This window comes from Mus caroli, unplaced genomic scaffold (assembly GCF_978045245.1).
Source record: "Mus caroli unplaced genomic scaffold, Mus_caroli_1 scaffold_11, whole genome shotgun sequence".
Taxonomy (NCBI): Eukaryota; Metazoa; Chordata; class Mammalia; order Rodentia; family Muridae; genus Mus; species Mus caroli.
Window position 1 is genome coordinate 43,248,208 of NW_028227266.1, and position 475,062 is coordinate 43,723,269.

The window sequence follows — 475,062 nt, forward strand, 5'->3', positions numbered from 1 at the left end:
CAAACATGTCTGCCCTGACATCCGTCAGGCACTTTGTCACAACAATGAGAAAAGCGACCATTGCCTTTATCAAACAAAAGTCAATGGAGATAGAGGTGGGAAGACCGAGGCAGAGCCCACAGAACCAGACTGGTGCCATGAAGGTCTGACCTAGAAAAGGAGCAATAGCTGTAAGAGAGTACACAGCTGAGAGGGGAACTGAGGAGAGGGGAGAGGGGAGCATGAATTTCTCTGGATGAGGAAGTGAGTTGAGGGTGGTGCTGTTGAAATGGAGAAAGATGTAGGGTATTTGGAGAGATGGTGCTATGGCTTGTAGCTTGCACATGGAATGTCTCACAAAGACTCAAGTGATAAAGGCTTGATCTCCAGCCCATGGCAGAGGTGGGAGGATCTTTAAGAGATGCAGCCTAGTGGGAGCCTTGAGTTCACTGAGTGTTCTTGAAAGAGCTAGTGAGAACCCAGGTGCTTCCCTAAACCCTACACCAGTCCTCTCCCTCCCCTTCCTCCTTTTCTTTACCTCAGATAGCAGGAGCTGAGGGGCCCTCCTCTGCCACGCACGCCCTGTTCCTCACATGATGTTCTCCCTCAGCACAGGATCAACGAGGCTGATGCACCGCCAACTGAACCCTCCACAGCTATGAGCCAAATAGCGCTTTTCTCCTTAGAAGCTGACGTAACCTCTGTATGTGTTATTAAGTGGTGGCGTAGTGACCCACACAGTAGGGATGTTGGATCCCTGGGTTCCTTGTCAGGAGCAGAGGAACAAGTCTAAGCCAGCGCCCCAAAACACGGCTGTTGACTGGATTATTTGGAAATTACAGGAAAAGAAGGGCCTGGCACAGTTTCCTGAGGGAGAAGCCTAGAGTAATGTGGGGAAGGTTAGGGAGGAAGCCCAGGAGTGGTTTGGAATGAACATGGAATCTGGGAGCTGCCCTCTCCTGGGTGACAGCGCGCATAGGAAGGTGGTGAGCGGTTTCGGTTACACTGCAGTAGCTGGTGAGGGGAAGTTCGCCCTTTCTGTGGGTCTCTCTTGGAGAGGTATGGGTTAGGAGGGCCAGGGTAACTGAGAATTCTGGCTATCCCATACCCCTTTAATTGTCCATATGATCCCTACATGGGGATCTTCTCTGGAATGGCTATTTCTGGCATAGCTCATAGACCTAGTTAGAGTGGGTGGATTTTCTAGCACGGAGCAGTCTGTGACCCACTCAACAGTGTATTGTTTCATTGAGCCTGGTACTGGGTCTTCCCATGGCTCTAGATGTGGGTACTCTCATGTGCTTCCCTCATCCTTAGTGAGTGTGTCTATGTGTTATCTGTGTATGTGAGACTCCCTTCCCCCCAAACACACCCATGCTGTTTAGAAACCATTCTGTTCTGGTGTGCTGTCCTGCCTCAGCTGCCCCTTTCCTCAGGCTTCTAGAGAAGCAATTGCGTAGCAAAGATCCAAGCTCTTTACCCAGCCTTCTAAACCCTGACTGTGAACCCTTTAGGAACCTTCTGAGCCAGCCTCTCCCGAATTCTTGTTCACAGCAATTTTTGTATCCCCTCAGTGGCTTCCCATGGCCCTGGAGACAAAAGCTGCAATTGCCCAGGAACTGCCCGGTGGCTGCCAAGCCTGGCATCTGTGTCCTTCCCTAGCCTGTCTCCTCTGCACTCTGCCACACCGGGAGCAATTCCCACACTCTGCAGTCCGCTTCAGGGCCTTTGCACGCACACATCGTTTCTGTTCCACTGTTGGCATCATTTCCCAAGCCTGCTTTGCACCTCAGTTGTTTCTTTCAGCGCATCTCCTTAGCACTCCCTGACTCTCCAGCTTGCTTTGCAAATGTTACATTCTCGGGGCTCTGAACCATTTGATCAAAATCCTTTTCACCCCTTATCTATAAAGGACAATGTTGTATCTAAAGAGCTTGACCTAGGGCTCAGGGAAGAGTCACTCCTCACATCCATGTGTTGAAAGAATGTGGCAGCTGGTGACCTCTTTTAACCCCTGGACACATTTATCGCAGGAACCAGATGTGTTTCTTTACTCCCTAGAAGGGAGATGTGACTTTCCCAGGGCAAGGCTATGTGTTGCTTTGTAGCAGTAACCCCCAAATTCCACCTGGATAAACAAGAAAGGTTATTTGAGAGGCTGGCCCTGGCCAGTCCTCACAGACTGGACTCCTCCACGTTCCTCCATAGCCAGGACTATCAGCAGCATCAGACACAGGCCCGGAAGTAGCTTGGCCATGTTCTCTGGCAGGAGACAGGCTGAACCAACAGGTGGTTGGGCTTAGAAGTTCTGACCCATCAGCCTATCCTTTCCCAAACTGGCCTGTAAAGCCTGAGCTGGCACCCACTTACAAGGAGCGACTCCAACAGACAACTTAGAGGTGGGAAATGTCAGGACTCAAGGGCACTGGGAGGGAGGACCAATCTGCTTGCCCAGGACAGGGAAGTAGCAAGCAGTGTGGTTTCATTTCTCCCACCCACAGCAAGTGGAAAGGGACAGGAGATTACAGTCCTCAGCTTACAGAGGAAAAGTTTGGGACAGAAGGTCAGGCCGCTGTCTGGAGCCACGTGGATTGGCGAGACTTGAGCCAGACTTTGATAAAAGGGTTTTAACTGTCACAGGAACCCTAGTGATTATGAAACTGGGCCAGGGTGGAGTCTTTTCAGCCCAAGGTCCTATGCTTAAGGGGTCAAACTATCCTCTACAGACTCCCCTTAAGCAGGGTAACCCAGTTTCTTCCTGGTAGCCATTGATGGCTTCTCTGCCAGTTCCAGGGCAACCTTGACTTTCCATCTGTTTTTTGCCTTGGCCTTTGAGACTGGGCCATTTATTAAAGTGATTCAACCAAGCTGAAAGGCCACAGAATTATCAAGTTTGTTTGTTTGCTTCCTCTTTCTCCTCTTCTTCCTTTTCCTCTGAAAAAGGAAGATTTTCATGCCCTGAAACAAGATTTCTCTATGTATCCCTGGTTGTCCTAGAACTCTCTCTTTAGATCAGACTGACCTCAAACCCAGAAATTCACCTGTCTCTGCCTCCCAAGTGTTGGGATTAAAAGAGTTATTGTTGTTGTTGTTCTCCTCCTCCTCCTCCTCCTCTTCTTCTTCCTCCTCCTCCTCTTCCTTCTCCTCCTCTCCCTCCTCCTCCTCCTTCTCCTTCTTCTTCACAAATGAGTAACTGTCCTGGGGCTGTGGTGTTGGAGAGACAGGGCTGGGCGCAAGAGCCCATTATTTCTGGGGTAGGGGTTGTCAGGAAAGCCTTGTGATAAGATCTTGAATTGGCTGATGCCAGCTGCTCTCCTCAACGCTTCAGCACAGGATAGGCCAGCCTCCCTACAGCATCCCTTCAGTTGATTAATTAGAACAGCCTTCTCCACTACAGGGCTTCCTGGATACCAACCTGCTGCGGGTGGTGGGGTGGGGTGACCTCTGTCCATTCTTGCAAGCTCTGCTGTCATTAGAGTTAGTCAATGGAACACTTGCTGGGAGTTAGTCTCACCTCCATTTCCTAGGTTAGGGAAAGGAACACTCCATATATGAGTGTTCATACTGATACTACAGGTAGGATTGCAGAGCTAGGATGTAAATCTTCAAATTAATTTGTCACCTCGAATTTTGACTCTTAGTGACTAGGCTGGGGAGAGCTACTCTTAAAGCCTTCTGGAGTTAGGGTTGGAGATGGGTGTCTTGAAAACGGGCTTCTGGGCAGCAAAACCCTGGTTCATGTGAGGGTCTTGTCCCCACAGCCCACCAGCTCTATTTGAAAACAACACTCCACCTAACTCTGGCTCCCATTCATGCTAATTGCGAACACAGCCAAAGAACGCAGGTTGCAGGTGGCTGATGCTCCGTTGTTTCCTATTTTTCTGCCTTTCTCCCCCTGATTGTCCTATTTCCGAAAAACACCAGCCCTGTCACGGTGTTGGTCTGGCTCATTTCCTACCCTCGCCAAAGGGGGGAAGAATCAAAAAGCAACAGCTGCTGGCAAATCCGCTCCGGCGCTGGGCGCCTCCTCCGCGTGCGTCTCCTGTTGCTTCTTCAAGCCTCACTTCCCTTTGCGAAGAGCTCGCAGAGAGGAGGGCGCGGGCGACATCACAGGGGTCTGCGAGGGGACCCAGAAGCCAGCGGGCGACCGGGGAGCCCAGCCAGTCAGCCCCCTCTGGGAGGCGGGAAAGCTGCAAGCCGCGCCCACCGCCCTGCCCCCAGCGCGCCACTCCCGGCTGCTTGGACTCTGCTAGTCCTCCTGGGATCCGCTCGGAGGGGACCCAACGCCTAGGTGAGCAGCAAGGGAGGTGGGCAAAGTTGGCGCCTTCTTCCGAGTGGAGGAGGCTTGGGTAGGGATCCGTCACTCTAGCGCCAGGTTTCTCCGAGTCTTGTTTGTTTCAGTGGGTGTGTGCCCAGGTCCCTGCCTGGGCGGCGGGAAATGGATTTGGAAATGTAAACAAGTAGATGAGCTTCCGAAGGCTAAGGATCCCGGGATGGGGTTGCAGGCAATGGCGGTGCGGCGATGCTGGTGGCTGGAAAATGCTTTTGAGGCTGCCCTGAGCTTGCATCAGGAGCTCCAGAAGGATAGAGGACCCTTTAGCAGGGGAGCTTCCCTTTGTTACTCGGAAGCGGGAGACCATGCGGGGAATGGAGATGCGAGGACCCGGGAATGTAGGAATGTGAATGTGGACACATGGACCACACAAAATGGAAATTTGCTGGCTTGGTGCTTGTGGGGTGTGGGCGTGGGCTCCGGGAGTGGCGAAGAGGCCCTGTAGACAGCGTTGGGGTTCGAGGATGAGGGGATTCATCTGACTGCATTGCCTTCTTTTGGTCTGTCCAGCTCGATTTTCTTTCCAGGGCTGCTAGTATCCTATCCCCATCGTTCCCAACCGGGGCTGGCCCTGGCGGAGCCGCCCCGCTTTATGTCTGCCCAGGGCTTTCCTGTAGAGTTGGTGGAGAGACTGGGTCTCTGGGCGTCTGCTCCCAGGAGCAGTCAGGTTGGAAATTCCGGCCCACCCAAGCTGCCACCAACCTCCAGACCCAGAGGTTGTGATGGCTGGAGGCTTGGCTCCATCAATGTGTACCCTCTCTCTTTATTTCCTTTGTCTAACCTGTCTTCCCGCGCTACTGGAATTGGGATTTCTACCTTTGTAGAGGGACCAGTAGGCATCTCAGCCCTCTCAAGGACCCTTGGCTCTAGTGTTCTGGCTGTCCTCATATTGTAGATGTATGAATGTGTGTATCTGTTTTCCAACTTGGCCTTTTGCACGTGACCTGTCTCATGGTTGCCATGGAAACCCCTCCAGTTCAACCTCCCTCAGATTTCTGCCCATTCCTCACCTCCAATTGCCTCCCCTCCCCCCAATATGGTTGCTTAGATACTGGTAACCCTTTGCTTTTTAAAGGAGGAAACCCTATGTCTGGCTCCCGTTCTAAACTGCCTGGCCCTTTACCCATCCCACCATCACAAGCACCACAAACACAAGTCCTTACACATTACACACAATATCGTCAGAGCCTCACATGCCTGTCAACCCTCACAGCCCTTTAGCATAGTGGACACATATAACATACACAGTTTTATATCACATGAACACCAAGTAACACATCATGAAACCACAACACGTAAAGCTAAAGACACCAAATGCACAGCACACCACATACACACCAACTACACCACACACATATACCACCCACACCAAATAGACGACCTGCATCCCGTCCCACATGCACAGTAACTGTACCAAATGCATGTTACTTATACTCAGTCCTCACTCTGTGTGTGCATGCAGGGACTCCACCTGTAACACAAACTGACACATACATGTACACACGCATGCATACGTACACACACACACACACACACACACACACTCCGGGCTGGGTGAGGCTAAGCAGACAGAGAGTGCTTTCCTTCCTGTTCAGCCTTATTCTGGATACTTAGAGTATCAAGAAGGAGAAGCCCAGAAGGGAACCTCTGACTTCTCCCAGGGACCTTACAGGAAAAAGCCAAAGAAAAGTTCCCAAACCATCCTAGTAGAGAAACCCCTCTGCTAGGTGCCAGACTCCAGGGCCATGGCAGGGCACAAACCAGGATTTAAGTCTCTCCAGGCTGTGTTCTTCCTTCCTTAACCCCTATGGTCCTTTCTGACCAGAGGAGGCTCTGTGGAGGGGAGGGAAGCCTGTTATGAGAACACAAGAGGGCAGAGAGAAGGAACAGGGATCAAAGATTGTGTGTGTGTGTGTGTGTGTGAGAGAGAGAGACAGACAGACAGAGACATAGACATAGAGAGACAGAGACAGAGAGATAGAGACAGAAAGAAGGAGAGAGAGAGAGACAGAAAGAGGAGACAGTGACACAGAGTGAAAGAGAGACAGAGAGAGGGAGAGAGAAGAGCCAAAGAAATGCCAAACAGGGTTCTCAGCTGTGTGTGGAGTTCTGGTCTACCCCAGCCCCAGTGTTCCTGCTTCTTGCTTGCCCCTCCAGTCATGTTCATGCCTCTGGGAGAGTAAGCCAAGGGCTGCTGAGTTGCCAGGACACTATCAAGACTTGTCCTCAGGTGGCTGGAACTTGAGGGAAGGGTTTCCCTCTGGGTTCCATTTGACCTTTGGACTGATGGAGAACCCATTTTGTTCAGTTATTGAATGGTTTTGAGCACCTACTGTATGCTAACTTCTGGGAACATGACAGTGAAGAAGAAGACACAGTCCTCAGAGCCTGAGAATTAGGTCAGGACATGGGTGGGGAAACTGAGTCAAAGCCCCATAAGCAGCAGTGGCAGAGGCCTACGTCCTTAGGCAAGATCTTAGATTCCACACTGCTCGGCCCATACCTCTTTCCTTGGCGTCTATCAACCCATTGGAAATTGGGACGTCCCTTCCAAAGTGACCTTGTAGGTGTGTTGGAAGATGTTGTAAGGAGAGATGAGAAGGGCAATTTCATGAACCTTGGCCCCTCCCCCCCCCACAGCCTTTGGGAAATCAACCTACGTAGCTACCTAAATTAATTCTCTTCCACCATGAATCAGAGCACACATTCCTCAACCTCCACTCTCTCCCAGTAGAATGCAAGAGACTAACATCTGGGTGCGGACAGTGCCAGGTAGCCCTAGGGTCACCATCTACCAAAGATCACTGTCTAATAGGAGGGGCCACCTGCCCTTTCTGGAGTGCCCTGGGAAAGCAGAAGTCACATGAGACAGAACCTGGGGCCCACCAAAAGTCGGGTTCTAGCTCCTTGGCTCACACCTGAGCGCTGTGGTCCCCAAGAGCAAATGCATTTATTCTACAAATATCCTGTTGGGCACACCACAGGTCTCTTGGTGTGACCTAAAAATGGCTTGGTCTGTGCTCAGGTAACCTGAGGCCTCCAAGATCTTAGGCATTTGTTTCCAGATTGGTCCATGGGGGATTTAGTTATGATTTCTAAGCCACATCCTTCCTTTAAATGTGTGTGGGTTCTAGAATCTCGAAAAAGATCGATTTCCTCTTAGGTACCAATGTGTGTGAGGAGTTGGGGTGGGGTGTGGCTAAAGCGAGCTGGAAAAGGACTGTCTGACCACTCTGGACAAAGCTTTTCTTTCACCACCGACCAGGCAATGGCTGAGAAGCCAAGGTCAGCTATGCTTTTCATGGGCTGGATGGGGGAGGGACTCTTCCTGGACAAGAGGCACCTGTCTGTTCTGTTAGGACACACATGGGCCTGAAAGGCTTAAGGGGCCTAAGGGGCTGCCTCTGCAGAGTGGGAAGTCAGGACCAGCAGTGGCTGGTCTTTGAAGACCTCTGGACGGTTTAGAGGGTCTTGTCAAGAACACCCCTCGTCTTGGATCTCTGTCTTTAAAAAGAAGCTGGATCTCTCTGACCAAGACAGAATCTTGGAGCCGGTTTAGCCACATCTTCTGTTTTAAAATGGGGCTGGAGAGGAATTCTGACTTGTGAAATATAAAGCCAGCTTGGAAACAACATAGGAAAACATCTGTCACGAGATGTCTGACAGGGTGAGAGGGCGGGGAGGAAGAGGTTTGAGTTCCAGGGATCGGGTTGGGACTGTAGGAATGTCTCTGCACAGTCAAGAACTATGGTTTGGGTAGAAAGGGTCAGAGAGGAGACTAAGGAGTTCTATTTGGAGTCATGGTGACATTCCTGTCCTCCACAGCTCCAGGGGAAAGCCAGCCCTCGGTTTTACTCATCGACACTTTTAACAAATGCCAAGTCCCTCCAGTATGGTAGGCCCCGTGGGTTTCTCAGAACCCTGTGGACTGTAGAGCTGTGGAGTCATTCTTTCTTTTTGGTTTTTCGAGACAGGGATTCTCTGTGTAGCCCTGGCTGTCCTGGAACTCACTTTGTAGACCAGGCTGGCCTCGAACTCACTTTGTAGACCAGGCTGGCCTCATAATCAGAAATCCACCTGCCTCTGCCTCCTGAGTGCTGGGATTAAAGGCATGCACCACCACGCCCGGCTGGAGTCATTCTTTCTTACTCATTCCTGCTGAGGCAGATCTAATAATTTGGCCTGTCCCTCCCCCTGTCTGCTTACTTCTCTGTCTTCCTGGAGGAAGACCCTGTAATACTCCTTGCGGCCCTCTTCCTCCACAGGAGGGCTCCTCGACTCACCGACAAGCACACTCACACTTCTGTGAGTAACCCCTTCCTCACACATACATAGCCCTCTCTCCCTGACACTTAGGCAGGTGCTTGCACGTCTCCACACACCTTCTCACTTTCCCAGCAGCCGTCTCTCGCCCCCGTGATGGCCTATTAACTTCTATCCTCTCAGCTGGATCTGTCATCTGTGGATCTCTCAGCTCCAGTCTGGTCCTGTCAAAGCCCCTGTGTGTGGCTGTCTATCACTGAGTAATGACAAGTGCGTGGTCTCACCCTTCGTGCCCTCCAGGTGCCTACCCTAAGCCCTTGGGACTTTCTAGAACATGCACTGTTCCTGCCTGTTGGAGGTAGGGGGGGGTGACAGTCTTTGTAGACCCATTCTAAGGCTTCCTTTTATTTTTTTTTTTATCTTTATATGTCAAATGAGCTTGGAGATGGGTGGGGCGAGCTCTGTAAAGCAATTGAACGTCATTGGTGATGACTCCATCTTGCTGTCCTTAGGATGACGTCACTGTTCTGTCTCCTCTCTGGTGATCATTCCTCCAGGAAGCTCTTTCTAATTCCTACTCAGCATTTTGGCCACTCCCACATTCTATCCCCGCCCCCTTAAAGACAAGGTCACCTGAGGAAGTCCCGCGAGCCCGTAGAGGAGCCATCCTGCCCTTGTCCTCATCCCCCAGCCCATTCCTTTCTTCCCATGCATGGTCTTGGAATGTCTCTTCCTTGGTAGTCTGGAAGACATCAAAAGGCTGAAGTTAACAGAGTGAGCTGATTCACTGCTTCATTTTGGGGCTTGACGAGAACCAGATGGCAGAGATGAAGAAGTGAAGGCCTGGAGTTGGGGAAAGTGTGATGAAATGCCTCATATGCTTAAAATACACCATTGAGACTCTCAGGTGTTCTGAGCTTAGGGTGGGTTGTGACTACTTAAAGAGACAGCGATGCTGAAATATCAGTTAACTAATTACACCACACACACACACACACACACACACACACACACACATGAACTGTGGCACTCTGGGAATCGGCCAACCAAAGCACAAGGTAAGAAGGGAAGGGACAGACAAATGTGGTCAAGTCAAGAGTCCCTTAACCTCGGTGCACTAGACCCAAGTGACCTTCATTTCTCCCTCCCATACCTGGGAAAGAATATGAATCCATGAAGATGGTAGGCAGAACCGTGAAGGCCAGAGATGTGCTTCCAGAAGTAGGCAGCTAGCGGAGGGAGAATGCCAATGCCCTGGAATGTGACCTGCTAGTGAGAAGAATGGTATGGCACTGGTCTCCATCCCTGGCCTGATGCAGACTTCAGGACTGTCTTTGCTACTGGGACTGCTCTCTGGCCTCTGTGAATGTGTGTATGTGTATGTTGCACACATGCACACGTTTGCATGCGCAGACCTAGGAGGGGGTGATCTCTTTTGTGCATGGCCAAGCCACACTCGGCCCATGACTTCTGTATAATGCAACTGGTTACTTAGACTTGCTGGGACTGGGTGCAGTGTTACTAGGTGAGATGCTGGGGCCTGGCTCCCTGACTCATGCTGAGCAGAGCATGTCAGGTGCCTGGGTATGAGTTGGCTATAACATCCCTATTCTTCTGGGCACTGTGTAGGCTGATAAACTGAAGACTGTCTCAGTAGTGACAGTGACGTGGCCATAAGCCCCAGGCTCCTGCTGTTAGGCTAGCATGGAGTCTTTCTAGGACGACATGTAGAAATCAGGTGTGAGGTTTGTGACGTGTTTCCCTTCCTCAGAAGAAGCCTGGTTTCTTTGCCAGGTCTGCTCTCATTACTCCTCCCATGGCCAGTGTCTTCTCTCCCAGAAGTGACTCCAGGTTAAAGGTAAAGGTTCCTAAAGTAACAAGTGCTGTGTGAGGCAGGACTCTGGCCTCTGATCTGCACAACCAACTGGATTTGGGACTGGGTCCTTAGAGAAAGATTTTTGAGTCTTGGGGACCTGGAGGTTCCCCTTTTCTATGAAGGAGTCATAGTTGAGAAGAACCCCTAGTTACTGGACCCTTGCCAGTCATGAAGATCCAGTCATGAAGTGAAATGATTAACTGCCCCATTCTTAGGCTGCCCAGCTGCCTTCCGTACACCACAACGAATTCAAGACAAACTAACTCAAGCCACCAGGATTCCAGGTCTTTCGGAAAGCCACCACCCTCTACCCTTTCCTTTCCCTTGCCAGCTTTGAATCCATGTCCTTATCGGCTCCACTCTGGAGTGCTGGCATGGTCGGGGGAGGGGGCCAGTCTACAGAGAGACTACAGTCATTTCAAGCCTGGCTCTTAAACTGGAGAATTGATGTTTGTTTATTCAATGTGTATTTGAAATACAGGTCAAGCAAATAGGCCACAGAACTATCAGTGGCCTCTGATCCCAACCCAAAACAGTTGCTGTAAAAGGCAGCTTTAAAAGCCTTGGCTGAGCCGGGCGTGGTGGCGCACGCCTTTAATCCCAGCACTCGGGAGGCAGAGGCAGGCGGATTTCTGCGTTCGAGGCCAGCCTGGTCTGCAGAGTGAGTTCCAGGACAGCCAGGGCTATACAGAGAAACCCTGTCTCGAAAAACCAAAAAAAAAAAAAAAAAAAAAAAAAAAAGCTTTGGCTGGCTCTTGGCTCCGTGGCAGTGAACCAGCAATGCCCTGCCTATTGCAGAAACATGTGGCATGTGAACACCTGTGTTCTGCAATGTGCCAGAGGGGCTATGAGCTGAGGGGCTAGGAATGAATCGAGATGGAGGACTGATTTGATTGTTCAATATTGACTATTCAAATTTGGTAAGGAGCAGACTTTTTTTTTCTGGAACAGTTTTAGGTTTACAGAAAACTTGGGTGGACAAGCACAGGCCTCCATACCTTCTTGGTCTGCACACAGCTTCTGTGTGCAAATAAAATACACTAAAAAAGTCAATAAAGATATTACGTTAGTGTGTCACAGTCTCTACTGCATTCCAGCTACAGCTGATACATTATAAACTAAAGTTGACACTCTGTGCAGCTCTTTCCCAACCAATGTCCTCTTTCTGTCCCAGGATTCACCTCCCAAGACCACATTGCATTTAGGTATCTTGTCTCCTTGGGCTCTTCTTGGCTGTGACAATGTATCTTTGTTTTGATGACGGTTGGTTGCATCTGTAAGGAGCACAGGTCCAGTAGGATGTTCTGCTCTTGGGAATTGGCTAGTATTTTCTCATCATTAGACTGGGGCATGGGTTTGGGGAAGGAAGATCACAGGTAAGGAGTCACTGTTGTCACATCACGTCATGACATGTCATGTCATGTCAAAAGCACCGTCTCTCTCACCATTCATGCTCCAGTAACACATTTGGCACCTGTTATTAGAGCCCTGCTCCCTCCACTCACAGCAGACATCCTAACACATCAGTCTATTCTCCCTGGCCATCTCAGCATCCGAGTCTTGCATGTCTGTGAATGAGAGGCAGGAGAAGGTTAAAGATGTACATAGCAGCTGCAGAAGGAGGCAGGCTGTTGTACCAGCCCAACAGGTAATAGAATCTAGGGGACAGACTTAAAGATTCTCTCAAGGTGACTGCACCTGAAACATAGAACTGGACTGGAGTCAGGGAGGGAGCGGGCAGCCTTAGCACATGGTTGGATTATAGCTCCTTCTGGCAGAGGCTGTGTTTCTCTCTCGCTTGGTACAGAACTCTTGCTGATAAGGGAAGTATCTGGAGGAGTTAGGTGGCCATTGGAGTGATCAAGCTGATATTCTTTCTGAAATCACAGCCTCTTCCACAATGATTTTCTTTATCTCAGCCATACAGAAATCAATCTGACTATACCCTGGGCTAAGGCATCCGCCACCATTAGCATCAGGAGGATTTCTCATTTCTAAGTTTGATATTGTGGGAGAAGATACCTTCGTTTCAGCCCCATATCCTAATATTCTCAACAGAAGGAACACAAGGTGTTCAGTATGTAGCTTTGTACCCCTTGGGGAAGGCTACCAATTGCTGGGCTGTTGCATTTCTTGGTATCAGCTATGAGCTGAGCACCAATGAGCAGTAGCCTCTACAGCTTGTTGGGGACATGGTCCAGCTTCAGCTAAAAGGCAAGAGTCTCTGATCAGATGCATCAAACTCCTTGAGCCCAAGGAAATAGGAGGACCAGTGACACCCGAGAAATAGCCCCAGATCTTAGAAGAGTGAACGTGGCCTGACTTAGGCAACTTAGGACCCTAGGCACACATTGAAATGTCCCTTGCAGAAGCTAGTCTTTCTGAAGGACTTTTGAAACAGAAGAAGAGTGGCCTTGCTGCTAGAGAGGTGTCTGAGGACCTCAAGAGTTGGGGCATTGCTGTCCCCTACCCTGCCCGACTGCCAGGGAACGGTGGGAGATGCTTCTCCCGGGCACGAACGACAGCTGCCTGTTGACTTTCCCTGTGCAGGCGCTACTCTGGTGTGTTTTCTTTTCTCTGCTCTTTGGAGCATCATAGTAACCAGGGAGCCAGGGGCACGGCGGAGGTTGCTGGGCAGCCTGGTGTGACCCTGTGGGAAGGAAGAGGATGTGGAGACTTGGAATTTCCTCATGTACAGATTTAGTCTCTGCCATCTGCATTTCCCTCTGTGCTTCCTGTCCACTTTCTGGCTCAGTTTCTGATGGGGACACTGTCCCTGGACTAGCCTCAGTTCCATCTTCCCCTCCTTCGCCTGCCTCTCCCACTTCAGTCAGTGAGAGTGCCTCCTGGTTCTCCTCAGCACCTCTGTTCCCTCTTTCTCCGCCGGCATACTCTTGTGCTACCTGCTTGAACCCTAGTGACAGCTGCTATTCTTGGAGCAAAACATAGTGCCTGGGGAGCCAATGTCAGCGATGGGCTGAGTCTACCCTGCCTTGTTTCAGTATAGGACACTGGAACCTTCTAGTGGTCGTGAGATAATTCAAGGAAGAAGGGAGAAGTTCCAGGAAAAGATAGAAAAGGAGGATGGGAGGAGGGGACAGAGCTAGGCTTACTAACAGTAATGAGCTCAACTGCGGGTGCCTAAGGAGCTAGTTCTCTGCCGGCTGCTGAGCCCAAGCCCCTTCTCTCTCACCGAGGGTCTCATGCAACCTGTGGTTCAAGAGATGACTATGTAGCTGAGGCCTCAAACTCACTATGTAGCTGCAGATGACCTTGAGCTCCTGATCTTCCTGCCTCCACTTCCCGAGTGCTGGGATTATAGGTGTGTGCCACCATGCCTGGCTCCGTACCAACCTGTTTTCATTCCAGATGGCTGGAATGGAACCTGTCCTCAATCAGGCAAGGCAGGGATGGTCAGTCACAGAGTTGAGCTTCAAGAACAGTAGGCTCTGCTATCTGGGGGACAGATGGCCTGATGCCCACCAGAACCTTTTCCCTGTCCCTTCTTGTAACTTCTTTTTCCTGGTTAGCTACACACACACACACACACACACACACACACACACACACTCACACACTCACTCACACACACATGCACATGCGCACGTGCACACCATACCTCCAGCCCTGCATCTCATCACCGGGCTTTTCTGTCTCTTCCTTGATTTTGACAGGTAGCAAGGGGTGACACTGAAGTCCCCTACTTTTTCTTTTTGGCTACTAGTGAGACTGTGAGGGGCAGCCTTCAATAGACAACTGGCTGAGGGCAAAGGGTGTCCAACTCCCTCCCAGGACGAAATAGCTGTGGTAAGAGTGGCCACGGAAACAAGACAGCAGCTGTGCCCTCTCAAAGCCATGGCATCCATTCTCACAGACCTGAGACCATATCAACATCACCTCTTACAGCTGCAGGAGGAAAGGATACCAGACCTCAAGTTGCTTTTGAGACACAGATCCTGAGTGGCAGATACAGGAGAGCTGAGTGTTCCCCATGGGGACTTGCGGGTCAGGGTACTGGAGATCGAAACTAACCTCTAGGGCTTTTGGAAATTAACCAAACCTATCTCTCCTCAGTTAGCCTATTGGTAATGCTCATCATGGTGGCCACTCCCAGGACTGTTGAAGGATTGAAAGCTGCATAGAACCACCCTTGCATGGCATGGGCATCTGATAAATATTGCATATTGCTGCCACAGAGCTCTGCTGTTTCAAAAACCCTTCCCACGTGTTATCTCACTTGCCCTTTCACACAGCCTTGAGAAGTGGACAGGATGGATCAGCTGACTCTGCACTGCCCACCCCACGCTCCCACCCTCGCCTAATGAACTGCATTGGCCTGTAATCTGTCTTTGAAAACAAAACAAAAAAAAGGAGCCCTCCCAAGCAAACAGCTCTTGGTTCCCACTCAGGGTGAGCTGGCAGACAGCCTGCATTCTGCTGTCCCTCTCTCCCTCTCTGTAAATATGGATGAAGCTGGAGGTGCTGGGAGCTTGGCTGGGGAATGGGGTTGGGGGGGTGCTTTCCTGTGGAATTCATCAGAGTCCCTCCCTGCAGTTAGGTCTCAGAGTCTTAGCCTGCTGGATGTGGGGTGGGGGTGGGGGAGCAAGGAGAGTGACACATGGCAGGGGGATGTGGGTCCTTCATAGAACCACAGGGCAGGTAGCCCACTGTGGGCATAGGAACGCTCCTGTGTGATCTGGGAACTCAAATGTGGGGCTGGCTCCCCACCAGCACAGCCTACTCATGGCAGGAGACTACTCTTTCTCCACTAATGGAGAGTCAGACAGGGCAAGATGGAAGTGTGGAATCCAGCCCTCACTCGCTCTCTCTGCCCAGGTTCTCTCTTCTCTCCCTGTCAAATGTGTGTGATGCTACTAACTCAGGGCATTGAGAAGGCCTCTTCTCATCCCACAAGGGAGTGAGGGGATGATGGGAACTGGTCTTTGCCAGAACTCTGGCTGCATAGTGTGTGTGGGCTGGGCCGGGCGACCGTCAAATATCATAGCTGTAAATAGTGCAAGGCCAAGGTACTAAAGACAACAAAGAAGCGGTGAACAGGCCAGCCAGAGCTATTCTATCTCCTAAGACAGTAGACGTCACTACTAGGAAGGAACTGGGGAATGGCCTGCTCTGCTTGTATGAACCAGAACTCCCAGGCTGGGGCCTGCTCCTTTAAGGCCTTCTCAGCCTTGTTCCTCTGTGGGAGTGAGCTAGGGGCTAAGTAGTATCTCACAGAAGCTCTTTCTGGACCAACTCCCTCTCTCCCTGTCCCAGAAGCCAGCAATACCCCCTTCCCCCCTTTGCATCTTTAACCCAAGCTCATTTTCCAGTCGAAGGAGCTTGTCAGCTGCTTCCCTTCTGCCTCTCATTGCCCTGCCGTGGCGCCTGTCAGGCTGCCTCCAGGAACTATCGGGTACTGCCCAGCCTCTCCTGATACACGGCTGGCTGTTCCCAACCTCAGTTTGTCAAATCGGCTGGCGGGGCCAGAGGCATGGGTTCTTGAGTCAGGCCCTCCTTACCCTTGACTGGCAGCTGAATCAGGTCCCTCTCTCATTGGACCTAGGCTTTCCAAAATTAAAGGCAGATGCTTGTTTCATTATATCCCAGCATGGCCTGCTGAGATGCCCCATTCTCTGTTGAAAGACAAGGAGATACAATAAGCTAAATCGTGTCCTGTGGTCTCTAATAACAGCCCAGGTAACCCGTGAGGCCAGGCCACAGTGCTCAGGCATCCCATGGCCCTTTGAAGGCTACCCCTTCTTGGGTACGTCTGCTTGTCATCTTACTGGGGTATCCAAGCAGGCTGTGGTGATCCTAGGGTACATTGTCCAGCCTGGGGTTGAGCCTGCAGAAAGGCAAGCAGGCCCCATAAAAGGGAAACGAGGGTCTGCAGGTAGGGTGAGGAAAATTCATGTCATTTGGAACTTCGGCCTAGTAAAGAGAGATGGTTATCAAATTACATCACAATGGTACCAAGCATTCTGGGATATCTCAGAGTAACACAGCATGTTGCTGTATCATCAACCGGTGGCTTCTCTTTCTGAGTGGCTTTTACCCAGCAATTAAGTGAAATTATGTGACTCAATATGGAAAGATAATCGCTGGAGGATTCTTCTGATTGCCTTTGCCGCACATGCAGTGGGTGCCTGTGCAAACAGCGGGATAGCGGGAGAGGAGACTTAACACAGAATGGTTGCGGTCGGCCACAGTGTGTGCCTGGGCACGGACAGAGTGGACCATGGAAAGGAGGTGTGAGATCTAACAGAATGGTCTAGAGCAATGGTGACCAGATTAATAAGACGGGATGGAGCTCTCAACTCCAGCAGCAATGATGTAATGCAGTCCTCAACTCCAGCAGTGTTGATGTAATGGAGTCCTCAGCTCCAGCAGCAATGACTTATAAGATTCCCTGTCTCAGCCAGCCAGGTCTTCAGGGCTCTAAGCAGGGGTCCAGGTCCACAAAACAAGACATTTTAATACGCAGGTTGAGACTTAAGAGAACAATCCTGAGCCTCCCTCCTGGCCCTGTTCTCTTCTGCGTGGCTTATTCCCTTACTTCAATATTCCTCCCTCCTTCCATTCTTCCCGAAGCTCTGGGCCTGGAATGAGATGATTATGCTACCTCATCTATGTCCTCCAACCTCAGCTGAGCTCCAGGCTGCCCAGTTCCTCCCCTGTAAGGAAGAAGAAAGGAATGCAGAGACTGGAATGTCAGGAGAAGCCAGGGTCTTACCACACAGAGAGGAGAGGTCAGGATAGAATTCCTTGGTTAATAGAAACAAAGGCATCTGTGTCCCCTCAAAGGCTCCGTGTATGTAGCTGGCCACTGCGCTCCCAGACAGTGCCAGCTGTACCACCGATGCCATCTTTCAAAGTGGTCCATGTGCCAAGAGGCAGCCTTGGAAGAGACTTCAGGCTGAGAGGAACTGCTGGTGTAGACCAGGCCCCGGCAACAGCTTGGAGGATAGAGACTTGGCTAGTTCTCAAATGTATGATAGTGTCCCTTTCAGCACTCTGCAACTTGATCGCAGATGTTTGCTTTGCAATACAAGGACAGGTCTTCACTCCAGAGCTTGGCATTCTCGAGTCTTCATAGTCTGATGCCAGCCATCTTATCAGCATTCTCCCTACCCACCCATCACGCTTTACCCAGACGGGATTATTCACTGTTTTGGAAGGTGTCTGGCACTAGAAATGAAAACACTTGGTGGGTTGGTGTCACAGTCCCCTCCTATGTCATATACTAGTGGACCCAGCCTCATCCTGATGCCTTCTAGATGGACCCTGCAGACATCCACTGTTGAGTGAAGTGTCATGGGATTCAAATTAAGTTGAACTTGGGATGAGAATTTTTGGCCGCCCCTTCTTTCCAAGGCTCCCTCTCGCTGCTCTCTCTCCCCCCCCCCCCTGTCTATCGAGATCACAGCTGCTCTCAGGATTTGGCTGAAGTGTCAGCCCTCCGTGGGCACTTTCAGCTCTCCTGCTGTTCTCTCCTTACTGATAATAGCAGGATCTTTGTTCTCAAAACCTGTGTCTCTCCCTGGTCAAAACCTTGATCATTTATGTATCCCCTGCAGATCTAGAATTCCTGTCCCTGGGGAGGATTTAACTGTGGAATTATCCCGAGCTGAGCATCTGTGGAGCTGACTGTAAGGTTCTCAGGAATAACAGAGTGAATGGGTGGTCACCATACCTGGTAGTCTGGAGTCCTTGGTACGGATGGGTGTTTTTTCTCCAGGAGGGGCTCAACCTGCCCAGTAATTCCTCTGCTGTGGGCCAAGAAGCCCAGACTGTCCATCCTTCTCCTGGCACCTACGACCCAGTGTCCGCATGAAGGTCCCTAAGAATTGGTTTTATTTTGTTTTAAGTATGAGACAGGGTGTCTCTGTGTGTCCTGGCCTGGCCTAGAACTCATGGGAATCCCCTTGCCTCAGCCTGCTGAGTGCTAGGATTGTACGCATGAGCCACAGTTGAGGGCTTTTAATGTCAGTTAGTTCTATCCTCCTTCCAGACTACTTCTGGATCTGGTCTCCTCTGACCGAGGCCCAGATATAATTTAATTATAGAACGTGAGATGGAACTTGATCCGGGAGTAGCAATACATTTGACAAAGGGGAAGGAAGGGAAGGAGGAAGATTTTACACACAGCAGGTACATGTAACTTAGTTCCCTCCTTATATGATTGAGAAATTTTTCTACTGTAGCGTGATGATCCCAGCTCTGTTGTCACAGGGCTTGGCCTGCCGTACATGAAGGAAGAAAGAGGCTCCTCTACCAGTCACTCCTTTCTGCACACCAAACAACACCCAAAACTCTAGAACTGAAATAAATCTCTCAACTAACCCTATGAAATCAAAGTAGCATGATTATGTGAACTAAATTGAAGCGGGGCTGCTGAGAATGAACGGCAGTCGGCATCCATCGCTGCATACTGGAGGCCAATAAGCACTGAACCAGCAGGAGTAGGATCCAAGCCCATGACTTCTCCATTGAGCTGAGAAAACTTGAGAGAGGTTAATCTGGTCTTAGTTTGATATTGGCCACTCTCAGTCCCCATGGAAAAGGAAAAACAAAGCCTCAGAATTTCCCACAGATTAAAATATAACAAATTGGAGCACACAGTCAAAGACTACTAAACTAAGGTAGTGTGTGTGTGTGTGTGTGTGTGCGCACATGCACATGTGTGCACTAGGAGGGACCCAAGAGAAGCTGAATCACTGTTTAAAAACCACAGATGCCACCAATCAATTTATGCTCCCAGGAATTCAGGATTTGAAGGAAGGTCTAGCAATGGCAGTGGTATTAGGAGCCTTTAACCCCAGCACTTGGGAGGCAGAGGCAGGCAGGTCTCTGAGTTCATTGCCAGCCTGGTCTACAGAGTGAGTTCCAGGACAGCCAGGGCTATACTGAGAGACCCTGTCTTGAAAAACAAAACAAGGAAACAAACAAACAAAACCAAACAGAAGTGGAAAATTCAGGATTTCGAAGTTAAAAGATACAGAAAATAAAATAACTGTGAGGAAAATGTTGGAAGGAAACAGTGGTTCATACAAATGAGTGGGCAAGGAAGACAAATGAAATGACCAAGCTGTTAGAAAAGGAGCCAACTAGAACATACAGAAGTAATACAACCGTTGAACTAGGAAATTAAGTGGATGAACGAAACAGCAGATTAAACACAGTTAGAGGGAGAGAAGAAATAAGTCTGAAACAATTACCCAGCAGGTAGCACAGCAAAGCAAGGACGTAGAAAATCTGAATGAGCAGTCCGATGATTTGTGGAACACAATAAGGACGCCTAGCACATTTCAGAGCCGTAGTCTAGGAAGACAGAATAGGATGCACGCAAGACAGGACGTAGGCATCACTTACTTATTCGTAATTAATGTAAAGCGAGCATTTTGGAAGCCCAGTGTTAAAGCAGAATCTTTAAAACCTTAAAACTCCATTTAAAGCCAGTAGTAAGTAATTTAAAAAAAATCGTGTACGTGCGTGCACGTGTGTGTGCACATGTGTATATAATCATTGTTTCCCCACTGCGTTTCACTGGCACAGTGCACTAAAACAAGAGGTAGAAACAATCTGTGTGCTAATTAGTAAGATCATTTGCAAAGTCTGTGTGCAGAGACAACCCAAAGGCGTACAGGTAAATTATTAGAAGTGAGAGATCTTAAGATTACTGTATTTAAGACCAATTGATAAAAACCAATTGTTTTGCTCCATACTACACAATATGTTAATGTTTAAAGAAACAAGATAACTTACAATGTACCAATGGATGAAACAGCTATGTGAAGGTATCATGGCATTTCATAAGAGGCTATTGATAAGGCCCTGGGGAATCAAAAGATTTATGACACTTGAGGAATTGGAATCAGGAACATACCAGTTTCACCCAATCCCTCCAGGTAGGTACCTGACAGTTCTTATGAAAGTCCCAAAGTTTTAAGTGATGCTGAGCAACACACTCCTGTGTTTGAGTATATGTCCAGAAGATGGACATACTCTTAAAGGATTCGGAGAAGGAGATGGAAGGCTCTCTTACAATCCAACAGGACTATTAAAAAGCTATGGTAACAGAAATATGGGATTTAATGCGTTACCATAGTCCAGAGGGAATACATCCTAAGACCATGTAGATGACTGACACCTGAAACCAACTAGGATTCAACACTAAGCATACTGTTTTCTCTATAACATCTACTTATGATAATGTTTTAATGTGTAAGCTAGGCACAGTAAGAGCTTAACAGCAATATGTAGAACAATTACAAAAAAAAACCCCATAAGAACAATTTTTTGTTTGTTTGTTTGTTTTTGTTTTTCAAGACAGGGTTTCTCTGTGTTGCCCTGGCTGTCCTGGAACTCACTTTGTAGACCAGGCTAGACTAGAACTCAGAAATCCGCCTGCCTCTGCATCCCGAGTGCTGGGATTAAAGGTGTGTGCCACCACTGCCTGGTGAGAACAATTCTTTTTGTTTGTTTGTTTGTTTGTTTTTCGAGACAGGGTTTCTCAGTGTAGCCCTGGCTGTCCTGGAACTCACTTTGTAGACCAGGTTGGCCTCGAACTCAGAAATCCGCTTGCCTCTGCCTCCCGAGTGAACAATTCTTAAATATGGCTTTTCCCCAGTATATCTTGTTTTATTTTCTTGTCTGAAGAAACACCTTACAGGTTTTTTTTTGTTTGTTTGTTTGTTTGTTTTTTGAGTCTGTGTCTGTTATGTTAGAAGGTTACTTAAACACACGGACAGTGATACACAACAGTTGTGCCAAAAAAGAGATGCTTCTAAGTGACTGGTGGGCAGGTAGGGGTAGCATATACAGTGTGGATGTGTTGGACCAGAAGGGTGACTCATGTTCTGCAGCAGGATGAATTGGGACAGTGAGAGATTTTACCATGATCCGTGTGCTATAAACTGTATGAATTATTTATTTCTGAAACTTCTCATTGAATAAGTTCAGACCACAGTTGGCAAAAAGCAATTGAATCCATAGAAAGTTAAGGAGAGGGGCTGGAGAGATGGCTCAGTGGTTAAGAGCACTGACTGCTCTTCCAAAGGACCTGAGTTCAAATTTCAGCAACCACATGGTGGCTCACAACCATCTGTAATGAGATCTGACGCCCTCTTCTGGTGTGTCTGAAGACAGCTACAGTGTACTTAGATATAATCATAAACAAATCTTGAAAAAAAAAATAAGAAAGTTAAGGAGAGTATCATAGAGACAAATTAGCAAATACATCCAAAGAGGAAGCTGGGAGATAACCACACAGCCAAGCAGAAACCAGACTTGTTGTGGCGACATGGAACACCACAAGAAGTTGCTGGCAGTTCCAAGTGGTTCTGGGACATCTGGTTATCAGAATGGGCGAAAAGTAAGATTCAGACCCTACCTCACACCTCAGTTCCAAGTGGAATACAAGTTTTGAGTGTAGCTGGGCTCAATGGTGCATGCCTGTGATTCCGGGCACTCCTCCAGATGCTGACTTGGGGTCTGTTGGATCCAGACACCTAAGACCACAAACAAAACACAAAACACAAACAAATCTTTAATGTGGCCTGCCAGTGTGAAGAAATGTCTTAAAAAAGACACATAGATCATCATATTAGAACTGAGAAGTTCTGTGCACTGTAAGGCAATTTTTAAAAGTAAAGACAGAACCAGCAAGACAGCTCAGGAGCTCCAGGGTCTACCACCAGGCCTGACCCTGGGGTTCGCTCCCATGATGCCTGTGATAGGCGAAAACTCTTCCCAGCCACCCCCCTCCCCCCGCAAGATGTCATCTGACCTCTACACACCTGCTGGGGTGCGCGCACACACACACACACACACACACACACACACACACACACGAGTGAGTAAATGAAATGTGAAAAAAAAGTTCTTAAGTAAAAAGACAAATCACAGGCTAAGAGGAGATACTATATTGGAATACTCAATAACTGAGGTTTAATGTCAAGATCAGAAAAAAATGATTTGAAACAGGAAAAAGATAAGAACATCCTATCACCCGTGAAGAAACAGAAATGTCAAACGCCCAAAACTAAGTGACCAGATTAATGCTACATTTTATGCCTCGAAATTGACAAAAATTAGGACATCTATTAATGTCAAACTGATCAGGATGGGGAGTGGCGGATCAATCACATCTCGATGGCTGGATGATAGGAGGGGAACGACCGGGTGAAGAGTGATTAACTGCGCAGCACTGACGGTTTGCCACCCAAGCCGTGGTCTCAGAGCCATGCTCACTCATGGCCGCCATTTCCAGGCTGCAGGGTGAGACCAGCCAAGGGGCCAAGCCGGATTCCCTTTAAAAGGAAACTAGGCAGGAGAGTACTTCATGCACCATAAGTGTCGTTTAGTCTTTATGTTTTCTGGTGTCCAGGAACGAGTGTCCCCCCTCCCCCCATCTGCAATATAAACAGGTTCCTCTTGAGACTGGGTGTGAGTGTTTATAACCCTATCACGTAAAGTTGGCAATGCCTTGTTAAAGACACCAGATGTCCAACAAGAGAATGGATCAGTACACAATAGTTTGTCTTCACAATGAAATGCCAGGTGTTAAACATGAATTAACTGCAGTGTAAGTAGTATAGATAAATCTTCAGTACAAAGTTGATTAAGGCAAGTCCAGGGGCCTGTAAATATTATAATTCTTTAACGCTATATTAGGGGTTGGGGAGAAGGCTCAGTCAGTAAGCACTTACCTCAAGCGTGAGGGCCTGAGTTTGATCCCCAGAACTTATGTGGAGTGGCGCCTAACAGTGGTCTCAGCATTGAGAAGGTGGAGAGTTTGGCTGGAACTTACCAGCCAGCCAGCCAGCCTGCCGGCCTCCTTGAATGAGAATCTGTCAGCTCCGGGCTCTGTCTCAAAAGATAAAGTACGGAGTGTGTGAGGGAGACATCTAACGTGGACCTTGTGGCTCCACATGCAAGAGCATGCGCCTGCTCAGACACCCAAACACTTACATATGCACAGAATCACTCTGAGCAATGTTATTGGATATCTGGGTCAAGCAGTTTTTAAGAAGAGCAAGGTGCATGTTCACACGGGGGCGATGATTTGACACCTACAGGACTCTGGCTGGAAATGGTCATGGATGAAGCTCTGCTGCCCCCTGGTGTCTGATTGGTGGATGGCAGCAGGGTCGCTTGTTAGACTGAGCGTGGGACCGGCCATTCTAGACAGGTTCAAGCTGCGGCCTGTCTTACCCTGCATGGAAAAGATTAAGCAGCTTTGGGCGCTCCTGATTTGCATTCTTCTCACTCTGAGAAGAATTAGTCTTAGTCTTCTGAGTCCGAGAGTGACAAGTGTAACCCCATTGATACATGTCCCTGGTGTGTCCCATCAGAGTCCCCCACTTCATCACCAGAAATTGATGAGATCCAAGTAGAGGAGTCAGTGACTTCCGTGGGAGGAGAGACTGGGGTTGATGCTTAGAAGCCCCTATCCAGATTACCTTTACACAATTATCACCTTTAGGAGATGGGGCCTCTAGGGGAAGCTGAGAAAACAGGAAACAACAGGAAGGACACCTAAGATCACGTATGGGCATCAGGGTTTGCGATAGCATTTAGGGAACAGAAAGTCTTCCACCCATCACCTGATAGAAAAACACTTCCTAGGGTCTGGAGAGATGGCTCAGTGCTTAGAATGCTTACTGCTCTTCCAGAGGACTCAAGTTTGGTTCCCAGCACCCATATCAGACAGCTCTCAACTGCCTGTAACTCCAGCTCCAGGAGATGCTGTGACCCGGTCTTCCTAGCCTCCAAAGACACCTGCACACATGCACACATAGACACACACACATACAATATAAACATATCTTAAAAACACTTTCTGGCGGGCTGTTGACTGTGGGAGCTGGGCCCAGGGTCCCACATCTTAACGAAGCAGAGATGGCCTGGAAGGAGGACACTGGTGAGACATCTCCAAAGCCCTTGGGAAGGCAAGGCTTCAGCCCAGAAGCCCCACTCTAATGAGTCCCTGAGCCGTCGTCTGACCTGGGCCCTACCGCTCCCCCTATGAAGGGCGATAACTATCAGCAAGTTTCTGGTTCCAGGCCTGCAGTGTGGACCTAGCACAGTGCCTGTTAAGTGTCCTGACTCATCTGGGTTAATAGAATTGGCCACACAGAGCTCTCTGAGAGTCTGATGAGAGCCTGATAAGGTGGCATCGGTCCTGGAGATTTGAAGTGGCCTCAGGTCACACAAGCTCCCTGTACAGCTCAGACATTCCTGGAGTAATGTCTTGCTTCTTTACCCCCAGACACCATGGAGACGGTGCTGATCCTCTGCAGCTTGCTGGCCCCTGTGGTCCTGGCGAGTGGTAAGCATCCTTTAGGGCCTTGCTGTGCCAAACTGGCAGACACAGCCCTTTCCGGCAGAAGGTTCTGGCCCTTTCAGACATTAAGGTTGAGATCTTAGGCCGCTTTACATCTGGTCACGGGCTCTTACTGTCAGCAGAGGAAAACAGATCCTAGTTCAGGGACCCCTGCACGCCCTTCTCCCACTGTTTCCCACAAGGGTTCAGCAATCCTTCTGTTAATCTCTCCAGGTACCTTGGGCTCCTGTGGAATTGTAGCCTAGACTGTAATTAATCCATCCTGACTTTATATGCAGGTCATGAGCCTCCCCCACCCCTTGGTCTCAGTTTCCCCCTTTGTCACTAGATGATAATAGACCTGGTCTTTTGGAGGAAATGAAAGACATGATGTGAGCCCGGGTCCCCAAAGACTCTAATTCAGGCGAGGACCCCAAGCCTAGCTAGCCCATCTTCCATGATCTCCAGTATCTCTGCCCAGTGAGCCCCCTTCACAAGGACTCTTTGGTGGGGACTGGAGGGTTATGGGGCAGATGAGAAGTCACAGGAAGTATGGCTGTCTTCCTCTTGACCATGTCACATCTTTCCCAGCAGCTGAGAAGGAGAAAGAAAACGATCCTTTCTATTACGGTGAGTGAGCTCAGCAGCCGTGGGGGGTGGTCCCATCCAGGAGGGGCCGGCGTGATCTGGCCCCGCCTCTCTCCCACCTCTCACTTCTCCTCTCTTTGCAGACTACCAGACCCTGAGGATTGGGGGGTTGGTGTTTGCTGTGGTCCTCTTCTCTGTTGGGATACTTCTCATCCTCAGTAAGTGTGTCCCTTCTCTCTACGGCTGCTAGACAGATGGGGACAGTATACAAGCCTAGCCATTTTGTCTGTGGGACAGGAGAAGGTACAGTCTTGCCTCTCCACAGTATCTCCAGGATCAATACAGGGCTGGCCATGTAGTACGTGCTCAGGAAAACAAGGAAGGCGTGCCCAGAGAATGTAGGTGAGAACAGACACAGCCAAGAACAACAGGCTGCATCCATAGGGCAGGGGGCTGGCCATCCCAGGAGTCAGATGCTGTTCTCGCTGTGCTCCTAGAGATGTGTCCCTATGCATTTCCCCTACACGAGCTGTGGCGTTGAGTGTACTTTTTTTTTGCTTGTGGTATGAAAGGGCAAAGTTCATCATAGTGGGAAAGCAGTGAACTAGATTGGTCTGTGATAGCAGGCACACGTGGCTTGTTCACATTGAGACAGACCAGGAAGCAGAAAGCTCAGGATATAACCAAAAGTGGCTACCACCTCCAAGACCTGCCCCAACAAACCACTTTGGTTAGCTCGGCCCCACCTCCCAAAGATTCCCCCTCCCACAAACAGCACCCAGTGTGGATCAAATATCCAGACTCAACTGTTGGGGGCAGTAGGTCTTTTGTGTCCAGGCCTGGAGCCTGGCCTTGAGCTGACGCTGGAGTCGTGACCTTGGATGGTTTCTTTGTGTTTCAGGTCGCAGGTGCAAGTGCAGTTTCAATCAGAAGCCCAGGTAAGGGTGCTAAGGCTGTCGGACAGGGAGAGGTCTGTGGAGTGAACCCCATGGGTATTCTTTTGTCTCAGAAAGAGAACGTGGGGAGCTGGTGTATGAATCTGGGGGGTTTCCAAGTGGCTTTAAAACAAAGTAGAGGTCACAATATGGAGGGGCAGCCTCAGATGTAAATTCCTGGGTAGGAGTGTTCTGGAACCTTGTTTAGAGGCCCTGGAGACAGGGAGGCTGGCTAGGAGAGAGGTAGCAGCCGATGGCCGCTCTGCGGTGCAGGGCAGAGGCATTGGGCCTGCTTCTCATCTTTTCCTGAGGCTCTGGGCATTGTGTAGACACTTGGCCTCCTTTCTACACCGTATAAGTTATACCCCATTCATTAAAACAGCCATGGTGGCCATGGACCTCAGAAGCCAAAGTTGGGTGGCAGGCACACCCAAACCCCACCTCGGGGCAGACACTGAAGGGTACCCATAAGTTCTCCAGTCACCTTATGCATCCCATGGTAGAGTGTTTGAATGCTTCAGTGGGGTTGGAAGGAATAGGTTCCTGGGCTATCCACAGAGAATGGGGGATACTCTGTGGTTTGCCCTGGACATTGGTGACAGTGTGTCTCTGCTTGTCACAGGGCTCCAGGTGACGAAGAGGCCCAGGTAGAGAACCTCATCACTACAAACGGTAACTGTTGTGAAAGGCTGCGCTGGGGGGGGGGTGTCTTCCTATAGTCTTAGGGGTGGGGAGGGACTCTAGGCGCCATGAGCTGCTTTGGGCTTCAGCAGACATGCCTCTGAGGTGCCAGGAAAGGGTTCCTCGTACCTATGTGATGTTAGCACTTCATCTGAACCACAGGTGCATCATTGTATGCAAAGCACCTGCTTGCTGCCAGGCAGGCTCCATCTTTCCACGTGTGCTAAGCCCCATGAGGGGGCCATCATCACCTAAGTCCTTGTAACCAGTGACAGTCGAGGACCGGCACCACATCTTAGTGATCCCCAATCCTGATATCAGCCATAAGTGAGGGTTCATCATGGAACATGGTGAGGGGCCTCACACGCCATCCATCTGCCTTCTCTTCCAGCTGCGGAGCCCCAGAAGACAGAGAACTGAGGTGCAGCCTCCAGCGTGAAGGTAGGTGCTCTCTCTGTGCTTGGCTTCCTGCCGTCTCACCACGGCCTTCAGTGAGCCTGGGCAGGGGCATCATGCTGACTTCTTCATGGCACTCAGTTTTTCTTACCAGTTGGCTCCTCTGTGTCTTTCAGAGGCGGGGGAGGAACAGTGCACTGCTCAGTCACAGAGACACAGAGGTGTCCTTTATCTAAACACAACAGCATAGGAAATCAGAGCTTCCAACCAGCCTTGGGTCAGGCTCATACGGTACTGTCCCAGCTACCACAAATACACACCACACACATATCATACCACACACACACACACACACACACACACACACACACACATATACACACCACATTACACACACACACACACACCATGCACACACACACACACCACACACAAACACACACACCATACACTACACATACACCATACACATGCACACTATATATACACAACCAAACATACCATACATACACACACATACCACTCACATCATACACATATACTATGCATACACACATCAAACATACCACACACACACATACAGATAGCACACATACCACAAATATCATATACATACACTATGCATACACACATCAAACATACCACATATGCACAAATACAGATATCACACACATATACCACACACACACACACATTTATTATGAAACTCTCCAGTTCTACTCTACAGTAGTGAAAATAATATATGACCCTCCCAGTCCCTGCACCTCCATTGTCCTCAACACTCAGAGTCCACCATGTGTCACTTCCATTACTCACTGTAGGGTGTGCCAGAGAATACATAGTGACTGAACAAAGCTTCCAGTCAGCAGGTGGGATAGGAACCTTCTGGAGCTACCAGAAGAAATAGGACACACAGAGCCAGCCGCATTTATAATGGGAAAGATTGCAGTCAGAGAAAGCCGTTCAGATCATGTCCTGGGGTTACTATTGCTGTGATGACACGTGGTCAAGAACAAATTGGGGAGGAAAAGGTTATTTTCCCTAAGCCTCCATGTTGAAGGAAGTCAGGACAGGAGCTCAAGCAGGGCAGGAACCTGGAGGCAGGAGCTGATGCAGAGGCCATGGAGGTGTATCGCTTACGAGCTTGCTTCTTTTAGCTTGCTCAGCCTGCTAAAAGAAAATAGAACCTAGGGCACCAGTCTGGGGTGGGGCCACCCACAGTGAGCTGGGCCTTCTCCCATCCCTGGTTAAGGAAATGACTTATGGGTCTACCAACAGCCTGATCTTATGGAGGCGTTTTCCCAGTGGAGGCTGCCTCTTCTCTGATGACTATAGCTTGTGTCAAGTTGACACAAATCTACCCAGCACAGAAAGTAAGTGACGAGATGGGTTACTAACCTGAATTCAGGTCTCTGTGGCTAGGGTCACCTGGAATACCTTGTCAACTGTGTCCTGGATGGCAGACCCTGGGCTATGCAAAGGCAAGAAAGCCAGTTTGTCACCTCACTTCTCCAGATTCCACACAATCGGGCGTAACAACCAAGTGCACAACTTTAGCTTAAGATGTAAGTTAAAGGAAGCCAGGCAGAGTGGTACATACCTATAAAGCCAGCCCATGGGAGATAGAGGCTGGAAGATTACAAGTTCAAGGTCAACCCTGGCTAATACTGAGTTTGAGGTCAGCCTGGGCTACATGGACCCTGTCTCAGAACCAAAGCTAACCAAAAGCTGTCTGGATCATGGACACTAGCCTCTGCCATGAAGCCAGTACTGCCATGTATCTGTAGAGTGTTTTAATTCCTTGCAGTGCCTACATCTCCACACGACAGCTCTGGGCAGCAGAGCAGGGCTCACGGTGTCCATCTTTGGGATGGATATCTTCAAGACAAGTAACCTGTTATGCAGGGGTCTGTCAACAACTCCAGTCTTGGTTACACACACATACACACACACACACACACACACACTCCTCCGTCTGCCTCTTAACATTGTCTGCTCTTCACTGGCCCTGGGGTTTTCAAGGGCATGCCATCAGTGGGATTTATAGGCAAAGGGATTATGCTGAAGATGGAGAGAGAATAAGCTATGGGTGCCAGAAAGGATCTGGGATTGTCATGTGAATTCTGTGTCTCCACAGCCTCCAGAAGCCAAGGTCAGCTACCTGACGCTTCAGAGACTGATGTCGAGGCTTGAGAAAACCGGCTACTTCATACCAGACCTTTCCCTAGGAGAAGCCAAGAACGCGTGTTCCCTGTGCCTCTCCCTGCCCCCCACTAACCCCAGTCCCATATTAATGATGCAACACTTCTCACTGCAGCCAGGCTCTGGACCCTGTCGTCTGTGCCGTGTCTGTGCCGTGTCTGTGTGTGTCTGCTGACTGTGATCGATCATGGATTTCGTTGTTTCTGTGAACTGTGTGCTTCCTCTCCCACGCTGCCATCGGCACCTTGTGTCCTCCTGTGACCTCCATCTCCTCTTGCTCTCTGGAGTCTGCTCTGTTCCCGAGGAGCCCTAGTCCCATCTCTGGATTGAGGGAGAGTTAGTTGTCCCCAGGACAGGAGTCCCCAGTGGACCTAGGGCTGAGAAAGTTCCTTGCTATTCTTTGTGGACTCTCAGAAGAAACTTGCTCTGGATTCCACCAGTTTAGAAGGTCTGTTTGCAGCTGGAGAGTCAGAATGCCTTGCTGCAGGCTCTGCCTTCCAGGGCTCCTTTTCCTTTTAGGGTGTCCACTGCAGAGTCCCCATCTGCCCCACCCTTTAGGGAACACCCAGGAATTCTTGCATCTGGGGAACGAGCTCCTCTCTTATCTTCCGAGCAATAACCCGGTAGGCTCTGGAGTCCCCCTGCCTTCATCCACCTTTCCTGCTTCTAAGACTTCAATCTCTGGCCCGATTTATCTGAGCAGAGGACTCCTTCCTTCTCCGAAGCTGGTCTCTGGCAGGAGATAGTCAAGGGGACAGGCAGTGGAAAGGGTGGGGACTCTATCTCTCTGCCTGGTGATGTGGATATGGCAGACTTTGCAGTTTCTTATCCCTGCCTGTCAGGGGTCAGAGTGGAGAGGGATGGAAAGGTTCAGGGGCAGCGGGGCTGAGGGTCAGAGAGCAACAGGGTATGAGCAGCCTGGATGCAAATGCCGGAAGTCAAAAGTCATCAGAGTGGAAACTCACACCAGAGCCTGCCCCACCTGCCTAATGTGTTCCCTTGGAAACTAACCAAGCCACACTGTGTACTGGGACTGCTGATCTCTGTCTTGTGATCTATATCCTCTGACAACAGAAAAATAAATAAATACAGCATTGTTTCCTAGTGGCTCTGAGTGGCTTTTCTTCTGAGAGTCTGAGGGTTTGTAGGGCCCAGGGAACTTAAAGGACAAGAGAGCCTGTTCCCCAGTCAGAGGGAGAAAGTCAAGGCTAGAGGATGCCAGAGGTGCCAGGCACTTTAGGCCTCTTTTGCTAGGGGCTTCCAGAGCCCAGCTTTGGACCTCCTCTGCCCCTCCCCCTTTGTTCTCCTTTTACAGGTCCCTGGTCTCAGGCTCTTCTCACCGCAGGACAAGTTGGAGCAGAAAAGAGCCACAGGAGGTTAGGGATGGTGACAGTAATAGAGACATTCCCATGGAGGTTGGTTTGTTCTTAAGTACTGCTGGCCACATAAACACAGCTGCAGGCAGGTTCCTTTGGAAGGTAGCAGCCCACCCCTGTACACAGCCCTATAGCCAGCCTCCTGTGTGTCTTGGGTGAGTCACTGCTCCTAGAGAGTGAGGAATAAGCCTTATTCTAACCCGAGAGTGCCCAGCGTATCTTAGGGTCTCACTAGAACCTCAGTAGCCACGTGGGGATTTTCAGTTGTTTCCAGCCACAGAGCTGAACCACACAGGCCTGAGGGAGCAGGTGGATTCCATCTTCTCGCTAGCTATCCCAAGACCTGCTGGGTGTATTTTTATACTTGGTGTGTCTTGCTTCTCGAGCTCTGAAAAGATGGAGTCTTAAGCAGGGAACAGGTTAACATTATCAAACCACGGATGGCAGGGGTTAAACTATCCTTGGTCACATGGGAACTTGTTAATGAAGCAGATGAGCTCTGTTCAGGGCACGCTCATGCATCAGGGAGTTCATGACTCAAAGGTGCCTGAGACCCTGAGAGGCCTCAGACACACAAAGGATTGTGGGTATTGAGCCAACTATCACTAAAACAAAAGCAATGAACTCCAATGAAGTCCAATGAGAAATTCAGACCTTCCTCTATCACACCAACAAAAGGGGGTGCTATTATTTTACTCTGCCTAAGACAGTACCCATGGCTCTGCAAGGAGTCTAGAAGCACCCACTTAGTTTGCCCGATATCCCAACTTTATCCTGAGATCGCAGAAAGAGTCTCATTTTACAGATTCTCTCTGATACCCCTCAAGGCTGGCCCAGTCCACAGCAGCTGCAGGGGAGTAGAGGTGCACCTAGACAGTGTTTCCAGGGCCGTGTGTGCATCACACAGCTGGTGTCTGGGAAGAGCTGTGTCAGGTAAAGTGGGGACGGGGCAACTCGTGGCTCCTGCAACCTTGTCTGCTCCATTCCCCTTTCAGGAGATGACCTAGCTAGCATGCACCCCAGTCTGTGCTCTGAGGGAGCTCCTATAAGCAGCCTGTGGTGTGGAAACCAGACCCAGAGCTGCAAAGCCTGAGCGAACCGTACAGAGCATCTTCCAAGCTGTTGCCAGATGTGGGGCATGGAGCTTCTCATGGGTTCACCTCCCACACTCACATCAACACTGCAAGGTCACGAGGGTGGGCAGTGCCAGCCGCTCAGTCCCTGATACCCGACACTCCTATCCACTTCTGATTTGTTTATTTTTTGTTTTTCCTTTGAGACGGGGTCTTAAATAGCCCAGGCTGGCCTCAAACTCAAAACAAACACACACAGAGCCAAGGATGACCTTAACTTCTGGACATCCCGACTCCATCCCTCTCCTGAGTTGGGGTTACAGATGTGCACAAGCACAGATGGTTTTAGGGGTGCTGGTGCTTGTGCCTGTTGTGTGAGCTCTTTGCTGACTGAAGGACAGCCCCAGTCCCCGTTGACTTGGTTTAATGTGGTAACTTTACTTGATTGGATGGGAAAGCTACTGTACTATAAAGGGACAATGAGTGGCTTGTTCTTGGTGACCTTGAGGGTTCCTCATGTTTGACCACCAGAACTTTCTATCTCACATGAGTTTGACCCCCAAAGATGTTCCAACCTCTTTTAAAGCTGTTGCTGTCTCTGTGTCCCCAAACGCTGGGAGCCTCTCAGGTGTTCTGTTTGTTTATATTTTTCCCTTACGGGTTGTAGATCAGAACTGGCCATGCTATTCTTGGAAGAGGAGCCGAGGCAGAGAACAAAACTGAACGGTAGCAGAAGTGGGAAGGGGGTGCCAGGCTGAAGCATGCCCCAAGGTCAAGGGTCTCTGCTCCTGCCTCACCCTGGGAGGCAGGGCTCTGCCTTCATAAGGATGGAGGGCTAGCAGGTGAGAATTCTCCAGCTCAGTCTGGTTCTCCTCTTGTCCCAGGCTGCTCTGCACCCCTTCCCTGGAAGCCTGGGGAAAGCAAGAAAGGTCAGGTGTGTTTGCCCAAGCCAGGGGGAGGAGCTTTGAAAATACCTGTCTTCAGGCCATAATGAGGAGGGAATGGCCACCTATTGCCATTTGTGTGATTCATTGCTGTCACCCCTAAGCTCCTGGCTGGCAGAATCAACCAGTTCAAGCCAACCACCTGCTGGTTTTCTGGAGCTGGCCCCAGCTCCATGGCCTTGAGCAACAAGAGGACTCCTGCCAAGAGGTGATGCTGTCTTTAATGTCCTGAAGGATACTGGGCAGACTGAGTGGAACTTTCTGAAGCAGCCCCTGTCTCAGAGCCTGTACCCTTCTCTCCAACTGCGTGACTTCAGCTCCTACCTCTCGGTCACTTTTCTTCTTGTACTATAAAGTCCTTCATGTAGGTTAGGTCTCCTGCTACCTGTGTGACTCTGGGAAAGCCACCAAAGCCAGAGTATCATTTACTATACACTATACTATACAGTTTATACCCTATATCATATACTCTATGTACTACTCAAGGAGTATGCTATTACCTCCCTGAGTTATAGTGATATAATAGACATAAAAACATTTTGACATTTCTACAGGAAGACATCACATCACCAGTATCAGCATCGCTGGCTATTCAAGGACTGTCTCCTCATTGACAGCAAGGGTCCCTACCCCTTAGACATGGGCTCCAGTCCTGACTTACACACATATAACCCACAGTCCCCACTCTGAAATAGTGATACCAAAGCCTGCCTTTCTGTGATGTCAGAAAAATCAGAGCAGATCCTTGGAACTCTCCAGTACCATGAAATCGGTAGAGTCATCGCCAGGTGGGGAGAGGCAGACCCAGCCTCAGTGACTGACGGTACAGTGAGTGGATCTGTGTGTGCCCACAGTCCAGGCCAGGATGGTCGCAGGCCACATGAAAGTCACAGAAGCCTATCTCAGGACTCCAGAGGTCACAGAGGGAAAGGTGTGGTTTGTCCCCTGAGGTTTTCCAAAGGCAGTGGCCACAAGGAGCCACTAGAAACACCTCAGCTCCAGGTCAAGGCCAGGTGTGAGTGCTGAGAAAATCAAGAAGGCATTTCTCTCCAGGGTGTTCTCTGTGTGGGAGGCTGGACTAATGGGCTTGTCCTTGCCATAACATGGTGACCTTGACTCTCAGAGGACATTGCCCTTTGGCAACTGCCAGGAACGCTGGGCCCCACTGCTTGGGCCATCTTGAAGCCAACATTTAAGGACAGGATCCTATGGGGCCCACCTCCTCTAAGCCTTGCCTTATAAGACCCCAGTGACCTGACACTTGTGGTCACAGCAGGAGACAGGAGCTGGCATTCCTCGGGGTTTGGGACCTCTAGCTGGCACAGATGGAGACTACAAGGAGCGGCCACGTTCCCTGCTCTGCATCCTTGGGGACCATATCTTGGAGTCAGGGATTTCTCGGGGCTTTAGGATTCTGCTCCTTTGAAGCTCCTTTGAGCCACGTGCGAATCAACACCAAGCGAAGGAAACGATGCTGGAGCCTGAAGTTCGATGCTCTGGATTCTGGCTGGAAACCTCACAAAGCCCTGGGCTTCTGGGCGGCAGAGTCCTGTTGTGGGAAGACTGGTAGTGGTGAGGACTTCTACACCAGTGTTTCCTGTGGGAATCAGAGGGACAAGATCAGCTGGATGTCCCAACCTGTGACTTCACTACCCACCAATGCAACGGGGACTGTCCACATGGCTGCCATTGAGTCCTAAGACAAATCTGTCTGAAGGACGTGGGAGAATGAGGCATAGTCACTGAGGTCCCTGTCCCAGTGGGGCATGACAAGGATGAAAGGGGAATCCTCCCTAAGAGACTAAAGCAGTCTTTGGTCTCTGGGTCTTAGAGAACACAGCTAGATACCCTCTCAGGCTCCACCCTGGAGAAACCTAGCCGAGAAGGAAAACTGGAGGCTCTTGGCCTGTCCCATTCTTTTAAAAATCAGGAGGGGAGCATTTTCATGACCCCTGGGCCCTGGTACTATGGGAAGGACTCTGAGAAGTAGAATGGAGGCTGGGAGACTGATGGGAAGAGAGATGCTGCTTGGTATTTCTGCTAGGGAAGAATGGACGCTTGCGGCCAGTGGTGGTGATGCCTGGCGGGGATCCAGCTGAGGCACTGGGACAAGAGACAACTGTCAGGGACCCTTCAGTAGAAGTCAAGGGGGCTCCCAGCTATATAAAGGGATGTGGTGAGAAAATTTATCTCCTGGGGACCCAGCCCAGCTTAAAGTAGAGGGTGCGTCTACCATTGTTAGAACCTTCTTTGGGCAAGCACTTCTTCTAATGACCTCCTCCCGCATCAAGGCTCTGAGGTAGGTGTCACCATGTACTTTAGATGGCAGGATACAGAGATGCATCCTTCTCAGGGCTCACTGGGTCAGAAAAGCAAGGTCAGTTGACAGATGGATTTATACTGATGTGATCTGGCCTTAAGGGCATGTGCACACAGACGTGGGAAGACATACTTCTTCAGTTGCTGTCAGGGGAGCAGGAGGCAGGGTTCCTTTTCAGGAGAGTAGGATGTCTCAGAGAGGACTCCTTGTCCCCAACACTGGCTGAACCCTGCTGATGGTCTTCAGTGGCTAGGATATGACATAGAAGTTGTCTGAGGATGAACTTAGAGTAAGGCAAGCCAGGCAAGACCTCAGCAACATTCAGCTTTCAGGGCTGGGAAGTGGGTGTGTGGGTGGGTACGGGCATGAGTGTGTGCCTGGGTGTGGGGTGAGTGTATGCATGGGTGTGGCACTATGGGGTGTTAGAGGAGTCTGAAGGCAAGGCTACTGAGTGCTTAGTGCCTCTCTAGAGCATACTAGACCCAGTTACCTACTACATGCAGACAGGAGAGAAGGTGACCTTAGGAAGCTCGGAGGCAGAGTCACTGGCAAATTGTTGCCACCTCTGTGGGCTGTGTGACCATTTAGAAAGGACACTTAGGAACATCTCTAAGTAAAGCCCAGGAGGAAAAACCTGAGGCCAGAGGGAACATTCTGGAGGTTGGGAACTCAAAACCCATCTTTGCTAAGATCCCGAGGCAGGAGTGAGCCCTGTAAGGTCAGAGAGCCACTAAGGGGACCCTATGGTTGGAATGAACAGAAAAGTTGGGGTCAGGGTTAGAGAGTCCACTAGGATGAGATTAAGGAACACAAAAACGAGAACCAGCAAGAGGAGAAGTTAAGGCTCTTGCCACAAAGCCTGGCAACGTGAACTCAATCTCTGGGCCCTACGAAGTGTCCTCTGGTCTGCGGACATCTACATGACCCATGCAGGCTCTCACACACATAATGAATAACTAAATACATAAACATAATAAGAAAATTTACAAAGGGACACAAAAAGGACCTGGGCTTAGAAATCTGTATTCAGAGGACCTTGGACAGGAGAGCAAATGGTTTTACGAGTGAAGGGCTGGGTGGGGGGCACAGGGTGTCTCTTAGGAACCTGGATGACTTCTTTCACAGCCCTAAAGTCGGGAAGGAGGAATTTGTGGTGGACTTGTGGGGAAGCGGGAGTCCTGCTGAGGTCTATAGAGACCATTGATGCTGTCTGAACTTCCCTAGTGCCTGGCTTGGGGAATTTCCACTCAGAGCTCCAGGCTACTTGACGGTTAGGATTTCCAGTTGGGAACACATGACAGGGTCACTGGGTGGAGTCGCCCTTCACCTTACAGGTGGTTGGGCTGCAGGGCGGGGGCGTTGCCAGCTCAGAGTCCTAAGACAGACCTCAGCCTAAACAGAGAACTCAGCTAGCGGGTCAGGCCAACATTTCTGAGTGCCTTCATCTCCCTGGGGCTGTCATTAGTCCCCCTCTTAGTGTGCTTTTGTGAGGGACAAGGAAGCTAGTTGTCACGGTGACCAGACCCAGCATTACTCATGCTCTGCCGGTGGTAACCCCGTATCCCCGCTAGGATGATCTTGAGAGCCTGGAGGAGAGACCCTGTGGTCCAGTCTCAGCCAACAGTGGCTTCTTACAGTAGACTTGCTCTGGGCCTGTCACGGCGGCCAGGGCACAAAGACTTTGGGAGGCACTGAGTCCTTGGTTGTCTCTGTGCACCATCCCAGCTTGGGGACCTTTCGGCTTCTCAGAGGACCTCATTATGTGCCGGAACTCTTGCTGAGACCTGTAGGTGCATCCAGGCAGGTGTGACATCATAAATGACACATGCCCCCAGGGTTAGGTGGGGAGGAGGAAGGACAGGCCACCAAGGGAGTACCCTCAAACCAGCTGTGGCTCCAGCCACTGCCCAGAATGGTTCAGGAGGCTAGTCAGCTGCCTCAAATCCAGGACCAACAGAGACTAAGTCCCCACTGCATCTGGAACAGTTTCCTGCCTGGTCTCAGGGGGGCCTCTGGACTACAGAATGGGGCCAGGGGCAAGAGATATCAGGGTGGGACCCACTGGGTGAATGATCCCGTGAGTGAAGACTGGGGACCCATACCTGCCTCTACGCATCTCCTCCAGCAGCCAGCCAGAAGCCCAAGGAAGTGGGGAGGGGGTGGCTCTGGTCCTGCCAACTTCTACCCTGACCCTTCTGGGAAGCCTCTTAGAGACCACGGTGCAGACCACTGGCTGTAACTGCAGGGTCCCTGGGGAGAGAGGAGAGGATGTTACAGTTTACTTTGCTGCTCAGAGGTCCCTTCCTTCAGTGCCTGTGGAGGTCAGAGACTCTTCCCCTACCCTCACGTGGGTCTCTTGCTCCAACCAGCCCAGGCAGGCAGGTTCAGGGTAAGAGTCCCCTCACCAGCCCCTCCTCCTGCCTCATTCCTCCTGTCCCAACTCAGCTCATCCAGTGTGAAGGGAGGAAGTGCCACCGTTCCCATCCAAGCCCCAGGCAAGGGCAGGCATTCCCTGGCTCCTGTGTACCTCAGACACCTCCAGCAGCTCCTACCATGGACAGGTGGTACCTGGGTGAGTCTCCCAAGCCTGGCCCTCCCTGCCCTGCTCAGCTTGGATTCAGGGGAGCACCCATCACTTTCATAGATACCTGCTGACTCCTCACAATTGTGGGAGAAACAGAAATGGGAGAGACAGGCTGCCCTAATAGGGACATCTCAATAGTGAGTCCGGAGCCTGCTGGGAGGCTCAGGGGATCTCTGAGCCAGAGGCTATGGAAATCAACTCTTTATCAGCCTCCTCATCCAGCTGTGTGCCCGTGCATCAGACCACCGAGTCACATCTTCATCCCCGGTACTTCCTAGCTGCCTGCTCTCTGGCAGGTTATGCCACTTGTCTGCGCCTCAGATGAGACAGGATGAAGCTAGTGCTGCTTTTGCCAACTGAGCCATGGCAGTGGAGGGGTGACTTCCCCAGTGCCTAGAACAGAAAAGTAGTTGTCAACCTGCTTTTCCCATGGCTTTGCCTACCTGTCTACCTATCTGCCTGCCCATCATGCATCCATCCACCCATTCACCCATCCTTTTGTCTGTCTGTCTGTTTGTCATATGTCTTTCTAACTTGATGCCTATTTTGATCTCTTGTTCTAGAAAGAACTCATAGGGGCTCACAAAGATAGTTACCAAGGTAACATGATAAGGGACGCGGGGTACTGCCGAATTCTGTGAAGCCTGGCAACAGATTCGGCAGCCATCGTGCAACCAGGACCTTCCAGCTCTGCTCTCCCCTTTCTCTGTGTCTTCCCTTGCTCTCAGTTTTTCGGGTCTCTGGTGGGCTATGGCACAAGCCCCTCTAGGTGTGGTTGGGGGAAGCAAATGTTCAGCCTTAGTTTCTTCACCTGTCAAATGGAACTACTGGAGATTAGATGGGGGCCATGAGTGCTGAGAGCCTGGCGTGTGGGTGCAGACTCTCACAGGGCGGGGCTGCTGTCCTTCTGTGTGAGTGTGTGTTGCTGGGCTCCGGAAGGAAGCTCGGGAGAGCTGCGCGAGTGCTTTTAAGCCATCCAGCCAGGGCTGGTCTCTGCTCCTACCACTTAGCAGGGAGTGGCTGGCTCTCCGATGGTACCAGCAAACAAAAGGCTAATGCCTGCCATTTGTCAAGCAGTGCAGAAACAATGGTACCCACCACTGTCTTAGGCCATATTCTGAAGTGCCTATCTCAGTCCCCACAACCTCCCAGAGTCCTGTGCCCTGCCTACTGTATAGATGACAAGACAGACATGGAGAGGTAAACAAATTGGCAATGGAGAGGTAAGCAAATGACAAAGGCAAGTGGTGAGTGCCAGTGTCCTGACATTGATGGAGGGGCCCTTACAGATGGAGCCCTTCCCCTCAGAAGGACTGACTGTACCAGGGGAGCAAATATCTGTCTGTCTGTCTGTCTGTCTGTCTGTCTATCTATCACCTATCCATTCATAAACCCTTTATAGATCTAGCTATCTTCTATGTAGTTTGTATGCATGCGCATACATATATATATATATGTATGCCTGTATGTAGCTATGTATGTATGCATGCATCTATATCTATCTATCTATCTATCTATCTATCTATCTATCTATCTATCTGTCTATCCATCTATCCATAAATCTATTATTCATCTTGGTATCATTTCTCCATCAACCTATCACTTATACAGCTTGTATGGATGCAGGTATGTATGTATGTATGTATGTATGTATGTATGTATCTATCTATCTATCTATCTATCTATCTATCTATCTATCTATCTATCATCTATTTCTTGTTTACCTATCACCTGTGTATCTATTTATATATCATCTGCTAGTGTTGGATATTAGCTTCTTGGAGGCCCCGTCTACCATCTGGAACTCAAAGAAGACTGTGGTACTTACAGAATCCACACCATAGTTACCAAGGAGATGGTTACAGTGAGTGCAGGACAGGCTGGGGGTGGGTGGGTGGGTGGGTATGGCCATAGCATTTGAGCCCTGGATCTCAAAGGATAGTCATCATTTGTCTTCAACTCTCACTGGATGTTTGACCTTGGGCCTCAGATATCCATACCTCAGATAGCTCATGTCAAGTGAGGAACTAAAGCAAAAGGGAGACAACAGCTAGAAAATGCTTTGTAAGCCCTAAGATCAAGGCTGAGCTTTTTCTTGAAAGAGTCATAAGCATATGGTGGTGACAGCCACAAGAGGGAGTGTTGGGCATCAGGATAGGACATTAGTCAGGGATGGTGGAGCATTTCAGACTGAGGTGTGAGTGGCTAACTGTGGTGGCCTCTGAACCAGGATAAAGAAAACAAGTCAGGACAGGCTGTCAGGGACAGCAGTGCTATTGAGGCTGATCCTGCTGGGGACCCAAGGTTCACAGGACTGTGGTAAGAAGGGAGCCAGGCCGGGCTCCTTAGGAACAGGGCAGGGAGACATGACTGCCCCATGAGAATGTAAGCTGTCACGGTGCTATATCCACAGGGGCTTGCAGGAAGCTCTGGAGGCTAAGGGACTTGGAAGTCCCCATCCCGACCCAGGACCCCTATCTATACTTCCCATGTGCCCTTCACCGAGAATGCATCTTGAAATTCTCACTTCCTCATCTCACTCCCAGCTGCGGCTTCCCCAGCTGATGGAAGAATACTGTCGCTGCCCATCCCGGCCCTGCTCTCTGGAAATTTCCTCTGGGAGGGGCTGGAGACCTCAGGCAGCTCCTCCCTGCTTCTGGCTCCCCCCATACCTCCCCTTGCCTGGCTCAGCAAGAGCCCCTCTGGGGACACTCAGCCTTTCTTGTGACTGGGGTAAATATTACCTGACACTGTTAATATTTAATGCCCCCCACCTCTGCCCTGGCCGCCCCACGGCAGACACTGTCCCCGTAGTAGAGGCCACAGGAAGACCGTCGTGGAGAAGCCCCGATGGCTGGGGAAATATCAGAGCTGTCAGCGAACAGTGGTGAGAATGGCAGGACTCTGCCTGGGACTGGCTCTGGTGGGCAGCTGGACCCCTTCCCTCTCCTGTTCCTTGGAGTTCCCAGCCAGTGGCTCTCTTAGAAAATTAGCATTCAGAAGGGACCCTCAACCCCACCCCCACAGAAAAAGAGCAGAATAGCAGAAGTTGGAGCATCAGAAGTGTGTGTGTTTATGTGTGTTGTGTGTTTGTGTGTGTGTACATGTGACTTTGTTCTGGGTGACAGGGTGACAGGGTGACAGGGTGTTGTTCTGTAGCCCAGGTTGTCCTGGAACTCATATAGCCCAGAATAACCTAAAATTCACTGCATTCTTCCTGCCTCAGCCTTCCACGCCCTGCCCAGCGTGACTTTCTCATCTTAGATGGAGAACTAAGATTTCAAAGTGGTCAGGGACTGCCGGGGTTGGAGATGGGAGGAGCAGCCCTTTGGCTTAGCCTTCCCCAGAAGGCTTAGGGTCACAAGAAAAGCCCAGCGTTTTGAAATCCACAGACTCAGGCCTGGAGCCCAAGAGGACCCCTGCCGGTCCATAGATGTTGAGTTTTCTGACCTAGAGCACTGGTGGAAGAGGGACTCATTAAATGCTTCCTGAAAGGGAAATGGGGGTGGGGTGGGGTTGGGGGTCCTGTCTTGGATCTGGCTGAGGCTGACGCTAGCTCCCCATTTGACCTTGAACATGACAGAAGTGTGGGAAGACTTTCTGCATGGATGCAGAGCCTGGGTCCCTGTGGCTTCTCCTTAGATTTTGACCTTTCTGAACAACCCATACCTGAGGTTCACCAGCACTGACCCCCTCTGGCTACTGGAGGGAGCTGGACTCACCAGACTCTGCGGCTGGCTGATCACTACAGGGGCACAGTTCAAAGTTGCCTGGGAATTGTTAACTTGTTCATCCCTTTAGAAAAGGCCCTGGACAAGAGGGGCTCCAGCAGGGCAGCAGAAAGTGCAGCTGGCATGGAGTAGGGGTTGGGGTTGGGGTTGGGGGTGGGGGTGGTGTGTGTGTGTGTGTGTGTGTGCAGCTTTGCTGGCCATTGTACCACCAGCTATCCAAGGGTAAGTGCTCTGAGCTCAGGCTGGCAGAGAGCAGAATATCCGCTTCCTTCAGGGTGAAGGAGCCACAGGAGGCAGGGCCAGGGGCAGGCAGCTTGGTCTGAAAAATTCTTCTTCCTCTATGTCACTTGAAAGGGAGCCTAGCACTTAGACTCATAGTGATGCTTTGCCTGGGTTCAAATTCCAGCTCTGCCCCTTACTTGCGGTGTGGCTGTGGGCTGACTTACTTACCCTCTCTGTGCCCCAGTCTCTTGTGGATGAGAGGGAATAACAACTGTGCCTCACAAGTTGTACAAAAACTAAGTGCTCCTCCTGCCCGTTGAGTTTGTCCGGAGGACGGTGACACAGCAGAGTAGAAGCTAGGATGGGTCAAGCCCTGATTCTGCCTTCCATTTCCACTGGGTCCTTCCGAAGACTCCAGCGGGCCCTTGATTTCTTCTCGCGTTCCTTGAACACAGAGGCTCTGCTTTACTCCTTGATTTATTTCAGACATTGCCTTTCCCCGAGGACGTGGAATTATATCAATAGAGGCCTCTGGGGGCTTCCTGGGAGTTGGCCTTTTGGCCTGACTTCGTTGTGATACAGAGCTGGGAGCTGGGGAGGACAACGCCCTCCGGAGACTGAGGTCCCCTCAGACAGGGCAGGTTTCTATTCAGATGCCCAGCGCCTGATCCCATGATGCCCATGTGATGTAACCTTAGGGCGCCCTCACAGGTCCCCTCTTCACTGGGTCACTCTAGCCAACCTTCTCTTCATCTCGATCCTGGGGGATCGTTTGAGAACTCTGGAGTTCCCACTACTCTGGGGTTGTGATTTCTTGCTCATCCCACCCCTGGCTCTCTTCTCAGGTGGCAGTGCCAAGGGGACAGAGAATCCCTTCGAGTACGGTAAGCCCGTCCTTCCCTGCCTACTCCGTCAGATGACTTCCAGCCCTGGGTCCCTGCTATCTGCTTTTAACCCGGTGGGGCTGCTCGTGGGTGGACTTTGGGAGGTCTGTGAGGGGGCGTGCCTACACCACTGCGCATGTCTCCTCTCTCCAAGACTATGAAACCGTCCGCAAAGGAGGCCTGATCTTCGCGGGCCTGGCCTTCGTCGTGGGCCTCCTCATCATTCTCAGTAAGTGGGGACAGGTGGAGCATTTCCCAAAGTCATACCGTAAGGACACTTGCCAGGTCCCCACCCACACTCCAGCCTGAGGAGTAATCCAGGAGTATGCAGAGGACAGCGAGCCTACCGCTTCTTTCAGTGTGCCCCCTGGTGGCCGTGGGATGGGAAGCGGAGAGGGGAGTATGGCTGGGCATCTATGGGGCAGAGGCTGCCAGGGGAGCAGGCACCGCCCCATCTGGACACCACGTCCTAAGCCACCCTATCCCTTGAATAGCCTCAGCACACTGAAAGACACCGCCTCTAGCCCCACTGTCAGCGTTTGAGATGGTCAGTGAGACTCGCAGGGAGAGACTTGTGGCAGCTCTCTCGGTGTAGCGGACATCCACTCCTCCACATATTGCTGCAAACTAGCAGAGATGGAAGCCAGGGCCTGGGGACTCTTGCTGACTTATCCTAACTCTGGAGACAGGGAGACTCCATTTTCTCTCTGTTAAATGGGGACAATACCAACAGTCTTGTAAAATTGGGGTTAACATCCTAAGATAGCCACAGAGGTGAAGGGGTACTTTAGGAAGGCTCTAAGGTAGCCATGAATAGTTCTAGGGGGCAGGAATGGTCTTACCTGTCCTTGAGCCCTGGTAAGCACAATAGCAGATGCTTGTTGTCTTGCCTTGTTGAAGTGAAGAGAAAACACCAGAATCACAATCAGAAAGACACTTGGTAAAGGAAAGAGGATCCTGTATTCTGGAATTCCCACACACTCTGGCTCCTCCCACTCTGATTGAAAGCTGGGCTCTTGGGAGATCTGGGGCATGTGTGTGTGTGGGGGGGGGCGTTGGAAATTATTAGCCTAGGCAAAGCTCTCAAAGCTGGTGGCACCACGAACTCTGGTCCCAGCGGCCACTTACAACAGTCCAGCACAGATCTGGTGCAGTGACTATTTGTTGATTGACTAATTGCTTAGTGGTCCACCCTTATATAAACAGAGAAAACATGGACCCCCGAGCCCCACCCTATGATGGTGTTGGAGGAGGAGGGGGGGTAAGCCTGACAGAACCAGCTCTTCTGGGGTCTCCTTGGGGGGAAATGGCATCAAACTTTACCTTCTCTTTTCAAGGCAAAAGGTTCCGCTGTGGGGGCGGTAAGAAACATAGGTAAGTGCTGATGGGAAACCGAAAAGGTGGGTGGGGCAGAGAGGAAGGCAGGGAAGTTTTCCCCGATGGGGAGGAGGGGGTCCTCCATCTGGGGGAGCACGGATACACGCTCCCTCTGTCCTCATCCTCTTTATCCTTCCTCGCCCCAGGCAGGTCAATGAAGATGAACTGTGACAGAAGGTATGTACCCTTCAAATGGCGTGAAGGGCTGGGGAGAGCATGCTCATGACTAAGATAAAACAAGCTGAGGGAAATTTGGGGGTTCAGGCCGGCTGTTCCCATGAATGTTTTAAAGCGAGCACTGGGTGTCTAAAGTGGGGTGTGTGAAGTAGGAACGCTGCTGTAGAGGAGGGGGACCTTGAGAATAATAAGAGGGACAGGAACAGAACCATAGGTGCAGAGGCCTCCCTCCCAACTCAAACCCAACCTTTGTCTTTCCAGAGCTGGCAGTGCCCACCGGTGCATGGGCACCAGCGATGACCACCTTCCCCAGCTGCGCACCACAGAACCCAGCACAGTCAGCATGGGCTGAAGGAAGTGCCAGGCATCCTGGGAACCCCTTCATGGTCATCCCCTCGTGCCTCAGATCCTTAACTTCCTCTCTCCCCTCCCCAGCTTCTCTAACACCCCACTCCCTGTTCCAAGTTAAGGAGCATGTGTAGCCTCATCCCCCTGGTTTTCAATGAATCCTTGTGTAAGCAACTGCCAATGAAATCGGCTCGCTGTGGTCATCCATGAGTGTTTATCATTCACCCCTGAAAACAGTTTCCTGGGGACAGAGACCTCTGCCTGACTTCTGGGCACCCTGCCAAAGTCTGAAGGTGTCAAGATGAAGGTGACTGGGTTGGCTGGGTCCTGCTGGCTGCTGCTGCTGTTGAAACCCCACAGCTTCCACGGGGAATTTGCTTCTCCAGTGATCTGTCAAACCAGGCAGTAGCTGACTGTGGCCACGTTCATGGGCTCTATGGTTTTCCTAGGTACACTACAGTCCAGGGTAAGTGGTCAAAAAGGCCTCACCTCATGCTCCCAGCCCATCCTTGAGTTGGCGGGGTCCAGGAAACTCCAGCTGGGCCTACCCTTGCCCATCTATTTGGTTGTTGGCTTGTTTTGCCCCTGGGTCAGGAGTGAAGGTGAGAGTGAGTCCCCTGTTACTGCATGCTTCAGCTCCATCCATCTGGGCAGATATTCACAGAGGTTCAACTCCCTCTCCCTCCATTCCCATGGAATCTCCAAGGAGACTGGAGGGCTGACTGGATGCTGGCACCATCTGGTGACAGGCCTCCTTAGTTACATCTCTGAGTATCTGAGCAGAGCCCTGTTCTGAAAGGAACAGACTGAGTTAGGGTGAACTACACAGTCAGGGTGGACAGGCCAATTCACTTGGTACTTAAGCCTTCTGTCCTAACCCACTGCCCCAGGCTCTGAAGCCCACCCGCCCACCCTTCCACCCACCCCTCCATAAGTGATGGCAGGCACTTCTTTGAAAGACTGTTGCCATTGTATAGAAGGGGATGTTGAAAGGCAGTGGTGGCACTCTGCTTGCCTTTTCTGTCAGGGCTGGGAGATGAGAGGAGCCTGCGGTGGAAGGGCGTGTGTCAGCTGAGGCACACAGGTAAAGTCGGGGCGCCATGCTCAGTATAACACCACTGACAAAGTGTGACCTCACACCCTGAAACAGAGGTCGGAACTGCTGTTCTGAGCTCCTCCTGGAGGATGGGAGGCATGAGCTGGGGTGGAGCCAGTCTGACCAGAGGTGGGACCAGGGAGGAGACAAACTCTTCAGGGTTTCTGGATGCCCGGGGCAAGGCAAATGGGAAGAGGTATTATTCAAGGTCTGTGGTCTACTAGAGAGAAGTGGGAGCCATATGGAAGGAGTCATGTTTCCAGAATGTTCTATACACCAGCCCATCACTTAAATGGTCTTTGGTGAGTCACTTCTGTCAGCCACCATGTCTCCTGCTCTGTTCTCTAAGTGCACGTGAGGTAGACTTTAGTGACTTTACCTGACCTGGGCCTAACCATATGTTGAGTAGGGAGATCTAGGTACAAGCATGAGATTATTGGTAAGCCTTCCTCCTATCCCCATGCCCTCTGCCACCCTCCCCTCGGCAGAGGCTCAGTGAGCCAGCCCCGGGCTGAGGCTCACTGCTCCACAGACATTCTGATTCTGTGACCTGCTCCTGGATGCAGACATCTCCTTTCACTATCCAGGAAGTTCCTATGCTGAGAGTTACTGAAGGTGCCTGTCACTCTGAGGTTTTCTACACATCCAAGCTGTCCTAAACTACAGAATACAAACCAAGTCTTAGAAGTGTTGCTTAGCTTGTACAGAGATGTAGGATCCTAGCTGTCTTAGGTTGCAGTTCCGTCTATTACCACCAGAGGGAGCCCAAGACTTACTCAAAGTCACCTGAAATTACAACTGATCTCCTGGACCGCTTCTTTCCACGAAGCTTTAGACCCCACAGCTCGAGTTATCATCATGATCCTATCCCCAATATCCAGATTCTCCCTTCCAAATTCACAATTACCCAAGTATGGAGCACCCAGGGTAAGGGCAATGAAACCGTCTTGGGATGAGTGGTCTGTATGGGTGGGGCCCTGTCTTGTCTGGACCTGGCTTCCCTTTTAGAAGCTGGGACCAAGGCTGGCTCACCTGGAGTGTGAGGACTCCTTGCGCGGCTCTCCAACTTTTCTAAAAACTTTGGCACTTTTGGAGATCACTCTCACTCACCTCAGCGGTTACTGGTTCAGTGAGGAAGTGGGTGTCCCAAAAGACTTACTTTAAGTAACTCTGCTGGCCCTGCCCACAGAAAAACGAGGGTATCAGGGCAGAGGGAGGACGGAGTTCTTCCTCCCCTAGTACCTTGTTCAGGGATCTACTAGTACCCCTGTGGGGACGTGAATGGCTTCTCTGCAGACGAGCACCCCAGGTGGCCAAGCTCGGAACTGCAGTTGGATGGTCAATACGGGATAGAAGCCCCGCCTGGTGAATCCCAAAGCTGCTATCCCAATCTGGATCAGCTTGGGCCTCGGAGTCAGCGACTTAACCTTCACAGTCAAGTGTGATAGGAGAGCAACACTGAGGCTGCAAGGAAGAAGATTCTGGGGACTCCAGTCCCCTCTGTCTCAGGATGCACAAGGAACTGGGAGTGCTTTGTATTCTTACAGTTGGATAGCTGAGGGGCTGGGAAGAACTTCTACTTAGAATTTACAACTTTAGTGCCCAGGCTTTCATTAAGACACTGGAGGGACAAGGGGGATGGCAGCAGGACATAGGTGTGCGTGAGTGTGTGTGCATGTGTGTGTGTGTGTGTGGGGGGGGGGTCCTCAGTTGTCACGGGCCTCATGTCTGGGAGTCAGGGGCCAGAGCCACTCTTCAAGCCCTGTTTGGCAGATTTGTTTCTCCAAGCCCGCTGAGCTGCCCAATGTGTCCCATAATCCCACAGTGCCATTGTCTGTCCTTACATCTTTAAACCTGGTCCTCTGTTTTGAGAACTCCTCACGGTGGCTTCCCGGAAGAGTGTCTTGGTGTCACAGAGAGGAATGCCCAGGTGAGCCAGGCAGGAGATGGAGGAGGGTAGGAAGTCCCCAGCCAGGCAACAGCTGGTGGCTCAGAACAGCTGCTGCAGAACCACAGGCCACCAACGATACCCTGAAAACCGAAACTGGCCTTCCTACCAGCATTGTCCCCAAGCCTGCTGTGTGACCTTGGAAAGGTCCCTGTCTGTCTCCAGACTTGGCTTTTGGGGAAACAAAGCAGGAGATGAAAATTCTAAGGTCCAGTGTAAAAGTCAAGGGGCAGTGGTTCTGAAGGGGAGGTGGGAGCTAGAGTAAGTCCTCTCCCTGGCCCAGGGTAGTTAGTGTTCTTAATGCACAACTAGATGCACACAGCCACATGAGCACAGCAGCTCGGTACGTGAGAAAGGCTGCCACAAGGCACCTGGAGAAGTAGAGGAAGAAGATCCTATGGAGCATGGTGAATTCTCTGTTACCCCACGACCTCCCAGAAAGTCCTGTCAATCAGTAACCAAGTCTGGACTCACACAGAAACTTCTGGAATGCAGCGTTCCTGCTCTGCAGTAAACAAAAGTTCAGGTCTCTTGTCTGCAAACCAAACATTCACTATCAAGTTATTAATAAAGTTATTCAGGGGAGGCCTGAACCCTCAGACAGCCACTCAGGAGACATGAGTAGGAACAGGGGGTGCAGAATAGACCTCAGCTGTTCTGGGGTCTTTCCTGCTACCCTGACATACTTTCTTAGATCAGAACATCCTCTCACCCCAAACCCCAGGGATTAGCTAGTCCAGGATGGGAATAATACCTCTAAATTCATGCACGCCCCCTAGTGGCCATCCCAGATCCAGCAGAGGATGTACTTAGTAAACAATAGTTGAGTGACCACACTGGCTGCTTTAGAGGAAGCCGGTTAGATGAGACCCACCATGACATAGGGGTAAGGAGGGCTGTGTAGACATGGGGTCTGGGGCAGAGTCCGTGGTGTGTAGGCTCACTGAGGTGGGGCGTCTTTGAGGCCTTTCCCAGTATTAGCCTTCAGCTCATCCTCTGAGTCTTGGTGTGTTGGCTGGTTTTGTGTCAACATGACACAAGCTAGAGTCATTGCAAAGAAAGGAGCCTTAGTTCGGAAATGCCTCTGTGAGATCCAGCTGTAAGGCATTTTCTCAATTAGTGATCAGTGGGGAGGGCCCAGCCTATGGTGGGTGGTGTCATTCTGGGCTGGTGGTCCCGGGTTCTATAAGAGCAGACTGAGCAAGCCATGGGGAGCAGGCCATTAATCAAAACCCCTCTATGGCCTTTGCATCAGCTCCTGCACCTAGGTTTGTCCCCTATCTGAGTTCCTTCAGTGATGAACAGCAATATGGAAGTGTAAGTTAAATAAACCCTTTGCTGCCCAATTTGCTTTTTAGCCATGGTGTTTTGTCTCAACAATAGAAAGAAATTCTAACTAAGACACTTGGGAACCAGCAAAACCCACTGGAACCCTGGGCCAGTGACTCTGCGATAGGCATTATCTCCAAGTTAAGAGTCAACACTGCCAGCTTTCCTGGACCCCTCCCCTTAATCATTTGGGAGAGTTCTGTCTCGGCCCCTCTTCTCAGGATACCATGATGTCCAGATATGGCAAAGAGGCAGTGTCCTATGAGCCCACCTTCAAGATAGCCAGGTCCCAGGGATAGACTGAGCTAAGGTATAGGGGAGATGTCTTCACTCTTTGGGCCTCTGCCCTCTCAGCTGGGACCCTTAGTTTCTTCCCTTGAGGAGGAGGGAGGTGATCTATGGTCCTACTAGTCTGTCTCAGTTAGGGTTTTACTGCTGTGAACAGACACCATGACCAAGGCAACTCTTATAAGGACAACATTCAATTGGTACTGACTTACAGGTTCAGAGGTTCAGTCCAGTATCACCAAGGTGGGAGCATGGCAGCATCCAGGCAGGCATGGTGCAGGGGGAGCTGAGAGTTCTACATCTTCATCTGAAGGTTACTAGGAGAAGACCGGCTCCCACGTGGTAAGGAGGACAGTCTCATTGCTCATCCCTAAAGTGACACACTTCCTCTAACAAGGCCAAAACCACTCCAACAAGGCCACACCCACTCCAACAAGGCCAAAACCACTCCAACAAGGCCGTACCTCCTAATAGTGTCACTCCCTCAGCCACGCATATTCAAACCACCACATAGGCTGAGACCAAGGAGGATGTGGGAAAAGGTTTCCTTGAGTCTAGCATTGATGATCAGTGGCTTGCTCCTCTTCCTGTCTATTTAGAACTAACGTCACGTCAGGACCTCTGGAGCAGATGGAGGGGCCCTGGATGTCCTTGTTCCGTCTCTCTATGTAGTCACTTTCCTCTGGGATCATTTGTCAGTAGACCTGTTGAGGATGGGTGGCCCAGTGGGTTAGATCCCACGCTGTGACCCTAACAGCTCCGGCAATGCAGTGGCAGAAATTAGGCCCAGGTGCCTCAGGGAGCATTGCTGGTTAATTTTTTGTCTACTTGACACAAGTTAGCGTTATCGGGGAAGAGGGACCTGTAGGCATGTCTGTGTGGCATTTTCTTGATGACTGGTTGATATGAGAGGCCCAGTTCACTGTGGGTGGGATTATTTCTGGGCTGGTGGTTCTGGGATGCATAAAGCAGGCTGAGCAAAAGCCATGGGAAAAGCCACATCCTCCTTGGTCTCAGCCTATGTGGTGGTTTGAATATGCGTGGCTGAGGGAGTGACACTATTAGGAGGTACGGCCTTGTTGGAGTGGTTTTGGCCTTGTTGGAGTGGGTGTGGCCTTGTTGGAGTGTTTTGGCCTTGTTAGAGGAAGTGTGTCACTTTAGGGATGAGCAATGAGACCGTCCTCCTTACCACGTGGGAGCCGGTCTTCTCCTAGGCCAGTAAGCAGAACTCCTTCATGGCCTCTGCTTCAGTTCCTGCCTCCAGGTTCCTGCCTTGACTTCTCTCAGGGGTGAACTGTGACCTGGAAGTGTAAGCTGAATAAACCCTTTTCTGTCTCCGGTTGTCTTTTACCACAGCAACAGCAAACAGACTATGACCGGCAACCCTCGCCTGCCTCCCTGGAGCTCTGCCCACATATCAGAGAGCAAGCAGCCCAGGCTGGAAGACACTGTGTGTTCTTTCAGGGAGGTCTCAGAGTTGGATATGGACACAATTGGGGTGGGACGGAGCAGGTTGCATCTTGCCTGTGAGACACAACTTTGGATGGCAGAGAGGCCAATTTTCAGCACAGCCTCTGGTCCTCCAGTCACAGGACTTTTGTCCTCAGACACAAGGGGGCGCCACATAACCAGTTTCAAGGTTCACTGAGGACCATGTACTCAGCAGGAGGAGGGGGGAAAGCAGAGATGTAGACTCCCCAGAGTTGGGGAGGTGCACTCTGCCCTCCACAACCATCCATTTGGGGAGGGTGGACGTGACAGTTCAACCTCCTGGCCATGTAGAGGCTCCTGCCCGCCCAACCCTTCATCAAATGGGGCAGAACCCTGATGTCACTGCCTGCATAGACTCTCACGTCATCACCCCAATCTGAGCAGGTCATCTCTGACTGTCATCTGGACTTAGTACTTCCCTTCCCCCAGATCCTGCAGGGGCAGAGATGGGACGCGGTGTGGAAACAGACCGTGATAGGTAGGTCTCAGCCCATCAACTGGACAGTAACAGGGAAATCCTTCCGTAGCCCTGTGCCTCAGTTTCCTCATCTGTGAGATGGACATTATAAGCCCCATTATTAGGTTGAGTGAAATCAGGGATATTAAACAACGCCATCAATCGCTACCAAACAGAATGGGACTTGGTGAGAGACAAGGCAAACTCAACCCAGATCTTTAATCAAAGATTTGAGTAGCCAACTACAGTGTACTCATGTACATACAATAAATAAATAATTTTTTAAAATACACATGAGAAACCTACAGAGGATCCCCTGGGGCAAATGCCCCCAAGCACTATGCGATACTGCTTACATCTAAGTCTTGTGTGTGACTCGCGTGCATGCATGCATGTGTGTGCGCGCGTGCGCGCACACACACGTGCTCGTGCATGTGTGCATGTCTGTGTGTCTGTGTTCGTTCTTGTAAGTGGGATTTGGCTCTGATCTAGGTGAACCCTCTCACTGAAAAGCAGACTTTGAGACCTGGAGGGAGATGCCCTCAGATAACAGTAGGTCTCCTGCCACTCCTAGAGCATCTTGTCCCTTTACTTTTTCCCAAGGGCCAAGGACAACTGTGACCTCTGGTCTCCTCCTGAAGACCAGGCCAGCAGGGAGATGTTTCAGCACAGTGTCCAAAACAGTCAGGAGACTAGAGTTACACCCTATTGCGGACCCCAAGCTCTGCCCTTTAGTGTCTGTGTAACATCAGCAACCGCTTGGTTTCCAGAGCCTCAGGTTCCTCATCTGTAGAACAGGAATATTGACCCCAGGCTGGTCCTAGGGTCTGATGCAAACACATTTCAAATGAAAGCTTCACTTGAGATCCAAGTAGCGTCAGATCAATTAAGATAAATCTGCACGGTAGTGGGGGGAAGCTTCCTTCTGTTCTCCCAGATCTGGTAGGATTTAAACTGAAAGAAAACCTCACGGTAACTACCCATACTGCCCACAGGTTTTTAGTGCTCAGTCTTTAGGTGACACCTGCTGGCCATAATAGGCACTGTATCTTCTCCCCGTACTCAGCCCTCTCACCCCCATTCTGGCCAAACTACTGAGAACGCTTACTTAGCTCTCTTTGGTCTCTTCTGCATTTCTTGCTCTTAGACTGGGAAGGGGAAAGAGTCCTTTCTTCCCAGGCAGAGACTTCCCCTCCTCCCCTGCCCCAAAGCAGGAATGAACAGGGCTTAAGGGCAGGGCTGGAGTGTGAGTTTAGGGCCAACCTGGTCTAGAAAGACTTGTGCTCACAGCAACAATCCCATCAGGCAGAAGACCAGAATATCCAGCTGTCTCTGTCTCCAGAGAAGCCAGGCTGAGGGAAGAGGTTCCAGGCACAGGGGCATAGAAGACTCAGAACAGTTAGCTACTCAGCGGTCAGTGCTTTAGGATAAGTGGTCTCATGACTCACATCTATGCCCAAATACCGGGGTGTTTGGAAGAGTGGGTGAGAGAGGGGCAGGATGGGGGTGTCCCTAGCCTAGGATACGTCTGCCAGGAGGACGCAAAGTCTACTGATGATACCATAAGAGATTTTCTTCACATCAGTTCAAGGTGTACAAGAGGATGTCTCAGTGGATAAAAGCGTGGTGGGAGAGGAGGCTCCTGAACATTGTTTTCTGACCCTTACAATAACACATAGCATAAGAATGTAAAAATCCAAGCCGTTGTGGGCAACCTGAGAAATCAAACCAGCCCGGTGCTGCCGGGAGCCCGGCCAGGTGAACCAGCACACCGCTCTCCCTGCTTGTGCATGTTTGAAATTGTCTGTGTCAAATCTGCTCTGGAGAGGTGACAGCAAACGCTGCTGCCTGCCACGGCTGGTGACCAAGCAAAGGTCACCAGCGGTGTGGGGACAGGTCAAGCTGTTTCTCTGATCCTCGGCTGAATGATCTGTACAATGGGAGTGACAGGCATGAAGCTGTGATAATGATGCCACGTCCTGAGGGAGGGCCTGAGTGTGGCACCGAGCCACCACCAGGGCCTGTTACAGTCATCACCATGGGTGGCTGGCTGTCCATGGCTCTGGCTGGAGTTTGCCAAATGGAGCAGCTGATGCTGACGAACAATTGGTTCATTCTGCTTGGTTTCAACGTCCTGGCTAAAGTGATGCTGAAGACATCCTCAAAATGTTGCATGCCCCAGTGTGAGGCCGTTTCAGCTACAGACACTCACTGTGCCTTTTTGACTAACACCACACCTGGGCTTTCTTATCCCCGGAGCCCAGCTTAAGTTGCTCCTCTGTTGTTGCTGGCTGCCCCCTTTTCTGAATTTAAGCAACCCCTTTATAGTTCCCATAAGCCTCACCCTCAGTGAGATTTGCAAAGTCATCTCTCCCAACCACATCATCTCAGATTCATTCAACACTCAGGGAATGTCTACCTGGAGCGTGGAGGAGTGAGCAGACAGTGTGAGAGACACAGGACAATCCTGCCAGTGACACACACCATTGCAGATATGGGAATGCTGAGCAGGCTGCCAGTGACACACACCATTACAGATACAGGAACCATCTCTGCTGGGCGCAGTCAGAGAGGCCAACACTTCAGAGGTGGAAGCTGGGGGATCAGGAGTTCAAGGTTATCCTTGGCTACGTAGCAAGTTTGAGGCTAGCCTGGGTTACGTGTGATCATAAAAAGGGAGATGAACAGGATTCGAAAGATGGCTCAGAGGTCTATAAGGTTGCTCTTATAGAGACCCTGGTTCAATTCCTGGCATCCACATGACAGTTTACAACCATCTATAACTCCAGTTCCAGGGGATCTATTACCCTCTTCTGGCTTCTGTGGGCACTGCACGCACGAGTACATAGACATATATAAAGCATACCTGCATACATTCATTCTCTCTCTCTCTCTCTCTCTCTCTCTCTCTCTCTCTCTCTCTCTCTCTCTCTCATTTCTGCTATGGTGACTTGCAATGTTGCCTAGCTGCATACAGAGAATGTCCTCTAAGGATTCTCTGCTCTGTTGTGTTGACCGTGAGCCTTGGGTTTAGTCTACAGCCATTCTCCCCACCACAGGGTCGGTTTGAGGACAGAGACTCTGAGTTGGACCATCCAGAGATTTTTCATTACCTTTAGGGTCTGGGGAATGGGTGGTATACTTACAACAGCTAAAAGAATGGAATAAATGGAGTTGGCTGGGAATTAGCTCAGTGGTCACGTGTTTGCCAAGCATCCTCAAGGCCATGAGATCAGTCACTAACACCACAACAAAGAAAGAGAAACAAACAAGTATAGAAGCCCTAAGGTGTGCTTAATTTGGGGGTCATGGGTGGGCTGTACACAGGAAAAGGACAAATATTTTAGACCAAAAGAAGTCAGGAAACCTCATATTTACTGTGGAGACTCTGGCACGCTGAGGGCTCCCAGGAGAGACCTAGTCACTTACCTCCAGCTGTTCCACGGTTTCCCAAACTCAATGACCATAAGTTTGTTTCTGTCTCTTATCTGTGACCTTCCGGTGAGACACTTGAGAAACGCCATACTTGAAACGCCAATGTGAAAAACATTGTCAACTGAAGTTAAAAAAAAAAAAAAAAGGTGTCAGCTTTGCTTAGGATGTGTCACTCAGTGATACGGTGGCCTGAGTTTGGGCTCTTCTGTTCCCTGCTCGTACCCCAGAATTCTTCTCCTTGTGGGACTGACCTCTGACTTTATTATCACCAATATTACCAGTGTGTGTAAATGTTAGGCGACCACATTGGGGTTGGGAATCCAGTCCGTCCTCTGAATAAGCCGCCAGTGTTCATGACTACTGGTCCAAATATTCAGGAAATGATGCTCTGGGTTACGGCTCTCACCCAGTGATCCACACCAGGACCGCAGGGCTGTGCTTTGCCAAAGCTAAAGGGCCCAGAGGAACGATCAGAACTGATGGGTCCCTCAGCGGGTGGTAGTTCCTGTACAGGCCTTTTCTACTGCATTGGATCGGCTCTGTTTGGTTTAAAGGGAAATGTTACCCAGGCATGATGGTGAGTATCTGTAACCTCGCACTCAAAAAGATGCCCCTTGAGGTGAGGGGATCTCAAGTTCTAAGCCAGCTGGTGCTGTAGAGTGAGCTGGGAGAGGCGGGACAGAAAGGGAAGCCAGCACAGTGAAGGTTCTAGCAATCTTGTTAAAATGGCAGGCAGCAAGGACTAGAATTGCGACCCAGTAGAAGAAACCCTTGGGTCTCTGGTAGCTCTTCTTTACTATGCAGAAAGCTTTCTTCTGTGAGAGATTAGACACAGCCTGTGCACTCCAGAGGGGCCAGGCACACGAGGCTCAATAGATCAGAATGTGTGCGTAGATAATGTTAGGCTAGGCTTCAGGGTCGGGAGGAACCCTTAGCACTGGTGACAAACCTTAGGTTGATGAAGCATCTTTGGAGGCCTAGAGAGAACTCAGAGGTGAGATGCGGCTGGCCAAGTGAGAAGAACCCTTAGCAGCCAATGTGCCCCATACTCACTGGACAAAGCCTCTGCTCACCATCAGCCATTCTGGTCTACTGCATTAATACCTGACCAGAGGGATTCCTTCCTGCTCAGTCTCTGTGCTGGTGGCTGGAGGAGCTTACTGCTATCATCCAGTGATTCCTCTGTCCTCTATGCTGACAGTTTGTCACAGTGACAAGAGGATCACTGTCCTGCAGAGGGACAGTGGAGGGCATTCGGGCTGCATGAAGCATCCTTGGGCCCAAGACTCTCCCAGTGAGCACTAACAGTGTGGAGAAGCAGGCAGACACTCTAGGGAAGGACTATTCATCAAGTCAAGGTCATGGCCATGGGGACTGTCTTCATGGCTGCCTCGTGGAGGGAAAGCTCTTCAACTACAAAAGTTACAAACATGAGAGCAGGGAAGGCACTAAATAGAGTGCTCGGTGGCTAGAAGAACTGGCAGCTTGTTTAGAGGGCTGACTTGGATCCCCAGTGCCTACCAACAACCCTGTAACTCCAGTTCCAGGGTATCCAGCGCCCTCTTCTGGCTTCCGCAGGCACTGCGTGCCTGTGATGCACAGATAAGCATGCAAGCAAAACACCCATACGCATAAAATGAGTCCCCTTAAAATGTTTAAAAATAGATAAAATGTGATTGCTAATTTGGAATGGTAGAATGGCGACAGGGACTGGGGAGATGGCTCAGCTGATAAAGTGCTTGCCATACAAGCCTGGGTCCTGAGTTTGAGTCTCTGAGCACCCACAGCAAAGCCAGGTGCTACACTCACCTGTAATCCCAGAGCTGGCGAGGCAGAGACAAGAGAAGCCCTGGGGTAGTTTAGCTGAATCAGCGTGCTGTAGGTCCAGTGAGAGACCCTGTCTCAGAATATAAAGTGGGCAGCAACTGAGGAAGACACCTGATACGGATCTGTGCACATACATGTACAGATACCACACACACACACACACACACACACACACACACACAATTAAGATGAATGACAAATTGTAAAAAAGAACATACAAATATCACGGAAATCTGGAAGGTCACGTGTTTCCCTTAGTCACCTGCGTGAGAGGTTTCTGTCACATTTTCTTCTCTGAGATGCTCTGTGTGCTTCCAAGCATCCACAGCCCAGCTGCTAGCTCAATCTACTCTACACCTGATCTGTCTGTCTGTCTGTCTCTCTCTCAGCAAAGTCCACAGGCATACCGGGTTTAAACTGCAGCCAAGTGAGCAAGGCTGCCATAGCTGGCATTCAGAAGGATTGTAAGTTCAAGTTTAGCCCGGGTTCCACAGCAAGATCTTGTCTCAAAGCCAAGCCACGGGGGGAGCTGTTCTGCGTCTGGAAACGTGTTTCTGCAAGCTGTTCCTTTCGTGGGACAGAGGCATGAATAACCTGTGAACTACACAAAAATGCCCCACCTGAAAGTGACCCAGACACCCAATGTTGGCCAGAACCGCTGGGATGCTAGGGAATAAAAGAGACTGTGGCAATGGCTGCAGACTGACTGGGTCATCGCACACACTCTTCCACAAGCTCTGAGCATAGGAACCCACCCTTGAGCCTGAAGGACCCCCCGACCTTGCACTGTGTTAGCTCTCCACATGCCATGCATCCTTGGACTGTCAGCTGCAGCATTTTGTATAACACACAAAAGCAGGTCTGACCCTTTCTGCTGCCCCACCCCCTTTGAAACAGGGTTTCTCTGTGTAGCTCTGGTTGTCCTGAAACTCACTCTGTAGACCAGGCTGGCCTCAAACTCAGGAGATCCATCTATCTCTGCCTCTCAAGTGCTGGGATTAAAGGCATGTGCCAACATGCCTGGCCTCTGGCCCTATTTGTGAAGATCTTAGATAAAAGACAACACAAAATACTTGGAACCTCTCCCGCCCCCAAAACCCGCCCCACGATGACAATCAGGACAACTACAGGGATGCAGGCTAAGCACGCCTTTGCCAAACCGTCTTTGGATTTGAGGTTGATACATCTGCAGATGCCAGCATCCTGCTGAGAGCTCACCCTGAGAGGCCAGAGATGCCAGTACGAGGACTGCCAAACTTGGGGCTCAGATTCAAGAGGAAGGCCATACCTGTGGGGCTGTAACACATGGGGACATAGGAAGGTGCTGGGCACCTCGTGAGACAGCCACGCCAGCCGTTCAGTCAGTGTTTATGTAGGCTCCAGGAAAGGCCTGTAGGTAGCCAAGGGACTTGGCACCAAGTGTCAGCAGGAGGAGATGGTCATGTGAGTGCAGAGAGCCTCAGTTCCTAACAAAGGGGTGAGTTGCATGGTACAGGCCGCTCAATGTGTGTGGGAGTCACAGCCAAGGGGATGCCAGAGTGCCTGTTGGCCTCATCAAATGACAGCACATGGCAGGTGGAGGAGGGGCCTGGGAGAAGAGAGGGCTGGAAAGGGCACAGTGTTCAGAGGTTGGGTTTTTTTTTTAATGTTTGAGTTTATAACATAATGATGTCATTTTCCCCTTCTGTTTTCTCCCTTTAAACTCCCTCAGCTCTCTTCTTGCTCTTTCTAATTCATAGCCTCCTTCTCATTATTGTTTTATAAACACACACATTCTTACATACATAAGAACAACCTGCTCAGTCCATATAATGTATATATCTATACACATATATGTGTGTATATTTTGTACATATACACACAACATAAATTTAGTATATGTATATACAATACATATATGTACATATGTATATATGTATACACATGTACATATATGTATTTTTATATTTTTCTTCTTTGGGGGCTGCCCTTTTGGTATTGGGTACCAATTGGTATGCTCTTCTTTGGGGAAGACCACAAGACCATTTCTCCCGCTTTCACCATTTCCTGTTGTCTGCCATTCTTTGGGTAGGATGCAGGCCTTTCCTCTGTCCATGTTAGTATGTCTACTGGCACTGTCTCTATTCAGCTCCTGTTTAGGGAACCATGAACTATCATGGATGTTGTTTCTGATGTTCCTAAGAGACACCATCTCACAGTCAACTCCTCATCTTCTGGCTTTCCAATCTTTCCTTCTCCTCTTCTGAAATTATTTCTGGGCCTTAGGTTCGGGAGATCTCTTGTAGGTGTATCATTTGGAACTGGGCTCTACAATTCTTCATTTTGGTTGGTTGTAGTTTTCTTTGGTCTCTGTCTGCTGTGGAGAGAAATTTCTTTCTGAGGAGTGAGGAGTGGCCCTTGGAGAAGGACCTAAGGACATTGTTGTTGTTGTTTTGTTTTGTTTTGTTTTTATTTTTGAGACAGGGTCTCACTGTGTAGCTCTGGATGTCCTGGAACTCATGCAAACGAGGCTGGCCTTAACTTCACAGAGATCTGTCAGTCCCTCTGCCTCTGCCTCTGCCTCTGCCTCTGCCTCTGCCTCTGCCTCTGCCTCTGCCTCTGCCTCTGCCTCTGCCTCTGCCTCTGCCTCTGCCTCTGCCTCTGCCTCTGCCTCTGCCTCTGCCTCTGCCTCTGCCTCTGCCTCTGCCTCTGCCCACCCTCACCCCTCCCCATACACCGGGATTGAGTGTGTGCACCACCACACCCATCAGGTTCGGAGAGATTTTGTATAGAAGATAGTTAAGTAAAATTGCGTGAAGTGTAGATGAGTGACCTGTAGGACAAGATGGGAAGCAGTGCAGTCTGAGGGTCTGCTTTTTGTTTGTCTGTCTCTCAGTTTAGATACCTTCCACTCCAGCCCAGCCTCAACTCTAGAGAGAATTATGACTGTGAGCCTGCAGACTTCGGACTGCAGAGGGGCTCTCTGGATTGGCTTCTCAGCCAGCCTCAGAGCTGGGGGCTGACAGAACACCGTTGGGACACTCTGCTTCCTGGGCCTTCCTCAGCCTGAGACTCCTGTGACAGTCAGTGTTGAGGCAGGAACCTGAACCTCCATCTAAGGGGAGGAGCCTTGGCACATCCAGGTCTTTGCTTAGCCAGGCCAGCATGGGTGACAGTACCTGATGCTTTTAGGATGTGTGAGAAGTCTGTCGGGGGCTTCTTGAGACCTGGATTGTTTAGTGACATGCACTACACTTTATGGGGGCATTGTGACATATGAATCTGAGTAGTTCCTCCCATCTCAGAAAGATGGAGATGGGGGACATGACTGCCTTGCAAACTGGACAGCCTAAGTGTGGTTCTCTGGAGCCTGTGGTGGGAGGAGAGAGCCAAGAGCCAGCTCCTGACACCTGTTCTCTGACATCTCCACACCTCCTCATAATAAAGTAAATAAATTTAAAAAAATTAAATTAAAGGTGGAAATCTTAGTATTTATTTTACATATTATTGTTTATTTCTGAGTATCTCTGTTAAACATTTATAATTCTGTCTGTTTGCCTGCAGAAGAGAGCATGCATATTTTGCAGGGACACACACACATACAATATTTGGGTGTGGATCCAAGGTTCCTGTATACATGTTTTTACTCCATCTTTTTGTCCAAACCTCTCACTGTAGATGAAGAAACAGGGCTCTCACATTACTAAGGGACTTGCCCAGTGCCACAGACATGGATGCTGCTGCTGCCATGAGATCCTAGCCCAAGATTCTGTGCACAGCATTGAAATCTATTACAAACAGGATGGAGAGAAGGGAAATCCTTGCTTTTCCTCCTTTTCCAATCAATGAGTAAACGCCACGAAGGTCAATCTCAAATTAGCTACATAACCCCAAGTGTTAAGTTTTTAAGATCGACCTGGTTCAGTATTGATTCCTTCTATGAAAGCCATATTTATACTGAAATTGCCCAAGAATGTCTGAGCACATATGAAGGCTTTGTTGAAATAATTACATGGCTTTATTTTTGTAGAAAAGTAGCCAAAATACGTAAGTTCATTGTCTAAGTTAGACAATAAAAACATCTGTTGTTTCTTGTGATGGCTCTGCTCTTAATACAACATGGCAAAATAATACCCCCTAAATATCCATGATTAACCTGAATTGGAAGGAGCTCACCTCCCAATCTCCCTGTGACTTCATGAAGCTGTTTTAACTGACAGTGGTTCAAAAAAAAATCTCTTTTCAGAGATCCAGCGCAAGAAAACACTGGGAATTTCTCACTGCTGTTAAGTGGTGTCCGTATAAGAAACGAATCCCTTGCATTTCAGGCCTCTGTGGAAGTGCCGGTGTGAAATGTTGGACTGCATTCAAATTGTAGCTAAGCACAGGTGTGCCCGTCATTAAGTGTTTATGTTTACCTGTACAAATGACTGTTTGCCTGGGCAACTGTGTTTGTTCTTACACTGGTGTTCGAAGACTTACATGTGGGTGTGGGGGTTCCCACCTGGTTCAGGACTGTGAAGGAACAAACTGGATCTCCTCCCCTGCACTTTGCATCTCCTTAAGGTGCAGGCGTGGCAAAAAGCCCCCACACAAGGGGAAGGAAAGGGGGCTTTGAGCACATTTGACTGCTCACTGTCACTGTCACTGCCAGAGGGCTTCCTGAGTACCAGAGAGGAATATAACGTAGGAAATGGCAATACAAAAAGTAAGACCTGTCTGTTATCAGGTCCCTCCACCCCTCTCTCTATCCATCTCTCCATCCTAGTCCTTCTTTCCCTCTCACCTTCCCTCCTTGCCTTCCTCCCTTCCTATATTGGTGAACACTGTTCACATTTCTGCAACCACTTGCCAGGGCCCCCAACTCCTTCATTACGGCCTTGTTATAGCATGGGGTGCAGGACCCCAGGTCCCCCAGCAGAGCAGTTTCTACCCCAGCGCAGTCAAGGTCTTTGTGAGCAAAGCCAATGACATCAGTAATATTTACTTGTGCCATGCTGTGCTGGCTACCAGGCTTGTCCTAGTTAATTCTCACATGACTTCCTGCCAAAGATGCTGAGCTGTCTCCACTTTCCAGGTGAGGACACCACGGTCTGACACACAAATGTTTCCCAGGGGACTCTGCGGCAAGTGGCAGGGTTGGACTGAGTCTGACACAGTCTGAGTCCAAGGCCACACTCTTAAGGGTAGTGTTGGAAACTCTCTCTGCTAGTAGGAGTCCCTGAACCTACCCTCCCTTAGATTTCTCTTTATGTCAGAAGAATAGAGCTGCTTCCTCTTCAAGGGACTGACATGGTGAATGACCTCATCCTTTAGGTACCACACAGGTCTGTGTAATCAGCATGAAGGAGATACTAGCGGTCTAGGGAGCACTTCAGGTGGATGGAGAGGAAACCTCTTTCCTCTAGCCTGGAGGCTCAGAGCTGGGGCATCTGTGCTGTCATCCCAGGCCCTCTCTGGCCTTGTCCCCTTGCTGCAGACAGGGCTCTTTCATCCCGTCTGACTTGTGGTTTATTTTAGGCACAGCCTGACCAGGTGCTCTGGGGTCAATAGGCTTAGCTTTAAATAACTGGATTCTTCTCCATGAGTTTCTCCTTCAACAGGAAGGGACACAATGAAACAATGACTCCCATAGGCTAGGGTGCTGTGAAAAGGCAGCAGAAGACAGGACAGGAGAGAAGACAAGTGGACCCTGTCACTTCCTGTATGACCTCAGACAGGTGTATAGCTTCTCCTCTCAGGGAGCCACCTGCAAAGCACAGCTTTGGGCCAGGTTGTGTCAAACACCCCCCTGAAGTCTGACCTCTGTGCTCTGCTGTACATTTACAGACAACAAGCCACTTAACCCAAAAGCTGGCCCAACCACCGGGGACGGCTGCACAGCAAAGAGCAAGCAACTGCTAGGGTCTGGAGATCTGAATTCTTAGTCTGGTGATCTTGTGTGAGCCTCAATTTCCTAGCCAGTTTGAAAGAAGCCCGATGAAACTTTCATAGACTTTATGGGAGTTACACAGAGTAATTGCAGGTGAGAGCCCTTTAAACTCTTAAAATACTGTATTAAAAAATTAAATGTGTCTGGCAGTTCCTTAAAAAGTTAAACGTAAAATTATCATACTATCCAGAAATCTCACTTCTGGCTCTGTACCCCAAGAATGGAAAGTGGGGGCCCAAGGAGTTGTTCTTACAAATGTGCTGATAGCATAGTCATTCACAAGAATCAAAAGTGGAGGCAACCCAAGCATGCATTTGATGGATGAATGAATAAACAAGTGTTGTGTAGACACACAATAGAGTACTATTCAACCGTAAAGAGGAATGCAGTTCTGCCACGTGCTGTAACATGGTTAAACCTTGAAAAGATGTGCTAAGGCAGACAGGAAAGGAGCAAAGGGCTATCTACGCTTTCCACTCACTATGAAGCAGCTAGACTAGTCAAGTGCACAGAGACAGAGGTCAAGGGACAGTTCCAGAGACTGAGGGGAGGTTCCAGAGACTGAGGGGAGGGGAGGGTCCAGAGACTGAGGGGAGGGTCCAGAGACTGAGGGGAGGTTCCAGAGACTGAGGGGAGGTTCCAGAGACTGAAGGGAGGGGAGCTTCCAGAGACTGAGGGGAGGTTCCAGAGACTGAGGGGAGGGGAGGGTCCAGAGACTGAGAGGAGGAGAGGTTCCAGAGACTGAGGGGAGGTTCCAGAGACTGAAGGGAGGTTCCAGAGACTGGGGGGGGGGTTCCAGAGACTGATGGGGTATTCCAGAGACTGAGGGGAGGGGAGGTTCCAGAGACTGAGAGGAGGAGAGGTTCCAGAGACTGAGGGGAGGTTCCAGAGACTGAAGGGAGGTTCCAGAGACTGAGGGGAGGGGAGGTTCCAGAGACTGAGAGGAGGAGAGGTTCCAGAGAATGAGGGGAGGTTCCAGAGACTGAAGGGAGGTTCCAGAGACTGAGGGGAGGGGAGGGTCCAGAGACTGAGAGGAGGAGAGGTTCCAGAGACTGAGGGGAGGTTCCAGAGACTGAAGGGAGGTTCCAGAGACTGAGGGGAGGAGAGGTTCCAGAGACTGAGGGGAGGTTCCAGAGACTGAAGGGAGGTTCCAGAGACTGAGGGGAGGGGAGGTTCCAGAGACTGAGGGGAGGGGAGGTTCCAGAGACTGAGAGGAGAAGAGGTTCCAGAGACTGAGGCGGAGGTTCCAGAGACTGAAGGGAGGTTCCAGAGACTGGGGGGGGGTTCCAGAGACTGATGGGGTATTCCAGAGACTGAGGGGAGGGGAGGTTCCAGAGACTGAGGGGAGGGGAGGGTCCAGAGACTGAGAGGAGGAGAGGTTCCAGAGACTGAGGGGAGGTTCCAGAGACTGAAGGGAGGTTCCAGAGACTGAGGGGAGGGGAGGTTCCAGAGACTGAGAGGAGGAGAGGTTCCAGAGAATGAGGGGAGGTTCCAGAGACTGAAGGGAGGTTCCAGAGACTGAGGGGAGGGGAGGTTCCAGAGACTGAGAGGAGAAGAGGTTCCAGAGACTGAGGCGGAGGTTCCAGAGACTGAAGGGAGGTTCCAGAGACTGGGGGGGGGGGTTCCAGAGACTGATGGGGTATTCCAGAGACTGAGGGGAGGGGAGGTTCCAGAGACTGAGGGGAGGGGAGGTTCCAGAGACTGAGGGGAGGGGAGGGTCCAGAGACTGAGAGGAGGAGAGGTTCCAGAGACTGAGGGGAGGTTCCAGAGACTGAAGGGAGGTTCCAGAGACTGAGGGGAGGGGAGGTTCCAGAGACTGAGAGGAGGAGAGGTTCCAGAGAATGAGGGGAGGTTCCAGAGACTGAAGGGAGGTTCCAGAGACTGAGGGGAGGGGAGGTTCCAGAGACTGAGAGGAGGAGAGGTTCCAGAGACTGAGGGGAGGTTCCAGAGACTGAAGGGAGGTTCCAGAGACTGAGGGGAGGGGAGGTTCCAGAGACTGAGGGGGTATTCCAGAGACTGAGGGGAGGGGAGGTTCCAGAGACTAGAGAGTGGCATGAGGAGCTTCTGCTTAGTTTGATGGGGAAAAAAAAATCTGGAGACGGGACATGATAACGGTTGGACAACATTGAGACTTTAATTAGTAGTAAGCTTAACCAATGGCTAAAATGAGGACGGGAGAGAGAGAGCTCAGTTTGTAAAGTGCTTGATGTGTAAGCAGGGAACGCTGAGTTTGGCTCTCCAGGTTTAAGTGAGAGAGACCCTGTTTCAAAATATAAAGTGACGAGAGATCTAGAGGGGGAAAAGATCACCTGACATGGACCGGTGTCTCCACACACACATGCGTACACATGCACCTGCACCCACGGGGACATGTACACACACCACACACACAAATTTAAAACTGGTTAAAATGGCAATTTCACACTTTACGGATCTTTCCATTTAAAAAAAAAAGCACAGCTTTCAAATTTTAGTTTAAAACGTTAGACATATTTTGGCAAAACCTGTGAATGAGAAAACCTGGTTCTTCGCCTGAACTTGGGTGAGACATCTGGAGGAGACAGAACTGCAGCCCCCCAGCTTCTCCCACCTTTCCTACTATGCCTCACAGAAAGCCAGGTCAAAACAGGTGGCTATTTGCATGGAGAGTTCTGTGCTGGCACTTAGTGTATCCTCGGGTTAGCTGGACCCCTTCTTTGGAACCTGTGTGGCCTCTTATTGAGAATTAGGACAAAAGAAGACTTGCACGACATCAGCCTTCCACGTCAGAGTCAGGCATGACATGGTGCCTGCCTCAGAGCTCAGCTGTGTTGGGTACTCTCCTCACTCTGTCTTGACCAGATTCTGCAAGGCGAGGAAGCTGTGATGGTGTGTGTGCAGGGGCGGGGGGGGGGGAGGGTTAGGGAGAGGGATAAAGCACACATAAAACAGGCATTATCTGTGCATTGTAAATGACTTTTTTTTTTTTAAGTATTAGGTGCTAGTGTATATTTGGACAGTGCTGGGGATGGGTGGTCTGAGACAGCTTCTCCAGGAAGCTGACTTGCAGAAGTGACTAAGGGTTTGGGGCAACACGTACGTTTGAGCTTTGAGATATAGAGTACCAAATGTCTTCAAAGATCTCAGCCCAGCTGTTACTCAGAGCACCTATGCTCTCCCATTCGTGGAGGGAAACTGAGTCCAAAAGAAACAGCAAGCAATGGCTTTGAATGACCGGCCGGGCGAAAAACCCGTGTTCTTTTCCCCTTACATGGCAGACTCTTGGCACATGTATGACATATGCCTCTGTGCGACCATAGGCTCAAAAGCCTGCGAGTTACAGGGACCCCTCTCCTCTCTCGACCAGAGGAGCAGGATCGAGACTGTCTAGTCAGGGTCTCCACCTCTGTCCCTGAGCTTGTGGGACTAAGGGACCCCAGGCTGGGGCTGGAGTAGCACTCACCACCCCGGAGTGTCGCGGGGGGCTGGGGCGGGGAGAGCGGCCGCCTAGCCCAGCCCCGTGGATGACAGGAGCCGGGGAGCCGAGGAGGGAGGAGCCGCCGCCGCGCGCTGGGCTGAGGAGCAGAGAGAGCGGGGCGCCGAGTGCGGGCGGCTGGGAGCGCGCTGAGCGGGGGAGAGGCGCTGCCGCACGGCCGGCCACAGGACCACCTCCCCGGAGAATAGGGCCTCTTTATGGCATGTGGCTGGTAACTTTCCTCCTGCTCCTGGACTCTTTACACAAAGGTGAGACCCGCGCGGCCGGCGGCTGGGCGGTGGAGGCGGCGGGGCTGGGATGCGCGCGGCTGGAGGCAAGGTGCGGTGCCCGGTGGGCTCCAGGTGCCCGAGTGCTGGACCCACTCGGGTGCATGGCGCTGGGTGGGCGCGAGAACTGGGGCGGTTCCGAGAGAAGGGTCTGGTGAGAGTCAGCCTGGGACCGCTTGCCAGGCCCCCTGCGCCTGCCGTTTAGGGGCGCGCCCGTGGGGGGCGGTGGCAAAGGAACCCCTGGTTTTCCCATCGCAGCCCAGCTTTAGTTCTGCCCTGGCCCCCTCCCCCAGCCCGCTCCCGCGGCTTGCTGGAGCTGGGACCCCGGGGTGCCCTGCGAGCCAGGTGGTCCTCGGACCGAGACTTCATCCGGGAGCCCTCGGTATTTGGGTCCTTGGACCTAGGGAAGATCACTCCTGCCGTAGCTTCGTGCGCCCCCCGACCGCCCTCGACCCCCGCCCTGGCGCAAATGCCGGCGCACCGCATGGCGCTTATCCGCGCCTGGCTGGGTGCAGGGCTGGGGAGCTAGGGGTCCCCAGGGGTGGGGGTTCCCTCGGACACCAAGTTTGTTCTTCAGACCCAAGAGTCGCCGTCACCTATGTCTCACCCCTGTACCCCAGGCGCTGGCTCCGGCTTCTCTGCGTCTCCCTGACCACCTTAGGCAGCGCGCCCCAAGGTGCAAGACTCTGCTCCGGCGCTTGGCCTGCTGGACCTGGGGACAAGTGTTCAGACTGGGGGGCGTGTCCCTTTCCCGGGAGAGAAAAGGTTGCTAGGGGTGGGTCCAGGTGTCCGGCATGTCCAGACCTGCTCCCGGGGTTCCGTGCACCTGATCTGAGAGGCAGCCGGGACTGAGGGGTTGGCAAAAAGCAGGCATTCTCGATGGTTAGCTATCTGGGCACCAAATCGACACTTGGGCAGCGCGGGCAGTTGAGCTTCTAGTCTGTGGTAGAGGACGTGCCCCCGGGCGCGCAGATGGCAGGAGGGAGAGGAGGCGGCCGAACTCCGCGCCCTTGCGCTGTAGAGCACAGACGCTCCTCGGCTTTACCTGCTCAAGCCTCTAACTTTTCTCCTTCGCGCCCAGAGGGCAGCTTCTCCTTTCGCCCCCTTTGCCTGGGTTGGCCTGGTCCAATAATAATTCTTGCCCCTCTAGGCAATGGAGAAGGACAGCCAAGAGCCCGGGGGAGGGGTCTAGTCCTCTGCTAATGCCTGGAGATGTCCGGAGTTTGCAACCTGCCAGAGCCCAAAGCAATGCTCGGTAGATTAGAAGAGGAACCTAGCCCTTATTCGTGCTATGGTCGGGTCAGAGCCAGTCTGATGACCTACTCAGAGCCAGTCTGATGGCCTAGTCCACTGGGATTCTGCCCAGAAGATACGGTTGCTGGGTAGCGGGTGGCCTCAAATGGTGAGCAAAGTAATGGACTTTCTCAGGCCAAGGAGGCCACCGGGTAACACACCAAGGCTAGTCTTGCTTGCTTAACTCCTTGCCCCTCTGGACTCCTAATCTGACTTCTTCATCCCACCTTAGAGCAACAATCTTGCCTCCTGCCCCCAGTACACACACACACACACACACACACACACACACACACACCAATTTTCTTTCTTGGGGCTCTTCCTGCTTCCCTCCACCCTGGCAGGCTGGTTTGGCTCACAGCTTTAATTACGTTAATATTAAATATACATAAGGTGAGGAGCGGCTTTCTCTCTCCATAGCTCTCACTCCAACCCCCTTCCCTTTTCCATTTGTCAGGCAAGGAATACGGACCAGAGCTGTGGCCACACTCAGTTGCTTTGTCCCTAACCTTGCTCCCAGGAACAGCCCATTTCTCAGCCCTGCAGCCTCCTTCACAAATACCTGCAGGACTGCATCCACCCCCACCCAGGAGTGCTGCATTAATAAATGAAGCCCCAGTTATTTGATAGGGAAGGAGCAGATGGGGGTGGGGGTGGAGAAAGGCCCAGAAGGCCACAGGGCAACAGCTGGAGGGGCAGAGCCCTCTCCTACGCAGGCAGGAAGTTGCCACTACTAGGTCTTGTGGGTAGACAGGAGTTACCAGGTATGGCGGCCCTGGGTGGCCTTTGGATCTGCAGATCCTTGGCTCCCCTGCCATTCAGAGCACCAGCATCTGTGCTGGGCGCCAGGCAGCCTTGCCAGACAGGCCTATCTTTTCCTTGGTGCCTTAATTGGGTCTTAGGTGCCAGGCTGATCCCCAGGGGCCTGTTCTGCTTGGGGTGGCATGGTAGGTGGGTGGTGGAGGCGGCTGGGGGGGGGGGGAGATGTAATGTGGGGAAAGCAAGAAAGATGGGGCGTGGTTTATTTCTCTCTCGTTGCCAGTCACCCCCGCGGCACCAAGGAAAATGTAAATGCGAATGTTCCAGCCTGTTACAGAAAACAATATCCTCTTGCAATAATTTGTACGTCCATCTGTGAGGAGCGGGAGGCGGCAGGCAGAGAGAAGAAAACAGGAGGAGATGGAGCGTCCTCTGGATGGAATTAAGCAGTTATTGAATGTGTTTTAAGCTTCTGTTATTTCCATTCCTCTCAAAATACCTTTTTTCTTTTTTTTTTTTTTTTTTTTTGACGAAGTCCAAGCTCAGCCTGTTTCCCCAGAACTAAACCAGGAAGGTGTTTTAATAATCGGTTATCGAGTCTCCAATAACTGCCTTATTATTGCCAAAACAAATCCAGGTCTGGGCAGCCAGATGAACCCCAGTGAGGCTCTCTCTGTTGTTACATCCAGCGTGCCAGCATCTGTGTTGCCCGAATTTGCATTTTTACTGTGTAAAAGAACAAGCTTCCTCGGCACTAAAATTCCTGTTTTCTAAAAGCCAAAATAATGGGTTGCATTGATTTTTTCATTTCCCACCCCAACCTCTCCGATGGGGACTCAGGGTTCCTCTCTCTGGAGAAGACCAAATTAAAAGCCTTTGTCAGGCCATTAAGAAAATCTCAGGCATTCGGTTCAGTGTCTAATTAAAAAGGGGGGTTTACTGGGGGCATGTTTTTAAAATCTCGAAGTGGCAAGAACAACTGGGGGGGGGGGTTAGGCAAAGGACCAGTGAGTATCTGGGAGGAGGAAGAGGGTGGGCCAGGACCCTGGCTGTTAGGATAAGATGAAGGGAAAAGCAAGTGCCATGATACCCACCGAGCCTTTCAGATGCCTCCTTTTCCTGCGCATCAACACCAGCTGCCTTAATACATTTCTGCCGCAGAACGAGGAGCTCAATTAGACACAAAAAGCGAGTAAGCAGTTGACCCAAAGGCGGTCCTGAAGTTGAGCAGATGCTGGGCACTGGCCAGAGCCGCTGTTTTTCTTACAGAGAGGGAAGAGGTGGGCACACAGTCAGCTTTGGCCTGCTGACGGTTTGCTCAAGAAGCAGTTAGACAAGGGGTCCCCAAACACAGGGCGAGGATATGCTTAGAGCATGTCACAGGCGTGGAGCCTTTGGCAGGGGGCGTGTACCATAAGAGCCCTTAGTCGCTCCGTGTCTTTAGGGATGCCATCCTTGTGATTGGTTTGCTTCCCTGCTTGGCTGGTGAAATACGACTTTATTTGTTCAGAGAGCTCTAGCTGGGTGATCAGGCCTGAGGCTGGAGGTTCCCTCCTCCCCTACATTCTTGGAGGAAATGTTTCTTGGAGGGGAATTTGAAGTAGTTACAAGGGAAGATCCCCTAGTTTACTGAAGTGTTTCCCTAGCCCCTAACCTAGTACATTGATTGGAATCAGGGTACCAGAATAGGGTGAACTGCATGCAGCAGAGATGGCAGGAGGCCAGGAACCTAAGAACAGGCTCCAGATTTGCATATCATTTGCATGTTGATTTGCATGCTCACCTAGCCAGGCCAAGAACCCAGCATCCTAATCCCAGCTTTAGTAGGAGTTAAGCAGTAGCTTTTTCCTTGTATGGAACGGAATGGACAGGAGTGGGAGAGAAAAGGCCTGGTAACTTCTATACACTTTCCAAGTTTCAGGCCTACCCACACTTAGCACTGTCAGAGCAGCCTGGCAGCTCCCCCTTTCTATATCCAAGATAGAGAGTGGCTCTGGGTGATTAGGATAGGCTGGGTGACAATGGCCAGAGATAACCCAAGGCAGAGCAAATATGGAGTATAGGCTGTTCTTCTGGTGCCTCAAGATTCCAGTTATAGGAACCTACCTAGGGGCAGTGCTAGCCATCTGGGAATAGAGCATTCGAACAGTGGGAGCAGAATGCTTCGGGTTGTGGTTAGGAGTGACGAACCATAGGTGGATGGGATGGGAGTACTAGGGGAGGCAAGGTGCTGCCTTGTCCTTCAGCCTTGGGGGGTGGGGGGTGTTGACCATTGAGGTGTCATTTTTCTTATGATTAAGGTTGTTTGGGCCCACAGAAGTTCTCTGGGGTCTGTGAGAAGGCAGATGGGCTGTATATTGCTTAAATAATGCTTGGAGGGCAGGCGCTTAGGAGAGCAGTGTGATGACTCTTGGCCAGCCAGCTGGGATATCTGTGGTGGGAGCATGGCCTAGAGCAAGGCCTTGTCTGTTTTTCTGGGGCCCTGAGCAAATCTCACCTGGTTCCAAGTCCTGGAATATGCCTCTGCATGCTTGCTGGTCCAGAAGGGTTCTGGTCCATTCGAGCCCAGGGGGTTCATGCTTCAAAGGGTGCTCTAAGTGGGGGCATCAAGGGGTGTGGAAATAGAGGGACAGAGACAATCAAGTGCTTCTCTGTTTCATATATTGATGTGTGTGTGTGCGCGTGAGTGCGCGCATGTGTGTCAGGGGAAGACTGGTCTGGCTTCAATGGTGGAAATTTGGAGCCAAATTAAGCCCTTTGTGTACATCCTGGCTCTGCATTTACTGGGCGTGAGATGTAGGGGGGAATCTCTGAGTCTCCCTTACTCTATCTGTGAAGTGAGACTAAGGAAGATAAAGTATATACTGTAGCCAGAACAGAGCTGGTGCTCAATAAACATTAGGCCCCTCTGCTTCCTACATTACCCATCCCCGTCTTCATCCTCCTGCCTTGACCTCAAAAGAGATTTGGAAATCCTGTCTCTCCTGAGCAGTTGTATTAGCCAGCCACATTTCCAGGAAGGTTAATGGTCTTCGTCTTTATGACAATAAGAAAGACCAAACGAGGACAGGGGACATGAATTCGTTCCATCTATCACCTTGCAGGGTAGCCTTTGGGATTCTGTTTCTACAAGACAGCTGTAGCCAGGTGGATACCTGGGTGTCCTTGGGGAGTCCCGCACCACCCTCTCCCCACTCCTCATGGCTAGTGGCAGCAGCTGGAGAGGGCAGTGGCGGAGGAAGAGCCTTTGAGGGGAGCCAGGGCTGGTTTCTTGTCTCCAGTGAAAGCTGAGGATGCTGTGTGTCTTTGCCATGCTTAGTGTAGGAAAAGCAAGAAGCATGGCTCTAATCCAACGCAGAGAATGGACAAGTGTTCCTCATAGGATGAACCTTCCAAGTGTCTCTTCCTGCTGAGGTGAGCCTCTCTGTTGTCTAGGTAGTCCTGTGTTCAGAGACTACCCATGACCTTCAGAATCCTGATCACCCCTTACTCTATGACTCAATCTGCCATTCAGAAAGAGCATATGACACAGAGGCCAGGGGACGCCCATAGCAGGCTATAGCCTAGGGAAGTCTGTAAATGGGAGGAGGGATGGTTGTGAGCACATCAACCCATGTGCCCCATTGGACAGATGTTTGTCCAGGGCTGCTGTGGCGTGGGCAGCATTAGCCTTAGGTGCCACCGGTGCCACTCCAGCTGCTGCTCTCCTCGTCCGTTCAGCACCCCTGCCCCCTCCCCATGCCCTTGCTCCACATGATGCTTGCTCTGACAGTTTCCAAGGTCACCATCTTCATTAAGAACAGTTATTCAAATGCTAGTTGCATATTCATGAAGCTGATTTTTTTCCAAAGAGATATGTGTGTGTGTGTGCGCGCGCGCACGCACACACGTATATGCGCATGCATGGTTGGAGAGAACAGTCTCTGTGGAGCTAGAAAACAAGGCTTGGCTGGCTTATCGCAGGCAAGTTGAGATGATTCTATCCTATAGTCTGTAAGATGGGTAGAATGACCGGTGTCCCAGGTGTCCCGCGTGGCATATATTACTGAGTGTGTGCAAGAATAAGGGGCACGAAATCCAATACTGTGTGGCAGTGCTTTGTACATAAAAGGAAGCAACATATAAGCACACACACACATTTGAAAACCTCAGCAAAGCAGTTTTTTGCCCTATAAATGTTATGCTAAAATTTAAGGTATAATTACTATCATGTCATGATAAGTGATGAAGAAGGCCTCACAGCTGTTTGTGCCTGTCTCCCTTCATGCCTCCACTCCCCCACTTATGGCTAATTTCCCTAGTTTAGTTTTCTGTCATTGTCGAGACAACCAGCATGAACTGCAGTGCCTGCGGCAGCCATCTTCCTGCACTGCGCCCCCCCCCCCCCCGTTCCTATATATGTGTGATGGGAACAAGCCCACTTCTGCTTCCCTGCCCCCTCTCTCCTAGATATGTAGATATACTTTTACCCTAACTAAAGCCCCCAGGAGTGACCATCCCTCTAGAGAATCCACAGTCTTTTGTGAGAGTCCCACTGTGGTCATCTCAGTGAAGGCTGACATACTCGCTGCAATCCCCTAAGAATCCTGCTGAGACAAGGGTCATGGATTCCGAGGTTTCAGTGTGGCTTTCTTGGAGCCAGGGGTGGTGGGGAACGGGGGTTGTGGAAGTTGGGAGCCAGCTTTGGAAACAGGAGAAGAATCCCCATGTCATGACTAGTGGTCTCTCAAAATTGGCAGATGCCTGGAAGGACATGGAGTGCATCTCCCAGCCAGCCTCTGTCCCTCTGGAGCTACCCTACTGGGTTCCCTGCCTCTTATATGCCCAGCAGCTGGGGACATTTTTCTTAAAATTATGGCTCTGTGTAGTTTAGAACCCATCCTTAGAGCCAGCCCGACCCTGGCAAGATCTTGTGCCTTCTGCTCTCATCTTGGCTCCCACTTTGAACCACAAATCAAGACAAAAGTCTTCCTCCCACGTGTCACCCATAAGCCACTTACGAGTGGACATCTGTCCCATTTGAGATCAGTCCTACAGTTGTAGAGCCTCCCTAGTCCTTCCAATGCTCCATCAGGTGACAGTATGCTTGTTGCTCCTGTGTACCTGAGTTGCCAGAGGGGACAGAACAGAAAGCACACTGGAGCCAGCACTGACCCCCCAGTCCAGGCCCTGGCTATCTGTGTCCTTGGGGGTCAGCGACTCCACTTCTCTAGGCTTTGTGAATGGAAGAGATTGGAGAAAATAATCTCTTAAGTCCCTCAAGTGCTAACATTCTAAATCTGGGATTCTCTGGGGACAACTGTGCTGTCTGAGCTGACTCCCTAGAAAGAACTTTCTGGCCATAAGGGGCCTTCCTCTGACAGGCCTTGTCTAGAAAGGGCTGGAAGATTAAAGAGTCTGTCCAACTGTCAGCTGTTACTCATAGCTCCTCCTGGAGCTGATGGTGCAGGGGCCTTGGAGGCTGAAGGATAGATGCATCCTCACTGGATCTCAAAGCTCTCTGCTTGCTGGGTAGGAGAGCAATGTTTGTATCAAGAATACTAAAACTGCTCTTGTTCTCTTGCTCTTTTACCCTCTTCTCTCTCTGTCCCTTCTCTTCCCATACTCCCCCCCCCCCGCCATGTGTTCATGGCCGGCCTCCTCTACTACTCTCTCTCTCTCTCTGTCTGTCTCTGTCTCTCTCTCTTTCTGCCTTTTTCTGTCTCTACTCCCTCAACTCCCCTCCCCATACCCTAAATAAACCTTATTTCATACTAAAAAAAAACCCCTAAAACTTCAAACCAAACCCACCCTGTTTCTGGTGGGAATGAGGGACAGCCTGAACAGCCATTCTCAATGAGCTTTGAAAGGGTGGTCATTTGAATGACTGGAGTTGACCCCAGCCTGAATGACTAGAGTAGGGAGTTGCTGGCATTGGGGTAAGAGGGAAATAAAACATCCAGGACCTTCGATGGCCCCAGGTAATGCAGAACTTCCCTATTCCACATCACTCTACAGCATCAGACTCTCCTCTGCAATGTGCATGCCCTTGGAGGCAGTCTGAGTGTAGTCTGTAGTACGGCTGTGAGATGTGAATGTGGGCATCGGGTTTGAAACGTGGCTATGCACCAGAAAGTGTGCAGTCAGGAAAGAACCAATCTCCTTATCCATAAAATGGGGTATTCTACAAAATGGAATTTTGAGCAATGGCTGGATTCAAGGCTTGGCATAAGAATGAGATGAGTAATGTTGTAAGAAAAAGAAAAGGTGGTTGCCTGGCACTAAAAAGATGCTAAAAAATCACAAAAAACAAAAACCAAAATCAATCAAACAACCCCCCTCCAAACAAACAAACAAACAAACAAAGAAACAAAGAACCATCAATGGTCACAATAGTGTGGTAACCCAGGTATCTTGGCTAGTTTGTTTGTTTGTTGTTTTATTTTGGTCAATATAAGTTAGAGTTATTTGGGAAGAAGGAACCTCAATTGAGAAAATGTCTCCATCAGACTGGCATGTGGGGTATTTTTTTAAATTAATGATTGATGGGGGAAGGCCCAGGTGAGCAGTGCCATCCTGGGCAGGACATACTAGGTTGGATAGAAAACTAAGTTGAGCAAGCCAAGGGAAGCTAGCCAGCGACTGGCATTCTCTGCTTCTCTGTGCTCTCTGCTTCTGTTCCCATCCCCAGGTTCGTATCTTAAAGCCCTGCCCTGACGTCCCTCAGTGATGGATTTGTAAACCAAGAAAACCCTCTCCTCCCCGAGTTGCTTTCACCCTAGTGTCTCTGCAACAGAAAGCAGAATAGACACCAGGTGTGCCCAGATATGAGGAAAACCAAGAAGTGGAGGCAGGAGACTTGGTCCCTGTGGCTTCATCTTACCCAATGACAACACAAAGTCACCTTCCCGGTTACCTGGGAAGCACTCCAGTGCCGTCTGGGGGACTCTCCCGCTCCTCCCCAGAGCCTAGCCTTACACTGTCTCCACAGTGGAAATGAACCACAAAAGGGTGTTCTGGTGTCTAGCTCATCCTCTGGGGTTTGGCATGTACTGGTAGCAGAACAGGGAGACCCTGTGATTGCTCCCCTTCTGGGCCCAGTTTGCTCAGCTGGGGCTTGAGAACAATCAGCCTGATGCTACATAATCTGTCTGTCTCACCTGTAAACCTTTGTGTGCAAATGCATAGTTGTAATCAACCTTGCAAAAGAGTCTGTAAGACCTCTCCAGCCCTCCTGCCTGGGGGCGGGGGGCTCCATGGGAGGCGGTTGGGGGTGGGAGGGCCAGGGGGAGTAGACAGCCGTGGGGCTGCCATGGCAATGATTGTTCACTGATCACGCTACACTTCTTTTATTAACTCCATTGTCAGATTCAGTTAATACACACAGTGGGAAGGCTTGTCAGCAAGCCCACCAGAACTACATTCCTGGTATGGGGAACACCAACTCCAGTATGGTATGTCTACTTTCCCCACCAATTACTACTCTTGAGTGCGAACGGAAGACGCTAGCTTCTAAAATAGCATTTCCGGCCTTATGACAGGCACAGGGGTGCCTGTTGTCTGAGGCTCTGCATCTTTAACAAGCTCCCAGGTGACTCTTATACATATTCATGCTTGCACACCGCTGTTTTAAGTTATTCTTTATCACCGTCATCATCCTAGGTGCTCAGTAAATATTTATTGCGTAAGGAGTCGTTTATCTCACAAGTACTTCCTGTTTCTTTCCTATGACAAAATACTCATAACCACGGCCCCAAATACTTGAGTGGTGCCGGACACTCACTGACTGTCTCCAGTAACTGTCCTTGAGGTAGAGACGGTCACCTCCGTTTTATAGAAACAAGGCACAGAGAGGCGAGGTTGTCTTGCCCAGGGTTGAACGGCTTGCTTGTAACTGATAAAGGAGGGATTCAAACCCAGGGAGTGTGGCTCTGACCCACGGTGTAAGCACCTGCTCCTGTGCCCAGGGGACGGAGTGGATCATTGGGATGATCGCTGTCTTCAGGAATTCGCAGCACTGTGCAGTAAAAGGGTCCTCGTCTGGTTCTTTACCCCTGAAGACCTGCCACCTTCTCTACCCACGCATACTGGGCCTGGGCACGTACTCTTTAGAACTCTGAGTGGGTGTTTCAGGTGCCCAGGGCTGGCATCGAGGAGTGCCTCCTCGCAGAGTCTAGTCAATGAAAGGAGTAAACATGAAAGGAGGAGCACTAAATGACTCACTGTCCCCGTGGAGGCAGCGAGGTGTTGATATTTCAGTCCCCTCTAGTTGTCACTTCTGATGATTGAGGATGGTGACATGGGGTAATTCACTGTGCACCCCAGAAAGATTCCGGGTGTGCCTTAGATGGCAACCAGACATTTCCCCACCCCATTCCAGGCAGGTGGATGGGAGACCACGGGTGTCGCCTGTAGCGACACCAGTGTCAGGTTTCCTTTGTCAAAGTAATCCCCCATGTGATGCCCAGACGAGCCACGGGTGAGCTAGTTGGTAGACAGGACAGATCCACAGATTCTAGCTTCGACCCAGGGGGCAGCCAGATGCCCGGGGGGCGATTTCTGGTTTAAAAATATTGCCATGCTATTTCTACCCTTCTAATCTCCTAGCGATTTGGAGCCTGTTTTTATGAAACACAGCGTCAGGGTGGTGCTCAACGTTACATGGGTAGAGGAGATTAAATGGGCTTAAGTCTGGACGTCTGTCACATGACAGCCGGGCTCATAACTTCCATTTTCTATTAAAAATCTATTTCCCCCTTTGACCAGAAGCAGCTTTGCTGTTGATCTGAATGTCTCTCTCTTTATTTATGAAGGATTCTCCCCCTGCCCACCTGCCCGCCCCCCCCCCCTTGTCCGCCCGGCCTGGCCCCCCACCCCCTGCCTTCCCTTGCTCTCTGTAAATTTGCTTGGTTCTGTCTGTAGAGGTAAGAAAGAGCTGGAGGGAATGACAGAGATTTAAGGGGAAAGCTGTGGTCTGCTGACATGGGATCTTCTTCCCAACTGGGGTTCGTTTGGGGAGAGGGTGAAGGAGAAAGGACATAAGGTCCCAGACTAGGGACTCAGTACAGTGGTGGGAAAGCTCAGCGGGCAGCCCCCTCCCTGCAGCTGGGCTCCCTCCTTCCCCCTTTTCTCCCTTCCTCTCTTCTTTTTCTCTTTTTAATTTCCCTCTCTCCCTCCCTTCTTTCTTCTCTCCCTTCCCCCTTCCCTCCTTCCCTTCTTCTCTCCCTTTCCTCCCATCCTCCCTCCCTTCCTCCCTCCCTTCTTCCCTCCCTTCCTTCTTCCTTTCCTTCCCTCCTCCCTCCATTTCTTCCTCTCTTCCTTCCTTCTTTTCTCTCCCCATTCCTTCCTTCTGCCTTTCTCCCTTCCCTTGCCTTCCTTATTCCCGACTTACCTACCTTCCTTCCTTCCTTCCTTCCTTCCTTCCTTCCTTCCTTCCTTCCTACCCACCACATACCCCTATCTCCCCTTCTTCGCTAAGACACCCACTCTTGTTGTCCAGCCTGATTCTGGCTCAGGCCATTCACCCTCCCACCTCAGCCTCCTGTGAAGTTGTAAATCCCGTGCACATCACTGTGGCTTATGGCTGCCTTCTTTTCCTACCTGTATAATGTTGCAATAGTTACTGACTCCCCTAAACCTCCTCTTTTTCACCATAAGGACCCTCACTTTCCATGTCTCTGTGCATATTAAATAAGAAGGCCACAGAAGCAACGGTGTCCAGTCCGGCCTCCACTCAGGAAATCAGGAAGTCCTTTCTGGGACCCTGTTCCATGCCAGTGGGTCTCCAGAGAGCTGTCCAGCCCTAAAGGCTGTCTAGTATCTACTTGAATAAGAGCAACCACCGTTGTCCGAAGTTATGTGGACATCTCTCCTGGTGCCCTTTCCAGTTTGTAGATACCACCTGCATCTACACCTCCTGTTCCTGAAGGTTGCAGGCCATTGCACCAGGTCATCCATCCTCCAGGCTTGAGTTCCCCCAAACACACCCAACTCACTGACAATCTTCAAGGCTGTTTCTCGGGACTGCCTCCAGGCCAGCCTCCTATCCCCCGCACTCCCCACCACCACTGCCTTCCAGCTCTGTGAAAGCCCACCTGTAGAGGAAAGGGGTCTGCCCATCCTGACTCGTGTCTGAAAACTGTGCTTACCTTAGCTCCTTCCCAAACTCAGCTCTGTGTCAAGGCTTACCTCCTCTCCAGTTCTCCATTTAGCATCTTAGAGGCAGTGTTCTTTGCCCTCTGACCCTTCCACTTTCCCTGGAATAATCTGGGACACTCAGCTGGTATTTTGTGTATCTTTCCTGGAGTGATGAGAGACCTGAGTCAAAGAGGGACCTGGGAAGGGCAGGGTAGGTAAGGAGTCAGCTGAGAGGAAATGGGGGTGGGGGTGGGGCACCTGGAGAGCCTCCAGGAGAGTCTGGACCCATCCACCATTGTGAGAGGAGTTGAGGCCTTTACTCTCCATATCCCCTGCTCAGTCAGGGAAGACACACAGTGTCACCTGATCCATCTCACCCTACTTCTTTTGGAGTCAAGCACAGTGAGGCCCAGAAAGACGAAGTCACTTACCCAACGTTACGCACGCAGCAGGTGATGTGAGCCTCCTGAAGACCTGCAGTCCTGTCAGACTGCATTCAAGGCTCTGTGGTGCCCCATCTCCATCCTCCACTGCAACATCACTGCTCTGTAGATCTCAACAGGAGCTGGAGCAGGAGATGAAGTTCCCTAGAGGCCACACTAGACTCCCTGGGGCCGGGATGGGATGGGGGACGACAACCCTGGGCCCCTGCTGCTTCCACACCTATTCACCAGCTGTCCCTGTGCCCAGATTTCCTCTCAGCAAATGGCAGGGAATCCAGATACCCGATGTCCAGGGCCTCAGTTTCCCCCCAAGCATCTGTTCAGTCCCTTCTCTCGGCAGATAGGGTGAGGCTAAATTAATGTTTATTTAAGGGCTTCTGCATTTTGAGGTGACAGGTGCCTTGTGATGGTAAAATATGAACCCAACCTAAGTGCAAAATGCTATTGTTTTACACCCGAGGGTGATGTTTCATGATGGCAATGCACTGTCAGGACCGTAAGCAGAAATGAATGGTGTGTCTAATCCTCCCCAGCTCCCCCACGCTCAGAAGACAGCCGCTCGCACCCTGGAGTGGGAGAAATATGAGGCTACTTGCCTTTTGCTATAAATCTGCTGTTTCATCAGCCCTGACAGGTGGCTGGACAATCCCAGTCAATTCATCAATTAAATCTACCCATTTGTAGTTGCTGGGAACCTTGTGTCCTTGGCTCTGGGAAGAGCCAAGGCCTCCGAGCACAGGAAGGCTGCTGTCCTTGTGGTTGATGCTCCTGGTGGGAACAGAAAGGGCCTGGGGAAGGGCAATCCTTAGAGGCAAGGGGAGGGGGAGGGATAGCAGCTAGAGGAGGAGACAGGAGTGTGCACTTTGGTGTGACCGGGATAGGGGAGAGGGTAGGCAGGGTTTCGAAGTCAGGAAACCCAGGTTTTTTTGTGGTTTGACTCAACTCTGGCTTGATTATTCAGTAGAGCAAACAGGTCTAAGTTCTGCTTCTGATGTGACAAAGTTGAGCTCTTGTTCTTCAGTCATGTTATGTAGATTTAGATAAGCCAGGTATCTCCTCAGTCGTAGTTTATCTTTAAGATGAAAATAATAATAATCATAGTAATAACACTAACTCTAATAATAAATTTGTTTATGGAGTTAAGATGAAGGACAATAGCTACTACTGATATATATATATATATATATATATATATATATATATATATTGATCTCAGTAGACCTGACCCTAGTGTGGCTCACAGCTGACAGTGTTACTATTGTGTAAATATTGTCACCAAGGGTTCTTCCCAACTTAAATCACCTCCTCAGACCTTTACATAAGTCCTTGAAAACCTTCACCCATAAATTGGACACTTTCTGGATTCTTTTGTGTCTGAGAACTTCCTTGGTTTTCCTAGGTCTGTTTGTCAGGCACAATGGAAAGTCATTCCATACCTTGATGGACTTTGGCTCCCCAGATCCATGAATCTGACATGGTGGGAGTGGCTGAGTAATTAGGTCAATTCAGGAAGCACCCAGAAACCCAGAGGGATGTCCCTGCTCGCTCCCTAAAGCTAAGAACTGCTGGGATGGCCAGAGTTAACTAGGGGCCACTTCCAGGAGAGAGAGGAGATGAAGGGAGGGAAAGGGAGGGGAGGGGAGGGGAGGGGAGGGGAGGGGAGGGGAGGGGAGGGGAGGGGAGGGGAGAGGAGAGGAGAGGAGAGGAGAGGAGAGGAGAGGAGAGGAGAGGAGAGGAGAGGAGAGGAGAGGAGAGGAGAGGAGAGGAGAGGAGAGGAGAGGTCCTTCCTGGGCAGCTGAAAATGGAAGTTGGTGGCCTGGTTGTGTTTGAGGAAGGGGAAGGCTCTTCTGTATTGCATTGATCGTATTACAGCCACACCTTGCCTGTTAAGAAAGCAACTGCCTGGGTGAGCCTGAGGTCTCAGTTACTGATTGTGTGAGTCTTGAGGAAGTCATTTCCTTCTGGAAGTGCCTCCATTTCCTCCTTTGTAGACTGGGGTGATAATGGCCACTCAGTACTGAGCTGCTGGGAAGAGGCCATGAGGCCATAGAAGCAACCTGGTTCATGGGAGATCCTCAGCAAGAACTTGTTGAATACATCTTGGTCAGGGTGGGGCCTCTCAGAAGGTGAAAATGGGGCCCCACACATGAGAAGTCTTAACTTGTAAAATGGCCAGATTTTGTAACCATGAGGAATACCCTAGCTAGGACAGGCCAGCTACACAGCTTCTGCGGTCTCCCTGAGCAGACACCCTCAACCATAGACTATTCCGGGGAGATGGTGTGAGAAGAATGCCAAGTGATGCTGCCCCCCCCCCACCTCCTCGAGACTTTCAGCCGTTGAGGGTGCAGGGCCTGGTGGGGACAGCAAATGCATTTGCTGCTAAGAGGATGCCCCTGACACTGCAGCCAGAAACCCACGATGTTTTTTTTCCAGCACAGCTGCTAATGGCTTCATCACGGCTTTTTATGAGATGATGTGAATTGCTCTGGCCAATGAGGCTTAATGGCCTTCCTCAACGACCTGCCTGGTATATTCTCCCTAGAGGCTCTGCTCCGAGTTAAGGCAAGAATATTAATACAGTCCGGATGTGGGCTCTCTCCCTCCCCATAAAGTTGTGGAAATTGAGGTCAAGTTGGGTCCCCCGCAACTGTTCTTTAAACAAGCAGCAGCGGTTGCTTGCTCCTTCATCTTCCTGGTGGAGAGGGACTGGCTTCTAGCAAGAGACTAGAGGGTCGGGTTCTTTCTTCCTCTGGGTTGGCCTTCTTAAAGGGGCAGGCCCCTAAGTAGGGAGAGAGCCCCCCTTCCGATTCCCACAACAGATCAGGAACAATAGTTCCCAAGGCTTGGAGTTGGAATAGGTTGAGCAGACATTGCCCTTCCTGCCAGGTCGCCTGAGGATGTTTCTTTGTGGGACTGAGCTTTGAGACAGTGATACATCAGGGATGAGAGGGGTTTCCCCATCTTTCTACTCTGTTTACTGTCAGTTGAGAAGGGTCGGCACCTGTGATGAAAGAGAAGGGAATTATGTAGGCAGTCAAGACCAAGGCTGGATGGCTTTCTTGCTCCAGATCCCCATAGGTCATCTGGAAAATGCACTGAATGGGCTCCAGATGAACTTTAGGGATCTAAGACAGCCTTCCATCTTCTGGGCTAGCCCCCTACTTTCTCCACCCATTCTTCTTGGTCTGTGATTGTGAGACCCTTTCTCTGTCATCTGCGGTAGGCAGGGAAGAACACTGGAACAAGACCTAGCAAGGTCTCTAAACTTAAGATCAACAGCCACCCTGTGCTCTTGGGCATTCTCCTAAGTCCCAAAAGGGGATCTCCTGGGTGTCATTTTGTTACAGCAACTTGACACAAGTTATAGTCATTTAGGGAGAGTGAACCTCCATTGACAAGATGACCCACTAGATTGGCCCGTGGGTAAACCTGCAGGGAATTTTCTTAACTATTGATGTGGGGGAGGGCCCAGTTCTCTGTAGGTGGTTCTACTCCTTATAGGCTGAGCAACCCATGGGGAGTAAGCCAGTAAGCAGCATTCTTCCATGGCCTCTGCTTCAGTTTCTGCCTCTAGATTCCTGCCTTGGCTTCCCCTCATGATAGACTGTATGTAACCCGTAAGGCAAACTGAGCTTTTCTCAAGCTACTTTTGGTTGCATGTTTTTTTATCAAAGCCATGGAAGCTTGCATTAATATAGGTGATAAAAAGAGAGTTGCTGAACTGGAGAAGTGGCTCACTAGTTAAAAGCACTTGTTTTTTCTGAGGGTCCAGGGAAACTGGAATCCACACGGTGACTCACAACCATCTGTAACTCTAGTTACCGGGAGATCTGATGCCTCTCTGGCCTCTGTGAGCGCTACACGGGCATGTGATATACATATATACTCATAGGCAAAACAGTTGTGTATATAAAATAAAATAAATACTTTTAAAATACACACAGAGATAGAGGAGGAAGGGAGGAGAGGGAGGAGGGGGAAGGAGAGAGAGAGAGAGAGAGAGAGAGAGAGAGCCTGCCTCTTGGGGCTATGAGTTAAAGGGAGAGTTGGGAGTCAGGCTGAAAAGAGTGGGTGCTGAGCTCAGCTCTAGGTACCTATGTCTCTTCTGATATGAGAATCACCACAGTAGATGATGACTTGGGACCCTTCATGCAACAGGGACTGCAGCAGCCTTTCTGCCTGGACTTGGTTTCACACAGTAAATGAGACTTTTGACTTCTGCCATTCCTGTACCAACAAACCTAGAAAGGCCTATAGGCTAGGAAGTGTACCCTCTCTTCTCTGCCTGGCAAATAAAATGGTGCTCACTAAGTGCATATTGACTGGGTGACACACGAAGGCCTTATGAATCCAGTGTCAGCCAGCGAGGCTTCCCTGGATGCTTCTCCTGCAGACACTAACCAAGTCTCTCTGACTCCCCTGCAGCCCGCCCCGAGGATGTCGGCACCAGCCTCTACTTTGTAAATGACTCCCTGCAGCACGTGACCTTCTCCAGCTCTGTGGGTGTGGTGGTGCCCTGCCCGGCAGCTGGATCCCCCAGTGCGGCTCTCCGATGGTACCTGGCCACGGGGGACGACATCTACGATGTGCCGCACATCCGGCACGTGCATGCCAATGGGACTCTGCAGCTCTACCCTTTCTCCCCCTCCGCCTTCAATAGCTTTATCCACGACAATGACTATTTCTGCACCGCAGAGAACGCAGCCGGCAAGATCCGGAGCCCTAACATTCGCATCAAAGCAGGTGAGGGGCCAGACACCTGCACCCTGACAGGGCTCCCTGTGAGGTGCAAACACAGAATGGGGTAGACAGGTTGGCCCTGCGAGGGCATGCATGTGGTGTGTGCACGAGAGCTTGAAGGAAACATATACTTGGGAACAGCTTGGCCACCTACTGTGTGTGCTTGGACAGAGCGGGCACAGCATGTGCGCATTCTTAAAGTGAGGATCTTCCTTACAGCAATGCATGTAGGTTGAGTGAGACAGAGCTCACCATTGAAAGAGGAAAATGTTGCTTGAGCTTCATTTACTAAAGCCCCCCCCCTTTTCCTGAACCATGTCAAGAAAAGTGCACATTATTACATGTAACCGAAGCAATTCCCATATGGTTCAATTAATACCCAGCACAGAGATACACTCACAGCATCCCAGAAGTCTCCCTTCTGCTTTCTGTGGTCTCTGTTCTCAGGATAGCCATGTTCTGGCTTGGGTAATGTGGATGTTTTGCCTTGTCCATGCTTTATAGGAGATGGCGGCCTGTGTTCGGCCCTTTCGGGGATCTTCAGCTCACCATTCTCATCATGGGATTTGTTCTCACTGCCCTGTGTGGTGGAAGGGCGCACATTATCACCGATATATAGTATTTCACCACATAACGAGGCCACGTGCTATTGAACTTTGGAGCACTGCACAGCTCAGAGAACTGCTATTTCAGTGTATTTCATGATGGAGAACCATAGCAGCGAGAGTCTTTAAGGGGAGGGGAGCAGGGGAGAAAAGGAAAAGGCTGAGCTCTGTCGGTCAGGTCTGGAAGTAACTGACAGGCTTGGCTCGACTCTTTATAACTAGGACATCACAACACACTATACTTCTGATAGAGACAGGAAGTGCCTCAAATAGAGGTGTGGCTGGTGGCTTTCTTACAAGGGCACCCGGATGGAAGAGACCAGCCTACCACACAGCTTCAGTGTGCCATCTGTCCTGCAGCTGTGTTGGACAGGCTCAGGTGGGCAGTTTCTGGGAAGGCCAGCAGGCCTAGTGACAGACCCTTTAGAGCTCTGGACTCTGATCTCCCACCACAGACCTTTCACAGGAACAAGACTGCAAGTATCTAGGCCCAGAGCTGTGGAAGGGTGAGGGTTAAGCCATGCCTGTGCCCTGGGGGTCAAGGGTTGGCATAGATGCTGAGGCAGGGGCCTTCTCTCCCATGCTCCTGCGGGTGTCTTCTTGGCAGCAGGTCCTCTACATTGCTTGGCCCTAAGTATAACCCCAAGTATGGAGCTTGAAGCCTGGATTTAAGTCCTGTTCTAGTCTCCATAACCAGGAGCCCTGGGCCAGGGGTAAGGCCACTGTATCTCCAGCTACATGCCTCTCCATGAGTTAGAATCAGCCTTCTCTGTAAGTCTACAAAGGTTTCTTACTGATGACGAGGCTAAGTCAAAATAGTTTTTTTTACATGACTGGCTTTTTTGCATTGGGTTCAACAGATAGGGAAATTGAGGTTCAAAGGTCAACTTACCTGCACCCAGCACTGCCATGCAGCGCAGAGCGGATCAGGACCTACTTGACTGGTATTCTTATGTCCTCCTTGGCTGCCTCCCTCCCAGAACCTAACACAATTCACCCTTGGCCTCCAGTATCCTTGGGGGTCAGCTCCCTCAAGCTCCTTTGTGAGATTGTGTGGAGGCTGCTAGACCCTGGGAGGACTGGACTGGAGCCTGATGGCCTTTCTCTCCCCTGTCCCTTTTCTTCCCTCCCCTCCTTTCCTCTTGCCTGGAGAAGAGAAAGGATGAAGGCCTAGGGAGAGCCAGGTCCAGTGGAAACAAGCAATTAAAGAGGCTCTTGATGATGCCAGAGAGGCTGCAGGTGCACTGCTTATGGAGAGGATGCCAGGGCCCTAGGTGTCTCCCTGGCAACCATGGCAAGGAGAAGGGCATGATGCCCAGGTGTCTGCTGGGCACAAGGTCTGTAGGCACTGGGGGATCTAGATGTTCCAGCTCTGCTTGACAGAGAAGGGGGTGGAAGGAAGGAGTGAGCCCCTGGCAGAGGCCAAGCTGAGGAAGATGGGGGTAGACAGAGGTCTTTCATCCCACTCTTAACGTAGGATCAGTTTACATGCAGGATATGACACACAAGTGGCTGCAGGTGACACTATGAGACATGAACACAGGGCTGGGAGCAGGCAGAAAAAGACTCTAGATGGTCCTAACATCAGGACCAAGACTGGTAGAATAAAAGGGACAGAAAGGTAGTAGGGGTACAGGGACTGTATCTGTGTCTCCAACAACCCTCGTCTGAATTATTCTCTTCTGTGGCCCACTGGGTACCACCAATCCCATGAAGAGAGCTCATTATCTAAACTACATTTCCCAGGATGCATTAGAATAGACCCACACTGTTGTTAGTTCGTATAATCTGGGTTTTATTTTGTCGAGCAATGATCACTGTGCCCAACCTCCTTGCTGTCCCCACAACCATAGCTGTGTGACACTCTTCTTTCAATTTCTCACAGTTTTCAGGGAACCCTACACCGTCCGGGTGGAGGATCAAAGGTCAATGCGTGGCAACGTGGCTGTCTTTAAGTGCCTCATCCCCTCTTCAGTGCAGGAATACGTTAGCGTCGTGTCTTGGGAGAAAGACACGGTCTCCATCACTCCAGGTAAGGAATCGTGGGTGGTGGCTGACAGAGCCTCCCCGGTGGTGAATGGTGCCTGGATTGGTCTATGATCTGAACAAGATGGTGATGGCAATGGCTTTAGGGACTGATATGCTGCTGCTCCGTAAAGTCTTGGCAAATGGGCACCTTTGGCCACCCATCCTATCTTCTCTGTGTGGGATGGTGCAGTTCATGTGCTGAGGCCTGTGTTAGCTATGAAGTTCCCACAGACACAGGGTGGGGCTGCCATTGATTCCTGGGGCTCCTTTTGAACTTGCCCTGCTTTATGAGAGCCTTTGGCACGCTCACCTTTGAAGTGTGCTCAGGAAAGGCAGGGTACATTTGTGCTCTGTGCGTGACTAGGGTAATGAGACTGGAGGTTTGGGGAACCAGGCCTAAGGAAGTGTGCATACAACAGTTTTACTTCGACATGGATTGGAAGAAATGCCCTAAGACTCTTCAGTGACTGATGTTGGAAAGGGGTTCGTCCTGTGTTGCGGCTTGGAAACCTGTCACTGGTTCAGCCTCACCTAGGAATGATTGTCCTTCCAACAGAAAACAGGTCTTAGAGCCTCACAAAAGAATCTCTTAAGTCCTTATTCAACCTTGAAGTTCCAATACTCAGCCTTTCCCCTTCCCCACACCACAGGGGCTCCATCATCTTCCTTCCTCATTGAAGGTTCTTTACAGGAAGAACTTTGGTAAAATGGAGCACCCTGACCAATGTTCTTCAAGTGGCCCATTGGCACCAAGGTCCCCGGCCAGTTGTCTGAAATGCTCTATGGTTTTCAGAGTCAGTTGGAGATAACAAGCCTCTTTGGGAGTGGTTCTCAGCTTGTGGGTTTTGGCCTCTTTGGGGGTTGAATGACTCTTTCAAAGGGGTCACCTAAGGCCATCAGAAACCACAGATATTTACAGTACCATTCATAACAGTAGAGAAATTATAGTTAGGAAGTAGCAATGAGAATAACTTTATGGTTGGAGGGTCACCACAACATGAGGACCTGTGTTAAAGGGTTGCCGCATTAGGAAGGCTGAGAGCCACTGCTCTATAGGAATGTGTTATTGAATTGGATTCTTCATCTTTCTGAACAACCTCCACCCTGGGATGTGAGCAAAACCTTTGAAATAGCAGTGTCCATAGGATTTGAATACTTTGAAACATCACAATCCAAATCTCTCGGGAGCAGGCCTGGGTCTCAGCACTGACCAGAGAGCTTCAGATGGTTACAGGGACATAGGGACAATGGGATGGGACCTACGCTTACGTGTGTTTGTAGCTAGCAAGGCAGGGGCTTTGTAAAAAGACAAAAATGTGTGCCTTTTCTTACTACTTTCCTTCTTTCCATTCCAAGCAGATGGCCAGGCCAAAAGATGTCCTGTTATCTGATAGGTTAACAGCATGGTTGTAGCAAGGCAGACTCAAAGCTATTTAAAGATGCCTTCTACTCTTAATAGTTAATAGGAGCTGTCTGGAAGGAGAGTCTCCTAGAGGAAGGAATCCAGGTTTGGAAATGGATCTGTGGGCACTCATAGTCCTTGGGCCTTATGCGAGCCTCTGTAGCAACCCCACAAGGCTGGGAAGGAGGTTGGAAATGAGACATGGCATATACATCCGAAGATCCAAATGGGTAACTGAAGTTGGGAGCACAGGTTGAGATGTGCTGGCACATCTCTGGGGAAGCCTTAGAAGTGATGGACACTGAGATTCCTCTATTTCCAGCAGGCTTAAGGTTTAAGGCATTTAAAGACCATAAGAAAATGTGGGTTTATGGATGAATCATTATGTCCATTAAAATAATAATTATGTTATTCAAACTTTTTGAGTACTTATTACTTTCCTGGCACTGGGCTAAGACACCTTCATACATCATTTTATTTTAGCCTCAGAAAAGCCCAGAAGTGTATTTTTCCCCTTTCCACTTTACAGAAGAGAAACCCGAGGCTCCAAGAAGGAACCCAACTTCCTCCAGATCACGTGCCTATTACTCAGATAAGGCATAAACCGAAGCAGGATTTTCCCCAAGCCCTCGCTTCCCCTACACACACACACACACACACACACACACACACACACACACACAGGGATCAGACTGTCTGGGATGGAAGCTCACTACACTGCTTACTAGTTGGGTGAGTCGTCTACACTCGTAGGGCCTCACTTCCTATGATTGTAGAATGGGTCTATAGGATTGAAAATACAAATAGGCAATGTTCAGAAGGTTGCCTGCTCTTCTAAGGATGTGCTGGGTTGTAGCTGCCATTGTTTAGGTAGAAGACAGCATCCTTCATTATTTCCATTGGTTCCTGCTGTGGTGAGTGTATTTCTACTGTGTAGCTGACCTGGATAGCTCACTGGGTTTCCTAGGAATGAGATCAGTGGATTTTGTTGCTGTTTGTTTTTTTTTGTTTGTTTGTTTTTTACACGCCTCCTCAGCTCCTAACACATTGCCCTCCATACTTACCCAGTGTTGAGTGGGGAAGGAATGTCTGCTTGGTAATTCTGAGGGATTTGGGGAGACAGCCCAGATGGATGGGGACATGAAGACAAGCTGGTGGGTACCAGATAGCCAGACTAGAGCAGGTGGGGAGTGAAGTTTAAGTAGTTTATGTGCCCAGGAGCTGGAAGCAGCAAGCTCCCCCAGGCACCCCTTATAGTTGGTGTTTCAGAGCTGTCTTTGATGTCAGGACCAGGCTGGTAGCCCCAAAGGGCATAATTACCAGAGAAGTGGCCTTGATGCTAATCTGTAGGGCTGTGTTAAACTTTGGGAGACTGCCTTTCTTTCCTTTGGTCTTGGAGAATTTTCCTCTCCTTCCTTGCCCTCCAGTTCCAGCCATAATCATTCTAGCGCCTTCTCTAACTATTATATATATATATATATATATATATATATATATATATATATATATCCAGGGAGGTATCTTCCCAATGCATTGATTCTAATATGTTCCTGGGGGAGCCCCGGGGAACCAAAGACAGTGGGGTTTAGCTGCTTTTGGTCTCTGTAGGTGAGGACCAAGATTGTGGCCACAAGGTACATGCTCTAATTTTGGCAAGTGCAGAGTGTATACAATTTTTAAGGCTTTTCTATCCCCCGTGTTCATACACACCCAGTGTGCATACACTGTACATGTAGGTATGTAAGTAGGTGCTGCATCCCACTGTTGAGGTGTCAATCATCTGGCCTGAAAGCATTAGCGTCTGCATCTGGAGCAGGAACCTACATTACCTTTAATCTCTAGATCCATGGGACTAGTCTCTAATGTTCTAGGCTTCAGGACCAGCAGGAACAGGTGCTGGAAAGCTAAAGGAAGGCCAGACTGATGTGGACCAGTTGAGGTCTCAGAAAGCATCCTCCTTGGGGAAAGCATGTGCCCGGGAAGGAAGACTGGGAGCCAAGCCTCCCGAGCCTCTTTCTGAAGGAGCCTGGTAGCTAAACAAGCTCTGGGACCTGAGTATTTGCTCACAAGCTGCCCTTCCTGGCTAGCTACGCTGTCTTGGAATGGACCCCGAAGCTCTTTCCAGCTTTTCGTTATGATTTCTCAGGGCTGGGAGAGGCGAGAGAGACAGCTCCTGTCTCCACTTGCCTCCCCATCTTCTTCTGCCTCCAGCTTTGGGTTGGCTTTGAATCTGGCCTTCTTAAAGTATATGTAAAATCCTTGGCCTGCTGGATTCTTACCCCAACGTCCCTCGTAGAGTACCTACCGTGTGTGTGTGTGTGTGTGTGTGTGTGTGTGTGTGTGTGTGGTGTGTATGTGGTGTAGTGTGTGTGTGTAGTATCTGTGTGTCTGTGTGTGTATGTGTGTGTGTGGTGTGGTGTGGTGTGATGTGTATGTGTCTGTGTGTGTGTGGTGTATGTGGTGTGTGCGTTTATGTGGTGTGTGTGTGGTTGGTGTGGTGTGTGTGTGTATGTGTGTGTGGTGTGTGTGGTATGTGTGTCTGTGGTGTGAGTCTCTGTGTGTGTGGTGTATGTGTATGGTGTGTGTATATGATGTATTGTATGGTGTGTGTGTGTGTGTGATGTGTGTGTGTACAGAATGGGCATAAGAGGACTAGGGACTGTGTACAAACACAGATCAGAATTAAGGCCTTCAGTGAAGCCGAGATGTGGTTTAATTTCCCATCTGCATGATCACCATTACAATGCATGTTATTGGATATAAAGATAAATCCGGCCCTGTTCCTAATAGCTTTTAATTTCCACCAGACCTGATTATATCGAAGCAGGCTCCTTGTGGGAGTTTCCCAGCATGCTCTTCCCCAGCATCCTGACTGGCTTTCTTAGCCCCAGTGGGGAGTTTTGGACACAGCTCAGATGCCAGCCAGATGTATCCCCTGCTGCCCTGGAAGATGAGCCTGGCTGAGCTGCCTTGTTAGTGTGGATAGGGCTCTTGGATGCTAGACTGTCACTGGGCCTTGGTCCAACATTGGGTATATCAGGGACTTTTCATCTTGAGGGAGGGGGCAGGCAGGGGCAAAGGGAATCTATTGGGGGAACGATCTTTCTAAAAGGAGCTCTTGCTTCAAGGATTCTCATCAGTGTCTTGTTTACCTGGTCTAATGGGCTCTAGTCACCCCCTCTTCATATCAAGAAGATTCTTTTCCTTTCTCCTGGAACTTGGTGCCCATGTGTCCCCTTCCATGGGCCTGTACCACAAGCCTGTGGCAGATGTTACAGCTCCTTTGGCTGCCTTCCCGTTATTTCTATCTGTCTGCGCAGGAGGGTGGCCGACATTCTTCCCCCTGCATTTTATCCACAGGACCAGCATAGCACTGCAACAGAGTGATAAAGATAACGAGATTAAGGCGATGCCTATCATGCATGGAGATGCCTTTCTGGGTTAGGCATCTCGTGTGTTCTATCTCTAATCCTTACAATCACTTCTAAGACAGATCATGATCCCCCCACCCCACCCCAGGTTTATAAATGAAGATATTGAGGCCCAGGGAACTTAAACATCTTACTCAGACCCACACAGCTGATTGGGCTGCGGGCTGAGGGACAGAGAGAGAGAGAGAGAGAGAGACAGACAGACAGACAGACAGACAGACAGACAGAGACAGACAGAGACAGACAGAGACAGAGACAGAGAGACAGAGAGAGACAGAGATAGAGAGAGATAGAGACACAGAGATAGAGGTAGAGACAGAGAGACAGAGCGGGGGAGGGGAAAGAGAGAGCGACACTATCTTCTGACTTACCTTGCCTCTTACTTCCTCTCTAGAGCAGGCTCCTTGGGAGAAATCATCTGTTCTGTCCTTGGTCCTCAACCTAGGAGGGAGGGTCTGCCCCTGACTCCTGCACTTGCCTGGGGACAGAGACATGCTACAGGCCACCCAATTCTGGCCTTTCTAACAGATTTCCAGCTTGGGGATCAGTAAAGAGGGTCACCATTCTCACATGAAGGCTGTAGGGGACACAAAGACAGCCCTGCTCTAGGAACTGAGCCCTGGACTCTCCTGCCTCAGCTCCTTTGCCTAGAGATGGACGAACCCAATGCGGTAAACAGATGCATGCTTTGGCTCTGGGATGCAGATTTGCTCTGTGAGTTACAGTTCACTCAAGCTGACTTTAAGGCTACTTCAACCCCATGTGTCTCACCCTGAGTTGGAAGGCTGGTAGAGGTGGGCATAGACACGGGAGAGATGGCGGCCTCAGGAAACCTTTCAGCGACCACATGCAGGCTATACGGAGCACCTGGAGTTATAGGGCACCAGGGTTGGAGAGGCTCCTGGCTCCCAGAGCTGAGCCTTCTTGGTGACTGGTGTGAGTCTCAGACCTAAACCTACACTCTCAGACCTGTTTCTTGGCTGCACGTGTTTAGGACACACAGTTTTGATCGCTCATGGGGGATTTTATTTATTTACTATTTACTGCAAGCTTCCCACTTTCTTTGTCTGAACTCTACCCACCTTTCAAAATATTTTCAAATGCCACTCTTTTCTGATTCCTGCTAAGACTGAATTTAATCACCACCCAGGCTGGCCTCCTCCCCCAGGCTGGCCTCCTCCCAGGGACCCTTTTGAACAACCTCTACTAGCTTTATCAGTTCTTGGCTTGGGTCATTAATGATGATTTAGAACCTGTGTCACCCCATCCTATAGGATGTGGCCCCCTCTAGGACATGTCTTTACCCAGGCCTCTAGTCAGGATGCTGAGAGGGTCATCAATGAGGACGAAGTGCCTACTGTGGCTCCTCAGACACAGGAGTTGAAAGGCCTGCCTAAGCTTGCACAGCAAATGGATAGCGCTGGTGGGATGTGCCAGGACCATGGAGAGTCTGTCAGTCTTGAGAAAGTTACAAAGACACGCCCAGATGGTCAAGACCCTGTTTTTATAACTTAAATATTCTCTGATTATATCTGGTCATTGTGGGGGGAAAGAAAACAAATGCCTGGTATGTGGTGTTAGGCTTCTCTGATTCGCCTGTGCTTGGCCATCACCTGATGCACACTTGCAACCTATGGAGGTGTGCTGCAATACAGTGACTATCAGCTCCTTCACCGGCCTGTCTGCTTTGTGTGCTCTGTCTAGCTTAGGGATAAGTATTCCTTCTGAACAACAGTTTATGACACACTCTGGGGTTCTTCTGTTTTCTCTATAACTGTCATTGTGCCATTCTGCATGGGGGGGGGGTGTTAGCCACTTTTGCGGCGGGAAGAGAATGAGGGCATACCAAACCACACATCTGTAGGCCTGGTGGCAGCTATTTGCATGTTATTTGCATGATATCTTGCTTCGTTCTCCTGGTAAGTTCGTGAGGAAAGGACCTGCATCTGCAGATTTAAAGAAAACAACGATGGAGACCAGGCATTTTGCCGCAGAGCACACAGCTTCCACCAGACAACCCTGAAACCCTTGTTCCTGAAGTCCAGGCTCTTTCCCTGTGACAACAACTCTAGGGTTGTCCAGGGCCTTCCAGGACTCATTGTTTCCTTCCTGAAGGCATCTACTGAGAGGAGAAGGCAGCTGACCCTTCTGTTTCTGTGTTGGTGAAGAAGGGAACAGTGGGCTTAAGTAGTCATAGGAACCTTCCTCAAGCACAGAGAGGATGTCCTGTCTCATGAAGTCTTTAAATGGATTTTGCCAAAACCCAGGTGTGATGACATATCCCATGGCATTTGAGAGTTGAGAACTGAAGGATCAGGAGTCTAGCCTTGGCTGCTTGGGACTCTATCTCAAAAAAAAACAAGGATAACAAAACCCTTAAATCTAACGCTTTGTAAGTTGGAGATTCAAAGGAAACCCTCAGGCCCCACAAAGGCACAGTTTCCCTAGTCCCATGACCCACACTGAAGGAAAACCACAGTAACAACAATGGATAAGAAGTAAATAGACAGTATCCAGCTTTGGCACTGTCCTGGAATATGAACTTTACCTGGGCCAGGCCATCCCATCGCCACATGCATCCTGTCTAGCAGATTCTCACTGCCCACATCATACTCAAGGGTCTGAGACACAGGAGGTCAGACACCTGCCCCAGTGCAGTGTGACTTCCCTCTTGGGCTTCCTCACCATCTGTGTTTGGCACAGCCCTTCCTGCAGTGCTCTCAGTGCAGAAATCAACCCAGGTTATAGCTATCCTGCCATGGAGTCCTGCCACATCTGTGTGAAACAGAGATTTAAGGGAACAGAGCAGTGGGGTGGGGAGGGGTGGGGCTGTAAGGCCTTCCCGAAGTCATACCTCCATGAAGACCATGACTGGACTCTGGTTTCAAAGCTTTTATCCCAGGAGTTCTCTAGGCTCAGTGCCTGTCGGGCTTGGCTCCCCAGGATTCCTTCCAATGTCCCAGCAGGCAGCCTGCTCTGCAGTCATTCGCCAGTTGGTTCTTTCCAGAGCCATCAGCTCCGCTCCCCAGTCAAGCAGAAACGTCGGTGTTCACAGGCGCCTCTGGCGGTGTGTGCATGTGTCGTGTTTTGCTTTTCCACTTAGTTCATGGCAGGCGCTGCATTTCCAGGGCACCCACTGGGTGAATTTCAGCAGATTTAAGGCCGTTGCGGGCGAACACCTTGGCCCAGGCCCACGCTGCGACAGTGGACACAGAACAAGCGGCATTGTTTGGTTAAGTTGGCACCTCTGTAAGTTACCCTGAAATCAGAGCAGAATTCTTTATAGAAGGTTATCCTATACATAAATCATCATTAGACCACCTCATTTTTGTTTAATGCCTACCTAACTGTGCTGCAGTCTAAAAATGTGTGTTTAGTGAAGTCAAGGGTTGCAGGGAAATTATAGGGTTTTTCAAAAACCCATTTGCTTTGCCAGTGCTCACATCAGAATCAATCTTACCTTCAGTTCTCAATCGCATTGCAAACAGGCAGCCTTGCTCGCCGAATCCTGGCATTTAATATAGGGTAGCGTTTATTCAGAAGGAGCCAACAGCGCTTGCAAGAATGGAGCTATGTATAGATGCCACTTCCTGCCAAGCCTGTGATTTTGAACTCTGTGGTGTATCCATAAGCCGTCTCTGCCATAGGGAGAGCCACGGCCATGGCCCTGTGGAGATGGCATCCAGGTCATGAGTGCTGAGGGTGAGAGGTCTGGAGTGGGGGATGGGGGGGATCAGCATCTGTAAGGCTGCATGCTTATCAGCACACAGTAGGCATTTAGCCAATGTTGTCTGATGATCAGAGGAGGTTTAGCCAAGGCAGTGGCTGGCCCTCTGGTCTGGTGGGAAAAGGGGTGATTTAAAGGGGAAATGTGTGCTGTGCTGCCTAGCCCTGCAGTGGCTAGAATGAAGAAGTCACTGTTCCTGTGTACCCCAAAACTAGTAGGGCTCGCTTGGAGTCTCTTTATGATGGGATGAAGCTGTAGTGTAAAGAATGTGGGAGTCAGGGTTCAGAGACCAGGGTTCAAATCTCACTCTACTCCTCACTGTCCATGAGGTTCTGGGCAAGCCTTTTAGCCCTTTAGATTTGTGGGGCTTTGCATTCTCCAGCTTTGAGGATGGGAAATTACATAGATTTTTTTTCTGTATCAGGAAAATCCATGTTACATATATATGCCATAATTTTTTCATGCAGATACATCCTCTACATATAGACATTCCTTGTGTAGAACATTGATACCTCCGACTGCTAGGCAGACATGTGCACCAAGCACTTGGGCCACAGCTGGAGTCCCAAGGAATTTGTCCAAGTGCTCAGGTGCTGCCTCAAGAGTTCCTGGGGTGAAGGCCTCAAAACCAGAGTCCACTGGGACACTTCCTGGTAGCACGCCCTTAGGCAGGCCTTTCAGCCGCATCCCTCCACTATGCCAAGCCTTCATTTCTCTGTCTGTCCAGCAACTCTGTTAGATCACGAAGATGGAGCACTCACATGTGACCATAGAGGTGTGAACATCTAGGTGGACAAGAACCTATTTGCAGGAACTCATGTGACCTTTAGGGTTGTAAGCATAAGACTGGCAGAATGCGCTGACAATGTGGCAGAGGCAGGAAGCACGCTGACATGTGCTCCTGTTTGGGTGGGCCCCCTGACATCTGACTGTGCCCTGAGACCTACCAGGCCTTGTCTACAACACCCCCTTCCCGTCAGTTACTTTTCTCATTGTTGTAATCTGCAAAGGGCAACTTAAGGGAGAAGGCATCTGTGCTGGCTTTCAGTCTGAAGGTAGAGCACGTGGCAGAGGGGAAAGCACGCTGGCAGATCCTGGGTGGGTCCGGGTTGTAGCAACCGGAGCCTAAGGCTGAGTGAGTGCTCATATCTTCACTGAGCAGTGGACAGAGAAGACAGGAAGAACAGGGCTATAAACTGTAAAGACCTTATTCCAACTCCTATCCATTCCCCGCCTCATACCCACCTGGTGATCCCCATCTTCCTGCTAGGCTCTACCTAGGCTCTACAATCTTCCTCAACAGCGCCGCTGGCTGGGGACTAAGAGTTCAAACACAGGCAGGCGCCTGTACTCAAACCCTGATGCCAACCGGCCTTTTGGTGGAATGTAAGGAAGTGGAGAAGAGAAGGGGCACAGTGCCAGGGCCAAGGGCTCTAAGCTGGACGTATATCCCTCTCACATCTGAGGCCTTCCCCTTCCCTTCAATCACAGAGGCTTGGGTGCAGAGTCCCATCTCATACCCATGCCTTTAGGATGGAGAATCTGTCAGAACCACACAGTGAGCTAGAAGGCCACAGAGGAGGAGGCAACAGGGGCAAGTGAGGAGCCATGAGGATGGAGGGGAGCACGGGTGAATCTGGGGCTGTATGTCCAGTGACTACCCAGGTTTTTTGGTGCCAACTAGGTATAGAGTGAGTTGACTTTGCCTGGCAGTCCTGTGGGCTCTCTGAGACTCTTGGAAGCAAATGTTTTCCTTCTGAGAGCACATGCCTGAGATCTTCCTGAGTGAGCTGCAGTGTAGGAAAGAGCTGGCCTCCAGGTGTCCCAGAGCGTATCAGTACAAGGCGTCATCTAAAGAGGAGGCCTCCCTGGTGTTGTGTGTGGCTGGACATAGCAGGCCAGAGCTGTGCGGTGCTCCAGGTTGGGTCAGTTCCCTCCCCTGCGTTGGCTTAAGAAGCTACCAGCTGACTGAATTTTTAGTTCATTATTTAAGCTAGCAAATGGGTTTTTTTGAGCACTTCCTGTGTACAAGATGCTGTGTTATGCAGACAGTGAATCCCAGGGGTCTTTGCTTGAGGACCCCAAGGGATAGGGGTGGGGGAATTCCTCTTCCCACACACCCAAGAAACTCAACTTAAAATAGATATGTATGCACATGTATAAATAGTATGCACAACATAATTTGTACATATTGAATATGTATGTGTGAACATTCACACATACATAGCCTTAGACTCTGTTACCTGCTTAGAGCTCTTGCAATTCCCAGAGCAGAGACCTGAGGGAGACACCATGGTGGCCCGTCATGGCACATGGTATCTCGGAGCAACCCTCACAGGGTGCACCTCATGAGTTTGGTGACTGTGAAGGCTAGGCCTTGTCTTTTCTCTCAAACAAAAAGGGCAGTTCCCACCCCACCCTCTTTATTTTTAAATGTTCTGAATTTTATGGATAGCTTTGACTCCTTGTTTAATGGGGTGCATTAGACATGGAAGCATGGACAGGAATGGGGTGGTCAGTAGGGAGCACTCATTTTGTTTTTGAAGGCCTTAATGTCTGACAAACAAGATAAGCTCAGGACACTGGTGTCCCTGACCCAAGACTGAGTGATGAAGGTGTAGGTGACCCCACTGGTCCAGACTTAGGGGCATCTCTAGTGCTTAGACAAAGCTCCTTTCCCAAGAATCCTACAGAATACATCCACTGGGCAGGGTGATCGCCTACAGAGGGGGAGTTGCAGACCTGCTGGATGTCACATATAGAGTCACCTGGGGCGCTTTCAAGAACATCAGTTTCTACACATGTACACACATGCACACACATGTATGCACACACATACATCATCATCAACATCATCAACAACAACATCATCATCAACAACAACTACATCATCATCAACGACATCATCATCATTCTCAATTGATGATCACTGGGGCGAGCCTCTGCTTGTTAAAGGCCCTATGTGGTTCTCACTGGCAGTTGGGTTCCAGGTAAAGGAGACCATAGGAGTCAGCTCCTGGGGAGCTATACAGCATGGTTCATGCTTAGGGAACAGTTTGCCTTGATTGGAGCTCAGGAAAGATCAAAGGTGAGTGTGATCAATGCCACATGAGTCATGTATCATTAAAGAGCAATGGGAGCCACTGAATATCATGAGTTATGTGGGGATGTTCAGTGTCATTTCCAGACAAAGGCAAATGGTCCTCAGCCTCAGGTCCTGGAGTCCATGTCTGCCTTTGAATTTCCCAGAGATTATTGCTAAGCATCCTTAGAGAGGTAGGACAAGCATTAGCCTTTCTTCTACAGGGCTCATTCCCATCATGCTCCAGCCCCCTTTTGGTCCCATAATCCATAGCACTCCTAATCAAAAAAAAATGTAGACCTCTGAAATAATCCCAGATGTGACGAGTCTTGAGCAGCAATGCTGTGTGATTTTTCCTGGGAAGACATGAACAAATGTCTGTTCACTTGACCAGTGACAGACCAAGGGATGATCCCACCCAAGTCTGGAGAACCAATGAGTTTATGAGGTTACCTACAGGAGGATGAGTGACTCAAAGCCAAGCTGTATCACCCAAAAGCTATCCCAGCAGTGGTGATGACTCAGAAAAAAACAAAAAAACAAAAACAAAAACAAAAAAAGGTTGTATCCCCGGAGCTTCAGGCACAACTTGCAGGCAGCTCCACTGAAAAGTCTCCTCTCCACAGGAAGCGTTCACTGCTTATGTAATCGCCTATGAGTCTTTTTGCTTTCTGAACTCCCTGAACAACATAGGTTTTCAGAGCTTCCCTTGGTATCCCGAGTCTAAGGAAGGAATGTTCAGTTCTGAGGAAATAGCTCAACAACTACCAACTTGATCTCACAAATAGAAAAGTCTACACCTGATCTCTTCTTTATTGATTTCAGCAAAACACAGTCACACTAAAAATACTGTGTGAGGTTACCTTCAGGTTATGATCACAAGATGTGCTTGAAATGGAAGTGATTTTAATATTTAGATTTGGGTCTCATCCTGGAGATATATATATAAATATATATATATTTGCGTATATATGTATATATATATATGTGTGTGTGTGTGTGTATGTATGTGTATATTGTCCACAATCCAAAAGATTTGGTGTCAAGACACTTAACTTTTTTGGTAATAAGCTAGATTTTATTGTGCTCTTACAGTCTATGCCATACTTTGCTATGCATTAAATTTGATTCTTCCATTGAGTTTGTGGAACATAGAAGTCACTCCCCTTCATTTACAGATAGATGACCACTTGAAGGCCTGGCGACTCCTGTACTTCTCTCTAGCTCTCTGAAAGGGGCATTCTCCAGGGGCAGCTTCTGTGCTGGAGTGAGACCCTCTACAGGTTTTGGCTTAGGTATGACCTCATGGTTCCCAGGACTTCTCATCTGTTTCCTTATGGTGGAAGCCCATTACTAATGGGGATGTGCTTGGCCAACCTGTAGACCACAACTGGCTAAAGAAAGCAGTCCTTTGTACTAACTGAGTTCACCTCCTTAAGACCCTTTCAGGTTGTTTGATCTCGTTTGGCATTTTTCTTTTAGATGGGTAACTGAGGCTCCGGGAAACACTTTACCTGATGTTGGGAGCAACAGGGTGACCCCTGTTGGGATGACAGGATGGGAGACAAGGAACTTCAGAGTCATGAGATTTGAGGATACCATAATGTACACAAGACTCTCCGTGGGGCAGGCCTTGTAAGAACTGCTTTATGCAAACGAATTTTGAATCTTTAAAGAAGGGGAGGGGCCAATGCACACCCTAAGACACCAACTTTGTCCTCCTGGGGCATATTTCCTGAAGGCATTTCCTCTCACAAGGCATCCCACGGGGCCCACCTGGTTCTCAGCTCCATGATCCTCCACAGGACGGACCATCTTCAGTGGGTGAAGAGAAGACTTCAGGCAGTAGGCCTCAGATCTGGACACTAGTCCCCAGGCTGCCATTGGGCTTCAGTCTACAGGGTAGAGGTCCAGCTCTCAGGCCTCAGTCTGGGCATGCACAGGTTTGGGGTCTGCAGTGTGAGGGCCGGGACTAGCGTAAGAGCTCACACTGGAGACGAAGTGACCTCTCAAGATCCTTTGTCCTTATCCCCACTCCTGGGCATAATTTCTTCTTTCACATGCTATCTCTAAGTATATTGGCCTCTAAGTCATCAGAAAGCGTGCAGAAGGTTCTGGTTTCCACTTCTTCTCTGAACAATGGCACTGTGCATGCTACTTTCAGGGGAAGCCCTTCTGTCCCTTCCTGCTCCATGGAGTTCAATAAACTCCATCAGAGTCATGCTGGGTGTTGGGAGCGTGGGGGCAGGTTGGTGCCCTGCAGCAGGGAAACCGACAAAGTAAGAGATATGCTCTAATGTGTGTGCTAAGAAATCTTCACAAAATGGTCACAAAGAGACTGGATGGATGTAGTAGCCACAGCCATGCCGATGATAGCAAAGACACGGGAAACCAGTGCGGATGGATAAATGCGGTCTGCTCAGTCTATACAATGAATGCTATGTGGCAGGGGGGCAAAGGCTCCCGAACTTTGCACACTAGGCTGGAGTGGCGAACGGGGAGAGGGGTGGGCGGAGAGCAAATTGCTGAAGCAGGGAAGCAGTGTGGCACCATTTGTATAAAGTTGGAAAACATGCTAGCCAGTTCTCCATAGTGTTTCTGGGTAGACACATATGCAGCGACAGCATTACAACATGTATGAGACAACAAACACCATACTCAGCAATGCTTACCTCCGAGGCAGAGGGGACGGCTCAGGAAGGAAACGGCGGCTCTTCAGAACACCTTATTTCTTAAACGGTTTCTTCTAAAAAAAAATGATCTGAAGAAAAAAACAGAGCCAAAACAAAACCAAAAAACAACAAAACCACAGGACTTTTTACTTTATTTATATGCTCTTATTCTTTTTTTTTTTAGTATGCTTGTTATATTTCATAAGAAAAGCTGTTTATTTGATGGTACGGTACAAGGTTCTAGAAGGCTGATCGTGGGGCATGTGAGGAGAGGCGGCCTTGCAGGGGAGGTCGGTGCACTCGCCAGCTGCCCAGCTCTGTCCTGTGGACACTTGTTTCCTAACTCCTCTTCCAGAGCCACTTTGGAGAGGGTTGGTATGCATTAGTAGTTAAATAACAGCAATAAACGTGGTGTAAATATGAGAGGAGAAGAACTGTGTCTGCCGTGGGACCTACCATAATCTGTTTCTCTCTTTAATGAGAGCCTGGAGACCCAGCGTGAGGCCACTGAAAATGAAGAACACTGGGAGGAGCAATGGGGGTGCACGGCCTGGCAGTCTCCGCTTTCCCAAAGCCAGGAGCCTGGGAGGGTCTTAGCAGCCCTTCATCCTGGGGACAGGTGATCAACAGTTGCACACAGACCGTTGAGTGACCATCTGGGTAAGAAAAAGTGGTTTGGAGATGGGAGGCCAGGAGAAACACTCATAATTAAGCCCTTGGATAGGCTGCTCCCAGTTTCCAGATCATGTTACAAAAGAAAGCTGGGAGCACACACAGGGAAACCAGAGAGGGAAAAATGATCTCCTGCCCCACCCTCAGTGTCCCTAGAGCCTGCCCTGGGACCTGTGAAGCTGAGGGTCTCCCAGGCAGAGGCCCAGGGACTGCCAGCTGGTGTCTTGCTTTGGCTCCTAGAGGTACCTACCTTTATTACAGTTTGCCTTGGAACAGTGATTGCTCCTGCCTCTTCCTCCATTTCTGTTCCCCTCACCCAGTTACCCATTGGTACATACAGACAGTAAACTTGCTTTGTGAGGTCTAGAAGGAGCCTTGAAAATCACTGAATCTAGTCCCTTGGCAGATGTATAAAGACGGCATTTGCAGCCTTGATTGGACCTGGGGACCAAGTCTCAAAAAGCGTCCTGCTAGTGGGACATGGTGATATATAACTATAATCCCAGTACTTGGGAAACTGAAGCAGGAAGATCTTGAGTTTGAGGTCAGCGTGGAATGTGTAGTAAGACTGTCTCAAAACAAAAAATATTAAAAGGAAGTATCTTTTTATATTATAGGATAAGGGCTTTGGCCTCATTTTCCACAGAGTAGACTCATGCTGAGACCCTCTGAAACTGGGCTATCTCATCATATTGACGAAGAGGATAGAACTAGTGGTGTTATCAGTGCGTGCATGCATGTGTGTGCACATGCATGTGTGCATGTATGTGTGTGTGTGTGTGATATCTAGAGAGAAGTACTTGAAGGTTGTTATTGACTGTCCTGTTATTTCTAGGGAGTTAAGCAATCTTTGATTTCTGGCTTATATTCTTGTAAATTTCTCAAGTATATATTGAGGAGAGCTGAAACATGGTCTTCACACTGTCTTCCAGTGTGACTCCCTTGCACACAGTAGGTATTCCTGTCTTCATCTGAAAGCCCCTCTTTCATAAAGTTCTTAGCAAGAACTAAAATCTAGAATCTGCTTTCTAGGGGTTCTACCCTTGAGTCCTCCTGCTTCCTGCCCATCCAGGAGGCCTATCAGAGACTGGCAGACAGCTCCCATCCTCTCTTGTACCCCCCTCCCTAGGATCTTATTCTCCTTGTGATGGCACCCCATTTCTGTTCTGATCCCCTCTATTACTTGGCAAGATTTTCTCTCATTCTGGCTCTTGCTTCTGGACATGCCTAGGTTTGTTACATCTTTTCAGAAACCCAGGCCTGCAGGAGTAAGGTTCACACTGGAGATGGCCCTAGCAGAGGAACTAGGGAGTTTTGCTCGCCAGTACGCCCTGCGCTGAGTTTCTTTCTGAGCTACTTCATGGAGTTAGCTCCTTCTCATCACTGGGTCTGAACAGCTCTGCGCTCTTTCCCTAGACCTCTCCTTGCTCTTATTTCCAAAACCAGAATAGCAGCTTTCTATAACCTAGATAGCAACAGGATGCCCTTTGCCCCTTCTGAGATGCATCAGCTGGCTCGAATCCTAATTTTGTGTTCTAAATGCCTGGCATCCTTGTGAAGATGTCTGCACATCCCCAGGAAGCCATGATTGCCAGCTTGTCTTGTTTCTAATTTGAATTCATCATTTGATTCTAGTCAAGAGGAATTCCCTATCAGGGGGTCTTCTGAAAGAAGGGAGTCTATGTGGGGAAGGACCCTCAACAAGAAAGCAGGGACAAAGTGGACTCAGATCCTGGGCCAGGGACCTCTGAGCTGGCTCCTTACCTCATACATCTCTCACATTAAACGTGACACTGGTAACAAGTTCTTATTTCATGGCTATCATTTATTGGACCAGCCTGTCTTATTTCCCTGAGGACTCTAGCTGGTTCTTTCTGGAAAGTTCTTCCTTGACCCATCCTACTCCTTTTATTCTAAATTACTATGCATATAATCTACATTCTCCACCTTGGTTTTATAGGACTTGTTGCCTGCCTCCTTCACTTTGGGGGTGAAGAGGCAGGGAGGTCAGGAGAAAAGTTACCATTCTTGTGTCACCCAGGGATAATTGTTCAAGGACTTCTGACAGAAGTACTAAGTGTTTCAAAAGTTAAGCTCCTTCAGACATGGTGCCCTTGGGCAGTGTCTCCCAGCCTTGTCTATTCTCCACACAAGCAAAGACAACATTAATTGCCATATTGGATCAAACAAAGACTGACAACAACTGGAGATCCCATGGCTCATGGGATGCTACGTGCCCCAGGTCCTGCCTCACTCAATTTGGCTGAGGGATCTTGGTCCATAGTTTGGGCCAGGAGACTGTAGGTCTTCTATAGATAGGTGGTAGGTAAGTGAGAAGGTCAGTCTAGTAGTCGGCTAGTAGGTACTATGATAACTGAAGGATGGATGGTTTGGATAGCTTCCAGGCAGCCCCTCATCTCCTTTTCCTGCCCTCTCTTCTACATGACTCTTTCCCAAAGAGTCTTGAATTATAGATTCACTGTTTGAAGGACAGCTAAGCGGGAGGGGGATATAAAAGGGAGGGGCAGTAAACTCTCATCATCAGCTCACATCCTCCATTCTGCTGCTGGGGTGAAGCATCCCCGTGCTGTGGTACTTCCTTTGCCTTCTTTCAATCACAGTATGTATGTCTCTCTGCCCCCACCCCTGTCACTTTCAGTCTGTGCCTTCCCAGTATGGTACCCATCATGGCCCTGGATATAGTCATAGTTCAGGTGACAGTTAGGGTGGCTTTCTCTCTCCAGTAGAACTCTTTCGACATGAAGGTATGGAAGATCAAGGAGCCAGGGCTGTCGAGGGGGAAAGGGTGACGGAGACAGACTGATGGCAGGGAGTTGAATTAATTCCCTGGTGTCGGATTTAATGAAGGCCTGCCTTCTGCACCGTCTCTGAAAGGCGCATCATGGAGCGATCGGTGCTGGGTGCGTGCATAGCTCCAATTAGGAGCTTCTGCATCTCATGTTGGAGGGGGGGCACGGTATCTTTGAATTTCTAGACTCTGGGGGCTTGTCTATTCCTCCCCCTTCCAGCCTCACACAGCCTGAACCAGAAGTCAGAAGTTCCGCTCCTCTTAAAGGGGAAGGACCCCAGGGTCTGTTCTTGACTGCCTAAGAGAACTCATTTTTCTCTTTAATGTCATCTTTTTAGGTGTCCTTAGGTAAAGACTAGCCTTCACCTCTGCAAAAGGTGCCTGTACCATCTTGTCCCTAGAGACTGTATTCCAGAAGTATGGATGCTTAAAACGGAGAAGGTGCTTTGGGGATAATCCAGCCCAGACTCACATGTTTTGTGTTTAGATAGCCATGGTTTCTACAGCAGTCTCTCTGACCTCCTGTCTCTGGTCTGTTGTCATGCAGAATGAGCACAAGCAGGGTCAGGCTACCTAAGTCTGAGGTCTCAGCTGCCAATGCAAAGTGATTCTTGGAAACCTAGTTGGGTCCTAGCAACTCAGTTGTGTACCACCATCTACACCCAACAAAGTATATATGCGTGGTCTCCCATGACCCTGGTGTGGCCAAGGCAGGAAGATGCTGCTCGTGGGTCAGAATCCTTCATCACCCATGAAGATGCAGCTTTGTGCAACTTCTACCGCTCAAGTTCTCAAAGCCTTCTTCTGAAAATTGAGAATAATAATAATAATAATAATAACTTATCACATAAGTTAATAACAGAGCAGACTCATTTTATAAATGAACATTAAAGCTCTGAGGCAAAGTGACATGCCTAAAAACACAGCGGTGACAAATGGCAGAGGAGAATCTGAATGTGGGTCTTTTGGCCTCTTTTCAGCACATGGGGATGCTAAAAGGAGCGTTTCTTACCTATTTCCCTTGGTCTGGGTACCACTGACTGTTTCCTTCAGTCTTCCCCCAATGCTTGAGTACTTTAGAGACCTCAGCTCATTCTGTTCCAGTGCCAGCCCTTTGTGGTAGCTTTTTAATGTATTCCTGTTGCGTGTTACAGAAGTTTAGAGAAGTTAGTTGCCTCGGGTCATGAGCTCATTGAGGGCTTGGGCGGGATTGGAAGCTAGTTCTGCCTGACTCCCAAGACCATACCATCTTGTCTTTCTTGCCACCATCTTGGACTGTAGCTCCCCTGGGACAGATGTGGAGCACTGGCAGAAGATCAGAAACTCATCCTTACAAAGGTCACTGGGTTCCCGGTGAACATGGGAAAGACCTGACCAGTCATCCAGACTGTCCTGGCTTCACCATGGGGCCCTTGAGTCTTGACGATAGAACTGGACATTTTCTGGTGATGATGATGGATGTAGGCTTCTCCTCCTCTAGCACCTTCTGAACCGGAGGAGAGTTCCTGAGAGTGAGTGAAGGGTGTCGTTCAGCAGAGAACACAGTCTCCCTAACAAACTACCCTATCCTGACTACCAGACCCTCTTCCAGTTTACCTGACTGAATAGGTCAGGGGCCACCCAAGTGGCTACCCACAGAGATTCTCTCCAGCTGACTGATATTCCCAAGCACCTCGTCTTTGTCTCAGCAACCGGCTCGTGGCCCTTTCTTCTAGGTGCGCTGACCTGGAAGTGTGCTGGGTTGAGCACCTGAGAGAACCACCTTGCTCCCCTGCTTCCAGAGTTCTCTTAAGTCTCATCTGGTAAAATGTGTTGAGACAGGCTTGAAGTGACACGCCTCCTCCCTTCCCTTCCATGGGACAATTAATGAGACCCTAATGTGCAAGCCACCGAAGTAAATAAATACAGATTATTGTCCCGCCCTGCAGGTTTTGGCTGACGAAGCTGTCCCTCTTGCTCAGCAATGGCTTCAATAATGAGCAGTAGCTTTTACAGACCTTGTTCTTGGTTCCCTAAGGCTCTCATCTCCCGCACCCAGGAACCAGGACTTTGGATTAAAAATGGGAAGGCTTAAGCGAGGCACAGAGATTCCTTTCTTTAAAATCACACATGCAGAGTTCAGGGTGCTAACGTAGCAATTAGGTCAATAAAGTCCTTTCCATAAAACCTGCTAACAAATCACATCCATCGATAATTAGCCCCTTTGAGACTCTCAGCCTGCAGAGACTCCAGTGGATAGTCGGTGGGAGACACAGACCCCGTGCTGGGAGGTGAGCCTCTCACTTTCTGAGGAAAATCTCCTTGTGAGGTGACTTTCACTTGGGAAAGAGCAAACAGAGGGTCAAGGCCAACTTCTGCACCTCCCATTGCCTTGACCTTGCACAAGGGCACTGATGTCTCACACACTGAGCCTCTGATTTTCCTCTCAGGTGGCTTCCAGGCCTACAGAGCCAGTAGGTTTGAGGACACACAGCTGGCTCTGTGGCTTAGGGCCTGGCTGGGCACCAGAAGTGTCTCAGAAAGATGCACACTTTCTTTTACTTGACCAAAGCTTCCCCATGAGTCACAGCCTTCTTCCCTTGCCTGACTCTCTGCCCAAGCCCAGAGATGGTGCCCAGACTTGTTACAGAGAGAAGTAGCTGGAAAGGGGTGAGAAACTGTCTGAAATAATTCCATCCTTCCCTGGAGACTTGGCGTGAATTTTATCTAATCACCATGGCAACAGATAAAAAAAAAGAAAAAGAAAAAAGGTGTGAGCGTATCGCCTTTGCTGTGATAATTCAGATTTATATATTCAGATCAGATTGGAGTTGGAGATTTTTTTTTTAAGGGAGCAGATGCAGCAGAAGGTGTGACTGCAAATAATGTAACACAAATGTTTGATGATCCTGCCCTTTAAGAAGTGGAACGCAGTTTCCTGCAGTTTTTCCAGAATATAATTATTCCATCAAACCCATTGCAATGAGGGCTCATTACGGGCCTAGAGAATGCAGAGTCACGTCCGTGCCAACAACACGCCTGCGCACACACAAACACACACAAACACGCATGCTTGGCAACTCCTACCCCTGCCCCTACCCTTGCCCTTTGCTGCTGGCTGCCCCCTAGATGCTCTAGAAAACCCCGAGAAGCCTGGGTCAGAAAGCCCTGACCAAAGGGCAAGGAGGAAACAGCTCAGGTGCGGAGCGACCTGAGGTCCCTCCCTCTCTCTATGCCTAGTCCATTTCCTAGAATATAAGCTCTCAGAGGGTAAGGGCTGCCAATGGCCAGTTCTACTGCAAGTCTGACTGATCTAGGAGGCTAATCAGGGCTTCCATAAACGACAAGAAACTGTTGGTCATTCAAGGTAGCCCTTGGCTGTGTCCTCTCACCAAACTAGTCTTCTCCCTCCCAGACCAAGAATTTTTCTCTTGGAAACATCATAGAGGTGAGGGGTGGGGTCGTTGGGGGTGGTGAGAATGAGCACCAGGACTTCACTCAGTTTCTTTCACACGTGCCTCACCCACCCCTGGGGAAGGCTGGCGTGCACACCGCAGCAGCCCTTGCGTTTGGCAGAGTAGACACGCCCTATAGACACTTCATGCATATTTATTAGCACCATCCACCCCTCCTCTGCCTGACAGATGTGCAGCAGGTACCACCCTCGTCTCAAGCTATGACAAGTCTTTCCAGTGTTGTCACCTTCCTAAGTCAATGTTCTGGTGGGGACTAAGCCTTCTTCCCACATAGCTAAAGGACAACAATCTCCTAACCTGTCCTTCCCCGGGACCAGAAAAAGACACCAGTTTCCTACCTGGCCTGCTCACCTGCGGATCCTAGGAAGTGTGATGTATGTAGCCAGAGAGGGAGGGATAGCAAAGTGCCTGAGCATAGGGACCTCTGAGTACTCCTCCTCTCAGCCGGAGAATTATTCTGTCTCAAATATAAATAACGTTTATCAGCATTTTGACACCCCCCCTCCCCCGCCCAGCTCAGAATGGTCATGGGACCTATGGGGGTGGTGGATGCCTCTGATCAACCCTATCAAATCCAGGCATTCCTAGTACTGATGATAGAGGCTCTCTATTCTCCCACATCCATGTTCCCTCCCTAGTCAGGGCCCTGCTAGGTGAGGGTACTAACTATAATCATGACCGCTTACATTTATAGGACCCCCAAGTTGTTTATTTTGATGCCTCCTGTTCCTGGGTATTTGGGATTTAGCTGTGGCTCTGCTTGTTATCCAGGGGCCCCTCCACCCAGAGCTTTAAGGCTGTGTACACTGTAGACCTGCAGGAGATCCAGCTTAGCCCCACTGTGCTGGGTTCTAGCCCATTAGGTATCCCAGCTAACTGCATGCTGGGCTCATTGCTGCTTTGGGCCTCAGCATCTTGCCAGGGATCCAGACCTCGCACCATTTTATCCTAAGCAGATGGTCTTGGTCTAAAGGGAGGTTAGCAGACCTCCATCCTGCCCTTCCCAAAGACTACTGGGAAAATTCTTATTTAGTCATAGTAAATACTCATAGCTCTCCAGGGGTGTGGCAGAGCCAAGTCCGGTACCCTTACCTGACCCTGGCCCAGACTCAGGGATTCATACAAGGCCTGCCTCCCTCAGTGAAACATAGCTGCTTCTGGCAGAAAACACTCTCTCTCTCTCTCTCTCTCTCTCTCTTACACACACACACACACACACACACACACACACACACACACACACACACACTGAATGGGAGAGGCAGGCTGCAGATTGTTTGTTTGGGTGTAATTGTTTTACCTAGGAAGACACAGTTCCTCTGCAGCCGCTGCCTTCCGCATGTCTCCAAACACTCATCCCTGTTCACACTGGATCTGGCCCAAACAAGACCAGCCTCCAGGGACGGGACAGAGGAGCTTAGTTCTGAGCCTCCACCATCCCCATCTAGCCACAGTGGGCCTCTGTGAGAGCAGGTAGAGGAAGAAAGACTCCAGGACCCCTCCCTTGGAGTTCAGCAGGGCTAACAAGGTGCATGTATGTGAGGTGAAGGCTGTAGAACCTCAGCTTCCTAGCTCTGGTCTGGAGAGCCTGTTCCTTTAGTCAGGACAGATCTTTCCTGGGACGGTTTGGTATCCATCTTGATACTTTGGGAGTTAGCCAACCCTGCTTGATGTTCAGAGATAAAGAACATGAGATGTAGGTTCTTTTCGGTCCCCTCTGTGATTGGTTGTCCCTAACTTTAAATCGGTAAGGTGTCTAGGTCCTGGCTATAGGTACCAGCTCACCTGGGCTGTAACAGTCCCGGCTCCAGCCAATCCATAGCTTCAGTGCGCTGCAGACCAGAGAGGGCTGGAACTACCTCACCAGAGCGTTCATAGGAGGCAGCCAAGAAAAGCCTGATTAGGCCTTATGATGTGACCCAGCTGAGTGGCCAGAGGTGAGAAGAACTGGAGAAAATGCTCGTTTTCTTTTCTTTTCCTTCCTTCCCTTCTTCCAGTGTTTAAGGAGGAACCAGTCTTACTTCATGAGGACCAAGGGATGGAGTTGTTATGGGGAAGACATGTGGCTCACTGTCCTTGTGACTTTTCTCACAATGAAAATAGTCAAGTGGTGGCTTGGATTCCATCATGGGATGGTGAGCTTGCTATTGTTGTTTTCCAAGGCACAAGGGCATTTGAATCAACTACTAAATGTTAGGTGTTCTTTCACAAACATTGGCAATTTAAATATTACCATTTCCAAATTGTATAGGAGGCAATTAAGTCAGAGAGGATAAATAGCCACTGAGTTTGTAAGTATATGTGTGATGGTTTGAATATGCTCAGCCCAGGGAGTGGCACTATTAGAAGGTGTGGCCCTGTTGGAGTAGGTGTGTCACTGTGGGTGTGGGATATAAGACTCTCATCTTGGCTGCCTGGAAGCCAGCATTCTGCTAGCAGCTCTGTTCCTGCCTCGGTGGTAATGGACTGAAACTCTGAACCTATAAGCCAGCCCCAACTAAATGTTGTCCTTGTAAGAATTGCCTTGGTCATGGTGTCTGTTCACAGCAGTAAAACCCTAGCTAAGACAGTATGGCAGATCTGTATCCTTGTAGTATACTATGGAGTTTATGGGAAGAACACCTATCCTAGCAGGGGAGGAGTAGTCCTCTCCTCTCCTCTCCTCTCCTCTCCTCTCCTCTCCTCTCCTCTCCTCTCCTCTCCTCTCCTCTCCTCTCCTCTCCTCTCCTCTCCTCTCCTCTCCTCTCCCCCCCTTCCCTGCTCCCCTCCCCTCCTCTGCCCTCCCCTCCCCTTCTCTCTGAAGAGTTACTGCTCTGGAAAATGGTCTTTGCTTAACCCTCCTGCTTCTGATCATCTTGAACTTCAACACATATGGGGAGTGGTGCCTGGACCCCAGGACAAGGCTCCAGGAGCATGTAGAACTTGACTCCATCAAGCATTATATGCTACGCATACCACAGCGAATGAGCCAGTTTTCTCCATGGGACCTACAGGAGCTGGGTAGAGGACCTGTGTGATCTATCATGTGGAGAAGTACCAGACCTTGGTGTCTTGTATGACTTAGCAGTGTAACCAGTCATCTGTGTATTTACTTCTAAGTAGGGTGGGTCATCTACAACCAAAACATCTACAACCTTAACCCTGAATAATTTAGTGTTGTGTTGATGGTTCACCTGAGAAGGGACAGAGCCAGGGGAGTGAATTTTCATTGTTTGAATGTCCCCTGATCAGCCAGACTGTGAGACATGGATCTGTCAACAGTCTCAGGCAAGATTGCATGGATTAGAAATGTAGAGAAACCTGCTTCTAGGGCTTAGGGGCTAAGTAAAAAACCAAGTCACCTTAGGGAGACAGAGAGGCATGCAGGACAGGGGAGAATCTGAAGGCAGGCTACGAGGAGTGACTGTCTGTGGCAGGTATGTGGACTGCCATGCAGACTCACACAATGACAGAGAGTAGGGACCCCAGGGCATGGCAATGGAGAGAGCAAACACCTGGGTGTATGGAATGGATTGATTGACAGACTGATCTGACCTTTGTTCATCACTGCTTACTGGTTATACTTGGGACACACTTGGAAAAGTCACTTGCTTTACCACTGTGCTATTGGATATGATTGGAAGCCCAGAGCAGGAAGAGGCCAGAGGTTTCCTGAGAGCTTCTGTGGAACACTGGAGGTTCCAGCTGAGCCCCCAAGCCTAGACAGCAGTTTGTTAAGTGAGGAGTGGGGAGGAGGGAGCCATTTTAAGCCAGCTTTCTGTGAAGGTCTGGAAGAGGAGCAGACTCTCAGGGTTGGGCAACCCATAATGATTATGGATGGAAGACATAGTCAGGCATGGTCTTCAGAAGGTCCCCCTGACAGTAGTGAGGGTGTGGCTTGGGTCTGAGGAGACCAGTCCTCTCATGCCAGCAGGGTCTGGCTTGCCCAGGGACTGGCTATCAGATATCATCAGCACTGACAGCCTTGAACTTCCCATGACACCCCAAAGTGTCCCCCTAGAAAAGTCTTTTCCTTCCCCAAGTAGGTTCCCAAGATGCTGCCTCTCTGCCTTTTGTGCTCTGCAGACTGAGTGTGGACAGTCAGAGTGCCTGGACCTGCTAGCTCTGCCGCCCCTCCCAGCTCTGTCCTGGAACAGAGAAAGGATCTTGCAGTGGAATTGCTTGCTAGCCTGCCCTGACTTGAATTTTGTTTCCCAGCTAGGTGTTTTGTTTTGTTTTGTTTTGCTTGAGTTTTTAAAAATGAAGTCTAACATATGTACAGAAAAATATGCAGACCTTAAATGCAATGATTTTTTTTTTTACTAAATGAACGTAGCATATATACTCCACAAATGTCTTCATTACCCTCCCATGTTCCCTCCCAGCTGTTTCTCCCTACTTCCATGATAACCAGTTTCCTGGCGCCCATCCACACTTCACATGGGATGAGGGCTTATACCAGTCTCTCACATCCAACTTTCTACCCTCCTATCCATCCATTCATCCAGTCTGTGTCTGCTTTCCTCTGGGGGATATGTGGTAGGAGTCCTGGATTTAAAAAAAAAAATCATCAGTGCTGTCAGGCAGCTGCTTGCCCCAGTCCCTGGCCACCAGGCAGTGCTAGCCACGCATAGCATAGCTTTGGATACCATTGAACCCATGTGGCACTTTCTGGCAATGTCCTCCTCCATCCTTGTTTTGTTCCTCGCTATTACAGATCTCCTTGTTTAGAGTGGAAGCCAGGATGAGTGAAGACTCTCTTTTCATCCTGGGTGCAGGATTGAGGCAAAAACAGAGCCAGGTAGAATGTGGTCTAGATGAACATTTACCCCCATGGACATCTAGATGCTGGATGGCCAGGGACTGGACTAGTGAAGTGGGGAGAAACATTCTTCTGCAGAGGTCTGGCAGGATGCTGGGGAATCCCAGGATGCAGGCTTTGGGACTCTGTTGCTGCTAGAGACCAACAGGGAGGGAGGCTCCTGAAGGTATCACCTGGCACCATCAGCTGGAGCTTGTTAGAAATATGATCTTAGATTCCATGATGCCCTACATTTGAGGCACTGCTGTCCAGGCTGGAAACCAGAGGCTATCGGACAGGGATTGGGGACTGTCCAACAGCAGTGGTGATGAAAAGCCAGGCCCCCAGTCCCTGCTTTGAGTAGGATACAGAGCTGAACCAGTAGACTAAACTATCTGTTTTTGTATTTCTGCTAAACCACTCATAGTGGGGCATGTTACTTTACCTCTCTGAGCTTCAATTATAACCTGAGGACAATGATGGCACTTACCACAGAGTTGGTGTGAGTCTTAAAGATAACCCATGGTGGTCTACAGAGTGAGTTCCAGGACAGCCAGGGCTACACAGAGAAACCCTGTCTCGAAAAAAAACAAAAACAAAAACAAAACAACCCATGAATGAAATCCTTCGAACAATTTGTAGGATATAGTAAGAAATCAATATTATTCTTTTTTTTTTTTGGTGCCCAGTATTGGGCAAAGTGCTGTGCCTATGTGCTCCCCCCACCCCCGGGCCTGTTTTCCAGAACAAGAATCTCATTTGTCAGCTTAAAAACAGGGTGACAGGCACTCCTATGTGCTGAGTGACAGGGTGGAAAGGGACATTTCTCCTTCATGGGGTAGAGGGAGGATCCCACAGAAGTGTTGTGATACCCGAAGGGCAGCAACAGGCGGCTGTTGCTGCTGTGTCTGTGATATTAAATCCCATTGTTAATCGCTAAGGATTAATTGTTAAGGATGAACACAAGGTGTTTGTTTGGCTCCCAGCAATCTCTAAATTAAATGAGAAAGGAGGTTTGGGACCAGCAAAGAGTTCGAGGTCTATGAGTGAGTAGAAAGCCCTAGAAGGAGCTGTTTTACCCGGAACCTGGGTCCCAGGGTTCTAGACCAAGGAGGGGCCAAGCAAGTGTATGCTTTTGCCAGGAAGCTGGAATTACGATGCTGTTTGGCAGACACCCAACATCTCAGGGAGCCTGTGGGAGTTTAGGGGGACAGAGGGCCCATGCTGCACACAGATGTGGATAGCAGCAAGAAGCCCAAGGGTCTCAGAGCGGCTCAGATTTCACATGGTGTGGTGTATCTATTGTCACTTACTGTAAGAGGCACTTTGTTAATACTACCTACACAGGGGGACTGACCCTAACCCAGGAGCCTAGTCCTGCTCCTCCCTCTGTGCTTCTTGATGGCCAGACATTTGTTCTTCCTTGTCACTTCTTCCCTGGCCTGTGCTCCTCATCTGTGCTGTGTAAGGCCAGGCACCAGTTGCTCATTCTCATGCCTGTCTGCGCTGTGAACTGTGACTCCCTGGAGTACTAGAAACCAGGCCCCTAGCTCCCTTTTCTCTGTATTTCCTTGTCTTGGCATGATGCTCACACAAAGTCAGTTCTCCATGCAGGTTGGATAGATAGACAAACAGAGATGGATAGATGCATAAATGGGTGGATGGAAGAGTTACAGTTAGGTGAGTAGATTAATGAAGAGATGGATGAATGAATGGGTGAATGGATGGATGAGTGAAGAGATAAGCAGATGAATTGGATAGAGGGATGGTGCTCTATCAGTGAGCTATCTCCCAGCCCCTTTTGGATTAAAAAAAAAAAGACATTATCTAAGTGACTCAAGGTAGCCTAGATGGAAAGCTAGCTAGATGGAGAGACAGATAGCTGGGTAAGTGGATGGATGAATAGGTAGATGGATAGAAGAAAGGGGTCACTACCTCTACATGTATTTCTATAAAGAAGACACAGGAGACATAGAGATGCCATCTGAGGCCACAACACCAGCCAGTTGTGTTCATTACTGTTTTCTGACACGAGTCTCTTGATGTGTCAACTTGGATTCTTCCTTTAGCCTCAATGGCCTTCTCTGTTTCTCTCTGATCTAAATATGATAACCTTTCAAAGACAGAACTGGATCCGAGGGACAGAAACTGGGCAAATACTACATGCACTTGTTGGCAATAGATCAACTGAGAACATCTTGTGTACAATCCAAGTGTACATCATGGATCCCTGAATGAAGGTGCCCTACTTGGTCTCTGCTCTGGGCACACTCTTAACCACCCATGTCTGCTCCTTCCAAGCCCTGGATGGATTTGATCCCTCTGCTTTGTTTAGAACATTTGAGATTCCTCTGTTGGGTAATAGCAATGTCCTACATACACGTTTACGGTGGAGTACTACTAGAGTCTCAGTGTGGAGTACTTGGCTTGGTCTGTGGGTCACCTCAATGTCCTGTCATTGGTGTTTTGGGAAGCAGAAATTCTGGGATCAAATATGCTTTGTAGCGTCTGGTTTGCCTTAAGTCATTGTGTTGCTCTGGGCCTCCTCACTGTCTATGGCGATCAACTGAAGGTGGCCACCCTAGTTCTTCAGGATTCTGTCTTACAATTAATTCCTCATCCATTTGTCCTGCAACTTTTCTAGGTTCAGCTTTCTAGAGGTGAGGCCAATGTAGATCATGAGACAATTACAGACAAGTCTAGCTCCAAGGTCAGTGTCAAGGTTAGGAAGAGGTAACCCTTCCTTTCTTTCCCTCTTTGGGAGATATTACCCAGGGAAACCCCTCTTGGGGTCATGATCATCCAGGAGAGACAAAATTCTGCAGTGGTGTAAGGTCCCACTTGCCTTATTCCTCTGTTCTGCTTCCCTAGCACAAAGGTCCCACCATGGTGGTCCTGACCTAACTCAGGCTGTGTGCGTGCTTGTTTGTGTGCGTGTGTGCATGGTGTGGAGCTGGTGTGCAGTCACACACACACACACACACACACACACACACACACACACACACACCCGGTCCTCAGCACTCACTCTAGGCTACTAGTGAATCTTAGATTAGTGCCAGAATCAGTCCCAGGGCCAGTGTCCAGAAATGTAAACCCAGAAAGAGGGTGCCTAAGTATGTGGTGTGTGTGTGTGTGTGTGTGTGTGTGCATACTGGCCTTGCAAGCATTAGGGAAATGCTCTGTCACTGAGCTATTATATTCTAGCCCATTTCCTTTTTAGAATTTTACAACCGTATTTCACTAAGTTACTTAGACTGGTCTTGCAGCTGCCACCCTCTGGCCTCTGCCTCTTCAGTAGCTGTGGTAACAGGCCTATGCCACTAGGCCCTGCACTTTCTTCTCAAGAAAACTCCTCAAACATGAAACCTCAGCTTCTTCATCTGCAAGTGGGAATAACACTGTATTCCCACTTATATCAAAGGGATTCCCATTTATATCCTACAAGTTCTGCACTTTAATTCTTGTTTCTGGCATATGGAGAATCCCATTTCTAGTGTGGGGTCTGTTGAGTGCAGTCATCCAGGGTCTAGACTCATCGTGGGCACTGTCTTTAATATCTAACCCTTAAAGTAGTTGTACTGGATGCCAACACAAGTTCTTAGAAGAGAGAGGCCGTGGAAGATGAGGTGGCAGTAAGGCAGGAGAGAATGGGGAGAGAAAGGCATCAAAACGAACATGAAAGAAGCAAGCCAGCAGGAAGACTGGAAACCCCTCCCCACATTGGCTACAAGTAAGGGACTGAGCATGCGTGAGAAGTCAGGCTGCTCTGTAGATGACCCATCGCTGAGTGCTTTAGAGTTTCCGTCTCTCTTGCTTGCTTCTACTCTCGGCAGTGTTTCCTTCTCAATAAATTCTCTATTCCTCCCACCATCTGTGTGTCCCTGGTCCAGTTCCAGGATAAAAGAACCTGGAAATATCAGTAGGTGCACTCCTGATTGCCCCACGCTGGCCGGGAATCAGATACCTGTGTCATTTCCTCTGGGCACTTCTCAATCAAGGACGAGCCGCCTCCCTCTGGCAGACTTCACATCTCCATTTGGCGATGATTGAAATTAGTAAGGCTGGAGGGATGGCATTCACTCTTGCCTGGGCACTTGTTGCAGGTGTGTGGCTGGCCTTGGACTGGGCCAGCCCTACGCAGCTGGGCAGGTTCCTCCCAGCTGAGGCCAGCTGGGGCTCCTCATCAGCACACTCTTCGAGCGATGCAGGGCTTTGGCAGCAACCCCTGGCATTAGTGATTGGCAGCTCTGGTTCCTTGAATCCCTGAATCAAGTAGCCATGGCCAGTGCTTACAGGTACTGGGGCCAGCTAGTACCTTTACAATGTTTGTTAGGGGCTGGAGTCAGGGAAGCAAGGTGCCAGGAAGAGGCAAGCTTTCTATGAGGTACCCAGGCCTCTGGGGTGGGGGTGGGGGGTTCAACAGCAGTAATGAGGCCGGGTGGCTGGGCTTTGGTTGAGGACCAGGGAGGGAGTGATGATAGCATCATATAGATCCCTAAGAAAAGACTCTTGGTGTCAGACAGTGTAACCAGTTCATTCCAGGCTGTGCAAAAATCCTCTAATTTTAGCTCCAAAACCCAGACTTCTTAAAACGTCTTCCTTAGCCCTACTATGCACAAACCTGGACAGTGAGTTTATAAGTTACTTTTCTTACTGTTATGACCAAATACCTGGGCAGAGACAACCCAAAGGAGAAAAAGGCTTATCTTGGTTGAAGGAACAATCCATTTTGGAGGATGAGGTAGCTGCCTGCAGTCAGGGAACAGGGAGAAAGAAAAAGTGGGGCCAAGCTATACCCCCTCAGAGCCCGGTCCCAGTGACCCACTTCCTCCTGTGAAAACCCACTTCCTAAATGTTCCATGACCTTCCAAATTACCACTGCCAGCTGGGACAAAATACTCAAGCACTTGAGCCTACATGGGACATCTCACACTCAAACCTCGGCAGCCACCTCAGTGTTAGATCCAGCACAGGAACAGAGGAGTGTGAACTTTGTAATCATGTGGGCCTGGTTTCACATCTCTGGCAGCGTGCTGCAGTAGGGTAAGTTCTGTATATTCCCTAAGCTTCTTTCCTGGTCAGGAAAATGGGGACAAAAAGTGGCCATTGTGTGGGGCTGTCCCCACCGTCAGGTGAAAGTATGAGTGCACCTGCCAGGGATTTCGGTGTGCGTAAACATCCTAGCCTAGTGACGAAAGCTAAGGTGACAGTGGCATTGCTGGGTGGTCTAATTTAACAATACCGTAGACACATGTATGCCCTGTCAAGGATAGTACAGGGCATGTGGACATACATGTCCCCGGTGATATATAGCTGTCCTTCCTCTTCTGACTCTTCCCTTGTGACCTGGAACCCCCATTTCTAGAGGCCCCTTAGCTATGGCTGTTAAGAGCATCCCTCCCAGAAATTTTCCCCTTGCTCTTATGACTAGAGAGATTTCACAGACCTCAAAAAGCATGACAGCTACACATCCAGCTGTTTAAGCAGTGTGGAGATGGGCCATGGGGCAGGGCAGTGTTGAGCCTATGGAGTGGGGACCAAGGACCCTAGAGTTAGAATCAGTAATAGTAGACACGACAGTGCTGGCTCCCATACCCTCACCCTGTTTCTGGTCAGTCTCAGCTTTGCCCATTGCAACCATTGTCAGTGTCAGACAGGGTGACCAGCTCCTTGTTCTGTGCCTGGGACTTTCTCAGCGACTGTAAATGACTGTGCATCAGACCTCTGAGGGAACCATTGTACAGGACGCATAACTCACAGAACACATTGGGAGCTGTGGTGTAGTGAGCTTCAGTTGGAGGACAGTAGATAGGCTCACCTATCAATACCCAAGCCTTGGGGAGATTGAAGGCCTTTTATCTGTCTTGCCTCATTCTCTCTCTGACATCCAAGGTCAGTGTTCTCAAGCTTGCATGTACATTAGAAAAAAGATGCAAGGTTTGTTAAAATATAGACTGCTGGACTCCAGGCTCAAGGTTTCTGACCCACTGGGTCTGAGAGGAGACCCAAGAATTTGCATTTCCAGCAACATCTCAGAGGATGCTCTTGGCCCCAGAGCACCTTTGAGAACCTCTGCCCTGGATGGGTTCTTATAAATCACCTATGAAATGGAGTCCAGAGACCAGGCTGGGGCCCCATCTCAGCTTCTTGCTAGAAATACTACCAAGAAGCGAATCTGTTTAGAAATGGCATCTCATCCTGAGACTGTGTTTTCTTTCTTCATTGACTGGGAATAAAAACACCTAGTTTTAGCACCCTGAGACATCATAGGAGAGTCCCACTGGAGGATTGTGTCTCAGTGCTCCTAATGTTTGCTAGCTGTCTGGTGTTATCTACTGGGTACAATCACCTCTGGCCCGTTAGTGTTTCTCTCCGTCCCCTCAGCTGTTCTACCTCTAGGATGTGACTTTATCCTCTGTTTTGTCATTAGAAGTATCAGGATGTAGGGACTGAGACTGAGAGACATAGGATATGTGTATCAACAGCTCATCAAAGCCCATACTCACCAAAAAGGTGTGGCACACTATAGCCAACCTGCTTTGTGACTTCAGCCCCTACCAGTGTGGAGTTGCTAGCATGTCATGAGAATGGTTCAGAAGAGGCTTGAACAATATGAGAATCCTTTCAGAGCAAGGAGAAAAGGCCCAGGTAGGGTGACCCAAGTTCATCTGGAGACCTGATGAAGTGAGTAGGAGGCTGTTTTGGTTTGGTGTGTGTGTGTATGTATGTGTGTGTGTTTGTGTGTGTGTGTGTGTGTGTGTTTGAGTTTGTATGTATGTATGTATATATGTGTGTATGTTTGAGTTTGTATGTATGTATGAATGTATGTGTGTGTTTGTTTGCATGTGTGTGTTTAAGTTTGTATGTATTTATATGTATATAAGTGTATGTATGTGTATGTGTTTCTATGTATGTGTGTGCATGTGTGTTTGTGTGTGTGCTTGTATGTGTATGTGTGTTTGCATATATGTGATTGTATGTATATACATGTGGGTGTTATATGTGTGTTCACAATGCATATGTATTTGAAAATCAGAGGCCAATCAGGCATCTCCTCCTACTGTTCTCCACTTTATTTATTGAGGCCTGTGTCTCACTGAACCTGGGGCTAGCCATTTCAGTTAGACCAGCTAGTGAGTGAGCTCCGAGATCCACCTGTCTGTACGTCTCCCCCATTCAGCACTTTAGGGTACAGATGTGTTCCTAGATTTAAATTTGAATGTGAATTTTTATGTCTCTGGTGGGTAGTTTGCTTGTATGCATCTGTGTGTCATGTTCATGCTTGATGCCCACAGAGGCCAGAACAGGGTGTGAGACCCCATGGAACTGGAGTTACAGGCAGTGTGAGCTGCCATGAAGGTGCTGGGAATTGAACCTAGGTCCTCTGGAAGAGCAGCCAGTGATCTAAACTGCCACGCATCTCTCTAGCCCTGCCCCTGGCTTTAATGCAGATGCTAGGGATGTGAACCCAGGTTCTCAGTCTTGCGTAGCAAACACTTTATCCCTGCGCTGTCTTCCCAGAGCCTAGTTGTCCATGTCTTTATGAATAAGCACGAAGGCATATTTTACATGGAGATATGAGCAGTCCACAGGGAAAGAAGTGTGCACTGAAACCTGTGAGACAGTCAGAATGGCAGGTGAGGAGGAAACACAGGTGACATTGACGTCAGCCAGATCCTTCTCACAGAATTCTTTCCAGGGAGAGAATGACCTAAAATGCAAAGCAGGTTTCTTTTGGCATGAAAAACTGGATGGATTCTGGCAAGCGGAGCTCCAAGATGGTGGGACTCACTAGGGTGCTGGAAGAGGGTGACGAGCTTGGACCGTGTGGGTGGAGAACCGGTTGAGATGGTCCCATTCCAGAATGGTGCATAGCACACATCTGTACAGAGGTGCACACTCACACACTGCCACTCTATACTGAGCATTACTAAGTAACCCACACTCTGCCAGTCTCGGGCAGCCTTCATCTCTCTCTGCCAGTCTCGGGCAGCCTTCATCTCTCTCTGCCAGTCTCGGGCAGCCTTCATCTCTCTCTGCCAGTCTCGGGCAGCCTTCATCTCTCTCTGCCAGTCTCGGGGAGCCTTCATCTTTCTCACTTATGCAACCTGCAGTTGCTTCCAAACTGATCAGGGCTCATCCAATCTTTCTCCACCTGCATCTAAAATAATGGTTATGGTCATATCGCTGCCTGGGTGGAACCCTTTCATCACGCCTTACCACATACAGAATGTCACGATCCCTCCGGACTTTTGGTCTCCATGCCTGCCATGGCTTCTCATGCCTTCAACTTTTCTCCTCTGGTTTCTGTTTCCTGTATCTCTCTAGAGGAAAACTGAAGTCATTCTTCTTAAAGCCCCACTCTAGGATGCTCCCCAGGGAGCCTTGCCAGGGCCTCCCCTCTCCAGGGGACCCATTACAGTTGCTGCATCCTAAGATGTGACTGAGATAGCTGATGGGCTTAGGGCACACAATTCCTTTCTCAATTGCGAACTTCAAAGTGGCAAACTTCAAATAGTGACAGCAGTGGCCCGGTGTGTTCTCACTAAGCAGTTTGGACACATGGACAGCACACTTGATCTGGCTCCCAGTCTCACCTTCACAGAGCATTAAACTTGCATCTACTTTTGAATATGGTTGACCACCAAGCTCCAAAGTGTGTCTCTGAGATCAGCTGGTACTTGGAACTGGCTTGTCCCATAGCCACTGATGGGGAGACACAGTGAAACCAGAAGCAATGGCGCTTGCCCTTGGTCTCCGCACCCCAACCACAATCCCTGAAAGGCCATATAATCTATTTTTTCTTTTTCATTGTAGTATAACTAAACATGATAGAATAAATGGAAATGCTTTTCATAGCTGTAAGTCTATGTGTTCAAGTGCCTAAATTTGGAACACATTGGACCATGGCTCTATATGCTAAAGTGCTCACAATTAAGAAGACAGCAATGTATCTTAAATCTACAGAATGAGCCGGGCGTGGTGGCGCACACCTTTAATCCCAGCACTCAGGAGGCAGAGGCAGGCGGATTTCTGAGTTCGAGGCCAGCCTGGGCTACAGAGTGAGTTCCAGGACAGCCACGACTACACAGAGAAACCCTGTCTCGAAAAACCAAAAAAAAAAAAAAAAAAAAAATCTACAGAATGAGTGACATCCTAAAGTGGCCTTGGGTACCTCCACTTGGTCACAGGCACATTTAAAGCAATTGCTCCAAAGTCAAGAATAGAGTTCAAACTCTTAGACTTTCCTGGCCATACTCTTGAAGCCTGACAGCATTGTCTCCTGAAACAGCGGATATCGGAGAGGTAACTCTCAAGTGGCAGGACTCAACTCAGTATCCAGTTCCTACTGTGTGCCATGCGTTTGATTAAATGCAGCAGAAGGCATTCACCTAACCCTTCTTGACACCTCTTGAAGATCAAGTATGTCACTTCACAGAACAGAAACTTGGATTCCAGATTCAAAAGAGCTAGCAGGAAGTGGGCTATGAGTCCAGATTTGAGGGGCCCCATAGACCACAGTCATTCTAAGCAACATGTTACAGATGCCTTCTGCCTTTCTGTAGAGGAAACCTTTCTCTAGTTAGTAAAAGGAGAGATCAAAGCAATACCTCTGAATTATTATTATAGTTATATTATTAATATACTATTCCTGAGCCTTTGGAATGTGTTCATTTAGGGGAGGAGAATTTTAGGTGTAAATGAACAGAGGGAGCCACTGATGCTCAGAGGGAAGGACACGGGATACCAAGCACGTGATCCCATCTATCCTCAATGCTGGGGCATCTCCACGGCAACTGCCTCCAAGATCCTCCCTTCCTTATAGCCACACTCCGTGCAGAGCTCTGTCCCATGGTCATGTGATGGAAGTAGTGGTGCCACTTTTCATAATTGACTATGAACTCCTGCCCTGAGTTTGCTGACCCCAGGGCAAGCTGGCTCATCAGAATGGCAGTGTTACTACTGAGAGGAGGAATGAAAACTTCCAGTCAGTGAACCTAAGAAACTGAGGCCCCATGGGGAAAGAGAACACACAGGCTGCAGTCTTAGCTGAGCTTGGACTTTGCTCTGGTGAAATGTTTCGAGCAGCTGAGCAATGGGAGAGCCCCCAAGACACAATCACTCCGCTCAGCCACCTGGAAACTGTGTCTGAGAAGTTATACATGACGGCTGGTCTCAGCTGCCCAGTCCTGAGACTAGTGGTTATGCAGCAGTACATAACTGATACAGCCCACTAAGACACACTGACGGCCTGATTTCTGATAGTCCCAACGAGTCCCGAAGGCGGATCCACAAGCAGGAGTGGATGACTCTGTTTATTCACAGTCAGCACTGCACTTTTGGGCTTCTTAGCTCTGCCCTCAGCCTATGTCCATCTGCGTGTGCTTCTGCGTGAGTCCCAGGCTTCGGCGAGGGGGGTGGGGGAGAGGAGCCTGGCTGCAGGAACAGCCTGGCTGCTGTCTCCTGGTCGTGACAGGGACAGGGCCCGCTGGGCACAGCTCCGGGCTCAGTACAGTCTGAGCTTTATTTTGGCCCCTTCTTGTTTGTTAAAACCTCTTTCATGTGGGGTGAGCAGACAGATGCGAGACCTTTCCCTGCTCACATAGGCTGGGAAAAGAGAACGCTATTCTGTTTTCTCCTCTCTTTTTATGGCGGGCTGGCCTTCTTGCTTTCTTTTTTCATGTGCCTTTTAAAAGGGGTGATTGTGCTCCTCTTGGGGACACCCCACCCCCATAGTTTCTGCTCTTCGAAGGAGCAGGTGTCTTGGATCTGCCCTCTCTAGCCTGGGTGATCTTGAGCCAAAGCTACATGTTTTCTGAGTTTCAGGATTTTTTTGTCTACAAACTCAGCCTCCCTGTGAGGTTTGAAATACAGAAGCCCTTTGTGTACCTGCGACATGATTTTAACCCTGGTATTCTATGTGGCCTCGGAGACACCATGTTACCTCATAGACTTCAAGATCTTTCTGTCTGCTCCCTTCCTTCCTCTGATGAAGGGAGATTCCTCTGACTTCCAAGTTGTGGTAGTAGCTTGGAGCTCCTGGAAAGGGAGATCTGGTCTACCTCACTCTCCCAGATAGGCTGTAAGATGAGATGGCACAGCTTAGTTGTTCTGAAGATACCCACGATGTGGCATGAGAGAGAGGCCACTGAAGACTTCTATTTTATCCAACCTATGTCCCCACTGGGCACCATAAGTCCCCATCTTTCTCGCAGATGTGGCTTCAGTCACCCACTGCCCAGCAGTCAGGATGTATCAGGAGCAGTCTAGTTCTGGGTTCTCCCAGACTCTCTCTTTCCCTGAGCATCATACATCTGACTCTACATCCTCCAAAGCCCAGCTCCAGCCTCATCATTCTTAACCCCTACCATGTTCCTCTCTATCACCGAACTGTGTCCTTCAGAAGTACTGATGGAGTGCCACTGTTGTGGCAGGTCCTGGAGAGCTGTGGTGGAAACAGCACAGGCTTGCCCCTGCCCCTGTGGAGCCATCAGAAGATAATAGCAGTAACATCAGGCAGACATAATTGCAAGAAAAGGAGAGACCATAGTGACAGATGGATATCTGAAAAGGCTTTTCTGAGAAAATGACCTTCAAAACACAGGTGTGCTGGCTAGTTTTTATGTTAACTTGGTGGAAACTAGAGATCTTTTGGAAGAGGGAGCCTCAACTGAGAAAACGTCCTTATCAGATTTCCCTCTGGGCATTTTCTTGATTGGTGATTGATATGGGCCCAGCTCACTGTGGTTGGTAGTGCCCCTAGTCTGGGTGCCATAAAAAAGCAGGCTGAGCCAGCCACGAGGAGCAAATTCTTACTAGCAGTATTCCTCCTGGCCGCTGCTTCAGTTCCTGCCTCCAGGTTCCTGCCCTGATTTACCTCATCGATGCAGTGGGACCTGGGAGTTGTATGCTGAACTAAACTTTTTCCTCCCTAAGTTGTTTTTGGTCATGGTGTTTTGTCATAACAACAGAAACCCCAAACAAAACCACAACTTGGTATCAGGTCTTGAGAGTATTGCTGTGACAGACCTGTTTGAGTGTTTGGGGGAGAGAGGATTGAAGTAGGATTTGAACCTTGGGGTGGAAAAGCCATTGAGTGCTCAGAGCTCAGTGGGCTGCTGTGTGAGAGCTTTGAAGATAAGAATGCTGAGAGCAATGAAGACGAAGGAGAGAAGCAGAGTCTAATGGGGTTGTTTGTGTGATGTTTTGAATAAAGAGCCACTAAAGTGAGGCCTTCGCTTTGCTGAGACAATTGATACTGGAGAGCTATGATCCAGAAGAGGCCAAAGCTGTATCTTGTGCTGACAGCCGAACTTGGTGATGTTGGTAAGAGTTTTACGGTGGTACTGGCTTTGAAGGCATGAGGGTGTCAGGCTGAGTCTGGGAACTATGAGAGTCCATTGGTGAAAGTACAGCCTCAGTAGTAGTAAAAGACCCAGGATTGAGAATTTGGGGCCAGCCAGGTTTACAGGAGCGCACACACACACACACACACACACACACACACACACAGAGAGAGAGAGAGAGAGAGAGAGAGAGAGAGAGAGAGAGAGAGATCCAGAAGAGCCAGAGCCTCACAATGATACCCTGTTTTAAAACAAACAAAAAGCCCCGGGATTGGAGGGATTAGGTTCCTACCTTGAGTTCCTTCCCTGATGTCCCTTCTTGATGGACTGTGGTATGGAACTATAATCAAAATAACCCCTTTCTTCCTCAAGTTGTTTTTAGTCATGGTGTTGAGCACATCAATAGAAACCTAACTAAGTCAAGATGCTTAGAGGAAATGGAGGCATTGACTAGATGGAGGAATACACCCAGAGACTGGTGGCTGCCAGCAATGGCAGATCTGTAGAGTGTGGGAGAGGCGCAGGAAGGCCAAGCTGACACACCATTGCAAGCCCACAGTCCTCCAACCTTCAGCTCCACCCCTGCTCCTATGCTGGTCTTCCATCCCCCCTTATAGTCTCCTCACTCTCCGCCTGCCTCTGCAGAGGGCCACCGGCCCCCTTTATTATACTCTCGTACCAGTTCACCCCTATGATAATGATATTCCTATTTAAAAATAAATCGTTGCAATCTTTAATTGCAGACTAAATAATTGCCCCATTTAATTTCAGTGTAGCTCTTGGAGGCTCTGGGAACAATTAGAAGAAAACACAGGGCAGTGCCAAGTGCATGTTTTAGAGCATATATATATATATATATATATATATATATATATATATAGTTATTGTCACACCAATGCTCATGGGATATAGAAAAAGAAAGTGGGTTCTTCCTTCTTAAGTTAGTCATGCAGAGTTTACACACACTAATAACAATGGTAATGGAAATAATAACAAATCCTGGCCTTTATTATTATTATTATTTTTAGTTTCATTTGTGTTTCTCAGGAACCTGGGTAGTTGACATACTATGTCACCAAGGAATAAGGGGACATCTGCCCCTGCTGCCACTCTGTGGTCCATCCTGTCTAGGTGCTGGGTGTGGTGTGGGCCCACAATAGACCTTCCAAGTATGGTTTAAGAAGTGATGAGCAGGGCCACACCCACCTGACGACCTCTTGCCCTGCTTGGAAGTCTACCCTCCATCTACAGCCAGAGTGAGAGTTGGATATGGCCTCCCATTTTGTGTAATAGATGCATCTGGGTGTCCCCCCAAATAGTGACATTCCCCTCAATCCCCAAAAAAGTCAATCAACCGCAGAACCAGAAATAGGAGACCAAGGTGCTCAGAACCTTCTTAGGGTGCTGTCCCCTGCCATGTCACTATCAATGCCAGTTTGGACATCTTGCTGCCTGTATTGTTTTTAAAGATGGCGAGTAATAAGGGCTCTTGCTTACTGTGAGGAATTCAGCAGATAAGATGTACAGGAGCTCCCTGTTCATTGGCATCTGGTGTTTATCTACAGACTTGGGAGGGGCATTATCTTTGATCCTGTGCTACAATAATTCTGGACACAGGCTCCAGAGCTTAGAGAGAGCAGGGCTGAGGTGTGGTTTTCACCTGGCTTTGCTGCCCAGATGGCCTCGCATGGGCTGTGTGAGTGTGCACTCCCCCACCCCACCTGTAGTCTGGGGAGTTTCCTTAATGCTCTGTGTAGTTGACTACCCTGAGGGAGAAGCTAGAGAATCAGCCTGCTAGCCTGTTTAAGCCTACTAGGTGCCAGAAACCACTATGTACTGACCATTCCCAAACACTGGGTACCAGAACCTACAGGATACTGAGGGTACAATGAGAAATACTGGGTGATTTCTACCCTTGAGGCATTTATCGTAATGGTTAGTGGCAGGCAGTGACCTCCAAGGAGCAGTGGGAATCTGAGGCAGCATAAGGAAGAACCAGAACCATGTGGGGAGCCACCTGAGAGGGGCCTTGAAGGCTGTCTAAAAGCTAGGACCAGGAAGTTCACAGGGATAAGGGGTAGTGTGACAACAAGGTTTTTTATCTCCTAGTTCTGAAGTCAGGAGCTCCAAGGCTCTGAGAGGCTGACGTTGAGTTGTTGGCAGGAGTCTTCTTTCTGGAGGTTTGAGGAGGGGACTCTATTTCTTTCTCTTCCAGTTTGAGTCACCCACATTCCTTGGCTCAAGGTCCCCTCCAACTGTAGAACCAGCAATTGTGTCACTCTGACCTCCACTTCCATCGTCAAGTTTCATGCTCTGATTCCTGGTTCAAAGACAAGGGTCGGAGGCAGGGTTGGAGGCGGGGCCGGGGGGCGGGGCATTGAGACCTTGTGCCAATGAATGTGTTCCTTCTCTTTGAGTGGTGGTGGTTGAAAATGGATTGTGTTGATGTTCCCACAACCCTGAAGATAAACTGATTTGAAAATATTTCCCTGGCTCCCCTACCTTCCTCTTCACTGAGAAGGACCCTTGTTGGTACACTGGACCCTACTTGACTATCTAGAATAGTGTTTTACCTCAAGATCCTGATGCAGTCACATCCACCAGCTTCCTCTTGCTAAGAAAGGTAACATAGGTCCCAGAGACTAGCATGATGAGCCATAATTATTCTGTCTCCACTGTGGTGGGTAGGAAGTGGTACCCATTGGTTTCAGCCTTTGCTTTCCTGGTGTTGAACATCTTTTCGTGGACTTATTGGCCAGGAAGTGTGTATGCTGATCCTTAACCCACTTTTTTTTTTTTAACTGAAAAGCCTTTTTGCTACTGAATTGTGAGAATTATTCATATGTGTTTTAAAGACAAGTCTCTTACTGGGTGTTTACTTTGTAGAATGTTCACCTTGTTCTGTGACATGTCCTTTTGGTTTCTTGATGGCATCTTTTGAAGCAGAAGACAGCTTCATTTTGATGAAATACAGGTTGTCTGTTGCTGGTACTTATCCAGGGAGCCACCACCTAATCTGAGGTCTTGCAGATTTACCTCTTTGTGCTCTAAGATTCTGTAGTTTTAGATGGGCTATGCGGGTCTTTGATCCATTCTGAGTCAGTTTTTCGGTGGCGTGAGGTTGGGGTCTGCCTCCATCCTTATGACTGTAATCATCCACTTGACACGTCCTTTCTCCTTTGAAGGTCTTGGCATCCTTGCTAAGATTGTGAGGGTTTATTTCTGGACCCTCACTTCCGTTCTATTATTCTAATTTTGTCATCGTTGTCATTGTTGCTTTGAGACAGGGCCTCAGTCTATAGCCCTGGCTGGTCTGGAACTCACTATGTAGACCAGATTGGTCTCAAACTCAAAGAGATCCACCTGCCTCTACCTCTTAAGTGCTGTGATAAAAGACATGCCACTGTGCCTGGCTGTCGTCCGGTTACTCTAAGTGTAGATATGTCAGTACCTTGATTGCTATAGCATTGGAGTCAGTTTTAAAATCAGAAAAAAATGCTGCCTCTAGCATTTGTCCCTCATTATTGTTCTTTGGTAGATGATGGTCTTTGTGGCTGTTTTTTAAAGATTGTTTGGACTGCTCTGTATTCAGTGTAAGTCTTATTTTTAAAATAAAAAGATACACACCCTGCTTTTTAAAAATTATTTTACTTTAAGTATGGGGGTGATTTTGCCTGTATGTATGTCTGTGTACAATGCATGTTTCTGGTACTTCAAGAGGCCACAAGAGGATATTGGATCCCCACAAACTGAGGTTATAGACATTTGTGAGCCCCTGAGTGCTCCAACTTGGGTCCTCTGGAAGAGCAGCCAGGGCACTCAACTGCTGAGCCACCTGTCCATGGCCTCCAATGTATGTCTTAATCAATTTTAGAGGCAGCTTGTCAATTTCCACAACAAAGCTATCTGGAATTCAGATTCGGGTGTCTGCTGTTGAACCTGTAGATCCACTTAGAGGGTATTGTTGTCTTAATTTTAGGTCAGAGTATGGATATGGGATGCCGCTTTATTTTTCAATTACTTTCTTTTTTCCTTTTCCTTTCTCCCCTTCCCCTTTCTTCCTCTTCCTCTTCCTCTTCCTCTTCCTCTTCCTCTTCCTCTTCCTCTTCCTCTTCCTCTTCCTCTTCCTCTTCCTCTTCCTCTTCCTCTTCCTCTTCTTCTTCTTCTTCTTCTTCTTCTTCTTCTTCTTCTTCTTCTTCTTCTTCTTCTTCTTCTTTTTGGTTTGATGGTTTGAGACTGGAATTTTCTGTGTAGCAGAGCCCTGGATGTCCTAGAACTCACTCTGTAGACCAGGCTAGCCTCGCTGCCTGAGATTAATCCAAGTACTGAGAATAAAGGTGTGTACTAGAATCTCTACACAATGCTAATAGGAGTAGTGAGAAGGGCACACTTACTTCTGGTCTTAAGGGGAGTGCATCTGCTCATTCACAGGCCAGTAGGGTGTTAATTAAGGCATTTTCAGATTCCTTCTATCAGGCAGATAAAATTCCCTTCTATTCCTAGTCTACTGGGTGTTTTTATTAGGAAAATGTCTTATTTTGTCAAATGCTTGTGTGTGTGCGTGTACCTGTATATGTTGAGATGACCACACAGCCTGTGTCCTATATTCTCTTGATGCTGAGTATTACATTAATTGGTTTCTGGTGTTAAACCAACTTTGCATCTTGTCTGTGATCTTTTGTATATACCTCTGGATTCCATTTGCTAGTATTAAGCAGCCATTCTGCTGTCAGAACCCCCTTGGCAACTTATCCTCCTAAACCATCCCACATACGGAGTTACATAGCGTTCTCCTCAATACCCTTGGTTCCACCTGATTCACATCATTACCCAGGCTGTAACTGATGATCATGGAAGTGGTCTCTGCTGAACCCATTGTGCTCACATGATCCCCAGTGACCCCTTCTGCCCATCCAACAGCAAGAATACCCCACCCTGTCCTCTCATATAATAGAATGCAGCAGCACCTTCTCTCCCTGTAGTGGCTCCAGAATTATCTGCCTGCTCTGATGGGGTGCTGACTTCTCAAATCCTGGGGTCCTTATCCTTTCTGTCTGGCAACATTAGTTTTTATTTAATGACTTGTGTCCATATGTCCAAGAGATTTGGGAGCTATGGAGATGAATCAGTATTTTGTCATGGTGGTTTTTTCTTTTTCTTTATTATTTAGTCCTGACAGGCCTAGAACTTGCTATGTAGACTACAGTGGCCTTAAAGTCACAGAGAGTCACCTGTCTCTGCCTCTCTGGTGCTGGGCTTAAAGACATCATCATATTCCGCAACAGCATTTTAAGGCAGCAAGTTTCTTGTTTTGATGGACATTGGCACAGAGCCTTTACATCTAAAACACAAAAGGAGGCTGCTTGAGCTGAGGCTGTCAGTAGTGGGGCTCTGAACATTACCTGCTGGGTCTCTTTCTTGCTTCTAGTTCCTGTTCTGTGGCAGAGCCTTAGGGAGCTCCTTGGAAAGCCCATGACTTCACAGGACAGAATTTACAAACCACAGTGCTGCAAGACTGTCCCCGTTTCAGGAACCTTGCGCACTCTGTCTGCCCTTCCTGGGCATGGTTCAACCTTACAGGGAAAGCACCTAGTCACAAGGGGTCCAATGTGACAGGAATGTAGCCTTCACATGGCCCACGTGACCCATCTTCATATCTCTTGTCTCAACTATAGGAAGTCCCTCAGTCTGTGAACATGGGGTAGCTTTCTATTTATTTGAATCTCTTTTCATTTCTCCGTGATGGTTTGCACTTTTCAAGGCAAAACTACTTCTAAGTATTTCATTCTGCTGGCTGCTATTGAAATTGGGGCTATTTCTTTTTATTTTAAATACTTTACACCTATTTATTTTATGTTTATATGTGGAGGAGAGTACGAATGCCACAGTATGCATATGGAGGTCAGAGGACAACTTTAGGGAGTTGGTTCTCTCCTTCCACCAGTGGGACCTGAGGATGGAACTTGGCTCATCCAGCTTAGGTGGCAAATACTTTTACCTGCTGAACTATCTCTCTGCCCCAGGCTAGTCTCGGGGATTCTCCTGCCTCTGGTTCTTCAGTGTACCCTCCTGGCATGCAACTGAGTTATTTCTTAGTTTCCCTTTCAGATTGTTTATTACTAGAATGTAGAAGCAGAGTAGAGTTCCTGTTGAGCCCGGAATCTTCCACACAGGGTTCTCAGGAGCCTGGCCTACATGGCAGATGATATTGGTCCAATCTTTTGACCTTGCTTAGCTGTGGCAGGTTGGGTTGCAGGCATAGCTTGCTTCAGGATTCATCTTGCTCCTTTCAGGATACCGGGGCAGTAGTCTAGAGGCAGACAGCTTGTCTCTGATGATCAGCTAAAACAGTGCTCATTGCGTCCAGGCCACTTGTAGATGGTGAAAGACAAGAGGTTCTAAAGGCTTCATAAAGATAGTTCCATGGCAAAAGGGGGGGGGGTGGTGGGAAGGTCACCAGGTCAAGACAGGTCCATGGAGACCCTCAGACTTGTAGACAGACCGGGAACCAAGAGGATGTAGTGAATAGCGGCTCTGATCCTGACACAGAGTCATTTACAAAGTCTTCTAAGGGACAAAGTCCACCTCTGGCTTGGCAGGTGAGGCACAACACAGCTCTCCCTGCTGTGTGTAAGCAGGCTGGAACCCTGAACACAGAAGGCCTTGGCCAAGGTCACACAGTACTCAGGCCGGTGCCACGCCCACTCTGGCTCTGACCCCCATCTGCTGCTTCCTTCCTATCACCAAGTCCTCACACCACTTGTGCTCCTCACCTGAACTCAGAGCTGGCTGCAGCCCACCATGGCCTGACCAGCATCAGGAGGTAACCGGCCAGCTGGGGTGACTCTCTGCCTCTGTGTGGCTGCAGGGACATGATGAGGACAGAGCACAAGCCAGGAGTCAGTAGCAGGGACAGGAAGAAGGTAGCAGCAGGGTAGAGCCTGTGGGTGCTGAGGCTGGTGACAAGGAAGGCAGTTCAGCTCATACTGGGTCAGCATCTCTGGCCCTAGAGGGTCTTAAGAGCCACAAAACATTCTCAAGGACCAGGAACTGGTGAGAGGACTCAGCAAGTGAAGGCACTTGCCATCCCTGGTCCTTTCTAGTGTGAGGGCTGACTTCCAAAGGATGAGAACCCTGTGATTCTGATCCCCTTGCCCCAAAGCACTGCGGGTCCTCCCGCCTTCCAGGTACTTTGTGTTGTTCAGACATTACTTGCTGTCTTAAACCAGCATAAATAAATTATAAGCAAAGGAAGGAACCAGAGAGTTTCCGAAGGTAGGAAGTGAGGAGCCACAATCAGGCTCTGTCTCTGACTCGTGTTCAGACATGAGCATCAGGACTCTCAACCCTTCCCACATCTGCCAGGCTGCTCCTCCTCTCTTGGAGTCCACAAAGCAGATCAGCAGCAGGCATAGTGCTCTCGGCCCAGCCACTGCCCTCTAGTTAGGTGAGTTAGTGAATCCTTCCTGTCTGGAGAAGTAGTTTTGCTTACGGAAGGTGGAGAATATGGGTGCTTAGAGGGGAAAGAAAGAAAAGGATATAGGGTCATTGCCAGCCCCTGGGCAGTACCCACAATTTTCCTGAGGCTTGTCTATAATCCCATTACATTGCAAAGAGTGAACATAGCCTTGGTGATTAGCATTGGGGTGGGGAGATAGAAAGTTACATTCTTATGTTATAATGTCATATTTCAACATAACAGTGAGCTTCAGGCTCAAACCCTAGCGTTTCTATTTACTAGCTGTGTGACCTTGGGTAAATTATGTCAAGACTATGTCTCTATCCTTCATATATAATGTTGAAATAAGACTTGTATCCACTTACTAGGGCTTTTCTAAAACCGAGTCTCGTGAGTCAATGAATGGACTAGCACAGAGCCATGCGGCACTGCTGGTAACTAAAGTGCACACTCAGAGTGTGAACAGGAGCCACAGGGGCTGGACACAGCAACACCTGATCACTCCTGCTTTGCACACGGCGGTGACTTCGGCTGCTGCTCAGAGGAGACCTGTCCAGCAGGGCTGCTTTTGCTGGCCCGACTGTCTTGCAGGCCCCCACACCTGGATGTCAAGGCTTTCGTCCCATCATTCCTACAAAGCCTACATTGGCACTGGTGTTTGAGCATGTCCCCTGACCCACTGCCCGATCCTCTCACTTTGGGGCTCTCGGGGTCTTTGCCTGCCTTCAAAACTTCAATAATGTTGAGAATAGTGGTGCATTTACAATCTCAGAACTTGGAAGACAGAGGCAGGGGGATTGAGAACCAGATGTCAGCCTGGGTTACAAAGTGAGACCCTGTCTCAGAAAATTAATACCAAAGCTACAACATAATTTTAATCTCTTTATTGGGACCACTGATTTGTTGGTTTATTTTTCAAGAGATGGTCCCAAAGAAGAGAACCTGAGCTCTTGTCCCTCTCACTCCCTGAAAGACCTTTGGTTTCAAGGGACACAGGGACCACTGTTTTTATTCTTGGACTCTATAGCAGGAAAGGCATTGCTAAGGTGCAGAGAATACGTTCTGGGCCATCTTGCCTTGGTTCAGGAGATACCAACTAGCCTCACATCTGTATAAGCAAAACTTAAAATGGAACAAATAAAGAAATTAAATGATTTCCTTTGAACCCTTGAATAACAACTGACCCAAAGTAGTGTTCCCTCTCCTTCTCACCTCCTGTAGAATCCAGTTTAAATGCAACTTCCTAAATTCTGGGAAAGAATATCCTTGGTGTCACACAAAGAAACGCCGGAACAAGACGGAATTAACCCAGCAAGGCAATTTCTTTCTGTAAAAAAGGTGTTCCATGACCGGACACAGCACACTGGGAGGGAAGTTCACTTCATTTTTTTGTATTCTAAGGCAGGACTGTGTCTCATCCCACTGGTTGGAGTTTGACTTTACAATCTGATGCAATGATGGGGAATAAGGAACTGAAGGAAAGGAGGAATGGGCTCAGCCAGTCTGGGTCATCAAGTTCTTGGAATGCAGCAGAGCCTTCCCTTATCTGAGGTGTCACCAGGTGTGAGAGAATACCAGGTTGCATAATTGTTTTAGAGGTGGGGGAGATATACGGAATATTGACCCTTGGCAGGCTAGCCACCTTCCATAGACAAAAGCTCCCCCAATAAAGCTCCCACCCACCCACACACAGAACAAACAAAATCCCCTCATTAATTTTTACACTAATGGAGATCATTAACCCGTTTGCAGATGTGGAAACTGAGGCTCAAGGACACCAACCAGCTTGCCCAGGCTTTTTGCCCTGTTCTTTACCCTCTGTGTTGTCCTGTCCCTGGTAGGTGGTGTCTTGAGAAGGGAAGTCCCCAAAGAGGATAGCCAGCTTGCTGGCCAACCTGGATGGAGGATGTCAGTCACTAATCTGTCTTTCCTACCACCTCAGCAGGATCCAAGGAAAGGTCCAGGGGATGGTGGACCAGGTCCTTCTGGGAAAGCTGCAGAGGTTCTGCTAGAACAGGGTTCAGGTCTGAGCTGACTCAGGCAAAAGTCAGGCCAGCATGTGGGGTGCTTGCTCCTAGCTTCCTCTCTATTTCTTTCCAAGACCCCCTGATTAGTGCTCAACTGGCACCTCAAACTGGGGTTTGGGGTTCTCTGAATTCAGGCTCAGTGGGGAGAATTCACCTTCTTACACAGACCCCTCTGTGTGTGTGTGTGGGGGGGAGTGTTTTTCAGCTGCATAGCCGCTGATCAGAATGGGTGATATGTTTTCGCTCTGCTGTGTTCAACAGTGCAGATCGGACAGGGAGCGGAAACGGGAGAGATAAGTGGAAGATAAATCTCCCAACTTGATTTAGTCATAACAGTAAAGAGGGGGAGCCGTGCCTGCTACAATCAGAGCTGTGATCAGTGGTGGAGGCGGGACAGAGCTCCTCTTGTCCTCGCTGAAGGCCTAGACGGCAGAAGAGCTGCCAGGGAGGGACAAGGGCAAAGCCACCATGGGCCCACTGTGAGCTGACAGGAACCAGAAGCAGAAGACTGTGCCGTCAGAGAGACTCCATCTCCAAAGGCATGGGTTAGATTGAGCACAGCCTAGGATGCTATGCTGTGTGGGTCCCAGCCTAGTGTTCTGTTCTGTCTGTTTGGGAGCTTCTCCGATCACCCTGTCAAGGTCTCAGGGAGGCAGGACTGGTTTCCTCCTGTTTCAAATGCCATCCAGAAAGCACCTAACCTTCCCTGCTCCTTTTCAGGCTGGGCCAACTCCACAAACCCAGCCCTTAGGGAAAGCCCAAAAGAGTCACCTTCTCCTGTCCCCCTGAGTCCCTTCGTTTTCGCAGTGGGAGCAGGTCTCTGTGACTATTCCTGTGGCAGTGGGGGGGAGTCACCGCTGGCTGACACTTCCAGGTCAAGCTCTCCCCCCACCCCAAGTGGGGCTCCAGAGTAGAGAGCGCCCTGGGGGTGGGAGAGGCCTGGGAGTTGGAGAGAGGACAGTGTAGGTGACATGGGAATATCTATTCCAGTTCGCTAAGGGATATCTGCTCTGGCAAGTTATAAAACACCGTTTCCGCTGAGGCTGGAGAATTACTTACACGAACCACAATGAAACCAGACAACCTTTCAATCACGCTGCCTCTTGTTCCTGCTTCAAGGCTGGTGAAATAAATATTGAGCAAATAAAGTTAGTCAGCCTCTGAGCATTTTAATGAATAAAGAGTAGCAGGAGAGCTTGGGAAGGGGAGCCCCCCGTCCTCCTAAGGACAGGTGGCGTGTTAGCTCCTGCCTCCTCCAGCAGCCCTGCCTCCTCGGCTGGTGACATGTCCCTCTTGTTCAGGCCTGTCTCCTGCTTCCTGCAGGGAATTATAGTTAGTTGGTGCAGACAGGGCAGGCAGGTGAGTTGTCCTATGTCCTCAGCTCCACAGGACATTCTGTTCTCATGAGACTGAAAGGAGACTTGGGGTCAGTTCATTGTTTTCTGGAAGGTAAAAGTCAAGGAGGCTAAATTCCAGGTGGGTCAAGACACCAGCGGGGGAGTGATGTGGCCTTTAATGGGGGCTTTTGTTTGTTTTGATTTTGTTGCTGTTGTTGCTGTTGAGGTGGGTTGGGAATCTTACTTGGTAGCTGAGGCTGGCCTTGAACTTGTGGCCATCTTCCTACCTCAAGAACAGGATGGGGAAGCAGTTGTTAGCTTCTGGTGCTGATGGGAAGTAAAGAAAAGTGGCAGAGCAGAGCCCTGGCTGGGTCCTCTCTCCTCAGTCTTAGAACAAAGCCAGGTGCAATGGTTGATGCCCTGTACCCAATAGGTGTGTCTTCTACTCTGTCCTCTCCTTCCCTCCTGGGGTATCGAGGGAAGACTCAGCAGCTAAACCCTCTAGGGAACTGTCCCAAACTGGAGAGAGGGTTCTAAGTGGGAGGAAGAGAAATGTGGTTTGGTTTCTCCCGGGGGAAACCTGGATGGACATGGCAGATGACCCACAGCTGAGCTCACCTTAGGCCCAGGCTGGCTTCTAACAACCCTGGCACAGATCATTGTGGATATAAAGGGGACAAAGAGGTCACAGCCAGAAAGCAGGATGTTCTCACTGGAGACAAATAAACCTCTCTTTGTGAGATACAAGTAGGTAAAACAAAGACAAAACCAGAAACAAAACAAAACAAAAAGCGAACCTCAGCAACTCTAGTAGCCGAGGTGAAGACATGTTGTACCAAGTCACTCTGGAGGGATGGATTTAGACTATAGTCTAGGCTGGCCTGGAATTCTCAGAGACCCCTTGGTTCCCAAGGACTTTACCTTGTGAGCCTGATGGGCTGGGCGACACTGGAGGTGGGGGCATTCTTTCCAGGATGCCATTAGAGATTTGAACGTAGATGAAGTTGGTGAATGCCCTGAAGCCAGTAAGGGCGTTAAACTGTGTAGGTTTGCAATAGTGGGAAAACAGATCGCTAGGGGCTGGAGCGATGGCTTAGCAATGAACAGTGCTTGCTATCCTTGAAGAGGACCTGGGTTTCAGTTCCTAGTTGAAATGACAGACACAGGTTGGGAGAGAAGAAGTAGTGGTCTCTGAGATGGGGTGGGGGAGGGCAGGCATCAAAACAGGACTAGACTTGCCTTGGGTCCCCAAAGAGTAGACTTAGGACAGCTAAGCAGCTGCAGCATATCTTAGCCCAGTGTGAAGGAGAATCCTTAAAGACACACCAGCGATTAAACATTGGGAGGAAATAGCACACAGGTCACTTAGGCCTGAGACTGTTGCCGGTAGCATTTGCATCCAGAATTTGCCACTTTTCTGAATCCAGCATCTCAGGTTTCAGTTTCATTTGTACCACGTGGGTCGTGACACCTGCGTCCTGGGTGGGTTTAAGGATAAAACTTGAATGAGTGAGGACCGGTCATCTTTTCCTTTGGAAGTTTCTTTGGTGACAAAGGCCCTCAAAGTTAGCATCTATCCTAAAGTGCTGCCTTGATTAGGGCACTGAGCTTGGTGCCCTGCAGTATCCCTGGAAGCCCTCACAATGGGCACCCTGGGGACCTCTCAGCCCCCATTTGAGGGAGGTGGCTTTGGCTTTACCCATTGTCCATCATGCCATACTACAGACAAGGAATTGGAGCCAGGAGTCAGGCTTTATTGATCTCATTTGAATCCACGAAATAAACCTCCCTGTCACATCTCTAGGACTCAACACACGCTTTGATAAGTGAGCAGAGGAGAGCTGGACTTTGCAGGGGCGTGGCATCTGGTCCCACCCCTCTTCTTCATTCAAGTATTTCTGAGCCTTTGGAGAAAAGGCCAGGAGGCCTTAAAAGAGCCTGTTCTGTCCTGAGGGAGCAAGCTCACTCCTGCTTCAGCTGTGCTCTTTGCAGCCCCAGGCAGGCTTTGCTTTCAGCCTGACTCCATCTGGGTACTTTGTCCTGCTAATTCCAAGGCTGGAAGGGCGTGTGCACTCTCTAAACCGCTCAGCCCTAATTAGAAGTTCCTGACAGCTTGTTTGGGGCCCTGTCAGGCTCGCTGATTCGTCTTGCACCAATAAGTAAAGAAGAAAATTGCTATCTGCTCTGTACCTGGATGCCTGGTGTCACTGTGAGAGGCAAGCACTGCTGGAGCTCAGCTGACAGCTCCAGTACTGGGCGGGTCACGCTGACTCCACAAGGGCAGGCGACCAGGCAGGGGCTTTGTCCCTCCAAGGACCACCCAGAGCTCTGCTGCTTGGGCTCAGAGGGACAAATTGACTGAGACCTGATGGGGCAGTCAGTCCCTGAAGCTGCAGGGATGCAGGCAATGGATTTGACATCTGTATGTCAAGTACTGTCTGCCTCTGATGCCCCAAGTAAGCTGAGGTTAGAAGGCTTCAGCTATTGGAGGAACTGCCGGGGACTCAAGCAGCAAGGGAGAGACCTGAGCTCCTGGCCTAGCTCTCAGGTCTGGCAAATTCAGACACAGAACTGGGACTGAAGAAGAGAAAGAAAGAGAGAGGAAAAGACCTCGTCTTTCCGCTGCTAAGCTGTGTGCTCCTGGGCAAGTGCTGTCACCTCTCTGGGCTTAGTTTCATCATCTATACGACAGGCATAGTAATATAGTTGTAACAAAGCTTTCAGAACAGTATCTGATACCTTTGTAAGCACTCAACAGCTGTCACCTGTTGCTTATCTATTTATATATATATTATATATATATATATGATTTTTATATGTTGTATACATATATATTACATATGACTCTTCACTAGAGTATTACAATAGCTTGAATTCGATTCATGTTGCATAGTAACCCCATGATCTCGAGTGAGGTTCCAAACCCCAACCTTGAGATTCCTTACTGCTGAAAGGAGGGACCATCATATATATCATATATATATATATATATACCATCATATATATCATATATATCATATGATGGTCAGAATACCATAGAGAACACAGGTTGGCCAGTAAAGTGCTTACAAGCCATGCAAATATGGGGACTTTAGTTAAGATCTCCAGTGCTCACATGAAGAACCTGGTGCAGTGGTAAATACCATTATCCTAGTGCCAAGGGAGATGGAGACAGGGGGATGCCTGGGACTCAATGCCCACCCAGTCTAGACAAACCGGTGAGCTCCAGTTTCAGTGAGAGCCTGTCTCAAAAAATAAAGTGGAGAGGCTGGAGAGGCGGCTCAGCCTTCAGGAGTACTTGCTGCACTTCTGGGGGCTCCAGGTTTGAGACCCAGCATCCATGTGTGGCTCCAAGTCCAGGGAATCTGACCCTTGCTTCTGGCCTCCTCGGGTACTGCACACGTATAATGTACATACAAACATGGAGTTGAAACACCCATGCACATACAGTTTTTAACTTGAATGCAGAACTATTGAGGAAAGCATCTACTGTCAACCTCTGGCCTATGCATGTGTGTGCATGCACACACACACACACACACACACACACACACACACACACACACACATTAATTTTTAAAACATTAAAATAAATGACAAAAGATGGAAGGTTTATTTTGGCTCACATCTCAGCCACAGTCAGTTGGCCTCTTTGCTTTGGGGACTGTGACAAGCTAGTGTGCATCTAGGTGACAGAGGAAAGCAGGTCATCTTGTGGGCACTAAGGGAAGATGTGGAGACCAATGTCCTACAGTCCCTTTCAAGGGCACGTCTCCATGACCTAAAACCTCCCACGAGGCCCCACCCCTTAAGGATCTTACTGCAATGCCTTATCTGGGTACCCAGCCCTTAACACATGAGCTTTGAGTAGATTCACATCAAACACATCATACTCCCTAGATTTTGTACACAAACTAGTATTCGAGCACAGCCATTGGTATTTCAGCAAGTATGGTCCGTGCTACACTCTAGCTAAAGCCACAGTATCAGGATATAGTCTATGAAGCTGAAGATACTTTCTGTCTGGCCTGTCACAGACCTGGAACATAGCACGCACTCACTAGACACTGGTTGATATTAGTAGATAATTGCAGTCCCCATGTTGTCTTATGGGAAGAGTTGTAGGCCAAGCTCCCAAGAACAGATGGCTTCTGGGACTTTCTAACCAGACAGAACTTTTTAACAGTTCTCAACTGTGTTTGTTTTGTATTGTGAGTCCTCTTGTTTTTGTCTGAAGCATATTAATAGGGACACACACTTTCTCCAACGCCATGCATTTCCTGTCTCAAGGATTGTTGGGAATTTGGACATCGCTCTGTTCCATTGATTCATTTTGCCATCCAGGAAACCTTTCTTTTCGCTCCCGCCCCAAGGTAGCCTGTTCTAGATTTCAAACTCTCAGAACTGGACAAAGGCAAGAAGTCATTTGGTTATGCTGGAACTGGACCTGTCGTCCTGTGCGCACCCCAGTGTGGTGACCCACAGAGGGTCCTCAGAGCCATCTGGGGCATGCAGGCCAGGAGCCCTCACCATACAGGCAGTTCCCCTGGCAGCTTACCGCCCTGGCCTCTGGGGCCGGCTGAGGGAGAAGGAGAGGGAGCTCTGGCTGCCACAGAAGAGCAGGCCTGCCAGTGCCGCCACTGACCTCGCATACAGCATTCAGGCCGGCTATTATCACTCAATTTTTACGCTGTGTTCCGGACACTGCTCTGCCTGCGTTGAACACGCAGCTGTTAAAATATTAATGTCTGGCATGTGGCAAACATTTCAAGTATGTGGAGACTTGGGAGCTGCCTGAGCCAGGGCTTGTTGACACACTGCCACACCTGGGTATTGTTTGCTATGTAAATGCCACCGATTCCACCAGGATGCTGCTCAGCTCTGCTTCCCAGCCTGGGTCTGAGAATGGGGCTGGTTCGGGGCTCCCTACATCCTGCACAGTGCCTGGCCCAGCCACATGGGTGTCTGTAAGGGCCATTTGTCAGGGGGCATCTTCAAAGGCAGGTTTTAGAACACTGTCTCCCAAACAGTGACCCTGAATGTTCTCTGAGGACAGCTCTATGTCCAGACTTGGGGTTGGACACTGGATGGTTGGTGTGTGTGTGTGTGTGTGTGTGTGTGTGTGTATGTGTGCGTGCGTGTGTGTGTGTGTGTGTGTGTGTGTGTGTGTGTGTGTGTTAGAGACTGGTTTGACAGACCACTGTCTCTAGGTGCTTTCCAGGGACTAGAATACATACTAGATAGAGTAGGGCAGACAAGATGTAGGCATAGGCTCCCCCTTCCCATACCCACAGCAGCTGTCCTTTTTTATCCCTCCCCTTCCCCCCCTCCCCTGCACTCCCAAACAACCACACAATCCTTATCAACACAGGAAGCCACCTCCAGTCAATTGGAACAAGCCTGAGATGAAACCAATTTGTTGTCCCCACAGAGGAGAACATGAGTGATATGAAGTATACAGGGGCCTCCAAGGGGATCGCACCCTTCTGGATGGGGGAGGCAAGGCTTGTGGAAGGAGGTGACCCTTGCAGGGTGAGACTGATAGACCAGGAGTGTGGGCACAGGGTGGAGTGGGTGGAGCCTGAGCACAGCTGAGCGGTCACATGCATGCACAGGGCTAGATTTGGTAGTTCTGAGCATGGCAGCTCAGGGCTGCCTCTTAACTCTAGCCCTCCCCCGCCACCTCTGTTTTTTAATTCCAAAGGTGTGTGCACACGAATGTCTGCTCAAGTGTGTATTTGTGGGGGTGGGTATGGGGGATGCACACACGTGTGCATGCTTGCGTATGTGTCTGTGGGTCTGTGTGTATGTCTGTCTCTGTGTGTGTGTGTATGTATGTCTGTCTCTCTGTGTATGTATGTATGTATGCATGTCGGTTTCTGTGTGTGTGTCTGCCTGTCTGTGTGTGTGTGTGTGTCTGTGTGCATATGTCTGTGTGTGTGTGTGTCTATGTGTGTATCTGTGTGTGTGTCTGCCTGTCTGTGTGTATCTCTGTGTGTGCCTGTCTCAGAATATGTCTGTTTCTGTGTGTATCTGTCTGTTTCTGTGTGTCTCTGTATGTGTCTGTCTCTGTGTTTATTTGTCTGTCTGTGTGTCTGTCTCTGTGTGTCTGTGTCTGTCTGTGTGTTTGTCTGTGTCTGCTTGTGTCTGTGTGTGTATATGTGTGTGTGTGTCTATCTGTCTGTCTCTGTGCATGTGTGTCTGTGTGTGTGTGCAAGTGTGTGTGTCTGCGTGTGTCTCTGTGTGTGTGTGCATGTGTGTATGTGTGTGGCATGTGTGTTAGAGAGGATGGAGGAGGGTAGGATGAACATTCAGAAGATCTAGTTCTTTCCTTCCATTCTTATGTGGGTCCTGCGTATGAAACTCCGGCCACCAAGCAAACCCACCGAGCCTTCTCATTGGCAGTACCGCAATAGCTTTAGCTGATAAAAACCCTTAGGAGACCTGTTCTTTCTCTACAAGTCTCTAGAAAGTCCTGCCAGATGAAAAGGAAAGCACTGTTGGCTTGGCATCACCAATCATGGGCCCAAAGATAGCCAGGCCTTTTCTGAAAAAGACCAGAAAGAAAATCTGCAAGCATTTCAGGCTTAGCCCTGAGTATTCAGTGTGCTATGGTGGCAGCCTCCATGGCTGTAGACAGCACACCGGCAACTCAGGTGTCTGTGGCTACCAAACTGTACTGGTGTACCCCAAATAAGAATTTCATTTATTTTTAATGTGGAATATCAGTATTATTCTTCTTCTGTTTGGGTTTATATTAACCCCAACCACTTAGTTCATTCATGTATCCGTAGCTCTCATGCAAGCAGTGGGCAGGATCTGGACTCCTAACCTGGAGAAGCATCACTCCTCAGATGTGATTGGCGCTTTGGGCTGCCTTCCCCTTTCGGCAGGTGTGTGCACCTGTTCTGATGGGTGTGGGAGGGATGAAAGCTGCTTCCACAGAGCTTGTGGCTGTGACATGGTCACAGCCAATCTCACGGAAAGTCGGGGTGGGTAAGAGAAGATTTAGTCAGATCACACACCTACAGAACATACCTTGAAGCTCTTCCGTGGGGACAGGCACATAATCTGTCTTCACAGTGTCCTCCAGACCTCCCCGAAACTCATGGTCAGAGACAGACACAAGCACTCAGAGAGGGGCTGTAATTTTCTCAGGGGTTATTCAGCTGGCTAATGACACAGAACCAACCCACTGCAATCCACTGGCAGATCTTTCCCCCAGAGGCAACAAGGCAAGAGCATCTCTGGGTTAAGCATCATCCTGGCCCCTGGCTCCCGGCTGTCAGGACGCACCCTGGCCTTTGCTCCCATTATTGTTCATGCCCGCTTGTGGTTGAAGCTCTCTGAGAAGGACACAGCCACCAGGCCCAGGCAGCTAGTAGCAAAAGAAGGAAGTAAAACATGATAAATTGCCGCTAATGCTGCTGGGTGACGGAGATAAAGACTTGATTGTTTGGGCAGCATAAATCAACACCCTGAGCTGGATGGGAAATAAAGCAATAATTTCAATCTATTTTCAGGGTCTTGTGGGCTGAGTGACCATCCAGGAATTGATATCTGAGAATAGAAAAATGGATTGGGGTGGGGGAGGGCAGGGGTTGATAGGTGGTTAAGCCGCTCTGAGTGGTTATCTTAGTATGCCCCAGGCTTGTGCAGTCCTGTGGGTAAGCTCTTGGCAGAAACATCATTTCTGCCCCACTCTCTGAAAGTACACAGCAGCTAGCCTCTACCCCTCTAGGCGTCCTGAGCCTTGGGCTGAGCAGTGTTCAAAACTGCACGTGATAAAATTAATGTCATCAGATCGCAAGTTCCATGAGGGCAAGAAGGATGGGCATGGAGCCCATCACCATATCTCCAGGGCCCCACGTGACAGAGGGCCAATATAGGTCTGTTAACAAGAATGACTGACAGCCAGATGTGGTGGCTATAGCCTGCAATCCCAACACTTGAGAGGGAGGATGGGAGTTCAACGCCAGCTTCAGTTATATAAAAGCCTGGAGAGAGAGGGGAAAGGAGGAAGAGAGGGAGAAAGGGAGAAGGGAGGAAGGAAGGGAGGGAGGAAGAGGATATCCAAACAGCAAAGTCTCAGTGGCTAACACTAAGACAAGGGCGGACGATGGCAGGTGCCGATGGAAGCAGAGAAGCCAGGATGGCCTGTTTTTCCTGGGAGATCTTGGGAGCAATGAGAAAAGCTAGGGAACAAACAAAACTTGGCTGACTCTTCAGACAGGCTTGGTTGAGGGAACAGGAAAGGAGGGCTTTGCAGACAGAGAACGAACAGCTCATGGGAAGGTCTGGAAGAGGGTGTATTCACACCAGCAGGTCAACTTAAACAATCTTAAAACAAAAAACAAAACAGAAGAAAAGCCCATTAATTTGGGCCTTTTTCTGGTTGGCTTTGTTTTGGTTTTGTGTGAAGTGAGGTAGGATCTGTGTGCATGCATAGGTCAGAGTAAGGAATCAGGGTCTTCCTCTCTCCCTCTCTACCCTACATTTTGACACAAGGTCTCTTACTGAACCTAAAGCTCACCATTTTGGAGAGGTTGGTTGGCTAGTGTGTTCCCAGGATCCGCCTGCCTCTGTCCCTATACCTGTCTTTTTCCTGGGTGGGGATTTGAACTCAGGTTCTCTTGCTTTTACATCAAGTGTTCTTCCCCACTGTGCCACCTCTCCAGCTCTTGATTTTAACTGACAGATGAAACCATATCACCTTTCTGTTTGGTATTCCTATCTCTTCCTGCTTGGCTCAATCTTCTTCCTGGTCCCAGTTTCCTTTGGTTCTGAGTACACTGTGTGTGTCTGATGAGGTGTGACAGACCACCATGGCCAGGGGACAGAGTTCCCATCCCAGCTGGTTACTGCATGACTCTACATTTCTAGGCAACCCCTCCGAAGCCTTTCTTATTTTTCTCCTGGGGGAAACTAGATGTGTTTAGTTTGATGGCTTCTGGGTCACTCAGCAAGATGTGTGGACATGGTCTGCGCCACCCAGTTAGCTAGAGTCTGAATCAGGGTTTGAAGGGTAACAACACGCTCTGACCACTGTGCTTCACTGCTCTGCAGACTTCTGGGAGGGAGAACAGAGACGAACTGATGGGGGGGGGGCTTCAGGATCTGGGCAGTGAGGTCATTCTATCCCCAACCCCCACTCGCCATGGTCTCCACACACCATAGGTGTACAACATGTGAGAATGAATGAGCTCCCCAGAACCCATCAAGGCCCAACAAGGGGCACATCTGAACTGCTCACAAAGGCTGTAAATTTTTATGTTCATTGTGTTTGTTTGGTTTGGTGTAATTAATGGATCTATTAAGCTCAATCAAGCGCTGACCTCTTTTCTAACCACTATAAATCAGCCTCAATGGCCATAGGAGTGGGGCTCCCCCCAACCTTCCTGGGAGATGCTGGTCGGCCATGGGGTGAAGGTAGCGATGGTGTGGGGAGGGATACTCCAGGGAGACCTCCAGCCTGGGCACATGAGGACTGATTAGAGATGAGACTGGAAGGAGAGAACAAGAATAGAAGGATAAAGACCCATGGGGAAACCAAGGCAGGCAGTCTTACCATATGACTCGAACTTTAAGGATACTTAATTATTTGTGTTTATGTTAATCCTGGTTTATAGAAAGGGTGTGGAGGTGGAGAAAACTTCAGACTCTTGGGGTCTTAGCCACTTTTCCCTACAAAGAGCCCTGAGAAAAGAATTCGTTTACTCAGCCCGGGAAAGGTAGCAAGGCATGGAGAGAGAAGAGGAAGGAGAGGATCAAGGTGCCAGAGGAGGGGCAAAGGCAGAGCCTTCGAGGCCTCATCCCTCCTTGCTCTGTTCTTCCTGGTTTGCTGTGCAGAATGATGGGGGAGTGATGGAGCCTTTGCCACTCTGGGCTAGCAGGATAAATGAATCCCTTGGATAGCAGCAAAGATGCTGCCGGCGTGCATGCGCTTTGATGATAATAATAATAATAATAAATAAAAACCTAACCAAGTGCCATTTCCCGTCATTAACATGCAGAAGCAGAAAAAGAGCAGCGTCTATGTAATTGCCCCCAAATTCTTATTTCCATAAGAAACCATCACTTCTTGTATTTTCTACTCCAGCCTTTCTCTCCAGGGCAACTGGGTTTCTATGAATATAGAAATTTGGTAATTGCCCCTGCTTCATTGTACTCATGAATAGCAAGCTTTGTCTTTGCTTACAGCCCCAAGTGATGGAGGACTCTTGCCCATCCCCGTGTCAGTGGGATACAGTGGTCCCCCAAACCCTGTGCTTGTCCTCATCCAACAAGACCTGGGGCCTTGGTCTCATTTAGAGCCTCCAGGTTCTGGTTTCCAGAGGAACAATTTCTCCTTCAGGGAGGAAAAGAAGGGAGTGGGGAGAACCTGCCAGTCAGAAGCCAAGTCTGCATTTTTCCCCACTCGCTTTTTAGCCTTTCTTACCAGAGGCATGCATTTTTATTTCAGTGCAATGTGGTGGGGTTCTTTTTTTTAATAAAATAAAATAAATGCTCCATTAGATTAAAAAATGTACAGCATTATATAGCTCATAATGCCATGGTAGATTTTAAACCTCTAAAAGCATATGCATTAAAGCAATTTTCTAAACTAATATAGCAAGAGGCCCACAAACGCGTTGAGACATTCGAGGCTGGTCCTGTCTTCAGCTGAGGATAATGACGTTAACACATGTAATGGGAGTAACGAGTGGAGATTCAGAAAGCTGCTTTTGTTTAATTTTTTGTGATGCAAATTCAGTTTGGGAATAAAAAGCAGGGTGAAATGGGGGAAAAAACCCACTGATTGGAAATGAATCTTAATCCTAGCTGGTAATAGGCTAGTTGTGAACAGAAGTGCCTTAATTGTGGAATTAAACAATCCAGAGACATGATTATTAAGGTGATGGGAACAAAATTGAAAGGGAAAGAAATATTAAAAAAAAAAAAGACGAGGAACAGAATCGTCTTTCTGAGCCCAGAATTACAGCTGTCTGGATGAAGACTCACCAGCAGGCCACAGTACGGCCCCTGGAGTTATCTGTGCCAGAGGCTGATGAGCAGGAGGCCCTAGGAGCAGCTGCCTTGTGAAGAATGACGTTGTGACAGAGGGATCCTCCCTCATCCTTTGCCTAAACCAGAATATTCTATGCAACCCTGAGTAATTTCAGGAAGCCTGTGTAATAGCCCCCAGCATAGGGTTTAAGCAAGCTATTTCTCCCTTCCTTTTTTTTTTTTTTAATCTATAAAATGCCAATAATTAGTAAGCACATTTGATGTGCGTGGAGCATGTGTATGTGTCTGAGTGTTCATGTGGGTACATATAGGTGTGTGTGGGGGAGGTTTTGTGTGTGCATGTGCATGTGTGTATGTGTGCATGTGTGTATGTGTGCATGTGTGTATGTGTGCATGCGTGGATGTATGTGTACGTTCCTGTGAGTATCAGACAAAGGGAAAATTCTAGTGTTATTCACCAAGCATCACCCACCTTTTTTTGAGGCAGGGTCTCTCAGTGACCTGGAATTTACTAAGTAGGCTGTTCTGGCTACAGTGGCCTCAAGGGTCTGCCTGCCTCTACCTCCCCAGCACTGAGATCTCAAGCAACCTTCCCACACTGGTTTGAGTTCTGGGGAACTGACTCAGGTTCTCACATTTGCGAGGCAAATACTTTGCTGATCAAGCTACTTCCCAGCCCAGGAGAGTTGTGGGTCTTGTGTGTTAGCTTCCCTAAAGAACAGAGGATGCAGCAAAGATGAGCAGCCATTACTGCCAGCCTCAGGGTTTTTTACGCCCTTGGCTAAGCTCACCTTGCCCTATGAAGCAACATTCATAACCATGGTTCCTATGCATAAAGAGGAAAGCCTGTTCCAGACCGCTACCCTGGATGCCTCCTTGGAGTCATCTAGCCATATGCCCAGCTGCCTTGACTTTCTCTAGCAAGACAGGAGCCACGAATTTGACCTACTGGTCGTGATTTTCCAAGACTTTGCCCTCTGGGCACAAGGATAGGCAGAGAAGGGACAAGGCTTCGATTAGTATAGCTATGTGACCTTGAAGTGACCCAACTTGACTGGCATTGGTAGCAGCTACTGTGTGGCTTAGGGATTCACACTCTTCCTTCTTTTTTTATTAGATATTTTCTTTATTTGCATTTCAAATGTTATCCCCTTTCCTTGTTTCCTATCCTAAAACCCCCTATCCCATCCCCCACACCCGCCGCTGCTTACCAACCCACCCACTCCTGTTTCCCTGTCCTGACATTCACCTACACTGGTGCATTGAGCCTTCACAGGACCAAGGGACCCATGGCTCCAGCTGTGTATGTAGCAGAGGATAACATTGTGGGACATCATTGAGAGGAGAGGCCCTTGGTTAGGGGACTAATATTATTCGGAAGAAGAGTGTGCTGTAAAATAATCTGTTTTTGAGAGATGTCGAGAAGCTAGGGATGTCGGTTATTGTAATGAGCTACCCCAATTTACAGACTTAATTAATAATATGAGATCACAGCACAGAGTTTTATGGTTATCATGGACATTTTGGGGATGGGCCCTCGAGTCTGGGAGATGAAATATCCATGAAATAAACGAGGTGGAAGAAAGTAAAATACAAATCCCACGCCGCACACACTATAACTCTTGCATTGGGTAAGACCATGCAGACTGACTTTTGCACTAACATTGGGCCTGTGCTCTGCCCTGCTGTTGGAGTGTGGGACATGCCACTGGGGAGGTGAAACTCGGAGAGTGCTTGACTGTATTGACCTTGTGTCTCCCCTGCAGCCTTAGGGTGCTGGGTCTAAGGGAAGCACTGAGACACTACTGGGGTGGGGGTGGGAAACACAGCTTAGGATAGGGAAGTCTGAAGTTTGGGTTCCCTGACCCCGGACATCCAGTCCTGGCTGGAGCGTCACACAGAGGAGTCGGGAATGAAGAACTGGGAGTCCACTGCCGGTTAAGGCTGAGGATGGCGACTAGCCTGGGTTCAGAAGAAATGGGAGTTCTGGTTTAGCTCGTCCGTAATTGTCCTTAGCTTAGCTGTGGTTGTCTAGAAGCTCAGAGAGACTGTCTATGGGAGACTTAGGCTGAGGCTCTGTAGGCGAAGGCCTTCTCCATGCTCCCCACTGTGGTTCTCAATGGAAGAGACAGTCCATGTTTATCAATACCATTTATTGACTGTTCATCTTGGAAAATAGATATATACCAATTCCTCAGGATGGACCAGAGATTAAATACCTTTTGCAGGGAGGAATATCTTAGAAGGGAAGCTTATTGGCTAAACCCTCAGGGCCTCTAGATACCTCATTAGCATGGAGAACTCTGTCCTGGGCCTAGACCACAGATCACATTTCCTTATGTGGGAAGTGTAGCATGTGTCCCAGGCCAGGAATGTGGCAGGGAGCAGGGAGGTGCCTACCGTCTCAGGCGGGTACCTGGGTACCGGGGTCTCAGACCTGTTCTATCTTAACAAGTTTCCTGGCATGGTCCACTGCCCCACATTAACAGTAGCTCTGTGCTGGGGCTAAGTCAAATCTTGGGATTTATTTTGTGGGTGTTACCCTGGAGGCCCATTGTGAAAAGGGACTCTGAGCCAGCCCTACTCCTCTGTGTAGATTTGCCAGTCTCTCATTCAGGGGTCATTGGCTTCCTCAGGGTCTGGCCCATCTCCCTGGGGTCTCATCTTTCTCCTAACATTGATGGATCTGGAGACTTCCATTGCCTGGAGAAGGATACTTTCTGGGCTTACTTCTGATGAAGCCAGGACCAAAAGACAGGGCATTTGGAAGTAGAGTCTGGGGAGAGGATGGTATGGGAAGATGGTCACATAATCATCAAGGTTTCTGTTAGCCGTACTGAGAAAAATCACCACCACTAAAACCCTTCTTGGTTGTTGTCTTGGACCACATCTTTGTGTCCCCATATCCCACCCATTCCTCAGTTTATATATAAAAATCCTAAATACTATTTGGTACCTGTTTGGAGATGGGGCCTGTAAAGAAGTAAGATGCAGTGAGGGCAGAACCTTTCTCTGATAAGTTAGTGTCCTGAGAGGAAGAGATAGGAAGAGAGCAGAGTGTGTGAACACAGGAGTGAGCCCTTCCCTGCTCCATGGAAGGACCTGGCAGTTAGCCAGTCATCTGTAATTCATCAGAAACATAATCTACTGGCCTCTACATCTTAAACTACAGCCTCTGCATCTGCGAGAAAATTAATTTCTGTTGTTGAACACTCAGCCTGTAGTATTTTGCTCTAATAGACTGAAACAGCTACTGCTTTGTCTCATAACAGCTAATGGCTGTTAGGCTGTATCCAATATCCTTTAGCAAGAGACCAAATTTGGCACAAGTCCATTATTTTACTTCATTTTATCCCAGAATGAGACGTCTACTGGGTGGATATTCCCAATATCCTCAATTCACAGGAGAGGAAACGAATTCAGAGAATTTAGATGCCTCATTCAAACAAGATAAGACTCTTGAAGCATGGGCAGACTCTGATTCTGAAGTGAGGGCCATCTGACCTTGGATGTACTTGGAATGATATGAGAGTACCATTTGTGGGGCTTCACACAGCTCATGGTCTACTATGTATGGCTCCATAGGATGAGAATGGAGAGGGAGCTTGGCAGTAGGTACCTAGGGGTGCTTGGTAGTCTTCAACTGCCTTCTCTCCTGATGTTCAGATGGTAGCTTGAGTTGAGATAGTTTCTGTGGCAATGGCCTTATTCTGTCCTCTCATGTACAATGCACCAGCTCTGTCGTGAACTCTCCATCCATGTCACAGTTACATTTCAGGACAGTGTTGCCCCTTCTGAAAATGAAAACACCTAATGGTTCTTGAGGGCTCACTGTGTGCCAACTACTGTATACCATTCCTGTGAGTTGCCCAACAGTCTTTTGAGTTGGGCATTAGTCTTCCCACTTTGTAAGAAAGAAAACAGAGGCCCAGAAACTTGCCTAGAGCCCAATCTCATTTAATTTGGAAAAATGCAGGAATATCTTATGTGCCAGAGACAGTCTCAGACTCTGTGTCAGGGAACACTTTACAGAAAGGCTACATGAAGTTGATTTGTTGCCATTAGAACGAATGAATCACTTCTATGTCTCAGCATATATGGATACTGGCTTATGTTGCAGAACTATAACTTTGGGTGTTGGAGTTAAGCTAGATAGGTTTGAAGTACCTATCAACCCTAGTCTCCTTGATCATCACTGAAGAAGACCAGAGAGCACACCATGACTTGTGGGACACAGGTAGGCATGCTGGAGGTACTGAAGAGATAATGCCTTCATTTCTGAATAGCTCTCATTTCATGGATGCTATAATGTTCTGTTTCACCCTTTGCTGTGGCTTTACTCCACTCCCATTCTCTGCTTGAACCTCCTATGGCTGGAGAAGATGCACACGTCCCCAAGGCAGGAACATAGGCCTTAGGACATTGCTTTGAAGGACATCTGGTCTACCCACCTCCAGGCAGCTAGCCTACCTTGAGTCAAATAGCACTTCTGCCTTAATGGAGACTAGGAAAATTAATTTGAGGAGTCCTGTATATTGCCCTGCAAACCCCTCCAGAGAGAAGATGGAGGAGCAGAGGGAAGAGAAGGCCTAAGGCCCTCACAGAGTTTTTGTTCTGTCCCTGTTTGCTCTTTCTGCAAACCCAAAGCTTCTCCCCTTTGTTGCCACCATGTTTCTAGCCTCCACAAAGTCATATTTATTTTGTTGCTTTGACTGGGACTGACTGGTCCTAAATCATACCTTCCACTTAAGAGTTTGCTTTCCAGCCATCAAACCTCTGGGCCAAGAACATTCCAGCGAGATACTCGGATCATGGCCTCTAACAAAGCACTGACTTCTTAGGCAGCTGAAAACCCAGCAGTTACCACTAGAAGCTCATGCAAAGGCAAGCAAGACCATATCCCAGGATGGGAGGGGACAAGAGCTTGACTGTTCATATGAGCCCAAACTCATTTTGAAACTCTTATTTCTAATGTGCATTGATTATGGAGGTATAGAAATCCAGCTCTTGCAATAATGGTCAGCTGATATTGCCTTTGACGTTACTTGGTCTACACTTCCCCCATGGTTTTAGAGACAGGATCTCACTGTGCAGCCTTGGCTGTCCTGAAACTTGCTGAGCAGACCAGGCTGGCCCAAATTCACAGGGCTCCATTTGCCTCTGCCTCTAAAATGCTAGGATTATAGGCATGTACTACCACATCTGGTTCACCCCCCATCTTTTTACAGAGGAATGAACATAGGTTTAAGTATGGGGTTGTCAATGTGTGGTCGGTGACCTCCTTGAGTTAGTAGCATATGACAGACCAGATCAGTAGTTCCATAAAGACTTCAAGAGTCTTTACTTTTTAAAAAAAAAAAGGCCCCAGGATGTTCTTGATACTTGGATAAGTTCATAGAAAAATGCATTAAGGCACATGCCCAAGGTTTCAATGACAGAAGAGACACTAGACATTGGGCCTCCGTCTTTCTTCCTGGTATATACAACATGTGTCCACTGGACGAGAAGTAAAAGCCTAATTGTGTTGGACACAGCTACATCTGCTTCTTTGGTGGGTAGCTTTCACTGTCCTGGCTCGCAGTAGACAGGAAAGTCAGTGTGGCCCCGGATGCATGTGATAAAAGGATCCATAGTACACCTTCTGGCTGATACCTCTCTTTTTTTTTTTCCTCAGCACTTAAACTAAACACTGCACTCTGGTTGCCTTCCTCTGTGGGAATGGGTCAGCTGGGAGACATGTGTGAGGTAGCAGTAAACTGAGCCAAGGTCTTCATGGACCCCCTAGGCTTTTGTTTCCCTTTGTATAAAATAGGAAAGGCTTCTTTGAAATTATTGAGCCAACCAACCAACAAAACCCCCAGGAAAACAATAACAAAAATGAACTAGGGAAAGCTTCCACAACCAAAGGCAACACGAGTCCATTGGACGGGAAGTAGAAGCGCAATGGGCAAGAGGGCTTCTACCAACCATATGGATGGCCAGCAGACATATGGATCCGGGTCAATATGAGGAAAATGGGCTCTCTTCATTCTCTATGGTGTCCCTAAGTAAAGCACACACTGAGGTAGGACGTCCTCAGCCCTCTCCCTATCTCTGAGAGCTCAGAAGTCACTCTTCCTGCTCAGTACATCAGTGGCTGTTGAGAGCAAGTCCCACCAATGAAAGGATGGAGGGAGAATATTGATTTTATTTTCTTTGTGTGTTTGTGTGATGTGTATGTTAAGAGTAGGTGTGCACATGCCATGACCCATGTGTGGAGGCCCGAGGGCTATCTAAGTGATGGCCCTTGGATTCTCCCTTGTTGGAGACAGCATCTCTTTGTTGCTCTGTGCTCAGCCTGGCTAGCTGGGCCTCAAGCTTCTGACATTCTTCTGTCTCTGGCTTCTGGCAGGCTGCAGGAGCCCTGGGTTATAGAAAGAGCCATCTTCACACAAGTTCTGGGATGTACACGCTGGTCTTCAAGAGGAGGAATTTTTAGCAGGAGATAAAAATCTCTGCATTGATTCGAAGCAGAAAGTGTCTTCTTTCTAACAAAAGGGGAAAAGGGTGATATCTTAAATGGAAAACAGAATTCATGCCTAAAGCTGACTGATTTTTTCACTAAGACTATTTGTCCATGGTACAAGGAAATTCTGGGGCTGGAGTTCTCTGTCACTGGGCACCCGCTTCCTCCCACATTCTAGAGCCATTGAAGTTCTATCTGAGACTGCAAACTCATTTTAATAACAGCCTAAGCAAAATAAAATTAGAAAGGTGAGTCTGCGGGGGGCGGGGAGAGAATCATACATTGCAAGTCAAAGGCAAGTACATGCTATTTTTAGATTCTGCATTGTAGGGGGTTATCTGCATTCCCCGCCCCTCTTCAGGCCCCAGACTTGCCTCACTCCCTCGTGGGTACTGAACATCAAATGGAAGCAACACACACACACACACACACACACACACACACACACACACACACACACATCCGGGGCATACACGTACACTGACAGAGCTCCACTTAGCTCACTGCCTCCACCACCCACTAATGTGCACTGGAGAAATGGAACCACATTTGCAGCCTTGTTCTGAATGAAGACTTCTCTATTAGTCACCACCAGCCTGGCTGGGCCCCCAGTGGATAGTACCATCCCTGCTATGAGGTACCAACATAAATGGCTTTTGAGGTACCACAGGGGAAATATGCTGAGACTCGAGTACAATTAAAACAGTTATTAATACTTGCATTGTTCCTGGGGTGTGGGTGTGCATGACACCTACCTTTTCCCTTTGGCTGGAGCCAAAACAAGAGAACATATGTTCTCAGCACTGGAGCTCCCTGCTGGAGTCACTAGGAGGAATGTTAAGTGTCAAGCCATGCTCAGCCCTCCTCCCTGCAGCTCCTGGTCCTCCCTGCCAATCTGCCCAGCTTGGTCATGGTGGAGACCAGCAGCCGCAAGACTTTTCCTGATGAATATTGCCACCTGTCTTTTAAGAAATGGTCTAAAGCGAAGGGTATGTATGAGGAAGCCGAAAAGATAAGATGGCAGTCAGGAAATGGCTACCATGTTGGGTTCTAGAAAGAAAAGAGAGCAGCTATGTGAGGGCCCTTTACGTTTATAGGGAAGAAGTCTAAGAAATGATAATCATATCTCTCTCTCTCTCTCTCTCTCTCTCTCTCTCTCTCTCTCTCTCTCTCTCTCTCTCCCTCTCATTTCATTGCCATCTTGTTCCTAGATGGTTACCTGCCTTCCCCATTCCCTTCCTCTGTCTCTATCTCTATTTATCTCTCTCTGTGTGTGTGTCTCTCTCTCTCCCTCTTTTCCTGCCTTCCCTCCCTCTCTCCCTCTTTCCCACCCATTTCCCCTTTCGGTCCATCTCACCTCTTTTCCACACAAATGCTAAGAGCGTGAATGGATCTGGAGAGTGTTTTGTGATTTTTTAGACAAGTTGCCTAATATTCTGAGTCTCAGTGTCCTGGATGCAGAACAGGGATAACATTGCTTAATGAGGAAGAAACCAGACAGTGCCAGAGCAGAGCTGGCCAGGGTGGGCCCAGTGCCTGCCCCTGCAGGATTGGGATGGCAGTGGTCAAGATTCTCACAGTGCCGTAGCTGCTCCTCTTCCCTTCCAGTGGGTCTCAGACTGACCCAGCATGCACCATTCTGGGCTGGGCACTGAGGACTTTTCTGGGTATAAGTCTCTGAATCTCAGGGTACCACAGTCCTCAGGGGCAAACAACTTACTTCTTCCACTTCTGGTATTGTCCTGACCAGAAGGGAAACCTTGCTTCCAGGTTTTCCAGACCATCAGGAGTAGGTGACGATTCCTATTTTGAGTGTTGATAAGTCAAGCAAATCGAGCTAAATTCCTCCTTAGTCACTTGGGAACTGAAGGTTCCTGGGACCCAATACCTAGCAACCTCAGAAGTCGTTAGTTTGTTTGGTGTTAATAAACAGTGTCTCCCAGGTCAGAATCCAAGAGCGTGGAACAAGGAGAGGGAGTCAGGTGGAGCCCAAAGCAAAGACCAGACAGAGATCTGAATAGTCGGGGGGGGGGGTGGCGAAGAATTCTAAGCCAAGGAAGAATAAGACTAATCTTTGTAGCCCCTCTTAGCCAGAACACGAGGTGGTGCAGGTCACCTGGTGAAGGCTGCGATGAAACAGCCCAGGAGTGACTCAGAGTTGGAAGCTGAGCTGTGAGCCTTCACAGGCATCGCTGCACACTGGGGCTCTTGCATTCTGCACTGCCCGACTTCCGTTCCCAGTGGCCATAGATCTGCCTCTTGCTCCAGATTCTGAGCCCTTCTCTCTGCGCCTTCAAGTTCTGAGCTACAACCGTCATGCCATTTCCAGAGAAACTGCAAGTTTGCACTGCTAATTTAGGAAACCTTCAAATTCCAACTTACAAGTAGCCAAATTAGGAGATGGTTATTTGCATTCCAGAGAGGCCTCCTGTTTTACAATAGGGGTTAGGCAAAAGCATCCTTTAACGATGGGCTTCTACACCATTCTGGGGTTGATTTAAGGGAAGACACATAAAGAATTAAGACCAGTGATAAGATGCCAACTGTTAAAATGAAAATAAAACACCTCTGGTTTTATAATGAAACCCAATGGGAAGTGCTGTCTGAGTCACAAAAACTTGACAATTACTCAAAGTCTTTAAAACTGTATTGAACACTCATGCATGCAGCAAATCTACAACAAAAATCTACTGTGTGTCAGGAGATGGACAGAAGACAGGGTCTTCGCCTTCAAGCTTCAACGCTATGGTGTAATGAGGAGACTGTATGCTGTAAACAAGCACACAGAACACACAGAAAATGACCCAAATCAAGGTAGAGAGAGGACCAGCAACCTAAGAGGGCTTCCTAGGGTAGGAGGGGTTCGAGGTAACTTCTGAAAGAAGGGCAGCTGTTTACTAGCAGGAAAACCAAGAGATTGTTCAGCAGTGGAGACACGCTGTGAGAGTGCTATGCTCTAAGGAAATCCAGAGACTGGTATGAGGAAGTATGGGCTGTGGGGACAGCTAGATTCACAAAAGGTCATCTAGCACTGGGGATACAGCTCAGTCAGCAAATGCAGGAAGGCTTGAGTTTGGTCTCCAGAACCTATGTAAAAATGTCTGACACGGTGGCATGCACTTATAACCCTAGCACTGACAAGAAGATCCCCGAGGCTCACTAACCAACAAATCTATCCCAGGGCGAGATCATTCATTCCTTGGCAGCTTAACCTACTTAGTGAGTTCTTGACCAACAAGAGCTATCCTGAATCCAAGAAGAGAGATGATGAAAAGGGAAAAAATAGGGGACTGTCTGAACATCTAACAAGCACCACTGGCTTCTCCTGGGCAGGGCATCAACAGGATCCTGCTTGCATTTTAGAGACATTGGTATTGCAAGGGAGAGGAGAGTCATTTGGGGAGCCAGAAAAGAAAGAGGCAAGCTAAACAGGATGTGCTTAGGGCCTAGCCAAAGTGTTGGGAGAAGGATGGGGAGCTAGGGTCTGTACAAAGTGATTTAATCCACGGGATTGTCCATGGGGAGCAGGACACAGAAGTTTATGATGTGGAAGTTTATGATGCTGAACAAGTGTTTTCTGTGGGCATGAATGACAGTCTGCCTGGGACACTCAGGTCACTGGGACTGAGGGTAGGAAGGCGATGACTTCTTCCAGCCAAACACTGAAACTGCGTGTAGGACCAGGTCCCTGTGGGGGATAAATGAGGAGTGGCAGAAGAGAGGGAGTAAGCACCATGCCAAAGGGGCCGAGCTGCCTCCAAGACACTGGTTTGAAAGTGCAGGGATTAACTTAAAAGTGGGAAGAGTCTAGGGCCATGTCCCTTCCCCACCTGGCTGCTGCTGGTTTTGTTGAAGCAAGATGAGGAGGGTATCTTCCCATAGCTTCCCAGCATCCTCTCCCTCCTGCCTCCACATGCATCTCCATGCACCCTACCCTCACTGACAAATATTGAACTATTTCTCAGAAGTGTTAATTGGGATTTTTAATTGACCATGAGCGAGCTATCAAAGCCCATTTGTCTCTCGTGATTGTTTTTTCTCCAGGGGATGTTGTTACCCAGGTTGGCATCATTCCTCAGCACGCAGGCATCTTCCGCACCATTGCCGCCCCATCCCCAAGCTCTCCCCTCTTTCTTTTCAGTTTCACATCATTTAAAGAGAGAAAAGAAGGTATACCATGTTTAAGGAACGCCAGTGTCTTTTAAAGGGCCACCCCTGGCAGGAATCTTCTGGTATGTGCCATTGCCAGTACATTGTACAGAATGGCAGGCAGAAGGAATATTTGACAAGGACTCATGTCAATCATGGCTCCTCTTACATATGTCTTAGAATCCTGTTTTTTTTTTTAATGAGTATTAGTGATTGACAGAGCAAAGCAGACCAGTCCATCACTAGCTGGCCTCACATGTCCTGCACCGGACCTGGTATTGACCCTATGACTGGAGCTGCAGCTTTTCTGGGCAGGTAATGGAATTGCCCTCATGGTCACCAGGGTGTTGGGAACACAGTCGTACTCAGAGGGCTCTGCGTGGAAAGGTTTTGTTGGCATGAAGGAGAAAGCTGTGTGGTCCAATCTGATAGAAAGATGTCCAAGACAGCTTCAGCAGGAAGCTGAAAGAGCTGACCTTGAATTCTGAGTCCAGGGATGCCTTTCCTTCATTAAGGCCACACCTCCTAAATGTCCCCAAGTAGTGTCACTGTCTGGGAACCAATTAATCAAAAGCCTAAGACTTATGGGAAAACATCTCATTCAAATCACCACATTGTACTCCTTGGCCCCGATAGGACTGTTGCCATATCATAATGCAAAGTGCATTGAGACCAACTTCAAAAGTCCCCATGGTCTGTTACCGACTCAATACTGTTTTAAGTCCAAAGTGTCTTCGGAGACTCGAGCTATCTCTTAACTGTAACCCTGTAAACTAAAAAAGCAAATTGCTTCTTCTGATATACAGTGGCACAGAATATGCATTGCCATTCCAAGAGAGGAGAATGCGATCATAGTTTGGAAATACTGGATTAAGCCCCTCAACCCCCTCTGGAACCCTGCTAGCATCTTTGAGACAGTCTCTGCTCACCCCAACTCAAGAGGTTGCCATATTTGAAAATACTGCAGAGTAGGGGGTTCCGCAGGGTGGTAGTGAGGAAGGGTTGACCTTGCCAGGTGCCCTTGAGAACAATCATCCTATGAGCATCTAGGAGCACTTGGCTCTGTCCCCCATGAAGAGTGTGGTCCAGTGGTCCAGAGAAGGATGGTTGTTTTTAAAGAGAGGACTTGAGAGCCCAGGAAGGGAGCAGAAGTGAGAAGAGAGAGGCCACAAGCCACAGAACGGCAGATGCTGAAAAGCAGGATGAGGCAGGCTGTGGTGCCTCCGCCTGGTGATGAGAGAAGAGACCAGAGCCCGCCTTTCTGTCCTGAGGACCGTCCTGACATCCTGAGCTTTTTTCTTGATGGATATCACCTAGGTCAAAGAATCCAAGACCACGTTTTATGAGTCTTGGTGACCTGAGGAGTGAGTTACCTCTTCTGAGTAACATTTCCAAGTGAGCAAAGGCTTCCTTTGAGGAACACTGTAAGCCTGGGAAAATAGCCCGATATCAGGGTTGGAAGGCTCCTTCTGCTTCCTGCCTATAACCGTTCAGCCTTCCCACGAACCTACGTAAAAGGGAGAGCTAAAGAGGGCAGAGGGCCAGGATATGTAAAACATCACAATCTAAAACAACCTGACTTAAAAACAGATTAAATGGAAAGTTCTAGAAAGAGAGACAGCTGACAAGCAGGTGAGTGATGCCCTGCACCAGTAATTACCAGGGAAATGCAAATGAAATCCACAATGCGTGTCACCCCACACTCATGAGGGTAAATACTCTTTCAAACTAACAAGCGTTGGCAAGTACATGGTGGGGGAAAAACTGGAACTCTGGTATACTGTTTTATTGGGGTTTTTTTGTTTGTTTGTTTTTCAAGACAGGGTTTCTCTGTATAGCCCTGGCTGTCCTGGAGCTCACTTGGTAGACCAGGCTGGCCTTGAACTCAGAAATCTGCCTCCCTCTGCCTCTGCCTCCTGAGTGCTGGGATTAAAGGCATGCGCCACCACACCCGGCTTTCTGGTATACTGTTAATGAGAATGTAAAACTGTACAGCCGGACAGAAACCAGTGTGGTGGTTTCTACACAAACAATGGACATAAAGTTCTGACATGACCCAAGAGTATTCTCAAAGAGGTATTTGGGCACTCATGTCCACAGCAACCACATTGATCACAGCCGAAGACACAATATAAGTATCGGTGATGTGTGACTGGATAAATAAGGTATAATGTGTCCCTCCAACAGAATATTATCCGGCCTTAAAAAAAGAAGGAAACTGTGGCATGTGGGTGGTGCGTGGAAGTCAACCAGTCACAAAAGGATCATGAGGTCAGCTTTGTCTCCCTCCGCACAAGCAGAAATAAAGTCCAGGTCACAGACTAGTAATCAGAAATGACTGCTACCAGTTGGTACCTTGCAGAAGGGGAGCTAAGAGCAACAGCCAGCACAGGAGGAAGATGTGTATACAAGCAAGAATTGACCCAAATTTGGGATTGATCCCATTGCAGCTGACTCTGCTGTGTGCCTTTGAGTTAGTGATCAAACTTCTCTGAGCTACTGTTCTCTTCTTGATAAAATGAGGAGTCAATGGTAAAAAAAAAAAAAACACCTGAGCTACTGAGAAACCGAAGCCCACCTGGACTGTGCGTGGGGAGTCTCCGGCAAATAGATGGTCTTTGTTAAATGTTAGGTCCCCTATTAGTCCCTGAAGAGTCCAAGGAGGAGGTGGAGCTAACAGGCTGTTTAAATGCCAACGGCTGCCTGTGATGACAAGGGAGGTTGTACTATTAATGGGTGAGCACAGAAGATGTCCTTTGCCAAGGTGTTGGGCAGGAATTTACATGCATGTTGGAAGCGAGTGGATCTTGCATTACTGATGGCCGATTAGTGTTCCCAGCCCCCATGCCGTCATACAGGTCCAGATCGCAGGGAAGGGAGGGCGATTAAACAGATGCTTGACAACCTGTGCATCGGCCAAAGCATCGGCCAACACTGGGGAAACCCCTGCTAGAGGGAGACCAGTCATGCGGGAGCTAGTGATCCCAAGTCAGGCAGGGTATTCCTAGGATCCTGCCCTGCCCAAAGCAGATAGAACCTCCCCTGTCCCTTTTTAATTATTTCTTTACCTTACACCCCAGTTGAAGCTTCCCCTCCTTCCTCTCGTCCCAGCCCCTCCCTCTCCTCTCTGACCCCCCCCCCGCCCCCACCATGTGCTCCTCCTTTCCTTCTTCTCAGAAAAGGACAGACCTCCTCTAGATATCAACCAGCATATCAAATTCAGTAAGACGAGATATCTCTTCTATTGAGCTAGGTGAGTCGATGTAGCCAGAGACAGCCCCTGTACCCACTTTAAGAGCCCCATATGAAGACTCAGCTGCACAACCGTCACATATGTGCACATATGAGGGCCTAGGTCGGTGCTATGCATGCTCTCTGAAGACTGGACTCTTAACTCCGCTTTAGGGATCACCTTCAAGAAGCCCTTGATAGGCCGGGCATGGTGGCACCCGCCTTTAATCCCAACACTCGGGAGGCAGAGGCAGGCGGATTTCTGAATTCAAGGCAAGCCTGGTCTACAAAGTGAGTTCTAGGACAGCCAGGGCTACACAGAAAAACCCTGTCTCGAAAAACAACAACAACAACAACAAAAAGCCCTTAACAAGTGTCTGGCTCTGCTCACCAGCCATAGGAACTGTTGTTTTCCAAGCCATTCCACTGTCAGCGGCTTGCCTAGCCAACCTTCTTCTCTCTCCATTCCCTATGTCAGCCCAGCCTCCTCAGGAAATAATGGCATCTGAAAGCCTGAAGCTGAAGAAGGGCAAGGTTCAGCGGCATGCCCCAGCCTCATTTTGTTCTCTCCCAAGTAGTTGTTAGGCAGTCTGAAGACAGCAGACAGACCTGGGCTTCAAGTTTCTATTTTCCCACGTTGTCTTGGGCATCCCTTCCCTGTGATGGGTGACCCCACTTCTCTTTTTTTACCTACATCCACATTTTTGGTTTCTGCCATCTATACATTTTTTCATAATGATGTTGTTTTACATTGTATTTCTTTTTATTTTATGTATATAGGTGATTGTGTGCTTGTCAGTACACCATGTGGCTTCAGTGCCCACAGAGGCCCCCAAAGGGCATCAGATCCTCTGGAACTGGAGCTACAGATGGCTGTGAGATGCCATCTGGGTGCTAGGACTCAAACCCAGGTCCTCTGGAAGAGCATTTAGTGCTCTTAACGGACACACCATCCCTCCAGCCTTGGACTCTTCTCATACTGTCTAAAAGGTTTTGTTGTTTTTTTCAAGTTGTTCTCCGAGGTTGACTACACACTTCTGAGTTTTACTGACATTTATTGAGCGCCGACTGTATGCTTGAACCACTTTACTTATAGCATATTTATTCCCAACAATAGCTGACCTAATAGTTATAGTTGAAGAAACAGAGGCTCAGTGAATGAAAGAAGAGCTTGCTCAGGACCACTCGGCTGTGGGTGATGAGGTAGGATTTCACCTCCCACCACCAGAGAATTATTAAGTTGTTTCCAGTGGCTCCTGTAACATCTCCTCCCATGGTCCTTGTCTTCTGAATCTGAATCTCTCTATCTCCTCTCAGGGCTATAACAGTTGTCATTTGCTGAACGCTCCTCCCTCTCGTGGCTCACCATTACAATATAGTTTAGGCACTCTCTCTCTCTCTCTCTGAGTGTGTGTGTGTGTGTGTGTGTGTGTGTGTGTGTGTCTGTCCCTTCCTGCACACTGGTTTCTTCCAGGCTCAGGCTTGAGTCTTCTTGTCTTCTCTTGCTTTCCATGGGTCCTATGAGTAAGATGTCCACTCCCCCCCCCAACCCATATGCTAGGAACTGAACTCAGGGCATTGAATGTGTTAGGCAAGTGCTCTACCTCAAACTACACCCTCAGACCTGTTTTCATTGTTTATCATGACATAAAGTCTCACTAGGTTGTCTAGGCTGGCCTTGAACCTGCCACCCTTCCACCTCAGCCTTTTGCACCTCCAAGCCAAAGTGGGAAGTCCACTCTTGACTGTAATCATCCTTTGTAGACTGATAGCCCCAATCCATATATCTGAAGTCCTCAGCATCACCAGTATGTCTCCATACAAGCTCACAACCTCCCTTAGGTCAGTTCTGTTCTTGTTTCTTTCTTCCTTAGATGGATTAGCCCAATCAGGGGCTAGGAAATGATCCAGTGAGTAAAGTGTTTGCCGCACAACCATAAGGACCAGAGTTTAGATCTCCAGTATCCTCATGAATGCTGGGCTGGTTTGATGGCCCACTTGTAGTGCTGTCACTTATGATGTGGAGACAGAGAATTCCCAAAGCACGCTGGCTAGTTAGAGTAGCTCTAATTTGTATATTGAGATGCCACCTCAGGATACATAGAGGAGAGTGAACATTGTACATATACCTCTGGCCTACACACACACACACACACACACACATACACACTACAAAATAAATGACTAGGTCCACCTACCTTTCTGGAGGAAGAGGCATCTCTTCTCTGACTCTGGCTTTTTAAAAGCCGTGGATTTCTTACTCTGTCTTGCTGTCACTATCTTGTCTAGAACTTTGCAATCATTCTTTTAAACTCTTATTGTCTTGCTTTTAGTATCTTTCCTTTATTCCATCCACTGAACAACTGTCAGTTGCGTTTTGAAGCCCACTCTACCACCGTGCCCTGAATACTTCCCATCTTCCAGTCATTTAGAAACCAAAGTTCAGATCCTTGGAGGTGTGGAGGAGTTCGAGGCCTTCCATCTGGCTCCAGAAGACCTCTGGCCTCATCTTTAGTAGCATACCAGTACCCTAGGCTTCCTTCACAGGTAGAAAAACCACACCTTCCTTCATGCTTGCCTCACAGAGGAGGTAGTTCAAGGTTTGTTCCACACTTCTTTCTCAGATCACCCTGAATCCAACCAGAATGAATGGTCCACTGTGAGCTCCCATTCTACTTGGGTTCCCATGTTAGTTATTTCAAGGAACTGGTGTCTCCTTGGCTTGCTGAAGTGAAACTTTGCCTTTTCCCATTGCAAAACACCTACCCAGACCTCAGGTAGAAGTAGACGGCATAGCAGTGTGTTCCATCTGTACTGGGTACTTCCTTTTTATTTTTGAGACATAAATGTTGGGAGTTTGTAGATGGATGCATATCAAGAGGGAGAGAAAGACAGAGAGAGAGGAGAGAGACAGAAATAGACAGAGACACAGACAGAAATGGAGATGTAGAGATAAAGAGATACAGATAGATAGAGACTGAGAAACAAAGACAAAGGGACAGAGATCAAGAGCCTAAACACAGCAAGGAAAGGAGGCTCTTTCCTCTGCACATAGCACACTGTATTTGGAAGAGGATTGGGGAAAAAAAAAGAGTCAACCCCAAAACATGTCTCTTATTTGCATAAAGACCCAGGACAGAAGGAAGACAGAACATGTTGGCCCAGAGTGATTTAAAAAAAATTTAAGTCCTTCAAGGTGTTTGGTGGACTAGGTTGAAAAACCATTTTCACTGTAATACCAGGTTAAGCTGAAAGAAATGTCAGGCTACTCCATCCAAGCCTCTCTCATCAACAAAGAGAACGGGGGCCCCCAGAGCATCACTTTGTGAAGGGAATGCCACTAATTACAAGCATAACCAGGTGCTGGCCCGACTCTTCCAGTTTTGGGGTTCTTGCCACTCTTGGCTCTTCCTGGAGTTCCTGGGAGTGTAGCATGCTAGTCAAGCATGCCCAAAGAGTGCTGTATGATGGACTATTGTGAACCTCAGGGTGTCTTCTAGTAACCCTGCTAGAAACACAGCAAGCTCTGGAGCCAAGCCAAAAGTTGTGCTTTTCAGATAAGTAGATGTCACAGACAGCAAAAGGGATGGCCACTCTGTGGGCTCCTGAGTCAGGCTCTGAAATGCCTTTCAGGCAGGAACACCAGGCTAAAAGGAAAGCTATGGAACCTAATGGGAATAAATGGAAAGCCTTGCACCAAGTTTCCAAAAAAATCGATTCTGTAAGTACCGACTCGGGAGAGCCAGGCCTGATGGAAGCTCGGACAGGAAAGGCTTGAAAATGTTTCTGAGGGGATCTTAGGTCCTCTTCAGCTGCTCAGGCAGCCACAGTCAGTTACATAGTTCGTTCTTGGATGGATAAAATTAAGAATCAAAACCAGCACAGGCATACACACACTAAAACCACACACGTGTACATACACACACGCACAAATAAAGACATACATGAATCTAAAGCAGAGGTTTGATGCTTCCCGTTCACCGCACCAAGCAGAGAACACAGGACTCTAGCTCCAGGAGTGAAGTACTTTAATAAACTGGCTATTTAAAGGCTGGTACTCGGGATGGCAGGGATCTTGGGATGCCATCTCATGAGACACAAATACTTTAGAAAACAGAAGCCCTGAGTCTGGAGAGAGTAAAGAATTCTAAAGATAATCAGCACGTGGTATGGACGCTGCCAGGCTCATATGAATCCGAGGACAGAGCTTAGGAGCCAGTAAGACAGCAGATTTTGGTACCGAGAAGGGTACCACAAGTTATCCACAAAGTTTCCTGACCCAGCAGTCCTTTTGTGTAGGTCACCTGGATTTTACTGGTTTCTGACTTAGATTGCCAATTCCCAGCAACCAAGATTCTAGATGTATGTGTGTGAGAGTGTGTGTGCATCTTCACACACACACACACACACATGAATGTTACAGGCTAGAGGTCAATTCTCAGGAGTACCGAGACCTTGTTGGGCCTCACTCCTGTATTAATTTTTAGATAAAGTCTCTCATGGGACTTGGGGACATGCCAGCATCAATTGTAGCTATTTAATGTTTGTTTTGTTTTTAAAAATATGTATGTGCTGGGGTTTTAAGTTTAGCTTCTCATGGTTTTGCAAGGCAGCCCCTCTGTGTGTATATAAACCTCTGGTAGTCAGCTACTGTTTTAAGTTCTAATCAGCATCTCGTTATGACATCTGGTGGGTGGGCTGACCCCAAAGCTCAGTGTGCTCAGGGAAGGAAGGAGGAGTCAGATGTAGCAAAGGTGACCTTTCCCTTGCTAGGTCCCAGAGAACCCACCTTGGGTTTTCATTCCAAGTAAAGCCAAATGATAGATGGGAAATGTTGACGCTCAGCCACAGGGAAGTCACCTCAGGCAAAAGCTTCTGATGTGGCAGTGGCAGAAAGGCAGGAGGGAAGCAGAGCCTAACAGTCTGGGGGAGGAGGGGATCCAGCCAGGAGAAAGCCTGCTCAGGGGCTGTATCATGGGCCTCCTTGCCTTGGGGAAAGGCATGCCTTAAAGTCTTCACACTCCCTTGGGCCCGGCTCTCCTGCTGAAATGAACTTACTTATTTTTAATAGAGACCATTTGAGGAGTTGTGTTTTCCGAGGCTGATGTGCTCCTAAGCACTTCTCGCTCTCACGGGTTTTCTTTTTTACATCCTTCCTGAGCAGTGATGCTGAACAGGAATTGGGCGGAGGGTGTTCCCCCTCGATATCTGCCGCAACTCACCCACCTAATAAGGGTAGATCCCACTTCCATCTGGGGAGGTGGGGGGTTGGGGGAGATAAAAGCCATGAGCAGAGCAGCCTGGGAATCAGAGGTGGAGGAGAAGAGAGGACAAACGGCCTTCCTAGTCCCTGTCTTGTGCTTCTCCCTGAATACCCAGTGTGGAAGTCGTTGTGGCTTTTAAACAACTTACACACACTTGTCGTCCGAGATAAAATGTTATTAAGATTAAATGCCGAGCAGGGAACGAATCCGACTTCTCGGCTGTCATATTTCAGCTCTGATGAGTGATTGTATTTCGGTAGCCCCAGCTCCTAAGCAGGGAAACGGCATTATTATCATTAATAAGCCCATAATGGGGAAGAGAAATTACAAACACTTCGGCAACAAGCGGGCCTCCAATGTTAATATTTTATGAGCACACAGAGAAATCTACGACTGAATGTAAATGGCAGAATTATACGTAACTGTAATGTAAACACGCATAATTGGGCTGTGTTGAGGGGAGGGGGAAGGTAGGTGATGATGGGCTGAAGGTGGCATTTTCATCTCTGGGTGGATCTCCAGATGAAGAATAGCAGAGCTTGGGGGTACCCCATCATCCTGACTCATCTCCTTCCATCTCTTGTTTCTGTGAGGTGGCCCCATCTTCCCAGACCCCATAGGCAGGAAGCTCCCCATTTGAGCCCATATGTCATCTGTCATCCTTGATGTGGGACCACTTTAGACAGATAATTATCATCTTAAATGTCATTTCCTGGGGGCTTTCGGGTCTTCCTGTGTTTGTCCTTTAGCTTAAAATGTATTCTGTGCATCTGTGGGACCCTGTCTTCCATTCCCCCAGCCATGGCCACAGTCTCCTGCCTTGCAGAAAACTTCAAATCATGGCTGGGAGATGACAGGCCTTGTACAGATCTCACCACCTCTCAAGTCTCTCTCTCTCTCTCTCTCTCTCTCTCTCTCTCTCTCTCTCTCTCTCTCTCTCTGTGTGTGTGTGTGTGTGTGTGTGTGTGTGTGTGAAATGAATGAATGAATGAATGAGACTGAGTCAGGGTTTTCCACTGTGACACCCAGAAGTGGGCGATCCTCAAGGAAATTCTCCTGCCCACTGCAAGTTCCCACATGGTTGATGGTGAAAAGCCAGAAGGAGCAGCTGAGAGCCTAGGATGCTTCTTCCCCTGTGAAGCCTCAGGTCACTTCCCAGGAGTTACACCATTGCCTTTAAACTTGCCAGAGCCAGAACCTGTTCACGTCTGTGTCTATGTCTGTGTCTATGTCTGTGTCTGTGTCTGTGTCTGTGTCTGTGTCTGTGTCTGTGTCTGTGACTGTGACTGTGTCTGTGTCTGTGTCTGTGTCTGTGACTGTGACTGTGTCTGTGTCTGTGTCTGTGTCTGTGTCTGTGTCTGTGACTGTGTCTGTGACTGTGACTGTGTCTGTGTCTGTGTCTGTGTCTGTGTCTGTGTCTGTGTCTGTGTCTGTGACTGTGACTGTGTCTGTGTCTGTGTCTGTGTCTGTGTCCATGTCTGTGACTGTCTGTGTCTGTCTGTGTTCGAGTCCTTGTCTGTCTGTGTCTGTCTCTGTGTCTGTGTCTGTGCCTGTGTCCATGTCTGTCTGTATCTGTGTCTGTGCCTGTGTCCATGTCTGTCTATGTCTGTGACTGTCTATGTGTCTGTCTGTCTGTGTCTGTATGTGTCCATGTACATGCCTGTCTGTTGTGCGTCTGTCTGTGTGTGTCTGTGTGTGTCTGTGTCTGTCCGTGTGTGTCTGTGTCCCTGTCTGTCTGGGTCTGTATCTGTGTCTGTCTGTGTCTGTACACAGTGAGATCAACACAGGACTTGGTGTGCCACGAGGACAGGGGCCAAAGTGCCCCACAGTGCCTGACTTACACTGAGTACCCTGGAGACTCTGTAAACACAGGATTAAGAATCGGTTCGTAAGGTAGTTAATGAACAGAAGCAGCTCTCCTCCTCTCCATATTGCTTTTGGAGTTTTTATTTTGCAGTATGGTCTACAGTTTCAAACCTATCTATAGGGCACCTACTAGGTGTGAACACTGCGCCAGTGACTTTAGGAAAGACAAAACTCCATCAGACTAGAAGCCTGCCGCTTCCTTGCCCTCGCCTCCCCAGTTATCCCTCTCCCCTGCTCCTGTTCATTATTTCTCTCCGCAGTTATGTTATTATTGGCCTCGGTAAAGAGTTTCAGGGGTGTCGTTTGTCTGAGCAACATTATGCAGAATTAAGTTCTAGGGTAATTTCTGATGCAAATACCTGTCCTCCAGGAGAAAGTGAATTAAGCCTGCTGGTCTCTGCTCCACAGAGGTGGTGCATTTGGAGCTAGACTGCCAGCAGCCTGGGAAGCTGGGGGCAGGGAGGGGGACACAGGACACATCACTCCAGGACTTCCTAAGCAACTCATATAGGCTCCAAAGCAGAGAGAGATCTGAGCAGTCAGCTCCTATATCCTATTACTGCCCCTTATGCTGAGGATGTCTGCCCTGTACCCCCCACCCCCACCCCGGAGATGCTCCCCAGTAGATCTCATAAGCTGTTATTAGGAAGCGATCTCTCTCTCTCTCTCTCTCTCTCTCTCTCTCTCTCTCTCTCTCTCTCTCTCTCATTCCTCCCTTTGCCTTCTCAGTGCTGGGATTTCAAACACACGCTGCCATGCTCACTCTTACATGGGTGCTGGGGATGCTCAGGTCCTTGTGCATGAACAGCAAGTGTTTAGCCACCCTCTCTCTCTCTCCAATTCAGCAAGGTTTTCTCTAGAGCAGACCTGTGTTTTCTTGCTATGCACTGTTTAGTCATAGGTTTTGGATTCATAATTTTTCAGGTTTCAGAGCACTGTCAAGTAACCCGAGAGAGAGCCGATTAGGAGACCCTGGAAGCCAGAGGATCCATTTTAACCTGCGCTTGAAAACGCACAAAGCCTCATTTTAGCCAGTTCCCAGGTAGTGCTGTCCCAGTGAGCTGCAGAGGGTAGAACCCTGAAAGCAAAACTACTGGACTTTTTTTAATGGATTTTTTTAGCACTTCAGTCTAAAGGTGTGCCCAGCCTTGGACTGCAGGGCGATGAGACTAGTAAGAATGTGGCCCCAAACAAACTCATAAACTTAAAAACTTATGAAGGGTTTCTCCTTTTTGTAATTATTGTTTCTTTTCTCATAACTCTGTGGCCAGTGACTTCCTGTTACAGTGTCAAGGTTGGACAAGCCTCTGGTTTAAGAACTGTGTTCTTAAAAACCTTAAGAATGATTGGAGAGGTGGCTCAGTGGTTAAGAGCACTGACTGCTCTTCCAGAGGTCCTGAGTTCAATTCCCAGTGACTACATGGTGGCTCACAATCATCTGTAATGGGATCTGATGCCCTCTTCTGGTTTGTCTATAGACAGCAACAATGTACTCACATATATTAAATAAACAAACAAACAAATAAATAAATAAATAATCTTTAAAAAAATTCTGGGAGCACACCTTTAATACCAGCACTTGGGAGGCAGAGGCAGGCAGATTTCTGAGTTCGAGGCCAGCCTGGAAAACCCTGTTTCAAAAAACCAAAAGCACTGTGTTGTCTTTACTGAAGACAGCTGTCTGCAGGTTCCTCCCCGGGACATCTCTTCCCTGGGACAAGGCTTCATCTGTGAGGTTAAGGGCCTGAGATCTCTGGGTCAGCTGTCTTGTCCTGAGGTCACCTCCCAGAAATGGAAGCTCTAGGACGGCAGGAGAAGAAATAGCTCTGCTATGTCCTGGACCATGAGGAGTGTGTGCCACTCAGAGCTAGGGTCACTAGCCTCTCTCCCACTCAGCACTCCAGAGCCCACCTCTTCTTTAGGGCCAGTGGATTTCCTGGAATCCCACCTGAAAGGATCCCTGAGCCTCCAGAGGAGAGTCGAACCCCTGCCTGGTTGAGTTACTGCTGGCTTCTGAGAAAATCAGGATAATCTTCATAACTCTGGCTGTTGTTTAGTACATTCTAGAAGAGTCTAGAAGGAAGTTCTAATTGACTGGATTCAATGTCCCTTAGGGCTTTTATTCTTTAGGGCAAAGAAGGCAAATCTGCACTGAGTGTCCTTTCCTTGCAGACACAAGGCACAGAGATGTTCGGGAGATAGTCTAAAGTCACACAGGCTGTCCCAGGTGAAGCCCAGCCAGAGGCCCTATCCCTTACCTCTGGGAGCCTGATGGGGGAGGTGAGGTTCTGTAGAGCTAAAGAGACAGAAGAAACCCTCCTGTACCTTCCTCTAATTCTTGTCCTGCTTGGGCTTAGAACCTATGTAGAAAATGGCAAGCTTGCCCTGTACCAAAGAACAGAACAGAGGCTTCTTGTGGCCCCCACCTAGAGGTGAAAGGGATTTATGCTCTTGGACCTAAACAAGAGCCTCCCTTAATGGTTCCTGGGAGCACCCAGCCATGTCCCTGCCGGTTCTGTCCCTCAGGGTTGGCATCTCTGTAGCAGTTTTACGCTCCAGAGTCTCTGAGTCATTATCTTCCCAGACACCATCCTTTTCTCCCATGTTATGGCTGCTTCTGCTGCAGATCCATTCCTGTCTCCCACCCCTTCACCGGGTGCGGGCTTTCTCTCCCCAGTATGCCACCCCCTCCCCTACAGCTGTCACAGGGAAGGGGAGCAAGTCACAGCCCACGCTCAGAGCTGCCTATGCAGCTGCCTCTAGACCCCCTGGACCTTGAGGTCTGTCCAGCCATAGTCTGACAATGGTGGTCACATCAGAGGTCCCAGCCATCTGGCCATTTTCCCCTGACGTCCCTGGGGCCCTTTGTGTAAGGACATGGTGCACCTGCCATCGAAAATCTTCCCTCAGCAGTCATGTTAATAATTCATACTTTCAATTTCTCTTCTACCCTACCAGTAAAGATTATACTATATCTAAGCTTGCTTTATTTCCTCTTTTTTTTTTTTAAGTGGGATGGTGTTAACTTCCTACGGGTTAGAGAGTATTATGTGTACTACATGTGGGGTGAAACTATGGTCAAATACTTGCCTGGTATGCAGCAGAAGGCCCTGGGTTTGAGCCCCGGGGGGGGGGGGAGAGAGAGAGAGAGAGAGAGAGAGAGAGAGAGAGAGAGAGAGAGAGAGAGAGAGAAGAGAGAGAGAGAAGAGAGAGATGCAGGAAAATTACAGAATCAAATACAGATCCAAACCTGAATCCAGATGGCCCCTGACTTTAATTCCTGTAGTTCACTTTGGCTTTCTTCCTACCATTCTGTCTGCTGCCCCCCACTTCTCTCTCCCTCCCTCTTACCCTTCCTTCCTAGCTTCATCAGCCCACTTTCTGAGCAGCTCCTACCCACTAGGGATGCGGCTTCGGGAGAGGGGTGCAAGACACCGTCCACAGAACTTGATTCTCTTACAACTAGACTCTTAAAGAGCAGAAGTGCTGTGGGTCCCAGCAGGTCACGAGCCTCTCTCCCACTCAGTGCTCCAATCACCAGCTTTTGGGCCACAGTGTAAAGACTCTTTAGAGACACCGAGCCAAACAAACAAGCCATCTTCCTCGCGACTCTGGCCCTCGCGCCACTTGTAGAGAGCATGGTGGATAAGCTCCCCCCTCCCTACCCCGAACCTGACCACCGTGTTAGATTTCAGAATCCCTGGCATCCCAGCGACATCTCTATTCCTCCCCCTACTCCCAGGCATATGGCCGCCTCTTTGAACCCGATCCACATCCCATTCTGATTCCCTAGGAAAGGAAACTACAAACCTATGAAGAGTTGTTTACAATTGGCTATGGCTGGGTTGGTCACAATCAGTTGAAAGAGGACTTTATTTACTGAGGGAGGTGGGCAGTGTGGACTGAGGACCAAGAGGGAGGGGAGAGGAGACTAATGGGCCAATGTTAGCTGCAAACCAGCACTCAGAAGGCAAGGCTCTACTTTCTGCTTCTGGTGTGATGGGGCCAGCGCCTGCTGTGCAGAGGTTGGGTCTGGCAGCCCCTACACCTGTGTTATAAACTGCTTACACCTGATACTTACGAACTCAGTGTACCTGGGCAGGATGGCAATTTGAGAGTTAGTCTCTAATCACTTGAGCCTAAACAAGAAGCAATCTCCTGTGTCCCCAGTCATAATCTTCCTTCAGACCCCTGGTCAGGTGGGGCTCAGAGCTCCTGACTCATGGAGGGCTTTAGGCAAGCTGAGGGTCTCAGTGGGGAGGGAACTAGGACCTCACGTCATCTCAGTTCTCTTTCCCCAGTATCCCATTCCCAAGACACGCCACTTCTGGGTTCAGGCGGATGGGTGCAACCAGAGATGGAGTCCTCGGCTGCAAGTCTCCCATGGAGCATGGCTACCGCCCATCTGCCAGGGCTCCGGCCCTGCTTTCTAAGAATAAGTGCTCAGTACTGTAGATGCCACCTGTCCACTGTCATTGTCCTGAGAGCAGATAGCATAACTGCTAGAAATCACAGTGACTTCCACAAATAAGACTTTGAGGCTTTGAATACCTCTTTGAACCTAAAACTTGCCTAACCAGACCCTTAGGACCCAGCAGGGCAAGCCTGCAAATAAAGAATGGCTCAGAGAGGCTGAGCTGCCACTCACAGACAACGGGAGGGAAAATGTTGAGTCTGGGGTTCACAGCAGTTCTAAGGGGGACAAAGCACCATCCCCTTGACAGACAGGTCGTTCATCCCACCAAGGTCTTGTGGGGACTAAGAGACCCCTGAGATGTCTGCCCCGGGAATATATACCTCTCTCATACTGCCTGCACCCATTTTTGCCATGCTCTTCCTTTGTCTCCAAGTGGCCCTCCACCAGACCTTGCTGTTTGCTAGCCTGAACAGAGACAGTACGACCAGGGTTGCTGAAGAGAGGAAGTAGCATCTGCCAGAGGAGGCCTGGGTTCTTGACCTGGCCATTAATTTTCCATTTGACCTTAAATGAGTGACATCACTCTCTTGAGCCCCCTCATCCCAGCCTCAGTATGTGGCCTCTGAGGTAGATTCTCTTCAACTCCAAAATACTTGGCTCCTACAATGTCCCTCACACTTAGTGTATGTATCTCACTCACTATGCAACCCACACATCTGTCCTGAAAAGTTTGAATTAGCCCCTGCAGAGCCCTACATGCCTCTATACCATGAAGGTCCTGACCCCGCTGTAGGGCTGATTGGGATCTGCTTCAACATATGCCCTCCTCATCTGCCATTCGCCCATGCTGACCTCTGGGCATTGTCTGCAGAAATGGCTGCTCCAATGGGGCTGCCTGGGCATCTTCCATAGTCTGTTCACAGCACTTTGGCAACAACCTGCAGCCCCATCCTTTGGCTAAAGATTTGAGTGCTCAGCCAGCCCCAGCAATCACACCTCGAGGCCCATACACTCTGAAGTCCAGAGCAACACCCTTCACATTATGGGCTGAAACGAGGTTGACACGCCATGGTGCGTTGTGCGTTACTCAGACACCTCTTATCAGCACAGAGAGACCAACACAAAGCAGGAAGGGCCACCTCCTTCCAAACCTGATCTTTTCTTAATGAAACTCTGCTTGCTCTCTCTCCCTCCTCATTAACTCTGAGCCTCCGTATGGAACTGAGTTCTGGCTTTTGAGTCACCAGTGGCTTCACCCGACATGTCCCCTTCCTCTCTCTGTCTTTTTTTCTTTAAGGTAATGAAATGTGTGAACAGTTTGTTCTCAGCTAAAAACAAGCCCTGATGGGTTCTGTACCTCCGTGTAGGAGGGAGAAGGTGGTTCCCAGTGAGGCACTGGCTGCCAGTGGAGCAGGCTGCTTTGAGAGGAGAGATGAGGAGGAAGAGGGAGGCTGGGGAGATCCAAACGCATCCCCTGTGTGATCTGCCTTTCTTTCACTCTCCCTGTGTGTGTGGACCCCACTGCTGGCCTTTGATCAGAGAACAAGCGTGGGGAACTGGGGAGACTGAAGCCTTTTAGGAAGAGCATTAGTGCATATGCAGGTGAAGAGAAAGGGTTTGACATTTGGGATGCCTTTAACAGGGATTAACATCCTGAGCATTGGCTCTTCACTAGTCATCCCCAAGAAAAGAGAAAGGGACCACGTATTATCTGCTTCTGTCTGTGCCTGTCAGTGCACATGAGAACTTGCTCTACTGTTTCCCATTGTGGCCAGCATTAGGGTCCTTGTCTGGGGGGGGGGGGGGGATGAATGGAAACAAAATAAAAACAGCTAACATTGACCAACCCCTAGGAGTCAAGTTCTGCAGATACCTGCTGTTTTGCTCACACGAAAGCAATGTTGAGTGACCTGCCAAAGCGTCACAGACTCAGTGGCAGTCCCAGGATACAAATCAAGGAAGTTTGCTTCTAGAGCTACATCCGTAGGCCCTGTGTTAAGATAGACTGGAAAGTCTCTTCTGGCATTTGTCCGTGTGGCTCCTCTGAGCTTCCGTTAACTTGCAGAGTTGATGGGCGTGTGACTGCTGATGTATTCTGCTCTGGATGGCTAGGCTGCATGCTCTCCAGGAGCCTGCAGAATGCCTAACCTCCTGGAAGCCTTTTGCTCTCTTCCACTTGGAAGTTCTGTGTCCTTGGTGTCCCTAGGAGCCGCCATGCTCAGGCCACTGCACTGATGTCCTTGTTGCTCAGTTACCGACACTTCATCCCTCCCTCACCTCTCTTCCTATCACACATTACTGCAGGTGTCTTCACAGGCTGCCTCCAGTTCCCATTGGAATGGGGTAAAAGCCAAACTAACCAAAGAAAGGCGTCTGGCCAGGGGTAGCAGTGCTAGACTCCTGACTCCTCAGGGATTTTCTGTTAGCTGCTTTCACCTGTCCCCATCTGTCCTCATCAGTCCTGACCAACGATAGGCCCATGGAAGTGAGTGAATGTGTGGTATGCATGGATGAGCGAGTTGGCCAAGAAGCTGAGTCCTCAGTAGAGGAACAGGGGTCACCATGGTAGAGAATAGGAGATGTTGTCTGATTTCTCTTCAAGACATTTAATAATCCTGTGATCCCAGACAAGTTGCCCTGGCTCTCAGGGGTCTGTTTCCTCTTTAGTAGAATGAAGACAGGACCAGCTAGGACCAGGTGACTTCCTCCCCCACCCCCCCCCACCCCCGTCTTCTCCAGCCAGTAGCTAGCCTTCTTAGCTTTTCCTGAGAGGGCTGTGCATCTGTTCCTATCACTCTTGGGCTCAGGGTCATTGTCACATTCTCCTAAGACTCTATGCTACATAGTGATTTGGGGTTCCAAGCAAGAGTCACAGAGCTGGCTGGGGGAGGAATGCATTGTGCTCATTGTCTTAGGCATAGGAATCGACTCTTCCAACTGTCCTTCTAAGAAGATGCCTCCCTCAATGGGGCCATATGGCTGGAGGCAGGGTCAAGGTTGAAGGACATCCTGTAGGGCTGTCAACCTAGCAGAACCCTCAGAAGACGATTCTCTTCCCTGTGACACGTCGAGGCGCCTTTCGTCTGTTTTCCTTAAGAGATTTCAGCTTCGCCTGAAACTCTGATCCATTTGCCAAAGTCCCACATCACTTCCAGCCTGGACGGGTCTGGAGACCTTTCTCTCATCCCTCCCATCTTGAAAAGCAGGGGGAATAGGGAAAAAGCAGACTGCAGGGGGACCCTGAGGGAACTGGGTTCAGAGTAAGTGGCCACAATCAGGAGATCCTTAAATTCAGATTCCTGGCTGCTGCAGGTGGGAACAGGGAAGGCACCAGGTGTGGGGGAGGGGCGGGGTGTGGGACGAGTACCCGGCAGATGGCCTCATGTGCCAGCCCAAGGAGAGCATCCTATACTTTTCTCAACAGGATGCTGCTAGCATTTGAGTGGGAAGCCCCTTTGTTCTGCTGGGCCGCCCTACACGTGACACGGTGTTAAAGACCTCTGGAAACCCAGGCACCCCACCTCAGTGATGACCAACCTCTCCCCTTTACTAACAGCACCTGAAGGAAGGAGGGCCCCACCTTCATGAAGGTGGTAGAGGCTACTGAAGGACAAAACAGGAATGGCAAGGTCAAATGTTAGCTTTAGAGATTTCACACTGGGCTGGAGGGGGGAATGCCAGGCAGGCTGGCAGCAGGGTAGCCAGTTAGAAGCTTAAATAATGATATTCATCTGCGGTAATATTAATAGAAGAGGCTTCTGGTGGCTGGAGGATTTTATGTGGGTGTTTGTGATCCTGCCCAGTGTCTCGGAAGGGACTCCCGAGGAGGCAGGAATGAAAAAGTCCAAGATTAATTTATTAAATTAATTAAACGCTCCCTGCTAATGATGTCTTCACATGGGTTTTCTGTGGGATTTTTTTTAAGTGGGGAGCAGGCGAGATGCCGGAACTAGGAAAGGGGGGAGGGTGGGTGGCAACGGAGGAGAAGGCGGTCTCTGAGTAGCGAGCACGACTCTGCAAATTAAAAATGAAAATTCAAATAAAGGCCTGGCATGTCAAGAGATGTTTTGTTCAAACTTGAAATCCTGAAGAATATCCAGTGGGACCCATCTTGTCACTGCCTGGGAAAAGAAAGGCAAGCGGGCTTCTCCAGGTCGGGCAGGATTTCGATGCCCGGTGGTGAAATAGGGGCACTTTAAAGAGGTGGAGTAGCCTATAGCCCCAGAGCAGTACTTCCCAAGTGTCCTTGTGCATAGCACCACCCAAGGCTCTTGCTGGACTGTGAATTCTGATTTCTTGGGCTCTTTGGAGGCTGTATATACCTAAAGCTCCCAAGGATGCAGATGTGGTCCTTGCATGGCAAGAGGACCAAGTCCTGTTGGATTCTCCCAGGTGGGAAGCGTTAAAGAGCTGACCAGCTTGGTGGATAAGTGAGGGAGAGAAAAATATGGTTGTGCACCCACAGGGTTTATTCCCATAATTCAGAAAGCTGTGGAATTCTTGGTCTATAAAATACAGGGTGAGATCTGGGATCCAAAGGAGGGCAGGAAGTAACCTTAGTGTCTCAGGCCTGTAAAGGAAGCTACTCAGGGGCCTGAGGCAAGAGGAGCACCATTTAAGTTCTGTCTGGGCTATAGGATGAGTTCAAGGTCAGCCCAGGCAGTTTTAGTAAGGTCCCATCTCAAAATAAAATGCTAAAAGTCTGCTAGGGGTATAGATGAGGGGTTGGGAACTCTGGAGTCAGTCTCCAGGAACAGAAAATGGAGGAAGAAGACGAAGAGAAGGATGAAAGGCAAATATGAGAGTAAGAAGAGCCAAAGCTATCCCTGAAGGGTCATCTGAGAACAGTCCCCCTCCTCTCCCTTTAAGCAACTTGCCACGTGTGGAGCTTCATGCCCCGCAGGCTCTGGGTTCCATCTGCCCTAGATTTATTTTCATTGCAGCTGTGACCATGGAAGCCAGGCTCCTTGCAGGGGAGGAGACTCCCAAGGACCATCCCAGGAAGGGGTATTAGGCTGTTTGACCTGACAAAGCCTCCCAAGGTGGCCTGTTCAATCTGTCCCTGGAAGGCAGGGGGCATTCAAGAAACCTGGCTGTGTAGGTAGTCAGTCTATGCAGTGTCGCCTTGGTAAAGGAGGACCAGGGAGCCCCCACACCCATGCTCCCACATTGTGCCCACAAGGCTTGAGCCCTACCTCTGGACATGAGAGGGAAATCCCTCAGCTTCGTTAAGATCATCCTGTTAGTAGATAGAAGGGGACCTTTCTTGTCCCCTAGTGCTATGGAATCTTCGAGACATGGACGGTAAACCCTGCTGCGCAAGGCACACTGCAGTGAGGAGTTCAGCTGTGCCTTACTGGAAAGTCACTGTTACTACTGAATTCCCAGGAGAGTGTGCCCCAGCAACTCGTTTCTAGTCCCCTCCCACCAGCGTGCCGTGCCCCCAGTCACACTTCTGACAAAGCCCCTTAGTGTTTCTACTCCTACGGTTTTAGTATGAAAATCCACCTTGTCAGTTCGAACACTCCCAGCCCCCAACTCCATCTGAGTGAAAGCCGGTCTTTTCTTGTCAGGCATGGCCTGGTCCAACTCTCTGTGGCTTTGTCTCCTGCTACTTCTCCCATCCAGATTCAGTGGACTAGAACATTCCATTATCCCTGAACATGCCTCTTGTGCCATCCTCGGTCCTTCAGAGCAGCTGTTTCTGCTTCCCGGGATGTTTTCCCTCTGATATCTGCACGGCTCCCCTCAGGACTATTTAGAAAACCTTTCCCTGAGTTCTAGCAATAATCATGCTCCCATCTTCTCTGCTCAGCATGTACCCCTCCCTCTAAAAGCCTAAGCTGGGAGTCATTTGTTTGCTTACTCTGCATGCCAAGGAGGATGCTTTGTCCAGTCTATTCCCTGCTATATTCCATAGGCTCCAAATACTTCAGCACATAGTAGGTGCCTTGTGTCTGTTCAGTTGCCCCAACCCAAATGCCAATCAAAAGCTTGGGCCAGGACAAGCTTCCCTGCTCCTGCCACTCCAGATCTGGGACATACCTACATAGGTAATTACAAGGAGAAAAGAAGAGGTGGTCGTTTTGCATAGTCCTGGCTTTATCAAGCCCAGCCTATTCCAAACCAGGGTGGAAGGTTATGAAAGAAAGAACTGAAGGGTCATCCAATTAGCTGCTGACACCGTAGATCACACCCATTACAAGCCTTCTACCCCCTACCTCTCCCTATCTGTGACTTTCTCTGGGCCCTCTGACCTTCACTGTGATGGGCAGTGACCTTTTTGGTAGTCCCTTGAATGCTGGTTTAACCCACAATACAACCCCTCTTTGGGGCATCAAAGTCCACATCATTAGAGACAGAGTAATTCACTAGAGAGCGAGTAGAGCCTCATGGGCAAGCATAGTATTTTGGGGAAAGGCTGCCAGCTCTCCTCCCAACCCCAGGGCTCATTACCACAGTGACCTCTGGCAAGTCCCCCTTCTTCTCTCTGCTCAGCTACCTTCTCCACAAACTATAGCTCATCCAGTGATTGGTTAGTGTGATATGTAAATGAGTTGGCCTATGTAAGGCTCTTAAAACAGGCTGGCCTGTATGTAAGAAGTGTTCTGCAAAAGTGGGCCATTGTCACCCTCCCCCATTGCCTCCATAGTGTCTCCTTCCCTCAACTTTCTCTCTGGCCTTGGCGATCCAGGCCAAATTCTTCATGGGTCTCTGCCCTTCCATCCTGGGACCATGCCTTGACCCTCTGCACACCCTCACGCCCTTGCCTCATCTTTAGGGCCTCCTTGAATCATGGTGGACTATTTAAGAGCTTCATTCTTCAAATACATGCAGGGATCCTCAAGGATGGCCCACGTTCTGCAAAGAGGTCCTTACTCTGCCTCTTTACCTAGCTCGACACACGATGGTCCTTGGCTCTCATGATGGCGCCTTTCTCTCTTGACTGCCCCTTTCAGAACTCAGAGTCCCTTATGTGCTGTGAGTCTCAGCTTGGGGAAATTGAAAGTTTTCAGAGTTTGGAAAAATTCAAAGTGACCCTATAAACATCCTACCACCAAGTCAGGGAAATAGAAGAAGAATAAGGTTAGAATACTCAGACGGATAGAATGTTAGAACAAAAATCTGTGAAGTCAGGACTTTCAGGCTGCAGGCTACCACCCCTAGCATGACAGCCCTGTGGGCACCAGCAGCAGCCTGGGCTATTCTCATAGACCACTCAGGGGCCTCTGCTACCCTCTAGGCTTAGCTCTACCCTGCTGGAAGCCTGTAATGCTATGTGCTGTCTCCATGGGAAGCTGAGCCCAATTCCATCTTCAGTTCTCTGAAATGAAGCTCCAGCTCCTGCTGCTTATTGAGAGAAATGTCAGCAGAGCATCCCTGGGGGATGCCTCCTAGACACCTGTGACCAAGGCTGAGTGAGAGGCCGCTGGCAGCTCCCCCATGGTCGTAACAAGAGCAAGAGCTGGCCTGTAGTACATCTGTCTCTGTGTAGCTGTGGAAATGGACAACTTTGGGCACTTTGGGAGGAGGCCACAGGTTGTGAGATGCCACTTGGAGTTGGCTCTGGTAATAGGAAGGGAAGAAGAGACACTGGGACCTCCCAAACTCATTCTAGTGGCCCTCAGGTGACAGGTACTGACCCTGTGATGTCCTCCCCTAACCACATTCAAGCAGCAAGATCTTTGTTGCTCTTGTGTGAAGAATAGAGAGAGATACCGAATCTACAGATTGTGAAACTTTTCAGAAGGGAATCTGGTGGGCTTGTAAAGCCACATCCCTCCCTCTCTCCCTCGTTTCCTACCTCCAGCGCCCACCTAGACTGCCCCAGCCCTAGACCAATAGCAGCGCATCTGCATGGCAGGGTCAGTGGATTTGGAGAGAGAATCACAGTTGGCAGTGGAAATCATTTGATGCCGTTAGAACCTCACCAGGGGGACATGTTGATAAGGTTGGGATGAAGTGAGCATCAAACTGTCTATGGGTCACTCTGGCGGGACTTGGATGAGGGATGAGAGCAGATGCTGTAGTTGACCTGCACACCAGACAGCAGCCAGGCCCAAGGCTGTGCCTTGGCCTCCATGGAGAGTTGGAAGATGAACCCCTAAAAGATGAGCCTCAGGCTAGGATTTAGCTCCATTGGTACAGAACTTGCCTAGCTGGATTCAGTTCCCAGCACTGCATTAATTGGGCCAGGTGGTGCACTATGATCTCAGCGCTAGAGAGGTAGAGGCAAGATGATCAGGATTTCAAGGTCACTGTTGGTTAGCTACAATACAAGCTTAAGACTAGCCTGAGCTACATAAAACTGTTTCAAGAAACACACACACACACACACACACACACACACACGGGAAGAGAGACAGACACACATACACACACACACACACACACACACAGAGAGAGAGAGAGAGAGAGAGAGAGAGAGAGAGAGAGAGAGAGAGAGAGAGATCAGCCTTATAGACTACCCATCTACAGAGTGGAAACCATTTTTGTGATTTCTGTATGTGTGGCTTACAGACCCCAGGTCCTTCATGTACATTGTCCTAACACCCTTACCACAAACCACAGGAGGGGAGGCCGCTTCCATAAAGAGAAACAGAGTAGACAATAACTTTCCCAAGGTCACACAGCATAGATTGAGTCCTGGCAGGTGGCTCTGACATCTGTTCCCTTAACCACCCCACTGTCTGCCTGATGGAATATTTTACATTCCAAAATCTATGCCTGTGTGGCCCTTCCTTTCCCAAGCAGCAGACCAGCGCCCAGGGCACATTTGCTCCATTTATAAATGTTTAAGCACAGGCTCAGACAGGTTGTCTGACTTGCCTGAAGTCACAGAGCAGAGCTCAGAGCCTAGGCAGAGGAGATTTTTGGAGAGTTTTCATTATCCTGTACAGGCCATAGCAACGAGAGGTGCTTGTCCAGGAGCCTTGGGCATTGTTTAGGGCTGTGGATCTGTGTTATGGTAGAATACAGGGTAATAACTCAGTCACTATTCCCAGAGAGGGTTTGACCCCTGGAATATGTGACACACATAAGGAACAGGGGATCCCTGCCATGATGCCATTTGGACCCATCCTCCAAGAGAATCATGGCAATTCCACCCAGTCCATCAGAAATGTCTCTGTTGAACCTCCTTCCTTGTCATAGAATGAGGCGTGGCTCAGACACCCTCAGAAAAGCTCCAAACTCCCTGGCTCTGAGGGTGAAGTTTTGCTCTGGAGTCCTCAGGCTGGAGATGTGTTTGGCAGCCTATGACCTCCTGTACTGGTGAGGCCAGATCATAGGTGGGGAGTGGGAGTGGCCAGAGAACACACAGAGGTCCTCATGGGTACCAGCTAACATAGCTGTTTGGTACATGATGCTGTTCTTGCTTCCTCTAGTGGACAGCCTTCTGGTTAAGCTTACAATATCTGTGTGTTGTGGGTGTTGCAATATTTGTGTGCTGAGGGCAGCCAGGGAGCCAATGGCATGAGTGAGTGAGTAAGACGGAGGGAAGAAGGTAGAACACTGTGCTTTTAATGGAGTCTGTTTCTGGGCACCTTCTTCCTGGGCCAGCTTTAACCACCATGTGAGGGGAAATACAGATAGAGATAAATAAGTGTAAAGGTTGAGTTCCAGGGCAGCAGACGCGGCTGGGGAAGGAACCAGAGTTCTCTCCCCAGGCAGCTGTCCGGGTTGGAGTTTAATAGTTAATAAAGGCTTATTGTGCACACACACAGCTGGGGCCAGCAAACAGAGCAAGTCATATGCACACCCCCCCATGCACCCCGGGATTGGGGGAGCTTATCTCTCTCCAGCTTTGCCCCTCCCCCATGGCGATCACAGGCTGATTAAACCAGACTTCCAGGCCATGGATCCAATTAGAGGGGGCGCGGAAGGCTTGGATGCTACCAATGACTGCCCAGAAACATCAAGTAATCCTTAATCTTTCGGATTTACTTCCCCAGGCTCAGGGCATGTGGTAGGGGAAGAAAGAGAGGATGAGGATGGACCTGGACCATCGAGTGCAGAGAGTGGGGTGGTGGTGATGAGGGGACAGGGATGCTGAGCACTAAAGGAGGAGAGTTGAAGGATGCTCGATCTGTCTAGCAAGATGAAAGGAAGGCCATGAGGCAGGGTTCCCTCCTTTGTGGGGCTGACGTCTCTTCCAGGGGAAGTCCACCCAGGAGCTGGCTCAGGAAGGGGTTTATTGTAAACAGAGACACCGGCACAGATCTTAGGGAAGCGGAGGATCCTTCAGAAATCATTGCTGTCTGGCTTTGGAATGTATTGATTTTGCTCCTAGACAGTTCGCCTCCCTAATTCCTCTTGGCTTAAGTAAGCAATACAAAACCTGTTTGCCTGTTTTGATCTCATCTCTGCTGGTGGCAAGGGACAGGGGCCTCACATGCACGCTCGCTCGCTCGTACACTGGCTGGAGAGGAAGGGACTGGGTTTACAACTTGTCTGCAGAGATCCACAAACACAGAAACTGCTTGTCCTGGGGAACTGGGTCAGCACTGGAGAGCATGAATGTTCTAGCCAGGGTAGACACCAGCAAGATGCCTGGGGCTTCCAAGAGGACTTTCTACTTGACACTAGGGGACAGAGGCTTGCTGCCATGGCTCCTCTTTCTCTTCCTAATTCCTTACAGAGATGAACCCGAAGCATCCATCCCTCTTAGCTGGCATAAAGATGGGGTTACTCATTCTGTCTAGGCAGTAGTTGCAAAGTTTGTGACATACTAGGTCCAGAATGACAGCACAGTTAAGTCTCACAGAGCCTGGAAGGGTGGGAAACAGCAACAACGTTGAAAACAGAGGCCATTGACCAACAGCCAAACATGACTATGTGACTTGTTCACCCAGCATCACCCAGGATGCTAGAGGCTTATTCTGAGTTTGTTCCTGTGGCCTCTCTGAGAACTGTTGCAGGAACCTCTCTGGCTGAGCTCACCTGGGGATTACATCTGCTTTTTGCACCTTCTTCCTTCTCTTTTTGCCAACCATAGAACTCTGGTGTAGAAAGCTATGCATGCCTCTGTGAGCCTTTGTTCGTGCAAAAGCCACATGTGGGCACCAAGAAGTGGCACCCCACCCACAGGACACGTGCCCCTTTGGAAGGGGGATGGAGCCACGAGGCCACAGGTTAGCTGACATCCTTGCTTCAGACACCAATCCACTGTTCTGTTGGATGAGGCCAGCTTCAAGGAAGCCTGGCCTCTTCATCTACAAAACTGGGGTGGGGTAGACCCGATGAGGCTGTTGAAACTCTGTGATTCTATGAATTGAGACACCTCCTACCCGACCCTCAATTCTGTAGCCACTGGGCTTCTGTTTTGACTTTACAATCTGAGCATCCCTTTAGACTGACTATAGATATAATACAATTTGCACTTTCTCCAAAATTTAATTACTGGCAGTAAACGATTAGTCAATCCATTGATTAACTACTCATTGATCCTCTGCTGACGTGGCTCTGAGACTGTTTGGCTGTACTTGGGAACACAATCCTTTGGTAATTGGCTTAGCATGCTGGGTGCACAGCCTCTGTTAAAAGGCATTTGGGTCTTGGTAAATGGCTTTTTATCTGCATATTTATGTGTCCAACATATTATGTGTGTGCTGAGTTCAGTGGGTAAGCCTGCAGATGGACTCAGCCACAGAAAGCCAGCGCAATGGGTCCAAGCACTTGATTATTTAATTTTGGAGACATCTACATGTAGCCCCAGATAGCTTTAAACTCTCAATGTAGCAGAGGCTGGCTTTGAACTTTTTATCCTCCGGACTCTACTTCCTGAGTGGTGAAATTAGAGGTGTTTGCCACCACACCCAGCCAACAGAGGGTACAAGGGAAGTCACTTTCTTGCTTCAGTGGCCACCCTGAAAAACAAAGGTTGTGGCTCCACAGTCTTTAAGGGCTCAAATTCCTTACCTATAACTTTAACTCTCTTTTCCACAAACAATCTCACTTAAAGAGATGGGATAGTTGCATATCAAATGCTACTTCAGGACCAGGTTATCCAGGCTGTGTCTCTGGGGAAAATGTGGACTGAATTGGTACTTTGAAGTGTTGGCATTAAAGGCCATCCCCTGTGCTGGGCACAGGCTATAGGGAATTACCCTGCCCTATTCCCAAATGGTGTCCACATAGGTAAACACGATGAAAGGAATTTGGACCACAATTCTTCCCTGCACACATCCTCTGTGTTCCTGCCTTCTGTCATGTCGGCATGTCAGGAAAGCAAGCTCTTTTCACTAGTCACATCTGCAGAATCACACCAGAAGACTCCTTCTTCTCGGTATCCTTTCGTGAGCTCTGAAGGGTGACGGAGCTTGGAAGACCAATGGTTTTGGAATGTCTGTGCTAGACATACATATATCTTGGGAGCAAGGGAGTTAAGAACCACATGCTACCCAAACACAGAGACACATTTTTTCCTGGTGTCCTGTAGCTCAGGCATGTGTACCTCTTATTGGATGACCACCAGTGGTCTACACCAGCCCGCAGCCTTGTGGACCCTTCCTGACCTCCTCAATAGGGTAACCATACCTCCCTCTGCAGGCAGAATTCGAGTATGTCTCACTCCTTGTTTCAAAACTTACCCAGGGAGTAAGTAATGGTCCGCATTCCAGACCATGATGCTTAGCCAGTCGACAGCCACCCCCACTACCTTCCCTCCTCCTGCCTTTCTGTCCTGCACACAGCAGTTACTGAGTCCGTCATGGGGTGGACACACCAATGAGTGAATGAGATTGGATCTGAAGGATAAAGAAGAACTGAGGTCCATCCTACATCATTTAAAGGCATGCAGAAGGGGCTGGGGAGATGGCTTGGTCAGTAAATACTTGCTGCACATGCATGGGTGCCTGAGTCAAAACCCTGTAAAAGCTGGGGAGGCGGAGACCCAGGAGGATTCTGGGGCTTACTGGTCAGGTGAATGGGTGAGCTCCAGGTTCATTGAGGGGCCCTGTCTCAAAAGCTAAAGCAGAAGGCTCATAATATGGCTCAGTGGGTAAAGGCACCAGCTACCAGGCCTGGCAACCTGAGTTCAATGCTCAGAATCCATATGGTGGAAGGAGAGAACTTACTCATGCCACAGTCCACTTGCCCATGGAGCTATCTATCACTAAACCCATTTCTGTTTGCTTTTCAATCAAACCAGTGTCTTTTACTCAGGCTCCTCCCCTGTCCCAGGGTCTCCACATGTGTTCTTTGAGCCTAGAAAGTCCTACCTTGCACCTCATTCTATCAACTCTGATTCTTCAGACCCTAGTTCCTTTCCTGGACAGTTATAGCCCTCAGCCAATCTTGTCCCTCTCACTTCCTCCCTGTCCTGTTTGCTTTTGTCAGGCTTGGGCTTGATTTTAATCCTCTCCCTGATGAGGATACCAGCCCATGAGCACTAGAAACGGGATTTGTCTTCTCTGTTCTATCCCCAGGGTCTGGGCAGTACAGGGGCTCTAGAATGGGATTAGTTGGCTATTAGATGAATGGACGACCCAGCAGGTGGCTCATTCCCTCCCACTCACTCAAGCAACCCAGGCAGATGGCAACCTCAAAGGCCTCTCCCATCAGATGCCACCGCCAGCAAAACTTTGTTCCCCAGAGTCAGTGTGAGGACCAGTCCCAGCCCATCTGCCCTCCTTGGTGCCCGCTTCTGCCAGGCTCCCTGACCATGGAAGGTCCCGTTCAAGCAGGACCCATTTTTTTTTGAGGCCTGTGTTCCACAGCAGGAAGCTGTTTGGTTTTCTCCTTTTATGGGAAATTTTTGCTAGGGGACTGACTGTAATTGTTGAATTTGCATCTGGTCCACCTGCTGTGACAGGCCCCAGGGCACTTAGGCCTTTGCAAATCAATAGGAATAAACAAACAAATACATTTGGAGGAAAGGGGTCTCCAGAGGAGGGGTACTGCAGGGGGAAGGGGAGAGCACAGCTCCTACATGGCTCACCAGTCTGCAGTTGGGGACCTGCCTCCTCCCCACCAGACCCGACGCCAAGCTGCCTGCTGTGCCACAGGACCCGCCTTCCTTCACTACAGAGAAACCAAGACTATAATTTCAGTGCTAGGCTGAATGGCTTCATTTCTTTTTGTTAACTCCAGCCCTGGGGTTTTAGGCATATCGTCTGTTGTTTGAGCTCCATAGATCCTCTCGCCTCCATTCTCCAGGGTTTGAGAATTTGAAGCAGCAGAAACAACCAGCAAGAGATGGCACCAAGTGGCAGAAGGAGTTGCAGTGAGACCTAGTCACCCTGTGCGGGAGCCAAAGGATCAGGGGGAGGGTGGTGAGGACAGGACTCAGTGCCTAGAACCCAGCGCTACCTAGGAACTGGCACAGGTGCCTTCCCGGCTCACCTGCTGCTGTCCTACAATTAGGAAGAAATCTGGCCAGCCTCCCAGGCACCCACTGAGCTATAGCATAATGAGGCACAAAGCAACCAGTGTTGACAAGGTTACCTACGCATCTTCATGCACATGCCAGGTTTTGCAGGGAGCTCACCAGGCTCCAGAGCTACACAGCTGCTGGCATGGAAGGGGCTGCTTCCGAATAAAGCGATTGGGGGGTGGGGGGCTGTACTCTGGAAAGCACTTTACAGAGCCTTGGGAGGCATGACATCATGACTAAGGGGCAGGGCAGCATCTGCAGCATAAGCTCCCATGAGGATGGGGACCAGACCCATCTTACCCTTGGCTCTGTTCCTTTCTTGGCATGTAGCAGGCATTTTGAAGGTGTGTGTGTGTGTGTATTCATGTGTGGATATGTATGTGCATATGGAAGTCAGAAGTCGATGTTGATGGTCTTTTTCTATCATGTGTTGAACTTAGAGATTACTTGTTTGGCAAAACTAGCTGTCTGGCAAGCTCTAGGAATCCCCCTGCCTCTGTCTCCTCAGCACTAGGGTTACAAGCCCTCACTACCAAGTCTGACTTTTTATGTGGGTAATGGGATTTGAACTCAGGTCCCCATGATTTGTGGAGCAAATGCTTTATCTAAACTGAGCCATCTCTCTAGCCCCCTCAAAGGAATGTTAAAGATGTGAATAACTGAGAAGCAAAAGAAAGAAGACAAAGATGATAAAATCCATGCCCCAGGGTAGCTGTAAAATGATGTTACATATGCATGGTAAATGCACGCATAGTTGGCTGTGATGGCCTGGTGGGCTTGCTCCAGCACCAGAAGCGCAGTGGACAACAGACCTGCCACTAGGTCCCTTACCTTCTCTAGGAAAGGAATCAGAGGAACAGAGGCTCTGTGCATGTGTCTGGAGGCAGGACGTCTTGTGGGATCAGAAGGAGCACTGGAGAAGAGGTAGGGGTGAGCAGAACTCCCTTTTGGATAAAAGCTGCTGCCAATCTTCAATCCACCATCTTCTGATTGTTCCAGGCAATCCTGCCTGTTAGATTCTGAGCCAGGGCGCTGGAGGTGACTGAAAGAGAAAAAGTCTCCTATGCAAACAGGAAGAATACCAAGCATATGCATGGAGGAGTGGGGTACCACTCTTCATTTGTCTGAGCTGGTGCTTCAGCATCCCAGGATGTGAAGACCTGGCAACCCCGGTCCTAGAGGACTAGGAGCTTGAGCAGACAGTGGGTGGACCATTACCGATACTGCCTTTGCTGGGAAAGAACACCTGTCACATCCCGTTCCAGCTAGACACTTCCTGTGGGAATTTGTGTTGCTCTGTGGACTGATTCTGGCCTAAGATGAACCAGCCACCCAAACCTGGCTGCCAAAATCTGCTGACACACTGCTCCCTACCTCCAACCACTGAGTATGGGTGACGGTTGACACAGTGACAATAATTGTGAACATTATGGACAATAATTGTGACCTATGCCAACACCGGTCCAGCCACTCCACACCTATCACCACATCTAGTCATTCCTGTTAGCCTTAGAAAGGTAGGAGTATGGCTACCCTTACAGTAGGTCTACATCTGAAGTTGCATCTGGACTGGCCACTTTCCTTTGGACAGAGTCTTCCTGTAAGGCCAGCTCTAGAGTAGTGTTTTCTGCCCACAGCTCAGAATCGCGCTCTCTAAAGCTAGGGTGTTCTCTGTGAACCGGAGTGGGTCCCATTCTCCACAGGGAGGGGGAGATGGATGTGTAGGGCTCAGAGACATGAGTGAGGAGCGCCAGAGACACTGTAGCAGTGAGGTGCTTGGGGGTGGAGGCAGAAGCAGCTTAGTGACCTGGGGCATTGGCAGCAACTTGGAGGGACTTGATGCGGAGAGAGTCGGGAAGTCAAACCAGGGGACATGACAAGAGCAGAGACCGGAAGTCCCTGAGCACCTTTCCATGTAAAGGCACGGGGATAAGGGAACTGAGCACGTGACCTTTCACTTGCATTGTAAAAACTGCCAACCACTGGAATTTGCCAGTGGAATTAATCCCAACACCCTCCAAAATTTTATTAGCATCCTGCTCTGCAAATGAGGAAGCTGAGGCTCAGAGACTGGCTGGCCAGAGTTCTCGGGGTCCAGAGGAGGCAGGAGCTGGGCTTGATCTTGGTCTTTCTGAGGTTACGCCTTTCCTGCATTCCAGTGCTGTTCCCAGGACAAAGGTCAAGAAGGCCAACTGGGATTCTAGAAACAGAAATAGTTTCAACATTACCTCCTGATGAAACAGCAAAAATAACCTATCGTTGGACCTTAAAGGTGGGGTAAGGCAAGAAAGAAGTCACTCAGGACATTTCTACGGGACTAGGAGCATCCCAGGTTCTAACGGCAATGACGAAGGAGTACCGGCCACCGATCTCTGACCACAAGTCCTTCCGTGGTCTTCCCAAGAGGCAGTGAAGGGAGCCCCAGCCCATCGATAGCTACAAGCTCTATCCTGGCATTCCTTGCAATTATATAAGCTTTTTATAAAAGTTGTCAGTTTCTCAGAGCCTCACCTGTGGTGTGCGTAGGCTGGCCTGGCACAGGTCTGGTTTCTTTCCTTCTGTAACAGTCTGATAACTTGTACATGTGCAATCACTTTGGGCTGTATTCATGGCATCATCGTTTAGCATCCCACATCCCTGGGCAGCAGGGAAACAGATGGATAGTGGACTTGGGTACCACAGGGAGTTGTCTGAATCCCAGTTTCATGCACTCTAGCAGTGTGTCAGAGGTCCTACTCTCTGTGTGCTCAGCCTTTACCTCAGTAAAGTGGAAAGAGGCAACGATGGTAGGGTGAATCTGCAGGGCTGGCTAACCAGGAGGTTGATTAAGCTCACATTTCAGAGCCTTTTGTTTGTACTGACCCATCTCAATGCCCCCCCCTTTTTTTTTTTGGTTTTTCGAGACAGGGTTTCTCTGTGTAGCCCTGGCTGTCCTGGAACTCACTTTGTAGATAGACCAGGCTGGCCTCGATCTCAGAAATCTGCCTGCCTCAGCTTCCTGAGTGCTGGGATTAAAGGCATGCGCCACCACGCCCAGCTCTTTTTTTTTTTTTTAAGCAAATCATAAATGTTTCAGTCTCCTAAACCTGGATCATTCCTGCCTACCTAAGAGTTAATGAATCTGTAGCGGACTATTAGGCCAGTGAGTCGCTTACTTCAGACATATAGGAAATGCAAGATGTGGCTTCACCACCATCCTCATGCTGTTGAAGTGCCCTTACTTCACAAAGGAGAAACCAGATCTTTGTAATGTTATTTGACGCAACCATCAAAGCTCAGAAAAAGAACAATTCCCCAATGGTCTCCTTTGAGACACCAGAGAAGAAAGCCAAAGACTATCCTTGGCTTCAAGGGGTTTCCATTCCAGTTAGAGAGGACTGACACACATGGGGCTGAGAGTGGCCATCTACAACTCAAGGTTCAAAGAGGAAGATCTCAAACAAGATTTCACTTAAGAAACAGGATCATGGCCAAGATAGCCTGGCAGTCATCAGACAGTGGAAGCGAGGGGAGGCATTAGTAGAGGAAGCTAATGAGGGTTAGATCTGGGAGCCCTGGGTCGGAAGATAACTACATAACTATATAACTACATAACTACAGTGGTTATTGACTGGGAGAACTCAGAAGATGCCACAAAGAGAGACAGACTCTTGGGACTGCTTTTTTGACATGGATAGATGGCGTTGTGAGCTCCACAGGTGTGGTCCTCAGGCCTGCTCTGTAAGAGAGAGCTTAAGACCTTGGAATACACCAGATTCTTCAGTACTATACTATATCAGGCTGTAAATCAGGCAGTTGGAGAACTTTGTATGAGACCCATAAAGCCCTACTAACAACTGTCTGCAACCTCACCCCCCACACACACTTACAAAATAGCCATCTAATACTGAACAGTCTCAGATCCAGTTTCACCTTTTAAACGAGGGTGAATTTCACAGAATGCTAGATGGTTCTTGCCCATGGCCTCAACCCTCCATAGCTGCAAAGCAAGATACGACGACAATGTTAACTCTATTTCGGCAGCAGGGAAACTGAGCCTGCCAGAGTTCTCTGTGGCTTGGCCTAGGTCACGTGGTGGGGAGGTGTCAGTAGGACACTGGAAAGCAAGTCTATATTTATCCAATCTTGCCGTTTGTATCTGCCATGATTCATACATGTACTTATTTATATTAAATTGATGAATAAATAAAAAAGTCTTCTCAGAATGACTGTCACCAGCTGGTCCATCCTAGTGTGCCGTGGCTGTAGCTTTGGTCCCAGCCCCTGCTTCTCCACAAGCCTGGTTAAATGTGAGCCTCTGCATGCCCAGCTAGAGACCCCATCATTCCTCTCCAGACCCCGGTCCTATCGCTGTCCTTCTTCTGGCCTGGAGCTCCTCCCCCTCTTCCTAGACCCTGCCAGCCCTCCTCCAGTTGCCTGGAGTCAGGGCACTTTCCGGGATGCACTGTTGTGTATCAAATGTTCGGAGCCGAGGTAGCCGGGCAGCCTGCCTCGCTGTAACTTGTTCCACCTCAGTGGCAACACCAGCGCTCTGTGGAAGAGCAGGGGAGGGAATCAATGTTTCAGTCGCACTATAAATAATATACTGGGGAGGATGTTGTGTAAGCGCTGCTCTGGGTTTTGCCAGGAGGTATGTTTTCCTTCCTTCTTTCTTTTCTCTTTTTTTTTTCCCTCCCATCGTCTCCCGCCCCAGCCCCTCTTGATTCAGTCTGAGACAGAACGCCTCCCACCAGGGATCAGAGGAAACAGCTCCACTCCAAGGGAAACAGAAGATTAAACTGTTGAAACTAAACAAATCAATCCTGCAGGGAAAGGGCAGGGGGAGGGAAAAGCTGGCCTGGCCGCACGCTTGACAGGGATACGGACACTGTATGAGAGAGAACTTTCTAGAAGGTTCCAGTTCCCCTGGTCAGCAATAGCAGGGGCAGAAGAGGAATGGAAAGCCCCTTGAAAAGGGGATGCTTTGGGAAGGGGAGTTGGGGCAGATTTGAGGACTAAAACTTTTACAGCCTAGCAGGTGGAAAATGTTCCAAGAGGATCTTGAAAGCCAGGCTGGGAAACCAAAAGCAGGGGTTCAGAAGCAGAGCCCAACACATGGTAAATATAAAAACCAAGACTGAACTCAGGTGGAGTCAGGCAGAGCTGATGATGGAGAGGTAACCGCCAAGGTGGGATAAGCAGACTGTGAGGGCCTCCTGCTCTGCTACCCCAGGGTGTCAGACGTGTGTCAGATGGCATGGATCTGTGTGCAGGTCTTTGGGTCAAAGATGCCCCAGTTTTCCTGCTCCTCTGGGCCTGAGTGTCTTGGTGTTTGTCCTCATTCAGATGCTCCAGTGCATGTGCCAAGCAAGGGCAAGAACCACAAGCCCCCCAATGGCTTTCTAGGTGGACAGTTATTGACGTGTTGTCTGGCAACCCCTTGTCTGGGAATCGTCTGAGGAGCTTATTTTTAAATCTCAGATTATCTGTCCCTATTGCAACCCTGCAAACTTGGGGTGGGGGCGGGGGGAAAGCACTTGCATTTTTAAGTAATGCATTTTCTGTAACGATGATTTACACGACTTTTGTTTGCTCTCAGCCCTAGCACTGGGAATTGGATTCAAAGTCTCCTGCGTGCTTGACAAATACTCTACTATTGAGACACACCCCAAGCCAACCCACTACTTTTTTGTAGACACATCTTGCTTTGGAGTCATCTCAGCCTCCCCTGCGCTGGAGTTAAAGACCTGTAATCACCGTATTGGTCCAATGCATATGAGTTTTGATGACTCTAGTTAGGAGCTGCTTTTGGTATCTTTGGTTTGAGAGGAGCTTCCTGGGGAAGGCTGTTCATGCCCTGCCAAGAGCCAATGCCTCAATGTAGTATAGTAGTGACCCTCTCGCCTGACAGCCAGTAGTGACTCTGGGTAGTGTAGTTTCTCCTAACCTGGAAGTATTGACTGAGTGTCCACTCAGCATATGATGATGGTTCAGTGGAGGTACTGCCCAGAGACACAGGCACCATCATAAGGTGCCTTGCAGAGGATGCTCCATCTGATGGAAGAGCCTCATCCCACCTCAGCACATTGAGAGGGAGTCATGTCCACAGTTGGCTAGCTATAGGTCCCGATTCTGCTTCAGAACACACGAACCATGTCTGTTCCCTCTGTAAGGCAGCCCTTCAGATTTTGAAGCCATCTGGCATGGTCCCTAGAAGCCTCTTTCTCTAACTGCAAGCTTCCATGAAAGGGAGAGACAGGTGTCTAGCTGCTTCTTGTACCTGTTCTGGCTTCCCCTTTTCTGGACTCTGTGGTCAATGACACCCTCCTTTTAAAGAAAAAAAAAGACACTTTATTCCCAGAGTTAGATGGCCAACAGAAGAGAGGACTTAGGTGGGGCCTTTCTTTCCCTTTCTTAAAGACTGCCCAGCCTTTGTGTGCCTGCACAGAAGTCTAAAGAGAAGAAATTCTGGGTCCCCAGGACAGATGTGGGTGCTAAAGCTCTTCCAAGCAGAGCAAGAAACAGGTTGTGTTCAGACCACATCCAACTACTGCTTACTGCTGAGCTCTTCATGATCAGTATTTGGCCTTGGAGGGGCCTCAGCCTATAGGTGGTTCAGCCCATGCTAGGAAGTACCTCTCTCTCTCTGCTTTGTATCCTGATGATCTTCCACATAGGCCAAGTCTACACGACTGTGAGTCACTGATACCTGCAGCTCCTCTCTCCATCAACGTGGGGGAAAGAATGGCCCAAAGGATGGAGACAACCCACAGGGGTGACAACAATGTACAAGATCTAGTGATCTGGTTGTATCTCACTGACCATAGGAAGGGATACAGGAGAAGAGGTCTTGAAGGACCAGGTGGCATATGAGGAAGAGGGTTTAAGCAGTGGCGGTTGGGACTGATTGCAGGGGAGACAGTCTGAGGCCGGGGAGACTTCATTATAATAATTGTATCCTTCCCCTGCAGTTACGACCTTGCAAATGTAACTTGATGTTTGTAATGAGCCCTAATTAGACAATCACCAAAAGTTTCAGTGAGCAGAATGAGTGTAAGACCCAGGCAGCGTGTGCCGCTGTCGTCTCTGCTCAGCACACCTGGTATGTGTTCAGTTTCCTCTTCCCTTGGGGCTGGAGCCTCGGGGAAGGCCTTCATCACCAAGGCTGCTGCCTTAGCTGCTCTGATGTCGCTCAACCCTCTGAGGTATCTCTCGCTGCCTCCTAGGCCTTGGGTTTCCATTCTGACATTTAGAAGGATCATTTGCCCCATTTGAGTCCTGGGATCACTGACCCTGAGAAACTTGAACACAACCTTTGGATTCTGGGTCCAGGCCAAGGCAACACATCTCAACCCTGGAACAGTGTGACCAGGCATCTTTCTTTGTCTTTCTGGCAGGAAGTGGGAAGTGATATACGGTCTTGTTATTTCTCTAAGACTGGTCTAGAACTCTATGTAGCTCATGCTCACCCCACACTTACCACCCTGACTGCATCCCTAGTTGTTAGTATTATATACCTGGTATCCCCAACTCTTGGTAACAAGCTCTAACAAAAGCATCCATCTGGTGCCCAAGGTGGTATGCCTAGGAAAGATCAGTGACAAAATATGTGACCTCTCCTGCATTATCTTCTTACTGATGGGAGCATGGTGACTAAGACAGAAGGACCACTGTTGATGGGATGTGAGGCATCAAATGCACATAACAGGGCAGGGTGATCTGCAGCAGCATGAGGTCATTCTCCGACTCAGGAGACAACATCATTGCCTTTGGATACAGATGAGCTGGAGATTACCCATCCCTCATTGCCTTGCTGTTCTGCCGCATGCAGCAGGTCCTGTAATCTAATCCCGTACTAGCCGTGTACACGGATCACCTGGTGACACTGATGCTGAGGATGTCCTGACCCTCTTAGCAGCTGGGTCCCGGTTCCCAGAATGGAGAGAGCTCCAATGTTTACAACATTTACATTTTAATTAAAATCCTTTTTTGGGTTCCCTGGAGTTGCCATGAATCTATTGGTCCACACTGCAGCATTTCCTATTACAAAGGATGAGAGCCATACTAAGACTTGGCTTGTCCAGATGACCACAGGAGCTCTCCTGGAGAACCAGAGAAAAAAAGAAACTTCACAACTGCAGAATCAATCCAGTCAGTTGTCAGACGAGGAAACTGGAGCATAGTTGGAGAAATCTAGGTTCCTGGAGACTATGGCAGGACCAGGCTTAGGACTAGGGGGGGTTATGTCTGGCTCCTCAGTGACACTTTTAACTTCAGATCTGACGCTGGCACTTTCCCCAAATAGAAGACTTGGCAAGGACAGATTATTGGTGCCCTCAACCTTGCCTGACTTAGAGCTTGATATTCTGAGCTCAGTCCAGGGAGGGGACCAGAACTCCAAAACAGTGGATGCTACTCATGAGGCTGGATGGCTTCATGCGTCTTGTGCCAGCGAGGCGAAAGGGAAGGAGAAGCAGGAGAGCATGATGGAAACAGAGGGGAGGTTCCTGGGTGAGGTTACAAGACAGTGTGGAGAACACACACAGCAGCCAAGTTGAGGAGCCCCAAGAGCTGAGGCATACGGGGCCTCCATATTCCTACAGAGTTGATACCCGTGGCCTCCTCCACTGCCATGTGCAGCTGCCCCATTCCACAACTTCCGCCAGACCTGTGCTTGAACACTGACAATGTCTCAGAGGGTGTGGATCTAGTTGCTGTTTGGAAGACGGTCCCATTTAATTCAAGAGCAGATCAGACAGTTGGTCCTGACTCCTTTAACTGTATGACCTTGATCAGTCACTTCACCTCTTTGGTCCCTCATTTTGTTAAAGGAGACTAGTGTTTGGTGGTCCCAGAGTCCGCAGCCAGACTTGTGTTACATCCTTGTGGGAGTGTCCATCTATGGAAGGATGCTGTGACAGTGAAAGCCCACGTGTGATGGACCAAAGAAAAGTGACATCCATTGATTAGCCTCCAGGCAGAGCTCACCTTAGATGACAGCCATTTGTTCTAGGAACTGGAATAGAGGCATTTCTTGGGGCTGAGAGGGGAGCTGCATGGGAGAGCCAGGAATGATGGTAGTCAGACGAGAACCTTGCTTATCTACTGTTCTCATTATTGCCTGGGGAATCTGGAGGTCAAGACTAGACACAGACTGAGGGTAAGAACAGGCAAGTGGGTAGACTGAGTTGTTCTATCCTCACCCAATGACCCAAGAACACCCAATTCAGCAGTTTTTGCTCCAGCATGAAAGTAGGGGGGGGGTTTAGGATGCTGGGAGATGGGGGTGCGATGCATTCCATGTTGGTGGGCTGGTTCATAGACAAAGCAGCCTGTTGTATCTAAGGCAAGTGCTGTCTCCTGAAAATGCTCATTGTCATACCTGCTCCACCTCTTTGGAGGTGTTAACCCTTTGTTGCTCCGTGTCCGTTATTAACTTGGGTTCTCATCTGACCACCATCCTTCCTGGCTCTCTCACCTTAATAACAGGCTAGTTCTTTTCTTTTTACAGATCACAGGCTATGGCACAAACTTCCTCACAACTATCAGACCCTACCAATGCCTAATAATGTGCACCAGCCCATCCTGCTCCCACTGTGAAGATAACAGGGCTTTCATTCTTATTCTGATGACCACTGGCAACATGACTTTGGGCCAGTTTCCCAGTCTATTAGAGCTTCAGTCACCCCATAGGAGCGGGTCATGAGACTGGGCAAAAGGCTAAGGTGCTAAAGCATTTGCCTTATAAGCATGAGGACCTGAGTTCGATCCCCATAGCTCATGTAAAGAAGAAAATGGGCAGAGTGGTGTGTGCTTGTGGTCCCAGTGCCACAGAGGTGGAGAAGGGTAGATCTCTGGGGCTTGCTGGTCAGACAGATTAGTCTAACTGGCAAATTTCAGGCCAGTGAGAGAAAGTCTATCTCAGCAAAAAAATGTAAAGAATACATGAGGACCAACAGCAAAGGTGCCTTTCCTGGCACCTACACACACTTGAACACACATACATACCCATGCACATGCACATACACACAGAGTATCTTTATCATTAAGAATAAGAAAGAGAGATACCCCCTCTCCATAGCTTGAGCATGGAGGGACAAACTGCAGACTCTGATGAACCCATAACAAAGACTTGAGACTTGGGTGGAATACCACTCCTAGGAGTGCTTCAAAGTGTGTCTAAAAGGAGCCTTGCTTCCATCCTTCACCGTAAAGCCAGATGGTTGTAGATGCAAGGCTTTGTTTTCAATGAGCAGGCAGCTCACGGTGGAAAGGCATTGTTCTCAAGCAGTCAGATCACAGGGCCTCAGGGCCAGCTGGCATCCTGAGAGAAAGCCCAGCTCAACACTGTAAGGTGACACTGGCAAGCAGCCTTGGCCTGCACCCGTCCTGGACTACTACATTCACGTAGTCAATGACTCGTTGACATGGGTGGAGCAGGACATCCTTGCCCAGCTGGCCAAAAAACAGAGGCTAATGTGTTCACGAAACAGCACCCAGCACACTGCTGCCCATTGTCTCCGAATCTAAGAGTTCAAATGTGACCCTGAAAGGTCACAAATCCTAACTCCTCAAGGACAGTGTCTGCCTTTGTCATCCTGCACTGTCTCTGTGTGTCCTACCAGCTTTCAAAAAAGAGATATGGACCACTGAGAGTTGCAAATAGAGTCTGAAAAGTAGGTCCCTGTCTATGTAACAGGATGAGACTGTTTTGTGAGTGACCTAGGATTAGTGGGTCTCTGACACGGAACATTAAATTCAACTTCGAGCTTTTTGGCAGCAACGGCAAAATGGAAATATGACTATTACTTGGGTGTCTGACAGAAGGACTTGTGGCAGGAGAGACATGTTTTCCCCTGGTACTAAATTTTAAAGCAAGCCACATTCGTTTACTGGCGAGGAAGGTGACCCCGGTGGCAGTGGCTTTGTTTTTTTCTCCTTTTCTTACTTGGCCATCTGTCCTCCTGTTCAGGAGCCTGTAGACTGGGAGAGGTCTTTCCTATCTGGTCACTAGCCTGACTCTTCCATCAGAGGCCCACTGGATGCTAATGTGCCTGAAGTACGAGGGAAGTCACACCCTTTTTTGAAATCCCAAGAGTTTTCTGAGAAGGAAAGCAAATTAGTCTGGGAGAAGGATGGGTAGGAACACAGCAGAAACACCCGTGAAGCTCTGGGGATGGTTGGGCCTGGTGAGGGTGAACAGGCCGGGTAATGTGCATGTGTCTGTAATGAGCACCATACCATGTACTGGGTGCTTGCTTGGTGCAGATGGCTTTTCCAGCTCCAGCCGCTGGTATGAAGACCTCACAGCAGGATTCGACACATCACCCTAGCCTTTTTAAATGTCCTCTTTTAGCAATGGGCGCATGTCCTCTATGTCTATAACTAGCCAATGACTAGACCCATTGTCTAATGAGCTCCTGATTCTTAGGGAACCCTGGGAGATCAGAGGACCTCAGGTGGTACATGATCCCTCATGCACTAGGCTGGATGTGGTCTGGACATTGCTCTTGTGTATTTTCATGGACTCTTTGTGGCAAATTACCACACAGACTCCAGGGCCTGGGTTCAAAACTCTGTTTAACTTAGTTTTGTGTCCCAGGGAAGTTTTCTTAATTTTTCTAAGCTTCATTTTTTTTTTAATTTCTAAAGAAAAATATGAGCCAGGTATAGTAGATGTGCCTGTAATTCTAACACTTGAGAGTGAGGTGGAGGCAGGAGGATTGCTGTGAGTTTGAGGCTAGCTAGGACACAAAGTGAGAGCCTGTCTCAAAAGAAATCAGGAAATAAGGGAGGGAAAGAGGAAAGAAAAAAAGAAAGGAAGGAAGGGAGGGAGGGAGGGAGGGAGGGAGGGAGGGAGGGAGGGAGGAAGGAAGGAAGGAAGGAAGGAAGGAAGGAAGGAAGGAAGGAAGGAAGGAAGGAAGGAAATCAAGAGTAAGAATTTGCATAGCGAGATAGATCTAAATGGAGTTAGATGAATGTTGTCCAGTCATCTTTGGCACTTCTATATGAATATTAGGTAAGCTACTCTTAGCATCATGCCCAGCCTTAGACTCTCTCAATGGTGGAAGCATTTTAGCTCCGTTTTTACAGTTGATAGTATTAGGGTTCAGAACTAAGTTAGTTGTCAAAGGTAACGTCATGGTTACATGGAGGGACCAGATTTAATCTGATTCCACCTTACTACAGACCCTGTGCCCTGTTTAGTACATATTATCCCCAGCGTGAAAGTAGAGGTTCTGCCCTTCCCAACAGTCTCTGCACACTTTCAGCTCAGCGACTGTAGCATAGATTCAGACTCTGTCTTGGTGGGATGAGTCGAGGCTAAGCCAACTTCAGCATCCTGGGGCTGTGCTATGACCAAGTTCTTCCTATACCCAAGTTTACCTCCCAACCTCAGCTCTGCAGAACATGCCTCTCTCCCCACCACTTCCACATTAAGATTAAACAACACTGCCAACCCTCAGCACCTGATGTAAGTGTGATTTAGAGAGGAATCCATCTTGAACGGGGGCTAAGGACCTGGGTTGAAATGGCTGTCCATTATTGTTGGTTTTCTGGCTGCCTGGCTGGTCCTGGAGAACCAGGCCTATGGACTGAGTCCTGAAGAACCCGAGCTTCTGCTTGGACTTTTCACCAAACTGACTTTAAGTCCTGTCTTCACTACTGACTTGGACAAGATGTTTAACCTTCCTGAGCCTCAGTTTCCTCATCCATAAAATGAAATGATAATGTGTGTCTTGTGGGGTTGGGGTAAGTTTTACAGAGTAATGAACATAAGCTTAGAGTGTGGGACAATGAGAGCAGCTTACTAGCAATGTGACCATGATCATGACTGTATTCATCACACCGTGTGGCCACACTTCTTCTATTTGATGCATCTAGGATACACCAAAGACGCTTAAGCCTGGTGGAGAGGCTTCCACTTCAGGTGGACCCCAATGTCAAGGCATTAAGATGGCAGCTGGGGCTGCAGGGCTCTTGTGAGCTGGAGCTGTGCCCAGCAATGGACACAGAACTAGCATCTCCGGGTCAGCCGTGGCCTGGCCTGGGTACTCGGGTGTGGGAATGGCAATGTGCTGGCAGCTGATGCAACAGCTGGCATTTGAGCTGGGAGGCAGGCATAGGTTGTCCATTTTAGGGGAGACAGTGGTATTTGATTCTGTTTTACAACCTGCCATAGAGCTGAGGAGAGATGCTGTCCCAGGCACCCCAGCAGAGTGCCCACACTATGAACGACAGCTACTGTTAGACACATAAACTCAGAGCTCTCCATGTTGCAAGTAAGCCTTTGTTGGTGGGTGAGAGGTAGGCACGCCTGTACTGGGTGAGAACAGAACTGTCTTACCCATACTCCAGAGTGATCTCTAATGTCTCCTGCACCTTAACATTCTGCAGGAAGATAGTCCTATAACTCAAGGAAGCCACAGCTCCCCAGAACAGTGACATCTTGACTGTAAATCTTGCCCATTTAAATAATGCTTCTTTTCCTACTCCTGCCCTCTATCCTCATCTCTCCCCAAGCTCTTCCGAAGGGGGAATGAATCATTCCCCAGCTCACAGAAGGATCAATAGAGACAAAAAGGAAGGGATGTTTCCAGGGCCATAGAGCAAACTGGTGGTGTGTCCACAGAGGAAACCCACATCTCCCAGTTCCAGAGTCCTGTTGTCTTTTACTCTTTGTCTGCTGTAACAACCTTACTGGGATAAATTATGCAGTTCGCCCATGTTAAATGTGCAATCCCGTGGTTTTTAGTACATTCACAGATAATGTGCAACTCTCACCATGGTCCATTTTAGAACCTTCCCACCACCTCCGAAATAACCCTTTACCTGTTAGCTTACACCTCCCTTTTCCACCCCTGTGGACTTGCTGATTAGAGCCTTCTAACAGTGGAGCAGATAGGCTGACTCTTTTATATGGTCTTCTGCCTGAGATTTTTCAAGGTCCGTCCATATTAGTACTCATTCCTTCTCATGGTCAAGCAATAATCCTTTGATGGGTAGGCAGTCTATCTGGTATCTATTAGTTGGTAGACATTTTGTTTCTTTCTTTCTGTCTTTTGCTTCTTATGAATGATGCTGGCGTGGACATGCATAAACAAGGTTTGGGGTTTTGTGTGTGTGTGTGTAATATGTTTTTATTACTCTTTGGTATATACCTAGAAATACAGGGTCATGTGTTAGCTCTATAATTAACCAGGAGTCACCAGACTCTTTTCCAAAGTGGCTTCCTCATCTGACATTGTCGGCAGCAGTGAATGAAGGTTCCAGTTTTTCCACATCTTTGCCAATGCCAATGCTCTCATCCATGCTCACCCAGCTTTTGGTCAGGACAAGGACTTGGGGAGGGTGTCAGAGTATAAGAATGACATGAGACAGATTCAAACCAAACCAAGAGATGGATGAGTGAGTGAGGCACAGAAATTCCATCATTACCTTTCTAGATGTCGGAAGTCATACTGTTACTGCATTTGACCACACAGACCAGCAAGAGGCTGTCAGAAGTGTCAAAGCCAGATCGATGGGTCTATGGAGACACTGGTTATGATGTCTGAGGTAAACCTGGGCTATCCCAAATAGCCTGGGCTAGACCAAATGCCTACAAATCACTAATCATAGGGAGTATTTGGTTGATGGCCATGACTTTGAGAGTAGGTATTGTCATCCCCAGGTCTCCCTGAGTCTGTGTCTTTAGAGCCTGCACAGAAACATCTACCTTGAAGGGATGCTGTGACTCTATCACAAGACAAAGTTAAGACAGTACTTTGAACTTCTGGAAACAATAACAGATATGTGGGGTCTGATTGGCCATTCCTTTGTCAATGATGAAGCCCACACTCAGTCACATGAACAGTATCTATCCATGAACTAAGCATGAGATCTGACCATGTAGATGAAACAATCCTGCTACAGACTGAGGCTTTTTGTGCCATCCATTTTTCTTCCTTGTCCTATCTTTGGACAAAGACTGGGGCAAAGAGACCTTAGTCTAGGAAATGGACAGAGGGAGCAGCTATAACCGTATATAAGCATCCCTGGGTTTAGCTGAGTGTGGTGTCACATGCTTGTAATTCCAGGACTTGAGGGGATGAGACAGGAGAATTATAATCAATTCTAGGCAAGGCTAGGCTACAATATGATAATAATCTGTCTCTCTCAAATAAACATAAAGCGGGCAAGCAAGGAAATGAGAACAAAATACCGTGAACTAAGACATCTGTCAAAATCTGACCTTAGTCTGGGCTTACACACCACACATGAGTATATGTCAGCTAATGACAAAGGTGACCTCCCAGAGTTACTTTCTGGCCGGGAAGGCATGTAAGACCCCAGGCTACTCATCTCTGCCCTTTCTTTTGACACTGTGGGAGGAACCTTGTTTGCCAGCTTGACAGTACAGCAGGGGTTGGGCCGTCTGGGCTCTCCTGGAGAACTCACCCAGACCCAGCACTGTGGGGTTTACTCTGAGCTTGTGCTCCAGACCAGCGTCCCATGGGAAAGCTAGGGCAACTGGCCACTGGACTCTGAATAGACAGACGTCACATGCTCCTGATTATTTTGGTAACCTTGACAAGTCACTGACTCTAACTTTGACACTGAGTGAGCACACACGCACACGCACACTCACAGGCATGCACACATGCACACATGCACATGCATACTCTTCTGGCTCTCTAGCTCACTATCCTGAAAAGAGCTAGGGAGGAGGGTTCCTACAACACCACAGCAGCTTCTGGAGAATATTCATTCACCCTCCATCCCTCCATTCCCCTGACATCTATGTATGTCTTCCAAATGCCAGGATTGCATCCTGGGATGTTCCCAAAGACAAGCCTCCTCTTCCTGTGGTCTGTAAAAGCCATCAACACCAGCCTTTTTCATAGGTAGGATGCTTGAGTCCAGGAACTACCAACATTGGCAGTGTCTCTGAGTCACCTAGGGATTGCTTCCAAATACATTCCCAGCCCCACACGGGGATCCAGAACCTTAGGGCAAGGGCTGTGAAGCTATACTTCTTTAAAGTCCTCAAATACCCCAAGCGGGGGTGGTTATCAGCCTTTCCAGGTGGCCAATGCTTGTCCAGCACTGTTTCTAGAGCATCCTACCAATGAAAAGGGAAGTGGGTTGAGCCAATCGAGAGGCTCTGATGAGAAGTGATCCAAGAAGGTTTTACAGAGGCAAGCCCTGGAGAATGGTCCAATCAGATCTCAAACTAGCAAGGAAAGAAAAGGCTTGGGGGTGGGGGGCAGGGGAGCAAAGGTCTTCAAGTGATAATTTCCTGGGTCTGTCTGAGAAGTAAGAACTAGAGACAGATCCAGAAAAGCAGATTGGGAACAAATTGGAGACCAGAGAACGTATATATTATTCAACGGCATTGGAAAAGTTTTCCCTAGCCAGTGGTATTTCTGAGACATTCACTCTAGAAATTGAAGAGAGCAGTTAGTTCAACAGGCCCAGTGCAGAGAGATAGCTGAGAAAGAGCCAGTCAGGAGAGAGCTCATGCCCACCTAGCGTTGGGCTGGGGTCACCACTATTGTGTCTGGGAGGAAAGCAAAGAACTTGACGTAGATGACCACAGGAAGCCAGAGAGACGTGAGCCGGAGATATTAGCACCTTGAGCCTTGTGGGCATAAGAGCAGGGGCATGGCCATGGAGCAGGGGATCTTGTCCTGCTAGTGAGACCGGTTTAAGGACTGGACTTTCTCTCTGGGTCTGCAGCAGAGATGGTGTCAGTCCGCAGTAAGCACAGCGTGCCACCTGAGTGATATCTATGTCCATCTTTGTTGTTCTTCAAGCAGGCTAGGCTTGAGAATCTTACCTCTTCCTAACCTTGGTCTGCATCCCTGAGCAGACTCTCTTGTTGACTTTACAACTGGGGAAGACAGATGCCCAGGGACAGAAGAAGAATGGAGGGACCATTTATTGAAAAGCTACCAGACCCAGTCTGTATCTCATACGGCTACAATCTAAGAGTAATTTCTAACCCCACCTATGAACACATAACCCATGCTGCCCTGGACCATTCTGTGGTCTGTGACAAAGGCTGTCAGACTCCAAAGCTGGCTTCTGCATGCAAAGGCCCACTGTCCCTGCCCTCCAGAGCTCTTTATAGTATTGTTACCTCCAATGAACATAGAACTAAACTTGGCCCTTGGTGCTGTAAGCTGAGGCCAGGATGAGATGAATGGCATGCAGCTAGCCCTACTTCTGGTACCTTGAAAAGAACACTGATGCCAGGATATGGTTGCCAATTCCACCTTGAATTTGCCCCTACCAGGGAAGCCTTAGAGGCCCTCTCCCTCAGATATTGCCCCCTTCCCTGCGCTTGTGTTTCCAGAGTGGAAGTAATTCACCCCAGGGACACACAGCTGGGCAGCCAAGCCAAGCCTGCTTTCCAGGTCACCTCAGCCCTTCTGTTGAGGGAGAATGTGTACATGTGTGCCGAGAGTGCAGAGGGAGAGAAAGGCTGGGGTGTGGCCATGAGCTCGAGCATGTCACTTGTGCAGAGCCTTGGTGAGGGCTGGCTGGTGTAACCAGTTTCCTGTGCTGCCTCTGGGTCACCAGGTCTGCTTATAGGACATCTAAGTTTGTCATGCACTACTGGACTAGACAACCTGATGTGTATGTGGGGACCGCGAGGACACTAGGTCACTTACGCTGCTGTGGGGTGGGAGCATGCTGCCTTTCTCCCTCTTGCCACTCTATCAGATCTCATCCTTTTCTGTGACTTGGAGAGAGTCTTTTTTCCTCCTCTCCCCTGTTCTATTCCCCCACTCCCTAAACAGTTGTTTCTGAGCATAGTTCTTTATAGAATGCTCAAGAGTCCAAAGGCAAAGGGCTTCTGTTTCCCTGGTCTTTCCTATTCCCAGACCTGCAGCTTGCATCTAAGACTATGGAAACTTCAGCTGCCATCTGACTCCAAGCAGCTTGTCTCTATGGCCTTGCCCCTCGAGCTCTGGTTGCAGAGAGACAGGGAAGCCAAGTGAGCTGCGACTGAAAAGGGACCCATTCCACCAGGAGTGACCTTCTCAGGTCCTCCCAACCCTGTATTGTCACTTTGACTCTTGCTCAGCCTTTGCTGAGCACTCAAGAGACACTCAGCTCGTTCTTGTGAAAGCAACACACAGACACAGGGACCGATTCAGGCATTCCAGGCCCTCCGTGCCTTTGCTGAGGCTTGCCCCGCAGCTCTTGGTGAACAGGCTTAGAAGTAGGCATTTTGTGAGAAAGCACCAGAGTAGGGAAGTGTGACCTGCAAATTCACCTATGTTGCTAGCAAGCTGTGTCACCTCTCAGCACTTACTTCTGCTCTCTCCCTTCTGAGGACCCATGTGGCCACACAATGCTCACCATGGTCATTGCACAAACCAACAATGCAGCTCACAGCCAGTCTCCTCCATACATCTGGCCGTTTATGATTCATTCCTTTGATTTCTCAGTGTTCCTGTCTAGGAGACCTCTTGGAAACTCAGAGATTATTGAGCTTGCTGTCCCAGTCGTGTTCTGACAAATGCCTAGTGGCTACCGGGCTCAGCAGGAGGAGAAAGTCCACTGTCTTAGGGTTTCTACTGCTATAAAGAGTCACCACAACCACAGCAGCTTCTACAAAGGAAGGCATTTCATTGGAGCTGGCTTACAGTTTAGAGGGTTTATCCATTATCGTGGCAGGAAGCATGGCAGCACACTCAGACATGGTGCTGGAGAAGGGGCGGAGAGTTCTATATCTGGATCAGCAAACAGCAAGAAGAGAGAGACACTGGGCCTGGAATGACCATTTGAAACATCAAAGCCCACCTCCTAGTGACACAATTCCTCCACCAAGACCATGCCTCCTTATAGTGCCACTCCCTGTGAGCCTATGGGTAATGCTACTCCCTGTGAGCCTCTGGTGACCATTGTCATTCATATCACCACACCCACGTTGGTAGTGTGTGTAGACTGATTTCCTGTGACTCTCATCACACCAAGAGCAAGCTACCAATGTGATGTCACTAGAGTAGAGTTAAGAATAGGTGCATTCTTGGCTGTCTGAGCAGCTTCTGTATATCCAGTTCCTCTGACTAATACCTTGGCAGGCACACATAGTGGATGCTAAATAGAAGCTAGGAGGTGAGAATAGCTGTTCACCTAAAGGGATATGGGAACATACTAAGGTCAGGGTGGTGAGGGGGTGCCGAGGGGTTCCAGACAGGACTGGATGGGGTGGGGGACCCTGGCAACACCCACCGAGAGTTGCATTCCCAGCCAGGCCTGACATACTGTTGGATTCCTCTTTCATATCACATTTTCTCGTTTGGTGCTCATTGTGGAAAATTGAGAGAAAGCATTTGCCTGAGACAGGAGACTCCGGCAAAAGGGTCAAGTCTGTCCAGCTTCCTTCCTGTCATCTTGGTCAGGCCCCAGTCCCAGACACTGTCACTTTACAACCACCACCACCACCACCACCAAGACCTGTTGGTCGGCCTGAGGATTTTGACTTTTGACTTTGTGTTTAAATGAAATGTCTTCAGGTCTGAGCATCCAATGCCAGTTAGGCATTAAACGAGATGCTTTTATGAGAAAGAATAAAAGTATTTTCCATCTGAAAAGAGCTATGAAAATTCAGCTAACCATATAGCAACTAATGCCAAGCTTGAAAATAGAAATCAGTCTGATTATCAGAGTTTGTTCATCCTGGGCGGGGGGACACAGCTGCTGGTTATATAATTATTTCTGCTCTTCTGCACAGTGGCCATGCTTCATGGTAAAAGCAGAAAAAGAGACAAAGCAGGAACTAGGCTCCCGGGTCCTCCAGCATGCAGCTTGGGTCTCCACTGCATTGCTCTCTAACCTACTAACCCAAGAGGAGACAAACCAGGCTCGGTTGTCCTGGGCCTTGGGTAGAGCCGATAGAACAGAAGAAAGCAAACACATTCCCTTCATCTGCATCTGTCCAACAGGGAGGTAGCTTCTCCCCTGAAGACCTAATGAAAAATGTTTTCCTTCCATGTCCAGATATGAATCACCATGGAGGAAGACCCTCTGTGTGTGCCTGAGGCCTGGTCACCCAATATGAAACACGGTTTTCACACACTGCAAGCTCCTAGGTCCTGTCTGGGACGATATGAGGCAGTGACTAGGACAGGGGGAGTGTGCGAGCCATCTCACTTGTCCTTGTCTTCCTCCTGCTGTGGTCCTACAATGGCTGTTACAGAGAGAATCAACTGCTCTTGAACTGGGATATCCCTCAGCACTGCCTGTCACAGAGATATGTCTGTAAAAGAAGCCCTGCCTGGGAGGTTTAGGGGAGGCTGCCTAGCAAAGAGGACTCCCAGGCTCCCCTCAGTGTCTAGCTGACAGCTACAAATAGGTTCTTGAATGTATTTAATAAACCCTGGGAAGGAGTTGTGGCCGCCTTGCCTCTGCTGGGGAAAGTGATGGATGTCTTCAGTGGGAGAGAGAAAAGAAAACTTTCTAAATGGCCCTGATTGAGGGAGGAGGCACTGAGGAGTGGGAGGCGTTCGTGTGCCAGCTCCCACGGATGAACACAGGAACATTTCTGGGGACTTGGTCTGAGCCAGCATGTCAGATACACATCCAGGATTCAGCTCTCAGACAGTAGTAACACCATCTGAGAAAACAGGCCCCAGGTCCCCTCTGCACACAGACCTTCAAGTTCCCTGACTTCTGAATGAGGGTTGATGACTTCTGTCATTTTGGAATTGTAAAACACTGTTCCCCATCCCCCACCTTGTCAATCCCTGGGAGAAGCCTCATGGTCCTGTCTCTAACCTTGCATTTCTTAAGGGGAGGCAGCAAGCAAGTGGTGTTCTCTTGGGAGAGAGGAGTTCTATAAGCTAAGGCCAGTCCCCCCAGAAGCCAGGACTCTCCCAGGGGCATCAGCCGTGGTCTATTATGGCTTCCTATGTGGGGGCTGTGTTCCACATGGGAGGAGAATCTTCAGGATAGAAACCAAGAGATGCAGGCAGGTGTCTGGTCAGCCTCCACTCTAACACCAGTCTCAGGTGACCAGACACAATACATCTAGATGGACTTGGATGGAGCCTTCCAGCTTGGCAACCTGCCAGCCCTTAATAGATGGGTCTTATTAATTGCTTGAATGTCTTTCCTTACCTGCACAATGAGAATAATACCTACACAGCTCACCCCAACAGGGTAACTGCTGTAAGTGGCTGTATTGGGGTGCAGATGTTAACAGGAGGGTGGGGAATGCATGGCTGAGTACTCGGGACTTGATTCTATGGAGCAGGGATGCTGCCAGTCTATGATCTGTTCGACCAGGGCCTGAGGTTTGCCTGGGCTCCTCACCATACCTGAAATTCGGCAGACCTTAACTAAGGAGGCTCTTTCTAAAAGTGATTTCAGTAGGTCCCCTTGAATGAGTTAGGACAACCAGTAAGAGGTATCTCTAAGTAAATGAGGAATTCTTCGTGGAGTTAGCCATATGGGGAAGGGTTACCCTCCACAGCACCAACCTTGAAGGGAAGGGTTTAGAACAAAGACATTAAAACATTTGTTTGGGGTGGGGAGAGGCTAGTGTGTCTTCTCCTACCATTGACATGGACACACACATGCACGCATGCTCACTGGTCCACTCACCAGTATACATGCTTAGCACACCGTCTGCCCTCCATGAGAGTCCTGGTGTTAAGAGCTGAGCTAAACTCTATCTGACAGGATCTGTGCTGCAGCTTGTCCCACCTCTTGGGGGCAGGGGTGCGGGGGGGACTGCCTGTGAGTTCACAAGCTTCCCTGTGAAGTCACACTTTCTTCTGTGCATCTTAAAACTGACCCCATAATCGCTTCAAAAAGATGGAACAGGAACAGAACCCAGGAGGTTCAGTCAGAGTCAGCAGCTAGATAATGTCACAGCAGAAGCAACACACACACACACACACACACACACACACACACACACACACACACTGCAGGCAAAACAAGGGAATTCTAGGGTTATAGAGAGGAAAGCTGAGAAACTGCCCAGGCTTCTGGCCTCTTGCTCTGACAATGACTTCCTGGGGAGGCTGGAAGAAACAGGATTCCCTGAGCAGTAAGAACAGAAGACATCTGAAGCCTGGAGAAAAGGGGGCGTGGCTATGGAGAGTGGATGAAGGGATCCAAGAGGGATCTTCCTCAGCCCTGTTATCTTCAGCAGAGCAGCTGCAAGCTGGAATCAGTGCAGCCCTCAAAGGCCCAGGAAGGAATCAGGGGTGGAGGTTCCACTCTGAGCCCCTGAAGCAGTGCCCAGGGACAGTCACAAGCAACTCTGTGGAGAGAGAACTCGGGGCTTCTCAGAGGGGCTGGGTGTTCATGCTCAGGACACTAGGGATGTCATTACATCCTCATCCTGGATGCAGACAACACCATGAGAGACATTCTCACATTAATGTGATCACAAGGAAGCTGAAATCAGACTTGAAAGATAAAGTGCTGTAGTGAGGGCTGCCCACTCCCAGCAGCCCTTGCAGCCTTCAGAGTGATCCAGCTGCATTGTTAGGGATAAGAGAGGAGGTGGCACTTGGCCATCAGCATCTCAAGTGATCCTTGTCCAGGACCCTTGGGTCAACTAGTCCTCAGTCCTGGCATCTGATCAGACTCAACGTGCTTGGCAGAAAGACGGAGAATTTAGCTATGTCCCTGCTCCTTCAGGAAGCACACAATCTCATCTTGCCAGTTGGAGAGGTTCTTATCCCTATTTGCTACAAAATACACTGTGTGTATTCCTTTCTATTAAAAAGAAGAAGAAGAAGAAGGTAGAGGTAGAATAAATCAGCTCTTGACAAGAGAGATGGCTGTGTGCCTAGTTTTTGTATTACTTTTGTTAAAGCCAGAGCATATATGTGAATTCATGGACTCTCTCTCTCTCTCTCTCTCTCTCTCTCTCTCTCTCTCTCTCTCTCATTCTGTGTGTGTGTGTAGAGCAGGGAACAATGTCATCTCACTGAGTCTCAGATCTGTGTCCCTCAAGGTGCTTGAGAAACTGAGGATAGAGAAGAGATGGAAAGCATCAGCCCTGCATGGGGAAAAAGCCAGAGGCCGTTTCTGAGGACCAGTGATGGCCTGAGGGTACATGCAAGGAACAAGTTAAGAGATGATGTTCTTTGGAGTGGAGTGTAGAGTGAGATGTCACTAAAGATACACTTTGAAAACAGAACCAGCAAGTCGTAGTTTTGATGTAGCCGTGAGAGGAAGCTGTTGTGCATGGCTCCTTAAGTCTCCAGCCTGCGGAATGAGATCGTGTATGACTGGACAGGAAATGGGCGGCTGACTCTGAGTTCTTGCTGTGACATTTTCCCTGTGTGACTTAGAGGCAGTCATCCAAGCAACGTCATCCCCTGTCTAAAGGAAGAATAGCACCCCGCCTCCACCACGTCCACAGATTCCCTGAGGATCACACAGCTCACGTGTGACAGCTTGTGACTCAGTGTCCCTCAACATGGCATCAGGACACTTGCATGGGTAGTGTGACAAGCAGAGAGCATTGTGTCCATATGTGAATCATGATGTGGGTTGTGGTGGACAGGAGTTGGGGGAAGAAGTTAGGAGCAGGAACCACTGTGCAGTCAAAGCACAGAGGCCTGAGATGTGACTCTGACTCATGTTGAGAAGTGAGGACACAAACTGAGCTATGGCTCCTGTCTCTGAGGCTTCCTGGACAGCTCCCAAATTCTTTTTTTTTTAATTTTTATTAGGTATTTTCCTCATTTACATTTCCAATGCTATCCCAAAAGTCCCCCATACCCTCCCCCACCCACTCCCATACCCACCCACTCCCACTTTTTGGCCCTGGCATTCCCCTGTACTGGGGCATATAAAGTTGGCAAGTCCAATGGGCCTCTCTTTCCAGTGATGGCCGAGTAGGCCATCTTTTGATACATATGCAGCTAGAGTCAAGAGCTCCGGGGTACTGGTTAGTTCATAATGTTGTTCCACCTATAGGGTTGCAGATCCCTTTAGCTCCTTAGGTACTTTCTCTAGCTCCTCCATTGGGGGCCCTGTGATCCATCCAATAGCTGACTGTGAGCATCCACTTCTGTGTTTGCTAGGCCCCGGCATAGTCTCACAAGAGACAGCTATATCTGGGAGACCATTTCACACCACACCCTTCCTAAGGGCACTTGGGGCAGTCCATTCATGTCTTCTCTACTGTAGTACATTTCCAGACAGCTGTCTCCTGGCTAGCAAGATAGAAGAGGAAAGGTCAGGCACACAAAGGAGGCAGAGCAGGTGGGCAGCTGAACCTCACAGAAAGACAGAGGGAGGAAGCGGGGTAGCAGGGGAGTGTGCTGGCTGCAGTTCTCAGGGTCTCTGCCTCTGCAGCACTGTGTTGGCCGGGATCACAACATCTGGGCCACTCCTGCTGTCCACTCCAGCCAGCAACACTGGCCTGGAGACATGGCTCAGCCGTTAAAATCACTTGTGGTTCCCAACACCTGCATGGCTCACAGCCTCCTGGAATGTGATACCATCAATTGGCCTCTCAGGGTAACTGCTTGCCTGTGTATATACTCATGAACACACAATAAATACTCTTTAAAAGTCAAATTAGGATGTAGATAAGTCTGTCTACGTCCCACTTCCTTTCTTCTTCCTCTGGGACACCCCTCCTGCACACTCCATCCTCAAGCCTTCATTCTAGCCCCTTAGCACTAAGACGCGGGGACAAAACTGAAGACTTTGATCTGTTCTTGTTCATCCGCAGCCAGTCTGGGTTAGCCCTGGGACATGAGGGCTGACAAGAATCTCACCACTTTGCTAGGGTCCCTCTTATAACTCCTCAGGGCTCTGATGGTGAAAATGCTCTGTCTCCCTCACTAGGATGATCATAATTGGAAAGACAGATGACGGCAAGTGTGGCGAGGATGGGGAGAAGTCAACCCTCACCCATCCCTGGCGGGGATGGGGAAGCGGTACAGCCATTTTGGAAACAGTCTGGTGGTTCTACAAAAAGCTAAGCAGTGTTGTCCTGTGACCCAACACTCCTGGATATCTGTCTACCCAAAAGAACCCAAACCACATAGCCTCACAAAACTCACACAGTTCGTCATCTGTATCTGTGGATCCAGCTAACCACAGATGAAAAATATCAAGCAAAACCCAATTACATCTGAGCAGACCATGTGCAGACTCTTTCATATCCCTACCCCCTAACTAATACAATATAACACGGCTCATGTGGCATTTATATTATAGAAGGCACTGGAAGTATTCTAGAGATGATTTGAAGTATACAGGGGAAGATTATATACCTTTTTATATTAGTAACCTGAGCATCCACAAATTTGGGTACTTGAAGGATGTTTTCGTTGTTTTCTGCTGTGATAAAACACGGTGACTAAAAGCAACTTGGGGAGGAAAGGGTTTATTTATTCTCACAGCTCCCAGGTCCTCCTCCATCATTGAGAGAAGTCAGGGCAGGAATTCATAGGAACAACCAGGAGGCAGGAACTGAAGCCGAGCCAGGAAGGAGGGATACTTACTGGCTTGTTCCCCGTGGTTTGTTTAACTTGCCTTCTTATACCACCCAGGACCATCTGCCCAGGAGTAGCATTGCCCCCGGTGAGTTGGGACTTCCATCTCAGATATCTAATTGCCTGCAATCTAGATGACGGTCTTTCTGATTTAGGGTTTTTCTTCCCAACTATGTCTAAGTTTAACAGAATCCAACCAGCACGCAGGACATCAAAACCCAGAGATACCAAGGGATGGTTAAAGAGCAGCTAAACTTGGAACTAGCAGAAAGTCCCTTCACAAACCAAGAGGATGGGAAACAAGATGGAGCAGTGTATCTGGAATATTGCTTGGCTATGAAAAGGAATATGGGCTGATTCGTGCTGAATCCATTTGAATCAATAATGAAAACCTTAAGCTGAGTGAAAGAGACCAGTCAAAAATGACCACACACTGTCTGATTCCGTCTATGTAAAATGTCCCTCCCAGGCAAATTCATAGAGACAGAAAGCAGATCCGTCCTGGGGGAAGAGCAGGGTTGGAGTGACAGCTAAAAGGCATGGCAGTTCATTGGGGAGGGACGAAAATTGGCCTGTGGTGGTGTCTGTACGAGTCTGTGTCCATACTGAAAATCACTGCAGACTTTCCGGGGATGGATTGCATGTGGTGTAAAACTGTAGCCTGGCAGAGCTGGCCCCCACCTGCCACCACATGTTCACACACATCTGCGCTTGCTGTCTTTCATGGTGCTATCAGCATGACCTACTTTGTCATGTGATTTTGTTTTTAGAGATTAAACAGAAAAAATGCGATGGCTGGCCACTGCACAGGCAGCCCAGGACTGCTGCCCCATGTCGTTCACTGACTGGCATGGAGCCTCCATCTTGGCTGACCAACACAGATCCAAAGCCATTTTGTGTTGCAAAGCAGTCCAGCTTGTTGAGTGTGGTGTGCACACTGTCGCCAACCTCTGCTGGATTCATGTCCTTTGTCTTCGCCATGTCTGTGAAGCTAAAAGTGGGGTCTGTGTCCTCACTATTCTGGATGGTCTCTGTACATGGGCTCTACTCTGTAATTAGATGCTGGAAAGAGGGACCTGGAACTAAATCTGCCATCCCAACTGCATGTCCTTGTGTGGGATGTGGGAAGAGCCGTCAACCACCATCTAGCTGAGAGCCTTCCTCTGCTATTTCACCTGTAGCATGGGGCCGGGCTGTGGGGAGACTGTGGCTCCTGGTTAGCACAATGGACTGGGCCTTCCCCTATCTATCTGTTTGTCTGTATGTATGTCTGTCTATCTATCTTAATTGATTGATTGATTGATTGATTGATTAAATGCCTTGCAACTGGATTTTACAAAGCCATTTTCTCATTGAGGTTCCCTCTTTTCAGGTAATTCTAGCTTGTATCAAGTTAACATAAGACCAGCCAGTAAACTGGGGTTCAGTAGAATCAGAGTCACCTAGTATCACCCAGTTTGTATTACTGTTAAACTGGAATTCAAGGCCTGGTACTATCTGATACCAAAGCCAGGTTTCTGGTCAGCAAGGCTTTGAGCAAAGGGTTTACTGGTTCCAACCCTTGGAGATGGAGGACCAAGAACATCCCAACTGCCCCTCCCATTCTCCTCCCTGAGGAGATGATGAGATGGGGCCTGCTCAGCGTGGGCCACCCTGTCTGGCCAGCTAAGGATTGGCCCCCAGGAAGCCATTTCATTAACTGGCACGAGAAAGATAAGCCTTGTTCATGTGTTCTTACAAGCTGAGTTTCTGGGTCCCAGGTGCTGGTTTTTGCTAATCCCAACACATTGGGAATTGTTTAATAGGATTTTTTCCTTTTAATTAAAATATGATAATGAAGCGTACTGCTTCCCTCTTAAAAGGGAATGCTTGAAAGTGCTCACCTATTCCCCAAATGTCCTGGCCAGGCAATAGCCGTGTAATTATATCCCATGTCACTGCCATGCAGAGGAAGGGCTCTGCTCTTCATTCAAACACAACTGTCACCATTTAACACATTGGCCCTCCCCGCTCCTAACCTGTCTCTTGACAGGTCGACTCTGACTCCAGGGAGCACAGCCATGATGAGGGTTTGGGTTATGACTTGGGTATACATAGAAGATAGATTACCAAAATCCTGGCCTCAGAATGTAATTTAGTGGGGTGCCCTTTGGGACAAGGAGAGGTGGCCAGATAGACGGGTTAAGGGCTCTGGATGTTGAATTCACTCTTGGATGAGTCCTCTCAATGACCTGGGCTTCAATGACCTTCTTTGATCCCAGCTACTGAGCTCTGATCATACACCATCTTGGCTGAAACAGCACCTCGCAGCTGATGTCTCTTCTTTCCCTAGCTCCTCTCAGACTTATTTGGCTTCTCTCTCTTCCTCCTTTTTGCTTCACTCCCTTTGTACATCTCTCTTTCTTGGTTCCCCTGGCCTCTCCCTTCCTTTCTCCCTTCATTTCCTTCCCCTTTCCCTCCTACCCAGCAAACTTTCCTTTAAAGCCCCTCCTCTCTTTTCCTGAGACCCTGGTGCACCCTAAGAATTCACTAGTGAGTCACAGAATTCCAAAGAGAAACAAAATTGAAGACACACATGGAAAAGTTGTGCCCCTGGGGCAGACAAGATCGCTCAGGGAGCAAAAGTACTTGCTGCACAGGTATATCAGCCTGAGTTTGATCCCCAGAACCCACGAAAAGGTGGGAGGGGAGAACCAACTGCATAAAGTTGTCCTCTGCCCTTCAGAGGTACACCATGTCACAAGTGCCCTCACACACACGTGCACACTCGTGCAAAGGATGATGATGGTGATGGTGGTGATGGTGATGATGATGATTACAAACATAAAAAAAATCCTCTTTTAAAATAATCTCCTCTTGAAGCCATAACACCCAATGACAGAACCCCCATCTCTGGCTCTTCAGGACTCAGGTACCGTGAAGCAGCATCCATAGATTGCAAATTTCTGACCAGTCAGGGATGAAACAGTGAATGAGAATGGGCCCAGAGAGCACCAGCAGGCAGAGCCAAGGCTTTTCTTCCCTGTTCTCATCCCCCTCAGCTTCCTCGAGTCCCCCCTCCTTCTGTGCATCAAACCCCATGCGATAGTGCCTGCCTCAGAACATCAAAGAGCAGAGGAATCGCCTAAGAAGAAAATATTGGAGTTATGCATTTGCGAGCAGGCTGAGCTTCGAGTAACCTCCAGGGCTGCACGTCCGTCTTTAAACAGGGCAATCTGTTTCTTGCTGGACTTCTTAAATGTGAGCCGGGTGGGTAGCTTCGAGCTGCGGGCAGCTGGAGATGGAGAGGCCACACTCATTTCCCACGCCCAGGGGTGGAGTCAAACTCAGGCTTTAAGACTAGTTTTTACAAGAGGCCTTGACTCTTGGAAAACATCAGACTGCAGCTTCTGGAACCATCAAGGAATCTCAGGTTCTGAGACCAGATACAGTTTGGAATCACTTAAACTCCGATCTGCTTGAGGGACAGGGGCAGCCTAGCATCTGCTGAGCAGGAGGCATGTGGGTTAGCTAAAAAGAAGATTTGCACATGGACGTGGCCTTGTGGCCCTACTCATCAACTCTGGCCACCAATGCATCCAAAAGGCATTTGTACAAATGGCCGCATAGACTCCTGGCGTGGTTCAAAGACCTGAGTGACTTGAGATAAATCTGCCAGCCTATAGCATCTTGGCCCAGGTTACATCATCCCGACCACCCAGAACCACACCTAGCAAACAGATGGACCTTAGAGACCCATCTCACCAAACAATGCAGAAGCCACGATTAGATGCACAGTATAATGAAGATGCTGGAAAGGAGCCATGACTAGAGATCCCCCAGCCGGTGACATTCCATCCAGCACTCAAGTCACCTTGATGCACGTTGGCCTTGTCTCTGCTCAGTAGGGGACAGGCTTTGACACATCCAAGAACCAGGACCCTGTCCCTGTTCTCCAACATGTCCAGAAGGATGCCTATGTTGGCTGAGTCATGAATGCCTCTGCCCTGTCCTGCTCCATGCTAACCCTTGTCCCAGCCTGACCTGTATCCAGGAACCCAGATATACAGCTGCTCCTCAGCTAGACTGTAGTTTCCTCAAGACAAGAGTAAATAGAACCGCACTCGTCATCTGTGCCCCTCAATGGCCAGCCTGGTGCGGGTCACATGATAGCTGATTGAAACACATACACTAACTAGAACCTGGCTTTATCATTTCCCCATCTTGTTCCCATATATAGGACCCCTCAGAGTCAGCATGCCAGTCGATATGAGCAAGAGCCTGTACCACAGCATCTGCCCACCCCTACCCTCTCTTACAGAGCCCCCCCCCAGCAAGCACAAAAGCCTGGGGTGGGTGCCTAATTGGCCAGGTAGCTCTGTGTCTCCCCCCACCCTCCCTCCTCGGAGACAGTATTCTGTTGCTGTGTTGCGTGCGGGAGAGCCAGTGTCTCCCCCCAATCCTGCCATTCTGAGGGGGATTTGCACCTTGATTATTTTTGAAAACAGATTTGTGAAAAATTTGATTTGAGAAAACATTCTTCTCCCACATGCTGAAGGATTGAGGGTCTGTAATCCCTCTCAAATCGCCGGGACGAGGCTGGTATTGCAATGTCGGCATCAGAGCTGACAAAGGGGGATTAGCGGGGAGAATTCTGCGTGGAAACCCGCCACGCGCTGAAGGCTTTCGGTGCAAAGCAGATAAGATAGGTACCGCCGAGCCATTTTTAACCCAGTTTTTGAAGCACTCAGAGGCCTCCTTCTGTGTTGACAGGGAGCAAGGGCGGCATTTATTAGTGCCTGCTGCCTCTCTGCTCTCCTGGCTTGCTCTCCTTCATAGAAAGGTGGCCAGAGCCCTGTGTGGACAGGAAGGTATAGCACCCAGTCAAAGCAACCATGGGGTTCCCCATTATTCCTGACTGCCTTCTCCCAATTCCAACTCCGGGAGTTGGAAGGGTACCATGCTGCCCTGAGAAGGCACATGATATGGCATTTAGAACCTCTGGCACGGGGAAATATCACTTTATCTCTGGGTATACTTGGGCCTAAGTTAACTCCTGCAAGCCTGCTTCCTTCTCTGTTATAAACAGTGTCAACCTCCAAGAGTCATTGAGGGAATTAAATGGGATAAAGTACATAGAGCCCTTTTCATGGGCACACATTCAGTGCTAAAACGAAACAAAACAAAACAGAAACTCCATTTCTTTCATGATTATAGTTTCCGTGATTATAAATGAAGCAGGACTGCGAAACAAAGCCATTCCAAGGCAAGGAACCCACACTGACTGGAGCTTCTTTAAATGGCACTGGCCATGATAGAACACATCTTTAATCCCAGCACTCAGGCAGCAGAGGCAGTTGATCTTTGTGAGTCTGTGGTCAGCCTGGGTCTTCATTGTGAACTCCAGGCCAGCCAGGGCTACATAGACTCTGTCTAGAAGAAGTCAGGGGCTAGGTGGTGGGATGGCACATGACAGATGAAGGAGTCAGGGACACCTATGTGCATATCCCACAGAGGAGTGCTCTCGTCCTTTGAGGCCTCTCCTCTTTCAGAGTGTTGAGGAGCTTTCTCTGACTCTCTTCCCTTCTGTCCATCTCTCCACTGTCTGTCTTCCCAGTGTTCTCCGTCTCCGCCACAGTTCCGCTCCTCTCCCTCACAGTATGATCAGCCCTTCCCCCAGTTGTGTCCTGATGTGAAAGCACTATGCTCTGTCCCCAGATCTCACCTCCCGGCACTCCCAGGTGCAGAGCCTGCAACCTTAAGCTTCTGCAAGCAATAGCTTCCAGCCCGCCTAGCCTCCTAGCCAGTAGGCAGAGACATGGGCTTCTTGGAGAAGACCCTATGGGGAATTGGGGATACTAGGGTCTTGGCATCAGAGATGTGACCTTGACAAAAGCCCGGGTGCTGGAGAGAGAGAGCTCAGGGGTTAAGAGCACTGACTGCTCTTCCAGACGGTCCTAAGTTCAATTCCCAGAAACCACATGGTGGCTCACAAGCATCTGTAATGAGATCTGATGCCCTCTTCTGGTGTGTCTGAAGACAGCTACAGTGTACTCATATAATATAAAAGAAATAAATTGATTACAAATTTTAAACAGACAGACAGACAGACAAAAACCCATGGCTGGACCCCCAGAACCAGAGTGGACACTGTACATGTCTCTTGCATAGACACACCTCAGCTCCACTCCAGAAAGGCAATGATTCAGTTTGCTCTGCTGAGCAGATTTATGCATGAAGTGGTACGGCGCCTTCCTTGTCGTCTCTTATTTTAATCCCTAGATTTGTTTCTATTTTTATGTTTTCCAAAGGCCTTATTAGCATTGATCAATCTGCTGTTTCTAATTTCCACCCCAGTTTGGGAAATCCATGTTGCACTTGCATTTCAGGGCTTCTGACTCCGATGCCCATCTCCCGCATGGCATCCCTGGCTTCTCACAAGAGAGTCAGGGCCGAGGGCTGGTGGGCTAAGATGCAGGCTGTCTGCTGTCTCGGTCTGGTGCTGTGACTTTGAACAAGACATTCTCTTTCTGTGGGCCTTCCTTCACTTGTAAGATGGGCAGATTAGGCTAGTTGGTGTTAAGAGAAAGCAGTCCTGGCCCTGGAAGCCCGGTTCTCAGAAGGCATGCCCTCCTTATTTCCCCTCCTAGAGGACGGCTTCCCACCAAATGCGCTAAAGGAAAAGCGAGCGCTGGCACTCTGGGCTATGGACTGGAGTCACAGGGGTCTCCTTGAGCTCTGCCTCAATAAAGAACTCAGATTCTGTATAAGGAACCAGAAGAGCAGAATAAACTGGGCTAGAAATCACTTTTGAGGCTCCACATTTGGGGTTTCACAAAAGATCTTCTATTTTGCAGATGAGAAAACCCAACCTGGTGCTTCTAACTGTACCAGAGGCCAGGTGGGGATGATGAACTGTGGAACTTGGGCCCTTGCCACTCTCTCCTCAACCTAGAAAAAGTAGGCCTGCTGCTGGCCCCGGGCAGGTCCCACTAAGCACAGGTAGCCATGGTGGGGCTGGAGAGAGATGCTGAAGCAGGCATGCCCATCATGTCCCCATCACATCCCCATCGCGTGCCCATCCTACACCTTCCTCAGCTCTCTAAGCTGGAAGGTTAGAGAGACCCCTGAGAAAGGGAGAGAGCTCTGGTTCTAGTTCTGTGGACCTGTCTTCTCAGCCCTGTCACCATGAATACCTCAGTCTCTCATCTTGACATTGGAATAATGCCATACCAAGTGTCCCTCGTGAAAACTGTTGTAGGCCCAAATGCAATGGGCAACAAAAGGACTTTCTACATCAAAACCCTTTTAAAACGTAAGTCAGTTATCAGGAAATCCTAAATGCTCAAACCATGCTGGCCTCTGGAGAAGTGTAGGGAGAGAGAGTATGTCAAGATGCCAGTAATCCCACAGGGACAGAGAGGGTAGAGAGATGCCCATGGCCCCTATAGGAAGAGTCAGCTTGGTTAAAACTGTAAGAGTTTGTAAAAAGAAGCGTTGTGTGTCCTGAAGGGCACAGGGATCTTGGCAGCAGATAAAAGCAGATAAGGTCAGAATAAAATGTTGGGGCTCTACAGAGATGCCCAGTCAAGTATGACCATGTTCCCAGGAGGCGATCAGGGGCAAGCTTCCTTGAGCCTCAGTTTCCTCTTTGTTCCAAACTTAAATGGTTATGCTTTCATCAGTTGAATGGGGTAAGATATAAACAACGTTCTGGCTGTGCTAGGATGGCACTCCTGCAGGCCTGTCCTGGAGACTGTGGAAATGAACTTGAGTGAGACCTGTTTACCAGGCCATGGATAAGAACTGGGGTTCTTCCAGAGGCAGCGCCTGGTTATCGGGAGCAGGGAAAACTCTGACCGTGGGGCTCAGGGGAGATGTAATGCAAAGATACCAAAGTTGGTCAGCTGTGGGGCGCCATAACAAAAACGCTGAGGGAAGCAACTTTTAAAGAAAAACGCGTTATTTTGGCTCATGGGTTTGGAGATTCCTGACAGAGATCAAGCAGTCCACAGTCTGCAGCTTGGTGAGGAAGGGAAATCATAGCCGGAGTCAGCAGTAAAAGAAGCCACTCAAACTACCAGCCAGGAGGCAGAGGAAAGGACAGGCTGGTCTCACAGCTCCCCGGTAACCTAAGGACCTTCCAGAAAGACCCGCCCCCTCCTCATGGCCCACTGCAGCTCCCAACGGTGACACCTGGGAACCACACCCTGCACCCAATCAAAGCAGTGGTAGTGTGGTGCTAGAAACATCCAGAATGAAGGTTTTACCAAGACCAAGGCACCAAGGAAGACCACCTTCTGTCACAGCCTTGCAAGTAAGCATTGACCTGTGAGACCAGTGAGGCGCTTGTAGACCTAACGGCGGCAGTCCTCAGAGGCTGCTCAGCAGGAAGCTTCTGAATGAGAGCGATGTCCAAGAGGGCGGGGCTTCTCAGTCACCTCTAGTGACACCAGCAGACCCAGGGGAACCGCTCCTGCCATCTCAGACATCAGCAAGAGCAGATTTGCTCAGACCTATCGACACAGAAAGCAAAGGAACAAATTTCCTTTCTCTGGTGATAGGTGGCTACCAAAAAAAAAAGTAAATAAATAAGAAGAATGAGAAAATTAATTATCTGCTGTAATTAGTGTAATGACCTACACCATTAGAGGGTATTTACCACCAGGATAAAACTTCTCACCGTAAATGTCAGCTCAGCCTCTTGAATGCGTAGGCTCCCAGGAGCTGACAGACCTAGCTGGAAGCTTCTGTGGATTTTCCTCCCCATTTCTTTCTCTCTGGATGATTACAGTGCTGGGGATGGACAGGTAATATCCTATGAGATCTGTCCTACTGTGTGTCAAATGCTTGTGGCTAAGTCCTCGGAGTCTTGAGGGCAATGTGTAAGAGTGTCCCATAGGGGCAGCTACACGAGGGAACTGAGGTCTGCAGGGATGGGATGAGAGAAGCAGGGAATATCTGGGAAGGTAACAATACAAGCAGACCAGTTCAGAGGTGAGCTGGATAGTCCACATTCCTGACCCTTCACCTAGTGAGTCCTGCAGGTGACAAGGTAAGCATCACTCCTAGTGTCCTCTGCAGACGAGGAGCAAGCTCAGAGAGGCCCATTGACTTCAGAGCCCGAGACTCTTTTAATTGCCCAGTAATAGCCAATCTATCTTGTCTCACCCTACCATCCAAGCAAAAAAAAAAAGACAAATGAACTTGGATAAAGTCCAGCAGGCTCCTTCATGTCATCAGGCAGCAGTGTGCGGCCCACATTTACTTCTTGCCCTGCACTGTGGAGCAGGGACAAGAAAGGACAGATCTCCCCCCACAAAGCCATACTTCGAGTAGCAGCCACAAGGGGAAGGAGGCTGAGCAAAGGCAGCTGGAAGTGTGGACAAGTTCCCTGGCCAAGTCTCAGCAGGACTGAACTAGGTGAAATCAAGAGGCTCTTTTCATCTCTGTCCTGAAACTGGTCCAGGACCTTTCAGCCGTCTATGCCCAGGGCTTAGCTCTAGAGGGTATGACAATGTCCCTGAGCCTGGTAGGATTATAGCTTCTTTCCCGTTGCTGGCCTAATGGTTGCCTATACAGCCTACCTAGAAGCAGCTGCTTCCTCTGCCAATATTAAAGCCACACCAGCAAATACAGAGGCAGTGACTGCTTATCTCAGGCTGGGGAAGCTCTGAATGAGGGGGTCTGGGAGACATAGCACAAAGGTGCTGTCACCAGTCAGCCCGGTGGCACTGTCATAAAGGAAACACTAAAGGAAGTAACTTTTAAAGAAGAAAAGGTTTATTTTGGTTCGTGGTCTTGGAGGTTCTGGTCAAAGATCAAGTCCACACGTGGCTTATTGTGAGGGCAGAAAACCATGGCCAGAGTCAGTGATGAAGGAGGCCACTCAAGTCATAAGCCAGGAGGCAGAGGAGAGGAAGGGCTGGCTCCCTCAATCCCATGAAGATCCATCTCATTTCTCAAAGGGAACACGAAAGGGCTGGTTTTCCATGGGCGGTGTGACAGTCAATCTTGAGTGAATTTAGAGTCACCCAAGGGACACACTTTGGGGCACATCTAGTCAAGACCGTTCCAGAAAGGATTAACTGAGAAGGGATATCCAACATCCTTTCAGGTTAGGGCTGAAGAAAATCAGCTGAGTCCCAAGCACTCTCCTGTCTCTGCTTTCCTGGTCTATCCAAATGCGAGGTAGCCTACCCTGCTACCGCTGAAGGCTCGCCATGCCTTCCCCACCATGGCCGCCATACCCTTCTCACGGTAATGGACCCCAAACCATGAGCCAAAATAAATCTTCTCCCTTCTGTTAACTTATTTCTTGTCGATTACTTGGCCATAGCAGTGAACAAAGTGGCTAACACATGCTGACAGCCTCACACATACCAGGTTACTTAACGTCCCTGGATGCCACACACTGGATGCCAACATTAGATAGAACCCAGGGGCACCGTTCATGAGAACATGCTTGACAGTTGTCTCTATGGCACCAGAGGGCAATGGTAAGTCTATACAGAGACCACCCCCACAGGGCTCCCACATGACAGATCTTCTCAGCTGTCACTCAAGGCCAGCACGGCCCCTCATGAGGCGGAGACTAAACTCCTCCCTCCACTCCAGACTCCACTGTGACGGGGCGGGCAGAGCAGATGGCCTTGGCCAGGGTGGGTCATACCTCTGGGACTAGGCCTCCTCGTTTCTCAAATGAGGGCGTCTCTGGCTTTCCTGTTTTCACACTTCTCCTGTCAGGCTGTCACGGTAGCTGAGTCTCCTCTCCCTCTCAACAGTCATTTATAGCTGAACATGGGTTTGAGTTGCTCTTCTCCCAGGGGCATTGCTGTCTTAAGCCTCCTCTCTCACTGTGGGATAAAGAGCTTTGTCCTGGTGAAGAAGCGGCAGGTGTTTAGGAAGGAGAGAGGAGGGGTGTTCTATAAACCAGGGGATCCTTTCCCAGGACCTGAAACCTTTCCTCTAAGATGACACTCCCTTAGGATCCCCACTCTGTCAATCTCTTAGAGATGGAAGACATTCATACGGGTATGAAATGAAGCCCATATTTCTGAATGGATCCCAAAACAACGATTCCCAAACATGACCCCATTTCGGAATTATCTTGCTATTTTTGTTGTTGTTGTTGTTTTGTTTTTGTTTTTTGTCTTTTTGTTTGTTCCTCTTTAAAGCTCAGGCTATACCCAAGACCAGCTAAATTATTCCAAAAAATGGTAAGACACGAATAGTGTGTTTTAAAACCATTCCTGGGGCTCTGTGTAGAGACAAGTTTGGGAACCAATGACCAAACCAGAAAGCCATGCCTGCCTCCCACACACTCATCTGCCAAGATACAAACCTTTTCTGCACGCACCCCAGGAAATGATTCCTTTCAACCCCCACCCTCAGACTGGCTGGATGTTGAGGCTGGAATTTTGAGTGGTGGTGATACTCAATCCTAGGGCTCATGAGACTTGCCCTAGGGAAGGAAGCAAGGCGAGCTTCCAGGGAGCAGGCTCAGTGCTGAACAAGTAAAAGGTCCTTGTGATGGCTTCATACTGCAATTGGACCACCAGTGTGCATAAAGGACTGTGTCACCCACACATAAATGAAATAGTCAAAATGAAAATCCAGTACGGCAAATGCCGAGAGCACCAGAGACACACTTAATACAGGGTGGGCTGACTTTTAACCCTTTTATCCCCCTGAGAGTGCATTTACAGATGGGTTTTGAATGGCCCCATAACCTGCTGTTCCGGCCTTTCATTCATGACTCTGCCAGGAGCCACAAGGCAGAGAACAGCCTTGTTCATTTCTTAGGGGTGCTGTAGACAAGTTCCCTCCCTTTGGCAGGCCCGGATGGAGCAGAAGTCTTCCCAGCTCTGTTCTCTTCTCACCCTCCTCTGTAAACGCCCTGCGATGCTGTCATTTTGAATCAGCTGATTTCAATCAAGTTGAAGCTGGTGGGTGGCTTTGTAGGTTGGCTAGACTTATTCTAATTTGAAACCAACAAATGGTAAAAAGAAAGTTAATGGCTTAATGAAGCTGGGCTGTTCCGTCTCTGCACTGAGCCGCCTGCATGCAGAGCTGTCTTCCACCTGTCCTCTAAGGCACTTGGCTGCCTGGCCTTATTCTCTTTGGACCAAGTCTTGACAGCTCCTGTGGGGATTGTCACTGTGCTTTTGTGTAGGGAAACAGTAAGCCCTCTTCTCCCACAATGCATCTAGCACAAGCCATTCAGAACAGTCAACATCGTATAATAGAAGCATCTTGAGCCCTGGGTTCAAGGCCCCGTGTGTGACCTTGGGCACATCATTTTGATTCTGGGGCTTGGGTTGCCTCATCTTTTTGAAGGTTTGGTTAAGAACAAAAAGCTGAATCGACTGAACATTTCCCATACACCAGAGCTGTGTGTGTTAGAGGTGCCGTCCAACTTAGCCTTCCAAAAAATGTACTGCGAGAGGTGCTAATAGCATGCCCACGTTGGAGGTGAGCTCATTGGTAGAACCTTTCCCAGGAGGAAAGCCCAGATTCTGTCCTATGCAGGGAAGAGCAATCTAGACAAGCGGATAACAGTCTGTGTGACAAGCTTATTTGATATCCGTGGGTGAAGCCAGAGTTCTCATGTCCTGTGGGGCACAGACCAGGAAGATCAGAGCTTCAAGGGATAGATAACAAGCCAGAGGCCACACAGCTAGTCAGTGGGAGAACAAGGACTGAGGCTCAGACAAGCTTTGAATAAGGTCAGCGCTAGTAGTGGCTGGGATGGCTTGTGGAAGAGCTGATGTGTGTATCCTGACAGCATAGAGACATAGTGTGGACTTGATAGATATTAATTTTATGTAGTCTGTGTCACTTACTGAGATGGCTACCCACAGACTAGCCTAGGAAAGTTCCTGAATGCCACGTGCCTTGGGTCGGAGCACAGACAGTCAGTACCAAAATGCAGGAGGTTCAGGTGAACGTGACCAGTTTCACATTTTTGCCAAACGACCTGGGTCCTGACTTCAGCAGTCACCCGGGGTTGGCGGTTCTGAGGTGAGAGTAGCATTACATGAACTAGGAGCCAAGATCTTCTCCACCCAGGACAGTGTTCTCTGACCCAGGTTGTACATGTCAGATCCGTATGCGGGCTGTTCACTTCACAGATTGACCACCATTGTCAGCTAGCTCTGCACCCTCCATCAAGGGGAAAAGAGGAAGGGTGAGCGGGTACAACCTGGACCCTGCTCCAGGAAGACCAGTCAGAGTTTACATCTTACAGATGGTAACTTCTCAGCTTCCTAGTCTCATGCCAGAAAGGGAGTGTCTCCTTGGAGAAGCAGGGGCGTTGGAACGGACCTGCCTCCTTCATATCTGCAGCACATCCGGACAGTGGAGAAAGGCAGGCTGCTAAGAATCTTGCCAATCCTTTTCCACTTTTGAAGGGGGCTCCTCATTTTGGAAAATAACTCTCATCCCGTTTTCCATCTAGCACACGTGGAATGAGGGGTCACCTAAGCTTTAGGCATTGTGAAAAGGAGCAACATCTAAATAACACTTAAATCTACCTGATATGTGTGTGCGCGCGTGTGTACGCATGGAGACCAGAAGTCACCCTCAGGATCTATCTGTCTTGCTTCTGGGGACAGTCCCTCACTGGAACCCGGAGCTCACTAAGGAGGCTAAGCTAGCTGGGTGGAGGCCCCAGGAAGCTTCCCACCCCACCTCCCCACGCTGGGACTACATCCAAGCCTCCACACTGGATTTTTTCCACGGATGCTGGGCATGCAGTTCAGGTGTTTGTGTGGCGAGCACCTCACCCACTAAGCTATCTCCTCAGCCCTGCAGGGCACTTTTGATAAAACAAAGCCCTTTAGTTGGCTCTGTGGTAACCTTCTGACTCTACCTTGCAACTTGAAAACTGGAGCTCAGTAAACTACCTCCCTTTCCCATGAACACCTAGCTAGTTAGCGAGCGGCAGGTATGACACACACACTAGTTCATCTCATCTTCAGATAATCCACTGAGGTATAGTTGGAGTGTGTGGCTTAGCGTAGTTTGATGCTCAGAAGGGAATGACTTTACTATGAAAACCCTGATATTTTCTTGACTGCACCCTTAACCTAGAAACCCTAGTCTTGCTATGCTGTACTGGTTCTCACAGATAGGTGGCAGCACTGAGCCACCTGGAAATTCCTCACTAGGATTTTTTTGACACCAGCTATTAAATTGTTCTTAATATGGTACCAATTAAGTATCCACCTGGCAGAGTGACTTTTAACTGAGTTTCCTCTGGGGTTTCAAATATTTTATTAAGTGTTAAAGGTCATCCAGTTAAAAAAGCAAACAACAACAAAACCAACCAAACAAAAAAACCCAAGTAGTGCCAACACAAAAAGGTCTTACTAGAGGGAAATTTTTAACTTTATTTTATTTTGTTTTTGATGTTTGTGTGTGGGGTCTTTTGGGATGTTGACCAAACTCAGGGCCTTGTACATACTAGGCAATAATTCTATCAGAGAGCTACATCTCAGCACTTGATCTGGGTTTAAATGGAACCCAAGTACTTCAGTCATCAGCCTAACCCTTGTCTTTGGGCAGTAAACAATGAGTTGAAAAGATGGAGTCTTCCAAGCTGAGAGATTTTTCTCTCTCTGCTCCAAAGCTGAAATGTGGACTTTAAAAGAATATGGTGTGTGTGTGTGTGTGTGTGTGTGTGTGTGTGTGTGTCTTCCACTGTGTACCATGGAATGGAACTGGGTTGCCAGGCTCGGCAGCAAGTGCCTTTACCTGCCAAGCCATCTCCCTGGTCTATGGTCTATCACAGCTAAAGCAACTACTGTGTGCACCTACTCCGATACAGTGTGTTTTCATGTGTCACCTTCCACAAGTCTCAGTCATCCTACCCAGCTGGAATTATTGTATCCACTTTGCAACTGAGGAAGCTGAGCCCCAGAAAGGCTTAGCACCTTGCCCCAAATCGAAAGGCTGATAAATGGAAGTGAAACTGGGATTCTTCAGTCTGATTCTAAGACAGTTCCTCTCCAGATCCTTCATCCTTGTGCCTGCAAGGTGGGCATCTCTCCTGCCTGTCTAGGTCTATCATGGGTATTTAGGAGCAATGGCATTTCCTCGTAGCCATGGCTGGGGACAGGAAAGGAAGGGCCTAAAGGAGTAGGCATGGCAGAATGGAGACCAAGCCCAAACTGGTAGCAAGCAGACAAGCCTGCCTGAGTGATGGCTTGGAAACTCCCCTCTGGAGTTAATTTCAGTCACAGTGTCTTCCTATTAAGTGGAGCAGTTGGTTGGCTGCAGGTGTCAGAATGTCCCTATAAAACTAGAATCCAATCTCATCTTAGGGGGGAGGGGAAGTGGAGCAGAGAGAAAGAGTAGAGTGGGGGAAGAGGGGAAGCTGGCAGCCTTTACCCACACCAGTGGGGTAAAGAGAGCAGTTTGTTAGGTCTATGCTGTTGGTGGCTGATGAAATTCCCACCTAGTTCTTCCTTGTGCTTAGAGACTGGATCGGGCCTGGCCTGCGGGTCAAGCTGCTTTCTGGCTACTCCACGGGTCCCAGCCAAGAGTTTTAGTTGCTGCTCTGCGGAATCTGGGGCACTGTTTGGGGCCATTCACATCTGGGACCTTGATATTGCCAGGATGGGCTCCATGGCATCTCCCCTGCCCCGCCCCGCCCCCCTGTGACTAGCACTGTGGCAGCAAGTGCTTTAAGCATCATTCTCTCACTAAACTTACGAGTGGAATTAGCATTGCCATTTTCCAGACTAGGAAACTGAGGCTCACAGGAAGTTGCCCAAGATCACTTAGCTAGAAAAGTGAAGCGGTCAGAACTTGATCTCAGCAATTTTACCCTGAAGTCCACATGATACCCCTGCATTGGGCCTCAGGGCCCTGCAGCAGAACTTGCTGAGGAGTGTCCCACTGTGGGTATGTATAAGCCACCTATAATCTGTCGCAACGGCAAAAAGAGATAAAAAACCAGGAAAGACTTCTCCCAAAATGAAGATAAACTGGGAGGTGGATGGGAGGAGTTTTTGTGACACTGTAACTCAGGCTGGCCTGACTCATTACCAACTCCCAGCAACACAGTTGCCTACAGTCCACTATAGATAGTCATCGGTATCCCTTTAAGTCTACTTCCATTGTGGAATGGGAAAGCATCAGCAACGCTCACAGTTAAATTCTTTAGATTTACAGGGGCATACAAAAAGATTAAATGCTTTTCTCATTTCCCTCCAAGTCTTAATTCTTATGTTTCTCCACACCATGGTCTAGATTTACCCCAGGCTAGGGGAACACTCTAGCCCTAGAAAGGCCTGCTTCATCTTTACCTTCCAAGGACCAGGACCCTGAAGGCCAGTCTCCCAAGGTCAGGCCCAACTGATCTGTGGAAAGTCCCTGAGAAAGGCCAGCCTGGATGCCCATCAGGTGCCCATCTGGGTGCCCATCTGGGTGCCCAGCAGCCCCATCCCCGAAACTACTCCAGGACAGCATTCAAGGCTGCCCTTGAAGCACAACGAGGCTGTTTCCTAGCGACCAGGATGGACTGAGAAAGCTGAGACCAGCCACCCTGGGCTGGAGGCGAGTCACTGAGCACCAGGCCCTGACTTGGCAGTCCTTGCGGGAAGCATATGGGACTGAACAGATGGGCCAGGCACAGGCGCCCCGAGCTAGAACCATCAAGGCAAGAGCAGAGCTGGGGAGGGAACTGAGAAAGAAGCAGGGAGACAGGTCCGGAATTGACTCACAGACCAGGCTTGTGACAAACAAAGGGACGTGGCTCCTACACTGCTCAGCAGCTGTCCTGGAAGGCTTCTCTCCTGAGACACACACCCTCTAGTGAGCAGTAGGGTCCCAAAAGTCTCTCCCAAGGGAACCTAGGAACAGCCCATGGGTGCCACTGAAGGCAACCTCAGTAGTAAGAGATCCACGTCTGAGTTGTGTGCTCCTGTGAGGATATCCTATAAGGATACCTCTCCCCTCCTATGATTCTCCCTCCAGCTCTAAAGGACGCATTTGTTTGTCTGCAAAAACTGATTTTTTTCACCCCAAATCTGAAGGCACTACCAAGAGAAATGGGGGTCACATGGTCACTGCAGACAAAGGACCCACTCAGTTGTCTCACTGCCCACAGCAGGGCTGTTTAGATGGATGGTTTGTGAAGCTGGCTCTGTACCTAGGAAAGGTGTCAAGCAGGCATCATCAGCCTGGGGCAGGGGAGGCTTAGGGTGAGCATGACACCCTAAGGAGCACCTACAGGCGTGTCTCCGGGGAAGCCTTTAGTGCCCCAGCTGCTCATGGAGTGTTGTCCCAGGAAAGAGTTCTGCCCAGCGACTAGATGGTATGGAAGCTGGGCTTCTTTGTCCCATCCAGGAGAGCCATCCCATGAAACCAGGAATTCACTGCCTTTCAACACAATAGCAGGCAGATGCTCCAGGGAGATACCTGTAAAATCTGGGGTGTGGGAATGTGGGACACTTAAAGCAGAATGTGGTCTTTGGTAGGTAGAGAGCTCCTGTCAGTGGAGATGCTTCAGTGAAGCATCTGGTAGGTTGTCGGAGAAGCCGAGTAGCCATCAGATGAGGTGAAGGCCTCTCCAGCCCAGCAGATCTAGAACTTTATGACAAAGTTCATTGAAGAGCTCAAGAGTCCTAGTCAAGGAACTGAATCTGGTGCCTCTGGGCAGCTGTCTTTTGTATATGTGACATTCTCCTGAAAAGAGTGTTTTAAGATCAAAAGTAGCATGGGAGAGAGACTGAGAGGGATAGAAAAGAGAGAGAGAGGGAGAGGGAGGGGGGGGGAGGGGGAGGGGAGAGGGGGAGAGAGAGAGAGAGAGAGAGAGAGAGAGAGAGAGAGAGAGAGAGAGAGAAGAGATTTTCAGATCTGGTTTATCATCATGAGTCTTTGCCGATTGATCAGGAAACAGAATCCCACATTGCTACCTGGCCACAAACAGTGTCCTTCTACAAATGATAGCAAGACCTGGCTGCCAGTCCCTTCCCCAACCTGGGGAGGACATTTCTGAAGTGACAAGAGCCCTGCCCTTTCCAGAACCTCTCAGAAGCCTCCTTCCACATGTGGCCTGAAAACTGGCCTTGTTCAGAGTCACAGGGCTGTGTGCTGCGGGGCAGCCAGCCTTTGTGAGCCTGGGTTGTGGGTTGTTGGGTTTTTTTTTCCTAAACGGCTTAATCTACCCATGTTTGTGCAGCATCCCTGGAATCAAAGTGTCTTTGGCGTAATTATTGTTAATTGCACAGACTATTCTATAAACTCATCCAATTAAGAGAAAGTTATTAACTTTATAAAATATCTCAGGCATCCCACCGTGCTGTGTGTAGCTGGAATAACAGTTTGAGAGGCAGAGTCAGCATGAAATATCATGCAAATGACGAGACTTATTTACTTCTTTTTAAAAATATCACAACACCGACACCGCTGGAGTAGGTTTCCTCTCAGTTGCCCAGAAGCACTGGAGACAGTGGTCAAGCACAGAGCATACCTCTCCCAACCCAGCATCCTCAGAAAAGGCCCAGGTGTGCCTTTGGCTGAGATTTCAGGAACTCAGGTAGTCTCAGTTCCTGGGGACTATCTAGAACCCCAAATCCACCCTTGATGTGTGTGTTCCTTCCACTCCCTACCTAACCTCTCTGGACCTCCTGCACAATAGGAACACTAATCTTTTAACGTGGTTGTAATGAAGTACTAGAGAGGTGGCTATGCCTGTAAAGTGCTTGTCTTGCAAGCATGAGGACCTGGCGTTGATCCTCAGAACTAACAACTAAAGCAGGCGTCCTGGCACATGATTGTAATCTCAGCACAGGGGAGACAGGAGCAGGTAGATCTCTGGGGCTTGTGGTTTAGTAAGCGACAATGTCAAAAGAAAGAAAGAAAGAAAGAAAGAAAGAAAGAAAGAAAGAAAGAGAGAGAGAGAGAGAGAGAGAGAAAGAAAGAAAGAAAGAAAGAAAGAAAGAAAGAAAGAAAGAAAGAAAGAAAGAAAGAAAGAAAGAAAGAAAGAAAGGAAGGAAGGAAGGAAGGAAGGAAAGAAAGAAAGGAAAGAAAGAAAGAGAAAGAAAGAAAGAAAGAAAGAAAGAAAGAAAGAAAGAAAGAAAGAAAGAAAGAAAGAAAGGAAAGAAAGGAGGGAGGGAGGGAGGGAGGGAGGGAGGGAGGGAGGAAAGAAAGAAAGAAAGAAAGAAAGAAAGAAAGAAAGAAAGAAAGAAGAAAGGAAGGACGGATTAGAGAAGAGAAGGAAGAAGAAGAAGAAGAAGAAGAAGAAGAAGAAGAAGAAGAAGAAGAAGAAGAAGAAGAAGAAGAAGAAGAAGAAGAAGAAGAAAGTAGACAATGCCTGAGGAATGACACTCAAGGTTGTCCTCTGGCTTCTATATGCATTCGAATAACTTGCACAAATACCCACACACATGAACATATGCTTCCACATACAGATACATCCTCATACACGTGAACACACACATATATACCCATATGCACCCTTATCCATAGGAGCATTCATACAGGAATTATCTGATGTAACAAATACTTGGAGCTGTGTCTGCGTGTAAGAGCAGTCAGCAGATTTGGGTCAGTTGGTGTCTTGATTGTTGCTGGACTTTTGACTGTAGCTGGGAAAGTGTCAGGCTCTTCGTGGAAGCTCCTTCTCAGCTGCTGTGCCTCTGGAAGATATCGTCGACTAGTCATTACATATTATTATTATGTTAAAATCAATCATGACTGGGCTGTGATCGCTGCAATAAACGTTTTAATGGAGTGCAGTGCACCTGGGTCAAAGGACAGAGATTGCAGATGTGCAGCGTAATGATCTGCCAAGAAGTAAACACACACATCTCCTCCCCACTTCCCTCAAGGACCAGAACATCACCAGGACTCCCAAAGGCCCTGGGTTTCCCTTCCGGTACCCCACCTCAAGCAAAAGTAAAATAAGATAGAATAAAATCTAATTATGATAGACTGTCAATATGGCTCAGAGAGTAAAGGTGTCTACCACCAAAGCCTGAAGGCTTGAGTTTGATCTCCAAGACCCACAAATGGAAGGAAAGAAGAGACTCCTGCAAGTTGGGAATGTGAACTGTGGCATGCACACACACATGAGCACACACACACACAGATATACACCACACATACACACACCACACACACACACACACACACACGACACACATACAACACACACACCACACACACACTACACACACACCACACATACACACCACACACACACATACCACACATACACACTACACACAGACACACCACACACACACACACCACACACACACACACCACACACACACACACAAAACACCACACAAACACCACACACACACACACACACACACATACCACATACACTACACACACACACCACACACCACACACACACACACACATACACACTCATTAAATGTTTAAAAACTAAATCTGATTGTATGAAATGCAGTGGAGGCTGATCTCTTTGGCTCAAGCTCCTGTTTGTGAGATCCCTCCACAGAGCTTTGCACATGCTCGGATCTCAGATGTGCAGCCACAGCCACAGCAGGACAAGCCATGCTGCCACCTAGGTGAAGTGCTGTTGCGCACCATGGAGAGAGACTGACCAAGCCCCAAGCAGGAAAGCCCTTAAGAGCACCAGGGCCATGTGGACATTTCCACCGGAGGCCACTGCAAACACTGTGTGTTTGCTTGGTTTGGGGCGCATCAGTGTTGTGTGTATTCCTGGGGCCCATGTGACATATCAATGCCTGTAAAGGAAATGTAATGGACCAGAGGGGGTAATACACAAGCCTACATGGCCTTAAAGGATTCTTTGATTTGAAAAACTTCAAAATGTCACCATTCTGTGACTGTGAACTATGAGCAGGGTTCATAGTTCCTCCTGTCCTTCTGTCTAACTGTACCTCTGTACCCACCTCCATCCTTTCTCCAACCTCCCCTCCCAGCCTGCGGTAAAAGGGTCATGGGGTGGGTAGCTCTGGGAAGATAATTCAATAAATAAAGGGCTTGCTGGACAAGCATGAAGACCAGAGCTTGATTCCCAGAACCCATGTTTTGTTTTTGTTTAAAGCCAGGCTTGGCAGTACGCACCTATAGTCCCAGTACTGGGCATACAACATAGAGCCACATCGTTGAGCTCTGGGTCCAGTGAGAGACCCTGACTCAAAAAATTAAGGTCAAGAGTGACTGAAGAAAACCTCAGATGTTGACCTCTGTCCTGCACACACATGCACAAAATGAAGTCACTCTGGACACCCTCCTAAGCCTTGGTGTCAGCTCTAGCAGTGGGAGCAGTTTGGTCCCCTGTCACTCTGCCATGAGTGACAGCTGATGACAGTCTAGACTTGCTGAGAGCACCAAGCCCCAACCAAGTGGGACAGTGGGGAAGTCATGGTAAGCAGGCCATCAGCAGAAGCAACACGCTAGAAGACTGCTTGCAGGGCAGGCCGCTGCATCGAATGGGCCCTTCCAGAACCTTCCAAGGTTCTGCCCTTCCTTCACAGGGACTCTCTTAAGTACAGGGTTGCTACATTGTCTCAGTGGGCACAGAGAGAAATCTCAAGGCTACCTGTATGAGGTCAAAAGGATGGCTGTGAGCTGGCCATGGGTCCCAGATCCTAGCAGGCAGTGACTTCCCAGCAGAGGGCTTGTGTCCTGGCTCTGCAGGGCCCTCTACTCCTCCTGTCTCCTGCAACTCACATCCTCCAAAGGACACTTGTCCTGGCCCAGCTATGTGTGGGATATTGTAAGGACCTCCTGCCCAAGAAGCGGTGTTGCTCTTCTGCCCAGAGCACCTGTCTGGGGCACAGTAGGGCACCTCACTCTCCAGGTGGAGTTCCTTCCACACAGCCTAATCACATTGTCATCAGGGAAGCTGCAACACAAGAAGGGGAGAGATCTGCCTCCCCGCAAACATGCCCTGGAAGTCACTAAATTATCACACATAGACACACACAGACACACATACAGACACAGATACACACACAGACACATACACACACACACAGACAGACAGACAGACACACACACACAGACACACACAGAGACACAGACACACGCACAGATACAATTACAGACAGACACACACACCACACATATACACATACACACCCTATATATGGTATATGTCTCTATATGTGAAAAATCTTTCCTCTCTTTGTGGGCAACTCACTCTGCTCAGAATTCCATATTTTGGAAGATATACACATAGGACTTGCTGCCCAAAGACAGCTCATCTGGTGGCAAACCTCAACCTGTGCTAGGAGCTCAAGGGTGCCATGGATGCCAGCAGCTCTTCCTCCTCATGCTGAGGGTTCTGTGGGCGGTACTGCCTTTTCTTCCTCCGCATCATCTCCCATCTTCACAGTCACAGCAGCCGGTGAATGGGGACTTGGTAATTCCATCTCCCAGCCAGAGACACCAAGCAGCCAGAAACTTAAGTGAACTCCCCCACCACCCCACTCCATCTCCACAGATCCTCAGTCTAAATCTACCACTAAAAGGACATGTAACCCAGAGCAACCTGGGATGGACTGTTTGACTACAGAGTATTTGGGGACTCTCTGACGACAGAGTATTTGGTGCGGTTTGCCATGCATGATTGCCAATGACAGCAAACAATGCCCTCTGTTTGCGGACATCAGAACCTGCCCCCGCTCTGGGCTCACATCCAGCCTGACTCATCCCAGGCCAGGCTGCTCACAAGGAGCGGCACTAGCCGCATTTTGAAGCAGACAGGTGCTGGGTCCTGGGTGGTAACAAGAGATTTCCCTCTTTCCACTACGTATTCTGATGTGGGCCAACCTTCCTTTAATGCTAAAGCCTGGGGGTTCCCGCTGGACCAGGAGCTGAGGGGACCTGAACCTGGGTCCCAGCTCCATTGCCAGTTAGTTGCCTGACCTTGGGCATGCCACCAAATTCCTTGAGCCTAAGTTTTCTCTTAAGTCCCCCAGGGATAATTCTCCTATCCTGGCATCTGGGGGTTAATAATGAGCATCCAGGGACTAAATGGGAGAGCAGAAGAAATGAGAATCAAACTGATGAAGGCTCTCATCAGATAACTGGGCTCTAGGCTCTATGTAGGCAGCAGAGACTGGAGGTCCCTATAGCCTCCTCCATCCTGGACCAATGAACCAGATGCAGGCCATCAGAGGATGTTGAACTAGCACTGAGGATAGAATGGGATAAAAGGAGGCCAAACCCAGACCTGTGATCTCAAGGAACCCGTGATCTCTGGAAACACAGATGCGAGCACCACTCTGTAGGGGGTATGGGGCTAAGAAAAGATGGACACACATATACAAGCACACACACACACACACACACACACACACACATACATGGGGCAGGATGCTTAACAAAGGGATGCCTTCTGATCATTGTGTCATGTCATAAACTAAGATGGCCCCATGTTGCCAGACCACATCTTAGGGGACTATTGCTATATAAACAGTAGTTCATCATTAACTGAAAAGACACATGTGGCATATGACTCTGAGTGGCCATATACACAGAGACCTACGTGGCTCTCAGCATCTAAAGCAGCTGTGTGGCTTTCCCCATGTCTTAGGAATACTTCCTTAAAAGAAAAAGTCATTACTGACGTCCTAGAGTGTCTCCTGTCTCCAGATTAACCCACCACAGCCTCACTTCACCAGTCAGAAGAGACCTCTGATGGTTTCCCTCTGAACAGTGGTTGAACCAGGACCAGGGTAGCTGCTGATGCTTGCAGCCCCTGTGACCAGGCCTTGCAGGAGTCGGTCCTTGCCTTCCTTCCATCCTCTCCTGGCTCTGGCAGGAGGCAGCTGGGAAGAGCCAACTTTGTCTCTGACCCCCTGGGGCCGGTTATATTTGGATGTTAAAGGTAATGACACATCCCCACCAAGCCCTCCCTCTTGCCCGCCTGCTTCAGTAAAGTCTCCTGGCAGGGAGGGGGCTGGCTTATATTTAGGGCTGGCATTCCCTGGTAGGCATCCTGTTCAGAAATGGAAATTCTTTTAATAGCTAGCCAGACCCGAGTATTTAATGAGCTGGTGTTGACTTTTTGATTTCTTGTTCTTGGTGGAGAACTGTGAGCTGCCTCAGCTAATTAGGAGTCTCTGCTCAAAAAACATCCCGCTTTCTGTCCTTCCAAAAGACCAGGAACTCATCCCCACTCCTTGGGGACCCCTTGTCCTGTCCCCTTGAACTTCTGACTCGCCTTGAGAGGCTTGTTCGATTGCAAAAATGTGCCACTTCCAGGAAGGCTACCTGGATTCACCTGCTTGGTTCCACCTGTCCCTTTTCTATGAAATCAAAAGTACCCTTGAGTCTTTTTATAGGACACCTACAATTATCAATGGAATGTCAGAACACCTGTCCCCTGTTTGCAGCCACAGAGCCACCAGACCGGAGAAAATCATCTGGAGTGAAGATTTCCTTTAGAATCTGATAAATGAGAGAAGGAGGGGGCAGGAGTGCATGGACCATCTATTCAGAAAAACAAAACATGACAAAAACAAAAACAGAAAACCCACATATATGCAAATTTATTCCAGGAAAGTACATATGTGTGTGTTGTTATCTATACATGTATGTTGTATGTGGAGGCCAGAGGACAGCCTCAGGTATAATTCCTCAGGTAGTAGTAGTAATAATAATAATAATAATAATAGACTGTGTCTTTCACTGGCTAGAACTTATCAAATAGCTTCAGCTGACTGGCCAGCAAGCCCAGGGATATACATGGCTCAACCTCCACAGCACCAGGACTGGGCTTTGTTGCGTGGGTCCTGTGAACTAGACTCACGCCCTCACACTTCCAAGGCGAGCCCTTTCCCTGCCGAGCCACCTCTTTGGCATGAGTGTGCAAAACTCCAAGGGTGATTTCAGATGTGTGCATGTACTCCGTGCCTGTCCAGACTCTAGGTTGTGTGACTAACTCCTTGGTTTCCTGGTGCCAAATCTCTGACTGTCACAGTCAGAGGAAGTGATTTCCTCAAGGTCACACAGCATGTGGCAGATTGGGGGGTTGAGGTCATCCAAGTCTTCCAACAGCACTGCTGCGTCTCCTATAGGGCTCTCCTCCAGCACTGGGGTCACCAACCCACAAGAAAGACCTCTGTATCCAGCAGCCCTCAGTTGTGACCAATGACTGTGAGAAGAGGCAGTCGAGTTGGTTCTGGCTGTGCATGGTTTCTGCAGGTGCACAGGGTATATAAAGGAAGGAATAGGGCAATGTGGACAGCGAGGTCACAGTGTGGACGGGGAGGTCACTGTGGACAGGACTGTCCTTGCCCCATGCTCCTACATGCTCTGGTGTCCTCCTCCTGGGAGAGCAGTTCTGTTCCTAAAGGAAAAACTGTCTTGGTATCTACACCACAAGACCTGATGCACACACAGCAGGAACTGGAGTGGGGGGCAGGGTGTAGGACTGGAAAAGGGGTGCAGGAGAAGGGGGCAGACTGGGGACAGGATGGATGACATGACACTGATATGGGAAATGAGAACAGAAACCGGTTTGTCCCAACTGGTGGGAAATACCTGTCTTGCCTGACAGCAGTGCCTGAGTTCTGTGATAGGGGGTCATCAGATGAGACAGAAAGTTTGCAAGCTATGGGAAAGGGGAGAGAAAGCAGGGAGGAAAAGGAGCCCCCAATCTCACAGCTCTATGGGGTTTATGTTGGCAGAGCTACAGAGTACAAGCAGCCAAGGACTCAGGCTGACCCCTGGATGCATAGCACCCAGCCCTGCAGAGCAGCCAGAGGATAGCAAGAGCAGCCCACTATCCCTCTCAGACCTTCTATCCCATGCATCAATGGGGAGCAGAAAATCCACAGACCACTGCTGCCCTCCTCAGCCCAAGACAGCTGCCTAGAAGGTGCCACATTGTGAGACTGTGGGTGGGTTCTCTGGAAAGAGCTGGGAAGTACCCCTGAGGAGACAGGGAGGGGAAGACACAGATTATCTTAAGGGATGCAGGGTGGGGGTGGCACATACAAGGAAGAGAAGGACTCAGAATCAAGGGAGAGAAAAAGTGTACCCCCAGAACATGGAGTGACTAGCATAGCTGGATATAGAGGGAGAGAAGATGGACTGATGGGTCTCTTGCCAAGGTTAGAAGGTTACCAAACCCTTTCACTGAGAAAATGGGACCCAAGCAAGACTTTAATGCAAAGGATGAGTTGGTTTTGTTGTTAAGTCAAGATGCTGAGTGTCATCAATGATCATGGCAGTGAGAGACTCAGTCCCTGGCACCAGGGAGCCAAGTCCAGTAAAGAGACACACCTTTATCTGTTGACCACATAGTTCATCATACAGATACCCTTGTGACATGAATGGGGTGGTCACTAGACTCTCAGGACTTGGCCAAAAGCCTGGTGCTGTAAGCTGAGAGACAGCCTTTCTTCCCATGGGCCAGGGTCCTCAGGATAAACAGTGCGCGTGTGCGCGTGTGTGTGCAAGTGAAGATGAACCTTTCAGGACCAATAAAATGTCTCAGAGGGTAAAGGCTGCCTCCTTGAGCAGCGGGCTGCTGGGAGAGAGGCTCCTTGCTCCTTGCAGTGAAGGTGGAGACTGGAAGGCTTTCTGTTAAAGAGGGATGGATCTGTGGGATGTCGGTCCTTCAAACACAAGTTCTAAGGAATACAGGGAGATGGAGCCCTTCACAGACCCTCTTTGTTCTGAGCATGTTGGCTATGGAGTCAGTGCAAGAAGCCTTCATCCAACTGTGAAAGACAGATCTACCATCTCACACCGTCAAACAAATGCTCTATCTAAAGCTAAAAGGCAAGTTATAAAGCTATGGAGATGGCCCCGTGAGGAAGAATATCCCCTGTGCAAAGCAGAAGGACCTGAGTTTGATTCCCCATGGAAAAAGCTGGATGAGGAGATCTGGGGTGGAGACAGGTAACCCACTGGGCCTTGCTGTCAGCCTACATCCTGGTTCAGTGAGAGAACCTGTCTCAAGAAAATAAGGTGAGGGGTGACAGACCTGGACACTGACACTGGACAGACTGGACACTGGCACCCACGTGGACCCTCACACACAAGTACCCACATACCACATACACACGGGAGCATCTGCATTTCAATCTGTCTCTTAAAGATGGGGATGGAGTTGGGCATGGTGGCGCATGCCTTTAATCTCAGCACTCAGGAGGCAGAAGCAGGTAGAGCTCTGAGATTTTGAGGATAGCCTGGTCTACAGAGTGAGTTCTAGAACAGCCAGGGCTGTATAGAGAGACTGCATCTCAAAGACTAGGGGGTAGGAGTGGAGGGATGGGACTGGAGAGTTGACTCGGTGATTAGGAACACTTGTTGCTCTTGCAGAGGGCCCAGGTTCAATTTCCAGGGCCCACGCGGTGACTTGTAGCCACTCCAGTTCCAGAGGATTGCACACCCTGCTCTGAACGCCACAAGCACCAGGATCAGGGTTTCGCCCATTTTATTGTTTGGTTTTCTGTTGTTCTTCTTTTATTTGTCTTTTATCCTGTCTTCTGTTGCCCAAGATGGGCTCAAACTTACAGTAATTCTTCTGCCTCAGCCTTCCAGAGTGCATTACAGGTATGAACCACTATGCTTTGTTAGATTTTGTTCTTTGGCATCTATGTAAGTGTTTTCTCTCTCTCTCTCTCTCTCTCTCTCTCTCTCTCTCTCTCTCTCTCTCTCTCTCTCTCTCTCTCTCTCTCTCTCATGTGTGTGTTGGCTGGGGGTCTATGTGTATGGTGCACCGTATCTGGTGCACATGGTATATGTACACATGTATGTGTAGATGCATCCATGCATGTGCACACAAAGGCCAAGTGACACCAGGTGTGTCGTTCTTTGACTCTCCACCTTATCCCCTTGAGTCAGGGTCTTTCATGGAGACTGGATGCAGGCTGATAGCACTCTCCAACAGCACTAGATGAGATACAGGTATTTATGCCTACCACGTCTGGCTTACTTTTCATGTGGATGCTGGGGATTAGAACCTGGGTCCTCACATTTGCTCTCTTGCTGCCTTACCATCTCCTACCAAGGAGTCACTCTTTGTTAAAGGGTGCTTTACTCTGCAGATCCATTCACAAATAGAAACTGCAATTTGTCCCTCCGTGCCTCCACACTATGGTGGGATTTATCTTCTGAGGAGTAGGGAAAGTGAGTCCTTATGCAGCCATGGAAACCATGGAAGAAAGAAACATTTCCTGACCTCTGGTTTTTGGTTCTTAGAATGTACTCACAAGGAAATCTGGGATTTAAAGGAAAGAACCTTGAGAGAGTAAGAATCCCCAGCCCATAGCTCAGGGAGAGCTCGGGGAGGGAGCCGGACCTTCTGCCTAGGCTCTCCTGTGACTGCTACAGGAACGATTTCCCTTATGCCCAACAGAACTCAGCTTTCTCCATTATACAGAATGGAAAACTAAGTTGAGATTGGAAGGAATATGCATGTTGCTGTGTCCTGACTACTCCCCAGCCCTGGCCCAGGGGTGACATGCCTACAGTAAGTGTGTTCTCCTTAGAGAGAGGAGGTTAGGAATGGTGACATCAAGGCTCCAGGAGATTAAAGATGCCTCAAGCGGACAGAACTAGAAAGGAGACAAGCTGGGGTTCAAAAGCAGATAGCCTGGCTCCCCAGAGGCAGGAGGTCAGAACCACAGTCGGAGGGGCCCTTCAGACTCTCACATCACTTCAGATCCCTCTGGCCCATCCATCGGCTCCATGCGCACACCCTTTCTGCCACAGAGCTGGCTGAAGTGGAGAAGCCTAGTCCAACAGAGAGACTCCATGAGCTCAGCCAGTTGGTGAAGGACAGTTGGCTGATAGTCTCACCTGGGGTACCCTCCATTCTGTCTGCCTTTACTTTCTGGGTAGGACTGGTTTTGCGTCTGACTCCCTGAAAGGCAAAGGGCTCCAAGCTTGCGGCTGAGAGACACACCATAAGCCTGGAGATGGAGGAGTGGAGGGTAATAGACACCAGGGGAGGCCTTGCTGAGGGTCTGGGAAACAGTTGCCATAGTAGCCCCATAATGCAGTGGAAGAGGGGAGGGGCAAGGAGAAGGGTGGGAAGGACCTAAGCAAGGAGAGAGGGAGAAGCGGAAGGAACCAGAAAACAGCCTCACTGCAGTGAAGAGCCCCAGCCTTCATAGCCAACAGACAGCCTGTTCTGCAAGCCAGGCAATGGCAGTCCCCAGAGGTCCTGAAAGCCCATTGCAGGGATCCCAGGATCCCAGACAGGCCCTGTTGCCAGGGCAGCATGAGCAGACGGACTGGCATGGGAGAGATCTTTCCCATCTCACCCCCCTGGGACAATCAAACCACTTGGCCTCTTGTCTTCATCTACTGCTAGAAGCCCTGGAAGGACCCAGATTTGTCAGACAGGCAGGTGGAGAGTGGGATGAGATAAAGGAAAAAGACTGGGAATGATGGGCCTTCCTCCTTTGAGCATAAAGAAATGGTAGCAATGAGTCTGGCCATCACAGCTCTGGCCATCCAGAGAAAGCCCACTGAAGGAGCAGAGCTTGTCTCCCCACTCACAGGCAAGGGTCGTTATTCTGATGTCCATCACCATTGAACATGACCCTTAGGGGTGGGGCAGGACTCTGTGGAGCAACTGAGAGCAGTGAGAGAGCAAACTCACAGCAGTCACCTCAGAAGCATGCGCAGAGCAATTGTCCTCGCTAGAGTCTGGATGCCACAGCTGCCTGGGTCACCTCTCGTGGCAGTTCCTCTCCTTTCCCCCACCCTGATGCTCCCTGAAGTCTTTATGTCTGGAAGTGTTCAGTCCAGTTGAGCAGGTGCTGAATACCTGCCACGGGTCAGACACTGGGCTGGTGTGCTGGGCTCATACACACCATACACCGCGCAATCTCACTACCTGCAGAGTGGTTCTCTACTATCTCAGTGCAGCGGGTGATGTGCTTAGTGGAGGATTTTGGGCTTTGGGTCTGCCAGACTTGGGTTGTAATGCCCCCTCTGCCAGTACATGCCAGGGAGCCCTAGCCACAGCAGCTGTCCACTGAGGTTCCTCATTGATTAAGACGATATAAGAATCCCTTCTCTGAAGGGTCACTTTAAGGACTCTATGGTAGATGGCCAGTAACTTTGAGTTACTGGTGGTGATGTGTATGCCCCTCATACAAATATCTTGAAGACCATTGAGAAAATTGCCTTTGTATGTATGTGTATATGTGTGCGTCCATCTAAATTCATGTTATTTCTTAGAGTAGCCTCACCAGAAATGATTTCACTATTACACTTGTATGAAAGATAGGAGTTGGCTTCCCCCTTGTTGAGAATAAAAACCTCCCTCCCCTAATGAATTCTCTTTGAGTCTTAGGCAATAGAAAACAATGGAGTGATTGTGGTTTGACACAAAATGTCCTCCGTAGGCTCATGTGTTTGGCTGTTTGATCCCCATTGGTGGTGCTGTTGTGGAAGGCTGTAGAACCATTAGGAAGGAAGGAAGGGAGTTGCTTGGAGCAGGTCTTGAGGTTTTGAAGTCCAGTCTCATCTCCTGTCCACTCTGTTTCCTGACTGAGGTCTCGCTGTGACCGATTGCCTTGTGTTCCTGGTCCTCGATTTTTTCCACCATGATAGGCTGCATCCCTTCTTAAACTGCAAACCACAGCATGCCTTTCTCCTTTAAGCTGACTTCATCGGGTGTTTTCCTACAGCACAGAGAAACAACATCCATCAAATGACATTTACCCTGTGTTGTTATTCCCTGATTTTTTTTTTTGATAAATTGGAACATTTTTAAGAGGAAAGAGCTTGGATTCTGTAGGTGTGTGGTCCCGGTGAGCACTTAATACCCATCATCTCATGTCACCTCTCTAGCCAACTTTGATGTGGATGGTTCGTGGTCCTCCCCATATAGAGGAGGCCTGAGCCTAGAGAAGTCAACTTGCCCACTCTTCCACGGCAAATGCTAAACCAATATTCAAAAACTCTTGGAACCAAGGGTCTAAGCCACCATGAAACTTCTCCATGGTTTTCTTCAGCTTTGAAACCTTGGGCAGAGCCACAGATGGGTCAAAACTAGCCCAAGTATTCAGTTCTAGGATGGGGGTGGTACCCTTCCTCCAGAAACATTGAGGTTAGTCTGAAAAATTCTGACTGCCTACTAAGATCAGGTCAGCAGAGCCTGAGCTAATTAATCCCTTAATCCCATGCACAAGGGACCTTGATGGTGTCTCAGCTAGAGTGTGAGTGACTCAGAGGTACCTGCTAGCAGTCAAGCATCTGGTGCTAAGTGGTAATAGTGGTATGTCTGGCCTCGCACTGAGTGCTACAGGTCTATAGAGAGGACTCTGTCTTTGAGTATCCTCCAGGAAGCTGGAGGTCAGACATATACATGCTGAGACAATAGATTGCACCAGTGTGCTCGGGGTCTGACATGGAGCAGAGGGGGTTTCCTCTATTTTTTTGTTTTGTTTTGTTTTTGTTTTTTCTCTGAGTAACCCTGGCTATCCTGGAACTCACTCTGTAGATCAGGCTGCCCTCGAACTCAGAGATCCGCCTGCCTTTGCCTTCCAAATGCTGAGGCTGGCCTCGGCTCAGACCATTCCCTAATCTGGAATAATCAAGTGGGTACTTAAGCCTCCCTGGCAGGCCACACCTCTTTTTTTCAGAGGGCACCAAAAGGCTTCACATATGGGCCATGCCTGGCTAGGGTTGTTGACTCTAAGGTGGGAGCAGGCAGTTTATGCAGTTGTCCCTTTTGATAAAACTGTGCATATCAAAGAGACACTGGCTTGGGCTTTGTGGGCATGTGGCCCATTGCAGCAGCAGGGAATGTGGAGAGGCTGAAAGGTTACTCTTCCAGCCTCCACTCAGAGATGGACCAGCTGTCACTATACTGACTGGCCAAGGACACCTCCCCCCAGTGTCCCCAGATCACTGAGTCACTGGGAAACTACAAACCAAAAGCATCCAGGGAGGCCAGACCTCTGCATTCAGATCTTCTCTGCACTCAGATCCTCTCCCCCCACTCTCAGGTCCAAGAGAAGGATCCTCTCTTGACTCTCTTCCTTCTTCAGTGTTATCCTCAGGGGTTAGGTTGGGCCTAAAGAGACTTATTCTTTTTAGAGGGCAAATGGCTGAACTCGTTTATAGTGTTGCGTCTCCCATGGGTATCTTCATTTAAACAAGGATCAAAGATTAAATGAAAAGAATAAAACCCAGATATGGAATTCAGATCTTGCTGGGTGTTGGCAAGACTTAGGAGGGGGCGGTGCCTCTGGATCTTTCTTGGGAATTACCACCCATTCTAACTAAAGGTAGGCTGGCCCTGATGAAGAGTCTGTGCCTCCTAACCACCAGACCTCTTGACCTTTGAGCCTTGTTTCCTCTGTGACAGGCCAATAGTCCAATGTGGAGGAATCGCACAAGACCTTGACCTCCATATCTTGCTCTTCTGTGTGTCAGTTTCTGAGACGAGACATGCTGCACTCCCCTAGATGAGGCAAGGCAGTGTGTAGAACTTGATTTGCTGAGCTGGACCTGGGGGAGGGGCAGGGAAGAGAAGTAGTGGGTGCTGACTGGGGGCAGGGAACAGCTGGAGTGCCTTTGAGGGAACAGCTGCTAAGAGAGCCCGCTCTGTGGGTGTGCAGCAAAATGGTGGCTTTTAATACTTTTCAAGGGATAATCTCGTTCAATAAATTCCAGCTGAGGAGGTGGGAGCTACCCTCACATGATTCCTGCCCTCCCTCCTGTCCTCCCTCCGACGTCCTTTAAAGATCTGCCCCAGGGCCCAAGCACCTCATCTGCATCCTCTTCCTCCTTCAGCTCTGGCCTCCCGTCTGGGCCAGGAGGAAAGATTCCCACTCTGCTCCATCCTGCCCAGCAGCACCCAAGGAAAGGAAGCTGCCATCCCCACAGCCACGTGACTTGGGTACCAGCTATGCCAAGAGATAATGACAGGTTGAGTGTTCTCTGCCTAGTGAGGAGATGCATGCAAATGACTGGCTCTGAATGATCTTAATTGTCACTGCCTGGTGTGGCAACTCCGACCACCTCCTCCTCCTTCCTCTGGTGGGGAAAATATGGAGCAAGGAGCAAAGGGGGATCCTGTGGTGTGGGGAGGGATGAGCTCAAAACACTCCCTAGGACCCGGAGCCCTGGAAACAAGAAAGCTGGCAGACTCCCTCAGCTAGTGTGCAGCTGGGACCGGAGAGAGTGGATGAGTTCCACTCCCCAGTGAACCAGATCCACAGTGAGATGCCCTATAACTGTAAATCTCTTTATGTGCCGCAGCTCAGCCGTGAGAGGCTGTCACATGCCTGCAAGATGGTCCCGCTTGGCCAGTGGGACCTGAAAGAGAATTGGGGGCAGAGAACCAGGGAAGGAAGGCCCTGCCCCCAGCTCACCCTTCAGCCAGGATACTGACAGAGTTGAGCCTCTCCGGGCTTGCGGGAACTAATATTCAGAAGTATCGAGATGGTTAACGTGCTGTCTGTTCCTTCTAGTGCATGCATTTCCTGAAATGCTTAGTTCTCTACAATGTTGACGCTGTTGCTATCCCCCATGCTGGCAGATGAGGAAGGTGAGCTGAACATAAGGAACTTGCTCCATATAACACCTTTTGGCATAGCTCAAATTCAAGTGCAGAGCCAGGCTAGGGTAATCGTGGATGCTCAGTGCTCTCCTGGAGGCAAGGCAGTTGTGGTGAGACCCTGATACTAAGCAGGACATTGGGGTATCTCTGAGTGAGTGTGCATCATTGTTGGCCTGGTTGTGTCCCCCCTCATCTTTTGAGCCACCCGGTCTTGGCATTCAGTCAGAGGCACAGGCTTGACTGGGTCCAGTCTTGGAGTGAAATCTGTTCTGATGAAGAGTACATAGTGTGACAACAGATATCCTGGGATGAGGGTTGGGTGGAAGTGGGGAACAAGACAGTGAATATATTGATATCGTATGGAAAGAAGCTGGAAGGCCCTGAATTCATCTAAACCACACCCCCTTCACTCATTTTATGTTTTAAGTTTCCATGTAAGATTTCATTTGCAGACTGGCATCTATAATCCAAAGAAAGGTATTCTATGTTAAAATATATCTATGGGTCCATTTCTAGTTTGTAGAGTCTAGGTCACCTGACCCACTAAGGATTCCTTACGAGCAGCCATTTGTTGGGGGAGCGGAGACAAGCAGGCCCTGGGGTCTTACTGTCTAGCTAACAAATTTAGCAAAAACCACAGACTCCAAGTTTAGTGGAAGACCCAGTCTAAAAGAAGTAATGGAACCTGGAGAGATGGCTCAGTGTTTAAGAGTATTTGCTGTTCTTCCTTGGGACCTGAGTTTAGTTCCCAGAACCTAAATTGGGCTTCTACAATGACCTATAACTTCAGTTCCAGAGGATTCCATGCCCTCTTCTGGCCTCCTCACATATAAGCACTCGTGTGGCATGCATTTTAAATTTATCCACCCACACATACACATCGGATAAAAACAAACAAATTTAAAAAAAATACAGTATAAAGTGATAAAAGAGGACATTCAGTGTCCTTCTACAGTCTCCACATGTCTTCATGGGTTAGAACACACACACGCACACGCACACGCACGCACGCGCGCACGCGCTCACGTGCAAAGAGAAACCATTTGAAGATCTCTTTCCAGACACCAGCCTCCAACTAGATCCAAACTCCCGTGGACCAGAACGTAACGTGGCCCTTTGGTGCCAAGGGTCAGCTACTGAAGAATCTTCCCTCTTCCAGGAGCAAACAAAACAGAACTCAGCCTCAACACCACTCCCTCCCTCACCCCACAAGCGGCAGCAGAATTCTCACGTTAATTGGTCAGGAATTCTCTAATCACTGAAAGGAAACTGGGGTTGAGCTGTGCATTACGGTGCTAATTCTGTAATCCCACTGCATTAATGTTATTAAATGTCACTGAGTGATTGCTTTCCCAGTGTTTAAATTCTTAATGCACTTATCCTTTCAAAACTTTGGGCACCAATGTCAAAAAAAAAAAAAGAATCAGTGAACACCCTGTTGTAAAATCGGGTAGTCAGGAGCCTTTCTCAAAGCTTGGAGATCTCTCATGCATCTTAAAGGTAGGCAGCTCAGCCTTGTGCTGAGACAACCACAGCCAGACTGTGTGTTCTGCCTCATTGCGTCTCCACCATGCCATAATGGGAGCTGGCTCCATCCTGCCTTGAGATACAAAATGCTTCCGTGCCTTCCTCTGCTCTCCTCCAGACTTTTCTCTCCGACCCATCTGAACCCTGAAATTATATCAACAAAGGCAAGTAAACATTTGGACATAATGTTGGAGGCTTATGAAACAAGATGAGTTTGCATCGGCCTCTAGTACAGGCAATGGCAAAAAGCCAGGATCCCCCAGTGTCAAGAACTCAAAATAAAGAAAATAAGCATACTGGTATCTAGATCTGGGCCATGCCTCTGAACAGTAGTCATCCCTAAGTCACCTAAGATACCTACAAAAGAGCAGGAGGTAGTGTGGACCAGGAATCCAGCAGCTTAAGTTTCAGTCTTTACTTTGTTTGTAAACCCTGGCCATGACTCAACCTGGGTCCCGTTCTCAGGGAGCTGGGGCAGTGAGTTCTACTCCATAGAATACAGGGAAGCATGAAGGTTGCATGGAGTGTAGCACTGCTTATCTTACGAGGATGAATTATAACTGGCAGATTTCAGAAGTGCCTAGAAAGGACTTCTCTGTTAGACTGGCCTTCCTAGACTGCCTAGGCTCGCCCCGCTGGGCAGAAGGGAGAGAAGCAAGCTGGCAAGAGTACTTGAAAGTTCCACATTCTGCTTTGTTTAATCAACAATGACCGTCCACTTGTTGGGAAGACGTTAAACAAATGATCAATCAATGTTTTGCTTGTTCACCACATATATTTTCCATATCAGCCTGGCCTGAGTTTGTGGATGGCGCTAAGCACAATGTGCACATATGCTCTTTATATGTAAGCTCAATATGTCTATGCATTTTTGTCTTTTTCTTGTTAAATAAGGACAATATTCCCAAAGATGCAAAAGAGAAAGGCAGTGTATGGAGGATTCTGAAGTTGACAGAGTTTCGCCCCTCCCACCCCCACCCCCTTGTGAAAAGAGAATTAAGCTGCTCAGGAGGAGGTCAGGAGGAGGCTGCACTCTCAAATGAAAAGCCAAAAGTGAGCCATCATGCCATCTCCCCTGGGGCTGGAGAGGGCCTTTGACCTTGAGCTCTGGGTGTCTTGAGTGCTCATTGCCCTGCCCCTATACACCTTTGGGCTTTTTGTAGAGGTCTTTCCAGCAAGCAAGGTGACGAAAGCCATCCTGGCGCTATCCCAGGTTCTGAAATGGCCCAGGTTCCCATCCTAGTGATTAAAGCCACTCTGGAGAGCAACCCTCTAGCCACTGTTGTGTGGAAACTAATTTCCATATAATAACATTTTGTTATTTGTAATAAATCATACCCACAGTAAGGTGACTGGGTTATGTCATTATTTGCAAACCTACAGAATGTAATTATAATATGTCTGAAAACCTCCATGCAGAACAGGGCTGTTCCAGCCACAGCACCGTCCAATCATAATAAAAATTTATATTGTGCTTTATGTGACTGATCATCACGGTAACTGCTCTATGCCAAGGGAAAAGAAACCCCACAGCACTGACAAACTCATGAACATGGAAACCTTGTAAATGACAAATCAGTTGATCTCCGAGCCAGCCACTGAGCCCGTATCCCCCACCATGAACATTTTCTAGTAACACTCTAGGTGTGCAGGTTTATTATCTCTGTGTTCAAAATGATAATGGGAACTGGAGAGACAGCCTTAGTTGGAAAAGTTCTTGTCAAAGTTCAACCATGAGGGCCTGAGTTTGATTCCTGGCTCCTGTGTAAAAGGGTAGGCATGGGAGATGGCCCAGGCTTGTAATCCCAGCACCAGGAAGGCAGAGACTGGTGATCCTTAGGGCTTTCTGGCTAGCCAGCCTACCCTAACTTGTGAATCCTATGTCTCAATAAGATACCTTGTTTTAAAATCTCAAAGGGGGGGGTAGTGGGATGGCTCAGTGGGTAAAGGCACTTGTTGCCAGGTCTGAATATCTGGGTTCAATCCCCAGGACCCTCAGAGTGGGAGGAAAAGCACTAAGTCTGACAAATTGTCCTCTGATTTGCACGTGCAGTTGAATTCACATGCGCGCGCGCGCACACACACACACACACACACACACACACGTGTGTGTGTGTGTGTGTGTGTGTAATTTTTAAAAAGTAACTGGCTCCTGAGGAACAACACCTGTAGCTGACCTCTGGCCTCCACACACATGTATATCCATGTGTACATATGTGTGTAAGTGTTCCCATGCACACGTACACACACAGCAAACTGTTGACCTAGTTAGTTGGAGTTGCCTTTTTTTATGCATTGAATATATATGTGTTACCCTTGGCTGACGTTGGTTCAAGGGGATTTTCTTTCTAAGTCAAACGCATGTTGCCTCTGTCCCCTACTTTCTTTTTTTTTATTAGGTATTTATTTCATTTACATTTCCAATGCTATCCCAAAAGTCCCCCACCCGCTCCCCAACCCACTCCCCCACCCACCCACTCCCACTTCTTGGCCCTGGCGTTCCCATGTACTGAGGCAGATAAAGTTTGCACGACCAATGGGCCTCTCTTTCCACTGATGGCCGACTAGGCCATCTTTTGATACATATGCAGCTAGAGACAGGAGATCTGGGGGGTACTAGTTAGTTCATATTGTTGTTCCACCTATAGGGTTGCAGATCCCTTTAGCTCCTTGGGTACTTTCTCTAGCTTCTCTATTGGAAGCCCTGTGATCCATCCAATAGCTGACTGTGAGCATCCACTTCTGTGTTTGCTAGGCCCTGGCATAGTCTCACAAGAGACAGCTCTATCTGGGTCCTTTCAGCAAAATCTTGCTAGTGTATGCAATGGTGTCAGCGTTTGGAAGCTGATTATGGGATGGATCCCCAGATATGGCCGTCTCTAGATGGTCCTTCCTTTCGTCTCAGCTCCATACTGTGAGTTTTGCTTCCTTGCCTTATAAATACTTTTCTGGAATGTGTGGCTCTCCGCTGGTTCCTCTCAGCATGCTGATACAGGTTCTTTGAGCATAGTTGACTGGTTATTCAGCCATCTCACACAACCATAGAGATGCATGGTAGCCATGAGAAGTGGGCTTTGTTCTGCTCTCTTCTCCCTGACTCAGTGGAGACTTTCTAATTCCTTTGGCTTGTCCTGCTGGGATTAGGGGAGAGGGCAGTGTCTCACTACACCGCTGGCTGTCCTGAAACTCTCTCTGTAGACCAGGCTGACTTCAAACTCACAGAGATCTGCCTGCCTCTGCTTCCCAAGCTCTGAGATTAAAGATCTGTGCTACACCAATACCTGCAGTGCATGGATATTTCCTGTTTCGGTGAAGAGTGACATGTCCAGACTGTTGGGGGCTGTTGGGGAGGTTGCACTTCCGGCAACAACTCCATTACAAGCAGAGCCTTGTTAAGTTTCAAAAGATCTGGACTCAAGAGAAGAAACCCTTCACCACCTCAAAGCTTGTGAACCCCTGTAACTCTGGGGAAACATCCCCCCAGTTTAGTCCCAATGCTCTTACTTTTATTACATGCGTGCTTGGTAGTGACCTTCTAAGATAATTTTGTTTAGGGCCTTCAGACCTGAAATTGAATTCAGCCCACTCCTTCCAATCAGGAGCGATGGGCTTGAATGTGTATCTCTTTCCTGGGGTTGTTTGCTGTTATTGACATTGAACGTGGTGATTTATCATGGACAATACAGAGCTAAAATAAATTTATTAATGCATTCCCTGTTCCCATATGATTCGGTCTCAGAGCTGAAGACTTGGTGTTTTTTTCCCCGTCACTTCTATCTGCATAGTTTTAAAACCTTGGGCAGGAGCTAGGGCAACCTGCCTCCTTCTGCCCCTCCACCGTGGGCAGGGTATTGGGAGAAAGTGGTCTTATATGGTTGTAAAGGAATAGGAGTCTAAAAGTTCTGCTTTTGTTACCATACACAGAGCTAGGGAAACAAGTCTGCAGATGGGTACACCAGGGTGACGGTGGCGATAGAGGCCACATGGAGCTGTTCCTCCCAGCTGCACAGCAAGGTAGCAAAGACCAACACCGGGGAGAGGATGCATCCTCTGCCTCAAGGGATACTGGGGGGATTATTAGGCTGGGCCAGTGCTCTGCCCTTCAGAATCTGGGACACATGTGAGGTCTACGCTCACAGAAATTATTATGCTGCCCCTAAGACTGTGCTTCAGATTATGACTTAATAATAGAAAATTCAAACTATTGTTGCTATACAATGTAGAAAAAGCATGTAAGCCTGAAACACAATGCCTAGTCTACACACACACACACACACACACACACACACACACACACACACACAACAACAACAGAAGGAAATTTATCAAATGCACCAAAATATTATTTATTTTATTTTCTTGTTTCTGCTTCTGTAAGTGTTCCACATTCTCACAATGAATATGCATTATATTTTAATCAGGAAAAAAAGGAGGTTTTTCAAAAGCCCTCTGGAGGCAGTGGCTCCCCTGACAGCCTCCATCCCCATTCTAAAGAGTTCCTACCCCTCCCCACCCAACCCACTTCACAAGAGGAAAGCCTTCCTCATTAAAGCACCCCACAGCTTCCCATCACCCACATCTCCTCAAAGAAATGTCTTGAGTGAGGAGATATCAAAAGAGTGTGTGTGTGTGTGTGTGTGTGTGTGTGTGAGAGAGAGAGAGAGAGAGAGAGAGAGAGAGAGAGAGAGAGAGAGAGAGGGAGGGAGAGAGAGGAGAGAGAGGAGAGAGAGAGAGAAGTCATCCTATCAGAAGGAAGAAAACCAACCACAGGAAAGGTTTTTGATCAGTCGAGGAGAAAGGCAAGCATGAACTGGGGAAGGGTCCCATCGTGGCAAAGGTAGTGATGAGGAACTGAAATCCCATCACAGAAGTTGTCAAAGGACAGGGATGATGGGAGAGCGGAATCAAAGAAGCTTCACCCAGGGGAAGAGACATGCCCTTTGCCTCCCCCTGGCCTCCTCCTTCACACAGGACCAGAGTTCAGAGGCAGGAGTAGAAAAAGGAGTCACAAACCAGGAAGAGCCCAGGGAATCTGGGTTTTGGAGACAAGCCATAGGAACTGGAGTTAGAGAGAGTAGGAGGACTAGCCATCTACTGGGGACAACAGCAGCTAGCTGTTGTACAGCAGCTAGCACTCAGAAAGAACACCTTCTGGTTCTAGTGTCTCACAACAGGAGATTCACATGAGTGTGTGCATCACAAAGAGTCCAAGGCTTCTAGATTGCTTCTTCCTGGTCTCCTCTTTGAGGATTGACCATGGGGTAAGAGAGCACTTTCAGTTGTCACGACTGAGGCCTAACAACCATAGATGTTTCAAGTCCTTCTTTTCGTGACTAGGTCCCTCAGAAGCCGAGGACAGCCCCCATACATCTGTGTGATCTCTCATTGAGAAATTGCTGGGGATGACTCAAGGTCACAGTCTTTGAGGTAGAGTCACAGACAGGGTCTCTGGCTCGAGGCCCCTGGCTCTGAGTCCCTTGAGGGCTATTGTGAATGCTGCTTGCCCCACTGTGTCTCCTTTGGTAAAATTGAAAAAGAATAGTATTGTGTGTCTCTAGGTAACCAGGCAAAAGGCCAAGTGAGACCCAGACCCCATTTATAAAGGCTACCAAGGGCATTGTAGTTTAACCGGTAGAATATTCGCCTAGTACGCATGAAGCCTTGGGTTATCCCCCAGCCATGCATAAGCCAGGCATGGTGGTGCACACCGGTAATCCTGGAACTTGGTAAATAGAAGCAGGGGGACAAGGAGTTCAAGTTTTTCCTTGGCTACATATTATGTTGAAGGCCAGTCTCGGCTACATGAGCCCTTGTCTCAAAATAAAAACAGAATGCAAAACTGCAAAGCCACTTGGAAACCCTTGTAGTGTAGGTTGGATGCATCCCTGCCCTGGGCATAAACAGGAGGTTCCACCCTTGCCCACTTGTCCCAGAGTCCTTCCTGAGAAATGAGACTGAAGAGCATCCTGGCTCTGAGACCAGAGTTTGTAGGAAGCCTGGGATCTGCTCTGGGTCTCAGCAAGGCAGCAGGTCAGCTTCCCCTTCCCTGGCAACAGGGGGAGCAGCCTTTCCCCTTACCCTTGACATCTCAGATTCTAGGAAGTGTCATGGCCGTTGGTAGGTGTCTGCCCCTGGAGCCCCAGCCCTTGGTGAAATGAGTACAGAGACAATTCTGTAAGCGTTTCCAGGTAGCTGCCTCAGGGAGGACAAGCAGGAGGCAGGAGCATGGTGAAGGGGCAGAGAAACGGGGCTGTGCTGTGGGACAATCACATGGCCCTTGCCCTGGGCTTACCTGCTGCACCTCTCTGTGAGGCAAGTAGACCCAGTGCATGGGGATGCATGCCTCGTAGCAATCTCCTGCTGGCTGGCCAGGGCCTCATCAGTACCAAGAACTATACCAGGGTTCATGGTGATTTCATTTGACCTTCACAGACCTCTAAGTGAGTCTTATTAGCTCCCTTTATTTTTGAGCCTGGAGAAAAGGACTTGCACAAACTAACGATCTGAGGCTCAAGCTGCCCAAAGTCAAAGGTTAGGCTGCTGAGTTACCGCAGTTAGGAGCACGAGCTTGGAGTTACCGTACCTGGGTTCAAACTGTCTGAGCTTGAGGCATATAAACCTGTGTACCCAGACTCTTCCATCTGAAGACTGAGGCTTGTGACAACATGTCCCTCGGGATCAGTTGCAAGAGAACGCTTGGGAATATGTGTGAAGCTCTTAACACATCACCCAGAACACATCAAATGCTGCCTAGCAATGAACTTGATACAATGGCGTTTGACCTTCTTTCTCAAGCTTGTTTTGCCTTCATAGTGAGAAGCTGAGCACTCCAATAACAGCTTCCTTTGAAACAATGTAACAGTTTTTCCTAAAGAAAGATCCCAAAGGCAGTCCTCGGGAGACTTCTAGAACAATAGAAGACCCCAGATCAGAGACAGGGGTGTTTAGGATATTAAAAGCTCTGTGCACATTGCTGGACTGCACTGCCACAGCTGGGGGACCCCAACAGCTTCTCCAATGAGGCACACTGTGTTAGAGCAGAGGGACAACCAACTAGGACGTAGAAGAGAGGCAGGAGGTGACACAAACAGAAGCTCAGACTTGTGGAGAGCCTAACCTGTGATGTCCCTGAGGTCCCCGTGTCCCATGTGCTAAGGCCCTGATACATCAGGACCTACCACCTGCTTCTCCTTTCTGGTAAAGGATTCTAATCCAGTGCTATGCCTGTCCCTCAGCTGTGGCCTTTGCTAACAGTTTCTTCAAGGTATCCTTCTTTCCCAATCCCCATCTCCTTCTCTGCCTAGAGCTTAAAGGAAACCCACTTAGCGCCAAGCACAAAGACCCAGAGTTTGCCATTATCTGACCAGAGCCTTCAGTGTGGAGTGGGTCCCAGTGAGGACTCTTGATTGCCCAGAGGTGAAGGGTCCAGAGAAGAAGGAATGTGGCCTCCTTATACTTCTGTCTCCTCTTTCCAGAATGTGCACTGCACTACACTGCACTGAACGGTGCTCCTGAATCCTCTGTGACAGGAGTATCTGGGAAAAGGACATTAGACGCTAGCTCCCGAGTCTGTTAAAAGCCGTCAAAGTGCAAGGATAATTTATGAAGAGAACTCTGGAGGAATGCAGGCAGAGCAAAGGTGGTACAGAGAGCGTAGCCCAGACACATAAATATCTAAGGCAGCGGCACCGGATCCTGCCTCACCGCATCCCAAGACATCGGATATTACAGATCGCAGCTCGTGTGGTGCGCACACGTTCCTGCGGCTCTGACACAATACAGTAAATGCGTTGTGACAGTAGCTGAGTGGATTCTATGTGTTGAACAGATGTCTTATAGCAGACAAGGATTCTGTGACTGTATCACATTGTGCTTTCATCAATTATACATCACTTCTCATTACAGAGGCAGGGGTTCAGTCCTAGATGCTGTGGCTGAGAGAGAAACCTGGACAGAGTAAGCAGCATGGAGAATTCAGGGCAATCTAGGTCTCCTCTGAGTCCTGGAGGGGCCAGAGCCAGCTCAACCCACCCCCAGAGACTCCACATGGTCCCCACACCCTGTTACCCCCTTACAAGTCTTAATCCACCCTCTCCTACACTCAGCCAACCAAGGGCATTTCTTTCATCCTTTGAAATAGTTATGACAAAGATCAAATGGTGTGGGTAGAATGATAGCTCCATCCCGCAGGCCCCTTGTGCCGTCACCCAGATTCCAGAGCTACCAAGCCTTGCCCACTCTCACCTCCTACTTTTTGCCACGGTGTTTGAGTTTATGTTTGTGGAACTGGAGATCAAACCTAGAGTCTTGCATCTGTTAGGCAATTGCTCTGCTCCTGAGACACACTGAGGCTGGAGTGAATCCCAAGCCTCTAATGATTTCACACCTACGTAACTCAGTGTGAATAAAAATTCATCTACTTTCCCATGCGGCTACATAACTATCACCACCGCTTAAGAAATTAACATTATTCCCTTATTAACAGCACTCAGCCTGCATCTGCTGCTGCTGATGCATCTTTGTGGTTCACAATCCTTTCCTAACCATGATCCTGGGACACCCCACTTTATGGTCTCAGCAGAGCCTAACCAACAGTCCTGAAGTGCCTGTAGGCAGGTCCCAACAAGAAAGACATACGCCAGCCTCAACTTCTTTAATTTAATCCTTATCAAGGACACAGCTTTGACAAGGAATGTCCTAGAAGAACTACGAGGGCCACTGTAGAAGAAACAAACAAGTCTGACAAAATTATAGGGAATTCTGGGTAGTGTGTAGTAGACGAGCACTAAATACATATAGATGCTTGTTTTCTAATCATTCATTAACTTTTAGTTTCACAAATATTATTGCTGCAGATGTGGTCGACCAAATGTTTTGTAACTAAAGGTGTGTTTGTCTCTGTGCGTGTCTGTGTGTGTATGTCTGTGTCTGTACAGAGGCCACAGATCAATCTTGAGTGGCTCTCTCTCTCTCACTGGGACCTGGGGCTCACTCAAGTCGCTCAGCTCACTCACTGGACCTGGATCAATGAGTTCTCACAGACACCGCTACCTCACCTCTCTAGTGCTGGAATTACAGAGGCATGCCACCAAGCCTTTTTACACAGGTACTAGAAATTGACTCAGTCCTCATGCCTGTGTGACAAGCACTTTACCCACTGAGCTATCTCCCCAGCCCAAAGTCAGTTTTGAGAAAAATATTACATAAACAGAATTCAGATCATGCTTAGAGAAGATCCCTTGTAAGAGTCAAGGCCCTGGCCCTTGAACACTCGCAGTCGTGGCAGGGAACTAATTCGCTTTCCTCCTGTCCCCTGGAACATACCTCATTAAGGTCGAACTCAAAGGAGCAAGAGAATATTCCTTTACTGGAAAGCCCCATACAGAGGCGAGTTTTAAGACCCACTAAGAACTCTCCCATCTGAAAGCTCCATGCACTTCTTGTCCCCATTGCCAGGGGGCTGGTAATTCACAGCCTGAAATACTCTCAATCCGCTCTCCGTGCTCCAGGTCGTTAAGCTTGGTCATTGTAATAAGCATCGATTATCATGATCACCATTAGTGTATTTACCCAAGCCCTTGTGCATGGGGAAAGGCAGTAGGCTCTCACGCATCCCGTGCTTTACAAGAACGATTTGCCGTGTCTAAGAACCATTGCTAGAATTAATTTGCCTACTGCAAACAATTTATATTAATGAAAACACATTGAGTTGGGAGGGGGCGGGAGGGGGTGTTCTGCCTGCAGAGTGTGTTTGCTTTGTTCACCTAGAATAAAAAGACTTTGAGCGTGTTTGTTTTGCATAAATAAATAGCTGGGTGACGGGGATGGCTGCCCCGTGCATCTAATCCAACTTGGTCTAGCAGCCGTAGCAGGCACCACCAGGGCAGGAAGGGAGCCAGCAGGCTCCTCCTCTGGAGCTCTCTGGTTGCTTGCATCTTAATACCCAGTGATGTCTGTCATCTGCCGATTCACCAGGCCCCCACCTAGGCTTGCGTTTGATCATGGCAGAAGCCACCAACCTCTTCTTTAGTCCCATCCAAGGCTTGAGATAAGCCAAGGTGAGGCCTCTGTGTCTCTTGATGCCACCTGGACAGCTTCCAAAACCCAAGTCGGACCTTGTTTTCCTTTGTAGCAGAGCTCTCCTCCTGTGTCTGCTTATTTTATTTATTTGGGTCGATGAGGCTCATTTTCCTCTCTACAGATGGCAGCAGGGTCCTCTGATCTCAGGCGATGAAAACATCACACTGATGTGACTGCTCTTCAGAGGAAGGAGGGAGATGGGGGTGGGTGGGGAGGAGATGGAAGAGGAAGAGAAAGGAGGCAGAGAGATGGGTACGGAGAGTGTAAAGTTGGAAGAGGAGCCCCCACGCCTCTCTGGCTCTCCCAAGATCACCCTGGCCATGTCCCAGCCACTGATTCTGGGGTTCGAGTCAATGTTTGGCACTCAGTCTGCCTCACTGCCTCTTGACCTCCTTTTTGTGTGTTTGGATCTCAGCATCTCAGTTGTTTAGTGCTTGGTTGACAGATAGCAATGCTTTGGGGAATTATTCTCAGCAGCAGAGATAGCCACCACTCTGGAGGCTATGGGCTGTGAAGGCTGGTCCTCTGCCTCCATGCCATCGGGAGTCTGTGTGAGTGCCCTGTGTGTGTGCCTTTCTTGCTCCCAGGGCCTGCGGGGGAAGAAAGATTTGTCTGTGTGGATTTATTTGGATGCTGTAGCTGTGTCATCCAGGATCCATTCATCCCTAAGTTAGCTGAGCTACAGAAGGCCAGGTGGGACATCCAAAGTGTCCAGATGGACATGAGTTTTCATAGAACAGCAGCCTACTCTCCCAGAGTGAGAAAGACAGTGACACACTGGTGTCACCTACCACAGAGTACATTACAATGAGTCCAAGAAGCACGGCAGAGAACAGGGCCACGCTGCTGGGATTTCTGCCCGCCTCTAGCTGTGTGACCTCACTACCTGTGTCCTCGGCCTACAGTGAGGACATAGAGCCATCCCCTGTGAGCTTGAGAGAGTGAAGTGAGCTGATGTCACCAGGATAGTTGGAATAGACCAGCCACGTTGAAATGTCATGTCCATCTTTGAGGAAGAAGTGCCAGGGACGGTAGACTGCTCTGAGGCTTAGAAGAATCACACTGAAGTTCCAGGGCATTAAAACTGGCCATCTCCAAGTCACAAGTGGGAATGGGCTAAGGAGGATTGGGAAGATAGTTGTCCCCCCCCCCTCCTTTAGAACTGTATCAGCTTGGAGTCCTTGGCTCACCCTACATCAGGCCAAGGATGAAGGTCAAGTGGAGATGTAGAAGAGGAGAGGAGAAAGGAAAGCTAGTCCTGTACAGAAAGAGGGATACCATGTTTTTTAATCTGTGTGTGCGCATGCATGTGTGTGTGTGTGTGTGTGTGTGTGTGTGTGTATAGGCTCATACACCACAGAGCACTTGTGTAGGTCAAAGAACAATCTCATGTGTCTGTCGCTGCCTCTCATTTTGCTCAAGGCAGGGCCTCTTGTTGTCTTCCATTGCCTATGCCAGGCCAGCTGGACCACATGCTCCTGCCACCTGCCTTCAGCTCTTTGTAACAGCATCTCTGGGATTATAGATGGGTAGGCTATCATGCTCAACTTTACCTGAGTTCCAGGGATTTGAACTCGGTTCCCCGGCCCAGGCCTGCGTTCACATTTTCCCTTGTCTTTCTCTACTCCCAGAAGAACAGCAGCTCTGAACTGTCCCTGTCCCTCTAGTTTATCATCTTGAAGCTCTGGGCTACTTATATAAATGATGCAGAGACACTGTGTCATTTTCATCATGGATCTCTTCTCCCTGGAAGAGCAAGTTGGGGCAGGGTTATCACTAGCCTTTCCAGCCTGGACCAGGACAATGGCATGACACACATTGATGTCCCCCAAACCTGTCATGGGGCCCCCGGGGTCAGGGGCATTATGATAGGAAGTATGGGAGGAACAAAGACTGTAGACTGAGGAGCCTCGGTCTTACTGCCCTCAAAGTGGTTTCCCTTGATCATGGCATGGCACTAGCCTTGCCTCAGCTTCTGTTTCCTCCTCAACTATGGTATGGGCATAATCATGGTATGGAGCTTGGGAGGGAATTCAATGAGCTTATACTCATGGTACCTGCTACAGTCCTCAGGCAGGCTGCTTCAGTAATCTGGATATGAGAAGGTAGTGGGGACAAGTCTTGACCCGAGAAGATATCCCTGGGGGCTGCAGCAGTAAGAAGGAGCTGTGACATAGCCTTCTCTTTGTGTCCACCAACGGTCCCACCCAGAGGACTTACCACAGAAGAGCTGGCTTGCATGTCTACCCTAAACAATAGGGCCCAATGAGGCTAAGGGGTGGAGGTGGGGCGGTAGGGCATGTCCTAGGGCATCTCGCCCTGTCAAAAAATAAAAAGGTCACCTTGTCCTTGGTACCATGCAAGGCAAGCCAGACCCCATCTTTGTCACCCCAAAGCTAAGATATTAAATACACTGAATATCTACAAAATTCAGTGAAAAGGAATTTGAACTCCTTAGAGATGTCAGCCCAGGTAAGGGAAATAGTTCCTCCTCCAGGAACCTCCCTGCAGCCAAATCTGCAGAAAATACAGAATGGTGACGTAGCCCAGCAGGGAGGGCGGGGTTCTTCCTGTGTATAGAATCAGGGTCTGAATCTCAGGAGAGGGTTAAAATAGCTGGATTGTGGTTACACAGTGAGAAAGAACAGAGCCAGGATTCAAGCCCAATTTTGTCAGACACCCTGTCCAAGCGCTTTCTTCACTACTACACCCAGGCTTACTGATTCCCTCAGCAAACGAGGTGGGGCATCTCCCATAACAGCACATTGCTTTATAAGCACCACATCAAAACATGCACATGGAGATAAGGGGAGGATTTCAGAGACAGAAGCATTGGGCAAGGCAGAGGGACAGAGGAAGACTGGGGAATGAGAGGCTCTCTAGAAAATTCTCTCTGGCACTCTACACTCAACTGAACACATTGAGGCCCCTCCCCTTTGACATAATTCTTCAGGCAAAAGGTGAGAAGCAGAGAATGGGGAGCTAGACTGTGTACGTGTCACTAAGTCACACAGGTGCTGCCACAACACCCCAAAAGTGGGGGAAAAGAAAAGCCACAGACAGGAGTCTTGGGGAGAAGTTGTGGGGGAGACCCCTCCCCAGCCTCACAAACACCTCCCTGAGCTTGGGGAGCTAAGGAAATGGGAGCCAGAAAGGGAATCCACCCCACACTAATGCTGACTCCCCCATCTCCCCTGAGAACCAGGTTCAGATTTTCCCATCTCGTGGGAAGCTGGGTGTACCAAGATCAGCATAGTGTCTGCCCCGAGCATGACCCACTGAGTCCTCAAAGCTGTTCCCATGTGACTCAGAATGAACACAAATAGCTTTTCTGACAAGTATACTTTGGTTTGGGCTACTCCTCCTAACCATCCTGGGCTTGAGTAGATGCCGGCACCTCGGAGGCTGCAGGGCTCTGACTCACCAATGGATCTAGGAAGAGGCAGGTGGCAGTCCCAGTGAAGAATCCCAACATCTGGAGTTTCAGAGCACAACACAGACACTCTCCCTCCCCCTTCTCCTGGGGCTAGAGCCCCAAGTCAGAGAAGATAGAGGAGGCAAGGTTGAGTCAGTCATCTGAATGCGAGAGGACAGAAGCGGAGAAGAATTCAAATGTGTTTCTATTTTCTTAGTTCCCCGAGGATCCCTTAATGTTGCTTGGGGAGGGTAGAGGTGGAAAGGGCGGGGAGTAAGGGAAGCTCCACAAAGCACACTTGGCCTGTGGCCATGTGGAGATGCATGTAGCGATGTTCAGGGAATTGGGGAAGCATCCCAAAACCCCAAAATGTCAGAGCTCTTATCCTTTGTCTAGAAGCTGTATACCTATTAAGATGCAGATTCCTGGAGAAGGCCTTACCAAACCATATCCCACCTTTTACATTTCACCACTGCTGGATGGGGTTCACAATGACAGAGAGGGTGGGTACTGGAAAGGACTTCCCAGATCTCTGCCACACACACACACACAAACACACACACATGAAGAAAAGGCAGGATAAGCTAAGTTACAAGGTAAGTCAGATCAAAGCTGGCTCTCTGCTCTCCTGTGTATTTGTCAGGTACACCCAGAAGGCTCTTGGGCTGTTGACTAGAGGACAGATGTGCACATGCAAATGGTACTGGCTTGGAAAACAAAAAGCAACACTCATGTTGCTCACCAGGATGATCAGAGCAGTTCACCCCCAAGGAAGCGGGCCTTCCTTCCACTGAACCTTCAAAGCAGATAGAATTCAAACTTGAGTTGGCAGGGGATTCTCACCTGGCAAGATGATGTTGGACGAAGGGAGCTGGCCCACTGGGCTTGGACTGTGGGCACTGCCCATAGCAACAACAACAAAAAGGTGGCAGGGATCTTGAGTGATGCCCGTACAATGTCTAAAACATGCCTGACAGAGGGGCATGATGGAGGGGAAGGGGAAAGGCAGAGGCGGAGGCTCTGTGACAAGAAGCCTGATGAGGAAAGATGTACTGAGGCAGGAAGGAAGAGGAGGTGACAGTATGACCCCACTAAGTTCTGTGATGGGTTGTGGTTTTAGGTGCTGGAAACCAGTTGATCTCTGAATGGCCCAGGTTAGATCGTTCATCTCCCTTCCTCAGTGTCCCCATCTAACATGAATGGGTATATTAATGCTAACAGCAATGTTCTTGCGGTTGCAAAGGAACATCCCCAGGGTAGCATAAGGAAACACAAAGCAAAAGTAGCCAGGTAACCCGGCAAGACTATTTCTTTTTTTTTAAGGGTGTGTTGTGATCCAAACCAGGCTGACAAGTACACACACACACACACACACACACACACATACACACACACACATTCTAGGGCAGGAAGTTCACTTAGATTTTATTCTAATGTAGGTGATAACTGTGTTTCATCCCATTGGTGGGAGCTCTCACCATCTGACAGGACTGCCAAACTCATAATCAGCACAGCGGGGAAGGATGTGAGGGGGAGTCAAGAACCAGAAACATCCAGGGTTTGGGCAGACAGGCACATATACAAGCATGTCACAAGAGGGGCAGGTTTGCAGGATATTGGCCATGGCATGCTAGCTACCTTTGATGTCGGGGGTGGAAAAAGGTTTCATGCATTGTTTCCTACTCACAGTGTTGAGAAGGTGAAACAAGATCCTGGCCTGGGAGTACGTTGAAAACCCTCCTCAAGAGTGTTGTGCATGGTTTTGCCCCATGTCATCAGTAGAGGAAAGTTCTGTAGTTCTGCCATGTATGCCTCAACCTTAATCATTTTAAAGTCCAAAAGAAAATACCGCACAGCCTCCCAGGACAGGACCAGGCTCCTGGTGGCTAGTGTTCACCAGCTCTAGTTTCCTAGGCTAACACCCACTAGACCCTACTAAGGTACGAAAGGGCCAAGGAACTCCTGGCCACAGACACACCTCAAGGACCAAATGTCACTGTGCAATCAGGTTCAGTCAGCCCTAGCATAGAGGACCCTGGTACAGGGACCTGGAGATTTTTCTTCTCCCTTACAATCCTGTACTCTCTGTTGTGACTTGGCATGCCCAAGGGTCCCCCTCACTGTCCATCCAAGCATGAGCAACTCCCTCTCCCTCCCTGTCTATTTGCCAGGGCATCTTTAGGCAGGACCACTTACTTACTTTATTTATATTTATGAAACGTCCAAGTAGGCCAGTGCACTCGCATGCACATCTTAATAATTATTGATATGATAGTAGGGGAAGAGTGGGAGGCGAGGGTCACGTGGGCTGGAGGAGCTGGCTCCTCCCTCTCTCTACCAGCTAAAGTCCTCAGGGACTCTGTATGAGGCCAGTGCTTTTGTTGGTATGCTAATTGCTGAGTTTGTAGCCAAGGCTGCCTTCAGTAGCTCCAGACTCAGCACTTCTCCCAAGAAAGGGAGCACGGTTTTGTGGTTTCAAACCACACTGCACGGCCCACTCCCATTGGACTTGTAAATGGATTTGGAGACCCAAATCAACACAACACATCAGAAGCAGAAATCAAATTAGACACTGGATCTGAGAGAAAATGGGCTGTGGTTCTCACCACAAAAGGAACATGGTGTCTCTCTGCACCTCCGTCCTGAGAACCCATCCCACCCTGAGCCCCATACATTGGGAGTTTCTTCCTCTGTGAGAATGTTGTGTGCTCCTTAAGGAAAACTGGAAGCTGGGGACCAAGTATGGGTCTCTAAGTCACATATAAGAAGTGAATCCTGTAAGGTTAGAAGGAACTCTAAAAACAAAAGCAGCGTGGAATCAACATGAATAACGAACTAAGTGTGCCCACGCTGATGCCTAATCAGAGCAAACCTGGGGTCATTTTAAATACTGGTGTCACACCTCAGTAATTGTGTGACTTCAAGATGGTTATCAGCCACACTTGACTCATGTGTAATATGGGAAGAATAGTAGTAGCTAACTCCGAAGTGTCTCCAGAATGGGGAGATAATATATGCACACACATTTTCTACTGTGTAGATCTAACCTGCGTTCAACTCAGTGCATTCTGCTTAAACACATTATAGTGAGTGAAAGGAGTCAGTCTCAAAAGGCTACCTGCTGTATAATTGCATTTATATGATGGTCTAGAAAAAGCGAAATTGTACAGACAGAAAACAGATGGGTGGTTACCAGAAGCCAGGGCTGCGGAGAAGACACGACAAAGGGACAGGAAGGGATCTGGCAGGTGATAGAATTGTGTCCTTTGATTGTGGTGGCGGTTACCCAGCTGTATATGTATGTCAGAACTCCCAGAACTGTTCACTGAAATGGACAAATTATACTTCAACAAATCTAACTCTCTCCAAGAAAAGAGACAACACATCTCTATAAGATCTGCCCTGCATGCTATTTACCTCGCAAGCAGGTGCTATCCGGCAGTGTATACACTGGTAGCTGTTTGGGGAACCCCTTCTGGTCTCAAAGGGCAGAGAGATGGCAGGTTTCTGCAAAGGGGAAAAAGGCCTCCATCAGCTATAAACGTCCTCAGAGGAGGAGGTGTGGGGCTTGGTGACCTGTGCTGGTCCCTTCCAGCTGGTGATACTCAGCACAGGTTTTCCAATCCCTTGGCACACCAAGTTGCCTTTGCATGAGAAATGGCTGCGAGGGTTTTATTCTGGTTTCCACACCTTGGCAGGCTGGCAGCCCTGGGCCCAGCCTCGGCACGTAATAGCCAGGTTCTGACTTTCTGCCATTGTTCCTTAATCTGTCTAATTTTAGGACCCTGTTCAGCATCTTCTCTGTGCTTACGGTTCCCATTAATAATCATGATCAGCACTTACCTAGGTGCTTTTCATTTTCAAAGCCCATTAATTAACACTAATTAATCCACACAGCGGTGCTAGAAGGAAGGGGAGCTATCATTATCATGGTTGCAGAAAAGCGAGGACGGGGAAGGCTCCAGGTGACTTGCCTGTGGCGACAAAGAAGAGAGAAAGAAAAAAATCCTAGGCAGAGAACCCTAGTGACCAGATCTAAATTCAAGACCAAAACTATTAATGATCATAAAATAACCAACATTTATTGAGCAATTACTATGTATACTATATCATGCAAAAGGTTTTTCTCTCTTCTCTCTCTCTCTCTCTCTCTCTCTCTCTCTCTCTCTGTGTGTGTGTGTGTGTGTGTGTGTGTGTGTGTGTGTGTGTGTGTGAGTGTGTGTGTGTGTATGAAAGACAAAGAGGTATGTACATTTTGGATGGATATGTGCATATATGTATGTGGGTGTTTATATGCATGTAATAGGTGCTTGTGGAGGTCAGAGGTCAATGCCAGGTGTCTCCCTCTACCTGCTAGATGTAAGGCTTCCTTCCCACTGAATCTGGAGCTCATGTACCTGTCTAGACTACCTGCTCCAGGAGTCCTAGGGCTTCACCTTTGTCCATCTTCCCTACTCCCGTGCTCTCAACATGGGGTTACCGAAGTATGCTGCCATGCCTAGCTTTCACATGGGTGCTGGCAATCCAAACACAGACCCTGAGGATTACATAAGCAGAAAACACTACATCTGAGCCACATTGCCAGTGCCTACAAAGAGTTTTTCATACCTCTTCTCATTAAAGCACAGCAAGGTTACTGTGAGTGTCTCTGTGTTGTGATTCTCCACATTTCACAGATAAAGAAAGGAGAGCCAGAGAGACTAGGCAGCAGCCCAAGGTCACACAGTGATGCACAGCACAGTTAGCCTTTGCTTAGCCTCACTCTGCCTCACTGACCTTTAGAACTACGGGTTACACCTAGTCCTCATGCCAGGGCCAAGGTGGGAAAGCGGCTGGTGACCATGCCTTGTCCTTCCCATGTGTTGACACACCCAGTCAAGCAGCCACAGCTAGCATGAACCCCTACTCTCAGCCCTTCTTTAGCTCAGGAGATGGCCATCATTCTCCTGACAGACATCTACGGAGCTCAGTACAACCATGGCAGCCTGGAGGCTGAGTGGGGGCGGATCTCTTCTTCAAATTCACTGTGTCTTGTGAGCAAGGTCTATGATGTCTCAGACAGCCAGACAGACCACTGAAGAGCTCCAAAAAGAAGCTCTCCGGTCACTCCATAGTCTAAACCACACCCCGAGGCTGCACAAACTTTTACATGGACTAACACAATCAATTATTAAATATTATAAATATATTATATACTGATAGAACTGGCCAAGAACCTATATGTATTCATTTATTTAATAAATGTTTATCAAGTACCTACATTATGCCCAGTCAGGTCCTAGGCACTAGGAATACAGCGGTAAACAAAATGAACGCAGTCATTGGCCTCGTGAGTCTTCCACGCTAGAGGAGACAGAGACGACAAGAGAACGGGGGAAAACATCATCCCTAGCTGGGAGATCGCAGTGGTGCGTGCTCCATGGAGAACGAAAGGAAAAGCAAGTGCTCCATATCTACTTTAAATTGGGCAGCTAGGGAAGGCCTGGCTTAGGGGGTGACATTTAGCAGAGACCCAAATGCCAGGGCAGAGCCAGCGTTGTGACAGGAACAGCTGCTAAGCAGGAGGAACAGCTGGTGCCAAGCTCCACAGTGGGGAGGATCTTCCTGTTCTTGAGGGACCGGCCCTGGGCTGGAGTGGCCAGGGTGGGATTAACAAAGGCCACAGAGGTGGGCAGTGGGCAGATTTGGCTCATAATAAAGAATCTGGAGCAATCTGCATAGCTCACTTGGGAAAGCATGTATGATGTCCTGGTTTGAGCCTCACCACCAAATAAGGCATAGAGGCTCATGTCTGAAGACCCCAACACTCAGAAACTGAAGGCAGACGTACAGGGACATCCTCGACTACATAGAAATTTCAAGGCCAGTGTGGTGGTTTGAATATGCTTGGCCCCAGGGAATGGCACTATTTGGAGGTGTGGCCTTGTCGGAATAGGCGTGGCCTTGTTGGACTAAGTGTGTCACTATGGGGATAGGCTTGGAGAACCTCCTCTTAGCTGTCTGGAAGTCAGTCTTCTCCTGTTTGTCTTTGGAATAAGATATAGAACTCTCAGCTTCTACAGTTCCATGCCTGCCTAGGAACCTCGGATCTTGTAAGCCAGCCCCAATTAAACGTTGTCCCTTTTAAGAGTTGCCTTGGTCATAGCGTCTCTTCTCAGCAATGAAACTCTAAGACAGAAGTCAATACCAGGAGTGGTTTGAGAGAAGCAAAAGTATAAGGATGGATTTTCAATCTCTGGAATCGGCTTAATCGCTTGTCAGCACCTTATAATTCACCAGACAGCCAGTTGGAGCTACACGGGACTGGCTCCAAAATAAGTTTTAACTTAGGCTGGAGAGATGGCTCAGTGGTTAAGAGTACTTACTGCTCTTCCAGAGATCCTGAGTTCAATTCCCAGCAACCACATGGTGGCTTACAACCATCTGTAATAGGATCCGATGCCCTCTTCTGGTGTGTCTGAAGACAGCTACAGTATACTCACATTAAATAAATAAATAAATAAATAAATAAATATTAAAAAGTTTTAACTTAATAATTTAATTGACATGAAGGAAATTATATGTCTTTAAGAGGAGTACTTTGGCTGTGTAGTGGGGGATGAATTACAAGGGTCAAGAGTGAACAATGAAGCTGTGGTGTCTGGGTGGGAAAGGAGAAAGGCATATACAAGGTCAAGGCAAAGTACTTAGAGAGAAACAGATGGGTCTGGCATAGACCCAGAGATAGAGCCAACAGGCCTTGCTAGTCAGTGGACAAGGATGGGAGCCCAGGACCCGTGCACACTCCCAGACTTTGGAATTATTGGTGGAGCATGGGAAGATTGGAGAGAGATAGGCCAGCTGTGGTGAGCCTGAAAGTCCTGTTTGGGACATGTTGGCTTTGCAATGACAATAAGATCCCAAGAGCAGGTGACAAGAAGAAGCCAGTTCTGGATTTCTTTCCAGTATAACTATAGACTTGGACTTATAGCCATGTGTGTGTGTGTGTGTGTGTGTGTGTGTGTGTGTGTGTGTGTGTACAGAATCCATCGGAGAGATTCTGGATGGAGTCAAAGGTCGAGGGTGACCTTGGGGCCTAGCAGCACAAATGTGAATAGAAGGAGGCCGGCAAGTGGGAAGCTGATGAATGGGAGGCTGATGCATCAGAGAAGCTCTCAGGGTTATACAGACTGCAATGCAGCTGATAACCCTAGACTGGTCTATCACTGCCCTAAGGTTCTCCACAGGCTCCCAGGAACAGGTCATAGGCAGTAGGGCACAGGGTGGGACCCCTGAGCAGCATGCTGGCTTGAGGTGCGCAGATCCACTTCTTGCCATGCTAAGGCATAGGTGTGAGCTTTGAGTATAGGCTAGGGTCACTCCATAGCATCTAACATGACCTTATGTAAGCTTCTTAGCCTCTGTTTCCCCACTTGGGAAATGAGAACTCTGAAAAAAAAAAAAAAAAAAAAAAAAAAAAGCTCTTTCCTATGACCCAAGAGGACATCTGTGAAAGTGCTGTGCATACAATCATGGCCATGATTGGCTACAGGAAACGTATGTACCTACAGATTACGACTGAGCCCTGCTATGAGAGATCTCCAGAGCAGAAAGCCTTGAGTGAGTGGGAAACTGGACCAACACTCACTCACTTAACAAAAGCGGGCAGGACTCATTTGCCTCTATGCAGCTGAGTACCAGCTCTTGGCATGGCATATTCCTCAAATAGTGGGCTTCTCATAATTCATCTACAGGCCCTTACTAAGCAGCTACCAGGGGAAGAAGCCAATGTTATGAGCACAAATCCCCAGGGAAAAGGGGCTTCAGAGCAAGATGACCTGGGCAGAAGGATGTGGGTAGAGCTATAGTCTGGTTGTGAATGTAGCCCACAGTGAATCTCCCACAGAACACTCCAGATGGGGTATGAGGAACCATAGTTTCTTATGGCTTCCCCACTAGGATGGATGACAGACCTTCTCTCTCAGCTGTGAATTCAGGGGCCATAGCTGGGCCAGCCTTTGTCTAAGAGCATTGTTACTAGGAGGATGAAGGCAAGAAAACCCTGGTAGACAGGCAGAGGATAGCATGATGCTGTGACACTCCACCCACACCCACACCCACACCCACTTTCCCTTAAACAGTTGCTTTGAGCCATAGAGCAGAATGCTTGTTTGGGCTCTGGATGGATCTTTCCTTGGGACATCTGGGAGTCACCACAGCCCTCTTGAGGGTCACTAGTGCTTCTGAGGCCCTTTGAGTAGAGGAAGGATCCTCAACAAAAATATAAGTGAGAGCTGAAGGGAGCTGGGCTTCAGGGACAGGAACCCCCAAAGTCTGGGGTCTCGTCTCAGTGTGACCACACCCACACTCAGCCCCCAGTCGCAGGGAAGTTGCCACTCTTTTCTCTGGCCTGCGTCCTTTGCTGTAAAACATAGACAACAGTCCCACCCTACAGGACTATGGAGAGCTCTCAGCCAGTGAGCCAGTGTCCAGTGCATAGTAGTTGCTTAGCTAACGATTGCAATAGCAGTAATGGTAAGAGTTGAGCTCTTAAAATAAGCAAAACAAAAAACAAACAAAAAAGAGTTGGGCTTCAAAGGACCCTGGGCTCCCCATCCAGGACATGAAATCATGTCCCACAACTACTCGCTCCAGAACACAGAAAGCAGGCTCAGCCCTAGATCCTAAGGAGCTATGGTCCCCCCAGCCCTCTCCCCATCAAGGCTCTGCTCTCTAGCCCCTACTGCAGCCCCTAATGAGGCTTGGGCTTCATTACTTCATTTGCCTGGGCCGGTGCCCAGCTGAAGAGAATTTGACACGGGAGCTAGGTTCTGTAAGAGGCTGGCATTAATCCTCCAAGCTTAGCAGCTACCTTCCTCTGCCACGTGCAGAAAGCTGGCCTTTCGGCTGGCACGGAACCAGACCGGCGGGAGACAGAGGCCTCCTCCCCTGAGATGTTCCAGCAACAAAGGCTTCAGCCTCAGCACCCGGCTCCAGCTGCCGTGGCCAGTGACTTCCTTGTGTCACAGTGGGTCCTCCTCAGCTTCTCCCTCATGAAGGGTCACGGCCTTCCGTGGTCCTTGGAGCTAGAGGGCAAAGTCAGCAGAGAGCCACACCACCGACCACTAACTACCACATACCACAGAAACATTTACAAAGTCTAGGGAGAGAGAGTTTGTTCAAACACACAATAATCCAATTCCTTTACTACAGGACTTCTCAGAGCCATTAATGGCTCAGGGTGCTCATGCAGCTGAGACTAGTTGTCTTAGTTTTCTGTGCTAGTAACATAGTATCGAGGACTGGTAAAGAAGAAACGGGTCTATTTGTTCTCACAGCCCTGGCCATCTGATGCTGGCCTTTCTGGCAGAGTGCCAAGGTGGTGCAAGGCAAAAAACCAAACTAAGCTAGCTTTGGGAGCAGACACTCTCAGCAAAACACATCACTCCTCCAGCTGCATAGCAAGATTAACCAATTCACAAAAGCAGAGCCCTAGCCCCCTCTTAAAGGTCCCACCTGGTCCAGCCTTTAATATGTTATAGTTCATTACAATCTAAGTTACAGATGGGACAGACACTGCAAAAAAAGCATAGCAACGGGGGAGCCTAATGTTCTTGGGAATCTTGTACCCTGATTCGGGGAAGACAGAAAACAAGTCTTTGGGTTAGATGTGGAAAGGAAGGGACGAGGGGATGATTATGTCATAGTGGCTATAAGTGTCTGGGAGCACAAAGACTCACTGTGTGCTCTGAGGGCACCTTAGGACTGTAATTCCTTGGGAGAGGTCTTGAGGAATGCTGTAAAGAAATCCTTCAAACACAGAGATCTGATGTGTCAGTCTTTGGCATAGCATTCAAGGCTTGTGAGTCAGCCCCAGCTGTTGCCTGGCTCCTCTCACTCGGACCCTCTATAAAGTGTGGATGGATTGCAAACCCAAATCCTATGCTCACAGTTTGTACAAGGTGTTCCTTCTTCCAGAAGGCTCTCTCCTGCTTCCTGAACCTGGTAAGTATGTCCCTGTCCTTCGGGACTGAACCAGACAGGGAGGGGGCATCTGCTTTGGTAAACATCTTGACTTCATGACTTGATTCCACCTGAGTGCTCTCACTCACAGTACATTACAGAGCTGAGCAGGAGAAAGGTCAGTTCTTGCAAGTTTCTTTTCTCCTGAGTTCTTTGAGCCTCCAAACAAGTAGAGAGGAAATACGGATGACGATGATGCTCAGGCCTGGAGTAAGGGCATCACTCAGCCACTTGGCCCTTCCTGGCTGCAGGGCAGGCTGTGAAATGTAGTTTCACTTTTTCCTGCAGGATGGAGGAATGTGAGCAATAGCACAACACTTCTGGCCAGTTTTCAAATGTCACCGTCCCTGGAAAGAGTTCATGCACTCGTTCGCTAACCTTAGGTCTTTTTTTTTTTTTAAGATATTTTCGTTATTTACAGTTCAAATGTTATCCCCTTTCCTGGTTTTCCCTCCAAAAACCCCCTATCCTTTTCCCCATTCCCCTGCTCACCCACCAACCACCCACTCCTGCTGCCTGGCCCTGGCATTCCCCTACACTGGGGCATAGTACCTTCACAGGACCAAGCCCCCCACCCCCCATTGATGACCAACTAGGCCATACTCTGCTACATATGCAGCTAGAGACATGAGTCCCGTCATGTGTTTTCTTTGGTTGGTGGTTTAGTCCCTGGTAGCTCTGGGGGTACTGGTTCGCCCATATTGTTGTTCTTCCAATGGGGTTGCAAACTCCTTCATCTCCTTGGGTCCTTTCTCTAGCTCCTTCATTGGGGACCCTGTGTTCCATCCAAAAAAATATGGAACACTTCATGAATTTGCATGTCATCCTTGCGCAGGGGCCATGCTAATCTTCTCTGTATTGTTCCAATTTTAGTCTATGTGCTGCCGAAGCGAGCGCCTAACCTTAGGTCTTACAGGAATGCCTCTTCCCACCCAAGCAGGATGCCTTCTGTCTCTAACATCTTTAACTGCCTTTCCAAATCCTCAGAGCACTCAAGGGTTAGCATTACACAAGGAAACCTTTTTATAGATGGTGGGCAGGATCACTGAAGGCCTACCACCACTCACTCGAATCAAGTATCCTGGGATTCAACAGCTAGTGAAATATAGAGCAAAACTACCAAAGCTCAGTACAGCATGAAAAAATCACATGACTTGTACCAATTGTTTCATCAGAAGCATGATGTCGGGTACAATGGTGTGGGTGGAGGATACTACTCCAATTAGCCCCCTGTAATTCACAGTTCTTATCCAGGAGCCATCTGGACGCTTCAAGCAGGAATGAAGCTATGCAGCTGCTCACATGGCTCTGTCCCTCACGGGCTTCTTAAGCCCAGCCCACACTCTTTGGCCTGGCCTGGTGATAAGGAAAAACAGGCCACTCTTACACCTGCTGCACCCACCACTGGAGCCTTCTCCTCAGATCTGATGGCAGCTGAGCTGATATGGCAGCCGCTGCTTGTCCATCAGCCATACCTGGCTCTGGAAAGAGCTGTAGCGGGGCAAACAGCTTCCATCCCCAGTGTACTGTCCTTGAGGAGGCAAATGCACACATCGCACTCTGAGGGAATGACTGGCCACCCACTGCAGTGACCATGCACGTCCTCAACTGTCTTAGGTTTTATCAGTCCTGTTTGGCTAATGATCATGTCAAATGACTTTTGCTGAGGAGTCGTGCATAAAGGTCTTTCACTCCAGACCAGAATGGGGGACAATCCCACCCCAGTCTACTTTAGTGAGCCTGGGAGATGAATGAATTTCTTGCATTAGCATGAGTGATTCAAAGGCAGCTGCACCCCCCCTCAAGCCTGCGGGATTCCCCACCCCCACCCTATGCAAGCCTGTAGGATCCCATGTGATGAGTTGAAAGATGCATCCCTGGAGCTCCCTGGGCAGCTTGCAGGCAGCTCCACCAAAGAGTCTCCTCTCCCCAGCCATTGATTACTGCTTAGGTAGCCTTGGAGAGGGACCTGCAGAGCTTTAGCCTTCTGAGCCAGCCTTCTCCCTCCTGGAGGGAATGTTTCAATTAGGAGAAAATAGCTACATAGTGTACTCAGAGAACAAAGGGCTTCTGCACAGGCAGAGAGACTGCTCACACTCACTCGGGTTCTACCCAGGAAGCTACAAGCTGGCAATTTATCCATCAGTCCAAGTCCTCAGGACAGGACTCAGTGGCCATCCTGGTACACTTCTAGAGAATAGAAGTAGGAACTGATTGGTTAAAGCTTAAAGTCAGGCCTGCTCTTTGGTTTCTTGCAGATGATGTTTCATGGGTATGAACCCTGAAACCCTAACATTGTCCTGCTCCTTCCCACACTGTATCACTGGCCTCCACCGCTGTTCCCTGGGTGCTCCAAGCAAGCCGCTAATGGCATTGGCAGCCTTCACTCAGTTTGATGTAGAACTGCTTCTAATAAGCCTTGAACCTGGAAAGTCATATTTTACTTTCTTGCAGAATTCTGAGGCTACCATTTAGATCCACGATGAGCCAGGCATCCACAGAGCTTCTCAACATTGTATCGTTTCCTATTTGCCCTCAGGGTGATCCGCCCTATCCTAGGAGGCTTCAGTAGGGAAAGCAGGGCTACACTGATCACTTTCCTTCCACTTCCCATTTCTGTAATGACCTCTCCTCATACTAAGCCTCTCCTTCTCCCTCCATTTACCACCCTACTTCTACCACATTTCCATGAAAGGGTTTATGCAGTGTCACAAACCAAGCACAAATGCAGCCAATGAGTGAAGGACGAGCCACAGGCAAACATACTCCAAATGACTCCCATGGATGTGAATTCCCTCTGGGATTCAAATTCACTCAAATCCCACAGGGATGTGGAAGCTGCCAGGTAAATCAGCATTTAAGTTTTTAATGCAACTGCCCCATGACTCCTCCTTCCCAGATCTACCTAGCTTTTCCCTTATGCTCAGGGAATCCCAGTTGAAGATGGGAAGATGGAAGCCAAGCTGGACTGTCCAGGACTACCATGTATTGTATCATCCTGTCCACCCATTTTTCGTTAGTAGTTTGGGACATTCCACTCTTTGTTTCTTTTACCTTCTCTCCCTTCCCGAGTCTTAGAATGTTCCTCCTATGTGAAAAGAAATGTCAAAAGTAAAATAAAGCGACAGCCTGTCCCAGAGCTAGCCACGCAGTAAATGACACACCATCAGCAAATGTCCAAGGATTTGGATGATGGCATGTGACATTTGGTGCATCTCAGCAGGCAGAGTTAGGAGGGGTATCATAAGGGTAGAAACACAGATGCAGAATAAAAATAATAATTTTTTTCATATTCCGGTTTATATCACATCTTCAAGCCTTACACTCTCCATGTGAGATGGATGTAGTTATCCTAGCTCTAGAACTCCTCCTTTATCCACCCGTCTTCCACCCACCTATCTATCTGTACACCACAGACACCTGCTCTTAGACACTGGCTAAGAACTAACAACGTTTGGTCTCAGGTCCAGGAGGTCCATTGCTTTCTAAGAACTTGTGATCCTCAAACCTTGGGCTTCAACAGACTTGCCCTTCTGCCAAGGACACCCACATGTCAGCATTTCAGTGTGACTGACATCTGATGAAGTCACATGCCACATGCTGGAGCACAGAGCCAGGAATGATTCCAAGGGGGTGTGGGAGGGCACACAGAAGGGATGGCATTGGCATGAGGGTTGGCCTGTGCTGTCTGGTGAGGAGCCTTGGATTCAAGGCAGAGGGGAAAGGGATGGCTGTGGTGTGTTCAGAGGACAGCCTACTCGTGGAGAAAGGCATAGGGAGGGTTCAAGTGGCTTCCTTTGGACCCACAGTGCATGTGTTGCTGGGCTTAGCTCTTCTGGCTTCCAGTCTAGACAGAATTTTAGAGGCCTACTATCATGTTCTGGTCTCAGTGCTGTCAGACCCAAAGCACCAGCCTGTCACCACCCTGAGCCAAAACTACTTCTCATCATCATCCTATGAAACCCATTCTCCCTCCACGCACTCTCCCCAGCAAAGAACATGAGGCTATCCCATCCCTTTCCCTTCCCCCACCCCAGACCCATCCTGCACCCCTTTCTCCTGGCCCTCCATGTCCAGGAGGTCACTGCAACCATGCCACATCTATCCAGTGACTGTGTCAAATGTCATGGGACGCACTGAGGACACAGTGGGTCAGGATAGATATGGCTCTGTCCTCAAAGGGAAAAGTTTAGAAGGGGTGGTTACAGGGGAAGTTTATACAAATCCTGGGACAATTAGAATGGCTCCCCAGTGCTTGCAAGGGTATTTTGGTAGAAATGAAAGTTGAGAAGGCACACGATATTAACCATGGATGGAGGGAGGATGGGAACCTACAAAGGCCAGAAGGAAAGAGGACCAGGCACTGAGAGAGGCTCTGGGAGGCTAAAATCGGGCAGGGGAAGAGGGCAGGCAGGAGCCATGCTGGGGAACCGGGCCAAGGCTTTGTCTGGGAAAGCCTGTCTGGGTGACTGGCAGGTTCCAAACATCACCACAGCAACACAGCCACCACTGCATGGAGTGACAGAAGAAAGGAAAAATCAGCATGGAAACCAGGCAAGGTTTAAAGTCACCTAGCATAGTGCACTGTTTTGCACAAAGAAGCCAAAACCTAGAGGAGCAGTTTGGCAGGAAATGTTCAGGCTCCGGGTTTCCCTACACATGGGTCCATGCTGGTTTTTCTGGGCTACAACTTCATTTCTCACTGGGGAGGGACCGAAAGATGCATGAGGGAGCAGACCTGAGCACCACTGTGCCCTGTCATAGTGAGAGAAGGGCAGTGACTAGTCAGTCTCCCTGGGTATAAAGTTCTGCTTAGCCCTGGCCTGCGGAGCTCTTACTCAGAGCTCACCAGTGAGCCTTGGTTCCCCATAATCTGGGGAGGGTTTTACTCCCATAGCCTAAGCTATCTTGCTCTCCACCTGATGCTGGCTCTGCCTAGGACTCTGAAACCCATCCTCCAACCCTAGGCTCCCTCTGGATAGCCTGGAGCCCAGTCTACACAGACCCATCCAAGAGAGAAAGAAAAGGCTTTTTAATGCATGTTCTGTTACTGCATCGTGATTATAGTGGAGATGGATTTTTGCAATAATAAGTAAAAGCTTTGGAGAGGGTGGGTAGTGGGGGAGTGTGGGTACACAGATCAAAGCTGTCACTTCAAGTGTAGATGGCCAGGACGGGATCTTAAGCCAGTTCTATGGACCCTAGGGGCCTCACCAAGATACTCAGGTAAATAGCCAGAAGCTAGATTCCAGGTCCCCTTTAAAGATCAGGAAAGAGCCTGTTCTAGTCCTAAAAGATTCTAGAAAAAGCCTTGCTGGGCATCCAAAACCTGGGTTCTGATTTTGACTTTCCCATTGTCTTAGTTATTTTTCTATTGCTGTTATAAGGCCCAGGCCACTTACAGAAGAGTTTATAGGGGCTTATGGTTTCAGAGGATGAGTCCATGACAGCCAAATGAAGGTAGATGATGTCAAGTGACTGGAGCAGCAGCTGAGGGCTCACAGCTTGAAGCCTCAAAGCCTAACCTCAGTGACACACCTTCTCCAACAAGGCCACACCTCCTAATCCTTCCCAAACAGTTTTACTAACTGGGAACAAAGTATTCAAGTATAGGTAGGAGCCTATGGGGGGCCTTTCTCACTTAAACCATCCCATCCACAAATGAGCTAGTTATCAACAGTCTTAAGTGTATGATAGATTACTGACATTTAGCCAATCTATTCATATACATGAGGAAAATCAACTGAAGAGATGTATTTGAAAGAACTAATTCAAAACTACGGGCATGTGATGCTGAGAGAGGAACCCTAGTGGTAAATAGTGCTGCTGGCTAAATGCAAGTACTCCATTAAAAGTGCTAGGATCATGTCTGGCACATAGTAGGAAATTGTGTTAGTCCATCTCTTGCTGCCATAACAAGATACTCCAGGAAAGTAAATCAAACACCCAAAAAGAATGCTTCATAGTTGTGAAGACTGGGAAGGCTGAAGGCCAAGGTGAAGGGGGCTCCTCTAGCCAGGTCCTTGCACCTTATTATAATACGATGGCAAACATCACATGATGGGGGGCTGAACCTCAACTACTTCCAACACAGCACACTTTGGCATATGAATTACAGTTAATTAGACCTTAAAGGTTCCACTTTGTAATAGTGTAATGGTGGTGACTGAGAGTCAGCATGAGTTGTTTGGAGGGGACATTCAAACCACAGCAATGGCCAGCAGGTGGTGTCTGCACTTAGATATACTAGTATTTCCATCACCATTGTCAGTAAAATACCAACCTTTCCAGCCCTTGAGTTCTTCAGTCTCTCCCTTGTCAGGATTGCCCCTTTGCCCTTCCAACACAAGAGATCTCCTACGCTTGGCAGTACATCCCAGTGCCGGAACCTGTCTAAGCTGATGTGGGAAACCTACCTGTTTTTGTTCCTTTTCTCATTGCAGTGATCAAACACTGGATGAGAAACCTCTGACTGGAGAAAAGCTTGCTTTAGCTCATGGTTGGCAGAGATACGGTGGGTCATGGTGGAGGAGGTCGTGGAAGTGGGAGTGGCCTCTGTTGTAGAAGCAGGAGTGTGAGGCCACTTGCTCACATTTGGAAGGACCCAGATATGGAGAAATGGGAGCTTTGCCTCTCATATGAATTCCAAGCCCATGGGGCAGGGTTGTATACTTCATGATTGATCTTCCTTCCTCAGTTAAACCTTTCTGGAAATTCCCTCAAAAGCACGTCCAAAAATATGCCCTGTAGATGACTCTAAATCCAGCCCAGTTGACACTGAAAATTAGCCATCATGCCACCCAAGAAGCTCTCAGTAGAGGCTGGACCCTCTCAGGGATGAAGCCAACCTTTTCCCATCTGCCTGTCCCAGCCAAGCTCCAAGCTCCAGGCCCACCATTCTCCAAGCACCCTCTTTCCTCTAATCTAACTCATGTCCACCCTCACACCTGAGCTTCATGGCACTCCTTGACTTCAGTGGTGAGATCTCAGCTCAGGACACCCTATCTCCCTAGAGTATGCTAATGTGACACTGGCTGAATTCGCTGCCCAAGTTCTTCTCTCCTGCTTTTCCCTACATTCCTCTGACCTGCCAGCACCACTGACATCTGGGCCTCAGACACCTCTTTTGCTGGACCTGTCCCACATCTTTAGAACATCTCTGACCTCTACCATGCCACTTGATGACAGTGGCAAGTAGCCCTAATCTTGTTGAGACAAAAATGTTTCTGGACTTTGCAAATGTCCCCTGAGGCTGAAATTACCCCTGAGGAACCCCACCCTAAAGCTATAACCCACTTTATCCACTAACATGTTTAAACTTTCTCTCTACTCCACCCTTCTCGCTGCACGTCCTTCCCTCTCTCTGATCCTCTCCTGATCTCAGACCTCAGACCACCCCCCAGATTCCCACCACTCCAGGGTACTCCACAGCCCCAACTCATCCCAGCAGCCCCTTCTCTGGCTGAGCTTCTGCTCTTTCTTCAGTCCGCCCAAAGCCACAGATGCTGAAGACGAGGCAGATGGAGTAAATTGCACTCCACGGAATGCTTTGTTACAGCCTGGGGCTGCTGCCTGGATTCCTGTTCACATAAAAGACAAGAAGAGGGTATGGGGCCTGAGTGAAGCAGGCAGGGGATCCTGAGAAGCTACAGCCTGGCTCCCTCCCCAGCCCTGCTGACTTTACCCCCTCAGGCACCTCCAGGGATGAGAGGAAAGGAGTTGAGTTTAGAAGCCCCCAAGCTCTGCTGGGACACTGAGAGCAGGAAGAAAGCAGAATGGAAAAGTCTCTTACAAACATTCAGGGTACCAGGGCCCTTGCATTTCAGGGAAGCAACCTGGGCTCCTCGTCCCAGAATGTTAGCAGCAACAATCTGTCTTCTGCCCAGTTCTGTGTCAGCTCCTGACTCCTGCAAGTCCCCACATAGCCTCCTACTAAGCTCCTACTCAGCCCTCACTTTCACAGAAAGACCACCCAAAGCCCTCATCCTGTTGGAAAGATTCCCCCATCCAAAGTCTAGTCTAACCTCCACCCTGCCTGGTCCTATAGATACTGACACTCTCCTGTGTCATCACCAGAAAGGGACATTGTTCTGCTCTTCCTGAAAAAGAATCAGCACACCATATCACCACTAGTACCTCTTTCCCCAGAACAATCCAATACATTAAAATGGAAGAGGTAGGCATGGGAGTTACCAGTCTCTAGGCAGGTGACTCTAAAGGTGTGCCAACCCTTCCCCTGTGCATTGCCATCCTACTAGACTCTTTGAGGCCCTGGGCCCTCACACGGAAGACCAAGGTGGAGCTGCACCTGTCTCTTTTCAGTCACATGGGCACATAGATGACTTGACTAGAGCATCAGGCCTTGTCCCTCATCCAAGTCTAGAGTTCAGCAAGATCTTGTGTTCATGGGTTCCTCTCTCTCCATATTTTTCATCACCAGCTTCTGCTTGCTTCTTTCTGGGCCACCTACTTGGTGACAGAACCGTGTAATGATTAGATAATATCCATAAACCTGGAAAAGAAAATGTCTAGTCTTACCATCTAGCCCCTAAGCATCTTGTTATTAGGTCTGTGTCTGTTCACATCCTTACAGTGTGAGCCCCTGAAGGCCACTAAAGTTCTACACAGTAAGTACTGAGGCTATCAAGGGCATGGTGTCCACACAGGCACCAGTGTCCAGTCTGAGTAAGATCCTGATATTCAAGATGTGTGCTAGCTTGAGGGATGGCGTGAAAATAGCCAACCTTGAAAAAAAAGTGATCAATGCTATAAGAAAAACGAGTGTACAGTGTACATGTGAGGGGAGCCCAGACTACACAGTAACTAACACTAGCAAGTCCACTCTAAATACAGAAGGTCACCCCAATAATGAAGGCAGAAGAAAGAGGGGCTGTACTCAGGGCCCAGGATGGGCAGGCACACAAAACGTGGCATTCTCTGAAGCTGTGGGCATCCCTGTGGCAGAAGGTTGAGATAAAATAGACCAAAGGCAATGAGATCTTGTTTCGATGCCGTGGCACTGCACTTGGATGCCTGTCACCAAAGCCATCTGCAGTGGCTTAGCCAAATTAGAGAATATAATTTGCCATCAGTGTCTAACAGGTTTTCACCAACCTACCAGATGCGTCAGTTTTCCATCACCAAGACAAAATACCTGGAGTGAACAACCCATGAGCAGAAAGCTTCTTTTTCTGATGGTTTCAAAGGTCCTGGCCCACTATAACACACACCCTTACCTCTGAGGTATCAGAGAGGCAGTGTGTGGTGGGAGCAAGGTGAGATGTGCAAACTGCTCCCTTCATGTCAACCAGGAAACAAAAGGCACAGGAAGGGAGAGGGATTCCAATATCAGAGTACCTCCAATGGCCCAATGGCCTCTCACGAGTTCCCACATCACTTCCCAAAGTGCCACAGACAGGCAACCATGGGTTGGTTCTCAGGAGACTTTCCAGATTCAGACCATGGTGCCCAAGTAGAAATGTTGTCCCCTCTTTTCTTTCCCCATGGTCCTTGTCAAGCATCCTACTTCCTTTGTGAGCAGTATCTGTCCTTTGTGTATAGCTTATATCCCCTGGGATACTGTTCTCAAAGCTTACCTGTGTTGTAGCACATGTCAGAATTTCCTTCCTTCCTTCCTTCCTTCCTTCCTTCCTTCCTTCCTTCCTTCCTTCCTTCCTTCCTATTTTTTAACTTTCCTGGTTCCTGTATGTGTGGTATACATGTGAGTTTATACATCCTTTGGCACAGACGGTTGTGGGCACACATGTGGGTGGGTGGGTGGGTGGGCCGCATGCGGGTAGGTATGAACACATGTAGAATCCTAAGGTTGATATTGGAAACCATCCTAATAGCTCTTCCACTCTCTTTAACGAGACAGGATCTATCAAACAAACCCAGAGTTTGGGCGTCCCCTGTCTTCACCTTCTGAGGCTGAAAATCAAAGCAGGCAAACACACCCACATGGCGTCCGCATGGGCCCTGGGCATCCAAACTTCAGTTCTCACACTTGTGTTCAGTGGTTACTGAGCCATCCGGCCAGCCCCTTCCAGTTAAGACTGGAAGTATAGTATAGTATTCTGTTGAGGTAATCTGTTTGTCTGTGGACCCTTGGATTGCTTTCATCTTTGGCCTTTGGTGCTTACTGTGTCTGTGAACACAGGTGTACAAATACCTCTCTGTCACCCTGCCTACAGTTCTCGGGGGGTGCACAGCCAGAAGCTTCTACGGTGAACAGTGGTTCTAAGTCTTCACATTCCCACCCTCGTTGCACAAAGTTTCCACTGTCTCCACATCCTCGCCAGCACTTGGCGTCTTCCGGCTTTGGAGTTGATTTGGGTTAGGAGCAGTGGCCCTAACAGGTACATGGCAGAAGCTCTCTGCAGTTTGGTTTTCACTTCTCTGGTGTCAAACATCTCTGCTCATTTGCTTCTTGGTTACCTGCAATTCCTCTTGGAGAAATGCCTATCCCAGCCTTCCAACCACTCCTAAATCAACTTGGTGGGTTTTGTGTTTGCTTTGTAAATATCCTTCATCTAGTCTGGTTAATAGTCCTTGATCCGATATCTGACTTGCACCCATTTCGTGGGCTCTTTTACACTTTTTTTTGTCTATGCTCTTTGGTGGTAGAACATTTCAACTGCAAGGGAGACCATTTCATCCACTTTTGTTTTCTTGCCTGCTCTTTTGGTGTCATGGCCAAGAAGCCATTGGCAAATCCAGTGTCACAAAGCTTGCTCCGTTTTTTTCTAAGACATCTATCATTTTCTTTCTTAGGCCTACATCCTTAGCTTACATCTGTCCCCAGTGCCTCTCCTTTTTGTTTAGAAAATGAAAGGAAGCCCTTTCCTACCCCAACCCTCACTAGTGATCTCAGCACTCAGAAGAGACGTGATGGACACTTACCCACCCAAGCAAATTCATACAAAGGAAGGATAGATGCAGGACAGACATCTTCCAAAAGGACTTGTTCCTCCAGGCCAACCTGGGGCATTGCTAAGCATTCTGTAGCCCTTAGCAAGCAAGAGCTCAGGTTTGCACACATCACATCCCTTCCTTGTGATTGGTCAGTCAGAAGCAGGGTGATGGGGTGACTCCATGCAAGCAGAAAAAAAACAGAATTGAAACTTAAGACTCAAGGCCTGAGCCACCATGTTCAGCCTTGTTACGCCAGGGAGACAGCCTAGCTGAACCTGTTGTCTCAATTTCAAAGTAAAACAGTCCCTTCCCTTTATGTGGAAGTTTCACAGATGGCAGCCCTTCTGCGAACCCACCCCCTTCCATCTTCATAGGGAAACTGTGAAGAACACGGGGCACGATGTAATTCTTCTCTATACTCAAGCTGAGGAAGTACTTGCCCAAAAAAGTTAGGTAATTTTCCCAAAAGTGCTCAGCTACTGAATGCCAGGACGGGTTTGACTTCCTAGGTGCAATCCCTTCCTGCCCCATCTCAGGAGGGAGGCAAGCTGAGAAGATTATGTGAGGGCCCAGAAGAGAGGCCTTTTGTAGACCAGAATCCTTGGGGTTTTTTTTTAGCTTTTGTGTAGATTAGACATGATCCTTGTGATCCATACAGATAGACACAATGTGATCTGGGTCTAAAAAGGAAGGTGGAGGCTGGGGCTTCGCTCCAGACATCTGTGGCCAGGACAGGAACAGCTGCTTCACTGGCTGACAACTGCTGAGGAAGGAGCTGGCTTCCAGGGAAATTTTTTGACCCCAGACCTCACTATGAGCTGAGGAGAGAGACGCCAAGCTAGGATTAGACAGCTGCCAGTCTCCTGCTTACCTCGGAGCAGCCTAGGTGGCTCCTTCCCTTCCTCCAGCTGCCTCCACTCTGGCCCACTCTCTCCCACCCTCTCCCCTCCTTTCCAAGGCATAATGAGTTTGATAAGAAATTGTCTCGCTAACAGGATTAGCCATGGAAATCTCTCGTTCCCTCCCTTCCCTTCTGTAATACCCTCATCTTATGTCCTGTAATTTTCTGCTGGTATCAGAGGCTCCAGACCACCTCAGGGATATTAATTCCTCCTTGTTCTTTGATCATATGACTGCTGATAGGCTAGGGTAACCTCCACAGTGGCTGTGGGCTTGTGGATAAATTACACCAGGCCACAGACCCTCTCCCTCCTGAGTCAGTCACCCCTAGGGTTCCTTAGAGACAGTGGTTGCCTCCAATGGAGGAGCCAGAGAGATGGGGCCTCAGCTGGGATGCAGGTGGCTGAGGAATGGCAGAAGAAGGTCTTCAGTCTGCCCTGTGGTTGTCAGTCATTCTTGTCAGCTTGACTGGTTTTGGGATCACCTAGGAGACACACTTCTGGGCACCCATGACTGTACTGCCAGAGAGGTTTAACTGAGAAGGAAAGACTCATCCTAAATTGTTAGGGTGACAACCTTTCCATGCTCCAGACTGAATAAGAGAGGGAGAAGAAAAAGCCAGATTAAATACCCACATTCTTCTTTCTCTGCTTCCTGTTCCACTTGCTCCTGCCAACTAACTACCTGCCACCATGCTTTCTTCACCATAATGGATGTTGTCCCCTTATGCTATGAGCTCAACTAAAGCCTCTTCCCTTAGGTTGTATCTGTCAGGCATTTTGTCCCTAGAACAAGGAAAGGAACTAACGTGTTGTGTCAGCCCATGCTCTGTCGCTGTGGTGAGACAACATGACCAAGGCAACTTATAAAAGAAAGCATTGTTTCATTTAGACTTACAGTTTCAGATGCTTAGGGTCCATGATGGCAGATGGTGGTAGCAACAGCTAAAAGCTTACATCTGAAAAAGCAGGAAGGAGAGAGAGGGGGGGAGGGGAGGGGAGAGGGAGAGGGGGAGGAAGAGAGAGGGGGAGGGGAGGGGAGAGGGAGAGGGGGAGGAAGAGAGAGGGGGAGGGAGGGAGGGAGGGAGGGAGAGAGAGAGAGAGAGAGAGAGAGAGAGAGAGAGAGAGAGAGAGAGAGAGAGAGATCACATGCACACTGAGAATGACCAGAAACTTTTGAAACCTTAAAGCCCGCCCACAGTGACACACCTTGTCCAACAAGGCCAAGCCTCCTAATCCTTCCCAAACAGTTCCACCAAATGGGGATTCAGAAACTTTAACCTATGGGGGCCATTCTCATTCCAACCTCTACATACATTTTTCTTCAACTCCTACCTCACCCCTCACATGTGATCCTAAGCATGACAAATTAGTTGGCAGCATACATGGCGATTTAGCCAACATATCTGAATCCTGCTTTAATCACCTGTCTGGCAAGGTGTGACAAAGTGTGGCATAAATTAGTGCACAGAAGCCACTCAGCCAGGGCTATCTGCCTCCTCTCTTATTTCAGGACTGGAACTTCACAGGGGTGGGAACTTCAGATTTCCCAAAAATGATGTCTCTAAGCTCTCTTGAGTGCACTATTCCCTCCAAGTCTCTGCCCCTTTACACAGTGGTAAGGCCTGATGTTGAGGAAACATGATGGCAACTTCAACCCAAAGCATTATTAGCAGAAAGCTTAGTCTATAAGGTATCAAATAAAAACAGGTAACCAATGCCCCCAAGCCATAGTGAGGACAGAGATTAGAGAGGGTGCCCCTCAGGAGCCAGTGGGACTAATTTTTCTACTTCACAACCACGTGGTTGGGGAGGTATGGTAACTGTAAGCCCAGAACTCAAGAGGCTGAGACAGGAGGTGATAGATAGATAGATAGATAGATAGATAGATAGATAGATAGATAATGAAAATAGCACAAAATTGCCAATAGCCTTTACTGTGAGCCTAGCACCATGAGAAGCCTTCACTGACACACCGGTCATGATTGTGACACCCTGACATAGCTGTCACTGTTAACTGCTAATGTCATAAGCAGGCCCAGGGTACCTGGTCCAGGGACCATGGACAAAGTGAGGCCTCTGCCTGAAGAGCTATGGATGGGGTTCAGCAATACAGATAAAATCACCAAAGGGATCCCCCAGTTGTATAATCTTGAGCTTGCTCCTGAATCTCCAAAATCTGGATTTCTATCCACAGAACAGGGTGATACCCCAGGCCTCTGGGCACTGACAGGGACAATAGAACAGGAAAACATCCTTAAACAAGTTTCACTCTTTTGTGGTTTGTTACCTGTGGACAACCAGCATCTGCCTGTCCCCAGAGGACCTCCTGACACTCAGTGGAAGGTCAGCAGCCACTGGAGGCTGTGTCACAGTGCCAGGAGCTCACCTCAGCTTGTCATGTGGGAACTGTCTCATCTCAAATCATCACACGAAGGTTGAACCACGCTAGAATATATTTTAGGAGAGAAAAAACTCACATGGCTCACATTATAGACTCCTGTCATAATTTCATTTTATTATTATTGTCATTAACCTCTGGGTTCACTTATAAATTATACTGCATCATAGTTATTATACATGTGTGGTTTAGGTAGAGTCAGGTACCATTCAGCTCCAGGCTTTTACTTGGGGAGAGATCTTAGAACCTCTCCCTTCAGATAAAGGGGGACTACTGGATTCTATAGCACCATGACAGGTGATAAAGGATGGCTGGATGCATAGTAGAAACAAACCAATGAGAGAAATGCTCTCCCATCCTTCTCTTCTCCTTTCCCACCCACTGCCACCCAGGAAGACAAGCCATCCATGCAAAAACTGTAAAACTCCACACTGTGTCAACTTCATGATGAAAGCCAGGTAAAGAGCTAGTTACTCCAGCTGGAGGAGTGGAGAAGCTAATGTTGAGGAGAAGAGAGGCAGGTTGGGGGGCAGCGGGTGTGTGTGTGTGTGTGCCAAGACAAAATGCCCCAAAGGTACACAGAGGCAGGAGTACAGTGGGGATCCAGAACAACTGAGACCCAGTACTTGTGTATCTGAATCTTTGTGATAAACCTTACTCACTTTGAAATCTGGAAAGCCACATGCAGGTGGGCCTATGGATATTTCTACCTTTGCTCAAGAGGTCGCTGGTGTGTCTGAGTGGGTGGGTGGGTGGGTACTGCACCATTAGGCTTATCAGCTGTCAATGCTCAAGGGCCTCTCCTGTCAGCATAAGAGGACCGTGAATGTTCTGAGCAGAAGACTATGGGGTGTGGAGTGATCTGAGACCGACAGGCCATGTGGTCACCACATGAAGTGGGTGTTGGATGGAATTCCTTTCCAGCAAGCTGCAGTATCAGTATCACTGAGTGACAGTATCACTGATGGAACAATCAAAGTCTGGCCCTAGGACAAGTGCTTTAACTCAGGACCACTCTAACCTCTGACTGATACTGATACCAACACAATTAGGGATAAGGAAAACGAGTCCAAGGGGTCAGGCGCCTGTGTGAGGTCACACAAGGGAGTAAAAGTCCATTCAACTTCAGCACCAAAGCCAGACTTGCCAGAGAGCAAAGAGGCCACGATTCCTGCACTCACTCAGCCATTCATCCTTTGATCCACAAAAGCAGGATGACCACAGCTGAGGCCAGGACAGAGATGGGAGACAGCCCCGCCTGCCCTGTGAAGTCCGCAGTCATTCATCGATACACATCAGGCTTTACCGGACGCTCAGCTAGGGCTATACCGGGAACAAGGAGGCAGAGACACATGAACAGCTCTTCCTGCCCTTTAGAGACTGCCCTACCCAATGTCACTGTTCCTCTCTGCAGTGTGGAGACAGGGGAGGCTGTGAGGCTCTGAGATAGGTGGAGAAACAGATATTATAAGGACAGAGAGGTGGGAGGTCTCTCTGCCCCATAGTACCTTGGAACAACACAGGGACTGGGTTAGATAGCTTTAAATGGCTGCCGTGTTGATTTTCTCTTAGCTGCACCCCCTCTGGAGCATAGTCAAAGCAGTGTTCTCACTCCCTGTCATTGTCACCAACACACCAGAGAAAGTTAATGAAGCAGAGGCAGAAATGAGCACCCACGAGGCACAGTACTGCAGCATCCACCACCTCCTCCCGGCAACCTGCAAGGGGTGGGGTGGTTACTCCCACTCAAGAGGGGCTGAGGGTCCAGTAGAGGGTGAGAGTCCTCATGAGACTAGCCTCCAGGTCACAGGACTAAAAAGCGACAGAGCCTACTCTTTTGGCTGCTTTGTGACAATATGATCTGGTCAGAATTCTCATCCCTGACCAGGCATGATGGGGGTTCAGAAGGGTGATATGCAATACCTTGAAGAAGCCTGCATTGTATCTGGGAATCTGAGACAGTCCCAGAGGCTGTGGTCAGGAACCACTGAGGCCCATACAGGTCCCATGATATAGCCCAACAGTACAAATCAGGAACTGTCTGGAAAGGGAGAGGGGGTCCTCCCTAGCTGGACTCTGCTGTGGTACAGAACAGGGAGTTGCCCTCTGTGGGAAACCCCTCAGCTGACCTGGAAGTATTTGGTAAAATCTGGCTTAGATTTGGACAGCACCAAACTTTGAGCTTTGAGGCAAGTTGCTGTGAGATAGCTGTCCACCATAGTCTCCAGCATTTGAATACCTGGTCCTCAGTTGATGGCGCTGTTGAGGAGGCTTAGGAGGCATGGCTTTGTCAGCGAAAGTATGTCACTGGGAGTGGGCTTGAGATTTCATCCCAGGTTTCTCCTCTGCCTTCCTTCTTGTGGTTTAAGATGTGAGCTCCCAGCTTGCTACTCCAGACATTATGCTTGTCTGCTGCCACACTCCCCGTGGTGACAATGATGAGCCCATCCCTCTGGAGCAATAAGCCCAAATAAGCCCTTCCTTCTATGAGTTGCCTTGGTCATGGTGTCTTAGCACAGCAGTAAAAAACTATCTAACGCATTCTGTCTCCCATAGGCTGCATTATACTGGGACTATACCAAAGAACTGTGATGGTGGTGGTGGTGGTGGTGGTGGTGGTGGTGGTGGTGGTGGTGGTGGTGGTGATGGTGGTGGTGGTACCACACATACAATGTCTGACCCTCGTGAATAAGCTTATGCCTGGTGCTGAGTATAGGAGGGTCTCCTGGGGGAAGAGGGTGTGGACCTGGGTCTTAGACTATCAGGGTGGATACTGTGGTGAGCAGGGAGGGGGATATCCCACATAGCCCCATGCCCAAGAGGGGAGAACTGCCACCGTGGAGGACCAAAGGTGGGGCTGTCCTATTAAGGATTCTTGTCTTTATATTAACAAGCCCAGGACGCCATGGCAGTTCTGAGATATCAGATGGCCATTTTAAGAGTATCTGGCTACAGCAAAGAGAACGGATTAGATGCCACCATTAGCAAGAAGACACAAAATAGGTTCTTGGTACATGACAGCCAATAGCCTTTGCAGTGCTTACTGGGAAAGGACGGAGTATGGAACCAGGGTTGCATGAGGGTCAAGCCAAGGGTCGGAGTAGATCTTTTCTTCTCTCTTAGCCATCCAGGGTTAGCCCTTCAGAGAGGGGCCAGGGACAGAGGACAGAGTCAAGCCCTATAGGTAAGGACCTGCAGACACCTCCTCCCACAAGCCCAGGGACACTGGGCTGGCTGCCCTTGGCTATGGAGATTATGAAAGTTTGAGGCAGCTTCTCCCATTGCAACAGCAGCAGATCCCATTCTGCTCCAGGCGTCTGACACATGGGAGGCATGGAATGAGGAGCTCTGAAGCCCTGGCAGGGAGCATAGAAGTAGGGTGAAGACTCTGGGGGGTTGGAGGCTGTCGCCCCTGGCTGGGCTCTGCCATGTGCAGCGGATGAGGACGAGGAATAAAGAGGCTTATTTCAGCAGCCTGTTATTACGGCATCTTGTTTTCATAGTTTTTCAACAGACCTCTCTCCCTCCCTCTCCCCCCTCCCTGTGAGCTCTCTCTGTGTCTCTCTCTTTTTCATCTTCCTCTCTCAGCAAATCCATTTAAATGCAATTCTATTCTTAAAGCGCCCCTCTCATGCATGTCTAATGAATGTCAGGAGCCGCTATTACAATGAGGCCGAGGAGGGTCCAATCGGCGGTGTGTATACAAGTCATTTGAAAGGAAGCCTGGGAGCGCTCCAGTTTTATTACAGCATAATTAGAAATAAAATCTTGTTGCAATAGGAGACTGAGAGATGTGTGCTAATCCTGGCGCAGAGAAAGAGCTGTAGAGAACGGGATTCTGGGAAAGAGAAGAAACTAGCTGCTATATCAGCCCCTTCCAAGGTTCCAGCTTGGACTGTTCCTCTTGAGACCTGATCTTCAGCCCTTGGGCCCCCAGCTGCCTGGAGCTTTCTGCAGGGACAGTATTGAGCCCTTCTAGAACTCAGTTGCCCATGTGGCAGTCTTCCCAGGACCCCAGGGAAGTAGAGCCAACTCACCCCCACCCCACCCCTGCCACCAGTAAGTCCCAACACATCCTATATACTTAAAAGACCACCCTATAAGCTGTAAGGAGGGAACAGGGAGAGTTGATAGAGCCTGGACGTGGAGACTGAGACCCAGGTCTATAGCTGCATCCCTTCACTTCCCGGAGACAGCAAAGATCATTTGCTTAGCGTGTTGACCACCTGTTACCTTTCAGCCACTCTGTTTGACACATTCATTAGTTCATTTACTCCTAACAGGGAATGGATTCAGAGAGTTCAAGAACTTCCCACAATCTCCAGCTAGGAAGTGAAGCCTGATATGAGGCCCTGCCCTCTAACCCCTCTCACTAATGTCCTGAGTCCTCCAGTGACATCCTCTGCTCCTGGACCCAAGAGCAGTGATGAGGAGCGAGTGGAACCTGGCATGTCCCTCTGACGGTGCTGAGTAACGCCAGCACCATCACAGGGCTACTCTATGTGGAAGGTGACTCTAACCCAGCGGTTGTATAAAGATAGCCCTTGCCTTCTGCAGCCCTTGGATTGCTGACTGAGATGGAGTTCAAAGAGTTGCGCCCTCCATCTTTGCCCAGACTGTGGAGGGAAACCCACCCAGCCTCTAAGAAATTGAGGCTTAGAAGACACATTTGAGAGCAACTAGTTATCTTACCTCACTCAGCATTCAGGGAAACTGAGGCCCATGAAGTTAAGGAAGCTTGTCTGAATGCACACAGCCAACAAGAAGCCAGATTTCTCATCTCCCAGGCCAGTGCGTTCAATTCTGCCGTACCTGCCTCCACGTGTCTTAGCCCCAGAACCCTTTTCAGGAAAGTGTCCTCACATACTGGAACTCCATGCTGAAGGAGGAGGGAGATGGCTGACCCAAAGGGTGACATATTGAATGCAAGGTCAGCCAAATTCAGAATGAGGACTGCATTCAACATGGGGACAGAGCAGCTTGGAGGATAACCACGGTGACTCTCTAGTCTAAATGGAATTAGATTCAGGTTTCCTGTAGGAATCATTCTTCCAGAGACAGCCACTTGCCCCCTTAGCATAGAACGGAAGAGGATGAATAAGATTATCCCCCCACACCGGCCGCCGCCCCCCCATCCTCATCCTCCCACATCACCAGCGAATACTTGGTGCTTTATGGCACCCATTAGGTACCTGGCATCCCAGCCTGGTCTTCCACTTAGCTTGAATATGAGACTAATCTTTGGGATTCCCTGCAACAGAAAGCAGGGGTCTAGGCCTGCTGACTTCCACAGTTCCTGTGGATTTGCAGAGGAGCCTGTTCCTCTGCAAATCCCTCTCTAGCCATCACCACCAGCTACAGCTTCAGTTTCTGGCTGTGTATGTCCCATCCACTTCCCATCAGTCTCTTCTGCCATAGGTGTGTCCACTCAGGCTACTCGATCCTGTGGCACAGAGATAGGAGGCCTCTCCTGACATCTCCACTTGGGTCCAGAGTTAGAACGTGCAGTGGTAGACATGGTCTGAGCTTTGAGAGTACAGATGTAAGCCCTGCCTTTGTCTCTCAGGGCTGCTTTTCTCTCAGGGCCTAACCCCCAATGCTCACAGGAGGACTCAGACTGCCTTCTCCCACCCATCTTTTGTTCTCACCTCTAAACCCAACTCCACAGTCTGATTTAAGATCCGCACCTCTTCCCCACCTAGGAAAGAGTCTTTTAGAATTAACAGTCCAGGTGAGGACTGTGTAGGGTCTCCTCGGGCAACAAAAGCATGATGTTACAGACCAAGGACCTACTGAACTTAATCCTCGTGGTTTTAGTGTCTGAGAACCCAAGATCATGGATGCAGGTGCCTCAGGTGTCTTCCTTGCTGGGTTGGACACAAATTAAGACCTTCAGCCTGGATCCCTCTTCAAGGCAAGATGCACAGTATCCATGAGGGGTACCCAAATGGCCGCCAGGCTACAAGTCCTAAGCACAGGCCTTCCTCCAGAGCCCCAGCTATGCACCCTGTCATATATATGGGGCAAAGGATTTCTGGCTGCTCTTTCTTGCATCCCTAGAGTGTAAGCCTCTGCCTTGAGCACCAGGCTCTAGCCTCTAAGGTGCAACCAGGCTGGAAAAGGAGGAGACCATCATTCAGTAGCATTTAAACTCAGTTTCACTTTAGAAAACTGAGACCCTGTGCTCACTAACTATATCACCACCCTGTCCCCTTTCTCCAAGTCCTGGCAATAACCATTCTGCTTCCTTTCTCTATTGGGTCAGAACTCCAAAAACCTCCTCTGAGTAGACAGGCATGGAGAACGTCTGTCTTTCAGGATATGGCTTCTTTTGATTATAGCATTATGTCCTCAGAGTATATCCATGGTGAAGCATGAATCAGAATAGGGTTTCAGGGCTGCATAGTATTCCAAAGCACGTACAACATTTGCTTGGTCTATCTTCTCAACTACTAGTGACTCCTCTTGGCTGTTGTTATCAATGCTGCTATGAATACAGCATGCAGACCCTTTAAAGCCCACTTCCTGTCTCTCTACAAGTGGAATGGTAGGATGATGGGGGAATTATTTATTTTGTTTATTTCTTTTTTTTTTGACAAACTTCCATTTTGCTTATTCTTGACTTTTTGCATGCTTGAAACCATCATTTTTAAAGTGTCCTATGGTGGTTCACGTGTGTAATCCCAGCATACCAGTGGTTCACGTGTGTAATCCCAGTGGGAGGCTGAGGCAGAAGGATCCCTATGAATATGGAGTCAGCCTCGGATACACAACAAGTTTCAGGCCAACCTGGGTTTGAGATTTAGATCCTGTCTTAAATAAACAAAAGTCCAGTTGGGTGTCATAGATGAGGTAGTAAGTTAGGGCAGCTTAGGAATTCTCAGAAAGCAGGAGGGGCTTCCAGGAAGAGGAGTGTGCGTCAGCCATTGTCATCTCCTTGGAGATTAGAGGTTGTGCTCACTTGCCCTGGAAATCTCTGCCTGAGTGTCTATGCCATGGCAAGCACCACTGTCACATTGGGTAAAACAGGATCCCACTGAGGACCTATCACTAGTACATGGGGTGATCTGAATTGGGTTGAAATCGTCACTCTGGGTGTGGGTTGGGGATGGACTGGGGAGGCAAAACTGGAAGCAGGGGCTGGGTGGGGAACTGCAATGTGTACCCTACTTCTGTGGCTAGACCAGCACAGTTACTCCCTTCTGCAAACCCTCAGGCGCCATCTGCGTTGCCACCACTCTGGCACTCTCATCCTCCTGTGCCCAACCCCCAGGGTGCCTTTCAGAGGGCAGAGAACAAGAGGTTACCTCCTTGGAAGCTGACTTCTCCTGTCAAGCCCTCTGTCATAAAGTCTCCATCAGTTGAGTCTCTTGGTAAATTCTGCAGCTGCAGGACTCTCTGAGGCACTTCTCTCTGATCTTCTGGAAGAAGACGGGAAAGACACTGTCACCTAAACTTAGCACCAACACAAGGCAGGTGGGGCTTGGTGTTCTCAGGCTCCTGCTCCTTGGCCTAGCTCTGAAGCAAGGCATGAGGACCTGAGTCTGGACGTGGTGGCACACGCCTTTAATCCCAGCACTTGGGAGGCAGAGGCAGGTGGATTTCTGGGTTCGAGGCCAGCCTGGTCTACAGAGTGAGTTCAGCCCTCGGGTACAGAAACAGATAGATCCCCAGAGCTAAGAAACCTGACTGCTTAGCTAGATTTGTAGCTCCAGGTTTGCTGAGATACCCAGACTTGAGGAGACAGACAGAAAGATATTCTATATGGCTCTCTGGCCTTTACATATAGTCATATACATGTACAAAACACACACACACACACGCACACACACCCAAGACCTTGCAGCAAGATTCCAGAATCCTGAGAGCAGCCAAAAGCCAGACCCACCTGCCTCCTTCATAAGATGCAGTCTTGAAGCCTGCTGTCCCACCCCTATGTAACTGCCCCACACCCTGAGGCCATGACCTGTGTGTTCTGTCCTTTTTCACCCTTCTAAAGGAGAGCAAGATTGCCCATGCTTGGTGGGCAGTGTCCTTCCAACTGCTTCTGATCAAGTCTCCCCTGCAGCATACACCACTATCTCCCAAAAGCCTGTTTCCAGACCACCACACCCTTGAGATCCTGGAAAGTTGCCTGGGTGAGAATAGTGAATAAACATGGTGAAAGCACTCCCCTAATCCTCTCCCTCCTTGGATGAATAAGAAACAGAGACTCTGAGAGAAGACACCCTTTGCTGTGGCAGTGTCACAGAGATCCACTGCAGGCTAGGTAGCCAAGGCTGAGGTGTGGACAGAGCTGGTCCTCCCAGAGTGGGGTCTTTCCAAGCGCTCAGCTTCCCAAGGCTACTAGTGGTCCTCGTCAATTCCTGGCTGGGGATACATTGGTTAGTCCCTCCCTCCATCTCTCGAGGGTATTCTCCGCGCCTGCGCACCTAGGTCTACATCACCCTCTTATTGCCTAGTATATAACAGATGTTCAATAAATATTTAACTCTTAGGAAAGTGCAAGTTCTGTCAAGGCCACCGAAGAAGAGAATGACAACATGGGCCAGGATGTGTATAGTGAAGAAAAGGGCCCGTTAACCATAGTCACCATTTCCATGTCCGTGAGCATGGTGACAGAGGTGTCATGTGACAAGGAGAGTTCATACTTAAGCACAGTTCTCCATCCTGCTTTTCTGGCCTAAAAGTGGGTGACTCATCGTCATAAACCCACTGGGATACTACTGGCATCCACAGTGGTTGCTCAGGTGCCCAGCAACTGGGATCCTGTCAGCTTGATGCCATCAGCACCCCCGACTAAGGTAGCAACCAAAAATTGATCCACGCCCCACCCACCCCTACAGCTACCTAAGGCATTCCAAATGGCCACTCCTTTCCTGCAGAAGGACACATCTTGCTTTCAGGAGGAGGAGCCAAAGATGTAGATTATCTCAAGCCACCGCCCCTTAATGCTAGATGGCCACCAAATATCATAGGAGGCCAACATATTGTTGAGCCCTGGCCTGGCTGAGGCCTACAGCTAGCTATGTCATCCTGGGCTTAGCTCACTATTCAAGACTCTGGGTCTCCTCCGCAGGCTTTTATAGCCTCCTGTCCCCAGCAGGGACCCTCAACCCTGCTTTTGATTCTCCTCAAACATGCAAACCACTGTAGCTGAGTGCCCCTCCAAAGGGGATTAACATAATATCCCTGATTTGCCCTTCCCTCTCACACTGTGTGTGTCTCTGGGCTGCAGCCTGCCTTTGTTTCAGTAGGAGCAAAACACACTGTCTGGGGGAAAGAGAGAGAGAGAGAGAGAGAGAGAGAGAGAACACTTGCTACTGCAATTAAATATGCACGGGGGGGGTGGGAGGAGGGGAAAATGAGGACAATGAAAGATGGGAAACATCCGATGCAGCAGCTGCTGGTTGCTATAGAAACTCAGATCCCCACCAGCAGCAGCATCACCCACCCACCCTCCACTCTGGGTGCAGAATCCCAGTAGCACCGGGCTGTGTGGGTCCTGGTGTGCTAGAGGCCAGGACCATGGGATCCAGGCTGATCAGGGCTGGGGTCCCTGCTGGCTGCTAACACTGCTTTTATGTCTTTCCTGACTTCCCCCTCCACTCCTCCTCATCTTCTGACCCACAGTGACACCATACATAGCTCTGCAGCCCAGTCCCAATTACATAATGTCCAGAGGGCTTTGGAACTTGACTTTAGGATGTCACATCACAAAACTCGGGGTGAGGGGTTGGGGGGTGGGTTGGAAGGCGGGGTCTGTTTGGAGGCGGGGTCTGTTTTTCTCCTCAACAGCTGACAGTCATTGAGCCCCCTCTGTTCCCTCCTTGACTTAACCCATGATTCCTCTCTCCCTGGGCACTTAGAGGAAGAAGGCTGTAGGTGTCCATGGGAGAACTCCCAACAAGAGGCAGCTAGACCCTGGGACAGGCTGACAGTGAACCCATAAAGCCACCTGTCAGAGCGGGCACAGGGGAAGGAAACTAGCAGCGGTTCACAAGGTTAATTCGGGGCTTTAGCTGACTGATCAATCACTCTCCTGAGTCACACTGCCTAACCAAAAAAGTTAACAGTATCTTCCATGAAAGGGGTGTTGTTCTTTGCTACCTGGATCAGCAGAACGGGATCATTAAGGCTTCACACTTGGCAAAGAGAGACTGGCTGGTGCTAGCCCAGGGCACTGTGGAGAAGTGGAGGAGAGAGGGGAGGGGAAGGGAGGGAAGAGGATGGGGAGGCAGAGGAAGGAAGGGAGAAGTGATTAGGAGAATTGTAGTTAAACCAAAATTCATTCAGAAGAGCCCAGATTGATGAAGTTATTTAAAGCCATATTGAAGAGATAACTATGGAGAGCTGGTGACACGGTTACAGGAGTGAGTGTGCTTGCTGTGTAGCTTCACAACGCAAGCTCAGTCCCCACAACACACATGGTGGGAGGAGATAACGGACTCCCACAACTGTCCTCTGATACACACACACACATACATACACACCACAAATATACCACACACAAACACAACACACAACACACACACATACCACATACATTCACTACATACAGACTACATACACACACATCACACACACACATACCATACACATACATACACCACACACCACATACACACATACCACACACATACATACACCACACACCATAAACACACATATGCGCGCTCACACACACACACACATACCACACACATACATGCATACCACAAATATACCACACACAACATAGAAACCAGACACACACAAACACAACACACACCATACAACACACACACATACCACATACATTCACTACATACACAGACTACATACACACACATCACATTCACACATACCACACCATAAACACACACACACCATACACACCACACACACACACACATACACCACACACATACACCACACATACCATAAACACACATACATACAAACATACACATATCAATAAATAATTTTTCAAAAGAAGCCCAGAAAACCTTTTCAAAGATATTATCAAGAACATGAAACTTGTCCACCCTGAGTTTTGTGACCTCTGTGGAGGAAGGTGTCTTCCAGTTTCATCCTCATCTCTGGATGCTCGGAACTAGAGTGGGGAGATGCTCACTCAGGAGCATGCTTGCCCGAGTTCAATCCCCCAGAACACGACTAACAAGAGCCCTGGTGTGGGGGTACTCACTTGTAATCCCAGTTCCAGGCAGGTGCCTAGGGCTCACTAGCCAGCCAGCCTCGCCTAAGTGGGGAGTTTCAGGTCATCAAGGCACTTTCTCTCTCTCTTTTTAAAGATTTATTTATTATATGTAAGTACACTGTAGCTATCTTCAGACACACCAGAAGAAGGCGTTAGATCCCATTACAGATGATTGTGAGCCACCATGTGGTTGCTGGGATTTGAACTCAGGACCTTCGGAAGAGCAGTCAGTGCTCTTAACCACGGAGCCATCTCTCCAGCCCTCAAGGCACTTTCTCAAAAAGAGAAAACTAAAGACAAACAACAATAACAAGACATGAACAGCTGCTGAGGAACAGTACCCAACATGGTCCCCTGCTCTACGAGCAAGCGTGCCCACACACATGTGCGTGTGGACACACACACACACAAACCCGAAATGTGTGCTTGGGCCATACGTGAAGCATACCAGAACATTCCTTATAAGCCACATTTGAAGCTTGAACTGCCTAGGATGGGAGAGGGGCTGTGACTCTGCCCCAAGAAAAGGGAAGCAGACCTCTATAAGGTCCAGTTTGTCAGATGTGGGATTCCATAGAAAATTCTCCCCCTAGAGTGTGCCCTGCTGACAGGCTCACATCACTCCCCACCCTGACCCCTTCCTGGGTAAGCACAATTATCTACGTGTGACAGCAAAAACCCGAGTCGGTCCCTGTGATCTCCTCTGTACTCAGTGAGCAGAGTCCCCAGGCTGCCACCAGACATACCTCGTCCCAAGGCCACATCTTCCCTTAGGTCAGCTCTCATCAGCTCAGAGTCAGGCAAGGTTCGCTGGGACCCTACCCAGAGAAAATCATTTTGCTGTGGGCAGATGCAACAGCAGCAACCACGTGGGGGTCCTGCCACCTGTCCACTCTACTTCCCTGCCAAATCCCAGCTGGTAAGGCAGGAACGGCTGGGACAGTGGTACCAAAGTGAACCCAGAGCTGTCCAATGGCCGTTCAGGCCTGCAGGTAATGACTGTGCCTGCCTCTCTACAGCCCCAGTACTGAAAGGATTTAAGGTTTTCTTAGATTTATAAAGAGGGCTGGGATCAGAACCCCAAGTTCTGGTCCAGTGACTGCAATCCAGGCCAGTCACTTCAGTACGTGTTGGCTTCCTCCTCTAAAACAGAGCCTAGCATTCCAAGAGTCACTGAGCAATGACTGAGGAATTTCTGCAGACTCATGGGGAAGGGTGGGAAATGTGAGGGCTCCTCCACACTGCAAAAGCACTTCCTGTATGCAGACATTTGACATATCCAGCCAGTGCAGGAGTATCTGCACCTGTACATCTAAGGCTCAGGAGGCTAAGCAAAACCCAAGATAGCACAGTTAACAAGCAGAAAAACCGAGTGGTGACACCCGGTGGATTTCACTGTCTGACTCTAGCACCCGATTCCTTGTCAGGTGGCTAGCATATACTTACATTCTCAGTGCTTCGGGCCAGAGTTAGGAAGATCCTGAGTTCGAGATCAGCCTGAGCTACACAGTGACTACTCTAAAAAATTATCATCATGTTTACTTTTCATTGTGTCAGTGGGTGGCTAAAAGTCTTGTCTAGGAGCTAGAGAGATGGCTCAGTGGTTAAGAGCCCTGATTGTTCTTCCAGAGGTCCTGAGTTCAATTCCCAGCAACCACATGGTGGCTCACAACCATCTGTAATGGGATTTGATGCCCTCTTCTGGTGTGTCTCAAGACAGCTACAGTGTACTCATATAAATCAAAACAATACATAAAATAAATTAATCTTAAAAAGAAAAAGCTTGTCTATTGGTGATGGCCCACCTGTGAGGCCACTCCACCTCATCCCTGGTTTTCCAAGATAGCTCCAAGCGGGCCACCTGCCAGCCAGAGCTGTCCCAGCAGAACTAACCGGCTCTATCTGGTTGTGTCTCCAGAAAACAGGTTTTTCATCACATCACATGGTGGACTGTATATCTCGGACGTGCAGAAGGAAGATGCTCTCTCCACCTACCGCTGCATCACTCAGCACAAATACAGTGGGGAGACTCGTCAGAGCAACGGGGCTCGGCTCTCTGTGACAGGTAGGCGCTTGCCCAGGGCACTGGCCCTCCATGGATATGGGATGCCCTGTGTATCCACGCTGAGAAAGAGTAATGATCGTGGGCATTGATGCCACTGAGCGAATCTTCAGCTTGGGCCAAGTAGCCTTGATGTAAGCTTTTCTAGAGATTTCTTTTTTTCCAGGGGCCACTGTCAGACCACACCTGGCTCTCCTGATAGACTGAAAGGTTTCTGAGTATCCTCTGAGGTTCTGGTTCTCAGGCACACTTCAGTGTCCTCTCCATTCCCACAGCCACTGTTCCCACTTCCCCTTCTTGCCATCTTTGTCAGGAAACTCATTTTTAAAATCTGTAGTAAGCATGAGCCTAGATTTCAGGAGGGTTCTTCATTCCCTTGTGTCTCTAAGTGTTCCCAAAGATTTGGGGGAGTTTTGTTTGTTTATTGTTTGGGGGGAGTTTTGTGTTGGTGGTAGTGATGGTGTGTGTGTGTGTGTGTGTGTGTGTGTGTGTGTGTGTGTGTATGAGTGTACGTGTATGAGTATGTGTGGGTGAGTGTGTGAATATGTGTGTGAGTGTGTGCATGTGAGTATGTATGTGTGAGTGTGTATATGAATGTGTGAGTATATGTGATTGTCTGTATGTGTGTGTGTGAATTGTGAGTGTGTGTATGAGTGTGTCTGAGCGTGTGTAGGTGTGTGAGAGTATGTGAGTGTATGTGTGTAAGTATATGAGTGTATGCGTGTGACTCTGTGTGTGTGTTTGAGTGTGAGTACATATGAGTGTATAAGTGTGTGTGTGTGTGTGAGTGTGGATACATATGAGTGTATAAGTGTGTGTGTGTGTGTGTACATTTTTGGAGGCTTCCTCACTGCACTGGAGAGCAGGTAGACTATAATTAATGTTTCTAGGACACTCTTGTTCTGGGGTGTGGTTGTATGTCCGAGGAAAAATGGAGCATGTATCCTACCCGCTGTGCACCACATAGCTCTCCATGTGCCACATGGCCAGTGCCACAGCCCTGTGAGGTTTGTATCATGTTCTATATTCCCAAGGGGAGCCAAGGGTCCTGCCTGAGCTATCAAGCCAGGGGGGGGGGCAGCAGAGTTCACACTCCAGTCCCCCCCCACCCCCTGACAGCTGCAGTTCCGTTCTGCTGAAGCCAAGAGAGGACCTGCAGATCACCCAGATACCAACTCTAGCAAAAAGAGGGGGAAAGGCTGTTTACATATCCCTTTATAAGGCCTTCTCCACAAGCAGGTTCCAAATTTCTGACATCCATCCACAGACAGATGTTTTTATGGCACCTGTACAGTGCATTCTGGGATTACCCCACACTGTCAGCACAAGCTCTGACATGTCCTTTGTTGGAGGATTTTCTTTTAGAGCGGGCACTGACCTGTAACATGCAGTGATCCTCTCGCCTCAGCTTGCCAAGTTCTGGGATCATAAGCACACATCACCATACCACAATTCTGATGCTCTCTGCCGTGTGGGCTTTGTTGTTTGTGGGGTTTGATTTGGTTTTGCCTTTTGGTCTTCTCAGACAAAGCCTCATGTAGTTCAGACTTGCCCAGAGATACCCTCGAACTTCTGATCCTGCTGCCCCCACCTCCTGAGCACTGGGGTTTTAAGTGTGCCACCACTTCACATTTATGCTGTGTTGAGGGTCAAATCAGGACCCCATGCATGCTAGGCAAGCACATTCCCAACTCTTCATCCTCAGCCCCCAATGTTTTCTGTCATATTCCATGCTATTTTGATTTTCTTCAATGCTGGTTGCAACCCACAGAATGGATATCACAGCCTCCTGGGGGTGGGGATGGGGTGGGAGCGTTGACCAGCAGTTTGAACATCCTTGCCTTGAAGAGATGGGGAGGAATGGAAAGAGAGAACGAACTGATAGAAACTCACTTTGTGGGGGGCTAAAACCACAGGATCATGCCCCACTCCAGGCTCTGGAAAAGGACTCAGCTACTCTGTCTGTTTCTGTGATCTATAGCTTAGGGACCTCAACCCTCATCGACAGGTGACCCCCCCCCCAGGACCTGTCTCATGTGCCTAACACAGTTGAAAGAAAGATCAAGCAAACGGGAATCAAGAGTCAATAACCAGACTGCCCAGTCTGACCCTCATGTCTCTGATGTCTGGTCCTGTGGGTAGCACCCAGTGAACACCAAGCAAACATTTGTGGCATTAGGGAGCGCCATGGGAAATCACGTGTCTGGGGTGAGACAATGACACTTGGCCATAGCCCAGACCATGTGGTAGGACTTCTGAATCTGTAGCCAACTCAGAGTGTGTTTCGTTGGAATAGTTAGCTTCCAAATTACAGAGCCTTGTTTGCATGGTGCTTTGCATCTCATTTGCATGCTCCTCACACAGTGCAGGGGTGGGGGCACAGAGAGCTCCTATTGCAGTCCTGCTCTGCTCTCCCCCATCAAATCCTTCATTCTGTGCTCTGATGGCCAGACGTACAGCTTTGGGGGTGGGGATTAGGCAGGGGTCCCTCAAAAGAACAGATTCTGGAAGCTGGAGGCTGTGCCAGTTTTTCTTTCTAGGACACCATCGTGTTGGGTAAAAGGCACGGTGGGGGAAACCATGAGAGAGATGCCATGCCTCTAAGGACTCGGAGATAAAACCTCACCTAAAGGGACAGAGGTCAGATACAAAGATGTCTGGACAATTCTGGGAGAGAAGCCTGGGTCCAGACAGAGTGGCCCAGGACAGGAGAGGAGACCTAGACCCAGAGCAGAGAGACACACCAAGACAAAGGGAAGTGGGAGAAAGGAAGGAAGATGCCGGAGGGAAGGGAACAGCAAGGAGAGGAGGAGAGGCCTTGCAGTGACGCAGGGCCCTGATGTGATGTGATGTGACAAGGCAGCTTCAAGCTGCTTGTCTCTGCAAAAATACGCAAGTGATCTGAGAGGGAGGCAGGGAAAGACATCAGGGGAGCTCCAGACTGCTAGGCTCATTGCCCCTACGCACCCCTAAGCCCAGCCCGTCCCCAGGAAGCACCTACTCTGTGTCTCTAAGGCCAATGAGCGCCTGAAAGGGCTCCCCATATGTGAAGGTGAGGGGGATGAGGAGGGGACCACACCTTGGGTTGGAGATGACACAAGAAGGCCAGAGGCTCTTTGCGAGCTGGACTAGCAAGCGTCCAGTGAAGTCCAAGAGAACAGCAAATACAGTTAGCTGGGCAGTCGTTAGGAGGCCCCTGGCTATGGCATGTGGGATTCAGTAGCACCTGATGCCTGGCAGGCCTCCAGAAGCCAGCTTTGGCAGGGAGGTCTGTGTCTTTGCCCTGTTGTTCCTACACCGTCCTCCTGTCTCTGTCACATTCCCAAGGCAGGGCATAAGAGTAGGGAACTTTTTCTATTTTTCTGTTTTCTAAGTCAAACAGGGCAGTTATAGAAAGAGACTAAGTCTTCCTGAATCCTCCGTGATAACACCCCCTCCATATGACTTGGTTCTTTCTAGAGACTTCCCCAAAGCAGAGCATCAACCTCTCAGAGACTTAGTCTGGGCCTCACGGTGAGACAGAGACCAAGGGACCAGACAGGATGTGGAACTGGATTCCCATTCCCCAGCAAATGCAGGACAACCATGGAGCAGGCTCTGTGTGCCCTGGTTCCAGCCTTAGCTCAGACATCACAGGGCATCCCAGCAGCCTGACCTGGGACCCCACAACCTCAGGCAGGGCTGTTGTTCCCAGTCCAGAGCCTATACTGGCAGCACCTAGTCCCCTGGGATGTCACGTGTACACACCATAGCCCTTTACGTCTCTGCTTCCTGGTATTGAAAGAGGTTTCTTTTCCCTACCACCCACTGGAATTTAATTTCACGCCTAGGCCTCGGTGATTAATTCTCTCCCCCCTACCCTGCCCCTCCTCAGCCACCCTGGCGGCCCCTCCGCTTGTAAATTCTGCCCTGTGCCATGGAATTTGTGTATTTCGCATCAATTAAGTGTCACATTGAGTAATTCTTCTCTGGCACTGGCTCTGTTGATCCCAACCAATCAACCATTCCCACTGGGGTGGAGGAGGGGAGAGGACTGCAGATCTGAACAGGAGGGAGGGAGGATGAGCATCAGTTGGCAATCATTGGTGCATCTGCCCTTCCTGTGTCTGTGAGGCACCGTGGCACATAGCTTGCCATGCGTTGCCTAGGACGGTAACATAAGATATGGAGGTGCTGGGCGGTTAAGAGCACTGACTGCTCTTCTGAAGGTCTTGAGTTCAAATGGTGGCTCACAACCATCTATAATGAGATCTGATGCCCTCTTCTGGTGTGTCAGAAGACAGCTACAGTGTACTCAAACATAATAAAAAATAAATCTCTAAAAAAATAAAAGATATGGTGGTATCATAACCACCTCCCCTGTGCAGGGGAGACACTCAGAGCAGAGGTCATGAGACTCACCCAAAGTCTTAAGGCAGACTAGAGACCAGGTAGATGTGTCACTTGGACCTCCTGGGTCCCAGCCATAAGCAGAGACAGAGAAGCACCTCTGGAAAGTTCCTCTCTGGGAGAGACTCGTGCCCTGACTCCTCTCCAAGATACAAGAGCAAAGAGCTGAGAGCCCCCATTGATGCAGTGAGTCTGCAGCTCCCCCGTCCACTCCATTCAGCGTGTTAGATTTATTCCATCTGGGGCCCCAGCTGCTGAACCAGGACAAGGGCAAGCTGCTTTCAGAGCTCTGGTCTGCCATGTCCTCCTGAGCTGGTCCCCATACTTCTCTGGTCTCAGTAACCTGTGTTCTCTAAAGTCACAGGCAGCTATAGTTTATAAAGCTGTCAGTGTGGAGTTTATCCAGCAAACTCAGCTCGCTGGCACACCCTCATTTCTGACTGCCTGCTTATCGCCCTCCCTCCTCCCCCAGAAACAGAGGGTCCAACAGCCAGGAACCCCACTCCACAGTGGGCACAGGAGGGACCTCACAGGTCAGCATTGCCTCAAAAAGCCTAGCTGTCCTCTGGGAAGATGGATGCCTGGCCTGCGGCAGCTGCTATTAAAAAAGACAGGTAGCCACAATTGTGGCCTTGAAGGGCAAGACAGCGGGCTGAGGCCAGGGGCTGAGGGAGACCCTGTTTCCATCTATGTTCTTCGACTTTCTGAAGCTCTGCACCTGAATATATTACCTGTTCAAAAAAAACAATAACTTTACGTGTTTTCTTTCTTTAAAAGGAAAGGAATTGTTTGAAAGGGAAAAGAAAGAAGGAAACTCCGTGGGGGTCCAGAGAGAGTGGCAGCGGTGAGGGGGAGGGGTGCACATGAGAGACATGGAGGCTGGCTGGTGAACAATGAGAAAGAGTTGGTTGTGCAGAGCAAACTGGCTGGGTGTCTGGGTGACCCAGTTAGCCTTTGTGGGGACTGGGGAGGTGAGGATAGAACAAGCTACAGCCAGGGAGAGACCCTAGACAACGGTAGGAGAATCAGCATAAAAGGTGGGGTTGAGGCCAGAGCTGGTGACACATGCCTGTGAATCCCAGCACTCAAGAGGGTAAGGCAGCAGGCTAGCCAAGCATCGGGGGTTAGCCTGGGCTACTAAGCCAAGAGAAAAGAAGGGAAAAGCAAAAGAAGGGTGTGTTGGGGGAAAGCTGGGGAGACAACCCAGTTGGTAAAGTGTCTACTCATCTTACAGGGTGCCCTGGGTTTGACCTCAAAATAAAGTGGCCATGGTGGTACATGCCTGTAATCCCAGAACTCAGGAGGTAAAGGCAAGGTAATCAGAAATTCAAGATCATGGTACAGTGAGATAGCTCAGAGGGTAAAGGTGCCACCTAGCCTGACAACCCGAGTTAGATCCCTAGGACACTCACAGTGGAAGGAGAGAAACAGCTCCTGTAAGTTGATCTCTGACTTCAACACATGAGCCACAGCATATGCATATCCATGTGTTCCAAAGTGCGCGCACACACAAACACACACACACATTCACACACACACACATTCACACACACACACATGCATTCATACACACTTGCACACACACACTACAATTTTTTTAAGGTCAAGGTTATCCTTGACATACAACATTGACTAGAGACCCTGTAAAAAAAAGAAAAAAGGGAGGGGTGGTAATTGGAGAAGCACAGGTAGACCCTTGACAGCAGAGCTAGGATTCAAGGGACAGAAGGCCAGGAAGGACCTACCCATGAAGAGTCGGTCTGAGAAAACAAACAGGAGCTCCTAGAAAAGCACAGACATCCTGCTTATTGGGGCCCAGTTCTACCTCCTAGGCTCATGTCTCCCAGATGATGGCTTCTCTCTGCATTACTCCCCACACTGTTCTGAACTCTGGGATATGCACCAGTCACTCTGAGCCTGAGCAGAAGGCTGGGCAAGGGACTGAAGAGCTGGCTTAGCCACTGAGGCTACTAGTCTCATAAGTAAAACTTCAAGGAAGGGCAGGGCACCGCAACTGTTCACCCATTTGGAGGGTATCTCTAGTTTGCTTTGAGGCCCAGACAGATACCCACCACTCTCATGTCCAGGGTGAAGAGACCATCCATGTCCTCCCTTGTCATTCTTTCTGTCCTCAGTCATCCCTGGAGCCTGGTTCACAAGCATGGTTCTCAGGGCTCAGCCTAGTCTAGGCACACACATGGAGGATACAGGCACTCCTCTGGAAATGCTACCTCACTGTAAGCACGGGCAAGGGGCTTCTGTCTGGAGGCCTGATTCCCCGCACAATTCCCTTCCTCTGCCCAAGGTGGCCTCAGCTCCTGACCCTCTTTTTTTCCAGACCCTGCAGAGTCTATCCCTACCATCCTGGATGGCTTCCACTCCCAGGAAGTGTGGACTGGCCACGCAGTAGAGCTGCCCTGTGCTGCTTCCGGCTACCCCATCCCTGCCATCCGCTGGCTCAAAGATGGCAGACCCCTCCCTGCTGACAGCCGCTGGGCTAAGCGCATTACAGGGCTGACCATAAGTGACCTGCGCACTGAGGACAGCGGCACCTACATCTGTGAGGTCACCAACACCTTTGGGTCAGCAGAGGCCAACGGCATCCTCACAGTCATCGGTGAGTCGGGAGCCTCTCCCTGCATCCCTAGGAGCCTCTGGGCTCACTCATCCTCTGTGCGATGTAATACCAGGACCATGCAGGCCTTGCTGCTGCCTCCTGCTGCCCCCAAGAGGGGCTCCTAATGGCTGAGAGGGAAGGTTATGGCTTGGAGAGGCCACTGGTTTGAAACCAGCTCTGCATTTCAGTCCTGGTGCCATTGGTAGTATCTGCGACCTCCTGTCCAGTGGTCTTCTTCTCTCCAGGAATCAAGCAGGCTATGAGTGTCTTGTGGGAAGCTATGAAAGGGAGAGAGCTTCTGGGGTTGTGGGGGGTAGGCTGTGCCAGGCCGAGGGAGTAAATACTGATGGTACCACAAGGCAGGGCTGTGTCTCCATTTTAGGTGACAGACCACGTATTTAAAGATAATAATTGACAAGGGCCCTGGTCCATCAGACTAGACACTGAGCAGAGACAGCCATGTCAGCTGTACCAAGAGCTGCTGTGGATATAGAGCCTGGTCCTTCCCTGTTCTTCCCTGCAGAGTCCAGAGGTCCAGGGAGCTATGGAAAGCAGGAAGGCCCTGTAGAGCTCTCCTGTCACGAGCCCCAGAGGGCAGGCAGAGGCAGCGAGGGCAGAGGGGCTGATGCCACAGAAGTTCCCTAGGCGATCTCTGCACCACCCATCCTGTTGATGCTTCCTTCATCCAGCCTGCATCTGCATGATGTAGAGGAGGCTCCTTTGAGCTCGAATACTCAGAATGTTCTGACGACCAGGCAACCAAGAAGCTGGGAGCTGGGAACCCTCCCTGTACACGCCACTAGGTAGCAGGCAGCATCAGCCGGAGTCCCTGAATACTGTACTCAACAGTATGACAGTTACCTGAGGTCACTCTAGTTTGAGGGCAGGATCCGTCTAGGGCGATTCTCCTGCATCCTCAGCAGAGTTCACTGTGCTGTAAAGCTTGGCTGAGGTAACCCTCTGCCCCCACCCCCTCCGCTACCTTCTCGTGAGACCCTTTGGTGGGCTGCAGACACAGCAGAGCTTCCTCTGTTGGCCTTCCAGCCTCTAACTCCCTAGCCAGATCCAGACTCAACATCCTCCCCACAGCCCAGAAAGCCGTGACAGTTGGCGTGCATTTACCTGAAATGTAAGGTGAAGGTTGTCCCCAACATGCAGTCACGAGAGGCCAGAACAGAAGGCCTCCCAGAGCTGCCCCACGACAGCGAGAAGGCATGGGGCCTGGGGGTCATTGCCTTGAATCCCATGCTGAGTTTGGGGGTATCCATGGAAGTTCTGGCAAAGAGGATGATGGGTGGAGCCCCAGGTTCATGGAAAGGACATCAGACTAGCAGAAAGCAGGGGGCTGAGGGCCAGCATGGTTATGAGAGGCTGTTGAGAGGGAAAAAGTGTGCCTTCTGGTTTCTGGGTGCCATGCAGATCAATATCTCGTGCTTCTGGGCAACCTGAGGGAGCCTTGAAGCTCTGGCTAAACAGAGGGACCCACCTTAGAGAGGTAGAGGCTACCAGAATAAGAGAACCCACAGAAAATCCTGGTCTTACCCGCAGGTGCCTCGTAAGTAAACTGGGGCCCAGAGCAGGGGATTTTCTAGTCCTAAATTGCCACACAGGTGTGTTCGCAGAGCTGGACTGTGGCCTCTGTCCATTTAGCCACATGCCATCACAGTTAAGGTCTTTCTATCCTTTTCTTCCCTCCCACCTCCCTTTGTGCCTGCCTGGCCCCACTCAGACCCTCTTCATGTGACCCTGACACCAAAGAAGCTGAAGACGGGCATCGGGAGCACGGTCATCCTATCCTGCGCCCTCACAGGCTCCCCAGAGTTCACCATCCGCTGGTACCGCAACACAGAACTGGTGCTGCCGGGTGAGGCCATCTCCATCCGTGGGCTCAGCAATGAGACTCTGCTCATCTCCTCGGCACAGAAGAGCCATTCGGGAGCCTACCAGTGCTTCGCCACCCGCAAGGCCCAGACAGCCCAGGACTTTGCCATCATTGTGCTGGAAGGTGAGAGGGTGCAGGTGGCAGGGAAGAGTGGGTCTGCAGTCCCCTGAGAGGAGCTGCATAGGCCTGGGGGATGTCTGTGCAGTGCTCAGTGCACACAAGGCAGGCCCCATGCCCTCGTGTCAGCTCTGCAAGGGCCCTACATGGAGGTCCTTTTTAAGATTTTCTATTTTGAAGGTGAAGAATCAAGGCTTTGGTGGCATGTCTAGTGACCAAGGGTTTTAACAGGACTATTATATATTGCCGTTGCCCTCAATAGTTACTAGAACTTTCTCAGTAGAAGAGTTTCCTCGGAGTCTATAAGCTAAGGTGCCAGGAGCCCCTAAACTTTTTGAATCCTTTCCAACCTGGATTCTTTTCTCAATGGGCTGTCTCTAACCGGAAGTCTCCTTCCCCACCCTATTCTCTGCCCTCTTAAAGCTGCCACCACCCGGGCTCCTTCACACAGCACTTCTGGGTGTGCTTGTTCACACTGCACATAGTGCAAGGTGCTTAGCCAAAATATGAGAACCGAATCAAGCTCACACTCCACTTGCCCCACCACGAACCCCAGCTCCAGGCTGAGACCACAGAGGGGACGCATCTTGCTCGTTAGTGGAGAGGGGCTTTCAGGGTTGTCAGGAACTCTACCTTCCAACAAGCTTAGGTTCTGTTTCTCCAGCTGGTCCTTTTTACAACAAAACCATACAGCAATAAGGGAACACCATTGCTGTCTTCACAAAGATGCTAATCCCAGGCCTGTCATGAGGGGGTCTCACTACAGGGCCTTTGAGGCCTAGGAGCTGGGCAGGCACTGAGCCTGAACCCTCATGCCTTCTTCTACCCACAGGGCTGTACACAGCAAGCCCCAACACTTCCTCAACCTGTCCCTTACTGCTCTTCCCAACAAATCCACCATCCCAATGCAGGTTCCTTTGAAGTGGATTTTCCATCATCTCAGGGCCTCTCCCTTAGGAGCACCCCACTAGATAGCTCCTCTTTTCACTTGGAGGGACCAAGCCTTTGCCTTGGGTAGAATTCTAGCACCTTAGAGGATGGCCTTGGAGAGCAGACATATGGAAAAATGAGCCGGGGGGGGGTGGGAGCAGGAAGGCAGGGCCAGCCTAGAGAGGGAAGGAAGGAAGAAGAGGGGGTCCAAAGGTCATATGACACTACATACTCCCAGGCTTAGACAAGCATCAGGATCTCCCCAGTTCTAGACGAGTGGCTCTCCCGTCTAGTGGCAGGGACAGGGCTGGGCAGGCTGGCCAGATCTCTGGTAAACATCGGCATTTTGCTGTGTAACATTGAAGAGTATCAACAACACTATGACATCTGCCCTGCTATTTATTTATTTATTTATTTATTTATTTATTTATTTATTTATTTATTTTTATTTCAAGCATCTACTTTTATTATCTGATCTTTCTTATTTGTTTATTTATTTATGTATTTATTTTTAGACAAGGTCTCTCTTATGTAGACCAGGCTGACCTTGAACTGGTGATCATCCTCCTGGCTCAGCCTCCTGAGGGCTGAAAGAACCTGCACACACTACCAATCCAGATATATTTTTTAATCGGCATATAATAAGCATACATATTTACAGGGTACAGTGTGCTTAATGTCTTTTTAATCCCTGACACCAGTCCTGTGAGGGAGGAGGATCGGGTGACAGCTCCACCCCCGCATTCCGTGGTAGGAAGGTCGGACATGAAGTTAATGGTCTCTTCCTAGGTTACGTGGTTAGTCGAGGTTTAAGGCTGGAGCCAGACTCCCATCACCCCCACTGTCTCTGGGAAACTTGCATTTTAAACCACACACTTAAGGTCTTCTGTGAATCGGGCTAACATGCTAACTCCCTGTCTTTGGCATGGTCAACACCAACACCTGCATCTAGAGTCCACCCACACATGCCTTCTGAGCCTTGCAGTCTTTATTAATAAACAGAAGAGCATCCTGAATTCAGTAATTAATTTAATCTTCATGTCCAGAAGAAGTAGAAATAATCTTCACCATCCACCTATAAAGCAACCTGCTCAAAAGACCACCCCACCACCACCCGGCTCCTCACTCCACAATAGGAATTGCACCTCGTGGGTTTGTGCGAGCCACACGTGACAGTGACAGCCCTTTGTCTTTATCCTGGCTGCCACTTTGCCTCTTTCCCTCTCACTGGGTGGGTGGCCTGGTGGGATAGTCTCTCTGTGACTCAGTGACCCTGAAGGGGGCTCCTCGCTCCCTGCAGACGGCACGCCCCGCATCGTCTCATCCTTCAGCGAGAAGGTGGTCAACCCTGGGGAGCAGTTCTCACTGATGTGTGCCGCCAAGGGCGCCCCGCCCCCCACTGTCACCTGGGCCCTGGACGACGAGCCTGTCGTGCGGGACGGAAGCCACCGCACCAACCAGTACACCATGTCCGACGGCACCACCATCAGCCACATGAACGTCACGGGTCCCCAGATCCGGGATGGGGGCGTGTACCGGTGCACAGCGCGGAACTCGGTGGGCAGTGCTGAATATCAGGCGCGAATAAACGTAAGAGGTGCCTGTCCACATTTAAATATCAGAATAGGCTTTTGAGTTCCTTTGCCATCTTTGTGGTCACTGTCATTCTTGTGTGCTTCTTAGTAATTGTCATTTTGATTTTAGTGGAGGTCTGTCTCTCTCCTTCTCTCTCTCTCTCTCTCTCTCTCTCTCTCTCTCTCTCTCTCTCTCTCCCTCCCTCCCTCCCTCCCTCCCTCCCTCCCTCCCTCTCTCTCTCTCTCTCTCTCTCTCTCTCTCTCTCTCCCTCTCTCTCTTCCCTCCCTCTCTCTCTACCCTGCCCACCACAGTCCCATCAACCATTTTCGTGTGTGAGTGTGTGTCTGGTGCAGTCCACCCCATTTTCTTTCCCCTGCCTCCTCTTCCCTCCCACAATCTAGTCTGCACATCCTGCCGATCCCATCCGCCCCATCCAATCACTCTGGGCCCCCCAGTGCTCTATGCACCTGCTAGCATCTGCCAGCCCCCAGCAGGGTCTTGAAAGGACAAAGACAGAAATAGGGCATACTCAACCTTAATACTAGTGAGTTCCCAACATCCTCCACTGAGCCAACCGTGAAATGTCCCTAGAAATGTAGGCAGTCAGGGGCCCTGAGATCATGTTCTCACTACAAGGCTCAAGCCTTCAGGAGTGTGAGATCGGAACTGAACCCCCATGAGTTGGGTAATTCCCAGAGATAGGCAGCCTGCAGGAATAGGAAAAGGGCCCATAAGGTATTGACCACGCCCTTCTTCAGTTCTCCAAGTTAACATGCTGAGAGTAGTCCCCCTGATGCTCTGCAGCCTTCTGGGTCTGACTGGTCCTCTCCGGACCCTACCAGTGACCTCTAACCCAAGGACAGAGGACTGAGAAAGTGTCAGGAATGGACACTGGTCCAGGGATGCTAACAGTTGCCCTGAGGCAAAGACAGGGTAGAGATGGAGATTCAGTCTAAATTCACCCATGCCAGCTCCCCCACGCCATATGACAAATCTGAGCCCACTACCTGGCCAAGCCCGTGTGTCCCTCTCTAAACTGGAGCTATGCTATAGGGCCCTGGAGGGAGACTCTCTAGTTCTCTCTTGTATCTTCTGGATGGGGACCTGAAGCACCGGATTTCCATGATGCTCTCCAGTACTGTCCCTTCATGGTGACCTCTAAGCTTCCTTCTCCCACTCCCATGGTGCCTCCTGCCAGTCAGCCCTGCTGAGGATACTCCCAACCCCCAGCCACTATGGTCAGAACCTCACTTTGCAGCCCGTTCTCAGGTACCCGCAATACAATTTCCCTGACTGGAAGAAGCGACATGTGGTGGCTATGGACTGCCCTGGCCCGGTCTTGTAAGGGACAGCATTCTTGCAAGAGGCCTGTGTGGCTCACGGCTGTTTGCAACTATCTTGCAATGACAACAGTGACTTCTAGGAGTCTGGTGGGTGACTCCAATCCTGGCCTCTGCACTTAGCTAAGAAAGCACCCCCTCTGCCCTCACCTGTAAGGTCTCTTGCCCCAGGGGAAGTCTCAGGGCCAAGCAAGGGAGAAGAGCCCCACGACAAAGTGGCATTGGTTCATGACGCCACCTGCCCCTCCTCTCCTCTTTCCCCCACATGCCCCAGGACCCCCCAGCATCCGGGCAATGAGGAACATCACGGCAGTCGCCGGGCGGGACACACTCATCAACTGCAGGGTCATTGGCTACCCCTACTACTCCATCAAGTGGTACAAGGATGCTCTGCTGCTACCAGATAACCACCGCCAGGTGGTGTTTGAGAATGGGACTCTCAAGCTGACGGATGTGCAGAAGGGCATGGATGAGGGAGAATACCTGTGCAGTGTTCTCATCCAGCCACAGCTTTCCATCAGCCAGAGTGTCCACGTGGCCGTCAAAGGTAGGTCCCTCCCCGCCTGCAGCCTGCCTGCCTGCCTCCCAGGCTGCTGGCACAGGTGTCTGGCTGAAGGCATTCCCCAATGTGTAGAAGCCCAAGGAAGAGGGACTGGGCCTGGCCTTTGGAAGAAAAATGACAGAGTGGAGGATTGAGTTGGACACAAGGCTAAAAGCTCCAGGGAAAAAGGTAACCAGCACTGACCTTGGGGGTATGAAGCCTCAGCTATAGACATGAGGAGACAGCACACTTTCTAGACAGGAGGCTCAGGGCAGGGATGGTGGCCTACACTGAGCCACTGATGTCAGGAAGAAACCACCAGGTACTCAGTAGGGGCACCCTGGAGAGTAGCAGCTGAAGGCCAGGGCAGAGGAAGTACACACTAACTATCCTGGCTCCTTCCTGAGTGCACACCCCAGCTTCTGTGGAGTCACAGGAAAGAGATCATCTGCTAGCTCCCTGAGGCCTGGAGCTCAGCTACTGACCCACCATAGCTTTCCTGCTTGCCTGATGGGTGGCTACAGCAGAGGTCAGGGTGGGTGCTAGGTGGCTATGTTATGCTCTCAGCAGGCATCGCCTAAGTCTGTAGGTAGGCTGATTCTAAAGGAACAATTCAGGAGACCTGTGAGCCACTAGATTCTGCCCCCTTGGCTCTGAGACAGTGCAAGTCACGGATTCCCCAAATCCATTCTTTGGGATCCACAGGCATGAGGGTTATCTAGAGAGTGCCTGGGATACAAGTCCTGTGGATTCTAGGAACAAAATAGGGAAGCAGAGCCTGTCGGGCCTGACCAGGAAATACTGGAGAAGGTGCAGGGCAGGAGACAAACATCAGCTCCAGCTTGTACCTCACAAATGGAGAGACACCCTGTAGTGCCTAGAGGACAGCAGAAGAGAGACAATGCTCTTGAGACACAAGAGGGGTCCCAGTCACCCGGGGGGCTTCCCTCCTGCAGTCAGCCATCCTCCAGAGAAACAGTGGGGCTGGGGGCTGGAAAGACTTCTTCCCCTTATCCTGTAGAGAGGGAGTGGGGGGAACTAACCAGGAAGGGAAAGCCAGGCAGAGGCCAAGATCTGTAAAAAGAAAGAAAAGAGCACAGATCCAGGCCAAGAAGGACCCCGACACCCGGGGTGCCCTTGAGGGTCTCAGACCAGAGTCTCTCCTGCTTTGACCCTGGAAGTAGCATCGCATATACAAGGAAGGGGGGTCTAGGAGAAAAAGTGTTTGGGGGACACATGCTGTATCAATGAGCTATGACAAGGACTCCAGAATGGGAAGGCCACGAACCTGACAGCCACTGCAGAAGATGAAGGAAGCCCTCCTCCCCAAGCTTCTTACCTTCCTGTCATCTGGCTCACCCTGAGCAGTTCTCAGGGTGCCGAGTCACACGCATCCTGTGTACCCACCCTGCCACCTGTCACAGTGCCAGACGGCACGTGTTTGTTGAACTGAATCTGCCGCATTAGTCTGGGTTGGAGTAATTTATGGAAGCCACACTGTGAGCTCCGAGAATGGGGGGCTTCATGGCCATCTCAGCCCCGAGAAAGAGCTGAGATACACTTTGGCAGTACCACCTCCCTGCTTTAGGCTGTGCCAATGACAGAGTGCCCCCTACCTGGGGCAGCCCATGGGCCCACACGCCAGGCCCCCATCTCCCTTCCACACCTGGGCAAATGGACTTGGTGATGATGAGCCATGGCCCTACCTGCCCTGCTTCCACCCCACTGGGCCTCGCAGAAGCCTGTATCCATTTCTGTTACAAGCAATGGGCCGAGAGCGTACAGTGTAAACATCACATATTAAAACATCTAACCTCTGCTCTGCTCCCTGTGCCCAATGCTCCAGCAAGCATTTGGCCGGGTTTGTCAGCTAAAAGAAAAAAATAATAATAACAGGGCTCCAGCAAGCCTCAGAGTACTCAGAACATCCTGCAAGCTGCTCTCGGCTCATCAATTATTCAGCCCCATTCAGGGAGCGATCGCTCCTAATGAATTGAATCTGATGCATTCAGGCTCAGCGACTCGGTGGACCTGTAGTGATAGTAGAGTGACAGTATCTCCCAGCCTGAGGAGGGGGGTGGAGAGTGTGTGCATGTGTGACTGTATGTGTGTATGTGTGTGTGTGTGTGTGTAACTATGTGTGTGTGCATGTGTGCCTGTGTGTGCATGTGTAACTATGTGTGTGTGTGCATGTGTGACTGTGTGTGTGCATGTGTAACTGTGTGTGTATATGTGTGTGTGTTCATGTGTGACTATGTGTGTGTGTGCATGTGTGGCTATGTGTGTGTGCCTGTATGTCTGTTTGTATGTGTGTACATGTTTGTCTCTGTCTATCTGTATCTATGTATATGTATGTGTCCGTTTGTCTGTCTGTCTGCATGCCCAGGCATGTGTGTCTGTCTGTCTGTGGGTGGGTCTGTGTATATGTGTGTCTGTCTATCAATGTGTGATACAGGCTTGTGTGCAAACCTTCCTGCTCTCCCTTATCATCATTTGGGAAAAAAAAAGACCAGTATGCAGCTATAGGAGGGGTAAGGTCCCCCGTTTCCTCTCGAGCAGACACTCACGTAAAGGCCTGGAAGCCAGTTCCCCCACCTCTCTGAAAGCTCAGCTCCTCCACCCCACCCTCTCCGCTCGCCTCCCCCACCTCATTAGAATGCACTTTTGCAGAAGAGCCCATCAAAGCTGATTATGATCACGCTGCTTGATTAGCGGCTGTGCTCTTCCAAGAGCTCCCCAAGGAGGGGGGAGGAGGAGGCGCTCCTGGGCATGGCAAGGGGCCCAGGCTCCAGGGAGGAAGGGGTGAGTGCAGGGGTGTGGACTCTGGACCCTATGCTACTGGACATTGGAAGGTGCATCAAGTCAGAGGGGCAGACTGGAACAGAGTGCAGAAAAGGCTCAGATGGAACAAGACAGGAACCAGAAGCCCGCAACAGTGTATCAAGTTCCCTCCCCACCCCCCACTTCTCTGTGGGTGCCAAGACTGGTGGACCAGATGTGGCCAAACCAATGCTGCTTCGTGAGCTGGAAAAACAACTGCTGACTCGGTTCCTTCTGGGGACTGCTTGTCTGCTAATGAAATTTTCAATCAGTGAGCCAAGATCAGAATATACCCGACATGCATATACACACATGTGCAGTGATGTGTGAGGTGCACACATGTGTACAAACTACACCCACAATCAAGTGTCAAAGGGGCACAGTAGCCCGCCCGTGATGGGGCAGATTCATATACATGCATGTGAACGGTTATGTGTGCATAAATGCCTTCTCCAGTAAAAGGACATTCCTGACCCATGAAAGGCAGCTACGGGTGGTTATATGGAACACTACTCAAGAGTTCCTGCCAGGGAAGCTCAGCCAGGCAGGAGGCAGAGGGGCAAAGGGATGCTTTGAGAAATTCCTGGGCTTGGCACATGCAGCACTGAATGACAAGGGGAACCAGCTGCAGGGGACAGCATTTGTCTCTAGGATTCGGGACAGATCCTTGGCAGGATACTAAGAGGAGCCCACACAGAGCCAACCTAGATTTGGGGACTTTTGAATCCTCAGCAGCTGAGAAATAAAAGCATCTCCGGATGCAAAGACTGAATGTTTGATTAACCAAGGGCAGGGTGCGCAACTGGGGCCTCTTGGCACAGTTCTGGGGGAGAAATGTCTCCACCTTACATCCGAGTCTCCGAGAGCCTCTACAGCTAGACTGAGGGCCAGAGGCACACTCTGACTGGAGCGAGGCCATGCCAAGTCCCTATAGAAAGCAAGCCAGCAGAAGAGGGCACTCACCCCACACAGACGCTTCCTCCAATATCCTTATCCCAGACTCACACACATATGTCCCTATCAAGTCTGTGTGTGTCGCTTCAGCCGGGCAGTAACTGGAAGAGGCTCCTGTAGGGATCCCTGTCTCACTCCCATGAACAGATTGGGGTGGGAGGTTCTATGATCTCCGGATATCAGCTACCCGAATGCCTACCTGAATGCCTGCTACAGTTGGAGGTGCTTTGGAAGGAACCCTGCTGGAACCCACAGGCAAGGGGCACCACAGTCTCCAGAACTGCCGATTTTTGAGAGTTCTCTGCTTGCAGCCAGGTTTCCTTGGGAACACAGAGCAAGCAACCACCTTCAGGGACAGATGGGGCTGGTGATGGTGGTAGTGACGGTGTTAGAGATGGGGAAGCTTTGGCAGTATGTTCGTTCACTCTGTGACTGATTGTGCACCTATGTTCACTCAGTCACTGAATGTGCACCAACCTCGTTCCCAGTGCTATTTCTATTTCTCCAACACAGCTGTGCTCAACACAGCACACAGCATCCCCCACCCTCCAGGAGCTCGCATCCTAAGGATAAACAGACAGTGGATACAATGTGTGACACTAAATCTAAACTGGATACCACAGTGCCAGGAGGAAGAGACCTTGTGGTCAGGGAAGGCATTGGCAAGAAGGGGTGGTTGTGATAAAAGCTGAAGAAAACGGTGCTTATTCCTAGAGTAATTAGATTTATTGAACCTGAAAACTCAGTGTCACGCTAGTAAAATTAATTGGCCTACTTCCACCATTTTGTGTCGTGTGTGTGTGTGTGTGTGTGTGTGTGTGTGTGTGCCCCCACGCGCGCACTTACATGTGTGCATATGTGCTGTCTGTGTATGTGGAGACCAGAAGAACATATCAGGTGGCCTGCTTGGTCACTCCCTGGTCACAGCGTCTCCTGCTGAACCTGGAACTAAGTTAGTGGCCAACAAGCCCCGGTGGTCTTCCTGTCTCTGACCCTGACAGCACAGGGGCTGTAGACAAATCTCACCACACAGGGCTCCCCCAGGGTTACTGAGATCGGATCTCAAGTCTTCCTGCTTTTGTGGCAAGCACTCTTAGCCATCTCTCCAGGCCTGGCACCCCTCTCAGGCAGGGGCCAGGGATTGTGGCAAGGCCACTTGCCTATGGTCACTTGAGTAAGCAATAGAGCCTGGGATTCAAATGTCCTGTCCCCAGATATAGTTCTTTCTTGAGTCCATGCTGTGTGGACAGAAAAGCTCTGACTTCCCACAGTGCACACTTTGCAAGCAGGTGCAGTAAATAAAAGGCTCAACCTCAAAGACAGATGATAAGACACCCCATAAAGCATTTATGGGCTGGGCTGCTGGTCAGTACCGCATGACACTTCCAAACAAGTGTCCATAAAGGCTTTATGATGGCCAGATGTCGTGTGTCCTGCCGCAATTGCTACATCTTTGTAGACACTCCGGTCTCTAGTGTCAGCACTGGTGTGGTCCCTTGCTCCAGGAAGGAAGCCCCCCTCCCCTCCTGTTATATGACATCCCAGGCCAGCTACTACAGAAGTTATGAACATGGGCATAAGAGACTTGGAATTGCAGGTGACACTGATGAGAGCAGGTGGCCAGAGACCCCCAACTCCTGAAAGATTGGTTCCCTGGGGGAAAGATGACACACCTATTCTATTAGCATCCCTGGGCTTAGAGAAGACATGGATAAATGGCAGGCCTTCCTTTTTAGTTATCCAGAGCCAAAAAAAAAAAAAAAAAAAAAGGTGTTCTTATCAAACATCCCACCACTGCTGAGAATCCCCTTGCCCCACATCTCAGGCCCCATCTCTGAGCCTGGATTTGAGGCTCGTCAGAATGCCAGCCTGGAGCTATGGAGTTCCCCTGAGAAGCCTGGCCCTTCCACTTTCTGCAAAGGAGTTGTGTGACTTTTCCTTAACAGAGAGAAAGAAGGTCTGCTCCCTCCAGGTGGGGCACTAACAGACCAAAGGAATTATTATACTCAAGTCTAGCTTGGCAAAGCAGCAAGTCTACTGGGACTATTTACAGAAGCAGGGGCAAGGGGTGACTTACAGGAACACCCCTGTCAGGAAGGCTGCACCCCTGAAGCTTGATGGGAGGGAGTCTACTCCACCCAGCAATTGTCCGACACTTGTATAACCTTGGGAGGGCCTCGTGAATCTTCTAAGTTTCATGAACTTCCCTGCTTTTATACGCCACTGTCCTTCCTCTAGGAGGGACTATTTCAATGTAGAGTAACCAGCTACACAGGTGGGAATGGCATGCATAACTTGGTGGTGGCCATGTGACAGAGAACAGTGTGCTACATCAGACCTCTGAGGAGTTGTCTGGCACACAGGACACAAAGGAACCCTGGGCCATCCTACCCATGCAACTAAGCCCCAGCATGAGTGTTGGCTGCTGCTTTTCAGTGGCCTCTCAAGGGCTCCTTCATGTCACACTCCCTGACAGTCCTCGGTGGCCTCTGCCCTTTGCCTCAGCCTGACTTCTTCCTTCATCCTGTGTATCATTTTGTAAGCATCTGTGCCAGATCAAATGCTCAGGGCTCCCTGAGGCTGGGATCACCCCCAGAGGACACCTCCCTCTGCCGAGTCCTGTGTCTGTGTGTCCAGGGGTCACTGGCCCAGTAGTCACAAAGGGCAGTGACTTACCTCTTCTAACTTGGGCAAGGTCTTGCCTTCCTCATCTACACAGCAGTAATACCTTCACAGGATAGGCATTTCACAAATATTTTATAATTATCTAACTAAATACCCTACTCTCTAACTCCCTTCTTACTGGAAAATGGTCCCCTCCACTAAGCAAAAGCTCCTTGCTGAGCAACATTGTCTCTGGAAATGAGGTGCTCAGAGTACCCATGCCTTGGCCGCATGTCCTACTCCAGCTCCTGGAGTGTCACCAATGACACAAACCCCTGCTCACAGTCCAGAGGTTCTTCAATCCCAACAGCTGGGTTAGTGCCATACCAGAAAAGGACTGGTCCTATAAAGAACCATAGAGACACTCCAGAATGCTCACAGAATAGGATGAGCCCTCATTCTGTCTGCCACACCCCCAGTCCACCACATGGCCCTCCTGAGGTCACCCTGAGATGTGGTATCCAGACATATGTCCCCTTATTTACATATCTGATGAGCATCTATTGGGCACCCACAATCACTCCTGGTATACAGGTCCCACCTCCAAGCCCAGGGAGATGATGGCAATCAGGACTGTGCTGGCTTTTAGAAGCAATTCTATCAGAAACTCAAGGAGGCCTAGGTGTCTCACACACACACACACACACACACACACACATCAGGGGGTTCACAATGACCTAAGAAGAGCAGTCTCTTAGGGAGTATCAATAAAGGGCAGTGGAGCCTGAGTTTCAGAGAAAACTATCTAGACATGCCCATGTCCCAGGCAACCTCCCACAGGACCAGGGGCAGTAACAGGGATGTGTTGATCTGACCAGTGACTAGGACTAATATCTGACTAAGGCCTAGGACCTAGCCAACACCAAGGTAGGTATGGAATCAGATGGTTGCAAGCTGACTAGAGGATGAGGAGCTCATGGCAGTGGAGGAGGGCATGCCAAGCAAGACTCAGGCATGGAAAGTCATGACGACAGACCCCCTAGCTGGAGTAGCGGACAAGGTCAGGGTAGCATTAGAAGGCCTGCTAGGACCCCTGATAGGAGTCCTAGAAGCAGTACCTTCCTAACTGCCATGTCCTCCAGACCACCCTACCCCACCCCACCAAGGATTCAGACGCTCTCTCTCTGCACATCTGACTGCTTTCTACCATGGGTCTGCAAGGCCTGCCTGTGCCCTCTGCTGTGGCCCTGGCTCTGAGTAGGCCTATGGTGAAATAGCATCAGTGGCTTCCAAGGAGGGGTGGGCAGGAGCCTGGGAGAAGGCTGAGGACCGTGGGCAGCTTTGTAATTTAATTATTCGACTGCAGAAAGGAGACCTCATCTTCTCGTGCTCATCCTTGTTAAGCTAATTGTCTGTCTCCTTCGCTCTCCTCTCCCCCCACCATGAGCTGGGGAAGTTGCTGCCGCCTAATTGAGTTATCATAAAGATAATGGCTGATGTTCCCGCCAGTGCTGAGAGAGAAGGATCCATCTCCCAGAGACTCGGGCTGCAGACAGGTGCCCCGACCCTCTGTCCCCCGCCCTAGGGGTTCAGATGAGGGCAGCCTGGTGCAGAGAGCTCTGCCCAAGGACTCTACCCGTGTGGCCACCAGAGGGATAACAGGCTCCCTTTTCAAGTTTGGAACACCTAGGGAGACAAAAGGACCTGCAGAATGAACATTTGGGGTCTTTTTCCAGAGGTAGCAATGCTGCTTAGTAAAAAGAGCCTTGACTTGAGCAGACAGACCAGGTCTCAAGTCCCAATGTCACCCCGCACCCCCCCATCACCTCGCTCAATCACTGCTCCTCCTCTGTCATGCCATCTGTAAAGTGAGACCATCAAACTCCAGGTCTGGGGAAGGAAAGGGTGAGGTTCCTGTGCACATGTTCTATAAGTTGATGGCCATGGGGAGGGGCAAGTTTATGAAAGGACCTGGTTTGGAAGTGCCTGGTTTTAGGCAAGTGGTCATGGAGAGAAAAGGGAGAGCCTCTAAGCAGGCCTTCCTCCCTAGCCTCTGGAACACCTCATCTCTATTTACCCCAGGTCCACAGAGGGCTGGAAGGTGGCTGCCAAGATGAGAATTTATACACAAGCTAAGCAGTGGGTCAGGAAGCACATGAGTCAAATTCAAAGACCAATCTGAGAGCCGGGAAGACTAACACAGAGACAGGGAGCCCTGGCCTGGGTTCACAGGTGGGCAAGAGTCAGGGCACCTGAGCATGCTCAGAAGATACTCCGAAAACTCTGTTTTCAAAGGAAAACAGAGTTCCAGAGACCTGGAGAGCTACACTCTAGCCCTGCCCCAGGGTAAACCAGAGCCCTGAAGTAGGGCAGGTGACCATCTTCTCCCCCTTGTCCCCCCCCCAGTGCCCCCTCTGATCCAGCCCTTCGAGTTCCCCCCTGCCTCCATCGGCCAGCTGCTCTACATCCCCTGTGTGGTGTCCTCGGGGGACATGCCGATCCGCATCACCTGGAGGAAGGACGGACAGGTGATCATCTCAGGCTCAGGCGTGACCATCGAGAGCAAGGAGTTCATGAGCTCCCTGCAGATCTCCAGCGTCTCCCTCAAGCACAACGGCAACTACACTTGCATCGCCAGCAACGCAGCGGCCACTGTGAGCAGGGAGCGCCAGCTCATCGTGCGTGGTGAGTGGGTCAGGCTGGTCCCATGGAGGGGGGTGGCAAGAGCATCTCTCTAGTGTTCCAGTTGGAATTACAGGCTCTTAAGAGGTTGGTGCTGGATGGCTTCTTAAAGACACAAAGACCCAAGCCTCTTACTTTCAGACCTAGAGTGTAGAGCATCCTTATGTGGTCAGCCAAGAGCAGAGTCAAGTTTGGGATTCATGACTCTAAACTCTCACTCAAGTGCTTGCAAGAGCTCTCACACTTTCTGACTTTACAAGTTTTCTGCTCCCAACATTGCAATGGTCCAAGAAGGGCTGACATCGACTGGAAGATGTCCCCAGACTTAGGGGATCCCAGTGAGACTAAGCCTCTTTTCTCCTTGCTTCCCTTTCCACAGTGCCCCCTCGATTTGTGGTGCAGCCCAATAACCAGGATGGCATCTACGGCAAAGCTGGTGTACTCAACTGCTCAGTAGATGGCTACCCACCGCCCAAGGTGATGTGGAAGCATGCCAAAGGTGAGTCTCTTCTGTGAGAAGAGCAGGGAGGACCTGGAGGCTGCTCTGACGGGCATGGGGCCTGTTCTTACACGCAACTCCCAGCCCTAGGAGGAGTACTGGGTTCTGAGCTTGGGGAGCTCCTACATCAGATGGTCTAGAAGTCCTACACCAGGGTGAGGGACAGCAGGATGCTGAATCCAAATCCTGTTGGCTTGTTGTGATGCTGACGATCAAACTGAGGCCCTTGCGCAAAACAGGCAACCCCACCACTACTGAGCTCCATCCAAAGCCCCCTAAGTTCCTCTTGTCCCCACCGCTTGACCTCCTGCAATCCCAAAGACAGTCTGTATTACCTCCCCACCCCTTCCCGTCCACCCTGGAGTCCTATCTAATGTGAGATCTTAGTCCTCTCCCAGTCCAGCCTCATCGCAAAGATACATTTGATATCTGACGATGCCACACGATAGACTGTGTTCATGGCTAATGTTAGGATTGGAGGTCCCCTTGGAAAGCAGCCTCTTCCCCAGGCCTGACTGCATGTGGCCAAGCAAATGTCATAGGAGAACTCAGTCTTGTGGCCTATTGCCAAGCTGACCAAAGATGGTTCTTTCTATCTCGGGGATTCATTCCAGAAAGTTCAGTGACTGCCTGAGGGACTGGCCTGACTGTTTCCATGCCTCAGAGCCAAGTCGGCCAGACCTCTCTGAGGTGCACCTCACGTCACACAGTAGGAGCTGTGTGGTGCCAGTACTGTGGGATGGTGTGGCTCTGCTGTGAAATGGCCGCAGGTGGGCAAGCGAGCCCTTTCTGAAGGAGCTAGGTCACACCCAGTCTGCTCCCAACACCCCCTAACTGCTGCCTCCTTCCAGGGAGTGGGAACCCCCAGCAATATCACCCGGTGCCCCTTACTGGCCGCATCCAGATCCTACCCAACAGCTCCCTGCTGATACGCCACGTCCTGGAAGAGGACATCGGCTACTACCTCTGCCAGGCCAGCAACGGAGTGGGCACCGACATCAGCAAGGCCATGTTCCTCACCGTGAAAAGTGAGTCCTTCCCCCATGTTTGCTCCCATTCTGCCACCAAGGTCAGTCTTGGCTCTCCCATGCCTGCCCATCCTCCCCCTAGGACTCTGCTATTCTATCCAGAAACAGCAAGGTTGCTCAGAGGTGAGCTTGGGAGTCTCCTGGAGGCTTGTGAAAGCGTGCTTATCCAAAGCAAAGGGACACTCTGGTCTGTCTCAAGGCAGGGACACAGGTCCTGGTAGCTGTATGGTAATTATTCAGTTCACCTGTCAGTTGGCAATCCAATCCCAATACCTATATCAAACAACACCTTGTGACTACTTAATACATACTGAGTTATGCGCCACCTGTTACAGTCTCAAAAGGAAGACACCAAATCCACTGTGTAGGTCAAGCCTTTGGTTGATCTGTGCGACCTTGGAAGCTCATTTTGTCTCTCTGGGTTCTAGTCTCCCCATTTATCCTAGAAGTTCACTCCCAATTTGCAAACTTCATAAAACTGTTTTGAATAACACAGAAGCTGAGGCTAAATAGAAGCGCACAGGGGCCGCACAACTCTGTAATGGAACACAAGGGATGGCAACTTCATGGTCCTGGAAGCCACTGTTTCTCTGCTGTCCTGTGTTCTGTTAAGCACCACAGCAGCCATACATTGCTAAGCACATATGACCTTATGAAGCCATATCTACTCTATCCACAAAGGTGGTGTCATAGTCTGGGGCTTAGTCTGTGTCCTTCCTGTATGTCAGTGTGTCCCTGACTGGACACAGGTGTGGCCACCGGTGCCATTCTTTCTAATGTCCCTCTAGAGTAGCTACAGAGAGCCGTAGGGCCTGTGTGAAGTCTGCCCTACACTTCCCAGGAGATCCCTCATGAACAATCCTGGGCCTTCATCCAGACAGGGAAGCCCTGCCAGGAGATCGATGCTGAGGGAGACCCCGGGTGGAATCCCCGTGCTGGGAGCAGCCTCCTTCCCACAATCACAAAGCACTTTGTCCTTCATAAAGCCAGGCAATCAATCTACATCCCTCAGCCAGGGAGAGCCACACGGGGAAGGCTCTCCTGCCTGGGCCTGACCTTCCAGTACACACACACACACACACACATGCCATTCCTTTTTCTGCTCCTTTCCTATCTGTCCTGACCTGGCTCTCCCAACAGCTTGTCCCAGCCATGCTGAACCCTCAGACTACCCCGGTGACGGTGGGGAGAAGGGGTAGATGGTGCAAGAGATGTTTGAGGCCCAGGACTGGCCGTAAGCTGGCCTCTGTCTAGGTAGGAAGGTCTGGCTGCCTCCATATGCCCATATGGCAACTGGCTGCTGGAAGATGATCCTGTGACACAGTTGTGGTGGGGTATGCATGTTCCTGGTCTTCTCTGTAGCTGCCATTCTTCTCCTGCTTCTGCACAGTATGATGCTCCAGGTTACCCACCAGTAGCCACTCGAGATGCTGACTCTCCTCCTCTTATACTCTACCTATTCGGACCCTTCCTCCATCCATCTTCTCCCACTCCTCTGATTGCTATAGGAAGGAAAGAGGGCCATAGGACCTTCACTGTGAGCACACACACACACACACACACACACACACAGAGAGAGAGAGAGAGAGAGAGAGAGAGAGAGAGAGAGAGTTTACCAGTGAATGGGCTGGATGAAGCTAATCCATTTCTGAGTCCATTCTAAATGCCCCAGTGCCACCAGCCCTATCCCTGACCCACTTGCAGAGGCAGCCACCTAAAGCTCTACCTTGTATCTCCCACTTTTTGAAAAATATTTGGACTGATTCAGCTCCATGGTTCCAGGTCTAAGCCTTCAGAGGGCTAACTGACCTTTGTCCCCACAGTCCCCAAACAGAAGGAAGGAAGGAAAGGAAGGAAGGAAGGAAGGAAGGAAGGAAGGAAGGAAGGAAGGAAGGAAGGAAGGAATTATGTCAGAGGGTGCATCATCTCCTAAAGAGTCATACGAGGCAAACTGGACATTTTGACTGGGCCATGCTAAGGAGACACCCATTTCTCTGACTTCACAGTTCTGGCTCCTTGGGTCACTGAGTGCTCACTGGACAGGAGACGGTGTTTGCTCCATGACCAGGAAAGTAGAGTAGACATCCTTGAGTTCAAGTCCCAACTCTGCTACTTGAGAGCTATGAGATCACAGACAGTGACCTCTGTGAGCCTGACATCCTCCTCTGTATGCTAACAGTTGTAACATAGATGGCTTCCATTTTTAACCTTTACCATGAGGCAGAAGCAATCAACAGTAACAGCTATAGTCCAAAATTCAAAGTTTGTTCCTTTTCCAAGCTAATGATATTATAGCCCAGCACTCTTTCCCAATGTGAGGCAACAGCAGTGGCAGACACTGGTCATGAAGGTAAACAAGAAACACACCTGTCTACTGTCTTAAGGTAGGAGGCTCCGAGGACAGCTCTTGATGCATCCTGCGCCTACTTTTCCCATCCTCCCTCCCCTCCATGCTCCACCAGACACACCCAGTTAGGAGTAGTCAACGTATTTGAACTTAAGACATTTCCAACTTACTATAGGTTCTTCCAGGGTCACACTGCTGTAAATTGGGGAGGGGTGTACTTTTTCTCACTGGTGAGGTTTCAATGAGACTATGCATCGACAACGATTTGTCCAGTGCTTGACGCAGGTACACATCTGACCATGGTTAGCAACAGTTAGTTTAGGGGCCATGGTGAATGGAATAGAGCTTCTGTTCTTGATGGCTTTAAGTGGCAGTTTTGTTAACAGATGGATAATGGGGACTTTGTTAGGAGAACTGAATCATATACTAATGGGGCCTATGAAGTCCCACAACTAACTCTCTGTAAACAGACCCTGGGATACTGGTGACATGGCTCAGCCAAGATGAAAGAGTTCAGAATGAGAGAATCCACAGTAGTATAACTCAGTCCAAGGCCAGACCAGGGAATCAGAACTCTGGTGTCCACAGGTAGGAGGAGTCTAGTGTCCCTGTTTTAAGAGGAGGAGTCAGTGTCTGAGCCCCTTTGGCCTTCTGGGTTCCCATCTGATTGGACAGCATGCACATGAGAGATGTCCTTATTAACTCACATACTGTTGTCCCCTGAGAGACCTCACAGGCCTCATGACTACTCTGTCGGGTCCCTGAGGATCCCATAACACAGTTCAACTGTCATCTAAAACCACCCAGCCTAGACAGGGCACCAAGGGTTTGGGGGAGCAGGAAATCAGTTGTCCAAGTCCTTGGACTCCCCAGAAGACAATCCTGAGTAGCCTCCACTCCTCTTTGACCCCCCCAAGTCTTGGTATGGCTAAGCTCATAAGTCCCTGAACCCAGACCAGCCCCTTCACATGTGGCACTCGGCAATCCTCTCTCCACATCCTCCCTGGGGAAACCAGCAATGGCTTCCTTTCTACAGAGCCTGAGATAGTGGATGGAGCTCATCGGGTCAGATCGCTGTGTCCACAGGTTAGACTGTCAGCCACCCCTTCCTGGCTTGCTTGCCTTCCTTCCTCTGGTTCTTGATTTCCTCACCCACAAAATTAGAATTCACCCAAACTAGAAAACCCAGTCCTTATCTGAGCTATGGCACCTCCAGCCTGGCTATCAGTGGCTCCAGCGGCCTTAGGAATCTTCCCAGAGGACCAGGCTGTTGCCTCCCAGGACTTGATTAAAAAGAAATATAATTAGCAGGAGAAAATAGCACATCCACAGGGCTACCTTTAATCTCCTTTTTAAATTAAAAGAAGGAAAGAAAGAAAGAAAGAAAGAAAGAAAGAAAGAAAGAAAGAAAGAAAGAAAGAAAGAAAGCACGCGGGGGGGGGGGGGGCGGGCGGCGGGCAGAATGACCAAAAAAAGAGAAGGCAATTCCAGTTCCACCTGACATGCAGGGGATGAGAAATCATCTTCAAAGAGAATTCTTCAGCAAGAGGCAGGTACAGAGCCAAGCTGCTCTTCAGGGTGGAAGGGATAAGCTGTGTTTTGATGTCACCATCACATGGCAAGCCCCCCCCCAAGAACTCCTGGCCCCCATCTTTATTAGACAGGTACTCTTCCTGCCCCTGCTCCCCTCCACCTCTCTGAAGGCTCCAGTGCCTGGGCCACAGACAAAGCTCATGGCCAATTAAACCCAGAAGGATTCTTTGTTTGCTCTGAGTTTTGGTTTGTTTGTTTAGCAAAATGTCAGGCCAATTAAAGTGAGCTCCAAGGGCCCTCAGCTTCCACACACCTGCATCACAGGAAGTCGGATGGAAGGAAGCAGACCCTAATAGATAGTTGGGCTGATGGAGGGAGCCAGCCTGACCCAAGGAAACCTTTGACCAGCTTAGCTGCTGTAGCTGACTGCTGGTCCCAAGGTCAGGGTGCAAAACCCTTGGAAGCACAGTCAGCTAGCTCTATGATCTGTATCCCATGTCAGTCCCCATTCAAATGAAAACAACTCTTATAGAAGAGGTGTGTCCATTGACCTGGTGGTGGGACGGCTGCCCTCCCACAAGGACAGGAGTCAATGAATCAAAAGAACAGCCACCCAAACCCCTGTCTAGACCATACGTCTGGGACAGTCATGGATGCCCCATGCCCTCCTCCAAGCTGCCAGATGCTTTTACTTTGTTTTATTTTATTCTTACTTTATGTGAATGGGTATTTTTCCTGCATGTACGTCTGTGCATCACTTGTGCGCCTAATGCCCATGTAAGCCAGAAGGGAATGCTAGATCCACTGGAACTGGGGTTACGGGGAATCATAAACTGCCATGTGGACATACTGGATATCGAACCTAGGTCCTCTGAGAGATCAGCTAGTGCTCTTAACCCCTGAGCCATCTTTCCAGTCCCTCCCCCCCCCCCCCCGCCACACACACACACAATACCTCATTTGTCATCTCTCCTCCCTTGCTTGGATCCTCAACCTGAATTAACTATTTACAGTTCACATAGACAATGCCGGGTCACAGAGTTTGGGATATCATACACATAATGCCCTCCCCCTTGGGACAGATGATAAACTGAGGCACAGAGCGATCTAGCAGAAGAGTAGCCCGGAGTTCTCCTGTGTATTCGCTCGTAGTGAGGCCTGAATCTTTACTACCTCTGAGCTACTTAGGGTCCAGAGCTCAGCCATCCTCCCTGTATATGAACTGTATCCCTGGCACCTAACACAGACCAGACCTCTGTCCACTCTAGCACCATGTCCTGCATGCAGGATTGGTCAAGCTGGCATTTTAGATGGTTCCCAGACTCTTCTCTTGGCCCTGTGAGCTCCTGAGAAGCTGAAAGGACAGGACAGATGCTCTACCAGATTTGCTAGTCGTCTGGAGAGAAGACAGAAAACTGAGTGTTGGGCAGGACTCAGGGCCATCTGAGCCACCACCCCCACTTACAAACACAACTGTGGGATTTGGGGGCTGTTGCTGGCTCTTTCTCTTCATAAGCTATGGCCACTGGTCAGCCTCAGCTACCCAGCCTCAGGGTGGCCTGTGCCAAGCCAGGAGAGAGTCTCCTGTGCAAGCAAGGATAGAGGACTCCCTGGATGTTGGCGAGAGAGGGAGAGAGTGATGATTTCCATGGCAATGATTAGCCAGTGGCCTCTCTGGCCTTATTGATTTCCAGACTTCATAGAGTAAGAAGCGACACCGCGTCTCGCGCTTCATCAAGCAGAAGTGAGGACAGGCTGAAACTTCCTTTCGCCCCTGGGCCTTCCTCACAGAAAACCAGGGAGTTTACAAAGCTCCCGGGAGTTTTGCAGCCACCAAAGACACAGGGAAGATAAATCAAGCATGCAGAGACCAGGAAGGGCCTGAACAGGAGACCTGCTCCTGATGCCTGTGCCCTGGCTACTGGGACATGGGGCTTACCTCACTCACTTTCTCTCACCCGCTAAGCTTGAATGAATGGGTTCTTGGTCCTGCCTTTCAGAATCCATAGCCCAAATGTTTCAGGGGGTGGGAGATAAAATACCTCTCCATGAGCAAAATGTAGGACAACTGACTGACCTCATGACACTAATAGGGTCATTGGAACAGGAGCAATTGGTCACAGCCCCAGCCCCAGCCCCAGCCCCAGCCCCAGCCCCAGCCCCAGCCCCAGCCCCAGCCCCAGCCCCAGCCCCAGCCCCAGCCCCAGCCCCAGCCCCAGCCCCTAGGGGACCTGGTGCTAGGAAAGCCTCCATCCCAACCACACCCTTCATCAGAATAAGAGCCCAGGTCCTTATAGATGGGAGGCTTTGCTGAGGAGGCTGGGCCTGCTCTCTCAATTTCCACTCCCTGTCTGTCTCTAGGTGCCTCACCTGGGCCACTCCTCAGAAGTGGGGACAGTTAACATATTATCACTCCCCTGCCCCTGATGTTCCCATGACCACAACACTGAGTTGCTTCCAAATGGATCCCAGTTCCAAGGTGCCACTCAGGGCAGCTCAGATGAGACTCATATCCAGGCATCCTGCACCCAGGATGGTAGGTAGAATGATGCAGGATGGTAGGCAGAGAGATGAGAAGCACCTCTAGCCTTTGCCCTGGGGAGAAAGCCCAGAGCTGCTCCCCAATAATGATGAAAGCTCCTCTGAGTGAGTGCACTGTTCATCAGGCAAGTCACGAGTATGTGCCCACTGAGCAGTCCGTCATCCAACATCAGGTCAAGGTCTGTCTGTGTATTTACCTGCTTCCTGTTGCTAACAATATAAAGACACAGGCTGGCTAAGCCTTAAGAAAAAGGAGTTTATTTGGGTTCATAAACCTTGTGGCCCAAGACAGAATGTGATATGTGAAAAACAGCTTATTAAATGTGCAAATGTGTACATGTGTGTGGTATCCCTTCATCCCCTTAAAACTCCACAAGAATCCAATCATTAGCCCTACCCTAATTATCTAGACTCAGGATCACCTCCTCAAGGGCACACCTATAAATGCCACAGTCAAAATCAAGTCCTCAAACCTCAGCAGTCTTCAAGAGGGAAAGGCGTGGCTAAGTCTCCATTGCAGCCTCCAGGAGTTACTGACTGATTAGAAAACTACACCAAGCCTCTAGGAGAGCTAGAGTGTGTAGCTCCTCTAGATGTGGACTACAGAGTGGCTTTGCCGTCAGTCAGGTCAAAGATGGAAGATCCTAGAGTGGATCAGCAGAACCAGTCAGGGCTTCCAGGAGGGGTGGTGCTGGAGTACAGCCCTGAGGAGCAAGCAAAAGGAGATAGGTGGCTTCAGGGAGAATGGCAGCCAGGCAAAGACACTGGGACAGAAGTCTGCATGGGGGACAGTGAGGAGAGCACCAGATGGTGGCAACTAGGAACTGGGGGTGGGAAGTCACCCTGATGTGTGGGCATGATCTCCTCTAGGGTGGGAACGGCGTAGGACCCTGAGCAGGGACTGGAGAGGAAGGAGGACTTCGAAGGAACAGTGCCAAGCATTTGAGAAAGTCAAGAGCTTGAGGCTGAAGAGAAGAGATGGCAGTGTTAGCCACAAAGATGACCAGGTCAGAGAGGTAGCATTGTTGCTATGACAAAGTAGAGGTGACTGGTTAGCCTGGGGCAGCACACTGGGTGACATGTCTATGTAGAGCTGGATGCTAATCTTCATGTTCCTATGGGACTCAACACACTGTGGAACCAGCTGGTTATCTTCCTGACCTAGAAGCCAAGACTTAAAGACTGAGTACAGAATCACTCCCCCTAAGTTTGCTGCTTCCAGAACTGCCTCAGTTTCCCCTGGCTGCTCTAACAAAGTACTACCAACTAAGTGCCTCAAAACACCAGACTGATTCTTTCACAGTCCATAGAGTGTGTGTGACAAAAGGTGGCACTAGCCCTGTTCTTGCTTCCCTGAGGCTCCCTGGGGAAGCATTCTGGCTTCTTTGGGGATGACAGCAAGTCACGGGTTCCTCGAGTTGCAGAAACATCATTCCAGTTTCTGCTCTGATTGCCACATGACTCCCCTGTCGGGTCATGTCATCTTCTCTGTGTATCTTCTTACTAGAACCAGCATGGCCACCTCACATTTCGGTTAGAAACCACATCTCCTGTGGCTAGTGGGTTTCAGGAACTTTCTCAGCACGCCACAGCCACCTTGTCCTGTCCGCAGTCTCTTAGCCAAAACTCTCTCTCAAGGTCCTTAAGCCTGTGTGATCCTGTGCTCACAACTCCACAGCAGAGCTCAGCAAGCTAGGCCTAGGGTCACACCTAGCCTGCACCTGCACAGCTAGCACCAGGCTGCACCCCTTCTTTCTTCCTCATTTACTGTCGGTGGCTTCTTCGGTGATGCAGTGACCAGCAAAGCCTAGAATACTATTCAGCCCTTTCCAGGAAACGCTTGCAACTCCAGCTCCGAGGTGTTCTCAGCGATGACCCAGAATACCTTCTCCTAGTAGCCAAAGGAAGATGTTCATGTCTCCTGTTTCTAAAAGGATTCTGTCAGCTACAAACCATCTTTAGCCATCACTGCCACACACACCCCCAAACCTCCTAGGGCTGTGGGGGAGGGGTTTAATGAGCTAATTCGCGGAGAGCATTAACCACGGTGCATGCACATAATCAGCATTCAATAAATGTTAGCTATTATTATTACTGCCTTTTTTTCCAGCACTCTCAGTAGGGAAAATGAGTCCCCATCCCCCACTCCACTCCTGATCCTGCATACCTTGGCCAGCAGCCAAGGGAGAAAGTGACTGCCCCATTTTAGGGCTGGACAGAGAAAGGTCTGGTGGGACTAAGGGTGTCATCTTCACCCTCCCTGCCTCAGAGACAGGCCTGAGGTTTGAGGCTGCAGGGTCCCACCCTTCTCAATGACCCAGAGTTCAGCAGCCTTTTTGTGTGCACACACTCTTCCTGGCTGAGTCCTACCTAATGCCTGCATCCTTGGAGTCTCGGGGGCCTGAATCTCCCCAGACTCCTCCCTGCCTGTTCACCAAGGCCAGGCTGGTGGCTGCCACACAATTTCAACCAATCTCACACTTCAGGTGGAGCTTGCCTAATCAGGGGCGACAGGAAGCTGGAGCGGGTGCAATCAAATTAACAACGCCATGGCCTAGCTCTTTAAAACTAGGGGGTGGGGGGAGGAGACAAAGCAGGCACCAACCAGAAGGTGTCCCCCCTCCCGAGCTGTCCCGGGGGACGCTTGCAGAGCTGGGCTGCCACTGAGGCTGAGTGGAGTGGCCGAGGGAAAACTGCCCCACCTCCCAGTGTGCCAACGATGCCCCTTTGTGGTGGCTTATCTCACACTGCCAAGCAGGTCCCGTTCTTGTCGGGGAGCTTGTTAACATGGAGGGAAACACGGGCTTTTCAGGGGAGGGAGAACACACTGGGTTTGAGGGGAAAGAGTCCCCCTCCAAAAAAAAAGAAAACCTCTCAGGCTTCGTGTAATCCTTTCAAAAACAAAAGGCTCTGAGAGCCTCTGAGAGAGGAAGAGGAAGAAGAGAACACGTTCTCCCCTGACAGGTCGGGCCTACAGAGCTCAGAGCTCTGCTCCTGGGCACCTGCTGTCTCTGAGAGCTGTCCACCAGAGGGCAAAGAAGAGGGTTTCCTGAAACCCATTTCATCTCCCAGAGACATTTTTTTTTCAACAGAAAGACCTGGGAGACTTCTGTTGCACAATCAGAAAGCCTTCCTTAAAAAACCGAGGCCCTCCCTTGGTGGTGGTAAATACTAACTTTGTTATCAGGCTTCTAATTTTGGTGGCTTTGAGGACTTTCTGCCTGAGGCAAGGGAAGGACCAAGAATCCGGCCCTATGATCTATACTGTGGACACGAAAAGACCACCACCTGGCTGAGGGTGTTCCCACTCAGACCCATTCAGTTACAGCCTCTAAGGGTGGCATCAGCACCATAAGTTTATTTTGCTTTGAGGGATTTGTTCTTGCTAAGACAGGGTCTCATGTAGCACACAGTGGCCTCAAACTCACTATATAGCGGGAGGTGACCCTTCATCTCTGATCTTCCTGCCTCCTGGGCCACTTTGCCCAGTTTATGTGGTGCTGGGGAGTAAAGCCAGGGCTTCGAACATGCTAAGCTCAATGGACAGAGCTACCTGCCCATGATGAGTTAGTTATTAAGCTTCATAATAGTTCTCTAGTATCGACAGGTATGAAAGCTTCCTGGACCACCCCTATATCACTCATCTGGGACAGCATCCTTGGTCCTCAATCTCCAAGCCTATACTCTTTCCCCAAGTCAGCCTTCAGCACAGCTCTAGTATATTAGTGCCAGGGACCTATTTTACCTGTCCCTAACCTCTATGCCGTTCTGTTCCTCTGTCCAATGTCACAGGGCCAGCAAGTTCCCAAATGCCTTGTGCCAGACTCTGACTGTCTATGTGACCATAGCCTATTTACTTCTCCAAACCTCAGTTTCCCCATCTGTGATGATCCAATATCTTTATTCACAATACCTGGTGCATAGTAAACCCTCAGTCAAATCGAGTTTTCTCTGTGACTGGCACCCAAGAGCCTCGTTGTCAGCCACTCAGACTCTGACAAGCGGTCTTTGTCATTGGTTTCTTCCTGTTCTTCCCGCAGGGCAGCACTTCTCCACTGGGGATTCATAGCTGAAGCTTCCTTCCCTAGCGGCTTTAGGACTGTCAGAAAAGGCAGCTGAGCTCTCATCACCATAGAGGAGACGGGGGAGCCAGATACAGAGGGAGCCTGCCTCATCATACCTACTCCTGCCTCAGCCCCAGCCCATAAGGACTGGCCTCTGCCCCCCACATACCCCATCCACCTCCTGTGTTCTGCCTTCTTCTGGAGTCCTCCCAGAAGTCATCCAGGGGTGCATTGGGGTGCAAGGAAGGAGACATCTGGACTAACACTAAAGGAAGGGGCATAGTGAACTATTAGAGACTTGATGTCCTTTCAGATCACCACCGTGTGACTTCAGACAGATCGCTTAAGCTCTCTGAGCTTCCACACTGGTGTGTGTGTGTGTGTGTGTGTGTGTGTGTGTGTGTGTGAGAGAGAGAGAGAGAGAGAGAGAGAGAGAGAGAGAGAGAGAGAGAGAGAGAGAGAATGATCATAATCTAGCTTCCTTTGAAGCAAGGAAGAGGTGCTCTTCAAAACATAATACAGGGTTCTGCAAATTTAAGGAATAGAATCGTCCCTGCTTAGGAAATGAGACCTGGGGAAGGGAGGAGGGAGCTGAAAGCTGGGAAACGATGTAGCAGCCAGGTTGGCGAAGGTTAGCCCATTGTGTAATGTCTTAGAACTCAAGAGCCTATATCCCAGTACTTGGAAGGCAGAAATAGGCAGATCTCTGTGAGTTTGAGATCAGCCTGGTCTATATAGTGAGTTCCAAGACAGCCAGAAAGACTACAAGAGAGACCCTGTTCAAAAAAAAATTTTTTTTTACCTCTAAAGCTGAGAGCAGTAGCAGAACATGTGGGTGCTGAGCTGAGCAGCCGTCTCATGGTGTTTTAAAAACCTATCGGCCTCTCACATCAAATTAAAATGTAAATAGCAGCTGATCCAGGCAGGACCTCAGGGGCAACAGGAGCCAGCCTGAGAGTAATTTCACAGACGGAACCGGTAACATCGGATTCTGACAACTGTCCTGTTTTTGAAATTGATTTCCTCTCTCCTGGGCTGGCAGCCCCAGAGGGCCCTGGATTTCAGGAAGGATAGCCGCTCTCCGCAATCAGCGCCCCTCTAGTCTAGGTCCCTCTCTGCTGTCTGCTGCACCTGCCTGGAAGGCCCCATGGGACCAGGACGGGGAGGAGACAGTTTAGGCTTTAGATCCACAGACCTAACTGGCAGTGGCTGAAGTTCCATGTCCCATATATGCTGCCAGGGAGTCACAGAGAACCACAGAACTTCCTTTTCATAGATATGTGCAGATTGGGGCCCACAAAGACTTCTGCCCAGGAGTCTTCCCATCAGACCAAGGAGACAGCATGTGGGAGAGCAAGTCCAGGTGGGAAGCCTTGCAGGAGAAGTGTCCTCGTGTGACACGGAGTCAGGGAAGGGCCTGGAATCTACCAGGATGCTGCTGTATCCTCTACCACCATTTGTCCCATGTTGGACACTCCAGTGTCACTTAATGGCACAGGGATGGAAAGCTTTAAGCAATGGACCTGCTGCTCACCACAACTCTCAGGGTCACCTCCCACCTAAAGGGAACAGCATGACAATCCAAGACTGTTATTAGCATATCAACCCAGGACTCTGTCCTCTGCCTAAGCATTCCCACTTCTGTCTAGGTCCCTAAAACTCTGGTGCTTCTTTCTATCCCCAGGGTCATATGCTGAGGCTGCACCAGCTAATGCACAGAGGCCACTCCTTAATGACAATCCAATCCCATTTCTGAATAACAGAGACTGCACACAAGGAGGGCAGGGAGGCAGATGGTTAGAGACAGCCAGCTCTGTCACAACAGCTCAGAGTGAATGGCCCCTGCTGCTCCTCAGGTTCCCATCTGAAAAATGGGGCTAATGAGACTCATTTCCTAGGGTTGGCATCAGGAGAGCTAAGCAAGGCGTGTGTGTGTGTGTGTGTGTGTGTGTGTGTGTGTGTGTGCATGTGTGTGTGTATAGGCAGTGTATACAGAGGTATCAACTCATGGCTCCCTCAATTATGCAATCACACTGGGGCCTTGGCATATGGAGGGGAGGGGAACTCCACTGGTTCACATGTGATGGCACCATGTGAGTGTAGAAGGATACAAAAAAGACTGCTTGTGGTTGCCTGTTGAGATATGTTTTGAAGTCCCTCCTCCCTCCCTCCCTACCTCCCTCTCTCCCTCCCTCCCTCCTCCCTCTCTCCCTCCCTCCCTCCTCCCTCCCTCTCTCCTCCCTCTCTCCCTCCCTCCCTTCTTCCCTCCCTCCCTCCCTCCCTTCTCCTCCTCTTCCTTCTTTCCACTTCCTCCTCCACATTCTCCACATTCTCCTCTTCCTTCATGGCCCTCAGTATACTACTCAAACTGTCTCAAACAATCCTCCTGCCTCAGCACCCCTATAACTGGGACTACAGATGTGTCCCATTGTACTCAGCTTTTCCCTTCTTTTCAGGGGTGCTTCTGCCTGCTAGCGGAGTGACCTTGGGGCAAATGGCTTCCCTAAAGAGCCTTAGTTTCTTCCCTTGTGGAGTATTACAGGCTGTAACCCTACCATTCACGTAACTCAGTATCAACATACAGCATCAATATAGAAATGTATGTGCTGCACTTTACGTCTCTCCTCTCTGTACATCTCTGGAATCTGCTGTCTGTTTTACGTTGATCGCGCCTCTCAATCAGCGCTGCCAGGTTTCAGGTGCTCGGCAGTGCGTGGGGCTGATGGGTACGGTGCAGTGGAGTGGGTCTTTATCTGGGCACTTTGACTCTGTGAAGCCATCTACCAGAAGCATTTTAAGCCAGAAGTTTGGTGCATGTGGGTCTAACTAATGCTTCCCTTAGAGCCAGAGTAGGGCAGGGGTGACTTGTGGGTAGGAACAGAGCCTGATAGGTCAGGTGCCATACAAGACCTGTATGCTTATTGTGGGGCAAAAAGCTGCTCAGTGGGACACAGAGACGCTAACTTTAATGTGTTGGAGGCCTACAAAGCTGGTAGTGACAAGACTAGAGCCCAGGCCTCCTAATCCCCAAATTCTTCAAGCCCTCTCTCCTCCTCACCTTCAATGGCTTCCCTGAGCTAGCAGTAAGAAAAGCTGTCAGGTGTGGTGCCTGGCACTTGTCACTGTAAAAACATCTAGTCAGCCAGAGGATGGGCAGCTGGCTCCAGATGCGGTTGCTCTGTAGGGCTGAGGAGCCAAAGGCCTCTGGAGACCCTACTGTCTCTGATTATCCACAGGTATGTCTCTGGGTAACACTGATTGGAAAGACAAGTGCCCTGGAGCGGATGCACAGGTTGTAGGCTACTCAAAGGTGCAGCACCCACAGGCTGAGACCTGGGGTCTGTGCTCCACTTGGCAAGCTGCAGGCCCTGGCATGAAGTTGTGTCTGGATAGAAGGTGTCTTGACATGGGGTGCTGGAGGCTGGCATGGAAGGCACAGCCTAAATGTGCAAGCTTCTCAGAGCTGGGAAGTTTTCCCAAGGGCTCGTCCTCTCTGTCCCCCTCCCCTTCCCGACTTTGACCTGTGCAAAGCTGAAGCTGCCCCCATCCTCCTTTTTGTAAACACACACACACACACACACACACACAGAGAGAGAGAGAGAGAGAGAGAGAGAGAGAGAGAAACAAGATCACCTTCCCCTCCCCCCACTACCTTAGGCCCTAGACCCACCCAGGGGTTCAGATGCAGGCCTTGCTCCTTCCCTGTGGGCATTGCAGAAGCAGCTGCATCCCCCCCACCCACCCTCGAGTTCCCACCCTCCCGTAAAACATGGAGGCATCTGCAGTGCAAGGCTCGGCTTGTCGATGTAAAATCTCACTCTATATTCCACCCAGGTTTATACGAGTGAATTATGCAAATCTTTGATGGAAAAATATTCCTGCGCACATCCTTGAGAGTGTAAAACCTTAGTCAATAATTCATACTTGGATGTCTCTGACTGCAGGCTTTTTCTTCATTATAACTTACACCTCGTTATTTGTCTTTCGCATTTTATTGTATATTCTGGTGTAATGCCGTGCATTATAAAGTTTATCTGCTTCATTATTTGATGAGCCGGGACTAGGGGAATGTGCTAAGACATTGGTATGGGGGCCTGGGCCTAGGGCTGCCCCCAACCCCATCCCACATCAGATCTACACATGGAGGCCCCAGAGGGAATATCTGGCTGTGAGGTGTGACCTCGGGGAGCCTGAGGGAGCAGGTGCTGTCCTACACCTGCTTGAACCTGTTCAAATCATCCCTTCACCCTCAGTTGGTACCTGAGATTGGACCTCTCCAGGTCCAGTCTTCCTTTCTCCAAAGGTTTCTTTGGTCCTAAAAGCCAGCTGTCCCTGGAGAGTTGGTTGGGAAGAGCAGTGTCTGGGCTAGCCATTAAAAGGGGAAGGGGGATAGGGCTAGAGAGTGACTCGGTTGGTAAAGTACAGCACAAGGAAGAGAACCTGAGTTTGATCCCCAAAACCCACTTAAAAAGCTGAGCGGGATGGCATCCCTGTAACCTCAGCGCTGGGGAAACAGATAGTAGGATCCCTCGGATTAGCTGGCCAGACCGGTTGGCCAAGTTGATAAGCTCTGAGTTCAATAACTGACATCAGTCTGTGGCCTCTTCCTGGGCTCTCAGACACACACACATACACCATACCATACCACACCACACCACACCACATCACACCACACCACACACCTATTCAAGCACAAGAAAATAAAACAAGTGTTCCAGAAGAACACTGGAGGGAGCGAAGGAGTAAGAGGAGCCGCTGGAAAGGAGCAAGCTTTATGCCAGTGGTCCAAGTTTTGAAACAAGAGAAGACAGGGTCTCTTTCACACACCATTGCACCAACCAGCCAATGATGGTCAACTGCGAGCTACTCTTCGATCTGCAGAACCCACTGTGAGCAGACTCCATATCCTAGATCTTAGAGAATGCTCCTGGCAAGTATAGACTATGCCTTCTCATACACTTCTAGAAATGCTCCTCAGATGCCTCCCCTGTTCCTGTTGGCCACAATTAGACCTATCTTTCCAGTCCCCCGATTTGGGAGGTCAGGAATGTATTACCCAAGGCCTGGCACAGTGCTTCATGATGGTGTAGGAGCCCAGCACACATTGCTCTGAATTGTAAAGAGGGCATGGACCAAGATTCAGAGATTCTACCCATCCTCCCTCCCTGTGTCTGATCAAGACATGCAAGTCCGTAGGAAGCCTAGTTGTTGGTAAAGCTAATTGCCAAGCAAGTGGAAGGGGCCTCTGAAGGACCATCCAGGGCCTTGGCTCTGCCTCGGTGAAACCACAGGGTCAGCAGGTAGGGCAGGGTGGGTGGACCCTCCTCTTGCTGCTAGAAGGCCTTTCATAATGTCCCTACTAGGCAGCCTGTGGAACAAATCCGAGCTAAACACACCTCAGCCCCTCTGACAAGCAGAGATCCTGGCCTTAGAACATGATCCTGAACCTGGGGTCCACAGAGGCCCCAGACATCTACAGAGATGATTCCATGGGGACAGATGTTTAAGTGTGGAGAAATCACATCTTTTTGATGATAGCTAAATTAATCATTAAATATCTAACTGATATTTAATGATTGCCAGTGAACATAAGCCACAAACCACAGCAGTAAGTGTGTGTGTGTGTGTGTGTGTGTGTGTGTGTGTGTGTGTGTGTGTGAGAGAGAGAGAGAGAGAGAGAGAGAGAGAGAGAGACTGTCACCCATAGAAATGCACAGATACTTTCATGTCATGTCATATTTACTGTAGACCTCTCAAAATAGCATTTGTGCTCATCACTGCGACAAAAGCATGGTAATATAAGATAGTAATTATAAGGCCTGCCACCAGATCTCATCACATAAAGAATAAGAGCAGAACATGCCCGTGTGTGATAAACAATATCCAAAGTTTGCTTGTTAGTGTTTTTAATATTTGCATAACCATATTTCAATATAACTGGTTTTCTTTGTAACTATGTCGTGCATGTTAAAAAAAAAATCTGGCGTCGCTAGAAGGATCCTGGAAATGTAAGGGGAAGAGAAAGAAAGTACCAGGCATGGATACCAAGGGGCACCAGGGACAGGCAAACATGGTGCCCCTTCCTGGGAGGAAGCCCTCGGAAGCTGGGCAGCAAAGGGCAGAGCTTAGAGGTGGGACATCCAGCGTAGCCAAGGGCAGAGCAGGGTGAGGGACAGAATTTCTACCACAGAAGCACCTCCTGACTTCCGGGCTGGTCTTGGGATATTCACAGCCTTATGCCTTCTCTTCCCCAGTCCCAGCAATGATCACATCTCACCCCAACACCACGATCGCCATCAAGGGCCATGCCAAGGAGCTGAACTGCACTGCGCGTGGCGAGCGGCCCATCATAATCCGCTGGGAGAAGGGGGACACGGTCATTGATCCCGATCGCGTCATGCGCTATGCCATTGCTACCAAGGACAATGGCGATGAGGTGGTCTCTACGCTTAAGGTGAGTTCCCAGTCCCAAGCTTAGGGGCACCTTCCATCTCTACCATTCCCATACCCAACCTGTCTCCTTTCTGACAACCATCATTATGTGGGTTCCCAGTCTCCTCCGTGACCCTCTCTCCCTGCTTGAGTTCTCTGCATGCACATCTCAGAGAAAAGACTTAGATAGGACCCTTCAGAATCTCCCTCCCAATCCCCCTAGAATGTCCCCCTCGAATGTACCCCTCTAAAATACTCTCCCTGTTTCCTCCCTTTCCTGTTCCTGCTGGTCACGTCTTAGCTCAAGCCAGCTGACCGTGGGGACTCTGTGTTCTTCAGCTGCCATGCTATCAACTCATATGGAGAGGACCGAGGTTTGATCCAGCTTACTGTGCAAGGTACGTTCACCTGCCCACCTGCCCTTTCACCTTCCCTAGGGCCCAGAGGCCCACAGCTAAGCTATCTGCTGCTATCTCACCTTTGGTCCTCTTCTGTCACTGCCCAGAACCCCCTGACCCCCCAGAGCTGGAGATCCGGGAGGTGAAGGCCCGGAGCATGAACCTGCGCTGGACTCAGAGATTTGATGGAAACAGCATCATCACCGGCTTTGATATTGAATACAAGAACAAATCAGGTAGGTGCTGGGACAGATGGTAAGGGTTTGCCTACTGTGGCCTCTTGTGGCACACAGCCTGCCTATGCCTCTCCGAAGGAGCAGCACCCACCTAACACAGAATCGCCAGCACCCTCACATGTATACTCATTGTCCCTCAGGGAGCAATGGCTAGCTTAGGAAGCTAGGATATGGATTGAGATACACTGATGTCAGGAAAGGATCAGTCCCCTGGAGCACAATTCTCACCCATGGTCTGATTTATCGGTGCCAAGTACAGGCCTGTGGGCTGCTCTGTGGGGATGCATGGGTTTGCAGGGTCACCTGGATGGTGTTGGTTTGGGATGGTGAGTGCACTGGAGATAGGTAAGATGGGGTCACTGAGTGCCTACTCCCAGAGCCCTTCCTCTACAGCCCCAGAGGCTCTATGCTGCTGCCAAATCACCGTGAGCCACTGTGATATGCTCCGGCCTAGCTACAGACAGGCACTCAGGGATCACATTGAATGCAAAGAAGAGATGCAGCTGCCAAGGTTCATCAGGAAAGGCCCTGCCTGGTCCCTTATGGATGTTTCACTAAGCTAGATCTAGAGGACTAACCGATAGAACACACTACCTGTAGAGAAAACAGAAGCTCAGAGCCAGGCAAGGCGCAGCCCAGGCTACACAGACCCCGCTGTCCCCATCCATGGGCATCACACTATGGCTGCAGGTGTGCATTGTAGCAAGGATGGGAACCTCCAAGCTGAGCTTCTGCTCTGTGGAACCAAGGATGGATGCATGCTTAAAAACTGCCATCCAGTGGCAGAGCAAAAAAGGTACTTGAATCCCTGCAGATGGTAACAGCAGAGGCAGAGGTGCAAGAAGGCTGAGTGTGTCTGACTCATACACAGGCCTCTCAAGAAGTGGAGCACGAGCTTCCCAGAGGCACACGTCACTCCTGTGGGGTGATGCCCAGTCGGTGGGTAGGGGCTACCTGGGACATCTTGGCTCCCTACTCCTATGTTCTTTGTAGCTGCTGTCCTGCTTTTCTCCCTGACTGTACTTCTGCCTATTCCCTAACTCGCCCCTTCTGCAGACAAACCTCTGTAATGTATGGAAACCCTTCCTAGGGCACTGTTCAACTCAGATGATGAGCAACACTCACTGAGAGCATCGCCCATCTGGGAGGAGACATAGAAGAGAGGCAACCAGGGAAAATGTTATTCTTAAATATGTCCATAACACATCATCCTACCCCATCCTCCTCTGGCTTGTACTGAGTAAAGTACCGTGAGGAGTAGTCTGGACAGGGGTGGGAAGGCTGGACAGGGGTGGGAAGGCTGGACAGGGGTGGGAAGGCTGGACAGGGGTGGGAAGGCTGGACAGGGGCGGGAAGGCTGGACAGGGGTGGGAAGGCTGGACAGGGGTGGGAAGGCTGGACAGGGGCGGGAAGGCTGGACAGGGGTGGGAAGGCTGGACAGGGCAGGAAGGCTGGACAGGGGTGGGAAGGCTGGACAGGGGCGGGAAGGCTGGACAGGGGCGGGAAGGCTGGACAGGGGTGGGAAGGCTGGACAGGGCAGGAAGGCTGGACAGGGGTGGGAAGGCTGGACAGGGGCGGGAAGGCTGGACAGGGGTGGGAAGGCTGGACAGGGGTGGGAAGGCTGGACAGGGGCGGGAAGGCTGGACAGGGGTGGGAAGGCTGGACAGGGCAGGAAGGCTGGACAGGGGTGGGAAGGCTGGACAGGGAAGGAAGGCTGGACAGGGGTGGGAAGGCTGGACAGGGGCGGGAAGGCTGGACAGGACAGGAAGGTTGGACAGGGACAGGAAGGCTGGACAGAGGCAGTAAGGCTGGACAGAGGCAGTAAGGCTGGAAGCCCCACAGCCTTCCCACAAGCTTTGCACACTTAGAGATCCAGAGGCCTGCTCCAGAAGAGCCCACCCAACCAAACACCTGGCATATCCTGGCACACTGGTGCAAGGACTCCAGGAGAACTTCAGCTCGCTGTCACAGAGACAGACAAAGAATAGGAGCATGGCACAGTTTCCCAGTCTATAAAATGGGTGCAGAATGAAGAATGTCTAATGGAGGAGGGTTGTGGAGAATTCTAGAAGCAGCTGGCATTAGGCTAAAGGGAGCCCTGGGTAAATATAACCCTCCCTCCCCCAGTAGCTCAAATACCTCATGTGGCAGTTTAGAGCCCTATGGGACTTACAGGCTGAAATTTATGTCTGTCAGTCTGCCACATGGACCACGTGCCAATCTTCCCACTGCCCCAAGAATCATGCAAAAGTCATGGAGTAGAAAAAGAGAATGAATTAGGAAGCAGAATGTTGCCCTTGGAGAGAGAACATAAATGGCACACGCACACACACACACACACACACACACACACACACTTTCAGAACCATTACACAGCACTAACCAATCAAATGCAATTCACTGTTAACTGTATTACATGAGGATGGAGGACTGTATCCAAGGGAACAGAAGAATGACTCAAAAGAGGAAGGAAGTGGGCTTGTTTGTGCGTGTGTGTGTGTGTGTGTGTGTGCGTGCGTGTGCGTGTGTGTGTGCGTGTGTGTGTGTGTGTGTGTGTGTTACCTAAGCTCACCTCTTTGTACCTATGGATTTAGGGAGATGATAGTCATTCCTTAAACTGCAGACTTGGAGTGACTAAATATCAGAATTGTGCGGCCTTTAGCAAGTATTTTTAAACATCTTTGAGCATCTCTCTCCATTTTTCTTAGAAGATAGGGTGATTTTTGAGTCAAGATCTTGCCCTAAAGCCAGGCTGGCCTAGAATTCTCTGTATAGCTCAGGCTGTCCCCACACTTGCTATCCTCTTACCTCAGCCTCCCAAACACTAAGATTATGGGTGTGCAGCACCAGAAACAGAATTCTTGCTTTTGTGTGTGTGTTTGTTTATTTGTGGTATCTGTTTGTTTGTTTTGTGGTATTGGGGACTGAGCAAGCCAGGGCCTCTTGAATGCTAGGCAAACTCACAAGCCTTAGCCCTAACACTTTGCAAAGCAGAAATGGGAATCTTCATTCTCAGGTAAGTTGTGAGGATGAATGGGACATGACGACACTGAAACCTTCCACGGCTCTCTTTTCATGTCTCTGTTCCCCCTCCCTTCTGCCTCTTGCCCCAGACCACACCCAAGCTGGATTTCCACCATTGCCCTTGCACCTTGGCCAGGTTTTCTGCCACGTAGCTCATCATGCTAATTTTCCAAGGGAAATTACCAAGCCTGCCCTTTCTGAGCCTCCATGTTCATGCTGTCTTTTCCCGGCCCCAGGCAGTAGAGTAATAATACATGAATCTGAATGATAAATAGCACCATCCACACAAATCTATCAGATGGTGCTGCACGCACTGAAAAATGCAGATGCCACATTTGCCTCTGCTCACTAAGCACAGACAGGGATGAGCTTGTCTGAGGATAGCCTTCAAAGCCCAGAACACTGTCTCGGAGGCCAGCCATCTTGGAGACTGTGCTGGCCCATGGAGAAAGCCAACATGGTTTAGTGTGTAGTTTTGGGGTACGGCTGGTAACTGAGATGTTGCCAGTTGCTGCTGTGACCCCAAGAATCTCTGTGCCACTGAGAGAGTGCTATGCAGTAGGTGTGCTTCAGAAGTGGGGTGCAAGGGGGGAATCAGGCACAGAGACTGGATTTGTGCTCCCCTTGAGGCAGTTCTTCTCACCCTGAACCCTCTGCAGTGAAGTAGCTCCTAAAATGGCCAAAGCCCAAGCTTCTTTCAACAAGCAGCCTTCTGAGCAATAGTCACAGCCATCTCCCAAGCCACTTCCTTACTCTTTAAGAAGAATATTCTGCATCATAAACCCTTTGATGAAGAAAGGATGAGAGAGTCCTTAATGAAATATGTTAATCTGGGCAAGGCAGGCACATATGAAAGGGAATATTAAAGAGACAATATTCACCAAATCTAGTGCAGTGCTCCCAGAGAGAGAACAGAAGGAAACAGGCCCCTGAGTTCAACTATTCAGCATCAGAGAGATGGCCATGATCAAGCCTGAAACTCAGGAGAGTCCTCTAAACACGACTTGTATGCATTAGTCATGAAGGGTCCCCAGGAGAGAGATGCATTTAAAAATGATTTGGGAGTGAGGTGCTGGTGCTGGTAGTGGTGTTACACACCTTTAATCTCAGCACTCAGGAGGCAGAGGCAGGCAGATCTCTGTGAGTCTGGGGAATCTTCAGAGCCAGCAAGCTCCAGGACAGCCAAGGCTACAAAAAGAAACTGTCTTAAAACACTAAAAACAAACGGGGTGAGGGTGGGGTGGGAACATAAGGTCACATCTACCTACAAACAAGTGACAAGTGAAAGGGAGGGGCTGCTATCTGGGACAGCCCATCCCCTTCACTCCTGTGACTGGCAAACGTGGAAGGCAGATGAAGAAAAGACAAAACACAGAGGGGCTCCAAATTCAAAGTAAAAATGCAAGAGGGGGCTCTGATCTAAAAGCCAGTGACAGGTTTTAAGAAGTCAGTACTTGAAACGTGGGAGTAAGGACCAAAGCCTTAGTCGTGACTCCTGACTTCCAAGGGCTAGGCACCTTCTTGGGCAACGTTCCTGGAACAGAGAGCTCCAAAACACGATATTGTACAATGACTATGATGAGGGCTCTACCGGAGACTGGGGAGACAGACATGAGCCAGGCTGCAGGGGCTTGGGCCTGACGTAAAACTTCCTCTTTACCCAGTAGCAAGAAGAGATTGAAGAGTTTTATGGGAGGAGATGACAGGATCCGATTTGTGCTTTGAAAGAAGCCTAAGTATAGTACATGGCCTTGAGAGGGTCTCAGCCATATATGCGGGAGGAATGGCAGCTGTGGGGTCCAGATCTGCTGGGGGGGCGGGGAGGGGTAGCAGAAGCACAATTAGCTGGAGAGAAGGCTGGGAGAGACGACAATGATGATTTGGGCCAGGTTAGGGATATCAGTGGAGAGAGCCCTTATATAGCCAAGAGCACATGGGGCATAAAAGCTATCAGACTCCATAGTAAAGGAGACAGGGGGAAGTCCAGAAGCCTATGTATGAGGGGTGTATGGTGTTTGAGGAGGGCATAGGTTGGAACCTGGAAGCAAGTGTCCATTGGGGGTAGGCTCAGGGGGTTGCAGCTGCAGAAAGCCAGCAGAACAGACCCAGGAGAGAAGCAGAATTCAAGAGCTTTCTCAGAAAGCCTAGAGAGGAGCGAACAGTTCAGAGAAAATGGGGGAAGGAGAGAATGATATATGCAGAGCCCACTGACAGGCCAAGTGGGTGATGAGACTTGCTGATGCAGAGGCCCCTGTGCAGTGGAGATACAACACTGACATCAGAGGAAGGCCCGGCGAGTCAATGATGCATATTTAAGTCCTCCACCAATGCCCCTGGCACCACACAGGTGCCTGGTGGATGTCACTACATCTTTGTGGCCCCTGTTTTCAGACACATCCCACGCGGCTCTTCCCTTTGCCTGCGCTCATCAAAAATGAATGCACTGACTTCTGATCGCTCTCCCGCTCCCATAAACACAGGCAAACTCAATGTGATTTGTGAGCTGGCACCAGCAACCAGGACCCCACATACAGAGCCATGAGCACCTGCCTCCACATGGCTAGTCTGTTCCATCCCCAATCAAAAGGGTGTCCGTGGCAGGTAGGAGCCTGCTATTTGCAATTCTGACTTCACCTGTCAGCCCCAGAGTGACTCTCTGGGTGGCTGGGGTGTTGTTAAAGACAAGAAGAGAATAATGTGTTTCTGAGACGCCACAGCCTGCCATGTTGCTAGTTTGGCTCCAGCAACCAATGAATTAAATGCAAAACTACAGGCTGGAATTGGGCTGATGCCCTTCACAGATGCTAAGCCTGTGCAGCTGAGAGCTGTGTTTTTAAAGGAATCAAGACCTTATTTAACCAGAAATGAAATAATAGGATTCTGATGTGTTCAGGCTGCATACATACATGTATGTGTGCATGTATGTATGTGTGCATGCATGCATGTATTTATGTACTTTGGACTGTCAGGCTGGCACAGTGAGTAAACTCACATGGTAGAGAAAACTGGCTCCTGCAAGTTGTCCTCTAACCTCCACATGCACATGATCCCCTGTATTGTGTGCACACATGTATGTGCTCATACACACACACATGCAGAGATTCACACATTTATTATATTAAATGTAACAGAAAGTTTTAAGTATCTTTTTTTTTTTTTTTTTTGGTTTTTTGAGACAGGGTTTCTCTGTGTAGCCTTGGCTGTTCTGGAACTCACTCCTGTAGACCAAGCTGGCCTCGAACTCAGAAGTCTGCCTGCCTCTGCCTCCTGAGTGCTGGGATTAAAAGTGTGTGCCACCATGCCCGGCCTTAAGTATCTTCTTAAGGGCTGAGAGATAGCTCACTCAGTAGCAAACACAAGGACCAGAGTTCAATCCCCAGACACCACATTAAAATGTCAAGCACAGTGGCACACACTTGCAGCCCGGCGTTAGGGGAGGCAGCAACAGGAGGATCCCTGGGGCTTGCAAGAGAAGCAGTCTAACCTGATAGCGAGTTCTAGGTTCAGTGAGAGCCCCTGCCTCAAAAAAAAAAAAAAAAAAAAACAAAAAAAAAAAAACTATGGTAGAAGGTAACTGAGGAACACTGAGACTGTTCCCCAGCCTCCACACCCATGCTAACACACTTGGACGCACATATACATACATACATGCTAACACACATAGGTGAACATAGGCATACATACACACCTTCATTAAAACTATCCCCCCTAAACTCTGCCTACAATTGTAGCCTCCCTTCCTGCCTTCAGAATTAAACTATAGAAATGTGGCTCAATCTTTTCCACTGAGACTTTTTCAGAACACTCTATGCCACAGTGGATTCCCAAGCACAGACTGTTAGTATAAGCAGGGCTATTTGAACATGCCCAGAGAACACTTGTAAGCCCCACTCTCAGCTTGCTTCCTTGGTCTTTGCCATTTTCCCCCAAAGTGCTAAAGGGGGTTGCCTGATCAAGCGCTCTGGGTTGGGAAGGTCCTGGCTCAGCCATCATTGTAACTTCAGCCTTTCTTTATCTTGTTCTAGAGTCCCCTGGTGGGGACAGCAAGCATGGGTGAATGGCTGCATTCCTCTGGAGAGGCATAATGTTTACAGCCACAGGATCCCTGAGATGCATTTATCTGGCATTTTCCATGTTCTACAATTTTGCTAAACATTAGCCCTGGAATGGACTGCCAGTCTCTTTGCATGAACTGAACTGTGAACACATTAATCCTTTTGTTGGCCCCTCATTCTGAAGATTCTGATAGCTTACATTTTTTAGCTGCGACAGGGAAGAGGATGGGGTCAGTCTATGCACTCTGGCACTTGATCTGTCCCCTCCAGCCTCACACAGAACTCTCAGATCCTGTCACAGGTACACAAGGAAGGGAGATACAGAAGCAGAGAGCAGGAGGAAGGGGGAGGAGTCCTCACTTGCCCTTTCCCATGGAGACCCTGGGTAAATGTATATCTCACAATCAGAATGGTAAGTCTCATATGTACCAAAAGATGCAGTAAGAAAGGCACTGTCCATCAGACCAAGGGAGAATGAGCAGATGATGACTGTAGTGGACATTAGAAAGCACCTTGTCTAACTTTGTCTTCAGTTTAGCTCACAGGCTGGCCAGGACAAAGGAAAATCTGGCTTCTCCCAAGCTGGAGCTTTTTCAAATGGACCCTTTAGAGTCCCTGTGAAGTTATTAAAGATTCTCTCTCTCTCTCTCTCTCTCTCTCTCTCTCTCTCTCTCTCTCTCTCTCTCTCTCTCTCTCTCTCTCTGCTATTGGTATAAGCTGGACCCCTCTGGCATCCAAACTGTAATTAGGTTGACACTTGAGGCTGGGGTAGGAACAGGTCCCAGAGTTTGCAAGGCTGTGTTTTGAAATGGTTGTCTCCATTACAGATTCCTGGGATTTTAAGCAGTCCACACGCAACATCTCCCCAACTATCAACCAGGCGAACATCGTGGACTTACACCCTGCATCGGTGTACAGCATCCGCATGTACTCCTTCAACAAAATTGGGCGCAGCGAGCCGAGCAAGGAGCTTACCATCAGTACGGAAGAGGCTGGTGAGCACATATCTTGCACACCGACCCCTCTGCCCATGGTCTTAGGACTCCTGGACACCAGTCTCCACCAGCCCTGTCTATTCACAGTTGGCCTGTAGTTTGGAGAGAAATTAGAGAGAACCAGAAAAGTATTTTATGAGTCATAGAGAGGCCACAATTTTCTGAGGGGTTGTTTTTGTTTTACTTTTTCTCCCGGCTCTTGGTTTGAGGGGAGCTGTCCGTGGTTCTGCCTTTCTTTCCTGGGCTCCCGCCTATGTGGAAAAGAAAGATGCAGAGCATATTTCTGCAAGACAAGGAGTCTGAGTCATGCGTGTGTGTGTGTGTGTGTGTGTCTGTTTGTGTCTGTCTGTGTCTGTGTGTCTGTGTGTGTCTGTGTTTCTATGTGTGTGTCTGTGTGTGTGTGTCTGCGTCTGTGTGTCTGCGTCTGTGTGTGTCTTTGTGTGTCTGTGTGTGTCTGTGTCTGTGTGTGTGTCTATGTCTGTGTGTCTGTGTGTGTCTGTGTCTGTGTCTATGTCTGTGTGTGTGTCTTTGTGTCTATGTGTGTCTGTCTGTGTGTGTCTGTGTGTCTGTCTGTGTGTGTCTATGTGTGTGTCTGTGTGTGTCTGTCTGTGTCTGTGTGTCTGTGTGTGTCTGTGTTTCTATGTGTGTGTCTGTGTGTGGCTGTGTGTGTCTGTGTTTCTATGTGTGTGTCTGTGTGTGTCTGTGTGTGTCTGTGTGTCTGTGTGTGTCTGTGTTTCTATATGTGTGTCTGTCTGTGTCTGTGTGTGTCTGTGTTTCTATGTGTGTGTCTGTGTGTGTGTCTGCGTCTGTGTGTGTCTGTGTGTGTGTCTGTGTGTGTCTGTGTGTGTCTGTGTGTGTGTGTCTGTGTGTGTCTATGTCTTTGTGTCTGTGTCTGTATGTGTGTGTCTGTGTGTGTCTGTGTGTGTGTGTCTGTGTGTGTCTATGTCTTTGTGTCTGTCTGTATGTGTGTGTGTGTCTGTGTGTGTGTGTGTCTCTGTGTGTGTCTATGTCTTTGTGTCTGTGTCTGTATGTGTGTGTCTGTGTGTCTGTGTGTGTCTGTGTGTCTGTGTGTGTGTGTCTATGTCTGTGTGTCTGTGTGTGTGTGTCTATGTCTGTGTGTCTGTGTGTGTGTGTCTTTGTCTATGTGTCTATGTGTATGTGTGTGTCTGTGTGTCTGTCTGTGTGTGTCTGTCTGTGTGTGTGTGTGTCTGTGTCTATGTGTCTATGTGTATGTGTGTGTCTGTGTGTCTGTCTGTGTGTGTCTGTCTGTGTGTGTGTGTGTCTGTGTCTATGTGTCTATGTGTATGTGTGTGTCTGTGTGTCTGTCTGTGTGTGTCTGTCTGTGTGTGTGTGTGTCTGTCTGTCTGTCTGTCTGTCTGTGTCAGTGTGGGGCATGTGAATAGGGAGAGGGTCAGAAGGAAACAAGCAGGTGCACACACCCTTGTATACGGGTGTGTGTCGGGGCCAGAGGACAGCCTTAAGTAGGTTCCTTAGGTACTATCCACCCTTTTTTGAGATCGTCTCTCACTGGCCAAAAATCCACCAAGAAGACTAAGCTGCCTGTCCAGCAAGCCCCAGGGATCTATCTGCTTCCACCTGCCTGGTGTTGGGCCTGGCAGTGTTACCACCACACAGGTCCTGGGAATGGAACTCGTGCTCTTGGTGTTACAAACCAAATACTTTACTGACTGAGCTGTCCACTTAGCTCCAGATTTTTAATAATAAAAAAAAAAAAACTTTAAAGATTTCTCTTGCTGTCCTTTCTTATGTGTGTCATTGTAAAGCAAAATGATACAGAAACATTCCTAAGTCATAAGAGCACAATGTTACAAATGATCATAAAGTTAAACTACCAGGTCCCACTCTGATAAACAGCTACCAACTCTGTCATCTGTGTGTGGACCCCCTCCTCAGCAGTTCTTCAGGTGGACATGAGGACGCAGGGTTGTCTCCCAACACGTGACTCAGTGTTGCTTCTTCTGTTTCCCCAGCTCCCGATGGGCCTCCCATGGATGTCACCTTGCAACCAGTGACTTCACAAAGCATCCAGGTGACCTGGAAGGTAAGCGAGAAGCCATCTTGCCTGCCCCTGTTCCATCCACCTGTGAATCCGGCAGGCTCACTAGTCTCTTTTCATATGGTACCCATGCCTGTTTTCTCACTAGGCACAGGTATGGTCAAAGGCTGGGAGGAGAGGAAGGTAAAGGGAAGGTCCTTTCTCAAACATTGCTCCCTTGCATCCTGGCCATCTGGTGAGGGATGAGATGAAGAATGTGCAGTGCTAGTGTGGTTCTGCCCACTTACTGGCTCATCCTTAAACCCAATGCTACCACATTAGAGGGTAGGAACTTGGTTTGATTTTGTGCCCTAAAGCATCAGGGTAAAATCAGAGAGGAGAGGAGTGTGTGTGTGTGTGTTTGTGTGTGTGTGTGTGTTTGTGTTTGTGTGTGTGTGTGTGTGTGTGTGTGTGTGTGTGTGTGTGTGTGTGCAAATGCATGCACATTCATGTGTCCCACAGCACATATGCTGATGGCAGAGGACAAAAACAACTTGTGGGAGTCAGTTATCTTCCTCTACCACGTGGGTCTGTGTGATACAATTCAAACAATCAAACTTGACAGCAAGTGCCTCTACCCACTGAGCCATCTCTCCAACCCAGGGTTGCTTTTGAAACACTGAAAAACATTAGCTGGCCTTCTAGACCTAGGACAGTTTCTGAAAGGAGATCAGTGACCAGTGTGCACAGTCTCTGCAAGGACCTGAGAATGCAGGCAGCGGAGGCAGCTGCTGCTTAAGGATGTCTTAGAGGAGGCTCCACTGACGAGTCAAGAGATGAGCAGGACCAAGACTTGGGGTGCTCCTGAGGAGCTCTGGCCCTGCTCCTTCCACATGCACAGATGACCCAATGACTCCTTGCCTTCCTGAACTCTGCAGCATCCAGTCCCCAGGGCTTGCTCCTGCACACACTCATCTGGCCCTCACTCTATTCTTGAGGGGGACTGGAAAGGTACTTCCATCAACAGCCAGCTGAAGAGGCCGAGGGTGTTGAGATGAGAGGTGGCTTGCCTATAGTTGCTCAGGTATAAGACAGAGTCCAAGGCACACAGACTGGATTCCCAGACCCATCTCCCCACTACAGGATACTGAACAGAGTTCTGGGGTTGGGGCTTCTTTGGACATGGTCTCAGTCCTCCACGTGCATTCCAGTCTTGACATGGACCTTCATCTTCATGGGTAGTCAGTCAGTCTTCCATATGTGTGGAACACTCACACAGCAGGAACAACCTGGACTCTTCCCTCCCTAGAGAGACGGTCAGAAGATGTGTTCCTACCTGGCCGCGAGTCAGCTGCTTTCCTTGTCACTGTGATAAAATACTTGGTGTTAGCAACTTAAGGACAGAGGGTCAATTTGGGCTCACCGTTTGAGGGGTCAGTCCATCGCAGGGGGAAGGTACACAAGGTAGTGTGCACAGTCAGCAAGCACACGGTCTCCTCTTCATTCAGTAGGGACACCCGTGAAGGGAGTCACTCACATTTAGGATGAATCTTCCCATCTCTGTTAACCTGATCTTAGAAATTCCTCACAGAGATGCCCCTTAGAAAAAGCCCTCGAGGTTCAGATCTGGGCCCCAAAGTGTTGTCCAGAAGCTGAAGGTAAGGCCCAGTTCACACACACACACACACACACACACACACACATTCCTGTCAGCATCCCAGTTCTGAACTCATCTCTGGGGACTACACAGAGGGAGCCCCGAGGTGGAGCCAGAGAACTGTGTAAAACACCACCCAGGCACTTTCTACAGAGTTCTAACCCAGAGCCGAGGTCGATAAAAATTTAGAATCAAATTTATTTCTCTAAAGTCTCATAATGAAAAATAAAATTGATTAGAAAGTTAGAACTTCAGAATGAGCCAGCAGGTCAATAAATTTGGGCACTGACTTCTCGTGGGGATTTTTTTTTCACACCGAGAACAGATTAATGAAAAATAAAGATTCACTTGAAAGATAAGTCACTCTGCTTTAAGACTCTCTGCGAGATGGATCACCTCTGCCTTATGACATAAATTTGCAATCAGCCCTATTGATTTCTTAATGCTTCAGAGAAATATTGTTAAGATTGATTTAAATCCCAAGTGTGCATGTTTGGGAGGGAGGGAGATGTAGGGAGAAAGAAAAGGAAGAAGAAGAGAGAAAAGTGAGTGACAGAGAGAGAAGGGCAAAGTATGTCAAGATTGTATAAATGTGTGAAATATACATGTATATCGGGGCACCTGAGTGCTTGCCCAGGGCTTCTGCCAGTGTGTGACTGTGTGACTGTGGCCTTGTGTACAAGCATATACATGGCCTTGGGTCATGTGCATAGCTGTCTGTTGTGGTATAGATAGCCCTGGGTTATATGCACAGAGATATAACTAGACAAAAATAGCCATGGGTCAATATACAGGTGTATGCATGGTGCAGACCACCCTCTGTGATAAGTACAGGGCTAAACCATGGGATAGGTAGGCCTGACTGTGTAAGGCAGTGTGGCACTGTATTAACAACGTGACTGTGTACATGCAATAACAGAGTGTATGTAGTGTGTAGGAATGAGTGTATTGTGCTCTTGAAGATGAGTGTGTGCCTCCAGTAGGTATCTAAGTGTGTGTGTAAGTGTGCACAAACCCCAGCTGCACAGATCTTCCCACTTTCAGGCTAGTATGCAGAATTGCCCAAGTGCAGAGAGAAGACGATTCCAGCAATAGCAAAAAGTCAAGTCAATTAAACACACACACACACACACACACACACACACACACCTATTTAGTGGGTTCAAAACAATTACATTAAATTAAAAACTTAATTTTATTGAGTTAACAGTGATCTTAAAATGCAATTAATTTAAAACATTCATTGAATTAAAAGAAACAGTGGGGCTATTTTACGAACTTAATTGTTTTTTTATCTCACTATTTTTTAGTACAATAAAAGGTGGGCTTTTAAATTAACTTCATTGTCTTCAAAACTCTGGTTCTAGCTGGTTTTACATGCACAGAAGTGGCTGTGCTATCTCAATTTAAAGTTGGGCAGGTCCTGTCCCTAAAGAAGCCAGTTTCTATTTGAGGATCTAACTGCATCTGGCCCTGAGCAGGTGTGGGGATTAGGCTGTGTTTGGAAGGATCTGAACATGTGTTCATAGCACTTCACAGGCACAGATTACACAGCCAGGGTGGGGTCATGTAAGATCCTGCCATATACCAGTGTTCATGTGACTATGTTTTCTCTAAAGACACCTGTATTTGTGCATGATGACATGCAGCAAGGTTTATGTCAGGACTCAAGCTTGGGGTGAGAACACTTCCCAGCCAGAACTCATGTTGCTACAATGTTCTTTGCTTTGTTCTTCTGGCCCTCTGGAATTGGTCCTTCATTCCCACCAGCACCCTCTTGCCATCTCAGACCTTTCATCTTTGGGCTGCCCAAAGGCTCTGACGTCATCACGGCCCCACCCTCATCATGGACCCATCCTCATCACAGCCCCACCCTCATCATGGCTCCACCCTCAACACGGCTCCACCCTCATCATGCCCCACCCTCATCACGGCTCCACCCCTGGCCGCTGTGTCTGGGGCAATGCAGCCTATTCCAGGAAGATCTGAGCCAGGCAAAAGTCAAGCAGTCTTTATGTTTTGTTTTGTTATTTTTTATCTTCAGAAGATTTTGAGAAATTTATACTTCATAGCCATGTTTAAGAGTGCTGTTCAGGAGGCTGGGGAGATGGCTCAGTGGGTAAAGTGCTTGCTGGGCAAGCATGAAGACCTGAGCTCTGACCCAAAAAGCCATATAAAAGCCTAGCGCTCAAATGCAGCAGCAACTGGGGGGCCAGAAGGCTCTTGGGTTTAGCCAAAACAAAGGAAGCACAGAAGGACCAATGAGAGTATCTACTTCAAAAATAAGGTAGAGCGTGATGGAGGAAGACCTTTAGGTCTCCACATGCGCACACATCCTCACATACGAATGGCAGGTACACAGACACCACATACACACCACATGATTTTTTTTTAATTTAAAAAATACAGCTCAGTGCCAGTTAGCACATTCATAGAACTGGGTAGCCATCACCCTGAGCTATTTTTCAATACTTGTCCATTACCGCGACTGAACTCTGTGCTCTTAAACCCCTCCTCCCATCCCCTACAAACTTCTGTTTTCCATTTCTGTGACTTCACTCAGTCCAGAGCCCTCTGTAATAGGAACTTTATGGTGCCTGTCTTTGGTGACTGACTTAGTTTATGTAGTGCATTGCCTGGGTTCATCCATCCAGTAACCAATGTCAGCATCTCACGCCTTTCCTGGCTGCGTAATGCTCCACTGTGTGGATAAAACACATCATCCCTTGTGAATACTGCTGCTGTGGACACCGATAGCCAAGGAAAGCCTCTGCTTTCAGTCCTGTGGGCTTTATACCCAGAAGTAGGCTCGAACAATCACGTGGGTCATATGGCCGCTTAAGGTCTGGCTGCTTGAGAAACAGCCAGGTTGCTTATACTTCCTGCCAGCACAGGGGGAGGGCCCTAATTTTTTCACATCATTTTTATCAACAACGATCCTTCTACTGTGTGAACAGGAAGTACAGGATACTTTCTTTTACTTAAATTTGTTGCTTACATCTCTCTCCCTCAGATCATGTTGTCTAAGGTTCAATTCTTCTAGACCCCTTAGCATCCATACACACACACACACACACACACACACACACACACTGTGTACTCAGAGCACACTCTATGACACACACCATTATAGACACAGATACACTAAAGAGTCAATACACCTCTCATCTTTGTGTTCTCCTGGGGCAGATGTTCAAACACATAAGTAAACTCTATAGAATGTCAGAAGCCAAGGAATAAATATCAGAAGCTAGAATAACCCAGGAATGGCTAACATCTGTCTCATAAAGAAGGGGACCTCTCCTCAAGGGCGTGACAGAGGAGAGAGACCAGAGTTGGGACGGTCATGAGTCTGGTAAGAACAGCATAGAAGACTATGTGAGAGGATTGGTCTGCATCTGAGTATCAAGGTCACAGAGGGCCAGGGTAGCCATAATGTCCCAAGGGTTCAATCCAAGTGAAACAGGAGCTTTTCAGGGAATGGGCACAGTGATGTGCTCTTGGCTCTAAGAACAAAGACATCTCAGAGTATCACTGTGTCTTTGTCCTCGGCCCTTCCCCTGATCCATAGGCACCAAAGAAGGAGCTGCAGAATGGAGTCATCAGGGGATACCAGATTGGCTACCGGGAGAACAGCCCCGGCAGTAATGGGCAGTACAGCATCGTGGAAATGAAGGCGACGGGGGACAGTGAGGTCTACACCCTGGATAACCTCAAGAAGTTCGCTCAGTACGGCGTGGTGGTCCAAGCCTTCAACCGGGCAGGCACGGGGCCCTCATCTAGTGAGATCAATGCCACCACTTTGGAGGATGGTGAGGGAAGCCACAAGGTTGGGAGCAGGGGTCAGGTTCTTCCAGGCAGACCCAGGGCCTGGGCCTACATCGATCCCGTAGGCAACACGAGCTTTCTGGGTGTTCTTGTTTGCTTTCTACTGCTGTGATAAAACACTGCCCACAAGCAACCTGGGGGAGAAAGGGTCTGTCTCATCTTACACTCCCAGGTCACACTCCATCACTGAGGGAAGTCAAGGCAGGATCCCAGAGGCCATGGCTTTCTCTCTGTGACTTACTCCACCTGCTTTCTTGTGAAACCCAGGACCACCTGTCCAAAGGTGGCCCTGCCCACAGTGGGATGGCTCCTCCCATATCAACCACTAATCAAGAAAATGTTCCACCTACTTGCTTACGGGCCAAACTGATGGAGACAATTTCGCAGCTGAGGTTCCCAGACGTCTCTAATTTGTGTCACATTAACAAAACCTAGCCAACATACTTGCCACCCCTATCTCCTCTTACTGACTGGCTCTCAAGGAGCCTTGACCCATTCAACAAATACAGCCTGAGCCCCTGTGACCTCTCTCTGTCCCTCACTTGCTGATTGATGCTTTGCCCCTTGGCCTACCTGTAGGACATTAGCCTGTCTATTCATGTCTCCCCATTCCTGCATCTCTCTCCTTCCTTCTGGTCCCATACCCTCTCTGCCCAAGCTTTACCCTCATTCTAGGCTCAGTTTCTTCTTCTTCTTCTTCTTCTTCTTCTTCTTCTTCTTCTTCTTCTTCTTCTTCTTCTTCTTCTTCTTCTTCTTCTTCTTCTCCTCCTCCTCCTCCTCCTCCTCCTCCTCCTCCTCCTCCTCCTTCTCCTTCTCCTTCTTTCTCCTCCTCCTCCTCCTTCTTCTTCTTCTCTTCTTCTTCTTCTTCTTCTTCTTCTTCTTCTTCTTCTTCTTCTTCTTCTTCTTCTTCTTCTTCTTCTTCTTCTTCGTCTTCTTCTTCGTCTTCTTCTTCTTCTATATATATAAGAGCCAAGCTACCCTTGTTGTTCTAGGCTTCACTGTGTCCCCATCTGTCTTTAATGTGCACGAAGAGACTATGGAGTTATGAAATTCTAACCGCTGATTGGCAGAAGCGTTTAGAGCCTAGTTCTTAAAAACACACTGTTGGATGAGGTGGCGCACGTCTTTAGTCCCAGCACTTGGGAGGCAGAGGCAGGCAGACCTCTGTGAAACCAAAGCCATCCTGGTTTACACAGTGAGCTCCAGGTCAACTAGAGATACATAGTGGGGCCTTGTAAAATAAATAAATCTTAGCACCCTGATAACTAGAAAAGCTCCCACAGCCTGATAGTAAATGAAAGCATCCCTGTTCTCCAGAGATGGGGAGAACAGGAACATGCCTCCTGTGCACACAGGAAAGATGACAGCTGGGCCTGAGCCTGCATCAGACTGAGATCGGAGATGGGGTCTTGACTCCTCCAGAGGAGGATCCAGGCAGTCAGTTTCTGTCTCTCTCCATGTCCCTCTCCCTGTACCTGTTTCTCTCCCTATCCATGTCTCTATCCCTCTCTCCCTCTCTCTCTCTGTCTCTCTCTGTGTCTCTGTCTCTCTGTGTGTGTCTCTGTCTGTCTGTCTGTCTGTCTGTCTGTCTGTCTGTCTCTCTCTCTCTCTCTCACACACACACACACACACACACACCTAGAAAGCAGAATAAAGGAGATGCAAAAGAGTTCTCAAGGCTTCTTCCTATATTGCTTTCCTAAATGAAAGACAGAGTGAAACACTGTACAAGCTTGTCCCCACTGTTCTGAACCTTGGCTAAAGGTGGGCACTGTCTGGAGCTTTCAAACCCTGGTTTCTAGGCTCCATCCCCAGATCCTTCTCATTGCTCTAAGACACAGCTGAGCTTTGGAAGATCTCAGATCTGAGTGGGGAAAGGGAGAGGAAAGGCTGACAGAGAGCAGAGGGCTGTAGAGAGCCTGAAGGAACACAGGCACTCTGTCCTGGTCCCTAAGCTTTTCCCTGACCTGAAGATGCTGGCCACAGACCTGGCTGGGCTGAGGAACACCAGCTTGTCACCTTTCAGGATGAAGTATCAATTCAAGCAGAGCAAGCCTTAGCTCAGGAGTCTTATAGCAGTCCCTGGGAGCCCATCAGTGTTCACTGGACCCTAGTGCTCTTTGTAACAGGGTCTCCAAGGTGATGATTAGGGAGGGGGAAGCGGCTGCTGCTGCTTGTGGTCCATAGCATACCTACTAGAGCCACAGCTGGGTCAGAATTCCCAGAGTGCAGCCAAGACTGACAACAATGAAGTTCTCTATCTAGTTAAAGATATAACCACCATGATGAATATCCAAGCAGGAACCTCTGCTTCCCCTGTGCTTGGGAGCAAGACCGAATGCAGCACACCCCCAGGAAGCTCTGTCTGGAACCGAGGCCAGCCTACCTAACCCTAAACTCCCATCCCTCATACCTTATCCAATAGTCCAGACCAGAACCTCAGAGGAAGATGGCCTCCATCACACAGACCCAGCTCTTGGAGCTTCCACCAGAGAGGACTCAGCGCAGGCTGTGGAGTCCTTTTCAAAACAAAGGAGGAGACAGGAAGAAAGTTTCCACGTGCATTTGCTCAGCAGTTTTTCATACTTAATTAAGGCCCTCGTTAGCCTGTCAGATCCTGATCATTTTCTGGCAATATTAGCACTCCTCCTGGGGTATTCAAGGGCCCCTGCCTTAGCAAGAGTGTCTTTTCCATAATTGTATTACCTTCATTTTGTTCGAACGGGCGATCTGTATTAGTTTATTACACTGGGTCCCTAATTACATGGTGCTTATATTTTTACACCTAAGTAATATGAAACAATAATCACTCTCAAAGAGGATCGTTAGGATGATGTATTATCATTTAAATGCTCATAAAAATTAGAGTTGCCTCTTGTGGGGCAACGGGATCTAATTACCTTCCCTCCAGCCTCTGCCTCCTCTCTCCCATTCACGGCAGATCGGGCTTGCTCTTTCCCACTGTCCTGGGCTCCTTGGAAGCCAGCACAAAGTGTCGCTGAAGTTCTTCTTAGCAGAGACCACCCCCAGTGTTTTGCTCCCACTGTGAGAAAGGGCAAGTGGCCTACAGTTAACCCAAGATAGGGGACTTAGGAACCACAGAGGGAGCTATCAGAGAGAGTCAAGGTCAAGCAGTCACCCATGTTAGCCTCGTGCTGTAGTTTCAGGACATTGAAACATTTGGGCATGCTCTTACGTGGACATGAGACAAGAAATAATGGGCTCAGAAGTCCTTGTGATCTCCGAGGGAACTCTCCAACCCTATACCGTGGTCCATTGAGATCTCCATTCTTCTTCCCTTCCCCTCCAGCTTAGCCCCAGAACAAAGAGTCCCCCAGGTCAGACCTGGGTTCAGATCCATCTATGGTCAGTGAGCACCAAGGGGCTGGCAGCCCTCAGCTAAGTTACAGGTTGGGACTTGATTGGTCTCCCAAGCCACCACATTCATCTTATGGACGCTCTGTCATGGCCTACTGAGGAGTTGTTGCCTGGATTACTCCCAGGTTCTTCCCTGCCTCCAGAATCTAACAGAACCAGAGCCACCATGCCCCAGAAAGCTGGGAGCTGAGACTTGGAGAGATATCTAGGTGCTTCAGACTGAAGCAGAGGAGATTTGAATAGCAGTACAGCTCCCAGAGCTGTGTCAGACAGTCCCTCTACTCATCTAACTTTATATCCCTACAATGTAGGGTGACAGAGCCCAATCTGAGATGCATATATTATGCTGTCTCTCATACCATAACTGACTGTTGATTTCCCCCTCTGCAGTGCCCAGCCAGCCTCCAGAGAATGTCCGAGCTCTGTCCATCACTTCTGATGTGGCTGTCATCTCCTGGTCGGAGCCCCCACGAAGTACCCTCAATGGTGTCCTCAAAGGCTACCGAGTCATCTTCTGGTCACTCTACGTTGATGGAGGTAAGTCTTTTGAGATTGATGGCTGGGACCAGGCTGATGGGCTTATATCCCTTGGGATTTGCTCCAGGCCTGGTTAGAGCTAACGGCTCTCAGTAGTGTGTCAAATACAAGTGCAGCCCCCTTTCCACACATATGGAAGCCTCAAGAGTGTGATGTGGCCGGGCAGTGGTGGCACACACCTTTAATTCCAGTACTTGGGAGGCAGAGGCAGGCAGATTTCTGAGTTCAAGACACCAGTCTGGTCTATCTAGTGAGTTCCAGGACAACCAGGGCTACACAGAGAAACCCTGTCTCGAGAAAAAAGAAAAAAAGAAAAAGAAAAAATGAGTGTGATGTGACAGTAAGAGAGTAGATCAGGGTCCATTTGCACGTGTCATTTTTAGTCTGGAACCAGAGCCAGATCCAGGGTGGAGGTCATATACAAGATCACCTACCTGGTGAGGGACAGTAGGTACCAGCCACACCTAGACAACAGCACATATCGGGATACCGAGGCCATTTGCTATTCTAACAACATGTTTTTATTAGGACTTTATGGCCTTCTTAGTTGAGGAACAGATGGCACACACAATTGTGTATTGAGGGACTGTTTTCAGTGGAGGGAGAGAGGGTGGCCAGGATTAGTACCTGCAGGAAACTGTCTTCATCTAGGCCTGGAGCGAGGAAGCAGACTTATTCAAACCTAGGGAAAATGCCCCTTGACCAAACTCAGGTGTCAGTAAACCCAGCTGGGCAGTAAGATGTGAGTCCAACTGCCAGCAGTGACCTAGGGCAGTGTGAGGGGTGGGGCCCAAGATGTGAGTCCAATGCAGGGAGCAGCCTGGGGCACGTGAGGGGAGGAGCCAAGCTCTTAGTAACAAGAGGGCAGCAAAAGGCAAGTGGAAGAGTTACCCTTGGGGAGCCTTCTTTGCCTCAGATGCTGGAAGGTCTATGGAGCCCCCAGCAAACACATCTGCTTCCATGCCCAGTGGTGTACACTAAGATCTTCCAGGGCAAGGAAGTCCATAGGCTGCAGAGCCAGAGCCTGGGCAGCCCTGTCTATGCACAAAAAAGTTTCACTCACTTTAATGGAGCACAGGGGCCTGTGATGAGTTTGCATCCTAGTCCTGAACATCATGTCTCCCAAGGACCACGGCACCCTCCTCTCTGGAGGACCAGGTATGTGGCTCACAGCCACCTGTCCAGGTCACTGGCACCTCCCTCCCCACCTGGACTCTACTGGAAGGACATCCCTGATCCATTTTCTCCTACAAAAGCCAGGAAGCTTCAGTCTTCTGGCTTGACCCCTGAAGGTCTCCCAAGACCCTTTGATGTGAAATCTCAGGCCACCCTGCCAGCCTGAGCTATAGAGAGAGATGCGGGATCAAAAAAAAACAAGCAAACAGATGTGACCCTTCACCGTGTCAGAGTAAGGCTCCTTCCAGAGCTTGCTTTCTCTTTTCCAAGACTTTCTGACTCAGCTCTCAGAGAAGACATTGCATTGGCCTCTCTATCCTCCAAAGACCACTGGGATTTTAGACGAGCTAACCCTTCCTAGGTCTCTCTATGTGTCCCAGACAGGTCAGCCCTGCTTTCTATACTCAGGCCTCCGCCATCCCCTTGCCTCAAAGATTGAATCTTTGAGCATGATGGGGCATGGTGTTCTTACCCTCTGGACCCTAAATACTACACTGTCACCTGACCACCTAGCTTGAGCCCTTTGCTTCTACCTGGTTGTCACTGAGGCAAGTACAGGGTCAAGGTCAACTGAGGTTCAAAGCCAGCACATACTCAGGTTCTGGTTAAGCACTTAGGGAGAGATATGGCCTAGGAAGAGTGGCCCGGGTCTATTGCCTTACAGAAGATCATCTAGCCCTCATACCTATAGAGTAGAGGTCTGAGCCCAGGCTGGCAGAGGGCAGAGAGCATGGCAGGGCCAGCCTCATGATCAGGGACCTGTCTCCACAGAGTGGGGCGAGATGCAGAATGTCACCACCACAAGGGAGCGAGTGGAGCTTCGGGGTATGGAGAAGTTCACCAACTACAGCGTCCAGGTGCTCGCCTACACGCAGGCTGGGGATGGTGTGCGCAGCAGCGTGCTCTACATCCAGACCAAGGAAGATGGTAAGTTTGAGAATGACCTCCCACTCTGCCCTCAGGAACTGACCTCCCTGGAGCACACCTCACATATATACTACTTACTCCCAGCCACTATCCTGGGAGCAAGGCAAGAGCAGGACACCATTTTTTCTCTTGCCCCTTTGGGTCCTTAGTGGGTGGTGTGGAGTTTGTTGACACACTCTGAGATGAATGCTGGAACATCTAAGCAACTGTCCCCTCCCTTACCACTCTGCTCTCTGGAGCACTGAGTCACTATTCTCACAATTCCGCTCCCAGTACCACCCACAGGGCATCCTTATGAAGCATCTCTCTATTCCCCTGCCAGACACAGCCTACTTTCCTCTAGGTATGGATGTTGCAGTTGGTATGGGATCAGGAATGCTACCTAGTACATTCATGGTTATGGACTTGGTGGTCATCCCACAGAGGCCCCAGTGTGGTCCGGACCTTGAACTCACTGGCAGACAAATGGAATCGGCCTCCATGTGGAGCTGTAATCACTAAGCTCTTCCCAATTGAGCAGAATTAGGGCCAAATTCAAGAATATAGTGTGAATAAATGCAGGCTGGAGGCTGAGTCAACCCTGGAGGGACCAGTGGGGAGAAGGGTTAGACTTCCAATGGGGGCCCAGAATTGCACAAGTCTGGGAGAGCATTAAAGCAGAAGCTGGCCTGGTCCATACCCCACACACAACTCTGGGCTCCTGCTTCTGCCCACCCATTTCTTTCCCCACTGTGCCCGAGTACTCTGATAGTGTTATGATATGTGTGTATGTGATGTGTGTGTGCATGCATGTGTGTCATGGCCCGTGTGTGGAGGTCAGAGGACAACCTGGTGGGATTGTTTCTCTCCTTCCATCCTAGCATGGGTTTCAGCGATCAGATTCAGATCTCGAGGACCACGTGTGTTTTCCTGCTTAGACATCTCACTAGCTCTTGGTTATTTCTTAACTGCATGCCCTGGGTCAGGTGCCCTGTCCTTAGAAAGGTTACATTTGGGAGAAGAGTGCCCGGAACACAGTAGGCATGTAAACAGTACTCATTGTTGGCATCATGGCATTCTTCTTACTCGGCCTATGTTTCTTCGAGAAATACGGAGACATGGGATGTAGAGTCTACCCAGATATTTGGCAGAGATTCTGTAAGGGTCAGAGTTGTGAATGGTAGGGAGGAATTTTATCCACTTCCAGTCTTTCCCAGCATTTCCCAGCCCTCCTGCCACATGTACCTGTCATGAACCTTGTCATAGCTTCCTAGGACAGCACTGGGCAAAACCACCTGCCCTTAGGTAAAGGATAAACCGAGCTTTCTCACTCAGCCTGGTCCCACCATAAAACCTGGGATCATGCTACAAGGGCATCTCCCTGGTCTTTGGAGATGATTTGCTGAGGTCTGTAAGTTTCCTGACACTTCAGTCAATGCCATAGCCATGAGCATCTCCCTGTGTTTAACCAAAGCAAGGCCCCAAGGGAACCCAGGGGCCTCAGACATCATCCTGCCCTTCCAGGAGCCCTCAACAGTCCACCCAAAGTCACTCTCAGGGCCACTCAGGAACACACACAACAGGATCCAGACCTAGAGTTGGAGTTGGGGACACTGTTCCCACCTTTAGGAGACAGATGCATGGTGTGGACAGAGTCCTGGCCAATTCCACAGAAGAGCTGGCCCAGTCCTGTTGTCAGGTCTCAAGCCTTTGCCGCCTACTCCCAGTTTCTGTATGACAAAGTGGGAACAGTGGTGCCTCACTGAACTAAAAGAAGTGAGTGGCTAGAAAGCTCCGTAGAAGCAGCCTGCAAAAACAGCAAATGATAGTTGCTTTGTGGCTACCAAGGTGTGGTCAATGACACAACAGGGGAGAGACTCAGTGTCCCCAAAGGGACACCCAAAGTCAGAAAGAGTGTGGTATCAGATAAGTCTCATCCCAAACAGCAGTTGTGACTTGACATGCATCTGTCGTGCTGTGCTCCTGTTTGTAGTCATTTGGCTGGGAAAGCAAACAGGTCCATGTTCCAAGCACATCCCCTCTGTGGGAAGTTGGCTAAGTAGATGAATCTGAAGGTCTTAAGACCGACATGCCCACCACCCTCGGGACTTTACATTTTTCCTAAGGAAAAGAAATTAAAACTCTTTAGATGCAACAAAAAGAAATATAAAAATATACAGGGTTGGGGAGATAGATCACTCTGAAAAATGTTTGCCATACAACATAAAGACTGAAGTTTGATCCCCACAACCCACATAGAAAGCCAGGTATGACAACACACTCTTGTAATCCCAGAGCTAAAGAGGTAAAGACAGAGGGATCCCTGGGACTCATTAGGCAGCTAATTCTGCCTAATTGACAAGCTCTAGGTCCCAGTAAGAGACCCTATGGCAAAAACCAAGGTAGAGGCTTCCTCGGGAACACAACCGTCTGTGCTTGCCCTCATTCAGGTCTGCACATTCATGCATCCATGCACTAGCACACACATGAACAGGCACACACACAAGAAATAGGGGACTGGAGCGGTGGCTGAGCAATTAGGAGGACTTGCACTTCCCAGAACCAACAATGCAGCTCAAAACTGTTACTACAGTTCCAGGGAATCCAGTGGTCTCTTGTGATCTCTGCAGGCACTGCACATACCCGGTGTACATACATTCACACAGGTAGAGCATTCATGTGCATAAAATAAAAATATACAAATAAAATCTTTTTAAAAGAAGAAAAAGGAGGAGGAAGAGGAGGAGAAGGAGGAAGAGGAAGAAGAGGAAGAGGAGGAGGAGGAGGAAGAGGAGGAGGAGAGTGCAAACATACAAGTCACAGTCTCTTCTAAGTGCAGAACTCAGTCTGTGCTTGGCTCCAGGCTGTCTTGGTTGGACTCAGTTCTTGAACTATAGAGCCTCGTATCTACTCCTTGTGGAAACCAAAGCCATGACAAGCTTCATGCTAGACTGCTTTAAAGGCCTTTAGCTGAGGAAAGAGCAGGACTAGAGGCATTCTGGGAGGACAGCCCTTGTTGAGCAGAGTCAGGTAAGGACCAGGGACAGAAGCTTGTGTGATGCTTCTATGCTGGGGCAGCAGCTGGAGGGAGGAGGAGGTGAGGGGTAGGAGCCGAGGGCCAGGAGACTCATGTCTGCCTTCCTGCTGAAGGCAGCCAGAAACCAAGTGATTTTTTTTAAATGCCTGCCTAAAGGTTATCATACTGCTGACAAGAGAGTCAATTACTGGGTCAGGACTCCAGGGAGGATCAGGACTCAGGAAGAGAGCCCTGATGTGAAGCCCACTCTCCCTAAGGGACATTTTCTGATTCTTGAGGCCATGACTGAGACAGTGAATAGCTCTAGGAGAACACAAATTAGAGGCCAGGGCCTGCTGGGGAGTTTATGTCTGTCTAGTGAATATCACTCTCCCTAAATCAAAACCTTGAATACAAACACTCCTTAGAGTCCAGGATAAACATAAGCCAAGTGTACATGTTTCTCCCACACCTATAATTTGAATTAAATTATATCCAGGTGAATTAAAGACACCAGAATTGCTAGTGTCCAGGATGTACCTTCTCTTTGGGTAGATGGTTACCATCTGAATTCTCACATTACTGATACAGTTTGGCAAGTATTATGCTGGTACACAATAAAGTCTAGTGGGACAGAATCAGCAAATAAAGAAAAGCCACTAGGAAAAATACACAAAGGAATGTATAATTTCCACACTTGAAGTGACCAAACATGGACTTCGTGACAATTATGCTTGGCAAGGCTAAAAATTACAATAAACCTATCAAATGGGGAAAAAATTTAAACTAATACCAAAATTTAGAGCTCGGTAAATGAATTTAAAAGTGCATTAGGCACAGCTAAAGAGATAAATTTTGAATTGGAAGTTAAGGCGAAAGAAAAGAAGCGGATGAAGTACAGACGACCAAATGCCTAGAGCCATGACCCTCAACCCCCAACGACGACACAGATGATTGGAGGACACAGATGATTGGAGGACACAGATGATTGGAGGACACAGATGATTGGAGGACACAGATGATTGGAGGACACAGATGATATTCACATTACAGTTCATAATCAGAGCAAAATGACAGTTAGGAAGTAGCAACAAAAATCCCTTATGGTCGAGGGACCACCACAACATGAGGAACTGTACTAAAGGGTCATAGCATTAGAAAAGTTGAGAGCCAACTGGACTAGAAAGGAAAAATGACCAAGAAAAACACATAGACAGATTATCTCTAATTAATTATCTTCAAGCTTAATATGCATCCATATCAATCAGAAATCGTGTTAAAACCCAAATTCTGGTTCAATTGGCCTAGGCTAAGACCTGAGGTTTTCAAATGTCTAACATGTTCCCAACTGATGTCCATGGTAGTTGATGGACTATTCTGAGTATCAAGGATAAAGAGATGTGGAAGACAGCCCAGAAAAAGGAGAAAGAGAAGTAAAGCAGGGGATGTCTTAAGGATGATACACACTATCAAGCCACAAAGCCAAGATGTTCTAACCCTGTAGATGGCAACTTAAAGACATACACACTGAAGCACCATATAATCAAGTAGGAGAAATGAGGGACGGAGGGAGGGATGGGGGAGGGAGGGAGGGAGGGAGGGAGGAAGGAAGGGAGGGAAGGAGGAAGGGAGGGGAAAAGACTGAATGAATGAGTCTTAGAAGCAACCAGAAGGAAGAAGCAATAAGATTATAAACCAACTTGTCAAAAATGTTGGAAGCTGAAAACAACTTTTAAAAAAGGCACCAGTTATATGTAAGGAAATCATTATAACCTGTGATGTCTCACATAGACTATGCTTCAAGATTAAAATGAAATGAAGACATGTTCACTCAGAGGACTGGAGGCAGGGCTCAGCCATTTGGGGTACTTCTACTCTTACAGAGAACCTGGGTTTAGTTCTCAGCACCCACGTCCTGGCTCACAACCATATGTAACTCCAGTTCCAGAGGATCTTTGTCCTCTCTGACTTCTACAGGCATGCACATGCAGCCAAAACACTCCCATACATAAAGTGAAGGGGAAAAGAATCAAAACAATAAATAATGTTTTATTTAAAACATTTAAGTAATGAAGACATCTTCATCCCAGCAATGGCTGAAAGAATTTATCACCAACATACCTGCCCTGGAGAGATATTCAAAGATATTATTGTTTAGCTAGAAGGCAAATGATCCCAGACGGAAGCTCAGTGGTGCAGCTAGAAAAGCAAAGCAATTAAATGGTGAACATATGGGTCAGTCTAAATTCATACAGACAGTATAAAATGACCGTAATGATGATGGATGTACAGAACCGAAGTCCTCAACAACGACACAACCTGGGGGAGAGCATGGGAAATCTCCAATGTCTTTGCATTGTCTAGGAAGAAAAGTGCCCATTGATAGTGAACTTTAGTAAATTAAAGATTCATTTAGTGGTCAGGTGTGGTGCCCCAAGCCTGTTAACCCAGTACCTGGGCGGCTGAAAGAGAAGGATCCTAAGTTTTAAGCTAGTGTGGGTTACAGAGTCCTTATCTCAAAAAAAAAGTTGTTTTTTTTGAATAGCCACTGAAAACAGTCAGGCTAATAAGAAATGCAATATTATTTATATAAATGCAAATTTTATATATGTGTGTGTATAAATCCATATACATAAAGTATAAAGTATCCATATATATATGAATATTTTGCCTGTGTGCATATATGTACACTATGTGTATTTCTGGTGCCACGGAGGTCAAAAGAAGGCATTGGATCACCTGGAACAGTACCTATGGATGGTTGTAAGACACTTTTGATGCTAGGCATTGAGCCTTGGTCCTCTATAAGAGCAACAAGTGCTCTAAACCACTGAGCCAGCTCTCCAGCCCAAGAAGCATCATTTCCAAAATACTCAATTCAGAAGAAGTCACAAAAGCAAAGAAAAGGGAAACCTAAGAAGTGAAACAAGTAGGCACCATTTTAAGAGGTTAAGTCTAAGCACAAATGTGCCAGTTATTGCATTAAAGCTAAACGGAGTAAATCCAAGAAGACAAGGGCTGTCAAACTGATCATTAGCAAAATACAAAAGCATACTATACTGAAGACATCTAAAGCATAAGGATGTATAAAGAGGAGATGGAAAGATGGCTTACTGGGTAAAATGCTTGCTGAGTAAGGCTGAAGACTTAAGTTTGGATCCCCAGACCCCATGTAAAATAGTTCATCCAGAATCTTAGAGCTCCTTGTTATAGTAAGATGGGATGCAAAGACAGGAGAAGTCCCAGAATTTTGTAACCTCCTATCCTGGCATATGCAGAAGTAAAAGAACAAGAGAAACCCTGTTTTAAACTAAGTAAAAGTTGAGAATGGACACATGCACTGTGGCATATGTGCACATGCACACACACAAGATGATATACAGAGGTGAGTTTGAAAAGAAGTGATAGAGAAATACAAAGTATAGCATGACACCTGTCTGAGACTAGAATATTAATATCAGACCTAGGATACAAAAGGACAGATGGTTACAAGACTCCATCTACTAGGCAGAGAAACAAGCATGATGGCATGTAAAATTCCTAGCAACTGGAAGGCAGAGGCAGGAGGATCATGAATTCAAAGCCAACTGGTGAGATCTGATCTACAAAAATCAGATAGATAAGTAAGTGATAGATAGATAGATAGATAGATAGATAGATAGATAGATAGATAGATGGATGGATGGATGGATGGATGGATGGATGGATGGATGGATAGATAGATAGATAGATAGATAGATAGATAGATAGATAGATAGATAGATAGATAGATAGATGGATGGATGGATGGATGGATGGATGGATGGATGGATGGATGGATGGATGGATGGATGGATGGATAGATGGATAGATAGATAGATAGATAGATAGATAGATAGATAGATAGATAGATAGATAGATAGATAGATAGATGATATAGATGTATGATAGATAGACAGAAAAATAAACAAATGCACAATTGTGGGTTTAACACACAGCTTCTAATAACAAGGAGAAAGTGCACAAAGAGATACAACCTCACTTACCCCAGAGTCATCCATACACTTTTGCACCTTACAACCACAGTAATTCCTGACAACAGGCTACTGCAGCCCAGAAGGAGGATGGGGCCAAGGATGCCTCTCAGCCTCTAGGTTCTGTGCTGCTCCTGAAGAGGATCACTTTAATTGGTCCCAAATCACTGACCACTTCCTAGGGGGAAGAAGTCACTATGACTCACATGCTGAGAGCTGGCAGAGAGGAGGCAAAAGCCGTGACTCTCACCATCTATTGAGTCTTCTGTGCAGTACCAATGTTCTGGGTGCTTTATTTTACTTAACGTTAATTCTCACCATAACATTAATTCTCATCTCCACATGGATGGAGTCACCGAGGTTAGGGGAGGTATGGTAAAAATTGAATAGGGTACAATTACTACCCCCAAAGGAATATAAAAAAAAAATGGCAGGGGTGGGAAGAGAAGAAGAGAGCAACTGAGTGGAGAGAGAAAGGTGGGGAGTGTGGCTGAGACAGAAAGCTGTCATTCTCCCAGGTAGAGCCCTGGGCCTCCAGTCCTGAGAGGCAGGGCCACCCCAAGCCTGTATGAGCCTCTGGGGTGGATTTCTGAGTTCATTTGCCAGATAGAGTTCCCTGAAAACAGAAAAGACCTCAGCAGCACATGAGACAATATCCTGGACACACAGCAAAAAGCAGTTCCTGGTCCCAGCCTAGAGGAACTCACAGGCCTAAAGGGGCAGTGTGAGCAGCATCTGTGAGGTGGGGTGCCCCGCCTGGGCCTGTCCGTCGTCAGGGCTCTGGGTACAAGGATTAAGGTCAGAGGAAGCAGATGCGTTCTTCCTGTGTCACACCCCTCTCTGACCTATGTATGTCTGGCCTGGCTAAACACTTGTGAAGCTGGCTTCTTTGCCAGCTTCCACCTCAGAGCCTGTCACACCCCCTTGTGATCCCCTTGCCCTCCTGCCTGTAGGCCATGCTCAGCCCTCCTTCTCTAGTCCAAAGCTCTGGGGCCCCCTCTAAGGAGCTCCCCAAGACTCGTTCAGTCCCCCCTCCACCACTGTGTCCCATGCATGAGCTATCTTCTCTAGACTAACCAGATCTCCTCTCTACTCAGTTCCAGGCCCCCCTGCTGGCATCAAAGCTGTCCCTTCATCAGCTAGCAGTGTGGTCGTGTCCTGGCTGCCCCCAACTAAGCCCAATGGGGTGATCCGCAAATACACCATCTTCTGTTCCAGCCCTGGCTCCGGTCAGCCGGTAAGTGGTAGGGGGACAAGGGAGCAGATCTTTTAGGAACAACCTGTCAGTCAAATTGTGGGACTTACCTATACTTTTCTGTGACTTGTAGTTCAGAATGGGTGCTAGACAAGATGGCTCACTGCGTGAAGGTGCCAACTGTTAAACTCGAGGACCTGAGACTAAGCCCTAAGCCCTGAGTCTAAGGCCTGGGACCCACACAATAGGAGATAACCTATATCTGAAAGTTGCTTTTAAACACTACACACACACACACACACACACACACACACACACACACACACACACACCATGATATGTATGCACCTTTCCCAAAGAAAGAAATAAGTTTAATAAAAAATACTTTTTAAGTATGGGTACTGGCTACTCCAAAATGGATGAACCTTTGCGTGCTATCCATCATGGGCCAGGCATCTGCTGCAGACACTGCAAGCTTATCACAGCTTGGGAGCTCCTCTTGAGTCATGTGGGTCACAGCCAAGCTGACAGAAAAAAGAGAAACCACTCAACTCTGCTCTTCCAGCCTGCTGACCACAGGCACTCCCAGGGACTGGCTGTTCCATGAACTCTGGGAGTGCATGGTCTCCCATCAGGGTCCTCCAGGTTGGGAGTCAAATGCTGGGTCTCTACCACAGGTGACTGCAACAGTGTGGAGTTATGCAAGGAGTATGGGTGGGAGTGGGATAGGGGTAGGGGCATCTCTGACCAGGGCCTGGGCTTCCATCGGGACAAGAGTCTGCAGTATCTTCCCTGATCCTGGCTGATGTGCACCCCAGGCAGAGGTATAAGCACAAGTCATACTTCTACTGGGAATTCAGAGTCCCCAGAGAGAAGAAAGAGAGGATGGGGTGGGCAAAGCATTGCATATGCCCACACCCCATAATATGCTTCCTTCCCCTTTCCTTTTCTGATACCCAACTAAGTAGCTTCTCTGCAGCACACGTATTCCTCGGACAGGAGCAGGTGGAAACCCCTGCCCTGGGAAGCTTCAGCAATGGGAAACAGCCTATAAGAACATCTTGGGGGCAGGGCCATCAGGGCTTAGGGCTGGGGAAGGGGCAGGAGGAAGTGTTGCCCTCTATAATGGCAGCTCTCCATCAGCCACAGATCTGCATGAGCTCTGAGCCAGGAATGCTGCCTGTAGCTGCCAGGCCACTGTCACCTCTCCCTCGTCAGATTTCCTGTGGGTTTTGTGAACCACCCTTCTGGAGTGAGCACCACAGCTCCTTGCCGTGGAGGCCAGGAGTCTCTTCCCAGAGAGAAAGCCCATTGGTTCATAAGCATCCTCACTGTCCTCGTGGGCACTGCCACATGCAACATAATGTTGGCAGCATGCCCATATGGTGGCACTCAGACGGAGCACAAGACATTAGAGCACCCCAAAGACCCTCTGATGTTTCACCCTCCCAACTCTACAGCTTGGATGAATGCTGCCTCTTTCAGCCGTCAGTGTGGGTGAAGCCCTGCTATACATCTGGCTCCTGTCACTCAGTCCTGCTTTGTGTCAGTGGCTTTCATCAGTGGTATGGGACACTGGTAGAGCTCATTCTCCCTCTTTGCTTTGGCTTTAGAGTGTATTTGTTGTTTATGCTTGTATTCCTGTGTTTCTGCATGGTGCTGTCCACTGACATCCTAGGTGAAGGCTTGGGCTGGGAGCTCTTGGAGCTCATGACACTTTTTGCAGAGTGGGTATCTGGGAGAGGACTTGCTGGAACATGGGGTCTGCAGATGATACCTAAGAACACTACACTTCTGCTGCTGTTATGCCAGGTGTGTGTGTGTGTGTGTGTGTGTGTGTGTGTGTGTGTGTGTATGTGTGTGTGTGTGTGTGTTATGCATGCACATGCCAGCGCACATGCCATTTGTACATTCAGGGACTGAACCTAGTTGCCCCGCATTAGCATAGACCCTTGGAATTAACCAATTAATGTTTTCATGCCCCCCACTTCTCCCTCCCCATTTTTCCTCAGTTCTCACAGCACCAAACTGCCCACCATCCTTTTCCTAACCCTGCTTTTGCCTTTGTTGAGTCCTACTGGGACCTATTTCTCCATCACCCAAATGCCTACAGACATTAACTGTTGGCACAGCTGACTGCTTTGGTCTCAGAGGCCCCAAAGACCATGGGAGCAAGGTTTTTTTTTTGCCTCTGGATTCCAGGCTGTGGAGCACTTATCAAGAATATTAGAATCGCTGGTGCATGTTTGATGATTGAATATCTAACAGCCTGGACTCTATTATAAAGCCCTAAACATGTGGCATGTCCCCTTTCATAGCTGATGGGAGAAGGTAGCCATGCTCTAGCTTGGCCTTTACAGTCATCTCCGCTTCCGATAATGAAGTCTTCCTAAGGGACCAGTCTGTGGTGGCCTCCTGATTAATTCAGGCTTTGGGTGTGTCCAGTGATTGGTTTGGATTCTGTCCCAGCTGTCAGCACAATTTCTGGTCCCCATCCCCTTTCCTACTGCTAAGGGCACGGGAGCTGTATCAGTTGGCTTTTCATTACTATGAAGAATACCTGAGAGAGTCGCTTCTAAAGAGGAGAAGTCTGTTCTGACTCATGGCTTTGCAGGTTTCAGCCATGAGCAGTTGACCCCACAGCCTGCCTCTGTGCCAGTGGTGAGGGGCCTCACCATGACAGGGAGTAAGATGCTCACAGCTGGGAGGTAAACAAAAGACATTCGTTGACACCTACATAGCAAGTGGAAGGACATGCTCCCAATGACTTCGCTCCCTCCAACTGGATCCCACCTCTTAAAAGTTCCAATAATAGCACCACAGCCTAGACACCAAGCCCTTAAAACGTGGGACATTCAAGATCACAAATGCAGCAGAGACCCTGTCCCAGCTCTTTGTGTCCTAAGCATATAAGAACCCCCTCTTACTGGGAAGACTTCCTTGGGAGTGTATCACACAAGGTTTATACAAAGTGATGAGAATTTCAGTTCAACTACATGGGGAGACTGAGGACTGAGGGGAGGGAGATACTCTGAGCTCAGTGAGGTCTGTGAGGTCTGTGAGGTCTGTGAGGAGAGCTGCCATGAGAAATAGTATCACTCTGCACAATACAGTCCACATTCCAAGTGACGGTGTTACCAGTCATTTATGAGAGGAAGTCTGTTCAGGCACTAGGGATGATAGCACACTCACATGCAAGAAACATGTGAAACTACAGTGTCAATGCAGGCTTAGAAGCAGGTGGCTAAGACACTGGGTGTTCTCATACTCACTGGTGTGTGCCTCGAAACATGCCAACACAGATGCATGGCTCACGGTGAATGACTGGGGGCAGCCAAAACTGCATCAGACAGGGTGAAACTCTACCAAATACTTTGTTCAGTACTGTGGCCGTGTTTGTCTTTTTACAAAAAATAATAGCCTGGGCCAAAGAAATGGCTCAGTGGGTAAAGGTGATTGCCACCAAGTCTGATGAGCTGAGTTCAATCCCTGCAGTTCAATCCCCACATGGTGGGGAGAATCAACTTCTACAAGTTGTCCCCTGACCTCTAGGTGTGCACACATGCATTCGCACACTAAGTGGATAAATATATAAAATAAACAAGTAAATAACAAGGCTGGAGAGATGCCACATTGTGCAAAAGGGCTTGCCATAGTTAGATTAATCTAACAACCTGAGTTAAAATCCACAGAAGAATGAGAGAACAGTTTCCTGAATGCTGTCCTCTGACCTACACACACACACACACACACACACACGTCTATGAACATATCCATACATAAATAAGTGCTATAAGAAACTCCTTCAAGTGCAGAAAAAGACAAGAGACAAAGTTATATTACTGGGTTCTCTCCTTTTTTTTTTTTTTTTAGATATTCTCTTTATTTACATTTCAAATGCTATCCCGAAAGTTCCCTATACCCTCTCCCCTCCCTGCTCCCCTACCTACCCACTCCCACTTCTTGACCCTGGCATTCCACTGTACTATGGCATATAAAGTTTGCAATACCAAGGGGCCTCTCTTCCCAGTGATGGCCAACTAGGTCATCTTCTGCTACATATGCAGCTAGAGACACGAGCTCTGGGGGTACTGGTTAGTTCATATTGTTGTTCCACCTATAGGGTTGCAGACCCCTTCAGCTCCTTGGGTGCTTTCTCTAGCTTCTCCATTGGGGGCCCTGTATTCCATCTTATAGATGACTGTGAGCATCCACTTCTGTATTTGCCCGGCACTGGCATAGCCTCGTATGAGACAGATATACCAGGGTCCCTTCAGCAAAATCTTGCTGGCATATGCAATAGTGTGGTGGTGCATGCCGGTAGGATTTGCTGAGGGAGGCACAGGCAGGAGGATCACAAGTTCTGGGTTTTCTCCTTAATCAACAGCCCTCCAGAGTTTGGGGAGGATGACATAAGACAAGGTTCCCTGTAGCCTAGGCTGACCTCACACTCCCTTTGGGCCTCTGACCTCCCTGCCTCCACCTCCCAAGTGCTGAAACCACAGACATGTACACACCAGGCCTAACCTTCTACATTGATCAGCACAAAGGTTATGGGATTGGAGTGGGGTTTTTTTTACGTATATTAAAATAAAAATTTACATGTATGTCTTTTTTATATACAAGTTTCAACTTATGATGTTTCTTTTCTGTGTTCTTTTGTGGTTTTCGTGGGATTTTTTGTTGTCATTGAGGGGCTTTGTTGTTATTTTTGTTTGTTTTTTGAAACAAGATTTCACATATCCCAAGCTCTAAGGATGATCTTAAAGGCTTTAATCCCAGCACTCGAGAGGCAGAGGCAGGCAGATCTATGAGTTTGAGGACAGCCTGGTCTACAAAGCAAGTTCCAGAGCAGCCAGGGCTCCACAGAGAAACCCTGTCTTGAAAAACATTAACAAGTTTTATCCCTCTGCCCTCTGAGATGACAAGCATGTCATGTACACACACAGAGACACACACACAGAGACACACAGACACACCAGGGTTAGCACAGTGCTAGGAATTAAATCAAGGCTTTGTGCACACACTAACTAATCAAGCAGTCTACCGACTGAGCTAAGCTTCATCTTTCTCTCCAGCCTACCAGATGTTCAAAACACACTCTTGAGTGGCTCGACTACTCTCCACAGGCCTCCCTCCGGCCTATAAGCATTGCTCCACTTCCACCCTTATAAAGAAAACTCGGTGAACCTTCTGCACAAAGCTTCATGGAGATACGTCGGTATTTCCGGGTCACAGAGGCCCTGCATGCATGCTTTCAAGTGGCTCTCCAGAAGCACGAAGGCATGTGTGTGTGCCACAGAGCACCCAGGTTTCTGAATATACACTGATTTCAGATTTGCATTTCATTTTTGCCACCTGGATTTTATTTTTAATAGTTGTCTTGCTTTAAATCTGTCTTCTTACATTACTTACCAGGTTGTTTGTTTGCAAATGCTTATTGGTTCTCTTTTCTGGGAGTCACTTCCAATTCTTGTGTTCATCCTGGCTATGTGAGTTGCTTGCACTTTGCTTATTGATTTGTAAATGTTCTTTCCATATTAAGGATAACAACCATGTTCTAGTGTATACATTGCAAGTAGCTGCAAATTCATGCATTTTAATTTGATTGATGTATGATAATTTTTTTAGAGAACTTAAATTTATCAGTCCTTTTTTTTGTTTTGTTTTGTTTTGTTTTTGCCTCTATGATTAGAAAGACATATAATTGTTGCCTATTGGGGTTTTTTTTTTGTCATAGTTTTTTGTTCTATTACTTTGTGTTCACCAAGTCTTATTTAGGAGAAATGACAGTATGGTTTTAAAAGAATTTCAAGGGATTTGTAGGGAGTCCAGATTAAAAGGAAGGTACTAAAATCTTGGTAAAATGCCACTATCTCTCTGAATGTGGTGGTTTGGTACCTACAGTCCTAGAATCTTGGTAAAATGCCATTATATCTCTGGATGCAGAGATTCAACACCTGCAGTCTAGCTCAGTCTGAGGATCTGAAGGCCAGCAGATTCCTGGACTCCTGGACAAGCCAGCCTCGGCTAATGGTGAAGCCCAGGACCCAGTGAGAAACTCCATCTCAGCCAGAACACACAACAATGTGCACAGATTCTGAGAAAAATATACCGAAGTATTGGCCTCTGACCCACACACATACTCACATACTCCCACACAAACGTGTGAGAATACACACAGATATAGACATGCACACACACATACGCAAATATGCACACACACTCACACACACACAAAAAGAAAATGACCTTTAAGCAAAAGACATACTTTCCTGCCCTAGGTAAACACAAATGTAGTCTCAAGTTCACAATGACACACAAGCACGTGCACTTAATATCTACCTGCACATATATGTATATGCACACACAAGCATGCATGTGTGCACACATACACACACACACACAGACACACACACACAGACACACACACACAGACACACACAGACACACACCTCTACACCCACAGAAAATGAGCACAGAGAACTACACTCTGATTTTCAAAGAATTGTGCACTCCTTGCCTCTGGGTGACTCAGAGCCACAGCCCAGAAGAGACAAGGTTGTAGATTCCTAATTTGCAAAAGAACTAAGCTCCCCATTCTGTTGGGAGGAAGAGCTCAGGCCACACGGGTTCCCTGCCTGGTAAAGACAGCAAGCACTGGAGGCATGGCACCGCCCTTGAGTCATGCACTGGTGTGAACTCACCAGTCCCCAGATGCCCTAGCCAAAAGGGGCTCAGAGTGGCTCTGCACCTGTCCCCAACAGGAACTGTACACAAGGTTAGACACAGCATCACTCGCCCACCCCTCCCCGGGAAGGCAAGAGGGACGGTGACAAGATACCTGCTCACATTATAAGGATGTATGAACCTTCTCCCAACATTTCCCTGCAGACAGCCTGAGGCCAAGAAAAGGACGTTCCTTTTGTCCTGTTACAAGTCCTTGGGTCCTTCAGCTCCCCCACTGGCCATGGAGAATGTCCCTCGGTGACATCTATCTCTCAGCACATGTGTGCATCCGCACAGCCATGTGCAGGAGAGCCTGTGTGCAAGATCTCACGACTGCAGAGATAGCTAATTACCAGCTCCCTCTGGCCTCAGGGCCCCCATCTGTTCCAGGAACTGTTCCCCCTCCTTGGACTTGCGCCCTGATCTCAGAGGGGCCCTACTGCTCTCCTCTCCCCCCATTCCCTGCGGCTGGCCAAAAAAAAATAAAATAAAATAAAATGAAAGTCAGCCCCATCCGGCCGATGCCAGGGAAGAGGCTGACAGGAGGGCTACAAACTAGCGCTTATCAAAAGCGCCTTCTCAAATTCATTTCAATATCTGAGCCTCTGGTTTCCAAGGCAACATAATCTTTTCATCAAAGCAACTGGTGAAACCACTGGGATCTGATATTGTTTTGTTGGCAACTTGTCAAAACTGTCATTTGGTTAAAAAAAATGTTATAGATTTATGTAACCTACAAATACATATAGTGATCCATACCACTAATAATCGCTAATAAAGTACTGCCCGGTAAAACTCTCCCTACTGCCTCACTGCCTCTCTACCCCATCCTGAGAAGGAAAGAGTGTAATTAGGTGGCAGGGCGGGGAGGTGACTAGGCAGGGGACAGGCTAGAGGGCTGGCTACAGCCCTAACAAGGCAAAGGCAGTCATTTGGCTTCTCCACAGAACCTTTCTCTTTGCATGTGGTCTTCCTGGGACCCCAAGTCCCTCATTCTCCCTTCTCTGACTGCCTCTCATCATTTACTCAAAATATCCATATGTGTTGGCCTGTAGCCACAGCTACTAAAGCCTATATAACCGAGAGGGGTACCAAGGTTGGCCTACAAATACTGCAGGACTGGCTCCATCAGCTCCCGGGGTTGAGCCCAGCACAGTACTGTCCACTGCCTTTCTCAGGCTGGGAAAGAGCGTGCTGGACAGATCCAAGGACAATGGCAGGCGAGGGGCCAAGGCACAGTTTCTGTTTCATAGTGTGACTTTGTCTCCGCCCACAGGCTCCCAGCGAGTATGAGACCAGTCCTGAACAGCTCTTCTACCGGATCGCCCACCTGAACCGGGGACAGCAGTACTTGCTATGGGTGGCTGCGGTCACCTCTGCAGGCAGGGGCAACAGCAGCGAGAAGGTCACCATCGAGCCTGCTGGCAAGGGTGAGAAGCCTGTGCCTAGGGTCTGATAGAAGCTTCCAGAAGCTCATTTGCAGAATTCTGGCTCCTCCCAAATAGGTGCTGTGTCCCTTCCCCGTACCTATGACTTTGGCTGTGGGGAGATGACCAATAGTCTCCCTTCTGCATCCACCAAAGAATAACCCTCTGCTGCCCCCTGACTCTGGAAAAGTCACACAACAAGCTACAATCAGGCCCTCACTTAAGGGCTCTGCTGTTAACTCTCCTCTGACTTGAGATTCCCAGGCCCCATCCACAACAGAGCCTTGGTCTTAGCACTCAGCTCCTGAAAGAGGAGCATCTCAGGATATGGGGTACACTGATGCTTCCATGGGGCCTTTGGGACTCCAGAGAGAGCCTCATGCTGCAACCAGAAAGAGCAGGCTCTCTCTGGGAATGCTCCTTTATCCGCCAGCAGGCTGGGGAACAAGACCTTCTCAGGTCAGGCCTCACTGATCCCCGATCTGGGCATGAGGGACTGCCCATAGGTATTCCCAATCTTTGAAGAGAATGATAGCCCAAGGTCCTACCCAAAACTCAGTATCACTCACACAGTGGAACAATGGCCTCTTGTCTGTCTTGGCCAAGGGGCAGAAGAACTGGCAACAGTGAGCTTTAAGTCTTCCAGTATCTCCAGCCTCTAGGCACCTTCCTCCTGCCCTGCCCCTTCCCTTCCCCAACCAATCCCAAGCTCACCTGACTCTCCCAGGCCTGGCTTTCCTTGGAAGGAGAGAAGCCTCCCTGTTGTCAACAGAGACAGAGCCAGCAAGCCTCCACCTGAGGGTCCGTGGTAAGCCATGGGCTCACCCTTGCAGCCTTCCATCCAGCTGCATGGCCTGGCCATCCCAGACAGCTGAGATGTGCCGTGTTGAACCTTGCAGCTCTGAGTCAGAGCTCCTTGCATATCACTGTCTCCACATCCTCACCTCCTTACCTCCTTCTCGGGGTACCACCTACCCTTTCTCCAGATCTCACCTCCTTCAGAAGCAAAGGAGCCTAGAGTCTGCCCCCTTCCCAGGACAAGGCCCTAGGTCCTGAGCTCTTGGCAGAAGTCTGTCCCCTGCCCCTGTGAGCATCAAATACAACCCATTCCTACACAAACACAACTATCCCGTAAGGTTGAGCACCTCTGCCACACTTACACAAACTCACACAAATTCATACTTACACACACACATATCCTCTCCTACCCAACATGCCCTTCTCCTGTGTGCCTTGCCCCTGCTAGAACGCCATCACTCCCTAGATGGCCTGGAATCTTTGTCACCCACCATCTTCTTCAGAACCAGCAGATCTCGGGTTCCATCCGTCCTTGTTCCCATTCTGTCACAGGACCACCTCCACCAAAGCAGGCAGTTTATCCAAAATTCTCCCCTGACTTGGACTGTCAATTCAGGGAGCAATGTGAACGGGGCTAGGGGGAACATGAAGGATAAAAAGCAGGGTGACCCTCATGCTCTCCTCTCTATAGCCCCGGCAAAGATCATCTCATTTGGAGGCACTGTAACAACACCCTGGATGAAAGATGTCCGGCTGCCTTGCAATTCAGTGGGAGATCCAGTCCCGGCTGTAAAGTGGACCAAGGACAGGTAGGTGGTTGACCCTAGAGGAGTGGTGTGGCTCCAGGGAGACAGAGAGCTGCTTGGCCATCATCACTGTGCCCTGTGGTGGCCCTACAGGGCGGATGACACTGCTCATAGCAGTATCCAAGCCACTGCTTCTCCCATCCCCAATCATAACCTTCTTCCTGTGTGGGAAGAAAGACAGGAGTTCCCTGGAAATCCCTGGGAAGTACAGAACAAAACCCCAAGGACCCTAAATCCCCTGTAAGCCTCCTCCTACCTTTCTTCCATTTGCCCTCACACGTGGGGCATCGGGGTGGGGCAGGACTAGAGAGGGTGTGTCATAACCCACACCACCTCCTGGTCTGGCAGTGAAGACTCAGCAATCCCCGTGTCCTTGGATGGACACCGGCTTATCCACACAAACGGCACACTGCTGCTTCGTGCTGTGAAGGCTGAAGACTCCGGCTATTACACCTGCACAGCCACCAACACTGGTGGCTTTGATACCATCATCGTCAACCTTCTGGTACAAGGTGAGACTCTGCAAAGCAGGCAGTGTGAGTGGCGACAGGGACAGGAATCTCAACCTGTTCAAGAGACTGAATGACAGAGAAAGCCAACCCTGGGTGTTGGGGGTGGGAGGTCTTGGTGGGACTGAGGTGAGAAAGGGAGAGGAAGCATGAGGGATGGGAAAGGATATGGGAGAGCCAGTACCTTCCTGTTGGGACACTCCATACCTTTTGCACTGAGAGCTGGTGGCTTTCCCTCCCAGTTCCCCCGGACCAGCCCCGCCTCACTGTCTCCAAAACCTCTGCCTCTTCCATCACCCTGACCTGGATTCCAGGGGACAATGGGGGCAGCTCCATCAGAGGTAAGGAGGGGAGGGAACTAGTCACCTGTTTCTAATAGTCACCTGTTTCTAATACTTGGTCCCATAATCCCCGAGAATCTGGAGGGTGGTTCAGACTGTGAAGCATTCAAGTACATGGAGAGCGCTCCCACCCCCTCCATTTGTGAGCAGAACAGATCTTTCCTCTCTGGACCTTGGTTTCCCAGTCTTTCAAAGCAGGCAAGCATGACATCAGCGCCTCTCAAACAAGGGTCTGTGTGGCTCATCAAAGATTGTTGTAAGAACGCAGCTCAAGGCCAGGTGTGGTGGCACATGCCTTTAATCCCAGCACTTGGGAGGCAGAGGGAGGCGGATATCTGAGTTCGAGGCCAGCCTACAGAGTGAGTTCCAGGACAGCCAGGGCTACACAGAGAAACCCTGTCTTGAAAAAAACCAAAGAAAGAAAGAAAGAAAGAAAGAAAGAAAGAAAGAAAGAAAGAAAGAAAGAAAGAAAGAAAGAAAGCAGCTCAGCGTTCGTTCAGTAGTCTGCGGTGGGGCTAAAAGTGTACTCCAAATTGTTCTTCTCAAATGGGGACACTTCTGGTCAGGTACTCCCTGTCCCCTCCTAGCTTACCAGCTCTCTTAACCTAATGCTAGATCTATGGAGAGACCCAGACTCCCCCAATGCTACAAGGACTGGCCTCCTGCTTTGAATCTCATTTGCATATGCCTATGGCCTCTGCTGGAGTCGAGGCTGGGTCTCTCCTGCCCTGGTCTTCTCTGCTTTGCCCCACTTGAGCCAACCCCTCCTGCAGGCTTCGTGTTGCAATACTCTGTGGACAACAGCGAGGAGTGGAAGGATGTGTTCATCAGCTCCAGCGAGCGCTCCTTCAAGCTAGACAGCCTCAAGTGTGGCACATGGTACAAGGTGAAGCTAGCGGCCAAGAACAGTGTGGGCTCTGGGCGCATCAGCGAGATCATCGAGGCCAAGACCCATGGGCGGGGTGAGGCCGGGTCGGGGGTGGCAATAAAGAGCGGGGCTCAGGTGGGAGGTGGGTGGGGTGGCAAACGTGACGTCAGCGGGAACAGACATGTGGCTATCGTGGGAAAAGAGGAGCCAAGTGCTTACGGGGCTAGAGGGGGGAGACTCAGCCTTGTTCCTATCACTAAAGCATCTTGGGATATGCTCATCACCAGGCAAAAGTGATCTGGACTGGGAGGGGGTGGGAAAGTGGCTACTATGCATGGCCACCTTCAAACCCCATAACCACAAAACTTTAATCCTGGCACTCAGAGGTGGAAGTGAGGGAATCAGAAAATTCAGTCATCTTTGACAGCATAGAGAGTTAGAAGCCAGTCTAATCTAAGACCTTGACAAAAATTAACTAACTAATTAATTAACTCAAAGGTCCTACTACTAGGAGGGTCAGAGAGTTGGCATCCTTCCTTCCTTTCTTCCACCACTCACCCTTCACTGCTGGACCCCTGCAGTCGGGCCTTTCCTCCTCTTGCCTCTCCACTCCTGCAGCACCCCCACAATAGTCCCAGCTGCCCCAGGAAAAGCCTTCCCAGATAGATGAAGGACCCTGTCCTTCCTTCTAGGACACCCTAACATCTTTCCTCCTCCTTCTGGTCTCCCAGAGCCTTCCTTCAGCAAAGACCAACACCTCTTCACCCACATCAACTCCACACATGCTCGGCTTAACCTGCAGGGCTGGAACAATGGAGGTTGTCCCATCACAGCCATTGTCCTGGAGTACCGGCCCAAGGGGACCTGGGCCTGGCAGGGCGTCCGAGCCAACAGCTCCACAGAGGTGTTTCTGACAGAACTTCGAGAGGCTACGTGGTATGAGCTACGCATGAGGGCTTGCAACAGCGCCGGCTGTGGCAATGAGACTGCCCAGTTTGCCACCCTGGACTACGATGGCAGTGAGTGGAGAGGGTGGGGTGGGACAGCCCCCCAGGTATCTGGAGAGAGGGACAAATAGAAGCAGACAGGAATAAACCCAGGGTAGAGGGCTAAGGAGTGAGACAGAGGGGCCATCCGATTGGTAGCAGGTGGCTAAGTGGGCAGATGTACTGGCGGTCAATCTTGACAGGCAGGTGGAAGTCTTTAAACAAGATGCAGTTTTTGGTGTGCATTGCTTCAGGGAGATGGAGAGGGTGAGGTAAGCCGAGATGGAACTGAGGTCCTGCTCCCGGATGACTTGGCTAGCCGAGTGTATTAGTCAAGATAAACAGCCTGTTCTGCGGTCACAAAGACTAAGAGCCTGGTTGCTCCACGCAGGGAAGAATCTTTTCTTGTTCGGAGAAAGTCCTGAGAGAGCTGATTGGCAATCACCTTTTAGCTATGTCATCTTGAACATGGCCCTTTCCCCAAGATAAAAGGCTCATCAGTTCTTAACTGCCTCGAAGGGGCTAGTTTTTATCACTTCTTTGTGTGTGTGTGTGTGTGTGTGTGTGTGTGTGTGTGTTGGGGACCAAACCCAGGGCTTTGCTCTAGCTAAGAAAAAAATTATCACTTGTTTTTCACCCTCTGTTGTTCCAACTAATCATGTGACCCTAATCTAACTGCAAGGATGTCTGGGAAATATAGCAAGAACATGGCTATTTTGTGAGCACCTAACTGCTGTCTACCTCATAGAGATGCTTCACACACATGAGAGAGAGAGAGACAGACAGACAGACAGACAGACAGAGACAGAGACAGAGAAACAGAGGCAGAGAGAAAGACAGAGACAGAGAGAAAAAGACAAAGACAGAGATGCATTGGAGAAAAAGAAAGCTAAGCTCTTAGGGTCCAATTGTCACAAGCTAAATTAAGTCCACCTACACCCTTAGGAAACAGTCTTAGGAGATAGGCCTCAACGAGAAAGTCTTCATGGAGAAGATGATTCTTAAACACAGCTTGGGAAACAGGCAAGGATCGGGTTTTGGCAGCGGTTTATATTAGTAGAGTCTATCTTTGCCTTCCTGCAGGCACCAGAGACAGAAAATGCTGCTTGTGGTGGGAGTGAAAAGGACAGGGTGGGGGCATGACAAAGGAACAATTCTCCATCAGTGGGAGAGATTGCAGGATTCCCCCACATGACTTCACCTCGCTTTGTTCCTCCCATGCCCAGCCAGATGTGAGAATGTAATCCATCAATCCCCACTCAAGGATTAAACATAAAACCTGACCAGGCAGAAAAATAACCCTGAGAGAGATCAGGAAAATTCTAAAACAGAACCAGAAAGTCATTAATATAGCATAAAAGCTATGTAACTGCTCATGACTGTCCTGACGGAACCAAAGTTTAGGGGAGCAGGGGGGAGGGTTACAGCTCTGCACTGGGAGGTGGGGGTTGGAGACCAAGGACAACAGAAGTCATCAGCAGGCTTCCCCACCCATGGGATTCTGTGAGCTCAGAGCATCCCCTGGTTCTCTTCTCTGCCCCGCCCCGCCCCCAGGCACCATCCCACCCATCAAGTCTGCTCAAGGAGAAGGCGATGATGTGAAGAAGCTCTTCACCATCGGCTGCCCAGTCATCCTGGCCACCCTCGGGGTGGCGCTGCTCTTTGTTGTACGAAAGAAGAGGAAGGAGAAAAGGCTGAAGAGGCTCCGAGGTGGGGGACTTTTCTACCAGCATTCAGGGAGAGAGGGTGGTGACTCCCAGCCACACTGGCCACCCTTCGGTGGACCACAGAACTTCCTGGGCAAGAGACGGAGCCTGTGTCCCCTGAAAGGAATACCTGCCACTCACACCTTCTTAAGTCTCCTTAGTTATTCATAGTTTCTCCTCTTCTGTGTCCCCAGTATTTTGTGCCTGCACCAACTAGAGCTGACATTTATACAGGTCCACACTGGTAACGCCATATTGATTATAACATATGCAAATACTTACATATTCGTTGACAAATACATCTCTCTAGGGCCTTGTTCAACTCCTGGCCAGGAGGTTTCCATGTTGTGTCAAATGTGGAATAATTTGAATACTTCTCTCTTTAAACACTTAACATCATAGTCTGGTGTAAACGACTCACATGTTCCTTGATACACCCAGAATCTACTAGCTACTTCATGTTTGCTCACTCAAATGTTTGGAGTCTGATGCAAAGTAGATACTGTTGAATGGTAGAGTTGCAGAGATGAAGAAGGGGCAAGACATATACTTACAGAATTCACTGTGAGAGGCTAGGGGACAATAGTAGCACAGAAGAGGGAATTACTAACCTCTCCATGGCCTTCAGGACCGAAGAGGATGGAAGAATGGATCATTCAGTGAATACCTGGACAAATGAGTGCTTACATAGTTAGATGATGATTGGATGTTTAAATGGATGATTGACTATGTGGTTGATAAATAGTATAAATACAAGAATGGAGAGATGGATGGTTTGGTGAAGGTTTGGATACATAAATAGTTGAGTGTGTTAAGTGGATGGGAGAATGGGTGTTTTGATGGATAACAGGTAACAATTTGATTCGTGATATAGCCATTCATATATTTTGTTAAAAGAATAATCGGGTTGTGGGATGATTATAGGAATGGTTGAATGGGTGGTCACATAGTGGTATGGATAGTTGGATATAAAAGTGGAAAGATGGATGGTTGAATATTGAATGCACTGTTGCATAGATGAGTCAATAGTTGGAGTGTTGTTTGGGCAGATGATTAAATAGTTAGATGGGAGGCATGGGCATATGGATCAGTTGGAAGTGTTTGCCTAGCATGCATGTATCCTAGGGTTTGATTCTCAGCACTGTATAAGCTAGGCATGACAGAATATACCAGTAAACTAGGTCTTGGGAAGTTAGTGTATGAGAACCAGAAACTAGAAATTATCCTTTGCTACACAGGGAATTCAAGTTTGAGGCCAGCAGACCAGCCTGGAATTCATGAGACTGACTCGAAAAAATAGTTGGATTCACTGTTAGTTGTATCAGTGGATAGGTGGATGGATGGATGAATGGATGGATAGATAGATGGATGATGGATGGGTGGGTGAATGGATAATGGGTAGATGGATGGATAGATGGATGATAGGTGGATGGGTGGATGGATGGATATTTTGATAGATGGGTGAGCAGTTGGTGGATATTTAAGTAGATGAGTGGTTAGATGCAGGCATGGCACCATCTCCAGTCTGACAAGTCACTCTCGGCTACTGGGCTCTAATACTTTAGATAGACCCTTTGCCTCACCTCCCAGTATCATCACCAAAGAGTCCCAGTGAGATTCAAGGCTCCTTGAAAATATTGCATGGACTCTCAAATCTATTTGTGGACTTCAGAGCACAGATATCCTAGAACAACAGTTCTCAACCTGTGAATCACGACCTCTTTGGGGGTCACACATCAGATATTTACATCACAATACATGATAGTATCAAAATTACATTTATAAAGTGGCAAGAAAATAACTTTATGGTTGGGATATTAGAGGGTTGCAGCATTAGGACGGTTGGAAACCACTGCTCTAGAGGAAAGTCTCTTGGCTGGTGTGAGAGCTCAGTCATCCATCCCGTGCTTCTCACTAACCACCTCAGTCTCATCCGACGCTCTCCCCTTGCCCCAAGGGGAAGGCTCAGGATCCAGCATGCCATAGCATCTTGTTAAATCACAGCTGATTCATGGAGTAGACAGAGCACTGGGGATGCCCCCTCTTCTTTAGGACAAGCCTCTGTTGGATGGAACAAAACAAACAACTAAGGAAAAAGCAGCCAGACCTAAGGCAACAGCAAACTGGAAACCATTGCTGTTCCGTGGGCTTTATCTTGCTCCTTCCACTCTTTAGACCATTGCCATTCTAGACAGTGTCCCCACTTCATCCATGTGGCACTTCCTGCTCAAACTCCATTTTCACCCAGTTACCTCTCTTTACTGTTTTGCAGATGCAAAGAGTTTGGCAGAAATGTTGATAAGGTAGGAGTCACTTAGATGCTTTCTCTTTGCTCCCCCCCACCCGACCCCCCCACCGTCCCCTTCCTCCTTCTCCTCCTGCTCCCCTTATACTGGAGCCACCAGAAGGGATGTTGATCAATTCTCTCTTTGATCTTCAGAGGCCCTCACCCCAACTTTCTTTGGCTCCTGAGCCACCCACTTCCTTCCTTCTTCCACAGCAAGAACAACCGAAGCTTCGACACCCCTGTGAAAGGACCTCCCCAGGGTCCACGGCTCCACATCGACATCCCAAGGGTCCAGCTGCTCATTGAGGACAAGGAGGGCATCAAGCAGCTGGGTGAGTGACCTGCTCTAGGTGTGTTTCCCCAGGCCACAGCCCATGGAGGACAACTGTGAGCCCCATGGCTGTGCCCAGGATCTAGCTACAGCACCCACCACTCAGCAGGCCAGGAATTCACTACAACTCTTCTCAAGGGCCAGCTTTCCTCTTCTTCCAATGGAGAGAGCCTCTGGCCTCTCTGAAACTCAGCACTGGATGAAGACATACACAAATTTGAGGAGGACATCAGGTGTTTATCTTTCTCCCTCTAGGAGATGACAAAGCCACCATCCCAGTAACTGATGCTGAGTTCAGCCAAGCTGTCAACCCACAGAGCTTCTGTACTGGTGTCTCTTTGCACCATCCAGCCCTCATCCAGAGCACGGGACCCCTCATCGACATGTCTGACATCCGGCCAGGAACCAGTATGCATCAATGCCAAAGAGTTGGGGAGGGTTTTTTTACTCTTCATGGGGTAGAGTTGATTTTTAAAAGTTTTTAAAAAGAAGGAAATGAAGAAATGAGGAAGAGTAGGTAGGCTGGAGAGCTGCCTCAGTCACTAAAAGCACATCTGCAAAAGCCTGGTGACTTTGGTTTGAATCCTCATCATCCATATAAAAAGCCAGAAACTCATTTGTAACACCAGCTCTGGGGATCCAGATGGAGGCACATCCCTAGAGCTCACTGGCCAGCCAGCCTAGCCAAATTGATGAGCTCCAGTTTTAGGGAGGGACCCTATCTCAAAAGCCCAGGCAGCTGGAAGACAGCCAACATCAACCTCTGGCTTCCACACAAGAACACACACATGCACTTACATGAACACACATGAACACATCCGAAAGCATGCATTTTGACACAGAAGTGGAGAGAGAGCATTCAATGGAAAGGGACATGATCTGGAGTTAAGAGTCTGGAGACCTTGACCACAGATGTTCTAGTTATAAATGACCTTGGCTGTTGCTAACCCTATCTCTCTCTCAGGCTCTCAGTTACCTTAGAAATTTTGGTCAAGGGTTGGGTCTTCATGCTCTACGAGGGCCTTCTGTGGCAGGCAGTGACTTCAGACATCAAGGACACAGGCAATGACAGTGATGACACAGCAGAACAGAGCGTTTTATTCTTTCCCACGTGGGAGGAACCTTGTGGGGTGTTCAGGATGCCACCCACTGCTCCTACAGTTTTTCTGTCACTCTTCCATGGAGCAAATCACATGGTCAGAAAAGATGCATGGCCAATATTCCCAGGGGAGCCTGTGAGCACTTCTGCCTCCACCGTTACTCCACACTGCTCTTTGTGCTAAGAGCCAGCTGCCCGTGCCTAGGTGCCCACGGTTGTAGGGTGCTATCTCTTGCCTCTCTCTGTGTAGATCCAGTGTCCAGGAAGAACGTGAAATCAGCCCACAGCACCCGGAACCGGTACTCAAGCCAGTGGACCTTGACCAAGTGCCAGGCCTCCACCCCTGCCCGAACCCTCACTTCTGACTGGCGCACTGTGGGCTCCCAGCATGGTGTCACCGTCACTGAGAGTGACAGCTACAGCGCTAGTCTATCCCAAGACACAGGTGTGTTTAGGGACCTGCCTGAATCCCATCCATCCTGCCCCAGGTCCCCTCATTGATTGTCCGCCTCTAGTTTTTCCAGTTCCTTTCTAACCAGCCTATTGTCCAACATCTATACCATTTTCCTTCCCAGCTAGCTACTGACACTGTGTGGCTGGGGTTGGGAAGGGGTCAAGGATTCTTTTTTGATCCAAAAAGAATAATTAGAAAAAAATGGTGCACTGGACATTTGTTAAAGAAAGCTGAAATTCCAGGGGTTGGTTGCTTATTTTTGAGGCTGAAAAATATATTCTGCTCTTCATTAGCCAATGATATCACTTATCTCACTTATGACATCATTGCCAAAAACAAATAAACAAACAAAAGCCGGGCGTGGTGGCACACGCCTTTAATCCCAGCACTTGGGAGGCAGAGGCAGGTGTATTTCTGAGTTCGAGGCCAGCCTGGTCTACAAAGTGAGTTCCAGGACAGCCAGGGCTATACAGAGAAACCCTGTCTCAAAAAACCAAAAAAGAAAAAAAGAAAAGACATCATTGCCACCCTCCCCAGGGAGAACGGCAGCTTCAAGCCTGTTGCTCTCGTGGCCAGGCTTTCAAATGACTGCTTGAACTAGAGATGGGGCCACTCCCACACTATATCCTTCTCTCCCCTCAATGACATCCCCTCTGTGTCCCCAGACAAAGGAAGGAACAGCATGGTATCCACAGAGAGCGCTTCCTCCACCTATGAGGAGCTGGCCCGGGCCTACGAGCACGCCAAGCTGGAGGAGCAGCTGCAGCACGCCAAGTTTGAAATCACAGAATGCTTCATCTCGGACAGCTCCTCGGACCAGATGACCACGGGCACCAACGAGAACGCCGACAGTATGACATCTATGAGCACACCCTCAGAGCCTGGTATCTGCCGCTTCACGGCCTCTCCACCCAAGCCGCAGGATGCTGACAGGGGCAAGAACGTGGCTGTGCCCATCCCTCATCGAGCCAACAAGAGTGAGTGCTCTGCCCCTCCTCCCCCCAGCTCTATCTAGATATTACCTTCATACCCACCCCAACCCCCAGTTCCTTCACAATAATGCAAGAGTGGGGACTTGAGAATAGCTCAGAACATGTTCTGGCTCAACTTCTTCATATTTCTATGGTTTCAAACAAGTCACTTCACCTCTCTGAACTTACCTTTCTTATTTGTATAATGCAGATGATATACTATCTCCTGTGACTGACACATTGGAAGGGCTTATTACATAATGGTCATCCCCTTAATGGTGACAGTGGACAGGGATCAAATGACCGTGTTCCCAGGCTTCTGGTACTGATATCTTCTGCCTCTGTGATTTCAGGTGACTACTGCAACCTGCCACTGTATACCAAGTCTGAGGCCTTCTTCCGAAAGGCAGATGGGAGGGAGCCCTGCCCTGTGGTCCCACCCCGAGAGGCCTCCATGAGGAACCTGACTCGAGCCTACCATACCCAGGCCCGGCACCTCACTCTGGACCCTGCCAGCAAGCCCTTGGGCCTCCCCCATCCAGGGGCCACTGCTGCCACCGCCACGGCCACCTTACCTCAGAGGACTCTGGCCATGCCAGCCCCCCCAGCTGGCACGGCCCCCCCAGCACCTGGTCCTACTCCAAGTGAGCCCTCTGCTGCCCCTAGTGCTGCCCCTCCGGCCCCCAGCACTGAACCTCCACGGGCCGGAGGCCCACACACCAAAATGGGGGGCTCCAGGGACTCACTACTCGAAATGAGCACCCCAGGGGTAGGGCGTTCTCAGAAACAGGGGGCTGGCGCCTATTCCAAATCTTACACCCTGGTGTAGGATGGCCGACAAATGGAGAAGGGCTCCACACTGGGACCTCTGCACCTCCAGCCCCCGCACACCAACGTGGCTGAATTATTTATATTAAGCTCACAGACAAAAAAAAAAAAAGACGTCAAAAAGAAATCCCCAGTCATGAACACTTGTACATAGGACTCTTTTGTACAAATGAAACTATTTTCTTCTTCTCCATGAAGCCAGGGCACAAAACAAGTCAAATCCTCCACCCCACAAAACACGCGTGGAGAGATATATACATATATAGGCAGAGTGGGACGCAGCGACAATCTATATATCTATATATTTCTCTCACCTTCTTTTGAGACAGAGGCACAAAGACAGCAATTTTTCTGCCCTCCTCACCCCCCTTCCTCCCAACTAGGTGATTTTGACAAAGACCAAAATCCCAACTCAGAGACACTGCATGCGATTTTACTGTTCCAAGAAAAGCGGGAGTTGCTTCAATTTGCAGATGCTTACGTGCTAATACCTTTTTCTATGAAAAAAGACCCAGCGCCGTGTGCAATAAAGGTTATGTTTCTACGTGGTGGCTTTTTTCCCATTTGGCAAGGGCCAGTGGGGAGGGTGGAGAGACCTCTGTACCAGGCCCGGGCTCTGACTCCACGCTGGAAACTCTTTTAAAGGCTTTCAGTTAGCTAGGGTGCAGCCATTGAGCAATATCTTTTGTTCTCAGATCCGTGCTGGGTTCTAAGAGCAGACCAGCTCCGTGGCTTTGAGCAAGTACCTAAACCCCTCTGAGCCGGTTTTTTTTTTTTTTTTGTCTGCAAATGGAAGGAACGTATAGCCCATGAAAATCAGGCAATCTCCAATGTGTGCTAGAAAGTCCAGAGCAGACAACCGGAGGCCCCTGGCTTCTCTTCCAAGAAAGCCAGAGCTTCTAGGAGAGTAGGTGCAGCTGTGTGAACCACTGACACAGTTACATAAAAAGTACAGATATAAGTATACATTGTAACTTACCACTAGCACAGTTACATAAAAGTACAGATAAGTATACATTGTAAGTTACCACTAGCACAGTTACATAAAAGTACAGATAAGTATACATTGTAACTTACCACTAGCACAGTTACATAAAAGTACAGATAAGTATACATTGTAACTTACCACTAGCACAGTTACATAAAAGTACAGATAAGTATACATTGTAACGTACCACTAGCACAGTTACATAAAAGTACAGATAAGTATACATTGTAACTTACCACTAGCACAGTTACATAAAAGTACAGATAAGTATACATTGTATACTTCTCGGGAATCCCACTGGCACCCAAAGCTCTGGGCTAACATAGGGCAAGGTATGATCACAGGGAAGGGAGAGATCACGGGGGGTCAGAGGGTAAAAAGGGCTCAAAGGCAGGGAAGATGAGCATACCCAGGAGAATCAGACCAGAGAGTCAACAGTGCCACACCAGCTTTGGAAGGAATTGGCAGCTCAAATACCAGGGACACAGACACATATGAAATGTAGGATTTGGGTATACAGTAGCCACAAAGGTTTGGGGCAGCAGAAGAGGGAGAACGGCAGTGAGCTGTAGGCCAGCAGTGGATTAGAAGCATGCATGCTCCTACACTGCCATCTGCCCTAGGAAGACGGGGCTGTGGGTCTGGAAGGAACGTGGGTCTGAGACTTGTTCTTTCTGAAGATAACAGAAGACTAATACAGAGACCAACAGGTGACACAGAGGGAAAAGGAGGAGAGTGTAGCATGGGAGCAGGTCACACTTAGCAGCCTGGGCCACAGGGAGACCCTACCTGGTATATGTGGGATGTTCAGGAATTGATATGAACAACCACAGTTCAGGAGCCCATTTCAGCCCCCACACCCAGAACAGACCCCAGAGAAACTGTGTGTTGAAAGACAAGGCCCTGGTGCCAGTTCAGAACCTGACATCTCCCGTAGCTATGAGCACCATCTGCAGGTCATGTATGGAACTGCAGGCACAACAATCAAACCAAGAAGCTCTGTCTAGAATGAACATAGTGGGGACACACACACACACACACACACACACACACACACACACACACACACACACACGTCCCTGCTCGATGAACACTAGGAAGCAGGTATGAGTCATACCTCACTCCAGCAGAATACAAGCAGAAATAACTAACTCCTAGAACCTTCCTAGGAGCTGCGAAGGGGACATTGTCATGAGAACGACTGTGGATCACTATGGTTGGAGGCTGGAGGAGGGGCAGGATCTAAGTAGAGTGCATTCATCACATTGTATCATTAACCTCATTGCTGATTTAGGAGGCAGTGTCAGGATTTCCATCTGAGAGACAAGAAAGCCAGGGATTCCAGGGATTAAGAAGCTCTTCCAAGTTTAGAATATCAGGAAGAAATCACAGTGACTCATTAGCTCTTAAGAGTCTGCTTCCTTGGCCTTGAGTCACACTACCTGATGTTCCATAGATTAGAGTCTGAGTTTCAGTTAGCAGTGGATACAGAGCTGTCCGGTCAGATGAGCCTTGATGCAGGCTGCATGAGATGGGGAGCACTGCACACCTCTCTGGGGAGATACAGACATGGTGGAAGGGGAAAGATGGCCTGGGAGGCTCCTCGGCCCTGAGGAGGATGATAGAGGTAAAGAAAGAATGAGAGAGGCAACTGAGAGCCAAACAGGAGACAATTAAATGCCTGCTCCACTGGTTTTCCCCCTTAGTAAGATGCACAAGGTCTAGAAATTCAGATAGGCCAGGCTGGAGTGTAACTCAATTTACCAGTGACATTCCTAGTGTACATGAAGACCAGGGTCAAACTGCAGCACCCCATAGACTAGATGTGACAGTGCATGCCTGTAAGGCCAGCACTCCGGAGGTGGGACAAGAGGATCCGGAGTTTAAGATCACCCTTGACTACATAGTAAATTTGAGGTCCTGTCATCAATCAGAAGGCAGGGAAGAGGAGGAGGAAGGAGAAATGGAGAAGATGGAGAGAGGAAAAGGGAAAGGAGAAAGAGGGCAAAGAAAAGGAAGAGAAGTAGAGGACGAAGAAATGGAGAGGAAGACAAAAAAGGAGGTTGAGGAAAAGGAGGAAGAGGATGAAAACAAGAGGAGGAAGAAGAAATGGAGAGGAAGAAGAAGAGAGGAAGAGGAGGAGGAAGAGGAATCACGTTCATACAAAACCCAGACTATTTTACTTGCTACTAATGTTGAGATACACCATGTTCCTTAGTTAATGCAAGGCTGCCTGTTAGAAACACACCCAGATCCCTCAAAACCCTATTTGCCATTTATCTTCAGCAAAGTGAAGCAAAATGAAGACCTGAATCAATCGTCCTTTCTAGATATCTCCTTTGTCCCCTGCAGACGGAGCCACCTTGAGTGCCTTGATCTTCAAAATGTGGTCCAAAGACAACAGCATCATCCTCACTAGAGACTTACAAGAAATGAAACTCCTCACCTTAAGCCACTGACCATCTCAGAAGTTTCATCTTAGCAACATGCCAGGGTCATGGTACATACACACATGAAAGTTTGGGAAGCTCCTTCCAGAAGGCTAACAAAGAGACCACCCCTTGACTCTCCATCTGCCAACAGCCAGAGCTAAACTGGTGATCTTGATGTAGCTGCACAACAGATGCTCTGGGAGAGCTGGCTAACAACTGCAGAGGCCAGAATCTCACCAACTCAGTCTAATCAGGACTTGTCAGAATTTGGTGAGGCATTTGTACTTTTATTATGGTAAAAATACACGCCATGAAACTTTCCACTTGAAGTATTTTAAAATGTCCATTTGAGGAGCATTAAGTACATTCACTTAACTATGCAACTGTCCCTCTTCATTTCTAGAACATTCTATTTTCTCTATGGATTTGGCTATTTTGGTGACCTCATGTGAGTGCAGTCATTCGATATCTGTCATTTCATATCTAGTTTATTTCATATAGAATAACATCTTCAAGCTTCATTATTGTTATGTTTTTACTTGGTTTTAAGTGTTTTGTTTGGTAACTGGTTGGTTGGTTGGTTGGCTGGCTGGCTGGCTGGCTGGTTGGTTGTTTTGTTAGGTGGATGGATGGATGGATGGATGGATGGATGGATGGATGGATGGATGGATGGATGGATGGATGGATGGATGGTTGTTTTGTTGATTGATTGATTGATTAGCTGGCTAGCTGGCTGGTTGGTTGATTGGTTCATTGGTTGGTTCTTGGTACATTTGTTGGTTGATTTGTTGGTTTGTTGGTTGGCTTTTTGAGACTGGTATTTCTATGTAGTCCTGGTTGACTTGAATAGGCTGTCCTAGAACTGTGGCAATCCTTTTGCCTTTACCTGCCAAGTGCCTGAAAATCAGGTGTGCACACACCACACCTGGCTCATGCATCTTTTGTGTCTATGTTTTTGTTTGTTTGTTTGTTTGTTTGTTTGTTTGAGACAGGCTCTCTCTACATGTAGCCCAGACTGGCTCTGAAGCCCCCATGCTCCCAACTGCTGGGATTACAGGTATGAGCCACCATACCTGAATATTTTGGAAAGAAAAGATGAAAAATTGATGGCAACATGATTTTTTTACATTTATTATTTATTAAGTGTGTGTGAAGCCGGGCGTGGTGGCTCATGCCTTTAATCCCAGCACTCGGGAGGCAGAGGCAGGCGGATTTCTGAGTTCGAGGCCAGCCTGGTCTACAAAGTGAGTGCCAGGACACCCAGGGCTACACAGAGAAACCCTGTCTCAAAAAACAAAAACAAAAACAAAAAAGTGTGTGTGTGTGTGTGTACACACGCGTGCGTGTTCATGCATGTGCCAGGGTGTGCAAATGGCGATCAGGGGACAACTTACCGTAGTTAATTCTCTCCTTCTACCATGTGAATCCCAACAGTTGAACTTAGTTTCTCAGGCTTAGTGGCAGGCGTTTTCAACCACTGAGCCACCTCACCATCCCTGCTGTGACTTATATCAGAACTGTATTCCTACTTGAGAGTGAGAAGTACCCCATTGTGTGCATGCACCATGCTTTGTTCATCTCTCATCGGTGGATGCTCACACTGATGTCAGGAAGCACTCTGCTAGGAATGTGGGTGTTTAAATATCTGGATTCCTGCTTTCAGTTCTCTTGAGTTTATGACCAGAAGATTTTCTGAGTTATAAAGCAATGGTGCAGCTCACTTTTTGAGACACTGACAAGCTTTCCACTAGGCATGTTTGGTGGTGGTGTTAAGTTGTTTAAGTGATTAGGAGTTGTTTGTTTGTTTGATTGATTGATTGATTGATTGATTGATTGATTGCTTTAGACTGGATCTCATTTTATATTCCCAGCTACCCTGGACCTCATGAGCAGTCCAAACTGGCCTTGAACTCATGGTGATTCTCCACTCCAGTATCCTGAGTACTAGGATTACAGACATGAGCCACCCACACCTAGCTTAATAAGGACCATTGATGAAATCCATTGTGACTTGTCTTGTTCCTATCACAGGGCTAAGCGAGCATCCTAGTACTGAGCCATACCTTCAAGAACATCTTTATTTTTAAGACTTTTTAAAAATGTATATGCATGTTTTTATATCTATCACTTTCATGCTTTGTGCCCACAGAGGCCAAAAGAGGGCATCAAATTTCCTGACACTGTCATTATATATGTGGGAGCTACTTTGAGTACACTGGAAACCTCCTTCAACACTCAACATCTGTATTTTTAATGAACAAAATGACATCCAAATGTTTTTTTTTTACAAATTTTTAAACGTGTGTGTGTGTGTGTGTGTGTGTGTGTATGTGTGTGTGTGTTAATGTGAAGGTCAAAGAACAACTTTCAGGAATTGGTTTTCTCTTTCCATTATGTAGGTTCTGGGGATTGATCTTAAATGATCAGGCTTGGCAGCGAGTGTCTTTACCAACTGAACCATCTTGCTAGCCCAAGGATTTATTCATAAACCAAATGCCTTGAGTGCTTCAAATGATATTAAGGTAGGCATCAGAAGCACAAAGGCCCTGTGCTTCTCTCCCTGCCCTCAATGATGCTAATTGGCAGAAACAGCTGGGCACAGGGCAAGGGAGCATGTCCCTAAGCCTAGCTCTTGGGAGAAGACTATGGGAGACTCCATTTAGGGTCATCTTCAACTATGTAGGCTAGCATATGCTACAGAGACCTTGTCTTAAGAAGAAAAGGAGAAAGAAAAGGAGAAAGAGAAGGAGGAAGATGAAGAGGAAAAGAAGGAAGGGAAGAAGGGGAGGAGGAGGAAGAGGAGGAAGAGGAAGAGGAAGAGGTGGAGGAGGGGAATTGGTCAATGTGATTAAGAAGTGCCTGCTCAATCAAAACAACCCTGAGATTCCACCTCACACCAGTCAGAATGGCTAAGATCAAAAATTCAGGTGACAGCAGATGCTGGCGAGGATGTGGAGAAAGAGGAACACTCCTCCATTGTTGGTGGGATTGCAAGCTTGTACAACCACTCTGGAAATCAGTCTGGCGGTTCCTCAGAAAATTGGACATAGTACTACCGGAGGATCCAGCAATACCTCTCCTGGGCATATATCCAGAAGATGTCCCAACCGGTAAAAAGGACACATGCTCCACTATGTTCATAGCAGCCCTATTTATAATAGCCAGAAGCTGGAAAGAACCCAGATGTCCCTCAACAGAGGAATGGATACAGAAATTATGGTACATTTACACAATGGAGTACTACTCAGCTATTAAAAAGAATGAATTTATGAAATTCCTAGCCAAATGGATGGACCTGGAGGGCATCATCTTGAGTGAAGTAACACAATCACAAAAGAACTCACACAATATGTATTCACTGATAAGTGGATATTAGCCCAAAACTTAGGATACCCAAGATATAAGATACAATTTGATAAACGCATGAAACTCAAGAAGAATGAAGACCAAAGTGTGGACACTGTGCACCTTCTTAGAATTGGGAACAAAACACCCAGGGAAGGAATTACAGAGACAAAGTTCGTAGCTGTGATGAAAGGATGGACCATTTAGAGACTGCCGTATCCAGGGATCCATCCCATAATCAGCTTCTAAACGCTGACACCATTGCATACACTAGCAAGATTTTGCTGAAAGGACCCAAATATAGCTGTCTCTTGTGAGACGATGCCGGGGCCTAGCAAACACAGGAGTGGATGTTCACAGTCAGCTATTGGATGTATCACAGGGCTCCCAATGGAGAAGCTAGAGAAAGTACCCAAGGAGCTAAAGGGATCTGCAACCCTATTGTTGGAACAACATGATGTACTAACCAGAACCCCGGAGCTCTTGTCTCTAGCTGCATATGTATCGAAAGATGGCCTAGTCGGCCATCAATGGAAAGAGAGGCCCATTGGACTTGCAAACTTTATATGCCCCAATATAGGGGAATGCCAGGGCCAAAAGAATGGGAATGGGTGGGTAGGGAAGTGGGGGGCGCTATGGGGGACTTTTGGGATAGCATTGGAAATGTAATTGAGGAAAATATGTAATAAAAATATTAAAAATAAAAAAAAATAAAAAAAAAAAAGAAGTGCCTGCTCGGGGCCTAGCAAACACAGGAGTGGATGCTCACAGTCAGCTATTGGATGTATCACAGGGCTCCCAATGGAGAAGCTAGAGAAAGTACCCAAGGAGCTAAAGGGATCTGCAACCCTATAGTTGGAACAACATGATGAACTAACCAGTACCCCGGAGCTCTTGTCTCTAGCTGCATATGTATCGAAAGATGGCCTAGTCGGCCATCACTGGAAAGAGAGGCCCATTGGACTTGCAAACTTTATATGCCCCAATATAGGGGAATGCCAGGGCCAAAAGAATGGGAATGGGTGGGTAGGGAAGTGGGGGGGGCGGTATGGGGGACTCTTGGGATAGCATTGGAAATGTAATTGAGGAAAATATGTAATAAAAAATATTTAAAAAAAAAAAAAAAAAAAAAAAAAGAAGTGCCTGCTCTACACCTGCCTACAGGTCCGGGCCCCTTTGACTTCTAGTTGGGTCCACAAGACTGTGTTGACCAGTGAAGTGTGGCAGAAGCGAGGCATGCTACCTTCATGCCTAGCCCATAAACATCTTCCTAGTCACTCTTTCATCCCCAGCTGGATGCCAATGCCCAAAGAGAGATTAAGGGTCACTTAACAAAGACCAAAAAGCCTCTGGCCCTGTCTTAGTAAGGGTTTTTATTGCTGTGAAGAGACACCATGACCACAGCAATTCTTATCAAGAAAACATTTAACTGGGACTGACTTACAGATTCAGAGATTCAGTCTATTATCACCAAGGTGGGAAGCATGGCAGGATGCAGGCAGACATGGTGCTAGAGAAGGGGCTGAGAGTTCTGCATCTGAGACAGCAGGAAGAGAGACACTGAGCCTGGCTTGAGCTCCTGAAATCTTAAAGCCCACCCCCCAGTGACAAACTTCCTCCAATGAAGCCACAGCTACTCCAAGAAGGCCACACCTCCTAATAGTGCCCACTCCCTATGGGCCAGTAAGAGTCATTCATTTCAACATGCCTCAGAGCAGAGGTCCTTCTGTCCCACCAACACTGTCTGGATTTCATGAGAGCAAGAAGTAAATAATTAATGTGTTAAATCACTGGGGTTTTGGAGTTTATCTTTGCAGCAGCTTAGTATATCATCCTAACCTGTGACAGAGACAAAGAGGAACTTGGCTCTCATCTATCAGTAGCCCACGTCCAGGTATCCATCCTCTGGTATAAAGACTAGACCACAGGCCAGGGGAAGACTTGGGGAAGAGCTACTGGTGAGCTGAACAGAGAGCATCTTTGGACAGTAGGACAGCAGGATGGGAGGACCAGAGGTGGTCCAGCCCTGAGGAAGGCCCCTATCTTTCCTCCCAGAATCTACTTCTCCTGGCCAGTAGCAGCCATGACGGGGAGAGGACAGCTGCCAGTTATGTGCTGTTCTCGAGATGATCCATGCTTGGTTTTAGTCTCTTATAACTAAAAGATCTCAGGGTTCAAACAGGCATTCAGGATCACCACATCTAGGCTTCCATGGAAATCTTGAAGTCCTTCTGCAATGAGCAAGGGCCAACCTTCAGGTATGCACCTCCTTTCATAGCATCAATGTGTCCCTTGAAATTCTCATGGCAAACATTTAGTAGTCTCCAGAGTTATATACTGACAATATTTGGAGTCTTTGGGGAGTGTTTAGATGGTGCCATGTTATTTTTTTCTATTGGTGTGATTTAAACACTCTGATCAAGGGCAACTCAAGGGAGGAAAGGCATTATTTGGCTTATACTTCCAGCTCATAGTCCATTGCTGAAAGACATCAAGGGTCCATCCCAGCCCCTCAGACTAGGGCAGGCTGAAACACCCAAGCGCTACAATAAACAAATATGTGACGGAGAGGTGGGAAAGACAGAAAAATGGATCGGTGTGTGCACTATGGGGAGAGGCGCAACTGGAGACAGGAAGTAACGAAGGTTCACTTTCTTGACTGGACTTCTTCGAAGAACCACCACGGCCCCGGAAGCCACCAGAGGTCATGTTGACGTCTGCAGTCCATGCTGCTGCCCCAGGACGCAATGAAGCCTGAGATCAATGTAGATGTATGCAGTCTGTGCTGCTGATGGATGCCTTTGCTGCCTAGAGGCTTGGGGTGTGGGGATCCTGATGTAAGCAGCATGTGAGGCCTGTAGCCCATGCAGCTGCAAAAAGCCTCGAGTGGATGGATGGCCCTGATACAGTCAGGGGTCCTGCTGATGTCTGAGATCCATGTTACCATCGAAGCCCATGAGGAAGATATCCATGGTCTGGGTGGTCACTTTAAGTCTTGTTAATGTCTGTGGGCAAGTGAGAGCTGACTCCGCCCCTCATGGGAGAGTTAGCCCCACCCCTAGTGGAAGAGTTGGCCCCGCCCCTTGCTGGCCATAGTACGCTCTCAGTTGGTGGCTTCTGGTATAGATGATGCAGGGGGCAAAAGACTCATCCTCCCTGGAGAGGACTGGCCACTATGAATTTGACCACGCTCCTGTGAGTATGTGGACAACACAAAATAGACTTGCTTTTTCCTTTTGGGGGATGTTTGGGGTGGACATAGAAAGACTAGGAGTGCATTAGGTTGTGTGATGTGAGATTCCCAAATAATCAATTAAGAAAAAAAAACATCAAGGAAGGAACTCAAAGCAGAAATCATGGGGGAACGCTGCTTGTTGGCCCAGATAGCCCAGGACCACCTGCCTAGGGATGACCCTGCCCACAATGAGCTGGGCCCTCATTCATCAATTAACGATCAGAAAGCTCCTCCACAAACATTCCCACAGGCAAGTCTGGCCCATGCAATTCTTCAACAGAAGCTTCTCCTCTCAGATGACTCTTAACTGTGTCGAGTGAACAAGGCAAACCAGGAGAGCTGGGGCCATGAGGATGGGACAGCTCGATGACATTAGTAGCTGTATAAAAAAAACCCTGGAGAGATGGCTCAGTGGTTAAGAGCACTGACTACTCTTCCAAAGGTCCTGAGTTCAAATCCCAGCAACCACATGATGGCTCACAGCCATCTGTAGTGAGATCTGACTCCCTCTTCTGGAGTGTCTGAAGACAGCTACAGTGTACTTACATATAACGATAAATAAATCTTCGGGCTAGAGCAAGCGGGGCCGGAGCGAGGGCCTGAGTTCAATTCCCAGCAACCACATGATGGCTCACAACCATCTGTACAGCTACAGTGTACTTATATACATTAAATAAATAAATAAATCTTTAAAAAAAGAAGAAGGAACCCAAGCTAACACGCTTCTCTGTCCCTCACCACGCCTTCCGTCATGTTATCATATAGCCAGAAGAGTCTCTTCAGGCTGAGCAGATGCCGCCTCTGTACTCTTTTGGACGTTTCAGCTTCCATAGCTATGAATAAAGGCCACTTATAAATTACTCAGTTTTGGCATTTTGTTATATAGCAACAGAAAATGGAGTGAGTCCAACAGGCACCACCAGCAGACAGCTCTGCCAACAAAATCGCCCCTTCTACCAGGACTAGATTGTCCCCACAAAACAAGTCTCATTCTGTTCTCACATGAACACAACCTACATACAGGGTGATGGTGGTTGACCTTGTCAGCTTACCTAGCCTAAGAGGCTCGTAGGGAAGTACGCAGTGCATCTGTTTTCAGAAGCAATTGGATCAGGAGGGCTCTGACCTAGTGAATGGTTTGATCCGTTAGTGGATGGGGGCAGAGCTCTGGAAGGTGGAATCTGAAGGAAGTGGGTCACTGGGGATGTCATTGGAAGCCACGCTTTGACCTGGCTCTGTGCTATAGCTCCATTCTGCTTCCTGTCTACCACAAGAAAAAGAAACTCTTCCACCATAATGTTCTGCCCTAGTTCATGCAGCTAAGACAACCAGAGGCTGCGAGCCCTTAAAACTGTGAGCCAAAACAAAGCCTTCCTCTTTAACTTATTCCTGTAAGGTGTTTTTTTCATAAGATAATTAAAACATATTGTCTTCAGAGTGTTTTTAGCTGGTAAACTCCCCAAGTACAGAGGATGGTCGCATTTTTTCTGTTGCAGCTGTGACATGAAGGGCTTAAGAGTCAGACATATATATGTTCACTGTGGTGACTAGAGAGGTAAACATGGGTAGGGTGTGGGAAACAGTGAATCCACATGGCTGAGCCATTCTCTATAACCGTCCCTCCTGGCTGGCCAAGGTGGACTGTGCTGTGCCAGGTCTGATGCTGCAGTGGCTGTTCCATATCCATCAATACCTGGATGACGCACAGAGTTCCCATACAAGCTCTGAGTTGTGTTTAATCTGGGTTCAGCATCAGAGAAGTCACAGCCCGTCACCTGCAAAGCCCCTGCCTACCACAGGCAGGCACTCTGTGTGAATGCCACACTGCTCCCAAGTGAGAGACACAGATCTCTCGGGCTCTGACACCCTCCAGGAGATAAGACTAGAGACCCTGACCTCCACTCCCTCCCCTCCCCAGTGCCAATGGGCTTCGAAGGTTGACAAGGGAGTGGCTATCATCAAGCCAATCCTATTGGATCTGGTTACCAGGAAGCAGAATGCAGAGACCTACATAGCTCAGAATGGACGGGTCGTATAGACAGATGTAGTGTAACTACAGTGGATCCCTGCCCAGTCCCAGGAAGCAGGAGCCTAGGGGGCAGGATCTGTGAAGCCTAGGAGGCTTCCAGGGAGCCAGACACAGGTCTCCGACTGGAGAAACATCTACTGACTTCTGCTGTTGAAAGACACAGAATCTCCAAGTTCTTGACTTCCTGGCAAGGGCGATGATGACTCCAAGAACTCCCTGCACAGTTACCATTTGCCAAATGCTATTCCGAGGGCTCCTTCACTCCAGGCAGCCACTGTGTATGACAGGCACAGTTGTGAAGCCTACTCACACATGGAAAACAGATGTCAAGAGGATAAAGTGGGAACCACTGACCCACACTCCCTTATTCTTGCTTTCTGGGGTGGGGTGGGGGTGCACTCCATGGTGTATGTACGGAGGTCAGAGGGACAAGTTTGGGAAACCACTTCTCTCCTTCCACCTTCACGTGGGTTCCAGGGACTAAACTCAGGAGGCCAGGTTTCTACAGCAAGCACCTTTACTCTCTGAGCCATCTCGCTGGGCCTTCCCTTCACTCTTAATTCTTACTATTTCCCGAGAGTGGTCAGGTCTGTCCTCGGTGAACATACTCAAATGTGCCTCCAGTGCCCTCCACTCTACACCAGAGAGCAAGAGCCCCACACACACACACACAAAGGAGGCTGACCACTCCCACCCCAGGCTTTTCTTTTTAAATGGGACTAGTTTTACCTGAACTGGGTCAAAGAACTGGGACAGCTCCACACAGCCCCAGGCACACTACCTACCCCAGTCCAGTTCTTGACAAGACATCAGTGTCCTTCAGTGACTAAGCTGCTAGGGTTGGGGACAGGAAAGCTCCCAGCAGGAGGCCTAGTGCTGAGCTGACTTTGTGACTGCAATGATGCTGTCCCATCTCAGGCTTAATCACCCAGGCTGTCCTCAGTCAGGCCTCCCTGTGGTTGGAGGCCAGAGACTGGGAAGGCACTAACATGTCCAGTACATGGAAGCGAGATGGTCACTTCTAGAAGGGGAGTGAGGAAACTGAGCAGCTGCCCAATAAGGACTGGAGTGACCCTTTCCTCCAGGTCACCTTATGCTCAGCCTTGTCTCCAATCCTGTAGCCAGCCGTTCCTCTAGAGACAGTGTGGAACCTGCTGTTTGTCCCACTCTTGGGATCAGCATCTTTTCCTGTTCCCCTTGTCTTCACATGGGAACAGCCAGAGGCAGAGGGAAGGAGAGCATTGCTGGAGGGCATTGGGAAACCAGCAGATCTGGTGTTAGGAATGAACCCTTCCCTATCAGTAAGGGTGGGGGTGAAAGGTGGGGTCAGAAGCAGCCCTCTCACACTTGCATAGTCTCTGGAAGGAATTAGAAATATCTGCTGTTTTCAAATTGTACTACACAGGACATGAATAGAGCGGCTTTGATATCATTTGAATACTGAGCTATGTGACTATAGGGCCCACTCAAAGTAACTGTCATTAAAAAGTTTCCCTGGGGGGAGGGGGGGTGAGATGGCTCTTGACTTTAATCCTCAGGTCCCACACCATAGGAGAGAAATCCTACAATATGTCTTCTGATGTTCACAGACATACTAAATAAATAAATAAATAAACAAATAGATAAATAAATAAATGTAAACGTTTCCTCTCCCTGGCTGTCTCTTCTACCAAACCTGCTGACGCCAAACCTTCTGCATGGAAGCCTTTGTTCTTTGCCTTCTTGCTCTCGCCTCGCTAGCATCATTGGCATCAGAGCCCACTTCTTCTGGATTCCAGTGTCTACTGAGAGCAGCTGAGACACACTACTGAAACACACTCCACATATTCTATGCCACTGAACGGCAACCCCCACCGTTTAGTGTACTTTTTACAGTAGCCCAGATCTCATAATCACTTACAGCTCACCCCAGAGGTCTAGGATTTGAGTTTCCCTGCTAGATTCTAAAGTCCATGAGATAAAAAAGGATGAATTATTGTTCTATGTAGTCCTTGCTGGCCTGAACCTTACTCTGTAGACCAGGCTAGTCTCATACTCAGAGCTCCACCTGCCTCTGCCTCCTGGATGCTAGAATTAAATAGGCATGCCACCATGCCTGGCCAAAACCCAGTCCCCATTTTCCTTTTCTTTCTTTCTTTCTTTTTTTTTTTTCCTACACCGTGGACTGATCCAGGGCCATATGCATGCTAAGCAAGTAAATTCTATAATAATGCATCCCCAGTCCCCAAATCCCAACCCTAGCCCAGGAAGGTTTTGCTATCCCAGTTAGAAACTACCAGTTCCAGGATTCCAGGTGTGCAGACCAAGCTGCTGAGGACTGTGTTGTGAGCCTGGAGGAGACAGCTGGTGACAATGGGGTGGCTGCAAGCAAGGGAATTCAAGTTTCAGGAACAGACTCCATCTAGTTCAAATGCTAGTTATTAGCTCTGTGACCTTGACCTCGATGAGCTTGGACTTTACTTTCTCATCTCTAAAATATCCTAAGGTTCAGATTACAAACAAGAGCATAAGAAAACCACAGCGTGTGGAGGCATGCAACAGATGTTGGCTCACTGCCTCCCCCATCTCCTTGTTCCTTCCTAGGAAGTGGCTAGGACACTGGGCTGAGTTTCCTACACAGATTCCTGAAACATGCTGTGTGAGTTGGTTCTGGTTCTCCGAGCTAGTCCCTTGCTACAAGTCTAGGAATGTACGGAGACTGTTCACCCAGGGGAGCAGGAGAAAAGCCACTTAACTTTGCCAGCTATAGACTGGGGTACGGGACATGGCATCGTCTGCACGGGGAGAAAAGACCTAGTCTTTGGGGAAATCACTCAGTGAGTCTCCAGCCTTGCAAGTGGAAAACAGAGAAGTAGAAGACTATAAATGTGAGTGAGCTCTGAGGACTGGTGGCAAGAGGAGAGCTGAGGAGGCTTTGGGGAGGGCTCTACATTTTACTAAGGAGAGCTAGGCACCTAGATATCTTTGAGCCTTGCTTTTCTGTCACCCATAAAAATAGAGCAGCCCACACCTGCCTCCAACTCCACCCTGTTGGGATAACTAAATCAGATGCCCAGGGAGATGTTCCCTGAAGAGCCATTGACCCCACCTCCCTGTCCCTCGAGAAGAAGGACACAAGGCTTCCAAAGAGACCAGCACACTCATAGGACTGCCTCATAGAAAACTGACTTACAGAGATTTAATAGGTGCAAAAAATCACAGGATTGTCACCAGAGTTGGTCGTACCACATGAGCGGTTCTCAAGGCACACAGAGTGGAAGAGGTAACAAAACGGACTTTATCTGTGTGTGGTCAGCCGATAACTAAAAAATATCTAAAGGGTAAAAAGCCAACTGGCTGCTCGAGGTTTATTCCACGGCAAAGAAACGAACAATAAATCAGTGAGACCCTGTGGGCTGCGGGGGTAGAGGCAGCCCGCAGCTTCTCAAGACAAGAAAAATGAGGGCATTTTGTTTAAACAAGGAGACAGATGCTGAGAGCATCACCTGCAGCTCCTGCAGAGCCCGCTGAGGGGCAGTAGGGCTGAGGAGGCTTGAGCCAGAAGCACCTGACCCAAGATGGTCCCCGTTGGTGCCAGGCTGGAGTCAGCTCCATCCACTGAGCTCTGGACAGAGTTGATAGTTGGACTGGGCCAGGGGCGGCCCAGATAGAAGGACAGATGGAAATAGAGCTCATAGACACACTCGGGATGTTAAAGAAGAGAAATATCAAGATGGGGCAGAAGGCATTCCCCTCTTTCCCTATGGCTTTTTTGGCTTCCTGGAAAGATAGGTGCTTGAAACCTGAGGGCAAGGAAGAGCTCCATAGAGCATCCTAAGTGGGGAGGGGGCTGCTCCTGAGAATCGTGAGGAAATCACAGTGCCAGCTGAGGGGAAGGAGATAGAACATCCCTCGGGGGCCCTCTAGCAACATCCAGCCGGGCTCAGGCAGCTGAGCCCAAACTTGTGACAGTCAGAAGACATTTACAAAGGGGGAAAAAAAAAAGGCAAAAAGAGAGGGACGGGTGTGATCCTGTCGGGGCTGAGGTATCCGAAAGGGGCACAGGCCCAGCACAGCCAAAGTGCCAGGGCATGCCATGCTAGGAGGCCGTGTGAATAAAGGACCACACCCTCAGCAGGGGGCCAACCTCCAAGGAGGTTCCCTAGGCCTCCCAAAGCAGTCGCTTTAACTAAGGTGTCCACACCCCTGAAGTCTTCAGCAGCCCACATCTCAGTGCCACTTTGGTGCAGAAGCTCACAGATGTCCACATGTTTCTGCTCAGGACAGTCCATGGTTGAAGCGTCTACAGCCATACTCTCCACCTATCTAACCCGGTGGTTCCTCTAAGTCCTCGGTGGGGTTCACAACGGAGGACATACTTGATGAGAGAATAGTGTTGGTGGCTCCTCAGGCACTTATAATAGAGGAGGAGGCAGCCCTGCCCGGCCCCACACGGGGCTCAGTAATGAAACACATTCAGTCTATTGTTCTCGTCCAGGCCCAGCTGCAGGAGGTTCGATAAGTTCGATGTGGTTGTTGCTTTGGGCACCGAGGAGAAAAGCTGTCTGGTCACAAAGTGAAGGAAAACTGGACGGCTGAGAGAAAGGGTCTACGGTCCAAAGGGATGTTCTCCGACACCACCGAGGCGGGTGGTGGAATGCAGGCCAGTCAGCTGCTACCACGGGGAGGGACTAGAGCTTGGGGACCAGCTAAAAGGATACACCTTGGGGTCGTTCCGGAAATGTTCCAGCCACTTCCGGTTGGAGTCGATCAAGCTCTGAATGCTGACACCGTCCATCCTGGGCACTCGAGGGTGGGAACGCTGCAGGAAGTGGAGCTGCTCACTGGAAAAGGGAGGAGAGCAGGCAGGAAGCTGGCGGCACGCCCGAACGGAGCCCCGCCTCTCTGTGACCCTCTCTCACCTCTGTAAGGCCTCCAGCAATCAATGGGCCTTCTCTGGTAAGGTGGAGGGGCATCCGTTCCCCAAAGGGAAGGTCTTGGCTGCCCTCCACCCCTTTCCTGAGCATCTCACTCAAAGACTACTCTGGACCTTCGCATCTGTCCATCCTCCGCCGATCTCATCAGCAAAGAGCTCCCTCTGTCCACCCAGATACTTACATAGCAGCAGCTCTCGGGCTGGCCCAGAGAGCAGAGATAAATTTGTGGGGGTTTACAGTTAGGGCTGGGGTGGCGAGAACAAGATATTTGCCAGAGAATGAGATGAACAGGAAATGGATAACAGGACTAAATAATCGCTTGCCACAGGAATCAAAGAGTTCAATGGCAAAGCCGGGTCAGAGTCCAGGGCTGGTGGGGCCACAGGATGAGCTGGGTTTCATTCACCTCAGTCTCTCCCTCGATGGGCAGCACCTGCAGAGCCCACACACCCTGCCTCACATCCACTGAACCTTGGCAGCGGGGATCTGACTGTTTACTTGCCGTGGTGGAGTTTCTCAGACAAAGGCAAGATGTAGGTGTCTCTGGGCTGGGGACCTGTCTGGGCTCCAGGCCAACAGGACCATGAGGTTTGTTCCCATCTGTCCATGGTGCCATTGGCCCAGGGGGGTACAGTAAAGATCTAAACTGTGAGGCCACACCCAGCGCAGAGACTTACCTTACAGACACATAACCCAGCTTGTTCTCCGGTGGGGGAGGGGAGCCGCTGAGCAACGGGATGCCAGCTGAAACAGCAAGAAGATGGGATCTAAGGGCAGCCCCAGCCCCAGCAGGCCACCTCCACATTCACTACCAGTACCCCTGCATTCCCAGAAAAGGATGTCCCCAGAACAAACAATGGCAGGGAATGTTTCCATGCTGGAGGTGAGAGACAGGTGACAGACAAGAACTGTCCTGTTTACTTTGATTCTAAAAATTTTGTTTTCAATTTGGGCTGAGCCGAAAGACTTTTTTGTTTTTTACATTTTTTTTTTTCCTCAAATGGTTGCCTTTCTGACTTATGTTACCCGACAAGGCAAAACTAGGTCCCAGAGCAGAAGCCAGGGCCACGGGGTCATAAGCAGAGGGTCAAAACTTGGTATATGACTCACTCATTCGAAGGGTACTCTGGAGTTTACTACTAACCCTCAGAGTCTCAGCTTACTCGGCTATAAAATGGGGACTGTACTGACTGGTTTTGTGTGTCAATTTGACACAAGCTGGAGTTATCAAAGAAAAAGGAGCCTGAGCCTCACTTGAGGAAATGCCTCCATGAGATCCAGCTGTAAGGCATTTTCTCAACTAGTGATCAGTGAGGAGAGGGCCCCTTGTGGGCAGTGCCATTCCTGGGCTGGTAGTCTTGGGTTCTATAAGAGAGCAAGCTGAGCAAGAGAGGGGAAGCAAGCCAGGGGAAGCAAGAGGCCCTCCATGGCCTCTGCATCAGCTCCTGCTTCCTGACCTGCTTGAGTTCCAGTCTTGCCTTCCTCTTTTGGTGATGAACAGCAATGTGGAAAGTGTAAGCTGAATAAACCCTTTCCTCCCCAACTTGCTTCTTGATCATTTTTGTGAAGGAATAGAAACCCTGACTAAGACACTGGGATAAATAATTACTACCTGAAAACTATAACATAGACTAAATGAAGGGGTGTGTGTGTGTGTAAATGCCATTGTGTACTGTACTAATGGCAGACAATAGGATGACAATAGTAACTTTTTAAAATTCTGCCAAGCTCTAGCATTGATAATAACAGCTCTAAGCAGTGCAGGCTCACTCAGTGTAAAGCATCCCAGCACAGAGCCTCTAGCTGGAGGGCCACCGGCAAAGGTCTTCCTTCCTTCCCCAGGCCCCCACAGACAGAGCCAATGGACCAAAGATGGTGGCAAAGATAAGGGGTAGGCAAAAGAAAAAGAAAGGATGATTATGAGAGAGGACATGGGGCAAAGGAAAGAGGTGTGGACCTACAGGGAAAATACTTGCGCCACTTCTCCAGCAGGAAATCATCCACAGTTTGAGAGGAGGAAGAGGTCAGCTTGGTGCCCTGCCCTGGGTCCCAGGCCCACTGGGTGGACATGGGTGTGATGGAAGATAAGGAGGAGAGCTTGGTCTGGGAGGAGTAGGCAGGGGCAAGGACATTCTTGGAGGACCGAAGTGAGGAGGTGAAGAGTGGAGGCGGGGGCTGGCTGCCGAGGCCCTGGGGTGGCGGCTGGGAGTTGAGGCTTCCCAGCACGGTCAGCACGCCGTTTAGCTCACTGCTGATTCGCTGAAGGGAGCTGCTCAGGTAATGGATCTTGTTGGGATCAGCAGAGTTTGGGGTCGGGGTGACTGAAAGGAAAGAGGCAGAGGATTCAGGGTGTAGCTGGCACCTGAGTGTCTTACTAGTGCCTCTCCCTGTCCCCGCAAATAGCAGGGCTCCCATAATGGACCTTATTGGGGGGAGAGGGGAGGGGACAGAGGATAGATGGCAGGACTTCTGTGTCCTAGACAAGGGGCCCAAGGACACAGACAAAAGGAAAAACTAGGTCCTTGACACAAATATAGGCCAGAGCCACTGAGACCAGATGGTTGCAGGAGGCCTGGAGAGAAATGACTGCAGGGATCCTTGGTCCCTCTATCCCTCCATCCCTTCATCTCTCCATCCCTCCATCCCTCCATGCTGCAGGCCCAGCACTGATGGAATACCTCATGCAGACACAAGCTCAGTACATAGCTCAGGGTAAGGGACAGGACCATGGCCCCCACCCTCCCTCTCCACAGCACTGACCGTCTCCCTCCTTGGCTTCCCTGTGTGCCTCTACTCACTGTGCGGCACGGGGCTGGACTCAAGACTCTCACTGCTCAAATCATCCATGTCACTGAGATCAAAGGTCACCTTCTTGATAGAGGATCCTTTCAGAGTGTCCTCGTCAGAGACCTGACAGGTAGAAGTGGCCATTAGTATTGCCCCTGCCCATGTGTTTTCAATCCCCTGCCACATGGTAAATAAGGATTGGTGAGTTGATTCTTCTGGGGTCCAAGGTTCTGCAGGCACTGCAGGAGAGATGCACCCCAAAGTCTGCCTCGGTAGAGAAGCTACAATCAGAGAACCCAACTGCCTGTGAAACAGTCCATAGGGCCCCCCAGGACCAGAGGAATCCCATCATCCTCTCCCCAAAACTAGCCTTGCAGTCTCCCTATTTGAGTATCCCTGCTCCCAAACCAAACCTGGGACATGGAGGAGATTGCACACAGTCTCAGGGAAGGAAGAGACACCTTGAGGCCACACTTGGGCACAGCTCTCCTAATAGCTATGCAGGAAGAACAGAGCTAGTCCCTGATTCTAGGGCATTCACCAAGAATGCTGTGACCAAGCAGAAGAAGCTCCAAGGGTGCCCTGAACCATCAGCACAGACATGGACCGCTCAACTATTCTGAAAGAGCCAAAGCCTCTGCAATTTCGACAACCAAGAGCCTGAGTCTAGAGACCCAGTTCTCCCTAATGCAGCCCAAAGACAGCAAGGATCCCAGGAAAGGACAGAGGGAGTGGCCATGTTGGGCTGTATGGCCATGGGAGGATACCTCCTCCTGGAGAGAAGATTCCAGTTGGTTCAGCTTCTCCTCTTTCTTCTTCAACAAGTCATGGCCTTTGCGCATGGCTGACTTCATCTCATCCAGGTGCCTGGTCTCCTGTGTCCAGGGAGAACGGGGAAGACAAACCATGTTAGCGTGGATGCTGAAGTGTCCCAGCTCTGATATTTGCTGGCTGGGAGGGTTGTAAACACCTCAACTCAGTCCACTCATCTGAGAGAACTGCTACTCCCTCCTCAGATCCTGAGAACTAACAGGACAGCGTGTGTACTGGCTGGTTTTGTGTGTCAACTTGACACAGCTAGAGTTATCACAGAGAAAGGAGCTTCAGTTGAGGAAGTGCCTCCATGAGATCCAACTGTAAGGCATTTTCTCAATTAGTGATCAAGGGGGAAGGGCCCCTTGTGGGTGGGACCATCTCGGGGCTGGTAGTCTTGGTTCTATAAGAGAGCAGGCTGAGCAAGCCAGGGGAAGCAAGCCAATAAAGAACATCCCTCCATGGCTTCTGCATCAATCAGTTCCTGCTTCCTGACCTGCTTGAGTTCCAGTCCTGACTTCCTTTGATGATGAACAGCAGTATGGAAGTGTAAGCTGAATAAACCCTTTCCTCCCCAACTGCTTCTTGGTCCTGATGTTTGTGCAGGAATAGAAACCCTGACTAAGCCTGCGTGTTACATGAGGAACACCACGCCCAGAGACGCTAAGTTCTCAAGCTGTCGCCAAATGGTTACCATCACTTGGCTAGCTATTACTAACACCCTTGCCACCAACAAAAAGAGTAAAAAGCAGGGCAGTAACAGTGCCCAGGGACAGAATGGGCACACCCAGGGGAGCCCATCCTTGTGTCTATAAGCCTTTTGCTGTTTCCCACAAGCTAGGCATATAGGCTGCAGGGCACATGTGCCCCTCACCCAGTTCTGACACCATCAGAATTGCAAGGGTCCAGACATGATCCAGGGAAGCCCATGCCAGGTGCCAGAGATCCTGACACCCTCCTGATGTCTTAACCAAAGAAACAGCTCAGCAGGGCGTGGTGGCGCACGCCTTTAATCCCAGCACTCGGGAGGCAGAGGCAGGCAGATTTCTGAGTTCGAGGCCAGCCTGGTCTACAAAGTGAGTTCCAGGACAGCCAGGGCTATACAGAGAAACCCTGTCTCGAAAAACCAAAAAAAAGAAAAAAAAAAAAAGAAACAGCTCTGACAGCCCCTGGGTGCTCTTTATGTATAAGGTACCATCTGAGTGATGGAGAGGGCCTTGACTGGTACAAAAATCTGTCACATCATGTAATGGTGGCATCTCTGTCTTTTCATTGTAAATCAGGTCACACAAGAAGCTAGCCAGGGGAGCTACTCAATCTTACACACTGAGTGTATTCCAAGACCTTCGTGTCCCCAGTAAACCAGAGTGACAAAGAAGAGCGGTGGGTTTGGAATATTTTAGAGATTGGTCACACCTTTCACCTAGGCCACAGCAATGGGACTATAGGCTGAGTGTCCCATTTCCAAACTGCTTGGCTTCAGAAAGGTTTGAGATTTTTGTACTTTTCTGGTTTGGGAATATCTGCATAGACGGCACCCTTTGAATTGATTTGGGGGCTAGGGACCCACAACCTGTACCCACAACTTTTGATAGATTCATATGTAGATAAAATAATTTACTATTCTTTATTATGTGCAGCCATGATAAGGCAAGTGACCTCAGGGCCCATGTGACCTATCTCAGAGTTCCCAGAATGATCAGCCGAGGAAAGCTAGTACCCTACCAGCACCCGACCTTCCAACCCTCTTCTGGGCTCCTGACCTCATCCAAGTTCTTGCGCACGTTTCCCAGGACCTCGGTGCCTGGCAGGTCTTCGTCTACCTCCTGGGCACTGGCCAGCTCATGGCACCAGTGCTGCTGGGCGGCTTTCAGAGCTGTCTGTCGCCTCCGCATGGAGCGTGTCTGGCGCACCAGGAACTCCTTAGCGTTGCGCACAGCTACACCCTCAGCAGAGAGGAAGTGCCGGACGCTACGGGGCAGAAGAAGCAGGGAAGGAGGAAAACTGAAGACTACACTGAGCCACAGGGCTGGCCATTTCCCCAGCACCCAGCCATCTGAGCATGTGCAGGAGCTACGGCTGAAGCTGCAGATATCCCTGTTAAATACCTAGAGAGTGTGGCACGTGAGACCAAGGGCTCAGACACTATGGCAAATATGCCTGGGGCCTGTTCTGAGATGGCTAGATACTCCTGGGGTCTGGCCTTCCATGAGAGGTCAGCAGGTGGCAGCATGTTGTGTTAAAGGTCACAGATGGGAAATCTTAGCTTAGTAGATTCTTCCATCCTAGGCCGTGCCTTGAACCTAGCCCCAGCGGCGGCCACTGTCACCTCAGCTGTGACATGAGTACTCAGCATTCATGGCACAAGACAGGACAGGAAAACTCACCTCTCCATAGACAGGTCGATCTCCTCCTTACTCAGGGAGAGAGAAGAGGACACCTCTTGGTTCTTATTCTGCAAATACATAGTGGAAAAGACTGGGTATAGCAAAAGCTACAGAGATCCTGACACCCTCCTGGTGTCTTAACCAAAGAAACAGCTCTGACAGCCCCTGGGTGCTCTTTATGTATAAGGTACCATCTGAGTGATGGAGAGGGCAGGTGGGGAGATGAGAGGGAGGCTAGGTCCTAAATGAAGCAGATCCAGGCTCCCCTCAGAGCCTGTCCCACCTTCCTGCCATCCCCACCATCACTCCCAGACTTTGGCCCCTGGCTCACTGTGTCAAGGGATTTCCTCAGGTCCTCAATGTGGAGCCCTGGCTCCAGATGTGGGGAAGCATTCATCTCAGCTGCCATCTCTTTCAAGACATCCTGCTTCCTTTGTACTTCGGCCTCTAGGCTGCTGTAGAGAGGAAGGGAGCAAAGGCAGGGAAGTGAGACCTAGACACTCACCCTCACACCCACAGGGCAGGGCTAAGGTGTGGACACCAGGACCCAGCATCCTCTATTTCTTATAGCCTTGACGCCCCATTCCCTATGAAATGCAGCAGAAATGTGCTAGCTGCTTCTGCGTGGGTTCCAAGCTGGGCCTTCCTCCTCTCCCTGCAGAGGTGCATGATGATGGGAGAGGGCCGGGAAGCAGCAGGGGCTGTGGGGAGTGGAGGCCAGGAGCAGGACACCCACACTACCTCAGGTGCTTCTGCAATCTCTGACTCTGCGCCTGCAACAGGTCCACTTGGGACTCCAGCTCCACCCGCCGGACCCTCAAGTCATCGATGGTCCTTCGCAGCTGCTGCTTCATCTCCAGCAGGTGTGTGTGCTCTTTCTTGGCTTCTTCCAGGTGCTGGTGGGTGGCTGCGGCTTCCTGGGGCAGAGGAAGAGAGAATACCCACCCACAGGCCTGGTGAGGAGAAGGTGAGGTGCAGGCGGCATCAGAGGTGTGGGAGACAGGAAACAACAAGGCAGGGGTTGGAAGCTAGAGCCACTGAAGCCACCATCTCCAGGATCTGGGGTCTCCCACCACAGAGCCACTCCCTGAGGCTTGAAAGTTAGGTCCACTGGGTAGCATGATACTGGCCAACAGCCTTAGAACCCCAGGGCCCTGGACAAGACAGGTGGACAGACCGCCTGCCAGGGGGGACAAACGAAAGGGACAGGGGCGGGCATACAGACCTCCCTCTCCAGAGCAGCCTGCCTCTGCGCATCCAGGAGCAGCTGCCTCTCTTTCCGCATGTTCTCCTCCTGAGGGGAGACAGGCCCCGGGCTGACTACAGGCCCCAAGACTGAGGTGGAGCCTGCCCTCTGTGCCCCACACCTCCTCCCCAGGGTAAGGTCGATCTCTAGCCATCGCCCACCCTCACCTGAACATTCAGCTGAGCCAGTCTGGCCTTGACATCTTTAGTTCTGGATGAGAGTTCCACCTCTAAGTCTTGTAATTTCTTTTCCTGGCAGAAGTAAGGTAAGCAGGAAGGTGAAGGTGTAAAACGGGTGAAAGGCGTTTAGTTGAGGGACAGGAGGAATATCAGAAGCCGGCATGGCACACCCCAGATGCCTAAGCTGGACTCAGGCTTGCCTCCTCTTTCTCTGCCCTTGCAGCCTCCCGTGTGTGGCATGCTACATCTTGCTGGTTCCAGTGGGACAAGGAGACATGAACCTGCCTGCCTCAAAGATGCAAATGGGCTGGCCTCTCCTTTCAAATACTAGGCCTACTCCAAGCGAGGCTCAGAAAACAAGGAACAAAGAGACCCCAAAGCATAGACATGGCCAGGGTAAGAGCTCAATCCTGAAGGTGTCAGAGTCTGCCCTACAATTCTTGGGACAGCACACATGGCTTCCTACCCTGCAATGGGAGTGTCTGAGTACCACCCCATCTCCCGGGCTCTCCTACCCCGCAATGGGAGTGTCTGACTACCACCCATCTCATCTCCCAGGACCTCACGTGGTCCCGGTGTCGACGCCTCAGGCCTTCAAGCTGCTGGTCCTGCTCCTGCCTCACACTCTCTAACTCCCGCTCGTGGGCCCTTCGCAGGCGCTCCAGCTCTCCAGTCAGGTGTCCCAGGAGGTCAGCCCGCTGCTTTCTCTCCTGAAAAGATCATGGAGTCACCAGAGGGGACCTACAGTGGCTCTTTACACCCCAAAATCAGTCTCCCCAACTCCTGCTGTGTCAGGTCAGTGAGATCACTGAAGGTCACTGTCAGCTCCCCAGAGCAGCTTTTAGAGGAGGGCCTCAAAGACAGCAGAGTCCCAGGCCCAGAATGCCTGCCTGTTCTCCCTGTGGAGCTTAAGCAGATGCAGGCTAGATGTCTCCCTTAGGGAGACCGCCTCTCCTGCTCATACAGGCTCTACAGCTTCTCCATCAAGAGAGGCCACTGGTCAGTTCCCACTAGTCTTCAATAAGGACGGAACTGGTATGGGGAGGCACGTAGGTAAATTTTGTCCTGAGAGTGCTGTTTCTACCCTGGAAGACTGGATTCCAGTCACCGGAGCAGGAGCTCGAAGGTCTCCCTCCCACAGGGGCTGGGCTAAACTAGAGCCTTCCTGTACCCTTACCCACTATTTGCCCCCAATGGGACCAAGCCACGTTGAGCTGGGGTCCACCCAAGACATTCCCACCTCTAGGCCAAAGAAGATGGGCAATGAGATGGTTGCTATCATTGCCTGTCAGGCTGACAGAGTCTGGAATCCCCCAGGGGTCAGGCTTGGGCTCTGTGAGAGATTTTCTAGATTATGGGTTGGCTAAGGTAGGGAGACCCATCCCCAACGTGGGCAGCACCCTCCCATGGGTTGGGGTCTCAGACCTCCTAAAAACAAGACGTGGAGCTGAGTGTCCGTTCCAGGCTGAGGACACGAGGTGACCAGCTGTGTCATACTTTGCCACCATGCCTTCCCCACCATAATAAGAGTATAGCTTTATGCTTCTGCCTTCCCCACCATAATAAGAGTATAACTTCAAACTGGGCCAAAGTAAGCCCTTCCTTCCCCCAGTTGCTTCTGACGGGTAGTCTGACACAGCGGCAGCAACAATAAAAACTATATCCCGCCGATAATATCCAGCTCTTACTTGCCTCTTGTCAGTCTTTCTTGTTGTCCTGAAATTCCATGTACCCTGGTGACATGGTTTTGGGGTGACTAAACCAGAAGGTTGTGGAGTCATACAGCTTGGAAAGGTGACCTAAACTCCCATGGCCTCAGTGCCCTGGTCTCCAAAATGAATGACAACACGCGTTCCCCAAGGCTGCCATGAGGACCGAATGCTAAGGAGCTCAGTTACACACCTGGCACTGAGTAAGACCTCATTTTCTATCAGCAATCATTAAGATTTTTTTTTTTTAAGTGCAGCCACTGTGGGGGACCAAGCAACCCTCACTGGGGAATGAAGGTTTCTTAAACTTCAGGGGAAAAAAAAAAGCCAAACAATGACCTTGTTCTTGCAGGCAGCCAGAGAGGTAAGTCTCCCCTAGCCCTTTTCCTGACCTCACCCTGCCCCGGTGCCTGACAGCCAGCCGAGAAGGACCCCAGTTGGCGTGCCTATTCATCTGTGTGCTAGATGGAGGCTACCTCGGCTTCGTATCGCTCTCTAGCGTCAGCCATCTCTTGCCAGTGCTCCTCCTTCATCTTGTCCATCTTCCGTTCGTGTTCCCTCTCTACCTCCTGGCGCTTGTCTCGAAGGAGGCTGCTGAGCTGTAAGGGGGGGGGGGGAGACACAAAGAAACACAGCTTGCAGGGCTGAGAGGAGAGAGGCGGGCCTGGGGACCCGAAGATCTTACACATGAAGTGTCCCCAACCCCAAACACACACATAGCACCAAAGCACACATGCACATGTCTGAACTATTACCACCACCCCTCCCTACAGACATACAGGGGCCTGGGGGGGGCAAAGGTCCTGGCCCTGAGTGAGTGGAGGCTAGGTGGGGGTAGCAGACCTTAGCGGAGGTGACAGAGACCAGCACTCACCTCTTGTTCATACTCAGACACCTGGTGAAGCTTCTGGTGAGCTCTCTGCTTGGCCCACCCAAGGCTCTCCTGTAATTGGGCCTCCTCTTTCTGCTGAGCTCCGTCTCTCTTCTTCTGGAGGCTGGAGATCACCTAAGGAGATGCCAGTGCACACAGCGGAATGTGTCCTTCAGAATTGGGTGCATGGATTCAGCACCCATCCCAGCATCCTGGGTAAAGGGGGGTTGGGGGAGTGGAGAGGAACCTCACTCCCTACAGGCCAAGGGTGGGGCTGAACTCTTGTGCCAGCATGAAGGGGCAGAGGGCCCAGGCTCTGCCCCATCGGACCAGGCCACCCTCTTCTCACCTCCCGGTGCTTGGCTTCCAGTGAGGAACAGAGCTGTTCCAGCTCAGCGCTGTGCTTCTTCTCTAGGCCTGCCACTGCCTGAGGAGAAGCAGAGGGCCTGTGAGAGACGTCTCAGAGACCAGGGCCGGCTCCTGTGCTAAGTAGAGTCAGCTTCCCTCCATCCCTGCGCCCCACCTGGAGCTAACCCCTCATCCTCTGCATGCAGTGTCCAGGGAACAGTCTCCCCTCAGCTCACTCACCTCCTTCCTCTCCCCTTCCAGCCGCTCCCTCAGCTGCAGCAGAGCGGCCTCCTTCTCCGCCTCCTTCTCTGCCCTCAAGGCGGCCTGCGCACTCCTCTCCTCGGCCTCCAGCTGCTCCCTCAGCTGCTCCAGCGCCCTCCTGCTTTTCTGTTCCAAGCTGGCTCTTTCAGCTTTCTGGAGGGTCTCCGCCTCTTCTCGAAGCCTCTGTAGGGCAGCCTGTTGCTCGGTTCTGGGCAGAGAGACTGGAGTGAGAACAGACCCATGCACTCGGGGTCTTGGTCAGGCCGGCTCCCAGTGTGGACTCACCTAATTTGGTTCTCAAAAGCCTCGGTCCTGGACTGCACCTGGGCCCGGAGGCAGGCCAGCCTCCGGCTTTCCTCCTCTCTTATCTTAGTCTCCTCTTCCTTCTCCTCCTCCTCGGCGGTGGCTTTCTGTAGCTGTGCTTTCAGGAGGCTAGGGAAAAGGTCAGGGAGGCTGGTGAGACAGACCACAGAGGTCTTTCTTGTATTCAGGACCCATCTCTGAGAGCCTCGAGGCCTACCTACAAACCACCTTTGGTATTAAAGATCAGTCAACTTCTCATCCATGTAGGTCCCTCATAGAAGGGAGACCTGAACTCCATCTGCCTTCTGCCACAGGAGGCAAATGGCAGGCTGCTTGGTCCAAGGCTCCCACACACCTTCAGGTTATCCTCCTGGACAATGAAAGATCACAACCATCCCAGCCAATCTCTCTGCCGCCGGTCCCTCACTCCTCCGCCATTAGACCCTCTCTCCCAGGCACACCAGAAGAGCCTATCTCCAGACTCACCATCCTTTGCTTTGCCCCTGGACCATTGCTCATGCTAGTTCTTTGGCCAAGAATTCCACTTCTCTATTTGACGAAACCCATACTCACTGCCCAACTCACAAGTTCGTCAGTTCACATTTCCCCTCACCATCTGCACGTGGGCCTTCCTTAGCACAATCTGTCATGCGTCGTGGTACCTTATAACTAATCTGTTCTATCTGGTTTCCGTGCAAGACATGGAATTTCTTCAGAGCAAGAATCCTGCCTCCTCTGGGGGGAGGGGACAGGGTCTCATGTGGCCTAGGCTGGCTTCAGTCTTCCTATGTATCCAAAAGTGGCCTTAATTCCTGATCTTTCTGCCTTCACCTCCCAAGTGCTTATGCCACGTCTGGCTATAATACTGCCCTTAAGTCTTTTGTATCAAGCTACTGAGTGTAGTAACTGGCATAAAATGGTATTCAATCAAAGTGCTAGGTCTCTGCAGTATCATCTCGTCCCAACCTCTGAGTAAGCCTTAAGAATCCATGAAAGGCACCTTGACCTGATCCATGACAGCCATCATTTCCCCTGAAGCACGTACAGCTGTGCTTTTACAAACTACATCTTTCTTGGGCAACTCCTCACAGAGACCCCACAACACTAGGGGATGTGTGCAGTACACCCAGGATGCCCAAGCCTAAGAAAAGCAGGATTCAGGAGACAACCTCTTTGCAAAGGTCTGGAGTGAATTCCAGAGTCAAAACAGATTTAGGATTATTTTCTATTTCAAGTGACTCATACCACTGCTTTCCTCTGTAATGAGTCGGGGGAAACCTGAGCAAAGTGGAAATTCTTCCTCTTGGATTCCCTAAAATCCCTGTCTTTTTTTCTGTGGCAAAATTTACACAGCCAACATTGAATGTGGGGCTGACAGGGAATTTAGAGTAATTCAAGCTCTCCATTTTACACCTAACAAAACAAAAGGGCAAGAGCCTGCCTGTCTTTCCACTCAGCTTCAAGGCAGACCCACACCCACAAATATATGTGTGGAAAGAAAAACAGGGGTCTCGAGGTAAACTGCTTCAAGGAGAGCCAGGCAAAGCTCTTAATCACAGAGAAATCACTTAGTCATGACTGGCTAAACAAGAAAGACCATTTAAAAAGCAACTACCATGTTGTAGGCCTTGAGGCAGATACTAGCCAACACCCTAGCCCCCATCACAAACTCAGAGAGTTCTTAGGAGAAGCCTCAGGGTATTATTGTATGTTAAGGTAAGCTGTTTGGCCACTGTCCTGAAAGAGGATAGTCTTCAGGGACCCAAGAAGGTCTGAGACAGGGTGGGCTGGGTCTGAGCACCTATGTTGGGCTCAGGAAAGATGGACCCTGACCTCCTGTTATTCAGGTGTCAATTTTCTGGTTTGTTTCTTCAAAATTAAGCATAGATTTGCTATCTATGGTCTAAAATGGTAACTCTCAGCCACTCTTGAATGTTCTGTCAAAAAGGACAAGATGTGGAGTTAAACTGTCAAGCCAACGTGGTTCTGAAGCACCTTTGGCTCAGGCTGAGACATGCTGCTTATAACCATCTTGGTAGTCATTTGCCCTTTTCTTCTGAGAACTCTGCTGGCTAACGGACCACCTTTCCAGTGTCCCTTGTCATCAGAGAAACCAAGCCAGAGATGCTTTCTTGAGTACTCAATGCAATGCTAGCTCAAGTTTCTGGGTAAGGTTTCTAGGAGCCACTTTGTGAAGCTGTGGGCATCCCAGTGGGTACCCCTCACTCCCCCAAGCCCCTCCACAGGAAAGAAACAGACCTGAGGGACTTCTCCTTCTGCTGGTAAAGCTGGCACGCATCCTCTTCCTCCTCCTCCTCTTCCTCCTCCTCCTCTTTTTCTTCCTCCTCTTCCTCTTCCTCCCCCTCCTCCTCCTCCTCGTCTTCCTTCTCCTCCTCTTCCTCTCCCTCCTCCTTTTCCTCCTCCTCTCTCCACAGCCTCTCTTCCAGCTGCTGCGGCTTCTCTTTCTGCAACTCCAGCAGCAGCCTCTGGTCTTCCTCCAGTTCCATGCCCTTTAGTATAGCCTCTGAGAACAGCTTTTGAGGAGCTGCAGGCTCTGCAGTTTGCCTGTGTGAGGGAGAGGATGGCTTACCACTGCAGTGTTAGTACCCACCAAGGTCCCACAGGTCCAGAACTGGCAGAGGAGAACAGAGCTCTGTCCCCCAGGGGTTCTCCCCTGGAATGGCTTGCACTCCTGTTTCCGAGTCCCCACTCAAGCTCTGCCTGATAGTTCAGGCTCCTTTCAGAAACAGGTCCCAGAGTCTGTTCTCTGTCTCCCAAGCCAAGCAGAGGGCAAAGCAACGCAGAAGAAGCTACAAAGCTCTCTGCCTTGCTACCAAAGGAGGCGGGTGCTTCCCTGAGCCAAACATGACGGGAGGCTCTCATCAGCTCAGGGTTAAGTTAGTGTCTGGAAATGGATGAGAAACTCTGAGCTAACATGGGTACACAGAGAACTGTTAAGAAGGCGACGATGACATTCGTTTCCTGTGAGACTAGAGCAGCAGTTCTCAACCCATGGGTTGTGACCCCCTTTGGGAGCCACATATCAGATATTGTGCCTATTAGATGTTTACATAACGACACCTAACAGTAGCAAAATTATAGTTATGACGTAGCAACAAAGTAATTTTATGCTTGGGGTATCACCACAATGTGAGGAACTGTGTTAAGGGGCTGCAGCACTAGGAAGGTTGAGAACCACTGGTCCAGAGAGTCTTGAGGACTATAGAAAATATCAAAATACCAGTGAGTCGTGAAAGCAGTGTCAGGATGAAGTGTTTTACTTCCTTAAAGGCCAGGAGGCACACGCACTCCCGGGTCCCCGAGCCTCACCTCCCAACCGGCCTCAGCACAGAAACACTCTTCTTGCACAGTGCCATGGCTCCATCCTGCAGGAACACATGGGCAGGACCTGAATCCGAGAACCACTTGAGAGTCAAACAGGGGAGCTGCCCAGCCAGACTGAGAGAGCTCTGAGATCCCCTCCCTGCAGCTAAGCAGAGAGGCAGACAGAAGGCAGCAGGAGGGGACAGATCAGAATGGTGAAGAATCTCACTGCAGCCGACAAAGACTACTGAGAGGAAGACAGAAAAGGCTAGTGACATCCCTGAAAGGTCATCAAGACCTGGTCCCTCCCTAGTCCTAAGATCAGAACCCAGAAAACAACCCTGGACCACGCTATTAATTCTCAGCTTCCAACTCCATCCCCTCCCTCCTTCCACATCCTGGCTTCCCCTCAGTCCCCTGCCACAGCCCAGCAGATGACAGATACAGCAACATGGCTTCTACGTCCTCTGAGAATATTACCCTCCACAAGAGCCTTCCCTCCCAGCTCTCTGCCTCATCAACCCTCCAACTCATTTCCAAGCTTGGCAGAAAGCATCCTTTTTCTTTTTTTTTTTTTTTTTCCAGCGATAGTACCTTTTAATGTCTGCCTCCCTTGTGGGCTGCGGAGCTATGTGGAGCCCTAGGGACAGATGCTGCAGGGAGATGAGACACCAGACTACACGTGCCCAGGCTATGCACAGGGTGAACCTACCTGAACACCTGGCACACAGGCAAATGAGGCTGTTTCTTGCCTCCCTGGTTTAAAGACTTGCTTCTGCGGAACCCCTTTGTTTAGCTCGAAAGCACTGGCTGATGCCTGAGAGATCTAACAGGAGGGTGAGTGCTCTAGAAGAAGTAGGTCTGGCTTCAGGCCAACCGTTCAGGTTTCGGCCTCTGTGAGACCCAGTTTCCACTCATGGGAGGGAGTAGGGAGCCCCGTCATTTCAGGCTGGCCACTGAGTAGCTCCACAGGGGTAAGCAGGGAAGATGAGGAGGTCCCCAGGAGCTTCTGAAGTGGGGGAGGGGTACCACTGCTAAGCTAGAGAGCCGGACACCCCCCACTCTCTGCAGTGGTAGTGGGGATCAAACTAGGATCTTGCATATGTTAGGCAAATAAATGCTCTCCCACTTGGCCGCACAGCCAAGATGTGGCTTGGGTCCACTTACGACCCTGCAGACGCTCACAAAAGATGCAGACATCATGAAGCCTGCCTCCTAACCCTTCAGACTCAGCTGCCAGATGTAGAACTCCCCACACCACGCCAAAAGCCAACCAGTTCCTGCTAGAGAGAAGACTCAAGAGAAGTAAAGCAGGCACCTAGAGGAGCCTAGAGGGTCGGTCAGGCAAGTGTCTGGAGACCCTGGAAGGCACATCACTGAGACAGGAAGAAACACAAAGTCAGTGAGTCAGCCTCAGAAAAGCTGTCTGCTCAACAGCCCTGGGTCCTTTGTAGGCCTCCTCACCTGGAGAAACCAACAAACCCCCAGAGCCTGGCACAGCTACCTCACACCTGAGATCAAGTCAAGGCCCTAGAGAGCAAGTCGGCTCAGTCTGTGACTCACCAGCAAGTCCCCTTCCCCGCCCCAAGCCCCCATCTCCTTTCTAAAATATTCCATATTTGTTTTAAGAGAAAACCAGTGCTTGGTGGAGGAGAGAACACACTTCCCTGGTTCCTGCTAATGAGCTGCAATGTTCCCCTCACCCACCCTCAGACCTGAGGTCCTGGCCCGTGTTCCAGTGACCTGAACTAAGTCTGGGCAAGGGTCTGTGATGGCTAAGTAGGATGCACCCACCCTTCACCCCACTTCTCGCCACCACTCAAGGGGATCGGGGATTCACGCAGTCCATACACTGGAAGACAGGACAGACACATAAAACTGGCCCTTACAGCTCTGGAGAGACAGGTGAGCTGGGACAGACTGCCACCTTCTCCTCGGTCTCCTCAGCCTCCGGCTGCTCAAGGCCTAGCTCCTCGGCCTGGGAGTGTTTCTCCTCAGCCCTCTCAGGGGAAGCAGGTGGGCTCAGGACCTGCTCCCTTGTAAGCAATAAAGAAGCAGCCATGTTAGAGCCGGTAGGAAGGGAAGGGCTCAACTTAAGAGCCTACTAGGGTCAAAGAGACAAGATGGAGACAAGGAGGGCAGCCCCAGGGAAACTCCTCTGCCTCATTCCCCCATTCCTCTCCCCATTCCCCTCCCAGCCTCTTCTCAAGTCATTTGAAGTGAAGATCAGCCATTCCCACCCACATGGCAGGAAAGGTGGTCCCAATCACCCTAGAAACACTGCACACAGCAGGTGTTCAACGGATGCTGTTGACTGAACATTGCTATAGCTCGGCTTCCCCTGTGGCTCATCCCAACTCTATGAATCTTAAGACCAAGATCTTCCTCTTGCCAAGGGAACAGAGGCACTGGCAAATACACCTTGGGCTCTGGACCACGCTGAGACAGAAAGGCTCTGCTGTTGTGGCTTCAGCAGGTCCAGGGGCCCTGCACTGCCCTCTGGCTGAGCCTGGGACAAAGCAGTGCTCCAGCTCAGTTTGCACGAGGCTAGAGGTGGGCTGATGCCTGGCAGGGAGATGCTGGTGAGGACAGAGCTAAAAAGGGTCCCCTAGCAAGTGTGGAGCAGAGAGGGCCACAGTCAAGTCTGCCCTGGCAGGAGTCACACTCTTATTTAAAAACTCCTATGGCTCCCCCATCAGGCTGGCTACCCTAACATCAGCTATGGACAGAGGACTATGAAGAGGCAGGTTTGACACCTCCAGGGACCCTTCTTCCTCATCCTTACCTCTGGAGGAGGGACAGTGGGGCGGGGCTGGCTACAGAGTCCTTCCCAGGCCCCTCTGCTTCCTTCCACTCAGGCTGCCCCTCCAGGGTCTGCAAAGGCCCTTCCTCAGTAGCCTGGCTGTGAAGGCCACTCTGGAGATGTTCCCTGCGCAGAAATGGGGAAGATAGCCTGGTCAGGGCAGCCAGTGGAAGAGGGTTAGGCCTTCACTTGGAAAGCCAGAAGAGAATATAGAGGGCATGGGTGTTGTGGGCACTATCCCCCTCCTCAGCTGCATAGGAGATGCTGCCCCCACACCCACAGAGTCCAAACACCGCAGCCACACACGCAGCAGGACAGCGTCCCCCTTCTCAGTGCCCTCCTGCAGGGTTACAGCTGGGCTCTTGGTACCCTGCTGCATTTGCCTGGTCTAGCAGCTGAACACCTTCACATTATCAGAATTCACCACCACTGGGGCCAGGGAGGGATGAAAGGATTAAGAGAAAATGGGGAAAGAAAGGGCTAGAGAGATAGATCAGTGGTTAAGATGATGCCTTGTCCTTCCAAGGACCTGAGTTCAAATCCCAGCAATCTGTGCCAGACAGCTCACAAGTACCTGTAATTTCAGCTCCAGGAGATCTGGCACCTCTGGTCTCTGTGGGACACTCACATTCATGAGTATACATGCGCACACACACACACACACAGAGAGAGAGAGAGAGACATATACATACACACACACTTAAAGATTAAAAAGGGTTTGTTTTTTTTTTTAATGGTAAAAAGAAAGGTTGGAGAGATGACTTGGTTACCATCTGTAACTCCAGCCCCAGGGGATCCAACATCCTCTGCTGACCCCCCTCAGGCACCAAGCACACACATGGTGCATAGTCATACACGTAAGCAAAGCATTCACACACATAAAATAAATCTTAAAAAAAATAAAAATAGGGGGAGAGAGGAGGGGATAGGGGGCTTGTGGAAGGGAAACTGGGAAGGTGGATAACATTTAAAATGTAAATAAAATAACCAATAAAAAATGAAAAAAATAAAATAAATGTGAAAAGGAGGTGCCAGACTCCAGTGGTCAGATGATAACCGACGCAGGAGCATTACTGAATATACCAAAGAAGGAAGAATGCAGACCCAAGAAGAGATGACTACTACCCTTCATTTTCTTGGGTGGCAGCCCTCCTCCTTTTATGGGATGAGGCCAGGGGAAAACACACCGCACGCGTGCACACACACACACACACACACACACACACACACAGAGTCTGCACAGCCAACTCTACCATCAAGGGAAGAGCCCCAGCTCAGACCACTGAGCTTCAGCACTTAGAACATGGCTCTCTAGACCCCCAACGCAGCCACTTCAGCCCTGACTCACAGCCACATATACACAGCTTAATCGACCCAATCCAGTAAGGAGGACAGAAGCCCAGGACTAATCACAGAGCCATGTGCAAAGTCCTGCCAAGTGACACTTCACACTCCTGTCATAGTACACCACCACAGGCAGGGTCCCTCCTGCCCACCTCCCACACCCTGCCACATAAACACACCTTGTACGGCCACCCAGTCAGGTCACCATCTGCCTCCCAGCGACCGTAAGGACCAGGAATTCTACCCACGCCCACACCCTCCTGACACACACAACCTCCCACTGTACATACCTCTTGGAGCCTTGGGTATGCTTGCTCTGTGGCTCAGCGATGCTGGATTTACTGTCATCTTGTTCTTCTTGGTCTAACCCCTGGGCCTGAAAGCAAGAAGTCAGGGAAGAAGTGCTTTAGGGGGCTCTGCAGCAGTGTCTCATCCCACTGAGTCAAACAGTCAGCAGGTACACCACGGTGCCTCTGGAGAGGACAGGGGCTTCTGAGACACAGGACAGGTCTGTCTGTAGAATGAAACTTCCTAAGCTCTAGCTAAGCCCATGACCCACAGCTGAAACAGAAGATAAATAAATATGGTCACTATATACATAGATAAGAGCCAGAAACGGCGGGGGGGGGGGGGCGGGTACCCTAAGTGCCTGGCCTGCTGCCCGGACCCTGCACTGCTAGTCGCAAAGAGAAGGCGATGATCTAAACTCACTGAGGCCTGGGTCAGCAAGGCCGTGGTACAGGGGTGACAAAATAAAATGGTTAGACCACGTACTTTGGGAAGGAAGAATTCTGAACCACCAGGATCTAGGAGGGGCAGGGGAGGCCGTGCCCCAAACCCGAGGGCACCATCTGACTCCCAGAAGGAGAGCACAACTTCCTCTGCTCTACCCCCAGACAGAACCCCATCATAGACAATGAGCCCCCCCGCCCCGCGCCAGCCCCCAAGCCTGGTATATTACAGCATCCGTTTGAAAATAAACTCCCAAATCGTATTCACATCTTGGGTATCTAGGCAAATTTAGAAAGCTGGTTTAAAAAAAAAAAAAGGAATTTTTGATGATTTCAAATATTTTGCAAAGAAACGCAATGGTGACATCAGCCTGGGACCAGCCTTTGTTCCAGAATGTCCAGCCTGCAGGAGAACCCCTCCTCCCCTCAACTATGTCGGTAAAGCATGCATCCCAGGGCTTCAGCAAGGGTGAAATGTCCTACACATGAACACAGCTTCCGCCTGAAGAATTAGGCTACAGTGCCGGCTCCTCCTCCCTCCTCCTCTCCCTCAGCCTAAGATGGAGAGAAAGAAAAGCCCGTGCCAGCCTCAGGCCCCACTCTAGGACTGGCCCTCACTGACAGGAGCACCGCCTACTCTTGAGACTTAGGTTCCCCGGGAGGGGAGGGGAAGGAGAGAGATCACTCTGTCTTTCCCAATGGGGTCCCAGCCCTGTGCCCCGAGCATACAGACACTTCCCCTCTGACTACCAGAACCCCAGCAGTTGTATCTGACTCTGACATCTGGGTGGTTAACTAAGGGCAGATCACATTGTAACCAGCAATGCATCTGTGATGCCTCTCAGAGCCTGAGGCAGAAGGGCTCCCTGTCAGGGCTGCCACTTCCATTGCATGGGCCTGGACAGAGCCTGGGCCACACAGTGACCGGCAAGCACACCCTCCCTGCCCCACCTCGGCCTCCTTCCGAGGTACATCTTCCCTACAAAGCACCCCCTCTTGTTCTCATGTTCTCAAAGAAAAAGGGACCACACAGGTCAACTGGACTTCAACTAAAATATAAGTGACAAAGCAGGGTGACTGGAATACAAACTCAAAGCGAGCCCACAGCCATAGAGGACGACTCCAGGACTGTGAGGACAGAGACAGATTGGAGCTGGCCACAGACCACACCATTCTGTCTGCCTGACCCATTCTTGCTTCACGGATTGTGAAGCAGCCTCCTGACACAGAAGAAGAGACAACTCAGGGAAAGCCACACAGTGGGTCCTCTGAGTAGTTTTACTTGCTCCCTAGAACTTTTGCCCTGGAAAAGGAAGAAAGGACCCAGTGAGGGACATGTGTTCTGGAAAGGAGATCAAAACAAGCACACACCAAGCCTCTGGCCCAGCTAAACTCGGGACCCCAGCTTCCCAGCCTTACCTCTGCACCTGAGTTTTGTTTTTAAGATCCAGTCCCAAGGTGGAAGCAGGAGGATTGCAAGCTTAACTTAGAGCGTTGGTTTTTAAGGGCAGGGACCAGGGTGCTGAGGTAGTGTTGAGTGACAGAGGACCTGCCTGGCTTATATAAAGCCTTACAGTCGGCATCCAACAATGGAAGGGGGCCTTGACTGTGCCTACAGTTTCAAAAGAACACATGTGGTAAATGTGCCTTTACATATGCAGTCTGTTGTATGTATACAGAAGAAATGTATCTGGTGCTGGGGGTGGGACCCAGGGTTTCACACATGGACTCTACCATAGCTACACTCCCAGCCCTCAAAATAAGTTTGAGGATAAATAAAACCCAAGATAATTTAACTCCAAGGCCCTCCCTATTCCTAGCCTTGGGAACCAGAACAGAGGGAAGGAGGCGCTAGCCCCAGAGGACCACAAAGACAACTGCATGCATGGTTGGCTCTGTGCTGGGAAGCAGCTGCTGCGTCCTCTGCCAGCTCCACCCTTACACACCTTGAGAACAGGAAGACAGCTGCAGGCTGAGTCCTGTCAAAGGCACTGCTGGCCAGTCAGCCAGAGCATCCTGTACCACCCTCACTCCAACAGTGGTACTGCTGGCCAGTCAGCCAGAGCATCCCGTACCACCCACACTCCAACACGCTGGCTCAAGTATGAATTAGAACTTCCTCTGTCAGGACTGGCTGCCAACAGGCAGTGGCCACTGGGAATTAAACCCAAGCCATGTCACAGAACCTACCCTGCCCTATGGACCTGGAGGCTTCCTAGTGACTTGTCACCAAAGGGGCCTCACCAAGTACAGCTGCTCCACGCCCTCCCTCCCTAACCCTACCTTCCCTTGTCCTTGCCTTCACATCCTCAGCTCTTCCAACAGGGGGTATCCAAAGTCTATCAGAGACCTGGTAATGGGGCCGTCACCCAGAAAGGCACCAGCCGGACCTGAGAGGAGCGCATGAGGCCAAATGTAGTCTGAAAACACTGTGCATCCATGTGTACGTGCATGCATCCCACCGAGGGCTCCCAGGCTGGGTTCATAGCAAATATCCGGTTGTTTCACTCAAACCAGCTGCTCCCTAAAACCCACAGAGTCCATGTACCAGAATCCCTCTTCTAGCAGCCCAGAGAGGAAAAAAAAACCGCCCTGACTTAAGCTCCTCTAGGGCAGCATCTGTGTTTCAGGCACCTTGGGTGGAGACCGAGGAGACAGACAAAACGTTGTAAAAGCAAAGTAAGAATCCTGGGAGCAGAGAAGGGACAAGCCACCTCCTCCAGACAGACACCCGAACTGGGCCTCAGAGCCTAAAGAAGAAAACTCAGGGGTGAAAGGGGAAGCAGTAGGCCTTGGCAGAGCAGTCACAAGGTGCAACATGTGCAGACTGGTAAGGCAAGTGGCAGATCCAGCTGCTGGGTGGCAGATCCAGAATGAATGGGTGGGTGGGCGGGCGGTAAACCCTCAGTGGCTGAATGAAGAAATGGACACACGGCAGGACCAGGATGTTCCAGTGCACAGCAGCAAAACAAAGCAATCATGGCCAGAAGGCCCACCAGAGGCAAGTGTCTGGAGAGAGAGCATATTCCGAAGTCCACACTGTGAAAGGCAGGGGTCACCCCTATCAGTAACTGCCAGAGAAAGTGAGGCCGTAGCCTAGACCACTCCGACTCACCTCCCAGTGGCCTCCACCCAAGACTGGAGAAAGCGTGTCACCATCCAGCAGGTGCTCCGAGATGCGACTGCGAAAGCCCAAGTCCTGCAGGCGGAGGAGATGAGAAGTGAGCTCTGCTCTTGCCACGGTCAGCGCTTGTCCCACCCTTCAGAAAGGTGTGCACTATGTCCTAGGCACAGAGCTCAACACTGAGACGTCTAAGTTCTCAAAGCGGGCAAGAGAATGAGAAGCAGAGTCAAAATGACACCGCAGGCCCTGAGTGGACGCTGTGGAGACTCACTGTAAAAATCTTTCTGACTTTTCTGTAGCTTTCATATTTTTCATAATAAAAGTATAGACAGAAATAACCCTGCAAGATTGGCGTGCTCGCGCTCTGTGGACCCAGCTGCAGGCTGGGGAGGTCATGTAATTTGGCCCAGGACAAAAAGCTGCTGACAAGGGGGCTGCAGGTCAGATGAGGCCGGGGCCTGACTCTTTCCATGACACAAGCTGCATGCACCACATGGCTTTTCACAGCTGTCTCCCTGCTCCCCTCTCATCCTCTGCCCAAGCTGGGCAGGAGAAATGCCAGCAAACCCCAACCCATGGGTTGCTTGGAAGTTGAGGCTCGGTGGGCTCCTTCCAGCTCATGCCTTCCCTCTCCCCATAGGTGGCCCCTCTCTAGACAATGGGACTCATTAGCAGTGCTCTGTCCACAGAGTCCTCTTGGGGACAAGCAGCAGATGCCCACAATTCCTGACTGCCCTTCGGCTGCCACAGGACCACATCATACCCCTCCTGAGCGTAAGAGTCCCGCTGGGCTAAGTGAAGGATTGCTATCTGACTGTATTCTAACAGGGACAGTCCTGTCATCGGCCTGATGGATGGCGGGATGCCCAGGCGAGGTCTGGTCCTGCTGTCTCCGGCTTCCTCCCTCCACACCCAGAGGGAAGGAGAATGCTGATTGGTCCAAGCAGCACACAGTGGCAGCTTTGGAAGGACCAGGCCACTTGTTTCCAAGAGTCCCGTGACATACAGTTATCCATCACTGTCAAGTGTCGAGTTGGCTTGGTAGGGTTTCTGTTGTTCTGTTTTGGGGGTTGGATGGGCATTTTGTTTCGTTTTGAGGTTTGTTTTGTTTTGTTTTGTTTTTACCAATAGTGATTTTCCCCCCTTACCTTTCTAGCCTCTCTGGTTTGTGGGGTTGTCTTGGATTATGATATTTTCCCTTCAGTCTGATTTCTCCTCCATCTAAGGCAGCTGCCATCTGCTACCAAGGCCCAGGGCTCAGTGTGGGGCCAAAGCGCTCTGCTGTCTAACTCCACTGCAGCCCTCCTCTCGTCTCTGTTCATCCCTGACCCTCTCCCACTAATCCCTCCCCTCACCCCCTCCTCCTCTGAACAGATGGAGGGGACATGCAGAGGTAACAATGGGCCAAAAGGAGCCAAATCCTCCCTTTAAGACTCAGACTTGGCAAATGAACTTGAGACGGAGCAGGCTGGATGGAAGGCCTAGGAAAGAGGAATCACAAAGGACCTGGCAGCGCAGGACAAAAGCCTTGACTTTCAGCATGGCTCAGTGGCCCACAAACAGCCTGGAGCCTAGAGGCCCTGGGCAGCTCAGGTGGCCTCTAGACAAGTCACACAAAGGAAGAGCACTGACTCTAGCTTGTCATGGTGTCTGAGCCCTGCCTCACTTAGCTCTGTGGCAAACCTATGAGGTGGGCAGTGCTACCTCTGCCTACTGAGCTGAGACCCTGGAACTCGCAGGAGCTGATTCTGATCCCAGCTGCGGGACCACTGGTAAAGTACTTCTCTGGGAAAAAAGAAAAGCCCGGCTCTTACACAGCGCCCTGCTGCGCCTCACCACAACTCACCAGGCCGAGGAAAGACTTAGGGTCAGAAGCTTCGGACCCTGAGTGCCGGGCGTCCTTCAAGTGTCCGTGGATCTCTGACTCCTGCAGGGACATATCACAGAGAAAACCCCCCAGCTGTTCAGGGCTGCTGTCCATGGAATTCCCATCAGGCCACAGGGCTGACATAGAACTGAGCCCAAGATGAACATCTACCCATTTTGAAAACTAGCAGATACGAACACCTACACAAGAACGTGGCTAGGTTCTGATGCTGATGGGGGACAAGCACAGCCCAGACCAGATCTGCAGGATTTAGACAGAAAAGGAGAGCAAAGAATGGTGGAGACAGGAAGTCAGCAGCATACATGTAAAATACCTTAAGCATACCTTAAAAATAAAGTGTATCTTAGTGTGTGTGCACGCTCATGTATATGCAGTGTGCAAGTGTGTGTGCATATGTGTGTATGTATTTAGATTATATATGTCTGTATTTATATAAATACATGTGTGTGTGTGTATATATATATGTATATATGTATATGTATACATTTATATGTATGAGTGTGTATATTTAGGTATATGTGTGTGTGCGTGTTTATGTGTATACATGTATACACACAGACCTACTTCTGACCACTTTGATTATTACATAATCTGTGAATGTAACAACTTACATATTTGGGGTCAGAACAGCAATTGTCATAGAAATGGATGAGAAGAGTCATTCGGTAATCTGACTTACCTATGCTAGTGCAGGACACGCAACTCTGGTAGCCCTCATCCCACCCCCATGCCAACACGCACACCCACACGCACACGCACACGCACACACACACACTCTATAGGAACTCAGGCTGCAGCAAACCAAGACAACACAGGGGCAGGGAGAGAGGGTGAGGAGGGACAAGGAGCATGAACATCTAAGGGGTGCAGATGGAAAAGCACATTTCTGCTCTGAATTCCCAGTGCCAGCAGCTCTGCAATTTCATTCAGGATTTTACTGCCTGCTGGGTCTGGGCATATTTGTCACAATTAAGGGCTCTGGCAGATGTTGACAGCGGAAAGCAGTTCCAGTAAAATAGATACCAGGAGCAGGAAGTTGTAAGGGGCTGGAGACAGCAGGGGCCGGTTGCAGCTGGCAATAGCCTTGGGACGAGGGACTTACCTCACTGACGTCTGAGGTGTTCTCCAAGGCAGAAGCCTCCTTTGGCTCCTTGGCAGCACTCTCCCTCCTGGAAGTCTCCTCTCCTGCCTGCACTGGGTCCTCTGCCTGCTGCTTTTTAGAGGCCCTGGAAGGCTGATCACCCCCGGGGTCCAACTTGGGAGCCATCTGACTTGAAGAAGCCTTGGGATCACTATTCTCGTTTTCTTTCTGTGGGTTCCAGGGACTTGCCCCTCTTCCTTGGGACTTACTGCCATTGGCACTGGCCACACTACTGTCTGTGCCCTGGCTGAACAGCTTGCCGGGAGTTGGGGGGCGATCGGCATCTGAGTCCAGAGAAACATCCTTCTTGTCTGGCTGGCTGGTTCTTGGAGACTCCTGAGGAGCAAAGATAATGTCAGAAAGGAGGTAAAGTTTAGAGACTAGCACAAGAGAGGCCATTCCTTGACTCTCAGGTGACCTGCTTGGTCACTGACCCTAGTGTTATCCCTCATAACTCTGTGCGTGTGTGTGTGTGTGTGTGTGCGTGTGCGTGTGCGTGCGTGTGCGTGTGTGTGTGTGTGTGTGTGTGTAAACCAGCAGGTGTCTTCTTCAGTGGCTCTGAGATGTCACCTCTCACTGAATCTGGAACTCACCAATTTGGTCAGACTATTTGGCCAGCATGCTCCAGGGACCCACCTTCTCTCTGCTCCCACCACGAGGGTTGCAGATGTATGCTGTCATACCTGGATCTTTAACTGAGTGCTAGAGATTGCAACTCATACCCACATGCTTGCACAGGGAGCACTTTACCCACCCAACTGTCTCCCTGGCCCTGCCAAACAGCTTTTTAAAAAACATTGTTTTAATTATGTGGGGAGCAGGGCAAGGGGTATTTGCACATGTGTACAGGTGTCTGTAGAAGCCAGAAGCATTGCATCTTACTGGAACTAGAATTATGGGTGGTTGTGAACGACCCAATATAGGTATAGGGAGCCAAATTCTGGTCCTGTGCAAGAGCAGTATGCACTCTTAAGCTTTGTGAGCCATCTCTTAGTCGCCCAACTCGCTTTGCAAAACACTGATTGCTGCCCTTTGATCCATTTCCAGATAAACGGAATGGAAATTTCTATGGTCGTATAGCCAATCAGGGAACTGTCCACAATGGGCTTAGAAATTACCACAACTCTGCCGGCCTCTGCCACATTCTCCAGCCCCACCAGCCAAACCCTCAGATCCCAGGAGGCAATATTTACTCAAAGTGATGATAGAGACCACGCAGAGAGCAACAGCAAAGACTGGAACTTTTTGCTTTTCACTGTTCAAAGACAGAGGGAAGATATAGGTAGGGTACCCCTCCCCACCCAGGTCTCCCTGCACAAGCCAGCAAGTCCATAGACAGCATCTTCTGTCCAGGACTCTCTGCCTGTGGTCTCTGAGAAGCAAATGTCCAGATTGTACTGGCTAGGTAGGAGGTCAGGCAGAGGTGACAAAGGAGAAAGGGACTTCAGAACAGACACGGGTCCATCAGCTGTGACAGAGAAATGACAATTTCTGGAAAAAAAAATCTAGGCCAAGCAGAGTGCTCAAGCGGGCTGCCGTCAGAGAAGTCCCACATCAGGCGGGAAAGACCCTGTTTCCAAACACACTACACGGAAGCACAGTCTTGGCACGAACAGGAAGACCAAAGGGCCAGTAGCTGGCAGTTGTTGATTCTCTAAACTGTGGTCTGGCTGGGTCTCCTGAAGGGAGAGCTAAGCTGCATGCTTGACCACACCCTGTTTTTCATAGACAAACTCAGTTGTAGAAACCCAAGGCTTCTGCTAAATTCTTTAAAGAGTTGACCAAAATAGAGACAGAAAGCCTTCCCTCAGAAATACAGCCACTGGCCTCTCCTGGGCTCAGGCTCAGAGCCTCCTTCCAGAAAACCATCTGCGTTGGCACTTAGGCGGTCGAGCTGAACAACACCTGATGAGGGCTTTTTAGGGCTTCCCGATTCCCTATCCTGAAGGTTAAAGAAAAGAGTGTGATATAGTTTGGATCTGAAGTGTCCCCCAAAAGGCTCACGTGATGGAGGGTTGCCTCAGGCCCATGGGCATGCCCTTGAAAGAGGCTGTGGGACCTCACACCCTTCATCTCTTTGTTCCTTGGCTTGTGATGTGAACATCTTTGCTATGCACAGGGTCCTGCCATGATATGCCACTGGCCCTCACAGTATCATCTCTCCCAGGAAGTCTTCCTTGGTCTTTGGACCCTGGACCCTGGGCCTCTCTATGACAATAGCTATAATAGTTGTGGGTTTCTTTGTTTATTTTCCTCACTAGACGAACTTCTGGTTGAGCTCAGAACCCAGTTTCTAGAATACAAGGATGTTCGGTAAAGTCTTGACAGAGCGTATTAGGGTTTTGTTTTGTTTTGTTTGTTTGTTTCTTTTTTAAGAATGCTGGTGTCTTGCCAGTGGTGATGGTGTATGCCTTTAATCTCACTAGAGGCAGGTGGATCTCTGAATACAAAACCAACCTGGTCTACAGAGCAAGTTCTAGTATAGCCTGAACTACACAGAGGAACTGTCTCAAAAAAACACTACAAAGCCAAGAAGGATGCACGCATGAGACCATGGGAAACACTGAGGTCTCCTCTCCTCCTCTCCCAAGTGGAGATGTAATGGCTATAATTGCCAAGGTCTTACAGGGATTAGATTGTTTCATTACAGTGCTTATGAAATGAAATATTAACTCTTTTAACTACTCAAAATGATGGAAAGGCAAGTAGGCCATCAAAACTCAGAGGGTGACCAGGGTATGTTTGGCACACGCCTCTAATCCCAGCTCTCCAGAGGCACAGACAGGCAGGCAGATTTCTGTGACTTCAAGGCCAGCTTGGTCTACATAGTCAGTCAAGCAACACTGTGAGACACTGTCTCAATAAGTAAATAAATGAGTGAATAAATGAATAAATAAGCAAACAGACAAATAAATGGATAAATGAATGGGCACATTAATTAATTGGTTAACTGATTAATTAATTAAAAAAAAACCTCAAAGGGTATCCCTGGCTGGAAGGCAGCTCAGGAGTATAGCAAATGCCTAGTACACCCGACACTGGGCTCCATTCCCAAAACTGATGAGGAGACAAAAGAAGGAGAGGATAACAGATAGAGGTCGAGTCTCATTCTTTTTTCTTTCCTTAAAAACATAAGTCTTTTTTTTTAATTGGTTTTATTCTTGTGTGTGTGTCTGTCTATTAGTCTGTGTGCCTGTCTGTGTGTGACCTGTGTGTATGAGTACCTAGTGGGGCCAGAAGAGGGTATAAGATCTGCTGGAATTACAAGCAGTTGTGAGCTTCTGCGGTTGCTGATGTGGGTTCTGGGAACCAACCCCCAGTGGTCCTTGGGAAAAAGAGCAAGTGATTTTTAACCATTGAGACATCTGCCCTAGGTTCCCGTACTCACACTAGAGAGACCACGTCTACAAGAATCTTGAGCTTCATCTAGGCAATTCTCAAACTTAAACCCTTCAAAGGATGGCTTGCAGCTTGGAGCACAGCGCACAGGTAGGGTGTGTGCTTAAGGCAGAAGGCCCCAGCTTATCACCTTCAGCATCCCTTCCTCCCCCAAAAGGAAGATTTCCACGTGACTGGATGATCTCAGTCTGCCTACTGAAACGTAAAATTGCTGAAATAGGGCAACCACTAAAGTAAATGGCCTTAATAAGATAAAATAAACGGCCTTGCCCTATATCCACATCTACCGACTACATCACTAGGATGGCCAGAAATGGGTGGAGAAGGCAGGGGAAGTTAAACACTGGCTGTCTATCATCTACAAAAGGATGCAGGAAAGCTAATACCTCACCTGACTCTGTTGTCCCTGTTCACCCAGCCCCTGCTCCTTGGCACATCACCAGGCCTAGGACCTGAAGCCCCCAGCTGTATGCAAACTCCAGGCACCTGGGTACAGGCTCCTGTTCCGGGCTTTGTGGGTGCACAGCTCTACTCCATGTCTCTCATGCTCAAACTCCCAACCTCCCCTGCCACAGTCCCAGGTCCCTTTTGCATCTCACAGCGTATTTCAAGACTTCACCATCTGCGCAAGGAAGGGGTGAAGAGCAGTGACTGTCAGAACCAGCTCATGAATAGCTAACACTTTTCAAAAGTCATGACGCTCCCCAGGATACAGTCCCACTCCCTCACCTGCCCAGAGCCCCGAGGAATGGGCTCCAATGATCCACACAGGCCAGGAGGAGAATAACAGGGGATCGGAGAGGTTGCCTTGACAGGTCAGGCTTATTTTCCAGGTCTGGTGCCCATTCATTGGGTCTCAGTTCTTTGCACAGCTCCCCGGGTACAGTTAGTTAGCACTTTCCAATCACATTGACATCATCCTGTGATTTCTAAGCCAAGGCTCCCTCCCTCTCCTTTGATAGCTGATGGCTTTTCATCAGCACCACATGACCACATACAGCCTGCTCACCACCCTCTGCCTCCCCAGGCCTGAAGGAAAGCCCTGGTGTGGGTTCTGTGAACCTTTCCCTTTTAGTAACAGACTAGCAATGGGTTTGGGTTGGAAAGCCGAGGTGGGAGCCTGGGCTGCATTCTTACCATCCTACTGCCCTCTCATGGAAGTAAGAGCAAAATGACACAGGGCAGCGTGAACCCAGTGGGAGAGGCTGTAACAGGAGCTGTGAGGGGCGGGGCAAGACTGCACACTGGGACTAAAGCTATTTTCAAAAGCAATGCCCAAGCAGATGCAGTTTTGCCTGCTGAGAAACCTACACTTATCTCCACCACTAACATCTCCCCCATGAAAAAGCCCTAATAACCTACCTGAGGTTTGAATATAGGACTTCAACACCCCCACGTGCAGAGGACTGAAAACAGGAGTCCGTCTATCACCTACTACACATTTCCCCACAACACTGTGGTGCCAAGCAAGCCACTCAAATGTCTAAAAAGCTCCCACTCCCCCACCGCCATTCAAGGGAAAATGTCAGAAGTTCAGATCTCGTCAAAAGAGAGAATACCTTCCCTGGCTGACATATGTAAGCCTTTAAGAAGTCATCACGATCAAGCTACAGTGGAACTGCAATACACCACCCGATGGTTAGGGACAAATACCTACTGAACCCAGAAGCAGAGAAAGCTAAGAGAAGGAGAAAACACCACCCAGCCTGTCTGGGTCCCCTCCACTCCATTCCTTCGGCAGTTAAACAAAGCACAGCCAAGCACGACCTGTGCCCCAGGCAGTGAGTGGGCTGGGTGCTGGGTGTACAGACATAAATCGTGCAGCATCAATATGCCCGGGTTCACCCCCCTGCAGAAACTACCCTCCTTCTGCAAACACTTCCTGAGCCCTTCTCCTGGTGACAGACATCCACCCAGGTGCAAAAGGAGCATCTGCTTTGAGTCCACTTCAGTCTGCACTGGTGCACGGTGGGTGAGAGGAAAACCAAGTCCTCCCGTCAGAGAGTCAAACCGGATTCGTGACTCAGGCAGACCAGCTCTCGCTCAGAAGGAACGGTTTCAAGGCAGACATGTATCAGATTGGAGCTACAGATGGGACAGTTGGAGAAAGTGCTGCGTTTGGCAGAAGGTGTTAAAGTCACAATCAAAACATATCTGACTGTGCGGAACCAAAAGGCCGGACAGACTCTGGGATAATGAGCAAAGTTTTATTATGAAATGGTACCCAGAGTGAGCACTCAGGTACAAATCCAGATATAGCCTGTCAGCCAGCGTGCAGACTCAAACATCCTGGCCTCCAAGGGGTGGTGAGTACCAAGAAATGTGCATCAGAAGTAGTAAGAGATTGGGCCAGGAGTATGGCTCAGTGGGTTAAGGCGCTTGTTGCCAAGCTTGGCAACCTGAGTTCAAGCCCCAGGACCTGCATGGAAGGAGAAAACTGACTCCAGCAAGTTGTCCTCCAACCTCCACATGTGCAGACAAATAAATTTAAATGCAATTAGCCGGGCGTTGGTGGCGCACGCCTTTAATCCCAGCACTCGGGAGGCAGAGACAGGCGGATTTCTGAGTTCGAGGCCAGCCTGGTCTACAGAGTGAGTTCCAGGACAGCCAGGGCTACACAGAGAAACCCTGTCTCGAAAAAAAAACCAAAAAAAAAAAAAAAATTTAAATGCAATTAAAAAAAAAAAAAGGGGGGGCTGGTGAGATGGCTCAGTGGGTAAGAGCACCCGACTGCTCTTCCAAAGGTCCAGAGTTCAAATCCCAGCAACCACATGGTGGCTCACAACCATCCGCAACGAGATCTGGCGCCCTCTTCTGGAGTATCTGAAGACAGTTACAATACAGTGTACTTACATATAATAAAAAAATAAATCTTTAAAAAAAATAAAAATAAAAAAAAAATAAAAATAAAAAAAAAAAGGACCTGGCTGTGGTGGTGCTTGCCTTTAATCCTAGCACTCGGAAGGCAGAGGCAGGTGGATCTCTGAGTTCAAGGCTATCCTGGTCTACAGAGCGAATTCCACAACAGCCAAGACTACTTACTCAGAGAAACCCTGTCTCAAAACAAACAAACAAACAAATGATGATGGGGGGTGATGATGGTGATGGTGGTGGTAGAGGCTGAGGAGATGCCTTGGAGGGTAAGAGTGCTTGCTGTGCAGCCTGAGTTCCCAAGTGTAAAAAGTTAGGTGTGGCCATGCACCCGTAACCCAGCACTGTGGGGGGAGGGCACAGGAAGGCCCCTGGGGCACGCTGGCTGCCAGTCTAGAGCCAGGTTCAGTGAGAGAACTATCTTGATGGAATAATTAGGCAGAGTGACAGAGCAGAACACCCAAGGTCCTCCTCTGGCCCCCATGTGCACCGGAGCATATGTTCCAGCAAACATACACGTGTAACATACACAGTCACACGCACACACAGAATGGGGGTGGTAATGAAAGCAATTATAATTCGGAGGGGGGAAACCTTTGCTTTTCTGGCTGGCTTTGTGGTCATCCTAATGATGTAAAGGTCATTTTGAGTTTAAGGTGTGGACGGCACTAATAAAAACGTGCTGTATAATGCCTGTCTGCGGCTTAGACCTTGCAGTCAGTATTTAAATGTCTGCATGAATCTAACTTGCAACTTCGTGATTCACTGCTTATAACAAATATTTTAGGACTATTTAGAGAACTGTTAATTGATTAATATTCATCAATCAGACATTAGACAGAGAATATACAGTAGATGTTCATATGATTTCTGGCCCAGGCTCCGAAGCATGCACCAAGGTTCTGGGTCTGAGGACATGATGAGATGGACTGCCCGCGTGCTCTCCCTGAAGAAGATGCTGGCGACAGCCCAGGCCAGACCGCAGAGACAGGACGGGCCTGTGGAAGCGTGTTCCCGAAGCTACTCCTACCCATACGCCTTTTTCTACCCTTAAATCTTTGCTTGGGCTGTTCGTTTACCTAGACTATCTCCTGTCTGAAACAGCTTTTCTTCAAAACCCAGGGCAAATGCCACCTCTTCCAGCAAGTTTGCCTGATGTCTAGACAAGAAATCTCTTCTCCATGCAGTGTGCAAGGAGGGGAAGGGCCGCAAGCATGCGTGTCTCATTATGCTCAAAGCACCTGCTAACTCGTGGACTTCCAAGAACTGGTCATCTGATAGCTGAGAAAAATGAATGGATTCCCTGGACCCCAGAAATCCTGGGCAGCCCCAGATGGACCAGTTCCCTTTCTAGATGTGCTCAGCAGACTGCAAACGCTTCTTCCAAAGGAAAGAGAAGGCACTGCCCGAGGCGTTAACAGCAGGGCCTCGGGCTCTTACCTCGTACTCAAAGTTACCTCCCAGGGCACCAAGGTCTAGATGTAGGTTCTTGAGAAGTTCGCTGGAGCTCCGGACACTCTGTGAGGAGGAAAAACAGCTGAGCTCAGTTAAGGTCTGAGTTAGGGTTTCCATGGAAGTGATGGGGTCCATGACCAGAAGCAACTTCGGGACAGAGGGTTCATTTCAGCTTACAGCTCTCAGGTCATGCTCCCTGACTGAAGGAACTCAGGAACTGAAGGGACTAGAGGCGAAAACTAAGGCAGAGGCCATGGAGGGGTGCTGCTCACTGGCTTGCTCCTCCTGCCTTGCTCAGCCTGCTTTTTTATAAAGCCCAGGACCAGCTGTTCAGGGACAGCACTGCCCGCAATGTGCTGGACACACATTAATCACTAATTAAGAAACTGCTCCACAGGCTTGCTTACAGGCCACTCCTATGGAAGCATTTTTCTCTACCGGGGTCCCCTCTTCTCAGACAACTCTAGATTGTGTCACCAAGTGATAAGCCTAAAGGAACTGGCCAGTCCAGTGTGAGGGCATGCAGAGGAGAGTGGGGTACCCTGGCAAGGCTTTGAAGGACTCCAGGCAGGCCTTCCACTAAGGTCTCACTAAGTAGCCCATTATCCAGTGAGCAAAAGGGCCAAGCAAGTGTGTTGTGGTCTCCAGATCAGACCTGAGATGTCTACAGACTGGTCAAGAAAGGACAGTATCGAGTGGAAATATCACTTTTACTTATTTTTAAAATGGTTGGGGGAGGGGTGGCTTGGAGGTTAGCCAAAGACAGAACCAACCCATGTACCACCAACAGAAGAATGCGTGAACGGGACATGGGGCAGATACACACACCAGGCCTTACATTCTCGCTGCAGCGTACTGAGTGAGAAGGTGCCAGACACGAGAGAAAAACACTGTGTGAGCTTACTCACATGAAACATCTAGAACTGGCAAGTTCGTGGGGGGGAGGGGGGGGGAAACCACGAAAATAGGACTTGGAGGTTACCAGGGGCTGAGGAAGAAGGAATGGTATATGGTCTAGTGGCTGGAATCTGGGATTACGAACAAATTCTGAAAATGGACATACGTTGTGAAGACAACAAGCACCCCCGAATCACTGTACAGTTGAAATAAGTTACAACTCTTAGGCACACCTGCACATGCGCAAAAGGAAAGGACCTCTCATCGTTACCTGGTTGTCACTCTCCTCTCATCGTTACCTGGTTGTCACTCTCCTCTCATCGTTACCTGGTTGTCACTCTCCTCTCATCGTTACCTGGTTGTCACTCTCCTCTCATCGTTACCTGGTTGTCACTCTCCTCTCATCGTTACCTGGTTGTCACTCTCCTCTCATCGTTACCTGGTTGTCACTCTCCTCTTCATCCTCCTCGTTGGTCTCTTCCCCTAAAGTCAAGAGGCTGAGAGCATTCCTGCCCTCATGGACAGAAGCCAAGAGACCCTTTGCACAAGCAGCAGCCTTGAGACCCTGTGGAGGCTCCAAAACAGAGGGGAAACGGGGGACTCACCGGGAGGATCTTCAGAATGATCCTGGCGTGCTCCCACAATTCCTTAGATGGGTCCCCAGTCAAATCCTACCATGTCCATGAATCTGAGTCTGATTCACAGTTCTTACTCCCTTTCCAGTCCCCCACGACCCCAGCCACATGGATGGGAAGATCAGCATAGGCAGCCTACAGCCCAGTCCGCTCCCCCACCCCTACCCCCCAACCCCCACACCCAACCCCCACACCCCACCCCCACACCCGTTGCCAGAGTGACTGCACCCAGACTAGGTGACAAACTCTGAAGATAAAGCTTGGGTCTCAGTGACAGACCACAGTTCCAGGTGTGACACCCAAGAGGCCCCACAGTAACAAAACACATGCACAGCTGAGAAAGGACTCACCAGCGTGGGCTCCCCAAGATGCCCAGAATCCGCAGAGCTCCCCAAGCTCACGCTCTGTGACCCACGAAGAGCAGAGGGCGCGGCATCCCCAAGGCCTCGTAAGGGAGCCAGGCCCCAAAGAGGGGCCTGGACTAGGGGTAAGGGGGAACCCAGGACCTGGGCAATAGAACACATCTTGTTACAAACCCCAGAAACCGCAAGGCTCTTGGGGGTGTCGGGAGGCAGATATAAAAATAAAGCGTCTAAATTCTGCCCGTTCGAATTTAAAACGCCTCTGCTCGGAGGCCACTAATAATGAAGCGCGACATCCAGAAATACCATTGTGCCGACTGGGTGAGACTGGGTGAGAAACGGCAGACTGGCTTCCTGATTGTGCTAACTTGTGTGCTACCTCACATCTGGCAGATGTGCTGAGACTGGGGGCCACATGAAGAGTGAGTAGGGCAGGGAGGCAGAGATAAAACCCCAACTACTAGAAGTCTCTTGGTGCTTAAAACTGATAAGTCAAGAAAAGCCAGTCTCAATATGCTATTGGTGAAGACGGGAGTAAACACCGGAGCAAAGCCCGGGCCTCCTGGGAGGACTCTGCACATGGGGTGGCTGCTGTGCTTAAGTGTGCGCTTTGTCACTCTCTTTGGCTTGCTCTCCCCGGTTCTCAGGAGCCAAGTGAAGGCTTCCTTCATGCCAGTGAGAACTGGAGTCAAAATCCAGGCAGGGTCAGAACATGTGAACCCGGGCTACTCACGGCCCCTCACACCCCCAGTTCTTTTGTCTGAAAGGATGAAGAGGATCTGTGCTTGGCCCTTTGAGGTCTGCTAAGCAGCCCAAAGGAGATGAGGGGCTTCTGGAAGGGGCCCAGGACTGCAGCAACAGTACAGGGCCACTCGTATTACAGGGATGTGCACTGTGAGCGTCTGACTGAACAAAAGCAAGAAGCCAGCGCAGGAGCTGCAGAGACAGCTCACTGGGTAAGATAAGAAAGTCTGCTGATCTGCCAGGGCATCTGAGTGCATTCAGTTCCCATAACCCACTTCGGGCAGCTTGCACACAACTGCCTCCAATTCTAGTTCCAGACAATCTTTGACACCCTCTTCTGGCCTCCACAAGCACTTACAGTTGCACACATGCCCGCCCGCCCACCCCCCCACAGATATACACACACATGCACACGATCTTACAAGAGATCAGCACAAACGTGCTGGGAACACATTACAAGACCCTTCAAAACTTTTCTCAAATTTACAAGGTATAAAACAGAGAGAATGTATTTTGTTCCACTCTAACTCCTAAGAGTAAACTAAGAAAGGGGGATCCAAAGGTCAGAGTCCCACCACCCTCTCGGCCAGTCTCAGCCAGTCTCGGCCAGAGGACACCTGAGGTAACATCCGATCCTCACCTCTGTAGATCGACAATCATCCTACCTGTGGTAGATCATCTTCGTCAGGGAGAAAAGCTACTGACACATAGAGCTGGCCAGTGATACTCAACACTAGGCCCTGCTCATTCTTACAATCACCTGAGGTGGGCTCTACCACTATGGGGAGACCCCATACTTGGGTTACTTGGGTGTGGTCAAAAACCCTGTCCAAAGTCACAGGCTTAGTTGGGCAGAGAAGGGGACTGAGCTCAGTCACATCTGTCTCAGAGGAAGTATTCTGTGTGCTCTTATGCCTATGGTAGGAAAAAGCGCTGCAACTTTCTCCCAGTGGATTGTGAGCAAACTGAGCCTGCCCGGCCTGCTCAGCCCTTCCGCCAGTCCAAGCATATCAGCAAAATCCTTCCCACACTGTATTTATAGAAAATTACAGACTCCCAACATGGCTAATTTGCTAACATGCTGGGGGCTTGAGGGAGGGAGCCAGGCATGCTGGGGGCTTTGTTCTCTTGGGCCTTTACTGAATCGGTGGTTAGCAGGGAAATTATAGATCCCTGGCTCCTAGCTGATCATCTTCTATAGATGGCCATTAACTCTGAGCGTGGGGCTGTGCGTGCCAGTGTCCTTCAGAGCAGATAAACTTGATGCCATTGGGCTAATTAAAACTTTCAGGATAATCCGTGGCTTAGCCGGTATTTATAGTACTATACTAGTTATTAGAACTAAGGGAGAGCCAGTGCGTGTCGGCAATTAGGGAACAGAGGGAACAACTGGGTAAAGCTGCAGCTGGGCCACAGCAAAACAGCTAGGGAGTTCAGAGTGAGCCCAGTGGTCTCTGTCCAACTTGATTTCTGAATGAAGATCGGGGTGAATCTTTTCAGTGAAGGAATGACAAGATAAGTCCCACCATTTGGAAAATATCAGTGAGAAAGTGAAGTCAACACCTAAGACAGGGTCATGTGGTTTTCTGGGGACCCTGGGTGGCGGCAGCAGACCGTGGGCTCAGTGCTTCCTGAGAACTGGGTGACCCCAGGAAGGGAGCATGCAGAGCTGAAGGACTGTTCTCTGGAATCAGCTGCTGGGAAAAGCTTCCCAACTCCCAGAAGGGGCCTGGATTCTGTACAAGGGCAAGGAGCAGTGCCACCGTGCCCACCCTCTGGCGCAATCCCTTCCAAGCACGTGAACCATCGTGAACACGGTCACATCCAGGGAAGAGAATCAACGGATACCCTCAGCTCTCGCCTGCAGACAACGGAACTGAACAAACTTGCAATCCAGGTCATCTGGTCTGGTGGCTGTTTGGGTAGTTAAGGGCTCCTCAGTTACTGAAGAGGATACGCATCAGGAAAGCGGGCCTGAGGCTTCGGAACAACATCAGCTCCACCTGCCCCCTCCCCTCTGAGCTGGGGGAGAGGGGCAGACCTTAGGCCGTGCTACCTCAGAGGCCTACCTGGCTGAGAAGCTGCATCTTGCTCGGCTCTGCAGCGAGCCCGGTGTCGGGACTGGGCTGGACCGGCCCCTGCCTGAGGCCGCTGGGCTGGCACTGTGCTTGCTGAGAGGCCTCCTGCCCGGCAGGGGCAGAGACCGCTCCCAGAGGATGTTCCAGCAGCTCTGGACCCCAGGCCAGTAACCCTGAGTCCCTCTCCGGAGCTCTGGTGGCCTTGTGGTCACCCTCACTAGACATCCTGGAAGGCTCATTGGCCATGCTGCAGACCATGCCAGCGACATCTTTGCATGGCATTTCCTGCATGTTCTCGGGCAGCCCCAGGCCCTCCAGCTGCCTGGAGATCTTAACCATCTGTAGGATGTGCTGGTAGAATCTCTGGTCCTCGGAGTAGTCTTCACTCTCGGACTGCTCCTCCACAGAGCTGATGTGGGACAACTGGGGCACCAGAAAAGGGCAGAAGCGCACATCTCTAGGCCCCGAGCCTAACGGGCCCATCACAGGAACAGACCCCTGGGGGTTCTGCAGGTCCCAGGGGAAGTTGTTTATCTCACCAAGGACCTGTGAGCCTAGGGGTGAGGCCAGGCTGCTGCCCCCTCCGCTACTGTTATCCGAGTCAGCCCCGGGTGTGCTAGGCTTCCTATCTTCATTGAGAGGCTCTGGAGACCCGGGTGGATGCTGCCTGTCTTCACTGGCAGGGTCGCCTGAAGGGGGCTTTGGAACTGGTTCTGATGCCAGGGTCTCCAGTGGCATCAGCGAGGGTCCCTGGGGTGAATCTTCGGCTGAGGCCTCTGCATCCTTGGGAGCAGCAGGCTCTGTTTCCTTGCATCTCTCTGGGGTGTCCTTGTTGATAAGCTTGGAGACCTGTCCCATCCATAGGCCTGGAGACTCTCTCCTCCACCTCTCCCTGCCCACGTCCCCACCTTCCCCAGGAACTCCCTGCCAGCTCAAGTCTTCTGCTGGGCCGCTCTCTAGTAAAAACAGCTTGTTCCTCCTGGCAGGCAGCGGGTGGTCGGATGAACCAAGGGACAGGGAGGGCTCCTCCTCAGAGGGTGGCAAAGGAGCGGTGTTCTGACCTTTGTCCCCGCCGGGGCCAGTGCAGTTCAGGGTGGCTATGCTGTGGTTAGGCTGCTCCCCTTTGAGCTGCAGGCCTTTGGGAGCCTCAGAAAGCTTAGAGTGAACAGAGGAGGTCTGGCTCCTGCTTTCTGACACATCCTGCCCGCTGTGGAGTGGATCCGGGCTCTGAGCACCCCTGGCGCCAAGTCTCTGCTGTCTGGTCCTCAATTCCAACTTTTCTATTTCAGGGTCTGAAAACCCCAGGTAGATTTTCTCTGTGGCCTTCGGGACTGACTCCAGACCCTGCAGGTCTCCTAACTCGGTCTTGCATTGGATCGAAGGCCTGCCTAAGATTTTCTCCACATCAGCAAAGATCTGGTGGGTTCGAGAAGCTTGGCCTTTAGAGAGCGGCTGCAGCTTAGCAGGAAGGGTACCCATGTGAGGCCACGGTGTGTCGCCCAGCGTGCACAGACTTCTCCCTTTCTTAAAGGCCTCATTTCTAGCCTGCACCTCTTGGTCTAGGTCCAGATCAGCAAGCCCAGGTGCTGAGAGAGGGGACAGGCCACGGAGAAAGGAGGAAGAAGGCAGAAGTCCCTGCTCAGGCTGTGGTTCCTACATGGGTATATAAACATGCAGAGAAAACTAAGCCTGACCCTCCTGATGTTTTCTTGCTGCCCCGAGACCCCGCAGCAGGAAACCACCCTCCTTAAGGTAAAGCAGAAATCGGGAAGGGAGAGGAAAGGCCAAAACTCCCTTAGGCTAAATGGAAGGCTACAGTATGACAGGGAAAAGAACCAACCACGGCCCCAGGGATCCCAGAGTAGACCCGTTTGTTTCTGGGCGGCCGCCACAGAGCAGCCACCTGAAGATGTCACCCGTCAAAGCCTAGAAACCACAGGCCTGTGATTGATCCCCAAGCTTCCTCTAGCCTTCAGGTTCGTGATTGGCTGCTTTTATAAACGCCGTATCAAGGACTCCAGAAATGTCCTCTGAAGAAGAGAAGAGAGGAAGCCGGGGAAACTCAGTCAAGTGCCTTCTACCACGGGCACAAGTTGGCACTGCTTAAAGACATCCAGTCACAGAACCTTGGGGCTACAAGAAAGCCTTCAGGCAATCAACACCAGCCAGCTGGGAGCACACATTTCCAGAGGGCCTGACCACTGGGCAAACACAAGCTTGAGGTACCTAACCTGGGCCCTAAAAATCCCACTGAGGACCTGGCCCAGCTGCCCTCTTTCCTGGCACTACAACAAGGAGCTCCTGGGACTCACATCTGTCATCCAGGCTCACCTTGAGTCAGCTTGGAGCCTGCCAGATGCCAAAATATCATTTAGGATTATCCTGGATTAAAGAAAAGCTTACGACTGCCTTCTCCTTTTCGAATACACGAGAGTATTGGAAAACTCCAAGATTCTATCTGGGAAACACCTGTCTTCACCTTTCCGTGGGATCGGGCGTCTCACCCCGTTTCTCAGACAGTGGGTACACAGAGCTGGGGACAGCAAAGGGATGTAGAGCAGCGATGGAGCACAAATGTGATGGAGTGAAAGACTTTAACAACTGCTCAAGGTCAGAAGTGATGCCTTAGGGAAGAAGAAAGTGGTGCTGAGAATGGGGCTCACCGCTAGAACACCTGCCTAGCGCATGTGTGGTCCTAAGGATCCTCAACATGGGAATGGACACACACACACAGAATTGACAGAACCAAAAACCGGACCACTAAGTATTAAGAGAGTCTCCCCAGTGCTCCCCACACTGAGCGTTAAGGAAGTCTCCCCAGTGCTCCCCACACTGAGCGTTAAGAGAGTCTCCCCAGTGCTCCCCACCTTGAGCTGCTTCCTCAGGCTGCCAGCCCCAAGCCTGCATGGAGGGAACAAAGTTTATATCCTCAACCACGGGGCCTCAGTTACAAGGCTCTCCCTCAGCTTCTCCAGAAGTAAGGGTGACAAGTTCCATCTACCAAGATCAGATATGCTGAGGGACAGACGAGTAATGGGCAGAGCCCTCAAAACTCAGTAAAAAAGCTACTGGAGACCAAGTGAGGATGAAGTCTCTAACTGCTGCCGTCTTCCTCCTCCTCTTCCTCCCCCTCCTCCCTCCACTCTTTCTCTCCCCACCTCCTCCAAGGACACCGGCCACAGAGACCTCCGATGATGTCAACTAAACCAATGGCACATAGGCATCAATGACAGGCTGCCCTCAAACACGTGATCCTCTAGCCTCCGCCTTCTAAGTTCTAGGATTGCAAGCATGCACCACGAATCCCAGCTTTTCCTTTTAAAACTCGAAGGCACTGGTGTTCTGACAGTTTTAAGATAATGGCAAATAATGAGTCTACAGCCAACTCAACAGTTCCTGTCTCTGTTCCCCACTCTCCCACAGTGACAAATGCCACCACTTCTCCAATCAAATGAAAGACATGCTCCTTGCCCCTTTGAGCTCACACTCTCTCTAATCCTGTAACTCGAGCTTCCCGAGGAGAAAGAAGGAATTACTGATGGAAGTACCAACTACCAGAGGCTGAAAGAAAAATCTTCCAGGTAAAATGAGACAATGTCCTGTCAAGAATTCATTGTTTTACCCCCTGGCAGTCCCCTTGGGTCCCCATGCCTCTTGGGGCTGCAGCCCTGGGTAGGAGGCCACCTCAGGCTGACTCACCAGAGGACTTTTGGAGGTCTCTTTGTCCTTCTTGTTTTTCTTTTCCTTTTTCTTTTTCTTGTCTTTCTTCTTAATGGCCCCGGGGGCTGACCACCTCTCCCTCTCTTGGATGACCAACTTTCGATAGTGCTCGTCACATGGATGGTCCCAGATGGACTGCCCCGTGTCAAAGTTGAAATAGTAAAGATCACCTGTGATGTTCTGGCTAGGGGTGAGCAGAGTTCGGAAGTCAGTCCCTTCTAAGGCCCAGCAAGAACAAAATTCATTAAGAAAGAACAAATATTGGGATATATAAAACTAACTTATGGCAGTGAATAGTTGTTTTTTAAAGTGTGCTAAACATCAAATTTGACACCAAAGAAGAGACAAATAAAGAATTGGAAAATAAACCTAGGAAATTACCCAGAATACAACATGGGAGATGAGATATTATTTCCTATAGGAGAAATAAAGACATGGCAGATAAGACACAGGCATTCAAAGCTGCAAATGCCGCTGGCTCTCTTTTATCCCTTTCTTTCTTCATGTTATTTATTTATTTATTTATTTATTTAACATAAGCAACAAACTTCAGAAAGATTACTCAAGGAAAAAGAAAATTTTTTAATGGTACTGGACAGATGGCTCAGCAGTTAAGAGCACTGGCTGCTCTTCCAGAGGAACTAGGGTTGTTATCCAGCAGCACCTATATGGTGGCTCACAATACAGGAAGCCCCCAGTTCACCCCCACCCTGCCCTGCACTGCATAATCCATCAACATAACATTAAGTCTTTAACCTGGGGGTGGAGAGATGGCTCGGGGAACAGATCAGGGCTCAGTTCCCAGCACCCATACAGCAGTTCACAACTGCACGCAACTCCAGTTCCAGATCCTTGGCACCCTCTTCCAACCTTCTCAGGCATCTGAATCCACAGGGTACAGACAGACAAGCAGACGCACACATATACATACAGATGGGGGGGTAGAATAGGGGGTTTTCAGAGGGGAAACGGGGAAAGGGGATAACATTTGAAATATAAACAAATAAAACATCCAATTAAAAAAAGAAAAAGAAATAAAGAAATAAAATTACGCTTCTCTACACGGTATTCCAGGCACCGTATTTGAAACAGTACTTTCTGGTCTGAAACAGGGGAGGCGGTCAACCTCTCTAATCTCAGCACTCAGGATGAGGAAGTTGGAAGGCCAAGTTCAAGGTCATCATCTCTTTCTATCTGAGGCCAACCAAATTTACAAAGTCAGTGCAGGGATACATCTGTCTCAAAGGACAAAGCAAAGCAAAAACCTGGCCTGAACTCTCCTATCCCTCCTGAGAGCAGGGATGAGAAAGGGGCTTATTATGGAGTCCTGGCTGGGCTGGAGCTCACTATGCAAACCAGGCTTGGCTGGCCTCAAATTGACAGCAATCCTCCTGCCGTTGTCCTTGTTTCTGTGCACGTATCCACACAGGCTCCATTTCTACTTTTAGAACAGGACTTGAAGTTATAACTTTTCCCACAAAGAATGTTAATGGATTATGGCAATGGTAAATCCTATCGAATATTTAAAGCAGAAATGACAGCAGTCCTTGGCCAGCAAACTTGTCTACTGACCTGAAGAGGACAAGATCTTATTCTGTGAAGACAATGACAACATGGCAGAAACATGATAAAGACATTATGAGAAAATGATACTACAGACCAGTTTCCCCCATGGACACAAATGCAATCTCGCTTAATGAGATTTTAGGAAATCAAATCCCATAAAATATACAAGGGACCATACATCATGGCCAAGTGGAGTTGTCCCAGGAATATGAAATTTTTTTTTAACGTTTGAAATCGGGGTCAGAAAGACGGCTCAGCTGGTGAAGGCACTCATGGCCAAGCCAAGGGCCTGGGTTCCCTTCCAAGATCCCAAACAATAGACAGAGAAAACCAACCCCCACAAGATGTCCTCCAACCTCCATACTTACAAGTGCTGTGGTATGCACACACCCACAAGCATAAGTAAATAGAGAGGTGGATAGATAGATATAAATACATAAATAAATACAATTAAAATTAATTGATAAAAGTACTTGAAAAAATCAATCAACAAGGGGGCTGGTGAGATGGCTCAGTGGGTAAGAGCACCCGACTGCTCTTCCAAAGGTCCAGAGTTCAAATCCCAGCAACCACATGGTGGCTCACAACCATCCGTAACGAGATCTGGCGCCCCCTTCTGGAGTGTCTGAAGACAGCTACAGTGTATTTACATATAATAAATAAATAAATCTTAAAAAAAAAAAAAAAATCAATCAACAAATTTGATTCTCAGAAAAGACTGAAAAAGAGAGCCAGATCATGATCTCGTCAGCAGATGCAGACAAGCCCTGGATCAAAGCCATCCACCCCTTCCTTCTCCAAGGCTCAGCCAGTCACCAAAGGAATCTCCCTGACGAAAGTTGTTTACAGGAAGCCCACAGCCAACAGCTACCTGATACAGTAAAGACATCTGCTGTCACATCTACTTAACTGGTGCCGAAGGCTCTGGTCAGTAGGCAGCCAGATTACAAAGGAAGAGGCAAGACTACCTTTATTGCTAGGAGTCAGAATCACTTCTGTAGAAAATGCTATAGAATCTCAAAATAAGCAAATAAATAAATAAATAAGCAAGCTACTAGGCCTGACATCATTGATTTTAGCGAGATTGTACAGTGCAAGATCAATATACAGAAACCAATTTTACTTCTCTATAAAAGCAACAGACAATTGGAGACTGGAAATACAGCACTTCCAGAAGCATCAAATATGAACTACTTAGGGGAAAATCTGATAAAGGGAGTCAAGCCATGTACACAAAAGCTATTAAACATTTCTTAGTGATATTAAAGGAAACCTTAATAAGCGGAAACAGACATTGTTCACTGGCTGGAAGATTCAATATCGTTTAAGATACCTATTCCCCCGAAATTGATTTATGTGCAGCCCCAATCCAAATAGTAAAGTGACAAGAAAGTGTTTAAATTCACAAGGAAATGCAAAGCGCTTAGAATGAGCCTTTGAAGATGGGAACAAGGGGCTGGAGAGGCGGCTCAGCACCGTGAGCACTGGCCCCTCTTCAGAGGACCCAGGTTCAATTCCCAGCAACCACATGGTGGCTAACATCCATCTGTAACTCTAGTTCCCAGGGATCCAAGTCCCTCTTCTGGCTCCTCAGGCACCAAGTACACATGTGGTATACAGACATAGGTGCGTGCAAAGTATCCATAAACATTAATAACTAAAAATGTTAAGAAGAAGAAGAAAAAAATTAAAACAAGATTGGAACACCTACCCTGAAAGATTTCAAGACTTATAAACAGAACTGTGTGCTCGAGAGATAAAGGCATAAAACATATGATGACATCAGTGACAGGGAGCAGGGAATACAAAAACTGATTTTGTGTTTTAATATCTATGGGTGTTTTGTCGTTTGTACGTTGTGCTCTGGTGCCCTTAGAGGCCAGAGGAAACAAAGAATCCCCTGGAAATAGAGTTACAGACCATTGTGAGCCACCACATGGGTGCTGGGAATCAAACCTGGGTCCTCTGGAAGAACAGCCAAGTGCTTTTAACCACCTAGCCATCTCTCTAAGCCCCAAAACAGAAAACAGACTCCCTTATGCAAAGTGAGTCTCAAAAACATCTACATGTTCTTTAGTATAAGAGGTTTTTTATTTGTTTGGTTTGGTTTTTTTCTTTTTTCTTTTTTTTTTTAAAGAATGTGGTTGTACTGGCTATTTTTGTGTCAACTTGACACAGCTGGAGTTATCACAGAGAAAGGAGCTTCAGTTGAGGAAATGCCTCCATGAGATCCAACTGTAAGGCATTTTCTCAATTAGTGATCAAGGGGGAAAGGCCCCTTGTGGGTGGGACCATCCCTGGGCTGGTAGTCTTGGGTTCTATAAGAGAGCAGGCTGAGCAAGCCAGGGGAGGCAAGCCAGTAAAGAACATCCCTCCATGGCCTCTGCATCAGCTTCTGCTCCCTGACCTGTCTGAGTTCCAGTCCTGACTTCCTTTGGTGATGAACAGCAGCATGGAAGTGTAAGCCGAATAAACCCTTTCCTCCCCAACTTGCTTCTTGGTCATGATGTTTGTGCAGGAATAGAAACCCTGACTAAGACAGTGGTACACTTGAAGTTGGGGGACACAGTTCAGTTATAGAGTGCTTGAGTAGCATGCACAAGGCTCTGTGTTCCAGCCTCATTCACACACACACACACACACACACACACACACACACAAAATGTGGTATGTCTAGCATAGAGAAGTACACAACTGATAAAATAAAAGGTAAGGTAGTGTGACTAGCAGTTAGTTTTTAACATCAACTTGCTACAACCTAGAGTCTCCCAGGGATACTGTCTTGACTGAGAGATTTTTCTAGATCTGGTTGGGTGATGGGCATGTTTGGAGGAGATTGCATTGTTAACTGACTCCATCCATTGTGGGTAGCATTACTTGCTGATTTGGGGCCTGAGGCTGTATAAGAGTAAAAGCAGATCACAGTAAAGCATGCCTTTAATCCCAGCACCCTGGAGACAGAGGCCATAAATTCAAGGACAGTCTGGTGCGCACAGGGAGTTCTAAACTAGCCACAGTTACAAATTGAAACCCTGTCTCAAAAAAAAAACAAAAAAAAAACAAAGCGAGAGGATGGCTGGGTAGCAAACCACGCAGATACATCCATTTCTCTGTGCTTGACTATGGATATGATGTGACCAGCAGTCTCAAGTTCTTGCCCCTAGACAACACAGTGGAGACAAATTGTAACCTAGAATTGTAAGCTAAAATAACTCCCTCCTCCCCTAAGTTGCTTTTGCTTAAGGTATTTTATCACAGCAACTGAAATGGTTATAGGCAGATAAATCACGAGTAATGGCAAACGCCCATAACCCCCACATTCAGGAGGAGGAAGGAGGATCACAAGTTCACAGCCAGCCCAGGCTACATCTTACAACCCTGTCTTAAAACCAATAAACAAGCCGTGCGTGGTGGTTCACATCTATAATCCCAGCACGTGTAATAGGATCAGGAGTTCTGGGTCAGCCTGGCTACAATATGAGGTGAAGGCCAATCAGAGACCTGTGAGACCTCATCTCAGAAGAAAGAAAGAAAGAAAGAAAGAAAGAAAGAAAGAAAGAAAGAAAGAAAGAAAGAAAGAGAGAGAGATAGATTATACCTGTAATCCAAGAACTCAGAAGTCTGAGGCAGAAGGATCACAAGTTTAAGGCCACCCTGGGTTATATAACAAGACTCTATCTCAAAAGAAAAAAGAGAGACATACACATTATACTGACATAGAACAGTGCACATAATGATATAATGTAACAGTTATGATTAAAATAAGCCCACAAATAGGGTGTGTGTGTGTGTGTGTGTGTGTTAAAAGTTCTAGATGGAATTTACCAAGTGACAATAATTATACTTGGGAAAGAAAATAGGGTAAAAGATGATATTTACAAATAACTGTTTTTAAAGATTATTTATCTTATGTATGTAAGTACACTGTCACTGTCTTCAGACACACCAGAAGAGGGCATCAGATCCCACTACAGATGGTTGTGAGCCACCATGTGGTTGCTGGGAATTGAACTCGGGACCTCTGGAAGAGCAGTCAGTGCTCTTAACCTCTGAGCCATCTCTGCAGCCCTACAAATAACTTTTAATGACTTACTTTATTTCAGAAAATGAAAAATAGTTCATGTCCTCCCTATAGGACAGGAGAGTGTCAGCTACACTCGCAGGTACAAAAAGGCAGCTGGCACAAGGCCTGGCACACAGCTGGCCCTAGACCAGCCAGTCCGCCCTCTCTGCCACCCCCACATCATAAAGGGCACTGGCACAAAACAGAAAGCACTATCTTCCAAACACAAGCTTGAGTCTCAGCACCAGGAATACTGTCGGAAGTGCTAACAGATTTCCTAGAAAAAGATGTGAAACTGGAGCTGGTCCAAGGAGAGGCAGCCAAAAGACCAACAGAACAAGGAGCCTGTCGAGTGCGGGAAGCTGAAAAGAGTCTGTGCCTTCAGTTGAGGAGAGTAAGGAGGGTAGGCGCAGCCATTTTGAAGTTCAGTCAACCCGGTAAATGGCGTGAGTAAGAAAGGGGCAATTACCTAGGCCACCAAATGCACCTTCCCAGCTGAGACAGGACCCCTAGGACACCCAAAGGTCTCAGCTTGGGGAGGACAACCTGGAGAAGGCTTCACACCTTTGATGAGGGAGGAGGTGAGGAGAGGACAGAGCAGACACTGAACAATGTCCCTGAGTGGAATGACACTGTCCTCATGAGCAGGGAGGTGACTGCGGTGACTATGACTTATTTCAGCCCCCCCTACTCTACCCCTTGCCCCCGGGCACTGTTTTCCCACTGTAAACCTCTGCTTCCAGGAGATAACCTGAATGAGCTCTCTCACAATCCAGATAGCTTTAAGGGAATTTTTAAAATACTAACAAGCACATGAACAGGAAGTCAGGCAAGAACAGGTTATACAAGCGGAGGGGCTCAGTGGGTAAAATGCATAAGCCTGGCAGCCTGAGATCAGGGCCTGGAACCCAGGGAAAGGTAGAAAGAATGGACTAACTCTACAAAGCTGTCCTCTAATGTCCTCACTATGGCACAGGTACCCGTGCAGACACATACACACAATAATGATTTAAAGAATGACTACACCAAATCACTACACAAATGATTTAAAGAATCACTACACCACACTATACAACAATACACTACACTACACAAACTTGAGGACGGCAGAACCAAAGATGACTGCCAAGGAAGAAATCTTTTCCCAAACCTGTGTGGCCTCACTACAAACTCCTTTGGCCTCAGCATCTTTTAGATGTATTGAGGAGATACAGCCGTCCCTTTTTCTGTTACACATGTGTGCACACACTTGTGTCTGAGTGCACATTCTCACATGTGTACTGATAGGCATGTGTGCACACGCATATGGTAGCCAGAGGACAAATGCAGGTTTTGTTGCAAATGCAGAGCCATCTATATTGTTTTGGAGACAGAGTCTCTCGCTGGCCCAGAGCTCACCACGTAGGCTAGACTAGCTGGTTCGCAAGCCGCATGGATGTGCCTGTCCGCTTCCCTATGCTGAAATGACAAGCGAGGGCCACCAAGCCTGGCTTTTTAAAAGTGCATGAGATCTAGGGACCAAGCTCAGGACCTCATGTGTGCAAAGCAAGCACTTTACGGACTGAGTCATCTCCTCACACCCAGGCAATGGTCGCTTTTAACCTTCTACCAGTGTGCAAGGACCAACAAAGATTCCTTCTTGGTGTGAGAGGACTGAGTCTGGGAAGCAGCTCTGGGGTACATTCGGATCCTAACCCAGAGCCCTTCAAGCCAGCCTGCTCAGTCCTGAAGCAAGAGGTAACCTGCAGAGAAACAGCAGTTTTGCCCCTGAGCATTGAAATTTATCTCCAGGGCATGGGGAAATGGCTCAAATAAAGTGCCTGTCATGCAAACATTAAAAAAAGAAAGAAAGAAAGAAAGAAAAGAGGCAGAGGACTGGAGAGATGGCCCAGTGGTTAAAATTGTGTACCTGCTTTGGCAGAGGACCTGATTTCAGTTCCCAGCATCCATATCAGGCAGCTCACAACCTACTGTAACCCCAGCTCCGGAGGATCCAGTGCTCTCTTCTGGCCTCTATGGGCAACTACACTCACATGCACATACCCCCCAACATACACACACACACACACACACACACACACACACACTTAATGTCTTAGTTTACGGTTCCTATTGCTAGGATGAAACACCAAGACCAAATGCAACATGGGAAGGAAAGGGTTTATTTACTTGGCTTACAGATCCCAAGTCACAGTCCACTGAAGAAAGCTAAGGCAGGAACTCGAGCACGACAGGAACCTGGAGGCAGGAGCTGATTCAGAGGCCGTGGAGAAGTACGGTTTACTAGCTTGCTCAGCCTGCTATAAGAAAATAAAGCCCTGGACCGCCATTGTGGGGTGGTATCCCCCTCAATGGGCTGGGCCCTCCTCCATCCATCACTAATTAAGAAAGTGCCCCCACAGGTTTACCTACAGCCCTATCTGATGGAGGCATCATCTCCACTGAGCTTCCTCCGTCTTGGATAACTCTAGCTATGTCAGGTTAACATAAAACTAGCCAGCACGATTAAAAACAAATCTAAAAACAGAAACAAAAACAAAGGGGATGCTGGAGAGATGGCTCAGCAGTTAAAAGCACTTGCTGTTCTTGCAGAAGACTGGGGTTTATTTCCCAACATCTACATGGTAGCTCACAACAGTCTCTAACCACAATCCCAAGGAATCTAATGACTTCTTCTGGCTTCTGTGGGCACCAAGCACATACATGGTGCACACACATATATGTAGAGAAACATTCATACACTTAAAAACAAAATAAGACGTGCATATCTGATCTATACACACATGTATACACACACACACACACACACACACACACACACCTACATTCCAGAGTCAGGTCCTTCTGACAGGCCAGGTTACTGAGCCACTGCAATGACTTACCATGGTTTCCAGCCCTTGGGCAATGGAGCCTCAATACCCTCTCTCGCCAGCCACATCAGTTCTGGTTCCTTGATAGGGTCAATACCAATCACTCTGGCAAAGTCAAGGATTTCTGCAAGAGAGAAGGAGGGAAAAGGAGGAGGGTGGAAGGGGTAAGAGAGAGAAGGATGGGGAGGGGTGGGAAGAAGCAAAATTTAGACAGTTCTATTCTGAACTGCTTTAATCTCCAAGTTTTCCTCAGTGATAAAATATAACATCTCTAAATATAAATAATAAACATATAGAACTAAAGCTGGGTGCGTTGGTGCACATCCAGAATCCCAGCACTTGGGAAGCAGAGGCAGGGGGATCAGGAGGTCAAGGTCACCCTCAACTCCCCACTGAGTTAGAGGCTGGCTGGGCTTCCTGAGGACCATCTCAAAAAGCTTGAACAAACAAACAAGCCAAACATACAGAACCAGTTTCCTTATATCCCAATTTATAAAGAGCCATCTGAATCAAACCAGGCTACCTCCAAACTCACACAAATATAATCTGAAGCCACAGTTAACAGACGGGGTGAAGAATGAAACCAAGACTTGACAGTGGGCAGGCCTCAGGAAGGACCCAAAGCCACAGCCGGAACCATCCAGGAACCAGCCAGGATGAGGGCAGCCTTACAGAAGATAAACTCCAGAGAGACTGACAGGAGCTGGGCCCCAGTGCACTTGGCCCTTAAGCCCCAAGCGAGTTCCATCAACTATAGATGACTGAGCTCTCTAAGGACCTTGCAAACACACAGAACATGAAAGGAGAGTGTGTGTTGTGACGGTGGCACGTACCACGTGTCACCTCAGCAAACAGAAGGCAGTGCCTGGTTCTCTGAGGGACAGGAAGGCACCCAGCTGAGAAAGCAGATGACACTCGGGTGGCCTCCTCCCCATCTAGTGAACCCCTCTTCCTAAAGGTAGTGCCTCTTACTCAATTGTAGTATATATTTTGGACTCTACTTCTGCTCTGCTCTCGAAATCAAACAGTTAGGAGAGCCCTTTGCCAGAGAGCTGGAAGACAGAAGAGACCTATGCACTATGCGATCTCATCTTTGGGGAAAAGGATAGGTGTCCCTGGTGGCCACAGGAATAAATACCCAGGCTTGAGTCTAATCCAGGCTAGAGAGGTCTGGCCAATATGTCATCTCCGTGGAGAACTGGAGGATGACACACTGGGGACTAGGAAATAACACTTTTTCTAAAGAACCAGCATATATTTAACTGACCAGGGAATGACTTATTGAATAGTTTCACCTTTTTTTAGTTCTTGGGGGGGAGGGTGTCTCACTTAGAATAAGCTCTACGAGGCTCAGGCGAGCCTTAAGCTTACAAACATCCTGCCTCAGTCTCCCAGGTGCTTATTAGAGGTGTATGCCACCAAGCACAGCTTCACAATGACCACCTCCAATGAACTTGTTACTCTGAGCCACGAAAACAGGAGAGAATATTCACTGTCGTAACAAGAGACAGACAGCAAAGAAGAAGACATAAACCCGCAGGCTGGAGAGATGGCTCACTGGCTCGGATCCTGGACTCCCCTTGCAGAAGACCAGAGTTCAGTTCTGAGCACCCATGTTGGATGACTCTCACCGCCACCTGTAACTCCAGCTCCAGAATGCCTGTGGCCTCTGCAGACACCTGCACTACGTGCACTCGAGAGTGCTCACACATACACACACACACACACTTATAAATAATTTAAAATAATTCTCTAAGAAAATATAAATACACACAAACAATTCTTGCTCTCAAAACTACAATGGAATGAATATCAAGATAGAGAGTTACACAGAGAAACCCTGTCTCAGAAAAAAAAAAAAAAAAAAAAGATGGAGGGTGCTCCTTCGGAGAGTATCACTATGGAAACCCTCTGGGCAACTGGGACGCTAAAGCAAAGAGCTGGAGCAATGAACCTGTGACAAGATACGGCTTAGTGCATCTGGGGATTGCCAGAAACCAACACAAGACCGCACAGCTCAACTGTCAAGATAGGAAAGCCACGTGACCAAGAACCTTGAAACCTCACCAAGGGCACTGAATATGTGGAAGGGCATTGGAGCCAGCCTGGAAAGGATCCATTTCTCCCTGTAAGACCACTACTATTAGATGGGACACAGACAATGCAGGAAAACGGAGCTAAGCAGGAAGCCGAGGCAGAGAAGGTAGTGTGGCTCAGACTAGGTGTTGGCACAAGAGTTTTTTTTTTGTTTTTTTGTTTTTTTTTTGAGACAGGGTTTCTCTGTATAGCCCTGGCTGTCCTGGAACTCACTCTGTAGACCAGGCTGGCCTTGAACTCAGAAATCCGCCTGCCTCTGCCTCCCCAGTGCTGGGATTAAAGGCGAGTGCCACCACGCCCGGCGGCACAAGAGTTTTTATAATACATCCCTAGAAAAACCTTGACGCAAACCAAGTGAGGTAGCTCGTGCCTGTACCCCCGATGCTCCAGGGGCTGAGGCCGGGGGATCACTGCCAGTCTCAGGCCAGCCTGACCTACATAGCAAGACCCTGTCTAAAAAATAAAAGTAAATAAATAAGTCCCAGCACTCAGGACACACAGGAGGCAGGAGGATCTCTGTGAGTTCAAGGCCAGCATGATCTGCATAGCAAGTTCCGGGGCAGCCAGGGGTGCAGAGTGAGAGGGAAATCAAGCATCCTTTCCCCAAAACTCTTGGGACCAGGCCTGTTAAAGGTTTCAGGTCCTTCCTGGGTTTGGCGTATTTGCATTAGAGTTTATGGGTCAAGAATCCCATCATCAAAATGGCTCATCTAAAAAGGCAGATTTGGGGCATTTTGCATCTTGGAAAAGGTGAGGGATACACATCTTGAATTCCAGAAACAAGGAAGCAATGCATGGTGGTCCACATCTGTAATCCCAGCACTTAGGAGATGGAGGCACGAGGAATCGGAGTTCGAGACCAACATGGGCCACACAGTGAGGCTGAAGCCAGCCAGGCTTAGGAGAAGAAAGGGAAGGAAGGAGAGAAGGAAGGGAAGAAAGAAGGAAGAAAAATAAAGAAAAGGAAAATGTATACATACACACACACAGCTTCGGGTACAGAGATTCCGCCTCAAAGGAAAAAAAAAATTAAGGAGACTTGAAGTCAGTTGTTAAGATGGCCCGTAAGCACATTTATTTGCAGCCAAGCCTAATGCTCGGAGTCCCATCCTAAAGCCCACATGGTAGAAAGAGAGAACTGACTACTGCAAGTTGTCCTCTGACCTTCACACACTTGCTGTACATACATATACATACATAGGATAAATAAATGTAAAAAAAAAAAAACAAAGAAAATCTGAAGTCATTCAAGGATAGCACAAAAAGACACCTGGACAGGGATATGACATTCTTGGAAGGAAGACACCACAAACATGACAGTCCCTTCTGAATCAATCCGATGCTCATCACGATACCCCCAGGCACCAAGAGTCCTCCCAAACACTGCCCTACCCAGAGCCTGACAGATAAGTCTAAAGTCGTGGGCCAATAAAACAAACAAGATGGCCGAGGAAATTGGAAAGACTGGGACAAGGGCTTCAGCCCTACTCCATATTAGAATCCGATGCACCTCGGTAATTCAGTGTGACACTGACACATGGCCGGACAGTCCAATGGGAGAAAGGAGACAGACCCAGACGCCCACAACAGTAGCTGGGCCAGTAGGGAGATGAGTTTACCCCATCGACAGTGTAGGAACGAAAATAAACTAGAATATGTGAGAAATCAGCTCTACTTTTGATGGGGCAGGCTTTTCTAACCGTGATACACACATAACTCAGAGGCCCGTCATCAACAGACTGACAACAGAAAGAGGACAAACCACAGACTACAGGAATAGCTCAGTGCTCAACTCCAGTTTGAGGGCATCAGGCCCCCTCTTCTGGTCTCAGTGGGCACCGGAGGCACACACAGTATGTACACAGACATAGGTGGAGGCTGGGCACACAGCTCAGTGGTACAGTTTAGCCTGAGTGTCTGGGTTCCATGTCTAATGCCAAAGAATGAACAATAAAAGCACAGCTGGTTGGTGACTCAAGTCTGTGATTCCCAGCACTTGAGAATCTGAAGCAGGAGGATTGCTATGAATTGGATCTCACAGAAGGAAGTGGGAGTCGGGGCAGCAAGATAGTTCAGAGGTAAAGGTGCTTGCCACCAATCCTGGAGGCCTGATCTAGTTCCTGCAATCCACACGGTGGAAGGAAGAGAGCCCAGGACTTCATGTAGGTGAAGCGAGCACTCTCACAAGCTGCCCTCCGACCTCCACACGAGCACTGCGGTGTGCACACCATGCTGCCCTCCAGTACACAGAGGTTTAGAAACTAACTGACAGGTAAAAAATAAAGAATATATACCGTTTTAAAACCTCTACATGGCAATGGGCAAACACACTTGGCTATTGGCAAATTGCAAGTTCTAAAGCGGGGTCCTGGCCTCCCCAGGGAGGGGCACCTGTTCTTATCCTTCTCTGCCAGGTCCACGAACCACCTGAGCGGGAGGCAGAACTTGTGCCCGGGTCCAGAACTCTTCAGAATGTCAAAGCAAATTTCAATCCACCAACCGCAAAGCACAGAGTGCTGGGCGGCCCAGCTGTACCCTTCACAGGACAGGGAACCACAGGGAACTCCCTGACAGGACCTGGCTCAGGGGGGCACCTTTGGGTTGCTCTTTGGTTTTTGTTGTTGTTGTTGTTGTTGTTGTTGTTGCTTAAGACAGGGCCTAGCAGCCGGGCGTGGTGGCGCACACCTTTAATCCCAGCACTCGGGAGGCAGAGGCAGGCGGATTTCTGAGTTCGAGGCCAGCCTGGTCTACAAAATGAGTGCCAGGACAGCCAGGGCTACACAGAGAAACCCTGTCTCGAAAAACCAAAAAAAAAAAAAAAAGACAGGGCCTAGCAGTATAGCACTGGCTGGCAGGGAACGTAGAGATCTGCCTCTGCCGCCCTCCCATGTGCTGGGGTTAAAGGGAAAGACATGAACCACCATATTCAGCTTGTGGTGGGGTTTAAAAAGAAAATAAATTCAAAGTTTCTAAAACAGAGAATAGAAAAAGTAACATAAATAAATAATGCTACTTTTTTTTCTTTTTTCCGTTTTAAGGAAGGCCTTAAACTCACACCCCAATGACTTCACATCCTCCCTTGCTGCCCCTCCTCCACCCACTACTGAGATTTACTGCCACGCTTGGATTATGAGACGCTCTCACTAACCCGGGGCTTCGTGCATGAGAAGCATGCACGCCACCTGCAGAGCCACAACCTTGGTATTTTTGTTGTTGCTATTGAGACTGTGTAGCTCAGCCTAGCCCCAAACTCATTCTGACCCTGGCCTTGAACTTGTAGCAGCAATCCTCCTGCCTCAGCCTCCTGAGTGCTGAAATTACAGGGAGTGTCAACATGCCAGCCAGCCTTAGCTTAGTTCTGAAGAAACTGGATTTACACGCCATATTTCACAACATCCCCTATACTCCTATCTCATTTAAAACCAATCTGATCTCCAGTGTCAGCAAACATTTTCTATAAAGTTGGTCCGATAGTAACTCTTGCAGGCCTTGAAGGTTGTAAATCTATTACAGTTATTTGACACTGCTATCAAAGGATGAAGACTGCCAATGATGACGCAGAAATAAACACGGCTGTCTTCCAATAAAATTTTTTATTGACAAGAAGAGGCAAGCTGCCAACTTGGGCCCAAAGGCTATAGTTTGCCAACCTCTGATCTAACCCAAATATATTGAGCAGCCCTGTGCATGGACCAACTCTATACTGGCAGAACCAAAGCAAACCAGGGGGGCTGGGCTTAGTGGCTAAGCGCACTGGCTGCTCTTAAGAACCCCAGGTTCAATTCCCAGCACGTGGCTCACAAGCATCTGTGAGTCCAGTTCCAGGGGATATGATGCCCCCTCTCGGCCTCCTCGGGCACTGCATGTATGTGGTTTACAGGTATGCATGCAGGCAAAACACCCAAACACATAAAACAATTTTTGAAACTGTGTTTAAATAATCAATTACAATGTCTGTGCTCAGAGAACGATTCCAACCCTCCACAAGTTTCTTACCTTGCTCACTGGGAACGTAGGTCTCATCAGAATCTTCCTCCAGGACCAGCTGGTCACCTAAGAGGATGGGCCGTCGAGCCATGGTTCAGCCTAACGTAACTATCTTGATCCCAGAGACCCTATCCAAAGAGAAAATTCAGTGAGCTGGCCGGGAAGGGAGAGCTGAGTTGGGTCACAGAGCATCGGGGTCACACCAGATGCTGCACAGCAGCGTGGCTGAGGTCCCTGCCTGTAGCTCAGAGCTTCACAGGCTCTGTGCCTGGGTAATGCCCTGTCATGCCCCTGCCCAAAGTTACAGAACACACACTGCACCACAAGACATCTTGAAGCCTAGCTCTCTAAAGTGTTTAAACTTGAGGACTAGAGAGATAGTTCCATGGTTAGAAGCACTGGCTACTGTTCCAGAGGATCTGGGTTCAATTCTCCAACACCCACAAGGTGGCTCACAACCTTCTGTAATTCTAGTTCCAGGGAATCCGATTCCATCTTCTGGCCTCTGTCTGTATCAGGGACACACATGGTGCACATACACAGATGCAGGCAAAAACATAAAATAAGTAAACCTCTAAATAGTTCAACTTTGTATCCCTCCCCAAACAGGAGAATATCCCAAACCTGTAGCACACCTACGCCAGAAAACCCCAGTGACACCAAAAACACAGAACCTTGGGTGTCAGCACAGCCTAGGGCACAGTGAGGCAGCCACAGTCAACGGTGCCCCCCTTCCCCAGCATGCAATTCAGGGCCAGGAGTCAGTGTGCTGTCAGCACCTGCCCTGAGAGCCCTAAGAAAAGAAGACCACTGAAGACTGAGAAGAGCTGAGAGCTTTGGAAAGAGAAATCTACACAGGGTGGCATTTTATTTAAGACAGAAACTCTGGTAAGACCGGCATGGCCAAATTGGAGAAATACGAAAATGGTGTCAGGTAAAGCACCTGAGAAGGCTTCCATCCCAGTGAAAGTTAATGAGGACCTAAACCAGGCCGAAGAAGCCGAGGTGGGAAGGGGACAGAGATACGGAGCTATTAGGCTTAATGAGAGCATGGGGGTGGGGAGGAGAGGGAAGAGAGGGGATCCAGATGGACTGGACAGTGTCCCTCCAAAACACTTGATGATCTGACTTAATAAGAAGTAAGGTCTTAAAAAAAAAAAAAAAAGCCGGGCGTGGTGGCGCACGCCTTTAATCCCAGCACTCGGGAGGCAGAGGCAGGCGGATTTCTGAGTTCGAGGCCAGCCTGGTATACAAAGTGAGTGCCAGGACAGCCAGGGCTATACAGAGAAACCCTGTCTCGAAAAACCAAAAAAAAAAAAAAGAAGAAGAAGAAGTAGTAGTAGTAGTAGTAGTAGTAAGGTCTTTAAGACAGAGTCAATATTAAGTGAGGTCATTGGGGTGGGGTCCTGACCTGACCCAAGCAAAGGAACAGAAATCTGCGTTCTCACTCCATCCAATGAAGACAAAGGATGGTAGGCACGTGCAAGGCGGGAACTAGAAAGGACCTGATCTGTGTGTTATTTTATTTGCTAGTTTGCAGTGCTGGTGATCCCCATGTGATGCTGGGACTGTCCCTCTTTTCCTGCCCCTAGTCTCACCTCCAGCTCTGGACCCTGGGGGTTCTATTAACCTTCCCCACAGCAGCTCCCACGCTGGAACCTAATCAAACAAACAAACAGGCTATCACAGCCCTTTCCACCTGAGTGGGCCACCTGAGGAGTGACCAGCACAGCAGGTCCTGGCCTCTCCTGTCCACTTGAGCACCTCTGACTATTCCAGGTGGTCCAAAGAGCAGGCAATGTTCCTCTCAGCAAGAAGAGCCCACACACACACACACACACACACACACACACACACACACACACACACCTACTGCCCATCATAAAGGCCAAGCCTGACCAGGCCTGCAGCAGAGCGTTCAGTAATGGCTGAGGCTGGTGACCGGGACCCTAACCCAGATCCACACAGATGGACCTCTGAGAAGCAACAGGGAACCTATCAAGACCTGTTCCTGTGGCCTTCTGTGATCATGACACTCAGACCACCTTCAGTCCGGACACCAGACCTCCCAGAAAACCAAACTCTGCCCCTCTCATTCCCACCATGCCCCTCCAAGTAAGAAAAGTTTAAAAAAGAAGAAAGAAAGAATTCCCTGTGATATCTAAGCTGAGAGAGGATGTCCCCCTCTCAGAAGTCAGACCTCCGTCCAGACACCACATCTATGCCTCTACTCTCGGTCAGAGACTGAGAAGGCCTGACTGCCACTCACTCTGGAAATCAGTTGGGGGGAGGGGGAGAAGGACAGAAACCAGGACATAGACCTGGTCACCTGAGTCCTTAATCCTCTTACTTAGAGAGAAGAGGGGAGGAGACAAGGAAAGGCTACAGACAAGAGGACTGACCCAAACAGGAACTAGCACTTATCAAACGTTGACCTCTTCACGCAACCAGAGAAACTGCATTTGAGAGGTGTAGCCTGTGCCCACATCCCATCTGCAGAAACCAACAGCCAGGAACAACTGCTATCCTCGTAGGAAAACAACAAACAAGCCTCAAGTGCTGTTTAGTTTCTGTCAACGTGACACAAACCAGGGTCACCTGGGAAGAAGGAACCTCAATTGAGGAGCTGCCTCCATTGGACTGGCTTGTGTGGAGGCACGTGCCTCTAATACCAGCAATAGGGAGGCAGAGGCAGGTGGAGTCTGTTCTATATAGTGCATTTCTGTTACAGGATAGCCATAGAGGGACCCCCATCTCAAAAAACTAAAACAAAATAAGGGCCAGGTTTGGTGGTGCATGCCTTTAATCTCAGCACTCGAGAAGCAGAAACAGGCAGATCTCTGTGAGTTCAAGGCCAGCCTGAACGACAAAGGGAATCCAGGACAAGCAGGGCTCTGTTGCACAGAGAAACCCTGACTCAAAAATAAGCAAGCAAACAAAAATAACAGTAGCTGGGCAAGCCACAAAGAGTGAGCCAGTAAAACAAGCAGCATCCTTCCTCCATCCCTGCCTCTTCCTCTGTGGTTCCTGCCTCTTCCTCCACCCCTCCCTCTTCCTGTGTGGTCCCTGCCTCTTCCTCCATCCACCCCTGCCTCTTCCTCCATGGTCCCTGCCTCTTCCTCCATCCACCCCTGCCTCTTCCTCCACCCCTGCCTCTTACTCCATCCCTGCCTCTTCCTCTGTGGTTCCTGCCTCTTCCTCCACCCCTCCCTCTTCCTGTGTGGTCCCTGCCTCTTCCTCCATCCACCCCTGCCTCTTCCTCCATGGTCCCTGCCTCTTCCTCCATCCACCCCTGCCTCTTCCTCCACCCCTGCCTCTTACTCCATCCCTGCCTCTTCCTCCATCCCTGCCTCTTCCTCTACCCCTGCCTCTTCCTCCATGGTCCCTGCCTCTTCCTCCATGGTCCCTGCCTCTTCCTATCCCTTCCCTTCATGATGGACTATAAGATGAAATAAACCCTTTTCTCTCCAAGCTGCTTTGGTCATGGTGTTTTTAACAGCAATAGGAAACAAACCAGGATGCCTGACTGTTAACAAAAACCTACCGGCCAGGAAGTAGGTGGAAAATCTGAATTCATAGATTTTTCAAAATTTCAGACAAATCTTCTGCCAAGAAAACAAAATAAATTAGGGTTGGGCTATACCATGCCTTTCCTCGCTTCAGGGACAAGGTGGCAAGAAGAGGCCATGAGGGTAAAGAGATGCAAGGCAGAAGTGCACAGTCAGAACTCACACTTCACCAACAGCTCATAGAGGCCACTCGTGATCAAGTTGCCCTCTGGGCACTAGATGTGCAATAGTGATTGAGCAGATTCAGTCGTGACTCCCCTGTACAACTACGGCTTAGCCAGACAGTCCCAGGTAAGAGTATCAGTGCTAAACTAGGTATGGAGACACAAGCACGACCAGCATCTTCCTCCACCCCTGCCTCTTCTTCCATGGTCCCAAGTTCAAACAGAATCCCAAGTTCACGGGAATCCTCAACTACAGGTGTTCAGGCCAGCCAAGGCTATATAAGGACCTGTCTCACAAAAACAAAACAAAACAAAACAAACAAAAAAAAAACCCCACCACCACCACAACAACAACCACAAGAACAAAACAAAAAAGAAGAAAAGAAAAGAGAAAAAGAGCAAAGGATGGGGGTGGGGGAACTAGCAAGACAGGTAGCAACCAAGCCTAGCAACCTGAATTCCATCCCGAATCCCCAAGACCTACATGGTGGAAGGAAAGGACTATGTCCTCAAGTTGTCTTCTGACCTATACACCCGGGGGGGGGGGGGGTCGAGGGAGAGACAGAAACAGAGAAGAAAACATAAGGGTATCATTTCGTAAGGAGTAAGATCTGGGACCGATGGCGGGTACCTATGCTGAGACCTGGAGGATGAACAGGTATTTACTGACAGAGAAGGAAGTGCGTTCTAACAACAGAAGCAGCAGCACGTGCAAAGGCCCTGCAGCAGGAGACACCAGCAATCAGAAAAGTACCGGAAATGTTGCTGAAAAGAAAGGAAAAAAACCAAAGCCATGCTGCAGATTCGGCCTTTGTCATACAGAGCTGCAAGTTCAAAAGCGCTTTTCCCACACAGGCTGAAACGGAAGCCAGAGTGGAAGGAGGGAAATCAGAGTGTCTGGGGCTGCAAAGATGGCTCAAGGTAAGGGCGCCTGGTGCCCTTCCAGGGAACCTAAGTTCCGTACCCAGCACCCAGGTTAGATTCTGTGGGGTGCAGCTCACCTGTAACTCCAGCCCCAGGGATCCCCTTACCTTTATGTCTCCAGCACTGAGACCACAAGCAGGAACGACAATACCTGGCTTTTTTTTTTTTTTTTACAAGGGACTTAACTCGGGTTCTCACGCTTAGAGAGAAAAAAAAAAAAAAAACTTTACCAACTGAGCTATCTCACCGGCCCCTAAAGCAAGGACATTTAAAGCAGAAGGAACGCCATGAACCGAGGCAAAGCGGCTTGATGGGACAGAGTGACTACTAGGTCCTGCCTAGCATGTGCAAAGCCCTGAGTTCAATCCCTAATACTGCAAAACAACAACTCCATATGTGAGAGTGTGTGTGTGTGTGTGTGTGTCTGTGTACGTGTGTGTGTGAGTATGTGTGTGTATCTGTGTATATGTGAGTATGTGTGTGTGTGTCTGTGTACGTGTGTGTGTGAGTATGTGTGTGTATCTGTGTATATGTGAGTATGTGAGTGTGTGTGTGTGTGTGTGTGTGTAGGAAGGGATGAGGGGGAGGGGAGGGGGGAGCACAAGCACAGCAAATGTGCTTGATGGGGTAAGGATTAACTATAACAACAAAAACTTGGACTAACCGCACACTTCCCCGAACACTTGTATGCGGCAGGACTGTACCAAGGGCTTTATTCGCCTCCATCCCACCCCAGCCTCTCAGCTAGAGGTTTACTATCCCCACTTATCAAATACAGAGACTGCTTGAATGAAGGGCAAGGAGCAGCGAGTACGGGCTTGCCAGGGCTGAAGCTGTATGCAGGACTTTATAAGGGGCGGCCATGGGAATTTCATAAAGAAAGTTGGAGGGGTGAGAGTTACCGTTCGGAAAGGTGACTGACAGCTGCACAAGAACCAATCAGAAAGGGGGCAAAATCAGAGGCAGTTATTCTGAAGGCGCAGCCAAGAAATTATGAACCAAGCCAGTGGCTAACCTGAATGAAAAGCGGCTAATCCTGAGGGCAGGAGAATAGCAGGGTCTCGCAGCTAGGTGAAGGAAGAGATGAGAGAAAGCGGAGAGGATTTCAGCCAGTCCACTGTGATTTTTGGCCAAGAAGCCGACTGCCTAGAATCTGAGGCATGCCAGATGACTACTGCAGACAGCAGAATGAATTCTCAGCATAGAGTGGGCTAAGTGACTGAGGAAGTTCTTCATTGAGACAGGAAACATGGGAGACATTGATAGAAGGTCCGGGGGGGGGGGGGGGGGGTTGGAAACGATCCGCAAGCACATCTAAGCTCCAGAAAGGTATCTGGCTAGGCAGCAAGTACTTCCCAGAGCAACCGGTAACTGGAGGCTCTAGTCGCAATCCAGAGATGGAGTGTGGAGAGAAGCATGCAGGGGCCTGCAGAGGGCTGAGCTGGCAGACGCGCGAGGGCGAGTCACCGAGGCCAAGAAGAGGGCAGCGGTTCCGGGCGGAGATTCCTGAATCAGTGCAAAGAAAACCCCAAACCTCCTCTCTTGCCCAGCTGGCCGAAAGATGCTATGCGCTTGGCTGAACTTGAGATAGCCCAGGAATGGGCTGGGCGATGGCGGTAGGGTGTAGATTCAGGAGAGGCTAGAAAGACAGGCCCGGCACGCCGGAGGGCTCTCCTCTCCCAGCTCAGTTCCCGCGCAGCAACACCTCACAACGCTTCAGCTCCTTGCAAACTCCTGCCACGCCACCAAGCCTGGCTCCGAGATCTCACCTGTCCCCGATCCGGGGGTTTCCGGGACGATGGCTCTGCGCCTCCTCCCCAGCACCACCCCGGCCCCCCCACCTTCCAGGGACGCCGGGGTGTCCGGCTCCCCGCTTCCAGGGACGCCGGGGTGTTGCCCTGCAGCGACCAACAACCACTTCCGGAAAGGCACTGGCCTAGCAACTGAGAGGCCCGCCTCTACCAAGAGCCAATAGGTCGCTGACTGAGAACTTTGGCGTTGGATTGGTTGAAGTTCCCCACGAGGCTTTGCCCGTTGCATCCTGAAAGTTGTAGTTCAAAATAGTGAATAAGCACAACCCCACTCCCACCACAAAGAGGTTAAAAGAGAGACCTGAAGGTAGATAAGAGAATTTCTCCCGCGGACGAAAGGAAGCATTCATAATATTAATAGTAATCTACTATTACTATTAATTAAGCAAAATTAACAATCATTTATAGACCATCATTTTGTAAAGGTCGAGTAAAATCACGCGAACAACAGTGATTATCAATGGTCAACCTATTGATTGGGCCCTTAATAAAAGAACTATGAAGGGGTTGGAGAGATGATTCGGTTTCAAGAGAGCTGCCTACTAACTTTTTCCTTTTAATGTATTATACGTGAACCGGGATTTGATAACACAAGCCCTTAATGCCACCACTTGGGGCACAAAGCAGTCAGATCTCTGTGCGTTTGAGACTAGCCTGGTCTATATAGTGAGTTTCAAGCCAGCTGGGACTACACAGTGAGACCCTGTCTCAAAAAAATTTTTAAAAGGTGTATGGATGTTTTGTCTACATTATACCTGATAGTCATGGAGGCCAGGAGAGGGCACTGCATTCCCTTGAAACTGGAGTTGTAAGCAGTTGTGCGCCACCTTGTGGGTGCTAGAAATCAAACCTAGGTCGTCTGCAAGAACAACAGTTAGTGCTCTCAACGGCTGAACCATCATCTCTCCCACTCTACTGTTGTAAATTTAAAACCGAGTCCCGCGCCGCTAGAGTCTAAGCCGACAAGGAGAAATTGCGAGTGTTGTTACTAGGGATCTCAAACCAGATATCAGGATGTGTTTCTCATGTTTAACGTCAAATCTTTCTGCAATTCCTTTATTCTCACCACAGATGGAGAAAAAAAAAATCACTGCTCCTCATCATCATCACAATCTTTAAAAGTGTCGCCAAGGGGCCACTGGACCAGACATAGAAGAGATGCCATATCATGACCACAGACATAACTAAACACTGCCCATAGCTTCCTACACACAAGACTTGCCATCTGAGGCTGTAGAGCCAGCTCAGCGGCTGCCAACACCTGCTGCTCTGCCGGAGGGCCAGAGTCTGATTCTCAGCACCCACGTGGCAGCTCACAAGCAGCAGAAACTCTAGTTCCAGAGGATCCAACACCTCTTCTGGCTTCCACCCACACCAGGCAAACACATGTGAACACAGACATGTGGTACACAGACATACCTGCAGGCTAAACACTCAAACACATAAAAGAATAAAATATGTTTTGAAAAAGGCAGCTAGATAGTGGTGACTGAACCACACTGAACCCCAATGCCTTAATTCCAAACACCCAGAAGGCAGAGACAGTCATATATTTGTGGGTTCAAGGCCAGCCAGGTCTACAAAATAAGTTCCAGGACTGTCAGGCTGTTACACAGAATAACCCTGTCAGGAAAAAGTCAAAAATAAGGAGGAGGAGGAGGAAGAAGAAGAATGATAGAGACAAGCAGATTTCTATGAATTCTAGACTGGCCAGGTCTACATATCTAGTTCCAGGACTGTATAGTGAGCTGCTGCCTCAATAAAGAAAGAGAGAGCTGGGCAGTGGTGGCTCATACCTTTAATCCCAGCACTTGGGAGGCAGAGGCAGGTGGATTTCTGAGTTCAAGGCCAGCCTGGTCTACAGAATGAGTTCCAGGACAGCCAGAGCTATATAGAGAAACTATGCCTCAATAAATAAATTAGTTAATTAAATGAAATAAAATGAAAGTAAAATTACATTCCAGGCCAGGCTGAGGCACATAAAAAGGCCCCCTGAAGTGTTATCCCTTAAAATATTTTTCTCTGTCAGGGAAAGGGCTAGAAAATAGTCTTCAAAAAATATGGCAGGCTATGGAATTATCACCATGCAGATGAAGGATATGTGTTTTATTCAGTTTCTCCCAAGGTTGGTATTCAGAAATACAAACCATTTTACCAAACAAATTAAGAAGGAAAAGGGGAAATCACAAAATTGATACATCAGCTGACAAGCCAGTAGGATGTTTATAGTCTCACTCACTGGGTTGGTTAGCTAGCACTACAGGCCTTCACTAGCAAGCCATCTTGAAACCTGTTTTTTGTTTTTTTGTTTTTGGTTTGCGCACAAGCGTGTCGGTGTGTGAGTATGTACACATGATTTCAGGTATACTCTGAGGTCAGAGGTGTCATGTTTCCTGGAGCTGGAGTTATAGGCGTTTGCTTCATGTGGATGCTGGACACTGAACTTGGAACGTAGTGCTTTACAAGAATAACACTGGCTCTTATTTTATTTGTTTGTGTGTGTGTTTGTTTGAGGCAAGATATCACCATACATCCCTCCTGGCTGACCTGGAACTCTGTATGTAGATATGACTGACCTTAAACTTAGAGATGTCTGCTCTTTAATGGCATGGATCACCATGCCTGGGCGATGTGCACCTTAACAGCTGAACCATCTCTCCATCTCTCCATCTCTCCATCTCTCCATCTCTCCATCTCTCCATCTCTCCATCTTATCTCTCCATCTCTCCATCTCTCCATCTCTCCATCTCTCCATCTTTCCATCTCATCTCTCCATCTCTCCAGCTCTCCAGCTCTCCATCTTATCTCTCCATCTCTCCATCTCTCCATCTCATCTCTCCATCTCTCCATCTCTCCAGCTCTCCATCTCATCTCTCCATCTCTCCATCTCATCTCTCCATCTCTCCATCTCATCTCTCCATCTCTCCATCTCTCCAGCTCTCCATCTCTCCATCTCTCCATCTCATCTCTCCATCTCTCCATCTTTCCATCTCTCCAGCTCTCCATCTCATCTCTCCATCTCTCCATCTCTCCATCTCTCCATCTCTCCATCTCTCCATCTCTCCATCTCTCCATCTCATCTCTCCATCTCTCCATCTCTCCATCTCTCCATCTCATCTCTCCATCTCTCCATCTCTCCATCTCTCCATCTCTCCATCTCTCCATCTCTCCATCTCTCCATCTCTCCATCTCTCCATCTCATCTCTCCATCTCTCCATCTCTCCATCTCTCCATCTCATCTCTCCATCTCTCCAGCTCTCCATCTCTCCATCTCATCTCTCCATCTCTCCATCTCTCCATCTCTCCATCTCTCCATCTCATCTCTCCATCTCTCCAGCTCTCCAGCTCTCCATCTCTCCATCTCTCCATCTCATCTCTCCATCTCTCCATCTCTCCATCTCTCCATCTCTCCATCTCATCTCTCCATCTCTCCAGCTCTCCAGCTCTCCATCTCTCCATCTCATCTCTCCATCTCTCCATCTCTCCATCTCTCCATCTCATCTCTCCATCTCTCCATCTTTCCATCTCTCCATCTCTCCATCTCATCTCTCCATCTCTCCATCTCTCCATCTCTCCAGCCTCTTTTTTGGTTTTGTTTTTTTGTTTGTTTTTGTTTTGTTTTGTTTTGGACACTAAGATTTCATGACCAGCTGATTTTTTTTAACAGATGTTACCAAATTACTACCAAAATTTTTTTTTAGAATTTACAGTCTTGCCAAGTGGTGGTGGCCGAAACCTTTAATCCTAGAACTCAGAGGCAGACAGATATCTAAGTTCAAGGCTAGCCTGGTCTACAGAGCAAAGGACAGTCAGGAATATACTAAGAAAAAAAATATATATATGTATATATATCAGAAAAATTTACCAACATTTTCCCTACCGATCAGAAAGGAAGGGAAGGGGAGGTAGAAGGGAAAAGGTGATTCTTAAATATTATTGGATTTTTATTTGGTAGATTGGTTGGGTTGGAGTTCAAAGTTTCTTTTGTTTGTTGATCTGGATTTTTTTTGTTGTTGTTGTTTTTTGTTTTTAGCTTTTTGCTTTTTGTTTTTTGAGACAGGGTTTCTCTGTATAGCCCTGGCTGTCCTGGAACTATATCAGGCTGGCCTCAAACTCAGAGGTCTGCCTGCCTCTGCCTCCTGAGTCCTGGAATTAAAGGTGTACATCACTACCACCCAGATTTTTTTTGATAAGTTTTTTTTAAAGAATTTTATTTATTATATGTGAGAACACTGTAGCTGTCTCCAGACACACCAGAAGAGGGCATCAGATACTATTACAGATGGTTGTGAGCCACCATGTGGTTGCAGGGAATTGAACTCAGAACCTCTGGAAGAACAGCAGTCTTAACCAATGAGCCATCTCTCTAGCCTTTTTTTTTGATAAGTTTATTTTTAATTATATATATATGTGTGTGTGCGTGTGTGTGTGTGTGTGTGTGGTCTGATTGTTGATTTGAACAAGTTAATGAATGAGCCATGGAAGCCAGAAGCAGTGGATGATCCAGGAACTGGGGTTCCAGGTAGTTGTGAACTGCCTGATGCGGGAGCTGGGAATTGAGCTCTGGTCCTCTGCAAGAGCAGTGAGTGCTTGTAACCACTGAGCCATCCCTCCAGCCTCTGCTGCTTCTTTAAAACATGAGTGTCATGTAACTCAGGTTGGCCCTGAACTCCTGATCTCCCTACCTCTACCTCCCAAGTACCCAAGTGTGAGCTAGCACAGAAGATCATAATGGTTTCAATTGACATTTTAATAAATTATAATTAAATTTGAATTTCTTCTGTGAACTATTTCTCCATATTCTTTGGTTCATTTCTCTGTCACCTTGTTTGGATAGTTTCGTTGATTTGTGGAGGCTCCTTGTGTATTGTAGCCATTAACACTTTGTCTCCCCATAGTGCAGCAAATGGTTCCTAATGGGCAGTTTGAGTTTTGTCTTTGTAAATGTCACTTTTTCCACCCTCAGGATATATGGTAACACTATTGACAACTGGTCTTCACTGAGTGGTCACAGTGTGCCAAACCCCATTCCAAGTGCTCTGCATAGATTACCTCACTAAGGTTTTGGGTTTCTTTGGTTTTCTGACACAAGATCTCACTATGTGGCTGGCCTATAACTTGCTTTGTACATTTATCCAGGAGAAACAAGACTGACCTAGAACAGTGGTGAGCCTACCAAGTGCTGGGATTACAGGCATGTGTCACCCTGTCCACCTTCGCACAGCTTTACATGACAAGGCTTAAGCCACTGCTTCTGTCTCAGTTAGGGTTTTACTGCTGTGAATAGACACCATGACCAAGTCAAGTCTTATAAAGGACAACTTTTAACTGGGGCTGGCTTACAGGTTCAGAGGTTCAGTCCATTATCATCAAAGTGGGAGCATGGCAGTATCCAGGCAGGCATGGTGCAGGAGGACATTGAGAGTTCTACATCTTCATCAGAAGGCCTGTAGAAGACTGGCTCCTGCGTGGTTAGGAGGAGGAGGGTCTCATTGCCCACCCCCACAGTGACACACTTCCTCCAACAAAGCCACACCTCCTAATACTGCCACTCCCTAGGCCAAGCATATTCAAATCACCTCATCACCTTTACCCTGGTTCACAGATGACATCATTTGAAATAGAAAGGTGAAGTGAGACTGGAGTCTCCCAGACAGTGAGCGTGTGGGAGAGTGAACTGTGCCAGGAAACTTGGTAAGGTCGAGTGAGTGGGTTCAAGACCCCAGCACCCAGGCACCCACCTGAGATGGTAAGGCACCTCCCTGCTCCTGGCTAGATTCCTGGCCCAGACACTCCCCACAACAGTGGTCTAGCCCAGAACAGAGTTCTTCATGCTAATGAGGTATCTAGAGGCCCTAAGAATTTAGCCAATAAGCTCCCCTCATGAACATTCTTCCCTGCAAAAGGCATTTAATCTGTGGCCCACCCTAAGGAGTGGGTATGCTCCCATCTCCCACGATGATCAGTAGACAGTTTGGAATCAAGGACCGTCTCTTTCATTGAGAACCACCATGGGGATCATGGAGAAGGCCTTCACCTACAGCAGCCTAAGTCTCTCACAGAAGGCGCCTCGGAACTTCCAGACAACTGCCCCAGGCTTGACTTCATCCTCAGCCCAAAAGCCCCAAATCTGTTCCCAACTCCTCTGTGCATTTTCCAGCCGTGACTGGATGCCTGGGAATCAGGGAACCCCAGCTTTGGCCTCCCACATCCTAGGCTGCATTTCCCTACCCACTGAGCAGTGTGTCAGTGCTTCCCTGGAGGCCAGAGCCCTACAGTGACAGTGCAGGGTAAACACAGTCTAGTGCTCTGAAGTTCCTCTGCTCAGCACCACAGCGGCATTTCCACAGACACATGAGCGGGAGAGCCGGGATGCTGAGGGTGTTAGGGTGCTCCCAGGTCTACAGACACGCTGCATACTTCAGGGGAAACTTCTCCAGTTGTGGGTCGTCCCCCACCGATATGTTTCATTAGGGAGGTTTTCTTTAATATAAGATGGTGAAAATATTCTATTTTTCCTCTAGTTCATTTTTTTAATGTTAAGCTCCTTAGTATATCTGAAGCTTATTTTTGGGGTGAAATGTAGATTTGGCTTTCTCTCCTTCCATGTGAATTGTAAGTG

The 475,062-nt window shown here is 49.2% G+C and overlaps 4 protein-coding genes and 1 non-coding gene across 17 annotated transcripts; 3 read left to right on the forward strand and 2 right to left on the reverse strand.

The window, feature by feature from the left end:
• Positions 1-3,978: 3,978 nt before the first annotated feature.
• Positions 3,979-30,686, forward strand: Fxyd6 (FXYD domain containing ion transport regulator 6). 2 transcript variants are annotated; one of them, XM_021172966.3, is made up of 8 exons: positions 3,979-4,270; positions 24,724-24,783; positions 25,372-25,407; positions 25,509-25,583; positions 26,267-26,303; positions 26,923-26,972; positions 27,373-27,422; positions 29,515-30,686. In XM_021172966.3, the coding sequence occupies exons 2-7, from the start codon at positions 24,729-24,731 to the stop codon at positions 27,399-27,401; spliced, it is 282 nt and encodes a 93-aa protein (XP_021028625.1). In that variant the 5' UTR covers positions 3,979-4,270; positions 24,724-24,728; the 3' UTR covers positions 27,402-27,422; positions 29,515-30,686. The 2 variants fall into 2 exon arrangements, with proteins under 2 accessions (XP_021028625.1, XP_021028624.1); XM_021172965.3 differs by having other exon boundaries at positions 3,980-4,270; positions 25,369-25,407.
• Positions 30,687-34,247: 3,561 nt separating this feature from the next.
• Positions 34,248-44,801, forward strand: Fxyd2 (FXYD domain containing ion transport regulator 2). 3 transcript variants are annotated; one of them, XM_021172960.3, is made up of 7 exons: positions 37,168-37,369; positions 37,738-37,864; positions 42,675-42,713; positions 42,868-42,942; positions 44,051-44,087; positions 44,237-44,267; positions 44,529-44,801. In XM_021172960.3, the coding sequence occupies exons 1-6, from the start codon at positions 37,205-37,207 to the stop codon at positions 44,259-44,261; spliced, it is 468 nt and encodes a 155-aa protein (XP_021028619.1). In that variant the 5' UTR covers positions 37,168-37,204; the 3' UTR covers positions 44,262-44,267; positions 44,529-44,801. The 3 variants fall into 3 exon arrangements, with proteins under 3 accessions (XP_021028620.1, XP_021028619.1, XP_021028622.1); XM_021172961.3 differs by lacking the exons at positions 37,168-37,369; positions 37,738-37,864 and adding an exon at positions 34,248-34,544; XM_021172963.3 differs by lacking the exons at positions 37,168-37,369; positions 37,738-37,864 and adding an exon at positions 40,458-40,763.
• A 21,099-nt stretch (positions 44,802-65,900) lies between these two features.
• On the forward strand, positions 65,901-389,079 carry Dscaml1 (DS cell adhesion molecule like 1). The gene is made up of 33 exons (XM_021171656.3): positions 65,901-66,120; positions 83,178-83,495; positions 85,983-86,129; positions 297,436-297,582; positions 304,307-304,585; positions 306,315-306,590; positions 308,815-309,111; positions 310,704-310,976; positions 319,755-320,033; positions 320,410-320,529; positions 321,381-321,557; positions 338,297-338,496; positions 338,776-338,872; positions 338,980-339,108; positions 347,015-347,182; positions 349,174-349,244; positions 354,407-354,647; positions 358,432-358,578; positions 360,526-360,681; positions 368,787-368,926; positions 376,890-377,043; positions 378,530-378,647; positions 378,993-379,156; positions 379,396-379,494; positions 380,268-380,456; positions 381,094-381,381; positions 382,903-383,058; positions 385,327-385,357; positions 385,555-385,673; positions 385,928-386,080; positions 387,022-387,216; positions 387,891-388,202; positions 388,550-389,079. Exons 1-33 carry the CDS (start codon positions 65,901-65,903, stop codon positions 389,023-389,025), a joined length of 6,336 nt encoding a protein of 2,111 aa, XP_021027315.1. The 3' UTR covers positions 389,026-389,079.
• Positions 270,894-271,000, reverse strand: LOC115032101 (U6 spliceosomal RNA). Its single transcript, XR_003837728.1, has one exon. It is a non-coding gene; the product is annotated as a U6 spliceosomal RNA (small nuclear RNA).
• A 15,123-nt stretch (positions 389,080-404,202) lies between the features above and the next one.
• Cep164 (centrosomal protein 164) lies at positions 404,203-469,306 on the reverse strand. 10 transcript variants are annotated; one of them, XM_085844603.1, is made up of 33 exons: positions 469,196-469,306; positions 461,982-462,100; positions 455,901-456,012; positions 447,369-447,573; positions 443,661-445,322; positions 440,836-440,991; positions 440,290-440,424; positions 438,939-439,016; positions 431,190-431,564; positions 430,046-430,126; positions 428,191-428,274; positions 424,635-424,720; positions 422,983-423,126; positions 422,087-422,233; positions 419,133-419,438; positions 416,856-417,002; positions 416,550-416,778; positions 416,311-416,388; positions 415,965-416,096; positions 415,567-415,689; positions 413,948-414,091; positions 413,370-413,453; positions 413,182-413,250; positions 412,698-412,873; positions 412,288-412,411; positions 411,957-412,024; positions 411,333-411,540; positions 409,524-409,631; positions 408,768-408,879; positions 407,931-408,290; positions 406,647-406,713; positions 405,754-405,876; positions 404,203-405,597 (listed from the first exon to the last, which is right to left on the reverse strand). In XM_085844603.1, exons 2-33 carry the CDS (start codon positions 462,061-462,063, stop codon positions 405,492-405,494), a joined length of 6,111 nt encoding a protein of 2,036 aa, XP_085700729.1. In that variant the 5' UTR covers positions 462,064-462,100; positions 469,196-469,306; the 3' UTR covers positions 404,203-405,491. The 10 variants fall into 10 exon arrangements, with proteins under 10 accessions (XP_085700729.1, XP_085700727.1, XP_085700728.1 ...); XM_085844601.1 differs by lacking the exon at positions 469,196-469,306 and adding an exon at positions 468,399-468,542; XM_085844602.1 differs by lacking the exon at positions 469,196-469,306 and adding an exon at positions 467,645-467,815.
• Positions 469,307-475,062: the final 5,756 nt, after the last annotated feature.

Coding starts and splice junctions, on each gene's coding strand:
- Fxyd6 (XM_021172965.3), top strand. CDS start 24,729: ATGGAGACGGTGCTGATCCTCTGCAGCTTGCTGGCCCCTGTGGTCCTG. Junction 24,784..25,368: donor CCCTGTGGTCCTGGCGAGTG/GTAAGCATCCTT, acceptor CATCTTTCCCAG/CAGCTGAGAAGGAGAAAGAA. Junction 26,304..26,922: donor AGTTTCAATCAGAAGCCCAG/GTAAGGGTGCTA, acceptor TGCTTGTCACAG/GGCTCCAGGTGACGAAGAGG.
- Fxyd2 (XM_021172960.3), top strand. CDS start 37,205: ATGGTTCAGGAGGCTAGTCAGCTGCCTCAAATCCAGGACCAACAGAGA. Junction 42,714..42,867: donor AGAGAATCCCTTCGAGTACG/GTAAGCCCGTCC, acceptor CCTCTCTCCAAG/ACTATGAAACCGTCCGCAAA. Junction 42,943..44,050: donor GGGCCTCCTCATCATTCTCA/GTAAGTGGGGAC, acceptor TCTCTTTTCAAG/GCAAAAGGTTCCGCTGTGGG.
- Dscaml1 (XM_021171656.3), top strand. CDS start 65,901: ATGACAGGAGCCGGGGAGCCGAGGAGGGAGGAGCCGCCGCCGCGCGCT. Junction 381,382..382,902: donor CACCCTGGACTACGATGGCA/GTGAGTGGAGAG, acceptor CCCCGCCCCCAG/GCACCATCCCACCCATCAAG. Junction 385,358..385,554: donor TTGGCAGAAATGTTGATAAG/GTAGGAGTCACT, acceptor CTTCTTCCACAG/CAAGAACAACCGAAGCTTCG.
- Cep164 (XM_085844603.1), bottom strand. CDS start 462,063: ATGGCTCGACGGCCCATCCTCTTAGGTGACCAGCTGGTCCTGGAGGAA. Junction 413,454..413,947: donor GGCGTCGACACCGGGACCAC/GTGAGGTCCTGG, acceptor TACTTCTGCCAG/GAAAAGAAATTACAAGACTT. Junction 412,025..412,287: donor TGAGGAAATCCCTTGACACA/GTGAGCCAGGGG, acceptor ATGTATTTGCAG/AATAAGAACCAAGAGGTGTC.